Genomic DNA, 540,601 nt, shown 5'->3' with positions numbered 1-540,601 from the left:
CTGTTTCCGAAATGTCAAAACCTTGAAAACCCTATGGGGCAGTTCTTCTCTACAGGAATGGGGTCAACAAGAGTTGGAATCAACTTGATGGCAACTAACAACAACAATCTTTATCAAACAATCACTTGGTAGTCTTTTTGGTTGTTCCAGTATAGGAAGGTAAGTACCTATTTGTTTTAGATTAATGTAAAACAAAACTTTTTGTTACTTAATCAGGTCATGGTCCAGGAAGAGCTACCTGGGAAACCAGACGACTTCTGGGAGACGAGGGAACACAGCCCCAGTGCTGTCCCCTGAGATGAAAACTTAGAAAGACCTGATGAGACATTGTGGGATTACTCCTAACAGGTTTCCTTGGCCAGAAATAGCAATGGTGCAGCTGGAATAAAATTACCTTGAGGAAAAGCTGGGCTATTTTAGGCTTTGGACCCAGGCATAAGATGAGAGCTGAGATGTGGGTAAGAACTGGTTCTGACACTGCATGTGACTTATGTTAGAAATTCTTCTGGAACCAGCGCCCTGGGGTATAAAACTTGTGTGTTGGGAACACTGAAGGGCTCAGAAAGTAGTAATCTTTGGAAAACCAAGCATGGAATTTGGCTGCGGCAGAGTCGGGAAGACTCACAACTCATCGCCTCTGTGAAGTCAGTACTGGCCAGCTCCAGTCCACACACCACTGGAGCCAGTTATGAATGACTCCACATCTGCTGCTTTTCATGACTGTTCTATTCTAAGTGTATAAAAAGCACCTACAACACTGTCTGGCTCCCAATAAGTATTCCATAAACAACAATGCTTTTCCAGTTGGGAGTGATTATTGATCACACATTTACGTGTAGTTCCTTTTCTTAGAAATAAGCAGGGTAGGAGATTTGTATTCACAGTACTGAACAAGGTATGCTTCTCAAAGCTTTGTGTCAACTTCTCCCCCAGCTCCCTGGAAAACTAGTCATTTGTGTGGATAAGGATTTTTTATGATTTATATCTCATTATTATTTAGTGTGAAAACAGTTTTGTAAATCATTACATTTATCAGGTCAAGTTTAAGTTTTGCTTGACTACAACACAGAATTTTGTGTTCTCAGTCTTCATAATTAGATGTCCTTATGTGTCAGTGGTATGGCTTCAATGGCAGTTATAGAAGCCTTGACTCATCCAGGTTTCAACAATATCGAACTGTATTATTTCACATAACAGTAAGTCCAAATGTTAGCATCAGGGTGATTTTATTCAGTGACCCAAGCCACAACATCAGTGACCCTGAGTTTTTCTTTCTGCTTTGCTGTCCAGAGTGTTGGCCTTAATATGATGCCTCCCAGTAGCAACTGGGGAAACATGGCCTCTTGTTCACATCTAGAGGAAGGGAGAGAGAAACCACTGCCCCTAGGATGGAATATAAGCACTTCACTTCACTCTGATTGAGCCAGCTAAATTCACACACCCATGTCTGCATCAATAACGGTTGCCAAGAGAATACCAAGTGCTGATTCCTTTAAGCTAATCATTATTCACTCTTGGTGCTAGGGCTTCTGTCAGTTTCTTCTCAATCAAGTAGACTGTGTGGTGCAGGTATGGGTACCTAAATGAACTCAGGATTCTGGTAGGAAGGAGGAAGGGGCAATGAAGTCAGGTAGCTAGTCACGCATCTTTGGCTTAATAGACACATGAAAAGATTATTTTTCTGAGGAAGTGAGTATAGAAGAGAGACAAGCTTTAAGCCAAAAATCACCTGGGAGTACCCTATACACTTAGTAAACCACAGGAACACCTCCATATTTTCAGCAACTTATGAGAGCAACTTGCTAAAAATCTAAAAATATTTCTGTCGTCAGTATTCAAGTAGAATGAAATGAAAAATGCTTATGCTCTAAGATCACAAATTACTTAATATCAGTAGTGTTGAACCAGGAGTCACACTCCTGCTAAATTCAAAATACCACACTGATGTTGTCAGGAGGAATCAGTCCCTGGAGAAGGACATCATCCTTGACAACTTCAATCTTTTCTCCGTTTATCATGAATGTGGTTTATTGGTCCAGTAGTAAGGATTTTTGTTTCCTTTATGTTGAGATGTAATCCATACTGAAGGCCGTAGTATTTGATCTTCATCAGTAAGTGCTTCAAATCCTCTTCACTTTCAGCAAGCAAGGTTGTGTCATCTGCATAACGCAGGTTGTTAATGAACCTTCCTCCAATCCTAGTGCCCTATTCTTCTCTATATAGTCCAGCTTCTCGAATTATTTGCTCAGCATACAGATTGATTAAAAAAATTTTTTTAGGTATGGTGAAAGGATACAACCCTCATACACACCTTTCCTGACTTTAAACCAATCAGTATCCCCTTGTTCTGCCCTGAAAACTGCCTCTTGATCTATGTGCAGGTTCCTCACGAGGACAATTAAGTGTTCTGGAATTCCCATTCTTCTCAATATTATCCATAATTTTTTATGAGCTACACAGTCGAATGCCTTTGCATAGTCAATAAAATACAGGTAAACATCCTTCTGGTATTCTCTGCTTTCAGCCAGGATCCATCTGACATCAGCAATGATATCCCTGGTTCCATGTCCTCTTCTGAAACTGGTCTGAATTTCTGGCAGTTCCCTGTAGATATACTGCTGCAGCCGCTTTCCAACGATCTTCAGCAAAATTTTGCTTGCGTGTGGTATTAATGATATTGTTCTATAATTTCCACATTCAGTTGGATCACCTTTCTTGGGAATAGACATAAATATGGATATTTCCCAGTCAGTTGGCCAGGAAGCTGTCTTCCATATTTCTTTGCATAGACGAGTGAGCACTTCCAGAGCTGCATCCGTTTGTTGAAACATCTCAATTGACATTCCATCAATTCCTGGAGACTTGTTTTTCACCAGTGCCTTCAGAGCAGCTTGGACTTCTTCTTTCAGTACCATCGGTTCCTGATCATGTGCTACCTCTTGAAATGGTTGAACATTGACTAATTCTTTTTGATATAACAACTCTATGTATTCCTTCCATCTTCTTTTGATGCTTCCTTCATTGTTTAGTATTTTCCCCACAGAATCCTTCACTATTGCAACTCGAGGCTTGAATTTTTTCTTCAGTTCTTTCAGCTTGAGAAACACCAAGTGTGTTCTTCCTTTTGGTTTTCTATCTCCTCAGTTTGGCGTACTGTGAGGGCTTGCATGTTGCTGTGATGCTGGAAGATATGCCACCAGTATTCAGACACCAGCAGAGTCACCCATGGAGGGCAGGTTTCAGCTGAGCTTCCAGACTAATGCACACTAGGAAGAAGGACCTAGCAGTCTACCTCTGAAAAGAATTAACCAGTGAAAACCTTATGAATAGCAGCGGAACATTGTCTGATATAGTGCCGGAAGATGAGCCCCCAGGCTGGAAGGTACTCAAAAGATGATCAGGGAAGAGCTGCCTCCTCAAAGTAGAGTTGACCTTAATGACATGGATGGAGCAAAGTTGTCGGGACCTTCATCTGCTGATGTGGCATGACTGAAACTGAGAAGAAACAGCTGCAAACATCCATTAATAATCAGAAACTGGAATGTATGAAGTATGAACCTAGGAAAATTGGAAATCATCAAAAATGAAATGGAACACATAAACATCGATACCCTAGGCATTAGTGAGCTGAAATGGACTACTATTGACCATTTTGAATCAGACAATCATATAGTCTTCTATGCCAGGAATGACAACTTCAAGAGGAATGCTGTTGCATTCATTGCCAAAAGGAACATTTTGAGATCTATCCTGAAGCACAACGCTGTCAATGATAGGATAATATCCATATGCTACAAGAAAGACCAATTAATATGACTATTATTCAAGTTTGTGCACAACCACTAAGGCCAAAGATGAAGAAATAGAAGATTTTTATCAGCTGCTGCAGTCTGAAATTGATCAAACACGCAATCAGGATGCATTAATAATTACTGGTGATTAGAATGTGAAAGCTGGAAACAAAGAAGGAGGATCAGTAGTTGGAAAATATGGCCTTGGTGATAGAAACAATGCCAGAAATCGAATGATAGAATTTTGCAAGACCAATGACTTCTTCATTGCAAATGCCTTTTTTCATCAACATAAACAGTGACTATGCACATGGACCTCATCAGATGGAACACACAGGAATCAAATCGACTACATCTGTGGAAAGAGATGATGGAAAAGCTCAATATCATCAGTGAGAACAAGGCCAGAGGCTGACCGTGGAATAGACCATCAACTGCTCATATGCAAGTTCAAGCTGAAACTGAAGAAAATCAGAGCAAGTCCGTGAGACCCAAAATACAATCATGAGTATATCTCACCTGAATTTAGAGATCATCTCAAGAATAGATTTGACGAGCTGAATGGACAGTAATGACCAAAGACCAGACAAGTTGTGGAATGACATCAAGGACATCATACATAAAGAAAGCAAGAGGTCATTAAAAAGACAGGAAAGAAAGGAAAGATCAAGATGGGTGTTAGAAGAGACGCTGAAACTTGCTGTAAAACATCAAGCCGCTAAAGCAAAAGGAAGAAAATGAAGTAAAAGAGCTGAACAGATTTCAAAGGGCAGCTAGAAGAGACAAAGTATTATAATGACATGTGCAAAGAGCTGGAGCTAGAAAACCAAAAAAAAATCCTCGAGATTGGCTTAAAACACAACCTAATCTTGTAGATTGGGTCCTGCCTCATTAACATAACTGCTGCTAATCCCACCTCATTAACATCATAAAAAAACAAAACCAAAACTAAACCTGTTGCCATGGAGTTGATTCTGACTCATAGTGAACCTATAGGACAGTAGAATTGCCCCATAGTGTTTCCAAGGATTCGAGCTGCTAGTCTTTTCGTTAGGAGCCTGAGCTCTTAACCACTATGCTCCATTGAACATCATAGAGGATTTACAACACATGAAAAATCACATCAGATGACAAAAGGGTGGACGATCAGACAATACTGGGAATCACAGCTTAGCCAAGTTGGCAGACATTTTTGGGAACACAAGTCAATCCATGATAGAAGGGATCAAAGATTTTTTGAATAGTTGGTTAATTATTAAAAAGATTGAAGTAGATAAGGGTAATATTAGATTGAATCCTAGACTGTGGTAGAAAATATCTGTGAAGGACTTTTTTGAGATCAATTGAGAAACTGTGAATATGGGTGGCACAAACTGTTAAGCACTCAACTACTACCTAAAAGATTGGTGGTTCGAACCCACCTACAGGCGCCTTGGAAGACAGGCCTGACAATCTGCTTCCAAAAGGTCACTGCCTTGAAAACCCTATGGAGCAGTTCTACTCTGCACACACAGGGTCACTATGAGTCAAATGGATTCTACAGCAACTAACAACTGTATCAATGTTAAATTTGCTGTTTTTGACAAACGTACTGTGGTTATTTAAGAGAACGTCCTTGTTCTTAAGAAATACACAATGAAGTATTTCTTGAGTAAATTGAGTAGAGGCGCATGTCTTCAACTTACTCTAAAATAGATTGGAAGAAAATTGCATATGTAAAAACACAGTATACAGGAGCTCCTTGTTCTCTTTTTGCAAATTTTGTATACTTTTTTCTTTTATTATTGTAAAAATAGAGATAACATCTGCTGTTTCATTTTTTATGATATATTGCCAAATTTTCTATCCCCATAAACAAAAACTCAATGCTTCCTAAAAAATTACTCCCTCCTCTAAGCTTTAAATATGTTATTTTTTTAAAGGGGGCTAAAGCTTCATCCTACCCAATGGACCATTAATGCATTTGCCAGATCCACCTGGAGAGAAGGACAATATAATTGGCTCCAAGAGAACTCTCAGAAAGGACAGGAGAGGAAGTGTCCTTGGGCAGGTAGATCTTTGGTCTTCCTCTCAGCATAGCATGTTGGTAATTGCCTATACCATCACTACTAGTGCTAACACTTTCAACTTGGAAAAACTAACTCCTTAGTAAGACCTAATTCTACCATGTGAGTTGTCAGTCATTTAATTTGATCTGATTTTTTCTTTTTTTCCAGACCAGTGCAAACCTCCTCTTTGAGCACACTTGACTCCTCCGTCTATTGCTGATGTTCTACTCTGACACACATGAGTTCACCAAGAGCGGGAGCTGACTTGACAGTAACTGGCTTAAATAAGCCTGTAGCCTTGTCACTCTAACACATATCAAAAAGGAAATTACTCAGTGAGACAGCTTAGTGAAGTGAAAAGTACCCTGGTGTTAGAATCAGGGTTTAAATACTGGCTCTGTTACTTACTTTCATTAAGTACAATTCTTAATCTCAGTGTTCCCATCTGTAATTTAGAAGTGATAAAAATACAAACTAAGCCTGTTTTTCTTCAGGCTTACATAGAATATTGTATAAAAAGTGCCTGGATCATAGAAGTCAGTCAATAAATAAACTGGTATATTAGTGTTTAATTATTTGGTTATTTATGAACAATAAAATGTCAAACAAAATGTTAATGATTTTTTTACCCCAAAAGCTGATTATTAAGTATACTACATACATAGTAAAGCACCACTCATCAGAAAACAGAATTTGACAGTGGACATCCAAAGGATTAACTCCCTGATGGCCCAAATGCAGTTCTATCAATAACTCAGATGTAGTTCTATCAATAATCCTTTCTGTTCTTGCTCTGCCTTTCTGGGCATTTATCAGGAGCCTGCATTCAAGTTGACTTGGAATTTTGTGATGATAGAAGGGAAAATATTTAGAATTACTCTGAAATGAGCACGTCAAATACTCATTTATTCTCTAAAATAATTTTATGAGGTAGATGTTATGGTCCACACATTAAAGATGAGGTAGCTCAATACTACTAAATGGAATTAACTTATCCAAATTTCCACAGCTCATCCGTAGCAGAGACAGGATACAGTAGCAGTAGTAGGCCTGACTGCAAAGTCTACCATCTAAAGCCACTGAGAATCAACCTCAGAGAGGTGGTCTTCTAGTTTTCAATGTAACTACAGTAGAGAAAAGAAATAATATGTGCATGCTGAGTTTAGAAAACAGAGCTTTGGGCGCCATATAATCAAATGAGAATGACATTCAAAATCCCATTCTGATTATTTCTTTTAGAAGAATTTTAAAGGTCAGCACTCACAGTAGAACAAAAACAATAAAATTGGTGTGATGCAACAGAACATTGGATTGGTAACTGTGAGATCTGAATCTAATTCTGTTTTGTATTTTGGTCTTGGAAACTATTTGTGAAACTGCCTGTGACATAGGTTCAAATTCTCTGTTTTCCAGGGAACATTTTTGCTCCCAATAGTCCATTTCTAGATGCAACAGATGTTGATTCCAAATGACTCGTTACTTGAAACTTAAAGATAAAGCCTATTGGGAAGTCAGCTTCTTTGCTGTCTCTTAGGAGCTGTAGAAAATCTAAGACACACATTTTATATGGAGAGATCTTTTTCCCCCAGTGTTTTCAATAGACTGAAAGGTCAGAATGGTGTGTTGTTTTCTGTCATCATTCATGAATAATACATTCAGCAGATATTCCTAAACATTCATCTTCTGAGGTTGTGTTCATAAAATACATACCTGATCCACCTCCCCACAAAAAAAGTCTTGATCTGTGGCTTACATTAAAACAGCTAAAACTCACAACCATAAACTTCCCAATATTGAAAACCTAAAGGCTATTTTCATTAGAGACACTCCTCTAGGGTTTCCCTAGTTCTCTTTCCAGAATGCATAATCTTTGTTGTTTTTGTATCAGAAATTCTGTTGACTTAAAATATTATCAGCCAGTTCTTCACACTTTGCCTTCTTAACATCACAGACATGTTGCAGGGTAGTTCATTAAGCAAGTCAAGGTTAATGAATAGATACGTAGATAGCTTCAGGGAGGTATTGAAACAAAGGATAAACTATTGCTCAATAAGAATTCAATAATACAAAAAGTGACTGGACTATTTTTTAATAATGATAATAATAATATCAAGCACAATTTCCAAAAAGCTTACAATGTGCCTGAAAACGTATCAAGTGCTATATATAGCATTTATCTCACCTATTACATTCTTCTAAAAGGTAGATATTATCTTCATTTTACAATTTAATAAACTGAGACTTGGAAGATTAAGTAATTTACCAAAATTCTCACATCTAGAGGGAACAGAACCAACATGTAATTCCAAGTCTCTATGACCCTCTAGGCCAAGGCTCTTAACCGTTATACTGTGTTATCTTCCTAAGATTCTAGAAGTATGTTTGTATGTGTATGTGTGTGTAATTATTATTATTATTATTTTTTTAATGTACCATTCACACTCCATGTCCCTTAAAAATAACACAAATACAATAAAAAGAAAATTTTGGCAAACTGGAGAGTTTGGTGATTAAAGATATTCAAATTTGGTGATTAAAGGTATTAAAATCATTTCTACTACAATAAGGGTCGCTATGAGATAAGCTGTCCACATTGAAGCAACCAAAATAATTTGAATTTTTCCTTCTTGGTCTTAGCTGGTATTCTTACTGCCCTGGTGCCTTTTTACCAGAACTGAGCTAGAATGTATTTTGAAATTCTGCTATAAGAACATATGCACAACATTCATTTTACAAATATTTTTGGAGCATTTACAAAGTGCCAGGCATTGTGTTAGGTCCTGGGGATATATTTGTGTAAACCCTACATAACCCACGTAAAGAAACCAATAGTTTTAGAAATACAGGACTTGTTCTAAATACTAGATGTTTAAGCTTAAACAACACAGTATGCTCTATTTGTCCCCACACACCCTAGGCATTACGTCTGGATAGAAAAGTTCGATCAAGCAACAAATGTGTTGAATCCCTACTATGTATCAGAGATTGTACCTTCAAAATGTTATAAACTAATGTATGTGTTTGGAGGATGACTCAACAAGTACGTAACCCAGTCTTGAAAAAGGACGCAGACGTATGGTAGGGGTTAGATGGAGAGAAGTGATTAAGGCTCTCCAGGTAGCTGCAAGCCTTCCCTAACCCTGCCCCCCATGCTACCCCATTATTTGTAGAAAGGTTCCGAGCTAAAAGAGAGCCCAATACCAGTACCTATGGAGCATAGAGTTTGATATGAGAGAAGAAAAAATAAAAACCTATTGCCTTCGAGGCATTTTCAACTCATAGAAACCCTATAGGACAGAGTAGAACTGCCCCATAGGGTTTCCATGTAGTGACTGGTGGATTCAAATTGCCAACCTTTTGGTTAGCAGCCAAGCTCTTAACCACTGTGCCACCAGGACTGTATAAGAGAGGAAAGTAGGGGTCTAATCATCCAATCCATGTGTGCCACATATATTAAGGCATTTGTACTTTATCCTGAGCACAGTGGAAAGTCATTAACAGGTTTTAAGCAAAAAAATGTGATCAGATCTGCCTTAAAAAAAATTCTGCCTTCTGCAGACTAAAGAATGAATTAGAAAGAAGTTAGGCTAGAGGTGGGGAGATCAGATAGGAAAGAGTTCTAATAAAACAAGTAAGAAGTTATTCAAAGCCTATACTAGAGTAATGGCCATAGGATTAGAGAGAGTTGGCCAGATTTCATAGATATGAATAGGATGCAGTTCACAAGGATTGATACATGATTGGATATGTGGGTCAAGGAAAAGGGAGAAGTCTAGCTTGACTCCCAGGTTTATAGCTGGGCAATTGGTTTAATGATGTTACTTTTGGCTATGGGACTGGAGAATGGAGGAGAGTTCAATTTTAAACATTCATCCAACAAGTATATATTGAGCACAGGCAATAGATCCAGCACTGCCTTGGGTGCTGAGGAGAAATTGGTGAGTGAAACAACAAATGTAATCCCTGCTCTCCTGTGAGTTACAATCTAGTAACATGTTGAGACATTCCAGTGGAATTACCAGACAGCTGTCTTTGGCGTTCTCCAGAAAAATCTCAGCTAAGCAGTGTCATTTGAAAGATCAAGATCGTCTCACGCCAGGCCTGGAACTACTGAAAACCAATCTATGTTTAATAATTATGGACCCTATAGGGTCTCTATGAGAATCAACTCAACAACAACGGGTTTGGTTTTTTGGTTTTGGAATTATGGATCTAGGCACGGGCAATGCAGTCATAAGCAAAACTAAGCCTCTGCTCTAATGCAGTTTGCATTCTAGTGAGAGAAGACAGACAATAAACCACCAACTATATGACGCATCTGGTGGGTATAATGCTATGAAGGAATATAAAGAGGGTAAGAGAGATGGGAGAATAGTAGAGGTAGATATGGGTGGTGTTTTAGATTGGGAGGGCCAGTTCAACCTCTGGGTGAAAAGCCCAGCAGACATTAAAAAAAAAAAAAAAAAATGCCTGGTGTGTCCCTAGGAACACCAAGGAAACACAATGTGGCTGAAGCTGTGTGAGGTGCGAAAAAGCATGAGGTGGTGAGAGCCGAGAGACAGGGAGGGAACAGATCCCACAGAGTCTTGTGGACCATCGTAAGGACTTTGGACTTTCTTCTGAGTGAGATGGGAAACCACTGGAGATTTATGAGAAAAGGAGCGCCATGATCCGACTTACAAAACTAAGGATCACTGGCTACTGGGTAAAGAAAAGACTTCACCCAGGGTTAATCCAGATTATTTATATTGTATAGCCCATTTTCAAGGCTATTAAGTAATTACATGATTTCTACCTCTGTTGTTTGCACCTTCCCACTCTCTCTGTATAGAATAGGTCCCTATGAAGAGTCAGACGAGGACAGCTGCCTTTGTAGTTGAGGGCACTGTTTGCTTTCAGAGGCTAACAGGGGCCAGGATGGGCCCCAGAGGAAGCAAGCAGGTCCTAGGCTGATGTACGCTTTCAGGAATCAGCGTAAAGGAAACCTTTGTGATTCTCTCTACATTGTGCAGTTAGTTTTCTAAAAGCGGAGATTCAAAGCAGAAATCTTTCAGAAATAGATACTCATTTCCATGGGGGGAGTATTGAGTCCCTCAGAAATCTGAACACAGAAGTGAGTGAGGGGGTAGACTGGGTTTCAGAGATAACTGGGAAGTGAAAGAGGGTCAATGTGGCTGCTTTTCTGAGGCACTCGGGTATGACTGAGGTGCACAAGGGGAACTCCAAACTGCTGAGTTAAGTAGAAAAGTCCTGAAAGTGAGGCAGGGCTGAAGCAAAGAAGCCACTCTGTGTTCTCCCCTGAATCTGCTCTCTTACCATGAAGTTAGGAGTCATGGAGTGAGGGCCAGGGAGTTAGGAGTCTTAAAGTTGTTTTTGGGGATGAGAAAGCTTTGCTGACAAAGGGTTTATTTGTATCTATGTGCTTTTTTTTCCCCCGCTCTTTAAAGCAAATATCAATGTTACTGTTTGCTTACAGACCTGTATCAAATAGCATTCTTTTTCTATTGCTTTTGCACTTTCTTAAACCCTTAAAGCTTGTAGTCCTTGACTTCTGCTAGCATTTCCCTCACTTCTAACAAGGGCTCCAGGTTCTCAGCCCCACTACGTGTTAGAATCACCTGGAGAGATTTTTTATATTGCTGCTCTAGTCCCCATCCCCAAAGATGTAAATTTGATTGCTCAGGGGTGGGGCCAGAGCTTTGGTATCATTTTATTTAAGTTCCTCAAATGATCCTGAGCTGTTGCCTGATTAAGTGCCCCCATGCCAAGTGAACACGTCAACCAGGTGTCAGGCAGATGAACAATTTCTGGCTTTTGGCTTTCTCGCTGAATTCTAATTAAATTGGTGTTTACACAGTTATTTGTAATTCTCCACCAGAAGGTGTTCATAACTCCCCCTCCCCCCTGTGACACTAGAAAAATGCCAGTAATCCTCTAAATGGAGGAAAATAGAAAATTAAATTTTCAAACTGCAAAATTAATGCTGTAAGTTTATGGCTTGCTTGTGCTTTAGAACAACGGCATCTATATTTCTTTTTGTCCTCATCCCCGTCTAAGGCTTAAAACCTATCTATCTGCATTCTAGCAGTATTTGAGGCTCCAAATAAAGTGAATTGCATGATCCAGCCTGTCATTTTATCACCTAAAACGTAGGCCATCGGAATAAAGAGGAAAATAATGACCAAGGAATAAATGTAAGTACATCAATTGACGATTGAGAGATTGTGTTTGTTGCAGTAATGACTGAGAGCAAGGAGTGACAGATGGCATGTTTTGATGTGCACAGAGCATAAGGACATTTTTTTCTCTTCCAAATTAGCCATGTCTTCCTTAAAGGAGGGCAGTCTGCAGAATCAGGTCAGATGCTCCTTTCAAAAACTCTTCAATAATTTGAGGGCTTGGCAAGATGAGCAAATTATTCACAGCTTGCCTCTATGCTGTGATGTGGCTTGTCTCAAGCCACTCTACTTCTTCCTCTGACTAAATGTCATCTATACTTCTGGACTCTGAAGAATATCTAAATGTGTACTTTGAAACAAGTACCTTGGTGTTCCTATGACAGGAGTCTTCTAGATAATCAAAGGATCCCATCACTAAGCAAACTAAAAACAACCTGTAGGGATCCTAACATTAGTAACAGCTTACATTTATTGAACATTTATTATGTGTCAGGCTTTCTTTGGTAAGTATTTTCTATGGATTATCTCACTTAATTCTCACCAATTTTCACAATAACCTTGTGATATAATTGCTATTTTAAACCCTGTTTTACAGATTGAAGAGAGTAAGTAGGTGTTACGGATTGAATTGTGTCCCTCAAAAATGTGTGTCAACTTGGCTAGGCCATGATTCCCAGTATTGTGTGATTGTCCACCATTTTGCCATCTGATGTAGTTTTCCTATATGTTGTAAATCCTACCCCTACGATGTTAATGAGGCAGAATTAGAAGCAATTATGTTAATAAAGCAGGACTCAATTTACAAGATTAGTTTGTGTCTTAAATCAATCTCTTTCGAGATACAGGAGAGGGAGACAATCAGAGAGACATGGGAGCCTCATACCACCGAGAAAGCTGCACCAGCAGCAAAGCACTGCCTTTGGACCTGGGGTTCCTGTGCAAAGAAACTTCTAGACCAAGAGAAGATTGATAAAAAGATCTTCCTCCAGAGTTGACAGAAAGAGAAAGCCTTCCCCTGGAGCTGACGCCCTGAATTCAGACTTCTAACTACCAAACTGTGAGAGAATAAACTTCTGTTTGTTGAAGCCATCCACTTGTGATATTTCTCTTATAGCAGCACTTGATGATAAGACAGTAGGTTTCCTAGGACCTGACTCCAGGGCCTGTCATGCAGTCATATTGGTGCACATGCAGTTATGCAGCCTGGTACTAGACACGTTTCATAGTTGGATAATATATGAATTTGTTACACTGAGAAACTTGTACCTAAAATTGTTTCTTCCCTCAAGGTTATTGAGGCCTCTGAGGTAAAAAGTGTCCTGGACTGCTATTAATCAACCAGAAAACCAAGCCACTGGTTCTCAAACTTTGTTACACATAAGACTTACCTGTGGAGTTTTAAGAAATAATGATGCCTGGCCCAGCTTCAGAGATTCTGTTGTAACTGATCTAGGGTGGGGCCCAAGTATAGGGATCTTTAAATGCTTCCCCGGCAGAACTAGCTACATAATTTTTAGGGCCCAGTGCAAGATGAAAACATGGGTTTTGTTGGAAAACTATTGGGAATTTTAAGATGGCAAGAGCAGAAGCATGAAACCAAGTGCCAGGCCTTCTATGGGTGGGGCCCTGTGCAATTGCAGTTCGAAGCCCTTTGAAGCTGCCCCAGGGGATGCTAAGATGCTGAAAAAATTTAAGAACCATTGGACCTAGAGGTCCCCCTCTCCAGGCTCCACTCCTGCAGCATGGGTGGCTCCTTCATCCTCATCACTGTCGTTACATGCATCAAGCAGTTTGAAAGCATCATGTAATTCTCACAACAACACTATTAAAAAAGAATTGCAATTGCATCCCCTTGTTTCAGATGAAGAATCTAAGGCTTTGCTAAATTATGGGTTGTGCTTACGATTCCTAAGGAGTAAGTAGCCCAGCCAGGATTTGAACCCAGGCTGCTCAGATTCTGAGGCCCACACTCTTAATCATTGCCTTATGCTTAAGGTCTTGAGTGTGTAGTTATTTCTTTGTAATTCCCTATGTAACCATTACAGTACCAAACCAAAAAAAAAAAAAAAAAAAGGAAGACACTGTGAATGAAAACAGATTCATGTCAAAAAGAAAATCATTTAATTTATTCCTTTGATCCTTGAATGTGCCTTTACTTTTTGTTTTCTGTTTTTCTTTTGCTGTTATATTGCATATACACTAGCTGTATACATAGACAGGAATATGACTTGTGTTACATTTTACTTAACAATGCTCAGAAAGAAATTCAGAAACCTGCAAGCTATCTTTTCAGGCTGCTCCACCTTTAAAGTTCTCGCTGGGCTGGATGGCTTGTACTGAGTATGCAGGGTCACTATGTGACTGAGGGAGAAGACAGTTTCATACCCTTGACTCAGGAATTGTAAGTAACTGTTCACTGGCTTGTTGCAATGTCCCGTGTGCGCTCCACTCTAAAAATGAAATAAAGATCCTGGTAACAAGCAGACGCTCATCCCGGCAATCTATACATTTAATCTAACCCCCAGAGAGACTTGGAGTGGGGCTCGATCTCACTGCTCTTTAGTGTGCACATTGCAAACATGTTTGTTGAGAGGGAGTTTGGTATTTGCAGTTCTCTCAAATAAAAAGGTAAAGTGCTTTCCTGCTCGCTCTTCACCCCAGGCTGCCTGGCGACACTGCTATATTTTATCACCCTCCTCTCATGGGCCTGTAGTCATTTGTTACACGAAGGCCCTACCTTAGACTGTGAACTCCAGAAAAGCAGGGACTGAGTTTTATTCATTTTTGTATCTTTAGCATTCAACACAATATCTACCATGTACTTGGCATTCAAGGTTTATTAAAGGAATGCAAGAATAAATAAATGCAAAAGGATTTAATTGTGAAACTCATATATTCAACTGCAATATGAAAATGCTTTCTTCCAAGATTTTAATGGCTTTCTCCCCTTTTACTGACTTAGTTCTGCAGCTACTTTATATAACTTTTGACAGTGTTTCCCTTATTTTCATTTATCTACTTCCATAGAACCTAAATAACTGCTTATTTTTTCACTCATTTATATTTTATGGAGATTCTTCAAAAGGTTTGCCACTGCAGCTTCAGAGAGTTTGTATTGGGAACTACTATTTGTCTCAGCTTTTGGAAAGATGTTGAATCCTAGCAAAAGGCTATAGGGTTGGAAAATACGAGTTCATTATCAGCCAAGCTCTTGGCAGTGACTGGAAAAAATTATTCGGGCAGTTTTAGCTCACATTTCCAGTTTTCATCTTTTTTTTTTTATTATTATTTATACTGTCATAATTTCTATATTTTATACTTCCCAATATAGTTTCAAAAGCATTGACTTTTGAAAAGACAGAAATTTGAATATATACTCATAGTCAATCACAGAGCATTTTCATTTTAGGTCAGTTATCCATCCACTTTTCCAGCCCTGCCCCATCCCACCCCCCCTCCTTTTTTTTTTGCAGATTTGAAATAAAGATAACCTCTAGCACTAGACTTTTGTTTTCTCAGCATTGTTCAATCTATGTGTATTGGCTAACAGACAGTTATTGTTGTTGTCATTGGGTGCCCTCGAGTCAACTCTGACTCATAGTGACACTACAGGACAGAGAAGAACTGTCCCAGAGGGTTTCCCGAGAGCAGATTGCCGGGCCTTTTCTCCCGCAGAATGGCAGATGGGTTTGAACCACCGACTTTTTGGTTAGCATTCGAACAGTTAACCATTGAGCAACCAGGGTTACTTGCCCCAAACTTAGTCTTTCCTTTCAAGGGTCATTGGTCTGTAAAACTCTGGGTTATGGATAAGACTTTTTGTCCCCACGGCAGTATCAATTTCCATCTGTGTTCACAAACTTGTGTGATTTCAGCATTCTTATTTCCTGGTCCTTTGTAATCTCATTCTTGTGAGTTTAACACATAATTTTGAAAGTGTTTTGCTGTGACAGAGGGAGCCCTCGTAGTACCTCAGCCCACAATACTTCTGGAAACAGAAGTCCCCATTCTGTGATTTTAATTATGACCAGCACCCTGGTTTTAACTCCCTCCTCCCTGCCTATAACCTCCCTTCGTTTATTAGGAAAATTTCTATTCATCCTTCAAAATTTAATTTAGACATCATCTCATATTTCAAGCCTCCCTGCGTAGAGAATTAATCATTTCTTCCTGTGTTCTGTTTCTGTAATTGCACAACAGTCTGCTTTTACACTTACTTATTGTAATCTCTTTGTTTGTATGCTGGTTTTTAGTACTAATGTATAAATTTCTGTAAATGTCCCTGGGTGGTCCAAGTGGTCTGTGCTTGGCTACTAACCTAAAGGTTGGTGGTTCAAATCTAGCCAGTGGCACCTCAGAAGAAAGATCTATGGATCTGCTTCCATAAAGATTAAAGCCGAGAAAACCCTATGGAGCAATTCTACTCTGTAACACATGGCATCTCCATGAGCTAGAAAGAATACCTAGAGGTACACCTCAGAAGAAAGGCCTGGTGACCTACTTTGAAAAAATCAGCAATTAAAAATTCAGTGAAGTACAATTCTTCTCGGATATACATGGGGTTGCCATGATTCTGAATCAAAATCAATATGCCCTTTGGTCTGGAACTGGGGAGAGCAGAACCAAGGAGCAAAGGCCCAGATCTTAGAGTGAAAAAGTGTCCAAACCAGGAAGGCCAAGCTCAGCCATCAAGGTCAAGGAATGAGCATGGAGCCTAAACAGAGACATGCCAATGTGTGTGAAGCTGGGCAGGGTTAGAACAATTGAACCATTCCCGGCACATGTAGAAGCATGTCACATTCAAAAGAACCCATGTGGTGGCAGTCAGCAAATATTCTCTTCATAAATAGTGTTTTAGTTTCAGAAAAATACCAGCTGTCACATAAATTCAGTATTATTATTATGAATTTTATTACTGTGAGGCATTGTTTAAATCTAGATAAACTGCTGAATATACCACTTTTCCTTGAGATGTTTTAGCAAAATTTAGAAATGGCCAGAGCCCATAATCTTATCAGGCAACCTGAGGGATAAACTGGAGGTCAGCCTTTGTGGGCCAAAACTAGATCTAAACCACTAATTATAGAGGCAAGAGTCTCGCTATTTCAATTTTAACCTCAAATGCAAAGGTAATTTAATTTTTTAAATTCCCTTCACATAGATGACAAAAGCTAAAGAAAGGGAATGAATTTTAAAGAAAGACAAAATAAAATGTAAAGTGCAAATAGATATGGGTGGAAGATAGGAGAGGCAGGGAGAAGAGTGAGAGAAGGACAGAGAAAAAGACAATGAAACAGAAAAGTCAGTCAGCAGAATTGTGTCTGGGAATAAACAATACAACTCCATAAAGGTCAAAGGCATATATTATGCCAACATTTGATGAGAATATGAAATCTAATTATTATGACAAGGTTTGTACAAGAATCCCATGAATGTTTTTCTTCCTGCAATGGTAGAATGATTAATCAAAATAAGCTATATAAAAGTTTTACTCAGACAAGTTTAAAAGCCTCAATGTCATACTGGACAAACAAATTATCTTAGTTTAAAGGAGAGGATGTATTTAAACAAATCACAAATTTTGCTGAGTCCTTACTATGCCCCGTGCATTGTGCTTTGTACCAGGCATACAGTGGTAAAGGCAACAGATATAATCCCCATCTTCACGGAGTTCAGAGCATTGAGGGGATCTCAACAACAAGCAACCAACAAGAGAATGTATGAAATCACGTGGGTGGGGAAAGCACAGGAAGCCACAGAAACATTAGGAGAGGCACCTAATTCATATTTAAAGAGTAAGGAAAAGCTTACTCTAGGAATTTCGGGGAGGAGGAGAGATTAGCAGCAGGTCTACAATCTATTTTCTTCCTCTGGAGGATGCCTAAGAAGAGATGACACAGTCAAATCCCTTTGCAAACATGTTAATGGGAGACGTAATGGTATTTCCTAGGAGGGGAAGAGTCCTTATCTATGAAATTTATATCTATGGCCTATCTACATTGCTAATTGTAAATAAACCTGGAATTTATAAATTTATGGGGCATAAAACCAAACCAAACCCACCGTCATCAAGTTGATTCCAAAGCTAACTGGAAAATGTCATGTAAGCTATCTAGTTTTTAGGGTATTTAAAGGAGATATTACATAACTGAAATGGCTCCCTTTTTGCAAGTGATGTCTCTTCAGCATTGCGTAAAATCTCATGTGCTCTATTGAACATCCTAATATGGGAAGAACAGACATGGGTAACTTTGTTGATGGTCTCAGACTTCTCCATGTTTTACTTGTGTATTGTGATTGCCTGTGTGCTCTGATTTTGCAGTTCAATCTTTTGTGTCATCTCAGACACGACAAGCTGTGCCATGAGGAATAAGTAGGAACTAGCCATGTAAAATGATGGTAAGGGGTGGGAAGTGCAATGGGCAAGGAGTGACAGAAAACTGTATTTATAGTTTGTGAAAGAACATATTTAGGAAAGTTGAACAAAGTTTGACTAGAGAAAAAAGTGAAAGATGCAGCAAGCAGAGGCCAAATCGTTGAAGACCATATGAGCCATGTAAGACATTTATAATTTATTCCCAGAGCAACAGTACAAAATTAAAGTGGTTTAAGACTGTAGATGTAGGGATATAGTATGAATTTTAGAAAGAATACCCTACCTATAGAGAAGACATTCGGAAAGGCAAGAAAGGCAGCAATTAAAATAATAACATAATATATCTAAACACTTCACCAAAGATAAATGACTAAAAGAAAACAAGTTTAAAAAACATCGATGTGCTTTTTAAACCTCAGCTGCTTGCTGCATACAAAAGGTATACCTTAAACATAAAAATAAAGTTGAAAGTAAAATGATAGAAAAAATATTATGCCTATCACCAACTAAAGGAAAGCAGCTGTGGCTATACTATTATCAGACAAAATAGATATTAAGGCAAGAAGCTTTACTAGACATAAAGAAGGCCATTTCATGATGATAAAAGGGTTAATCAACCAGAAAGATATAACAATTCTAAATATTCATATACCTAATTATCCAAAAAAAACCCAAACCTTGCCTTCCAGTTGATTCCGACTCATAGCAACACTGTAGGACAGAGTAGAACTGCCCCATATGGTTTCCAAGGAGCAGCTGGAAAATTTGAACTGCCAACATTTTGGTTAGCAGCCGAAATCTTAACCACCATGCTACCAGGGATCTGTACCTAATTATATGAGCCAGTAACTAATTACATAAGCCACGAAATGTATAAAACAAAAACTGACAGAACTAAAAGGTTACACATTCACTAACATAATGGGTGATGTTAGTACATCTCTCTCAACAATTGGCAGAACAAGCAGACAAAAAATTGGTAAGGCTATAGAAGATTTGAATAATATAATTTATAGTCTGGGCCAAATAAATTAGGTTGGTAGGTAGAGATAGGTAGGTAGGCAACACAGCACCCAACAATTGCAGAATACCCTTTTTCTTTCTAAATGCACATAGAACATCCACTAACATTGACAATATGGTGGGCTACAAAATAAGTCTCAACAAATTTCAAAGTACTTGAAATCATACAAACTATGCTCTCTAATCACATGGGAGTTGAACTAAAAATAATGGGAATTGAACTAGAAATAAATAAATAAAAGATAACTAGAAAATTCCTAAACATTTATAAATGAAGAAATTTACTTTAAAATATTCAGAGTGAAAAAAGAAATCACAACAAAAATTAAACTATACTTTGAGCTGAATGATAATGAGACTATGACATATCAAAATTTATAGGTTACATTAAAGTCTTGCTTAGAAGAAAATTTAAAGCCTCAAATGCATGTATTACAAAAGAAAGAAGATTAGAAATCCATAGTCTAAGTACCCAGCTCAAGAAATTATAAAAGAATATCATATTAAGCTCAAAGAAGAAAGGAAATAATAACCATAAAAACAGAAATGAATGATGTAAAAATCAGTAGAGAGTTGGATCTTCGAATAGGATAATAAAATTAATAATCCCCTGGCAAGACTGATAAAAAAAATACAAGAAAAAAAAGTACAAAAAACCAACATCAGAACTGAAAAAGTAGCATTACTATATATCTATAGATATTAAATAGATCATATGAGCAAGTTCTGAACAATTTTATAACAATAAATATGAAAATGAAATGGGAAATAACAGGCAAAAATATTTTATCAAAACCAACAGTAAAAGAAATAGAAAATCAGGCTAACATTATAGCATTTAAAAAATAACTCTAATTTTCAACCCTGACCCTATAAAAAGCCTCTAGACCAGATGGCTTCACCAAGGAACTCCAGTCATCACTGAAGAAAGATAAAATAGCAATTGTACACAAACTCTTACAAAGAATAGAAAAAGAAGAAACACTTGTAATTTGTTTTATGAGGCCAGCATAACCTTGATACCAAAACCCAATAAGGATGTATGAGATAGGAAACTATAGGCCTATGCGTCTCATGTACATAGATACAAAAATTCTAAACAAAATATTAGCAAATCAAATCCAAGAATAATGTATCATATCAATAAACAGAGTTTAACCCAAGAATGCAATATCGGTGTAATATTACAAAATCAGCATCAATGTAATGAAATGCACTAACAGATGAAAGAAGAATAAGCAAATGATCATATCATTCCCAGGAAAGCATTTAATAAAAATTAATATCTATTCCCAATTTTAAAAACAGCTTTTAGTAACTAACAATAGAAAGACTAGAAACTTTTTAACCTGGCAAAGGTAACATTCCAAAAAAATCTATAGCAAACAACATTCTTAATGGTGAAATTCTTTTCATCAAATATGGGGAACAAAATAAGTGTGCCCAATATCTCTACGTCTCTTCAACATTGTACTGGAGTTCCTGGCCAATAGCACGGGCCAGAAAAGGACATACAAGTGTTACCGGAGAATGGCCTCGGTTCTTGTCTTTGGTGCAGGAAAGAATTCAAACACTGTAACAAATAGTGCCGAGCGAGCATAGGTTTGTTAGCAAGCAGAGGGTTAGTAGTAAAAGTACACTTGACTAGGAAGCATCAAGCAGGCTACTCAGGTAAAGAAAGAATCTGAGTGCCCGGATAGTCATTTTCTTAGGGTTTTATACACTTCTTGTCTCTTATCTCACCCTGTTAACGTTTAATAGCCAAGACAGGAACCCCTATAGAAACAATTTCCTTGGCTTAAGGTTTTTCTTTTTTTTAAGGTTTAATTACCGAGTTAGGACCTTATCAAGTTAGGGACTTTATCAAGTTAAGGACCTTGGTAAGGATCATTTCCTTGGCTTAAAATTTAACTGTATAGGGACCATCTTATTGAGGAATGTCACCACCCCCTGCCTCTTCCTCTTGTCGAGGGCAAGCTCTCTCCCTCCTTCTTACACAAGGATCATAAAGCCACTTCGTACCCTCTAGGATGGCTATTATCACAAAAACAAAAAATAACGCGTTGGAGAGGACGTGGAGAAATTGCAATCCTCATCCATAGCCGCTGTAATTGTAAAATGGTGGTAGCCACTGTGGAAAACATTTCGGCACTTCCTCAAGAGGTTAAGTCAGAATTGCCATATAAGCCAGTAATTTTATTCCTGGGTATATACCCAAAAGAATTGCAAGCAGTGACTCAAACTGATACTTGTACATGAATGTTCATTGCAGCATTATTCACATAACTCAAAAATGGAAACAATCCAAATATCTGTCAACAGATGAATGGATAAGCAAAATGTGGTATACACGTACAATGAAATATTACTGAGCCATAAATAGATACCAAATTTTGGTACATGCTACAACATGGATGGAAACCCTGGTGGCGTAGTGGTTGAGTGCTAGGGCTGCTAACCAAAGGGTCGGCAGTTCGAATCCGCCAGGAGCTCCTTGGAAACTCTATGGGGTAGTTCTACTCCGTCCTGTACGGTCACTATGAGTCGGAATCAACTGGACGGAACTGGGTTTGGTTTGTTTACAATATGAATGAACCTTGAAAACATCCTAAGTGAAATAGATCAGACACAAAAGGACAAATATTGCAGATTCCATTTATATGAAAAATCTGGAATAAGCAAATGCACAGAGACAAAAGTCTATTAGTGGCTACCAGCGGCAGGGGAAAGAGGGAATGGAGAACTATTGCTTAATGGGTAACGAGTTTCTGTTTGAGGAGATAAAAAAAGCTTTTGAAAATAGTGATGATGGTAGTACAACATGTCGAATGTAATTAGCGTCACTTAATCAGACACTTAAAAATAGTTAAAATGGCAATTTTTTCTTATATATATTTTACCACAATAAACTTATTTTAAAAAATGAGAATAGAATTACAAAGAGAGGGAGAAATAAAACTGCCTTTATTTTCAAATGACATGATTGTGTATATAGACAATCTAAAAGAACCAACACATAATTAATGATTGACTTTAGCAAGTTTGCTGGATACAAGATCAATACACAAATTTCAATTTTATTTCTATAGACCAATAACAAACAGAAAATGAGAATTTAAAAATCACACCATTTACAGTAGTATCAAAATATATCAAATACCTTGTAATAAATCTATTGAAAGTTGTGCAAGATCTCTACAGTGAGAAATTAAAATAAAGGAAATGGTAGCAACCTGTACACTGACAAACGTGATGTAGCCTGTGATGTATTTCTCAGCTTAAACTCTCAAGGTCTCCTGGAGAGTCCATAAATAACTGTGATGACCTATCCAGCTGCTCAAGAACACATTGATGAGCCTTCTTGTTATTGGTCAAATAATCAGTATCTTACTCATGAAAGGGGAAGTTTTCTATTTTCAAAATGTCTAAACATTTTCCTTCTCACCTCTCTCTCACATATAAATATGTTTTTTGCCTTTGTTAGTTAAAATCAATCTACTGCTAATTTTCTCCTGTTTATAAGTAAATATGGTAATAATTAACTATATGTCTGAAATATTCTTTGACAACAGGGAAAGCTACAAAAGATTATAAAAGAAATTAAAGAAAACATAAATAAATGGAGGATATTCCATGCTCATGTGATGGAAGATTAATATTGTAAAGGGCTTATTCTCCCAAATTGATCTATAAATTTCACTTAATCCCAATACAAATCCCAACAAGATGTTTTGGGTGGGAATTGACAAATAATGCTAAAATTCATATGGACATACAAGGCCCAATAATAGTCAAGAAAATTGTGAAGTAAAGTCAGAATTACCAGCAAGACTATATTATAAATCTATAGTAGTTAAGACAACATGGCAGTGTCATAATGAAAGGAAAATAGACTAATGAATTGAACTGATAGTCCAGAAACAAACTCCCATATATAGGGTTACTTGTTTTATGGTAAAAGTGCTACTGCCATCCAGTGAGGAAGGGACAATCTTTTCAGCAATGATTCTGGGTCCTTTAGATATCTACGTAGGGATAAAAAATATAAACTTTACTTCATACCATACAGGAAAAAAATAAATAATTCAGGGTGGATTATAGGTCTATATGTTAAAACAATACAGCTACCAGAAGACAATCTAGGAAAACCATCATAACCTTGGGGTAGGCAAAGATGTCTGAAACAAGACACACAAAACTCTAACAAAATTAGGAACTTTTGTTCGTTAAAACAAAAATGCCAGGGAAGAGTGAAAAAACCGAACAACAAAGTGGAAGATATTTGCAATACAAATATCTAACAAAAATACATATCCAGAATATATGTGTGTATGTGTCCTACAAATCACTAAGAAAAAATAAGACAACTCAATAGAAAAATACCTGAAAGACTTGAACAGACATTTGACAAAGGAGGATACCCAAATGTTAATAAACATATGACAGGTTCATCTGTTATAAATTAAATTAAAATCACAAGCAACTGAAATTTTCATATACCTCTAGTGGGGATGTATTGGTACCACCAATTCAGAAAATTGGCAGCATCTACTAAAGTTGAGTATTCATATATCTAGGGATTTCATTCTAAGGAATTTACCCAAAAGAAATGTATATTGTGTGTTCAAATAAACTAGCATGACTGATTTTAGAAGTTTTTCACAATGGCCAAAAACTGGAAACAAATATCAATGAAATGGATAAATAACCTGTGGTATAGTCATACAATGGAATATACAGCAATGAAATGAACAAACTGTGGCTACTCAGAACAATATAAATAATTCTCACAAACATAATGTTGAGCTAAAGAAAATAAGCACAAAGAATGCATCCTCTATGTTTTTATTTGTATAAAATTAAAAAACAGACAAATTAATCCATAGAATTAGACGCTGAAACATTGGTTACTTTGGAGCTGTGATAGGATCCGGAAGGAATATGAGAGGGGCTTCTGGGGAGCTGATAATGCTCTATTTCTTGATGTGGGTGCTGTTATCACTGGTGTTCACTCTATAATAAGCCATTAAACCACATGCTTATTATTTTTGCACTTTTCCATATACATGTTATACAATATCAAAGTATACTTAAAAGAAAACAAAATGGATAGAACATAAGGCTGAGACTTATTGCCCTAAGATGAGAGAACATAAAACAATCCAAGAAAAAGTGTCAAATGTTGGATTTTTTGTTCCACAATATTCTAGAAAGCTGTAACTCTCCATTACAAGAGCCAGGCACTTGAGAGAGGAAATAGTTGGTCTGTGGTTTAACTTTTTTGTGGGATGTTTCTGGTGGACTTGGGGTAATCCTAAAAGCTTGGCTTTATTAAGAGCAAAGGCTGAAAGACTCAAAACAGAGCAGGGAAGAAAGTGTGATGGCATGAACATAGCTTTCTTAACACTGAGACAGGTGATTAAAACCTTTTATGGGCTAACGAGGAAGAGGCAGTTTGGCAAGAACTCAAAATACAGCAAAAGATTAGCTGTGAGTGTGGAGCACCCAAGCCTCACCCACCTCATTCTAATCCCATGTGACAGATCAGTTTGGAGGAATCCTAGGGCAAAGGGAATATGGCCTTTCTTCCAAGGGTTCAGTCCAAAGACATTGCAAACCTCTGTAAGAAGCCCTACATCCAAAACATCAGAGTGGAGAAACAACGGATATAAGGCACGTATAGAAAGAAAGACAACCTGACATATTGGCCAAAGTCTCCCCCAGATCTAATACACATGGCAAAGCATCTGACAGGGCTCCAAGACAGCTGTGGGAATTAACAGCAAACAAGAAGAAATCTCACAGCTAAGATAAGGCTGATACAGACCGAGGTGCACCAACAACTGAAGGCCAGGTGGAAACCACAGCGACAGCAGATGCAGCAGTAGCAGGGACTGCCCCACCACGATCTGCTAGGACAAGGCATCCATCAGAAAGACGAGCAAGTTCAGAAGATGATCATGGAATCCCGCTATCACCACACACCATGAAGTTCCATAGGCCAGGCTTCCCCCAATCCAAGATGTCACTCAAGGAGATGAGAGGGAGAAAGGGGAGGAGGGAACTACAAAGACTAAGCTCTAAACAGGAAAGGACTGAGTTACCTTAAAGTGGTAAACTGTTTTTCTCCACCAAGCAGAAATGAGAAATAAAGTTTCATTTCTGCACCTTTAAGTCTGTGACTAAAAACCGTTGAACTGCTACACATAAAAAGATTTAGAGGCAGTTTTGAAGGACAGGCAGTTATTCCTTTTATATCCAAAAGTGTGCTCCTTCCAAGATATGGAGAAAGAAGAGAAGGAAAAGAAACATCTGATCTCTGTAAATCAGGCATAATTACTCGCACCTCACAGGGCTATTGTAAGGATTAAGAACACAGTTAAGGCAGCTGTTACCGAGTAAGCATCAGTGGACACTAATTCCTTCTTTCATGGAATGAAAGAGTTGAAAGAAACCTCTGGGAACCCTTCTGGTCCAACCACCTGTCTTTAGGTAGGAAAATTCAAATCATTGTTTGACGTAGTTTTATAGATTTCAGGCATGGAGAATCTACAGCCCATGCTAGTATTTATCACAGATACAGTCAATGACATTTGCCACCTTCTTCCTAGGAATTTAAGTCCATTTTTTATCATTAAATCCCCTGTGAAAAAAGAATAATTGGCTACGTCCTTATGATTCTTTATTAAGTGAGAGAATTACTTCTCAAATTTTATGACATAAATTATTTTTTAAAAATAACAAACATTGTCAATTTGTAAGAAAGTTAATATCTTTTAAGATATGACTATGAATTGGACTCTGCCTTGCCTGTCACATCTTTGACAAAAGAGGAAATTGAGAGGATGGAAAGGTCAGTGACTTACTCATGTTCAAACTGCTAATTAGTGCTTGAGCTAGGATTCTAACTCCAACCACTCTATCTATCCATCTGCACTTCTTGTCTGACCTAAGCCTTCCTCCTAAGCCATCAACGTCTCTCACTTGGACCACTGTAGTAGTCTCGTAACTGCTCTAACCTGCTTACAAACCCATAGGGTTTGAACAGAGTATAGAAAGAGTAGAACTGCCCCCATAGGTTTCCTAGGATGTAATAAGGTTTCCAGGAGTCCTGGCGGCACTATGATTAAAAGCACTCAACTGAAAGGTCAGCAGTTGGAACCACTAGCCACTGTTCAGGAGAAAGTTGTAGCAATCTGCTTCCATAAAGATCACAGCCTTGGAAACCCTATGGGGCAGTTCTACTCTGTCTTATAGGCTCACTATGAGTCGAATTGACTCAACGGCATTGGGAATAGGGTTTCCAAGGCTGTAATCTTTTTTTTTTTTTTTTTTTACAGAGGAGCCCTGGTGGCATAGTGCTTAAGAGCTGGTCTGTTAACAAAAGGGTTGGCAGTTTGAATTCACCAGCTGCTCCTTGGACACTATAGGGGGCAGTTCCACTCTGTTCTAAAGAGTCACTGTGAGTTGGAGTTGACTCGACAGCAACAGGTTTGGTTTTGGTTTAATCTTATGGAAGCAGCAGATTGCCATATCTTTTTCCCTAGGAGTGTGGATTCAAATTCCTGATTTTTCTGTCAGCAGGCGAGGTCTTAACCACCATGCCACCAGGGCTCCTCTAGAGGTCTTTTCAAAAAAGATGATGTAATACCTTGGTTAAAAACTCTTCAGTGACTTGCCAATGCTCTAAGGATAAACACAAAAATGCTTGATATGCAGACAAGGCCACGCGTAATCTAACATAAATGTGCCTGTTTAGCCTGGTCTCCATTAAATATGATGCTAGCCATAAGTTTTTCTTGTAGATGTTCTTTTTCAAGGTGAAGGAGTTCCCTTCTAGTCCCGGTATGCTGACAGCTTTTATCGTGAATGTTGTTGTTAACTGACCGGGGGGGGGGAGCAGATCACCAGGACTTTTCTTCCACAGTGCTACTGGGTGGGTTTGAACCAACAACCTTTGGATTACCAGCTGAGTATAAACTGGTCGTGCCATCCAGGCTTCTTTTATTATGAATAGTTGTTACCAAACTAAAATCAAACCCGTTGCCATTGAGTTGATTGTCAAATGCTTTTTCTACATTAATAGGTAAGACCATATGATTTTTCTTTTTTTAGCCTGTTGATGCCAAACCAACCAAACCCATACCATCTATTCCAATTCATTGCAACCTTATAGGACAGAGTAGAACATAGAGTTTTCAAGGAGCAGCTAGTGGATTTGAACTGCCAGTCTGTTGGTTAGCACCTGAACTCTTAACCATTGTGCCACCAGAGCTCCAATAGTGGATTGATTTTTTTGAATGTTGGAACAGCCTTGCGTGCCTAGAATAAATCTCACTTGTTAGTGGTATAGAATTACTTTTATACATTGTCATTGAATTTGCTGTTATTTCGTTGAGAATTTTTTGCATTTATATTCATGAATAATACTGGTCTATAGTTTTCCTTTCTTGTAATCTCTTTATCTCACTTTGATAGTAGGGTAATTCTGGTCTGAAAGTGCTGCTAATCAAAAGGTTGGAGGTTGAGTCCGCCCAGAGGCACCTTGGAAGAAAGGCCCGGTAAGCTACTCCTGAAAAATCAACCACTGAAAACCCGATAGAGCAATAAATGGTGATGAAACACCATGAGATAGAATGGTGACACAATGGGAAGTATGTGCCCAATGTTATTGAACCGTTCACATAGATATTGTGAATAGATATATATTTGGCTATGTATATTTCCACAAAAATAAATAATTATTTTTAAAAAAAGAAAGAAAAGACAATCCTATGGAGCACAGTTCTACTCTGACACACACCAGGTCACCATGAGTCAGAGTCAACCGCGTGGCAACTGGTAACTTGTTCTGGCCTCACAGAGTGAGTTAGCCTATGGTCCCTCTGCTTCTATTTTCTGAAAAGAATTGAAGAGACTTGGTATCATTTCTCCCTTAAATATTTGGTAGAAATAATTAGCGAAACCACCTGAAGCTGGTGCTTTATTTTTTGAAAAGTTTTTAATTATTGATTCAACTTATTTAATAAATATGGGCTTATTCAGATGATCTCTTTTTCTGTGTATAAGATGGATTGGTTAAATTGTGGTTCAATCATACAAAGAAACATTCTGTAGCTATTAAAAGTTATTCTGTAGAGGTGCGTTTATTAACATGAAAAGGTGTTCTTAATATGCTGGAGAGTGAAAAACTTTCAAAAGAGTTTACATTATATGATTTCAAATATGATAGACTTATTGTTTTTATTTAGATAGATATAGAGATATGTGCCAAGATATTCACAGTAGTTATTTCTGAATGATGGTATTTATTTTCCTTCTTATGTATATTTTCTGATATATTATGTGCATGAATTATTTTGTGATTTTTTTTTTCTTTTAAGAAGAAGATATACTCAATCATAGTCATTATCTTAGCACCATTATTTCTATTGCCATTTCTAATTGATGCTATGATGGCCTTGGAGGACCAGGGCACTTCACAACTAGGAACAATAGCATGTTGGCCAGAGAACCTGGCTGTGAAGTCATGGGCATTATCTGTTCTTTGTCAGATATGTGTAGGAGTGGCTCTTCCATTTCCTGACTTTCAAAGATGAAGCTAAAATATACAAAGCTGGGAACAGTGCAGTGTTTGAATATCATACTATGAAAGAAATATCAAGATAACAAAATTTCTGTGGCAGAAACAGAATTGGGATTGGGACAGGTCAGGTGATCAGATACGGTCTTTACACTGGGGAAATTTTTAAGAGAATCCTTTTTCAGAGCCTCAACTTCTTTTTTTTTAAGTTTTACTTTACGTTTATATTAAAACTCAACTTTGTATTTTTAAGAATAATTCAGTGAACATCCAAATACCTTCCACTTTGATTTAACAATCACTAACATTTTGCCACATATATTCTCGTGTATATATACATCTGGGGAGAGGGGTAGCATCTGTGCATTATTTGAAAGTAATTGCAAGCATCTTGACATTTCACTGGTAAACACTTCAGTGTGCACCTCTTAGAAAAAAAGGACATTCTTCTACATAACCACTGTGTCATCATCACATGTAAGAAAATAAAAATAATTCCATAATATCATGTAATATCCAGCCCATATCCAAATGGCCCAATTTTCTCCAAAATTTCTTTCATAGTTTTCCAGACCCTCAACTGTTATATGCACTCTTCTTACCTGGTAGATTCCATTCCCTACTTTCCATCTCAAAATAGTCCTTCCTGGGGGAACCATTGTTTAGAAAGCAATGAGTTTCTGTTTACAGTAATAGGAAGTTTGGCAACAATTACGGGTGATGGTTGTGTAACATATTAATGTTATTGATACACTTGAAAAATATTAAATCGGCAAATGTTGGATTATATATACGTTTTTACAGCAATAGAAAAGAAATTGCTCTTCTCCCATTTTACAGAAGAAAATCCCATGACTCATCCAGAATCTATGTCATAATTAGGGCACCAAGCAAAAGACAATTAACATAGAGTTTGCACAAAAGCCTCCTTTATTGATTAATCAGTACACCATCTTCCTGTCTATCTCTGTCTTACACATATTTCTGATAAACATAATGTATATGGCATTAGAAATGGGGTATGTTGGCATATGTAAGAATGTTCCAAAGTTAGGTATATTTTTAGACTGTGCAGTATTTACCTCTTATTTTTGTGTCCTCACCCCCTGAGAGAAAACCTGGTGAAAGCAAAGTGAAGAGAGCATTGTTAAGAAACACTAAAAACTAAAAATTACCTTTCTAACCTAAGCAACTTTCTCAGACATTCATAATATTCATAACAGAAAAAGCACATTTGTGTCAAAGCAGTACAGTTGAGTGATGTTGAGTAACTGGAATATTTTCCAAGACTAATCAATTAGATCTAGTTGCAGTGAAAATATACCCACAAATAAAAATTTTTTGTGATTTCTTTTAGATCCATTGTGCATTATTCAGTGAGGTCATTATAATATAGTTTATCAGATCAATCCCTAAAACACTTATTCTGATTATATACAGTCAACAACTCTGTTTCATCTTATAAAGTAGTTAATATTTTCTATCTCCTATTTTTTTTTTTATTATATAAGGAAACCCCGGTGACATAGTGGTTTAAAGCAACAGTCAGCAGTTCGAATCCACCAGGCGCTCCTTGGAAACTCTATGGGACAGTTCTACTCTGTCCTATAGGGTCGCTATGAGTTGGAATCAACTCAGTGGCAACCAGTTTTTTTTTTTGGTTATTACGTAAGTAAAATTATATGCTAGGTGCCAGACCAATGGGCAAGAAAAACATTTCTCTTTCCTAACATACATAGAAAAACGTTATCATGATGTCTAACAAAATTAATAGAGCTCTGAATATTTATCTGTGATTCTTATTTAACAATTCCCAAAAACTGACACTAGAGTTCAATGTTGTTGTTCTTGTTAGGTGCCGTCGAGTCAGTTCCGACTCATGGCGACCCTATGCACAACAGACGGAAACACTGCCAGGTCCTGCGCCATCCTTACAATTGTTGTTATGCTTGAGCTCATTGTTGCAGCCACTGTGTCAATCCACCTCGTTGAGGGTCTTCCTCTTTTCCGCTGACCCTGTACTCTGCCTAGCATGATGTCCTTCTCCAGAGGCTGATCCCTCCTGACAACACGTCCAAAGTATGTAAGACCAGTCTCTCCATCCTTGCCTCTAAGGAGCATTCTGGCTGCACTTCTTCCAAGACAGATTTGCTCGTTCTTTTGGCAGTCCATGGTACATCAATATTCTTCGCCAACACCACAATTCAAAGGCTTCAACTCTTCTTCGGTCTTCCTTATTCATTGTCCAGCTTTCACATGCATATGATGTGATTGAAAATACCATGGCTTGGGTCAGACGTACCTAAGTCTTCAGGGTGACACCTTTGCTCTTCAACACTTTGAAGAGGTCCTTTGCAGCAGATTTGCCCAATGCAATGCATCATTTAATTTCTTGACTGCTGCTTCCATGGCTGTTGATTGTGGATCCAAGTAAAATGAAATCCTTGACAACTTCAATTTTTTCTCCGCTTATCATGATGTTGCTCATTGGTCCAGTTGTGAGGATTTTTGTTTTCTTTAAGTTGAGGTGTAATCCATACTGAAGGCTGTGGTCTCTGATCTTCATTAGTAAGTGCTTCAAGTCCTCTTCACTTTCAGCAAGCAAGGTTGTGTCATCTGCATAACGCAGGTTCTTAATGAGTCTTCCTCCAATCCTGATGCCCCGTTCTTCTTCATATAGTCCAGCTTCTCGGATTATTTGTTCAGCATACAGATTAAATAGGTATGGTGAAAGAATACAACCCTGACACACACCTTTCCTGAATTTAAACCAATCAGTATCCCCTTGTTCTGTCCGAACAGCTGCCTCTTGATCTAGGTAAAGTTTCCTCATGAGCACAATTAAGTGTTCTGGAATTCCCATTCTTCACGGTGTTATCCATAGTTTGTTATGATCCACACAGTCGAATGCCTTTGCATAGTCAATAAAACACAGGTAAACATTCTTCTGATATTCTCTGCTTTCAGCCAGGATCCATCTGACATCAGCAATGATATCCCTGATTCCACGTCCTCTTCTGAAACCGGCCTGAATTTCTAGCAGTTCCCTGTCGATATACTGCTGCAGCCATTTTTGAATGATCTTCAGCAAAATTTTGCTTGCATGTGATATTAACGATATTGTTCTATAATTTCCACATTCGGTTGGATCACCACCTTTCTTGGGAATAGGCATAAATATGGATCTCTTCCAGTCAGTTGGCCAGGAAGCTGTCTTCCATATTTCTTGGTATAGATGAGCAAGCACCTCCAGCACTGCATTTGTTTGTTGAAACATCTCAATTGATATTCCATCAATTCCTGGAGCCTTGTTTTTCGCCAATGCCTTCAGAGCAGCTTGGACTTTTTCCTTCAGTACCATCGGTTTCTGACCATATGCCACCTCTTGAAATGATTAAATATCAACTAATTCTTTTTGGTATAATGACTCTGTGTATTCCTTCCATCTTCTTTTGATGCTTCCTGCATCGTTTAATATTTTCCCCCATGGAATCCTTCACTATTGCAACTCGAGGCTTGAATTTTTTCTTCAGTTCTTTCAGCTTGAGAAACGCCGAGTGTGTTCTTCCTTTTTGGTTTTCCATCTCCAGCTCTTTGCACATGTCATTGTAATACTTGACTTTGTCTTCTCAAGAGGCCCTTTGAAATCTTCTGTCCAGTTCTTTTACTTCATCAATTCTTCCTTTTGCTTTAGCTGCTCGACATTCAGGAGCAGTTTCAGAGTCTCCTCCGACATCCATCTTGGTCTTTTCTTTCTTTCCTGTCTTTTCAGTGACCTCTTGCTTTCTTCATGGATGATGTCCTTGATGTCTTCCACAGCTCGTCTGGTCTTTGGTCACTAGTGTTCAATGCGTCAAATCTATTCTTCAGAAGGTCTCTAAATTCAGGTGGGGTATACTCAAGGTCATATTTTGGCTCTCGTGGACTCAATGCACCTTTGCAAGCCCATTTAGGAAAAGCACATCATGTTTGATTTATTATATTCTTCACTTCACAGCTATTTATCATTTTAGCTATCCACCACATTGCATTTTTACCAATGAAGCAATAAAAAATAACATGTTGTTTTAGAATTTATAAAAATTGATAAATTATATTAGATTCTACATCATTTCAAATGAGATTTAACTGCTTTTGGTAATCTGTCTTATAAGAAACACTCCAGAATTTGTTTTTCAGTGCTTTTTATAATAGTTTTTGAGACATATATTAACTCATTTACTCAAATTAAAAAATAAAGCCAAACATTTTTTAACAGTAAGTTTGATTTGGCTGATCAATTTGCCAATGAGGACTGGTTTTGCTAATTAGGTTAGGTTACAGAATGGAAATTTTCCACTAATTGACTGAGCTAAATCTAAAGCCCCAAGGTTTTGATAAAAATATAATTAAAGCATATGGGATGTGGGAGAAACAAGCATTTTATCAAACCATGACATTGGCAAAGGTATATTGAAATTATTACTATTTCAATGCCCCAGTTCTTTCTGAGTATATTGAGTTCAACAATGGCCTCTAAGCATAAAAATAACAGATATAATTGATAGTCATTTGAAGAGCACTGGTAAAGCATTTTTGGTACAATTCCCAGAAATTGAGAAAATGAATGACTCCAACAAGTTGATAACAAATCTTTGCAAGTGAGTTGACTTTCAATTACTAGCTGTCAACAAAATCGAAAGTGGATCTAATAGAATATTTACTTATAAAGCATTAAAAATTATTTTTGATTGTAGAACACTTTGAAATATTGGAATATAACCGAGAATGTGTTCAATTAATTAAGAGTCACCATTAGAACAAAATATCTTCCATGCTTATCTACTTGTTTATGGGAATTGATACTGAGCCCTCCCCGTCTCTAGCAAATAAGATTCATCTAGAGTTACATCGAACAATTGAAAACAATTAGTTTTCAATTAATGTCATTAAGTAATTAACTAAATTGTTTTGTGCAATAATTATCAAAAATTGTAATATATGCATACTGTTTTTATCAAATTGCATACTCAGAATACAATGAAACATAATCCACGAACCCCAAAAAACCCAAACCCATTGCCATCGAGTGGATTCCTACTCATAGTGACCCTATAGGACAGAGTAGACCTGCCCCCATAAGGTTTCCAAGGCTCTAAATCTTTATGGAAGTAGACTGTCACATTTTTCTCCCTTGGAGCAGCTGGTGGATTCCAACCTCTGACCCTTCATTCAGCAGCTGAGCACTTAACCACTGTGCCACCAGGGCTCTTTTAATCCACAAAGTATGTGTTAATATTGAACATTCAGTTTAAATTTGTAAACATAATTTTGTTAAAAACAAGTGTGATAAGGGATTAATATAAGACCTTTGAGCATCAAATGTGCTTTCTTAAGATAAAGCTCTTTGGGGAAAGTGAAAAAAAAATTAAAGCTCAAAGAGAAAATGATGTGCAATTTCTCACAACTAAAAAAGAGTTTACTGTATTTTAAAAATAAATGGTAGTAGCTATCAAATTGCTGGTATATTTAGATAATATCGGATCTATTTAAAAGAGCATTTAAATACTTTTAAATATCAATATTGAAAGATCAGAAATCACATTCTTTTCATTTCCTTTTAAATTAATGAGTAAAAATTAACTAAAAACAGTGATTAATAATTAATTGCTCTCAGTCTAATTGTGAGAAAACTATGAGACAAATCCCAGCAGAAGAGCATCATACAATGTACCTCACCAGTACTCCTCAAAACTCTTATGGTTATCAAAAACACGGAAAGAAACTGCCACAGCCAAGAGGAGCTAAGGAGACATGATGAGTAAATTTAATGTGGTATCCTAAATGGGATTTGGAACAGAAAAAGGACATTGGGTAAAAACTCATAACTCTGAATAAAGTGTAAAGCCAAAGCAAACCCGTTGCCATTGAGTCGATTGCAACTCATAGCAACCCTACAAGGCAGAATAGAACTCCCCTACCAGGTTTCCAAGGAGTGGCTGGTAGATTTGAACTGCTGGCCTTTTGGTTAGCAGCCATAGCTCTTAACCACTGCACCATCAGTGCTCCGAATACAGAATGCACATTAGTTAATGATGATGTATCAGTATTAGTTCTGTAAGTGTAACAAGTGCACCATAATAATGATAAGATATTAATAATAGGGAAAATTGGGTGCAGGGTTATATGGGAATTCTAAGTACTATCTTGGTAATTTTCTGCAAATCTATAACTGTTCTAAAAAGTAAAATTTATTTAAAAATTACTAACTTAAAAATATTAAATATAAAACTGCTGATAGAGTTGCTATGAGTCAGCCTCGACTCGACGGTACTGGGTTTGGTTTGGTTTTTTGTTATTGTTGTTAGGTGCCATCAAGTTGGTTCCAACTTATAGAGACTTCATGCACACTGCCTGTGCCATCCTCACAAATGTTGCTATGTTTGAGTCTATTGTTGCAGCCATTGTGTCAATCCATCTCATTAAGGGTCTTCCTCTTTTTCATTGAACCTGTATTTTACCAAGCATGATGTCCTTCTCCAGGGTCTAGTCCCTCCTTATAACATGTCCAAAGTAAGGTAGAGGAAGTCTTACTATCCTTGCTTCTAAACAGCATTCTGGCTGTACGTCTCCCAAGACAGAGTTGTTCGTTCTTCAAGCAACCCACGGTATATTCAATATTCTTTGCCAACACTATAATTCAAAGGCATCAGTTCTTCTTTGGTCTTCTTTATTCATCGTCCCCCTTTTGCATGCATATGAGGAGATTGAAAATACCATGACTGAGCCCTAAAGGTGACATCTTTGCTTTTTAACACTTTAAAGCAGTCTTTTGCAGGACCTTTGCCTAACGCAATACGTAGTTTGATTCCTTGACTGTTGCTTCCATGGGTGTTGATTGTGAATCCAAGTAAAATGAAATCCTTGACAACATCAATCTTTTCTGTGTTTATCATGACGTTGCTCATTGGTCCAGTTGTGAGGATTTTTGTTTTCTTTATGTTGAGGTGCAAACCATACTGAAGGCTGTAGTCTTTGATCTTCATCAGGAAGTGTTTCAAGTCCTCTCACTTTTAGCAAACAAGGTTGCATCATCCGCATATTGCAGGCTGTTAATGAGTCTTTTTCCAATCTTGATGCCCCATTCTAGTACAGTTTCTAGGATTATTTGCTCATCATACAGATCAAATAAGCATGGTGAAAGGATACAACCTGACATATACGTTTTCTGATTTTAAACCATACATTATCCCTTGTTCTATTTGAATGACTGTCTCTTAGTCTATGTACAGGTTCCTCATGAGTACAATGAAGTGCTTTAGAATTCCCATTCTTCACAGTGATATCCATAATTTGTTATGATCTACACAACAGTCAAATGCCTTTGCATAGTCAATAAAACCCAGGTAAATATCTTTCTAGTATTCTCTGCTTTCAGCCAAAATCTATCTGACATCAGCAATGATAGCTCTCATTTTATGTTTTCTTCTGAATCTGGTGTGATGTTCCAGCAGATCCCTGTCAATGTTCTGTTGCAACCGTCTTTGACTTATCTCCAGAAAACCTAATGGTGTACAAAAGGGTACATTGATTTCAAATAAATTTAGTGGATATCCATGAGCAAACATGTGTCAAGAACACAAGTTCTTGCCTCCAGTATTGTCTAGCTACATTAACTGGGACACAGAGCCTAACCTTACTCTGCTTTAGGTTGTTTCCCGTCTAAAAGACAGCTTTTTGTAGGGTTATTTAGAAGATTAAAATAATGTATGTAAATTGCCTGGCATATAAAAAAAAAATATAGTAAGCACATAAAAATGCTTATCATTGCTGTTGTTGTTGTTATAACCAGACACATCAAATCCAGGACTTGCAAGTAAAAGTTTAGGAGCAAATTTGAGGCCATAGTTAAGATGAAATTACAAGTAAGTAAAATCAAGAAACCAAGGTGAAAATGTTCATCATCAGAGTTTGCCACATGTGGGTAAACTTTTTCAAGGTCTGAACCCCACTCTTGCAATATTCTTTTATTCTCCGTGCTTAGCTCCCTATGCCCAGCCTCTGACACTAAGCGCAATCCTTGAGTGTCGCCGGAAGAAATTCTGAGTCTACCCTCAGTGACAACCCTCAGAAGTACCCAGAAGCAAGTTGGGAGGTCCAGCCTTACGCCACTAAGAACTGTGAGGTCAACATCTAACAACCTTTCTTTCTTAAAAACCATTCACCAATGACTGAAGATTAAATCAATGAGGTTAAACTCACTTGTAACGAAGATATGAGAAAAAGGCAAGGCAAAGGTAAGGCAAGTTTACAAAAATATTTGAAATAGCAAGACAGCCTTGCAGAAACACTGTTGTTGTCAGGTGCCATTGAGTCTTTTCCTACTCATAGCGGCCCTATGTACAACAGGAGGAAACACTGCTTGGTCCTATGTATCCTCACAATCGTCGCTATGTTGGAGTCCATTGTTAAAGCCACTGCGTCAATGTAATCTCATTGAGGGTCTCCTCTTTTTCACTGACCTCTAATTTACCAAGCATGATGTCCTTCTCCAGGGATTGGTCCCTCATGATAACATGTTCAAAATAAGGGAGACAAAGCCTCGCCATCCTCCTTTTGAATGGGCATTTTGGCTGTACTTCTTCCAAGAGAGATTTGTTCATCCTTCTGGCAGTCCATGGTATATTCAATATTCTTCACCAACACCATGATTCAAATGCATCAATACTTCTTCTGTCTTCCTTATTCATTGTCCAGCTTTCACATGAATATAAGGTGACTGAAAATATCATGTCTTGGATCAGGCACACCTTAGTCAATTTCGTCTGCATAGTTACATGTCTGTCTCCCTTTCCAGAATGTAAGTTAAATTAACATGTGGTCATACTGGAGTTGAGTGGGTCCTAATCCAATCTGAGTGGTGTCCTTATAAAAGGGGAGAAGAGACACAGAGAGAGGGACAGAGGAAGGTTGGCCATGAATTCGGGGAGCCAGAGGGTGAACTGCTATGGATTTAATTGTATATCCATAAAGATATGTTGAGGTCCTAACCCCCAGTACCTGTGAACATGATCTTGTTTGGAAATAGGGTCTTTGAAGATGTTATCCGTTAACACGAGGTTATATTTCAATAGTATAGGTCCTAACCCAATCTGTATAGTATCCTTACGAAAGAGGAGAAGAGACACAGAGGGTCAGACAGAGGAAGAATAGTATGTGAAGGTGAATCTACAAGCCAAGGAATGTCTACAACCACCAGAGGCTTTAGAGGAACTATGATCAGGCTAACGTGTTGATTTGAACTTCCAGCCTCGGCAATTGTGAGATAATAAATTTCTATTCTTACAAGCCACCCAGTTCTTAGTATTTTGTTATTGCAGCTCTAGGAAACTAATATAACCATTTAATGCCCTAGAGTAAATGCCTTTGTACCTAAATTAACTACAGTAGGTTCTGGATATGTACCTAAAGGAAATTATTTTCTCCACAACTGAATGCCAAGCAACACAGCCTTTACCAAGGATACCTGGATTGTAAATATCATTTTTCACTTTGTTTTTTTATAGTGAGAAATAAAGGGAGAATAAAAAGAATTCCTTCCTGGTTGATAGGGGTTTGAGTTGTATGTGACCCTCACACCTCCACAACACCTTGCATGACTCTCTCCACTCCCACATACTCTGATTATATCTCTCTGCAGGTCGCTCAAGGGGGGACAGTGATAACATGGCTGCATGGAGACAAATCTGCACTTATTAACTGAGAAGCTATGGAATAAAAAATAGATACCCTAATTATATTTAGACCTCACAAAGCACAGCAGAAGTATTTATATTGAAGCTATGAAACCAAAATGGAAAAGCTATTAATTCTAACTTAGTCATTTCATCCAGATTATACTACCTGCATGCAGCCAAGTGTTTCTTGTTCTGTTAAGAATTTTATGTTTAAATTGTGTTTGTGGGGTGTGTATGTATGTAGGAGAGCAGACACAGGAATTGGGCTATGGGAGGACGTTGAAGATGGGAAGAGAGAAGTTCTGTATAATCTAGGTTTGCTACGTCCTCTCATCTTCTCTTGGGTTGCTTTCATTTTCCTCCTCATCTCTCAGTCACAGCTTTTTTTCCCCCTCATTTTTCTCCTGTTTATACCCGTTTTCACCTCAGGCTATACTTCAATCCTATTGCTCTTCTCTCTTTCTTCCCTATCTTGATCTGTTTCTGTGTTCTTCTCAGTCAAAAGGAGGAAGCAATTTGCAAAATAAAAATGTACAGAAAAAAAAAAAATGAAAAAGCTCCTACTCCTACATCTAATATCTGATTCTCTTCTGGCCTATTTGATCTTTTTTACATCAAAAAAATGACACAAATGAAAGTAAAGAGAAAAGAGGAAACAACACAAAAGGGAAAGAGTTGTTCAAATGGTCTCTACTATTTACCTTTATAACTGGAAAAAGAATTGTTCTATTATTTTCTTACTGCGGTGAGCATATGTATAACAAAAATATGCCATTTTCACATTTTTACAAGAACAATTCAGTGACATTAACTGCTTTTATCATGTTGCACAACCATCACCAGTATCCGTTTCCAATTTTTCCATCACCCTTAACAGAAGCTTAGTTAGTGACCCCCAGTGACTCCCTCTTTCTCCCTCCCTTCCACCATGATAACCACTAATAGACTTTTCCCCCAAAACATTTCAGTTATCAATCTTCTTGAAGCACATTTCCATTTTCTGTTATAATATTGATAATACATAAAACCTCTCTTATGTTTAATCCTGTTAACATGAAACTAAATTTATAATAAACTTAGTTATATATTATACCAGAATGGAATGATCTAGTTATTCAACCCATTCATTCCAGAAAAATACAATGTGTACCATACACAGGTGAATAATTTTTAATGAACTGTAAAATCTCAAATTCTTACTTATAAGAAGACATAAAACATATCATTTAATCCCCCTTTGATGATTGAAAAGGCATATTGGGATTTTGAATTCCTCAGGGTCATCGCTGAGCCCATAAATTTTCATTGGAGTAGGAGGATGTCAAAGCATAGATTTCATTGGGTTTTCTAGTAACTCAACATTCATTCTCTATTTGAACAAAAGAGACAAATGAGTCTGTCCACAAGAATTTCCTGAGCATGTACAATTATAAGTCCCCTAGAAATGAAACACATTTATAATGAAGTTAACTTCTACTATAACAAAGATCTATTTGGTATGTTAATAAGAATGCTGTCACTTTAAGATTTCATTTTCTGATGCCTCATTAAGCACAAAGGTTCTTAGTAAAAGTCTATTGTTAATTTGATTGATTGGTTGATCACGTGTTATCATTAAAACATCTCTTAAGTATGATTGATTATAACATGACGTTTAAAAATATATCTCCGGTATAAAGACTAAGATTTTTAAATTAGTTCTACCATCTGATGTTTCCTTTGATAAGTAGGAGTGATGAAACGGACAAATCTAAGGAAACCCAAATGGAACTATCCTCTACTGATTTGGGTAACTTTCTGTCACCTTCACCCTGGGGGGGGACGGGGAGCAGAAGGAGGTGACATTTATGAAAGTAGAAGAGTTGTTCTGTTTTTCTTCTGAAATGGAATCCTTTTTCTAATGCTTCCCCAGCAGTAGAAAATACACAACACCAACACATAAAAAATGATAAAATTTAAATCCGTGCACAGAAAACTCAAGATACAAATAATATGTATATAACAAAAAAAGAACAAAATCATTGTCCCCTCCTGCTCACCACATAGGGATTAGAAAGGTTGGTCTTTGCCTAAGAAATCGGGACCTTAAAATGAATACAGTCTTAGCTCAGTTACCAAAAAAAGCAGGCAAAGTGAGGACACATTTCCATTATGCAAGAATTTCAATTAACAGGTGCTGTGAAAATTGAGAATTGCCTACATTTCAAGGAGAGGCTGGGATTTGAACTTGCTCTGTATATATATATATTGGATAAATTTGTTTCCATTGAATTTCTTTCTCTATTGTACCTGAGAGTGCAGAGGAGGGAAAAGAAGAGAGAGAAATCAGTCAGCTATTGAGAGCCCAAGATGTCCCGCAGAATGCCAAGGACTTAAAAATTTCTCAGGGAAAAGACTTTTTGAAAGAGAAATATACAAAAATTAAATTTAAGTTGTCTGATTCTAGCCTTGAACTGTCCAATATGGCAGCCACTAGCTACAGCAGGTGGCCAGTGAGCACTTGAAATATTGCTGGGAAGAATTGAGATATGGCCTAAGTATAAAATACACACTGGATTTCAAAGACTTAATTTAAATGAAAAGACTCATTGATAATTTTTATACTGATTACAAATTGTTGAAGTGATGATATTTAGGATTGAAAAAAAGGAAACCCTGGTGGCATAGTGGTTATACTGTGCTAAATAAAATATACCATTTTATTTATCTAGTGCTGCTATAATAAAAAATTATATTAAATTATAATTAAAAAAAACTGTTTTTTGGGGGGGGCTATAATAGAAATACCACAAGTGGATGGCTTTAACAAAGAAATTTATTCTCTCACAGTTTAGTAGGCTAAAAGTCCAAATTCAGGGTGTCAACTCCAGGGGAAGGCTTTCTCTCTCTGTCGGCTCTGGAGGAAGGTTCTTGTCATCAATCTTCCCCTGGTCAAAGAGCTTCTCAAGCACAGGGACCCAGGTGCTGCTTTCTTGGTGGCATGAGGTTCCCCTGTCTCTCTGCTCGCTTCTGTCTTTTATATCTCAAAAGAGGTTGGCTCAGACACAACCCAGTCTGTTGGACTGAGACCTGCCTCACTAACATAACTGCCTCTAATCCCATCTCGTTAACATCATAGATACAGAATTTACAATACATAGGAAAATCACGTCAGATGACAAAATCGTGGGCAATCACACAATACTGGGAATCATGGTCTAGCCAAATTGATACACATTTTTGGGGGACACAATTCAATACATAACATATATTATTAAAATTAATTTTATCTTATTTTTAACACAAACAAACCAAACCTGTTGCCGTCAAGTCGATTCCAACCCACAGCGACTCTAGGGAACAGAGTAGAACTGTCCCATAGGGTTTCCAAGGAGTGGCTGGTGGACTGAAACTGCTGACCTTTTGGTTAGCAGCCATAGCTCTTAACTACTGTGCCACCAGACTATAAAATTTAAATTATGTAATAAATCACATTGTATTTCTATTGGTTAGTACTGCTTCAGTAAAACCTGTTACACACTCAATTATCTTCTGTGAATGGGTTTTGGTGAGAAACAAGTAAAGGGATTGAATCAGGGACAGTGAATGTGAGATGGGAAGACCACCCACAGAGTGAATAATAACATGCACAAGGCACAGCTTTAAACCAAAACTAAATCAACCCGTTGCCGTCGAGTCGATACCAACTCATTGTGACCCTACAGGACAGAGTAGAACTGCCCCATAGGGTTTCCAAGGAGAGGCTGGTAGATTCGAACTGACGATCTTTTGGTTAGCAGCTGAGCTCTTAACCACTGCACCACCAGGGCTCAGATCTAAAAGCTTTACTTACATTGATTTGTTTAGTCTTCATTATAATCCTGTGACGAGCCCATTTTTCAAATGAGTAAACTGAGGTGCAGAAGGGTGAAGTAATTTGCCCAAGGGCACATTAGTGGTGGAGGAAGATTTGAACCTAGGCATTCTGGCCTTGAAGCCCATGATCTTTTATGACTGCTTTACAGAATTGCTCCTTTAGCAGAAGAAGGAGCTTAAAATGAAAAAGGACCATGAGAATATGAGTGCCCTGAGAAGTTGAAAAACATATAGGGGACACTGCATCTTCCACATGTCCTGCAGTGTGCATTTGAGCTAATCTTCCTACACCTTAAAGGGCAAAATACTATTCTCTGACACATGGATTACATAGAAATTAGGTTTGCTATCTGCCTTCCATAACTCAATCAGCTTGAATCAATACACCCACCCTTCCTAACCAATTATAATGTATCTAATGGTGCTATTACATAAAACTGAGAATCCAGGTTCAGTTCTTTTCTTTCTTGGTGTCTTTATAGACAATTCTTGGCTTTGGGACAACAGTCAGTGTTGGGAGGATTCTGTCACCCACTACCATACTAAGTCAAAAGATTACTAATCTTTTTTGGCTAATACGAAAGAATGCGACATCTAGAAAAGAGAAATTTCCTTTTTGGCTTTCATAGATTGAATTTATCACCCTCTGCAAAGCAAAAATAATGTCTAGTGCTGCTGTAGCTTCTCTAAAATAAGAATTATGGCAAGAAAAAAATCTCTGAGTTGGGAAACAGTTTCTGGAGGATCTGGAGTTGTACTGCTGCAATTCTATTTTTTGATGATCAGAGTCTCCTTAGCAAATCAGCTTCCTCCTAGAAGGGTCGAGGAAACCAATTGAACCCATGTTATAAACAACATTGACAACAGCAGTAGAAAGAAACCACGAAAATGAGCATGATATGTAATTGCTATTATTAAGAGGTGGTGGGAGAAAGGAAGCCTCTGCTTAATAGTAGGTTTATTTAGTGTTCCAAGCACTTGACGACTACCAGGAACATGGCGGAAGGGGAGGGCAGCAGCCCACTTTTGATTAACAAGCTCAGGTAGAGAAGCAGTTTGCACACATGTCCCACAGTGTATACAAGAGGAGATGGAAGGGGTTACTTTTAATTTACAAAGCCTTATCTAGTTCTGGCTCCTTTTGCTTGCATGGCAACAGCAGGTCAAAATTAATGGAGGATTTTTGTTTTCAAGCAGCAACTCTGGGGATTTGGGCTTCTCAAAGATCTATTTATGGCTTTATATTACTTGGACTTTAGCTGCTAAAACACTCAGTCCATTCTCCTTTTCCAAGATGAAGTTCCAATCATATGAGATGAAACATACAAATTATTACTTGGAAAAGTATTTGATAAACTCTAGGAATCACATGCTTTTCTTCTATGTACTTCTCTACCATATGCCTCATTCATTCCTTCCCTTCTCAGCCAAGAGTCAAGAAAGAGTGGTCTCCACTTACCAACTCCACTTCCTCACTTCCTTTTCATTCCACAATCCATTGATGTCTTTCTGTCTCCACCCAAGCCACTAAAACTATGTGGCAAATGTCTCCAGTGACCAGCACCCTTTTTAGCCATTATCTTAGACTGCTCTGCTACTTCTGATCATGTAGACATCTCCCTCTTTTCTTGAAACCTTCTACTCCCTAGACTTCCATCACACATTCTTGGTTTTCCTCTTACCTATATAACCATTCTTTCCTAGTCTCTCTTAATCCCCAGTTTCTGTCTGCTCCCTAAAATATTTCTCATTCCAGACTCTTTAAAATTATAATTCACTTTTTTTTTATTGCTTTAACCACAACTTCTGTGATAATATTTCATAAGTCTGTATTTCAGGGTCTGCCCCCTCTATGAGCACCAACTTCAGTACCCAACTATTTACTGGCTACATCTATGTGATTGTGTCATAGGTATTTCAACCAAAGCATGTAGAAAAACAAATTCATTATTCTCTCTCCCTCTTGTTTTATATATAATTTTCTAGCCACTACAGGCCAACTACAATAATTGAGATAATTTATGTCTTTAAGAAAGAATATGTTGTTTTTTTCTGGCATCAGGTAATCCCTTCCCTAACAGTACTTAATATCAATTCAGCATGACACTACTTTCCCTATAATTTACGGGCCGGAGGCATAGCTTCTATTTATATTTGATTTCCTACTGACATTGTTCTATTGCTTCATATTGCCTTAATGTTTTGGTAATATTCCAAAGCTATGGACATCCTTTCTCAAATATGAAGAAATTAGGTAATATATCATATAAAGGCAATGTGCTTTCTTTCTTACTTTCCAACCTTTTTACACTCCTATACACTGCTACTTATTTTTAGTTGTTTCAAGTTTAAAGGATGCCCTTGAAACTTGGAATTCCAACCACTCCCGAGGTCACCTTTTAACCAAATGACAGATGGGCCCATAAAATAAATAATATCACTCATGAGTACTGTGCGTCTCTAAACGATCATCTAAATGAAGTAAAATGGTATACACTTTTCCTAGGCCAAAGATTAGAAGATAAGGGGGACAGGGAAGTTAGATTAAGGGAAACAGAATAACCAGAATGGAAATAATGAGAATGCTGATATATTGTGAAAAATGTAAGCAATGTCACTGAACAATATGAACAGAAATTGTTAAATGAGAACCCAATTTGCTGGTAAAACACAATATTTTTTTAAAGTAATTCCAAAATAAATGTTCAATGTGACTGGGTCATTATTGTTTACTTAAATGTCACAAGTTGGGCTTTTAAAATTTTTCAGGGAGAAAAATCCCACTGCTGTCAAGTCATTTCAACTCATAGAGTATCTAAAGGACAGAGTAGAACTTCCCCATAGGGTTTCAAGGCTGTAATCTTTATGGAAGCAGACTGCCCCACCTTTCTTCTGCAGAGCAGCTGATGGGTTTGAACTGATGATCTTTGGGTTGGCAGCCAAACCACCAGGGCTGCTTTCAGTGAGAAAGTTTCATTAAATTTGTTTTGTATTTGTTTATATATTTTTACATTTTTCCATGAAGACTTAAAAACTCTTAGGAATAAATATTCTAACCAAATAATTCAACCCTATTTTTAAAATGGATTCCTCTTATATACCTCAAATTGTCCCTAAAAGACCAAGACAAAACAATTATTATACTTTCTATGCATTTACCTCATTCAAAGAATGTGTTGTGTTATATCTGTTCAGGTATTCATTTTTTTTTTTCCTGATAGTAAATTAAAATCAGCAACTGAAACAGAAGATAAAATATTTTTCAAGATCTTTAACTGAAAATTTCTTCCCGCAGTCACTTTACTTCTCTGAGCTTCAGTTTTCTTGTCTATAAAATGATAAAGACTGGATTAGCTAGTCTCCAAAGTTGTTTTAGCATTAAAGTACAATGACTGAACTAAAACTTTTTTAACCTGCTTCATCTCTATTGTTTTTGTTTTGTCCATTTTTTATTTTTTGGCTTCTTATAAACCTTTTTTCCTTCTTATTTAGGTTACACACATGGTGGGTACTCATTTATCATGTAACCTTTTCCCCAACTGAGTTCATTAAGATTAAAAATTTTACATCCTTTAAGATGTAAAGAATTGTAAGTATCATCTATTTTCCAGATTTAAAAAAATGAAGGCAAGAGATGAAGTCATTTGTCCAAGGCCATACAATGGAACCTGAGTGGTAGACCTAGAATTTGAACACAGCACTCTGGATTCAAGACGCTTGCCATTATGCCAGTGTTTCTTTCTCTCTGTGAGGAAAACCCCACCTGTGCTCTCTCAAACTATTTACTTCGAGTGTTCACTCTCTTTTTTTTTTTTCCAAGATGGCCACAAAAATATCCACCATCACATATGCCCTTTGGTATGTGATTTTGACATTTCCCCCATCAAGAAGTGGCATCGCTGTCCCCTTGAATCTGCTTTGACCAGTGGCATACAGCCAAAGTGAAGCTATGTGACTTCTGAACCTGAGTCTTAAGAGATGATGCAGCTTCTGCTGGGTTCCTAGGAATGCTTGAGCATGGAACCTTGCATCACCATTTAAGAGGCCTGATCCCCTTAAGACCATCATTCTGTGAAGAAGTCAGGTCACATGGAGAGGACATATGAAGATATTCTGGTCAGCCCAGCCCAGGAGCCACATACATGAGTGAAGGAGCCTCCCAATGGTGTCAGCCCAGCTGTATGTTACCCCAATCTTTGAGTCTTCCCAGCTGAGGTGCGAGACATTGTGGAAGGAAGACAAGTCACCCCCCACATCCTGACTGAAGTTCTGATACTCAGACTCCATGAATATTATTTTTTAAAAAGTTGTTTTAAGGCACTAAGCTATGAGGAAGTTTATTATACAGCAACAGTAATCAGAACCACCAGGAATATCATTCACAGAAACCTTTAGATATGCTTAGATAATGCTAACTGAGGTATTAGGCATTTGTAGTTCATATGCCTGTGCATCTTTCCTGATCAGCAGTGACAACAGCATCTCCCTGTATTTCATATGTAGGCCTACAGAGGATGACTGCTTCCACTTTCAGGTAAAATTCAAGGATTCAAAGTGAATTCCATGTATGCCACTTAGCCTATATTTCAAGTCAAATCAAGCCAAACATACCCTCCATATTTCAAGAACTCTGTGGAAAAATCTCAAACCATTTATATTTGTTTTTGAAAATTAGGCATATTCCTTCTCTTTCTCCACATATTTGATTTAGCCTGTGAACATTTACATCCTTTCTGTATCCAGGAATGAGATTTTCCCAGGCAGATACTTGTGTCAGCCATTTATCTAATGTCTCTCAGCTCCAAATCTAACCTTTCATGCTGCACTCCGCGATTCTAGGGCTGTTGTTGCTGTTGTGTGCCATCGAGTCGATTCCGACTCATAGCAACCCTATATGACAGAGTAGAACTGTCCTACAGGTTTCCTAAGCTGTAATCTTTATGGGAACTGATCTCCGGGCTTTTTCTCCTGTGGGGTGAATGGTGGGTTCCAACCTCTGACCTTTTGGTTAACAGCCGTGTGCTTAACCATTGCACCACTAGGGCTCTGAAAACGACACTTCCAAGATCACTTTGCCATGTGCCTTCAGTGAGGTTTTGCTAAAGCAAGGTTTTTCAACCTCAGCACTAATGAAATTTGAGACTTAATAGTTTTTAGCTATGGGAGATTGCCCTGCGCATTATAGGCAGCATCCCTGTCCTCTACCACTTGAATACCATTAGCATCCCCACGCTGACTGTCTCCAGATATTGCCAAATGTCTCCTGAGAGACAAAAGTCACACCTTGCTGAGAAACAGTGTGCTGAAGGGAAACAGGAAGGACGGACAAATGGAGAACCTCTGTTCTTCATTCTTGTTTCTGTCAGAACTGCTTCAGCAGTAGCAGTTGCTCCCATTTCCATCTCTACTTTCTTTTCTCTGGCTCTAGTAGAATCCACCTCATCACATCATGCCCCCCAAAAGACACGAGTAGCAGACATAGTTGGCAGTGCCTCTCTTCAAAGATCTGAGCATGAATTTCTCTGAGCCTCTGTGCTGAGCTCTGAGGCAGCCCTGTCTCTGCCTTATTGTTTCTCCATCCCTTACAGCACGCATGTGTGTGTGTGTGGTGGGGGGCGGGGGGGATGGCTTCTTCCTGAAAATTTTTTTTCACTTTCCATCACTCGTGTAACCATTCCCCTGTGTTAAATCCCCTCTATTTGAAATACCTGGTATAGTTTCCTTTTTCTTAACTGGCCCCTGACTAATAGGATGACAGTTACTATTACTTTTGAAATAGGCCAAGCAATAGAACTGGCAGGAGCCCTGGAATTTTTTTTCATTCAAGAGCATACACTGAACACCTATTGTAGACAGGCACTGTATTAGGCTTTAGGAATAAAAGGTAAGCTGTAAGCATCCCCTGCTATCTGGGCAATAAAGAAAAGGCCAAATAAGAGCCAATTGCAGATGGATTAAGTGTCTGCAAAATGATTTTTAATCCAATGCCTCATATAGCCACCCACAGATCAGTGATAAGAGGTGCTCTCTATTATCCTTATTTTTATCATTTCTGGCACATGTCGTAATTCTTTAGCTTGGCTTCTAAATGAAAGATACACACGTTTTTACTTATGCATTTTCACCCTTACAAAAATATTAAGTTTTATATGGTCCAGCTTCAGGCATCAGAGAGAAATCAACAGGATACGGTCTGTTCCCAAGTCCAAAATTATGAAGGAAGGATCGCAGGGAATAACCCAACTTGTGATCAATCAAATGTAACCAGGACATAGGGTCATTTAAGAATAATTACAGACCTCAGTTAATAGAGACAGTTACTGGAGACATCAAGAATGGGTAACAGAGGTACATTTGACCTGAGCATTTAGGAACGAGCAGAACTGTGCCAAGTGAGGTGCACACCATGCATTCATGACTTAAAGAACCACATCTGCAAAGGTGCAGAGGCCTGGAAGAGCCTGGAGTGCTAGCAGAGTTCATTTTTTAATGTGGTTGGAGCATAGGATGCCTGCTCCATAGGAGCAGGAGCTTAAGCTGCAGAGAGGTTGGAGTTAGTTTGCAAAGGGCTTTATATGCTGCTAAGATTCTCACATGCTGTGTTACTGAGTTTAAACTCAACCATACAGACAAGAGGGAGAGAAAAGAGATCTCAGATAAAAGGCTATTGAAAGTCTCCACACTCTAGCCTAAATCAGTGTTTCTTAACTGAGAGATTTTGTAATCAGCAGACATTTAGCAATATCTGGGGGCATTTTTTTAGTGTCACAACTTGGGAAGTGCTACTGGCATCTGGTGAGTAGAAGCCAGGGATGCTGCTATTGTATAATGCATATGACAGCCCCCACAACAAAGAATTATCCAGTCTAAAATGTCAATGATCTCCATTCTGAGACCATTGTTTCAAATTTGAAGATTAAAAGGCTTTTCTAAGGTGGGTTGGATGTGAGGGTAAGATAATGAGAAGCTTCTACAATGACTCTGAGGTAGCTGACTCAGGAGCTTGGATGGTCAGTCACCGATGCCAACAACTGAGAACAAGTGGAGCAGAGTTTTATGGGGATGATAATGGAACATTCTGTTAGTTTCCTGTGCCATTGCTATGATGCCGCTACCAGCAAATTGAAGATGGATAATCAGTTCTTGCTACACTAACATGGGGAGACAGGAACTTGTTACTATGTTAGTTCTTCCATCTCTATACCAGTGTGACAGTAGTGGATGAAGTCTACAGAATATTGGTCATTCAATGGTTAAAATGAAATATTCTGAAGTGCTCCATCCAGGGAGATGATACATAACACCACTGTTACGGATTGAATTGTGTCTCCCAAAAATGTGTGTTAACTTGGCTAGGCCACGATTGGCAGTATTGTGTGGTTGTCCACCATTTTGTGATCTGATGTGATTATCCTATGTGTTGTAGATCCCAACCTCTATGATGTTAATGAGGCAAGATTAGAGTCAGTTATGTTAATGAGGCAAGACTCAACCTACAGGATTAGGTTGTATGTTGAGTCAATCTCTTTTAAGATATAAAAGAAGAAGGCAGAAAGGAGGGGGACCTCCTATCACCAAAAATAAAGAACCGGGAGGGGAGCGCATCCTTTGGACCTGGGGTCCCCGCACTGAGAAGCTCCTAGACTAGGGGAAGTGGGTTGACAAGGACCTTCCCACAGAATTGACAAAGCCCCCCCCCCCCGGAGCTGGCACCCTGAATTCAGACTTCTAGCCTACTAGACTGTGAGAGAATAAATTTCTGTTTGTTAAAGCCATCCATTTGTGATATTGCTGTTATAGCAGCACTAGATAACTAAGACAACTAATTATATTAAAATCAGTAATGTTTGTGATGTTTCTGCCCACCTGCTTATTATGCCTTGATTCCAAGAAATGTTGAATAAAGAAGCCCTGATGGTATAGCTGTTAAGAGGTCAGCTGCTAACCAAAAGGTTGGCAGCTGGAATCCACCAGCTGCTCCTTGGAAATCCTATGCGGGCAGCTCTACTCTATCCTATAGGGTCGCTATGAGTTGGAATCAACTCAATGACAATGAGTTTAGTTTTGTTTTTTTTAAGTAGGAATCAGAAATTGTTTTATTAGAATACTACTATATGCTTTATGATTATCATACAGACTAATTCTCTGTATTGATTAATGAAATATATTTAGATATCATCCCATAGCATGAGTTTAAGCATTCTTAACACATCCAAATAATTATCTACCAGATATCATTATTATGCTAAGTGGTTATATCAGTCGGGGCACTAACCAGGAAAAGAACCACTTGAGCATTTAAAATGGGAGAATTTAGTTCAGAGAATTTGTTACATAGGAGATGGAATAGTTGAGAAGCCAAACAAGAAACAGAAAGGCAAGCCAGAGATTATCAAAGCAGGAAGCCACCACTACCTTAGGCCAGAAGGATGGAGAGAGGGCGTGGAGTAATCAAAGCCCAGAAGTCAAGGCCGCCTGGTAGAAGCTGACACCATGGCACAACTGATCAGCAGATTCTAGGGCTATGAAGGAAACGGTGCTGCTAAATACAGGCCCCAAGATAGAGAAGACATAGAGGAAAATGTCTTTGCTTCTCCTCTCCCACACTTCCAATCCTCCACCAATGTCACCATTGACCTGTTTCAGCTGGAAGCCAGGAGCCCGGGAAATGCGATCTGCAGGGTTCTACCCACCTGTGTTACAGAGCAGAGCAGGAGAAAGGCAAGGAATGGACCTGGGTCAGGTAACACCAGGGCTTGGCAGGGTGGTTCGTTCAGTGTCTTATTTACTTTTTGTAACAACCCAGTAAGGTAAGTATTATTACCCCCTTTTACTGTTGAGGAAACTTAATACTCATGGAGGTTAAGTAACTTGCCAAATGTTACAAGGCCCATAAGGTGGAGATCTGGAAATTTTCCCAAGGTCCGTCCTGCTCCAGAGCCCCTGCTGCTTTCTCAGCACAGTCTTGAACATCACAGCTGGACTTTCCAGCCTGTAAAACCTGAAGAACAATTCCAAGGAGGACAGACACCCTCCTGGAAAACAAAATAGGGAGACAATCTAAGTCATAGGGAGACACTCCTGCAATGCAAGGCTGTAAAACCTAAGAACTCTGCAAGCTGTGACCCTTTTTATTGAACAAAAGAAAGATTCCAGTCTAACTTCTTACATAAATCATTATTGTTCTGCTTAATAGGGCTGCCATAAACCTAATAACCTGATGGATTTGCAAGCATTTTAATGAAAAATAGACTAGCATTTTAGAAGAAGGTAATTCTGCTCAGGGGACAGAGTTTGGATATGGAGGGAGATTTATCCTAGGTAGTCAACAGTGAGCTCTGTTACCTGGGTGATGTAACACATTAGCACAGATGAGTTTGTGTGATAAGCCACTGCCAGCAGAAAAGAGAACCAGAAGACAAGTAGAAGGGCGTAGGAGAAGCAGTTTTTATGGAGGATGACAACAGGGAGAAGGAGGGAAGGTGAGCTGTCCTGAGGGGGACAAAAACTCCTTTGAAATTGCTAGGGAAGTTTATTGGATTTTGTTGTTCATTTGTTTAGAAGAGTTTCTAGATGCTTATTAAATGTGTGTTACATGACCTTCTCAGTTGTCGGGCCATATAAGAAAGCTCTTAACCTATGGAAGACTACCTCATATTGGTTTATAAAGTTAAGAAACATGGAAAATCCCTCTTGTTGGATGCGTTTAGAACACAAGTCCACATTTTCTGATCTCCATAGCTTGGTGGGTTGATAAAGACAAAGATAGTCCATGGTTTCAGCTATTTCCCCTCCTCTTATTACCCTCTTTTTTAGTTGAGGAAAAAGGAGGCTCATGGAGATTAAGTAACTTGCCCAAGATCACAAGGCCCACACAGGGAAGATCTGGAAGTTTTACCAAGGTCTGTCCTGCTCCATAGCCCCTGTTGCCTTTCCAGCACAGACTTAAGCTTTACACCTGGACTCTCCAGCCTGTACATTGTAAAGAACAGTCCAAAGGAAGACAGACACCCTCCTAGGAAACAAAATAGGGAGATGGTCTAAGTCACAGAGAGACGCTCTTACAATGTAAGGCTACAAGTGAGGCAAATAAGAGTTTTTTAAACTCCTGATTTATGATTTTTTTTTTGCACTCTTCTCACTAGTGTTAGCATTGACTTTTTGTTTGCTTATTTGTGTTGTGGAGACAAGAGAGGCTCAAAATTCTCCTGTTGGCTCTATTTGGCCTCCCTTTACCTGGTAACAGACCTAATCCCCACTCAACAGCTGAGCCAGTGGAGAACCTTCAGCCACAATGATTGCAAAGAGATGGACACATGAACCAAGTCAGGCCTATCTAAAGCCATCGCTGGGATTCTTCCAACTTAAGCTGGTCACGAAGCTGTTAGGATATAACACTGTAAACTGCTGATAGTCACCTTACCAGGAGATAGAGAACGCCAATAAGCAGCAGGAGAGAACGAAGGAGATAGACTAAGAGGACCCAGAAGGAAGGAGTACGTGCCAATGGTGTTTAAATCCTGGTTCAAACTCCCACATCCCAAACTGCACTGGCTCATGCAGCTCACACCCTTCCAACAAGGGCTTCTGTCACTTACAACCAAAGTACTTGCCTAACATAGTTTATAGCCTAGGGGGCATGTAGATAATTCAAACAGAGGTGAAATTTCCTTAAACCCTGGTGTCTTAGCCATCTAGTGCTGCTGTAACAGGAATACCACAAACCGATGGCTTTAACGAAAAGAAATTTACTCCTTCACGGTAGAGCAGGCTAGAAGTCCAAATTCAAGGCGTCAGCTCCAGGGAAAGGTTTTCTCTGTCGGCCTTTTCATCAGTCTTCCCCTGGACTAGGAGCTTCTCCATGAAGTCCCTGGGTCCAAAGGAAGCACTCTGCTCCTGGCACTGCTTTCTTGGTGATGCGAGGTCCTCTTGTCTCTCTGCTCGCTTCTCTCTTTTATATCTCAAGAGATTGCCTCAAAACACAATCTAATCTTGTAGATTGAGTCCTGCCTCACTAACACAATTGCCACCCATTCTCCCTTATTAACATTATAGAGGTAGAATTTACAACATATAGGAAAATCACCCAATACTGGGAACCACGGTCCAGCCAAATTGATACATACATTTTGGGGCGACATAATTTCATCCATAACACCTGGGTTGCCTGTGGAACTCAAAGCTTCAGCTCCCTCCTCACAAAAGACACTAGCTAATTCCTGGGAAGTTTATGTTATCCCTGCCTTTCTAGTCACTGAGACCCACCTTCTTTGCATACTACCTATACCACACCGTGAACAGAACACACAGCATGACACTCATCCTCTTCTTTGGTCTCTACAACAAAAATCACAAGAAAATCACACCCCAAACACATTTGAGTTCAGTAGGGTAAGCTACTGATTTGGTGGAGTCCTGTGGCACAGTCATATCACATACCTCATGGTCTTTCAACATCTCTTAATTCTCCCTCAATTCTCACCCTATTCTTTTCTTTTTGCCTATTCCTTTCCGGAACAATACAAAAACAATTTTAAATTCATGTCGTCCCATACAGAGAAACTTACCAATCATCATTTTGTTACCTGAACATCTTGCTATTTCAACTCCACCCCAAATGATTTTAAACATATTCTCCTAATAAAGAACATAGTCTTTCACAGTCACCATATTACATAGTATTTTTTAACATATTTCATTTGTCTTTTTAAAAAATACACTTTTAGATTTGAGATAATAAATCATATCCAATTTTATATTCAGCCTTTTTCACTTCACTATAGACCATAAGCATTTTCCCATGTGAATAAAAACTCTTCAAAAACATGATTTTTAGTGTCTTCATTGCATTTTATTATATAGATGTAAGATAATTTACTTAATTGCTCCCCTAAGTTTGAATATTTAGATTGTCTTCAGTTTTCATTATTGCAAAGAGTAATGCAATGAACATCTTTATGCATAATCCTGTTTGCATTTTTTATTAGTCTTTAGGAATAAATTCCAAGGAAATGAAATTACAGAGGTAGAGAAATTGAGAAGCGTTACGACTCTTAACCAAATAAAAACCCGTTGGGGTCGAGTCAATTCCGACTCATAGCAACCCTATAGAAAGAGTGGAACTGCCCCCTAGGGTTTCTAAGAAGTACTGGTAAATTTGAACCGCCAATCTTTTGATTAGCAGCCTGAGCTCTTAACCACTACGCCACTAGGGCTCCAAATAGCTAATTAAATTGCTTTTTCAGAAAGATTGTGTGATGATTAAGATTGTGTGTCAACTTGGATGGGCCATGATTCTCAGTGTTTTGGCAGTTATATAAAGTTCTGATCACTTCCCTGTTGAGATTTGATATGTGATCACCCCCATGATGGGATCTGCTGTGAGTAGCCAATCAGTTAAAAGCGAATTTCCTTGGGCAGGGCATGTAGTCTGCATCTGAATATAAGCAGACATTCTGGCTTTTGCCTGTGCTGGATCCTGCAGCTGGCTCCTGTTCAGCTGACCTCTAGTACTTCGGACTTGAGCTAACAGCTTACCTTCAGTCTTGCCTACGGATCTTGGAATTCATTGATCTTCACAGCCTGTGAGCAGGAACCCTGTTCTCCAACCTGCCAATCTTGAGTTCACCAGCCCCTGTGGCTATGTGAATCAGGAGAAAGCTGCTGTCCTGATCCACAGACGTGGGGCGTTCCAGCCTCTACAGTTGAGTGAGTCATTTCCTTGATATAATCTTTCTATATATTTATACACTTTACTGGTTTTACTTCTCTAGAGAACCCAACCTAAGATGGATTGTATAAGTTTAAAATCTCTCTGGCAGTGAATTAAAAAGTTCTTGTTTTACTGTACTCTTATTAACAATGATAACAAGTTTTTAAATTTTTTCTAAATTGTAAAGTGCAAAATGATTCATCGTTACATTTCTTTGATTACTAGGGAGGCCGAAAATTTTATATACAAGTTTAGCCTTTTCCTCTTTTGCAAATGGTCCGTTCATATCCTTTGTCATTTATTCTTTTGTACGATTTTTATTTTCAACAGTTCTAACATGCCTGCCTGCCTGCCTGCCTGCCTGCCTGCCTGCCTGCCTTCCTTCTCTCCTTCCCATTCTCCCTGCTTCTGTCCCTCCCTCCATCCCTCTCTCCTTCCATCCTCCCTCCCTCCTTCCCTCTCTCTTCTTCCTTTCTTCCTCTCTCAGTCACTGAAAACACTATAGAACACAATTCTTCTCTGACACACATGAGGCAGCAATCCGAATTAACTCAGTGACTTTATTTATTTTTTTTGTAACAGTTGTTCTTTTGGTTATTTTGACAATTTAAAATAGCACACTCCAGATACTTTCAACATTATCTCCTGTTGATTCCTCACTTTGGGAGAGAAGAAAATTAGCACCCCTGCTCTTTCTTTTTCTATATTTCACCCTCTTCCAGGAATACCTTTATATTGACAAGCCCGCCAATCTTTACACATTTTTCTGGGAGCCATAGCCAAGTCTTCCTTGTTTTGTCCTTAGGTTGACTCTTACAAGTGAGAACCAATAAACAGTTCTATGATTATGTAAGTTATGTTCATTGAAAAACCAAGCAGTTTGTGTGAATTGCATTTCTTCCTCTCTGAGAACAATAGCCTGACATAATGCTGCTAAAAGGGAAAATATTCCTCACATTAAGGTCAACATGACCTCCATCAATTGCTTAACTTCATGCCATGTACCACTTTGCACTATATTTTAATCATGACTTTCTTCTGCAATTTTTAAATTTTGTTCGGGGATTACATTTGCAATTTTCTCCCTCGCATTATCTTTTTTTTTTTTAACATACACTGAGTTTTTTTGTTTTTTCTTAATCTCAAAGATTTATTCTATAAAATCCACTTCTAAGGTTCTCCCTTTCAAAGCCACCTGTCCTCTTCCTAACTGGACTGTTCACTCTCAAACTTCACTAAACAACTGTCATGAAAACCTTACTCTCTTGGTTTGAACCCACTGTGTTTTAGCATCTGATGTATTTCCCTCTCTTGGTTTATTCTTTCTTTTTGTTGTATTACATCCTTACAAAGAAAATGTTCAACATTCTGAGAATTTACATGCAGGGAAATTTATTTATCCTGCCTTCACACTAAATTGATAATTCATTGGGTACAAAATTGTAGATTGAAAATAACTTTCCTGTAGAATTTTGAATTCATCTTGCCATTATTCCCTTTCTCCAGTATAGTTGAAAAGAAATATGATGTCAGCGTGACTCTTAATACCGTGTATTTTTGATTTTTATCTTGGAAAACTTTTAGGATCATTATTTAATCTTGGTGTTGAGAAAGTTCATGAGAATGTCCTTTTTTTCACTTATTTTGCTGCATACTAGGTGGGTCCATTTAACTGCAAGACTTTGTATTCTTCACTCTGGGAAATTCTCTTCTATAATTGTTTGGATAATCCCCACCACAAGCAGCAGCACCTTAAGTTATCCACTTTTGTATAAGACAAGTGAGCATGTAGCCACTGTGAATTTTCTCTAATATTAAATATCTTGGTCTATTTTCCGATCAGATGCCCCTCCAGCATAAAAAATAAAAATTAAAAAAAAAATTGACAGGTAATTCTAATGAGAAAACTCAGGTATGTCAATTGGTATAATCTACTTCAGTGTGAGCCAACAGAGAACCGATTGTCAGGCTATAAATTTTCCCAAAGTCTAGAATAAGGAAATCTTTTCTCAGAATCACCAATATCTACACCAGAAGCTTTAGTAGTCTCCAGACAATGTTGTTTCTTTATAATAATATTTTTTTTAGAAAAAGGAACAAATGACCAATTATTGCTGGCTTTGAAGATGGGAAACAGGGCTGGTGACACAGTGGTTAAGAGCTCAGCTGCTACCCAAAAGGTCGGCAGTTTGAATCCACTAGGCACCCCTTGGAAATCATATGGGGCAGCTCTATTCTGTTCTGTAGGGTCGCTGTGAATTGGAATCAACATGAGACCAAGGGGTTTGGTTTTAGTTTTGTTGAAGGTTGGAGAGGGCTGGGAACCAAGGAATGAGGAAAGCCTCTAGAAAAGGCAAAGAAATGAATTCTCCCTTAGAAGGAATACAGCTATGCAGACACCTTGATTTTAGCCCAGTGAGACCCATTTTGGACTCTGACCTCCAGAACTGTAAGATAATAAATTTGTGTTAAGTCACAAAATTTGTGGTAATTTGCTACTTTAGCAATTTGTTGTATTAGCAAACTAATATAAAAGCAAATATACCGAGCTAATTTTGTTACTACATTTTTTTCTCCTTAATTTTTGTTTGTTCGTTTTTGATGTTCTGTGTTATCAGTATTGGAATGTATGCTTACTAATTGAGTGTGTTTAAATTTTTGATTGGTAAATGGATTTTGAGAAATATGATCTGGTAATACAAGCCAACTATGAGGCGAGTGGCATTGTGGCACCACTGATCTGTGGTATGACAATATACCAATGACAGTTTTGTCAACAATTTATTTCGGGCAGCTTTCCATTAGGTTACATGGGGAACCTCTGGTTTTCCAAATATGACCCAGAAAACCAAAACAAATCAATCAAGATTTCCTAACTATCACATGGGAAAACCACAATGATTCTTGCAAGACTTCTCTCACAGAAATAAGTGAAAATAAATAATCGGCAAAACTAACACATACTGGAAGCACCACCTAATAGAATGCTCAGCCTACACAACAATGAGGCTCCAACTTCAGTCTGCTGAACTTTATGCTTTTCAAAAGTTACCTACCTTGAGGCTAAATGCGTTAGAACCGGAATAACACCTTAAGTCTGAGGTCCAGAGGCATAAAAAGTGGCTGGTATACTGTTAACCCAATGGTAATGAAAGGGTTAAAGAATCTCTGTAGGTTGCCTATTACAACTAAGATTCTGGAGTCCAAAATAAACAAAACCAACTAGGCAGCACTATTTAGAGAATGCTATCTTTTTTTTTTTTTTTTATTATTTAGCATATTACTGCTGTTTGTTGTGTTGTACTGGCTGAAAGTAGCATAATGGTATCAACATATAGTAGTTTTTATTGTTTTAATATGCCTTTAAATACAACTCCTGGAGAAAGTGAATACAATTGCCAAAAGCTTCTCTTTAAACAGCTTTAAATGCTTAAGGCAATGTTAGATTCTCTTATTTATTAAAAACATCTCCAACCCAACCCATCATATTTTGTGCTTGATAAATGCTTGTTGACCACGGACTGACTTGAGTTTCTAATTCCAGCTCAGTTCGAAAAGTTTGCATTACTTGACTTCACGCTGCTATCAAACTTAAGACCAAAGTGAGAACATTTGAACATTTTCTAAGGAACAGATGGTTTGTGCCACTCCTTATCTCAAAAATCTGTCAGGGGACAGCCTTCTCAGCAGGCAGACTTGGCAAATAGATCAACAGGCTTTCCTGGTTTGTTGATTCATGGACACCAAGTAGCTCAGGAAGCTTAACTGGCTGCTACCTTCGTAAAACAAGGTCTTTATATAAGTCAACAAGTACTGTCAGCACAGCATTCAACAGAGGTTGAAATTATACCTAGAGAACTAAAATGCAGCAGGGGAGGAAAGAAAAAGGAGCCGCAACTTGTAGAAAAGAATTGTGAAAGAAGTATTGCCTAGAGGAAAGTTGTTCAGAAACATCACAGTTGAATGGTAATGTTCATTCTCTTTGTATCAAGCTATAATAACCCTTTTAGGCCTAATTAGGAATTACTACACAGCCATGGTTGATCACTCCATCAGATCACTGGGAAACCATTAAAAGGCATGGATCTGGAAGAAATTCAAAGGCAGTGATGTGGAAATTATACGAGCCCACCCTGCTAAGCCTGGTGTTGAAATTATGGGCTTCTAAAATCATAAACCAAGTTTTCTCATTGATTTGAATATTTTTAATTACTCACTTTCCCAAAGCCTCTGTCTCTGAAGACATTAAATACTGACAAATACTGGAAAAGTTAACCAAGCAGCAAAAGAAAACAATGATTAAGAAATACAATTACGCTCAAAACTCCATTTACCTAAAATCCTTGAAATCTTCAAAGATGTGGGACATATATGACTAAAGTGGTCATCATCACCACCACAACCATCAGAAACTCTGTGGACAGGTCACTATGTGTGTGGGCAAAGCAGATTTTCAAAGTGGCTAAGAGTATAGACTCCAGACTTCCTTGGTTCAAATCCAGGCTGTGCCACTCACCAGCTGTGTATCTTAGGCAGTTTGCTTAATTTCTCTGTGTTCCAGTTTCCTCTTCTGTAAAATAACAATAAAGTTGTTTTGAGAAAAGAGTTAACATGTAAAGTATGAGAATAGTGGCTAGCACACAGTAGGTGCTATCTTTTGTTTCCTGATCCCAAAATTAACTTTCGAAAGGAAAATTCTGTTAACTTTTAGAAAATTTTCTAAGAAATTTGAAAGGCCCAATCTTTAAGCACAAGATGTCTAAAAATTAAAAACAGTATATACCTTCTACAACTTGTACCTACTCCTGAATGCATGATGATGGAGAAATTTGTCTATATTGTCTCCCTTCCTTGTCCTTGTCCTCATTCTCTAATATTCTCTATCTGTTCCCTCTTCTATACTACCACTGTCATTCCAGCTCAGTTTCTCATGAAATCTTGAAGGACCATTATAATGGCTCTCTTGCTGGTCTCCTCCTTCCAGTTTCTCTGTGGTCTACACTCTTTTACTGATGACCTCTTTTAAGTTCTGCTTTAATCCCACTACCCCTCATCCCTAAACATTCCCATAGTTACCAACGGTTTTCAAAATAAATTCTGAGCATTTTAACCTGACATTTAAGGCCCTACTAATCTGAACTCAACCTAATGTTCTACCTTTATTGTCTCCCTACTTCCCTCTCATAAACCCAACACTCTATCAAAGTATTTCTCAATCGAGAGTGGTTTTGCCCTCACCCCCAACCCTGGACCATTTGGCAAAGTCTGGAGATAGTTTTGTTTGTCACAATCAAGAGAGGGTGCTATTTGTATCTAGTGGGGAAGAGGCCAGAGATGCTGCTAAATATTCTACAATGCACAGGAAAGTCCCCCACAACAAAGGATCATCCAGGCCAAAAGGTCAATATTGCTGAGCAGAATTCTTGCACTAAGAACTAAGGAAGTAGCTATTTCATACATTTACTATAATTTCCTGCTTCTTGTGCTGTTTTTCCAGTGTTAATCCTTCTGTCTGAAGCTGATCTATTCATCAACATTTATTCATCAAGTATTTATTTAGCATCTACTGTATTTGGAGCCCTGGTGGCTCAGTGGTTAAGAGCTCAACTGCTAACCAAAAGATCGGCAGTTCAAATCCACCAGCATATCCTTGAAAACCCTATGGGGCAGTTCTACTCTGTCCTATAGGGTTGTTATGGTCAGAATTGACTCACCGGCAATGGGTTTTGTTTTGTTTTGTTTTTTAAATATGGTAAGCCCTGTAGATACAAAGATGAAAAAAGCATTCCCTACCCTGAAGAAGCTCAGAATTTCATAGAGGCCAAAACACTCTCTTTTTATAACTTGCTTGCCCAAAGAGAGCCTATTTTTCATTATTTATATGAAATAATAATAGCTATCATTTATTGGGTGCTTACTTTGTGCCAAATATTGTTCCAAGTATTTTACATGAACTCATTTAACCCCCACAAAATTCTATATGGTGGGTGCTATTATTACCTGCCTTTTACAGATGAGGAGACAGGCAGAAAGAAACTAAAAAGTCACCTAACCTTATGGTTAGTAAATGACAGAACTAGGATTTGAACCTAGGCAGTCTGATTGCAGTATCCAGATGAGGTAGGTAGATAGGTGAATGGATACATGCATGGATGGATGGATGGGTGGGTGGGTGGGTGGGTAGGTAGGTAGGTAGGTAGGTAGGTAGGTAGGTAGGTAGGTAGGTAGGTAGGTAGACAGACAGAATTCAACCCAGAAGCCAGATCCCATTGCTGTCCAGCCGATTCCGACTCATAGCGACCCTATAGGACAGAGTAGAACTGCCCCATAGAGTTTCCAAGGAGCGCCTGGCAGATTCTAACTGGTGACCCTTTGGTTAGCAGCCGTAGCGCTTAACCACTACACCACCAGGGTAGACAGAATATACATATATAATATCCATATCCATATGTACAATAAAAACCTGAAAGCAGCTTTTTCCCGCACGGAGAGGAAAAATGATAAATAAAGCAGACTAGGTAATTATGGGAAACCCTGGTGGCATAGTGGTTAAGTGCTATAGCTGCTAACCCAAGGGTCGGCAGTTCGAATCTGCCAGGCGCTCCTCGGAAACTCTATGGGGCAGTTCTACTCTGTCCTATAGGGTCGCTATGAGCCAGAATAAACTCGATGGCACTGATTTGGTTTTTTGGTTTAGGTAATTATGATATCTGGCCTCTTTGATCCCCAGCCTCCTCTTTCAAACTGCTCTTCCCCATGCTCTGTTAAGATGTCACGCATCATTCAATATCTAAGATCTTAACCCTCAGTTATAAGAAGCTGTATTAGTTTTTTTTACAGTTGTTTTGGCATGTAATGTTTTGTTAATGGAGAACTGTCTTTGTTAACAGAGGTACAAACATATAAATTGTCCTTTGTGTATTTAGAAAATGATTTTAATACACCAGAAGTCAAACATGTTCTCATTATTTTTCTATTAGTGGTGATAGCTTTCTCTTAGCAGGTTTATGGTAGCTATATGTACCTTGGTTAAGGGAGGCAACCTTGCCAAGGCAGTGGCTGCCATGGGGAAAGAAAGGAAGAGAGAGAGAGAAGTTCCAGGTCATAAGAAATGCTAGTACATGGGCCTTCCCACTAATGCTTTTCTCCTGCCCCAAGGGCTCTACAGGCTCTATTTCCTTACTTATAATCTGTGATATCTCTTCAAGGCCCACTGCAATGATTTCCAACTAGACCTTGAATGTGTAAGCAATGATTGTTTTCACTATTGGTCTAAAATATTCATTACCGAAAATGCATATATGATAGATTCAAAATAAATGGAGATGTTATTTTCAAATTATAAGATATTCAGAAAAAACTTTACAGATCAAAAAGTTTATTGTAAGGATAAAACCATTTAGATGGCATATGAGTCTTGGGTGTCTTGAAGTCAGCAGATACACTTTCTTTCTAGGACCAAGAGCTAAACAACTGATTTAAAGACTATGTTCCCAAACTAGGAGCCCTGGTGGTATAGTGGTTAAAGTGCTTGGCTGCTAACCAAAAGGTCAGCAATTCAAACTCACCATGCACTCCGCTGGAGAAAGATGTGGCTGGAAGTCTGCTTCCATAAAGATTTACAGCCTTGGGAACCTCATGGGACATTTCTACTCTATCCTTTAGGGTCATTCTGAGTTGGAATTGACTCATCAGCAGTGGGTTTGGTTTGGTTGGGTATGTTCCCAAAGTGGAAATTTGGAGTGTTCTTTGATGGTTTTCACTGACTGTGAATGTGTCAAGAACAAAAATGATGACAGTTTTAAACTATTCCCTACAGACTCACATAGTTTTAGATAAAATATAAAACCCACTGCCGTCGAGTCGATTCCGACTCATATGAAGTATGAGTAGAAAATATGAAGTATGAGTAGAAAATAACAAAAATGTAAAAATAAAGATGTTTCCTCCTAATAACTCCTTATAACAGGAAGTTTTCCATCTGAGACTTTTGATGAGAGAGTATCACTACTTTATTTGATCACTTTCACCCAATAAAATTATATGAACATTTTGATCTTAACAATTTTCCCCTATCATGAAATTCAATTTATGTAAGAGATTAAGACATTTGAACAAACTGAAGGAAAAATAAAAATAAATTAAAAAAAATTTCATACATATTTAACATGGAAGATGACTTCAAAGACTTCCTCTTTGTTCCTGTTCTCTCATGTTGTTGTTTTTAATAATGGCTTTATTGAGATATAATTCTCCACTGAAAGTGTACAATTCAATATTTTTAGTATAATCAGTTTTGCATCCATTACCTCAATCGATTTTAGAACATTTTCATCACTCCGAAAAGAAACCCCATTCCAGTTAGCAGTCACTCTCCATCCACATCTCCCCAACCCTAACCCCAAACCCATTGCTGCTCAGTCAATTCTGATCAGAGAGACCCTACAGGATGGAGCAGAACTGTCTCATAGGGTTTCCAAGACTGTAAATCTTTATGGAAGCAGACTGCCACATCTTTCTCCCACGAGAGCAGCTGGTGGATTTGAACCACTGACCTTTTGGTTAGCAGCAGAGCTCTTAACCACTGTGCCACCAGGGCTCATTTTCCCAGCCCTAGGTGAGTATTGGAAACTCTGATGGCATAGTGGTTAAAAGCTACTGCTACTAACCAAAAAGTTGCCAGTTCGACTCCACCAGGCATTCCTTGGAAACCCTATGGGGCAGTTCTGTCTTGTCCTATGGGGCCTCTATGAGTTGTAATCGACTCAATGGCAACGGGTTTTTTTTTTTGGTAGGCAGACATTAATCTACTTTCTTTCTGTACAGATTTGCCTACTCACATACATGGAATCACACAATATATGGTCTATTGTAACTGGTTTCTTTCACTTATAATGTTTTCAAGGTGCACACGTGTTATAGCATATATTAGTACTTCATTTCTTTTTATTGCCAAATAATATTCCATTGTACAGATATAACACATTTTTATCCACTCATCAGTTGATGGACATTTGGGTTGTTTCTCCTTTTTAGCTACTATGAATAATGCTGCTATGAACATTTGGGAGAAAGTTTTTATGTGGATGTATGCTTCCAATTCTCTTGGATGTACACTTGGGAGTGAAAATGTATTTCTAGCTCCTTTGCAATTCCATGTGAAGTTTAGATTCAGTTTGCCAATTTCTACCAAAAAAAAAAAAAAACCCTGCTAGGATTTTGATTGAGATGGTATTAAATCCATGAACACACTGCTTTTTTACATCAGTTATAATGTAATACATATCATTTCGATTGCTCTTAACTACCATAAATTTTAAAGGATTTTCTATGTAAATGATCCTGTTGCCTGCAGATAAAGACAGGTTTGCTTCTTTTTCAATCTGTTGTAGTTAGGTGCAGTTGAGGCGCTTCCAACTCATAGCGACCCTATGTACAACAGAAAGAAACACTGTCCAGTCCTGCGCCATCCCCCCAAGCATTGAGCCCATTGTTATAGCCACTGTGTCAGTCCATCTCATTGAGGGTCTCCCTCTTTTTCGCTGACCCTTTACCTTACTAAGCATGATGTCCTTCTCCAGGGACTGGTCCCTCCTGATAATGTGTCCAAAGTATGTGAGACGTAGTCTCACCATCCTTGCTTCTAAGGAGCATTCTGGCTGTACTTCTTCCAAGATAGACTTGTTCGTTCCTCAGGGAGTCCATGGGATGTTCAATATTCTTCGCCAATCTAGATGCCTTTTATTTTTTTCTTACCTGGTTGAGCTGGTTAAGACTTCATACACAATGTGAGTAGTTTTGAGAGCAGACATTCTTGCCTTGTTCCTGATCTTATGCGAGAAAGCATTTAGTCTCTTTCATTAAGTATGATGTTATCTGAAGTGTTTTTGTAGATGCCCTTTATCAGACTGAGAAAGTTCCTTTTATTCGTAGTTTGCTGAGAGTTTTTAGCAATACAGCATGTTGGATTTAGTTCAATGATTTTTCTGCATCTACTGATACATATTTCATTTTAGTCTGTTAATGTAGTTTTCAAATGTTAAATTAACATTGCACTGCTCAGATAACCTTCACCTGGTGATGATGTATTATCATTTTTATATCCTTTATGTTATACTTATGTTAAGAATTGTTGCATCTATGTTTATGTGGAATACTGGTCTGTAGTTGTCTTTTAGCGTAATGTTTTTGGTTGGTTTTGGGTAAAGCTGGCTTCATAAATTGGGAATATTCCCTACTCTTCAATTGTCAGGAAGAGTTGGTGTACAATTGATATTATTTTTCGAATATTTGATAGTATTCATTTGTGACGCAACCTGGGCCTTGAGTTTTCTTGGTGGAAAGTTTTTAAACTATAAATTCGATTTCTGTAATAAATATAGAGCTATTCAGATGATCCGTTCCTTCTTGAATGAAATGTGATAGTTTTTCTTTCAAAGAATATGTCCATTTTTTTCGAGTAGTCCAATTTATTGGAATAAAGTTATTCTGATTCACGTCAACCATGTGTATGTCAGAGTAGATCTGTGCACCACTGGGTTTTCAGTGGCTGATTTTTCAGAAGTAGACCTCTAGGACTTCCTTTCGAGGCACCCCTCAGTGGATTTGAACCACCAACCTTTCAGTTAGTAGCTGAGTGTGTTAACCGTTTACACCACCCAGGCACTCGAAGTTGTTGATAATATCCCCATATTATTCTTTTAATATCTGTAGAATTTGTAGTGATTGCACCTCTCTTATTTCTGATGTTGGCAATTTTTATCTTCCCTCTTTTTTTCTTTTTCCTGTCAATTTGTCTAAAGGTTTATCATTTATATCAATCTTTACAAAAAACTAGTTTCATTGTTATTCATGTTTTCTGGTTCTAGATCGTTGATTACTGCTCTGGTCTTTATTTCCTTTTTTTTTTTCCTGCCGCTTAGAGTTTGCTCTTCTTTTTCGAGTTTCTTAAACGTGGAAGTTGAGATCATTGATTTGGAATATTTGTTCTTTTCTCATGTAAATATTTACTGCTATGGATTTTCCTCTAAATACTACTGCCTTAGTGAAATCCCACAAATTTTAATAGATTGTGTTTTCATTTCCATTCAGTTCAAACAATTTCTAAACACTCTTTGATTTCTTTGACAAATGGATTATTTAGAAGTGTGTTATTTTGCTTCCAAATAGTTGGGGATTTTCCAGGTATCATTCTGTTACCGATTTCTAATTTAATTCCATTTGGGTCAGAGGACATACTTTGCATCTTTTTGATTTTTGTTTTATAGCCCAGAATATGGTCCATCTTGGTAAATATTACATTTGCACTTAATAAGAATTTGCATCCTGTTGTTTGGTAGTGTGTTCTATAAATATCATTTAGGTCAAGTTTGTTGATAGTGTTATTCAAATGTTCTATATCCTTGCTGGCTTTTTGTCTACTTTTTCCATCAGTGATTGACAGAGGAGTATTAAAACCTCCAACTATAATTGTTGATTTGTCTATTTTTCATCACAGTTCTATCAGTTTTTACTTCATGTATTTTAAAGCTTTGTTATTAGGGACACACTTAGGAGTGGTGTGTCCTCTTGAATAACCGACCCCTGTGTTAATATGAAATGGCCTTCTTTATCCCTGGTAATATTCTTTTCTCTGAAATCAACTCTATGATATTAATATGGCCACTCCAGCCTTATTTTGAATAGTGCTAACATGACATATTCTTTTCCATTCTTTGCTTAAAAAAAATAAAGATTTTTAGAACAGTTTGATTTACAGAGAAGTTGCAAAGGCACTACAGAGAACTCCCACCTACCCCTCCATCAGTTTCACCTATCGTTAACATCTTACATTACTATGGTAGTTGTGTCATTGTTAAGAAACCAACATTGGTACAATACTGGTATCTAAACTCCAATTTATTTGGATTTCACTAGTCTTTCTTTAATGTCCATCCCTATTGCAGGATCCCGTCAAGGATACATTACATTTAGTCAGCATGCTAAAAGGCTGTGATAGTTTCTCAGATTTTCCTTGGATTTGATGATCTTAAAAGTTTTGAGGAGTGCTAGTCAGGCATTTTGTAGAATGCACGTCAATTTGCATTTGTGTGGTATCTTCTCCCGGTTAGAATGGCATTATTGACTTTCGGGAGGATGACAGAGAGGCTAAGTATCATTTAAAGGGCTGGCAGTTTGAATCTACCAGCTGCTCCTTGGAAACCCTAGGGAGCAGCTCTACCCTGTTCTATAGAGTCAGAATGAGTCAGAATCAGCTGGATGGCAGTGGGTTTGGTTTTTGGTTTTAGCAGCATGATTACCACTGGCTGAGGTAGCATTTACCAGGCATCTCCACTGTAAAGTCACTTTTTTCCCCAAGGTTTTTTGTTTGTTTGAATTCTTTTTCATTACTTTAAACCTATTTTTGTCTTTATAAAGTGTGTTTCTTATAAGCAGCATACAGTCGGGTCTTGCTTTTTTTGTCCAACATGACAGTATCTGCCTTTTAATGTGATTATTGATATGATTGTTTAAGTCCATTATGTTGCTGTTTTCTATTTGTCAATCTGTTTTTCCATTTTCCTTTTTTTTGGGGTGCCATCTTTTAGATTATTTTTTGTGATTGTATTTTATCTCTTTTGTTGGTTTATTAGCTATAACATTTTGCTTTTTTATTTTACTGGTTGATTTAGCCTTCATAGCTTACGTTTTATCCTATCACGGCTAACCTTCAAGAGTGATTATGTAAAATAGGCTGCTGGAAATGAATACGGAGAATAAACGGTTTAGTTTGAAATCCTCTTACCAAAGTTAACATTTCTTATTTGTTCCAAAAACATACAAAACAGTACATCCGCAAATAACCTTAACATTAGAAAACCCTGAATTCCTGGTTTATGACAGTACTAGGGTGTTCTTAGATTGAATATCAAATAGGGGAAGAAGGTCTAAATTATCTTACCTTATTCATAAATGGAAACCCTGGTGGTGTAGTGGTTAAGAGCTACAGCTGCTAACCAAAAGGTTGGCAGTTTGAATCCAACAACACACTCCTTGGAAATTCTGTCCTATAGAGTTTCTATGAGTTGGAATCGACTCGACAGCAATGGGTTTGGTTCTTACGGGTATTCATAGATAATCCAGACTACATTTAGGTAAAATTTCCATCTAGATTGTAACACATTTACCTTGAGAAGACTGTATCCAAACCCTGTGAATATATTAATAGTACATACAACTTATACTAAAGTTCAATTCATATAGCATTATTTCCTTTAAATATGAGAATATAAAAATTGTTTCAATAAACATTATCTGTAGTGACAGAAAGCACAACTGTGGTTGTCTGATGGCATACATGGAGGGAGGGATTGACTGCAAAGGGGTATGAAAACCCTTGGGAATGATGGAAATCTTCTGTCTTGATAGTGGTAGTGGGTTCACAGGCACTCGCACATGTGTATTCAATTGTACACGTGAAACAGCTGTAGTTCATTATATACAAATTATACTTCAATAAACTTAATTTAAATATCTGTTCCAATGGCAAATATATACACAAACCTGAAATTGTATTAATTATAGGTTTTGGATCTAAATGGTAGTTATGGTACATTTTTCTAAATTTTTTTCAATTATTTTGAGTATTTGAAAAATGAGTGCATCACTTACCTATAGATGACAATCTTAACGTATGCACACACCTTTTTACAGACTTTCACGTTGTTTCCAATTTCTTGCTAGTACAATGCTGGACTTGTTGTTGTTAGGTCCCATCAAGTTGGTTCTGATGCACAGCGATCCTATATACTACAGGATGAAACATGGCTTGGGCCTGAGTCATCCTCACAATCATTGTTATGCTTGAGCTCATTGTTACAGCCACTGTGTCAATCCATCTCGTTGAAGGTCTTCCTTTTTTTCCCTGGCCCTCTATATCCTTATGCATTTCTCCTTTCGCATGCTTCCCGATGGCATAACCACCCAAATAGGCTTTACATGTGTTGCAAATAGGTTACAAATTGCCTAGATATTGAGCCCTTCAGCCTTTGAAACACAGCCAAGGTCACTCTGGCCACGAGCAGCCTTATCCTTTTGCACCAATGTGTCATACAATTACAATTTCCTGTGTACTGTGAAGTAAAGGGTGAAAAAAAGGTTAGACATCTATACTGCTAGAACATAGTATCAGTACACATGACAGATTTTAAAAATGGTCCCAGTTCTTCACTCTCCCTGTATCCATGTCTTTTGCCCTGTAACTCTGCAGGGTCCTCCCACTCTCCCTCTGGGACCATCCATGTGACTTGCTTTGGCCAATATGGTATTAGAAAATGTGACAGCAGAAGCTTGAAAAATGCTTGTGCCACAATTGAGCTTGCCCTCTACCGTTCTGACCATTGTAAAAATATGCCTGGGCTAGTCAGGTGGAGGAAAAGACAAGTGGAATAGTTTCAGAATGATGTGGCCAACAATGAATCCAACCTAAGTGACCTCTCTGGGAACATTGCCTGCCTGCACCTAAACCTAAGATGCTGTTCAAAACAAAGTCAAAGGGTTAGCTTCTTTTATTTCCTCCCCAAGACAAAAACTGAGGATCCTAGGTGATATCCAGTCTTAACTTTCTTATTTCATTTGAGGCACTAAGGGGTATTTCCCTCTTCTTTTTTAATAGAGAACTTAAACAGCAGAAAATATTTTATGAACAAAAGACTTTTCATAGGAGTATCTATTTTGAAAAGGCCACACAAATCTTGATGTAACTTGAAGTGTTACAGTTTATTAACTCCATCTTTCTCATGAGAAAGGAACAAAGTATTACTTACATAATAATGTCAGTGGGGTTTCCAGGCCTTTTATAAAAAACAATTGACCAAAGCCTTCTTATAAACAGTAATTTATGGTATTTCCATACTCTGGCCAAGATTCATAATAAAACTTTGAAATGTTTACCAATTTCCCTGATTACCTGGGAGATTGAGCATCTTTTCAAAGGTGTATTGACCATCTGTATTTCCTTATCTATGAATTGACTGTTCATATCTCTTACCCATTTTTCTTTTTTTTTAATTAAATCCTAGGGGTTCTTTTTATATTACAGATTTTAAACCTCATCTACTATGTATGCAACAAATATTTTCTTCCAATCTGTTATCTTTTAGCATTATTAATGGAACTAGGTCATAAAGATTATTTTACATTTTGATATGGCCAAATTCATTAGTCTTTTCCCTTATATTTTTGTTTTTTAAGAAGATTTTTCAACTTTGAGATTAGAAAACATTTTCTTCTAAAAAGTAAATAGAACTAAAATGTGTATTTCATACTTTTAATTAGTGCTTCCTAATATATCTTGATGGTTTGGGTACCTCTGACTTGAGCTGTTTTTGTACATTTATTCTTTTATGCTGATTTTAGAAAGGCTCACTTCTAACTGGTATATTTCCTCTAAAACCAAACCAAACCTGTTGCTGTGGATTCTGACTCATAGCAATCCTATAGGACAGAGAATCACCCCACAGCACTTCCAAGGCTGTAAATCTTTTCAAAAGCAGGCTGCCCCATCTTTCTCCCACAGAGCAAGTGGTGGGTTTGAATTGCCAAAGTCTGGGATAGCAGCCGAGCACTTAACACTGCGCCACTAGGTTTCCTTATAATTACTCTAACCTTCACTAGGTTTAATTTTTACTGGTTCAACTACTATTATATGCTAAGTAAGACATGATTAGTACTAAGAATTAAAATACTCTTCCAGTAATCACCAATGACTAGTACGATACTAGTTTTATTGTATTTTTTTTTTTAAGACATGATTAGTACTAAGAATTAAAATATTCTTCCAGTAATCACCAATGACTACTACGATACTAGTTTTACTGTATTACTGGTCATAGGTAAACTTACCATTTGTTCTTTTTCCTATCTCTGTAGACAATCACAAATAAAGCATACCTGCACAATGATGGTTTAACCTGTATGGTAATTTCCTTTCCATGTGGGAATGTTACTTGTTATTATTTCAGAACATTAATACTGTTTCCCCATTACCGTCGAGTCAATTCCGACTCACCATTCTTAATTTCTTAAAATGCTCTTATCCTCTTTTGACCCTTCTAATTGGCAACTCTTCTACCTGCCTATTGCATATAGTTTTCTCCAAGGTTCCATTCTTGATTAAACTTCCTTTTTAGCAATAGAACCAGTGACTCCACCTACCCCTTTGTATTTCACAAAAGGAAAACATACCTGAAAATCATTAGAATGTTTCCTATCCATTGTGTTACTGCCGAGGGAACAGAGGCTCTCTGGACTCAATGGATCCTTGTCTTTCTCTTGTTAAGAATACACAGAGGAGACAATTTTGGGTTCAGCTCTAACAGGTTTTACTTGAGACAAGTAAAAGGAGACAGTGGGGGCTTATGCCTCTCCAAAAGACTGACTTCAAAAGGGAAGCAAGGCTAGGGCTTATATGGGTTCGGTAGAGACAATAGTATTTAGTGGATTTCCTTCAAGGGACAGGTACTTCTCAGAATGGCAGTGCATACTAATTAGGTGGCACACATATCTGGAATCCAAGATGGAACCCGCTGATATTCAAGATGGAGTCCTCTCTGCAGCCCTTGATATCACTTATTATAGGATATGGCGCAAGTGCACTGATCTTCAGCACTGCACTGCCCTCTTTGGTGGGCTAAGAAAGGTTAAACAGCAGTCACACTTTGTTCTTCTGAGCACACGGAGCCTGTAAAGGGGGAATGGACTAGAAAAACACTAAGAAGGAAGTAATAATTCATAGGTTGTTTAAAACTTATGTTGACAGGGTGTGGTTCTTGTTTTCCCAACTTCTAGATGGTAATCTTTTAACAGCTCTTTTGTTTTGCCAGCAGTTAACCCTATCTGTCTCAACTGCATAATCCTTAGCATGGAAAACATTATATTACGGTATATAACTCATGCTATAGGGTCACTATGAGTTGGAATCAACTCGATGGCAATGGGTTTTGTTTGGTCAACAGGAACTGATGCTTAATAAACATGCTGAAAGAATATTGTTAAATAAATTTTAATATGCAGGACATACAACACTTCATTACTATCAAATATTTTATAAGTTCCTCTTTATAACTCATTGCAAAAATCAACAAAAATACAAGTAACTACACTCATAGCTCTTATAGAAGTATACTAAATGTGTGCTTATTCTTTAACAATAGTTTAGAACATTGTTTAAACTGAATTAAACATCTGTGGAATTCTGGAAGCATCTCAAGAAAGCACAGCTTAAAATGATTGCTCAAGACTCGTTAGGACTTTCTTACCATAGGTCAATATGAAACAATATTTAAGACTAATTCTCCTGAGAGTTTTCAGTTCAACATTAATCATATTAAGAGTCACCACATATAAAGAAAACTGATACTGTCTGAAAATGTGCATATATATATGTAGTAACATAGTTAATTAAGCACCACATTAATTTGCATTTCCCTAAGGGGGTATTTACAATCTTTGGGAAAACTTTTAAAGAAAATTTAAATCTGCTTTCACACAAAAAAGATTTTCACTAGTTGGCTGGGTAAATGTTCTTCTTTTTCATGATGCTTCTTTTACAATGACACTAAAAAGTTCTGGAAATATCACTGTTTTTTGGTTCAACCAAATATCTTTTTTTCTATACTCGTGACCTCATGATGCTCAATATTTAAGTCTATCTCCTTCCTAGTAGTAATGCAGTACGTCCAGTTGTCACTATCATATCTCAGGATCATCTTTCCCACCTTTTCCTCTTGCATCCTAGTTACTTCTAGTTGCATTCTGACAAAGGGTTTGGAACATGCAGATATCCCCCATCTTTTTCCTCTTCTTCTGACTCTCAAATTTATTTTTCCTTCTTTTCCTAAATTTAATTCAGTCAAATACTTGCCCTGAGAGGTGAGAGAGATATGCTGGGAATAAACAGTCTCTAACCTGTATCTCTTTTCTACATTTTCTGCCTCTTAAATTAAGGTCTTAACTATCTTATTCAAACACAAAATCCAACTTAAGGTTTATACTGACTAAAAATGACATAAAAAGTAAAGCATTTTCCAGGTAAACGCAACCCAAAAGAAATCTGGGGAGGTAATATGAGAAGCTAACATTCGGCACAAAAAATACTTAATGTATCATTTACTTAATTTACAGGATTATTTTGTTCAAACTGTAAAGATAAACCATAATCCCTTTGTGTGGTATCCTGCCATACTAATGTTCCTCAATGAATCAGACCTCCTATTAACACAGTCCCCTTCCTCAATGGCTTGGCCATGTGATTGCTTTGTCCAATGGGACATTAGCAAATATGGTGGAAACAGAGGCTTGTAAAGCTCTTGCACACTAGGGCTTGCCCTCTTGGAGTATTTCCTCTATCTTGGTAAGAAGCCCAGTCTAGCCTATTGGAGGATGTGAGGTCATGTAGAGCAGAGACAAGCTGTCATTCAACCCAGAACTGGCCAGCCAATCCATTAAATTGTGAGAAATAATAAAATGCCGTTGTTTCAAACCACTGAGTTTTGCAGCAATAAACAGCAACACTTTATGAAACCTTAGTTATTGCTCTCTCCCCCCTCTCTATCTTTGGCGGAGCAAATGCATAAAAATTAAGTAAAGCAACAGTTAATCTGAGAAACAATTAAGGTTTCTCAGCAAACTTTAAGGCTATTAGACCTGCTGTACGCCTCTTGTAGTTTCCCCTCTACCTCAGCCATTCAATCCATTTAAGTAAATATTTATAAGATTTTTAAAAACATGTAACAGTAAAGATACTGATGCACCATATCCAAAGAAATTATTTCATACAGAAAATAAAGTGAACAAAGTTACAATGATTAATAGGTACGGTATTTTTTTTTTCTTGACTTGAAATATTCAAGTCTTTTAATTAGCTTTATTTTAACTGTAATCCTATACAGTCCATGGGTATAGAATGCAGACCTATACCAATACAGAAGGAATAAACAATAAATATTTTTATTTTTTAAAACAATGAATATATCTTTCATATAAAAGATGAGATTTTAGCCTCTGTTTTTTTAAAAATAATTATACTCGTTAATATTATCTTTACATTTTTACGGAAGCAAATTTTCTCTAAATCTGCATCTTCATTCCACAGCCTAGTGCAGCTTTTACAGAATCAGAATCCCTTGAACAGATTTCCAATGTGCTTTAAAAAAATAAAAAGATTATACGGGATATTTTTATTTAATACATCAAAGTTTAACAGATTACAGTATTACTGCCCAGCCTTCTAGCTACCACTGAATACTTTTTCAGTACAGAGAAGCTAACATGTTGGAGTAACTAATTCTCTGTATTTATCTTTATTAAAAAGAGGTTTTTGGTAGTGAGAACAAATAATCTCTCGTTCGTTGCTTGAAAGCCTAAAATAGGATCGCTGGTCTCCAGGCTTGCTACTTGCTGCTTAGCAACCTGCCCTACTTGCCTGCCTTCCTTTCTGTTGTAAAGTACAGTGGACATGGGAGTGGGCTGACGATAGATGAATACTCGACGAAGGCACTCGCAGAGTGCTGCATAGGAGTAATTTGGAGCACAGGCAAAAAACTTCTTGTCTCTCTTTGATGCTTGGACGTAGCCTACCAAGAAATACAAGACAAAGGAAAAAAAATATATATATTGAACAGAAGGTGAAAAATACTAAATTAACATTTCCTAATTTTTATTACAAATTAAAATGCTTGATTCAAATAAATGCCATAAATTCACAATGGTTGAGTTCTGAACTATTAATGATTAGCCACAATGCACCTCTCCCAAATGGTCCAAAAATGCAGCTTCAATCCCTAAAGTACAAAATAGAGGGAGGGCTTCGATCTCCCAAGGAAAGCACAATATACCTCCACTTAATTTCTATGAATACTTAAAACACTAAATATTTTAAGTAAAAACACTAAGAACATGCCAAAATATCTTTAAACGTCAATTTAATATTTAAGTTCACATGAAAATGTGCATCTATACATGGTCATATAGTTAATTAAGCACCACGTTAATCTGTATTTCCCTAAGGGGGTATTTATGATCTTTGGGAAAACTTTTAAAGAAAATTTAAATCTACTTTCATACAAAAAAGATTTTCACTAGTTGACTGTGTAAATGGTTTTTTGTTTCATGATGATGATGATGATATGACATTACATAATCTTTTTTCCTTTCTCCTATCAAATAAATGGGAAAATGTTTATAGAATACCATCACAGCTATTTCAGGAATGTGCTCGTAATGCAGGCCCCATCCTTTTGAAGGAACCAATATTCACAATGCAATCTCTCATTATTCCTATAAAGTTAGTAGTATTTTTATATACCAATAACAATACAGCAACAGGATTTTGTTGTATGCTTCCAGAAGTAGAACCCTGAAATTACCACAAGCTCAAAAGAAAATTCAAGTACCTAATTTTAAAAACTGAATTAGAATACCTCTTGAAAACCAAACTTTGAAAAATATTCTAATCTTGTCTTTTTATTCATGTACATGTTTTAAAGTATGTTTACAGATAAGAGGACATTTATCTTCTGAAATATAAATTAGGATTTTCAAACTGGGACACAGTTACTGAAGGCTATAACATGTGAGATTAAAAAAAATATATAAATACATATAAAATAATATCAATTGAGAGCTCACCAAACAATGAATGAGCAAAGGAACCACAGCCCAGGCAGATCAATACTGGTGTTTTAATGTTAAGCAGGGTTTGAGGAGGGGAAAGTGAAGAGGGTGTAGACAGTTATTTGAGCAGCTCAGAATTAGCTCTCCAGGATGATTTTGACAAAATTAATAACGTATATAATATCTTAAGATTACATATTTAATGCAATGCTGACTTAATTTAATCTCAAGTATAGTAAACTCCTCTACAGTGGGGAACTGGAGGATACAAATGGAGGATCTGAGTATATAAAAATTATATGGTACAACTTTCCTCTTACTAAACAAAGAGGAAACAATAAAAAAATAGGAATTGCAGTCAAGAGGCTGGAAATTATGTGGTTAAATTCTTCAATCAAACTTTCTATTTCAGGTCATAAAAATCCATTTGGGTTCTGAATTAACCAGTTTAACAAACCTGTATTATTCAACTATAGGGGATAAACTGACAAAGCTACTCTTCAATTAGGGTTGTGCGTATAAAGCCATTAAAATACAAAATTTTACTTCCTGCAGCTGGTTTAAAATAACCTTTTTGAGGAATGCTGTAACTGTGGCTAATTCATGTAAAAAAAATTCTCCCACACGTTAATGTATTTTGACATAAAATCAATTATTGTATAAGTCTACAATTATGTAGTTTAAAACATTTTCAAGCCCTAATTTTAACACTGGTATTTCCCCTCATATCTTAGAGAATAAATTTCTGCTTATCACCACTTTCCACTGTTTTCTTATGATAGCTCTCCACACTAAACTTCCATGAAAGATGTTTCCAAAAGTGCATTACCTTATAGCTTATTCTTTGATGTTTTTGAAGATTATTCTGAAAAAATCTGAATACAAGTTCCATGTAGGGTATTGTCGAATTCCTTGTTCATATTCTAACACTGTATAGGTAAATTACCACGAGCCCTGGTGGCGCAGTGGTTAATTGCTCAGCTGCTAACCAAAAGATTGGCAGTTTGAATCCACCAGCTGCTCCACAGGAGAAAGATGTGACAGTCTGCTCCCATAAAGATTACAATCTTGAAAACCCTATGGGGCAGTTCTACTCTGTTCTTTAGGGTGGCTATGAGTCAGAATCGACTCAAGGGCAATGGGTTTTGTTTTTGGTTTTTTATAGCTAAATTAGAATAAGCAAATGAGTGATTAAAATGAGTCATGTGATTAGAGGAACATTTTGATTTCTACTGAGTTGATAAGTACTAACAGATCAGTCCGATTATTCCAACAGTGCACCATTCATCTACTATAGTAGTAGCAACCAAATTATAGTGCAAATCAATTTAAATGAAATCAGGACAGATCAAATTAAAAAAAAAGAAATGAACTTTAAAAAAATGATGACTGCAATTTCTGATATAATAGAAAAACACTGTCAAAGAGCTTGCTTTGTACCTAAAGCATTGAAAGTTGCAATGTGCTCCCACATGTCATCTTGTTTGCTAGAGTGCGGCTGCCAGAGAAGGGCATCAACATCATGGCGCAAACAGAAGCAGGGCATTTCTTTAGGATCCACTACAACGGAGAAAAGGTACTCATTACTTCCAAGGTTCACCTAAAAAGTAAAAAATAAAAAATTAGTAACTTACTCAACAATGAATTAATATTAGTGACATATGGTACTACGTTTCAGCCACTGTTCTAAACTCTTTATATATCTATACCTTATCTGATTAACACTCCTGGGAGGAATATGCTATTGTTATGTTCAGTTTACAGATAAGGGAAGTGATGCACAAAGCATTTAAGTAACTTACCCGATTTCAGCCTGGTGGAGCTGGGACTCAAACCCAAAGTCCACATTCTTAACCACTATGCTATGCTACCTCTCAATTGTTAGTAACCAGTCTAGAACATAATATGAGCCATCAATTTTATAAGCAAAACTTTTTTAAACCACAGAATACAAATATAAAGTTTGCTAATGTTAACTTAGAGCCCTGGTGACGCAGTGGTTAAGAGCTCAGCTGTGAACCAAAAGGTCAGCTGTTCAAATCCACCAGCAGCTCCGTGGAAACCCTATGGGGCAGTTCTACTCTGTCCTATAGGGTTGCTATGAGTCAGAACCGACTTGATGGCAATGTGTGTGGTGTTTTGGTTTTAATGTTAACTTACACTAACAATTATCAAGAAAAATAAACACTACTAAGATTTATGAGCACATTACATATGCCAAGTACATAATGTTATAAATATTAATCTCAATAACCCTATGAGGTTGTTATTATCTTTAATAAATGAACAAGCAGACTTGGAAAGCTTGAGTAACTTGTTCTAGGCTATACAGTTAGAAAAATCAGAGTGCTGAGATTCAAACCCAGATCTGTTTACCAGTTAGTTGTCACATTGGTATATTGTTTAATTAAATTATCTATGTCAGTAATGAGTATGTCAATAATTGTTATTGCAATATTGATAGCTAAAGGAATTTATTTTAAAGTAAAATCATTGAGACTCATAATTGGATTCCATCTATTGAAATACCCCTTTCAGTGAAGGCAGGCTGCAATGATATTCCTCATTAGAAATATTATCACAGCTACAAAAGTCTTGCTAAATATCAACACAAATCCATCAAATGTTGTAGAAAACAAAATGTGTATAGTACTTGACAAATACTGAACTGATTCCAAGAGTTTCAGAGCACAGTGGAAAATCATAAAATGTTGGGTTAAGAGGTGAGGACTTGACCTATATTCAACAGGGAAAGCTGTGAAGTGGCTCTCCAGCATAATTATTTGTTGGTTCAGATGTGCCAGCATAAACTACTGGCCACAGGACAGGTCAGTGACAGAAGAATCCAGTTTCTACTACCCCAGCAATACCTGGGAATGGGGCTTCTGTTAGGACGAGTCCGCTACTTGTCCCCTACAGAATGGGAACAGGTAGGCACACAAAGATCACCAACTATTTCTGCTCTTCCCTTTCTCCTGATTATCACCAGCTACATGGTTTAGTTTCAGAGTCACAACTAGCCAGGTGGCCTTTTATTATAAGTTTGATGGACTCAAAATTGCTTCAGCCCTCTTCCCTATACCCCCAACCCAATACTCTGATTTGCTTACCAAGAGCTTTCACCAAAAAAAGAAACGAAACCTGAAATACAAGTTGAAATAATATGTAGCTAAAAATTAATTTACTCATTCATTCTCAAAAACCAAGTGTCTTCTAAAGTATTAATAATGAAACTGGCTGATCTCTGATCCTCCCACCTTGAGTAGACAGTCGTTGTGAAAAGAACAACAGGATCCTGTGCCAAGTGAAAGGCTAACTACCAAGGGAAATCAGCCATTAAAATAAGAAGATGGAAGAGAAGTCTCTTAATATGAACCCCTTACTCCACCTTAGATGTTCCTTCTCTTTGCACTGTACATTCACACCCATTACTGTGATTATGTCAAAGTACTATTAATTATAAAAACAGCAACATCACATGGTTTGCCTTTGCTATACCTTCAACGTGACATTCTTTCTGCCTGAAATCCTCGTGTCTTTCTTTGCCTGATTTATTCCTACTCATCCTCTAACACCCAGTTCAACCATCAGTTGCTCCAGATATCCTACTTTCATATAGTTACATGAGATGTCTGAACTCTGAGAACTCCCAGCACCATGTATATTACTACTATTAAATTGTCATACTATATTAGGATTATTACCATACATGTAAACCACCTATGGTAGGCTGAATAAAGACCTTCAAAGACGTCCATGTCCTTATCTCCTGGAAACTGTGAATATGTTAGCTTAAATGGCAAAAGGGACTTCATAGATATGATTAAATTAAGAATCTTGAAATGGGAAGATTATCCTAAAGTAATAACAGAGCCTTTATAAGGGGGAGACAGGTGGGCCACAGACACAGAAGATGATGTGACAACGAAAGTAGAAGGGCAGAGAGACAAACTAGAAGATGCTACAGTGTCGGCATTGAAGATGGATGATGGGGTCACAGTCAAGAAATGTGGGCAGACTCTAGAAACCAGAAAGGCAAGGAAATGGATTCTCCCCTAGAGTCTCCAGAAGGAATGCTGCCCTGACCACCTAATTTTAGGACTTCCAACCTCCAGAACTGTAAGAAGATAATTTTATGTTGTTTTAAGCAACTAAGCTGGTGGTAACTTGTTGCAGTAGTAGAAAACTAACACACTGCCTACCTCACAAGACTAAATATCTGTTTCCTCTAAAAGTTCACACATCAGAGGATTCTGTCTAAAAGAAAAGAAAGTCAAAATTAAGATCACGAAAAAAGGTGGAATTTAGTTACAAAGAAAATAATCGGTTTTGGCTACAACTTGGTAGACGAAAGCCAAATGGAGCAGCAAATAATAAAGGAGGAAAAGAATGGTTGCTTGGGGCACACACACTGCCAAAGGAGAGAAATGGCAGACAGTAGCTATCAGCACTGGAAAGAACAGAAACAAACCACAGAAAACCAGAAATTTTTAACTTAGCGTAGGAGCAAAGAGCCCCACTTAACTTCAAATGTCCCTAACGGTATTCACACAGAAATGTACGACATAGTTATTAATGTTCACACCAATGACCTTCAATAAAATGTTACTTTCTCTTCAGAATGCTCTATATAAGACGTTGGGGAAACAATAAATTTTAGCAAGGTTCTACCAAAAAAAAAAAAAAAAAAGAGGGCCTTAAATATAATTTTGGCACATAAAAGGGAAAGAATTATTTAGACAGTTCACTTATTTGGAAAACTCATTCCTTGTTAATGCCAAATAAGTATCTTACTGCTTTGCAAAAAAAAAACCTCTTGAACCCATAAACCCTTTGGACAATAAAATATAATTCCACATTCCTTTCACTGCCGTGTTTATTACAGAAAAGGTTATATTTATCTTTGAAGTACTAATAAAGGCTACGTTTAGAGTAAAATATTCTTTAGAGAAAAACTTTAAACATGAATTTCAAGTAGTTAACTGATTTTCTTTGTAGAATTTTAGGGGCCCTGGTGGCGCAGCGGTTAAGTGGTAGGCTGCTAACTGAAAAGGTCAGCGGTTCAAATCTACCAGCACTCCGTGTGCGAAAGATGTGGCAGTCTGCTTCCTTAAAGATTTATAGCCTTGGAAACTCTGGGGCCATTCTATTCTGTCCTACAGGGTCGTTATGAGTCAGAATCGACTCAACGGCAGCGTTTTTTTTTTCTTTTTGTAGAGCTTTAGCAATTAAAGACTTATAAAGATTAAATGTCAAAGTAAAGATATTTAACTACTTTAATCACTGCAATTACCAAATTAAATAAAAAAATAACATTAAAAACAGGTTCTATCTAGTCAGAAATAAAGTGAATCTAAGGAAGCCAGGTTGAAAAGAAACTTTGACAAGAAACTTTCATTCCAAATTAATATTCTGAACACACACAGTTAATTGCTAGAATGATTTTCTCCATATTTACTATGCATAAAGTACTGAGCTAAGTTATATCTACTACCTTGTTTAACTTTCACTACCTGAGAAGTAGGAATACAATCCCATTTTATAGACGAGAACACTAAAACTCAAGAGGTTAAGGAATTTTAGTTAAAAAGCTAGTAAGTGGTGGCTGGGATTTAAATTCAGTTTTGCCTCCAAAGCCCACACATTAATCAACACACTGCATGCTCTCCCAAACTCCATTTTATACTAGTTATTATGTACCACAAGAGCACGTCCCTGGTTGGGCATTACATCAGATCTGGTAATCCAGATATTATAAAACACGGTCCATATTCTTTTTTGATCAGTTGTGTCGACAAGCTGTTCATGCACAGTGTGTTTAAAATTGATGTCTGAAGTAACTAAAAAGAAGTCTTATCAAATCCTGACTTGCATTTTTGTTTGAGTATCCATTCATCAACAAAGTTCTTAATATAGATGAAATGGACAAATAAATCTCAAATAAATTAGTCATACAAAAAATAGATTACAGATATAAAAAGAAAATAGTATGAATACTTATCAAGTCTCTACAAGGGTAATAATACTCTAAGAACATTAAGCTCAAAAGAAACAGAAGAAAGTTAAACGTCGACCAACTCAAATATATAAACATTTAAAATGTCATTAAAATAGGAGGAAAAAAGCAAATGGTAACAAGAGAGAGTTAATGGGAAATGTCTACAATATGAACCACAATCAAATCACATGCTATGTAAGGAACTGAAAAGCAGGTTATGAATAAAACAGAAGCTCCTACCAAAAAACCCAAACCCATTGCCATCGAGTCAATCCTGACTCACAGCAACCCTCTAAGATAGAGCAGAACTGCCCCACAGGGTTTCCCAGGAGCAGATGGTGGATTCGAACTCTCAACCTTTTTGGCCAGCAGCCAACCGCTTAACCACTTGTGCCAGCAGGAAGGACTCCTACACGAGCAGACAAAATTTGTAAACATACATACATCAATACGAGTCAAAGATGCTCAATATAAAACTCACGTATCTCACATATCGATTCACACACATTAAACTGGAAACACAAAAAATATTAAGTATATACCTTCACTTCCCTGCTTTAAGGGCTCTATACTCTAGCCATGCCAAATTAGCTGTAATATTTCAAAAAGAACCATAATCTCTGGGTTATTACACAAGTTTCAACTTGTCTGATACAACCCTCTCTCCGTACCTAACACACACAATAATTAAAATTATAAACATGTATTTACTTGCCTGTTTTCCACATTTAGCTGTACAATCTTTAAAAATAGAGACTGTTTTGATTACCAACATATCTCCATATTTAAAGTACTCAATATATATTTGCTCAATTTTAGTTCAGCTGCAGTAAAAGTGGTGACCGATGAACTGCTCCAATAAATCAGGCACTTTAGTCTGAGGTCAAAAATTCAACATAATGAAGAAAATATGCAAGAATATATTTAATGCTGATATTTATAATTTCCAAAATTATGGGAAATAGAAATCCATTAGGGGTAATCGTATTTGGTGAATATGGGGCAATGAATTACTTAATATGGCCCTTTGACTCACACACAATGATTGAGAGGACCTATTTTTTTTTTTATACAAATAGGGTATATGAAACTTGTGATGGTTGGGGTTATCTGTTGGTTTGGCTAGGCCATGATTCTCAGTATTGTGTGGCTGTCCTCCATTTTGTGATCTAATCATCCCCTATTTTATGTGTTGCAAATCCTAATCTCTGTGAGTTAATGAGGCAGGATTAATGTTGGGTATTATCCTGAGTTACAACCTTGCAGGACTTGAGTCCCACTCTTACTCAAGTCATGCCCTTCCCTGGGCCTGCATTCAAGGTACATATGTGTCTGCTCTGGTGGGGCTCTCTTATATGTGTCTGCTCTGGTGGGGCTCTCTTATATGCGTCTGCTCTGGTGGGGCTCTCTCTCAGCATCTGGATGCTGTGTTCAACGCATTGTTTGACCTCTGGTTCTTGGAACTTGACCCAGTGGCATGCCATCTGACCTGTAGATTCTGGGATTCGCCAGCTTCTACTGCCCCATGGGCCAGACTACCAACTCACCTGATACACTTGCTTCTGCAGCTTTGTGAGTCAGCAGCCTGTCATCTAGCTTGCTGATTTGGGTTCATCGGCCCCTGCAGCCATGTGAGTCAGGATAAGCCTAAGCCTGACCCATGGATGCGGGACTTGCCAGCCTCCACAACCGTGTGAGCCATTTCCTTGACATGGTTCATGAGTTCTGTGAGACACTGCAGTGAATTACAGAACCTAAAGATGGAAGGGAGGCTACTGAGGAGGGGAGGAGGAATTGATGTTAAGAGATGATGGAGTGGTACAGCAATCTGGAAAAGCTGGACATTTGGGACATCTTTAATCTCTCTCTGCCTCATAGGAACTAGCTTTGTGCTGATTCTTTTAAATTATTCATTCAGTGGAATATATTAGTATTTCAAGAAGTATGGACACGTGTTCTTCTGTAATTTCTAAACAGGTAAATTAGTGCCACGCTATGTAAACAGTTAATGGCATGTGCGATAGCTGAACTCATGTTTTAGATGAGCCATTCTTAAGGGTGACATGCAAGGACTTAATTTGCCTTTTTTACTGTGTATAAATTTGTATAGGTAGTACAAAAACAAGAGAAGGTAAAATTGTTAAGTCATAGTTCAAACCATGGCAGCAGCACCAAACCACGCTATACTAACAATAGTCATTGGATTCTTCCCTGCTACATACTAGCAGTAAAGGCAATGCCAGTTTCACTTTAAAAATATCCTTAAGAAAGCAGTATTATTTTGATTAAATCTTGACTCTTGAGTGTCTGTCTTTTTACTACTCTGTGCGACTAACTGGGAAGCACGCACAAAGCACCTGTGCAGCATCTTGAAGTACCGTGGTTGTCTCAACGTAAAGCGCTTTTTGAAATTGTTTGAGGTGTAAGCACTAAAACAGTCACTTCCTAAACTTGGAATATCATCTTAAAACAACAACTGACAAACTATGGTTATTCAAAATTCTGTATTTTGCATACATTTTCTCAAAAGTTAATGAAGCGAGCCTGTCAATTCAAGAGAACTTAAGAGTATTTGTTGCCAATGATAAAATATGAGCTTCTGAATTCTGGAAAATGTGTATCCATCACTGTGAGGACGGCAGCTTCCTGATCCTTAAAGCTGTTTCTTGTGAGATGGGTGGCAATACTAACAAATGTGGTTTTAAATATTGAATAATAAAATGAATCAACATTTAGCAAATCTGCATAACTCAGAGAACTAACATTTAACATTTCCAAATGACCAACATCACGCATGGATAAAATACCCATTCAAAGTGTCTGAGATGTTCTGGTGGCACAATGGTTAAACAGTCAGCTGCTAACCAAAAGGTCAGCAGTTCAAACCCACCAGTGTCTCCATGGGAGAAAAGACATGACAATCTGCCCCATAAAGATTTCAGCCTAGGAAGCCTTATGGAACAGTTCTACTCTGTCCTACAGGGCTGCTATGAGTTGCAACCATCTCAACAGCACACAACAACAAAGAGTCTGAAAGACCGATGGATTTTAAAGGAATAGTATGATAAATTTGCTGATATGGTCTCACATTCCACATTGCAACTCATGTTTAAGAAATTACCACTTGTTCAATTTTGGTATAATATCAAAACACCATATCTGAAAACAATATTTAAATATTTCTCCATTTTCCAATTATACATCTAAATGAGGCTGAAAATTTTTCATATACTTCAACCAAAATACCATATTACAACAGATTAAACACAGAACCAGATATGAGACTTTAACTGTATTCTATTAATCCAGACATTTAAGGAATTTGCAAAAATGTAAAACATTGTCACTTTAGTTGCCAGTTTTTTTTTTTGCTTTGGAAAATGCACTTGTTATTTATGTTAATACATATTAGGTTATTTTTAAATAAACTAGTGTCGCTACGAGTCGGAATCGACTCGATGAAACTGGTTTTTTTTTTTTTAGTATTTTTTTAATTTCTTAGTTTTAATTCTAATATGGTAAAAAAAATTTTCTTTCTTTTTTTTTTTTTCTGTTTTACTGAGTTAAAAGGGTGTCCAGGGGCCATACTCTTGGGGGTTCTCCAGTCTCTGTCAGACCAGTTAAGTCTGGTCTTTTTCTGTGAGTTAGAATTTTTTCTACATTTTTTCCCCCATTCTGTCCAGGACCCTCTATTGTGATCCCTGTCAGAACAGTTGGTGGTGGTAGCCAGGCACCATCTAGTTGTGCTGGACTCAGTCTGGTGGAGGTTGTGGTAGTTGTGGTCCATTAGTTCTTTGAACTAATCTTTCCCTTGTGTCTTTGGTCTTCTTCCTTCTTCTTTGCTCCAGACAGGGTGGGACCAGTGGAGTATCTTTGATGGCTGCTCACAAACTTTTAAGACTCCAGATGCTACTTACAAAAGTGGGATGTATAACATTTTCTTTATAAACTATGTTATGCCAATTAAGCTAAACGTCCTCTGAGACCATAGTCCTCAGCCCTCAGCCCAGTAATTCAGTCCGTCCAGGAATCTGGATGTATCTATGAAGCTTCCGTGACCTTGCCTTGGTCAAGTTGTGCTGGCTTCCCCAGTATTGTGTACTGTCTTACCCTTCACTAAAGTTATCATATGGTAAATTATACACACACACACACATATGAAGGACCCCAAGGAGCTTAAAAGTATACAGTACTGAGACCAAAAAGTTAAGAAGCACTGGTTTAGATACTTTCTAACTATATTTTCTTCCAATATAATTTCTGATCCTGTCCTTATCATTTTTTTGCAAAAATTAGTATGTACAGTACATGCCTTTTCTACCTTTGATAATATTAACTCAAAATTATCTGTTTGTAACTCATCTGCTTCTCATCTCAATGAGCTTATTTATAAGTTGCAAATATTCTTTTTAGCTGTTTCAGTCACTGGAGCAGCATCTGATGAATATCATCTGATCTGAGAAATCTACTGCAATTTGATATTTTTAATTATCCTGTCACTTTGTGATTGCTGAAGTCTTTTTCTATTTCATTTGAACACTACAGGTCACTGTTGCACAACAAAAATATAATGCCAGCCTCATATAAAATATTAAATATTTAGTAGCCACATTAAAAACTAAAAAGAAACAGGAAAACTTAATATATTTTATTTAATCCAATCATATCTAAACAATTATCATTTCAACATAAAATCAATATAAACATTTATTAATAATTTATATACATTTTTTCATATTGTCTTTAAATCTAGATGTGTATTTTCCACTTACAGCACATCTCCATTCAGACCAGTCACAGTTTTAAGCAATCGATAACTACCAAACGTGCCTACTGGCTGTTCTGGACAGCACAGCTCTAGGTAGAGACAAAAATAATTACTCTACAATTGTATCTGCCTTCTGATCTGAGATTTACAACCCAGGGACCACATCTTACTATTTTTTCTTCAAGGCTGATATTTAATATTTCTCTCTTTTATTGTGCTGCTTCATATATTCATTTAACATTTTATTTTCCAAAGGCCAAAGTCTAACCCCAATTTCCATTTCTTTCAGAGAATTTTATATTTTAGAAAATCTGTCAATTACAATATAGAGTTTTGACCTTTGTGTTATACTACTTTTTCCCAAACTACAAGGACATATACTGACCTTTCCGTGTACAGGTAAATTTCAATTTGTCATGAAAGATAAAATCAAAAAGAAGAAGGAACTTGAAGTTAGTATTTTAGAAATACTTAAAAGGTAAGATTTAGAGAACAAGACAGGTAATAAAGAAGTTTGGTTTGGTTCCTAAAGTGAAAGTATCAATGAAACAGCCAAATTTCAGTCCTCTCCATTTTCTCCCTCCAATGACAAGTTGGCTACTTTTGACTAAAAAAGCTATTTTGATCAAGCAGACCTTGACTTTCACATACTATTCTGAAACACCAAATCTGCCTTTAAAAAGCAGATGGGCTTATTTACTTATCTGTTGGAAGCTGTTCCATTTTCACCCACTCCATTTATACCAGAACAGCAATGTTGGTGCATTTTTATTTTACTGTATCTTGCCAATATTTACAAAAACAACTAATAATAAAAAAGAAAGCGCTATTAATTCTGAAAAAGAAACTTGGTCTCAAATTTAATCCAACTGAGACAAAGATAAGAATCATTAGTTTTAATCACATACTATTTAGACTTACACCAGATTGAACATTCAACTGTGGTTAAAAAAAATATGTACAAAATGATGGAAATGTTTCATAAATACTGTCTCTAAAAACTATGGTGCAGTGAGGAGTTGCTTATATATTTCTTAACTCTGAGGCTAGAAACTGCTTATAAGATAGAAGTCTACCATTAATGTTTCTTAGGAACACATTTTTTTCAGAAGCAGAGAACTGACTGTACTGGCTTTGGACTTCCAAACTGCAGCTTATGATCCTGGTGGTTCAGGGAAAAGTATGGAAAAGAATACTAGAAATCTGCAGATCTAGTTTCTACTGCTGGCTCTTTCTCTGATCTCATCTAACCTTCATCTACCTGATCCTGGTCTAATCTACCTATAACATGAGGAAAATGAAACACAGACAGTTCTATAGATCCAGAGTTTCTTCAAAGTTGGCAGGATGTCCTTGTTCACTATATTATATTTCTCCCTCGCTCCGATATCTCCATCTATGACACTATGCAGAAAAGATGCACTGGTATGATACTCCAGCTTCTATATATCCCTAGGGAATAAAGCAACCACTGGTTTGTAAGGGTTGGTATCTAACTGGGCGTATTCTGCTCAGTTCTATCACTTTTTCTTCCAAGGAGCTAGAGTCCTAAGCGAATGCTAAACTGGTTCAGCATTGCCTTTGACTGTGGCTAAATCTGTCAAATTCTAGGGTTTTGTGAACAAGTGCACTTGGCTCTCATACTGTAATTTATCAATTATAAGGGTTTTATTTTGGTCCCCTTCTGCTACTCCTTGGTTATGTAAAAATTAAAACCTTCAGTATGTGCAAAAATATACATAAGAAATCCTTAATAATTACTATTTACTGAGCTGTTACTATCAGGCAAATGCAGTAACTCAATAATCTTCCCAACAAGTGCCTGCAGATGGATATTACCGTTGCTGTCTTACAGCTGAGGAGCCTGAGGCTTAGGGCAGTCAAGTGACTTGCTCAAACTCACAGAAATTAAAAGTGGTAAAGCTGGAATTCAAACTCACCTCAGACTCCTAGCTCTCAACTCCAAGCAGCCTTATTTTTCCAAAAAGATCAACAACAATTGAGGGGAAAAAAAAAAACATCTGTATGAATGACAAAAAGGAGCCCTAGTGGCGTAAACCGTTAAGCACTAAGCTGCTAATGGAAAGGTTGGCAGTTTGAACCCTTCCAGTGGCTTCAAGGAAGAAAAGATCAAACAAAAAGACTTTTACTTTATGACTCATTAATTTGACTTCTATAACTCTTTATTTCATAAATACCCCTGAATAGAGAAAAGGATTCCTATAACAAAGGGATTTTTTACAAAACATTGTCATGAATGAAGCAATTTAAAAAAAACTTGTTAAAAATATATACTGTAATCTCTACAATAACCACTAAACACATACACAGACACATACACAGTAATAACTTCATAGTATTATCCAATTACTAAAACATAATCGAATAACGAGAAAATGTTTATGTTTTAATGTTGAATGAAAAAAGCTGATTTTAAAATCATACAAATTGCAAGATCACAATTATATACAAAAAGAAAACGGCATGAAAAGAAGCCAATTGAAAGGTATTAATATGCAGTAGTAACAATTCAATACCAGTATTGGTTTACTGGAGGGAGGGGTTAGAGAAATATGCTACTTTACTGAGTATCAAAAAACAGAACTCATTGCCATTGAGTTGATTTCAACTCATGGAGACCGCATGTGTTACAGAGTAGAACTGCTCCATAGGGTTTTCTTGGTTGTAATATTGACAGAGGCAGATTGCCAGGCTTTTCTGCCATGGTACCACTAGGTGGGTTTGAACCTCCAACATTTAGGTTATGAGACAAGCACAAATTGTTTGTGCTACCCAAGGGCCTTACAGAGTAAATAACTGTCAATCAAGCCACCACACTACAATCCAAGGTATCTTCACGAAACATGTATTTGGTCTTTCAGTTATCTCATCTGAGTAGCTTAAATTTATTTAAAAACTTTAGAAATACCATTACCAAGAACTTACCACATGAGTAGTTTTTAATGTATTGCCATCAAATCGGCATAAACTGGAACTCTCTTCAAAGAAAATATCACATTCTTCTAGCTCTTGAGCGTTACAGGGAGGCTTTTCTTTATCTGGATTTGGATTCTTAAACCAGAAAATAAATGAGTTAATAAATGATGATAAAGAAATGGGTTTTTATATTAGAAATGTTGAGATTACAACAATAATTAAAAACTAATTTCAGACCCACAGCCAGTGAAAACATCATCAAAAACAGCAGAAATGGCAAAAATGGACATTAAAATAGCTATTATCAATGCATTTTCATATGCTAAAAGATATAAACCATGAACATGATGATAAAATAGAAAATACATATATAAAATTAAGCTTCGAGATATGAAAACATAATATTTGAAATGAAAATCAAAAAAGATGGGACTTGACAGCTGATTAGACATTGCAGAAGACAGTGAGCTTGAAGACACAGCAATAGACTATCCAAAAAGAAGTGGAGACTGAAAACAAAAAACAACAACAATAAAAAAAAAAAACCTAGTTAACTGCACAGCAATATTAAATGGTCTAACAAGTTGGTAATTGAAAGAGAAAACAGAAAAAAAATTTCAAGAAGTAATGGCTGAAAATTTTTCACATTTGATGCAACTGTAACCCCACAGATCTAAGAAACCCAAAGAATCTCAAGCAAATCAGTTCTTAAATTATAATTGAAGTGATATATTATTTGAAGCCTAGCAAGTGATAAGTTGAAAACATTACCGTAAACTCAAGAACCACTAAACATAAATATAAACATACACACATTCACACAAACAAAAAACATAGAGATATAGCTAATACACCAAAAGTGGCAATAAAATAGAATCATAAAAGCAATTTCAATATGCTCCATTGCTTAAATACAAGGATATATATGCCTCACAGAGAAAAAAGATCACAATTAATAAATTATACACATACGTGTATATGCCAGAAATACAATCGTAAAACAATTGACCAAATGTCCACATATCTAGTTTGGCAAAATAGAGTCATGTTACTGGGAATTGAATGAAATGACCTCAGAGAGTCTGTGAAACTAAATGGTTGGGATTTCTGGGACATCTTTGTAATCAAAAATCTGTCCATGCCTCAGCTGGGATATGGAGCCACCTGGTGCTGCTGACCGTTACAGCTTAAGTATCAATGGGGACAATTTTTGTTGCTGTGGCTGGAAGAGAAAACAATTCTAACCATCTCCCAGTTAATTGGTGCCCATTTGTCAGATTCATCAAGGAGATATGTCCAGGTGAATAAAGAACACACCCTCCACATTCCCCTTTCCCAGAGACACAGTTCTCTGAAAGGCTTTCACCTCAGTCACGCCTATTCCTCCATGATCCTAGCCATCCTCCCCTCACATACATACACATACTCAACTCAGAAAAAAATTTTAACCTTTCCCCATTTGAGAATGGGGGCTGGGCAGAGAAGAGGAATCAAGAGACAAATTATCCAGGATTTGTGTTATCACAGGTTGTGCTATCATGAAGACTGAGTTTATTATCATTTTTATAGTTGATACAGTATAATCTTGTCAAATTTCTTTGAAGAAACATACTAGTTTTATTACAGAAATTATGCTTTAATTTGAATTTCACATGTATCCTTTAAAAGTGTAATCTGCTTTAGCCCTAGCAGATAATCCCTTAAAGTTAAGGAAAAAATATTTATGGCTCTGATCTCTAATTAGACTTTTTCTATTCTTTAATAACACAATGGGTTTGAATTCATTTAAACTGTGTTGTCTAAGCCTCTGTGTGGTAATGTTACAGCAGCAATGGGAAGCTAATACAGCCCTTCTAGCTACCACCTATGCCCAGTCCCAAAAGTCAATGGTACATTTCAGTTTTCCATTACAGCACCCCCATCCCATCTCTTGGTACCATTTGTTTCAGTTATTCTTTGCTGTGTAAAGTCACCCCACAACTTAATAGCTTAAAACAATGACGATTTATTATTTCTTATAATTTTGAGGTTTGACCAGCCAGTTCCTCTGCTTCATGTGATATGAAATGGGGCACATGAACAGCTGGAAGGTTCAAATGGCTTCACTCAAAGGGCCGCAGTTCATGCAGGTCTCTAGCTCAGAGCTTAGCTGCGACTGTTGTCCAGGGACCCAATTTTCTTCCATACGGATCTCTCCAAGTGGACTTGGGCTTCTCCATAGCATGATGGCATAGCATGAAGGAACAGTGAAGGTATCAAGCCACAATGTACAAGTGTTTATCAAGACTTCTCCATTTCTATCATGCTTGCTAATGTCTCATCAGACAAAGCTGGTCACATGGCCAAGCCCCGAGACATTGTGACAGAGAAGAGATAATACCGATCTTACACAAACACTCCAGGAAGCATGGCTCCTCAGGGGCCACCAAAGCAGCAGTCTACCGTAAGTACAAAGTATGATATTAAACAAACAAAAAAACAAACCTACTGCCACAGAGTCAATTCCGAGTCATAGCGACCCTATAGGACAGAGCAGAACTGTCCCATATGGTTTCCAAGGAGCAGCTGGTAGATTCGAACTGCCGACCTTTTTGGTTAGCAGTCAAGCTCTTAACCACTGTGCCACCAGGACTCTATTAGTATGATATTACTTATATATAAAAAAAAAAAAAAACAGGCAAAACTAATCCACGGTGATGAAAGGTAATAGTGGTTACCTTTGGAGGTAGGGAGAAAGCTAGAAGCAGAAATGACAGACTTCTGGGGTGCTAGTAATATTTTATTTCTTGATCTGTGTAGTAGAGTGTTTTTTTTTTTTTTTAAATATGCAAAGGTGTATAGTTATGATTTGTGCACTTTTCAGAAAAAAAAATTGCCTTTATGTGCAGATGACATGATTATGTTTTTTCAAAATGTAACAGACACACGGGTATTCTAGTATATATAACTTTTTCAAAAGTATCAATATTCATTTGAAACCATCACGTTTAAAAGGTAATTAGCAGCAATTATCTACAACCACAAAACAGACCCCATTAATACACTATTATTATATCCCCAGAGCCTACTGCAATTTGCTAAATGAATGCTTAAGGGCAAGGTAGCCTGCATGGTTTGCTGTGACAACAGGGCTATAAAATCAATGAATTCCAGTTATTGCTGAAATTTCCAATTGTCGCTGGCAAACATGAAACTTGGTTTCTCAATTTTGGTCACGTTTTATTTTGGCAGACATTTACTTTCAATATTCTAATCTTTTCTATCTTAGGATGCAATTAATTCTACTGTATACTAATTCTTCATACAGTCTTCCTCATTACTATAATTCAAGATAGCAATAAAACAAATACTATACATGTGCTGACTGACATATACATACATATATACATACACACATACCCACACATTTATGTATATAATCTCAGGGTGTAAGGAATGAATACTTTAAGCCATGTTCAAACATCAGGTCAGTAGTACCTATGACTTTTAAAACAAGCAAACTAAAGTTTGAAAAACATGGCATAATCCTCATACACCATACTTCAGGACCCTTGGAAAGTCACACAACTACTTCGATTGCTTACCAGTTCTTCAGAGGTCAAATGCATTAAACGTTCAGCTATTGCAGCACACTGGGCTGAGTCCCTTATGAATTCCCCTTGTTTATCTCCAACTATTAGCTCTGGCCATGTCTGGCCTTCATTCTTCTTAATCAAAGAAATTTCCAAGCTAGAAGTTTAAATGAAAAAAGTGATGTTACATTAAGCAAATATGCAAATTATACAATCTAATATACAAAAAATATCTTCCACAGGAACTGCCCCTCTGTTGTCCCAGAGGATGTTTTACTAAACATCTTGTTTATTTTACCTTTGCATGTGATAGAAAACCTTTAATCCAAGGCTAAAGAACTTGTATTTAATAAGTAAACAAGGAAGCTACCACCAGAAATTTTTCAAAAGACCATTATAAATATAGTTTTTGAAAAATCTTTTAGTATGAATGTGAAGGATGACTTGAAGAGGGTAATGACTGGAAAAAGTGATACCAACCAGAAAAAGTATTGTGTAGCCCAGGTGTGTGCTGTGTTGCAGAATTTAAGTAATATGGAAATGCAAGCATCACAGATCTATGAGACATTTTAGGGGAGTGGGTCAGGTAAGAGGGGTCATACAAAGTTAACTGGAATGGACCTGTAGCTAAGGGTACCTGTTCCTGTAGGGGACAATTAACTTTATTTTCACAGACGAGTAGCCATACTATTTGATTATTAATCTAAAGAGCAGGCAGGTTAAAGCAATACAAAGTTTTAAATTATACACTTTAAAAGAACTGAAAAAAGAAATTAAATGTGGTCTCTACTAATTTATTTAAAACCTAAGGCTGTGCATTTAAGCTGTTAAACACAAATTACAAATTGCACTAAAAACGGCCTGTCAAGGAACGGCCATCAAGAACTGATGCAGCAGGAAAGGGAGAGCGCTGAGCCAGGGCCGACTATGGACATAGGAGAATAAAAAGTTGGGCCCATGTTCCCCTTGAATCGGAAGCCAAACCCAACCAAGCTGTTTTCAGAAGCAGCCCTCGCTGTGACACAAAGAAAAGTGGGGTGGTGGTAGGGGTAAGTGCTCTACAGAGCGAAGCAAACTTGTCCGTGTGCCATTCTCTACACATGAACCATACTAGCCCATGCCCTGAAACACAACTGCAAGCAAACAATTGCAAGAATATAATAATAACTATTATCATAATTATCATAATCATAATTATCAAATAGAACATTCAAACTTATCAGCTATTCTTTTTCAAGGCTGTTATTTTCACCACCTCATGAATTAATTATACTATTTTAAAATTTCCTGAAAACTACTTATTTTAAGAGACTATACAGAATAAAATCTTAGGTAATATGAGGTCCTATCATTAGCATTGAAAATTGTCACCACAATTGATAACGCTCAAATTCAGTTATATTTATTAAGGAAAAATTTAATCTTGATGATAACAACAGTAACAATAGTAGGTGATAATGACAACAAAGGCAGCTTATATTTGCCTAATACTAACTATATGCCAGATGCTCTCTTAAGTACTTTACCTGTTTTAACTCATTTAATGTTCACCAAAACCAAATAAGGTATGTACTATTATGATGCCTTTGAATGATGGTGTTGGCAAAGAACAATGAATATACCATGGACTGTCAGAAGAAGGAACAAATCTGTCTTGGAAGAAGTATACCCAGAACGCTCCTTAAAAGCAAGGATGGCGAGACTTCGTCTCATATACTTTGGACATATTATCAGGAGGGACCAGTCCCTGGAGAAGGACACCATGGTTGGTAAAGTAGAGGGTCAGCAAAAAAGAGGAAGACCCTCAACACAGTGGCTGCAACATGGGCTTAAGAATAATGACTGTGAGAATGGCACAGGACCAGGCAGTGTCTTGTTCTATCATACACAGGGTCACGATGAGTCGGAACCAACTCAACGACACGTAACAACAACATTATCTCCATTGTACAGGTAAGAAAAAAAGGCACTGAGAGGTTAAGAAACTTTTCAAGGTCACAAGCTAGTAAGGCAGTCTGGTTCCAAGTACTGCACTACTCTGTCCCTCTGTAAATGTATACGTAAACAGCTATTAAGGAATTTTTACCTAGTGACCAGACGGTAAAAATACTATCTTTAGTCAGTTGCTAACTAAAAAGGTTAGAAAGAGTTCATATGATTTCAATTATACAATCCTTTTAGCATGACTGCATTTCCACATTTTAAAAATATTGTCCTACTATCTGCTTCAACAAACGGATGCAGTGCTGGACGTGCTCATTCGTCTATGCCAAGAAATATGGAAGACAGCTTCCTGGCCAACTGACTGCAAAAGATCCATATTTATGCCTATTCCCAAGAAAGGGGATCCAACCGAATGCGGAAATTATAGAACAATATCATTAATATCACACGCAAGCAAAATTTTGCTGAAGATCTTTCAAAAGCGGCTGCAGCAGTATATCAATAGGGAACTGCCAGAAATTCAGGCCAAATTCAGAAGAGGACGTGGTACCAGGGATATCATTCCTGATGTCAGACGGATCCTGGCTGAAAGCAGAGAATACCAGAAGGATGTTTACCTGTGTTTTATTGACTATGCAAAGGTATTCGACTGTGTGCATGATAACAAATTATGGATAACGTTGTTAAGAATGGGAATTCCAGAACACCTGTGCTGATGAGGAACCTGTACATAGATCAAGGGGCAGTTATTCAGACAGAATAAGGGGATACTGCTTGGTTTAAAGTCAGAAAAGGTATGCGTCAGGGTTGTATCCTTTCACCATACCTATTCAACCTGTATGCTGAGCAAATAATCCGAGAAGCTGAACTATATGAAGAAGAATGGGACATCAGGATTGGAGGAAGACTCATTTACAACCTGCATTATACAGATGACTCAATGTTGCTTGCTGAAAGTGAAAAGGACTTGAAGCACTTACTGATGAAGATCAGAGACCACAACCTTCAATATGGATTACACCTCAACATAAAGAAAACAAAAAATCCTCACAACTGGACAAATAAGCAATACCATGATAAACAGAGAAAAGACTGAAGTTGTCAAGGGTTTAATTTTACTTGGATCCACATGGACTCAACACCCATGGAAGCCGCAGTCAAGAAATCCAAAGACACATTGCACTGGGCAAATCTGCCGCAAAGGACTTCTTTAAAGTGCTGAAAGGCAAAGATGTCACCTTGAAGACTAAGGTGCACCTGACCCAAGCCATGGTATTTTCAATTGCATCACATGCATGTGAAAGTTGGACAATGAATAAGGAAGACTGAAGAACTGACACCTTTGAATTATGATGTTGGCGAAGAATACTGAATATACCATGGACTGCCAAAAGAATGAACAAATCTGTCTTGGAAGAAGTACAACCAGAACGCTCCTTAGAAGCAAGGATGGCACGATTACATCTTACATACTTTGGACATGTTGTCAGAAGGTACCAGTCCCTGGAGAAGGACATCATGACTGGTAAAGTACAGGGTTAGCAGAAAAGAGAAAGACTCTCAACAAGGTGGACTGACACAGTGGCTGCAATGGTGGGCTCAAACGTGGCAATGATTGCGAGGATGTCGCAGGATTGTTCTGTTTTGCATGGGGCCCCTATGAGTCGGAACCGACTTGACAGCATCTAACAACAACAACACCCAAGCAAAAAGGAACACATAACGTCATACAGAATAAACTTCAGATTCGTTAAGAAATCATTCTAAAGTTAGATAAAAAAAAAAAGGAAACATTAATTATTGGAAAAATAGAGACCTGAACAATCAAGTACAGAAAATCATGTGTTTTTAAACTAACAATACCACCTACACATCACTGTAATTATCTTCTGTAACATAAAGTACTAATCAAGCACCTCAGATTTCGTGGGAAAATAATTCTGGTCTAGGTTCATGTTTTAAATGCTGAAAGTATTTTCATGAGGTCCATCTATTTCCCTCAACTTTTTCTGGATTACTGCTTGATAACTTCCATTTAACAATATGTTCTAGATGCCCTCAAATCTCACACATTTCTAAAATATGATTAAATATGTGCAGATATATTTTTTAAAGATTCTTTCAAATAACTGAGTTTTTAACCTGATATATTTAAAAATGTAACTAAGTCATGACACATCTCCAATAATAAAATGAATTCAGGATACCAGCTTTTAAAGCTTAAAATTTTTTTTGAACTAGACATATATTTCTTAGACACCTACAATTTAGACTTTTATTAAAGACTCACATGGGTCATACTACTACTACTCAAGAACTATAGTCAGCATAAAAAATATCTGTTTTCCTTCATGCAACATTAACCTGGTGGTCAGAAGATCTTTATTCTATTATTATAAATCAACCAAACACCCATTTTCTGACCAAATTTGATCATTTTTAAATTGAGTGCCTAATACTATTAATAAACCCATCAATTAATCAATAATTACTTAGGCTTGATCTATTATGAAAGAAACTCATCTCATTAATACCAATGATTGGGAAGCAAAGTATCTGGGACAACAGATTTACAAAGGGGCATAGCAGTGAGAGTGGAAGATAATATTTTTTGTGAAGTAACTTTAAGAGAAAACTTTTGTTTACCTTTTTTTATACACTCCGTTTACTGAGTTATAACTTACAAATGATAAAATTCTCAGATTTTAAAGGCAGAACTCACTAAGTATCACAAACGCATACCTGTGTAACCCAATGAAGCTACTGAACATTTTCACTACTCCAGGAAGTTCCTTTGTGCCCTTTTACAGTCAATTCCCTGCACCCTAGAAGTAGGGAGATAGTGTAGGGAGATAGTCCCTACTATTCTGATTTGTATCACCACAGATGAGCTCTACCAGTTTTAGAATTTTATACATGTGGAATCATAAACCACATAATTTCTTTTTTTTTTTGGGATCTGGCCTTTTTCACCCCACGTGTTTCATTCATTTACATTGTTGTCTATATACCAGTAGTTCATTCTTTTTTATTGCAGAGTAGCATTCAGGTTTGATGTGCAGAAATTTTTTGTTTTGATAAACTTCATAATTTTTTCTTTTATGTTTACTGTTTTATGTGTGTGTGTCCTGAACACAGAATTCACAAAAAATACATAAATGGCCATATACAGAAGAAAAAGTATCTATCCTCCACAATTTTCAAAGACATTTCAATTATTCCACCTCTAGGAATTTTTTCTTCAAATATATTCCAACACATTTGAAATTATACTGATATAAAGTTACTGTACTAAAAGACTGAAAACAATCTAAATGTATAATAGAGAACTGATTTTTTAAATAATAGTGCAGTTGATACAGCAAAATGCTATGAAGCTATAAAAAATTTTAATCTTCATGTATTCTTTATGGAAAAATCTCTAAAATTTATTGTTGGAAGTAAACAAAAGCAAGCTGTATAACTGTGGACAGTATGTCTTAAATGCAAAAAGGACTATATATACTATTTGATATGCATAAAATACCTCTGGAAGGAAAGTAATAATAATGGTTGTGGAGGGTGAGAGGATGCGTGACTGGAGGGAGGCTTCTCAGTGTATACTTTTATATATTTTAAAATCTTTCAATAATGAGAAGGTATTATCTAGTCAGCAAATTAAAGAAAAAAGATATTCTAACTAAAAAGCTTAAAAATTAAGATATATATTTTTTACCTATCAAATTTGCAATTATTATTACCATTATTGTTACTATTATATCCAGAGTGGGTAATACAAAGCACTATTATATACCAAAAAAAAGCAATCATTATAATGGTAACTTTAACCTTTACCACAATTATGCTCTTTGATCCAATAATCTGTTGCCTTTGAGTCGATTCTGAATCACAGTGACCCGTTAGGACAGAGCAGAACTTCCCCTATACAGTTTCTAAGGAACAGCTAGTGGATTTGAACCACTGACCTTTTGGTTAGCAGCCATAGTGCTTAACCACTATACTACCATGTCTCCTTTGACCCAATAATTCCACATTTAAGCATCTATCTTAAAGAAATAATCAGCAATACAAAAAAACAAAACTACTGTAATTCACCTTTGATGTAATCACTGTGGAAAGGAGGAAAAAAAATAAACAAAAATTTAAATATAAATAAAACTATAAAAATACCCGTTATTTTCTTTAATTATATATGTACTACTTTCACGATCAATAGATGAATAGAGCTTTCCTTCCAAAAACAGCTGACCCTTCAGCACAATGCTCATGTGATCAGGCAAAAACTGGACTTGAATGTCCTCCTTGGAAATGCCTTCTGGAAGCTGGGTTGTTACTGTCAAATCATCTTCAGTCTGTTGCCAGTAATACAGAGGTTCTACTGGGAAAAGAAAAACGCTTTATGTAGCAAGAAATGAGACTGGAACACAAAAACCTAACATACGAACACTTATCTCAAAGAATATTAGCATATTTTCTAGTAATCAGCTAATAAATAATAATAATAAATACACACAGATCTTTCCAGTGAATTTTCACTTTAAGAGTTGTAGCAACTGCATTCAACGTTTTCCTCTTCCTGTCTTAGCTAATGCTCCACAAGATAAAGCACCCAAAAAATACTGACAGCAATCCTTTACTCTCATTCTTCTCCTTCCTCCCTAATCTTCATCCTTCTGTTCTTCTCCTTCTCCTGTACACACACACACACACCCACACCCACACCCACACAGTGGATTCCAAATTTGAAAGAATACCAAATATGTCGTAAACTGTCTGATAACAAAACTTTCACCATTTTGATTTGCCACCATTAAGGCAATGTAACTGTGATACAGGAGATGATATATTTGGTAGGATATACATACACACACAAAGATGCATTTTCCTTGTAACATATAGCTGTTGACTATCCCACCCAACAAGTTTGCTGCATGTAAGCAATATCGCAGGAAATTCAACGGCTGTCAGCATACTCAGTCTAACTCCTAAGTAAAAGAATCTCCCTTCATCTCTGTATCTCCTTGGCCTATCTCTCAGAAAGCAAGCTACTAAAGAAATATTTTTTAATTCATCATACTGTAACTATGGCAATAAGGAAACAAGGTTTAAAATGTAAAAGAAATAAATATTTGCTAAATAGCATCCATAAACATTGGTTTGTCTACCCTCTTCTTGGGTAAAAATAAAACATAGTGGCTAGGGATAAAGGCTCCAGGGTTTGCCAGTCTTGAGCTGAATCCTGGCTTAACTATTTATTAACTTTGATAAGCAGCTTTAATCTCTGAGCCTCATTTTCCTAACCTATAAAATAGGATAGTAGGATATTCACATCTCATAGAATTGTTGACATTTAAGTGAGCAAATGCATATAAAACATTTAATACTAATCCTGATACTTAAATATATTATAAACTCTCACTAAATGTGGCTTTGTTTGTTATTTTTTAAAATCATTTGCATGCTGTTTTATATAGAAACTTCGGGGGTTCTTGATATTCTCAAAGATATAACTATAATGTATTTTCCTGAATGGTCACTTTTACTTGAAGTTAAAAAAAAAAAATTACTTTAACAAACATGATCCCAGTATAAAAATGAATATAAAATCTACATAAATTTTTAGGATAAAACTGTTATTTTGGGGGTATCACACTGATTGAATGGCCTATCAGATCCTTTCTCCACTGCCATTACAAGTACTTTTAATGTAAACTTAAGAGTAAAAGTTTGAAAAACAGCTCAGAAGATTGACAACTATAAGCTCCATATGGGCAAGTGATTTGTTTTATTCATCTTTCTTCTGTAACAGGTAGCAGAGCAGTTTAAATATAATAACTTTTGTCAAATAATGGAAGTGGGAGGAGTCGGAAATATCTCATAAGCTTTTAGTATAAACTAAAAGCCATGGAAGCACTAAAGAGATTTTGTTTTTTTAATCCTTCCCCCAAAAGTAAACCCAAAAAATTCAAACTCATTACTGCCAAGTTGATTCCGACTCATAGCGACCTTATAGGAGAGACCAGAACTGCCCCACAGAGTTTCAAGGCTGTACTCTTTACGGAAACAGATTGCCACATCTTTCTCCCATGGAGAACTCGGTGAGTTCAAAGTGCTGATCTGGTTGGCAGCCGAGCGCTTAGCCATTGCACAACCAGGGCTCCTTCAGAAGTATACAAATGCCTTAAACAATTTTCTCGACTGTTGGTTGATTTGAGTTCCTTCCTATGCCTTTAGAAATAGATTTTGGTCTTTAAAGAAAGTATTACTAATTATATTATTATTGGAAACCCTGGTGGCGTAGTGGTTAAGTGCTAACCAAAAGGTCAGCAGTTCAAATCTACCAGGCTTTCACCGGAAATTCTATGGGGCAGTTCTACTCTGTCCTATAGGGTCGCTATGAGTCAGAACTGACTCGACAGCAACGCATTGTTTTTTTTTGTTTTTATTATTACGACAATACCAAATAGCTAATAGACAATACAGTTTCTTGAGGTTTACAGAAAATGAAACTAATATATACTTAGAATGAGTGTTTTAAAAAAGCATACTTATTAACAAACTATCCATAATTTTTTAAAATTACAACTTTTTGCCATTATTTTTGTGAAAATCCTACGACAAAACAAAAGATAAAAGAAACTCCCCAATAGAAACTGGGTAAAAGAAATCAAGCGAGGGCTGTTCAGTGGCGGGAAAACAAAACTGTAGGGCATTAGGACTTTATATCAAGAGAATGGTCATAATAATGAATTCAAGAAGGATGCAAGATATAATGTTAGAGTTCAACAAGGAAAGACAACACCTGCACTGGTACTTAGTGTTTTAAACACACGTTGTATCCTACCTAGTATGTCTTAGAATTACACAGTCCTACACTAGCAGAACAATTCTAAGGATTAAGACATTCTTTCATAGTTGCTCACCAAAGGTGTTCTAAAGGGCAAGTGATCTAGAATCATGAACAGCTATTCTTCGGAGAGTTTAACACTATAATTAAGAGAATCCTGGCATTTTTTCAGAAAGGAATCTTAGAGATAATCTAATCAAAAACACATCGCATATGAGGAAGAAACAGGTGTTGAGAGACTAAATAAAAGACTGCCAAGCACAACTCCTTTGTATTCAGAGGTGTATATATTTATAAGCCTAGGGAAAATACTTTTCAAGTGTTATTATATTAACATTTGCAACATTTTTCAAATAATTTATTTAAAAAATCTATAAAAATATAGAAATTAAATGTTAAATAGTTTAAGAAAAAAGTTGATTCAATGAGTAACACGTACAATTGTTAAATATTGTAAAAATTGCAGTTAAGTATACTTTTCTCTGCCTATAAACATCATAAATATGAACAATAATGATTAAGGAGGGATATTCTCTTCTTGAACAGCTTTAAGTAAAATATATTCTTTCTTTACAAATAAAAATTTCTTTTAAAAGACATTTGTTATTCTTTTCATCGTAAAACACGATCTCCATTCGTTCATTCAACAAAGTGAAAAACTAGTGATTCTAACTTCTTTTAATATGAGAGGTAGAACATCTCCCTTAGTATATACCAATAATAAGTCAAGTTTAGCTTATTTTAAAGAATTAAAAATCATAAACTTCCCATCAATACCAATAACATACTGGCTTCTCAAATAAACACCTTCAGCACACAGACATTATTTATTCAATAAACATTTATTAAACATAGAACTAGGTAAGTTAATGTGCAGATTTTTAAAAAACATTTTTGCAATTACAAAATTATTAAATCGGTCACACTATGTACTTGGTATAGTTTACAAAACACTCTTCTGGGAAACATAAAGGAAAAAAAAAGAAGCATCTAAATCTTGCCCTGGTAGAACCCATAACCTAACCGGGAAGATAAAACAGACATAAATATGTATGCACATACATATACACAAGCTCTATGAAGATGATAAGTAATATTACCTTTGATTTTTTCTGACATGTTTTCATTCTTATTTTCTTCAAGATCCTGACCAGTTTGAACAAACTGGAAGGACTTGTAAGAAACAATCATTAGACCATTTCCACTGGGCTCAAGAGCAGCATAATGTGGCACTGACTTTCCACGGAGAATGTCACGCTTAATTATTTCATATTTTTTATTATCTGTGGGAAAATAAAGCATTTTTGAACAAAATATTAGAAATAACTTTATTATGAAAATATCTGTATATTCATGTTAATTAAAATGAAATACTTTAAATTTAGCATTAAAAGGCACACTATTTATAATCTTTTCATAAGAATAAAAACTTTACAACTTGAACTGTGAAAATAAGTTCTTATTTTTAAATATTGGGTCTGATGAAATTTGCTTGCTTTAAGTTGTGCCATCCAATACTGTAGGAACTAGCAGCTGTAAGTACGTATTTAAGTAAAATTAAGAATTCAGTTCCTCAATCACACTAGCCACAATTCAAATGCTCAAAAGCCACAAATGGCTAGCAGCTACCGTACTGAACGGCACACTTAGAAAACACATCCATCTCCAGAAGGTTCTATTGAACAGCAGTACTCTAGGCTTTGAAAGTGATGGGCTGAACTGGAGTATCAGCTTTTCCTTGACAACAGCCTATCCAGCTTCCCAGCAGGTATGTATAGAAGGTACATCTTCTGGCAAAAGCCACAAATTGAACATAAAGGGAAAAGTGTGCTGTGGACTACTTTTCTGCCTGTTCCAGGCATTGATTAGGTGTTTTCTTAAAATGAAATATGTTCATAATAAAAATGAGTTTCATACACACTCAGAAATCTACATGCCTATTGTCATCAAATAATGGCACTTAAACATTTAGAGATATAAACAATTAATTGGATCCTAAAAGTTTTAGGTATATTAACTGAATTTATTCTCCTATGAAAATAGGTTACTTTTTCCTTAAAAGTATTCACATATTTCAGCTGATTAGGTACATTAAATGATTTTATTCTCCTGTGAAAATTGGTTATTTTTTCTTTTAAAAAATACTCAAACATTTCAGGTGAGTCCATTCATACCTTTACTTACACTCTGTTACTCTGTTAAAGTGGACTGACTTGTAAATTTCATATTGAATAGTCAAAAATTACAACTCAGTGTCATATGAGTTCTATATAATAATACAGTAATAATACAGCCTGTTCGTCTCTATCATTCTTTTAACTCTAAATCCTCACCTACATTCATTCATTTCATAAATATTTAAGAATAGGCTTGGAATTTCATGACTGAACTAAAAACTCCCATACTTTCTCCCTACGTAAGAGACCGTACATGCAGGGCAAACAGTCCTACCTATCTTTAAAGAGCCCAAAATTTGACACTTTTATTTTCTAGGGTGGCTATTGCCAACATGTGTGGAACAAAAAATAACAGATGCGTCTCAAAAAATGAATTCCATTGTAAAATAAGGCTGTGAGATGCTGCAATTTTTTTTGGGGGGGGGGGCTCAGAAATTTCAATATGCATAATGTTTAATGGGAACCTTGTATTCCACATTTCAAACTTACTTTATCACAAAATATAATTTGTCAAGTGTTCCACTAAACATAGCTTAGGAAACACTGCTCTGTTAGGTTAATTTGAAAAAGGAAGAGTAGAACAACTATATTAGTAATACAGGAGCGTGGCAGGGAAAAACTAGACATTGAGTAAAGAAAGATAATGTTATCCACAGAAAATTAATGTTTCTACAGTTATAACCTCGGGAGAAACCAGTTGAGCCAAGGAAGCGAAGATGAAGAGAATGGAGGTGACAGAGCTACAACAGAGTCTTTGTGTTCTGAGGTAATCTAATGAAAGTTATTGTGGACTGAGGTCAAGTGTCCTGGAGAAAGAGAGGAGGAATGTGCACGAAGATTTCTCTTTTTAAGATGTTACAGTGCACACCTTAACAAAAAGATTAAAGTTTCTATTAGCTAAAGCGTATTTTTTTATTGTTAGTTGCTGTTGAGTCAATTCCCTTATAGCGACCCCATGTGTGCAGGGTTTTCAAAGCTGTGACCTTTCGGAAGATCACTACGCCCATCTTTCAAGGCACCTCTGGGTGGGTTCGAACTGCCAACCTTTCAACTCGAAGTCAAGTCCTTAACTGTTTGTACCACCCAGGGACTCCTTATATTATCTAAAGCAGGGTTCAAGAAATTATGGCCTGTGGCCCCAATCAGAATCTCTGCCTTTTTTTGTACGGCCTGAAAACTAAGAATGAATTTTACATTTTTAAATGGTTGGAAAAAAAATCCAAAGAATACTTAATTACATGTAAAATGATATGAAATTCCAATTTCAGTGTCTACAAATACAGCATTATTGAAACACAGTGATGCTCACTCATTTTTGTGTCATCAATGGCTGCTTTTGTGCCACACTGGCACAGTTGAGTAGTTGTGACAGAGATCATATAGTCCACAAAGCCTGAAGTATTTACCATCTGGCCTTTTACAGAAAAAGTTTGCCAACCCCTAATCTAAAAGTTTGTTACTCTGCTCCTCAAGAGATAAAACATCTACACTGGGGGAAAAAGAACAAACAAATCATATTAAATACTTCAAAGAACAAATATGAGAGATTTGTTCAGCTTAGTTAAAAACTATTCTGCCATATAGAGAGACAGAAAGGGAGGGAAGGACAGTTTTAAAATAACATAGAGAGGTCTATTAGGAAACATCTACTAAGAGCCTTTGTCAGATTGTAAACTTGCAGCTAGTGTAAATAAAATATTTTTCCATAGGGATAAATAATAATTTAAAATTGTCAAGTCAAATAAGTAATAAACAAATAAAGTAATAAATAAGTTAATAAAAATTGCTGAGACAAAGAGAAAAGCCATCATGGAAACAAGCTCCCTTAGTTCTTGACTACAGAAAAAATACACATAGTGAGTCAGTAAGAACTAAGCACTGGCAAAGAACAAGTCCACACTATTAAGGGAATCCTAATTAATAGAGGAGAAAAGTGCCCAAGTTAGAAGCTAGACAGACAGCTTCAAACAGACTTTTCTGCAGGTCAGGACTTTTCTACACCTGGAAGCACTCTGAATGAGAAAAAATAACAATCTTCCTGAGGGTAGAAGTAAACAACAAAGTTCAGTTCGACTTTAAAAAAATCACAGTTGTGATTTAATGAAATAAAGGTACTCATTTCCAACTAAGTATTTATATTAAATTGAACTGTAATTTATGGTTAATTTAATTTATATATATATAAATTCTTGTGTAAGAATATTTGTATATATTAATATATACATTTTAAATTCTTCAAAAACTATGTAATAATATCTCTTTTTATACAAAACATACAACTGACTATGAAGGCACACTACTATTTTTTTCTGTTATCCATACCTGAGAACTTAACTACAGAAATCACTCAGTTCATCAGCTGGCAGGTCCTAGAATCATAATATAATGACCAAGAAAGTGCCAACAACATTTAGAGACAGCCTTGCATTTTAAAACCTATGAAATGAGGACAACCACCACAGAAAGAGTCAGAATTCTTTTATATTTTACCTTTATTTTTCCTACTGATAGTGACCCATTCCAAAGAAACATAGAAACCACTTCCTTTCATATCCAATTCCTCCTTTTCTATTCGAAGAAGAAGGGTAGCTATTGAATGTTCTTCATCTTTTAGCAATGAGATACTGTGAATTATGATAAAAGGACTCCCAAGTTCTTCATTAAACATGATCTACAAAAAAAGATTACAAACACAAAAATGTACATATTACATGAATGTAGAGGGAATACGACAGAATTCTAACAATCCAACAATCAATGTGAATATACAAGGAATACAAAAATTAAAAAAAGAAAAAAAAAAAGCCTTTGGATAAAGGTGGCAACACTGAGTAATGTCCCTTAAGAAAGCTTTTAAAAAATATCTATTTGGATAACAGAAAAATGATCAGTACTCTTGGCTTAAAAACAAAGAAAACACTAGGGCATGAAAAAGTATCTAAAGGAGAATGAGAAGTAGAAGTGAAGACACAGGAGCCGGTCAACATTCATTCTCCAACTCTTCCCCTGACTCATATATGATCTAGTTCTGCTTTCTCCCTCTTCCTTTCTGGAAACTGTGTGGGTGTTTATGTGTGCATGCTTATGTACATGCTTTTTCTCTATTGGTTTTATATTGTTTTTTGACTTGTTTACAGAATTAAGAGTCAAAGGAACTGCAGAGCAAATCACTGTTAAACTTTATTTTCTCAAAAACAAAAGGGCCCATTTGCCTTCAAAAGACATAACTCAACACATGCTATTTAAAACACAATCCTGAAGTTGCTTTAAAAAAAGTAAATCTAAGTAGCATACACACAGTTACACAAAATCCTATAAAATTCTTTTTTATACCAAGAACACAATCTAAAGCAATAGATATTTCATTAGCATGAATGCTAAATAGGATTTTTGAGACTTGTAAACAAGATTTTTCAAATAAATAACTAGAGAAAAATGAATAGTTGAAAAAACACCTTATTAGAAACAGCATCTCTCTCTTTTTTAAATGTGTATTTAAATTCCCTCTTACCTGCTCCCTCTTGAAAGACTTGTAATGAAAAGTTTACTTTAAAGTCATCTATTTGCCTACGTGTTTGGGAACTTCTGCCAAAATTATTCAAATAGTAAATCTCTGGAATCTATTCTAAAGGTTTCCATAAGCAGAAAGAAAAAATAAACAACCCTCCACTACTGATAACAGGGATGACAGACGAAGACAGGTTTTCGGTTGGTTGATTGGGTTTTGCTTTTGGGGAGACTATGGGAGATAAAAAGGAGCCGAGCCCTGGTGGTGCAGTGGTTAAGTGCTCAGCTGTGAACCAAAAGGTCGGTGGTTCGAACCCACCAGTCGCTCCATGGGAGAAAGATACGGCAGTCTGCTTCCATAAAGATTATGGCCTTGGAAATCGTATGGGGCAGTTCTATTCTGTCTAATAGTGTCATGACGAGTCGGAATCAACTCTACACCAATGGGTTATGAGAGACAAAGAAGAGGAAGGGCAAGTGAGAATCAAAAAGTATTGCCAGGTTTGTTTCCTCTTTTTCCTTCTCTCTCACCTGAATAAGAGAGACTGGAATGAAATCCGAGTAGATGCCTGGACTTATAAAACTTATTATGCTGAATTTTCCAGTCTTCTGAGCAAGGTCAGTATCTGAACTGTGATACTGTTAATATACAGCACCATCACATTAGAGGCAACATATTTGGAAAGCACATTTCTACATTTCGGTCATCGCCACCACCCTTGGCCCCCTTTTAACCTATCATGTCCCGCAATTACTCCCACCTCTAGCTCCCTCTATTAGATCAAAAAAAAAAAAAAGACCAATTCCTCCAAAACTCCAGAAACTCACCTAAGTTGTTTCTCCTAAAGCGATCAATATTCTGCAATATTCTTCTCACCTCACTAACCCCAATGTCCAGTCAAAATTGCTAACTGAAAACACCAGAGACACGCTTATTTCATTACTGCAGTGTATAATGAGGACAGCATAAAGTAGACTTAAACTTTTCACTGAATAAAAAAATATATATTGGAGACCTAATAAGTGACAAGGAGATACATACAGGAGAAGCAAAAAGAATTATAAACCCACATGAATCTCCTTCTGGTGGAATGTGTGGTATTACTTTTACGCTGAAGGTGACCTGGGTCAGTCTGTCTTTGCTATTCTACCTGTAAAGCCAAGAGAATCCACTCAGCTTGATAATAAGTAAATTCTTATTCATCTCTCTTCTCCCAGTCAATCTCAAAACCTCTTCCAACCTTTTCAGGTAGCTGTGTTATGACCACATTGCCTTACTAAAAAACATAAAGTTATTACTAGAGGCCACAGCAGAAAATATCAGTGTCCAGATAATACTTATTGGAAGCTAGGAGTGCAAACAGCTTCTATACACAAGTTATTGTTGTTCTGGTTTACTGTAGGTTTTTTCTGCTCAGTTTTTTGAACATACTACAATTGAGTAGGATAGGTAACCCACTCAGTGTAATTTTAGTAAGATAGGTAAACCATTTGCTCCTAAGGCCTTACTGGTTTTTCTCAAATAATTTAAGCCTGTTTTTACGGACATTTGTTGATCTGGAAAAAATATTTTATGAGATGTAAATCTATTAAGTCTTTAACGCTTTATACACCCAGAGCTAAAGGCTACCTGCTGAAATTTAGAATGTAGCAGTATAAAAATATACTTAATAGTATAATTCAAAGCTGAAAGAAATAAATTCTTCAATTATCAACCCAGTATTATTTTCTACTTTCAAAAACTGTAGCTCATGAAGAAAGCAATTTCTTATTACTCTTAAAATCCTAACCTCCTCTCCAGATTTAAATTTAATTAAAAAAAAAAATGTCATCTTAGACTTTGGTATATAACTATATTTACATTTAATACATTTTTCTAAGTAGAGAATATTCTGGTAAACCATCTGACTAATGTAAACACACTAGCAAATCTAGCATGAAGGTAGAAGAGAAAAACTATCCCAATGTAATTCTTTGGTCAGCTCTTCAGGAAGTCAATGTCAATGCTTCGGGCATTGTTTTAACATAAAAACCACTCAGCAAGTATTTGCTAAATAAACGAATGCAATTCTTGGTAACTGCGACGATCACAGATCAAAACAGGAATGGATCCACAATCAACATATCAGTCTTGTAAAAGATACATATATATATAATTTAACTAAAGAAAAAGAGATTTAAAACTTCATATATCATGAAAACCAAGAGATCACACTTAATCTATCCTTGAAAAGTGTTATTTCAAAATACCAAAAGCCAAACCAAATCCATTGCCGTTGCGTGGATTTCGACTCAGAGTGACCCCATAGAACATGGCAGAACTGCTCAATGGGGTTTCCAGTGCTGTAAATCTTTACGGAAGCAGACTGCCACATCTTTCTCCGTGGGGCAGCTGGTGGCTTCAAACCATCGACCTTTCGGTTAGCAGGCAGGCGCTTAACCATTGTGCCACCAGGGCTCCTATTTAAAAATAAGTGAGTTCTAACTTATATATACTTTCTGGACTTTGCTTAAGACGTCTAAAACAATTTTTAAAACATCCTCACCTCCCATTTTTCAGAAGTGTTATTTCCACGTTCATCTGTTGCAATGAGATACAATCTTCCAGTCCCATCTGATAAGGTGACCCAGGTAGAAGACGTAAAATGAATAGATGCACAAAGGCGACTGTCATACACAGTCAAATCTTCAGGAAGTCGAAACACCTCCCGTGGTTTTCCTAAGGCAGTGTCCTATAAAGAAGCCAAACATTACGAATTAATCCTTCCCTTTCCTGGCTCCAAACACACATAAAAAAATACATGCAGTGTACTGGTTTGAAAATATGTCCACAAATTCTTGACAATCCTCTTTTCAAGAGATGGAGGCTAATCCCCCTCCCTTTCAGTGTGGGCTGTACTCTGACTCACATCTAACAAAATATGGCAGAAATGACGGTATGTGACTTGTAAGACTAGGTCATTAAAACACATTTTATGTTTCACACTGCCCTCTCTCTTGGATTGCATGCTCTGTATCATGTGTGAGGACACTTACGGAGACCATGGAGAGACCCATATGGGAAAGAACTGAGGCCTCTGCCAATAATCGGCACCTTGTGAGGGAATTATTTTGGAAGTGTATCCTTCAGCCCTAGTTAAGCCTTCAGATAACTGCAGTCTTGGTTGACACACTGATTAAAACCTCATGAGCAACCCTGAGCAAGTACCACCCAGCTGAGCCACTCCCAGATTTCTGACCCATAGAAATGGTATGAGATAATGTTTATTGTTTCAAGTCTCCAATTTGTGGAATAATTTGTGACACAGAAATAACTAGCTAATACATGTAGTAATCTAGTTTTCATTCTTTTGTTGCATAAAGATTACTGCTAACTTGTGTTTTTGAGAACAAATTTTTATGTCTATGTCCTTATAACTTAAAGTTATAATCTAGTTTGCATCATTTAAAATGTTTTAGAGGAAAATATATAAAATACCTAAAATTCAGGAAATAAACTCATGTACTAAAGTACAATAAATTCAACATTTTTTTAATTTAAATGTTAGTTTTCAGTTTAACAGGCTTTCCTACTGGAAAAGCATAATCCTTGACACACGCATTTCATCCCCCACTCCTGGACTGTTAGTTGTTGCTGTGTGCCGTTGAGCAGAATCCGACTCATAGGGATCCTATAGGACAGAGCAGAACTGTCCTGTAAGTTTTCCTAGGTTCTAATGTTTATGGGAGCAGATCACCAGGTCTTTTCTCCTGCAGAGTGGCTGGTGGGTTCAAACTGCCAACCTTTCAGGTTAACAGCCAGATCACTTAACCACTGAGTTACCAGGGCTCCTTTTGGAGTTCTTTAGACCTATGCACATGTTAATAAAATTCAAATAAACTCTATACAATGTCCTGGAAACCCTGGTGGCAGTGGTTAAGAGTTTGGCTGCTAACCAAAAATTCAGGAGTTTGAATATACCAGGTACTCCTTGGAAGCCCTACAGGCAGTTCAACTCTGTCCTACAGAGCCGCTATGATTCGAAATCCACTCGACGGCAAAGGGTTAGGGGCTCTTTTTGGTATATCAAACCAAATCCATTGCCGTCGAGTAGATTCTGACTCATAAAATAGGCAATAAAATACTTTATTCCATAAATCCTAAATTAGAGCATTAAATTATTTTTGAATAAACTCCACTGATGGTTTTCTATCATAATACTGCCTTATATTACTAGCATTTATAATATTCAGGTCTCACCCAATCATTTTCTTCTTCCTCACAAGAAAGATTAATGTAACTATGTTCAAGGCTGTTGAAAACCATTCTGAGGTAACATTTCAAAGCTGGTTTGCAAAGAATTAAAACTTCATTGATGAATGGAACAGTTACTGAATGACTATAATCTACAAGTATTGCATTAAATAAACTGCTTTGACATTTTACCATCTAATTGTCACCAAACTCTATGAAGGTGAAATTATTATGCCCACTTTAACAAGACAGAGAGGCTCAAGAATGTAATATAATTTGCCTGAAATGCCACTGCTAGAAAGTGGAAGAGCCAAGATTTAAATCCTGGTCAACCTCACTCTTAAAAGTTGATCTTCTTTCTCCTATTCCACATTTTCTTAAAAACAGACCACTTCCCAAGTTTTTCTAAACAAATGTACGTCAGATTTCATTGTAATTTCTAGAACACACTAAAAAAGACTATGAACTCAACTACCATATCCAGTTTTTCTTCAGGCTAACATATTCTACAGTGGGTGGCACAGTGGTTAAAGTGTCCGGCCACTAACTGAAAAGTCAATGAGTGGTTCGAACCTATCAGCTGCTCCTGCCTCTAGAAAAAGATATAGCAGTCAGTTTTCATAAAGATTTACAGCCTTGGAAACCCTAGGGGGCAGTTCTACTCTGTCCTATAGGATTATTATGAGTTTGGATCAACTCAAATGCAGTGGATTCGATTTTGGTTTTCTGATCAATAAAATGTAATATAAAAATTATAATGTTAACGTATTGTATATAAATGACATTATAAATAAATCATAAACAAATACTAATACATAAACTGTATATTCATGAAAAAAATCTCTGAACAGTGGTTTTGGGGCCTTTTAGCAGCAGCTACTAGCAGACAAGCTTAAAATTAACAGAGTAGATTTCTAATACATATACATTTATAGAAAGGGCTACTCTAGTTAAAAAAAGTTTCAAACAACATTAGATAAGCATACCATTTACCAATTTATTAAACACTGAAGTACAAAATTTTTGTCCTTTTAAAAGGATCTGATCTTTTTCCTGAGAAAGGCTTTTATCACTAATAACCAATAACTTTATCTGGAAACCCACCCAGTGCCGTCAAGTCGATTGCAACTCATAGCGACCCTATAAAGAGACAATATAAAAACCTTCCTTTTCCTTTTTTTTGCCAAAGCTTTTAGAAAAAAAAGTTTTAGTTCATTGTAGTTTGAGTCATGTCTCCATGTAACATAAAGCTTTCAATAATGCACACACAGTTCTAAGAATGTATACTTCCCTTTTGTTTTCTCTTTTTTTTAATTAATTTTTATTAAGCTTCAAGTGAACATTTACCATTCCAATCAGTCTGTCACATGTAGGTTTACATACATCTTACTCCCTTTTCCCACGTGCTCTCCCCCTATTCAGTCAGTCCTTTCAGTCTCTCGTTTCGTGCCAATTTTGCCATCTTCCCTCTCTCTCTATCTTCCCATCCCCCCTCCCGTCAAGAGTTGCCAACACACTCTCCAGTGTCCACCTGATTTAATTAGCTCACTCTTCATCAGCATCTCTCTCCCCCCCGCTGACCAGTCCTTTTCACGCCTGATGAGTTGTCTTCGGGGATGGTTCCTGTCCTGTGCCATCAGAAGTTCTGGGGAGCATTGTCTCTGGGATTCCTCTAGTCGCAGTCATACCATTAGGTATGGTCTTTTTATGAGAATTTGGGGTCTGTATCCCATTGGTCTCCTGCTCCCTCAGGAGTTGTCTGTTGTGCTCCCTAACAGGGCAGACATCGATTGTGGCCGGGCACCAACTAGTTCTTCTGGTCTCAGGATAATGTAGGTCTCTGGTTCACGTGGCCCTTTCTGTCTCTTGGGTTCTTAGTTGTCGTGTGACCTTGGTGTTCTTCCTTTGCCCTTGCTCCAGGTGGGTTGAGACCAATTGATGTATCTTAGATGGCCGCTTGTTGGCATTTAGGACCCCAGGCGCCACAATTCAAAGTGGGATGCAGAATGTTTTCATAATAGAATTATTTTGCCCATTGACTTAGAAGTCCCCTCAAACCATGTTCCCCAGACCCCAGCCCCTGCTCCGCTGACCTTTGAAGCTTTCATTTTATCCCAGAAACCTCTTTGCTTTTAGTCCAGTCCAATTAGGCTGACCTTCCTTGTATTGAGTGTTGTCTTTCCCTTCGCCCAAAGCAGTTCTTATCTACTGATTGATCAATAAAAAACCCTCTCCCTCCCTCCCTCCCTCCCCCCTTTGTAACCACAAAAGTATGTGTTCTTCTCCGTTTTTTCTATTTCTCAAGATCTTATAATACTGGTCTTATACAATATTTGTCCTTTTGCCTCTGACTCATTTCACTCAGCATAATGCCTTCCAGATTCCTCCAAGTTATGAAATGTTTCAGAGATTCGTCACTGTTCTTTATTGATGCGTAGTATTCCACTGTGTGAATATACCACAATTTATTTACCCATTCATCCGTTGACGGACATCTTGGTTGCTTCCAGCTTTTTGCTATTGTAAACAGAGCTGCAAAAAACATGGGTGTGCATATATCTGTTTGTGTGAAGGCTCTTGTATCTCTAGGGTATAGTCCGAGGAATGGGATTTCTGGGTTGTATGGTAGTTCTATTTCTAACTGTTTAAGATAACGCCAGATGGATTTCCAAAGTGGTTGTACCATTTTACAATCCCAGCAGCAGTGTATGAGAGTTCCAATCTCTCCGCAGCCTCTCCAACATTTATTATTTTGTGTTTTTTGGATTAATGCCAGTCTAGTTGGTGTGAGATGGAATCTCATCGTAGTTTTAATTTGCATTTCTCTAATGGCTAATGAACGGGAGCATTTTCTCATGTATCTGTTGGCTGCCTGAATATCTTCTTTAGAGAAATGTGTGTTCATATCCTTTGCCCACTTCTTGATTGGGTTGTTTGTCTTTTTGTGGTTGAGTTTTGACAGAATCATGTAGATTTTAGAGATCAAGTGCTGGTCTGAGATGTCATAGCTGAATATTCTTTCCCAGTCTGTAGGTGGTCTTTTTACTCTTTTGGTGAAGTCTTTAGATGAGCATAGGTGTTTGATTTTTAGTAGCTCCCAGTTACCTGGTTTCTCTTCATTGTTTTTGGTAATGTTTTGTATTCTGTTTATGCCCTGTATTAGGGCTCCTAGGGTTGTCCCTATTTTTTCTTCCATGATCTTTATCGTTTCAGTCTTTATGTTTAGGTCTTTGATCCACTTGGAGTTAGTTTTTGTGCATGGTGTGAGATATGGGTCCTGTTTCATTCTTTTGCAAATGGATATCCAGTTATGCCAGCACCATTTGTTAAAAAGACTATCATTTCCCCAATTGACTGACACTGGTCCTTTGTCAAATATCAGCTGCTCATACATGGATGGATTTATATCTGGGTTCTCAATTCTGTTCCATTGGTCTATGTACCTGTTGTTGTACCAGTACCAGGCTGTTTTGACTACTGTGGCTGTATAATAGCTTCTGAAATCAGGTAGAGTGAGGCCTCCCACTTTCTTCTTCTTTTTCAGTAATGCTTTGCTTATCCGGGGGTTCTTTCCCTTCCATATGAAATTAGTAATTTGTTTCTCTATACCCTTAAAATATGACATTGGTATTTGAATTGGAAGTGCGTTATATGTATAGATGGCTTTTGGTAGAATAGACATTTTTACTATGTTAAGTGTTCCTATCCATGAGCAGGGTATGTTTTTCCACTTAAGTATGTCCTTTTGAATTTCTTGTAGCAGAGTTTTATAGTTTTCTTTCTATAGGTCTTTTACATCCTTGGTAAGATTTATTCCTAAGTATTTTATCTTCTTGGGGGCTACTGTGAATGGTATTGATTTGGTGATTTCCTCTTCGGTGTTCTTTTTAGTTGATGTAGAGGAATCCAAGTGATTTTTGTATGTTTGTTTTATAACCTGAGACTCTGCCAAACTCTTCTATTAGTTTCAGTAGTTTTCTGGAGGATTCCTTAGGGTTTTCCGTGTATACGATCATGTCATCTGCAAATAGTGATAGCTTTACTTCCTCCTTGCCAATCTGGATACCCTTTATTTCTTTGTCTAGCCCAATTGCCCTGGCTAGGACTTCAAGTATGATGTTGAATAAGAGTGGTGATAAAGGGCATCCTTGTCTGCTTCCCGTTCTCAAGGGAAATGCTTTCAGGTTCTCTCCATTTAGAGTGATATTGGCTGTTGGCTTTGCATAGATGCCCTTTATTATGTTGAGGAATTTTCCTTCAATTCCTATTTTGGTAAGAGTTTTTATCATAAATAGGTGTTGAACTTTGTCAAATGCCTTTTCTGCACCTATTGATAAGATCATATGGTTTTTATCTTTTGTTTTATTTATGTGATGGATTACATTAATGGTTTTTCTGATATTAAACCAGCCTTGCATACCTGGTATAAATCCCACTTGATTAGGGTGAATTATTTTTTTGATGTGTTGTTGGATTCTATTGGTTAGAATTTTGTTGAGGATTTTTGCATCTATGTTCATGAGGGATATAGGTCTAAAATTTTCTTTTTTTGTAATGTCTTTACCTGGTTTTGGTATCAGTGAGATGGTAGCTTCATAGAATGAGTTGGGTAGTATTCCGTCTTTTTCTATGCTTTGAAATACCTTCAATAGTAGTGGTGTTAGGTCTTCTCTGAAGGTTTGGTAGAACTCTGCAGTGAAGCCATCTGGGCCAGGACTTTTTTTTGTTGGAAGTTTTTTGATTACCATTTCAATCTCTTTTTTTGTTATGGGTCTATTTAGTTGTTCTACTTCTGAATGTGTTAGTTTAGGTAGGTAGTAATTTTCCAAGAATTTATCCATTTCTTCTAGGTTTTCAAATTTGTTAGAGTATAATTTTACGTAGTAATCTGAAATGATTCTTTTAATTTCATTTGGCTCTGTTGTGATGTGGTCCTTCTCGTTTCTTATTCGGGTTATTTGTTTCCTTTCCTGTTTTTCTTTAGTCAGTCTAGCCAATGGTTTATCAATTTTGTTAATTTTTTCCAAGAACCAGCTTTTGGCTTTGTTAATTCTTTCAATTGTTTTTCTGTTCTCTAATTCATTTAGTTCAGCTCTAATTTTTATTATTTGTTTTCTTCTGGTGCCTGATGGGTTGGTTCTTTTGTTGCTCACTTTCTATTTGTTCAAGTTGTCGGGACAGTTCTCTAATTTTGGCTCTTTCTTCTTTTTGTATGTGTGCATTTATCAATATAAATTGGCCTCTGAGCACTGCTTTTGCTGTGTCCCAGAGGTTTTGATAGGAAGTATTTTCATTCTCGTTGCTTTCTAAGAATTTCCTTATTCCCTCCTTGATGTCTTCTATAACCCAGTCTTTTTTCAGGAGGGTATTGTTCATTTTCCAAGTATTTGATTTCTTTTCCCTAGTTTTTCTGTTATTGATTTCTAGCTTCATTGCCTTGTGGTCTGAGAAGATGCTTTATAATATTTCGATGTTTTGCATTCTGCACAGATTTGTTTTGTGACCTAATATGTGGTCTATTCTAGAGAATGTTCCATGTGCACTAGAAAAAAAAGTATATTTTGCAGCAGTTGGGTGGAGAGTTCTGTATAAGTCTATGAGGTCAAGTTGCTTGATTGTTGTAATTAGGTCTTCCGTGTCTCTATTGAGCTTCTTACTGGATGTCCTGTCCTTCTCCGAAAGTGGTGTGTTGAAGTCTCCTAGTATAAATGTGGAAGTGTCTATCTCACTTTTCAATTCTGTTAAAATTTGATTAATGTATCTTGCAGCCCTGTCACTGGGTGCGTAAATATTTAATATGGTTATGTCTTCCTGATCAATTGTGCCTTTTATCATTATATAGTGTCCTTCTTTATCCTTTGTGGCGGATTTAAGTCTAAAGTCTATTTTGTCAGAAATTAATATTGCTACTCCTCTTCTTTTTTGCTTATTATTTGCTTGATGTATTTTTTTCCATCCTTGGAGTTTTAGTTTATTTGTGTCTCTAAGTCTAAGGTGTGTCTCTTGTAGGCAGCATATAGATGGATCGTGTTTCTTTATCCAGTCTGTGACTCTCTGTCTCTTTATTGGTGCATTTAGTCCATTTACATTCAGCGTAATTATAGATAAATAAGTTTTTAGTGCTGTCATTTTGATGCCTTTTCATGTGTGTTGCTGGCCATTTCATTTTTCCACATACTTTTTTGTGCTGAGACGTTTTCCTTAGTAGATTGTGAGATCCTCATTTTCATAATGTTTAACTTTATGTTTGTTGAGTCGTTACGTTTTTCTTGGCTTTTTTCTTGAGTTATAGAATTGATATTCCTTTTTGTAGTTACCTTATTATTTACCCCTATTTTTCTAAGTAAAAACCTAACTTGTATCGTTCTATATCGCCTTGTATCACTCACTCTCCATCTGGCAGTTCAATGCCTCCTATATTTAGCCCCTCTTTTTGATTATTGTGATCGTTTATCTATTGATTTCCATGATTTCCTGTTATGTGTATTATATTGTTTATTTATTTTTTAGAATTAATCTTAATTTGTTTGTTTTTGTGCTTTCCCTATTTGAGTTGTGTTGATATCAGGACGTTCTGTTTCGTGACCTTGTATTGTGCTGGTACCTGATATTATTGGTCATCAGGCCAAACAATCTCCTTTAGCATTTCTTGCAGTCTTGGTTTAGTTTTTGCAAATTCTCTAAACTTGTGTTTATCTGTAAATATCTTAATTTCTCCTTCATATTTCAGAGAGAGTTTTGCTGGATATATGATCCTTGGTTGGCAGTTTTTCTCCTTCAGTGCTCTGTATACGTCATCCCATTCCCTTCCTGCCTGCATGGTTTCTGCTGAGTAGTCTGAACTTATTCTTATTGATTCTCCCTTGAAGGAAACCTTTCTTTTCTCCCTGGCTGCTTTTAAAATTTTCTGTTTGTCTTTGGTTTTGGCAAGTTTGATGATAATATGTCTTGGTGTTTTTCTTTTTGGATCAATCTTAAATGGGGTTCGATGAGCATCTTGGATAGATATCCTTTCGTCTTTCATGATGTCAGGGAAGTTTTGTGTCAGGAGTTCTTCAACTATTTTCTCTGTCTTTTCTGTCCCCCCTCCCTGTTCTGGGACTCCAATCACTCGCAAGTTATCCTTCTTCATAGAGTCCCACATGATTCTTAGGGTTTCTTCATTTTTTTTAATTCTTTTATCTGATTTTTTTTCAGCTATGTTGGTGTTGATTCCCTGGTCCTCCAGAAGTCCCAGTCTACATTCTAATTGCTCGAGTCTGCTCCTCTGACTTTCTATTGCGTTGTCTAATTCTGTAATTTTATTGTTAATCTTTTGGATTTCTACATGCTGTCTCTCTATGGATTCTTGCAACTTATTAATTTTTCCAGTATGTTCTTGAATAATCTTTTTGAGTTCTTCAACAGTTTTATCAGTGTGTTCCTTGGCTTTTCCTGCAGTTATCCTAATTTCATTTGTGATATCTTTAAGCATTCTGTAAATTAGTTTTTTATATTCTGTATCTGATAATTCCAGGATTGTATCTTCATTTGGGAAAGATTTTGATTCTTTTGTTTGGGGGGTTGGAGAAGCTGTCATGGTCTGTTTCTTTATGTGGTTTGATATGGACTGCTGTCTCCGAGGCATCACTGGGAAACTAGATTTTCCAGGTAATCAGCTAAAAAAAAATGCAGTCAGATCCCTATCTGAATTCTCCCTCTGGCTCAGGGTATTCAGATATTAATGGAGCCGCCTGGGGAGGGTGGGGGAGGGATCAGAGAGCTAGGAGTGTAGCACCACAGAATATAGAGCTGATCCCCGCGTTCACGCTCCGCCCCCGTCCGCCAAAATCCCGGCGGGACGTCTCCCCGGCTGGGACGCTACTCTCTCCGCTCCGAGACCAGTCACTTCCTCCCGGGGACTTCTCCCTCCGGTGCGCCGCACCGCTCACGCGAACTGGGTGGGCGTTGCCCGCAGGAACGGCTGGGTCCGCCCCCGGGGTCTATTCAGGGGAATATAACTGATCCCCGTGCTCACACCCCGCCCGCTCTCGCCAAATTCCCAGCGGGACGGCTCCCCGGCTGGGACGCTGCTCTCCCTGCTCCAAGACCAGTCACTTCCTCCCGGGGACTTCTCCCTCCAGTGCGCTGCACCGCTCGCGCGAACTGGGTGGGAGTTGCCCGCAGGAACGGCTGGGTCCGCCCCCGGGGTCTATTCAGGGGAATATAACTGGACCCCGCGCTCACACCCCGCCCGCTCTCGCCAAATTCCCAGCAGGATGGCTCCCCGGCTGGGACGCTGTTCTCCCCGCTCCGAGACCAGTCACTGCCTCCCGGGGACTTCTCCCTCCGGTGCGCCACGCCGATCCCGCGAACTGGGTGGGCGTCGCCTGCACGACCTGGTGGGCCCGCCCCCTGGGTCAATTCAGGGGAATATAACTGATCCCCATGCTCACACCCCGCCCGCTCTCGCCAAATTCCCAGCGGGACGGCTCCCCAGCTGGGACGCTGCTCTCCCCGCTCCAAGACCTGTCACTTCCTCCCGGGGATTTCTCCCTCTGGTGCGCCATGCCCCACGCGCGAAGTGGGTGGGCGCCCCCCGCACGAACGTCTGGGCCCCCCTCCGGCATTGCTTTAGGGAAGTATAGCTGATCCCCATGCTCGCGCCACGCCCGCTTCCTGCCAAACTCCCGGTGGGACGGCTCCCCGGCTGGGACGCTGCTCTCCCCGCTCCAAGATCAGTCACTGCCTCCCGGGTGCTTCTCCCACCGGCTGCGCTGCTACACCACCTGCGCCAACCAGCTAGACTCCCTCCCGGGATGGGTTCGGGGGGGTAGGGCTGGGCCCCTTGTCTGTGCCATCTGCCCCCCCGGGCTCTGCCCCAGCTCGGCTTCCAAAGGTCACCTGCCTGGTACGCTGGCTCCTAGTTCTGAAAACGATCGCTGTCTGCCCGTATTTGTTTGTTCTCCGTCTCTAAGTCTGTGTTTGTTGTTCAGAGTTCGTAGATTGTTATGTATGTGATCGATTCACTTGTTTTTCCGAGTCTTTGTTGCAAGAGGGATCCGCGGTAGCGTCCACCTAGTCCGCCATCTTGGCCCCGCCCTTGTTTTTTCTTTAACTAGATAAGTAATTTACTTCCTATTAATAAACCCTTACCTGTAAAATAATAAGTTAGATTTTGGCCTACAGATGGACATAATGGCATACGACTGAGCTGGACTAAAAAGCAGTTGTAACCTGCCACTCCATAACACAGTCTCCCAAATATGCTTACAAGTGGAATACAATACCACCTCCCCATCCCACTCCCACTTTGGATGTTCATCTACAAATTACAGAGGCATCACGAGATGACCCTCTGAAACAAACTAATTTTTCAGGTAAATGAAAAAAAAAAAAAAAACATGATAGAAATAACTAGGGAATAATTTTAAAAATTAGGGAATATTAAAAAGTTAAACACATTATTTTAAAGATTAGCCATAAAACTATATAAAACCATATAAAACCATATTTTTGCTTTCCTTAGGTATTTTAAGCACTCTTCCTCCCAAATGACATTTCCCTAAAATTAGAGCTGATAAGCCCACAAGCTAAATTTACTTAAAAATAGAATGCCCACACCGTATACATAAACCAATTCAAAATGGATCAAAGACCTAAATATAAAACCAAAAACTACAAAGATCATGGAAGAAAAAAATGCTGATATATGGCATAAACAGGATACAAACCATAACTAACGATACACAAACACTAGCAGTTAAGCTAAATAAACGGGATCTCCTAAAAACTAAACACTTATGCTCATCAAAAGACTTCAACAAAAGGGTAAAAAGAAAATCTACATACTGAGAAAAAAATTTTGGCTATGACATATCTGACAAAGGTCTAATCTCTAAAATCTATAGGAAAATCTAACACTTCTACGACAAAATAATCTAATTAAGAAATGCACAAAGGATATGAACAGACACTTCACCAAAGCCATTCAGGTGGCTAACAGACACATGAGGAAATGCTCGAGATTACTAGTCATCAGACAAATGCAAGTCAAAACTACAACGAGATACCATCTCACCCCAACATCACTAGCACTAATCAAAAAAAAAAAAAAAAAAGAAGAAAAAAACACATGTTGGAGAGGCTGCAGGGAAATTGGAACCCTTATGCACTGCTGATGGGAATGTAAAATGGTACAACCACTTTGGAAAATGATACAGCGCTTCCTTAAAAAGCTAGAAGTAGAAATACCATATGATCCAGCAATCCCACTCCTAGGAATATACCCTGGAGAAATAAAAGCCATCACAGGACTAAGCATACGCACACCCCTGTTCATTGCAGCATTATTCACAATAGCAAAAAGATGGAAACAACCTAGATGCCCATCAACAGATGAATGCATAAACAAGCTATGGTACATACACACAATGGAATACTACGCAACAATAAAGAACAACGATGCATCTGTGAAACACCTCACAATGTGGATAAATCTGGAGGGCACCATGCTGAGTGAAATAAGTCAATCACAAAATGATAAATACTGTATGAGACCACTATTATAAAAATTCAGGAAAAGGTTTACACACAGAAGAAAGGATCTTTGACGGGTATGAGGGAGGAAAGCGGTGGTGAGGGAAAAACACTAACTAGACAAGAGCCAAGTGGCGACTTTGGCGAAGGATAAGAGAGTACACAAGAAGAAGGAAATCAGTACAACTTGACCAAGAAAAAGTCATAGAAGAGTCATAGACACATGCAAACTCTCTGAGGGACCGAATTACTGGGCTGAGGGCTGGGCATCATGGTCTTGGGGGACATCTAGCTCAACTGGCTTAACAGTTTATAAAAAAAAATGTTCTACATGCTACTTGGGTGAATAGGGTCTGGGGTCTTAAAAGCTTGTGAATGGCCATCTAAGATACATCTACTGATCCCACCCCATTTGGAGCAAAGAAGAATGAATAAACCAAAGACATAAGGGAAAGATTAGTCCAAAGGACTAAGGAACCACAACTACCACAACCTCCACCAGACTGAGTCCAGAACAACTAGATGATGCCCAGCTACTACCACCAACTGCTCTGACAGGGATCACAATAGAGAGTCCCGGTTTGAGGAAGAGAAAAATGTAAAACAAAATTCTACCTGACAAAAAAAGACCAGACTTACCGGTCTGACACAGATGAGAGAAACCCCAAGAGTATGGCCCCCGGAGACCCTTTTAACTCAGTACTGAAGACACTCCTGAGGTTCTCCCTTTTGCCTAAGATTAGACAGGCGTATAAAACAAACAGTAACACATGTAGCTCAACCACGTATATGAGACTAAATGGGCACACCAGCCCAGGGGCAAGGATGAGAAGGCAGGAGGAAAAAGGAAAACTGGATGAATGAAAATGGGGAATTCAAGGTCAAGAAGGGAAGAGTGTTGACACGTCCTGGGGTTGGCAAACAATGTCACAAAACATATGTGTATTAATTGTTTAACAAGAAACTAACTTGCTCTGTAAACTTTCACCTAAAGCACAATTAAAAAAAAAAAAAAAGAATGGAATAAGAGTTCATGGATAAATTAAAAAACACACAAGTATAAAAAGATTAAAAATAACATATTTTTACTGTAGTACTTGGATATGACTATGTTTATGCATATATATAGAAAGATTTTATTGTACTTCAGATGAAAGTTTACAGAACAAACTAGTTTCTCATCAGTTAGCACACACTGTTCTATGACACTGGTTAACAACTCCATGACATGTCAACACTCTCCTATCTCAACCCTGGGTTCCCTATTACCAGCTTTCCTATTCCTTCCTGCCTTTCAGTCCCTGCCCCAGGGCTAGTGTGCCACTTTAGTCTTGTTTTGTTCCACAGGCCTGTTCAATCTGCGGTTGAAGGATAACCCTCAGGAGTGACCTCATTACTGAGCTGAAAGGGTGTCCAGGGGCCATACTCTCAGGTTTCTCCAGTCTCTGTCAGGTCATCAAGTCTGGTCTTTCTTTTTGAGTTAGAATTTTGTTCTACATTTTTCTCCAGCTCTGTCCAGGGCTCTCTATTGTGATCCCTGTCAGAACAGTCAGTGATGGTAGCTGGGCACCACCTAGTATTACTGTACTCGGTCTGGTGGAGGCTGTGGTAGATGTAGTCCATTAGTCTTTTGGACTAATCTTTCCCTTCTATCTTTAATTTTCTTCATTCTTTGCTCCCGAAGGTGTGAGGCCAGTGGAGTATCTTAGATGGCTGCTCACAGGCTTTTAAGGCCACAAATGCTACTCACCAAAGTAGAATGTAGAACATATTCTTTATAAACTATGTTATGCCAATTGAGCTAGATGTTCCCTGAGACCATGGTCCCCACAGCCTTCAGCCCAGCAATTTGGTCCCTCAGGGAGTTTGGCTGTGTCTATGGAACTACCATGATCTTGCCTTGTACAGGTTGTGCTCACTTCCCCTGTACTGTGTACAGTCTTACTCTTCACCAAAGTTTCCCCTTATTGACGGTATTTTTCCATCCCTACCCTTCCCCTCCCTGGTAACCATCAAAGATTGTTTCTTTTTGCATGTAAACTTTCTCATGAGTTTTTACAGTTGTGGTCTCATACAATATTTGTCTTTTTGTGATTGCCTTATTTCACTCAGCATAATGGCCTTCAGATTCATCCATGTTATGAGATGCTTCACAGATTCATCATTATTCTTTATCGTTGCATAATACTCCACTGTGTATGTTTCACAGTTTATTTATCCATTCATCTGTCGATGGGCATCTAGGTTGTTTCCATCTTTTTGCTACTGTGAACAATGCTACACTGAACATGGGTATGCATATGTCTATTCGTGTGATGACTCTGAAGGATATACTCCTAGGAATGGGATTGCTGTATCATATGGTATTTCCATTTCTAGCTTTCTAAGGAAACGCCATGTTGATTTCCAAAATGGTTGTATCATTTTGCATTCACACCAGCAGTGCATAGGATTTCCGGTCTCTCTACAGTCTCTCCAACATTTGTTATTTCCTGTTTTATTGATTCGTGCCAGTAATACTGGGGTGAAATGGTATCTCACTGTGGTTTTGATTTGCATTTCACTAGTGGCTAGAGATCGTGAGTACTTCTTCATGTGTCTGTTGGACAACTGAACGTCTTCTTTGGTGAAGTGTCTGTTCATTTCCTTTGCCCTTTTTTAATTGGATAATTTGTCTTTTTGTTGTAGAGGTGTTGGATTTTCTTGTAGATTTTAGAGATCAGACCTTTTGTTAATATATTTTTATAGGTCATTCTACTCTAGACCCTCTTTAGTGGTAGACACTCGCACACAAAATACATATTTTCCAGTAACTCTTTTTTGGGCACTATATTAAATGTTTCTTTTAAAAATACCCATTTTAAAATATTAACTCAAGAATACAACTAACTCAACAATATAATTAATAACGCAATAAACATTAAGTGCAAAAAAAAAAAGTAAAAAGCCTCTATAAAATTGCATGCTGAACTGCTGCCACCTGCTGGCTCCTGACAAAATCTGAAGGCCAAGTGACTTAGGGACTTGGGCCCTACAGCCTTTACTTTGTCCACAGATAATATTTAGGTATGTGGAGCCCTGGTGGTGCAATGGTTAAAGCACTTGATACAATAAGGGTTGTACACCAGGCACAAGATTTGGTTGTACACCAGGCACAGGAAAGTGCCTCTCTGGGATCTGTGCATGTTTGCATTTACTCAAAGAAAAATTCAGACAGTCAAATGGATACAGAACAGCTGTTTCTGCTACCAAAAAGTCAATGTCTAGTTAGTAGCCAAGACTCTCCACCTACCCCAACACAGAAGCTCAAAGAGTAGGCTGATTTCCTTGGTTGCTGATCAGAAAAAAAGGTATTAAAAGAAGTGTCATTTTCTTCTGTATTACAGGTGCAGAGCTTCTCAAAACTTGGTCACTGTACAACAAGCAAGATCATCTGTGGTGATTGATAATATGGAAGATTCTGGGCTATGACCAACCCCGACAGACTGAATCAATCTTTGAGACTGATTACCCTATAACTTGCTTTTGTTTTAATGAAGAACGCCAAAGGATTCTGACGTACAAACAGTTTGAAAACCAAAGACAAAATCTGAACTAATTAAACAGAAAATACACTAAAAAAACTCCAAACACAGTTCTTAAAAAATATATAAATAGAACCCTCCAAAAACTGATTAAGGAAAAAGATACAAGGTAAAAGTCAACAATCTTAACAGCATAATACATGTAGCTTTACTGCAACAAATTTTACAGCTTAACAGGAAATGATTTCCTAGCAAAATATATATATGACAAAATTATCCAAGAAACAGTATGAATAAACTAGTTACCATAGAATAAATAGGTGATTAGAGAACTACCATCTAAAAGAGTTAATAGCCCTGGTGGCGTAGTGGTTAAGAGCTCAGCTGCTAACATAAAGATCAGCAGTTAAATTCACCAGCAGCTCCTTGGAAACCCTATAAGGTAGTTCTACTCTGTTCTATAGGGTGGCTATGAGTTGGAACCAACTCAGTGGCAGCTAACACCACCACCACAAAAAAGAGCTTTATCTAACATATAAAGAAAAGATCATTCCAATCTTATTTAAATTATTCCAGCCTGCAGAAAAATAAGCTCCCCGATTCACTTAAGGAAGTCAGCAAAACTTTAGCCAAAATCTAATAGATACCAAAAACAAAACTATTATAGACTGATCTCATTTTGTGAACACAAATGCAAATATACTAAATAAAATGTCAGCAAATGGAATCCGGCACTATATCAAAAGAATAATATACTTTCATCAAAAAGAGCTTACCTAAGAATTTATGAAATTAAGGAATTTAAGAACTATATCAATCTAACTTATGACAGTGATAAATTAAGTAGAAACAGGAACAGAAGGAAACAACTTTAAAATAATAAAAGCTACTTACCAAAAGCCAAAAATATTTTAAGTAAAATTTAATAGCCATTATAATTAAAATCAAGAACTAAACAGGCATGTCTACAATTCCAATTATTATTAGGCACTGTCTCAGAGCGTCTATCTAGTAATTTCAAAAAGACAAAAATGAAATGATGGGGGAATGTTATTTCCATTTTTCATAAATATTTTGCAGATAAAGCAAGACCAGGCAACATTTCATTCTGTTGTACAGAGTTGTCATGAGTCAGAGTCTATCTAAAGAAACCACTGAATTATCAAATGATAATTTGATAATTTTATAGAACAGCTATTTATAGAAGAGCTTTTCTTTGATCAATAAGCACCTAGATAAAGGAAGAGCAAAAACTATTACTTCATCTATAACAGAGACAGAAACTATAAAATACCCAAAAATAAATTTAAGAAAAAGAGCATAAGATCACCAGAAAACTTAAAAATTTACTTAAGTACTAAAGAAGATCTGAATAAATGGGAAGACATACCATGCTACTGGTGGCGAAAAAAGGCATAAAAATGCCAATTTTCCCAAAATTAATACAAATTCACCATCCTAGCAACAAACTGGAGACTACTGTCTTGAAAGTTTGAAGCAGGCTAACTTTGGATTTGGGGACATTAGGTTCTGCTGAGCACAGGGGTAACGAACTGTATTAAAAGAAAATAGGGATTCAGTGAAAGCCCACATATTGAGACCACAAACTCTTCCCCTGCTTAGATCCCAGACAGCAGGAATCAGGCTTTATACCTCTCAGAGAAGAAACTGAAGGATTTCTCTCTGGTGACCCTTGACAGCCCAGGAGACAAGACCTACAAAAACCAATATTCTAAGGCCAGGGATCCTCACTCAACCATACAGTGTCAACTATCATTTGGAGAAAAAAAAAAGTATATGGTAGGTCTTTTTTCCTAGAGTCTAATACACTTTTGTGGTTAAGTGCTACAGGTGCTAACCAAAAGGTCAGTGGTTTGAAACCTACCAGGCGCTCCTTAGAAACTCTATGGGGCAGCTCTACTGTGTGCTATAGGGGTCGCTATGAGTCAGAATCAACTCGATGACAATGGGTTTGGTTTTGGTTTAGACTATGTCTTTTCAACTAAATTGAAGGACTTTATAATCTAATTGCTAAATACATAATATTATGAAGTACCAAAAGAGTTCAGGGATAAGAATTATTAGAACTAGGAAAGAAGGCAACTTGTAGAAAAAACAGTAAATTAAAACAAATAAAACTTTTGTTGATGCACTTTCAAGAGACATCTAATCAAACATTCCTCCCAAAGAAGAAAAAACAAGACATTTATTGAAACTACTACTACCAGGCTTTACTGAAAATGTTTCCATAAAAGCAAATTATTTCCATTTTACTGAAAATTTTTTAAAGAAAAAAGAAAATGGTCAAAGAAATGAGATTTCATTGATGAATAAGGGTGAAAATTTTTAAAGGATACGTAGATGCCACTAATAAGCCAAATTGTTGTAAGTACATGATATAAAATGCTTTGAAATTATTCAGAGAACAAAGACCAAATGAGGCAGTTAATTTAAGTAGTCTGAATCATCTATTCAAAAAGCAGCAGGTTATAAGAAAGATAAAGGAAGCACAATACACGCATTAGCTACTTATTTCTCTCTTTAATTTTGTCAAGACAACTTTATTTTCTTCTTCCCCACTGAAATTAACTAAGTAAGAGTACGATTCTAAAGATCACTACATAAAAACTTTGGGCAACTCTGATGGCAAACAATTATACAATTTATATCTTAGGGTCAAAATGTTTATTTCAGAAAAACAACACAACCTGTAGATTGACCAAGTCCTTGGCCTCTAGTCTGTAAACTTTATCTGCCAGCTAATTCAAAGGCTGGAATTGGGGAAATGCTACAACTAGTTAGAAGAAATAGCAAAAGAACTGTTATAAAAAATTCAAACTAATATCACCATTCATAGAATAATACAGAAATTTAGGTAATAGCATAATAAAGTGCTAGAAGGAGTCTTAGACATATTCTTATCCAACTGTCAAGCTTATTTTTGCCAAGGAGCCCTTCTTGTAAAAGAAATTTCATACTGCTGTAGAGCTGAATTCTACTGAAGTTAGTGGGTGGAGGGTAGACCTTCTCTGCCTGTGCAGTGGCCTATGAGTTCAGCTCCAAGGAATCCTCTAGGGCCTAGGGGTTTTACAGACATCACTCTTGAGTTTCTTATGAAGACATGGGGCCCAAAAAGAGGAAGTCATTTGCCCAAGGTCACTTAACTAGTCTGTTCATGACACAGTGAGGTCTAAAACTATATAGACATAAAAGTACACCATAAAGAACTGCTACTAAAACAAACATTTCTGTCGATTCAAGAGACTGGAATGCCCCTGAGGGAGGAGATTGGGCTAGTTTTTCTTTTGCAGTTTTTTTTTTTTTAATATGAAAAATCTCAGATACATAGCAAAGTAGAGAGAATAATACAATCAAGCCCCATATAACCAACAACAGTTTTAACAATTATCAAGTCAGGATCAATCTTGTCATATCTATACTCAAACCTACATTATGAAGCAAATCCCAGTCATTCCATTTGTAAATATTTTGGTATATACCTCTAAAAGAACTTTTTCGAAACCCACAATGCCATTTTCCTATTTAACCAAACCAAACCCACTGCCGACGAGTTGATTCCAACTCGGCGATCCTACAGGACAGAGTAGAACTACCCCATAAAGTTTCCAAGGAGCACCTGGCGGATTCGAACTGCCCACCTCTTGGTTAGCAGCCGTAGCACTTAACCACTACGCCACCAGGGTTTCCTTCCTATTTAAAAGGAATAATAATTCCTTAATAGCATCAAATCTTCCGTTAGTGTTCAAATTTTTAATTGCAGACACTGGTGTCAAAGATTGAATTGTGTCCCCCCAGAATATGTGACAACTTAGGCCATGATTCCCAGCGTTGTGTGGTTATCCTCCATTTTGTGATTAATATAATTTTCCTATATGTTGTAAATCCTAATCTCTGCCTGTGGTTAATGAGGCAAGATCGGATTATGTTAAAGAGGATTAGGGTAGAATGTAATACCCTTGCTCAGGTTACATCCCTGATCCAATATAAAGGGAGTTTCCCTGGTGTGTGGCCTGCACCACCTTTTACCTTACAAAAGATAAAAAGAAAGAGAAGCCAGCTGAGAGGGAGGACCTTGTACCAAGAATGCAAAGCTGGCAGCAAAGCGGTCCTTTGGACCCAAGGTTCCTGCGCAGAGAAGCTCCTCGACCAGGGGAAGACTGATGACAAGGACCTTCCTCCAGAGCCGACAGAGAAAGCCTTCCCCTGGAGCTAACACCCTGAATTTGGACTTCTAGCCTACCTTACTGTGAGAGAATAAACGACTTTTTTCTGAAGCCATCCACTTGTGGTATTTCTGTTATAGCAGCACTAGATAACCAAGACAATTGGGTTTATCATAAAAGATATTTAGTTGATTGACTATTAGATTGCCTCTTTTTTTTTTTTTTTTTTTTTAATGTTTAAGACCAAAGGATTCTATTTTCTCTAGAAAAGAATTCCTGGTGAGAAAGAATTTCTATTTCCCTATTCTTAACTTTATTTCATTTTTTCTTCTTAAAGGGGGAGGAGACTTAAAAAAAAAAAGCACTAAAACAAAAAACTGACCATCCTTCACCAAATGAGATAAAAGGCACCTTTCCTTCTTTAGGTTCTCCTTTCTCAGACTTTGTATTATTTACTTTTACCAAACAAAGAGATGTGCTAAAACCAATTCCTATACACGTGTGAAAGTCAAAAGTTAAATTTGCAGGAATTTTGCAAGTAGTTTCTTCAAAATGACCATGGTGGGAGCATTTAAACCATAGAAATTGGCAAATTCTACAAATCAGGGCTTTTTTTTTAATCCTAGAGAGCTTGTTTTTCAACATTTATCAGCATACCACTGAGGAAATAAATCTTCGTTTGTATGCTACTTAGTCCATACCTTTTGCTGTATAACAGCAAAAGTTTCAAATATAAACTAACTCAGTTTAATTTTAATCTTAAAGGAAGATACAACATTTAACACTCAAAATAAAAATTTAAGCTGATTTTTTAAAAATGTGTGTTCGGTCCAAATGGTACTTTGGTCTGCTAGGAGAATACTACATAGCATTTTTTATCCTACTAAGTTGTCTGTCTCTATCAGCCAGTAACAAGGTGAATCAGGAGGATATTGTGGCACTCTGGAACTAGGCCAGTTCAAGTGCAGGTATCACCACTTACTAGCTGTTTGACTTAGATAAGTTACTAACATCTCTGTGCCTCAGTTTCCTCATCTGTGAAATGCAGATAATAATACCATATGCCCCATAGGGTTGTTGTGAAGATTGAATAGTAAATACATATAAAGCATTTAGAATATTTCTTGATATGGACTATGCAGCACTCAATAAAGGCTGGCTGGTATAACTATGATTTATTCTTGTATAGTTCAACTGCTCTTAAAGAAGGGGTAAGTGTGGCAAAGGTCAGCCAGCATTTGTCTTTTATAAGGTGACAAGGCTTATACTAATAGTATCTCTATATACTAGCATAAAGCCTTCTACTTTTCAAGGCATCTTCACAGAACTTTAACTTTCCAAAAATGTTATCATTATATTCTTATTTTACATGAGGGAACTAAAGTCAAGGATACATGGAGAGTTCACTGTATCTTGTTTGACAGCTTTCAAATATTACCATGAAACAGTGATCTATATACTCATCTAGGCATCTAAAACGTGTAACATATGATAAGTGCTACAGTGTATGTCACAGTGCCCTACAATAATAAACATGCTAAAATGAACTTACCTGGCAGGTCTAACTAAAATGCCCAGTGCCCCTTCTACTAATGACATATTCTCCCTAACAATGGGCACTGGAACCGCATCACATTTGCCACAAGATAATCCATGGGTGAGCAAAATGAGTTTATGAACGTGGTACTACAAAAACTAAAAATTTCAGATCTACCATAATGTCTTCTGTTTTCCCGAGTCAGAGAAATTTTACTAGCAAACTTTACGGTACAACACATGCTGTTAATAGTCTCATTAAATAATAAAGATTAATTAAAGGAAAACTTTCATCCACACACACAGTATACATCAAAATCTATTTGGTAAGAGCAAAAAGAGCATAAATCTAAAATCCAACGCTTTCAAGTCCATTTCGATTCATAGCGACCCTGAAGGACAGAGTAGACCTGTCCCAAAGGGTTTCCAAGGAGCCGCTGGTGGATTCGAACCGCACAACATTCGATTAGCTCTTAAACACTGTGCCATCAGGGTTCCATTTTAGTAAAGAGCATAGCCAAAAATAAACATGTATGTTCTATTACTTTAGCTGGCTTATACACATCTTTGGATCAAATGGTAATTTAAAGTAGTGCATCCTTTTAACGACAACAAAAAAGAAACTGAGACTTAAGGGGACGAAAGATCAGGTCCAATTGCCTCTATTCCAGCAAGAAAAAGAATTTGCCCACTGATTTGCTTAGGTGTTTGGAGCCACCTGGAGAAAGATTTATCATTACCAGGAAAAAGAGATAATAAGAGGAAGATCCTATCAAGAATGCAAGGTTAACTCCAGAGAATAAGAACAAGCTCTTATCCATTCAACAAACATACTGATCAAGCCTTCTGCTGGATGCTAAAATTTAAGAAAAACGTAGCCTAGAGCAGAGATTGACAATCTACAGCCCATGAGCCAAATCCAACCCACTATCAGGTTTTGTAAATCTGATGCAAGAGAACTTTAAAGTTAAACTTTAAAGTGTTAAAATGCAAAGATGTCACCCTGAAGACTAAAGGGCACCTGACCCAAGCCATGGTGTTTCAATCACCTCATATGCATGCTAAAGCTGGGCAATGAAAAAGAAAGACTGAAGAAGAACTGACGCCTTTGAATTATGGTGTTGGTGAAGAATACTGAATATATATATTGGGGACTGCCAGAAGAACTGACAAATCTGTCTTGGAAGCAGTATAGGCAGAATGCTCCGTAGAAGCAAGGATGGCAAGACTTCATCTCACATACTTTGGACATGTTATCAGGAGGGGTCAGTTCCTGGAGAAGGACATCATGCTTGGTAGAGGGTCAGAGAAAAAGAGGAAGGCCCTCCATGAGATGGACTGACAAGGTGGCCACAACACTTGGCTCAAACATAACGATTGTGAGGATGGCGCAGGACTGTGCAGTGCTTCGTTCTGTTGTACACAGGGTCACTATGATTCGGAACAGGCTCAGTGGTGCCTAACAACATCATCAATTTTTGTAAATAGTTTATTGGAACACAGTTATGACCATTTGTCTATGTATTATATCTTCGGCTACTTTCACACTACGAAAGCAAAACTGAGTAGTTTGACATCTAGCCAGCAAAGCATAAAATATGTGCTCTCTAACCCTATGTAGAAAAAATTCACAGCCCATACAGAATTGAGAATCAAACAAAGAACAAAAGTGGCCTAGTAGTTAAGAGCTACAGCTGCTAACCAAAAGGTCTGCAGTTCAAATCCACCAAGTGCTCCTTGGAAACTCTATGGGGCAGTTCTACTCTGTCCTATAGAATAGGGTTGCTATGAGTCGGAAAAGACCCAACTGCAACAGGTTTGGTTTTTTCTTTTTTGGAGGTGGAGCAGAAAGATGTCAAGGCAAACATCCTAGATGAAGAAATGGTTAAGTGGGCCTGAAGTGACAGAAAGAGGGAGTGCGTTCCAGGTTAAATTAATCACCTGGGAAAAGGCCCAAAGGCAACAGGGTACAGGGCACGCGTCAGGAGCCATCAACACTTTGGAATTGCTGTATTATAGTGTCCAAGTACGGAAAGAAATGAAAGAAAAGGTTGGAAAGAGAGACATTATAAACTGTATATGCCAAGATGAAGCTTGTATTTTAACAATATATGTCATTTTCTTCATACACTTGCCAAAAAAGAAAGAATGAAAGGAAAAAACAGCCTCTGGAAGGAAAAAAGGAACAAATAAACTGCAGAGAGTATGAGTACTGGACACTGGACAGGCAGAGGATGGGGTTCAGGAGATTTCTCTCAATACCTTCTTTAGTGTGTGTGTGTGTGTGTGTGTGTGTGTGTTGTTGTGTCGATTCTAACTCATGGTGACCCATAGGACAGAAGATAACTGCCCCATTTGTTTTCCCAGGCAGCAGTCTTTATGAACCACCAACCTTTCAGTTAGCAGCCAAGCGCTTAACCATCGCACTACCAGGGCTCCTTCTGAAGAGCACTATTACAATATAAATATATAAATTGAAATAAGCTCAAAATGCAAGAGAAATGTTTGCATTACAAAATACTAGACAGGAATTTTTTAAAAAAATACTGACTTCAAAAGCTCACGATGCAAATTGATTATACAGCACATGAATGTATTGCCTATTCTAAAAATTGCATATTAAAAAGTTTGGATTTTTTCAAAAAGGAAATGTTAAAGAAATTTAAGCAGAAAGGAGGAAGATTAGACAGGCAAATTAGACAGAATGCTCAGTAGATACAATGTAGAAGAGGTCTGACAGGAGCAGAGAGTAGTTAGGATGCTATTAACAGACTACTGACTGTTTAAAGCAAATATTAACAATGTATTGTGGAGTTTACAATATATGAAGAAGTGAAATACATTTTAAAAAATAGCTCAAAAGCCAAGAGGGGAGATAAAAGAAATTTTACAAGGTAAGGTTCTTATACTGATAGGTAGTATAATAGTAATTAAAATTAGGCCGTGATAAATTAAGAATGGATGCTACGATCTACACATTTATATTTAAAAAGAATATAAACAAGTTTAGATAAAAAGTCAAAAAAGAAAACTAAATGGAATCTTAAAAAAAAAAAAAAAGCAGGAACTGAGACACAAAGGAACACGGAATAGATGGAACAAATTGAAAAGATTAAGATGGTAATATAAATCCAATGATATCAGTAATTATATTAAAGATAAATGATTTATGCCCTTCAATTAAAAGACAAAAGATTGTCACACTGGATTAAAAACAAGACCCAAATATATGCTCTTTACAAGAGAAACACACTAAACACATAACATCACTGAGTGGTGGCTGAAAGGAAAAGGATGGAAAAAAACAAACACTAATTTTTTAAAAAGCCAGTATGACTAGATTTATATCAGGCAAAGTATATTTCAAGACAAAAAGTATTCCCAGAGATAAAGAGGATCAACTGTGGCAGACAAAACAATTCTAAATGTTTGCATCTAATTAACACAGTTAAAAACACACGAAGCAAAAATTAGAAGAAAAAATAGACAAATCCACTATCATAGTTGGGAATAAGACTCACACAGGAAAAGCCAACCTGAAGAGTTATATCACTATTGACATAAAACACATTACAGTGGTTGCCCATTAGTGGAAGTGGAGGAAAATAAACTAAGTGTAAATAACAGGAAAAAAAAAGGAATAATTAAAATTAAACTAAACAAAAATAGAGCCTTAATATAGACTAATGATAGCATTCCATATCCTAGCTGTATACTCAACTCTCTGAACCTCAGATTCAAAGGGAAAAATTAAAGATCAATTTTACAGGAAAATTCTATTGCTATATTTTTTCTTACCAGCATCACTGTTAAATTCATAATTCTTCCAAGGTTATCAATGTAGTAGACGCTGTCTTGGTGCCAGGAATCACAGTGTAGGTAATTATACATCCCAAAAGCATGCATGTGTTCCAGTGTATACTGATCATCTCGAAGTTTTACTTCTGCCACAGCTGAAATGTAAGAAAAATAAACATCAAGAGTTTTACCTCAGGTTGTTTCTGCAGAATTACCTACAAGGCTAAAGAAACCACAGAACGCCAACACACAAAAGCCTTCAGTGCATTCATTTTATCACGCACTCAACAATCATTTCTGGGTACCTAGCAGGCACTGTGTGGAGGATAAACTGAGTAAAACTGATATGGGTCTGCCCTTATAGAGCTTAAACTCTAATGGCCATAGGAGATAGGACTTTTCAGGTCATAACCTTCTTTTCCCTTTTAGTTAAGCTTTCCCTAAAATTATGAATAAACACAATAACTCTTAGAATGAAGGATTTCTTTTCTTCTGGGCAAAAATAAAGCCCACTTTATAAAGGGTCTTTATACTTCTTAGTGGAAGCCCTGATGGCATAGTGGTTAAGTGCTACAGCCACTAACCAAAAGGCTGGCAGTTCAAATTCACCAGGAGCTCCCTGGGAATCCTGTGGGGCAGTTCTGCTCCGTCCTACAGGGTCACTACAGGTCGGAATCAACTCAATGGCAATGGGTTTGGGGGCTTTTTGTACTTCTTAAGAGTTTTACCTCTACTATCTCATTCTTGGAAACCCTGGTGGCGTAGTGGTTAAGTGTTTCAGCTGCTAACCAAAAGGTCGGCAGTTCAAATCCACCAGGCGCTCCTTGGGAACTCTATGGGGCAGTTCTACTCTGTCCTATAAGGTTGCTACAAGTCAGAATCGACTCAACGGGTTTTTCGTATCTCATTCATTCTTCTCACATATTAAGAAACAAGAGGATGTGGTTTATTGTCTTGTTAATCCGAATGGTGACTTCTCCAATGTTACAGCACATCTTTCTCAAGGATACAGAACAAAGTAATATCATAGCTAGAATAGGAAAGGTCTCTAAAAGGTTGGCTGTTTGAACCCACCAGCCAGTCCAAGGTAGAAAGATGTGGAAGTCTGCTTCCATAAAGATTACAGTCTTGGAAACCCTATAGGGCAGTTCCGCTCTGTCCTATAAAATCGACTCAGTGGCAATGGGTTTGGTAGTTTGGTCTGACTTACAGAACAGTACCCCTTCTACTATAGCAAGTTGCTTCTCATCTGCCAAATGTGTTCCCTGCTTTCTATTTTTCCTGTCCTTCCACTCAGAGGAAATCCTGGTGGTGTAGTGGTTAAGAGCTATGGCTGCTAACCAAAAGGTCGGCAGTTTGAATCCATGAGGCGCTCCTTGGAAACTCTATGGGGCAGCTCTATTCTGACCCATGGGGTCACTATGAGTTCAAATTGACTTGATGGCAATGGGTTTGGTTTGGTTTTGGTTCCATTCAGATAGCAACCCTTATAGCTCAGAACTGCTATTCATAAGGTTTTCACTGGCTAATTCTTTTCAGAAGTAGACTGCTGGGTCCTTCTTCCTAGTCTGTCTTAGTCTGGAAGCTCAGCTGAAACCTGTCCTCTATGGGCGACCCAGATAGTATCTGAATACCGGTGGCATAGCTTCCAGCATCACAGCAAAACACAAGCCCCCACACTATGACAAACCGACAGACTCAAAGTGAGAAAAAACAGCTGCAAATATCCATTAATAATCGGAACCTGGAATGTACAAAGTATGAATCTAGGAAAACTGGAAATCATCAAAAATGAAAATGGAACGTATAAACATCGATATCCTAGGCATTAGTGAGCTGAAATGGACTGGTATTGGCCATCCTGAATCAGACAATCATATAGTCTACTATGCTGGGAATGACAACTTGAAGAGGAATGGTGTTGCATTCATTTCAAGATCTATTGTGAAGTACAACGCTGTCAGTGATAGGATAATATCCATACGCCTAAAAGGAAGACAAGTTAATACAACTATTATTCAAATTTACGCATCAACCACTAGGGCCAGAGCTGAAGAAATAGAAGATTTTGATTTTTTTTTTTAAAAGGAAGACAAGTTAATACAACTATTATTCAAATTTACGCATCAACCACTAGGGCCAGAGCTGAAGAAATAGAAGATTTTGATCAGCTGCTGCAGTCTGAAATTGATCGAACATGCAATCAAGATGTATTGATAATTACTGGCAATTAGAATGTGAAAGTTGGAAGCAAAGAAGAAGGATCAGTAGTTGGAAAATATGGCCTTGGTGATAGAAACAATGCTGGAGATCGAAAGATAGGATTTCGCAAGACCAACGACTTCTTCATGGCAAATACCTTCTTTCACCAACATAAACGGCGACTATACACATGGACCTCGCCCGATGGAACACACAGGAATCAAATTGACTACATCTATGGAAAAAGACAATGGAAAAGCTCAATATCATCAGTCAGAACATGACCGTCAACTGCTCATATGCAAGTTCAAGCTGAAACTGAAGAAAACCAGACCAAGTCCACGAGAGCCAAAATATGACCTTGAATATATCCCAAATGAATTTAGAGACCATCTCAAGAATAGATTTGATGCATTGAACACTAGTGACTGAAGACCAGACAAGTTGTGGAATGACATCAAGGGCATCATACATGAAGAAAGCAAGAGGTCATTGAAAAGACAGAAAAGAAAGAAAAGACCAAGATGGATGTCAGAGGAGACTCTGAAACTTGCTCTTGAGCGTTGAGCAGCTAAAGCAAAAGGAAGAACTGATGAAGTAAAAGAATTGAACAGAAGATTTCAAAGGGCCTCTCGAGAAAAGTATTATACTGACACGTGCAAAGTGCTGGAGATGAAAAACCAAAAGGGAAGAACACACTTGGCGTTTCTCAAGCTGAAAGAACTGAAGAAAAAACTCAAGCCTCGAGTTGCAATAGTGAAGGATTCTATGGGGAAAATATTAAATGATACAAGCAGCATCAAAAGAAGATGGAAGGAATACAGAGTCATTATACCAAAAAGAATTAGTCGCTATTCAACCATTTCACGAGGTGGTATATTAAGAACCGATGGTACTGAAGGAAGAAGTCCAAGCTGCTCTGAAGGCATTGGCGAAAAACAAGGCTCCAGGAATTGATGGAATATCAATTGAGATGTTTCCACAAACAGATGCAGCACTGGAGGTGCTCACTCGTCTATGCCAAGAAATACGGAAGACAGCTTCCTGGTCAGCTGACTGGAAAAGATCCATATTTATGCCTATTCCCAAGAAAGGTGATCCAACCAAATGTGGAAATTATAGAACAATATCACTAATATCACACGCAAGCAAAATTTTGCTGAAGATCATTCAAAAACGGCTGCAGCAGTATATCGACAGGGAACTGCCAGAAATTCAGGCCAGTTTCAGAAGAGGATGTGGAACCAAGGATATTATTGCTGTGTCAGATGGATCCTGGCTAAAAGCAGAGAATACCAGAATGATGTTTACCTGTGTTTTATTGACCATGCAAAGGCATTCGACTGTGTGGATCATAACAAACTATGGATAACACTGCGAAGAATGGGAATTCCAGAACACTTCATTGTGCTCGTGAGGAACCTTAACATAGATCAAGAGGCAGCTGTTTGGACAGAACAAGGGAATACTGATTGGTTTAAAGTCAGGAAAGGTATGCGTCAGGGTTGTGTTCTTTCACCATTCCTTTTAATCTGTATGCTGAACGAATAATACGAGAAGGTGGAAGAAGAACAGGGCATCAGGATTGGTGGAAGACTCCTTAAGAACCTACGTTATGCAGATGACACAACCTTGCTTGCTGAAAGTGAAGAGGACTGGAAGCACTTATTAATGAAGATCAAAGACCACAGCCTTCAGTATGGATTAAGACTCAACATAAAGAAAACAAAAATCCTCACAACTGGACCAATGAGCAACATCCTGATAAATGGAGAAAAGACTGAAGTTGTCAAGGATTTCATTTTACTTAGATCCACAATCAACAGCCATGGAAGCAGCAGTCAAGAAATCAAAAGATGCACTGCATTGGGGAAATCTGCTACAAAGGACCTCTTCAAAGTGTTGAAGAGCAAAGATGTCACCTTGAAGACTAAGGTGTGCCTGACCCAAGCCATGGTATTTTCAATCGCATCATATGCATGTGAAAGCTGGACAATGAATAAGGAAGACCGAAGAAGGCTTGAAGCCTTTGAATTGTGGTGTTGGCGAAGAATACTGAATATACCATGGACTGCCAAAAGAACGAACAAATCTGTCTTGGAAGAAGTGCGGCAAGAATGCTCCTTAGAGGCAAGGCTGGCTAGACTGCGTCTGTACATACTTTGGACATGTTGTCAGGAGGAATCAGTCCCTGGAGAAGGACATCATGCTTGGCAGAGTACTGGGTCAGCGGAAAAGAGGAAGACCCTCAACAAGGTGGACTGACACAGTGGCTGCAACAATGAGCTCAAGCATAACAATGATTTTAAGGATGGCTCAGGACAGGGCAGTGTTTCGTTCTGTTGTGCACAGGGTCACTATGAGTTGGAACCGACTCGACGGCACCTAACAACAACAACATAGGTCAGGACTGCCATGAAGTAGAATTAATTTCTACCCTAACAGGAAATATATATGTGAATCACACTGGACCAATACCTTGCCTTAATATAAAGCTCACCTTCCTGTATTCTGATCACAACTATTTTCTCCTTTTCCCAGGAGAATTCCCTGTTCCTGCCTCCATTGCCTGCCTCCATAAGTCCTGGCTGACTTGATATTCATTCATTTATTCAACAAATATTTCAACAGGCACCAAAGATACAACAGTGAACAAAGAACACAGAAATACTTTCCTGGTGCTTATAATCCAGTGAGGACATGGACATTAGCCAAATAATCACACAAATATATAATTAAAAATTGTGCTAAGTGCTATAAAGAAAAACTATGGGTACCATGAGAACACATAACTTAGGGAGCTGGTCTACTTACAGGGATTAAGGAAAGCTTTTCAAAGTTTCATCCAATATACAAAGGATAAGGAAGAGTTAAGAAAAAATATACCTACCTATACACAAACTCCCCTACCTATTCCAGGCAGAAGGAAAAGCAGGCAAAAGTAGGAAGAAAAACTCATGTTCAAGAAACCAAAACAAGGCCAGTCTGGCTGAAATGCAGAGTAAGGAGAATTGTATAAGAAAAAGCTGTAGAAAAATGTGGCTAAGAGAATGGGGCAGGAGTTGGGTCATGAAAAGCCTTGTTTTTATTTTCTTTGCTGATAAAGCAGTAAGAACCCATTTAAGAGTTTTAAGCAGGAGGGTAAAATTCAGATTTAAACTTATAAAATAATTCTTATGACTATCTTATACCATGGAAACAGAGTAAAGCAGAGCAGGGCAAAATCCACGAAGATCCATTAGGAAGCCGCAGTCCTAGGTAAAGGATGACTGAAGTCTGAAGACATTTTAAATGTAAAATCATTGTAATTTTACAGTGGATTTCATGGAAGTTGAAATTGTCAAAATATAACTCCAGAAAGTGTTTATAAATGAGCAGTTTTACACACTCCACTATTCAGGAGAAAAACAACGATCAACTCTTGGTTTTCTAGCACCACTGTGTGGATGAAATTATACACTGCAGGAAATACACATGGTCACATCATAATGCAACGTGTAATATTTGGACAAGCCCACGGCTGTGGAGTCAATTCCGACTCACAGCAACCCTACAGGGCAGAGCAGAACTGCCCCATAGGGGTTCCAAGGAGTGGCTGGTAGATTCAAACTGCCAACCTTTTGGTTAGCAGCCAACCTCTTTACCACTGTACCACCAGGACTCCAATATTCAAACAGATACAACAAACCTACTTTCTTCATATTTGTGCCAATGATTCCTGGGCAATGGTGAACCAGCCAGAGACTTCTTAGCCATTTGCCTTATTACGCCTTACCTCTGAACAAATGAATCTAGAAAACTCTACTTAGGAGACCACGATATAGTAGGACTTACCCAGAAAAAACCCAGTGCCGTCGAGTCAATTCCGACTCATAGCGACCCTACAGGACAGAGTAGAACTGCCCCCATAGGGTTTCCAAGGAGCGCCTGGTGGATTTGAACTGCCAATCCTTTGGTTAGCAGCCGTAGCACTTAACCACTACGCCACCAGGGTTTCCATAGTAGGGCTTAGGACGTTGCATTCCCACAAGATAATGTATATGTATATGTTATCAGAACACATAAATGCACATAAGGTGTTTTGCACGCTTACTATTTTGCAATAGCTCTGTTTAAGTGAACAAAAAAAGGCTTTCTCTCTGGCTTCAAACAAGAAAGGGAAAGTTATAATTGTTTTACCGTGTCAATCATTTTGAGTACAAAAGGGGGAGGCAGAGCAACTTAAAGGAGAAAAGCAGTGTCCAGAATTTGACAAAGGTTGTTGTTGTTGTTAGGTGCTGTCGAGTTGGTTCCGACTCATAGACACCCTATGCAAAACAGAACAAAACACTGCCCGGTCCTGCACCACCCTTACAATCATAGTTATGCTCGAGCTTATTGTTGTAGCCACCGTGTCAATCCACCTTGTTGAGGGTCTTCCTCCTTTCCACTGGCCCTCTACTTTGCCAAGCATGATGTCCCTCTCCAAGGACTGATTCCTCCTGACAACATGTCCAAAGTGTGTAGGGTGCAATCTCGCCATCCCTGCTCCTAAGAAGCATTCTGGTTGCACTTCTTTCAAGACTGATTTGTTCGTTCTTTTGGCAGTCCATGGTATATTCAATTATTCTTTGCCAACACCACAATTCAAAGGCATCAATTCTTCTTCAGTCTTCCTTACTCATTGTCCAGCTTTCACATGCACATGATGCAATTGAAAATAACATGGCTTGGGTCAGGCATACCTTAGTCTTCAAAGTGACGTCTTTGCTTTTCAACACTTTAAAGAGGTCCTGTGTGGCAGATTTACGCAAATGCAATGCATTGTTTCATCTCTTGACTGCTGCTTCCACGGCTGTTGATTGTGGATCCAAGTAAAATGAAATCCTTGACAACTTCGATCTTTTCTCTATTTATCATGATATTGCTTATTGGTCCGATTGTGAGGATTTTTGTTTTCTTTATGTTAAGGTGCAATCCATACTGAAGGCTGTGGTCTTTGATCTTCATTAGTAAGTGCTTCAAGTCATCCTCACTTTCAGCAAGCAAGGTTGTATCATCTGCATAACGCAGGTTGTTAATGAGTCTTCTTCCAATCCTGACGCCCCATTCTTCTTCATATAGTCCAGCTTCTCGAATTTGCTCAGCATACAGATTGAATAGGTATGGTCAAATGATGCAACCTGATGCGCAACTTTCCTGACTTTAAACCAATCAGTATCCCCTTGTTCTGTCCGAACAACTGCCTCTTGATCTATGTAAAGGTTCCTCATGAGCACAATCAGGTGTTCTGGAATTCTCATTCTTTCAAATTATTCATAATTTGTTATGATGCACACAGTCAAATGCCTTTGCACAGTCAATGAAACACAGGTAAACATCCTTCTGGTATTCGCTGCTTTCAGCCAGGATGCATCTGACATCAGCAATGATATCCCTGGTTCCATGTCCTCTTCTGAAACCAGCCTGAATTTTTGGCAGTTCCCTGTCGATACACTGCTGCAGCCGTTTTCGAATGATCTTCAGCAAAATTTTGCTTGCATGCGATATTAATGATAATGTTCCATAATTTCCTCATTTGGTTGGATCACCTTTCTTGGGAATAGGCGTAAATATGGATCTCCTCCAGTCAGCTGGCCAGGAAGCTGTCTTCCATATTTCTTGGCATAGATGAGTGAGCACCTCCAGCGCTGCATCTGTTTGTGGAAACATCTCAATTGATATTCCATCAATTCCTGGAGCCTTGTTTTCCACCAATCCCTTTAGAGCAGCTGGGACTTCTTCCTTTAGTACCATCAGTTCCTGATCTTGAAATGGTTGAACACTGGCTAATTCTTTTTGGAATAATGACTCTGTGTATTCCTTCCATCTTCTTTCAATGCTTCCTGTGTCGTTTAATATATTCCCCAGAGAATCCTTCACTATTGCAACTCAAGGCTTGAATTTCTTCCTCAGTTCTTTCAGCTTGAGAAATGACGAGTGTGCTCTTCCCTTTTGGTTTTCTATCTCCAGCTCTTTGCACACGTCATTGTAATTCTCTGTCTTCTTGAGCCACCCTTTGAAATCTTCTGTGCAATTCTTTTACTTCATCATTTCTCCCTTTCGCTTTAGTTGCTTGACGTTCAAGAGCAAGTTTCAGAGTCTCCTCTGACATCCATCTTGGTCTTTTCTTTCTTTCCTGTCTTTTCAACGACCTCTTGCTTTCTTCATGTATGATGCCCTTGATGTCATTCCACAACTTGTCTGGTCTTCAGTCACTAGTGTTCAATGCATCAAATCTATTCTTGAGATGGTCTCTAAATTCAGGTGGCATATATTCAAGGTCGTATTTTGGCTCTTGTGGACTTGCTCGGATTTTCTTCAGTTTCAGCTTTAACTTGCATATGAGCAATTGATGGTCTGTTCCACAGTCAGCCCCTGGCCTTGTTCTGACTGATGATATTGAGCTTTTCCATTGTCTCTTTCCACAGATGTAGTCAGTTTGATTCCTGTGTGTTCCATCGGGCGAGGTCCATATGTATAGTCGCCGTTTATGTTGGTGAAAAAAGGTATTTGCAATGAAGTCGTTGGTCTTGCAAAATTTTATCATTCGATCTCCAGCATTGTTTCAATCACCAAGGCCATATCTTCCAACTACTGATCCTTCTTCTTTGCTTCCAACTTTCACATTCCAATCACTAGTAATTGCCAACGCATCCTGACTGCACATTCAATCAATTTCAGACTGCAGCATCTGATAAAAATCTTGTATTTCTTCATCTTTGGCCTTAGTGGTTGGTGTGTCAATTTGAATAACAGTCGTATTAACCAGTCTTCCTTGTAGGCGTATGACAGACAACCCCACGTGTCTGCCAGTTTGTCATACTGTGGGGGCTTGCATGTTGCTGTGATGCTGGAAACTATGCCACCAGTATTCAGATACCAGCAGGGTCATCCATGGAGGACAGGTTTCAGGTGAGCTTCCAGACTAAGAGAGATTAGGACAAAGGACCTGGCAGTCTACTTCTGAAAAGCATTAGCCAGTGAAAACCTTATAAATAGCAGCGGAACACTGTCTAATGGAGGGTTAACCACTAAGAAAGGGGGTTGAGGGCAGAGGAGCTCAAATCTCTGCCTGACTCACTGGGACAGTTGAAGAAGAGGAACGTAAAGAGGTCTGAGAAACTGGTGCAGTTGATATTTTATTATTTAATGTTATCTTGCATTGAAAATAAAAGAGCTTTACTGAAAGATCCTTCTTAGTCTTTTAAAAAGAACTTAGGAGTTGACTAAAAGGGAATCTTCCTAAGTATTACCTAAAATCCTTCCAAACACATACGCAACCTCAGAAACCTAGTTTTTTTCATTCACAAAATATTTTTAGCAAGTCTACTATGTGCCAGATACTGTACTTGGCGTTGGTTGAGAGGCACGGTCTCTGTACTAAAGGTGCTAACAAAGGTATTCATTACTGCTTCCTGTCCTTTCAAAATATACTGTTATGTTAAACCATGTGAAATTGATCATAGAAAACTCTTCTGACAGGACTTAAATATGGTTCATTCTAATACTTATGTATGCAAAGTACTCTAGTAAGAAAAAAGGGAGACGGAGGTAAAGAACATTAACTTTACCAGGTATTTTCTAGAAGTTGTCTTCTTTTCATCTAGTTGCTGAGCTTGCTATTTGCAAATGAAGATGTTAAAAAATAAGAGTACAAGTTTGCATAACAAGTCCTGAAGCAGGACATGTGGAACAGAGACAAGGCCAGAGAGTTTGGAGCGCTGCCCCCACTAAACTCTTTTATACAATGCCTCTGGAAGCACTTTTCAGGATCTGTAACACATTTCCCATATTTTCCTCCATAAGAGTAGATATGAGTTTTATGGTAAACTCTCTGTAACATAGTTACGTGGTTCATCCCTCCCTGAACTCTTAACTACAGCCTAAATTTTCACCAGCTACAACCCTAACACACACCTTTCCTGATTTTAAACCATGCAGTACCCCTTTGTTGTGTTCAAACAACTGCCTCTTGCTCCATGTACAAGTTCCACATGAGCACAATTAAGTGTTCTAGAATTCCCATTCTTCACAATTGTATCCATAATTTGTTATGATCCACACAGTTAAATGCCATTGCATAATCAATATAACACAGGCAAACATCTTTCTCATATTCTCAACTTTCAGCCAAGATCCATCTGACATCAGTAATATCCTTCATTCCACGTCCTCTTCTGAATCCAGCTTGAATTTCTGATAGTTCGCTGTCGATATACTGCTGCAACCATTTTTTAATTATCTTTAGAATAATTTTACGTGCATGTGGTATTAATGATATTGTTCAATAATTTCCTCATTCCATTGGATCATCTTTCTTTGGAATGGGCACACATATGGATCTCTTTCAGTTGGATGCCCAGGGAGCTGTCTTCCAAATTTCTTGGCACGGATGAGTGAGCACTTCCAGCATTTCATTTGTTTGTTGAAATATCTCAACTGGTATTCCATCAATTCCTGAAGCCTTGTTTTTCACCAATGCCTTCAGTGCAGCTTGGACTTCTTCCTTCAGTACCATCAGTTCTTGATCATACGCTTGGTTGAACGCTGACCAATTCTTTTTGGTACAGTAACTCTGTATATCCTTCCATGTTCTTTTGATGCTTCCTGCATTATTCAATTTTTTTCAATACTGCAACTCTAGGCTTGAATTTTTCTTCAGTTCTTTAAGCTTGAGAAAGGCAGAGGAAGCTATGCCACCAGTATTTCAAATACCAACAGGGTCACCCACAGTGGACAGGTTTCAACGGAGCTGCCAGACAAAGGCAGACTTACCAATTGTATGATGCACAAAACAAAACACAGAGTTGTAAGTGCAGCTTGTCGTAACTTGATTACATTCTAAGTCAGGGACTACCTGTAAAAGATCACTAAGAAATGCAAAAAAGAAAAGTATGCCTGTGCTAAAGAATACGACATATATAATTTGGCAACACTGATAACAAACGAAAAATGAGTGTGTGGTGACATATGTCTACATACAGGCATACATGCATACAGGAAGGTACAGATACAGATGTGTGTGAAAAGACAGAAGTATCTATATGTACATACAGGTATGTGTGTACACGCATATATATCCCCAGAGGACACAGTTACAAATACTTCTCAGGCATAACCAAACGCCTGGGATATTGGTTTTCGGGGATTGAAGGCTTAGGACCTTAGTCTCATGGACAACTCAATTGGCATAATATAGTTCACAAAGTTCATGTCTACATCCTAGTGAGGAGAACAGTGTCTGTGGTCTTAAAAGCTTGCAAACACCCATCTAAGATATCCTGCGTACTTGCCCTTTCTCTTCCACTTAAGTATGATGAGAATCTCCCCACTCACAAAACAAATAAAGGAAAAAATGATTCCTCCTCTCTGCCCTGCACTCAAAGCAGAGCCTTCTCCTACCTTGTACTTCTCAAACTTCTCTAAAAAGCAGTCCACACTCCTATTTTCTCACCATTCATCCCCTCCTGTATCCATTTCAATTTTGTTTTTAGTTTTACTGTTCTATAAAAATTAGTTTATTTTTCACTGAAAAATATGTAATGAACAACTTCGGCTTCTAGCCAAGATGGAGTAAAAGGGGCCAGATTCATCCTCTTACCTGAAACAACCAAAAAACGTGTATATATATATATATATACACACATATATATATAAAATAAGCTAGACAAAATTACATGAAACAACAGTTCAAAACACTAGACACCAGACAACAAAGGATAGCAGTCCTCAAGAAATGAGAAAAAAACAAGGCGAACCCTACCACTGCCCCAACTTACTGCCTTGAGCGAGTTTCAGGTCACAGCACAGGGAGGAGGAAATGATAAGTAGAGACGTGAGCGATGTAAAAAAAGATTGAAATCAAACTTGCAGAGATGAAAACTACAATGTCTAAGATTAAAAAAACACTGGATGTGCTTAACAGTACATTAGACACTGCAAAGGAAGATTAATGAAACTAAAGGCATGAAAATAGAAACTATCCAACATAAAACAGGGGGAAAAAAAATGAAAAAATATATTAAAAGAACATTGGTGAGATGGACAACTTCCTGTGATCTAAAAATGAGTACTTGGAGTCCTCAAAGGATAGAGAGAAAATATATGTTAGAAAAAGTACTGGTGAAGAACTTTGCAAACTTAATGAAAACTATAAACTCACAGATCCAAGAAACTCAATAAACCTCAAGCACAAGATGAAAACCACACCAAGGCACAACATAATCAAACTGCATAAAACCAATATAAAAGAAAAAACTCTTAAAAGCAGCCAGAGGAAAAAGTTATGCTATGTACAAAGGAACAAAGATGAGAATGACATCAGATTTCTTGGAAACAACACAAGCAAAAAGAAAAGTTGTTGTGTGCCCTCAGTCAATTCCAATTCATAGCAACCTTATATGACAGAGTAGAACTGCCCCGCAGAGTTCTTTAGACTGTAATCTTTACAGAAGCAGATCACCAGGTCTCCTGTAAATCACTGGTGCTATCGAACTGTTGACCTTTGCATTAGCAGCCAAGTGCTTGACCATTGCACCACCTGGGCAGAGCAAGTGAATAACGTTATTTAAAGTAAAGTACAGGGTCAACAAAAGTGAGAAAAACCCTCCATGAAATGGACTGACAAAACAGCCACAACAATAGACTCAAACATACCAACAATCATGAAGATGGCACGGGACTGGCAAACATCTCATTCTTTTACACAAAAGGTGACCATGAGCTGGAGCAGACTCAATGGCGACTAAAGACAACGTTTAAGGCAACAGAATAAACCTCAGTGCTCCAAGTTCTTTGCAACCGGAGATCATATATTCATCATCACAACCTAAGTTTCAAATAATAAGCGTTAAGTGCTTCACACACCAGAGGTGACCACTAACAGTTGGCTAAATTAAAGCAAACTCCTTGGGTTAGGGAAAAAGAAATCAAATTTTCAGGAAGAACTCCTCAATTATACCTCATTATCTTTAGAAACTGGAAGAAAGGCCTGGCGGCCTAAAGGTCACAGCGGCGAAAACCCTAGGGAGCATAGTTCTACTCTGGCATACATGGGGTCACCGTGAGCTGGAAACGACTTAATGGCAACTGGTATGGTATGAAATCTTTAGAAATGAGTTTTAAAAATAATTAACCTATTAATTTTTCATCCTCAAGTAATTGTTAATGAATACACCTCACATGAACTATCACAAAAGTCTCCAAACCTGTCTTGTCTCCATTCCCCTCATCTTTCAGACCCAAACCAGACATGAGAGTAAATCTGTTCATTTCCTTTTAATACTTAAAACTTTTAAATGGCACCCAATCACTGCCAGTTGTGCATCCCAAACACAAACTCTAAGACCAACACTGATGAAATGAGGGGCGCAAAGGAAAAGTTAGTGAATTTTTGTAAAGTTAATATATTCAATTTAGAGAACTGTTGTTTATTTTGAGATTTCACTTCCTCCTTTTTTGGTGTTGAAATATCCTTTTACGAAAGGATAGGTGAGTATATTAAAGTTTTAAGAAACATCTCCATTTAGCAAATTAAACCAGTTGGCAAATCTATGACAAAAGATACCAAACCTGTTGCCATCAAGTGGATTCTGACCCATGGTGGCCCCATGTCCGATAGATGAGTTTTATTTTTTTATTGTAACAGTCAATGAAAAAGCCCGGGAAACACTGACTTAGAGGATAAAGTCCAAATGACAACCAGGCCCTCACTCATCTCTCACCTTCTTCAGATTTTTTGCTCCAGCAATACAGGACTCGAATAGGGTCCTGCACACAACTTGCTAATTCTTTCCCTTTCCCCCTTTGCTCATGCTTTACCATGAATGAAGTGACCTCTACGATAATAACACTCCTTCTTTGCCTTGACCTTATTCACTTAATTTATTGCATACCTATACACGGGGCTGCCATGAATCAAAAATGACTTGATGGCAACTGGTGATTTTTACTATGTGCCAGGCACCAGGGGCTTAGTGAGCAAAAGAAAAACATCACTGTCTTCATGGAGCTGACAGTTTAGTGAAGGAAAAATATCAAATAAATATAGAATTAAAAACTGTGTAAGTGCTGTCTTAGGGATAACCAAATGATGGAACCCAAAGGTGAAAGCAGGAAGACTATTCAGGAGGCTATCTTCAGGTAAAAAAAAACAGCCATGATTTGGACTAGAGTGAAGGCATGGAGAAGTCAGTCTAGAATTGACTGGACTTGTTGACAGATTAGATGGAGGCTAAAAAGAAGAAACGTCCCAAGATGACTACAGCTTGAGTAACCACACACACTTGCACTAATAGTCCCAATTTTGATGCCTTTCTGGATCTATGCCACTTGGTATGACCTTCCCACACTGCCTCTAGGTTTCATTATGTAAATAACTTCCTTTGGTCAACGAGACAATAATAAACTTGTCTGATACAGCAACCTGAAAACTGGCCACTTAACTCCTGGAATCCTACTACCATCAGGAAAACAAGCCTGCGCTAGCTTATTGAAGAATGAGAGACCACATGGAAAAGAATCATGCAGACACCATCAGAGATAATCTTAAACAAGCCTATAGCCAGTCATCTCCCAATGATATGAGAAGGTCAGCTAAGATGTACCAAACTGCTTACCAGACTCACGACTGACCAACGATGCATGGATGTGCCCAGCCAAAACCAGAAGAACCATGTAGCTGACTGCTTATTGTTTTGAGCCACTGAGTTTTGGGGACTTTTTTTACTGCAGCATTGGCTCACTAAACATGGTGGTACCATTTAGTGAGATGGGGAGACTGGAAAAAATACAGATAGGGGAGAGAGAATGGAAGAGGGGATTGAAAAGAAAAATCAAGCCCATCTTATCTTAATCTGGTCAACCCCTGCTGTTGTTAATTGCCCTCAAGTTGATTCCGACTCATGGGGACCCGATGTTATCAATTAAAGCTCAACTTAGATACTAACTCCTCCAGGAAGCTTTCCCAGATTCTTCTGCTGGTTTAGCAAAGATTCTCAGGTGTTACCATTTTGTACATATCCCTATACTGCCTTTCTATACGTTTTAAAATTACTCACACACTTTTCTTCCAATAGCACTTTTATATATAGGCTGTGCCTTACTCATTTTGATATCAATATGGAACCACAAAACAAGGCTTTGATAAATGTTTCTGAGTTTAATAAATGAATTAATAATCAAACACTCATTTAATACTCTACCCTAATGTCTACTAATAAACTCTAGATCAGTATTTCCCAAGCTGTGATCCACTGACCACATGCATCAGAATCACCAGGGGACAGGAGTATTAAAAATGCAGTTCTACGGGCCATTATCATTAACCAAAGTGCCCTGTTTTCTACACCGTAAAGGTAAGGAAAAGGGTGAGAATATCCTGGCAAACAAGATATTCAGACAAACAAAACAAGTCGTAGAAAGTGGGTACTAAATTAACTTTTCCTCAAATTTTTCTATACACGTTCTCTACGACGGAGTCCTTAGTCTGACAGGACCCACGTAAGTGAAAACGCTCTGAAATGGAATGGAGTTTCTAAGTCAGGGGTCTCCGTCAGAGGAAACAGGAGCTGGGGGTTCTCCAAGGAAGTGTGGTCCCTCAACACACAGGTCTACAGAGGATGCTCCCGGAGGATGGCATGTCCTCAGCTTTCCCCGTAGCAAGGGCCGGACCAGGGACCGAGAAGCAACCGAAGCCCAGGCAGCGCCCGCGTGCTGGGCAGCGGAACCCGAGCGGCCGAGCAGAGGGCGACCCAGAGTCCCTCTCCTCAAGGGCCGCGGGAAGTCGGATCTCACGGAGTTCCGGGATGGACGTCCTTTTCCAGGGGCGGCCACCCTGGACCTACCCCCGGCCAGACAGGTCGTAAGAAAAGCCACGGTCGCATTAATCGCCCGGATCAGACTTCAGGAAAAGAAGAAAATGCAGAAAGGGTCGAGTAGATGGCAGCCGAAAGGGGAGAGGAACGGAATGCAAGGGGGTGCCGTCGCTTCCCACCTGCGTCGAGTTCCAGCTGGTAACAAGGCAACGGTTCGAGGGAGAGCTTGTAACCCTCGAAGCGGGGATCCAACAAAGGTCTCTTCACCCGCAGAGAGCAATTAGCCGCCACTTCCATCCCCTGCCAAGTACCCAGCGTAAAAATTAATAAAGATCTTGTCGAAAGCTCCGCGCTTCACTCGTCTCACCGAGGCCGCTACACAGCGTGGCTCCCATCCCAGAAAACACTGCGGTGCAGAGTGACTTCTGGGAAATGTAGTGCCCATGAGAAAGTTGACCCTGTTGCATGCTGGCCTATGTAGTTTTTAAGGGGCCTAACGCCTGCGCGACAAAAAGGTCTGGACTCGCTTAACCAGAGGGCTGAGCGACCAGGAGGAGGCCCGCGCTGGTTCAATTTTCATATTATAGGCAGGGAGGTTAGGCTCCTCCCCGGAAATGCGTGTTCTAGCTTTCTGTGTGCTTAGGTGCCCGAGCTACTGAGGGTCTAAGTCTGGGCAGCCGAAGAGTGTGGTAGGTAACGGTCGTCAGCGCAAGGGTCATTTCGTCGCTGGGAAGGGACGGCCCTCGCCCGCGGTGATGGTGGTGAGCTATGCCCGTGGTCCTCAGGGCCGGGACCCGGGCCCAGCCCAGGCTCCTTTCGATGTGCTGTCTTTCGTTAGCTTCCCCGACCCGCGCTTGCGGGCCTGTAGGGCTCTCCGATAGGGCGTGCTACCGGAGTTGGCCTGAAGCCAGTCCCCGCTTTGTTTTCTGGCTCCTCCCCTCCCGCCTCTCCCGCTGTCTCCGCCCTATTCTGTTTTTCCAAAGAATGTCTGAACTGGGAGGGATCAGAGGTATCCACTAGCGCCCTCGTTTTACCAGTGAGAAAACTGAGGCCTTTAAGAATTAAGTGACTTGTCCAAGGTCACTCTCCGTGTTTAAGGGGCTAGGGCGAAATAAGTACAGTATTCTAGCAGTGGCACTGACTAGACCTTAGTGTTTTGAAAACGTTAGCCTCCTACAACAGTAAACATTCCCTGGTTCGTTCTTAACTCCTCCGTTTCGCCGCCCTCCTGGAAAAAAAAAAAGATTCAGCTCTGAAAATTCCTTGCCAGTCTGAGTTTTCACATAGGTGAAATGAGAGACAAAACAAAAGTAGTCTCAAGTTAGTGACAGATTAAGTGGGGAAATGTTAGCTTATTTTAGGTTTTTTTAATCCAAACTTTTCAACGTCTTGAATTTTTTGAAAATCTGATCTTCTCCTTTCCATATCATTTTGTTTTTGGTTGTCTGTTTTGCTTTGGTTTTGTTTTAATTGAAAATTAAACATTTTCTAAGTTAGGAATTCGTTTGGGATTTGTTTTCCCCCTATCATCTCCAGCTAGTTTAGCAGTTAGTTAAATCTAAATCTGGATGCATCCTAGCAAAAAGGAAAGCTTTTAGAGCCTTACCTGGCAATTTCGTTTTCCACTAACAGTGATCTTTTATTGATTTGCAAGTTGTATGGCACAAAAAAAGTTGTCTGGCTTTCCCAAAATTTCGAATGCAGTTAAGGTGCATAAATGATTAGCTGTTCCTTGTGATGTGCAGTTAAAGTGTTTTGGGGCTTCCAGGGTCAAAGTGCCTGAATTCAGATCCTGCCTTCACCACTTTCTAACTCTGCGCCTCAGTTTCCTCATCTGTAAAATACGAATTGTTAGTAATACTTACCTACCAGTCATTCTGGGAGTTAAATGAGATTAAAAAACTCAAAGTGCTTAGCCCAGTATCAGGCGTGTAAGTTCTTAATAGATGTTATTATTATTATCCAAAGACTCATTAACAGAGGGTACATGGGGAGAAAATTGTAAAGGGGGTTCATCAGTATGACTTCCTGGGATGCAGTAAATAATATTAAGAGTAATGATATTGACACGTATTGTTGAAATGTAGCCCCCCTTCAGTTGGTAGACAGAATGTTGAATTTGTTAGGATGCTTGCCTAGTGGATTTAGAACAAAATCCTGTGTAAGTGTTCTATATCTGAAAATAAATGTTGATGTCCAGGTTAGCAAGATGAACAAAGATGCGCAGATGAGAGCAGCAATTAACCAAAAGTTGATAGAAACTGGAGAACGAGAACGGTAAGTAATAGACTGTGTTAATAAATTATATTTTACCATCTTTAAATTATAGTAATCTAGGACTCTAAATATCAAGCAAAGAAACTAATGTCAGCAGAAATAATAACAGATAATTGAGATTACCGAACTCTTCCATTCCTCACATCTATAAAAGAGAATTTAGGTCTGTTCAGTATTGTAGGATTTGAAAGGGAGAGAATTGTGTAGAAAGAGATTACTCTCCCTCAAAAAATGTATAATCTAATGGAGACGAAAAGTACATATTCAAATAACATTCTGAAGAGAGAATATTACCTAGGTTTAATGGAGACGTGACAGATTCAGTTTCAATAACCGCATACTCTTAGCCTCTGAGCAGCCAGCATGCACTAATCGTACTCTCTGAAGCACTTTTGTTTCTTCCCTTCATCTTTTGTTTCCTCCAGTTCATCTTTCATATCTTAATTCAGATATCACCTCTTCTAGGAATCTATTCATCATTCGATCTGTCATAGCTTTTAATCACATTATATTGTAATCACCTATTTTGCTAGTTTGCATTCTCCAGTAGAACATATTCCTGAGATTAGAAACACCATTGTATATCCAGCATCTAATGCTATGCCTGGCACATATTTGGCCAAGTAAATATTTGAAGAATAAGGAAGTTGGGAAGTACAAAGGAGAGACTAGGGAATCAAGAAAGGGACAGGAGGGATCCTTCAACTCTACCTGGTAGTTAGGATGATGAGGCATGGTGTCATAGTATAGTAAAAGAGATAATTCAGCTGGGGCAGGAGGATTAACAGTTCTCTGGGCCAATAAAGAGGAGAAGACATTCTAGGCAGGTGGAACAGAATCTGCACAGCCACAGAGGTTAGGTAACAACAGGGTAATATTCTGGGAAACTGGCTAGAACAGTGGACAGGGTCAGATTTTAGAGAGGTTTTTTGATACCATGTAAAGGAGTATGAATTTTGTATGAGTCCATATTCTTTAATTCAAAGTGACAGAAACAACTTAAATTCTGACAGAAACTGGCTTACCCAACAGAAATGTTTAAGCTAATGTAACTGAAAAGTTTAGGGCCTGAAAATACTGAAGATGCCACCGGATTCAGGCACACAAAAATTGCGGCCAAGAATGTGTTTCTTTTTCTCTCTCAGCTCTGCTTTTCTCTGTGTTGACTTTATTCTCAATCAGACTCTACCCACAAAGCGGCAGAGATGGCCAACGGCAGTTCAAAATTTATATACTCCCGTCTCAGAGTAACGTCTTCCCAGTAGCTTCAGCAAAGGACTAGCCTGACTGCCATTCCACTTAGGTAATAGGTCAGCTATGATTAGCCCTGCCTGGGTCACATTTCCATCCTTAGAACCCTACCCAGATTACACTAGAATGGTGGAGTTCCCTTCCCCTCAAAGAAAGAGCAGGAAAGTGGGTGATGGGATTTTCAAAAACGTATGTTGCTGACACAGAGGGGAACATAAGAATAAAGGGTAACTACCATAACTTTTTTTTTTTTTTTATAACTTAGACGATCCTGCAGCAATAGTAATAACAAACAATAATTTATGAATGGACAAATGGGTAGATAGATATGCTAAGAGGTGTGGAATGTAAGGGAGCACACCCAGCAGCAAATATAGGTTTGATGGTAGATATTTTTATGTACATGATTGTAGGTGTGGCTCATACAGAACACGCAGGGGTGAAATCTGAAACCTCTTAGACATGACCAAACGCCTCTCAGAATGAAGTTCTAGGCTAGAAGACAAAGGACTGTAGATTCAGGGGAGTCTATGTCAGTTGACAGAACACAGTACATAAAATCAGTGTTCCGCATCCTACTTTCGTGAGGAGCATCTGGAGTCTTAAAAGCTTGCGAGCAGCCATCTAAGATACAACTATGGGTCTCTTCCCATCTGGAGTGAGGGGGAGTGAAGGAGACCAAAGACCCAAGGGAGAAATTAGCCCAAAGGACCAATGGACCACATGAACCACAGGCTACATGACCCCAAGACCAGAGAACTAGATGGTGCCTGGCTACCACTACCAACTGCTCTGCTGAGATCACAACAGGGGGTCCTGGACAGGGCAGGAGAAAATTTTAAAACAAAAAACCAAACTCAAAAAAATGCCAGGCTTGCTGGTCTGACAGAGACTGGAGGAACCCCCAAGAGTATGGCCCTAAGACACCCTTCTGACCTGGAAATGAAGCCTTTCTCAGAGACCATCCCCCAGCCAAACAGTAGACAGGCACTTAAGGTAAACAATAACACCAGACAGGCAAATACTCCTTAGAACAATCAATTATAAGAAGAGAAGGTAGGAAGGGGTAGATAATGAGGGCGAAAGAAAATGGGGAAACCAGGGCGGAAATGGGGAGAGTGCTGATACATTGTGGGAAATGAAACGAAGGTCATGAAATACCTCGTGTACAAACTATCATACGGGAAACTAATTTGCTCTGTAAACTTTCACCTAAAAAAAAAAAAAAGCCCAATCAAAAAAAAAAAAAAATGCTGCAGACTTTATCTTTCAGTGGTGGGAGTCTTTAAAAGATTTTAAGAAAAGGAATGACTAGGTCATATTTACACCTTAGGAATCTAATTCTGGCAGTATGGAGGACAGACTTGAAGGGGCCAAGATAGGTGGCTGAGAAATAAGAAGATTATCAGGTTAAAGATGAGCAAAAGTAGAATGGAGACCTAAAAAGAAGAAAAAAAAGTAGGAGCAGCAGCCCTCCATATGAGGAAGAAAACATCTAGAACAATTGTCTCGGGTATTGATAATACTGCCGATAGTGATGAGTATAGGAGATCATTTGTTTCCCAGTTTTTGTTTGTTTTTTTCATTCATGCAGCTCATAGTTACTGAGCTACCATATGGCTTGTCTTATCGAAGTGCTAGATATATTAAAAAAAAAAAAAAAGATATATAGTAGTGAACAAAATGAAGGCTGTGCTTTAATAGAGCTTACATTCGAATGGGAGGAAACAATAAATAAATGTGTAATATGTCAGGTAATGTTAAGTGCTAGAGTAAAAATTAAGCAGGGAATGATGGAGTGTTATTTTGGATAGGAAGGCTTCAGTGATGAGAAATGAGGGGATGTGAGGGAGTAGTAGGACCCCCGCAAGAGTCAAAATCATGCCTGAGGCAGGAGCTTACCTGGCATTTTTGAGGAACAGATGAAAGCTAATGAGACTGGGTTAAAAGGGAAGAGGAGGCAAAGTTACAGGCATAGCTGATGCAGGAGCAGATCATGTAGGGTCTTTGAGGCTGTAGTAAAGACTTGGAATTTTATTCTGTGTAGATCGGAAATCACTACAGGTTTTCAGGCAATGGAGAGAGCATTGAGTGTACAAGGGAGGAAATAAGGTGACAAATTGGGAGGCTGTGGGAACAGTCCAGGCAAGAGAAGATGGTGGCATGAACTAAGGTAGTAATGGCATATGTGGCGGGAAACATCTGGATTCTAACCCATTGTCAACGAGTCGATTCCAACTCATAGCGACCCTATAGGACAGGGTAGAACTGCCTTATACGGTTTCCGAGGAGCACCTGGTGGATTCGAACTGCTGACCTTTTGGTTAGCAGCCGTAGCTCTTAACCAGTATGCCACCAGAGTTTCCATTTGGATTCTAGGTATATATTTTAAAACTGGAGTCAGTAGGATTTACTGTTGGATTGGATATGTGATATTAACACAAGAGGGAAGGATGCTGTCAAGGTTTCTAGCCCCAGGAACCAGAAGACAGGAGTTTCCATTCTGAGATTGAAAAAGAATCAAGAGTTGGGTTTTGATCCTAAGATGGGAAGACCAATTTAAATAACGGAGATGGAAATAACACATAGTGTATGTCTAAGAATATCAGAAGAGAAGCAGCTTTGCAGGGAAAGAGAATTAGTTCGGTTTGGGACGTGGTGTGTGTAAGCAAAGAAACTGGGTAGCTTAAGATTGAGAATTGGGGCTTTATAAGCATGGATAAGGCAAAAGGATAAAGTACTGACAAGAAAATATTTGATTGCATTCATGATGCCATCAGGTGTAATAAACCACTATTTGCCACTCAGAAAAAGAGAAGACAGTCCAGTTAAATTATTATAGGCATGCCAACTAGTGAATTGTTAAAATGTGGGAAAAAACAGTCTTAGAACCAATGAAATACCATAGTGTATAATTTAGAAGGACTTGATGGCCTGGAATAAAGCCAGGGGCATGCCTGTGAGGTTAGAGAGAGATACAGTGAGAAAGTAATAGAACTAAGAGGGTAAGAATTTGTGGTCAAAGAATATGTTTTGGACTTTGAATATTTCAGAGGTCCAACTCTTCCAGCCTCAACTAATACCCTATAAAAGTTGTAGAAGACCCACGATGATATATTTCTGTTGGTGAAGGGAAGTAGACAAGTGGGTCAGAAGATCAAAAAGTAGAGCTTCTTGAGAATTACTGTAGCCCATCCAATTCATTTAGTTTTACTGATGATGAAAATGAGGCCCAGAACATAGGTCAAAACACTGTTTTGTGATAGAATCAAGTTAAAGTTTTGTGACTGGAAGGCACAGGATTTTTAGTTAAACAGTTGAAACTTTTGCTCCATACATCTCTAAGATGTACATTATTGTAGTCTAATTTGAAAACTTCTTTTCAACAGCCTCAAAGAATTGCTGAGAGCAAAATTAATTGAATGTGGCTGGAAGGATCAATTGAAAGCACACTGTAAAGGTAATCACTTTAATTGAGAAGCTAAAAAACTAGTTCCATTGCTCTAAACTGGGTTGGTTTGGGGTTCACTCAAAATAATAATAATAATAGTTTTTTATCTCCTATCCACTGCGCAAGCATAAATTTAAACAAGTAGGAAATTGAATTTTGTAGTAATGGTTTTCTTTCTTCTGTGATATATTTATCTAATTCCTAATTATTAGTTAATTATTTCCTTTGTATGTTTCTTAAAATAAATGAGGCAAGAGTGCTTGCATATGATTTTCTGTCTCAATATATGGAATCCCGTATTTTTCAGTGTGCCTACTCACAGTGAAACATTGGTATTTTTAATATGTTTTAACGTAATAACAAATCGAGCACTTTACGGTTGGCAGATTTTATCTCTCTTGTCTTTAAAAGTGTTGCTTTGAAAATTTCATAAAAAACTCTGAGAATTACATTAATTTTTTAAAATGTAAAATGATAGAATGAGTCTCCTTACTTTATGGCTCAGCCCTTGGCATGATAGAATTCTGGATATTTTTCATGGATTTTCATTGTATTGTAATGGTGTTTGCAAATAAAAATGATAATAAAGATGGCTTCTGACATTGACCTTGAGGAGTTAATGTGGTAAATGAGTAAAAGCACAGACTTTGGAATCATGCCAACCTTAACTGGTAAAGAACTAGAGCTAATTTCAACTGGCGTTTGGATAAGTTATTTGATCTTTAAGCTTGTCACCTCATTTTCCCTGTGAAGTGGGAAAAATACATAGTCCATTAGGTTATTGTGAAGGTTAAATTATGTAAAAGACCCTGCACATAATAGATGTCCAGTAAATGTTAATTTCCTTCTCTCTTCTAGTCTTTTGGCCTAGCCTAGAGAAAAGAACAAAGGAATTGTTCCACATTTTAATTTTTGCCTATGAAATTATGTTAGACTCAAATAATAGCTTTTTGTCCCTTAATACAGTTGAGACCTAGTAAGATTATAGTGAAATAAGATCTGCCCTATTATAGCATTTCCAAATGTTAAATTTGAACATTACAGTTCAAATTCATTCTAAGCATTACAATTATTTGTTAAGTTACACATTATTTAGCTGAGAAATTAATGGGCTTTTATTTGTTTGATCTGGAGAATATGAAATGTGTTTATAAGATTGAATGAAATAATCTTCATTAGAAAGTAACAAAAGCATCCTCTTTTTTTTTGAGGACCAGTCTATACTCTAAAAACATGATCTTAACCCTTCCTCTATGAAAATCTTTCTTACAGATAATGATTTTAAATGATATGATTTGTTTTTTGCTTTTGCATAAGAGGTAATTAAAGAAAAAGGACTAGAGCACGTTACTGTTGATGACTTGGTGGCTGAAATCACTCCAAAAGGCAGAGGTACGGAATGTAAATTGTGTTAAAGGAAACATGGGCTAAAGATGTGATTTTTTTTTTTTTTTTTTTCCTTGTTCAGATTTTCTTTAAGTAAAAGCACCTTTCCAGAATTATTTGGGTACTTGTATTTCCTCATATAGGAAGAAAATTTTTTTTTTTTTTTTAGGAAGAGTTGTAATTGCCAGCCTGCTTCTCTAGCATGGTCTTGAGTAACAAATGAAATAATAGGTATATTTTTGTTCCGTAAAACACTATGCAAATACAAGTTGATATTGTTGTTAAGATGGAAAATTTTTTAAATACACAATTTTGTAGAGGCAGATATTATCTGAAGCTAGGATTAACTTTATCAGATACAGCCTGACTCCAAACCATTTGAATATTTAATAGTTCAAAGTTTTACTCCAATTCCAGAGCGTTTCCTCTGCTATCTCTTTCCTTATTCAGAATAAAACAAACCCTCTTCTTGAATGTCTAATTAAGAATTTGATAGCCATTATTTCCATTTGTTTTGGTAAGTTCTTTCATGTAGTTGTAAGTAGAAGCAAGTAAATTAAATTGTTTTCTTGCACAGAAATGATAAACCAACCCACTGCTGTCAAGTCGATTCCAACTCATAGCCATCCTGTAGGACAATAGAACTGCCCCATAGGATTTCCAAGGCTGTGATCTTTATGGAAGCAGAATGCCACATCTTTCTCCCTCAGAGCAGCTGGTGGTTTCGAACTGCCCACCTTTAGGTTGATAGCCAAGTGCTTGACAACTACACCACCAGGGCTCCTTCAGAAATGGTACAATGAGTTTTCAGTTTCAAGTAAATTTGAAAATTATTACTGTAGAACACTTGTGATCCTTGAACTGCTACCAGCTGGGAAGAAGCTACAGAATCCCATGGTCTTTTCAACCATCTGGTTAGGCCTGTTGGCAATGGAGGTTATTATAGCTGGAAAACAAGACTTCAGGTATGTCTAAGGAGAATAAACAAAACTTTGTATTTCTTGTTCCCCTTAAGAATTTACATTTAAAAATAATTACCTATAATTTCTTTTTGTAGTTTTCTTTTGTAAATTATACTTAACCAGGTAACATTATTCGGGAACTGGTTATTCAAGTTAGGAATTTTTCTTTGCTTCTCCTTCAACACTTATATCTTAGATATTTCAGTCTCATAACTACCCTGCTAGAGAATGGGCTGTCTTAGTTATCTAGTGCTCTTATAACAGAAATACCGCAAGTGGTTTGACTTTAACGAACAAATTTACTTTCTCACAGTTAGGTAGCTAGAAGTCTGAATTCAAGGTACTGGCGCTAGGAGAAGGCTTTCTGTTTCTGTAGAGACTGTGGGAGGGTCTTGGTCTTTTTTCAGCAGCTTTTCCTTGGCTGTGATTTTAGTTTTTGCATAAGAGGTACTCAGTGATCTTTATGTGGTGTAGTATCTGTCTCCCCCTATTTCTGCTTGCTTCTTTGCCTGCTTAATCTCAAAAGGAGATTAACTTAAACCACTCACTGCACTAATACTGCCTCATTAACCTGGAAAAGAAAACCCATTCCTAAATGGGATTATAGCCACTATAAGAGTTGGGATTCACAACACATATTTTTAGGGGATTAAGTTCAATCCATAACATGGGTAAATGAAAAAGAAGTAAAAATAAATGTGTTTCTTTGTGTTTTTAGTCTTTTAATTGTCAAGAGTAGCCATATTTTTTTTTATTAATTTCCGTAGAGTAAAACTTTTTTTTTTTTTAATGGACAATTGTATGAATTTTAACACCTGTATAGATTCAGGACCCCTGGTCGTGCAGTGGTTAAGAGCTGGGCTGCTAACCAAAAGCTGCTCTTTGGAAACCCTATGGGGGAGTTCTATTCTGTCCTATAAGGTCTCTCAACTAAATGGCAACAGGTATAGATTCATGAAGTTACCATTACAATCAAGGTACAGAAGAGTTCTATCACGCCAGAAAAAAAAGACAAAAAACTCCCTCTAAGATATCTGTTTATAGTCATACCCTGCTGCCAACTCCAAGGCAACTGATCTGTTTGCCATCATCATAGTTTTGATTAAAAGTATTTTTAATGTGTGAATTGATGACATTTCCAGAGGGTTTGAATTGGGAATGAAGTCTTAATTTCTAGGCAGGCTTTAACTAAACATTTATAAAGGAGGGTATCCATATTGTTTAATTTGTGTACTTAACATGTAATTCTTTATAAAAATGTTGAAATACATCTGAAATGCTCCATTTCCCCCATGAATATATAAGCAAATGCATTAGAATTTTAGTTAATCCCCCATTGTTTTATTTTTTAGTAGCCAGAAAAAGAGAAACAATAGTATAGATCTTTTAATTGACATTCATTGTTAATTAAAATTTCAAAATGCAGGGGTTTTGGGGTTTTTGTTGTTTTTACATTTTTAGTTTACTGTTCTGAATAGGGATCCCTCGTGGCACAGCGGTTAAGAGCTCAGCTGCTAACCAAAAAGTCGGCATTTCCAACCCACCAGCCGCTCCTTGGAAACCCTATGGGGTAGTTCTCTATCCTGTAGGGTCACTGTGAGTCGGAATCAACTCGATGGCAACGGGTATATTCCGAATAGAGAATATAATCACATGGTTGGTTCAAAATTCGAAAAGTAAAAATAAAGCAAATATAACTACTGTTACAGTTGGCTGTGCATCTTTGCCAGTCACAGAGTATGTGTATTTGTTATTTCAATAAAATATTGCCAAATTACCTTCCAAAAAATATTGTGCCAACTTACACTCCTACAGGCTAGTATGTGAGTGCCTGTTTTCCCTGAGTCTCGATGACAGTATATTATCAAACCCCTCAGATTTTAGCTAATGTGATTGGTAAAATATGCTATCTTGGTGTGGTTTCAATTTTCATTTCTCATTTGAGGTTGACTGTCTCATATGTTCAAGAACATTTTTTTTTTTTTAATCTTTGAATTGTCTTCATGTCCGTTGCTCGGTTTTCTATTGGCCTGCTGGTCTTTTTCTATCAATTTCGAGAAACTGTATTGTATAGTAGAGAGATGACTTTTTTATAAGAGCTTTTCCCCAGTTTTTGTCTTTTGACTTTTGTATCGTGATTTAGACCAAGGTTAAGTTGTTGAGTTTGAGTCAAATTTAAAGCAATTTGTTCCAACCCCTGTGTTTAAAAAGGCCTTCTTCACTCTTAGTTTAATGAATTTTTCCATGCTTTTCTTCTCACCAAAGTGCAGTATCTTTAGGTATTGGATAATTCATTATAATAATGTATTACATATATACAATTTTTTCCAGATATGTTTACCTATTTTTTATTGAAGCATGAGAGTTATTTATGAAATTTTTTCATTGGTAATCCTGAATAAAATTTCAAATCTCAAATTGACATCTATTCATTGGAATCTTCTTACTCGTCTATTTTTATTTTTTATATTTCAGCCCTGGTACCTGACAGTGTAAAGAAGGAGCTCCTACAAAGAATAAGAACATTCCTTGCTCAGCATGCCAGCCTTTAAGATTGAATTAGATCATGTTGTTCTGTGGTTTTATTTCTGAAAGTGAAACTTGCCATAAATTAGAAATCAGTTTCCCAAAATAAAATCCTTTTTTGTATGATGGTATACAGTTTTCAGTAATGATGTATACATTGTATTGATTTTTTTCCCTAAATGTATTATTTTAATAAATATCTCATGAATGAGTTTGAAGTTGCCTGGATTTTGGAATAAACAGGACTTTGTCTTTATTACTAATTCACCAGATTACTTGACAGAAGAAGTCAACAGTAGAGTTTAAGTATATATTTAGTATGTGTAAGTCTGTGTTAAAAACTGAGGAGAACACAAACAAATAAGCAGCCTTTTCTAATTGTCTGGATATGGTTTATTTCTCCTTTGAATTCCCATAATTTTATAACATAATGCCACATCTTGTACTACAGTCATTTGTCTTATTTCTTATTTTGTTATAAACTCTGAGGGTTAGGACTGGGTCCTCCTCATCTTTATGTGCCTTCCATTTGTGCCTCAAAGAATTTACCATCTAATAGAAGACTGAACATTTGCACATCGGCTCCACACCAGGCTCCTCCCATGTATTCTACTCTGAAATGAACTTTGAAAGCACAGTCTTTCCATTCCATCCCCATGGGCATCCTATGGTCAAGAAAGAAGTTAGTGGAAAACAATCTCCATTATTCTCGCATTAGCATTACTCTAACATCAAGATTGTCAAATCTGATGGACTCCTATCCTTATGTGACCTCTGCTGGAAAAAGAATGTGACCATCCTGACACTTGGAACTTCTCACTCTTCGCATTATTTCTTCTGCCACTACAAGTTCCTTCTGTGTCTTATGGAGCACCTTTTCCATATGGGACTTAAATAATGGTGTTTCTAGGGCTCCCACCTGGGCCTTCAACAGACTTAACTGGATACACTTTTCCTGGATAAATCCCAGGAGACTTGGGTCACACCATGGCTTCAAATACCAGCAGGTTGACAAAAGCTAAACTACGTCTCCAAACCAAACTTCAACCCAACCTCCAAACCCATATACCCAACTGTTATGGATCTGCTTCCTTGGATGTCCCACGAGCACTTCAAACTGAATATACCTAAAATAGTGATTTTTCTCCCCAACATCTGCCCCTGCTGTATTCCTTATCGGTGAATGATACCTCCTAGACATGCATACAGATTACCGGAGAAGCTTGTTAAAATGCTGATTCTGAAGGTAAGTTCTGTGGCACAGGATTCTGCATTTCTGACAAGCTTCTAGTTGATTACTGCTGGTTGAGAATCACTTTGAATGTAGAAAGGCTATAAATTGTCCACTACCTTCCTTAATTGCCTTAGTTCCAGCCTGGATGATTGCATTAAGCTCCTAATATTTCCTTACTCTAATCCCATACCTCTTCCATACTATTGCCTAAGTGACCTCACTAAAATTCAAATCAGGTCATTGTGTTCCCTACTTGAAGTTTCTCAATGACTCTTCTTAGTTCAAAGGATAAAACTCAAACTGAACAACTAGGCCCCTCTTGATCTGACTTTATTTTTTCAGTTAGTTTAAAGGGCCCAAAAGTATCAGATTGTTTCATCCCTAAATACCTTTGAAAATCCAACTTAGAAAACACTTCATGCCCATTTGTCTAATGCCAGTTTAACTCTTCAAAACTCAGCTAGAGTTACTAAAACATTGTGACACTCCTCTGTCTGGTTTAGAGTCCCCTCTTTGGGTTTTCATTAAGAAGCACCTGTGCCTAATTTCGCTAGCACAGTGGTTCTTAAACTTTCCTGCATCTCCTGGAGAGGACAGGAAATGACTTTTTAGACTTTATATTCCCAGTACTCCATCTAGTCTCTCAGTATTCGCTGAGAAATACTTTGTGGATAAATGGGTAAGGGAGTGCATGGATAAACCAGTGAATAAGCTATGGGAGCACAAAAGTAACAGTAGTTTGATGTAGTTGAGTGAAGGCCTTAACATTAATTTTTTGGTCACTGTTTTATCTTTCTGCTGAATTAAAATTTTTTAAGTAGTGTTTGTGCCATGGGCTTAATTGAAGTTTTGAACCTGAAGTAGACACAATCACAAAACCTACCAAAAGACTTTGTTTCACTTCATCTAATATTAAGCAATGACCTAATTCTGCTCATTATCAAAAAGGAAACAATTTTACATGATAGTGTTAGAAATTGGTAGTTCTTATTTCATGGTACCATACATGGAAGCAAACAAACAAGTTGCTTGTGGAGATGATAGTTTAATACCTCAAAAGAAAAGAAAATGAAAAATTGAGTTATTGATGAACCTATTTTGAAATGCAACAAAAAATAGATGAATTGAAAATACTGCATAGCAATTTAAAGTAAAAATGATAGTGCTTGGAACTCACACCTCCCCCCATTACCTTTAAGTTTTTTTGACATCATGGAAATGTCTTGGAGTTTGCATATAGAACCATTAATATCTTTCGAATAAACCACCTTTATGAACATAATGACTCACAGCTTTGATTTATGTGAACTAGGGATACATATTTTAAAATATTTTGCACTTTTCATACTTAATGTTGGAAATTCAGTAAGAGATTACTGTTACAAGACTGCTAGGTGAGTAAAATACTAATTAGGATTAATGTAAGCTCTTGTATAGAATTAAGATCCAACTAAATCATTTATGTAATCACTTTGCTTTGGCATTACAAGTGTATCGTTTGGTTGAGCAGTGCCAAGCCAGGGCCTGGGTGATGATGAAGATTGGGAACTGGATATGGATCTTTTCATAACTTGATAAAAGGCACCATCCACCTGAAGAGAATTGTGACAGCTGCCTAGTAGCTAATGTTAGAAATGATCCTGTGTGTGTGTGTCTGTGTGTTAACCCTTCTTGAAAGTGGTTATCTCGTATTACTTAGTGACTTCATTAAATCCCTCATATTTACCATTAGAAGCCACACAAAACTCATTGGATGAGTCTACCAAGAAAACCAACAGAGGCGAATGAGACAATCTATTACACTGAATTACCAGGTAAGATTTTCTTCTGCCTCAGTTTCCTCATTTGCATAATAGAGCAAATAATGCTGAGCTAGCAGGAATTAGAATAAGTAAAACTATAAACACTATTAACACGGTAATCTGCAAAAGCAATACAGGTTGTATATAAATGGATTCCTGTCATTGCTTGAAAGAACAGTCACTATTTGTTTTCTAGATTATACATAAATTATCATGAATTACACTTATATGGAAAATGGCTGCTCCTTCAGGAGTTTCTAAGTAATATCAATTATCATAAGAATATCTACAAAAATAAAGATGATCAGGATTTGAGTAGAATTAATGTCACTATAACAGCATTTAGCAGGTAGGTTTGAGGTTATCGGTAGATATTTTTGCCCTCACTCTATGAACTCCATGACATTCATCTTTTGATCCTCAATGCCTAACACAGTAAGTACTTGATAAATTACTTTTAAACGAATGAATAAAAAGCAACAGAAAAATTTGGAATGTGCCTACTTATTCCAGACTTTATAATTATTTTTGGTATTCTGGTTATCCACCACCAGGGTGCGCTTGAAGCCTGTATTTTGGTCCTCTCTGGGGCCTTCTGTAACTGAATTGTGTAACATTTTGATATGCCCAATTCTAATTAAGGCTAACCATGCTTTTTAAAATGAAAGTGTTATTTATTTAAAACAATGTAAAAAAAATGTAACTTCAGAATGCTTCTGGTATAAATTAAGAGGAAGCTACAGTAAGATGTAGATGCTGTTTTGCGGGGATCATTTTCTGAAGCCAGTTCAGTAATTCACCAATGAATTCATTTAAATATCATAGACAATTACTGAAATAGTTCTACTTAAACTACTTTATTATAAAAAAAGCACAGTAAATTCTTAATAAAGAGTGAAAGAAAAAAATAATTCTTAGTGTTCACCTGTCATTATGTTCCTTTCTCATCCAGAGCATTTTAAAAAGGAAATAATACTCATATTTTTGTTTTCCATATTGTTATGTCACTTTGTTTAAAAAAAAAAGTATAAAAAGAGCATTATGTAGTGCCAAACCCCTGTGGACATTCAATGAATGTTGGCTTATGATGACAATGATGAAGAAAGACTATGAATGAAGGCAGGTAGAATCCACACTCATGGTGCAATGCTGCTCATAAAATAGTTCTGAGTACAGGAGCTGGTGCCATTCTTACCATATCCAAGTGTTTGGGCCCTGTTCCTGGGATCAGTAGAATTAAAAAAAAAAAAAAAAAATTTTTTTTTTTTTTTAGAATTAAGTGATAATAAATGGCTTTTCAATTACTGTACACCTTCTTACACTAAAATTTTTTGCTGAGGGGATACTTTTGAGAATTTATTCTTCTGGGCAACTACTTGTATCAAAGTCGGGCTTTGACAAGATTAGAGCCATTAAGTAAAAATCAAAAAATAAACCAGTTGCCATCAAGTTGATTCCAACTCATGGTGACCCCATGTGTGTCAGAGCAGAATTGTGCTCCATAGGGTTTTCAGTAGTTGATTTTTCAAAAGTAGATCACCAGGCCTTTCTTTCAATGCCCTTCTGGGTGGACTCGAACCACCAAGCTTTGTGGTAGCAATTGAGTGAGTTAACTGCCTCACCCAGTAATTCCTGGAATATTAAAAAAAAAAAAAAAATTCTGAGCACTCCTCTTGACAGGTGTAAGTCAAGGTTTTGGTAAATGAGCACACCTGTGTAATGAGCACTCCTATCAAGAACTAGATTATTGCCAAAGCATTATTCCAGAAGCCTCTGTCTTGTACTCAGCTTGTTGTTGTTGTTGTAAGGTGCCGTCGAGTCAGTTCTGACTCATAGCAACCCTATGCACAACAGAACGAAACACTGCCCAGTCCTGCGCCATCTTTACAATCGTTATGCTTCAGCCCATTGTTGTAGCCACTGTTTGAATCCACCTTGTTGGGGGTCTTCCTCTTTTCCACTGACCCTGTACTCTGCCAAGCATGATGTCCTTCTCCAGGGACTGATCCCTCCTGACAACATGTCCAAAGTATGTAAGACACAGTCTCACCATCCTTGCCTCTAAGGAGCATTCTGATTCTACTTATTCCAAGACAGATTTGTTCGTTCTTTTGGCAGTCTGTGGGATATTCAATATTCTTCACCAACACCACAATTCAAAGGCATCAATTCTTCTTCAGTCTTCCTTATTCATTGTCCAGCTTTCACATGCATATGATGTGATTGAAAATACCATGGCTTGGGTCAGGTGCACCTTAGTTTTCAGGGTGGCATCTTTGCTCTTCAACACCTTAAAGAGGTCCTTTGCAGCAGATTTACCCAGTGCAATGCGTCTTTTGATTTCTTGACTGCTGTTTCCATGGCTGTTGATTGTGGATCCAAGTAAAATGAAATCCTTGACAACTTCAAGCTGTCCTCCTCTAGTCAATATCATTTCCTATCCCTACAGGTAACCACTACGCTGACTTCTAACACCGTAAAATTCTTTCGCCCGTTTTTTTTGTTTGCTTGTTTTGTTTTTAATGCACAGGAAAATTCCATTTTTTTTTACTCCCCATTCCTCCCATCACCCAAAGCCTAACCACTCATCTTTTGTCTCAATGGATTTGCCTATTTTAGATATTTCATATAAGTGGAATCATACAGTACTAGTGCTTTTGCGTCTGTCTTATTTTACTTAGCATGTTTTAAGGTTCATCCACGTGGACGTACCAGAACTTCATTTCTCCTTAGAGCTGACTAATACTCCATTGTATGTATATACCACATTTTGTTTATCCATTCATCTGTTGGGTTGTTTCCATGTTTTAGCTATTGTGAATAATGCTTAAATGAACATTGGTATACATGTGTCTATTTTAGTCCCTGCTTGCAAGTCTTGTTGGTATATACCTAGGAGTGAAATTGCTGGGTCATATAGCATCTGATTCTATATTTAACCTTTCTAGGAACTGCCAAATTGTTTTCCATAGCGGCTGTGTCATTTTACGTTCCCACCAGCAATGTTTGAGTGTTCTGATTTCTGTATATCCTTGCCAATACTTGTTATTTTATTTCCTATTTTTGTTCATTTGTTTTTGTTTTTAATAAGGGCCATCTAGTGGGTGTGAAATGGTTATCTCATTGTGGTTTTGATTTACATTTCCCTGGTTAAGTGCTCGGCTGCTAAAAGAAATATCAGCTGTTCAAATTCATCAGCCACTCCATGGGAGAATGATGTGGTAGTCTGCTTCCCTAAAGATTACAGCCTTGGAAACTTTATTGGGCGGTTCTACTCTGTTCTGTGTAGTCACTATGAGTCGGAATCTACTTGACAGCAACGGGTTTTAATGGCCAACAATCTTGAGCATCTTTTCATGTGCTTATTGGCCACTAGTCTATCTTCTTTGGAGAAATATCTATTAAAATCTCTGGCCTATTTTTTTAATTGGTTGTTAGTCTTTGTGCTGATGAGTTTTAAGAGTTCTTTATATATTCTAGATATTAAACCGTTATCGGATATATGGTTTCCAAATATTTTCTCCCATTCAATAGGTTGTCTTTTCATTTTCTTGATAATGTCCCTTGATGCACAGAAGTTTTTTGTTTTGATGAAGTCCAGTTTATCTATTTTTTCTCTTGTTGCTCATGCTTTTGGTGTCATATCTAAGAATCCATTGCCTAAAAGAATGTATGGAAGGTTTACCCCTGCATTTTCTTGTAACAGTTTTATGGTTTTAGCTCTTATATTAAGGTCATTGATCCATTTGGAATTATGTGAGTCCTAAAAGTCTGCATGATCTTGCCCCTGATTATCTCTCCAGCCACATCTCATACCCCTCTCACCCTCACTTGCTACTTTCAGTTACGCTGGCTTTTTCCCCCATTCCAGTTCTTAATCATTTCACGTTTGTTCCCTACTTAAGACAATTGCTTTAGCTGTTTCCTCTGCTGGTACGTTCTTACTTGAATTTAAGCTTTATAAGTGAAAAGACTTTATGTGTCTTATTTATTGATGCATGTCTGTTACCTAAAGCAGTTTCTAACACATAAAGGGTCATTAATAAATATTTATTAAATAAGTGAATAAATACATAGATGTTTCCTGGAAACTGAAAAGTATAAATTAAAATAATATTTTACTTGAGTTTATTCCAACTGAATTTACTGCACCTAAAAGATACTGGGCAGATACTAGATAAGCAATAAATCCTCCGTTGATAAACTAGATACGGTCATTATATTGTTCCACCTATTTTCAAACTAGTGTTGTGTTATTGTTAGGTACCAGTGAGTTGGTTCCAACTCATAGCCACCCCATGTACAGCAAAATGAAATGCCGCCTGGTCCTGTGCTATTCTCATATCTATTGCTGTGTTTGAGGCCTTTGTTGCAGCCCCTGTCAATCCATCTCTTGAGGGGATTCCTCTATTCCCTTGACCCTCTACTTTACCAACCATTATTACAATACCGTATGTAGTACATTGGAGCCCTGGTAGTCCAGTGGTTAAGCACTGGACTGATAACCAAAAGATTGGCTGTTCAAACCCACCAGCTGCTCTGCGGGAGAAACATGTGGCAGTGTGCTTCCGTAAAGATTACAGCCTTGGAAACCCTATGGGGCAGTTCTACTCTGTCCTATAGGGTAGCTATGAGTTGGAATTGACTCAATGGCAGTGGGCCTGGGTTTTTTTTCCCCTTTGGTTTCATGTAGTAATTACTAACAATGTAATTAGTATGCTGCTGATAGTGTAAAAATCCCTTGCATTGATTCCAGCTCAAAGCAATCCTAAGGACAGAGTAGAATTGCCCCATAGGGTTTCCAAGGAGCAGCTGGTAGATTCGAACTGCTGACCTTCAGGTTGACAGCCAAGCTCTTAACCACTGCGCCATCAGGGCTTCTGTGTTAGTGTGGATTTTAAAGCCTAGTGACTAAAAAAATACAAGCTTTACCAAAGCTGCCTACTCCCATTCCTGCACTTGTACACCTCCAAGTAGCTGGAGAAAAAGCACTACCATGCTGACTGGTTTCACTTTAATTCAAGACCAGCAACCTTAATTCCTTCCAAGCAATGACACTTTTTCCTCTGGCCTACTGACTATCCAATTGGAGAATTGTTCCCAATCGTTGTCTACTCCAGCCACTCAAGCCTCTGCTCCTTTACACACCAGGCGCACTCCCTTCTCATGGCCTCGGCACTTGTTTTTCCAGGTGCCTGAAAGGTTCTTCTCCCAGATGTCTACGTGGCTAAGTTGCTCACTTCCTTTAGGTCTTTAGGCAAAATTCACCATCTCAGTGAAGCCTTTCTGGTTGTTCTATCTAAAAAATGTCATCACTCCCAAGACACACACACATACACAATTTATATTCCGTATTTTATGTTTCTGTCTAGCTTGTATTACCTTTTAGCATATATATGAGACTTGTTTATCTTGTTTGTTGTCCATCTTCTTTAAGAATGTAAGCTTCATGAGGACAGGGTTTTTTTTTTTTTAATCACTGCCATATTCTCAATGCCTAGGATATTGAATTTTTTGCTGGATGCAAACTATTCTTTTTAAATAGTCCACGTTGTTCATCATCTCTCACAATTGAGTCTAGTTTCAAAATTGAACAACAGCACACAGCTCAAGTTAAATGAAACCTTCATGAGTGAATTCCTTATTTCCTCTATTTCCCTTATCACTTTCTCATTGCTTTTAAATCAAGGCATCAAAATTTTAAAACACTTTTAAAAATTTTACCAAGTAACCAAGTTCAGAAGTTAAGCACTTGACTACTAGCTGAAAGGCTGGCAGTTTGAACTCAGCCAGAGGTGCACTGCAAGACAGAATTGTTGATCTGCTTCTGAAAGGTCGTGGCCTTGAAAACCTTATGGAGCAGTGCTACTCTGCACACACGAGGTCATTGCGAGTCACAATGGCCTCTACAGCAGCTGACAACAAAAACAACCAAAATCAAACAATCCCATCAAAGCTAAATATTTCTGTTAAACTACAGTCATTTAATTGGTAAATTTTGCAAATTGGTCCTTCAGTAAATTGATCATTGACTAACTGACTTCAGGAAACTTGATTTTCAGCAAATTAGCCTGCTTGCTTGGCTCGTAATAACTAAATTTCTTAAATAGCCAAGTCTGTAATTTGCATATATAAATTTTTAATCAATTCTAGTTAAGTGAATGAGCATCTTTAACTGATTTATCCCTTTAAATTGTGCTTAGTTATATGAAAATAATTATATAATTACTATTTTCTGCAAAAAAAAAATGAAATAAATGTAATTAACCCAATTCTAACAATGTTATTTCCTTTACCCCAACTAGATAATTTACTGGATAAAAACTCCTCAAAATCAAGGACCTAATTTTATTTCCTTCACTTATTCTGGGTTCACTTATTTTGGAGTTCTTTCTTCTATTTCTTCTCTGTCCCCTCCCAGCCAGAGTTGCCAGATTTAGCAAATAAAAATACAGTATACCCAGTTAAATTTGAATTTGAGGTAAACAACAAATAATTTTTTAGTATAAGTAGGCCCTGAATGGAGCCTTGGTGGCACAGTAGTTAAGAGCCCAGGCTGCTAACCAAGAGGTTGGCAGTTCAAATCCACCAGCCATTCCTTAGAAACTCTATGCGGCAGTTGTACTCTGTCTTATAGGGTTGCTATGAGTTGGAATTGGCTCAATGGTACTGGGTTTTTTTTTTTTTCCCGGGGGGAGGTTGGGGGGAGTTAGGCCCTACATCGTGCATGAGACATACTTAAACTAAAAGACAATTTATTGTTTATCTGAAAAATCAAATTTAGCTGAGTGGCCTGCCTTTATCTGTCATCCTTACTTCCAGCCTCTACCCCTCCTCACCCCCCAGCAAGTACTTAGCACAGAGCTAGGAATGCCAATGGACCTGCTAAATGGATAGATGAGTGGGTGGGTAGTGACATTGGACATAGAGTCTACTTACATAGACAGATCTTTGAAGAAGTTTAATAACAAGTAAATGTGAGACTTAGCCTTAATAGAAAATTACAATCGAGATAAGAGGAAAGTTAGAGCAATACCTGGAGGATGAAGAGCTCAGGTAGGTGATTGATACTTTTATGGAGGAATACTACCTCTTCCTGAAAGAGAAGAACAAAGAAAAGTGGAAGGGTGAACAAGGAAAATTTAGAACTTCTTACTTACAAAAATTTTCACACATACAGAAGAGTGGAAAGGACCGTGTTGTGGTGGTGGTGTGTGCTGTCCAGTCAATTTCAACTCATAGTGACCCTATAGGAAAGGATCATGTTATTGTGTTGTTGTTAGGTGCCGTTGAGTACGTTCCAACCCCTAGCAACCCTATGCACAACAGAGTGAAACACTCCCCAGTGCTGCTCAATCCTCACAGTTGTTGCTATGCTGGAGCCCATTGTTATAGCCACTGTGTCAATTCATCTCATTGAAGGTCTTCTTCTTTTTCACTGACCCTCTACTTTACCAAATATGATGTTCTTCTCCAGGGACTGATTACTCCTGATAACATGTCCAAAGTGTATGAGACATAGTCTCACCATCCTTGCTTCTAAAGACCATTCTGGCTATACTTCTTCCAAGATAATTTGTTTGTTTGGCAGTTTAGGGTATGTTCAATACTCTTCCCCAAAACCATAATTCAAAGTTGTCAATTCTTCTTCCTTCTTCCTTATTCATTGTCCAGATTTCACATATGAGGCTTCAAGATGAAATCTTTGCTTTTGCAGCAGAATTGCCCAGTGCATGCATCTTTTGATTTCTTGACTCCTGCTTCCATGGGTGTTGATTGTGGATGCCAGTAAAATGAAATCCTTGACAACCTCAATCTTTTCTCCATTTATCATGATGTTGCTTATTGGTCCAGCTGGGAGGATTTTTGTTTTCTTTATGTTGATGCGTAATCCATACTGAAGACTGTGGTCTTTGATTTTCATCAGTAAGTGCTTCAAGTCCTCTTCACTTTCAGCAAGCAAGGTTGTGTCATCTGCATATCACAGGTTGTTAATAAATCTACCTCCAATCCTGATGCCCTGTTTTTCTTCATATAGTCTAGCTTCTTGGATTATTTGCTCCGCATATAGATCAAGTAAGAATGGTGAAAGGAATTAACCCTGAGGCACACCTTTCCTGACTTTAAACCATGCAGTATCCCCTTGTTCTCTTCGAACAACTGTGTCTTGATCTATATACAGGTTCCTCACGAGCATAATTAAGTGTTCTGGAATTCCCATTCTTTGCAATGTTATTCATAATTTGTTATGATCCAAACAGTAGAATGCCTTTGCATAGTCAACGAAACACAGGCAAACATCTTTCTTGTATTCTCTGATTCAGCAAGGATGCATCTGTGATAGGCAATGATATCCCTTGTTCCATGTCCTCTTCTGAATCCAGCTTGAATTTCTTACAGTTCCCTGTTGATACTGCTGTAGCTGCTTTTGAATGATCTTCAGCAAAATTTTACTTGCATGTGATATTAATGATATTGTTTGATAATTTCCACATTTGGTTGGATCACCTTTCTTGGAAACAGGCATAAATATGAATCTCTTCCAGTCAGTTGGCCAAGTAGCTGTCTTCCAAATGTCTTGGCATACAAGAGTGAGCACTTTCAGTGCTGCATCCATTTGTTGAAACATCTCAGTTGATATTCCATCAATTCCTGGAGCCTTCGCCAATGCCTTCAGTGCAGCTTGGACTTCTTCCTTCATTATCACAGGTTCCTAATCATATGCTACCTCCTGAAATGGTTGAACATGGACCACTTCTTTTTTGTATAGTGACTCTGGGTATTCCTTCCATCTTCTTTTTGATGCTTCCTGTGTTGATTATTATTTTCCCTGTAGAATTCTTCAATATTATAATTTGAGGCTTGAATTTTTTTTTCCCCCAGTTCTTTCACCTCGAGAAATGCCGAGGATGTTCTTCCCTTTTGGTTTTCCACCTCCAGGTTTTTGCACATGTCATTATAATACTTTACATTGTCTTCTTGAGCCACTCTTTGAAATCTTTGAAATCTCTTTTACTTCATAATTTCTTCCTTTCACTTTAGCTACTCAATGTTCAAGAGCAAATTTCAGAGTCTGTTCTGACATCCATTTTGGTCTTTTCTTTCTTTCTTGTCTTTTTAATGGCCTCTTGCTTTCTTCATGTATAATATCACTGATGCCATTTCACAACTCATCTGGTCTTCGGTCATTAGTGTTCAGTGTGTCAAATCTACTCTTGAGGTGGTCTCTAAATTCAGGTGGGATATACTCAAGGTCGTACTTTGGCTCTTGTGGACTTGTTCTAATTTTCTTCAGCTTCAGCTTGAACTTGCGTATGAGCAATTGATGGATGGTCTGTTCCACAGTCGGCTCCTGGCCTTGTTCTGACCGATGATATTGAGCTTTTCCATCATCTGTTTCCACAGATGTAGTCAATTTGATTCCTGTGTATTCCATCTGGTGAGGTCCACGTGTATAGTTGCCATTTATCTCGGTGAAAAAAGGAATTTGCAATGAAGAAGTCCTTGGTCTTCCAAAATTCTATCATGCAATCTCTGGCATAATTTCTATCCCAAGGCGTGTTTTCCAACTACCAATTCTTCTTTGTTTCCAACTTTTGCATTCCAATCACCTGTAATTATCAATGCATCCTGATTGCATGTTCTATCAATTTCAGATTGCAGAAGTTGATAAAATCTTCTATTTCTTCATCTTTGGCCTTAGTGGTTGGTGCGTAAATTTGAATAATAGTTATATTAACTGGTCTTCCTTGCAGGCGTATGGAGATTATTCTATCACTGACAGCACTGTACTTCAGGATAGATCTTGAAATGTTCTTTTTGACAATGAATGTGATGCCACTCCTCTTCAAGTTGTTATTCCCAGAATAGTAGACCATATGATTATCTGATTCAAAGTGTCCAGTAGCAGTCCATTTCAGTTTACTAATGCCTAGGATATTGATGTTTGTGTGTTCCATTTCATTATTGCTAATTTCCAATTTTCCTAGATTGGTACTTCATACATTCCAGGTTCTGATTATTAATAGACATTTGCAGTTGTTTCTTATCATTTTGAGTCATGCTCTGTCAGGAAATGACGGTCCCAAAAGCTTGACTGTATCCACGTCATTAAGGTTGACTAGGAGGCAGCTCTTCTCGAGTACCTTCCAATCTGAGGGGCTCATCTTCCGGCAGTTTATCAGACACTGTTCCGCTGCTGTTCATAAGGTTTCACTGGCTAGTTTTTTTCTGAAGTAGACCTCCAGGTTCTTCTTCCTAGTCCGACTTAGTCTGGAAGCTCTAGTGAAACCTATCCACCACAGGTCACCCTGCTGGTTTTCAAAATACAGCTGGCATAACTTTCAGCATCACAGCAACACGAAAGCCACCACAGTACGACAAAGTGACAGATGCTGGAGAACCTTCACCAGAATTCCATTGAATTGAAAAGAAGTGGTGGAGATAAGAAAGAGCCCTGGTGGTGCAGTGGATAAGTACTTGGCTGGTAACCACAAGTGCTACCCAGGAGAAAGATGTGGCAGTCTGCTTGCATAAAGATTACGGCCTTGGGAACCCTATTGTGCAGTTCTACTCTGTCCTATAGGGTGCCTACAGCAACTGAATCAACTTGATGGCAATGGGTTTGGTTTTGGTTTTTGGAGGGGATAAGAGCACTGGCTGTGGAGTCTGTCTGAATTCCCACTCTAAGGTGTTTGGCCATGGATAAGTGACTAGACCTTTCTGGGCTTGGTACAATAGGGGTAATACTAATAGTCCTTTTGGGACTATTGTGAGTTGACGACTGTAAAGTACTGGGCTCGGTGTTTGGCATGTGCCAAGAGATCAATAAATAATAGTATGGCCGTCAATTAAAGCCATAGCACAAACTTATGTGACTCAAATAGGAAACGTGGGGTGTGTGTATTAGGTGGGCTTATAGACCCAACTGAAGGCGACTGATAACCAAAGCAGAGAAGTAAATGAAATTATGTAGGCCCAGAATTAAAAAAAAAAAAAGAAAAAAGAAAAGAAAAAGCGAGATCGATAGAGAAATTAACTTGACCATTGATCCCCGCTGTCAAAAGGAGTGAGGCCCTTACACCTAGGAGGACAACCTGGATGCCACTACCAGGGCTTGAGCGCGGAGCCTGGATGATTACAGACTGGCCCACAGCCAGCTCGGTTCTCCGCGAATCCTCCAGGGGGCAGGCAGCATGCAAATCCCAGACGCGCAGCCCAGGAGCCGGGGCGGGGCAGGCCTCGGGTGACCAAGTTCGCCTGCGCACGTGAGACAGTCCGACGCTGGAGGGAGTCGCCAGCCAGCAGCTGAGCCCGAGCGCGGACGGCGGCTACGAGCAGCTGCGTGGGCTTGGCGGGACCGGCGCCGCGATGCGACACCTGTGGCTCTGGGCGGCCTGGGGCCTCTGGGGGCTGCTCCTGTGTGCCGCTGAGCCCCGCACAGGTAACCCGTTTGTCCAGGGTTCCAGGGGCAAGAGGGCGACTTCGGCGTAGATACCTCTGTGCCCTCAGGACCGCCTGGTGTCTAACCTGGGCCGAGGCCACAGGTGGGGCTGCAAGGCAATCCTGGCCGCCTGGGGATCTAGAAGGCAGCACTAAGAAAGAGAGGGAGGATGAGAGAGAGAGCGAGTGCGCTTTTAACTCATCAGTATTGCTGCTTGAATTGCTAAACGTTTCCTTCCAAATGACTCAGTAGAAAGAAGACCGAAATTCGGCGGGGGCATGCAACGTGAGTTCTTCCCCCTCTCTTCTTGGGCCTCTTTCACCTCTAAATGGAGAGCATCAATATCTCCCGGTAGGCAAGAATGGGTGTTTGGAGTGGGTGTCAGTCACTTCCAGGGGCAGCTGCCCTATGTCTTCAAAGTAATGCCCAGGAGAGAGCTGGGAGAGACTGATAAGGAATTGGAGTTGTCCCTGGAGATAAGGGAGGAGGATGAACCTGAGAGAGCCGAGGAGCAGCACGGTGTGGACATAGGATCCAACTCTGTCGCTGGAGTTTCCCTACTCTTGGCTGTGGGCTGTTGGGAGTTAGAAATGGGCCTGAAGAAGGAACTGCCTGGGAGGTCCTGGCAAAGACAGACTGGAAGTACAGAGGGAGAGGGTTTGGGGACTGAGATGTGGTCTCCTTACGTTGGACAGCTTTTGCTGTTGTAGGTGAACTCTACCCTAAACTCTTATCATTCGGGAATGAATTATACAATCATAATTTCCTTAATCTTTTCTCATGTATCTATTTCAAACCAATTAATAATTTATGTGACTTTTGAGTCTCCACTTAAATTTTTCCACCTACTTTGCAAATTGATATAAGGCTCTAATAATTACCAGTTCTGTACAGTTTAAGCAAAAAACAAACCTTGTTAGCCACTGTATATGTGAGTTGTTTTAAAGCATTACCTGGAGTTCTCCAGAGAAACCGGCTCCCTCATGCCTGTGTTTGTACAGACGGCACCCCCTGTCTAGAACTCTCTTCATCTTTTGGACTGTTGGTCCAGTCTAATTAATATTTCCCTCAAAGGTGCACCAGAGGCATCCTTTCTCTCAAGAAGCCAAGATGATCCAAGCTGTGTGGGTAAAATGTTCCTTCTAAGTCACCCATAGCCTCTGTGCTCTTCTATCATTCAACTGTTGAGACTAAGCTTTTGGAAAGTTGGAGCTATTACTCATTTTTATATTCCCAGGAACATAACACTGTTGAGTTAGTGATCTTTAAATTAAGAACTTACAGCTATTAGGAAGCTAGAAAGATCCAAGCAATTTTCCTTCCAGAAGTACCACTCTGTCACAGAAAACATTTTCTTTTTAAAACACATTCCTCTTTGTACCTAGACTATTCTTTCAACCTACCTAGCACTGCATTTATTCTATGCTTTTATAACGACTAAATTTCTCTATAAAGACATTATTTGCTGCTATATGGGTTGTTAAACATTGTTATGGAGCTGCAGCTAGTAGGGCACCACATGAAATTAAGAATTTAAAAAATGTTTTACAATATGATAGGTAAGAATGATGGCGATCGTGTCTTATTCCCACTCTGTAGTACGTAAGACAGAGCTTTGAGTGAAGAGAATATTAACTAAGTGCATAGACCAGTCCTATCAAATCATTGATTAGTAGTAAGGCAAAAAAATAAAATAAAACCTGAGCATATTTACTTTCAGTTCTATAATCTTCACGATATTTTTCTCACAAAATTATAATATTTACTAAAAAATTGGATGTTTAAAGTACTTAATGATTTTTATCTCTGCTGTGTTTTAATGTCTTTCAGATGGCTCTAAAATAATCCCCAAAATCACAGAAACAATACCTAAATACGGCAGCATCAACGGAGCAACAAGGCTGACTATCAAAGGAGAGGGTATGGTTGTTTTTTTGATGTCAAAGTTGAGGTATATTAAAAACTATTTCACATTTAGAGCATTATGGTTTAAAGCACACACACACACATACTCACACACACACACACACACACACACACATCGAAGTTGTTTTCTCCACTTGGCCAGAGTTGTGAAACTCTACCTTCTTTGGTAGCTAACCAAATCCTTGAGTGTCTCTATCAACTTGATCACCTGAATTATTGTAATTACAATACTTGCTTAACTCTAAGATCCGAATTTCAGTCACTGAAAGAAACATATTTAACCTAACTCTACAAATATTTGCTACAAATGTATCAAATAAAACATTTTGGGAGTAAGATGTTAGTGAGAAGGTATGATAGAGGAAAATAGAACATTAATGACAGGAAAAAGGCAACAAAAAGCAAAACTTCGGATTCCTTGCCCTGCCACCCAGCCCATATCACATGATTCTTCACTTTCTCCTTGCCTGGTTTTCATGCATAAACACAGTACAGTCAGTAAATGTATTTAATGAGCAACTGTTCCTAGGATTAAATAGAAATAGGTAGTTCTTCAGCTATAAGGTCTTTGGAATCTAAGTTATAGTAGTATTGAGATAATTAGAAATTTTGTAGTGTGGGGAAGAAACATTTAAAAATAATATTAACAAAATCTATGGTTAAAAAGTCTTCAAAATAAGAGAAATGAGAAGGCTTTGGAGTCAGGGCATTGACAAAATAAAATAATTACTTTAAGTGCTATATATATTGAAATGCTTTTCAGTAGTTCTAGGCAATATTTCTACAGAATCCAAATTCTCAATGTTATATTTAAGATGCCTCTAAAACATAAGGAGCCCTGGTGGTGCAAAGGTTAAGCTCTTGGCTGCTAACGGAAATGTTGGGAGATCAAACCCATCTAGTGGTTCCATGGGAGGAAGACCTGATGACCTGTTTCCGTAAAGATTACAGCCAAGAAAACCCTGTGAGGCAGTTCTGCTCTGTCACATGGGGTCACTATGAGTCAAAATTGACTCAACAGCACCCAACAACAAAACAACAACAACAACATGCCTCTAAATTGTACTCAGTATATTTTGAATTGAAGTCCTCTTTTTTTTAGAGTTAAAACCTGGAAATAATGCATTTGTTGAAAGATTATTTTTAAAATGTCTTTGTCTCTATTAGCTCCCTTATATTATAAATTACTGTTAAGATAGTGTGTTTGAGAGCTATTGGGTTTTTAACAGAGGTTTAAATGTCATGAGAGAAATGCTCAGATAAAACAAAAACAAACAAACAAACAAACAAAAAACCCAGCCATTGCCTATGCCTTAAGACCTGAGACTTTTTCTTCTTGCAGGAACCATGCTTGGGTCTAAGTACATAGACTGAAATCATCCCTACTTAGTAATGGGGGGGGGGGAATTATGCTACTCTTGAGGCATCTTAGAAGGGCATCCTCGCTAATCTAGCTACAACATTTGCTCTTTTGTGGACTTTTGAGGCAATTAGGCTTAGGAGTAATACTCTTGATTATGAAGTATAAAGTGTCATGGTGAATTTCCAGTTTTCCCATCATTTCCAATTTCTGGATGCTCTTGGCAGAGAATTAAAGTTTAATCCTATTAGAACCACAGATTCCTGCCCCTCCCCCTGATTTGTCTTCCCTCTCCCCCATTTAACCACACACTACACCAAAAAAAAAAAAAACAAAAAAACCCAAACCCACTGCTGTCAAGTTGATTTTGACTCATAACGACCCTACAGGTCAGAGTAGAACTGCCCTATAGGGTTTCCAAGGAGCACCTGATGGATTCGAACTGCTGACCTTTTGGTTAGCAGCCATTAACCACACACTAGGGGGCTAAAATTGTGTTAGCATATGTCTTTCACAAAGGCAGAGTCTAAATATTGTGTTTATATAGGTTTTTGTGTGCCCATGATATATAAGGAATGTTTATAAACCGATGAAACTGAATTTGCAAAACACACCAGAGCTGCTTTATCTACATGAATGTGGTCCCTGACTTATGACAGGGTTCTGTTCCAACTAGTCCATTATAAGTCAGTTTTGACATAAGTTGAATACCTTATTAGTTTTTTTTTTTTCATTTTCATTATTTGCTTTTATTATTGTCATCATAAATCCAGTCTTTGATCATCCGTGAGTGAACATCTGAGAATGATAACATCAGCAAATTACAGGCTGCAATATTGTATGTAGTACATATTATTAATGATAAGTTCATCATAACTTGAATACATCATAAATTGGGGACTGTCTGTACTTGAACAAAGTTTATTTAGAGGGACTACATTTGAATAATTCAACAGTGTTGCCTCTGATCAACATACTTTTAGGACTCCTTTTTTTGAATTGCTTGAAAAGTTAATTTATCAATCACACAAGAACAATTCCTAGATGGAATTATAAACTCTAAACGATCACCTAAATGTTGGTTCCATATGTCTTTAAAAGTGCTTTGTTTTGTATGGGTCACTATAAAAAAGTAAAGTATTATAGAAATGTTTACTTAGAAAGTGAGTTCTCTGAAATTGTGCCCACTAGAAAGATTTCCTGTTAACATTTTGGTGTATCCAAACTACTTTTGGCTATTTCCAAAGGATATTTATCCTTAAAGACAAAGATTTGTTACCACATTACTTTGCTTAAAAGACTGTCCTTCAAAAGCCAAAGATATACATCTTTATAATTCTGATACACAAGTGTTTTGAGCAATGACAAGATCATAGAAATAATCACATCTTCTCTAAGATGACTGCTTTGAAGAGGAACTTTACCATTTTGATAAGTTCTGGAGTGTTCTATTATGTTATATTCATACCTTGCATTTCTCAATCTTCTTCCTTGGTGTTTATCATGTTTCTCTTTATTTAAAAAAAAAATCATTTAAAGGGGAGAATTAACACTTTACTTTTGGCTCTTTATTCTAGCTCTCACCCTGTTAAAATGCCTGGCGTATGAGGGTATTCAGTAAATCTTTGTTCACCTGAAGTGTTGACTTATGCCATTATTTTAATGTCATTAATGTCAGCATTATTTATTGGGAAGCTCAAAGTCTTTGGTCCAGCTTGACTTACTTTGAATTTCATTTCTGTCACTTTCTATTATGTGACTGTGGCAAGTTGCTTCTCTGAGCCGCAGCTTCCTCATCGGTAAAATGGGAATATTAATTCATACCTCTTGGGGATATTGTAAATACTGAAAAAGGTGATGTATCTAATATATAGCATATGGTCCATGGAAACCCTAGAGGCGTAGTGGTTAAGTGCTACGGCTGCTAACCAAAAGGCTGGCAGTTCAAATCCACCATGCACTCCCTGGAAACTGGATGGGGCAGTTCTACTCTGTCCTATGCTATGAGTCGGAATCAGCTCGACAGTAACAGGTTTGGTTTGCTTTTTTTTTTTTTTTTAAGATGGTCTGTAAATTAGTTATTTTGTTTGTATAAGTATATTTTTGCTTTTATGTTGTAGGTTTGGTTTCATTCTTTATGAGTTTTCTTACCTCACACTGCTCTTTTCCTTCCCATAGTTGTGAACATCAGAACCTTTAGGTATGTTTACAAGTCTCAACCTTGCTTTTGAACTAGAGAAGCCAAAACAGTCTGCATTGTAAACATGGCAACTACAGCCTCTACCAACACTGACATTTTCCATAATAACAGCACAGGCATTATGCTTGGATTGCATCTGTCGGAAGACCCAGGTGTGCGTGCCTGGCAATTCCTGTCTCCAGTTTTTCTGCAAAAGAAAAAAAGAAAATTACATAAACATGTTAGGAATTTCCATCTGAAGCCTCAATCCTTTCTGTTTCCAGTGTACACCCAACCCTTCCTCTAATCGTTGTGCTTTGGAGTATGGCCAGATGTGTCTTCTTTATACCAAATTATTTGTTTAGAATTATACTTTTAAATTAAAAATTCTTCTTACAGGTGATTCCTTTGTATCTCTTTTTATCTACTTAGAATTAGTTTAAAAATTAGAATTATTTCTATACTTGCTGAGTTTATTTTTTAAGCAAAATGTATATTGAAGATATCTATAAATCTTATTGATTTGTTTCATATTTTTTTCCATAGACTTTACTCTTAGGACATTCTCTAATATATATTTTAGAAATTATATGTATAATATATATTAAGATATATATCATATAGTTATAGATAAATAGATGCATTATCTATAGTGTCTTTAATATTATTACAACTCCTAAACTAAAAGCTAAAAACTAAAAGCAGTATCATCTTTTGTTTGCATTGTTGTTTAATATTGTTTAGTTGTCTTAGGAATGCTAAAAAGCAGATTCACATTACTGTATCGTCGATGAGATATGTACCTGATAAGAAAATAAGTACAGATATCACATCCTGAGGCACCGCCGCAAGTAAAACTTTCCATCCTTTAGTTAGTTGCCAGCAGCCCGTCTGTTTGTTCTGAACTCAATGTGAACACCAGAGATAAGCAGCAGTTGGCAAAAGCAAAGAGGGAGTTTACAAGTACCTTGCTTTCCTGTGTTTTCATGTGTCTTCTCAAAATTCTGCTGTAGCAGTAACTCCCTTTCTAGATTCAACACTGCAAATTTAATGCCAATATTTTTCACATATTGATGCGTATAAATCAATGCTGAATCCTGGTTAAGGTTTAAGCTTAGAGGAAGAAAGTGGTATTTATTCACACCCCTACCTTTTGTTGAATTTTTACTTACTTCTCCCAGGTGTAAAGGATAAAGTAGAAACTAAGAATATAGGGTCTGGGATAAGTTACACTGGGTAGCAGGGTAGAAGCTTTGGCATCTGCAACGTGGGTTTGAATCCTGGGTCCCCACCTACTGGCTCTGTGGTATTTTAAAAGGCACTTAGGTATTCCGAATCTCATTTTCCTCATCTTTAAAAGAGGGATATTAATACCCAAATCTCAGAAATTTTATGACTAATAATAAGAGCAGGTGTGTATTGAGCTCTTAATATGTGAGCCAGGCACCATGATAAGCACTATACATAAATTCTTCAAAGCAATCCAATTCAGTATATTATTATAGTAATTTTTTTGATGAGAAGACTGAGGCTGAAAGAGCTTCTATCTTGCCCAAGGTTATGTAGAGAGCAACTACCAGAGGATTCTTACTTAGGGTGTCAGGATCCAAAGCCTGAGCCCTTTCCTTTAAACAGCACTGCCACCCAACATGCAACTTTACCACAACCGATGTTTGAGCATCAGCGTCTGATGAGCACCTGGCACATGTAAAGCCTTAATTACAATTCGGTACTCGTCAGTGTTCATGTTTTCTAATGGACTTTTGTAGGACGCACCGAAAATATTCCAGGAGTTAAAAAGCCGTTGGACCACAGCTACCTGGCATCCTCGATTCAGCCATGTCAACTGTTAAAAATTATTTAATGCCAGCACATATTTTAGTGGCAAAGGTTTTGTTGAAATAGACTTAAAAACTGGTATTTTAAGGTTAATACCTAACATTAGTGATATAAATGCATAGGGTTTAAATAATCTGTGTCTTGGGGTTTGTAATTATTTACCTGTTTACTGATATTAATTTTCTTATTGTGTTGTGGGACAATATGGTCAATAGGTAAATAAGTTCTGAAATTTAAATAAATAGCATATTACTTTACATTAATGACATAGGCACACATCTTTTACTGTAAAGAAAAATTTTCCAAAATTTCAAAAATATTATTAGTCATCGATTTGGCCTAGTGTTTTAATGTTAAGGACTTGTGATGTTTTAGATAAAAATAATATAAAAACTAACATATTTTTAGAACTCAGAACTTAAGATTTTTAGACTTTGAAGTAATCTAGGCAAAAACTATGTTTGTTTACTAATTTAACTTTATTCTAAAAAATGCCGAGTTATAAACAACATCAATCATAGATATGTAAAATTCATTCTACATACCTGAGCAGTATTAAATAGTTCTTCAGATTTTTATTACAACATTTAATTATAGAGTTCAATTAATAGAATATTATCCACGTAATCTTACTTACAGGCTTTTCTTCTTAGGTTCATTTCAAACCTAAATATCGTTTCAACAATATAAAATACTTAATATAAATATACTTGAAGTATATAAGATACTTAATCTGTATTTAATTACTTCCAAATCTAATCTTGAATTTTCACATATTTAGAAAACTATCAAAATAGTTATCTTTTGTTTCACATCATCCATTCTCTCTTTCCGTTGATTTATATCTGTCTGCGTGCAAACATACTATTAATCCTTCCACCTGAAAAGAAAAATTTTCTACCTCCCTCCCCATTGCTCCACACTGCTCCCCAGCTGCCACCCCATTTTCCTGCTTCCCTTTATGGTAAAATGCCTCAAAAATAGTTGCCAGCATTTGTTCTCTCCTCTTTTTGTCCCCCAGTCCTTTCTTGAACTCGTGGCAAATAGTCCTTTATCACAGCACTCACTGAAACACTACCTTTACTCCTGCTCCAGTTTATTCTCAGAACAGCAGCTAATGAGTCTTGGGAAGCGTAAGTCATGTAACGCCACTACTGTGTTTCAAAGCCTCCAATGGTTGTGCACTCATAACAAAATCTAAACTGCTCCCTTTCTGGTCTTATTTCCTACCACTTCTCCTCATTCATACTTCTCCAACTAGCTATTATTTGAATTCACAAATATGTTCCCACCACAGAGCCTTGGCATATCCTATTCCCTTTATCTGAAATGTGCTCCCAATAGGTACTCACATATCTCACTCCCTCTGAAAAGCTTCCATGCCTCTTGTGTTGATAGCCCCCTTCACATCTTTGCAACATCTCTAACTTCAGTCATAAATGCTGCAAAAGGTTTATGGGCTCTTAACTCACTTTCCACTGTTGGCATCCCTGGTAGAAAGAGCTGTAAGCTGTTAGAAGTTGTGAAGCTTCTAAAGAGGGTTATAATTACAGGGATACATATGAAATAGATTAACCACTTACTCTAGTACTGTTGTTGTTGTGTGCCATCGAGTCAATTCCGGCTCATCAGAGACTCTATAGGATAGAGGAGAACTTCCCGTCAGGTTTTCTAGGCTATAATCTTTACGGGAGCAGGTCTCTGGGTCTTTTCTCCTCGGAGTGACTAGTGGTTCCCATTGTGTCTCCAGGGCTTCTTACTTCAGTACTATTCTTTATTATTCATTGATTGATTCAATAGTGAATGACAACGGCTGTATTTTAAGTTCAAGAAATGACTGGGGGACAGTAAGTGGGGAGAACCAATATCGGCAATTATTTTTGAGGCGTTTTACTGTAAAGGGAAGCAGAGAAATGGGGTGGCAGCTGGAGAGGAGTGTGGAGCAAGGGGGAGGGAGGTGGTTTTGCTTTTGCTTTTCTTTTTCAGGTGGAAGAATTATTAGTATGTTTGCATGCAGATAGGTATAAATCAACGTAAAGAGAGAATGGATGACATGAAACAACAGATAATTATTTTAATAGTACTCTAAGTATATATGAAAATTCCAGACTAGCTTTGGAAGTAATTAAATACAGATTAAGTATTTTTATGTATTTTAAGTATATTTATCTGGAAACCCTGGTGGCGTAGTGGTTAAGTGCTATGGCTTCTAACCAAAGGGTAGGCAGTTCGAATCCACCAGGCGCTCCTTGGAAACTCTATAGGGCAGTTCTACACTGTCCTGTAGGGTTGCTATGAGTCAGAATCGACTCGACGGCACTGGGTTTGGTTTTTTTGGTTAAGTATATTTATACTAAGTATTTTGTATTGTCGAAATACTATTTGGGTTTGAAATGAACCTAAGAAGTAAAGCCTATAAGTAAGATTACTTGGATAATATTCTATTAATTGAACTTTATAATTAAATGTTGTAATAAAAATGTGAAAAAGTACTTAATACAGCTCTGGTATGCAGGACGAATTTTACATATCTATGACGTTGTTTGGAAAACCTGGTGGTGTAGTGGTTAAGCGCTACGGCTGCTAACCAAAGGGTTGGCAGTTTGAATCCACCAGGTGCTCCTTGGAAACTCTGTGGGACAGTTCTACTCTGTCCTATAAGGTCGCTATCAGTCGGAATCGACTCGTTGGCACTGGGAACTTAGAATAAAGTTAAGTTAGTAAACAGACAACTGCTGTATTTCTGACAGTAGAATTTCACTAATAATAATTGAGTGTTCTTACTTTTCCAGGTTTTGCTCAAGCAAACCAGTTTAACTATGGAGTTGAAAATGCTGAGCTGGGAAACAGTGTACAATTAGTTTCTTCTTTCCAGTCAATTTCTTGTGATGTAGAAAAAGATGCAAGTCATTCAACTCATATTACATGTTATACTAGGTATGTTTTATAATATCTTTTATAACATCACTTTCATTGTATCAGCATGACATTATGTGTATTAACATTATGATAGTTTTATCACCCTGGCTATTGTAAGTAATGTTTTCCTGATTATCGATTATTTTTTATTTCGCAATGTTTAGAATATTTTATACCTTTTATTTAGTTATAATGTTCTTTCCTCATATTTGTATGATAGAAATATATCTATATCCTTCCCTAAGTTATTAGAACTATTATTTTCTCATCACTGAGCTCTTTTAGAAGATAAATGGCTACTATTAAATTGTGATGATATGCCTCAAAATATCAAAATTATGACTTCCTGTCTAGTTTGATTAATTTTGTTCAAAATCTTGACATGGCCACTAAGATTAAAGGTGGTCATTTTGTATTGTGACATTTCAAGTTCTTTACTATCAGCCCAAATTGATGTATGTTATTAGCGACTTAGGAGAGGAAAAAATGTAAATCATTTTAAATTGCACTTTTAATATTGACCTTAGAAACAGGTAACACATATTCTAGAGGGTTTCATCTACATTAGGCTTGTTTTTCAGCAACAAAAGCTTGCCTGTGGGAAACTTGATAAACTAATATTTTTAAATATACGAAGTGTAAAACAACTGAATGTACCTAGGTGGTATGTTACTATTTTAAGTGCTCATTATTGAATTTGTTGTTAAGTATCCTTTTTACCAAGTGGCTATGCACATAGTCACAATAAGCAATTGTCTGAGGTTCGTGATGTTAGAATTTGCAGTACAGAGTTCAAGGTTGAGATCTTTATCTTTCTGTAATATAGAATGGAATCTAACTGTACATCGGTTAAAATTTTAGACACGTTTTCCAAAAAATGGACAGGTAGTCCAGGTCAGCATTTTTCATTAATACTGTTGTTGCAGTATGCCGTCAAGCTGATTCCAACTCAGCGACCCTATAGAACAGAGAACTGCCCCATAGGGTTTCCAAGGCTGTCATCTTTATGGGAGCAGATCGCCAGGTCTTTTCTCCTGTGGAGTGGCTGGTGGGTTAGGATCGCTAACATTTCGGTTAGTAGCCGGAAGCTGAACCATTGTGCCACCAGGGCTTTTTTTCTCACATTCTTCATTTACCTTCCAGAGCAATGCCAGAAGATTCCTACACTGTTAGAGTCAGCGTGGATGGGATTCCTATTACAGAAAACAATACCTGCAAAGGTCACATCAACAGCTGGGCGTGTAGCTTCAGTGTATGTGGACATTTCTTCTTTAATTACTGTGTAATTGATCTTGTGTTTTCTTTCTTGCAGAATTGGCTTTTTTATTGTTTTAGTTTTGTAGATTTTTCTCTATCCCACTTAAACAATATATCAGCATATAGCTGAAAATAATTATACCCAATGTTAATTATCTTTCTTGGTAATTGAATCTCCTTTATCATTTTTGATTTGGTTCCCTTTCTCTTTTATTAATTTTCTTAATGAATTAAACTTTTGTATTTCCAAATAATTGTCTTATCCATTTTTTTTTTCTCTTTTCCTATTACTGCTCTTAGTTTGAGTCTCTCTTTTTCTATTTTTGTCAGACTCGCCACTGCATTTTAGGTGGAAACATGCCTATTTTTTCTTTCTATATAATTTCAAATGTAGTAAGATAAAATGTGACCTCATGTAGCATAGGAGTCATTCAAAAGTTAGTTGCCCTAAATATAGGTATTTACAATAATCCATTTTCTTCTAAGCATAATCCTATATATTTAAAAAAAAATCATATGTGTATTTTAACTTAAATTGTCAAATACTGAGGTCTACAATGTTCCAATGTAAGATGCAGTGATGAGGAAAACAATAATGACCTCTCTCCACAAGAAGCTTCTAGCATTATAACCTCCTGATGGCTTTCTCTATCCTTCATTGCATCACTCAGACTTACCCTGCGAAAACACAAATATGATTACATAGTTGCCCTGCTCAGTATTCCTTCCTCACTCGTCTGTAGGTTTCCTTTATTATACAATGGTCTAGAATCAATTTTGTTTCCATCATTCGCTTCTAACGTTCTCTCTGACCAAGGACCCATACATCTCACTCAGTTCTGCTCAGTGAATTATTTCTCATTGCTCCTAACTCTAAAACTTCCCCAAGCAGAGCTAAGCAATTTCCTCCACTGGGTTTCTCAGTTGTGTTGTGCCTTAGTGCAGAGGGTCAGGGTTCAAATTCTAGTAAATAATAATTTACCATGACTTAGCTTCAGTTTTCACATTATCTGTAAAATAGAGATATTATATTAAAATAGAGATTATGTAGAATATTATTATGAGGATTAAATTATATAATTTGGTTAGGTCAATATCTGTAGCATTATTAAGCCTATAAGAGTATTATTCACAGCTGAACCATGTATTGTGGTATGATTACATTTTGTTTCTCATACAGTATTTTGTTTTCCCTGAAGTTAATAGTTGCCTCTTTTATGTGTTTGTATTAATTTTCTATAAATTATCTATAACTATCTATAATATCTTTTTAATATATTCAAATAATTAGGTAATCTATCAAATCACATTTGCCTAAAAGACACTACTCCTGGGTCCTCCTGCCCTCTTGCTCAAATCTGGACAGGTGATTCTCCAGATCTGCTGTACAGCACCCAGTCCTCATGGGATTTCCCCTTTACCCGCATTCTGAGAACTTCCTACTTCTTTCTGCTATGTCACCACCTGCTTCATGAATCCTCTGTCTTCCTCTTTGCTGGTTTACTGTCTCATATTGGTGAAATAAAGTGTACTTAGAAAATAATTTTTTAAAAAATCTTCCATTACTAACACTTCTCTTCTACCCTCATACTTGATTGATAGTTTAGTTTGGTATAGAATTCTAGTTTGGAAATCATTTTTAATTAAAATTTTGAAACCCTGTCTTCATTATCCCCTGGACCAATGCTTCTTAAAGTATCTATAACGAAGACCAGTTTTTTGTTTTGTTTTATAATTTAAATTCTGTTGAGGATCAGTATCTTATAAATATAAAAATGTCACAGCAATGTCAAATTGCTGTAAAAGTTCCTAAAGGCTTATGCTTACTGTTTTTCCTTTTATTTTATCAAGGACCAATAACAAACATTTTGCACATATATTTTATCAAGTAATTTAAGACTTTATACAAAATTACATATCAATAACTTCTAATTCTCATACAATTTTCTAATGTTATGTATAAGACTTTTTATCATTACCCTTGACAGTTATTATCCAGATGTTTAATCATAAATGTCAGAACCTCCCCCCTCTTTTTTCTAGATAAAGTGATCTTCTCCCCTGTATTCAATGATTTTTGTGCTCTTTAAAGATGTTGTGTTAAATTGACAGTCTGTTTTTGATCTAGCTACTCAAAATATAATAGTAGCCTACATGCAATATTGTTTAATATACACTTTTCAATTATTCTTGCATTACAGTTATTATTTAGATGAAAACACTGCGGCTTAGAGAGATTGATTTGTATACGTCTTGGTGGCTTTTATCCCCTTTCTGCTATTTTGCCGGCAATGGCAGGTTTAGTCCTTTTCATGTCATATCACTTTGACTTGATTTCTGTCATCATATCTACTCTGGCTCGCCTTCATTTTCTGCCCACTTTTTTTATACTTTTAAGGACCCTTGTGATTACATTGGGCCCACCTAGATAATCCCAGATTATCTCGCTAGTTTAAGGTCAGCTGATTGGCAGCCTTAATTCCATCTCCAAAATTAATTCCCTTTTCGTATGTAACCTTACTGATTCACGGGCTCTAGGAATTATCCCCACATCTGTGGGGGTGGCATGAGTATTATTCTGCCTACCACAGGTCCTAGAACACACTGGTGGCCTCCATGGAATTTCGATGTCTTCCAGCTCACATTTGGTGTCACAATTCGTAAGAATTATACTTGAGCTGCTTTAGAAAATTATCATTAAAGCTTACTTTACTGGGCTTTTTTCATGGTTTATGCTAGTTTTTGAAACATTTTTATTTTTTCCTTCGTGAGTTTCACCAGGAGTAGCCTTTCTGTAATGTCATCCCACCAAATTCCTGAGAATCTTAACTAGAGAGTATTATTACTCTGGTTTGTCTTATACTAATAGCAAGAGGGTGATTGAATTTTGAAAGTGCCATACTAAAAACATTTTTAAATATCTTAGTAATTGAAATAAAAGTGGATTTTTAGGGGGTAAGAAAAGGATCTTGAATAGTCAGAATAATATTTTAAGCTTATTACATGTAAAAGGGACTATTTTGACAATCATATCTTGGATACTGTTGAAATATAAATTATGTAAAAAGTAGAGACATTTTATAAAACTAAGAACGAAATATGTAACATAGATTGCTCGTTGATGTTATTTTACAGGCAAGAAGCTTCAGAACACCAACAATCAGGAGCATCACACCATTATCTGGATCTCCAGGTCTGTTATGTGATAGCTGAATTAATATATTTAAAATTACTTTTTAGTATATAAATTATAATACCTGAAAATTTATAAATATAATTTTTTCTGGTTATAAAAATAATCAATACAGAAATTAAAAATAGAGGAAATTATTAATAATCCTACCTCACACATAGATTAATGATTAGATCAAAACTTTGATCTCTTGTCTTCTAGTCCTATCTGTGAATATATGTGGTACATGAAAATATACGTTGTGTTACAGAATCAGAATATATATACACATACTCACTCATACCCCATAGTGTTGCTGTCTACTTTTTTCGCTTAAAATTATATGGTGAACATTCAATAATCTTCAAAAATTTGATTTTCCAAGATTACCAACATTTTTTCAAATTATTTTCAGCGGCCGAATATAAATCTGCTGCAATGTATTTTAAGTTTTCCACTGTGGGACATTTGGCTGGCTTCCCAATGTTCATTATAATAACTATAATCATGCTAGGTTATAAACTCAACAGCACCATTAGAGAATACTAATTTTGGTAAACTTAAGAACTCTGGGTATTAATTTTTTCATTTATTTATGTGAAAAATATGGTAAGTCATTTAAAAAATTCTGTTTCTTTGAGTTATGCTATTGAATTTATTTTATATGTATTAACAATTTGTATTTCTTCCTTTGTAAATTATCTACTTGTCTCCTTTGCCTAATTTAAGACTAGTCATCTTTTTCCATATTGTTATAATTCTTTATAAATTAGTGAAATTAATAATTCCTGCTTCATATGTGGCAAATATTTTTTCAAATTTATTGTTTGTTTTTAAAAAGTAATTCATGATTTTTCTGTCATTCAGGAACTTTTAATTTTTATTATCAAATCTATATATCTTAACCTACATTATATCTTCCTTCATTTTTATGCTATAGAATGTCCTGCCATCCCGAGATTATATAAATATTATGTATTCACCTGTGTTTTCTAGCATTTTTATGATCTTAATTTTGTATTGTGCTTTAAATGAAAGTTTACAGCTCATTAGTTTCTCATACAAAAATTTATATATACATTGTTATGTGACCCTAGTTGCTATCCCTATGTCAGCACACTCCTCCTTTCCACCCCAGACTTCCTGTGTCCATTCATGCACCTCCTATCTCTTTCTGCCTTCTCATCTCACCTCTGGACAGGACCTGCCAATTTATTCTCATGTATATACTTGAACTAAGAAGTACACTCTTCAGGAGTATCGTTTAATGTCTTATAGTCCAGTCTGGAAACCCTGGTGGCATAGTGGTTAAGTGCTGCGGCTGCTAACCAAGAGGTCAGCAGTTCAAATTTGCCAGGCGCTCCTTGGAAACTCTATAGGCAGTTCCACTCTGTCCTATGGGGTCGCTATGAGTCGAAATCGACTTGACGGCAGTGAGTAGTCCAGTCTAATTTTTGAAGAGTTGGCTTTGGGAATGGTTTTAGTTCTGGGTTAACAGAGTCCAGGGGCCATGTCTTCTGGGGTTGCTTCAGTCTCAGTCAAACCATTAAGTCTGATCGTTTTACTAGAATTTGAGTTCTGTACCCCACTTTTTTCCTGCACCATCAGGGACTGTCTTTTGTGTTCCTTGTCAGGGTGGTCTTTGGTCATAGTTAGGTACCGTCTAGTTCTTCTGATCTCAGGCTGATGGAGTCTCTGGTTTATGTGGTCCTTTTTGTTTCTTGGGCTAATATTTTCCTTGTGTCTTTGGTATTCTTCATTCTCCTTGGCTCCAGGTGGGTTGGGACCAATTGATGCATCTTAGATGGCTGCTCTCTAGTTTTTAACATCCCAGGTGCCACTCACCAAAGTGGAATGCAGAACATTTTCTTGTAAACTTTGTTATGCCAGTTGACCTAGATGTCCCCTGAAACCATGGTCCCCAGACCCCCACCCCTGCTACTCTGTCCCTCAAAGTGTTTGGTTGTATTCAGGAAAAAAAAACTTAGCTTTTGGTTTAGTCCCGTTGTGCTGACTTCCCCTGTGTTGTGTGTTGTCCTTCCCTTCCCTTAAGATAATTCTTGTCTACTATCTAGTTAGTGAATACCCTTCTCCCTACCCACCCTAAAAAAAAACCACCCTAGTGACCATGAATTATTTATTTATTTAATAATCACTTAATCTGGACTTTATTTTTTTATAGCTTTATTTTTTATCTTCCTTTTTTTTATTTTACTTTAGATGCAGGTTTACAGAACAAATAGGTTCTAATCAAACAGTCAGTACACAATTGTTCTATGACATTGGTTAACAACCCCATGACATGTCAACACTCTGCCCTCTCAACCCTGGGTTCCCCATTACCAGCTTTCTTGTTCCCACCTGCCTTCCAGTCCCTGCCCCAGGGCTGGTGCGACCCTTCAGTCTTGCTTTGTTCCATGGGGCTGTTCAATCTTTGGCTGAAGGGTGAACCTCAGGAGTGCCCTCATTACTGAGCTGAAAGAGTGGCCAGGGGCCATACTGTTACGGTTTCTCTAGCCTATGTCAGGCCAGCAAGTCTGGTCTTTCTTTTTGAGTTAGAATTTTGTTCTACATTTTTCTTCAGCACTCTCTGGGACCCTCTATTGTGGTCCCTGTCAGAGCAGTCAGTGGTGGTAGCCAGGTACCATCTCGTTGTTCTGGATTTAGTCTGATGGAGGCCATGGTAGATGTGGTCCGTTAGTCCTTTGGACTAATCTTTCCCTTGTATCTTTAGTTTTCTTCATTATTCCTTGCTCCCAAAGGAGCATCCTAGATGGCTGCTCACGGGCTTTTAAGACCCCAGATGCCATTCACCAAAGTAGAATGTAGAACACATTCTTTATAAACTATGTTATGCCAATTGAGTTAGATATTCCCTGAGATCATGGTCCCCACAGCCCTCAACCCAGCAATTTGGTCCCTCAGGGAGTTTGGATGTGTCTATAGAGCTACCATTACCTTACCTTGTACAGGTTGTGCCCACTTCCCCTGTACTGTGTACCGTCTTACCCTTCACCAAAGTTTCCACTTGTCTGTTAAGTGTTTTCCATCCCCACCCCTCCAATCCCTCGTAACCATCAAAGATTGTTTCTTTTTATGTAAACCTTTCCATGAGTATTTACATTAGTAGTCTCATACGATATTTGTCCTTTTGTGATTGACTTATTTCACTCTGCGTAATGTCCCTCCAGATTCCCCCATGTTATGAGATGCTTCACGGATTCGTCGTTGTCCTTTATTGTTGGGTAATACTCCATTGTGTGTATGTACCACAGTTCGTTTATCGATTCATCTGTTGATGGGCATCTAGGTTGTTTCCATCTTTTTGCTATTGTGAACAATGCTGCAATGAACGTGGGCGTGCATATGTCTGTCCATGTGACTACTCTTATTTCTCTAGGATATATTCCTAGAAGTGGGATTGCTGGATCATATGGTATTTCTATTTCTAACTTTCTAAGGAAGTGCCTGTAGGGTCACTATGAGTCAGAATTTACTCGATGGCAATGGGTTTGGTGTTTTTTTTTTTGGTTTAAGGAAGTGCCGTATCATTTTCCGAAATGGTTGTATCATTTTGCATTCCCACCAGCAGTACATAAGAGTTTTGATCTCTCTGCAGCCTCTTCAACATCTATTATTTCCTGTTTTATTGATTCCTGCCAGTAATGCCAGGTGAGATGGAATCTCATTGTGGTTTTTATTTGCATTTCTCTAATGGCTAGAGATCATGAGCATTTCCTCATGTGTCTGTTTGCTGCTTGAATGTCTTCTTTGGTGAAGTGTCTGTTCATTTCCTTTGCCCATTTTTTAATTGGATTATTTGTCTTTTTTGTTGTAGAGTTGTTAGATTTTCTTATAGATTTTAGAGATTAGACCTTTGTATGATTTATAACAGCCAAATTTTTTTTCCCAGTCTGTAGGTTCTCTTCTTAATCTTCTGGTGAAGTCTTTTGATGAGTGTGTTTAATTTTTAGAAGATCCCAGTTATCTGGCTTATCCTCTGGAGCTTGTGTGTTGTTGGTTATCATCAATTATTTTTTAATATTTAATTTTTGTTTCATCTAGAATTTATTTTGTTTTTGATATAAAGTATCAATTGTATTTATTTTTTTAAATAAATCACTCATTGACCCAAGCAATAGTTATTGAATATCATTCATCTGATCTTTCATGAAACATCTTTTTAATGTATAAATGCTTATAGATATGTGTGCATGTTTTATTATATTTGCTAGAACTTTCAGAACAATCTAAACAGTAGTGGTGAACAGTGTCTGGATGCTGGTTTTATTGACACTTCTAGCATTTGCGTGTTAAATTCATGGTTAGATATTCTTACACAGAACCTTTTTTTCCTGTTTTTAGGTACATTAATAACAATCCAAGGGAGAATCTTCACTGATGTCTATGGAAGTAATACTGCACTAAGCTCAAATGGGAAAAATGTTAGGATTTTGAGGTAATATTTTGATGCCAGAGTATATTCTTGCAACTCAAAAATAGGACATAATATTCCATAAATAATGGATCTAGTGATGTTACAAAACAGCTGCAATGTGGTGGGAGTTTTTTAGCCATATTATAGGTACAAAACTAGATAGTTGGTGATTCATTGACATGGAAGCAATTGTCAATATGCCTTTCTTTTCTGGTCTGATATAATTCTTTCTCTTTCTGTGATGGATTTTATTAATAGAAGGCACATGGAAGAAGAAAGTTCAATAGCAATTGAGTTAGAGTCATAGAACTTTATCAGTGGAGAACACCTTCAATATTATTTAATCTAACTGCCTCATTTTGCATATGAAAAAAAAAGAAAGAAAGAAAGAAAACTGAGGCCTGGTGGTCATGTAGTCAAGTTAAGGTCAAGAGGAGAACCCAAACCTCCTTACATGCAATTTGGCACATTTTCACTATACCACAATGTATGGAAAAAAATGCTAAAATTAAAAATGGCCAATAATCTATTGACAGACCAGGATTTGAGTATTGATCCCTCCATTTACCAGCTGTAGACCAGATGGTAACATTGGCTAGGTACCGAACCTCAGAAAATACTTATCCACATTTTGGGCTGAAACTAGCATTGTTATTGGAGTTATCTTCCTAAAACAAAGGTGGAGTTATCTCAGTCCTGCCTTAAAAGACTGAAAGTCCTGTTCATTTCCTTCAGAAGGAAGTACAGACTCAGTATTATGACTTTTGAGATGCTTCATGCTTATTGTATAAGTAAAATGAATAAATGGATAATCAGTTCAAACAGAGATGAGACAATTTCTTAAAATACTGAAGTATTTAAATATATATATTTATTTATATACAATTACATATTATGTATATTTATACATATACACATATACATATATAATTTTGTAAAATGAGACATTCGAAAGATGTTAAATGAAATAAAGTTGATTTATCTGGCATTCTATGAGGCAGAACTCTCAAATCTCAGTTGCATGCAGCTATAATATTCTGGAAAATTTCATATTGATTCCGTATATGTAATAAAAGAACTATTAAATAGAGAAAAAAGTATTTAATATAGGCAATTTGGCAGTAGTAAAGATTTGGTCAGCTTCAGTAGTTTTAGTGTTATGAGTGGCTTATATTCTAATTCTTAAATGTGGTTTTCTAAATCATCCTTCCCCTTGTGCCAGGAAATAGAATATTTAGTTTTCAAAAAGAAATTCCTTTATTTTCTTTTCACCGTAGCTGGAATTTCTTTGTGTATAATAGAAGAGAATGGACACCTCAGAGGATAGGAATTATTTAATGAAATCACAGAATCATAAAGTCAGAAGGAGACTCAGAGGCCAGGGAACACAGTCCTTTTACTCTGAAAACTCTGAGTTATTAATATGTAAATACATTAGCAATTTTTTTCACATACTGGAAAATGTGAAAAACTGCTAGAGCTGCATTTATCCCATTTCTACCACCTTAATGATGACACTAAGATTCCCAAGTCGTTGCTTTGGGCCTGAATCTCATTATCAAGGAGGGAACAGAGCAATGGGCCTTGTACTGGATGGGAGTGCTCAACCTGCTTCTGCTTCTGCTTCTCAGTCTTGTGAATTCGGGAATCTCCAATTCAAACCAGTTACAAATTATAGAGGGCATACAAATGAGTAGCAGATATAGTGTTTCAAAAGAGTTTTTGGGCTAATCCCATCCCATTGCCCTCGAGTCGATTCTGACTCATAGTGACTTTATAGAACAGAGTAGAACCGTCCCATAGGGTTTCCAAGGCTGTAAAACCGTCTCCCACCTGCCCTTCAGATAAATGAGTCCTCTATTATCTGCTTCCATGTTCTACTTTTTCTTTTCCTGTAATGCTTATCACTCTTTAACACACCAAATATATTATGATTATCATGTTTATTGTCCATCTCCCCTAGTTGGAACATTGGTGCCACAAGGGCAAGGATCCTTGTTCTGTTCACTGATGTGTCGCAGTACCTAGAGCAGGTACTGCCACATGGTAGATGTTTGGTAGATATTTTTTGAATGAATAAGTGATGGATAATAAGTGATGGAGAGAAAAAATATAAGGTGGGTAATGAGGTGGCTAATAATTGCTTTGAAACAACTTATTATATATAACTTGATCTTTTCTAATAAAAATATTTATACAGAGTTTATGTTGGAGGAATGCCCTGTGAGCTTCTCATACCACAGTCTGATAATTTGTAAGTAATTAAAATAATTTTCTGTAGAAAAATAAATGGAGGATGTAAGCATACTTATTTAATAGTAATTTCTAACAATACTGCATATCTAAATACATTAAAAAAAATTATAAATTATGTTATACCATATAGTAAATTAGCAATCATTTATATAGTTAGGTGTTACCTGATATCCCTCTTTTTCCAATGTAGCGTGATATGCACTATTATTTAGGTTATTATGAGAAAAGATGTTTTAAGAAACATCTTTATCAAATAATTAGTTCACTTGGTAAATATCTTAAATACTTTAAAAGGGGCATCAATGGGGATAGCCAAATTAATTTTAAAATATTTAATTGTTAAATGAACTTCTATTCAAACATTTTCAACCAAGGCTAGGAAATATTTCCCTTTTACAGAAATTTTTTTTTTTTGTAACGATGGTTTCTGTCCTGAAACGTTATTTTGAAATTAAAGAAATGTTTTTAAGGGAAAGATAATATTTTAAAATTTAGTATCAATGCAAATTTTGATATTGACGTGTATATTTCATTAGGTATGGTCTAAAACTAGACCATCCAAATGGAGATTTGGGTTCTATGATTTGTAAAACAACTGGGACTTACGTTGGTAAGTATTGAACGTTATTCTTTATAATTCTTATAGATGCCTGACTCAATTTCCTGTTTTATATTCCACTTGCCCTGTCCCACCCCTTTTTTTTTTTAAGGATTTTCTCTTTTCCTTGGCTTCTTTTCAGTTTCATGAGAGCATGTATGAATAAGTTTTTCCTAATGTTTATATTTAGGGGAAGCCTAGTGGCACAGTGGTTAAGAGCTCGGCTGCTAACCAAAATGTTGGCAGTTTGAATCCCTTAGCTGCTCCTCGGAAACCCTATGGGGCAGTTCCACTTTGTTCTGAAGGGTTGCTATGAGTCAGAATCCACAGCAGTGGATTTGGGTTTTTTGATATATTTAAGGTAAGCTTATTGAAAACATTTTGTTCTTTCTTTTTCCACCCTCCAGCGGATTCCATGACTAATTTAACTGTTTTACTTGTAGCCTTAACTTTACTTCCTTCATTCCCCTTGCTCTTCATATTCCAGGCACACAGATATTTTAGTTCTTGAACCTACTTCACTTCTGCCTCAGGGCCTTTGCCAGCTTTCCATCCTGAAATTCTCAGATAAAATGCCATGTCCCAAAGCTCCCTCTACTTTTTCCTTGATGGCTTTATCACAGTATTTAGTGATATGTTTATATCATTGCTGCTGACTGACTGTATCCTTCAGTAGACAGTAGGCTCTGTAAGGGTTTGTCTGTGTGCTCAGCTTGCATCTCAGCACTTCGCAGCATGTCTGGTCCAATTAAATAACTGCTAATGAATGAATGACATTTGAGGGCATTATGGTTATAATTATCTGTTCTTTTAGTATTTCTCATTCTTTATTATACTTGGTCAGGTTTTTCTAGTTATAGCCTTGAGACAGGTTATTGTATTTTAAAATTGTATCATATTATGTGCATTTTAAAGCTGTAGGTACTTCTTTAAGGTAGCCCAGCTTTCATCTCTTTTAGAATTAATAGGTGGCTGCACGTTGTGTGTGTGTTTGTATAATTATAGTTTTTATTTGATTTTCTTTTCTCTGCTTTTAAATCAGCTTTATAATATATAGTTATTGTTCTCCTGTGACTGCAAATTGAATTGTGTGTATTTTAATGAATTCCAGGTCATCACAATGTCAGCTTCATCTTAGATAGCGATTATGGAAGGTAGGTCATTTTGTAAAAGGTACCTCTCACAATTGATTCAACCGAGTGAATAAAATAAAAATGTATATTTACTTTGTGCTATAGACCCAGAGATTAAAAACTTAATCACTTTCATTTCCCACATTAACTCTTAATGTGTCTGTGACTCCTTTCATTCATAATTTGTGCTGCCCGTATGACTTTTCAACTGTTGGAAAATCTAACGTTAACTAAAAAAAAAAAAAAAAAAACTTTGATCGTAATATTGGAAAGCATTCTTTTATGTAGTGTAACTCTTATGATAAAAAAAAAAAATTTTTTAATTTACACTAATTGAAATAAAGAGTAGATAAAACCTCATGGTTACTTGATAATGGTTTTTAAATCAAGGTATATTTGAAAATATGTTGTGAAAGTTGGTAGTTATGACTGCCAATTGTCCATCTTAACACTAATGTTAATAAGTTAAATTTATTAAAAAGTTGTCGTATATCCTTCTTTTAGTAAGAAAGACCATTGAACATTTATAAACTTGAAAATTTCAATATATGTTGCAAGTCTTATATTGCAGATAATAAAAAGGATAGATAACATTTAGTGGTAGGTAGAATACTTAGCACTTTACATACATTCCGTGGTTTAATTCTCCCAAATATCCTGTAAATTGAGTACTATCATCCACCCCATGTTGTATGTGGGGAAATTGAGACTTAAGAACATTAAATAACTTGCCCAAGATTATTCAGCTAGTAGCAATCATTGCTGGTATGTGAACCTATGTAGTCTAGCTCTAGGGCCTGAGCATTTCATTCCAGTGCTTTCCCATGAATGATGGAGGATTTCAGCCACTAGTGCCATGCCTCATCGGTGTGTAATATCCTGACCCAGGTTTCTCTAGCAGAGTGGGATCACCCCTCTCCTGGCAGCATTTGCAGATGAGTAGGGGCATTGCTGGCTGTCACAGGCACTGGGTATGCTAATGGCCTTTAGTAAGTAGGGTTATAGATGTGCCAAACCTATATGAATTATCCTCTCCCAAATGACATCACACCTCCCATTGAAAAATGCTGAATCAGTTGACAGAAATCTAAAGAAACTGCATTACTTTGGGTCCAATACTGATATAGCTGTAATAAATCAGCAACAGGATAGTCCTATTGATTGCCTTTTTGTGTGCTGTCTGAATAGATACTCAATGATTAGAAGTTTGAAAAGAATAGGCAGTACTACAATCAAAGTAGATGTTATTCCTGACCAGTGTTCACAGACTATAAGAGAAGGATGACAATTTAGTCCCTGTTTGCATGGAAGTTAGAGAGGTGAAATCTGCCATCATTGTATTTAAAGACCATTTAGTTCTAGACCCCTATAAGCAAAGGCATTCAACTGTGTGGATCATAACGAATTATGGATAACATTGTGAACAATGGAAATCCCAGAACACTTAATTGCATTCATGAGTAACCTGTACTTAGACCAAGAGGCAGTTCAACAAAACAAGGGGACACTGTGTGGTTTAAAGTCAGGAAAGGTGTGCATCATGGTTATATCCCTTCACCATACTTATTCAATCTGTATGCTGAGCAAATAATCTGAGAAGCTGGACTATATGAAGAAGAATATGGCATCAGGATTGAAGGAAGACTCATTAACAACCTGCGATATGCAGATGATGCAACCTTGCTTGATGAAAGTGAAGGGGACTTGAAGCACTTACTGATGAAGGTTAGAGACCATGGCCTTCAGTATGGATCATACCTCAGCTTAAAGAAAACAGAAATCCTCACAACTGGACCAGTGAGCAACATTATAATAAATGGAGAATTTATTGAAATTGTAAATGATTTCATTTTATTTGGATCCACAATCAATGCCCATGGAAGCAGCAGTCAAGAAATCAAACGACATATTACATTGGGCAAATCTGCTGCAAAAGACTCTTTAAAGTATTAAAAAGCAAAGATGTCACTTTGAGGACTAAGATGTGCCTGACCCAAGTCATGGTGTTTTCAGTCACCTCATATGCATGCAAAAGCTGGACAATGAATAAGGAAGACTGAAGAAAAATTGAAGCCTTTGAATTATGGAGAGGGCAAAGAATATTAAATATATCATGGACTGCCAGTAGGATAAGCAAATCTGTCTTCAAAGAAGTACAGCCAGAATGCTCACGGAAGCAAGGATGGTGAGACTTTGTCTCACATACTTTGGACATGTTATCGGGGAAACGAGTAATTGGAAAAGGACATTATACTTGGTAGAGTAGAAGGTCAGCGAAAAAAAGGACGGCCCTCAAGGAGATGGATTGACACAGTGGCTGCAACAGTGCACACAAGCATAACAGGATTGTGGGTTTGGTGCAGGACCAGGGAGTGTTTTGTTCTGTTGTATGTGGGGTCGCTGTGAGGCGGAGGTGACTGGTAAGCAATAGGTTTATAAACAAGTGATGTTTGTGTTGGACACTTTATTATAGATCAGTATACACTGGACCAAACCCATGAAGAAGATTATAACCCAAGGACAAATTGGAGTGGATGATATGTAGGTGATGCTAGGATTCATTTTTGTGGTTTACATGGGGGAAATGACTTAGAGTTTTAGGACTTAGTTATTCTCTACAAAGACATGGCCTACTTATGTATAACGTGGTAAGCTAGGACAATAGGATTTTATTGAAAATATTATAAAACTGTGTTAGAAGCAACAATTACTGAGTTCTAAATGATTTATAGAACTATCTATAGCTCTTTTATGCTTTTAATGCCACTCTCCTGAAGTGCGGAAAATGAATTCTTAGCTCTGGGTCTGAATGAAGGGTATTAATAGCCAAATCCATCATCTATTTCTCAAAGAAATAATTATCCCAAAATAGAAGCTTTGACTGATCAAGCATGAATATATTTGATAAATATAATATATATCAATATGCTGTATTAACATGCCCAGGACCTTTCACTTTAAAAGTACCAGCAAGTTTGCACATAGTAGTGGACAAAAAATACCTCATAAAATTGTTGAGTCAGTGACCTTGACTTATACGTTCCTTTTTTTTCTTTTAAATCGCTGACTCGCCTTTTGTATTAATCTCTCAGAATTTTGTTTCCATGTGAAACATTTTTAGGAATTCAAGATATTTGTTAGAAATGTGATGTTCACTACTGAAAAATCTAGTTTTAAGACTATATGGCACTGTTAAAATGTGAAATCACTTTATAAATTATAAAATTTATATTTTACAAGTCTCAGGAGCATTTCTGAATATCAGATGAACCAATTAAAGACCGTGGTGGCACCCATTTTGTATTTCTTGTGGCAGCCAATCTTCTCTATTACCCCAAGTTCAAACAACAGCTGTTCCTAACTGATAAGGTTCAGATGAGGCTGCCTTAATTGAGAAGTGAATAGTCATTATCAATGAATTAGAGAAAATCACCTCAGTGTCATCCAAAATAAATTACATTCAAATTTCGTTTCATTTCAGGAGGCGATATTTCCACTAACTTAAAAAGCAGAGTTAATTTTTCAGATGCAGGGTCTAACTAGAGACATTGTGGAAGATAGAGTGGTTTCACATCTTTGAGAAACAACAGAAAGGCTTAACATACAATTGTTAGATCTAGCACGCACTTCTTAAATAACTGATTTGGCATTAAGTATTTCTTTTTAGGGACTCTTTAGCTTTACAAACGCACATTTTAATGCCTGGGTTAGATTTACCAAGGCCTTAAAAATATATATATATATATTTTTTTTTTTAACTGCTTGAGTAAACCACAAGATTTTTATTATCCGTTTAGATTCTAGTTCAGAGTATTATAACCATGATAAATGGGTCTTGAGCCTTAACATTTGAATTTCTTTAACATTTCTAATGATGAATTTCATGACGTTAATTAAAGGGACAGCATTTCCTAGGGTCAGATTCTTTCCCTTTGTAAACCTCCAAGTAATGGAAGTGCAAGTGTCTATCTTAAAAAAAAAATATGAACAGGCTCTGTGTTTATTAAAGATGATTTACATTTTGGTGGATTGTTGTTAACTTACTCTCACACAATTGTACTCTCACACAAATTAGCGGGTGGGGAGGCGTGCTATGGGGTATGTAGGTTAGGAGGCAGCATTTTGTGTTCCAACTGTCTGTGTTCAAATTCTGTATCTGCCACTCACACACTTTGTGATCTTGAGCCAGATGTGTAATTTCTCTGAGCTTCACCTCGTGGGGTATTTGTAAGTATTAAATGGAATAATAAATACATAAATAGCTCTTTGCATGATACCTGATAAGTGTCCAATAAACGTTGGTTGTCATGGCACTAAATGGGTTCTAAGAGCAGAGCAGCGTGGTCAGCAGAAGAGCCTAGCCTTTATGAAAGGCAATTCTCCTGTCTTTTTTTTTTTAATGTAAATATAATTTTTTAAAATAAACTTTATTGAGGTATCATTTACATAGAAAAAATGCACATATTTCAAGTGTGCAGTTCAGTGAGTTCTGACAAATATGCTACCAGCAACCAGTGCCCTGGTGGTACAGTGGTTAAAATGCTCAGCTGCTAATCAAAAGGTCAGCCACTCAAACTCACCAGCTGCTCTATGGGAGAAAGATGTGGCCGTCTGCTTCTGTAAAGATTTACAGCCTTGGAAACCCTATGGGACAGTTCCTATGAGTCGAAATCAATTCAACAGCAGTGGTTCTAGTTTTGCTTTGGTACCGGCAACCAAATCAAGGTATAAAACATTTTTATCTTCCTCAAAAGTTCCATCCTGCTCCTTTGAAAATCACTGACATGACTTCTTTCAATAAAATTTAAAAAATGATTTTTTCTAAAATTTAAAGGTCATTTTTAAAACAGGAATTTTGACTTTTTATTATTATTATTAACAGGAGTTTACCGCAGAAAACAACATATTTTGTTTCATCTCTCAATAAAATTTCAATGTTTCAAACATATGCAGGTATGTGACCCTTCTCTCTACTGCGTTTGTGTGTATAAGAGAGTGAGACAGAGGTGTATACTTCGTTTCATTAAATCTGGGACAATAATAATTGTAAGGTATGATTGTAGGAAATGATTGTAGGAAACTCCAGCATTAAGCTAAGACCTCAGAAACTACGCTTCTAGTGTAAAGCTGATGGAGAAATAAACTCGACACACTAAAAGAGACAGCAAGGAAATGTACATGTCTCAACTTTGTAGTTAGAAGGAAGAAAAAAAATCCCCCCTTAATTAAAAAAAAAAAAAAACCAGTACTGTCTTGGATTTGAGGCCTGAATTAATGCTGTCAGTGTGATCCAAAAGAATCCTGAGGAAGATTATAATACAGTTTAATTTAAAACGGTCTCAGGTTGGTACACACCCGAGAGAGTGTCACACACAAATTCTCCAGGAGGAATTGTACTTCATTTTCAGTTAGGATACCTTCACATTTCAAAAATGTAAAATAGCAGGTGTCTTGAAATCAGTGGAATGTGATATAACTTGGCATTTTCTAGAAATTAATTCAGTGTGAGAACTCATACGTAAGAATATATGTCTATAAGAATGTATTGAACCTAAACTTTTGGATACAAAGCCATGAAAAGTCCAATCTATGTTAATGTATTACTACGATATATTAGTATGAATATAATATAAATTTATAAATATAAAAAGATTTTGATCCATAAATACCAGAAAGATTCATTCTTCACGAGCACACGGGGAAGTGGCTATTCCTATGTTTTCTTTTGGAGCCAAATGTCTATGCTCAGACTATGGATTTCTAATTCCCTCACTCCTCCCAATACCACTGTCTGTTTAGTACCAATCACCACTAAAACCTGGTCCCCAGGAAATGTAGGTCTTGGTAAAAGCCATATATGTATTGTCCTCTTTGGAAGATTACATTAGAGACAAAATAAAATGCAACACCTCATTAATTCATTCAGTAATTCAGTATCCATGCTATTCAGTGGTTAAGATCTAACCAAAGGCTGGCAGTTTGAATCTATGGGACCATTCTCCTCTGTCCTATAGGGCCGCTATGAGTCTGAGTTGACTTGACAGCAACAGGTTTGTCAACGGGGTTTTCGCTGTTCTACGTGCTAGGTGATTTGGAAAATTAAAAAAAAAAATCAAACATTTGTGTTTGTGCGTAATACTCATGACATTTTACTTTCTGTGCTTTCCCCTCAGAGGTCACTAGGATTTCACCTTCACACGGAAGTATCCAAGGGGGCACCACACTAACAATCAGCGGTCGGTTCTTTGATCAAACTGACCTCCCAGTCAGAGTGCTAGTTGGAGGTATTTATTTATTTATTCATTTTTAATATATGACTTTATAAGAACAACTTCTGACTTTTCTTTAGCAGTTTGTAGGAATGATAATAATAATTTCTTAATGGACGTTTTAAATTTAAAACAGCATTTTCACACGGGCATTTTGGTCCTGAAGATTGATGCTTATCCCACTGCAATTTTGTTAAAATTTCCCTACAATTTAAAGGTAATTTTTAAAGCAGAAATTTTTACTTCTTCCTTTTTTTTTTTTTTATTATTAACAGGAGTTTTAACTGGGCCACTCCTTATAGCCTTATGTGACTGGAACTTGGCCGCTAGGTCGGCACCAAAAGCATTGTGTGGTAACATGGGGGCTGCCATCCACAAATTCCTCACCACAGTGTAGGGACACACCTACCCTCTATTGAATAAGCTATTAAATGACCTTCTTGAACTGTTCCTACTTTTCAATGGGTCATTATAGGGAAATTTGAAGTAGTATTCTGGGACATCTCCTCACACCTGTCTCATATACTTTGCCTCTTCTGAATATCAGTAATTACTAATGGTATTGACTTTGGAAAGAGCATTAATTAGTATGTTCTGTATCTAAAAATGCAGAAGGGGCTGGTTTCTCTATTTATGCATCACTTTTATGTGTCTAGTCTCTGTTCAGAGGTTGGGAGCTCTGTAGCTCAAAGGGAGACTAGCACGAATGTAATAGTGGGAAACTTTCCACTCAGCCATGATGACCTTCCTTACTTTGATAAGCTAGAGTCCCTGGGTGGTACAAACAGTTAAGCACTTGACTACTAGCTGAAAGGTTAGCAATTCGAACGTACACAGAGGCTCCTCGAAAGACCGATCTGCTTCAGAAAGGTCACAGCTTTGAAAATTGTATGGAGCAGTTCTAGTCTGCACACACAGAGTCACCATGAGTTGGAATTGGCTGGATGGCAACTAACAACGTTGATAAGCAGAAGACAGGATGCCTTCCCATGAAACTGGACATATCCTTTTTCTGACACAGCCCTCTCACTCCAGTAATTTCTACCTTTAAAGGAATCTTCCATGAGACAGCCAAAATGCTGATTCAAGAAAAGAAATGAATATAAAGTAATCCCGTCTCACGTTTACACAATTCATATCTTTCTGACCCTCATGAATCCTTGCTTGCCACCTGCAAAGATATTAAAACCTGGGCCATAAGATGTTTAAATGTTGCTAATATGTTATTGTGATCTGATATTATGTTTAAAATCAGAGACATAAAATATTTTTAGTTTATGTGATGCTTCAGTACAGAGACTTACTTAATATGGCCCTTCTAGCCATGCATGGTCTTGTGACTCCTACAACACGGTTGGGTGGGACTATGCAAATAAGGTACTTAATGGCCCACTGAGGAGATTGGAGAGCATTGCTAATAATGTAAATTAAGTGCATGGAACCCTCTGGGGGATGGGACCATGTAAATAAGGTATTTGGAATGCTGATGAGGGGATTGGTCAGTTTTGCCATCTCACAAGATTTAAAAGAGAGGCAACCCCAGAGCTGAGGGGGAACCTCATCACCACTAAGAAAGAAGAGCTAGGAGTGGAGTGCATCCTTTGGACCCGGGATTCCAGTGCTGAGAACATTCTAGACCCAGGAGACAGAGAGAGAGAGCTATAACACCAGAGATGATGAGAGATGGTGAGAAGCAGTTGGGAAATGGCAGCAGCAGAGGCAGCAGAATCAGGAGACTGGCAGGGGATGGCACAGTGGAATTCCCTGCCTACAGGGTGAGAAAGCTGACCTCCTTCAGGCAGCAGGCTTGTTCCTGGAGTGGGAAGCCTCTGGGCTCTTGTCAGCAGAGCTAGGCTTGCTGACCCACTGAGCTAGAGAGTTGAATGCCTTCGGGCTGAGGCTTATTGGCAGAGTGGGGTGCCTCTGGGCACTTATCAGTGGAGCTAAAGAGCTTTATAACACTTACCAGAGCAGGGCAGACTCTGGGCCAAGAGGCCAAGGGGCCGAGAGGCTGAGGACCAGAGAGAGGCCTGCTGCAGGTACAGCTGAGAAGCTGTCCTGATTGAAGAATGGTATCCTGAGTCATCCCGGATCCTGGATTGTAACCTCCCTAATAAACCGCATAACTGTGAGGATGGTCCTGAATTCTGTGTGGCCATTGCAATGCATTATCGAACCCAGCAGAGTAGAGAGTGCCATGGAAGGGATGGCTGGTGTCAGAATTGGTAAAAAAAAGTTGGAAGTTGGCAGTATGTCTGACTTCTACCTCGTAGGAATCAGCCTTGGGCAGTTGATGCTGATAATGGTTCTCTCTCCTTCCCCTTGTGAAGTTAGATGGGGAGGAGTTCTGATGCCCCCACACCACCATTTTTACAAATGCATTTTATATTCTGATATTATGCTTATTTTGACTATAATACAGTGGATACACAAAGATAGCATGTTCATTTGCTGTAGTATTTCATTGCTAGTAATGTGGTAACCAGATTAAAGGTTTTGAATCTTCAATAATTCCTTAAAAATAATGATCTGTTTATGTCTCTTTCCTTTAGTTCAAAGAAAATGGGCTAAGTTGACCTAATATACTGTGTTTACTTCTCTAGTTCAGTTTTCTTATATCCACACGATATTCAAAATAATGAACGATAGTTTAGAAAATTTAAATTTTCCAGGCCACCAAACAAAATTTGGCAAAGACACCTCTCTCCATGTCTCTTGCCCTCACTTTTTGTGGGTTGTGATTGCAATTTCAGTAAATACTAGCGAGTGAGGAACTGTGAGGGATACATAGAGATCGAAAGCATGGATACTTCCTTCAAGACTACTTGGGTTTAGGCATAGGTTATTATTGCTCTCTTTTAGATCCACTTCTGTTTTGGCTTTATTCTATCTATGGAAATACCTTTTAAAAGTTATTAGCCCTTTTGTTTTTATTTGAACAATGTGGATTAAGCCATCATTTTTTTTACCTAAAAGGACTGGGAAATTTTAAACTCAGTAGGTTTAGTCGGCAATTTCTCTTCAAGGAATAAAATATAAGGCTTGACTTTGGACCCAAAAGTGAAATATTTTATAATGACATTATCATTATTTTATTAGGTGCCGTAGAATCAGTTCCAACTCATAGTGACCCTATGTACAACAAAACAAAGCACTGCCCGGTCTTGTGCCATCCTTACAATCGTTATGCTTAAGCCCATTGTTGCAGCCACTGTGTCAGTTCTTCTCGTTGAGGGTCTTCCTCGTTTTCGCTGACCCTCTACCAAGCATGATGTCCTTCTCCAGGGATTGATCCCTCTTGACAACACGTCCAAAGTATGTGTAATGTAGTCTCTCCATCCTTGCTTCTAAGGAGCATTCTCATTGTACTTCTTCCAAGATAGATTTGTTCATTCTTTTGGCAGTCCATGATATAGTCAATATTCTTCTCCAATACCACAATTCAAAGACATCAATTCTTCTTCAGTCTTCTTTAGACATAGTTTTATCATTTTTTTTTTCATTTTGTTTCTCAGAAATTGTGAAATATTCTGTTTCTTACTTGTGATATTTTGCCAGGAAAATGTTGCCTTGTGGAAGTATGATAGTGAATAACAGGCTTTAATACAGAGTATGGAAAGGAAATGAAGCATCCCCAACATGCCTCTTTCTTGGGCAGCTTTGCTTTCATTGGGAAAGTACTTCAATGTAGGCTGCTGTAGTTTGCATCGTGAAGCCTCAGTGGTAACAGCTCTCCATCTTGTTTCTCTATAGGTCAGGCCTGTGATATTTTGAATATCACAGAAAATAGTATATATTGCAAGACACCACCCAGACCTCATCTTCCAAGAACTGTATATCCAGGTAAGTTCCAAAAGAGAACTGTCAATTTTGTATATTTTCATAAGATTATTGACAAATGGTGGTAGTTAAAAAAAAAAAAAAGCAGTATTATTTCAGCTTTTTTTTTATTTTGTGAAGAGAATTATAATAACTTTTTTTTTTTACACTTTCTGGATTAGGAAATATTTGTATTAAAATAACTGAACCCAGCAACACTGGTAGAGATAAACCCAGCCTAAATTCCCTGGACACCGTACTAAAAACTTCATGCCTCTACTGATAAAAGTATGATGGTGCTTTTATATCATAGTAAATGATGATTAATAAATGTTCGTATAGGCTATATGGAGATTATAAAAATGTGTTTTCCTGGTTTAAGAAAAAATGGGGGAGGTTAAATCCTTACTTGTCTAGAATGATTTAGGAGTTAAAACAAGGGATAAGAGAAATGTAACTTAAAATTCATCCCAGATTTTCACCATGTTGCCCAGAGAAAATGCAGCTAATGGCCTTGATATCTGCATTGGTATGACTGAAATGCTGTGTATGTGTTTGAGTGTGGTGTGTATCTCAAATTTTGTGCATACAATGAATCCTCTCCCTTTTAAAACAAAAACCAAAAACCCATTTATCTTATTTCAACTTTTATTTTAAAATGTCAAGAGTGCTTAGTGAAGAAACAAGTGGTACACAAAATAAAGGATATTAATCATAAATATGTTGCTTTACTAAAGAACTATCTATGTGAGACCAGAAGGTCAACAATTACTCTAAAGCAGAGATGACAAGATAAGGGGTCAGGGAAACTTGATTATTGGAAACAGAATAACCAGAATGCAATGAAAGATAATGTTTACACATTGTGAAAAGTGTAACTAATATCACTGAACGATTTGTTTATAAATTGTCAAATGGGAACTGAATGTGCTGTGTAAACTTTCACCAAAAACACAATAAAATATTATTTTAAAAAAAGTAAAGAGTATTAAAAATGTATAACACTACTGACCTCCAGTCCTCACGGGACAGTTAGGAAGAAGGTCAGGACAGAAATTCATTTTTCCTCCTACCCCTAGAGAAAAGGAAAGCCCAGGCATGGTGTAGAACTAGAATACTAGAGCCCTATGGAGAATTGGGGTCCCTTCTCTCCTATCACCTGTTCAAGTCCTCCAAACCTCCTGCCCCAAACTCTTCTTCGACAGAGAAGAAATACTTAAAATTCTTAAGACTTGTTGAGGTTCAAGAGCTGTGATGGTGGTTGGCATTTGAAGCATAATAAATCGTTTACCAACTTCTCAAATGTCTTTGTTTTGAATGATATTTCAACAATGCAGTTGTAAAAGGTTGGAGTATTGAAGCTTATTCTTGAATCAAACTCAACTGAAGAGTAGACATTGTATTTCAGATTCAGACAAGCTTAAAGCTTCTGGAGGAAGGCATGAGCCTGATTGTTGTTATATTCTTAATGAAAAAAAAAAGAGGGGGCGTGGATGGGGGAGATGGCTCCTTTCTGGCTAGACTAAAAAGAAAATCACAGAGTATATACTGGGAAATGTAGATACAAGTTTAATGAAAATATTTTTTCTTTGATTCTGTCCAAGAAGGTGATAAAATCCTAGAGCAGAGGGAATTTTTTTTTTTTTTTAATGAAAAGGAAGGGAAAAAAAAAAAAAATACTGGCAGAAACCTTAAAGCTAACAGTGGCTGCTCTTAGATTAGTTAGTTGTAAGCCATTAATTAACTTTTGTTAGAGAGAATAATCAAGGCATAGGTTTTGTAATAAAATAGTCTGAATTTTGAAATGTTGAGACTTAAATATATAAAACAACATCAGTCATATCATAGTTAATAACTATTGTCAAACTGTGGTGGCTTGCATGTTGCTGTGATGCTGGAAGCTATGCCACCAGTATTTCAAATACCAGCAGGGTCACCCATGGTGGACAGGTTTCAGTGGAGCTTCCAGACTAAGACAGAGTAGGAAGAAGGATCTGTCAGTTTACTTCTGAAAAAACTGGAAGTGAAAACCTCATGAATAGCAGTGGAACATTGTCTTGTATAGTGCCAAAAGATGAGCCCCTCAGGCCGGAGGGCACTCAAAATACGACGGGGGAAGAGCTGCCTCCTCAAAATAGACTTGACCTTAATGACATGGATGGAGTCAAGATTTCAGGACCTTCATTTGCTGATGTGGCGTGATCAAAATGAGAAGAAACAGCTGCAAACATCCATGATAATTGCAACATGGAATGTATGAAGTATGAATCTAGTAAAATTGGAAGTTGTCAAAAAATGAAATGGAATGCATGAAGATTGATGTCCTAGACATTAGTGAGCTGAATCAACTGGTACTGGCCATTTTAAATTAGACAATTATATGGTCTACTATTCTGGAAATGACAAATTGAATAGGAATGGCATCACATTCATTGTCAAAAAGAACATTTGAAGATCTATTCTGAAGTACAGTGCTGTCAGCGATAGGAAAATATCCACATGCCTACAAGGAAGATCAGTTAATACAACTATTATTCAAATTTACTCAACAACTACTAATGCAAAAGATGAGGAAATTGATTTTTACCAACTTCTGCAGTTTGAAATTGATGAAGCATGCAGTCAAGATGCAATGATAATTACTGGTTGTTGGAACACGAAAGTTGGAAACAAGAGGGATTGATAGTTGAAAAATATGGCTTTGGTGGTAGAAATAACACCAGAGATAGCCTGATAGAATTTTGAAAGACCAGTGACTTCTTCATTGCAGATACCTTTTTTTCAACAACATAAATGGCAACTGTACACATGGACCTTTCCAGGTGGAATACACAGGAGTCAAATCAACTACATCTATTGAAAGAGATGATGGAGAGGCTTAATATCATCACTCGGAACAAGGCCAGGGGCCAACTGCAAAACAGACCATGAATTGCTCATATGCAAGTTCAACTTGAAGCTGAAGAAAATTAGAGCAAGTCCATGAGAGTCAAAATACGACCTTGAGTATATCCTGCCTGAATTTAGAGACCATCTCAAGAATAGATTTGACACATTGAATGCTAATGACCAAAGAAAGACCTAACAAGTTGTGGAATGATATTGAGAACATCGTACATGAAAAAAGCAAAAGATCATAAAAAAGACAAGAAAGAAAGAAAAAAACAAAATGGATGTCAGAAGAGACTCTGAAACTTGCTCCTGAACATACAGTAGCTAAAGTGAATGCAAGAAATGAACACGTAAAAGAGGTGGACAGAAGATTTCAAAGGGTGGCTTGAGAAGACAAAGTAAAGTGTTAAAATGAAAAGTGCAAAGACTGGGAGTTAGAAAACCGAAAGGGAAGAACATGCTCAGCATTTCTCAACCTGAAAGAACTGAAGAAAAACGGAATCCTCAAGTTGCCATGTTGAAGGATTCTATGGGGAAAATGTTGAACAACATAGGAAGTATCAAAAGAAGATAGGAGAAATATACAGAGTCACTGTACCAAAAAGAATTGGTCAATGTTCAACCATTTCAGGAGGTAGTCTATGATCAAGAACCAATGGTATTGAAGGAAGAAGTCCAAGCTGCACTGAAAGGAATGGTGAAAAACAAGGCTCCAGGAATTGACAGGATACCAATAGAGATGTTTCAATGAACAGTTGCAGTGCTGAAGGTGCACACTCGTCTCTGTCAAGAAATTTGGAAGACAGCTTCCTGGACTGGAAGAGTTCCATAGTTGTACTCATTCTAAAGAAAAGTAATCCAACAGAATGCAGAAATCATGGAACAATATCATTAATATCACACACAAGCAAAATTTTGCTGAAGATCATTCAAAAGTGGTTGAGCAGTGCATTGACAGGGAACTGCCAGAAGTTTAAGCCAGTTTCAGAAGAGGGCATGGAACAAGGGATATCGTTGCTGAAGTCAGATGGATCTTGGCTGAAAGCAGAAAGTACTAGTAAGATGTTTACCTGTGTTTTATTGACCAAGCAAAGGCATTTGACTATGTGGAGCATAACAAATTATGGATAACATTGCAAAGAATAGGAGTCCCAGAACACTCAGTTCTGCTCATGAGGAACCTGTACATAGATCTAGAGGCAGTCTTTTGAACAGAACAAGGGGATACTGCGTGGTTTAAAGTCAGGAAAGGTGCGCATCAGGGTTGTATCCTTTCACCATACTTACTCAATATTTATGCTGAGCAAATAATCAGAGAGGCTGGACTATATGAAGAAGAATGCGGAATTTGAATTGGAGAAAGACGTATTAACAATCTGCAGTACACATATGACTCAACCTTGGTTGCTGAAAGTGAATAGAACTTGAAGCACTTACTAATGAAGATCACAAAGACCACGGCCTTCAGTATGAATTACACCTCAACATAAAGAGAACAAAAATCCTCAAAATTGGACCAATAAGCAATATCATGATAAGTGAAGAAAAGATTGAAGTTGTCAAGGATTTCATTTTACTTGGATCCACAATCAATGACCATGGAAGCAGCAGTCAAGAAATCAAAAGACGCATTGCGTTGGGCAGATCTGCTTGCTGCAAAAGGCCTCTTTAAGTGTTCAGAAGCAAAAATGTCACCTTGAGGATAAGGTGCGCCTGACCCAAGACACGGTATTTTTAGTCACCTCTTATGCATGTGAAAGCTGAACAATAAGGAAGACAGAAGAAAAATTGACACCTTTGAATTACGGTGTTAGCAAATAATATTGAAAATACCATGGACTGCCAGAAAAACAATCAAACCTGTATTTGAAAAGGTACAGCCAGAATGCTCCTTAGAAGCATGGATGGTGAGACTTCATCCCTCATACTTTGAACATGTTATTAGGAGGGACCAGTCCCTGGAGAAGGACATCATTCTTGGTAAAGTAGAGGGTCAGTGAAAAAGAGGAAAACCCTCACCGAGATGGATTGACACAGCGGCTGCAACAGTGGGCTCAAGCATGACAAAGATTGTGTGGATGCTGCAGGATTGGGCAATGTCTGGCTTTCTTATACATAGGGTCGCTATGAGTCGGAATAGGCTCAACGACACCTAACAACAACAAAAACACTGTATTATTATCATAAAGAAAGTACTTACCACGTTCTAGGTTTTTTACTTATCCTATCCAATCCTCACAACAACCATGTAAATGGTATTAAAACCCGGAAAACAAACCCACTGCTGTCGAATTGATTCCTACTAATAGTGACCCTATAGGACTGAGTAGAACTGCCCCATAGCGTTTCCAAGGCTGTAATCTTTATGGAAGACAACTGCCACATTCTTTCTTTCACTAAGTCACTGATGGTTTCCAAATGCTGTCCTTTTGGTTATCAGCCAAGCACTTTAATCACTGTGCCACCAGGGCCCCTGGAAAATAGTATTATTGCTCCCATTTTACATACGAGCAACCCAAAACTCAGAGAAGTGAAGTAATAGTAAGTAAATTGTAGACTGTCCTAACAGCAGTCTGTCCTCCAGGTGCAGGTACGTGGAAGGTTTTGTGTAATTGATTTCTTTACACACATTGTCTCAAAATGTGGACTGAAATAGAACATCTATAACCGCAACACCAGTGGAAGACCACTGAGACACCCTATAGTAATTCTGATAAAAGGCTTCTTTTTTTATTATTATTATTACATTTAGGTGGGAGAGGCTTAAAGCTGGAGGTATGGAACAATAGCCGGCCGGTACGTCTTGAAGAGGTTCTTGAATACAATGAAAATACACCAGGATACATGGGTTCCAGTTGGGTAGATTCAGCTTCCTATGCTTGGCCCATGGATCAAGACACATTTGTGGCACGGTTTAGTGGATTTCTGGTGGCTCCCGATTCTGATGTTTATAGATTCTACATCAAAGGCGATGACCGTTATGCTATTTATTTCAGCCAGACTGAATTACCAGATGATAAGGTAGGGCTGCCACAGACTTATTTGATATTATAAAAATATGGTGTTTTTCATATGTATTTAATTAGTTCTAAACCAAAGCAATGAATATATTAAAGAGTTTATCAGCTACAATTTCATTTGGTTGGTTTATGGCCATTTTAACATATATGGTAAGAACTATAAATTGTCATAGAAAACCCATGGCCTAAAATAAAATGCTTTCCCATATCACCATTTTCTCTGCTAAGCAGAAAAACACATATATTTCTTTTAAAATTGGAATTTGTTTTTATTATGAAAGAATTACTACCACAATATAGGAAATTTGGAAAAGAGTAAAAATATTTCACTGTAATATTTGGAAAATAGAGTAATTAATAAGTAGTAGTTTTTACATAAATGTGGTCATACGTAAAATTTCATTGTCATCTTTTCTCACATGTTAGTATTTCCACATTTTGTTAAATCATTTTTAATGGCTGAATACTGTATTACTGGATGGGTTTACCAAGCTTAGAAAACCATCTCCCTACTGATCAGTTTTTAACATATTTTCTAATTTTTTATGACCACAAATAAAACTCTGTGAACATCTGTGTTTATTTATCTTTTCTGTATTTAGGATTATTTCCCTGGGACAACTTCACAAATGTAAAACTAATAGATCAAATCAAAAAACGTTTTTATGACCTGACTTATATGACAAGATCACTTCCCAAATTGTTTGCACGATTTTAAATTGCTACTTGTAATATGTGAATTACAATTTTACCACAGCTTGCCAGCATGCTTACTCTAAAGATGGTGTAGTTATTCCTAGTAGAAAGCCCGAAGTCCTCACACTGTAGTATGCAGACCCATTTAGCTCTATTCTACATCCTTCAGGCCTACATTTATGTAGCCTAATTTCGATCAAATTTCTCAAAGTTCTTTCAAAGTATAAAAGTATTTTATTTACCAGTAACAACCTTCCTCCTGTTTAAAAAACAAAACAAAAACCAAACCCACTGCTGTGGAGTCAATTCTGACTCATGATGCCCTCATGTGTTACAGAGTAGAACTGTCCCATAGGTTTTCTTGGCTGGAATCTTTATGGAAGCAGATCACCAGGCCTTTCTTTTGTCCAGCACTGTGTGGGTTCAAACCACCAACCTTTAGGTTAGTAGTCAAGTGCAAACCATTTGTGCGACCCAGGGACCTTTCCTCCCATATGGTTTTTTTTTTTTTTTTCAATCGCAATTCTAATTTTGGTACACTTGATATAATGGTGTTGATGTTAGTTAAGGATAGAAGGAAAAAACTGAGCTTTGATAATTTAAAGAAACTCTATTTCATCATTTCATTATGGATTACAACTCCTAGAAGAAAAATATGGGGTAGGTTCACATTTTTCCATTCATAAAAGTACTAAGACTGACAAACAATAAATGATGGTCATGGGAGCATATGATGAGAGTTAAAATATTAATAAATTCTCTCCTTCTCTTGGATAAGGTGAGGATTGCATATCATTCTGCAAACGCCAACAGCTATTTTTCCAGTCCGACACAAAGATCAGATGAGATTCATCTTCAGAAAGGAAAAGAGTAAGTTTATTTTTCTTGTCTTTAAATTATTGCACAGTGTTTAAAACCTGTAAGTTTATTGGAAGTTTTCAATTTGTTTTGTTTTTTATTGTTAGAAGTGATATTAGCCTACTGGCTTAATTTATAATTGTTTAATCTTTAAAATTTTATTATTTTATAATTTCCCAGAATACTGCCATTTAGTTAATTAGGTTGGTTTGAAATCTAAATTATCCCAGTTGCAGAAACTATAATTTTGTGAAATTTACTTAATCCTGTTTTTAGTCCTTTTCTAGGACCTTTTAGTCAATCCAGCCACCTAAGTTCTCTAAAGTTTAGCTCTTAAACATTGCTAGAGAAAAATCACAGAACCATATGAATTGGTGCCACTGTTAACACATATTTATTATGTACTGATTTATTTCAGTATCTGTGTCAGGTACTGGAAATTTAATACAAAGGATATTAAAATACACTCCCTGCCCTAAAGAAGCACATCATTTAGTGCTGAAGGGTTCAAATCCAGAGAGAGGTTGAGGATATCATCTAAATAGCAGATAATGCCATTTCAAAGCTCATCTAGGATCTAGAAAACAGGAGGGTAAAAGACATGATGTACTCAAAAGGCTAAGTACGTGGAGAACATCAAAGATGCATTGAGATCATCTTCAAACTGTTACTTGTATCTGTTAGCATTTGCTGTGTAACAAATGACCCCATCCTTTAGTGAGTTTTGAATGATATGAGAAGCAATTTAGAGGCACTCGCAGCTAGCCTCTCCAGAGATAGGAGCAACGATGACATTAATAGAAATTTAGGCAGGGTAGCAGTAAAAAAAAAAAAAAAAATTTTTTTTTTTTTTTTAGCAGTAGCCTTGCACTCACCTCTGACAGCTGGTGAGTGAACCCCTTATCATGGGTGACCAGTTGTATGATGTGCCAGAGGGCCTCAGGAATCAAGAATCCGAGGAGTAATGTCTGAATCTTGTCCAGCTTGTTGGAGGGTTATTGTCAATCTAATCAGTAAGGGTTTCCTGAGGCAATGTTTCATTGTCCAAGTTAAAAGTAGAGCCAAAATTTAAGATTCGTGATGGTAGGAACTTTCGACCTTGACGCATACAACTGCTCAGTTACAAAATGTATGTATAAATCTGCCCGTTACTTTCTTTTACACATTAAGTATTTCACTTCTGCATATCCTCTGAGTTGTTTGCCAGTGAGTTAATATTATAATCTGCAGTGTTATTGTATTTTAAGCTCCCTGAGGATAGGAATAGTAACCTAAAAAAAAAAGTATTTATTGACTAAACTGCATGAATTTATCATGAATGAGAATAACTCTACTGATACAGATATCTTACCGGATACTTTTTATATTAGCGAACTCCTCTGAATCCCTTAACATTTTAATATCTAAAAGCAGAGGTACTAAAATATAAATCACGTAACAGGCAGGTTTTTAAACGTGGTGTTGAAATTTTATTTATTGAGAAAAAATGTCATGACAAATGTTCTGAAAAAATTGTTTTCATTAATTATTCTTGTTTCCAGATATTACTTTGAAATCTTGCTACAGGAGTATAGACTAAGTGCTTTTGTTGATGTTGGGCTGTACCAGTCTAGAAATGTCTACACTGAACAGCAAACAGGAGATGCAGTAAATGAAGAACAAATTATCAAATCCCAGTCAACAGTTATTCAGGAAGTACAGGTTTGTTGTGATTGTGAATCCACTTTATTCAAAGTGAATGTCCAAAGATGGGAACTCTATCTGGTTATTAGTTTTATTAGCTAAAATGCTGTTTTGAGGGGAAAACAGTCATGGACAACTATAAAATTGTCTGTAGCTTGGACTATCTTTTTGTAAACTGAAGAGGCCGTTACTTGGTAGATCTAAGTTTTTTAATATTTTAAAATATCATTTTATCATTTTCAGTAACATAGAACAATAAAGAAGCATTAGATAGCTGAATTACGGTGCTTTTAAAATTTTTTGACATAGTAAAAATATTTTTTTTAATTGGAAAATAGGTTATAACATTGGAAAACTGGGAAACAACTAATGCAACTAATGAGGTTCAGAAGATCACAGTGACCAGCCCTTGTGTGAAAGATAATTCTTGTTCACTTTACCAATACAGATTAATCTATAACACGGAAAAAACTTGTAAGTTGTAAATTATAAGAGAGATTCTAATTTCTTTCCATGTGTATATGTCGTTGTAAAAAAAAAGTGTTTAGTCAAATTCTACTGCATGGAAAATATAGTTGTAATGGCATGCTAGGAAAAAGAGCAGAAAAACATGAAGAAAGGCATTCTCTACTTTTAGTAGGACAGAAAATGGCATCAATACAAACAGCTTTCTGGTACATATCATTTTCTTTTATAAGGATCATAATAAATACGTACAGATGCACACAGGATTTTATATAGTGATAAGTTAAGGTAATAGAAGGTAAATTCATTACAGAGGACTGAAATATCTTTCAGTTTCTGAAATTAACTGATACATATTGAGACACAAATCCATCAATTAATAAATAACATTATAGTGCTGTATTTTATAACAAATCTTGGAAGACTTTTTAAAATTTTTATTTTGTTTTAATCAGTACATATTGATGCATGCTTACTGTTTCCCTAATACCCTGCTCATTATTATGAGGATATTAGAACAATAAAATATGTTCCCTGTTCTCAAAAAGATCACAGTCCAACTCCTATACACCAACAAAGAGAACTTTGAAAAGGAAATCACGAAAGCAACACCATTTATAATAGCCCCTAAATAGATAAAATACTTAGGAATAAATCTAACCAAGGACATAAAAGACCTATACAAAGAAACCACAAAGCACTACTTTAAGAAACCAAGAGACATACAAAAATGGAAAAACATACCATGATCATGGATAGGAAGATTCAACATTTTGAAAATGTCAATTCTACACAAAGCAATCTACAGATATAATGCAATCCTTATCAAAATGCCAACAGCATTCTTGAACAAGATGGAAAAAGTAATCACCAACTTTATGTGAAAAGGAAAGAGGCCCCAGATAAGCAAAGTGTTACTGAAGAAAAAGAACAAAGTAGAAGGCCTTACACTCATCTTTGACAAAGGACCAAAGCCCATTACATTGGGAAAAGACAATCTTTTTAACAAATGCTGGCAAAACTGGGTGTCCATCTGTTAAAACAAAAAAAAAAGAAAGAAAGAAACAGTACCCATATCTCACACCATACATGAAAACTCAAAATGGATCAAAGACCTAAATATAAAACCAAAAACTATAAAGATCATGGAAGAAAAATAAGGACAATGTTAAGGATCCTAATACATGGCATAAATGGAATACAAACCATAACTAACAATGCACAAACACCATAAAATAAAGTAGATAACTGGTAACTCCTAAAATTAAACACTTATGCTCATCAAAATACTTCACCAAAAGAGTAAAAAGAGAACCCAGAGACTGGGGAAAAAAAATTTACACAATGACATATTTGACAAGGGTCTAATCTCTAGAATCTATAGAATACTTCTACAGCTCGACAACAACAAAAATCCAGTCTGAAAATAGGCAAAGGGTATGAACAGACACCCCAAAGAAGACATTCAGGTGTCAAACATACACATGAGGAAATGCTTGAGATCATTAGCCATTAGAGAAATCCAAATCAAAACTACAGGATACCATTTGTCTTAGTTACCTAGGGCTGCTATAGCAGAAATACCACAAGTGGATGGCTTTAACAAGTAGACATTTATTCTTTCACAGTCTAGTAGGCTAGAAGTCCAAATTCAGGGTGTCAGCTCCAGGGGAAGGCTTTCTCTTTCTGTTGGCTTTGGAGGAAGGTTCTTGTCATCAATCTTCCCTTGGAGCAGGAGCTGCTTTGCACAGGAACCATAGGTCCAAAGGACATGCTCTGCTCCGGGCTCTTCTTTCTTGGTGGCATGAAGTCTTCACGTCTCTCTGCTCACTTCTCTCTTTTATATCTCAAAAGAGATTGGCTTAAAACACAATCTAATCTTGTAGATTGAGCCCTGCCTTATTAACATAAATGCCGTTAATCCCATCTCATTAACATCAAAACCCGTTGCCATCGAGTCGATTCCAACTCATAGCAACCCTATAGAGATAGGATTTACAAACATAGGAAATCAGATAACAAAATGGTGCACGATCACACAATACTGGGAATCATGGCCTAGCAAAATAGATACACATATTTTTGGGGGGACACGATTCAATCCATGACACCATCTCACCCCCCACTAATCAAAATAACAAATGTTGGAGAAGTTGCGGGGAGATTGGCCCTTTTGTGCACTGCTCGTGGGAATGTAAAATGGCACAACCACTTTGGAAAATGATATGGCACCTCCTTAAAAAGCTAGAAATAGAAATGCCGTATGATCCAGCAATCCCAGTCCTAGGAATATATCTAGAGAAATAAAAGCCATCACAAGAATAGACATATACACACCCATGTTCGTTGTAACATTATTCACAATAGCAAAAAGATAGAAACAACCTGTATGCCCATCAACAGATGAATGGATAAACTATGGTACATACACTCAGTGCAATTCTGTGCAATGATAAAGAACAATGATGAGTTTGTGAAACATTTCACAATGTGAAAGAACCTGGAGGGCATTATGTTGAGTGAAATAAGTCAGTCACAAAAGGACAAACATTATATGAGACCACTATTATAAAAATTCAAGAAAAGGTTTACACAAAGAAAAAAAAAAATCTTTGATGGTTATGAGGGAGGGGAGAGGTGGGAGGGGGATCTCTAACTAGAAGTAGGCAAGTGTTAACTTTGGTGAAGGGAAAGACAACATACAATATAGGGGAAGTCAGCACAGCTTGACCAAGGCAAAGTCACAGAAGCTTCCTGGACACATCCAAACACCTTGAGGGGCTGAGTCACTGGGGCTGAGAGCTGGGGACCATGGTCTTGGGGAACATTTAGGTTAATTGGCATAACATAGTTCATAAAGAAAATGTTCTACATCCTACTTTGGTGAGTAGTGTCTGAAAAGCTTGCAAACGGCCTTCTAAGATATGTCTATTGGCCCCATCCAGTCTGGAGCAAAGAAGAATGAAGAAAACCAAAGACGCAAGGAAAATATTAGTTCAGAGAACTGATGGACCACGTGAACCACAGCCTCCACCAACCTGAACCAAGAGCAACTAGATGATGCCCTGCTGCCACCACCTATGACTCTGACTGAAATCACAATAGAGGATCCTGAACAGAGCAGGAGGAAAATGTAAAATAAAATTCAAATTTACAGAAAAAGACCAGATTTATTGGCCTGACAGAGACTGGAGTAACTCTGAAACTATGGCCCCCAGACACCATGCTAACTCAGAGCTGAAGCCACTCCCAAAGTCCACATTTTGCCAAAGATTAGATAGGCCTATAAAACAAACAGTAACGCATGTGAGGAAAGTGCTTCCTAGTTCAGTCAACTATAGGAGACCAAATGGGCAACACTTGTCCAAAAGCAAACACGAGAAGGCAAGAAGGGACAAGAAAATTAGACAAATGGACACGGGGAACTCAAGGTGGAAAGGAGGAGAGTGCTGACACATTGTGAGAATTGCAACCAACATCACAAAGCATTTGTGTATAAGTTTTTGAAAGAGAAACTAATTTGCACTATAAACTTTCACCTAAAGCACAACAAAATTAAAAAGAAAGATCACTATCCAGTTATGGTATCAGTATTTTCAGAACATTTCATTCAGTGATAATTTATATGGTACCAACTAAGGATGTTTTAAAAATTCAAATATAAGACATCAGTGTAGGTTGTGGTAGTACAGAAAGATTTCAACTTTTTTTTTTTCTTAATTCATCCAAAAGTCTTGCTACCGGCTGATGCTTCTGACTTGGTACTGCAATCAGCCCTAAATGGCCTCTGGTCTATAAAACCAGATACAGTTCAAGTAATACGGACACAGAACCCTGAGAGCTATACCTACATGATAACCTTTATATCAGCTAGAGGTAAGCATGTGTTTCATTTTATACTTCTGTCATGTTTACTCTAGGAACCCAGTCTGTAGCCTGTGCAACTCCATTGAAAAAGGGGAAAGTTTCATAAAATGACAGGAGAAAAGAATTGGATTCATGGCGTTGATCACTTTTAGAAGAAATAGAAACTATTTTTTCCAATGGTAATTTAAAGTTTAGTTGTCTTCTAAGGTGTGTACAACTCCAATGCATGAGAAATGCACTGTATGCACTACAAATGCTTTGCCAATGTGATAGCCAAATTAATACATTAGCAAAAAATACAAAGTTAAAAAAAAAGGTAAAAACATATTAGTTCTGGAAAGGAAATTTAAGTGAATTAGCATTGTCAGTGAGTCACTAATCTGGCAAGATCTTACCTGATGAAAGTATTCTGTGGTCAAATTCACGGAAATACTGCATACCTGACTATATACCTGCATACCTTGAAGATTGACAGAGCTCATTAAAAAATTAGAATATTAAAATCCCTAGGGAGTATTGCCAAAAAAATTCACCTGTGTTTAATGCAATATTTTCCAAATCTATTTGACATCTCTACCCCCTTCTTTTGTTTTTCAAGTAATAGCTTTAACTTCATTTTAAATTAATGTTTTACTCAAGACACGTTTGGAACTATTGAGATAGACATTCTGCCTTAAAACCACATTTAGCAATTTGGCATATCTACCTTATGAAATAGTTCCTTGAATGTGTTTTATTTGGTCTTTGGTTTGTTTTTAGTTTTCTTTGGGCAATCATTCTTTTCTGACTCATACAAGTAAAATGTTTCTTTGATTTTTATATCTCATTTTATGAAATTGTTCATTTGATTGTTGAGTGGAGGGTGAAGAATTTTGGTTAACTTGAAGTTCCTAAATTTTTCCAAAAGCTTGATTGTGAAAATACTGTATAAATGAAGATATGATCATCTTTGTTCTCCCAGGAAAATATTTATAGATCAGAGAGAGATTTTTAAGGCTTCAGCAGAGACCTTAAGAAATATGGTATCAAAATCACAACTGGGTAAATTCTGTGACCTTACCCAACAGAGAAGGTCAGTGGAATTCCCCTGGTAAAGCATCCTCCTGAAGAGGAGAAACATCTGAGGACAAAGTTTTATCGCTTTCAAAGTGACATTGTCTAAATTAGCCTCATAGGCCTGGGGCTGTTTCCTGGAATTCAACTTTGGGCCTATTCTTGTCTAAAGAAAATAGCAATATCCCAGCCTAGCCCCTTTCACTAAGGTAATGGCCACTGGCAAAAAAACTGAAAGAATTTTTATGTATCTACTGCCTGTTGACCTTTACCTCGTGGCCATAATACATCCTTAAGCTTATCTTAGTGTACTACCTTTATAAGCCATAAAAATCGAACCTTAAATAAATGACATTTTCTTTGCTATTTTGTTATTTTTGTAGTAGCTAAATCTGCTTAAACTCAGGGATCTGCTTCTCCCCCATTCATCTTCTTTTGTGATATAAAACTCTAAATAAAACCAATTTGGCTAAATCTGAGTGTCTATGGGTTTATTGTAGATTATTATTAACATGTTATTTTATGTATTAGCATTTTAAAATTTTAATTGGTATTCATTGCAGGAGACTTTGATCTACTCAGTTATGAAGTATTTGAAGGGAATAATATCACACTGGATATTACAGAAGTAACCAAAGGAAAACCCAGTTTGGAGACATTCACACTGAGTTGGGATGGGATTGCTTCCAAGCCTCTTACCCCATGGTCATCAGAAGCTGAAGTATGTTCTGGGAATGTTCGTACCGTGCATTCTCCCTGCATTCTCTCTCAGCACTCCTGGGCCACTTGTAGACAGATTGGAAAGAGATATTTCTTTCAAAAATCACTGCAAATCATTTACCACAATTTATATGTCATGTACATTTTTGGCTGAAAAGGGGACTCAGAAACAATCCAGATGAGAGATCTTGAAGCCTTCAAAACCTCCCTCTTCTTCTGCATAAAGACTCTGGGGCCTTTCATTCACCCCAACATTGTTCATTCAAATTTTCATTTGTCCCCTGTAAAAAAAAAAAAAGACAGCAATTCCTTGAGAGATATAATACAGTAAAAACTTAACTATAAAGTATTGCTTAGTTTAAATTTCTTGTTAAACGTTCATAGCTATTGAAGCGTCAACCTTATATAAACATTACTTTAAAGAGTAATAACATACTTTCCTACTTGGCAGGATGGGTTGGAGCCAACTCATAGTGCATAGAGAAGGGAGGAAAGATCTCAAGGACAAAGGGGAGGAAAGGGGAGTTCGTACATCAGCGCCAACAGAATCTAATGAATCTTTATCTGGGGCAGTTGATCACAGAGAAAGAATGTTTACTTGTGAGTTACTGCATTTTGATGACTACCTATCCAATGAATATAATATTTGTTTGATGACTGAAGATCATATATTACCTGAAGTCCACAATTGTAAACATCAATAATTGCTATTCTTTGCCAGAAAAATAGACATGGACGGTACAGGGGATATCATGAAAGTGTACTGATTCCTATACAATTCAGAATTATTTACTATTTTTAAAATAATCATAAGTGTAGATTTACAGTACCTCTGTCTCTTTTTAACAAATAGAATGCATTGGTGTGTATAGTTTTTTCAGCTAATTTCCAGTTAATTGGGGAAACTCTCTGTTTGGAGTCTGTTTAATTGGGTGCTGATTCATTTAGACTTGCCTCGTTGCTTGCTTTAAGAAAACTAATAAACAAATTTGTCTGCCTTATATAGTAACTAAGGAATTAGCCAATTAGCAGAAGCAGGCAATGTTTCATTCCATTATGCACAAGCTCGCCATGAGTCAGAGGTGACTCAGTGTCCACCGCCACCAATCGTAACATATCGTTCTAAAATAAAACTCTTGAAAAAGTCACTGGACACCAAAATTACCATATACTTAAATTTATTTAGAAAAATTTTCATAAGTAATGGCTAAAATAAGGGAACTATCTTATGAAATTTTTCTACTAGAACTTATTAGTAGAATTACTAATGTTCTAACTTCTCATATTGTTAATTTAGTTTCAGGCAGCAGTGGAGGAAATGGTTAGTGCCAAGTGTCCACCGCAAATTGCAAATTTTGAGGAAGGATTTGAGGTGAAATACTTCAGAGATTATGAAACTGCTTTTAACCTGGTACGAAATGTTTAATGAACTGTGAAAATAATCTAATAAGAGCTTATATAAATGTTTAGAGTTTCGTGATTTCTTTGTTGAACTAGCATTAATTCTTTTCCATTCAAAGTCAAATTGCAAAAATCATTTTGGTATACATGTATTGGTAAGGCCCATTCTAGCATCTTCCTGCATTATAAAATGAGTCATTCATGAAAGCAGTATTCCCATCACACTAATGGATTTTCTTGATTAATAGAAAAATAGGCAAGCTGGGCAGACGTAAAATCTGCAAAGTTTTTTTTTTTTATTTGTTTCATTTAGATGCAGAGTACATCTTTTTCCTCACTGGCTTCAGAGAATACAATTTGTACTAGAGCATTATACAGTAAATCGCTTCCTTTGCTTTTTGAGATTACCCTCTAGTCAGCTAGTACAATGCCTGGTCATTATTTCTTTCTTGGAGAGATAAGGGTTTTCTTTCATATACAATAAAGAAAAAATTAAATATACATTTACCTTTCTAATTCCCATTTTCAAGATTTGAGGGAAGCCAGATATTCACTATTTCTGAGTGAATACCATAAGAATAAGAGATACTTAGGCTAACTATCCAATTCAGATCAATATCCTTGGGAAAACAAGAAAACGCATCTTTGAAAAGATATATCACATGATGCTTTACAAGAGAAGACTTGTTAATAAGAAAAAAAATGAAAATTTTTCCACTGAATGAGCTTCCTTTTCAACTTAATTTAATAAATATATGTGTATTTTGGAACCCTGGTGGCGCAGTGGTTAAGAGCTCAGCAGCTACCCAAAAGGATGGCAGTTTGAATCCACCAGTCACTCCTTGGAAACCCTATGGGGCAGTTCTACTGTGTCTTACAGGGTCGTTATGAATCGGAATCCACTCGACGGCAAAGGGTTCGGTTTGGTTTTATGTGTATTTTGGTTCTCCTGTCCTGAATGTAGTGCTAGCAACTGTAGGAATTGCACAAGTAAATTTACATTATACTCCTTTCCTGCTTCATTTTCCATCACTACCACAACACACATTCTATGCTATACCTAACCTTAACTATTTGCATTTCCCAGGACCAAACCCTCTTACACCTCTGCTTCTTTGTACATATTTTACCCTCTCTCCGAAGCCCCTTGACCCTTTTTTCCATTTAAATAACACATTTGACATCTTTTTTTTCATTTGAGCAACTCCTGTTTGTCTCTAAAGGCTTAACTCATCTGTCACTTTCTCAGTTATGTTTCTTGACAATTTATGGGAGGTAGATACTTCTCTTCAATCTTGGTGTTATAATTGTTGGTTTGTCTGCCTCAGCCTGGTGGACCCCTGCGTAGAAGGATAGTGTTCTTTACACCTTGAACCTTATGTATAAACAAAAGAAAGCAAAAACAAAACAGAAGCTTGGTGGATAGTAAACACTGAGTAAACGTTTCTGGAGAGAATGAATAATTATCCTAAAGGAGCTTATACTGTAAGTAGAAAGATGCCCATTGCCCATTGCCTTCTCATCGATTCCAATTCTTAGCAACTCTATAAGACAGAGTAGAACTGCCCCATAGGGTTTCCAAGGCTGTAATCTTTGCAGAAGCAGGCTGCCACATCTTTCTATCGTGGAACCACTGGTGTGTTGGAACCGCCAGTGTTTTGGTTAGCAGCCAAACACTTACCCAATGTGCCACCAGGACTCCTTCAAAAACAGAGATAGGATCTGGGAAATAGTCAAATACAGGTACAAAAGATTGTATGATTATAGATCCAGGGTAAGTGCTTTAGAATATTAGAGAAGTGAGAGAACTTTTCAATTTAAAGTAGTTTGGGAGCAATGGGATCCAAGTTGGAAACTTGAAGGACTTGGGTTGAGATGTTGGGGAATAAAGCAAGACAATAAATCATGTTTTCATTTGAAATATTATTGTTTCTGTAGGAACATATTAATAGAGGGCAGAAGACAGCTGAGACTGATGCTTACTGTGGTCGTTATTCCCTGAAAAACCCAGCTGTTCTTTTTGATTCAGCAGATGTTAAACCAAACAGACTACCATATGGAGACATTTTATTATTTCCTTATAATCAGGTAAGCTCAACAAAATGATATGCTAATTGAATCTGGAAAATACCTTGGCAATAAAACTTCACGACAAGGAAAAGTGTCATGTGAAATCATGTTACATTGGACAGGCACTGTAGTTTCCATTCTGTGTGCTTGTTATTGTCTTTATGGTAATTCTCTAATAAGAAAATATAAATGTAGCACCATGTATCTTATATTCTAGTTTATCTCATAATCTGAAAAACATTTGCACATAAACTTAAATACTAACACAATTAAAAATGTATAATCTCCTCCATTTTCCTTCACTAATTAAGAAGAAACAAAAATAGATGACCTTCACAGAGTGATCTTGTGCACCCCATCAGGGAGAAGCGAAAGAAAATCATGAGCACGAAAGTTATCAGTTTTAGTATAGGTATTTCAGACTAGAGATCATAGGTTTACCCTTTCTCTTGCTTTAAAATCCTCAAATTGTGACACAAGTTCTAAAATATATATTTGATATGACTAAAGAGTTGTGAAAAGAGCCCTGGTTGTGCAGTGGTTAAGCACTTGACGGCTAACTGAAATATTGGCAGTTTGAACCCACCAGCTGCTCAACAGGAGAAATACGTGGCCATCTACTTCAGTAAAGATTACAGCCTTGGAAATCCTATGGGGCAGTTTTACTAAGAGTTGGAATTGACTCTACAGCAATGGGTTAAGGAAAAACCATTGCCGTTGAGGTGATTCTGACTCATAGCGACCCCATAGGGCAGAGTAGAACTGCCCCATAGGGTTTCCAAGGAGTGCCTTGTGGATTCGAACTGCTGACCACTTGGTTAGCAGCTGTAGCTCTTAGCCACTACACCATCAGAGTTTCCAAGAACAGAAGTTGAAAACTGCTCTAGAGATCTGAAACAGTTGGTCCAAGACCCATTGCCGTTGAGTTGGTGGCGAATCTGGTATAGAACTGCCCCATAGGCCTTCTAAGGCTGTAAATCTTTACAGAAGCAGACAGCCACATCTTTTTTCCATGGAGCGGTTGGTGGGTTTGAACCACTGATCTTTCAGTTAACAGTGGAGCTCTTAACCACCGTGCCACCAGGGCTCCTTGTAAAGGAGCTGTGGCCTATTAAAACTCATATTTAAGTACTGTTTTACAATGGCATTTATCTCCATTTCTAAATACTCAACCATATTCAAATTCAAATTAACCTACTAGCAGGTTTACCTCTCCTCTCTCTTCATGTGAAATGGACTTCTAAATTTACTCACAGTTCAGTTAGAGCTGGACTTAATTATTTGTACATAGCTCTACAGGGAAACTCTATGGGGCAGTTCTACTCTGTCTTATAGGGTTGGTATGAGTCAGAATCGACTCTATGGTAATGGTTTTTTGTTTTTTTTTTTTAAATGGTTTTCCATAGGGAGTGAATTTTTCCCATTTTGTTAGGAAACAACATCTAAGAAAACAATAAAGAACTAATTATTAATTGTGAGGTCACTTCAAGTCTATTTCCTTTTTGAGAAAATATTCTTGAAGTTTTCTTTTGCATTGTAACTGGCTGAAATTAATCATTCCTTCCTCTGTGTTCTGATACATTTTATATGGAAAGCCGTCAATATTTATTGAATTGTATTGAATTAATTTGTATTCTTACAAAACAATGTAATGGTAAGATGTTGTTATTGATTTTTTCTTTTGCATATTTCTTATGTAGTTATGTTTAGCATACAAAGGATTCCTGGCAAATCATATCAGTCTAAAATTCCAATACCAAGACAGTACCAAGACTACTAGAAGCATGGATGTACAATTTCCATTTAACTTTGCTGGTGGAAACAAGTAAGTTACACTGTGAATTTCAAAACTTCGGTTATACTTAGTATTTAAACTATGAAGATAAAAGAAGCCCATTTCATGTCTTTTTTTTTTTTTGATAAATCATGTGCATGAGGGATTTAACTGCAATTTTCCTTGCCTCAACATATGCTTCCTAACAGAAATAGTTGTCCCAAAAAGAAATTCATAGGTTATGAAAATAAAAATTGGCATAGTGTCAACATCACCGATGACCGTTTAAAAGTCAAAATAATGGTAAACTTTAGAACTTAACTTATATGTTATTAAATTTAATAATTTTCCTAGTTACCAAAGAAAGGTAGAAAGAAATTGCCTTGCCACATGTTATTTATTAGACTTGGATCACTGAAAAAAAAATAAAAAGATGCTTGCTATGTATTAATGGAAAAAATATTTCATTAACATACCAAAATTAAGGGAGAAAAGATTTTTTTTAATAATTTTTATTGTGCTTTAAGTGTAAGTTTACAAATCAAGTCAGTCTCTCACTCAAAAACTTATATACACCTTGCTACACACTCCCAATTACTCTCCCCCTAAGGAGACAGCCTGCTCTCTCCCTCCGCTCTCTCTTTTCGTGTCCATTTCACCAGCTTCTAACCCCCTCCACCCTCTCATCTCCCCTCCAGGCTGGAGATGCCAACACAGTCTCAAGTGTCCACTTGATCCAAGAAGCTCACTCCTCACCAGCATCCCTCTCCAACCCATTGTCCAGTCCAATCCATGTCTGAAGAGTTGGCTTCGGGAATGGTTCCTGTCCTGGGCCAACAGAAGGTCTGGGGGCCATGACCACCAGGGTCCTTCTAGTCTAAGTCAGACCATTAAGTCTGGTCTTTTTACGAGAATTTGGGGTCTGCATCCTACTGCTCTCCTGCTCCCTCAGGGGTTCTCTGTTGTGTTCCCTGTCAGGGCAGTCATAGGTTGTAGCCAGGCACCATCTCGTTCTTCTGGTCTCAGGATGATGTAGCCTCTGGTTCATGTGGCCGTTTCTGTCTCTTGGGCTTGTAATTACCTTGTGTCCTTGGCATTCTTCATTCTCCTTTGATCCAGGTGGGTTGAGACCAAATGATGCATCTTAGATGGCTGCTTGCTAGCCTTTAAGACCCCAGATGCCACTCTTCAAAGTGGGATGCAGAATGTTTTCTTAATAGATTTTATTATGCCAATTGACTTAGATGTCCTCTGAAACCAGGGTCCCCAGACCCCTGCTCCTGCTACGCTGGCCTTCGAAGCATTCAGTTTATTCAGGAAACTTCTTTGCTTTTGGTTTAGTCCAATTGCGCTGACCTCCCCGTATTGTGTGCTGTCTTGCCCTTCACCTAAAGTAGTTCTTATCTACTATCTAATTAGTGAATGCCCGTCTCCCGCCCTCCCTCCCCCCACCTCATGTAACCAGGAAAGAATGTTTTCTTCTCAGTTTAAACTATTTCTCAAGTTTTTATAATAGTGGTCTTGTACAATATTTGTCCTTTTGCAACTGACTAATTTCACTCAGCATAATGCCTTGCAGGTTCCTCCATGTTATGAAATGTTTCACAGACTCCTCACGGTTCTTTATCGATGCGTAGTATCCCATTGTGTGAATATACCATAATTTATTTATCCATTCATCTGTTGATGGGTACCTTGGTTGCTTCCATGTTTTTGCTATTGTAAACAGTGCTGCAATAAACATGGATATGCACATATCTGTTCATGTAAAGGCTCTTATTTCTCTAGGATATATTCCAAGGAGTGGGATTGCTGGATCGTATGGTAGTTCTATTTCTAGCTTTTTAAGGAAGTGGTTGTACCATTTGACATTCCCACCAGCAGTGTATAAGTGTTCCAATCTCTCCACAGCCGCTCCAACATTTATTATTTTGTGTTTTTTGGATTAATGCCAGCCTTGTTGGAGTGAGATGAAATCTCATTGTAGCTTTGATCTGCATTTCTCTGATGGCTAATGATGGTGAACATTTCCTCACATATCTGTTAGCTACCTGAATGTCTTCTTTAGTGAAGTGTCTGTTCATATCTTTTGCCCATTTTTTAACTGGGTTATTTGTCTTTTTGGAGTTGAGTTTTTGCAGTATCATGTAGATTTTAGAGATCAGGCGCTGATCAGAAATGTCATAGCTAAAAACTTTCTCCCAGTCTGTAGGTAGTCTTTTTGGTCTTTTGGTGAAGTCTTTGGATGAGCATAAGTGTTTGATTTTTAGAAGCTCCCAGTTATCTAGTTTTTCTTCTACGTTCTTTATAATGTGTTCTATACTGTTTATGCCATTGTCCCTGTTTTTTCTTCCATGATCTTTATCATTTTAGATTTTATATTTAGATCTTTGATCCATTTTGAGTTAGTTTTTGCGCTGGGAGAGATCCAGTTACGCCAGCACCATTTGTTAAAAAGACTGTCTTTTCCCCATTTAACTGTTTTGGGGCCTTTGTCAAATATCAACTGCTCATATGTGGATGGGTTTATGTCTGGATTCTCAATTCTGTTCCATTGGTCCATGCATCTGTTGTTGTACCAGTACCAGGCTGTTTTGACTACTGTGGCTGTATAATAGGTTCTAAAATCAGGAAAAGTAAGGCCTCCCACTTTGTTCTTCTTTTTCAGTAATGCCTTATTTATCCGGGACCTCTTTCCCTTCCATATGAAATCGGTGATTTGTTTCTCTATCTCATTAAAGAATGTCATTGGGATTTGGATTGGAATTGCATTAAATGTACAGATTGCTTTTGGTAGAATAGACATTTTTATAATCTTAAGTCTTCCTATCCATGAGCAAGGTATGTCCTTCCACTTATGTAGTCTCTTTTGGTTTCTTGCAGAAGTGTTTTGTAGTTTTCTTTGTATAAGCCTTTTACATCTCTGGTAAGATTTATTCCTAAGTATTTTATCTTCTTGGGGGCTACTGTAAATGGCATTGATTTGGTGATTTCCTCTTCGATGTTCTTTTTGTTGGTGTAGAGGAATCCAACTGATTTTTGTATGTTTATCTTGTATCCCAATACTCTGCTGAACTCTTCTGTTAGTTTCAGTAGTTTTCTGGAAGATTCCTTAGGGTTTTCTGTGTATAAGATCATGTCATCTGCAAATAGAGATACTTTGACTTCTTCCTTGCCAATCTGGATGCCCTTTATTTCTTTATCTAGCCTAATTGCTCTGGCTAGGACTTCCAGCACAATGTTGAATAAGAGTGGTGATAAAAGGCTTCCTTGTCTGGTTCTGATCTCAATGGGAATGTTTTCAGGCTCTCTCCATTTAGGGTAATGTTGGCTGTTGGCTTTGTATAAAAATGCCCTTTATTATGTTGAGAAATTTTCCTTCTATTTCTATTTTGCTGAGATTTTTTATCAGGAATGAGTGTTGAACTTTGTCAAATGCCTTTTCTGCATCAATTGATAAAATCATGTGATTATTGTCTTTTGTTTTATTTATGTGGTGGATTGCATTAATTGTTTTTGTAATGTTGAACCATCCCTGCATACCTGGTATGAATCCCACTTAGTCATGGTGAATTATTTTTTTGATATGTTATTGAATTCTATTGGCTAGAATTTTGCTGAGGATTTTTGCACCTACATTCATGAGGGATATAGGTCTATAATTTTCTTTTCTTGAGATATCTTTGCCTGGTTTTGGTATCAGAGATATGGTCGCTTCATAGAATAAGTTTGGTAGTATTCCATCCTTTTCTATGCTCTGAAATACCTTTAGTAGTAGTGGTGTTAACTCTTCTCTGAAGGTTTGGTAGAACTCTGCAGTGAAGCCATCCAGATCAGGGCTTTTTTTTGTTGGGAGTTTTTTGACTACCTTTTCAATCTCTTCTTTTGTTATGGGTCTATTTAGTTGTTCTACCTCTGTTTGTGTTAGTTTAGGTAGGTAGTGCATTTCTAGGAATTCAGCCATTTCTTGTAGGTTTTCAAATTTGTTTGAGTATAGTTTTTCATAGTAATCTGATATGATTCTTTTAATTTCAGTTGGGTCTGTTGTAATATCGCCCATCTCATTTCTTATTCGGGTTATTTGCTTCCTCTCTTGCTTTTCTCTTGTCAGTTTGGCCAGTGGTTCATCAATTTTGTTGAGTTTTTCAAAAAACCAGCTTTTGGTTTTGTTAATACTTTCAACTGTTTTTCTGTTTTCTATTTCATTTAGTTCAACTCTAATTTTTATCATTTGTTTTCTTCTGGTGCCTGTGGGTTTCTTTTGTTGCTCTCTTTCTATTTGTTCAAGGTGTAGGGATAGTTCTTTGATTTTGGCCCTTTCTTCTTTTTGGATGTGTGCATTTATTGATATAAATTGACCACTGAGCAACGCTTTTGCTGTGTCCCAAAGGTTCTGATAGGAAGTGTTTTCGTTCTCATTGGATTCTATGAATTTCTTTATTCCATCCTTAATGTCTTCTATAATCCAGTCTTTTTTCAGCAGGGTATTGTTCAGTTTCCAAGTGTTTGATTTCTTTTCCTAGCTTTACATGTTATTGATTTCCACTTTTATGACCTTATGGTCAGAGAAGATGCTTTGTAATATTTCAATGTTTTGGATTCTGCTAAGGCTTGCTTTATGACCTAATATGTGGTTTATTCTAGAGAATGTTCCATGTGCACTAGAAAAGAAAGTATAGTTGGTTGCTGATGGGTGCAGTGTTCTGTATATGTCTACGAGGTCAAGTTGGTTGATTGTGGCATTTAGATCTTCTGTGTCTTTATTGAGCTTCTTTCTAGATGTCCTGTCTTTCACCGAAAGCGGTGTGTTGAAGTCTCCTACTATTATCGTGGAGCTATCTCACTTTTCAATGCTGATAGAGTTTATGTATCTTGTAGCCCTGTCATTGGGTGCATAAATATTTAATATGGTTATATCTTCTTGGTGTATTGTCCCTTTAATCATTATATAGTGTCCTTCCTTATCCTTTCTGATGGATTTAACTTTAAAGTCTATTTTGTCAGAAATCAATATTGCCACTCCTGCTCTTTTTTGATTGTTGTTTGCTTCATATATTTTTTTTCCACCCTTTGAGTTTTAGTTTGTTTGTTTCTCTAAGTCTAAGGTGTGTCTCTTGCAGGCAGCATATAGACGAATCTTGTATTTTAATCTGTTCTGCCACTCTCTGTCTCTTTATTGGTGCACTTAGTCCATGTACATTCAGGGTGATTATGGATAGGTATGAATTTAGTGCTATCATTTTGATGTCTTTTTTTGTGTGTTAACAGTTTCTTTTTCCCACTTGATTTTATGTGCTGAGTAGATTTCCTTTATATATTGTCCTTTCCTCATATTTGTTGTTGATTTTGTTTCTGCTGAGTCTGTATTTTTCCCTTGTATTTTATTTTGATGAGTAGGATAGTTTGTCTCCTTTGTGGTTACCTTATTATGTACCCCTATTTTTCTAAATTTATAACTAACTTTTATGTCTTTGTATCGCTGTATCTTCCTCTCCATATGGAAGGTGTATGATTACATTTCTTAGTCTCTCTTTATTATTTTAATGTTGTCTTCTTTTATATAATAACATCGCTGTTACCCTGTGTTGGGCTTTTTTTTTTTTTTTTTTTTTGGATTTCCCTGTCTGGGTTGACTTCTGGTTGCTTTGCCCAGTGTTCTAGTCTTGGGTCGATACTTGATACTATTGATTTTCTAACCAAAGAAATCCCTTTAGTATTTCTTGTAGTTTTGGTTTTGTTTTTACAAATTCCCTCAACTTGTATTTTTGTGTGTGTGTGTGTGTTTATCTGGAAATGTCTTAATTTCACCTTCATATTTAAGAGACAGTTTTGATGGATATATGATTCTTGGCAGGCAATTTTTTTCCTTCAATTTTTTGAATATGTCACCCCATTACCTTCTTGCCTGCATGGTTTCTGCCAAGTAGTCTGAGCTTATTCTTACTGGCTCTCCCTTGTAGGTGACTTTTCTTTTATCCCTCACTGCTCTTACAATTGTCTCTTTATCTTTGGTTTTGGCAAGCTTGATTATAGTATGTCTTGGTTACTTTCTTTTCAGATCTACCTTATGTGGAGTTCGATGAGCATCTTGGATAGATATCTTTTCACCTTTCACAATATCAAGGAAGTTTTCTGCCAACAAATCCTCAACAATTTTCTCTGTATTTTCTGTTATCCCTCCCTGTTCTGGTACTCCAATCATTCATAGGTTATTTCTCTTGATACAGTCTCACATGATTCTTAAGTTTTCTTCATTTTTTTTTAATTCTTTTATCTGATTTTTCTTCAAATATATTAGTGCCAAGTGATTTGTCTTCAAGTTCAGAAATTCTAGCTTCTACTTGCTCAATTCTGCTCCTCTGACTTTCTGCTGAGTTATCTAATTCTGTAAATTTTATTGTTAATCTTCTGAATTTCTGATTGCTGTCTGTCTATGGATTTTTCCAGCTTATTAAACTTTTTATTATATTTCTGAATAATCTTTCTGATTTCTTCAGTTGCTTTGTCTGTGTGTTCCTTGGCTTGTTCTATGTATTGCCTCATTTCCTTCCTGATGTCTTGAAGGGTTCTGTATATTAAACTTTTGTATTCTGCATCTGGTAATTCCAGTAATGCACTTTCACCTAAAAGATCCCTGGATTCTTTGTTTTGAGAGCCTGTTGAGGTGATCATGGCCTGTTTCTTTATGTGACTTGATATTGACTGTTGTCTCCGAGCCATCTGTAAGTGATTGTATTAGTTTATGCTTGCTTACTGTAGCTGCTTGCTTTGTTTTGTTTTGGTATACCCCTATGGGTCGCTTGAGTGAGCTAGCTTGATTATTTTCACCTTTGGAGCTCTGATGTCCTGTCCCCAGCTGGCTAGAGCTGTTATCAGGTATATCAGTCTAGGAGTCCATTCAGTTTTCTTGTATGAATTCAGCTCAGGTTTCCAGGTAGCTGTTATCAAGTGTATGGTACAGGCTCTGTCCTACAGTCTTAGAGGGGCAGAGGTGATTGGTGTATATACCGGTTTCTGATTGTAGCAGGGGGTCACGCTCTGAACAAGGCAGGGGGCTAAGAACCAACCCCCAAGTGTCTCTGAGGAAAACACATCTCTGTTCCCTAGAGCGTTCTGGTGGGTGAGCTCTGCAAAGGGACCATGGGCACCCAAAGTTTTTGTTGTAAGGACTGGGAGGTACCAGTTATCCCTTGACCCCTGTCACGGGTGGCTGGGCGACCCAAGTTGAGCCACCAGTCCTTCAGTACCTGTTGTGGGTAGGTGAGGACCTTGTTTAATAGGCAAAGCAGTGTCAAACGTCAAACACCCACCTCTCCACCGCACCGTTGAAATGGTTGGAGTTTGCCAACAAGGGCCTATTCTCCCGAAATAGGCCCACACAGGTCCATGCAGAAGGGAAAGGTGCTTAAGGTCCACAGACGGTTTATGCCTGGACAGGAGCTGCTTCTGCCCTGAGCTCACCCAGTTAATGGAGCTAGCAAATTATCTTTCCCCCCAGTTGCAAATTTTTTCCTTCCCCAAGGCTGGGAGAATGGCTCCAGGTGCTCACCAGGGTCTATCTCAGGCCTAGGGATTCAGCCTCTGAAGCTGGATTGGGGTTGGGGGGGAGGTGTGCGGTAAAATATACGCAAGTACTTAGCTTTTGCCGAGAGCGTCCTTCTGCTCAGGTTCCGGAGGTGTGAGTGGGCTGTGTGGCTGCCACTTCTCCCTGAGGAAACTGTGACCGAAGGCTAGTCCCAGCCCCCTGGCGCCCGCCGCCGCACAGGCCCTGGAATGGTGCCTGAGGGCTCCCCGCGATTCAGGTCCAGTAACTCGTCTCCACTTCTGAACAGTCTCTTCCTTCCCCTGCCCCTCAGTTCGTTGTCTAAGCTTGCCTTTGATGCTCAGGGCTCCCAGCTTGTCACAAATATACTCGTTTCACTTGTTTTTTCAGGTCTTTGTTGTAAAGAGGGCTCAACAGAAGCATCTGTCTATTCCACCATCTTGGCTCCACCTCCCCCTTCACCATAATTTTTAAAGTCATGTTTATTGATGTGTAATTTACAAAAAGTAAAATTCATTTTTTAAGTGCACAGTTTAACAAGCTGACATATGTATACAGTCATATAATCATCACCCTAATTAAGACATATAACATTTCCTCTATGCAATTTTAGATTTTTTATATGGAGTTTGTGTTTTACAAGAAACCATGGTATAATTTCCATATCTTGAAAACATTTCTAGTATTTTTTCCTGTCATAGCTATGTTAAAATCTTCTCTATTTTGTATAGATCTATATGGTTTGTATTCTACTTTGTTGTTGTTGTTGTGTGATGTTGAATGTATTCTGACTCATAGCAGAGTAGAACTTCCCCATATGGTTTCCTAGACTGTAAGAGAGCAAATCTCCAGGTCTTTTCTCTGGTAACCAAAAGGCCAGCAGTTGGAACCCATCAGCCACTTCTTGGAAACACACAGGGCAGTTCTATTCTGTCCTGTAGGGTCGTTATAAAAGTCGGAATCGACCCAATGGCAACAGGTTTTTTTTTTTTTTTTTTTTTTTTTTCTGGTTGGTTTATGATAACTTAGAACTATCAGGTATGGAAGAAGTGTGAAGCAGAATCAGTGCTTCCCCCTCACTACCCAGACAGAGTCGGGGAGGGGGGATGACCCAAAGTTGGAAATAGAACCAAATGCTAACCATAAACAAAAGAAAAAAACAAGAAATAAAAACAAGCAAGGTGATAAAGGAGATTGGATGGGAAGAAAGGACAGTCTTCATGAAGGAATTAGTTTCTGGATAAAGACTGGGTGAGTGAAGCTGTTTCTCACCTCTGCAATTTCAAACTTTATGATTTCTTCATCATTCCAACACTATTTTCAAAATGTGGAGGCCAGCTTTCATTCCATACCTTTAGACATGTGTATACTCCATAATTCGTTGTAATGTATTAGACTGGAAAAATAGCTTTATTAAAGGTTTTGAAAACTTTTAGTATATCAGATTTTCTAAGTAGTGCTCTTTAAAACTTCAGATTATATAATTAATAGTATGCTTCAGTTCAAATATCATATATATATATATATTTTCAGTTTAAAGAGTACTTTAACTTAATGTAGTCCTGCGTACAATTTTCTGAACTGACATGTGTGGTCTAAACTTGAAATCGTTAGAGCTAGATCCCATGATGAGTTTGTGAACCATGAAGAAAATGAGAATAGAAGAGACCCAAACAAACCAGTTGGTTAAGAACTATAGTGACAGCTGATGTAAAGATTATTGTTAAACTGTATTTAGTTATTTGGATGACAGTACTTATCCTTCGTTGCAAATTCTTATAGCTGAGTTGCTTGATTACAACGTATAGGATTCCAATGTAGTTAACTTTTATTGGAAAATCTGAATCTAAATGACAGATTTAAGAGGTACTGTGCAATCATTTGTATCTGCAAATTACTTCACACCTTTTTTGTCATTTACAAGAGTGGGCAATGCTACTCCAGAGGGCTCTTTTGGAAGTAATATCAAGTTCCAGTTTTTGCTTAGTACTGGACTGGATTTACTATTCTATCCCTGACATTTTGCACCAAAATAGTTGTCTCCAGTTTTTTTTTTTTTTTTTTTTCCTCTTCTTGGGTCCATTGACTCTGAGCTTGGAACTATTTCAGAACCACTCCCACCTCCAAAGCACAACTTTCCTGGGGGTATTTAGGCTGTGGCTTGCTTTTTTTTCTTTCTCTGTCTCTTCTTTTTAAATTTATTATTGTACTTTAGATGACGGTTTACAAAACAAGCTTCTCATTAAACAATTAGTCCACATAATGTTTTGCGACATTGGTTACCAACCCCACGACTTGTCAACACTCTTCATTCTCAACCTTGGGTTCCCAATCACCAGCTTTTCTGTCCCCTCCTGCGTTCTAGTCCTTGCCCCTGGGCTAGTATGCCTCTTTAGTCTCATTTTCTTTCATGGGCCTGTCTAATCTTTGGCTGAAGAGTGAACCTCAGGAGTGACTTCATTACTGAGTGTCCTAGTCATCTAATGATGCTATAACAGAAATACCACAAGTGGATGGCTTTAACAAACAGAAGTTTATTTCCTCACAGTAAAGTAGGCTAAAAGTTCAAATTCAGGACTTCAGCTCCAGGGGAAGTCTTTCTCTCTCTGGAGGCCTTCTCCTCAATCTTCCCCCAGACTGGGAGCTTCTCCGAGCAGGGACCCTGGGTCCAAAGGATGTGCTCAGCTCCCAGCACTGTTTTCTTGGTTGTATGAGGTCCTGTCTTTCTGCTAGCTTCTCTCTTTTATATTTCAAAAGAGATTGGTTCAAGGCCCAATCCAATCTTGTAGATTGAGTCCTGCCTCGTTAACATAACTGCTGCCTGTCCTACCTCATTAACATCATAGAGGCAGGATTTACAAAATATGGAAAAATCACACAATTCTGGGAATCAAGGCCTAGCCAAATTGATGCACACATTTTTGAGGGGACATAATTTAGTCCATGACACTGAGCCAGGGGCCATACTCTAAGGGGTTCTCCAGTCTCTTTCAGTCCAGTAAGACTGGTCGTTTTTTGTGAGTTAAAATTTTGTTCTGCATTATTCTCCAGCTCCGTCAGGGACTCTCTGTTGTAATCCCTGTCAGAGCAAGTTGACTGCAGTTGTGTCTCTTTTTTCAGTGAGCTTTACATCAAGGTTAGTGTTGGTAGAACCATTTTACATTTCTGTGGCTACTGCCAAGGCTACGAATAAAAGAAAACTTACGTTTGTTGGCAATATTAAACCTGTTACCACCAATGTTAGTTTCTGCCTGCTGTGCCTTGTTAAGGCTACTTTTCTGTGATAATAAAGCATGCTTGTTGGTCTTATGAAAATGTTCTTTGAGCTTTTAGTAGTGTATTTGTTTGAACTAAACTGATCTATAGACTTTTTTTTTTTTTTATAGACCTATCCTAATTTTAACCAATCTTATTTCAGCTGGACCTACACTTGTGTAGACCTTCTAGACCTCATACAAACCAAATATGCCGGGACTAATTTTTCTCTTCAAAGGATTAGTTTACAGAAGGCATCACAATCAGAGTCCTTCTATGTGGATATAGTATACATTGGACAGACATCTACGATCTCAACATTGGATGGTATTTTGTCTTATTTCAGGTCTACTTGAACCTTTTACATCTGTCTTGTAGTAAAATTTTACCATGGAAACTGTTTTTATATTCTGTAGTATAAACAGAAATATTAATCTCTAGACATTAATGTGTCATTCTTTCATTTCAATAATACTATGATTTACCTTTATTTTTAATGAGCTGGGCAAGGTGATTATTATAAAGGTAAATATATCCTTAATGCAAACTTTCTCACTATGGCAATAATTAGTTTTATAGTCCTGGTTTCTGTTTATAGGTAAATAAACTTTCTAAACCATTTCCATTTTGTCTTATTTTGTCTTTGAGAAGCCAACTACCATGATAGAGATCTATTTCTAAAAAGCAACTGTTTACATTGACATCTGTTTAGTAAGATTGTACTGAAACTTTCCAGGGAACTAATAGTAATAACTAATAATGCTATGTTATAAATAAAAACTTCATCGTCAGCATTGTTTTTCTAGTCATGCTAATAGTCTCTTGCATATATGAGATATAATGAAATAATATATGCTAACTCTACAATCTTATTTAAAAAATCAGCCTCACAAAAAAAAAAAAAAACTCATTGTCTTCAAGTCAACTCTGACTCATAGCAACCTTACAGGACAGAGCAGAGCTGCCCTATAGGGTTTCCAAGGCAGTATCCTTACAGAAGCAGACTGACATACCTTTCTTTCATGGAGCAACTAGTGGGTTCAAACCGCCTACCTTTTGGTTAGCAGTTGAGTGCTTAACCACTGAGCCACCAGGGTTCCTCCCTAACTATAAATAGTCACCTTGAAAGTGACTACTTCCATTTTTCAGGGGACTTTTGGAATCCTTTCCTTTGGAACTGCCTTGTAGTGTAACTCTATGAGTCAACTGATAAGAAAAACTAAACGTTACTAGTTCATAGTCACAACTTTTGAATCTGCCATCACCACATTTATATTATGATTGGCGAATGACGTAGATCACTAAATATCAGTCATTCAGCAATTACCACGTGTCAGGCACTGTGCAGGGTACTAAGGAAAGAGTAGTGAACAAGACAGCCCTTGTCCTGCCTTGATGTAGCTAGCACACAATCTAATGAGCATCATATTCAAGAAACCTAGACAAGAGCAAAGGTAACTGGCCCATAGAAGACTTGGTGGAACCAGGGCTTGGTGGGTTTTAAATACTTTGTTTTAATCGATAGTGTTCATATATTGAAAGACATTAAAGATTTATATTTTAGAAGTGAAAGTTTACTAAGCTTCCCGAACTACTCTCCTACAGCTTATTCTATATGTTGACATTAGTTAATGATTTTCTTTTTAGCCTCAGAAGCTATGCAATTTTATCTCCCATTTACTTTATTTATGTTCTTTAGAATTGCCAAAGAGAAGATTACCAGCATTAACAAGTAGAGGAATATATTTAAAGCACTTTCAGGTGAATCGGACCAAAATAAATGGATCAACTATGACGAACCAGTATTCTGTCACCATGACTCCATATAATTGCAGTTATAATATCCCCATGATGGCTACTGGCTTTGGGCAGGTAAGGCTGAAATACATGGATCAACTTATGGAGCATTAGTTTCAATGCAGTAAACTTTAAAAATTTTTAAAATAGCTTCATGCAGGTCAAAATAGGACAAGACAGTTATTGAAGGATAAATGAAGATTTAGAAGCTTTTTCAACTTGAGTATGAAAATTGACTGTAAACATTAAAAATTCTTCAAATATCCTTAAATAGAAAATATCCTTAAAAAGACAGTTAGTCAGATTTAAGCAGTGATTTCTCAATTAACTCAAAAGGAAAAATGAGTTCTCTTCCAGCAAATACCCTTGAACAGAGATTATTGAACGAAAAGTTCAGATTCTGCATTGTTTTTAAATTGTTTCCTCTTATTTTTACTTGTATCAAAATTAATACAAGGAGGAAAAGATGTGGTTTTCCATAATTCCAAAAGGATATGAACTTTTTTTTATATTGGTTGAGTTCTGTATAAGATCAATAATTCATTAAATATTACAAGTATAATGAGTATTTTTAGTTTAATTTCCTATAAAAACATAAATGTGTTAACATAATTCCCTACAACAAATAAAAACGAAGTATGATAGACTCAAGGTTAAAAATTAAGTAATAATTACCCAGTATAATTATATTAAGGTCTCACAGAGAGAACTTCCTGCTGAATAAACGGCTTCTACCAGCATTGATTAGTTTTGCCTGTTTTAAAACTTCATATCAGTGGAATTAAACAATGTGCACTCTTTTGTATCTCACTTTTTTTTACCCTCAGAACATTAATTACATACATCATGTTATGTCACCACAATTTGTTTCCAAATTTTTTGTCACCCTTGACAGAGATTCATATTGTTGCATGTAGCTGTAGTTCATTCTTTTTCGTTGATGCCCAATAGTCCATGTGTGAATATATCACAATTTATCTATTCTGTTAATGGGCTTTTATGTTGTTTCCAGTTTGGGGCTATTATGAAAAAAGCTTATTTGAACATTTTCGTGCGTGTTTCTTGTCACTTATATTTAATCATTTTTGTGGGGTATAGGGCTTGTAATTTTTAATTCTACAAGATTAAGCAATGACTGTGAGGTACCAGAAGCAAGAGAGTGTAATTCTCACCACTGGAGTTGACAGTCCTGAGTTGGAATCGACTCAATGGCAATGGGTTTGGTTTTACTTCCATCACTTTGTTGGCATCCACTTAACATTAAACGAGTATTTCCTGTGTCTGGGCTGGTTACTCTGCTGACCATATCCTGTCTTGAGTTTTCGAGTCCCTGTATTATTTCTCCAAAAAGGTTTTTAGTGAACTAATAGCCAAGAATTTATTTCGTGCTTCTCTGCCTCCCCATGGTGATTATTACTGTACCTTGAACAGAATGCCTGTTCAATAAATATTTATTCCTTGAGTGATGGAGGGTGCATTCTGAATTAATGAGGTATCACTTCGGTTCGGGCTGATTGCCGCACAGATGACTGAGTTGACTTTGGCCTCATTATTGCAGCCATGTATGTGTGGCCTGTGTTGATTTATGTGACACTCTTTAAGGTCCTGATGAATCCTGAATACATTAGGCTCATTTATGTCATGTCACAGGTTTGTACCATGGTGAAATAGAAATCATGTTAGCCAGTTTCAAGTTTAATCATTTTATCAATATTTATTTTGGAAATTAGATAATCACAAATGAGACAGAGAATGAATCTGTTTACAGAGGAAATAATTGGCCAGGGGAGTCTCAGATTCGTATTCAAAGAATTCAAGCAGCGTCTGCACCTCTAAGTGGTAGCTTTGACATTCAAGCTTATGGACATATTCTCAAAGGTATATGGAAAATATTCTGAACGTTTGTGTGTGTGACTACACATATATATACTGCATAAAATATTACCTGTTATTTCGCTTGAAAAGTTACTCCTTATTGTTATTTCTTTTAAAAAGTTTTTTTTTATTGTGGTAAAATACATGTAACACATTTGCCATGTCAACCATTTCACGTATACGCTTATGACGTTAATTACATTTCCCACATTGTGCAACCATCATCACTATCCATTTCCAAATTTTTCCATCATCCTTAACAGGAAGTCAGTGCTCCTTAAGCAATAACTTTCCATTTTCCTCTCCTACCTGCCCTTGGTAACCACTCATAAACTCTGGTGCCTATGCATTTGCCTGTTCTAGATATTTCATATAGGTTAGATTACACAATACTTGTCCTTTTCTGTCTGACTTACTTTTCTCAGCAAAATGTTTTCAAAGTTCATCCAGTTTGTAGCATGCATCAGAAATTCATTTCTCTTTATGACTGAATAACGTTCCACATTTTGCTTATCCATTCTTCTGTCGATGGACGTTGGGTTGTTTTCACCTTTTGACTATTGTGAATGGTGCTGCAATGATAATTAGTGTACAAGTATCTGTTTGCGTCTATTTTCAGGTCTTTTGGGTATATACCTAGGACTAGAATTGCTGGGTTACTTATTTGTTATTTCTGCATTTAAATGTCTAATCGCACAGGTGCGTGAATATTAGTATGCATCATATTATGGCCAGTTAATAGCTAATCATAATGTTTTTGTTTTATACCTTTCCTTTAACAGAGTAGAAAAGAGCCCACCCATCCAAAGTTAGGAAACCCTGGTGGCATAGTGGTTGAGAGTTTGGCTGCTAACCAAAATGTCAGCAGTTCGAATGCACCAGCTGCTCCTTGGAAACCCTATGGGGCAATTCTACTCTGTCCTGTAGGGTCACTATGAGTTTTTTTTTTTTTTAATCCAAAGCTAATATTTTCAGTAGTGATTACATTTACTTAAGTAATATAAGAGACAACAGACTACAAAGATATACAACAAACTCAGTCATTTCTCTGAAAGTGGTTAAAACCATGGCTTTCATAAATCAGACTTTTCTATGATTGTGTACGTTTTTGAAAGTGATTTTTCATTACTAGAGTAACCAGAGAAATAATAATATTAAAATACTATAAAAATTGAAAGTTGGAATATTGTTTTTTGTCATTGTAAGTTTAATTACTTAAATTTCATTTACACTTACTGAGTTGATGCTTTTTTTAATTAATTTAACTTTTTTATAATTTATTTTATTTTTAGTTGGTGAGAATATACACAGCAGAACATACACCAGTTTGACAATTTCTACATGTATAATAAAGTGACACTGATTACATTCTTCGAGTTGTGTAACTACTCTCACCCTCCTTTTCCAAGATGTTCCTCCCCATTAACATAAACTCAGAGGCCCTTAAGTTTCCTATCAAATCTTTCAAGTTACTTTTGTCAATTTGATATCATGTAGATAGATCTTAAAGGAGCACAGTGCTCAAGGCAGACATTCTTAACTAGCTAAGCTAAACAATTATTTGGTTTTAAGAAGGCTTCCGGGGATATTTTTGGTATAAGATTTCAGGTTTAAAGATTATCCTAGGGCAATAGTTTCAGGGGTTCATCCAGCCTCTGTGGCTCCAGAAATTCTGGAGACCACAAGAATTTGATATTCCATTCTTCATTTTTCCCCTTTTGATCAGGATTCTTCTATAGACTCTTTGATCAAAATGTTCAATAACAGTAGCCAGGCACCATTTAGTTTTTCTGGTCTCATGGCAAAGGAGGCAATTCTTCATGGAGGCAATTAGCCACACATTTTATTTTCGTCTCCTACTTCTGACTCTCCTTCTTTTCTGTTGCTCCGGCCATATAGAGACCTATTGTTGTGCCTTGAGGAATATTATTTTTAAAAAAACAACTGTAGTAGAATAATCTAGATCTGTCCAATATGGTAGCCATGAGGCTCACATAGCAACTGAGCACTTGAAATATGGTTAGTATCACATGTTGAATTAATAACATTTTGACTATAATGATGAGCCCCTGGGTGGTGCAAACCGTTTGCTCTTGGCTACTAACCAAAAGATTGGTGGTTCAAATCACCCAGCAGTGCCATGGAAAAATGACCTGGTATCCTGCTTCTGTAAGATTACAGCCAAGAAAACCCTGTGGAGCACAGTTCTACTCTGACACACATGGGGCCATTATGAGCTGGAATGGACTCAGTGACAACAGGTTTTTATAATGAATTAAATACAGTGTATTGTTAAAAATAATTTTATCTTTTTTTTTTTACTTTTAAAAATATGGCTGCTACAAATCTAAAAGTTGTATGTGACTCACAGTATATATATATTGGACAGCACTAATTTAGACAACTGTTATAAACATGTTAGTGTATTCCTTTCTAGCATTATGTCTTTACATAATTTATATAGTTGAAATTATGCCAGTAATATAAAGCTAAATTATCCAGAACAAATGACATTTTCATTTTTACATTTTCTTTACTGCCTTATCAGATATAAAAGTTTACATTCCCAACATTTGTTACTAATTTATAACCATGGCTGATAGGTTATTTATAAAGTAAATTGTTATTATAAATAAAGGTGTTTGAGCCAACACAACAGTTTGAAATACATTAGCTATGTAATTTTGCTTCCAAGAAGTATATAAATTCTTGATATAGGTTAGAGATGCAAATTTCATTCTTACTATATTGGGGAAGGACATTTGGTTGACAAGTGATCGTACATAGTACACATTTCATGTCTCTTAAACATAGAATGGTTTATGAATGTTTGACTCCTCTGTTCCCCTCTGTGAGCGCAGGCCTCCCTGCTGCTGTGTCAGCTGCAGATTTACAGTTTGCTCTCCAGAGCCTGGGAGAAATGGGACGAGTTTCAGTTACTCGAGAGGGAACCTGTGCTGGATATTCATGGACAATCAAGTGGAGGAGCATGTGTGGAAAGCAGAATATTCTACAGGTGCTTTCATTTGGTTTGATTTCTTTTTCATTCTACGTCTTGTTTGCTTATTTGTACCTGCCTCATTCCAAAGGGAGCCCCGGTGGTGCAGTGGTTAAGTGCTATGGCTGCTAACCAAAATGTCAGCAGTTTGAATCCACCAGGCACTCCTTGGAAACACTATGGGGCAGTTCTACTCTGTCCTGTAGGGTCACTATGAGTCAGAATCAACTGAACGGCAACAAGTTCTCTTTCCAAAGGAGCCCTCGTGGCACTGTGGTTAACAGCTATGGCTGCTAACCAAAACATTGGCAGTTCAAATCCACCAGCCACTCCTCAGAACCCTATGGGGCAGTTCTGTGGACTCAACGGCAACACTTTTGGTTTTGGGTTTTCATTCCAAAGAGAATTTGAGACTGTGTATATATGTTTAAAAAATGCAAACTATAGACAAAATATAGAAGAGGAAATTGACAGGATTGTTCTGAATTAAGTTAGCCAGGTATTCTCTTTCAGGGTGAATAGGTGTTGGTACTTTATTCCCTATTCTATATGGGAAAAGTTCAGGAATATGAGTGTTAGAAGACCCTTAGTGAGGGCAGGAGAAGCATAGGCAGAGCCAGTTTCAGAACTAAATCTGTATGTATTTTAAAGGGGTGAGGGGGACCAGCCAAAATCTGCCTCACTGTCTATAATCCTACCAGAAGAGCTGTATTTGGGGACTATGAATAATTTTTAAGTTTATAAGGGATTCACGCCTTAAACTCTCATCTAATTACCTTTGGTTTGTTAGAGTGTGGAAAGGAGTGGGGAAAGAGGTCTAGGGCTCAGAGTATTTGAAGGAGGGGAGTCTAGAATAGACTGAGAAAATACTCTCATGAACTGTTGGTGAGAAAGTAAATTAATACAACTTTCTCAAAGGATAATTTAGTAGTGTCTGAATATAGATACCCTATGATTCAGCAATCTTAATTATATAATTCTATCCTACTAAAATAATAGAGATGTGAAATGATATAGTCACAGAAGTATTATTTGTAACAACAAAACCCTGCAAACTGGTGGTTATTTAAGTGACACAACTTCAGCATAAATACTGCACAACCATATGTAGACCCACATATACTCACATGGAAAGATGGCCATGACATAAGGTGAAAAAAAAAAAAAAGGCAGAACTTTACTTAGGAAAACATTTTTGAAAAAAGAAAAAAAGGAGGAAGAGTGAGAGCAGGAAACAAAAATGGTATGTAAACGGAGAAAACAAGTTTGTATTTATTTGCAAATTAGTCAGTAGACATGGGATTATTTTAAGAAAACATATGGCCTGGAAGCTGAATTGGAAAATTCTGGAACCAGTACAACTCTAGTGACTCTTCTCCATCTTGGTATCTCTACCTCTGACTATACATCTCCTCTTCTTTCTCTGCTTATTCGTCTTTTCTCTTCCTTCATCACTAGCTCAAGCGTGGCCCAGCATGAGACTCCCATCTTTTTGCTAGCCCTTGACTACATCAGAAGGCTACCATATTGGCAAAGGAATTTGGATGGTACATGATGATTTGATTTGGTTCTATTTTTACCATTGGAAGGAAATATAATTTCAGGAGCGGAAGATAAATCAGGGTAGTCTCAGGTGAAAAATGCTAAAGGGAAAAGTTTGACTCTTGGGTAGAAAGATAGTTCTAACATTCAACAGTCATTTATCAAAGTGTCATATTTAGAAAAAGTGTAGAACATTTTTAAGAAAATCAAATTTAGTTAATTCATTTTCTTTAGACAAAATTTATTAATTCTGAAAATTAAAGTTAACATTATAACTTAACTCAAAGTTGTAATTTATACAATGCATGATATCACAATAGCCTTACTAGTATTTTTTCCTTGGATAGATTTTGCTCATTTTTTAAGAGATTTCTCCTTCAGGCAATGTGACAAAGTGGCTTTGAATATTTTTTCTCACATCCGTTAGCTTATGTTCACTTTCAAGCATGTTTAAATTTGAAAGTAAAAATTAGTGTGGTTATGTCTATCATAGTCTTTCTGATAAATTAATTTTGTGTAAAATAGACTAATGATTCCAACATTATTGGAGAAAAGGCTAATATGACAGTCACAAAGATAAAGGAAGGTGGCTTATTCAGGCAGCGCATTCTTGGAGACCTACTTCGTACACCCAATCAACAGCCGCAGGTATTTCTGAAACTATTTTCTTATAACATTTAACATAATTTTAAATGTGTAACTAGTTTGTAACATATTAAAGACCTAGCTAAATAGGAGGGATGACATTTTTAGTTGTGTTAATAGTTTACCAACTCAATATTATTTTATGACTTTGGGGGTCCTTATAACAAAAGAATGGGTTTCTAAGTTCTCTTGCCTATTAGAGTTTGAAAATATATTCTTTCGTTTAATGCTGGCAATAGCTCTTTGAAGTAATTGTTAAGGTGACTGTTTTGATGAGGAAGAAATTAAAGTGCAGAGAGCTTAGGTGACTTGCCCAAGAACAATGTTTTTCATCCTGGCGCTAATCACTAACAGACATGATACACATTTACTTGTTTGTTTGTGTCTGATCTAATGTACTTTCTACTCCACCAAAATTGGGTGACAGTAGGGATGACATCATCTGACTTTTTAAATGTTGTGTCCCAGCATTTACAACTGCACCTGACACAAGTAGGCACATTTGCTGAATGAATGAATGAGGGAAGGTTCAAAGCAGAAAAATATAAGTAGAACATACTACCTTTTATAAAGCAAATAAATTTCATCATTTGGTTCTAAATCCTGTACATATTCTACCTAACCATGCTGCCGCTTTACCCCTGTTCTCTAGCTCTGTGTTTCTTTATTTTAAGGTTCAAGTCTATGTCAATGGAATTCCAGCTAAATGTTCAGGTGACTGTGAGTTTACATGGGATCCCATGACTACTCCCCTAGTCTTGGCCATCAACCCTTCTCAAGGTAACCTTTTGCTTTTTAACTTGGAGTTTGGGGTGGGAGGGAGCAAGCAAAAACTCCGATCATGATATTTTATAGACTGTTATCATAACCAAGGCAAACAGACAGACCTACATAGTGAAAAACAATTGATTAGATCAGAAAGCTATAGAAAGAGCACTAAATATTTATTTTTGAAAACAATAAATATTGTCTTTGAAATTGCACCACCTGCTTCTATACTTCTGTAGTTTCACCAGCTGGAACCAGTGTCTAAAATTTTACTCTGACACTGAGGCATTCTTGTTAGACTGAATTAGCTAGGCTATTAATTGGAATCTTTCATCATGTGAGATCTCTTCCTCTGGGAGATTTAGTATTAAAAAGGCTAGTAACAAGACAGCTGCTGTTTAGTAAAAGACGATAACTGGGTCTTAGGTCTGAGAATAAGAGATGTAATTCTTGCCAAGAACTCATTCTAGGAAATACATTATACCATCTCTTCATAGTATGTTATTGTTTTTAAAATACAGTGATTATAATTTGTTTCTAGCTCCCCAGGATTAAAATGGACAATAGGACTCAGGATTGTAAGGGGTCACTTTTTTTTTTTTAATCACAAAGGTAAGCTAATAAAGTCACATATGTAGTCTTGATGGCCAGTGGGGAAATTTTCCTACTAATTTTATGTCAGTAAAAAATAAAATACATTGAAATTTTAAAATTAATGTATCTTTCTGTGTTGAAAGAATATATTCTTCAGTTTGTTTTTTTTTTACAACAATATTAATTTTCGGATAATTCATGTTACATGAGGCCAAACCTTGAAGGATTTGATGTCTTTAATTTGGTCATAGTCTTTTGGTACTGTCTTTATGCATTTTTTAAATATATATTTTATATTATAATTCACCATTATTTTTCATTTTTACATGTACTTCTTAAAAAGAATTGTTTCTTATTCTAAAAAATTAACAGGTTGAACAGTCTTTTTGCCACATTTCGATAAATTTAAAAGTAATGAAAAGATAAGTAAAAAGAATGTTATAAAAAACCCATATTCCCCTCACTGAAAACTAATAATTAACATTTTTCCATGTTTACTTTTGATTACAAATCTAAGAAAAATATTATAGAAATTGTTAAATTCCCCTTTAAGTACCATCCCTCATTCTAGTCCCCTACAAACCTCCCCGGAGGCAATCACAATAATTAATTTTGTGTGTATTCTTCCATGCCATTTTAATACCTTTTGTATATAGTGCACCCACATATGGTAATTTTGCCAGTTTTTTTAAGTTTGCAAATGAGATATTACAATGGGAATATCTTTCTGTATCTTACTTTTGTCATTCAGCATTAAGTTGAGATATATCCATGTGGTCTCGTACATCTAACTCATCCTTTTAAACTACTTCCTGAATATACCAGTCTTTATTTATTTGTTCCTATATTGATAGACATTTAGATTGTTTCCAATTTTTTGGCTTTACAGATAGGACTATATTGAGCTTGGTTGTATATCTCTCCAGTTGCATACATGCTAGAGCTTCTTTAGGGTATATGCCCAGATGTAGACTTCCTGGATAATAATACGCATATTCAGTTTACTAGATGGCATCGAAGTGGCGGTACAACAGCAAGTATGAGAGCACCATATGCCCTATGTCCTTGCTGATACTTGATATTATCAGCTTACAAATTTTGGCTAATCTGAGAGGTGATCAGAGTTATCTCATCACTGTTTTAATTGCCTTTTATTAGTAATGCATGTGAACATCTTCTCAAATGTTCACTGGCCTTTCAGATTATTTCTTCTTCAGAAAATTGCTTGTCCATTTTTTATTAGATTGTCTTTTTCTACTGACTTATAACTCTTTATTATATATTCTGTTCACCAATTCTTTGTATATATCTTTTCTCAGTATACCACTTGTTTTAACTTTTAGTGTCTTCTGCATGGAGGCAATTAAAATATTGATTTATTCTAATTTATCTTTCCCTTTATAATTAGCCATGGTTTCTAGTATCGTGTTTAAAAAATCCATCTCTACCCTAAGTCATTAAGATATTTGATTATATTTTAAAGTTTTGTTTTCATTCTTAGCTATTTAAATCCATGTGGAATCTACTTTGTGTATGGTGTTGTATAAGAAGGGTGGTCATGTAATTTATACAGCAAACCTGGATACTTTTAAGTGTGAATGGAAAAATATTCAGTATGAGATACTGGGACAACAAGTGTAAATGGGAAATATCCCAGGTAGTTTAGAATGCGTATTAACCTAGATAGAGGAATCTTATTTTCTTTTCAAAAGGAAAGTGTCTACCCATTTATTGTAGTTTATCCGTTCCTCATGAATTTGTGATGACAATTCTATCACATACCAAGTTACCATGTAGAGATCTCTGTTTAGTTGCTTTTTCCTAAGAATAATTTTCCTTACCTCATATTGTACTTTCAATCAGATAATTATTTCCACTGATATCTGTCAACACCCAGATTCTAAATGTGAAGCAATGTAGAGTAATTAAATGGAAAAAAAATAGCATGACCAAATGAGTTTGTCTTCCCCCACCCACTGTGCTTATAGGTTTATTGTTTATATCTTTTAGAAGATATTGCATATATCTTGTATCTTCTCTAAGGAAATATCTGTTTCCCTAACAACAGATTCTATTATTTTTGTCACTTTAATATTGTTATTTAAATCTATCATTTTCAGGGTCCTATGAAGAAAGCACAATTCTAACTATATCAGGCTCTGGATTTTCTCCTAGTTCAGCTGTATCAGTCTCAGTTGGACCAATAGGCTGCTCTCTTCTTTCTGTGAATGGTAGGTCTTTCAAAAATTATTATTAAATTTTTCGCTCTAAGAGGAAGTAGACTCAAAAGAGTAGCATTACAATTATATTTATCCTATAAGTATCCTATGGAGTTATGAAATTGCTAACCTGATCTGGATAAATGCCTTAATTTTTTAATCTTTGGTGATAACCACAGACTAGTTCTTTCACTGTCAAACTTGAGTGTCTTTATCACATAGCAGTTGATTTTTGTTCATTTTTCTCCCTTCATAAAAGTAGTTACATGAATGCTTTCTTGGGTGTGACTTTAGAACAAAAGAATATATGAATTGTGGGATCTTAAAAGTTTGTGAGCAGCCATCTAAGTTACTACACTGGTCCTACCCCATCTGGAGCAGGGGAGAGTGAAGAAAACCAAAGACACAAGGGAAAGGTTAGTCTAAAGGGCTAATGGACCACAATTATCACAGCCTCCACCAGACTGAGTCCAGCACAACCAGATGGTGCCTGGCTACCCCCACCGACTGATCTAACGGGGATCACAATACAGGGTCTTGGACAGAGCTGGAAAAAAATATTGGACAAAATTATAGCTCACAAAAAAAGACCAGGCTTACTGGTCTGACAGAGACTGGAGAAATCTGGAGACTGTGGTCCCTGTACATCCTTTTAGCTAAGTAATGAAGTCACTCCTGAGGTTCACCCTTCATCTAAAGATTAGACAGACCCATAAAACAAAATGAGACTAAATGGGCACACCAACCCAGGGGCAGGGACAAGAAGGCAGGAGGGGACAGGAAAGCTGTAATGGGACAGGAAAGCTGTAACCCAAGTTTGAGAAGGGGAGAGTGTTGACACTTTGTAGGGTTGGCAACCAATGTCACAAAGCAATATATTTATTGTTTACTGAGAAACTAATTTGCTCTGTGAATTTTCATTTAAAGCCAATAAAAAAAAAAAAAAAGAAAGAAAGAATCTATGAATTGCTACTCTGGTGTTCCATGGTCCCCTCTGCCCATGATTTGATAATACCACATTAGTCAGGTGGCAAGAGGACAGGGTCACCTTCCCTTGCTTGTGTTCCAACAGAGCCTCTACCATCAACATAGAATTTAAAGATTATTTACATTTCCTACCCCTTAAAATAATGAGGGCCATAAGTATTTATTTCCCTAAAAATTTTCTTTCATAATCCTAGGTATTTTTCTTAATTTTAATAGATTGGAATTATATAAACGGATCCATCTTCCAAATCATTGATGTTTTAAATCTAGATTTTTTTATGTATTCTTGAGATCTAACAGTCAAAACTGCACCTATAAGTACCTATATATTGTTTTAAATGAAGTGAAGAATATGTTTTCATTTAATTTTTGATGAAGCCTAGTGTTTTGCTTTTGTCAGTTTCAGACATAAGCAATATATTGGACCAAAAATTTTAGAATTCTTAATATAAATGACCTTATAGATTAGGATTATGAGTACTACTACTATAGCCTTTTTTGGGGTGAGGGGGGCACAGTAGCAATCAGAAGCAAATTCTTTCCTTTTCTTCTGTTGTTGGTTTACCTGTTTTCTAAGAGGATCTGATTTCTAGCATCATGTAGTTTATAAAGATTTTCCCCCAATTAATGCCTGAGTTGTTGTCTTTAGATGTATTTCCTGTGGTATAAAAATGAATTCCAATGTTAACATTTGCAAATATAAATTTTCAGTAATTTTGTCTCACAACAATATTTGCTTTATCATTTTTTTCTTTTTTATCACAAGAAAAAGAGATCAAATGCCAGATTCAGAACGGAAGTGCTGGACATTTCCCAGTTGCTGTGTCCATAGCTGATGTTGGACTAGCACAGAATGTGAAGGATGAGGTATTCCACTTCACCTATCAGAGTCGCATCTCACACATCTGGCCTGCTTCTGGAAGCCTAGCAGGTAAGAGTTAATAGGGCTAAACAACGAAAATTAGGTATATTTCCTTCACTTTGTTGTGCTGTTTCTGGAACAAAGTGAAGGGGAGGGGGGAACTCAAAGCTCCCATATATAGAACAAAGGAGGGTACCCTTTCAGAAGGCACAGTGATTAAATGGCTGACTAATTCTTTTGTTTCTTATGAAGTCAAGTCAGGGTGACTGCTTATATGTACATCTTAGGTTATTGAATTAATATCATCAATTATTACATGTTTCTATAACAAGCTCATCAATTATGTCAAGATAAGATTTATTAGTTATTATTCTGCTTCCCAGCTGCTCCGTTTGTGACCATGGTCTCAGTGGAGCTACTTGACCCAGAAAAAGTTCTGGGAACAAATCAGAGAAAGGAAGGCTGATGCACAGGATAGAAAGAAAACAACACATTTTTCCTGTTCTGCTTCATTTCCTTTGTGTTCTGTTTTTTTTTTTTTTACCATACTTAGTTTTAAATTTTGTGCTTTGGATTTGATCTGGATTTGTGACTTATGTGTTTATTTTATTTATTTTGTCTTTTGTTTTCCATTTACTGGGAGGCATAAAATTTGAGTTTGGTGAGAGTTTTAATTCACCCACATTTCCCACCCATAGATGGTTAAACAAATGGAAACAGCCTAATTTCTCTTTAGGTTGAAGCTAGTATAAAAAGTAATAGTTGCTAGTAGTATATCCCAAAGCAAATGGTAATTGCAAATTTACTGTTTCATAAAATCTCTTTGCTCAGCACTTCTATGGCTCCAGGCTTCAGCACTCAGACTTGTTGTGTGGTGGTGATTGGACACCAGCTAAATCAGTAATCCTGAGTTTTGTCCTTGATCTATTTGCCAGTTCATTTCTTGGATTACTGGACAATTCTTGAATGAGGAGTTAGATTATTGCCAAAAAGTTGTTGTTGTTGTTGTTGTTATAGTTAATCTGTTTTTTATTTTGCTTTGTTCTTTTCTTACGAAGGTGGTACTCTACTGACTATATCTGGATTTGGCTTTAATGAAAATTCAAAGGTATTAGTTGGAAATGAAACCTGCAGTGTGGTTGAAGTGGATTTGAATATTATAACCTGCAGAACACCAAAAGTAAGGCAACCAATTTCAGCCTTTTTCTCTGGAATTCAAACACAACCTAAATTTGACACTACAACTCTCTAAATATCTGAAAACTGATTTTGATTTATGATTTTGAAACATAATATCTTCAAAAGTTTATAGTGAATGATTCTATTTTATCCACTGTATTCGTGCATCTCAACATTTAATATTTTCTAACTGTTCACTTTATCTTCCTATTTCAGAGAATTGAAGGTACAGTTAATGTATCAATTATTACTGATGGATTTCAAGCCACAGCAAATGATGCTTTTAGTTATAACTGTTTACAGACTCCAGTTATAACTGATTTTAACCCCAAAGAACGGGCAATACTCGGTAAGGAATCGTTCAGTAATATCAGTCATTTAACATTGATATAGAAACCACATCTAGAAAGTCTTTTGAAGCACAGTTTCTCCTGCAGTTCTGTTTCATAAAGTGAAACCAGTCACAGGCTTTTTTTTTTTTTTAACCACGATTAGTCTATTTATTAGTTCCCTTTTGAATATGTGAAATAAGGGGAGAAATGTTAAGTTTAGGAAAAAAATGCTTTGCCGTCTTGTTTTCTTTGTGAAACAACTAAACAAGGATTTTATTTCTACCTGGGCACCATCAGCATTTTCATTCTTTTTCTTTTTGCCTCTGACAATGTTAGGATTTCCAAAATGTAATAAAATAGATGAATTGGTTTATTTAATAGGCACATTTCACACTTGATAATAAGTTGGAACTTTTTCTAAAACTTATTTTTCTTTGAAAATAATAGGAGAAGTTTATTTAACAATTAAGGGCTATAACTTTGGAAATGAACTCACACAAAACATGGTGTACGTTGGAGGAAAAACCTGCCAGGTTCTTCACTGGAACGTCACAGATATTAGATGCCTTTTGCCCAAGTTGCCTCCTGGGAAACATGATGTCTATGTAGAAGTCAGAAATTGGGGTTTTGCATCAAAAAGGTACGGTAACTCTTTTAACCTGGAACTGAAACGACTCCCAGAGATCATCTTTCATCCAAATAATAGATTGGCCTGTAAATAAACAATAACACCTACGAAAATGCACTACTTTAAACAGTCAAGTATACTAGACCAAATGGTCGGCATTTACCCAAAAGCAAAGATGAGAAGGCAAGGAGGGGCAAGGAAATTAGATGAATGGAAACGGGACAGGTGAGGTGGACATGGTGAGTGTGCTGACACATTGCAGGGATGGTAACCTATGTCACGCAACAATTTGTGTTTGAACTGTTAACTGGGAATCTAGCTTACAGTGTAAAATTTCACCTAAAACACAATAACATATATTTTTAAAAAGGTATGGTAATAACCATAAATCAAAGGAGTTGTGGACACATGGGACTAGTCATATAAGAACTGGAAAAGAAACAGTCATCAACCTTATAATATTTCAGTTGCATTCTTTACTTTTGTGTATCCATGATTGTAAATGGTTTTGAGAATATCTCATAAAGTGCAATCTGACACTTAGTTTTGAAACCAATACCATTCAGATTAGGTTGAAAGATTCTCTGTGAAATTAGGTTTATGTGTATGTGATATGAATTGCATTCATTCAAGAAGTACTTATCAGGCAGTTACTATGGGACGGCACTTGCTCAGTGCTAGGTCTGTAGTGGTGAACAAGAGGGACGCATCCTCTGCTCTAACGGTGCCCGCAGTTTTGTTGAGGAGACAGACTTTAACAAAAGATTACATCAGTAATTTAATTCTAAAAATGAAAAACACTATGAATAAGGGGTATCAGGTGATGTAAGAGTATATAATAGAGCTAATTTATCCTGCGGGACATGGAAGGATTCTCTGAAAAAATGATAATTAAGCCAAGATGTAAAAGATGGATAGGAGCTGGCCATCTAAAGAAGATGAAGAGAATTCTTTCCAACTGTAAGTGCCCTTTGGAGCCCTTGTGGTGCAGTGGTTAAGCGATCAGGCTGCTAACCAGAAGATCTGCAGTTCAAATCCACCAGCTGCTCCCTGGAACCTTACAGGGTAGTTCTACTGTGCCCTATAGGTTGCTATGACTCAGAATTGACTCGATGGCAACGGGTGTTTGGTATAAGTTCCCATTAAGCAAGTGTTTAGTATTTTCTTCCCAGAACTTGTTTGTTACCTGGTAAGATTTTAGTTCTCGGTGAGAAAGTTACTGGTTGGGAACAATTTAAAAAAGAGGGAATAAATTTAAGCATTTAGAATTCAGGCATTAAGAAAAAGAGCCTTCCAAGAGGTGAAGGAAGTTGAGCAGCAGTAAACATAAACCTCGAAACCTCATCCCCTCTTAGCGTCACAGTGTGGAGCTGAGATGAGTTCAAGAAAAGGTGCTGGCTTGTGCTTTGGCGTAATGATATAATGGACAGAGTGGGTGCCATGAAAAACTGTATGTGGGTGGACATTAGAGATATACCAATTCAACTATGCTGAGGAAGTTAAATAAAAATTCACAGAAAGACTCATTTGAGTTCCCCTAGCTCTCTATTATGACCCAAGACAAGATGAGTTGTGGAATGACATCAAGGTCATCGTACATGAAGAAAGCAAGAGGTCTTTTAAAAGCCAGGAAAGACAGAAGACACCGAAATGGATGTCAGAAGAGAGCCTGAAACTTGCTCTTGAATACAGAGTAGCTAACTATGAGTCAGAATCGACTCGATGGTACTGGGTTTTTGGGTAAAGTGAAAAGAAGAAATGATGAAGTAAAACTGCTGAACTGAAGATTTCAAAGGGCAGCTTGAGATGACAAAGTAAAGTATTATAATGACATATGCAAAGACTTGGAGATAGAAAACCATAAGGGAAGAACACACTTAGCATTTTTCAGGCTGAAAAAAATGAAGTAAAAATTTAAGCTTCAAGTTACAGTATTGAAGGATTCTATGGGGAGAATATTAACTCTGCAGGAAGCATCAAAAGAAGATGGAAGGAATATACAGAGTCACTATACCAAAAAGAATTTGTCAACATCCAACCATTTCAGGAAGTAGCATATGATCAGGAGCCAATAGTACTGGAGGAAGAAGTCCAAGCTGCACTGAAGGCAATAGCGAAAAGCAAGGCTGTAGGAATTGACAGAATACCAATTGAGATGTTCCAACAAACAGATGCAGCACTGAGAATACTCACTTGTCTATACCAAGAAATTTGGAAGACAGCTACCTGGCCAACCAATTGGAAGAGATCCATATTTATGGCTACTCCTAAGAAAGGAGATAGAACCAAATGAGGAAATTATCAAACAATATCGTTAATATCACACACAAGTAAAATTTTGCTAAAGACAATTCAAAAGCAGCTGCAGCAGTATATCAACAGAGAACTGCCAGAAATTCGAGCTTTATTCAGAAGAGAATGTGGAACCAGGGATATCATTTCTGATGTCAGACGCATCCTGGCTGAAAGCAGAGAATACCAGAAGGATGTTTACCTGTTTTATTGACTATGCCTTGACTATGTCAAGGATTTCATTTTACTTGGATCCACAATCAAAAGCCACGGAAGCTGCAGTCAAGAAATCAAAAGACACATTGCATTGGGTAAATCTGCTGCAAAGGACCTCTTTAAACTGTTGAAGATCAAAGATGTCACCTTGAAGACTAAGGTGAGCCTGACCCAAGCCATGGTATTTTCAATCGCATCTTATCCATGTGAATATTCATGGACAATGAATAAGGAAGACCGAAGAAGAATTGATGCCTTTGAATTGTGGTGTTGGCGAAGAATATTGAATATACCACGGACTGCCAAAAGAACGAACAAATTTGTCTTGGAAGAAGTACAACCAGAATGCTCCTTAGAAGCAAGGATGGTGAGACTGAGTCTTACATACTGTGGACACGTTGTCAGGAGGGATCAGTCTCTGGAGAAGGACATCATGCTTGGCAAAGTACAGGGTCAGCGGAAAAGCAAAAGACCTTCAACGAGGTGGATTGACGCAGTGGCTGCAACAATAAGCTCAAGCATAACAATGATTGTGAGGATGGCTCAGGACCAGGCAGTGTTTCGTTCTGTTGTGCATAGGGTCACTATGAGTCAGAACCGACTTGACAGCACCTAACAACAACAACAAGGCATTCGACTGTGTGGATCATAACAAATTATGGATAACATTGAGAAGAATGGGAATTCCAGAACACTTAATTGCGCTCATGAGGAACCTGTATGTAGATAAAGAGACAGTTGTTCAAACAGAACAAGGGGATACTGCATGGTTTAAAGGCAGGAGGGTGTGCGTCAGGGTTGTACCCTTCACCATACCTATTCAGTCTGTATGCTGAGCAAGTAATCTGAGAAGCTGGACTATATGAAGAAGAATGGGGTATCAGGATTGGAGGAAGATTCATTAACAGCCTGCGTTATGCAGATGACACAACCTTGCTTACTGAAAGTGAATGGAATTTGAAGCACTTATTGATGAAGATCAAAGACTACAGTCTTCAGTATGGTTTACACCTCAACATAAAACGAAAATCCTCACAGCTGGACCAATAAGCAACGTCACGATAAACAGAAAAGATCGACGTTGTCAAGGATTTTGTTTTACTTGGATCTATAATCAACACCCGTGGATGCAGCAGTCAAGAAATCAAAAGATGCACTGCATTGGGCAAATCTGGAAAAGATCTTTTTAAAGTGTTGAAAAGCAAAGATGTCACCTTGAAGACTAAGGTGCACCTGACCCAAGCCATGGTATTTTCAGTGGCCTTATATGTATGCAAAGCTGGACGATGACTATGGAAGAATTGTGGTGTTGGCAAAGAATATTGAATATACCATGGACTGCCAAAAGAAGGAACCAATCTGTCTTGGAAGAAATACAGCCAAAATGTTCATTGAAAGTGAGGATGGCAAGATTTTGTCTCACCTACTTTGGACGTGTTATCAGGAGAGACCAGTCCCTAGAGAAGGACATCATGCCTGGTAAAGGAAAGGGTCAGCAAAAAAGAGGAAGACCCTCAACAAGATGGATTGACATAGTGGCTGCAATAATGGGCTCAAGCATAACAACGATTGTGATAATGCTGCAGGACCTGGCAGTGTTTCGTTCTGTTGTACGTAGGGTTACTATGAGTCAGAACTGATTTGACAGCGCCTAAAAAAAAAAAAAAAAAAGAAAATTTTCTTTTTTTTTAATAACAACAGCCTCTCTGTAATCATGGTGACATGTGGGAGAAATGCTTCTTAGCAGGCATGTTGTCCATTACAGAGCAAAATAGATTAAAAGCTTCTTATTGAAATAGTGAGATAGAGAGCCTGATAAGTGTCCAGTAAACATGGAATTATAAATTAATTGCATAGAACCTTTTATTACTCATACAAAATGTGTGCAATTCCATTTCATTGGGTTTGTTTGTTTTTAATAGATAGTTGCTGTCTTTTTTGCTGTCTTTACGTTCTACTCTAATGAATATGTAAAATATTTTAAAGGATTTCATGTATTTCTTATAACCTCAGTTCTCATAACCATATTTTTCTCATAATATTTTAAGATCCTCCATTTCAAATTCTTCTGCCGTGAGATTTTCAGAAATTAAATTTTCATAGTTAGGGAAAAGCAACTGTACGTAAGCCATCCAACCAAACTGGGGCCATGATAGTCATCAGATTATCTAGTTTGAAAAATTAATGTCTAATTAAATATTCTATTACTTCCTCTTCCTAAGGAATTTACATCCTCATAAGACTGTAGCAATATGAGCCTGCGGAAAGTTCAACGAAACATCTATTTTCGTTTGCAGAGACAAGTTACATGTTTCTATACAGTATATTTTGGAAGTGACCAACATGTTTCCACAGAGAGGGTCCTTATATGGTGGAACTGAAATCACTATAATGGGTTTTGGGTTCAGCACTATACCAGCTGAAAACACTGTGCTTTTAGGTAAGAGCTTCATTCTCACAGAAATATTATTTTTCTCAGCCCAAAGGATGTCCTATAGGTGCATTGTGAGTGATTGCACAAATACTCTCAATCGTAGAAAACTTTATTTTTCTTTTAATTTATAAAAGGTTAAGTGTATTTTGTTAAGGAGGTAGGGAGAACTGGAATACTCTTTTGATTCCAATAAATAATCATTGTGTATTAGTGTTATAGAACACCTGGAAAAAAAGGATAGGGAGCGGAGGGGCTTTACTCTGAAAATAATCAGTGCTTGTGCATAATTATTATCAGAAAAAATACATAAGGCAGAGCTTTTGCTGGACTTTGGTTTATTAATTATACTTCACCTCTATAGCTCACAAAAATGTTTGAGAAAATATATTTTTATCGTTATTCTTTCTAGGTTCCTTTCCTTGCAATGTGATATCATCTTCAGCCAGTGTCATAAAATGTGTTCTTCATTCAACAGGGAATGCATTCAGGGTTACTAACAATGGGGAAGATTCAGGTATCAATTAGTATTTATAAATTTTAAATTATGGATGTAATTTGTTTATTTTATGCATCATAGTAAAGTAATTAAAGAATATGTATTATTATTTCTTTTGGTAATTAGTCAAGGGTATCTCTATGACATAGGTGATCATATAGAGTTGGTAGTCTTGAGTCTTAGGAGACTCCATAAACTTTCCAGTTTCCGAGTTCAGGAATTGCCATTTGGTTTGTCCCGGTACGGAAGCTCCTGAATTAGTGTAGTTGTTTACCAGTCATGAGTTTCTGAATGAATATTCAAAATGAAATTGTACAGATTTTGTATGGCTCTTTGCCTGAGAAAATTCTTATGTTCACAGAATCGACCTTCACTTTTAAAAATATTTTATGTTATATTTCTGATCAAATTATTTATTGACTTCCTGACTTTCTTCCAATTGTCATTTGTTCATCAGTTTTTGGAGTTTTTTGACTAATTTTTTCCTTAGCTTCTCATTATCTTACTTTTTATTATTTCTGTTTATTTTTGCTAGGTGTTTAAATCATATACATAATAAAGTTTTACAGAGTTAATTAGCACTTGTTTTCACTCATGGTTGTATAAAGTACAATACATTTTCAAGGTAATTATTGAGAAATTTTGCTTGTTTCTTTTAAAGTATAATTCAATTCTTGCTTTCAGAACATGGATTAGGTTATGCCTGGTCCCCATCAGTCTTAAATGTATCCGTGGGCGACATGGTGACATGGCGTTGGCAAGCACATCCGTTTCTCAGGGGAATAGGATATAGAGTTTTCTCTGTCTCCAGCCCTGGAAGTGTAATTTACGATGGCAAAGGGTTTACTAGTGGAAGGCAAAAATCTGCATCTGGTATGTTTGCACTTTGTTGAGTTTTGCATCACATCTTTTTCCTAGATGTAATATAAAAGTCATTTTGTTTAAACTTAAAATACTTTCACATACATTACACATATGTAGGCACACACACACATACACAAAGTGGTTTAGTAGGCATTTTGTTTCTGTAGTGAAACATGTTATTAATGAATATAAGCAAGGTATTTTATATATATTAGAGTCCTGTTATTAGCAATATCTTCATTGATGCTGCAATAATCAATTGAAAAAATATATGGAAACAAGTAAAAATGCAATGAAAACTGAAATACTTTTTTTAATCACACCAATCTGGTATTAAATCATTGGCTTTTGTTAATTGGAGTCAGCTTTCAAATCAGTATTTCTACTAGGATAGCTCAGTCTAAGTGTGCCTTGTAGCCTGCCTGTTTTGTTCTATAGCAGTTTGAACTTTTTGCTCATAGACAAAAATTATGTTTTGTTTGTTTATTTTTTATTCCATGTTGAATTTTTCTTTAAATTTTAGTAAGTTATGCCTGACTTGACCCAGTTTTCTACAAAATTGTCCAAAAATGGGTCTTTTCTTCCTGGAATGTAATTTCATCATACAAGATAGATCTTTTGTAGCCTGTGAGTCATCTTCTTTCTTCTTGCTGCTGAAATATCACACTCGTGAAAAATAAGAAACCTGTCATCTAAGTGTACATTCAAATTTTTTGCACACTTTTCAAAGCCTCATTAATTGCTTGTATTTATTATGTACAATCTTATTTTATGACAGGCTCATTTTTTTACCAATTTACGTCACCTGGAGTCCATTATTATAGCAGTGGGTATGTGGATGATGCTAACTCCATTTTTCTCCAAGGAGTCATTAATGTTTTACCAGCTGAAACCAGGAACATCCCCCTGCACCTGTTCGTGGACAGCACTGAAGCCACATACGTCCAGGGTAAGATGGTTGAAGATGGAAGTTCCAACACTGAGGTGACCCAGGGTTTATGAGACCTTTTTAGAGTAGGAGGCAGATGACAGGCCATATGACCTTGAATAGGTCTTGATTGCTCTGAGGCTGGATTTAGTCCTATGAAGTAAGGGTCATGTTAACCTCATCTTGCCAGACTCCCAGAATCTTTCTGTGCTTCGAATGAAATGTAATGTGAAAGAGCTCTGATACTCTGTACATGCTCCCAAAATGTATTAAAACATAAGGTGATATTATTGGGTCCCCCCGAACCTGTGAAAATTTGGCCTTAGACAAATTGAAAAGTTAATTTTAGATTTATTCTTCTCTCTTTACCATCTTCATCCAAGTCTTTAGGACCTCCCTACTTCCTGGCGCTCCTCTTGTCATTTAAAAAAAAAAGGTTTACCAGAGTTTAAACTACCATCATCAAAATAAAGAGTAATGCAACATGAAAACTATTCTTGTTGTAGAATGTTATCCTTGACTTACTGGCAGTTCTTCTGTCTAAAGGAGGACCTGAGAATTTGAACTTGGGAAGCTCTGTGGCAGGCTGCCTAGCAACAGAACCCATCTGTGGCCTGAACAATACTGGGGTTAAAAATTCAGACAGATTGCTCTTTGAGCTTTCAAGTTGTTTTTCACCATCTATAAACAACATTAGTCCATCCATTGGAACAGTAAATGAATTGATAACAATTACTGGACATGGCTTCAGTAATCTCACATGTGCTAACAAGGTAAGCATGTAAAGACCTCCTTTTTACTTCTATATACTCAACAATAGGAAGCTGTTTTGACCGAAACCTCATTATTTGATTTTTTTAAACAGCTTTATTGATATATAAAGGAACATTGGTGGCACAGTGGTTAAACCGCTTGGCTGCTATCCGAAAGGCCGGTGATTTGAAGCCACTAGCCACTCCACAGGAGAAGGATGTGGCAGTCTGCTTCTGTAAAGATTTACAGCCTTGAAAACCCTATGGGGCAGTTCTACTCTGTCCTACAGTTTCTGTGAGTTGCAGTTGTCTCCACGACAGAGGGTTATTGATATATAATTCACATACCTCACAGTTATACCCATGTCAAGTGTACAATTCAGTGGCATTTAGTACGTTCACAGAGTTGTACCTCCATCACCATGATCAATTTTATTTTATTTTTTATGACTCAACAATCTGACTCGTAGGTATACAGAAATAAGTCAAACTTGCACCAAAATTCATGTACAAAAATGATCATAGCAATTTTCTTCATGATTAGACAAAATCCTGGAAATAGCTCTGATGCCTTCACCATAGAATGTATAAGCCTATTCGTGGAGTCCCTCGGTGGTGCTAATGGTTCAGTGTTTGGCCACTGTGCTTGGCAGTTCAAATCCACTCAGAGGCACCTACGTAGAAAGGTCTGACAATCTTATTCTGAAAAATCAGAGTCATTGAAAACCCTGTGGAGTACAGCTCTACTCTGAAACACATGGGGTCACCATGAGTTGGAATTGACTGGATGGCAAGCGTTTTTAGGCTTTTGGGTTTTTTTTTTTTTTTTTTCACCTATTCATACATAAAACAATATGAGAAAACCACACAAATCTTAATTGTACATTTTGACTTTTTTTTTTCCCAACAATCACATCAATGTAACCAGCACCTGTATGAATAAAAACGTATTACCAACATTTCAATAAGATTCTTTTTCCCCTCTTCCAGTCACAAGGGAAACAAATATAACAACTTTAAGCTATCAATTATTATGCCTGCTCTTCTGTTTTGTATAAATGGAATCACACTGTAAGGTTTCCTTTGTGTCTGGGTTCTGATTTTTATTATGATTGCCTGCATCAGTATGAATTTGCCAAATATCACTGCTGTATAATAATCCAGTATGTAAATAAACACACTTTTTAAAATTGTTTTTTGCCAGTTTTTACAATGTAAAATAGGTGTACATATCTCCTGATGAATGTAGATAGGCAGTGTAACTGTTCTCACAACGTAAAATAGGTGTATATATCTCTTGATGAATGTAGATAGTGTAACTCCAACCACAATCAATTTTAGATCATTTTCCTTGCCCTCAAAAGAAACCTCATGCCCTTTAGCTATCACCGGCAAATCCCCCACTCCCCCAGCCTTGGGCAACCACTAATCTTTCTGTCTCTATTTAAAAAAAAAAAAAAACCTGTTGCCTCTAGTTGATTTCGACTCGTAGTGACCCTATGGGACAGAGTAAGAGCTGCCCCATAGGGTTTCCAAGGAGCTCCTGGTGGATTCGAACTGCTGACCTTTTGGTTAGCAGCCAAGTTCTTAACCACTGCACCACCAGGGCTCCTCTGTCTCTGTAGATTTGCCTATTTGGACATTTCATATAAAGGAATTATAATATGTGGTCCTTTGTGACTGGCTTTTTCACCTAACATAATGTTTTCAAGGTTCATTTATGTCATGGTCTATATCAGTACTTAATTTCTTTTTATGGCCAAATAATATTCCATTTATGAATATGCTACATCTATTTATCATCTGATGGACTTTTGAGTTGTTTTCCATTTTTCGCTATTATGAATAATGCCACTATGAATATTCATATACAATCATAATTTAATTTTAAAGTTAGTCCAAGATGTGCTTTGATCAGCCGCCTAAATTTTATGAATAAACATTTGTGCACGGTTAGTTTTTTTAGTGTTAGTTATTGAATACAAGTTCACACTAGGGTAATGCATTGAACTGATTTATTTCATATTCATTTTACTTTCAGGTTACAATTGGTAGCTACCCCTGTGTTGTAGAAGAAAGCAATGAATATTCCATTATGTGTCATATTGACCCTCAAAACTCAATGGATGTTGGCATCAGGGAAGTGGTCACATTAACTGTCCACAACCTGGGCACTGCTATCAACACACTGGCCAATGAATTTGATAGGCGATTTGTACTTCTACCAAGCATTGACATGATGTTGCCACTTGCAGGATCAACTACAGGAATGACAAAACTGACCATAAAAGGCTCTGGATTTGCAGCTTCTCCTGCTAACGTAGACGTCCTCATGGATCGTTTACCATGTAAAGTTCTCTCAGTGAATTATACAGCCATTGAATGTGAAACACCTCCTGCTCCTCAGCACCTTGTGGATATAGCTCTTCTAATACATGGTGTGCCTGCCCAGTGCCAGGAGAACTGCAGCTTTTCATATTTAGACAGCCTAACTCCTATCCTAACAAGAATCATCCCAGACAGTATTAATGGATCTGTACAAGTTCTTATAGAAGGAGAAGGTTTTGGAACTATCTTGCAGGACATTGCTGTTTTCATTGGAAATCAACAGTTCAGAGCAATAGATGTTAATGAAAATCACATCACTGTTCTTGTGACTCCTCTCCCAGCTGGACTTCATTCTCTTAGTGTTGTGGTGGGAACTAAAGGCTTGGCTCTGGGAAACCTTACTGTCAGCAGCCCTGCAGTAGCATCTGTCTCACCAACTTCTGGAAGCACAGGAGGTGGAACTACTTTGTCGATCACTGGAAATGGCTTCTATCCAGGCAAGACCACAGTCATTGTTGGAGATAACCCTTGCGAAATTATTTCTGTCAACTTCAGTGAAGTCTACTGCCATACCCCAGCAGGGGAAGCTGCAATGGTGGATGTAAAGGTCTTTGTTAGTGAAGTTGCTTACCCACCTCTGTCATTTACATATGCCGTGGAGGATACTCCATTTCTTGGAGGAATTGTCCCAAGTAGAGGTACTCCATTATCTACTTTTGTATTGCTTTAATATCTTATTATCAGTAATAATTAGTATTGAATTGGAATAATCATTAAGATTAGTAAAATGTGTTTTTAGACAATCCCATTTAACCCAATTAATTCATGTGATTCAAATTTTGCATAGTATCTATTTTGTGATTATTTTTGTACATTTTTTGGATAAAATTTTGCCAAATTCCTGTGTAGGACCCAAATTCCCGTCAACTTGACCTAAATTTCAATCTGAGGAAAAAATAGGTGAATATGTATGAATTAAATTGATAATTAATTTATGTCATATAATGTTGATACAACACAAGAAACATTAAAACTGACATGTAGTTGATCTTATTAATATTCAGAATTTTTTAGGGTACCATATTTCCATGAAACGCCAATTGATTATTACCTTATTAAGACAACAGACTTCTTTTTAAGGAAATAATCAGATCATTCAAGTGGAGAAAATATTGTAAAATAAGATTTACGTATTTGTTTAGCATGACTCATTTTTTAAGCAAAGACTATATCAAGATATTTCTCTAGGTCCTTTGTCATTATGCTATGCTGTTTCTGACCATCTTCAAGCTATTGGAATCCTTACCGTCTATGTAATGAATTCTTGAGAGGCAATTGTAGTGTAATGAATTAAGATAATGAAGTCCATCCTCAAATGAGTTGCAATATCAATAAAGTACCAAAAGTAAAAAATAATAAGCCCTATCCTCAAAATACACTCTCTACACAAACACAACCAGCTCAGACATGGATACTTCTTAACTTTAGACCCTCTGTCTTCTCCCCTCTGTACTCCTCTACTATCCTGAGTTAGTAATTTACAGCCCAGAGAATGGAGAAAAGGGCTGAAAAGTAATTAACTTTGAGATAAATCATTTCTAGTTAATACAGTAGACTGTAGTGTGTGTTGTACTCAAATGTAAATGATATGCATGTATTGTTACTATTATATTAGTTTAAAACACTGGATATTATTTTATTTATAGAAGTAAATATATACTTAAATGCATTGGTAGGTATAGGGATTTAGATGTGTTTTGGCAATGGGTATACTGTTTTTGTTTTGTTTTATCTTTTAGGTCCACCAGGAACTGAGATTCAAATCACTGGACTTAATTTTGGTATTGATGTCTTGGAAGTTTCAGTGATGATCAGTAATACTCAGTGTAATGTAACCATGGTCAATGATAGTGTACTAAATTGCATTGTTGGAGATCATGCCGGTGGCACTTTCCCTGTTACAATGCACCATCAGACAAAAGGCTCTGCTGTGTCCAGAGTTGTATTCGAGTACCCGCTCACTATTCAAAATATTCATCCAAGCCAAGGTAGTCATGAATTTTCAGGAACCTACAAATCTTTTATCTCATTAAACATTAATCTCATTTAGAAAAAAGAAATGTTCTTCAAATACACACATTTAAATATAGTTTTCTTCATGGAGAAGTAAATAAATATGCAAGGGTATCATTTAATCATTTTGCCTTATTTTTCTCTTAGTGCTGTATAATTTGTTTAAAATTTAGCCCTACTTAAAATATCCAGGTTGTATATGTGAAAAATTTTAAAAACAGTGCTTAGACATCGTCGTTATGTAATTATTCCTACATAAATAAATATTTTTTCCATTTGGAAACTATTTTAATGATTAAAAAACCTTCATATGTCCTCATACCAATAACTTAGGAAAGTAAAACTAATATATCTCTTAAATAAAATTGAAATCTGACATTTATATTTTGATTACTCTGAAATTCTTTGTGACATCTCTTTAAATGAAATTTGAATTCTAGATGTATTTTAAATAGATGAGCAAAGGAAACATTTATGCAATGTTGGTTTTAAAATACTACAATCAAAAGAGATTCTGTAAATATTATATGTGTAATACATAATATAATTTAGCATAATAATTATATTGTATATATAGTATTTTAATTTTAAGAACTTTTTTATTTAATGTAACTTCCATTTCAGGTTTTAAAATAAAGTTAAACAAACATGCACACAGAGGAGATTTGTTTAATTAGCTTTGTTTTCTCCTTTTATTTGTCTTCACTAGGAAGCTTTGGTGGTGGTCAAACCATGACTGTGACAGGCATTGGGTTTAATCCACAAAATTCAGTTATATTAGTGTGTGACTCAGAGTGTGCAGTTGACAAGCTTAGATCCGGTTACACAACCTTATTATGTAAAATTCCACCTAATAATGGTAAGTTTTCAGAAAAGAGAATGGCAGTCTTTGAGAAAAGGTTAATTTTATAAAGATCAAAATCTGAATTTCGTTTTCCTGTTTAAAATGTAGCAGTGCTGTGAATATTTGTGGAGGTTTTTAGGTTGTCTGTTTAATACTGGCCAGGCTTCTTGTTTTTAAGTTTTTACACCTGTTTCTGTATTTGTGTGTGTGTGTGTGTGTGTATGTGTGTCTTTTACCTTGCTTTCAGCTGTCACTCCTGGCTGTTGTCAGTTGTGTTTGCCTTTAACAGTGCTTCCTGTTCTAATTTGCTACGTTGGATCCTCTAAGCCTGGGAAACTAAACAGGCAGATTGGGAGAATTATCTACAGTAACAGGCTCCAAGTGAGGGCCTAAGATTTCTACCCTTTGAGAATGCACATGAGCTTTGTGATGTTCTTGGCTATTGCTAGACATCTCTATTACTTCAAGTACTGTTGTTGCTGTTAGGTGCCGTCGAGTCTATATTGGAAAGTGATTGCTGGAAGAGGAAGATGTTATTGAAAAGTTTGCAGAATTTGGAGAGGAATATGGGCCTGATGGTAGGGGTGTAAAGCTGTATTCTGTTTGATCCTTCTTATCGCAGGCAGTGGACCTGAGCAAACCTGTGAAGTGAATGTGGTTAATGGGAAGGATTTATCACAGGCCCCAACTCCCTTTACCTACAATGTGTCTCTGACTCCACTTATCACCGAAATTGCTCCCAAGAGAGGCAGTACAGCAGGGGGCACCAGACTTACAGTCATGGGATCAGGATTCAGGTACTGTCTTCATATGCACTCATATCAATACTTATGTCCAAGCTCAAGCCATTACTCCTTTCTCTCATACCAGACATTGCTTAAATACAGTCATGTAACGTGTACCCATCTGCTAGCAAGTCACATTTTGGGCATGCAACAGTACTAATAGTCAACATTTCTTACTTACTGTGCCAGGTACCTTCCTACCCACGGAAACTTTCTGCCTTACCTATGAGTTTTTTTTTTTTTTTTTTTTGTACTTTAGCTAAAGGTTTATAGAACAAACTAGCTTCTCATTAAACAGTTAGTACATATATTGTTTTATGACATTGGTTAACAACCCCATAACATGTCAGTACTCTCCCTTCTTGACCTTGGGTTCTGTATTACCAGCTTTCCGGTCCCCTCCTACCTTCTAGTCCTTGCCCTTGGGCCGGTGTTCCCCTTTAGTCTTGTTTTGTCCTATGAGTCTGTCTAATTCTTGGCTAAAAGGTGAACCCTGGGAGTGACTTCATTACTGAGCTCAAAGGGTGTCCGGGTGCCATACTCTTGGGGTTTTTCCAGTCTCTGTCAGACTAGTAAGTCTGGTCTTTTTTTTTTTTTTTTGAGTTAGAATTTTGTTCTACATTTTTCTCCAGCTTTGTCCTGGACCCTCCCTTGTGATCCCTGCTTATGAGGTATTTTTTATCCCATTCGATGGTCAGTAGACTAAGATTAGAAAGCTTAAATAACTTGCACCAAATCCTAGTAAATAACATCACAAGTTTAAATCAGCTTCTTGTTATGCTTTCGCAGTATCTCATTTCCAACCATGATCTGCTTTTTAGGTCAGTGAAACATCTTTTCATGCATCAGGTCCATTCCATTGTAATTGGTCAGATTCCTTTTTCTTATACTCATTGTTTGCCTAAGTTTACGTACTACACTGTCATCATTCTTCCAAGTGAATATGACTGACTTCAAAACACCAAATGATTTAAACCATAAAAGGAAATTTTAATTACTCACAGTACAAATAATTACCTTGGAGTTGCATTTTTACATGGAAGTTAAGTTCTAAAGCCTGTGAATGTGATGAAAATTATCACGTAGACAAAATAATTCTTGAAAGTCTCTTAGAAAGATACTCATTTAAAGACCAAGAGAGCATCCCTCTATAAATTGAACCCAGGAAGTGTTTCCTCCAACACTGAAACATCTTGTTATTTCTTTAACTGAGTATTCTTTAATTAAATAAATATTTGTTGGTTACCTGCTATGTACTAGGAGTTCTATGCGATGGGAGTACACCAATAAGCAAGTACATGAAAAAAACCTGCCTTCTTGAAGCTTACATTTGAGTAGAAGGTAAAAAACATGAAACAAACAAAATATATTGTAAGAAAGATTGTGGTATGTACAATAAAGAAAAAAATAAAACAGGACAGCAAGGCAGAGAGTGTTGAGTAGGGGGAGGGAGGGAGAATTACACCTTATACAGAGTGCATATGAAAGCTGTCATGAAGAAGGAGACTTCTAGGCAAAGAACTGATGAAAGGGTGGAGGGAGCAACATGGTTATCAGGAGAAAGGTGTTCCTTGCAGAGGGATCAGCTAGTGCAAACGCACTGAGGCAGAGCAAGGTTCGAGGGTTTGAAGGATAGCAAGGCAGCCAGTGTGACTGGAGAGTATTGAGGGAGAAGAAGGATGTTAGAACATGGAGATGGAAAGATAAAATCAGATGGTAAAGAGCCTTCCAAGGTTTTATAAACGCTGATTTGTCCTCTGAGCATGATGGGATCATTTCAGGGCTTCCAGCAAAGGTGTGATGTGATCTGACATGTATTTTTAAAGTTTCCCTCTGTTGAGAACAGACTTTTTGGAGACAATTGGCAGAAGCATTGAGATCATTTAGGAGGTTACAGAAATACTCTGGATGCGAGATCATGATGAGTTGAACAAGGATTCTGGCAATGGAGGTGGTAGGAAGGTGGAGAACATATTTGAATGTAGAGCCAACAGGAGTTGCTGATTGATTGGATGTGGCAATGAGATATAGAGAGGAGTCAAGGATGCCAAGACTTTTGATGTGAGACAAGAATGGAGTCCTATTTATAGAGGTGGGAAAAATTGTAAGGGTGCAGTTTTGGGGTAGGATCAAGACAGGAAGCTCTATATACAAATCTGGAGTTCACTCTGGAGATGTAGACTGGAGATCTTAATTTTATAGATGTTGTTTAAAACCATGAGATTGGATGAGATAGAGGAGAGTTCTAAAGACCGAGCTGAGGCATCTCAGCATTTAGAGGTTGAAGACATGAGAAACCAGCAAAGCTATCTATGGAGGAATAGTCAGCGTGGTAGAGGAAGCACCACATGAAGTTGTCCTGTATTTAGGGACATTACGTGAAAAAAGAAAAAAAAAATGCATACAGTTAAAAGTCTGAATCACAGCGCTGTGAGATTGAGAGGCACTGTTGAGAAGCACATGGGAATGGAAATAGAGATTCACATCTTCCATCAAAGACCACTCTAGGACACATTCTTATTGCGTACAATATTGAATTGCTTGAGCTGGATTATTTTAATGATTATTTTTTCCCTTTTTTTGCTATGATAAGCATGTTGACTCTTCCCAAGTTAATGCTCACACGATAGGATTGTATGGTTATGGTCTTCCCACTATTTGGGGTATTTTTAATATAAAAAAAAATATATAGCTGGGCTCTTAAAATCACATTTTTCTAAAAAAAAAAAAAAAAGGCAGCCTTTAGTCTGGCTCCATTTATACCCTACTTTAAGAAGCTAAATGGTCTTGCCAATTGGCAAAATGTTAGTTACCAAGTGGATGAAAAATACTGCCTCCTTTTTAATGAATCAGTAGCCAGTAAATCTACTGAAAGATATGACAAAAAGATTTCTCTCTGCTTGGAGTGATTTCAGTGTCCCCCTCCTCCTTGTTAATATATCATTCAGTGAGCCATGCTTCTTGCTGGGCTCATGAGCAATATTCTTCCAGATTAATTTTAAATAACCTCATTTTAGTTTTGTTTTAAAAATCAATCTGACCCAGAGTCCGTTGAGTTGATTCCGACTTATAGCAATCCTATAGGACAGAGTAGAACTGCCCCATAGAGTTTCCAAGGAGCAGCTGGTAGGTTCAAACTGCCAACCTTTTGGTTAACAGCTGAGATCTTAACCAGTGTGCCACCAGGGCTCTGACCCAGATTAGGTGAGTAATAAAAATTTTCAAATTCGTGAATAACTGAAAATAATCACACTTTCCTGGTGAAAATGTTCAAAAACCATAGTAAATTTAGAATCATAAAAGAGAAGAAAGGAATTCAAAGTAATTTTACTACTTTTCAAACATTAAGACTCACCAGCATAAAATTGATGCCATCATCTCTCAGAGAACTTTTCAGTCTCATATTTTCTATAATTAAATTTCTTACCTGCTGTATTTTAAATTATTTTCTGCTTTAGTTTAACTGCATTAGAATCAAAATGGATAGCTGTCAACCGTTCAGCATTCCTTCATGCTCTAGAAAAGAGTTAAGTCGCCCATTCTTTCTTCTGCTGATAAATAACACCAAATAATCTCATAGATCAAAATCGTGGTCATGCTAGTAAAATGCATACATGAATAACGAAAGCTAAATTGATATCGCTTTATCAAATAATTTTGTATGGCTCCCCAATTAAACCTTTTAACCAAGAAACTAGAATGTGAGTAGTTAAATTCTCTATGTTATGTTTTGGGTCCATTCATAAACACAAACTACCAGAGGGAAAGACTGAAAAAAAAAAAATCAAACCCATTACTGTTGAGTCGATTCCAACACATAGCCACTCTATAGGACAGAGTAGAACTTCCTCATGAGGTTTCCAAGGAGCCGTTGGTGGATTCGAACTGCCAGCCTTTTGGTTAGCAGCCGACCTCTTAGCCACTGCGCCAACAGAGAAGAAGAAGCACACACACACACACACACACACAAAGTACAATCCTAATCCTTGGTCTCTTAATCTCTTTGTTTACTTTTTCTCAACAAATATTTTGAAGTCACAACACTGCAATTTGCATTTATATGGATCATAGGGTAAGGTAAGTATTTTCACAGTAACATATAAAGAATTTGATGATGTGACCTAGAAATTTGAAAAAAAAGTTTTGTTTTTCCCCCTTTTCCTTACAGTGAAGATATGCAGGATGTTCACGTCACCATAGCTGAAGCCGAATGTGATGTTGTGTATTCCAACAAGACACACATCATCTGCATGACAAATGCCCATGCTCCTTCAGGACCAGCTCCAGTTCACGTCAACATTAGAAGCATCGGCCTGGCCAAACTGGTAATAGAGCTGTTGGGTATAGTAATCACAGCTATAGAAAAATTAGCATTATGGGAGGTGGGGTAATTGGTAATGGATATTTTATTTTTACTTAAGGAAAAAGAAAACCACCGTTGAGTCGATTCCGACTCATAGCGACCCTATAGGACAGAGTAGAACTGCTCCATAGGGTTTCCAACTCTGTAAACCTTTACGGAAGCACACGGCCACATCTTTCTCTCGTAGAGCACCTGTTGAGCTTGAACTGCCGATCTCTCGTTAAGCAATCGAGTGCTTAACCACTGCGCCACCAGGGCTCCTTCTTTTTTAGAACCCCCCCAAAAAGAAACTCTGATATATGACACTAATAAATTTAAAGTAGCTATGGTTTTGTTGCTTATTACTAAAAAAATTTTATTTCATATTTTTAATTATTATTCTGGGTTTTGCCGTAATTGGCAATGTATTATACCCCAGCAAAAACTTGAATTAAATGAAAAGGCAGCTATAATATATTCAAAATAGGTTATATTTTATTAATTGTTGCTAAAAATGTTTATCATTTCAGATTCCTGTTTTGGAGAAATTGAGTAAAGAATTCTTTTGAAACCTCTAAGTTTAAAAGTCTCTCATGTTTTATTACAGGGCAATGCTGAGTTCTTATATGTTGATGCTTGGTCCTCCAACTTCTCATGGGGAGGAAAATCTCCTCCCGAAGAAGGGTCGCTTGCTGTTATTACCAAAGGGCAGACAATTTTGCTGGATCAGAGTACACCTATTCTGAAAATGTTGCTTATTCAGGGTAAATTTCTGAAAATCTGTTAGAATCTGCCTATTGAATCTTGCTGTGAAGTTATTCTAATCAAAATGTGTGATTATGAACTTCATTAGTTGTGTCATGTTTTTAATACAGAATGTAATACAGAGGTTTTTTTTTTAATTGAGTATTAAAATCCATTTGTCATTATGAAAGTATTTCATGTAGAATAGAAAATATCAGAGTATATTGCACACATGCAGGTAAGTATCTTTTAAAGTTAAATGTTGTTTCATGAAACTTTCCTTCCAATAACAAGGTGTGTGTGAGCACGCCCATGCACTTGCACTGGGTTAGTGTAAAAGCCATTCTCCACTTAGAAAAACACTGATATCGTCGATCCCAGGGGCTATCAAATCTTAGAGGTTTGTCAAATTCTATCCTAAATGACTGCTCTGGCTCCCCTTTGAATGTCAGGTTGTGATTTTCATCTTTGCCTGTGAATCTGCTTTGGATCGTTACCTGGAATTCTCTCTGCTCCTTGATATTCTGTTTTTAAGATAGCAAATCAAATAACCAAAACTGTCACAATTGCATGTAAAGGAAATATCAGTTGGCAAAAGTAATGTACTTGGGGCTTTAGTGCATAAACTTCTCGAGAATGGTTTTAACTGCTCAGGGGCCTTTGCATTTTGTTTTTGTTTAAACTTTGGGGATCATAGCAGTGTTGCAGATATTTGAAGTTATTAAACACTGGACCTTTGAAAAGTATTAATTCGATGTCTATGAAGGTACATCAGTGTCATAAAAATTTGTATCACAGTGCATTTTTAATAATGCTGATCAAGATATAACTGTTGATAGTACAAATTATAAGATAAAAGTTTAGAGCTAATGCTGGCATCATCGCAGTTTCTATAAAAGTTTTGTTTTTAATTCTAGTTGTTTTCATTCTTAATTTATATTTTGAGGCCCTGAGTTTGTAGAACGATAATTTGTGTAGCTGCACTACTTAAAAAAAAAAAAAGTAAATACAGAGGGTTACGGCAAAAGCATCCACCCTGAGATTTTTCTCTCAATTCTCTGGGTCTTGCTTGAAGTTTTTATACTTTTATGTTGCCAAAGAGATGAAGTCATATGCACAGGACAGGAATGAGAAAGTAAATTTTAATCTATAACTTAATAGGTAACTTTTAACAACGCCTTTCCTCATGATATATTTAGTAATTGTATGGTTTTTATAGGTGGAACTCTAATATTTGATGAAGCTGATATTGAACTTCAGGCAGAAAATATCCTCATTACAGATGGAGGCATTCTTCAGGTATATGAGAGAATTTGATATCTGTTCATTGCTAACTTTTCTCCATTTCTTTTTTAAATACTATTTGTAAAATAAGGAGCTTCGGTGGCACAATGATTAGTGCTCGGCTGCTAACTGAGAGGTCAGAGGTTTGAACCCACCAGCCACTCCGTGGGAGAAAAGACCTGATGAAAAGATCTGCCCCTATAATGATTTCAGCCTAGGAAACTCTATGGGACAGTTCTACCCTGTCCTATAGGGTCACTATGAGTCAGAATCAACTCGATGGCACATAACAAGAACCCATAATGTATAAAATGGATGGTTCATTATACCACCTCTCCCGAGTTTATCTTTGCTTAGGTCTCTGTTAGTATAAAATCCTTCTGATGGGGCAAAGTTTCTTAGAAGTATTCTTGATCTTTTAAGGGGAAGATAATAGTGTGTTATCATAGAACAGAGTTAAAAAATAGAGCAGAAGAAAATTAGCTCTGTAATGTGGCTAATCGATACACTTTCCAAAAGTTGGCATGGTGTATTTGGCTGACTAGAAAATTTAAGGTTTATCTTTTGGGAAAAAGATACCGAACAGTTGAACAATCAGTTCTCAAAAGTGAGAGGTAAAAAGGAAAGAATTACTTGTAAATGATAATAACTGTCATATTGGGTTTTTGTTTTCCAAATGACACTGTGAAATCTCTTTCAGATAGGGACTGAAGCATCCCCATTTCAACACAAGGCTGTCATTACCTTGCACGGGCACCTGCGATCTCCTGAGCTCCCTATATATGGTGCCAAAACGCTGGCCGTGCGAGAGGGAGTCCTGGATCTGCACGGTATGGTACAGCAGCCAGTGTTCTGGGAGCCAGTAGAGTAGGAATTAGCCAAGAAACCAGAGAGCCCTGATAACGCTCTCTAAATGAGCACTTGCCAGGCTTTCTTATGTCTTTGCATATTCCTTCTCTACCTGTCCTTACCGCACCCTGCCCCTTCCAGGCCAGGCTAAGCCCTTCCTAGCCTTCACTGCTGGGAATCCTTCTTGAGCCTTCCCTATACCCATAACAGCATTTGTCTATTTTAGCTCTTTCACAGGACATTGTGACCGTCTGTTTACTTCATTCATTTCTCTGTATAAAAAAGCACTAAACCTGTAGCAAGTTTGTAGTTTCTTACATTTGTATCTGAAAATGGGCTTTTCCTAAAATATAGCATTTATAGTTATACTTGTCTACAAACATACTCTGGAAAATTATCAGCAAATAAGAATGATTTGACCATATCTGAGAAAGTAGGACAACTTACTATTTACAGGAAGCATGGTGTGAATCCTTTTTGTATTGAAGAAGTCTTCTATATTACAATAATGGGTCTCTTTTATAAGTTTAAAATGGTAATGGTACAAGCATGAGACTCTATCATCATAGATGTCCTACACTGGGCTAAATATATTTATATGACTGTAATTCCCTGGGAACTTACACATTTCATTTGCCTCTGGATCATCAGTTTAAGCAATGCCTATCAACAGTGACAAAGTTAATAGGCCTCTGTCCATTTTATCAATATTATCATATGACATTTATATTGTTATTATAAATCAAACTGTCGCAGATGAAGTATATCATTGCAGAAGTATTTTTAAAATTTTATAGAGCCATACATGTTATTAAAAACATAATTTTTACATCTATATAGCAAGAATGTATACCTTTTTAAGAAAGATACAAAATGCTAAGTAAAATGCACCTCTCTAAAATTTGTTCAATGCAGGACAGCATTAAAATGCATAAAGTGCTCAATAACTGGAAGAAATACTCAGTTTGCACATGTTGTATTCCAGGCCTGCCTGTTCCTGTGATCTGGACTCGTTTGGCTCAGACTGCCAAGGCAGGGGAAAGGACTTTGGTTTTACAAGAAGCTGTAACGTGGAAAGCAGGAGATGATATTGTAATTGCAAGCACAGGACACAGGTATGATGTTTCCAAGGATTATGATTTTGATCTAGAGCAGAGATTTTAAACTGTGCAATATGGGTATGATTCAGAGGGCACATGACTAATCCATTTCACTTTCTCTCATTCTGAAATCCCTAATATAGCCAAGTACCTAATTTGCCAAATGCTGACCCCTTGGTTGGACACCAGTGTATTGGGTCTTCGTTGATTGAACTCATTAGAAAAATCATAAATTTGAACCTATAAAATAAATGTATACTAATAAAATATTTTATCTATTTTACATGGTTAGGTTCCCATGTAAGATTTCATTTGGAAAAAAAAAATTCTGCTGCTAAAAATCACTTGAAAATCTCTGGTTTACAGCTGTTAACGAGATAGATTAATGTATGCAAAAATGTAAATGATCTTCTTTGTTTGAGGTCATCAAAGAATTTGACTGAAAGCAGCTACTAAATTCTTATCTTACACTCTTGGCAGTGGTTCCCACAGAGTACAGCAAAATTATTAGTGACGATTGAATAAAAGGCAAGAAATCATTATCAAATGAGTGAAGATTAACATGACCTTTGAGGCGCCTGACATTTCAAAATTCAAACTGCTTATAATTCTTATTTTCTGTTTATTTATTTTAGCAAATAAGAAATAAAAGGAATAAAATTAATAAAATTACACCAAGTATATCAAAGGAGAGAGAGAGAAAAAAAAGAAGCCTTATTTTCACTTTCATGTTCAAATTATAGATAATAGTCAAATTGGATATGATTTTGCTTATCAGAGAATAAGTAGTGATTTTATGACAGGGAAGAACTAAATTGCATTAAGGCCATGACTCAATTTAAAATTAAAATTCAAGATGGCATTTTGAGTTTGCCATTTTCCACGTTAAAAATAGACAGGCAGATGTTAGGAAGAGTTAAATACATACTCAGCTTTATAAATGCCTGTTTTTTTCCTGCCCTTGGAAGAAATCTTAATTATATAATGGCAAAATAAAAAGCTGCAAAGTGAAAGAGCTTACTAATACAATAGAAAATCCTCATTTTTAGCTTCCTATTTTTTTTTTGTATGAGATAGAGTAAATCCAGAATTTAGACTTGGGGTACATAGTTTTAAGAAACATAAATTAAGAGCTAGTTAATCAAATCTGACTCATTGTTCTCTATTTCATTGATAAACTCTATTTGCAGGGTTATAAAGCAAGTCTTTAAGAAAAGGACTTCTAAAGTCAGCCTGAGTCCAACTCGTAGCAATGCCATTTATCAGTCCTGTGACCATATTATTTCATCGCTGTGTACTTCAGTTAAATTAGAGTGATATTAGCTTATAACTCGTAGGATTATTGTAAGGACTAAATAAGTTCGTATGTGCAAAGCACCAAGAGCAGAATTTGCCTCAAAATAAGCACTATATAAGTGTTAAATAATTTAGGAAGGAAGAAAAGGTGTATTTAGGTGCACGCAACACATAGAAATTATTTTTAAGAGCTTTTTTCTGAAGAAATTGCTGTATCAAATCCAATGGAATTCAGGACCCTCCAACCTACACTCCTTTTCTGTACCTTTTGTGAGATCTTGTACTATGGATTCACCCCTATCTCTAGCATCCTTAATCTCTTCCCTCTAAAGGTCTTCCCATCCCCCCACCATCTTTAAAAACAGCTTTGTTTTTTCTCCTATCCCCCCTAGCTACTTTCTTTCTTTTTTTTTTTTCTCCATTTCATAAAAACTTTCCCATTGACCTTCTCGTTCTCATCATTCTTCACCTCCTGCACACCACCAAGTTCTTTTGGTCCTGGCCCTTGAAATATCTCTTCCATCAGCTCTCCCTGCCCTCAGTTTAATTTAGACCCTCACCCACTCACACGTGGAACATTACATTGGCTTCCTATTTGGGCTCCATTCCTCTTCTTACTTCCCCACACTAATTCATTCTGCATTAATTTAATCGATCAATCAAAAATAGCTATTGAGTTGTGACAGGCATTGTTCTAAGTGCTCAGCATACAAAATGATTGAGCAGGGTCCCTTTCATAGAGGAACAAACTAGTGGAAGAGACAGCCAAATAGATAAGTGATAGGACTGCAAAGTGGTTGCTATGAGTACTAATGGATTATGCGACATGTATTTGGAATCCAGAGGAAAGGTTGGGAAAGTTCGGAGAGGTGACTTTTAATCTATTTCACATGTCATTTAAACTGTTATTTAAAGGAAGAAAAGAATTTGCAAAGGAAAGAAGAGTCAAAAGGGAATGTCAGGAGACACAGTAGTAACTCCACTAAGCTCACCCCTGTTTAGTAGGTAATATGCAATCAGGCATTGATACACCTGTCTCTTTTAAAGTGAGGAGCACTTCCTAATCATTGATTTTCCTTGCTCAGGAACCTCCAATGGCTTCCCCTTGTCAGGGTTTCTCAACCTGGGCACTAACGACATTTTAGACCAGATAATTTTTTGTTGGGGGGGGCATTGTTGGTTCAGTGGTAGAATTCTCACCTTCCAAGTGGGAGACCCAGTTTGATTGCCAGCCAATTCACCTTACACGCAACCCTCACCTGTCTGTCTGTGGAGGCTTTCATGTTTCAGGTTTCAGCGGAGCTTTCCTCTAAAATAGACTATTATGAAGAAAGGCATGGTGATCTACTTTTGAAAATCAGCAAATGAAAACCCTGCTGATCCACAACGAATCATGGGGATGGCACAGACAGGCAGTGTTTCATTCCTTTGTGCATGGATTGCCATAATTTGGGGACCAAGTCAAAGGCAGCTAACAACAACGTTTTTTTTTTGAGTATATTGTAGGATGCTTAGCAGCATTAGAGATCAGTAGCACTTCAGCTGTGACAACAAAAATGTCTACAGACATTGTCAAATATCCCACGGGGAGATAAATCACTGTCAGTTGGGAACCACTAACCTAAAATTAAGTTTGTTGTGCGATTCTCAAAGTTATAAATGAACATACATACCCTTTATATCAACTTTGTCTCCTTCTAAATGCAGGTCTTTTCTTTTTCGAAGCCTGTGTGCCCCACAGTTCTATCTGCAATGTCCTCCTCCACAATCTTTTCCAACAGAGAAATCTGGCTGCTTGGGATTTCACTTGAGTGCTAGTCCTGCTTCGAAAACTTTCCCAACCTCTCTAGCTTATTTTCAATCTTAGACCTCCTGTAAGAATCGGTATTTATTATACCTCTCATTCTCTTAATCATTTGTTGAATGAGCATTCATTTCTTTTATTAATTTAACAATTATTATTATTTTTTTTTTTTTTCAGTTGCCACTGAGTTGAATTCAACTAGAGTCTATTACTTGCCAGGCACTTTTTCTAAGCATTAACGGGAGAATAGCTGAAAAAGCAAAACAAAGCCCTTTGTTTTGGAAGTTTACAGGGAATCAGACAGTAAATTAATAAGCAAGAAAGGATATAATATGTCAGAAATACTACAGAGAAAAGTAAATGAAGTTCAAAGGGGTAAGAAGAGAATTGGGAAGAGATATGGGGAGTGGTGTGTTCCCTTCGGTATATAGGAGGGGTCCAGAGAGTCCTCCCTGATAAGGCAATGTTTGAGCAGAAACTAAAGGAAGTAAGGGAGCATATAAGGGGGAAAAGGTCCCAGGCTCTGGCCTTTGGTTCCAAGAAATAGCAAAAGGCCTGAGGGCCTGGAATAGAGTAGTAAAGGGGTCAGGGAGGAAGGGACAGATCACAGAAAGTTTGATTTTTGGCTGCACATTACAATCATTTTTGGAGCTTTTAAGGAATACTTATGCCTAGTTTATGAAGATCCTGATTTAGTGGGGCTGGGGTGGGGCCCAGGCAACAGTATTTATTCAAAACTCCAAGTCATTCTAATGTGCAACTAAAGTCAAGAACTACTGGCATGGACTTTGTAAACCAATGATAGGACTTTAGTTTTTACTTGGAACGAGATGTTTATGCTTTATCTTCTCAATGAAGTCATATGACATAAAGGACTTGTAATATTTTTTACTTTTCCCCTTTTTAAAATTGAGAAATAGAAAATATAATCCCACCATCATCAGTTTTCCAGTTTTAGTTCTCTGTAATATTAATGTTTTTTATATAATTAAGATCATACAGTATACATAATTTGGAACCCTAAGTTTTTTACTTAACTGTATCATAAGTATTTTCTTTGATTATTTCAAACTCTTGTTGACAATATAATATTCCTTACTCAGCCGTTGTTCTGTAGTTGGGCTTACAGGTTGTTGCCAGTTTTTTTTGACATTATAAAAAATGCTATATTTATATCTTTCTATATTTATATGTATGGATTTTGTGAATTTCTGATTATTTCCTTAAGATAAATTCCCAAGACAGAATGTCTAGGTCAGAGTACATAAACATTTTCAGGATTCTTGATATCTAATATCAAATTCCAAAAACCAAAAAACCCATTGTGTTGAGTCCATTCAACTCAATATCAAATTACTCTCCGTCAATTCACACTCAAATATCATACAGATTCGCACACTGCAGTTATCATCATTGTGACCATCTCACTTCACCTTTGCCAACAGAATGTTTTGAACTAAGTTAATTGATTTTATAATGGAAAACTAGTATCTACCTGTTCCTTTGAGTTGTTTTTCTTTTTTCTCAAGAAATCTTGAACACCTCCCCAAGTTCCTCGGTTATTATAACAGATTATATCATAACTGATGGTTTATATGTCACTCTTCCTGAAATGAAACAGAACACATAAACATTGATATTCTAGGCATTAGTGAGCAGAAATGGACTGGTATCGGCTGTTTTGAATCGAACAATCATATAGTCTACTGTGCTGGGAATGACAACTTGAAGAGGAATGGTGTTTCATTCATCATCAAAAAGAACATTTCAAGAGCTATCCTGAAGTACAGTGCTGTCAGTGATAGGATAATATCCATATGCCTACAAGGAAGACCAGTTAATATGATTATTATTCAAATATATGCACCAACCACTAAAACCAAAGATGAAGAAATAGAAGATTTTTATGAGCTGCTGCAGTCTGAAATTGATCAAATGTGCAATCAGGATGCATTGATAATTACTGGTGATTGGAATGCAGAAGTTGGAAACAAAGAAGAAAGATCGGTAGTTGGAAAATATGGCCTTGGTGATAGAAACAATGCCAGAGATCGAATGATAGAATTTTGCAAGACCAACGACTTCTTCATTGCAAATACCGTCTTTCACCAACATAAAGGGTGACTATACACATGGTCCTCACCAGATGGAACACACAGGAATCACATTGACTACATCTGTGGAAAGAGACGATGGAAAAGCTCAATATCATCAGTCAGAACAAAGCCAGGGGCCGACCGTGGAACAGAGCATCAACTGCTCATACACAAGTTCAAGCTGAAACTGAAGAAAATCAGAGCAAGCTTACGAGAGCCAAAATACAACCTTGAGTATATCCCACCTGAATTTAGAGACCATCTCAAGAATAGATTTGATGCATTGAACACTAGTGACTGAAGACCAGACGAATTGTGGAATGACATCAAGGATATCATACATGAGGAAAGCAAGAGGTCATGGAAAAGACAGGAAAGAAAGAAAAGACCAAGATAGATGTCAGAGGAGACTGAAACTTGATCATGGATGTCGAGCAGCTAAAGCAAAAGGAAGAAGTGATGCAGTTAAAGAACTGAACAGAAGATTTCAAAGGGTGGCTCAAGAAGACAAAGCATTATAAAGACATGTGCAAAGAGCTGGAGATAGAAAACCAAAACGGAAGAACATGCTTGGTGTTTCTCAAGCTGAAAAAACTGAGGAAAAAATTCAAGCCTCAAGTTGCAATAGTGGAGTATTCTATGGGGAATATATTAAATGATGCAGGAAGCATCAAAAGAAGGGGGAAGGAATACAGAGAGTAATTATACCAAAAAGAATTAGTTGATGTTCAACCATTTCAAGAGGTAGCATGTGATCAGGAACCAATGTTACCAAAGGAAGAAGTCCAAGCTTCTCTGAAGGCATTGGTAAAATACAAGGCTCCAGGAATTGACAGAGTATCAACTGAGATGTTTCAACAAATGGATGCAGTGCTGGAGGTGCTCACTCGTCTATGCCAAGAAATATGGAAGACAGCTTCCTGGCCAACTGACTGGAAGAGATCCATATTTATGCCTATTCCCAAGAAAGGTGATCCAACCGAATGCAGAAATTATAGAACAATATCATTAATATCACATGCAAGCAAAATTTTGCTGAAGATCATTCAAAAACGGATGCAGCAGTATATTGACAGGGAACTTCCAGAAATTCAGGCTGGTTTCAGAAGAGGATGTGGAACCAGGGATATCATTGCTGATGTCAGATGGATCCTGGCTGAAAGCAGAGAATACCAGAACGATGTTTACCTGTGTTTTATTGCCTATGGAAAAGCATTTGACTGTGTGGATCATAACAAATTATAGATAACATTGCCAAGAATGGGAATTCCATAACACTTAATTGTGTTCATGAGGAAGCTTTACACAGATCAAGAAGCAGTTGTTCGGATAGAACAAGGGGATACTGATTGGTTCAAAATCAGGAAAGGTGTGCATAAGGGTTGTATTTTTTCACCATACCTATTCGATCTGTATGCTGAGCAAATAGTCCGACAAGCTGGACTATGTGAAGAAGAATGGGGCATCAGGATTGGAGGAAGGCTCATTAACAACCTGCATCATGCAGATGACACAACCTTGCTTACTGAAAGTGAAGACGACTTGAAGCACTTACTAATGAAGGTCAGAGACCACAGCCTTCAGTATGGATTGCAGCTCAACATAAAGAAAACAAAAATTCTCATTACTGAACCAATAAGCAGCATCATGATAAACGGAGAAAAGATTGAAGTTGTCAAGGATTTCATCTTACTTGGATCCACAATCAACAGTCATGGAAGCAGCAGTCTAGAAATCAAACAACATGTTGCATCGGGTAACTCTGCTGCAAAGGACCTCTTTAAAGTGTTGAAAAGCAAACACGTCACCTTGAAGACTAAGGTGCACCTGACCCATGCCATGGTATTTCCAATTCCATCATTTACATGTGAAAGCTGGACAATGAATAAGGAAGACCGAAGAAGAATTGATGCCTTTGAATTGTGGTGTTGGCAAAAAATATTGAAAATATCATGGACTGCCAAAAGAATGAACAAATCTGTCTTGGAAGAGGTAGAACCAGAATGCTCCTTAGAAGCAAGTATGGCGAGACTGTGTCTTACATACTTTGGACACATTGTCAGGAAGGATCAGTCCCTGGAGAAGGACATCATGCTTGCCAAAGTGCAGGGTCAGCAGAAAAGAGGAAGACCCTCAATGAGGTGGATTGACACAGTGGCTGCAACAATGAGCTCAAGCATAACAAAGATTGTAAGGATGGCGCAGGACCAGACAGGGTTTCAATCTGTTGTGCTAGAGTTGCTGTGAGTCAGAACCGACTCAATGGTACCTGAGAACAACAACAACTTCCTGTATAAACTGAAATTCTTGAGGGTAGGTATTGTATCTTTGTCATCTTTAAATTTCCAGCTTCTAACAAATGTCCAGACATGGGAGTAGCTCAATAAGTAAAAATGAATTAGTTAGGTGAAATACGAGTTGTCTTTTCATGTTCTTTGCCCATTTATCTATTAGATAGTAGTACTTTTTTTTTTTTTTTTATTGATTTGTGAAATAGTTTAGAAAGATGGTTAATCTTTGGCCATCATATATACCATGATTATTTTTCTCATTTTCCTATTTACTTTTAAATCTTCTGGTTCTTTTGAAAACTTTATAGACTTTACCACAGTTCTATGCACAAATGTAACACTTGGAAAATAATTATTCAGTTAAATGAAAATGTATTTGTAAAATTTATTGTTACTTTAAGGAAAAGTAAAATTATACCTGTAAATTCATGTTCAGAATATCATATGTCATAAAATGCTTTTCTATCTTAAAAAAATGAAGTGTTCAAAATGGAATAAAATAAATATGCCAAAAATATGTAATGTCTATATGAAGTCTGAAATTTTTTTGTTAAAATTTTTACAGACACAGTCAACGAGAGAATGAAAAAAGGACCATTGCGTCTGTATCTGCTGATGGCGTAAACATAACACTAACCAACCCACTAAACTACTCACACTTAGGAACCACTGTCACACTCCCTGATGGAACTTTGTTTGAAGCAAGAGCAGAAGTTGGAATTCTTACAAGAAATATCTTAATAAAAGGATCTGGTAATGTGGAGTGGAATGACAAAATTCCAGCATGTCCTGATGAGTTTGACACAGGTAACTTTAGCAGCAATAGGGTGGCTGGTATAACCATGCTACAAATGTGCAAAGTTTATTTGACTAATATTGAGATACAAGATTTTAATTTCAAACTGCAAGTTGCTGTCTTGTAAGTATAATTAAATGTTGAAAATATGAAATGCTAACGGTGTTTTTAAGGAGGGGTTCTGGGTCTGTGAATTGGCTTGGGCCTAGGAAATAAGAAGCAGCAAATTTCCACTTGGACAACTTGAGTTAGATTTCTGTCCCCAAGACCTATATGATTTTTCTGCCTATATATATGCCAAAGAGCACTATAGTGTGCTATCGATCTATTTCATGTTTTGGAACCACAAGATCAGTCAGCTGTCACCACAGATCACTGCAGGTCTGAACACTTTGATTGTCCTATGACTTGTAATTAGTGTGGTAATTAAGCCTACCTTTATATCTGATGGAGTTCCTTGGTGGTGCAAACGACTGCTAACAGAAAGCTTGGTGGTTGGAGTCCACCCAGAGGCTTCTTGGAAGAAAGGTCTGGCTCTCTACTTCTGAAAAATCAGCAATAGAAAACCCTGTGGAGCACAGTTCTACTCGGACGCGTATAGGGTCGTCATGAGTTTGAGTTGACTTGACAACTCATCTGATGGGGTTTTTCTATATGATGTTTAAGGCCACCTCCTGAATTTTACCACTTTTGGTTCCCATTTTGCCCACTGAGATCAGGGAACCCAATTCCATTGCAGCATCCTCTACCGGCATCTCTGGCCATCACAGAACAGTCACCACGCAGCTCGTCAAAGGGCTAATAAAAACAAGATGCTGTTACCAATGCTAGGCCTGAGTTGGTGAGGGGAAGGAATAGTTACGTTAACCCAGTGACAGAGAAAGGTGTATGAAGAGGGCTGCCTGAGAGAAGTTGTGCCCTTTGGTTGAGGGAGGCAGGAGCCCAGGGAAACCTTTTTGCCCCAGGGGAAGACCCAGGGGAATAAATACCTTAATTTCACTTTTCTCTCTTCCTTTTTTCCCTTCTTCTGCTTATATAAAGGATAAGAGTGAAATTATATGTGAATAAAAAGATACAATTATGTTGAAATGAGAAAAAATATTCATTATATAGTAAGAAGATTATGAAGTGGTTTTTCTTTTATGATGCTTTCAAAAATATTTTTAAAGGAGAATTTGCTACACAGACATGTCTCCAAGGAAAGTTTGGAGAAGAAATAGGAAGTGACCAGTTTGGAGGCTGCATTATGTTTCATGCTCCTGTACCTGGTGCTAATATGGTAACCGGAAGAATAGAATATGTAGAGGTAAGAGGCATTATTATTAAATCACAGTGGTTTGCCAGCGTGTATTCATACAACAAAGAGGTATTTAGCTCCTTTGGTTTGTCAGATGCTACTTATAATCATGTAGAGGAGACAGATAAATAAAAAATATTGATACACCCATTATAATTTTATATGTTATATGAATAAATGTAAGAATATCTAAGTTTCCCTAAGAGCTTAGGAGCTTCTCTGCATCTTATTCACATTCAGTCTATCTAATCAGGTTTCAGCATAGCTCCTGTCAAGCATCCAGTAGAAAAAAGGAAGAAAAGAAGGAAGGAGGGAGACAGGGAGGCAGGCAGGGAGTAATGAAAGGGAAAGGAGAAAGGAAGAGAGAGGAGGGGAATGCATGGTAGAGTAGCACCATTTGGCAAGCCCCTGCCTCAGTCTCCCTGATGAAAAGAAAGCCTGAATGGAATGAGTACAGTCGGAGTTACAAAGCAAAGCAGAGAACTATGGTGAAAAAGGAATGAAAGGAAAGGGAACCTGCAGCCCGAAGCATGAGATAACACAGGGTTCTGGGAAGTGAGGCAGGATAGCTGGGCACAGCCATACTGCAAGAGCCTTGTATTTGACTGGGAGTTAAAAAAAAAAAAAAAAAAAATTTATTTATTTTTTATTATAGATTTACATTCAGTTCATACAGCAGGTTGTTTTTCATGGAGATGCTTTTCCTTACTGAAATGAAAGAACTGTACACCCTTAGAAGATGAAATGTGAAAGGCTATTATGTGTTAGGTGTCATTGATTCAGTTCCAACTCCTAGCAACCCTATGTACAACAGAAGGAAACACTGCCTGGTCCTGCACCATCCTCACAATTACTTTGCTTGAGCTCATTGTTGCAGCCACTGTGTCAGTCCATCTCACGGAGGGTCTTCCTGTTCTTTCACTGACCCTCTACTTTACCAAGCATGATGTCCTTCTCCAGAGACTGGTCTCTCCTGGTAACATGTCCAAAGTACATGAGACAAAGTCTTGCCATCCATGCTTGCAAGTACTCTGGCTGTATTTCTCCCAAGACAGACTTGTTTATTCTTCTGGCAGTCCATGGTATATTCTCTAACACATAATTCAAATGAATCAATTCTCCTTCAGTCATCCTTATTCATTGTCCAGCTTTCACATGCATATGAGGTAATTGAAAATATCATGGCTTGGGTCAGGCGCACCTTAGTCCTTAAAGTGACAACTTTCCTTTTTAACACTTTAAAGAGGTCTTTTGCAGCAGATTTGCCCAATGCAATACTTCATTTGATTTCTTGACTGCTGCTTCCATGGGCATTGACTGTGAATCCAAGTAAAATGAAATCCTTGACAACATCAGTCTTTTCTCCGTTTATCATGATGTTGTTTATTGGTCCAGTCGTGAGGAGTTTTGTTTTCTTTATGTTGAGGTATAATTCATACTGAAGGCTGTAGTCTTTGATCTTCATCAGTAGGTGCTTCAAGTCCTCTTCACCTTCAGCAAGCAAGGTTGTGTTATCTGCATATTGCAGGTTGTTAATGAGTCTTCAGTCCTGATGCCACATTCTTCATATAGTTCGGCTTCTCAGATTCTTTGCTCAGCATGCAGATTGAATAAGTATAGTGAATGGGTGCAATCCTGACACACCCCCTTCTTGATTTTAAACCATGCAGTATCCCATTGCTCTGTTCAAATGACTGCCTTTTGGTCTATGTACAGGTTCTGCATAAGCACAGTTAAGTGTTCTGGAATTCCATTCTTTGCAATGTTATTGATAATTCGTTGTGATCCGCACAGTCAAATGCCTTTGCATAGTCAATAAAACACAGGTAAACAGCTTTCTGGTATTCCCTGCTTTCAGCCAAGATCAATTTGACATCAGCAATGATATCCTTATTACATGTCCTCTTCTGAACCAGGGTTGAATTTTTGGCAGTTCCCTGTCAATGTGGTACAACTGCTTTTGAATGATCTTCAGCAAAAATTTACTTGCCTGTGATATTAATGATATTGTTCAGTAATTCCCTTCTTCGGTTGAAACACCTTTCTTTGGAATAAGCATAAATAGATTTTTTCCAGTCAGTTGGCCAGGTAGCTGTCTTCCAAATTTCTTGGCACAGACATGTGAGCACCTCCAGCACCGCATCCATTTGTTGAAGCATCTCAGTTGGTATTCCATCACTTCCTTGAGCCTTGATTTTCACCAATGCCTCCAGTGTAGTTTGTACTTCTTCCTTCAATACCATTGGTTCTTGATCATATGTCTATTGTATCTTTTGGTACAGTGGCTCTATATATTCCTTCCATCTGTTTTTGATACTTCCTGCCTCATTCAGTATTTTGGTCATAAACCAAAAACCCAAACTCATTGCCATCAAGTTAATTCCAACTCATAGCAACTCTCTAAGACAATAGAACTGGCCCATATGGTTCCCAAGAAGTGGCTGTTGGATTTCAACTGCCAAATTTTTGGTTTGCAGCCTGAGAGCCCGTAGAATCCTTCAAAATTGCAACTCAAGGCTTTAATTTTTTCCTCAGTTCTTTCAGCTTGAGAAATGCTGAGCATATTCTTCTGGTTTGATTTTCTAACTCCAGGATTTCGCATGTTTTACTCTGTCTTCTCGTACTGTCCTTTGAAATCCTCAGTTCAGGTCTTTTATTTCATCATTTTTTCCATTTGCTTTAGCTACTCTACATTCAAGAGCAAATTTCAGAGTCTTTTGACATCCACTTTGGTATTTTCTTTCTTTCTTGTCTTTTTAATGGCCTTTTGGCTAATATTAAAGATTAAAAGTACATAAATGAGAAAATAACTTATGCGATGATAAATCAAAATAGAGATACTTGAGAAGTGAATTAGTAAATGAAGTAAATCCATGAAAAGTCTTGAAAGCAAGAACTAAAATTGAGATCTTTTCTAATGTGTAGTCCTCTCAGTAACAAATTTTTGACCATACCACTCTCAGTATATGTATATATTTATGAAGTAGGTACATTTATTATGATTAGTTAATACATGAAGGCATCATATATACCTAGAGTGATGTCTGTTGTCAACAGGACTGAATGTAGGTGTATACTTCAAATATTTCTGTTGACAACAGCTTTTCTCCTATTTGATTAGACCATCACTGTTCCTTTTCTTTTTTAATCTCAAAATACAGCTGACAAATAGCTCCTATTAAAAGTAGAACAAATGTCAACTCTTCCACATTTATTTTTGTTTGCTTGTGCTTGCATTATTATTTTTATCTTCAATCCACACTTTCTTTTCAAGTATCTTTTTAAGCTCTTTGCCCATTTTGTGAGGGTTAATGTAATCAAAACTAGATAGGAAAATTCATAAATCTGATAATCTAGTAATATGTAGACTGCAAACCTACCAGCTAGAGTCACAGTCACTGCCTTCATGTTATAAAACCTCCCTCCTCTTGGATGTACCTCACACATGTTACACCTGAGTATGCACTGAGCACAGGTGCTGGGGGTCAAGCCATATACTAAATATTAGCAATGCTTAATTTTTATTTCTTAATTAGGAATAAAATAAACAGAGGCTCTAATATTTCCTTTCCTCATCCCATGGGTTCATACTACATATACATGCATACACACACACACACACACACACACACACACACTGGCCTCCCCTTATAAGGAGCCCTGGTGGCACAGTGGCTAAGCACTCAGCTGCTAACCAAAAAATAAGCTCTTCAAATCCACCCATCACTCCATGGGAGAAGGATGTGGCAATCTGCTTCCATAAAGATTTCCAACCTTGGAAACCCTATGGTGCAGTTCTACTTTGTTCTAAAGGTTCACTATGAGTCAGAACTGACTTGACTGCGGTGGCTTATAGCTTATAGGTATTAGGTTATTGATTAGATCACAGACCTGTTAAAATGAAGCACGTAGTGGTTAATAAGAACATCAACCCTAGAGTCAGACCAACTGGAACATAAGTTTTATGATCATGAACAAGATACTCAGCTTTTCTAAACGTTAGTTTCTTCATCCATAAAATTAAGTTAGCGATAGTGGCTACTTCATAAGGCTAAGGTAAAGAATGTAATCATTCACATAAAATTAACACTTACCACATATCTGGCATGTGGTATATATTCAATAAATCTTTCTTATAAGAATCAATTAATGGGAGAAAGAGTTTATGGAGCTTTATTTTTCAAAACACAAAAGGTTGGTAATAGACTAAAGTGAAAAGCAGAAGAGTCAAAGATGGCTTTTGTTATTCCTTCATTAATTTATTTGGTAAAAAAATATGGCTGTTACACATGCTACTTATAAAGATGAGGTGGGTTGGGGGTTCAACTAACATTTTCAAATGAGAAACATAAATAATATGGAAGATAGACATGTATTAATAATTAACATAAAATTGAAAATATTTTGGAGCAGAAAAATATGAGAAAGACAAATGCTGAGTCTATGTGGATCATAAATACCTGCGATTTCTGGACTTGACAGGTATTTCATGCTGGCCAAGCTTTCCGGTTGGGGCGATATCCAATACATTGGCACCTGCTGGGTGATTTGCAGTTTAAGTCTTATGTAAGAGGCTGTGCAATTCACCAAACCTATAACAGAGCTGTTACTATCCATAACACACATCACCTTCTGATTGAGAGGAATATTATCTATGATATCAAGGGAGGAGCATTTTTTATAGAAGACGGTATTGAACATGGTAATATCCTGCAGTATAACTTGGCAATATTTGTACAGCAAAGTACTAGTCTTCTGAATGATGATGTGACCCCAGCTGCATTCTGGGTAACAAACCCAAACAACACCATCCGACACAATGCAGCTGCTGGTGGCACTCACTTTGGCTTTTGGTACCGAATGAACAACCACCCTGATGGACCATCCTATGATCGAAACATTTGCCAAAAAAGAGTTCCTCTTGGAGAATTCTTCAACAACACTGTTCATTCTCAAGGCTGGTTTGGAATTTGGATATTTGAAGAATATTTCCCCATGCAAACAGGATCTTGTACTTCTACAGAGCCGGTGCCTGCAATATTTAATTCACTTACCACTTGGAATTGTCAAAAAGGAGCTGAATGGGTCCATGGTGGTGCCCTTCAGTTCCATAACTTTGTGATGGTAAATAATTATGAGGCTGGAATTGAGACCAAGAGAATCCTAGCTCCTTATGTTGGAGGGTGGGGTGAAACCAATGGAGCAGTGATTAAAAATGCCAAAATAGTTGGTCATCTTGATGAACTGGGGTTGGGGCCTGCATTTTGCACAATGAAAGGTCTGCTTCTCCCATTTAGCGCAGGCTTGACTGTATCTTCCGTACACTTTATGAACTTTGACCGTCCCAGCTGTGTAGCTTTAGGAGTCACATCCATCACTGGCGTTTGTAATGACAGATGTGGAGGATGGAGTGCAAAATTTGTTGACATCCAGTATTTTAACACACCAAACAAGGCTGGATTTCGATGGGAACATGAAATGGCACTGATCGATGTTGATGGTTCACTTACAGGTAATGCTATTTTTTAATCTGTGACAAAATACATTGGAAATATGTTTTTGTGAACATAGGAAGTGGAATTGTCAGAGAAAACTCACATGAATCACAGATCTAACCCAGTATCCACATTTATAATGATTTAAAGGATATAGACAAGCGCCAGGCACAGATGAGAGACATTTTCTGAAGGAACCCCAAACTGTCAGATGCAGTCCCCAAATATGTCCTTTTCCTCTTGCATTTGTATTTTGATGTTGAATGAATACCAAATTTTAAGCAATGTTTATGGAAACACTGAACATAAAATGAAGCCGTTTCAATTTGCAAACTCCTCCATCTTAAACTCCATTAATTATACAGATAAGAAACTGCTTATGTGAGTGCCCAATTTCTCCAGCCAGCCATGATGCATAAATTCCAGGTTTACTTACATAAGAAATCTAGACAGACCAGGTATATCCTGCTAAAATATTCTGCAGGGCTAAAGTAAGTTACAGGCCTGCTGTTAACTCTTTTCTTCCCATGTTAAATTTAGAATTAGTATTTTAAAGAACATGTTAACTCTAGTACAAAATTCAGTATACTTTGTAGATCAAAGTTTTTTAGCATTTCAAGTTCAGAGTATGTCATATTTTCTGTAAGTATTCATTGTTTCTAGAATTTAGAGTTTTTACAAATGTGTAACAATAAAGGCTTGTCTAAGTAACATCCCAAGGATTTGTGTGTGTGTGATGCATACTGCGTAATACTATATAAAAGAGAGAGATTGACAAGTAAGCCTACAGATATTAAGGATTTACTTTTGAAAGACTCTGTAAGATGAAAGAATATTCATCTGGATATTAAGTAGACTGAGTTCTCAACTATAGTTGTTGATGTCTGTCTCTGATCTAATTGTGACTTTAAAGAAGGAGAACCTTTGGGTGCTTTTGATATAGAAAGCTTTGTGTAACCTTTATTGTTTTACATAGTTCGGCTTAGATTTTTAATGTTAATTGGCAATGCATTGGTTAAAAGTGCAAGTCCTATGGTCAGACTCTCTGAATTTGAATCCTTCTATGTGTCCTTGACCAAATTATGATCCACTTCCCATCACCTACTCTGGCTCTCATTGTTACTTTAAATCCCATGTTTCACCCACATCCACAGTAATGTCCTTCACCAGGGAGTCAAACTGAACAGTCTCTGTATGAGGTCCCCTTGCCCCATGACTGAAAAAAAAAAACAAAACCAAGACTTTCAGATTTTACCAGTGGCTCTATGGGTCATGGTACTTTTACACTGCAGACAGTTCACGAGGGCAACTAGCAACAACAAATGTGAAATAGAACACACATGATTTGTGTTCACTTCCTAGGACACAAAGGACACACCGTCATCCCACACAGCTCATTGCTGGATCCTTCTCACTGCACTCAAGAACCCGAGTGGAGCATTGGATTCCCCGGGTCTGTCTGCGATGATTCTGTCAGCTTTCACCGTTTAGCTTTCAATAAGCCTTCTCCAGTATCTCTGCTGGAAAAGGATGTGGTTCTCTCAGGCTCTTTCGGTAAGTGGAATATAAGAGTTTAAACCACTCATTTAAATATGTTTTTCCTAATTTATGTAATCATCTTCCTGAGTTTTTACTTGGTGTTTAGAACATTGGAAGAAGCATAATATTTATGTCAGAGTCCAGGCAGAAACAAATACACTCTGTTGGGTACTTGAGAAACATTGAATACATGCATGGATCAACACGATATTCTGTTGATTAAGGAACCCCCAGACAATAGTGTAATAGAGAACAGGAAAGTTGACATTGCCCTTGGGGCAAAACAGTAAAAGTATACCACTGTTCCTGCCACTAAATGCAAATGATTTTGATTTTCTTTGCTGATTGAGATTAGACGTAAGGAACATTTGCTAGGTGAATAGCTGTATACCAATTGCCAGGGACTGTGTTGATTTGCCCATTTGCTACAGTAAAGATATAATACCTAGAACCTATGATGTGTTTGTGGATTGGGCTCAGGCCTGTTCGGAGTGTGCTTCTTCCATGGCTCAGGCGGAAGGGACAGCAGCTATTTTGGTGATGAGTAGGAAGCTCTTGTCATTGCATTGGCAGAGACTCAAGAGATCAAACATCCTCATGCAACCTCTTTTCAAGCCACTGCTTGAGTAAGTCCTGCTGATATGCCATTGGCCAAAAAAGTCAACCAACAAAAATAGGGCAGTCTACTCTGCTTTTGGGAGGAGAGAAATATGAATGGATATTTGCTTTACTATAATCCAAATTATTAGAGTTCTTCTCACACTTCTCAGGTTTTTTTGGTAGTATAAGCTTTTATTGGCTCTGCTTAAGGCCCTTTAAAGACTAACACTAACTATAAGCCTAAGAATTAATGAACCTCTTCCCCTTTGACATTCCCCCTTGCATTTTTCTTTTGTCTTTCCCCGAAAGAAAATAAATGATAATTTACTTCATAATCTTGCTTCTAGCTTCTTCCTCCAAAATTTTTAAAGGAAGAGTTTGCTAATTTAACCAAAAATGGAGAGAAAAAAAAAAATAGAATAGGATCAGTTATTCACAGATCTTTCCTTATATTGTAAAAGACCTTTTTAAATCTTCTACTGAAATTGTCAGGCACTGTTTCATCAACAAAGCATTACCAAATTATGTATATATATTTCATAGCATTACCAAGTTATATGTGTGTATGTGTATATATATACACTGTAAATCAAGGATTCTGAAGTATATATATATATATATTTCCATAACAGGTAGTCTAGGTTCCAAGTGTGTTATCATGGTCAGTGTCAAGTGATGGGTCTAATTGTAGCCTAGATCCTTAAGCGCTCTAAATCAAAATTTTCCATTAGTATCTATGTGGATTTTGATTCACTCAATAGATATAAAAGAATCTAATAAAGAACCATTACTTACATTTGTATATACTGTAAATCAAGGATTCTGAAGAATTAGGTTCTTAAAAGAAGTGGGATTATATTTTAGATCAATGGTATTTAAAGAGTAGTATTTTATTAATTTTATTAATATATTTAAGCATTTTTATCTTAGTAGTAGTAATCATCACATTTCCATTTTATCTTTCTATAAGGAACAAAAACTCCAATCCCAATTCAAAATTCCAAGTAAGAAAGTATTTTATATTTTAGTTAAATGTAATATTAAACATTTGGGGCCTTCAGTGAAACAAAGACATTTAGAACATAAATAATGAAATGCTATACTGACCTCTTTGGAGAGTCCCATAGACCACAGCAACATTTCACACTTGCACCTGCAGATAAGTAGAATAATTTTCTGAGTTGAGATTGCTATTATTTGCTACTTGTTTTGTGTTTTCCTGCAGGCACAAGCATTGTTCCTTTTCAGAAGAAGCGACTGACTCATATGTCAGGATGGATGGCTCTGATTCCAAACGCAGATCGCATTAATTGGTATTTTAAAGGTGTAGATCACATAACTAATATATCATATACATCAACATTCTACGGATTTAAGGTAAATGAAGAGATATAAGATGTCTTCTAATAGTCACAATTGCATAGTAGTCCAATACAACCTACACTTGCGTTTTTACTTACACCAGTTGTTAGACTCAGAATGCCCTTGCCTCACGTACAAAATCAAAAAAACTCTATGCTGCTGAGTCAATGCCTACTCATAGAGACCCTATAGGACAGGAGAATTACCCCATAGGGTTTCTGAGGAGTGTCTGGTGGATTTGAACTGCCAACCTTTTGGTTAGAAGCCAAGTTCTTAACCACTGCCGCCACAAGGGCTTCCTCGCCTCACATAACCATCTGTTAAGATCCTGCATACGCTTCGTGACTCACCCCAAATCATCTCTCCTCTAAGAAGCAAGCCAAAAAAAAGCCTCCATTGAGAATCAGATATAAGCATTCATTCTGTCGTATTCCTGTAATACTAAGTTTCTGCCCGTTATTGTTACCATATAATAACTAACGTTTATTGAGCGCTTATGATGTCTTAGATACCAGTTAAGCACTTCACTATTTGTATTATGAAATACATCAAACGTACAGAAAATCATAGAAGATAACAAGCCAACTCTCGTATCCCCACCACCTAACTCTCTCTGAATCTAATATTTTATAAATATTTACTTTAAAGTTTTTTTTTTAAAGAAATAAAATATAGGTACACGAGTCCTCTGTATGACTTACCTTGGTTTCATTTCTCTCCACATTTAATGTTAATCAGCATCTGAATTGGGTGACCTGCACTCATGTTTTTATACTTAACATTCTGTATGTGTGCAGCCAGAACAATAGCATTCTTTTGCATATTTTCAAATATTATAGAAATAAAACATTCTCTAAATCAAATTCTGTAACTTGGTTCTTTAGCCTATGTTATGGTTTTGAGATTTTGATACATGTCTGCTAACTACTTAACATGTTGTCTTGCTTAATCCTTAAAACTGGGAATTAGCAAGATCTTCATTTTTATAGATGAGGAAACTGAGGTTCAAAGGGGATAGAAACTTATCCACAATTGTGTAACTAGTAAGTGGCAGAGCTGAGATTTGAATTCAAAGAAGATGATTCCAGAATCCACATTATTCTCTTATTTTTTCATTGCCTTATATTTTAATGATTAATGCATATGCCTTGTCTGGTGGATTGTGAGTTTTTAGCATATGTAGACTGTAGTATTAATCTCCATATCACTCATAACACCTCTTACATTATTTAGAGTTACCCACTGTGTTAACTTGGTATAAATAAAATCCTTAACATAAAGATCTCGTTGCTAGACATATCCCATTGTCATTTAGTAAGAAATTCTATGGATATAAAGGTTTGAAGAGAGATGTAGGCTTGAGCCACAAGTCTCCTCAGAAAATTTAAGAAGCATATTAATCAAAAACCAAACTCATTGCCACTGAATTGATTCCAACTCATAGCGACCCTGTAGGTCAAAGTAGAACTGCCCCACCGGGTTTCCAAGGAGCACATGGTGAATTCGAGCTGCCAATCTTTTTGGTTAGCAGCTGAGCTCTTAAGCATTGCTCCACCAGGGCTCAAAGAAACATATTAGGGAGTTAAAAATGAATAAAACACATTTTATTGCTCCCTTGCCTTGAGGAGTTCAGGTTTTCAAGTCATTATGTCAGAATGTATGTGTGTGTGCGCACGCATGTTCACACACACGCTCTGTCACCTATCTATCTATCTTTCTGTCTGTCTATACCTAGAGATCCCCTATGTGAGCCTTAACTGAGTAACCCTTTCATTGCCTTAGTACCCATAACGACCCTCTAGGACAGAGTAGAACTGGCCAGTAGGGTTTCCAAGGAGTAGTTGGTGGATTTGAATTGCTGACCTTTTGGTTAACAGCTGTCACACTTAACCACTGGGCCACCAGGGTTCCAGTACTACAGCTAGCATTATTGCCATAAACCAGAAACCCAAACCTGTTGCTATGGAGTCGATTCCAATTCATAGCAACCGTATAGGACAGAGTAGAAATGCCCCATAGGGTTTCCGGCTGGTGGATTCACACTGCCGACCTTTTTGTTAGCGGCCGAGCTGTTAACCACTGTGTCACCAGGGTTTCAGGCATTATTGTCATAGACATGTAAAGTGTTAATAAGTAAAATATGAAACAAGGGCAAGATGAAAAGCAAATTAAAATCAAAACTTTAATTTTTAATTTAAGATGGGGTTAATTTTATGTGATAAAATTAATGTATATTATGCACAGTATTAACTCATAAAACAAGTAATGTTTTGCTGCAAACTTTTATAGGAAGAAGATTATGTAATCATATCTCATAATTTCACTCAAAATCCTGTTATGTTTAATATTGTTGATATGAGGAATGCCTCTTCAAATGCATTGGATTGGAACACTAGCAAGAATGGAGACTGGCACCTTGAAGCAAACACTAGTACTTTATACTATTTGGGTATGTATTTACTAGGCAGATGTGATCATTTTTATCTAGTGCTTTGTCTAAAGGATGAGAAAAATTACTTAATGGGCAACTAGGTGTTATACAGTACCCTGTATATAACAGGATTCAATAAATGTTTGTTGAATAAAAGATCTGGAGACTCTGAATTTATTATATAGAAAGCTTTGACTTGAATTAAGAACACAAATTTTATGCCTGGAGATGACACCAGCACTCTTATTCGTGGTCCCAAGACTTGTAGTTCACAGAATTGGAGGAAATGTTGAAACAGAAACAGACATATTCTTTTTGTTTGTTTTTATTATTTAATTGCCTTTGGAAAATAAAATATTTAAGAATAAACATTTATTTGAGGTTCTGCAGTATTTTTATCAAGATATTTTTATTACGTGTTTCTCAACAAAACATGTACACTTTGGCAGAATTTCTCCATAACTATTCCATAAATTTGAATTATACCAAGCTATTTTATCTGGAGACTATATTCCAAAAATGCCATGATTTTTGGCATTCAAGTACTTTGATTCAAGCGCTTTGACACTCATGTTAATTTAAACTGCTTTTACTTTACTTTCAGTGTCAGGAAGAAATGACATCCAGCAGAGTCAGCCTATTTCTGGGACACTGGATCCTGATGTGAAAGATGTCACTATTAATTTCCAGGCTTACTGTTGTGTTCTCCAGGACTGCTTTCCTGTACAGCCCTCATCAAGAAAACCACTTCCCAGGAAGCGACCAGCCACATATAAGTATGCAAGCCTTTCGTTGTTTAATACCCTGCAGTATGTCTTAACAGAACCCTCTTTCACATGTCACTCATGGGTGAGATAATAATGCGTTCCACCCCCTGTATGGTGCTTTGCAAGTCACAAAGCACTTCTACATGTATTGGTTCACTTGAGCCTCACAACCACCCTGATGAGGAAATGCAAAAATCTCATTGAAATATGTATATGTATACGTAACTTTCACACATAGGAAATGTATCTATGTATATGTATATGTGTGTGCGTGTGCGTGTGTGTGTGTGTGCAAGTTACTGGAAATCTCAGATTTGCAGAACTTTAGATGTGAATTGTTAGATCCTGCCCAACTCCCATATTATACAGCTGAGAAAGCTGGAGCACAATGACCTTACGCAGATTATCTGAGATCACAGACTGCCTTGATGACACATCCAGTACGACACCAGAAACTAAGTCTTCTCATTAGTTCAATACTTTCTTAGCACGTGGTGTCTCTTTTTCTGGAATAGCACTCCTGGTCAAATCTCATTATAGTTTATTTAAAATATTTCACCTCTTAACTATATGCTAATTTTTCCAGTCAAAAATAATTTTTCTGTCTTTGGAACTTGTGTAGATCTTTACTGTTTCTTCCCATGTGAAATATAACTTTTTACCTTGTATTACAGTGTATTTTTGATATTTTTTCTAACTTTTTTTCCCACTAGACTGTAAGAACCTTAGAGACAGAATCTGGATTTTATGTATCTTTGTGTCCTCATGGAGTAATAGTAATGATGATGATGATGGTGATCACAGAAGTTTAACATTTAGTGGATACTTAATAGTCCCCTGCATTACCACTAATTGCTATTTATTAGATGAGTTAAATTTTAAAATATATAGATATTTTAATAGCTATTATATAAAATAATAATAACAGAATGTATTCATTCATTCATTAAAGTATATTTATTGAGCACCTGTTATGTACCAGGCACCATGCCAAAGAGTGGGAATTTTTGACCAACGGGTTTCTTAGTAATACAGCTATCACATTTTAACAGAACAGACTGTATATTAACCCTTTTGTAGAATCCCAGATTAAAAAAAAAAAAAAAAGTATCATAGAATTTTGAAAATTTTTTCTTGGGTTAGAAGAGCAACCTCTGATTGTGGACATTTTTCAGTAGGAAAATATCATCAACTTTATAATACTCTATAGAAATCTGCATTGAGATATTTTCTTAGTCATCTAGTGCTCCTATAACAGAAATACTGTAAGTGGATGGCTTTAGCAAAGAAAAGTTTATTCTCTCACAGTCAGTAGGCTAGAAGTGTGAATTTGGGATGGCAGCTCCAGGGGAAGGCTTTCTTTCTGTCGGTTCTAGAGAAAGGTCCTTGTGATGCATCCATCTTGCCTTGGTCTGGGAGCATCTCAGCGCAGGAATCTTAGGTCCAAAGGAAGTGCTCTGCTCCCGGCACTGCTTTCTTGGTAGTATGAAGTCTCCTTGTCTCTCTGCTTGCTTCTGTCTTTTATATCACCAAAGAGATTGGTTTAAGACACTATCTAATATCGTAGATCTCATCAATATAACTGCCGCTAATCCATCTCATTAACATCATAGTGATAGGATTTACAACACATGGGAAAACCACATCAGATGACAAAATGGTAGACAATCATACAATACTGGGAATCATGACCTAGCCAAGTTGACAGATATTTTGGGGGGACACAATTCAATCCATGACAGTTTCTAGAAGGTATATTGATGAAAAGTATATTGATGAAGAGGCTCTCTCTCCTCCAATGTAGTTTCAAATTAACAAAACCTTCACCCTAGGTACAATCATGCGCACACACAAACACACACACACATGCACGCACTCGCACACATCACCATCCCATCCACTCCAGAGCAATGGCTTAACCTCACTGACTTATCCTTGACAATTCAGAGACCATTCTTCCTGCCTCTTCCTTCACAGAATCAAGTCAACAATATCTTCCTCTCTCTTTCCCCATGAAATACCACACATAAAGGGCCTTTAAATGGATAAAACATACCTTTCTTTTCAATTTTCCGTTATGCAAATTCTTAAAAGGAAATGGAATAATTTACATTTTAGACAAAATTAGAGTGTGACAAGGATTTGTTGTCATTAGGTGCTGTCAAGTCATTTCCGACTCAGAGCGACCTATGTATAACAGAACAAAGCGCTGCCCAGTCCTGTGCCATCCTCACAATCATTATTGTAGTCACTTTGTCAATCCATCTTATTGAGGGACTTCCTTTTTTTTTGCTGACCCTGTATTTTACCAAGCATGATGTCTCTCTCCAGGGACTGATCCCTCCTGATAACATGTCCAAAGTATGTGAAACATAGTCTCTCCATCTTTGCTTCTAAGGGGCATTCTGGCTGTACTTCTTCCAAGACACATTTGTTCGTTCTTTTGGCAGTCCATGGTATATTCGATACAAAGATTTAGTGTGAGAAAAAGTGATTCAGATTGCGAATAGAAAGGAAATTTTCTTCAATAGAGAAAAAACTATATATGCAGTTTGCGTGTGCTGTGTATTTTACTAACTTCACTTAACATATCCATTTAGAGAAACTATAAACTAATTTGCATTTTATCATCTCAAGACATCTAATTTAGTGCTACACTCTAAGGAGATAGTCATGAAATATATAGAGATAATAGTTAATGGGAATATTTCTCTTCTTCTTTTCAGTTTATGGTCAAATGATTCTTTTTGGCAATCATCTCGAGAAAATAATTATACCATACCCCACCCAGGAGCAAATGTGGTTATTCCTGAAGGTAAACACATAAACATAAATTCATAAAATGCTTGTGTTTATGCAACATTAACACTATGACAAGATAGAAGTCCCGAGAGGTAGCTTTCCACCTTTGTGCAACACATCTTGGGAAAAGAGCAAATTTGAAAACATGAAGTCTATTGTATCCTGGGTACTAAAAGTAGCCTTCTGGGCTTTGTGTGGGTTTAAACCTGAGCATTGAGAATAATAGACTTTCTGGGAGAGATTGGAACCAGTCATTGTGTGGAATGATGGATCATAAACTTCAAAAGCCAAGGCTCATTGGTAAGGTTATCAATGTTTTCCCTGCAGGATGTGGTGCATGGATTATGTTATATTTCTTATATTAAAGTACTGTTTTATAGGAACATGGATTGTAGCAGACACAGATATTCCCCCAATGGAAAGGCTCATTATTTGGGGCATTCTAGAACTGGAAGACAAACACAGTATGGGAGATGCAGCATCTTCTTACAGAAGAGTTGTTTTGAATGCTACCTACATATTGCTGCAGGTAAGAGTGTACAGGGAGGCACGTTGTATTTATATCCCTTTTAATCAAATTCCAAAATGTAGGCAATTTACTGAACAACTAATAAGAAAGTATATTCAATTGATGAGAATAAAATCACAACTCCCATAAAAAATGTAAAGTCCAATATATTTGTTCTTTAAATTGTAGACTAAACATTCCTTAAGGAGTAATTATCACTGAGTATGAAAAAAATTTTTTTTCTTTTTTTAAGGTTTATTTGGCTTCAATTCTACATAGAATATTTGTGTTATGACTGTTGTTTTGTTGTCAGGTGCTGTTGAATCGGTTCTGACTCATAGCGACCCTATATACAAAAGAATGAAACACTGCCCGGTCCTGCGCCATCTTCACAATTGTTGTTATGCTCGAGCCCATTGTTGCAGCTGTTGTGTCAATCCATCTCATTGAGGGTCTTCCTCCTTTTCACTGACCCTCTACTTTACCAAGCATGATGTACTTCTCCAGGGACTGATCCCTCCTGATAACATGTCCAAAGTATGTGAGACAAAGTCTCGACATGCTTACTTCTCAGAAGCATTCTGGCTATACTTCTTCCAAGACAGATTTGTTAGTTCTTTGGGCAGTCCAAGGCATATTCAGTATTCTTCACCAGCACCATAATTCAAAGGCATCAGTTCTTCTTCGGTCTTCTTTATTTGTTGTCTAACTTTCATATGCATATGAGGTGATTGAAAGCACCATGGCTTGGGTCAGGCGCACCTTACTCTTCAAAGTGACTCGTCTTTGCTTTGCAACTCTTTGAAGAGGCCTTTTGCAGCAGATCTGCCCAATGAAATGTGTCGTTTGATTTCTCGACTGCTGCTTCATGGCGTTGGTTGTTGGATCCAAGTAAAATGAAATCCTTGACAACTTTAGTGTTTTCTCCATTTGTCAGGACATTGCTTACTGGTCCAGTTGTGAGGATTTTTATTTTCCTTATGTTGAGGTGTAATGCATACTGAAAGCTGGAGTCTTTGTTCTTCAAAATGTTATAACTAGATGAAGCTAAACTAACACTTTGCTCCAACAAACCAAGAATTTCCAGGAGTGCTAGAAAATATTAAAAGCATTATTTTAAAAAAGAAAACAAACAATATTTCTTAAAATGAATGGACATAATGGAATTATGAAAGCAGGAGCAGACTAATAAACATGCTTCAATTTTGGGAAAAATAACCTCATTTTCTCATAAACCTCAGATGGTCTTGAACATGTAACCATTTAATCAGTTTAATTGCTCTGTCACTCTTTCGTTATTGTTCATTAAAAAGAATAGCTCAACCAAAAATCTATAAGCACCATTAAAAATGTTTACTACCTTCTGTTCGATCTTAGTGACAAAGTCCAGAAACTAGGTGTTCAATGCTTTAAAGGCATATAGCCCATTAGTTAGATGCATGGGCTTTGAATCCTGACCTCACTCTTTACTAGATGGGTAGCCTTAGGTAAGTTTTGAATTCTTTCAGCATCAGTTTTCTCATCTATGGAATGAGAATAATAATACCAGTGCATTGGCTTAATGCAAAGATTAAATGTTTTAATATATGGAAACCCTTACACGTTATGCCTGGTGTAGTAGCATCAGCAAATATTTAAATGATAGCTGTTATTGTTATTATTAACAATGACGGCTCATAAATGGCGTAGCTTGGATACAAGTGTGAAGATTCTATTTTAGATATGATGTAGTATGTTAAAATGCAGTGTAGCCTATTTAAACAGCACTATTTTAGATCTTAGGAGATCTCAGTTCTAGGTCCAGGGCCAATCAGAAGTAGATACTGAATTTCACCTTGGAAAAGTCATTTAAACTGCCTAAGCCAAAATGAATGTGTTGAGTTATAAAACTATGTTCTTTATATTATAAGAAAATTCATTCATTTTTACTAGGGGAGATTACCAGTGACTTCTTAATTCCTTTTTTTATAGGAGAATTTCTTTTCTGCTCAATTTTTAAGTATTAACAATTTTCTGCTTCACTGCAGGGAGGTAGATTAATTGGTGGCTGGGAGGATAAGCCATTTAAAGGAGAACTACAGATTGTACTTAGAGGAAATCATTCTACCCCAGACTGGGCTCTGCCAAAAGGACCAAATCAAGGGTCAAAGGTCCTAGGTATGTGTCTCTATACCAAAGGGTCATATTAGTTTTGAGAATCCACATTGTAGTGGCAAAGTACTTATTATCAGCTCATGATGTTATGAAGCTTTTACAGATATTTATTTACAGTAAAGGATTCTAAAAAGAAACAGTAGAGATTTTAAAAATTAAGTCATGTGACATTACACTAAATAGTAATACGGATGTGTATATTGTAAGCCAAAACACAATTCTTTATAAAAATAATCTATTAACAAATTTCTTCATGTATATTATGTATTTTTACTGTTTTTCTCCATAATCTTTTCTCTATGTAAGTAAAAATCTTTTCATATGTGAGTGATTTTTCCCCTAAAAAGAGAACTTTCCTACAAATCATTCTATTTACAGTATTAATAAATAATCTCATGGATCAGTCAACCCTCCTATCACTTATCTAATCACAAGTGTTCTTGAGTTTTAATTTCCCAGTTGCATTGCTATAGCTATGAATATTCCTGCTTGACCATGGAAAGCAAAGGCTCTAGAAGGGTTTGATGTGGTCACAATTAACAACTACTTTAAATAATATTAAAACCAAACCCATTGCTGTCAAGTCGAATTCTGACCCTATAGGTCAGAGTAGAACTGCCCCACGGAGTTTTCAAAACTGTAAATCTTTACAGAAGGAGACTGCCACATCTTTCTCCTGCAGAGCAGCAGGTGGGTTCTAACTGCCAACCTTTCAGTTAGCAGCCAAGCTGTTAATCACTGCACCACCAGGGCTCCTTTAATTCATACTGCTGCATATTTATTTAGGAGACATATACAAGTATGTGCTGCAACTACACGACCGTGCAATATCTAAAACAGTGACACTCAGAGAATAAGTGAATTAAAAAAATGACCCAAGATTGAATAAGTCAGCTCTCCACTGGCAAACATCCTGAGGCAGACAAATTTAATATTAAAAAATATATTTGCTTTTATGTGCTTTTTTTCCCCAAAAACTAACACTTCAAATGACACAGAGCAATATCAAGAAAAAATATACGTCCTTTCCAGTTCTACCCCCTTGAGGAAACTAGCATTGGTTAACGGTGTTTACTCGTCTTTCCGTGCTTTTTATCTATGCTGATACTCATATTATACATATTGGTATGTTGTCATAGGGTTGTTCCTTTTACAGATCATTGTCAAACTTAACATATTATTATGCATCTTTTCTCATCTTTCAGATCAATACTTACATATAAAACATCCATTTTATAGCATAATGCTCCACTGTATGAATATACCATAATTTCGTCCTTCATTTCCCGATTGATGTACATTTGGATTTATTTCAATTTTCTGCTGTTTCTAAATATGGCAGTGATACACATCTTCATTCATGTGTCCTTGTGGACTGGCTTTGATTTCTGTGGACCAGATTCCTGGAAGTGGGTCAAAGGGTCAATGCTTTCTTACACAGCCCATGAGCAGATAACCTCAATTCATTCCATTCATTCTAAAATATTCACTTCCTTATTAAAATGTGTCAGTGAACTGATTCATTTTGTACTAGCACCTAACCCAGTGGTGCATGGTTGATAAACAGGAGTGTGTTTTCTCCTTTAGGGGTATTTGGTGAGCTGGATCTTCATGGAATTCCACGTTCAATATATAAAACTAAGCTTTCAGAAACTGCAGAGGCAGGTTCCAAAGCCCTGTCTCTGGTGGATGCTGTGGATTGGCAGGTAAAGGAAACATGTGGTTGAAAGTGCATACACACAGTGGGTCAGCTTAAAAAGATGGCATTTATCTTATCAAGTGATGAACCAGGAGAGAAATGTGTATTTTACCATCAGTTTGCTCTCAAAAAGCTGACCTGACAGCAGGTATTTAAAACTCGTGATCTCAAATGTCCTTGAGAATATGTGAAAATCATTATGTGTATATTAGTCATGAAAGAAAAGTATGAAAGTTTTGGGTGAAAAATATTTTTATTATAAATCCTTACAAAACAGGAAATGAGAATACATTTTATTGTTATCTTGATTACCTCTTTGCTTCTACTTTGTGATTTTACATGTTAAGAAGTTGGAAAGAAAGCAAATCCTGTTGTCCAGGGATATTTAAATAATGCCTATTAAATGAGAGATTTTGGTAAAATATGAATAGTGGCAATTCCCATCCATATTATACTCATAAACGTGTACAGGTCATAGATACCACGTTTTACCAATATGCTGCTTATTACCAAAGGATCAGGAAGGTGGATGAATTCAACCTCCAGTCTCTCAGATCTCCGCCAGCTTCCTTCTGATGAAGATGAACTGTAGGGTCTCAGAACAAAGAAAGCCTTAGTCTGAACAAATCAATACAAATCATTAAAACATATGGGTTTGCTCTCCTAATGTGGTTGAAAATTGGTAAATAGGAAGAGAATTTATTGGGTTGTATTATAATCCGTTTATAAAATATTCTAATTTTGTGATAGTTCAAGTGCGATTACTTTTTTAAAAGAGAGAGTGATTAATTAAAGGATTTCAATATCCGTATTATTTATCCAGTTAATATTTTCTAAATGCCTGCTGCAGATCAGACATTTTTCCAGGCATTGGAGGTTCAGTGGTAAAGAAACTGATCTTGCTATCATGTAATTTGCATTAGTGTTAAAGAGGCTGACTAAATGAACAAATGTATATGCATGTGATGAAAGAAATAAAATGGGCAGTGTCCTGGTAGGTATGGCAGATAACATTAAACACAGTGGCCAGAGAAAACCTCTCTCAAGGGTGACATTTGAGCAGAGACATGGATGACAAGGAGGAGCATAGTATACAAAGATTAGATCCTGGGTCTTGGCCTTGCCCTTTAACTTTTCTCTGCCTTTGCCACCTTTCAGAAATACCAAGTGATAGTTAATTGAGTAAAGGAAATTGGGAAAAAAAAATTTCAAGTTTTAAGAATATGCCTTGACCAGTGTTTAATAAAAATATGAATATATTTGCTTTGATATATGTAATTATTTAAAAATGTATTTTGCTATAATTCCTTTAAATGATATAATTGAAATTTAAGAAAATGCAGAAACAATTAAAAATTTAGAATTCTTAATATCAAGCACATTTATTTTTAGAGACCTAAATGTACAGTTTATTCTTTTTTATAATACCATGATTGCTAATCAGATATAAATTAAGTGAAAATTATTTAATAGTTATTACTAAGAAATAGAAACCTATTTAAACAACTCTTCTTGAATTTGGCACTTGAATTTTTCTAAGGAGGGTGATGAGATTGTGATAACAACCACAAGCTATGATTCCCAGCAGACAGAAACCAGAAGTATCGTAAAAATTCTGCACGACCACAAAGTTCTCATTCTCAATGATACTCTGTCCTATACTCACCTTGGTAAGTGGCTGCTCTTTGCCAAGTAGGTACATAATTAAAATGCCTTTAAATATTCACATTTCTAGTGCTCTCTCCCTTAATTAAAATTATTGGACAGAACATTTCACAAATATATTTCCCAGGAACGTTTTACTCAGGTTTGCACTGGTACCCAAGTACCACTACTGCTTCTGTGCTGACTTCTAACAGTCCCTACGGTATACATTTATTCATTCAGCAAATACTGAGTTACTCCTACATGCTAGGGAGCAGGAAACGAAGCTAATGTGGTCCTTGCCTTGCTGTTCGTCTCTTTATTTATGGCACTACACTGTAAATATCTGTTTATTCATTGGTCTCTTGCACTGAACTGTGATCTTCTCAAGAACACAGATGTGCCCCAGTCTCATTGTAAATGTTCAATAAGTATTGATTGAATTACTTTACCCTTGCTTTTTATTTACCAAGGTTGTAACCTTTTAATTACAATTTTAATCAGTCACTTCTAAAAGAATATGTAGACTTGGATTATTGTGATTTTTCTTGATGATACTGATTCAACTAAAAAAATATATTGTAAATGATTGAGCAAAGTGAACTAAGATGTTTAAAGAAAATAAATTTTTTCTCCAATCTGTATTTGAAATTGGCAACCAGGGGGATATAAATGTATTTGACTCTCTTCTTTCTGAATTTACATAATGTAAAGAGATGATTTGAGTTAAAAAAAAAAACATTTCTTTTATTAGCAGGGTAATTATTTTCCTCTTAGCTGAAGGCTTTTTGAGAGGTCTTCAGTTTTTTGTTTTTTAGTTTCGTAACCTTTGCAAATCCTTTAAAATGTAAACATACAGATTGTGTCTGACATACTACTACTATTTCTAAAGAGTTGAGATTGATACAGAATATGCATTAGGGAAAGTGGAGCAAACCACGGTTTAGGCTGCAGGAAAGATAAAATTACCTGTGAGTTACTGATTCCTCACATGACCTGACCGTGGACTAATTCTTTTACTTCTTTGCCTCATTTCCTCATCCATTAAAATTACAAAAAGCTTCTCAACTTACCGTGCAACAGTGTTCCCATGTATAATTTGAAGTGATTGAAAACCACCTTCAAGATCTGTTAAGCAATCATTTCATAATTACTGATTATAATAATCTTTTTGGCATAAATAGAAGAAATTTTTTTTGTTATGTTTCAGTGTATGGATTTAAAGATACCATACTTTCAGTCTGACATCTATCTGTGTTTAAACATGCAAATCTGATCAATTCTTGAGTTTGTATTGACTTTTGGACTAATAGAAAGTTCTTAACCTTATGACCTGCAAAGAATCTAATAAAGACAATGGTTTCTCAGCATTGGTAATAATGTAGCTGACCTTCTGTTGCAGCTGAAAAATACCACATCCCTGGCACGGGTCAGAGCTACACACTAGCAGCTGATGTTGGGATACTGAGTAGAAACATCAAAATCATTGGTGAAGATTACCCAGGTTGGGTCAAGGAGTCTTTTGGTGCACGAGTCCTGATCAGCTCATTTACTGAAAATATGATGACATTTAGAGGTTGGTACAAATTCCGTTATTTCTTCTAAATGAAATGTAAAATGATCTCTTATATTTTTAGGAAGTCTTTAAGGATTCTCACTTTTTTATAGGCCCACATGGAAAAACAGCCGTGACAGGGATTATGTAGCCCAGGTACTACCTTCCCATCAGATTCCCTAACATCACTGGGAATTATTTTATCTTGATAAACTCTAAGAATTATCAAATTGACAGTGACTTTAAATAACAGCTAGGCCTGCCTTGTAGTCAAACATAAGCCTTTTTATAATAACTACAACAGATCATCTGCTAGTTCTGTTTTGTTTTAAGGAAAATTTCAAACATCTACCCAGTGGCGTAGTGGTTAAGTGCTACGGGTCGCTATGAGTCGGTATCGACTCGACAGCAGTGGGTTACCCGAAAAGGAGAAAATAGTGTAATGAATCCTACTGTGCCCATTGCCAGTTTCAACAATTATGAACTTTGGCTAATCTTATTTCATCTATACTTCTGCCCATTCTTTTCAAGCCTCTGTATTATTTTGAAGCAAATATTTCATCTATAAATATTTCAGTAGATAATGCTAAAAGATTTTTTTAAAAATGTATCTACAGTACAAATATCAGACCTAAAAAAATGATAACAATAATTGTTTATTATCAAATGATTGTTTAAATTTTCCCAGTTGTTTTCTTCCTTCCTTTGTTCGTTCCTTCTTTCCTTTCTTCCTTCATTCTTTCTTTTGTAGTCTATTTGTATAAAAAAAATCCATGTTGCAGTTGATTATGAATTTTAAGGCTCTTTGATTCATTTCTCTTTACTTTCAATTTACTTATAAGGAACCTAGGTCACTTATACAATAGGTTTTCAAACAGTCTGGAATTTAGTGATTGCATGCCTAGAATTTAAATTGTTCCTCTCTACCTTGAATTTCCCATGTGTGGGTAGTTAAGAACTACAGGCTTGTTGAGATTCAGGCCCAGTTTTTAGGCAAGACCTCTGCATAGGTGGTAGAGTATTTTCCATCAGTAGACACATAATGTCTAATGTGTCTACTAAATGCCATTAATGATCATTGCCTGAACCCAATAAACCACTGGGGTTTAAAATGGTGAAGTTCTAATTCTATCGTTGCTTTCTCATTTTTAACCTGGAATACTTCTATAAAGAGACATTTCCTAAACAACTTTTTGACTACCCTAAAGGACAGTTCATATAGGAAAGGCTGGGAAAAAAAATGCTTGATTCCTTCCTCTTATTTACTAGTTTTCATAATAATAAGTTGAACCAGGAATTTTTGTTTGTTTTGTTATTAGTATCATTGGGAGCTCATGGATTTAAAAATATTTATGTGTTCTAATCCATTGTGGTTATTAATCTTATATTGCTCAAAATGCCTCCTTGTTGGCCTTTGGAACCTTTTCATGTTGATGCCTAAATTCTTTGGACATGACTAATTTATTTTTTTAGCCTCTTCACTTTTTAACATAACAAGCATATATTGTAAACTTTTTCTGAGACTGGGAATCAGTCTTTCCTCCAGGTAACCCTGATCTTTTTTGTAGAAGCTGGTATTTGTATTCCACAATGTAGGTACCAGGGGCAAATCATCCATTCTTGTATTAAACTTCTTCAACTGGTTCTCACTTGTTCTCAATACTGCCTATTCCACTGTCTTAGTTACCTAGTGCCACTATAACAGAAATATCGTAAATGAATGGCTTTAACAAAGAGCAATTTATTCTGTCACAGTCTGAGGCTAGAAGTTCAAATTCAGGATGCCAGCTCCAGGGAAAGGCTTTCTCTCTCTGTTAGTTCTGGGGGAAGGTCCTTGTCACCAGTCTTCCCCTGGTCTGGGAGCTTCTCAGCACAGGGATCCCAGGACCAGAGGACATACTTCACTCCTGGCACTTCTTTCTTGGTGGCATGAGATCCCTATCTTTCTGCTCAATTCTCCCTCCTTTTATCTTTTGTAAGACAAGAAGTGATGAGGAACTCCCCTTACTTTGGAACAGGGCTGTGACCTGAGTAAGGGTTTTGCATCCCAACCTAATCCTCTTTAACATAACCTAATCTTGCCTCATTAACCACAGGCAGAGATTAGGATTTACAACACATAGAAAAATTACATCAGATCACAAAATGGTATACAACCGCACGAAATTGGGAATCATGGCCTAGCCATGTTGATACACATTTTGGGGGAATGCAATTCAATCCACGATATTTGCAACAACTCTAATTTTAGGAAATCTTTATATTGAGCAAACAACTACCCCATTATAATCTTTACTTATTGATCAAAATCTGCCAACAGAAGTTTAACTGATGATTATGATCATGACATATGATCCCAGGCACTGTGTTGAACATTTAACATGTATTATCTCATTTAATCTTCAAAATGCTATGGTAAAAATTTCCCCCTTTTAAAGATAAAGAAATAAATGGTCAGAAAGGTAAAGGTGCTGTGGCCTTGAATACTAATCCACGTCTGTCTTACTTCAAATCCCATCATGATTCCCATGATAACCTTTTGTTGCTCCTATCAATTTTTTTGTGATGTGAGTTAAAAAAAACACACCTGTACCTTTTTTAGGCCCAGGTGATCTGTAGTGACCATCTCTTCTGTGTCTCTGTCTTACTATTCTTGTGCTCCCCACCATGTATCCACTCGCTGGCCCATGGATTCCCATACAGAATTTTCCCTTCTTGTACAAAATAACTCTTCTATGCTGCATTCTACTAGATGCCAGTTTTTGAAACAAGGAGTGTTCTCTACTGCTATTTTCTAGCACTGAAACTGTGTTTCAGTTTCCCCATCTAGAAGATAAGATAGTAAAAGTTCATAACTCACAGGATGCTTTAAACAGAATTAAGCCACACATTACCTGTTAAGTGCTTAATACAGCACTTGGCAAATAGCTATCTCTCATGGATTGCTATTGCTGCAATTACTAAACTATGAATTTGCCCCTTGCTTACCTCGATAGCACTTGTGACAAGCTGACCATAAGATACTTTGCTCTGTACAGCCTGAAAGAAATGATATAAAGATATCAGAATTGAAATGTCAGGTCAATTATACCTTGTGCCTGATGTCATACATTCTCAATGGGGGCAATATCACCCCCCAGTATGGTAAAAATTGGCTCTTGAGGGACAGAAAAATTTAGATGTTACAACAGTTTTTGACCTTTCAAAGGGCCACCATACGTTAAGAGATATACAATATACTAATGGCATTAAAATTTCATGGAAGGGGGGGTGATTAGGAGAAAAAAGTCTAAAAGGACACCTCAAGGGAGCAATGAAAAAAGGTTGAGAAATACTGCCTTATCTGGATAAAAGGAGCAAAGAAAAAGCAATTAATGACATTTCCATGAAAATTTTGAACAACTTTCTGTAGGTTTTCAAGAATTATGTATTGTTTTCAGGAAAAAAAAATGTTAATCTTTTTTCTCCTCTAGGAAAAGCAAGAATAAGTAACGTTGAATTTTATCACAGTGGTCAGGAAGGCTACAGGGATAGCACAGACCCAAGATACACTGTAACGTTTCTTAACCTGGGACAGGTTTGTACTTCATTCTGATTGTTCCATGTATTCAAAATAAAATCATTTGATTTCTATTTTACATTCATCTAACTTTACTAAATAATCATATCTTAAAACTGCTAAAACTGTAATACAATATAATCTAACTTTCTTGGATGCATTTCCCATTAATCTTTTTGACTCATAGCTGCAGTTGATTCCACCCATTTCATGTACTTATTTAAGGTCGGTGAAAGAACCATAGAAAAAGTAACACAGATAAAAATATAAATGCATCAGAGTTTCTTTTTAAAAAAACTGCATTTAAAATAAATATGTTTTTGCTTTATTTCATCATGAAGTCAAGGTATATGTAAAGTTCCCATGTGGAAAAGACCTACTGAGAAAACATCTCCTTTAATAGAAAGTAAATTGAATATTTGTCAAGGGTTATCTTCTGAAAATCATCCTACTTCAAACATTTTCCTTTAAATAAGTTTTAATTTTACTTTCAAAATATTCAGAGTCCTGATGTTTTATAGATTCAAGAACATGGCTCATCTTATATTCGAGGCTGTGCTTTCCACCATGGCTTTTCCCCAGCAATTGGTGTGTTTGGGACTGATGGATTGGACATAGATGATAACATCATTTATTTTACAGTGGGGGAAGGTAATGTAATAATATTTTGGTCCAAATCGCACATATTTCTGAAGCAATCTGATCTGTAAACTCTAGAGTTGTGCTGTGTAATTGATCTTTCTACAAGGATGGAAATATTCTATATCTGCACTGTCTAATATGGTAATTAAGAAGCCCCATGTGACAGTTGAGCACTTGAAATGTTGCTACTGTGATGGAGGGACTGAATTTTTCATTTTAATTGTGCTTAATTCAGATTTAAATAAATAGCCACAGGTGGTTATGGCTACCCTGTTGGACAGTGCAGCCCTCAAACACAGAAGAATTATTACCAGACTCTGATTACATGTGAGTTCTCTAGGCAATAATAGCTTAAATTACTGTTACTTTTAAATAATATATCAATAACAAAGATTATTAATAAAGGCTGTTATTTTATAAAAAAATTATATACAACTTTAGACCTTTCTTGAATGTCAAATATAAAGCATAGTGAAAACTTATTTCACGTATGTAAAAATCCTGTGTGTTAAAATCTGAGGTGGAACCCATGAACCCACATATTTCACAAGCACCCCAGGGGATTCTGATTCAGGTGGTATATTAAAGAGGCAGAATCTCACTATGAACAGTCATAGGGCTCACTCTAAAATCTAAGGGGGTCATTTGTCAAGCAAATCTAGCAAAATAATTTCATGGAAAAATTGAAGACATTCTTCATAGTATACATTACAAATTTACATCTGTATTTTGGGGCACACTCGCTCTTTCTCTTTATTTTTAACAGGAATAAGAATATGGGGGGATGCCAACAGAGTCCGAGGGAATTTGGTTTCACTTTCGGTTTGGCCAGGAACCTATCAGGACAGAAAAGATTCAAGTTCAACTCTCTGGCACGCAGCAATTGAGGTAGTGCTAACAAGTTTATAATTGCCTTCCGCAGATTATAGTTTCTGCAGAAATTGTAAATTTCAAAACGTTATTGGAAATTATTTGCTCTGTAGATAAAACTGGCGAAAATGGGGCATCCAAAGGAGTGAATGTACTTTCTTAAAAGATACGAGCTCCACTTGTTGGTGTTAGGTGCCCTGGAGACCCCACTGGTGGCGACCCCATGTAAAAAGCAGAACTGCCCCCCAAGGCTTTCTTGGCTGTAATCTTTATGGAAGCTGATCACTAATTCTGGGTGGGTTTTAACTTCTAACCCTTCATTTAGCAGCTGAGCTCTTGACTGTGCCACCAGGGCTGTACTGACTGTTGGATTTTCTTTCTATTGATGTCCTTTTTTTTTTTTTTAGTAGTTTTTATTTCCTTGCTTCTTCAGCATTATTCAACACTTCAGAATTCTGATTTCAGAGTCTCTCAATTGCTATAGGGTTGCTATGAGTCGGAATCGATTCTACGGCAATGGGTTTGGTTTCTGTTGCTAGCTAAGTGCCTTGAACGTATTAACTTTCTGAATTTAGTTTCCTTCCTCATATGAACAATTAGAAGGATAGAATATAGAATGTCTAAAATTCCTCCCTCATCTCAAATTGTATTGATTCTATATTCAAGGGTATTTACACTTATCCGATATTACTATTTGGGCCCTTCTCGGTTCCTATAAGGAGTCCTGGTGGTGCAGTGGTTAAGAGCTATGGCTGCTGACGAAAAGGTCGGCAGTTCAAATTCACCAGCTGCTCCTTGAAAACCCTATGGGGCAGTTCTGCCCTGTCCTACAGGGTCGCTGTAAGTCAGAATCAACAGACGTCAATGGGTTTGGTTTTTTTGTTTGTTTGTTTTGGTTCCCAGGACGTTTCTTCAATTACTGTAGGTCTTTATTTAGATATGAAGCAAGACTGAAACCCAAAACCAAATCCACTGCCATTGAGTCGATTACAACTCATAGCAACCCTATAGGACAGAGCAGAACTGCCCGATAGGGCTTCCAAGTCTGTAAATCTTTACAGGAGCAGACTGCTACATCCTCCTCCTGAGCAGCAGCGGGTGGGTTTAAACCGCCGACCTTTCAGTTCGCGGTTGAGCACTTTAACCACTGCACTACCAGGGCTCTGAAGCAAGATTACAAGCAAGAAAATAGAATAGGAAAAAGGATTTGGAGGAGAAGATAGTTTCCTCTTGTTTTCATATTATTTACATATCCATAACAAAGAAAAGGAATATAGGACTCTTCAAAAGTGGCATAAGGATCGTTTTGTTTTTGCGTAACGGTTTTATTTATAATTACCTTAAAGTGAAATCTGAAAGCCTGAAACTTAGAATACACTTATAAGGTCAAAATGTTCTCTTTTAATCTGTTTATAGGTGTGAGAATGCAGTAAAATGCCAATTCCAAACCTTTAAAGTTAATTTCTTTTTATAACTTTTGAAAGAAAATGGTGGTCATTGTACATTTATGGATTCCATTTGACACTATTTTTATCATAATCTTTAAAAATGAGGCTATTTAATTTGTTTTAAATGATTGAGACTTTTGGCTGTTTTGCTGACATGGAAGGGAAGAATTAACCCCTCTTTTTATACTTTTACTTCCTACCACTTTGGCTTAGTTTATGAAGTCAAATTGTTATGCAGTTACCCAACATTCGTGCTAACCTAGCTTTTGACTACAGAAGATTTTATTTAAACTAGTGAATGGCATTATTGAATCTTATGGTCGTTTTCTTAATCAAATTGTTAACAGAATATAACAAAAAACAGTGATAAAATAGTTATAATCTTGCTATAATACATTTGTTCTGTAGCTTATAAATATTAAACTATACCCAGTAGATTCTGTGGCTGAAATGAAAAATAGTCTCTTTGGCACAGTTTTCTAACAAAGTCCAGCATATAGTACCTAGTGATGATTTTACATCAAAAACCTAATGTAATTTTTTTCTAAATCTTATTTTGTTATTGAGAATATAGACAGCAAAAGATACACCAACAGTTTCTACATGCTCAATTTAGTGACATTGATTACATTCTTTGAGTTGTGCAACCATTCTTACCTTCCTTTTCTGAATTGTTCCTGCCTCATTAACATAAACTTACTGGGTCCTAAGGTTCCTATCTAATCTTTTCAATTGCTGTTGTCAATTTGATCTCATAGAGATAGTTCTTATAACAGGATAATGCTCAAGGCAGATCATTTTTACTAGTTAAGCTAAACTATTGTTTGGTTTTCAGATGACTTCAAGGGATATTTTTGGATTAAGGTTTAAAGATTTTATCACGGTAATAGTTGCAGGGGTTCATCCACCCTCTATGGCTTCAGAAAGTCTAGAGTCCATGAAAATTTGAAATTCTGTTCCGTATTTTCCCCTTTTGATCAGGATTTTCTATGGACTCTTTGATCAAAATGTCCAGTAATGGTAGCCAGACACCATCCAGTTCTTCTGGTCTCATGCCAAAGGAGGCAATTGGGCCTAACATAATTTTAATATTTCATTTGTACTATGTTAAAATGTACCAATGGCACTGGGTACTGGGTATGTTGGAATGAGGTGAGTGATGAATTAAATTTTTCCTTTTGAAAGTATAGTCATAATTAAATGTTTTCCTATGTATATTACAAACATGCTATCATTGTATAATTGTTTGTGAAATAGCCTAACCCAAAGCATTTTCTTTATCGTTTCACTAGATAAATAGAGGGACCAACACAGTCTTACAAAATAATGTAGTTGCTGGATTTGGAAGGGCAGGCTACCGCATTGATGGTGAATCTTGCTCAAGTAAGTCTTTTGGAGTAAAATAACTAAAACTAGGATATAACTTGCCCGCATTTGTTAGAAATCAATAACTACTGTTCATCAGTTCAATATGTGTTATCTCTTTCTTCTGGTTACTAAAAAACTCAACAAGCTCAATTATTTCTAGATAACATTTAGTCAAAAGAAAAATGGATAGGCTTTTAAAGATAACTTTGTTTTTCAAGTTTATTATCTAAAACTATACCTAACAACTTCAATTCTTGATTCAGTTGGTATTTGAACGGTATCATATCCCACTACCACTTTCATTTTATTTTTTAAACTAGAGCCTGTATAATCCCTCCCTCATCTAAAATTGTTATGATTCTATATTTAGGGTTATTTACATTCTAAACGGTACTTCTAAGCATAGAGATGCATGTCTATAGGAATATGCCATTATTCTGTGTTAGGAGTTGAATCTACTCAACAGCAAAGGTTTTTTTTTTTTTTAATTTATATGTTAAAAACTGCTAGCATGAAAAAGTCAAAGGATATGAACAGACAGTTCTCAGGTATATTTCCCTGCAGCAGATTAGTAAAAATCAAGAAATAACTGAACAGCTAATCTCTTAGCCAGGCTATTGGGAAACAGGAACATTTACACATGGCTGGCTAAAGGACAAAATGGTATATAACCCCTACCTAGAAGAATCTAGTAATATCTGCCAAAAGTACAGGTACATTTACCTTTGACTCAGCAATCCCACCTCTGATAATCTAGCTAAGAGTTGACTCTACGAATTTAGAAAATTATTTGTGAGCAAGGTTATTCATCCCATCATTGTCTGCCCTAGCTGAAAACCACCATGTGTCTAATCATGGTAAACTAGTTGTATAAACTTGATAAAGCCAGACAGTGAAGCACTTGTTGTTGTTCTCGTTAGGTGCTGTTGAGATGATTCCAATTCGTAGTGACCCTATGTACAACAGAAGGAAACACTACCCGGTCCTACACCATCCTCACTATCGTTGTTATGCTTGAGCCCAGTGTTGCAACCACTGTGTCAGTCCATCTCATTGAGGGTCTTACTCTTTTTTGCTGACCTTCTACTTTAAACAAGCATGATGCCCTTCTCCAGGGACTGATCCCTCCTGATAACATATCCAAAGTATGTGAGACATAGTCTCACCATCCTTGCTTCTGAGGAGCATTCCATTTGTACTACTTCCAGAACAAATTTTTTCATTCTTTTGGCTATTGTTGTTGTTGTTGTTAGGTGCCGTCAAGTCACTTCCGACTCACAGCAACCCTCTGTACAACAGATTGAAATACTGCCCATTCCTGCACCATTCTCACCATCCTTGCTATGTTTGAGCCCATTGTTGCAGCCAGTGTGTCAGTCCATCTTGTTGAGGGTCTTCCTCTTTTTCACTGACCTCTAATTTACCAAGCAGGATATCCTTCTTCAAGGACGGATTCCTCTTGATAACATGTCTCGCCAACCTTGCTTCTGAGGAGCCTTCTGGTTATACTTCTTCTGAGTTTGATTTGTTTGTTCTTTAGGCAGTCCATGCTACATTCAATATTCTTCGCCAACACCACAATTCAAAAGCATCAATTCTTCTTCAGTCTTCCTTAGTCACTGTCCATCTTTCACATGTGTATGAGATGATTGAAAACACCATTGCTTGGGTCAGGTGGACCTTAGTCTTAAAGATGACATCTTTGCTTTTCAACACAATGCAGTGTGTCTTTTGATTTCTTGACTGCTGCTTCCATGAGTGTTGATTGTGGATCCAAGTAAAATGAAATCCTTGACAACCTCAGTCTTTTCTCCATTTATCATGATGTTGCTTATTGGTCCAGTTGGGAGGATTCTTATTTTATTTATGTTGAGGCGTAATCCATACTGAAGGCTATGGTCTTCGATTTTCATCAGCAAGTGCTTCAAGTCATCTTCACTTTCAGCAGGCAAGGTTGTGTCATCTGCATAATGCAGGTTGTTAATGAGCCTTCCTCCAATCCTGATCCCAATTCTTCTTCATAGAGTCCAGCTTCTTAGATTATTTGCTCAGCATACAGATTGAATAGGTATGGTGAAAGGATACAACCCTGATACACACCTTTCCTGACTTTAAACCAATCAGTATTCCCTTGTTCTGTTTGAATGACTGCCTCTTGATTCATGTAGATTTTTCATGAGAACAATTAAGAGTTCCGGAATTCCCATTCTCCATAATGTTAATCATAATTTGTTATGAACCACACAGTTGAATGCCTTAGTATAGTCAAGAAAACACAGGTAAAAATCTTTCTGGTATTCTCTGATTTCAGCCAAGATCCATCTGACATCATCAGTGATATCCCTGGTTCCATGCCCTCTTCTAAATGCAGCTCGAATTCCTGGTAGTTCCCTGTTGATATACTGCACAGCTGCTTTTGAATGATCTTCAGCAAAATTTTGCTTGCATGTGATATTAATGGTATCGTTTGATAATTTCCACATTCTGTTGGATCACCTTTTTGGGAATAGGCATAAATATAGATCTCTTCCAGTCAGTTAGCCAGGTAGCTGTCTTCCAAATTTCTTGGCATAGACGAGTGAGCAATTCCAGCTCTGCAACCATTTGTTGAAACATTTCAATCGCTATTCTTTCAATTCCCAGAGCCTTGTTTTTTGCCAGTGCCTTCAGAGCAGCTTGGACTTCTTCCTTCAGTACCATAGGCTCCTGATCATATGTTATTTCCTGAAATAGTTGAATATTGAACAACTGTTTTTCGTATAGTGACTCTGTGTACTCCTTCCATCTTCTTTTGATGCTTCCTACATTTTTTTATATTTTCCCCATAGAATCCTTCAGTATTGCAACTCAAGGGTTGAGTTTTTTCTTCAGTTCTTTCAGCTTGAGAAATGCTGAGTGTGTTATTCCCTTTCTACCTCCAGGTCTTTCCACATGTAATCATAACACTTTACTTTATCTTCTCAAGCCACTCTTTGAAATCTTCTGTTCAGCTCTTTTCGTCATTTTTTCCTTTTGCTTTAGCTACTCGACATTCAAGAGCAAGTTTCAGAGTCTCTCCTGACATCCATTTAGGTCTTTTTTTCCTTTCCTGTCTTTTTAATGGCCTCTTGCTTTTTTGATGTATGATGTCCTTGATGTCATTCCACAACTCTTTTGGTCTTTGGTCATTAACGTTCAGCGCATCAAATCTATTCCTGAGATGGTCTCTAAATTCAGGTGCCATATATTCAAGATTGTACTTTGGCTCTCGTGGACTTGTTCTAATTTTCTCCAGTTTCAACTTGAACTTGCATGTGAGTAATAATTGATGGTCTGATGGAAACCCTGGTGGTGTAGTGGTTAAGTGCTATGGCTGCTAACCAAGAGGTCAGCAGTTCAAATCCACCAGGCGCTCCTTGGAAACTCTATGGAGCAGTTCTACTCTGTCCTATAGGGTCGCTATGAGTCGGAATCAACTCAACGGCAGTGGGTTTGTTTGTTTTTTTTTTTGGATCTGCAGTCTGCCCCTGGTCTTGCTCTGACTGGTGGTATTGAGCTTTTCCATCATGTCTTTCCACAGATGTAGTCGGTTTGATTCCTGTGCGAGGTCCACATGAACAGTCATTGTTTATTTTGGTGAAAAAGGTATTTGCAATGAAGAAGTCATTGGTCTTGCAAAATTCTATCATGCTATCTCTGGCATTGTTTCTGTCACCAAGGCTATATTTTCCAACTGGCACTAGTTTTTAACCCTTCTTCTTTGTTTCCAGTTTTTGCATTCCAATCACCAGTAATTATCAGTGCATTATGATTGCATGTTTGATCAATTTCAGACTGCAGAAGTTGGTAAAAATCTTCAATAAATTAGAATAATAGTCATATTAACTGGTCTTCCTTGTAGGTATATGGGTATTATCCTATCACTGACAGCATTGTACTTCAGGGTACATCTTGAAATGTTCTCTTGGATGATGAATGCGATGCCATTCCTCTTCAAGTTGTCATGCCCAAAATAGTAGTAGACCATATGGTTTTCCAATTCAAAATGACCAATACCAGTCCATTTCAGCACACTAATGCCTAGGATATCAATGTTTATGCATTCCATTTCATTTTCTATGATTTCCAATTTTCCTAGAGTCATACTTCGTACATTCCAGGTTCTGATTATTTCTTCTCATTTTGAATCATGCCACATCAGCAAATGAAGACCCCGAAAGCCTGACTCCATCTACGTTATTAAGGTCAACTTCACTTTGAGAAGGCAGCTCTTCCCCAGTCATATTTTGAGTGCCTTCTAACCTGAGGGTCTTATCTTCCAGCACTATATCATACAATGTTCCACTGCTATTCATAAGGCTTTCACTGGCTAATTCTTTTCAGAAGTAGACTGCTGGGTCCTTCTTCCTAGTCTGTCATAGTCTGGAAGCTCAGCTGAAACCCATCTGCCAGGGGTGATGCTGCTGGTATTTGAATACTGATGGGATGGCTTTAAGCATCATAGCAACACACAAGCCCCAACAGTACAACAAACTGACAGACACATGGGCAGTGGCAGTCCGTGGTATATTCAATATTCTTTGCCAACACCATAATTCAAATGCATCAGTTCTTCTTTGGTCTTCCTTATTCATTGTCCAGCTTTCACATGCATATGAAGCAATTGAAAACACTGTGGTTTGGGTCAGGTGCCCCTTAATCACCACCATGAGTGACCCTGCTGGTATTTGAATACTGGTGGTATGGCTTCCAGCATCATAGCAACATGCAAGCCCCTGCAGTACAACAAACTGACAGACTCGTGGGGCATTGAAGCAGTAGACCCTTCTATAAAAATAGTGAATAAGAGCTATGTGTGTTGATGTGGCAGTATCTCCAGAATATTCTTAACTGATAAATAGAGGATGCAGAACTGTGTATATGATACTGTTTTGCATATATTCTGTTTTGTGGAAAAAAAAAGAAGAAAATAATATATTGATATATGTTTGTTTTTACATATATATATATATATATATATACAGTTCTCTGCCTTCATCTTCTTGGAGAAACAAGGCACTTTATGTGGGTTATCTTGCTTCATCTTGAAATAAACCTGGTTAGGCATTAAAACTTTTTACACATGAGGAAACTGAGATTCTAAAAGGTTCAACAACTTTCCCAAGACCATACGTACATTAATTCAACAAATATTTAATGAGCCCCTATCTCTGCAATACCTTCTAGGCTCCAGAAATATTCTAGATGGTGAATGGGCTAAACACAGTGTTGTCTCTTAAATTTTACATCCTAGCAGGAAAGAGGAGATAGATAATACACAGATAAGTAATCAAAATATCAAATGAAAAAAATTTAATTGTAACGTAAAGTGACTAAGGTGCTACTTGGAGTTGGATAGTCAGGGAAGGCCTCCTAAGGAGGTGATGCTTAACTTGAAAATGGAATGACCAGAACAAGCTGGAACAAAAGGCATAATGTGAAACATTTCACTAAAACAGCGAGTAGTATTGTAGTGTTTTAAGTTTAGGCTTGTTTGAATCCAGATTCCATGCTTTTTCCGGTAAAATACATGTTTAGTTTAATCAGATGCAATAAAACAAGCTTTCACAAATGATTATACAGTTACTTTGAATAACAATGAATAGACAAATTAGAAAGGGTAAATAGTAAATAGAGAAAACCATGAATGGTAAAAAAAAAATTTTTTTGAGCCATAAAAATATTATTTTACATATATATATGTATAAAAAACCAAACCCATTGCTGTCGAGTCGATTCTGACTCATAGCAACCCTATAAGACAGAGTAGAACTGCCCCACAGGGATCCCAAGGAGCGCCTGGTAGATTCAAACTGCCAACTTTTTCGTTAGCAGCCATAGCTCTTAACCATTACCCCACCAGGATTTCCTATATATATACACATATATGTATATATATAATTCAGATGTAAGTTTTAACCAAATTATCAAGTATATATATATATATATATTAAGAATTTTATTAACTTTAACTGATACTTCATATTAAAATTATATAACATGACTTGTGATATTAATTCTGTGATCCTATATTTCCTTTCAAGGCCAGTCCAGTCGTATGGAAAAGTGGTTTGACAATGAAGCCCATGGAGGTTTATATGGTGTTTATATGAACGAAGACGGCCTTCCTGGATGTTCTCTGATACAGGGATTTACCATTTGGACATGCTGGGATTATGGAATTTATTTTCAGGTAAATGTGATCCATGATGGTGATTGTATATTTCCTTTTATGATTTCCTTAGTACTATGTAACCTACAAATTGTATTACAGACCACAGAGAGCGTGCGTATCTATAACGTGACCCTGGTTGACAATGGAATGGCCATTTTTCCAATGATTTACTTGCCAGCCGCTGTATCTCACAAAATTTCAAGTAAAAAAGTTCAAGTTAAGGTAAGATATGAGTACAGCCTCACTAAGGAGAAAGAAAAACTGAGTGGAAAACTATTATTCAAGAGCTAGTAAGAATGACCTCCTTAACTTCCACCCTCGGCTAGTCCACACCTTCACGCCTTTGCTCTCATTGCCCTCTGCCTGGAAGCTCTTCATCCCTCTCTGCACTGTCTCCTCCCTCCACCGTTCCTTGCTTATCACCTGCTCATCTTGCAGTGGTTAGTTAAATTTTTCACTTCTCGTATGAAACCTTTCCTGAACCCACTTAGGTCGTATTGATACTCCCTCCACTTTTGTTCCTATTGTACCCTGGACAGAGGTCCCTGGGTGGTGCAAAGAGTTTGCACTCGACTAGTAACCTAAGGGCTAGTGGTTCAAACTCACCAGCTGTGGTGCACAAAAAGGCCTGGTGATCTGCTTCTGTAAATGTTGCAGCCAAGAAACCCTATGGAGCAGTTCTAATCAGTAACACAAGGGGTCACCGTGAGCCAAAATTGACTCTATGGCACTGGGTTTGGTTTTGGTTGGTACCCTGGACATATTTCTGTGATAGAAACAGAACATGTCATTATATATAACTACGTATCTGTCATCCCCCTTCCATTCTGAATGCATTCCACTAAGGACAGAAATATTTATTTAATGAATGAGCTACTTCTTAAAACTACTAGTTGTTTTTTGCTGTAGTAGAATACAGCCTTATTCATTATTCTATTTTGATTTAGGAATAGCTATGATTAAAACTGTACTGTTTGACTTTTTTTTTAATAGAGTTCATTAATTGTTGGAAGCAGCCCTGCATTTAATTGCTCTGATGTCCTACGTAATGATGATCCTAATATAGAACTTACTGCTGCCCATCGGAGCTCTAGACCTCCATCAGGTGAAACTTTTGGAAACTTTAGTATTCATATGAATGTATACTCAAATTTCATTACTTTTTTTCTTTCCATAAAAGGTGGGAGAAGTGGCATTTGCTGGCCTACCTTTGCCTCAGCACATAACATGGCACCCCGGAAACCGCATGCAGGGATCATGAGTTACAACGCCATCAGTGGCCTTTTGGAAATCTCAGGTAAGTTTTAATATCATCTTTTGCTTAATTAAGTGCTATGAAGAATATGTAGAGTATTACTAATAATGTTTCATGGTTAGTAAAAAATAGTGATTTAAATGAAGTCTTATATGAAGCTGCTCAATATGACAAGCAAAGAAATCAGACATCAGAGTCAATTTCAAGAATGGTTCCCTGGCAAAATTCTTACATACTGAAGATTTGACATTTAATTTTCTTTCTAAAATATCATCAAAAACACTGATATAGTTATTTAATATTAATTCATTTCTATACTTTATAAAAACTGTCTCACATAAGGTTATAACCTTAAGAAACTCGAGTTCACAGAACATTAGATTGCCAAATTCCCACAGCTAGTGGCAGAGCCGGGATTAGAAACAAGGTCTCCTGACCCAAAATCCACTACTCTTTCACTGAAACAGGCTGCCTCCTTAGAAATGTAAACTATATATAAATTACTGTCATGAACACATAAACTATTTTTTCGTTTTATCCATTAATACCCTGTTCCATTCTCTATTCCTGTTTAGCAAATCTCCCTTCCAAGATAATTTTACCAATGTCTCTTCAAATAAAGCAGTTCAATAAATTAGACATTTAAGTTTTGAGATATTATTCTCAATGACTTTGAGTCCTAGAAGTGTGAAACATGGGACCATCATTTTTCAGGGTTACTGTTGACCTAATACCATCACAATTCACTCCCAGACATATCATTCTGGATCCTGCCAGTACATTTTAGCCAAATTCTGCAACTCTTTTGGTGTATAATTCCTTTCTTTTGACTTCACAATATTGTTCTCTGCAAAGAAGGCAAGGGAACAATAATGTCTTAATAATTTGCATAACAAATCACTCCCAAAATTTAGAAACTTTAAACATCTCATGATTAGCTCATGAGTCTGTGGATTGCAAATTGCTCAGCTGGGTGGCTTTCCTGCTCATTTCACCTAAACTTTTTCTTTAGATTGCTACCAGTTTACAGTGTGGCTAGGGGCTGGTTAGTTTGCCATAGCCTCGCTCCCATGTTTGGTGGTTGGTACTTGCAGATGGCTGGCACTGGGCATTGGTGGGGATGATGGGAGTGATAAAGCCACATGTGTCCAGCAAACTTGCCCAAGGTTATTCATATGCTGAAAGATACATAGTTTCCAAGAGCACCAAGAGAGAACAAACACTAATATGCAATTGCTTTTCAGATTTTTGTTAATGTCATGATTTCTATCCTCCCATTGGCCAAAGCAAGTCTACCACAAATGGTGGTAGACTTGCTAATATAAGTGGTAGACTTATCCACCACATCAAGTAAGAGCTCCATGTTCAAGGTAGTGCCAAAGGATGTGTTTGGTGAAATGTACATAAAATGAACCTGATTTTACCATTTTTTTCTATAGAAAATAATTTTTTTTACTATTTATTTTTTAGGTTTAACGTTTGTTGGATTTAAGAATGTTTGTTCAGGTGAAACTAATGTAATATTCATTACTAACCCTTTAAATGAAGATTTACAACATCCAATCCATGTGAAGAACATACAGCTGGTTGATACTACTGAACAATCAAAAATACTTATACATAGGCCTGATATAAGGTAAAATATATGAAAACTCAGCTTCTCTTTCCTATTTTTATATTTTTCCATTTTCCCTTTCCTTGCCATAGATCTGAGAAAGCTGCTATATTAAAATAACTGCTAATTTCTATAAAATTTAATCAGCATTATGAAAATTAAGACTAATTAATAACATAAATCTAAGTGTCCTCAGTTGAATTTAAGAAACTGGGCCTTAATATGTCTATTTTCTTGCACCGTTTTCTTCCATGCATTGTCAGTAACATCATCATTAAATAAAAGATAGATATGGTGTCAAAAGTGTGTTCTATATTAATATCTTTCCATCAATAGTCATTAAGGGGTAAGAGACACCTCTATCATTTCTTCTGGTTTCCTTCCCTCTTTTACTACCAGTTACTTTCTAATTATCTCATCACAGGTACCCCAACATGTGCTTGGAAATTAAATGTCAGTCATTATAATCACTGTAATGGTGAATATGCAGAAACTTTGAAGACTGATTTTTCTGATCAGTTAGCATCAGAATATTTCTAGAAGCTCATCACTTTGATTCTAAGTCTTAGAAGGATATAGCCAATAACTGCTACTTTTCCTAAGAGGCACAGGCCAGGAATTCAGATGTCAGACAATATTGGAGGAAAAAACCTTCTTTTAGAGATCTTGGACCATTTTCAGTATAGGAGGGAAGACAAGGAATAATGCTGTCTAATTAAATAGGCATCTCTTCAGAGAAATACAGTATTTCATAAATAGTTTGACTTGGTCTGACTTTGTTTTTTGGCCCCCCAACACCTACTCATCTAATAATTCTTGAACAGCAGTGGTTTTTGACTCTTTAGAGTCCCTCTCCACTAAAAAGTTATTAGCTCCTACTTAGTGTTACTGAATCTTTCAGATTTAATAAATAATTTAAGTATTTAGGACATGAAGGAAATATTGCATTTTCAAGTATAATGTGTTTGGACTCTGTGCTCGCCGTGGTTGCTCTCCCCGATTCTCTTTACCAGGCAGTGCACTCATTCCCTAAAGGCTCTAAATGTTGGCAAATAACAACCCACAGCTGTCCCTCCTTAGCGAAGTGCTACGTCTGTTTATGTACATAGGCAAATGTCTACATGAATATGTATTAATCTGCAACTGGCAATGAACCTAAGAGCTTGATAGGAAGGTGAAGGGGACTGAACTTTTATTAAATATTTATATTATCTTACACTAAGCATGAAATACTTTTATAATTTTTAAAAACCCGCAAAAAAAAGAGAAAGAAGGAAATAATAATGAAGGCTTTTCTGCCAAAGTAGGCATTTTGTATGTCCTGTAAAGCAAAGTAACCATTCACATGCTCTGTAGGGCAACATCAGCATATTGTAAGCAATGTACAAATAGGAAATCTACCCTTCAACAAAATATGGATTAGCCAAATGGAATTCTAATTTTATATCCCGTAGGTATAACATGTCCTTTTGAAATGTTAATGAATGCATCATAATAGACCAAGTCAACACAATGGAAAAACAGACCTCATTATAATGATAATTATATATGCTGCGTGGTCCCACTTTGAATCTTTTCTGAAATGACAGGATTCCATCAATCAAATATTCCAATTTCTGTCTAAGAGCAAGGGAGGAATACTAAACCTAGTATTTATTCTTTTCACCTTTTCTTCACAGTAAGGTGAATCCATCTGATTGTGTGGACATGGTTTGTGATGCCAAAAGGAAGTCTTTTCTCAAAGACATGGATGGCTCCTTCCTGGGGCGTTCTGGCTCAGTGATTCCTCAGGCAGAATATGAATGGAATGGAAACAGCCAACTTGGAATTGGAGATTACAGAATTCCTAAAGTGATGCTCACATTCCCTAATGGAAGTAGAATTCCTGTTACCGAAAAAGCACCTTATAAAGGTTCTTTGGATCTTATTCTGTTGTTAGTCCTCAACATTGTTAAACAAAGTATATCTTTTATTTTTAATGATTGATATACTCAACCAATAACTTAGATTTCCTACTTATTAATCTTCTACAAAAAGAAAATAATTTATGAATACCCATGCAAAGAGATTGCTTTTCATTGCTAAAATATATACACATATGTTTCTAGGAATTATTAGAGATGCAACCTGTAAATACATTCCAAAGTGGCAGAGCTATCGATGTTTTGGGATGGAATATGCAATGATGGTTATCGAAAGCCTGGATTCTGACTCAGAAACTCGAAGACTTTCACCAGTGGCTATAGTGAGCAATGGTTATGTCGATCTCATTAATGGTAAGTTTTCAATGAAAATGAACTAGACCATTCACTTTTTATTAAAGCATAAAACTAAAAAACATCAGAACTCCCTTTGCCTTCCATTTGTAAGAAAGATCTATGTGCAGGGAAGAGACAGGACTCTCTAGCAGTCTCCCATACTAGAGAGCCAAGTCAGCTATTCCAAACTGACCATCAGAAGAAGAGGGGCAGGATGGCAGGACTTACTCCTGAAGTGACCTTCATCCCTATATTGAAAATACGGCATAAATATTTTGAAGAAAAACAAACTGACCTGAGTATCTCTGAAAATACAATTTGCCTTATGTAAATTAAAAACCCAATTATGTGGATTATCTGGGAATGCATTTTCCTAGCCTACTCATTTTTCATTCTCATGAATTTCCAAAGTTTTATTTTGAAAACAATGTACTTTACTCACCTCTGATTCCTTTGACTGTCAAGAACTGCTTGAGAAGCTCCAGTGTCTAGGTAGCTTCAGTTCTGGTTCCAGGTAGCTCCAGTACAGAGGGAAGGTAATGGTCTTCATGCAGGATCCAGATCAACTTCGGAGACCAGGGCTTTTGGAGTGAGTTAAAGGCACTGAAAACATAGTCCAGATACTTACTGTATATTCTTGAAATGACATTGAGGGCTCAATGATTAGTCCCCATGCTGGCTTAGGGTCTCTCATGTGCTGAAAGGCCATATACCCTGGATAAGACAGATTTCTTTGCCTTGGCAGTATCATAATATGCCCTAAAATATTCCGGGACTTAACAAAAATAACCAATACTGCACAAAAATATTAATTTTTAAAAGTTGTTAAAGAGAATAGAATGAATTAAATTAGAATATCCTAGATTTTGATGATTTTAATGATCTCCCCACATCTCCCATCCCAACATTTAATCTGCTTGTTTTCTATGACCTGAAATCAACCCATTTTAAATGCCTCCCTTCACCTCTTGCCAAGCAGAGAGATTTCGAGAAATCTTAGCGCAGTCAGTGAATAACAGAGATTTTCACATTGCTCTGTTTCATATGGTGAAGAAAGATTTCATTGTATTTATTTTTACGTTTCCCTTTTCTGGTACACAATACAGGTTTTCCATCTTCAAAGTGACATAAAGTTTGTCTTTAAAATGAATTTAAAATTTTCAAAAATGACCATCAATTTAAAGAAAAGTCAGTGATAGTAGCATGGCAAAAACCATGCAGGTGTTAGAAGAATCCCTGAAGCTTAGAACGTGCTGCACGAGACGAGGAAGAAAATGGCTCAAGATTCAAGTTATTGAATACCACTGACATATTGGGTTAAATCTTAATACTCAATTTTATTTTTTTTTCACTCTCAATTTCATACATAGAAGCTTTTTTATGTTTGTTTTCAAAACCCTCAAAGAAGGTCTATTTTAAAAGTACAATTTATATTATGGATGCTAAGGCAAAGGCTATGTGTTACTTGAGCTTTAGAAGTATTTATTGATTTAAAATTCAATTGAAGTTCAGTTATAAATATTGATAATACTTCCAAGTGAGCCAGGAAATCCAGCAAAGCTAATGAATAAAATCATCATTCCATATTTTACTCAATGTTTCTTGTATGTATAATCTCAGCCACTTTAAAATTGAAGTGAAATAGAGAAGTGTGCTGTGGAACTCATGTCACACTTGTTCTGGAAATAGCCAGATTCAGATAAAAAAAGTGCCTGCAATCTCCTGACTTTCTAGAGGGTTTAACAGAGGGTTATTCTTAGAATATTTCAGTTGTTAGTCGTCAAGTATAAACTATTGCAATGCTTATGTATATCCTACGTATAATCGAAGGCTTTAGCAAAATTTATTTAATTAAAGTACAATACAGGATGATTAAAAAGTGCCATGCTTGAGTGTTTGTTGAATGTAAAGAACAAATGAGTGAGTGAAAGAAAGAGTTGATGAATCAACACCAAAAAAAAAAAATTTTTTTTTCTTGTCTTCCTCATGCAGGCCTCATTTTTTTTTTTTTAATTTTTATTGTGCTTGAAAGGTTACAAATCAAGTCAGACTCTCATACAAAAATTTATGTAAAAAAATATATATAGCAAATCAAGTCAGATTCTCATACAAAAATTTATATACACCTTGCTATATACTCCTAATTGTTCTCCCCCTAATGAGACAGCCCACTTCTTCCCTCCACTCTCTCTTTTCATGTCCATTTCGCCATCTTCTAACCCCCTCTGCCCTCTCATCTCCCTTCCAGACAGGAGATGCCAACGTAGTCTCAAGTGTCTACTTGATCCAAGAAGCTCATTCTTCACCAGCATCTTTTTCGGTCCCATTGTCCAGTCCAATCCCTGTCTGAAGAGTTTGCTTTGAGAATGGTTCCTGTCCTGGGCTAACAGAAGGTCTGGGGCCATGACCACTGGTGTCCTTCCAGTCTCAGTTAGACCATTAAGTCTGGCCTTTTAACGAGAATTTGAGGTCTGCATCCCACTGCTCTCCAGCTCCCTCAGGGGTTCTCTATTGTATTCTCTGTCAGGGCAGTCATCAGTTGTAGCCAGGCACCATCTAGTTCTTCTGGTCTCAGGCTGATGTAGTCTGTGGTTTATGTGGCCCTTTCTGTCTCTTGGGCTCATAGTTACCTTCTGTCCTTGGTGTTCTTCATTCTCCTTTGATCCAGGTAGGTTGAGACCAATTGATGCATCTTAGATGGCCGCTTGCTTGTGTTTAAGACCCCAGATGCCACTCTCCAAAGTGGGATGGAGAGTGTTTTCTTAATAGATTTCATTATGCTAGTTGACTTACATGTGCTCTGAAACCATGGTCCCCAAACCCTCAACCCTGCCACGCTGGCCTTTGAAGCATTCAGTTTATTTGGGAAACTTCTTTACTTTTGGCTTAGTCCAGTTGTTCTAACCTCTCCTGTATTGTGTGTTGTCTTTCCCTTCACCTAAAGTAGTTCTTATCTACTACCTAATTAGTGAATACTCCTCTCCCTCCCTCCCTCCCTCCCTCCCTCCCCTCCTCGTAACCATCAAAGAATATATTCTTCTCTGTTTAAACTGTTTCTCAAGTTCTTATAATAGTGGTCTTATACAATATTTGTTCTTTTGCAGCTGACTAATTTCACTCAGTATAATGCCTTCCAGATTCCTCCATGTTATGAAACGTTTCACAGATTCATCACTGTTCTTTGTTGATGCGTAGTATTCCATTGTGTGAACATACCATTATTTATTTATCCATTCATCTGTTGATGGGCACCTTGGTTGCTTCCATCTTTTTGCTATTGTAAACAGTGCTGCAATGAACATGGGTATGCATATATCTGTTCGTGTAAAGGCTCTCATTTCTCTAGGATATATTCCAAGGAGTAGGATTGCTGGATCGTATGGTAGTTCTATTTCTAGCTTTTTAAGGAAGCACCAAATTTATTTCCAAAGTGGTTGTACCATTTTACATTCCCACCAGCAGTGTATAAGTGTTCCAGACTCTCCATAACCTTTCCAACATTTATTCTTCTGTGTTTTTTGGATTAATGCCAGCCTTGTTGGAGGGAGATGAAATCTCATTGTAGTTTTGATTTGCATTTCTCTAATGGCAAATTTTTAATGGCTAATGATTGTGAGCATTTCCTCATGTATCTGTTAGCTACCTGAATGTCTTCCTTAGTGAAGTGTCTGTTGATATCTTTTGCCCACTTTTTAAATGGGTTATTTGTCTTCTTGTAGTTGAGTTTTTGCAGTATCATGTAGATTTAGAGATCAGGTGCTGATCAGACATGTCATAGCTAAAAACTTTTTCCCAGTCTGTAGGTAGTCTTTTTACTCTTTTGGTGAAGTCTTTGGATGAGCATAGGTGTTTGATTTTTAGGAGCTTCCAGTTATCCAGTTTTTCTTCTGCATTGTTAGTAACGTTTTATGTACTGTTTATGCCATGTATTAGGGCTCCTAATCCTGTCCCTGTTTTTTCTTCCAGTCTATCATTTTAGATTTTAGATTTAGGTCTTTGATCCATTTTGAGTTAGTTTTTTGTGCATGGTATGAGGTATGGGCCTTGATTTATTTTTTTTTGCAGATGGATATCCAGTTATACCAGCACCATTTGTTAAAAAGACTATCTTTTCCCCATTTAACTGATTTGGGTTGCAGGTCCCATTTTTAACATACTTATTACAGCACTTTTCTCAGCAAAGAGCCTGAGAAAGTTGATTCCCCACCCAAACTCACATTTGATAGGTAGGAGAAAAGATCAAGCTTTTTTTTCCCCCCTCATCTTGGGACCTGGGCTTAAACAGTAGCACAGCAAAAATGATTATTTAAGTAGAGATACATGTAAACCTACTGTTTCCCTCAGTGACCTTCCATGTAAATCCTCATCTCTTTACCCTTCTTATCCTGGGCAGTAAAACTAAAGGTAATAGGGAGGAGTTGCTTCCCTGTGTTTCTTTTTAAGCCAGTGTTTGGGAAATAGCTTGAATGGGTGGATAGATGGGTTGACGAATAATGGGTATAAATGCTGACTTTGACCACTGTGATTTATTTTTAATACAATTACCATTCAGATATTGTGCTAATAGTATTCACAATACAGGAACATAAACTTTGATTTTGTGTGGATGTAGGGCCACAGGATCATGGATGGTGTGCCGGATACACGTGCCAGAGAAGACTGTCCCTGTTTCATAGCATTGTAGCTCTGAACAAATCTTACGAAGTTTATTTCACTGGCACCAGTCCTCAGAATCTTCGACTGATGTTACTTAATGTTGATGATAACAAGGTAAGGCAAGATAGAAATAATTTCTAAGAGTTATCAGTGTTGATTATTTGCATATAATTCTATCTGCTATGGACTGTATCTCCGGTCTTTGCTTCTAGAACATCATTAGCCTAACAGCTTTTTCAAGGACCATCAGGGTACGACATAAAAGGCATATGAATACAAGTTCCATGAACCTGAACACGTGCATGAGTACCAAACCCTCCCACATACACTCAATTCTGCTGCTCCATATATGAGCCGTGACTGTGAGACCTATGATTTATATAATTAGCAAGCAAAACTGAATTTTTACATAAAAATAATACCCAGTTTCAAAACTAGTCACTTGGAATTATATATTTATTCTACAATATTCCTATTATTTGTAAATGTCAGAAATATTTACCTGGGATTTACTTCAGAGATTGTAGCGCATTATTAAAATATCTTCGATAATGTCCAATCTTTAATAAAGTGATTTCAGTTGTGTCCATTAAATTTCTATACACTATGACAGTGGGAAAGAGTTTGAGGTTAAGCAGTAGTTTTATAATTTAGATTTTATTTTCTATGAGTGTGAGACTTCAGGGTCCCAGAGTGTCAGAGATGTGAAGAAATGACAATGACAGGATAAAGCAAAGAGAGGAGTAAAGAAAGGAGACATCTCCTTCTCAGGTGATAGGAATACCAACCTTTCAGTTGCTCAAGAGAAAACCTTGGAACCACTCTTCACTTCTCTGTTTCTCTTGAATTCATCTAATCTATCTGCAAGTCCTGTTGATTCTCCGTTCAGTATATCTAGCCTCTGACCACTTCTCATCACCTCCACTGCTACCATCCAGTTTGAGCCACCACCATCTCTTATCCGGATTAAGGCAATTGTCTCCCAACTCATCTTCCTGCTTCTACTTTTTCCCCTCTGTCTTAGTTATCTAGGGCTGCTATAACAGGAGTACCACAAATGGATGGCTTTAACATAGAGAAATTTATTCTCACAGTCTAGTAGGCTACAAGTCCAAATTCGGGGGGCCAGCTCCAAGGGAAGGTTTTTTTCTCTGTGTCAGCTCTGGGGGAAGGCTCTTGTCATCAGTCTTCCCCTGGTCTTGGAGCTTCTTAGCTCAGGGACCCTGGGTCCAAAGGATGCACATACTCCTGACTCTTCTTGCTTGATGGTAATGAGGTCCCCTGTTTCATGCTGGCTTCTGTCTTTTATATCTCAAAAGGGATTTACTCAGAATACAACCTAATCTTGTAGATTGAGTCCTGCCTCATTAACATAACTGCCTCTAATTCTGCCTCACTAACATCGTAGAGGTAGGATTTACAACACATAGGAAAACCACATCAGATGACAGAATGGTAGATAGTCACACAATACTGGGAATCACGGCCTAGCCAAGTTGACACACATTTTTGGGGGACACGGTTCAATCCATAACACCCTCTGTAGTTGATTCTCACCACAGTAACCAGAGAGATACTTAGAAAACATAAATCAGATCAGGTCACTCTTCTGCCTGAAACCCTGCAATAATTTCCCCATTTGTCTTTGTATAATAGCCAGAGTCCTCACAGTGGCCTCCAAGACCCTATGGGAATCTCCCCTACCACTTACCTCTCTGTCTTCCTCTTCTCCTCAGCCACATTAGTCTCCTTATCATTCCTCAACATACCAGGTAAATTGCCACCCTGGGCCTCAGTTTTAGCTATTGTGACTGCCTGGAATATTCTACCCTGGGTAGCTAACTCACCCACCTCCTTCACATGTTTGCTCAAATCCCATTCTCTCAACAGGCCTACCCTGACCCCTTTTCCCAATTTGGCTTTCTGAATTACTCCTACTCTGCTCTAACTTTCTTTTTTTCCACAGCACTCATCACCTTCTAATATGCTTCATGCTTTACTTTTTATTATTTCTATTATTGATTGTCTCCCTCCCCACCCAGCATGTAAGCTCAAAGAGGTCAGGGATTTTTGCCAAAGACTGGAATAGCACCGGGTTCAGAGTAGGTATTCAAGTTTCAGTTTTAAAAAAATTGAGTAAAAGATAATATTTTTAATTTTCAGAATAAGAATGGCAACAACAAAGTAATATGTCTATTAATATCCTGAAGCCTCCGAAGACAGTATCTGAAGAAAATTCCAAAACTATGTTTTGCTTACTAGACTCCCTGTTACCTGCTTTGTAATACCTCCCTGCCCTAACAAAAGCCAGTCTCCTTACTTTATGGTTATATCTTATAGCTTGAAATGTAGGGAAAATAAACACGAAAAATGAACAAAATTGAATCAAAGAGGATAGTTATTTTTTACTTATTTTTATTAGGCTAACTACCAAATTTTTCTCGGAGATAAGCATTTTTTTCTACATTGGTGAAGTGCCTAATTTTGTGTGGTGCAAATTATACCAAGCACTATTAAGCTCCCCCCACCCCACTCCCTCACCCCACCCCCCACTTTGAAAGCTTATCTTATTCTTTGTTATCTTGTAAAGGAATTCTTTCTTTAATTTAGAGATACTCTGTTAATCATTTTTCTCCAACGTTACATCTTTCTACTGAGCATTATCAATTAAGGGTTAAGTTGTATTGTCTATATATATGGTTGAACGTAAGCCTATTTTTAAATTTTAGTTTGATATTTATTCTAAATCCATAAAAGTAAGTTTTAATATTGTATTGCAATCTAAGGATATGTTTTAAGTGCTAAATTCTAAATATCCTGTTTTATTGTTCTCCTAAGACACAGGATGTTGTTTATTTTTAACAGGCTGTTCGAGTGGGAATTTTTTTTTCCACACTTCAACGTTTGGATGTCTATGTGAACAATTCATTGGTCTGTCCCAAAAATACAGTATGGAGCCCCCAACAGAAACGATGTGAACTTAATAGGCACCTGTACACAGGTATTTCCCCAGAAAAATACAGTCCACATGGTATATGGTCTTAAAACCCAAAGCAAACTCACTGCTGTTGAGTCAATTGCAACTCATAGCGACCCTACAGGACAGAGGAGAACTGCCCCAGAGGGTTTCTAAGGCTGTAATCTTTACAGAAGCAGGCTGCCACATCTTTCTCCTGCAGAGCGGCCGGTGGGTTCAAACCACAACCTTTTGGTTAGCAGCTGAGCGTTTAACAACTATACCACCAGGGCTCCTTGTATATATGTTCTTAGTTACCTATAAAATTCTTTGTAATGTTTTATTATTGAAATTTTAGTTCCTTAGCATATAGGGTCACTATGAGTCAGAATCAATTCAATAGCATTCAACAACAACAGCAGCAGCCACTGAAGAAGGTAGCAGAAAATGTTTTTTGGCCATAGTCCACCAAACCCAAAGATGTGCTCATTTATAACATGTGTCCCCTGAAAAATCACTCTTGATGGAAGTTTCATCTATCTATACACATGCAAATATAAGGTTCTGTATGATGGACATTCCTTTGCCCTCTGGGAACTTTTTCAGTCTATATAACATGGATTCAGTTATTCCGATGTACATAAAAGATTTTGCTTAGAATTTCTACCCTGTTTCAGCTTTATTTTTATTTCATAGAGGTCAGAGCCTAGATAAATTAGAAGTCACCAGATGTATTGCCAGTAAGGCTAGTATATTATATCAGTTGAGCACCATGAAGTAAGTAGGATAAAGTTAACTCTTAATTTAAATGAAATATTTGAAAGGAGCTAAATTTGCCCATTTACCAGTGTTTGTAAAACCAAGATTTAGCTCTGCTCATTTAAGTCTTTTTGTTAAACCAGCGAGGCCCATACATGCCATTTCCATATGTGCTGCTTATTATAATTTTTACATGTACCCCATAATCTTGGCTAAACATTCCATAAACATGTCCCATAGTTTATAATATAAGCTGGACATGTTAGTACGAATGGATGACCCATATTGTTTACTATTTTTGGAACAAACCCTCTTTCTACTAATAACACGAATAGCTAATGTTTCCATAGACATTACTATGTGCCACGCATTATTCTGAGAGCTTTACATATGATAACATGTTATATTCTAATAACCATCCTATGAGGTAGGCACAGATAAGTAAACTGTGGCACAGAGGGGTGAAGTTATTTGTTGAGGTCACAAACCTGGTAAGGACAGTGCAAGGGTGACTGTCGTAGAATCCATGCTTTTAGCCATTTTGCTATAGTACCTCCTTGTAAACTAAGAGGTCAGTGCTATCTCTTCTTATATACAGGTGATTGTCCATATTTACAGCTTAATTTTCCATAATCTTTATTTTTTAAAACAACACTTTTGGTACCAAGTGCTATAGAGTTCAAAGTCAGGAAATTAGAAACCTCCCCAACAGGCAGAATTTAATATAGAGAATTGATTACACAGGTGCTGAAGGGCTAGAAAAGCAAAAAGGGGACATTGCCATAAAACAGGGATAGTAGCTAAAGAAAGATGCTGCCCTACCCATGGGGCTGAAGGAACAAAGGGAAGAAGCTGGAGATTTTATATATGTTTATCTACCTATCTATCTCTCTCTCTCTCTATTCCTGCACTTACTTGAGTTCAGTCTATACTTTGCTGTGTGTAGAACTAGAAATGCTGATCTTTCGACCTCCAGTTCTTAAATGGAAAATTGAGAGATTTTAAAACTTGAAAAAGTTTCTTTACCCTAAGCATTGTATCACACCAGAATGATTAAGACCATGGGATTGGACTCAAATTTAGCTTTATACCCCAATCCCTTCCCCTTACAAGCTGTATGACCTTGAATAAGTTGGTTAACTTAACTAAACCTCAGTTTCTTCGTCATTATAACATAAATAATAATTTACTTATTGTGTCTCGAACATTACCCAGACCACAGTGATGCAAAATAAATAGTGGTAGATGAACTTGGTTTGGTAGTAATGGCATTAATGATAAAACATTTGTTTATTTGTACATATTTTGCCCTGTATGGATCTGCAGCAAATATTTAATTCTAGACAGACATCTCCAGCACCCACTGCCATTAATATTGACTTGTTTTCCAATACTGTAGCAGCTTATAAAATAGTAAATAATATTGGTTACAAATTTTTTTAAATCTTATATTTTTATTACAGTTTTGTAACACCTTCTAAGTACTTTCTAACATTTTAGTCATTTAAAAATAATGACGCTGCTGTCTTGTAGATCCATTTTTTGTTGCTGTTTATGGAAATAACAGTGCTTTTTATGAACTTGTTGCATTGACACTTGGGATGCCAACTAATATAACTCTGTTACAAATCTAAACACGTTTTTGAGTTCCTCAAAATGTTTTATTATTATGTGTGTCTCTGCTCCTTCCATTACATGAGAAAATTACTGAGGATAAATGAGTACCACGGTAGTTTGAGACAGCTTGAACTTACACAAAAGCACATTCGTTAGATTCAAAAAAATTTTCAAGCCAAAGTGCATCTAGAATTTATACTAGTAGGTGCTAAAGAACTACATATAGAAATAATGAAGTGACTTTTTAATGCTAAGTCTATTATGTTTGTAAGAAACACTCTCTTGTTTCTAAAATTTTTTCTTTTTCTTAGCAAGCCACATTTTGAAATGTTGTGAGATGCTACATGTCCATTATACCACTATTAAATAATACAACCATTAAAAAAAATTTTTTTATGGGCTTAGTATGTATTAGTGAATTTATTACAACCTCTTAGGCATTGTTGATATATGAAATCTTGTATATATTTATTATGTAAGAATTTATATACACAATAATTTCAATCACTTGTCTAAAATTCAGTTCCCTATTTTTTTTTTTTACATCAACAAAAGATTTTTCAGGCCGCTCCATTGATGTAAGGTCCTTCTGAGATGTTTTTACATCTCATTTTTTTACGTGCTTTTGTTCTTGATAAGAATAGAAACCACTAAGTTATAGATATTCTTTTGAGAGTTGGTATATATGGTACTGCATAAATTAGATGGCTACTAAAGTTAAAAATTTATATTTTTAGATTACCAAATACCTTGGGTCAAGGCTTTGAAATTCTCAATGTGTAAATGGCTTTACTAATACAGTATAGGCTGTGAGTTCGTTATTAGATTTCTCATTTACACCGTGTCTATAGCTAATTGTTTTTTTAAAATAAGTTTAATATATAATGGTTATTAATAGTATTATATAAAAGATTGTCTTTAATTTTGGCCAGTTCTCTAAGTGCTTTTGTTTTTAATATGCATCCATTCTTATGAAATCGATAGTTGTCTAAATAATGATAATGTTGAATTGTTTTAGAATTTCCTAAATTCAAAAAAATATTAAATACCTCATGGCAATTGTGATAAACAATATAAATATGTTTAACTATGCTGTTTTGGCCTTTTTCCTGTATAGAACAATCCCTTCCTACCCTGAATTCCACAGTTCTCGGTGAAAACTACTTTGATAGAACCTACCAGATGCTTTACCTTTTGGTTAAAGGAACTATACCTGTTGAAATCCACACTGTTGCAGTCATATTTATTTCGTTCCAATTACCTGCTGTAACAGAAGATGATTTTTATAGTTCCCAGAATCTGGTTAGAAATCTTGCCTTGTTCCTAAACATACCAAGTGACAAAATCCGTGTCAGCAACATTATACGAGGGAAGAGTCTGCGAATGAAGAGATCCAGGAGACTTATAATTGAATTAGAAATTGGAGATCCTCCCACTCAGATCATAAACAATGGCACTGCAGGTAAGAGTAGTAGGTGTCTGAGATAGAGGAATGTAATTACCAAATCCACATCCATAAATAATCCTATCAGTGTCTGGTGAGCGAGGCCTCAGGAAACCCCACCACCCCCATACCCTGGGCCCTGTAAGGGCCCATGGAACCTTTTCCCTTCTCTGCTTCTGTAATCTCAAACTATCTCTGGCCTGTGAAGGAATTTCTGCCTCCATTTGTTGTTGCAGTGATTAATAAATTTAGCAAAAAGAATTTGACCTAATATAAAAGATCCAGGAAGACCTACCTAAAGAAATGACCTTGTTGTAGCTGAGAGATTAATCAATGAAAAGAGGAGGGGTAGAGGGAAAGAGTGTTTCAGGCTCAGGAAATGGTTGATAAGAGTTTGGTGTGTTTAAAGAACTGAAAGAGGTACAATAGTCTGGAGTAGAGAGAGCCAGGAAGGGCAAGCTGCTGGAGACGGAGGCTCAGATGTAGGCAGGTGCTGGATCCTGGAGAGCTTTGTAAGCCAAGAGAACTGTACATGTTTTCCTAAGGGTAGAACTTTGGAGATTCAGAGCAGTGGGGTGTTGGGTTAGCTTTCCATAGTGAAGTCACAGTGAGGATATAGAAAAAAAACATGTTCTTTATTTCTTATGACTGATTGAGTCATCTTCACTAGCCATCACCTCCCCTCTGTGTTCCTCACTTTCCCATACCCCCATTTGCTAGGTATTAGAGCTAAAAATAAGCCAGACTGTCCCATCAGAGGCATCTCTACTGGTTTAAATCATTTCCCTAGGATGACTTGGTTTGGGTATTTGGGTAAATGTTCAACCATTCAGATTCTAGCTCTCCATTTACTCCTGTCAAGGTCGCATGTAGATACCAAGGGGCTTTCCAGACCTCAGGGCCACATACTGTCCTGTTGCCTTCAGGGTGGGTCCTCTGCTCTGCATGAGCATGTCTTGAGGTACAACTGAACCTTCCTCACCTTCTGGCTTGCAACAGCATCCCCAACTGCTGACTTCCAACCATGCCGTTATCTCCCATGGTCAAGATTCTCACATTTACTTTCAGCTAAGTGTACCCCTCTCCAAGAAGACGAGACCTAGGTCTCTGTCAGAGTAAGATTTACTGTCCTGCTAATGAAACCTAAGCTTCAGGTGCCCTCGCCTTTACATGTTCTGGGAGGGGCTTCACTTTTTAAAGCCCTGGGAGGGGTTCTAAAAATGTCAAATCACTGAATGTTGCTATAAAAGCAAGATGTTTTTGTGTTGTTTTTCTTAAAGAGAGTATCCAACGTTGTATGAACTTTAGACTCCACGGAAGTGAAAATCTGCCCTATCTCTGTCCAGTACCTTTTCCATTAAACCCCCGGGCTCTCTTATATGAAGGAGCCCTGGTGGTGCAGTGGTTAAGCACTTGGCTGCTAATTGAAAGGTTGAAGGTTCAAACCCACCAGCCGCTTCACAGGAGAAAGATGTGTCAGTTGACTTCTGTAAAGATTACAGCCTTGGAAATCCTATGGGGCAGTTCTACTGTGTGCTATCGGTCACTGTAGGTTGGAATTCAGCTTGATAACAACAGGTTTTGTCTTGGGTTTTTTTTTTTTTTTTTGGTTGTTTTGCTTTCCCTTATGTGTAAACCTGGATATTGGGTGAAGTTGTCATCTTCTACCACTAGAGGGTCATCGGTTATGTCGCCAGGAGATTTTTCTTAAAGCGTTAACCCTGTGCACCCCCACTTTCCCATTCTGGAATTCTGTCAGTTAGATGGGGGAGAAAAGAAGTTTTGTCCCTTGAGGAGATAAGCCTGTGGAAAGACTTGCATGAATGGAGGCCGTACTGATCAGTTTTTTGTTCAAGGAAGCAAGAAACATAGGCTTGTGTTGCAACCGGACCTCTCACAATGTTCTCTGCCCAACTTCATAGTTTATTTTCCTTTATCAGTCCTGTACTTCCTTGTACTTACAGGAGGTCTTTGGACTCAACATAACTTAGCCTCCTCAATGACTCTTAGAAATTCCTGGCAAGACTTTAAATAGGACAAAGTAGAACTGCCCCATAGGTTTTCCAAGAAGCAGCTGGTGGATTTGAACTGCTGACCTTTTGGTTAGCAACTGTAGCTCTTAACCATTGTGTCACCAGGGCTCCTTAAATGTAGCAGGGTCCAAAATTTACCATACTAGTCACTTAGATGTCCAAAAGAAACTGTGGTTTATTTCTCATATATGATCTAAATTTCCTCACACTCAACCTCTCCCACCCCTATCCTCTTAATGCAGTTTTAATTTGCTAGTCAGATTTATCTAGTTAGGTGTAGGACAGGGACAGTGTGTGAGGGCAGGCTAATGGCATATTTTGCAGACATAGACTGGGATAGGGTTCCTAGCCCTCAGGAAAGCATGGGACAGTTATCACACAGTGGCAAGAATGATGTGCGTGCAGGGTACCCCATAGACTTCACATAGTGTTAGGGTACCCATAAGTTCCAGAATATCTTAGAAAGGGATCACAAGAGCTGAGGAGACTTCTGAACAGGCAGAGCCCTCAGGTCAGGAGTAAGAGACCTTCAAGTTAAGGTCTTTAGTTTCTAGGTGGCAGTTAGCAGAAATGGATATCTTCCCATGTCATTCGGAGAGAGAGAACCTGTTTACAGTAAAGACCGGATCAGATCTGCCACTCTGTACAAAAGCCAGTGAGGACAAAATGGTAGTAGTATTACATGGGCATGAAGCACTTTTGACCTGCCACTACCTGAGAAGCTATCTTGGAGAGAAGTGTCATGGAGGGAGTAATGGAAATCTGAAAGGCTGAGCATTTATCCAAAAGAGGCTGAGTCATCCAAAAAAGACCTTTTAAACTGGGGACTGAAATTCCCCAGGACTGCAGTTTTTTAAGTGTCATGTGAGACTCACTGCCCAAAGGTATCGCCTCCTCCTTCCTGGACACAGTAAGCTTCATGGCTTAGCTTTAATGGAAGACTTTAATGACCTGAGTCCTCAAGACATGACTCTTGATGCAGAAAGTGCAGGATATCCAAAAGTGAAGGATTAGCAAGGCCTACCATACACCAGGAAGCCCTGGTGGCATAGTGGTTAAGAGCTATGGCTGCTAACCAAAAGGTCAGCAGTTCAAATCCACCAGGCGCTCCTTAGAAACCCCATGGGGCAGTTCTACTATGTCCTATAGGGTCGCTATGAGTTGCAATCAACTCGATGACAATGAGTTACCGTACACCAAAATGATATTCTGGTTATAATTGTTTTTTAAAAGATTACTCTGACTACAGTGTCTGAAATGGAGTGGAAAGGGATGAGAATGGATATAATTAGTTCAGAAGCTTGTTTAGTAACTTCAGTGATGATGGCATTGACAAGGGTTATAGCAGGGGAACAGAGAGATTTATAAATTGGTAAATGATTAGATAGGATGTTGAGGACAGGTGAAGTAGAAGAACGGATAAAGGAAAAGTGTCAAGTTTCTGACAACGGAATATAGTGAATGGAAGTGCCAGTTCATAAGCTAAAGAGCACTATAGGAAGGTCTCAGACCTGACAAACTAGGAAAAGAGAACAGAAACTATATACAGCTTTAGGACTAACCTTGAAAACTGTCAAATGTCCAGAGCAAGTAACGTTTTGTTAGTAATTTAATGGCAACTTTATCATCCTGTTAATATTAAAAAAAAAAAATTTTTCTTATATACATACTGCCAATTCAATGGATACTGATTATTCTTCCACTCCAAAATCAAACTTTAAAAAAAAAAAATCATATGTAATGATAGACATACATGACAGTGCTTCACTTCTAAACAGAGTGATGTGAGAAAGTGTTAAATTCAGACATGTATTTTTCCCACAATTTTCTTATATCTTTTTTTTTTTTTAATTCCAGCTTAAAAATATATTGAGTTCTTCATTTTCCCAGCCTCATTAATAGGACTTTATCATGTTTAGCTCAGGGTACAGTTAGAAAGCCATAGAATTCTATAATATGTATGGAGCAAACAAAACTAAAGAGAAAAACTCACATGTTCTCACAATTCTATATTCTGATAATCCCTATGTCATAATATTGTTTCCCCATAGATCAGATGCAATTATCTGAACTCCAGGAAGTCGCTGATTCTCTTGGACAAGCTGTGATCTTAGGAAAAATCAGTACTGTCCTTGGATTTAATATCTCTTCCATGTCTATTACTAATCCTATCCCTAGCCCAAGTGATTCTGGTTGGAATAAGGTAAGAAAATGCAGCTAGAAAAATCATCTGAGCTCTTTTAAAAATTGTTGCTTTTTTCTTATTTTAACTTTCTTTTGCTATTTCAAGACACTAGTGTAGAGAGCATCTATTTCTAATTTACCATTGGCTATTTTTTATGGAATCTTTAGGAAGATAATAGACTAACCAGAAAAAGGCGCATATATTTAAAAAAATTGTTTATTGGTACAAAAAGTGCTTTGCTTTGAATATTTGTAACAGCGCTTCATGAATTCTCTAGAGGAAACATCATAATAATATTAATTTTACATACTGAACATATTTTTTAATAAACAATGACTATTATACTTAAAAAAAACTTAGCCTGGCTAAAATGCATTATCTGCTGGCTGCAATTTATGACATGAAAACCCCTTCATTATTCGTGTCCGTTTACAGGTGACTGCCCAACCAATTGAAAGGTCTGCATTTCCTGTTCATCACGTGGCCTTTGTGTTCTCCCTCTCAGTGATCGCTCAGCCAGTGACAGCACAGCCAGGACAGCCATTTTCCCAGCAGCCTTCAGTAAAGGCAGTAGATTCTGATGTAAGTCATAATTCAGAGCCTTATTTAACTGAAGGAGTTAAGCTATAGATTTTAGACAGTGAGTCAACTTTATTAATCTTGATATTCTTCCTACCTGCAGATTACACTGCCTCTCAGAGAAGTTGGACTAATGCAAGTGGCTAGCATCTTTCAACAAATCATGTTCTTTTTAAATGAATTTGTTCTGTTGCTCATATTTATGAATTCTTTGGATGGGAAAAGGGAGCTCCCTTAGATTTTAGATTTATAATGAAGGCATTTTTTAAAATAAAATGTTTTATGTCTTAAAAAAAAAGGGTAACAGGTCAATTGTTGTATTTCTCTACTTTTTTTTTTTTCCCCCTTTAGGGTAATTGTGTATCAGTTGGGATTACATCACTTACTTTGAAGGCCATACTAAAGGACTCCAGTAATAACCAAATCAGTGGTCTTAGTGGAAACACAACAATTCCATTTAGCAGCTGTTGGGCCAACTACACAGACCTGACTCTTCTTAGAAATGGTGAGTGCACTCTTTTTCATCCTCACATGTATACCCATAAATTGGGACAGTTATAGTGTACTTTGAATGAACAAAGCATGCTATGATACTCTAGCCAATAAATTATAGAAATCAGAACGCTATACTCTGTTTCAGGAAATGTTTAGTCTAGCTTACAAAATTATATTTGACAAGCAAAACAGAGTAGAAATTAAAATAATAAGGAAATTAAGATAGATAATTTAAGTATACATATATATCCAAATTATATCATGATTTACATTTTCTTTTTTTCTATTTGTGTGTTTTTCTAAATTTTCTTACTAAGTATATATTAAATTTATAATAAGAAAAATTAATATATGAATTTTCAAAATCAAGGAAAGAAAGGACAAGGTAGGTGCATATAGCTTTAATGTCCCATGAGGTTCAGAGTTGGGCTGGAAAATTGGCTCTGGTCTTTCCCAAGGAGAAGACATGAATATTACCATGATTTACAATATCCATCAAGTAAACAAACTGGTTTCTATGAAGAATTATAACTTGTTCTGAGATCAGAAAAAAATATCTCCTCTGAGTTCTCATAAAATGTACCCAATGAATTTGTACTAAGTAATATCTTCAACATCATTACAGTAAATACAGCTATAACTTTCACAGTGATGTTTCTTCTATTTCCTCTATATGGGTTAATGGCATAACTCCAATTACTAAAAACCTTACTACTGGGGCCAAAGTGAGGTATCCAAAAAATAGATCTCTACTGGTGATAGACTGTAGAGTATCTAAAAGAATGAAATGGATAAACTACCCTATCCCTGAGGCAGGCTTCCATTATTCTGTTTCCTTCAAACTGGGGCCCATTTAGTACCTTTAGATCCACTGACAAATCTGAAAAGGTGTATGTAATGACACTCCCTACTTCTTACCACTGATCTCTCCTCTCAGACACACACATACGCATACACACACACACAAAATCAGTATAAAAGCAACAATAAAGACTAAAATCAGTCAAAGAAATTGTAACAGTGGTCTGATTTTTTCCATAATAACCATCAAAAAATTAAAATCACTGCAAAAGAATTTTTTTCTTTACTTTTTGTTTCCTCATACTTTGGTGATGTCCTACACCACATATGTTGGGCCTGCCTTCTGAGTAGAATGTCTCAATGTGTTTGATAATAATCAAACGACAATGAGTTCAATGTTGTGGTCTAGAATAGATATCTAGGGTATCCTGTATGCTTGCTGTTTAAAGGCAGAGCCAACCCTTTAACAGTCAGCCTACATAGTAGCAGGACTGGAGTCCTCTTATGGAAAGTGAGGCAATTATTGCTGGCCACCTGGGTGGAGGAGCTATGGGTTGTGGTTTGTAACACAGAAAATAGGGATGTGAAAATTAGATAAGAAAGGGGTGAGAGAAGGAAGTAAACAGCTGAAACGGCATCTTTGACCAACCTGGATAAAAATAGTGTTACTAATGAATGGTAACATTTAGGACATGTTTGTCTAGCAATCCATGTGATGTTCAATATTTGCTTCATTTTCTATCGATACATGCCAAACCAGTCCAAAAATTAATGGCCTAAAGCAATAATCATTTTATTTGCTCATAATTCGGTGGATCAAGGATTTGGCTCATCTCTGCTTGGTGATGTCTGGGGCATCAGCTGAGGAATTTCTAATGTCTGCAGCTGTCTGGGATGGCTTGACTAGGGCAATATCTCTGACTATTGATTCTGGATTTTGGCTGGGTTCTTCAACTCTCTTCCCTCTGACTAGCCTCTCATGAGACTATATTGGACTTCTTCACGATATTGCAGGGAAAAAACAAAACAAAAAACTAAATTCTTTACACATTAAGAAAAAAAGGATACCTGCCACACAAATTCAGAAATTTTTTTAACTTTAACAGGAAAAGACCTAAAACACACCATTGTCATGAATTATAAAAGTGGCATAAAATATGATAGCACAATGCCCATCTGTCTTGAAAGTTACAGAAATGCATTGTTATTGTTTGTGAAAACACAATGTGGTCAAGATGTAATTATATTCTCTCCTTAAAAAAAAAAAAAGAACACAAAAAGAAATTATTTTTTTTAAAGTAATAGGAAAAACATGGGAGTAAAGCATTCAAGGTCGTACAAGTGTTACAAAGTCTGCTCTGTGTTGTAACTATTATTAACAATAGCAGTGGTCCCAGGAGAAATTATGTCAAGTGAAAAGATGTTAGTTATCTCATATACAAAAGCGTGAGAAGGTTTAATATGTGGATTAAAAAATGTTTGGATGAGATCTTTATCTTTCACACTCTAAACCTATATAACAAGTGCTTCTCCGGGCTCGTCTACCTGAGATAAGAAAAAAGAAAGGGTCACAATCTTGCAACACAAAAAATAGCATCTGGCTTAAAGCAAATGTGGAAAATGGTTACAAATTATTGAATCTAAGTGGATGGCATACAGATGTTTGTTGTAATATTCTTTCAGCTCTTCTGTGTGTTCCCCCCAAATTTTTTTAATAAAAAGTTGGGGAAAAGAAAAATATTAACATCAAGTCTTCAACCTCAAGCCCCACTCCCAAGTTCTCATGGTCCCAAGTAAATTTTCAGCAGCGTTCACACGTTTCCCTTTCTATCTGTGCACAGTACCAACAACTCCCTCCGCAGGTAGGAGCCAAGAAGCTCCTTGATTCCAGTCACTGCCATCGAGCTCCTACCAGCCTGCCTATACTACTTTCTGTGGTAGTTTATGTTACCGCTGTTGTTATCATTGTGCTGAGAGCCCTGCATGCCCAGAGTCTGGGAGCTACCACTCATATGCATGTCTTGCTTCCCCAGAATTCAGTATAGAACTTGTCACCTTCAGATTTACCTTCTCCCAGCTGAGCAACTACAACAGAAGAAGCACGTCTTTCCTGATCCTTCCTGTGAAAGTCCCAAGGCTCTTTAATTGACCTGGCTAGGGTAACAGTGGTGTTCAGTCTCTATCCTCACCAGCCCCAGCTGAGACTGAAGTTTCTAGACTCTTGGGCCAGGGCTGCAGGGATGAAACTGAGATTCAGTGCCCTCCTTTCCCTCCCCTATTGACCCTTTTTTAAAACAGCTTGTCACCAGCCCTGGATGTTAGGCAAGAACCTCTCTACGAGGTAGGCACTGATGCTGCAGAAAGAAAATCTACCCAAGTTCCCACTGCCCATAGTTGGTGGGCAGTTTGAGCTTCTCTAACTCTGACACTCTCTTCTACACTTATTTATACTAATGAATTCGCTCAACTCAATTTCCAAAAATAATTCTTTAGGAATTATACAGTATTCTTAAGTTAATGAAAACCAGATTGGAACTGTATGGAAACAAACAGAAAACGCTAGTCAAACACTATGATGATGATTTTTTTTTTTTTCTAGGAAAGAGCTATAAGATTGAATTTATACTGGATAATGTCACTCGGGTGGAGTCAAGTACGCTCAGCCTACCAGTGCAGTCCATCTCTGGCAGCGGCAGTAGTAGCAGCAGCAGCAATAGCAAAGCATCACCTAGGGGTCCGGCTGCCTATCTGACTGTAGTAATTAGCTGTCTCATAGGTAGAATGCTGCTCTTGGAAATATTTGTGGCGACAGTTTTGATTTTGAATGTAAGTACCATTTATTTTTTTATGCTTGTCTCCACATACTGAGGTACCAGTAAATGTTTACTAAGTATATACTTTCTGTACAGCACTTGTGCATGGCACTACTAGGTTCACAAAGACCCAGTTTCAGGCACTGGGGAAGTAACAGCTTCAATGGTGAGGATAACACAACCCTGCAGGAAATGTTACTCACACTGCAGGGGTATCTAAGAACGTGCAGGATGAGAAGTGCTGGTAATGTCAGGACTCTCAGTTGCAGGGGGCAGAAGCTCAGCTCAAATTGGCTTAGGCAGTAAAATGAGCTCACTTAACTGTGAAGTCCAAAAATAGTCTGGTTTCTGCCACAGCTAGATCTAAGAGCTCAGACAAAATCATCTAGAACCTGTATCTCTGTCTCTCTCTTGATTCTATTCTCCTATTAGCTTCAGACCCAGGCTGACTCTCCACTCCCCACCCACCTTCACCCTCAAAGCAGAGGTAGCCACCAGCACCTTCAGGTTTATGTTCTACCAGCCTAGCAGCTATGGGAGAATGAGCAAACCTCTTTCTCAAGTGTTTCAGTAAAAATTCCAGAACTATGTCATTGACCTGGCTTGGGTCACATGCCCTTTCCTAAGCCAATCACTGGAACTACAAGGATGCAGCACCCGTATTTTCCTGGCCTGGGTCAAAGGAGGTGTGGTGCTGAGAATGGTGGAGGTATGTTTTCACAAAGGGGAAATCAAGATGCTAATACCAGAAGTAGTAGGCAGACAGAAATAGTGAATATTAGGGAGATGAATAGAAGGGAGAGGTCCCTGTGGGCTGGAATGATTAGAGAAGACTGTCAATGTCACCTGAGCAGCAGCACTTTAAATTTGGAACTATATAGAATGATTAAGATTTGGAGAGCAAGAGAAGACAACTCCAGAACAGGAGCATGATAGGAGCAATGAAGAAAGTAGATGTGAAAAAAGGCATCTTCAGCTATAGATATTCAAGCACAGAATTCTCCAACTTCCCCTTCCAAAGGTGCTTCTCCTCCTACTATCCCATCTCATTAATGCCAATGTGTATTTCTCATCCTCTTGATAACTTCTTAGACGTCTCCCTTTCCTTTAAACTCCGCATGCCTTCCCCTGCTCATGTCATCTATATCCAACAACGATGTCTCATATCTGTCCCTTCTGTAAAGTCTCACTTAAAGCTTTCTCACCTCTAGCTTGACCTCTAACAACAGTTCCTGAATTCCCTGTTTCCAAACTCCCTCACATTCAGCCCATCCTCCATACTGCTGCCAAATTTAGATTCCTGTACCACCAGATCATATAAAAAAAAAAAAAAATTTTTTTTTTTTTTTTTTTTTTTTTTTTTTAAGTAATCTCAAATCCTCTAAGATTCCTCACCATATGAAAAATATAATCAACATCAAAGGCCCTAAAACCAGTCTTCGGGACTGCAAACTTAAAAAAAAAAAAAAATCATTCCCAGAAAAGAATCTTCCCATTCCCACGTTCCCTTTGTCTGAACTATCTTCCTGTGCTCACCAAGTCCACCTCTCAGAGCATCCTTCTAGTCCCTGCCCAAATATTACCTCCTTCACCAGGTTTCCCAGCTTCTACCCACCTACAATACATTTAATTCTCCTCTCCCTGTTCTCCAATTGCACTTCATTTATACTATTATTATAGCCCTTTCTGTAGTGTGCTTGTATTAAACATAAAAAACAAAAAATCAAGCCTGTTGCCATCATGTCGATTCCAACTCATAGCAACCCTAAACGACAGAGTAGAACTGCCCCATAGGGTTTCCAAGGAGCACCTGGTGGATTCGAACTGCAGACTTTTTGGTTAGCAGCCGTAGCTCTTAACCACTATGCCACCAGGGTTTTGTATTAAACTTATATATATTCAAGTCTATCTTCCCCACTAAACTGTGAGAACTTAGAAGACCACATGCATTACATATTAAAGATGTTAAAAATATGCTTTAATTGATTTTAAATTTTAAAAGCAGGTAAGTCCTCTCCCCTGACTTAGAGGGAAATGTTGCCTAAGAGTATTTTAGGCAACTTGTAAAGAATTCGATTGGCAGATAGTAATCAGTTTGCAGTCGATCTAATGTGGGAGCAGACAGTGGAGGGTTTCTGACAGATCAATGAAATGAAAGCATCACCAAAGAAATATTGATAGGATTTAGAATTTTAGGTGGAGTAAAAATTGAAAAGCATACTGAAGTATCTCAAATAATAAAGTCAAAACTAGATTTTAACTTTAAATTCAAAATAAGAACAAGGTGAAAGGACACAATAAAGTTGGTTCCAGGAGTGGCAAAATAAATTTGAGGCTTTAGCCAACTGCTAGAGTTTCAGAAACAACATTCAAACAGGAAGGAGCAAATCTTTTCTTCCCTCCTAATGGCAGAAACGAACTGGGAGCCAGCTGTCAAGGGAGAAGCGTGATTTGCAGAGATCCAGCCCTGGCCTCTCACAGCTGAATATAGAAGGGTGGGTTCAGAGTTGAGAAAAAATAGGTACATGACCATATTTTTATGTCAGTTTTACATGAGTTTAATTTTTCTTCTCAGAAGCATTAAAATAAACAGGTCTAGTTGATGAAATATATACATATATCTATGTATACGTAATACATATATATACACACACAAACATATGTATATATACATACACACACATTTTGTTTCCTTCTTTAATGCATTGCTTTCCAATTATCTTCACTGAGTTTTGTCCTGTTCACTCCTAACAATGTCAGTATTTTACCAAATTCAGAAAATTGTTTTCAAATTATTAATAAATGATATAGTTCATGGGTTTTTTCAAATCTTTTTGCAGATAAAATCCTTTGCTAGTAAATAATCTACCATTCTTTAATTAAGATACAAGGTGATTTTATTATAGGCAGTCCTCAGATTATGAACAAGTTCCATCCCTAAATCTACCTTTAAGTCAAATTTGTACATAAGTTGGAGCAATTAGGTATGGTTCGTATCTAACCTCAGTCAAATGGTTGTCTTAGTGTACAGCATATAGTATACCTTTCTATGCATAAAAAGCATTAAAGGAGCATTTCCAGATACGCTGAAACATCTTTAACATAATAACAATATTCTGATGCACGTCGAAAGGTAGCGCCCATTCGTTATCATGAACTGTTGTATGTACCTCAAATTTTTAATATAATAGGCTTTATTGGGTTTGGTTCATAACTAGGGGTTGTACATAAGTCAGATGTTCGTTACTTGGGGACTGCCTGTAATCATATGTTTCATTAAACATATTACTGAATTGAAATGCTGAGTTCTTTTATAACTTTGCATTCTGAATTAATATTTTACTTTTAAAAGAATCATGAAGTTTCACTAAATAAAATGACAAAAGTTAAATGTGGAAAATATAAAAAATGTATAAGCACTACTATTGTCTCTTTCACATTTCCACAAAAAATGCAATACTGATTCCAATATTAAATTGGTGAACTTAGAAATATTAATTTTTAGATATTAATTTTGCCCTGTTAATCATGCCATGTAATATTAGGAAAGTTAAACTTAATAAAACATATCTTAAATCACACTATATGTTATAACTAATAAAAAAATTATTTATTTTTGTTTTTCTTTTTCAGGAAGTAATTATAGTGCTTTTCTGAAGAATATGCTGGAAACAAAAATACAAGAACTGCTTGTTTATTAGCTATTTTGTTGCACAGTGCAGAAAAAGTCCATTCAAGAAAATATATTAAAAATATTTGTATAATATATACAATGTACTAATTAACTTTTAATCATGAAAATCAAATTTCTTCAAAAATATAAATTTCTTTTGATTCCTTATATTTGTATGTTCTTATTTCATTTCTAAAAACTTTCAGAAATCTCTGATCGAGAAACAGATATGCCACTTCCAAGTTATTATTTCAACAAATTATAGACGACATCAAAGAGTTAAAAAAAAAAAAAGCTTGTCTAGTTTTGACTTAACCTCTTCAGATGAGATTTCAAGTATTTTGAAATTTTGTATATACTGGGGGACTGTGATTTTCTCTAACAATTTATGAAGCTCTAATTTCCAAAGAGCTAAGCTATTCTAAAAGGAGCCCTTGTAGTGCAGTGGATAAGTGCCTAGCTGCTAACCAAAAGGTCGATGGTTCAAACCCATCAGCCGCCCTGCAGGAGAAAGATGTGGCAATCTGCTTCCATAGAACTTTCAGCCTTGAAAACCCTGTGGGGCAGTTCTACTGTGTCCTATAGGGTTGGTAAGAGTCAGGATCAACTTGATGACGACTAGTTTTAAGCTATTCTCATTCCTAAGGGTTTTGAAGAGATTGTTTTAGACCTTTCTCAGACTGTGTTGCTGTTTGTCATATCCACAGTTATCCTAGGAATTCTGGACTGACCAGTATTTCTGAGATTACCAAACTCTAGCCAGTCTTCTAAGAAGAGATTTCTTAGTGTCCCTGGGACAGACTGTTTATTGGAACAAGTCCAGACTCCTTCTCTGCTTATCCTTCTTTCCCATCCAAAACTGCCACTACTAAGAGTGTAACCTCCCCCAACCTGAACCAACAGATACTTACTTTCAAGAGGATAAAACTGTGGAATGCAAAAAAGCCACAGAAGAATGTAGCTAAATTAACTTTAACATAACTTTAACATGAAAAAAAAAAAAAATCCTCACAACTGGACCAATAACCAACATCATGGTAAACGGAGAAAGATTAAGTTGTCAAGGATGTCATTTTACTTGGATCCACAATCAATGCTTATGTAAGCAGCAGTCAAGAAATCAAATGACACATTGCATTGGGCAAATCTGCTGCAAAAGACCTCTTTAAAGTGTTAGAAAAGCAAAGATACCACATTAAGGACTAAGGTGCACCTAACCCAAACAAACTGAAGAAAACCCACCAAAACCCAAGGTGTTTTCAGTCACCTCCTATGCATGCGAAAGCTGGACAATGAATAAAGAAGACAAAAGAAGAATTGATGCCTTTGAATTATAGTGTCAGCAAAGAATATTGAATATACCATGGACTGCCAGAAGAATGAACAAATCTGTCTTGGAAGAAGTACAACTAGAATGCTCTTTAGAAGCAAGGATGACAAGACTTTGTCTCACATAATTTGGACATGGTTTCAGGAAGGACCAGACTCTGGAGAAGGACCTCATGCTTGGTAGAGGGTGAGTGAAAAAGAGGAAGACCCTTAACAAGGTGGGTTGACATAATGGCTGCAACAATGGGCTCAAGCATAACAAGGATTTTGAGGATGGCACAGGACCAGGCAATGTTTTGTTCGGTTGCTATGAGTCAGAACCAACTTGACAGCAGCTAACAACAAGTTAACCAAGATCTCATATTATGAAAATTGTAAATTTTACTCAGAATATTCTAAAGGAATGGACATGGGAAATACAGGGCAGAAAGGAGGAGCATACTGTCACATTATACGGAGAGCAACTGGGTCACATAACAATGTGTGCATAAATTTTTGTATGAGAAACTAATGTCAACTGTAAACTTTCACTTAAACCAAAATAAAATAAGAAGAAAATTCTAAAGGGAATGCTTCATTCTATCCATGTCCAGAGCAAGTGGAGTTGGTACTCACAAAAGTTACCCTCTAGTAAGTGATACCCAAAGTGATACTCAGCAAGAATTTGGAACAACTGAGAGAATTCAACAAAGCCCATGCCTTTGACTCCTTTAAACCATTTCCTAGTATTTCATTCCAGGCCATTGTTAGACTTGTTTAAATGAAATATTAGAAAACTTACTCATTAGTAAAATATTATAAAAATATAAGAAATATATCAATATTATAAAAATATCTTTGTATATATTTAGCATTTTGTTCAGTTGAGCAAACATTTATTTAGCATTTGCTAAGTACCAGGTGAAGAACCTTGGTTGCACAGTGGTTAAAGCACTTGGCTGCTAACTGAAAGATTGGCAGTTCAAGCCCACCAGCTCCCCCATAAGAGAAAGATGTGGCAGTCTGCTCCCCTAAAGATTACAGCCTTGGAAACCCTATTGGGCAGTTCTGTTCTGTCATATAGGGACACTATGAGTCGGAATTGACTTGATGGCAATGCATTAAGCACCAGGCATTCATCCGTTAGTGAGTGAGAAGACCTCACGGCATAAGATGCTGTGACTATCCTCCAGGAGTTTGCAGTGTAGTTAGGGAAATGGTAGTAAAAACAGATAATTTCAAAACAGTATGCTATATGAGAGAGAGAGATGTAGGTGCTAGAGGGGCATAGAAGATGGGGGTGAGGGAAGGGAGGCATTCTGTGAGGTTGGGGATGGATGAGGGACAGCTTTCAGAGGGAGATGAGTGTTGAAGAATAAAGCATGAGTTTAGCCAAGGAACGGTGTTCCAAGCAGAAGGTATGGTGGCTGAAAAACCACTGAATAGCAAACTCCTTGAGGGTAGGGGTTGTGACCCTGACTCAGCATTTTTCCCATCATCTAACAAAATGTCTGGCACAAGTAGATGCTTATTCATTGTTTATTGGATGAATGAAGCATGGAGCGTGGGGAAATCAACAAGCGGTTTGTTGTTACTGGAGCACCAAGTGTGACATGAGGAAAGGCCAGAGGCGAGGCTGGAGGAGATGCTATGCCATTAGAGAAATTTAGATTTTGTTCTGTAGGTCCTGGGAATACGCATGTAACTGTATGTTGGAATAGAAGTTTTGTCTAGGACAAATTACAAAAGGAGGTATCAAAGATGTAAAACTCTCAAAGTAGATAGCCCAAAAGGATAAAAGATTCGAGGAGAATTTTTGGAGAGGAGTTCCTTGAGATGGCTATGCTGGGGGGTGGGGTGGGGTTCCCCTTATAACAGGGAAGGAATGAGGGTACTAGCTTCTAATGCCAAGTCAAAAAAAAAAAAAAAAGGATTTAAATTAGGCCCCAAGCAAAGCTTAATGGGTGTCCCCTGAGGTTTTGGGTACACAGTGACTTATGTCTGAATCACAGCGGGTGAATCTAATCGAACAGCACGTAGCTGAAGCAGCAGTCTAGAGCTGCAGTTTAAGAAGTAACAGCACCCCCAGCGTTTGTTGGGTATGGATATATGAGTGAGTCCCATGAACCAGATGTGGTGGGGGGTGTGGGTAGGGGCAAGGAGGAGAGGAGAAAAGAGCAAAGGGGAAAATTATTAAGAAACTATGAGTAATATGACTTTATATAGCCTTCGTCCATATGCTAGCCATGCCCTTTGCTTGCTGAAAGGTTGCTGGTTTGAACACACCACATTTTCTATAAAAAAAAGAATATTCTACATGTTCTACAACAAAGAAAATGCGTCAGTCAACTTAGTTGTTTCAACAATCAATTTAAAATTCTGTTGATCTCCCACAGCAAAAATTGACTCTCACCATTTTGCTTTAAATGGCTCATATTTCAATTTTGATGCTTGTTGCATAATAAATACTATAATTTTAAACGAACAAATGAAAAGATATCATGAAAGAAAATGTAATGACCAGAAAACAAATATTACAACAAATTACTATATTTTATTTTTAGATTGATCTTTCATCTCTAACATTAAAAATATTTCTATTCTTTGCTCTTACAAAGTCTTCAATGATTTCATTACAATTAAGGTGTCAAACAATATCTACTTCCATATATAGTAAGGTGAATGAATCAAGTCTTTCTTGAATCCTTGTGTGCTGAGGGTTTTTGAGTCTCTTTAGGGATGAAAATGAGCATTCTTTTGTGCAGTGTGTGATCATTAGAGTTAGGGATACGTATAAAACAATTTCAACATTGAGAAATATGCATTGTATTTTTTGTTCTATTATTATGGAATAATACATGCCCACATGAGTAGGCTGGAGTTGCTGGATCAGCAGATGTGGATGTACAAAATGGTTCACAATCAGAGACCTGTTATCTATTAATATAACCCATCCTTGCCCAGTAACCACTCATGGTGGATTCCATTGCATACTGGGTGAATGTAGCAAGAGTTAAGACCCCATGACCCATCCCCACCCCTTGTTTGTTGGAAAGAAATAGCATACTTCCAAGACACCTGCTAAGATAAGGAGTTTCAGTTACATGGGAGGAGGCTGTAGGAGACAGATGTCAACAAAGGTGTTGAAGTGGTGGGGGGCCTCATAGCTTAAAAACCTTGCTTGTGGGTGCCCTCATGATCCTTTGTGTACTTTATTTCCGGCTGGCACATTCCCATGCACTGGAGCTGGTATCAATTTAACTTAGTGCCCTGCCAGTTGCCTTCTACCATAGCATTCACTTTTCCTTGTGTTCTGTCTGCTTGGCATCTCTGAGTCTTTGCTTTGGACAAGTGGCCCCTGTTTCGTTAATGCCCTAAGCACGTGCTTACCTTGCTTACTGGGTAATCCGCCCCTGGTCACACTAATCCTCCACGCTCATAAGTGGGCATTTTCAGCTTCCTCATGGTGGCATCAACTGGCAAGGAGTGGACACTCTCCAGGAAAAGAAAATTGAAGATTTATTTCCGCAACTCCCCTTCTCCAGAGAGTAACTGCAGAGATACCCTGTAAGGTCAAAAAGGAAGAGGCCTGCTGTAGGAGTTACAGTAGGTATCTGTGAGCAGTCTGACCAGCTACAAACTTCCTGCCACCTTAATTGTAGGTCCTAATACAGTAGTCTAGTTATAATGACTAGATGATTCTAAAATTAGAAAATTCCTCATGAAAACAAAGTTGTTCTCCCAGGAATGCCTTTTACCTACGACACTTTTGACTTTATCAGAGAAGTTCCATTAGGTTAGGGGGTTGGGTTCCTTTGGCTTCTCTAACATACTTAGTACACACTGTGCGCATGGTAAGTGCTGAATAAACTGTTTAAATAAACAATGAATAAGCAGCATGATGAAGCTTTTCCTCTAACAGATTTTTGAGATAACGAAGTCCTTCCAAAGATTACAGAAATTGCACTTTACCCTTATAGCCTTAACATTTCAAACGACAGTGTGTAAAATTCACACCCAGTTATAGACCAACTAGTTATGGTTGTTATGGTAATGGGTTCAGTGACTATGAGCAGAAAAAATACTTCCTTTCGGGCAAGATATTTAGGAGTGTTCTTGGCTACATGGTAAGGGTATTTTCCCTTTAGTTTTTCTTTAGAATAATTTATATATTTAAGCAGATGATTCTTTATACATATAAATTCTCCCTAGGAAGAGAGAAAATACTAGGATTTTTATAATGAAAATTTGTAGTGATGAAAATATGGATTTATTTCTCACTTAGAAAGATTCAATTTCAAATAAGAACTGCAGCAAAAAATATATTCCATAGCAAGAATGTGAGTAATTTTCACCGTGTGGAATGTGCGGTAAATATAGACAAATAAACACCTTTATCAAGAAGTGCTAATATGTCTAATACTTAAAAGGGCCAGAGGTGGTAGAGGGGAATCCAGAAACAGCAATTTAAAAGAAAGTTTAAAAAGCAACCATCAGGACACATATCCTCTTAAGTGGATTTGAATAAGAGGGAATGGACAATACTAAAAAACCAAAACCCAAACCAAACCTGTTGCCATTGAGTCAATTCGAATCATAGAGACTCTACAGGACAGAGTAAAACTGCCCCATAGGGTTTCCAAGGCTGTAATCTTTATGGAAGCAGACTGCAACATCTTTCTCCCATAGAGCAGAGCGAATGCTGGGCTCAAACTGCCAACGCTGCGGTTAGTAGCCAATCACTTAACCATTGTGCCACCAGGGCTCCTTGGAAAGGACAATAGGGAATCTCTTTTTTGAACAGGACAGTGACTATGAAGAAGGCTCTCTTTAAGAATATTCGTATTAACCTAACAGCTGATTTAGAGGAATGAAAAAATAAAATACAAAAGACTGGTTGGGAGATCATTACGATAATCCAGATGTGCTGAAATAATGGACACCGAGAAGAAAAAATAGATTTAAGATTTGACAACAGATAGTGATATGAGAAAAACAGCCCCTGAGTAGTGAGAAAAAAAGAGGGAGAATTGTTGGTGCCTTAGTCTGACAGCTGCCCTTTCACCTTATTTCTCTAAAGCAAAAGGGGCAAAGGAGAGGGGATGTGTACACTAGCTTCAAAGCTTAGTGCTCCCTTCCCCGTTTTCCTTTTTTAATGTGTTCCTAGTAAACATATCTATTTCTGGTTGCTCATGACAGAAAATCCACCTCTGTTTTTCTTTGAAGCACCAGTCCCTGTTGTGAGTCTATTGGACTTGAAGCGGATAAACCTGTACGCCTGAAAATTTTTATTGATTTCGTTTACAACATATTTGCACACACATCACGCCATTTAATTTGAAGAATAAATCGACGAGGCAGGAATTATTAATGTAATTTTGCAAATAAGAAAACTTCAACTACAACTTGCTCAAGGTCAAAGCTACTGTGTCCATTATCAGTTCAGTGTTGTTTTATTTTTAAGTTTTCAACTTAAATACAAGATAGGTCATGTTACAAACTATTGCTTTATGTTAATTTTGTGAGTCTCAACACATTTGCCCGTAGAAATAATAAATGGCCTTAGATTTCCAGGTCAGCTCAGATCACGTCTACTTAACCCAAAATATAGCTGACTATGATTATAGCTCTGATAACAACATGGACGTTAGCCAAGAAGTATTATATTGCTGACCTTCACGCTGGACTCAGAAGTGAAGAGTTCACCCCATCTTCTCATTTCAATCTATTTCTAGTGAAAGACATGGATTATTTTTCTCCATTTCCTACCCAGTCCCCTTGTGAAGGGACTTGATTAACTCTAAATTCTTCTTAAATTTTGGGTCTTTCTGTATTTAGCAATAAAACTTACTAATTGAAGATATGTTACAGTAATTATTATGATGGAAAATATTCATTTAAATGTTTCATGGAAAATCAATTCTCTCTTAATAGAAAAGAAATATAAAAGCTGCTTCAGTCTTTTTGGTTTCTCTAACCCTAACTATGAAATGTTGATTATGGATATTAAAAAAAAAAAAAAAACTTATAACTTTCCAGTATTTTAAAATTATTGTTTTGAAAGCAAGCAATATTCTGGAGTCAAAACATCAATAAAACAATTCATTCAAATCATCATCAGATAATCCTTTACTTTTTAATGCATCTGTTCAAAACTGTCACACTATGAGCTGCAAGGCTTTATTTTGCTTGATCAAGAAACAAATGTGACTTTATGATCTGTATTCCACCATGAACAGCTGCTCATTAATAAAAAGCTGTTAAACTACAAGTCGGAACAGCAGGTCTAAAATTGTGCTTGAGGGAAAACCCACTCTTTGGTGAAAAGCCAGGGAATTGGGTTGGAGGGATCTAGAAGCACTGTGCTGTTTGCAAGGTCTGTCCTGACCCAGCTAGGGAACTCCAAACGACAAAGCTTATACAAACTTTGAACCAGTAAAGTAAGTGGTGGGCTGGAAACTGATACTGTGAATAAATCAAGCTGGAGGTGAGACAGAAGCAGACCAGAAGCCTTAAAAAGGGCAAAATGATTTGGACACAGAGCAGGCAGAAGTAACTATACCCCATGGAATAGAGCCAATTCAGAAAGAAACTCTCATACTAGGGTTATCCATTATGTCCCTCCCACTTGATATTTGGTGCACACCCCCCCATCCCACACACACCTTGGGAGACAGGGATTAAAATTGCATACTCTTTAAAAGGTGGTTCCCCAGCAATATCCCAAATCGTTGCCACTTATAATTTCCAATCATAGAGCTACTGTTGAATAACTAGTGTAAAAATGATTCCATAATATTCTTTTATAGGTATTTTTTTAGAGTACAATTTAAAGTTGCAATCTTTATCAGTCTTGATTGTTTTTGTTAATGTATTGAGATGCAAGCATTCACTAATTATTTTGTTTTGAAATGACAAATTTAATAAAGAAACCTGATGAATAATGAAAACGATCATAGGAGCATAATAAATAAATAATCTGAAGCAAAATTAAAGGTCTCTTAGGAGAAAAGCTATTTTTGAAAGTATGTTTATGTCAGGATGCAAACTATTTAACAGATTATTGGAATTCGGAATCGACTCGAAGGCAGTGGGTTTTGGTTTCGGCATTAGAAGAGATTAATGTCAGAGGGGGGTGTTTAAGGAACCGTAGGGGATTTACTGGACTTCGAGAGGTGTTACTGGGAGCGACGACGCTGCAGTAGTAGTAGTTGCAGTGGCCGCAGGACCAGCTATTATCTAAGAATGCTTTCTGTGTACTTAGCTCTGCTGTGGACATTACCTATTCCATGAAATAGTCCCTATTATCATGGCCATTGTACTGGTGAGGAGACCGAGGTTTCAAGACATTAAATAATTAATTCAAGGTTACACAGAACCATTCCAAAGCAAGAGTCATAAAAACTTAGTTTCTTATCCTTTTGGGGATAACAGATTAAATTACTAATAGAAATGCAGTGCAGATGGGAGAGTGCAAGGAAGTGAAGTGGGTAATTAGGTGCTATATCAGGGTGGTTTTTATCAGGGTGGAGGAAACCCTGGTAGATAGTAGTTAAGAGCTACGGGTGCTAACCAAAAGGTAAGCAGTTCAAATCCGGGCCTCCTTGGAAACCGTATGGGGCAGTTCTACTCTGTCCTATAGGTCGCTATGAGTCAGAAGCCACTCGACAGCAGCAGGTTTGGTTTTTTCGGTATCAGGGTGGAAGAACAAAGGTTCTTTGTTGTTGTCAAAGAAAAGGCTTAAGCAGAAAAAGGCTGGTTTGGGAACAATTTACATTAACTGCTTTCAACCTTTGATCATACAAACCCCTCCCTCTTTTCATCAATTGCTTTGCAACAGTGGAGCAGATGTTTTATTGAAGGTCTCTCAAACACAAGAGCAGAGGACCCAAGCTTTTTAATAGCATACACAAGAAGGAACGAATCAGACTATCAAGAGAAAAGAAAAAAAAAAAGGGGAGAACTATCGAAAAGAAGAAAACTTAATTTGGGAGCATGGCTACCCAGGCTCTAAGAGAAGAGAAAATACGGAGACGTGGGCAAGTGCCACTTTTTAACTGCCAGTTAAAGAACATTCAATAAAAAATTTCTCGGAGGAGGCATCTCGCACCCCTCAGGTGGAGGAACGATTAGGACCTGGCGTAAAAAAAGCACGTCTAAATCCCCGAGACAGCCGAGGCTCCCTCAGTTCTGCAATCTAAGTTTTGCTTTTCTAGGTCCCATCTAGTAGAGGAGTCCTGTGGGTGGAATAGAAAGGACTGAAGAGGTAAATACTTCGCATAGAAACTAGGGCAACTCGGCAGGAGCCCAAGACTCCAAGACTAAAAATCTCCTACAGCCAGCAACAGCCACAAAAGCTACCAGAGACCCGGGCCCCGCCACCGCCGGGCCTGCCGCCGCTCTCCCCGCCCCCCAGCGCTCATTGGTTCTCAGCCCCGACGCCGGACCCGCAGCCTGGCGCCTTCTGAGTCAGACAGGCCCTGGGGCGGGGTGCGGAAGCGAGGGCCCGGAGACAACCGAGAACCGCCTTCAAGGAGGAGGTGACGGGGGCGGGGCCTAGGGAGGGTTTCCCGAGGAGGAGGTGGCTATGGCAGCTGCGCGGCGGCAACGGCGGCTGCGAAGGAGCGCGCGCCCGGCTTTGAATGAGCGGTGCTGGGACTGAACGGGCAGAGCGCGATCTCGAGGAAGCGACCGGCAGCGCGCGCACGCGCGTTGAGTGTGCGCGCGGCCCGCGGCAGCTCGGAGCCTCCGCCGGGAGGGCGGGGAGGGGGAGGGGCAGGTGAGTGTTTGCGGCCCGCGCGCGCCGGGGAGGGACTTCCCGACCCCCACCCCCACCCCGACTCCTGTCTTTGAAGTGTCATCTGCCCTTTACCCCGTCATCCCTTCTCCTTGCTCCACACTTCCCACTCTCCCACCTTCCTTTTCGCCCCTGCACCGGGCCCTGACCGCCACTCTGGGGTACTGTTTCCGGGTCAGGGTGACCTCTGAGGTGAGAGAGCGGCGACCGGGAGCCGGGCCCGGTGTGCAGCCCTCGCCATGCTGCGCTCACACGTGGGGAGGCAGGCCTGCGGGGCGCTGGCCTGGAGGACCTCGTCCCCAGATCTGCCCCCAGCAGGAAAATTTGCCGGCCCTTCGAACGCACCCTTTAGAGGCCCCGCACTTCCCAATTCAGAATTTTCCAAAATCAAAATCTCAGCCCACCCGGCACCCACCAGCAACCACACTAGACTAGAGCGTGTCGCCTAACGCCGTGCGCATGGCATCGGATTGTGTAACCTGAAAACGCTCGCGTCGTTTTTCTCTCATCTGTACAGTGGGTATGATTTGGTTTTTTTTTCCCTCTGTTTGATGGGTAGTCTGAAGTTACAGTGTTTTAGTTATGAAACTCCTTTCCTTTTCCTTTTGAGTCATTCAGGAAACCTTTTTTTTTTTTTTAATGAGTTCCAGTGGTGTCACTTAGTTGAGGGCCTGCCTTTTAGTTGACAGAGTGCAGAATGTTTGCTTTTACTGCTGGTTCTCACACACCACTCCTGGTTTACCTTCTCTCTTGGTGCTGATGAACCTTAGCTTTTCAAATTTAAGCGAGTTCAAGTAGATTTTATTTGTGAAGCTTTGTGACATTCCTTAAGTTAATTCAGAGTTACAAAGTTAATTTGAGTGTATATGGGACTGTCGACTCGACTGCAACGAGTTACTGATCATATGTTATTTCAAAATTTGGTATTTAAAAAATTTAGAAATACACTCTGGGAAGTTTGTGCCCGAAGAATGTATCAGTCTTAGACGATGTACTTGAGCGTGTACCACATGGATATTGGCTTGGCTTGGTTAATGAATTGTGATACAGTGGATGTACTGAAAGGATCTTACGAGCAGTTTACAGGAATTATAAAGAGGAAAGATATATTTAATCAGTTTCTAATGCTGAATATTTTAATTTTAGGTGAACTTTTTTTTTTACTTGTAGCATATTAATTTCCTAGAGATGTCATTTCTTCAAAAGTCTTTGGGACAAGTTTGCTTCACGATTCTGAGCTTTTGCTACTGCTATGGCTCAAGTTTTTGTAATTTCCTAGAAATTTTTAAGGAAATTTTAATTTTTAAGATTTGATTGTGTTAGCATTGTTCTGTTCTGAAAGTATTTTGAAGCAACCAATATGCACAATAGCTTTAGATACATACTTATCAAATTGTTGATTTAGAGGACATTTCAAAAACCACACTGAAGCAGTGGATATAAAATTAAAAGGTTTTTCAACCAGGATGTAGATAATCATAGCCCGGGCTTTGGACTCAGGCTTTTTAAATCCTGCATAGGTGAATCTCGGCACCTCGCTGTCAGCTTCATCTGTTAAATGGGAATATAGTGAAACTCTTCTGGTTATCTGTAGGATTCCAGTGGGGTGCTAGAACACACATCAGCTAGAACTGTCTTGCACATATTAAGTGCTCAGGGAATGTTAATTTTTCTTCACTCAGCAAGCACTTGAGTCCCTAGTATGTGCCTGTCATTGGCTGAGATCTCGAAATGCGAAACTGGGGAAGATGGATGGGGCCTTGCCTTCTTAGTACCTGGACTAAGGAGTTAGTGTGTGGGCAAGCTTATGACAATTGAGCTGAGAACACGTGACCTTTCTGTACTGGGTCAATAGTGTTTCCCAGCAGGTAAGATAGTGTCTGTTATATTTGTTGTTAGTTGCCCTCAAGCTGGCTCTGACCCATGGTGACTTATGTATAATAGAATGAAATGTTGCTGGCTCCTATGCCATCTTCCTGATCTTTGCTATGTTTGAGGCCACTGTTGTGGCTGTTGTGTCAATCTATCTCATTGAGGGTTTCCCCCATTTTAGCTGACCCTCAGCTTTACCAGCCATTATGTCCTTTTCTAGTGATTGATCTTTCCTGATGACGTGTCCAAGGTAACCAAGCCAAAGTCTCCCCATCCTCGCTTCGGAGTAGCATTCTGATTGTATTTCTTCTAAGATTGATACGTTCTTCTGGCAGTCTACAATATATTCAATATTGTTTGCCAGTACCACAATCTAAAGCATCAATTCTGCCTTCCTTTTTCATTGTCCAGTTTTCACATGTATATGAGGTAATTGAAAAGACCATAGCTTGGCTCAAAAAAAAAAAAAAAATAGCTTGGCTCAAGCACACCTTAATTATCAAAGTGACATCTTTGCTTTTTAAAACTCAATGGAAATCTTTTGTAGCAAATTTACCCAATACAATACGTGATTTGGTTTTTTGACTGCTACTTCCATGAACATTGTTGATCTAAGTAGAATGAAATCATTGACAACTTCAGTTTTTTCTCATTTATCATATTGTTTTATTGGTCCAGTTGTGAGGATTTTTGTTTTCTTCCTCTTCATTTGTAATTCATATTGAAAGCTGTAGTCTTTGACCTTCTTCACTAAGTGCTTGAAGTAGTTGGCAAACAAGGTTATGTCATCTGCATATCTCAGGATGTTAATGAGGCAAAATATGTATTCATTAAATTGAATTGAAATATTAAGTAATATAGACCCCTAAGATTATTCCTGCAAAGCAGTATAATGATAAAGTCAAAAGTATTGCTTGATAGTCAGCTGATTTCATTTTTCCCATTTAATACAACTGGTTGGAAAATTTACCTTAAAAATTATATCACTACTGAATTACTAAGAATGTTAGTAATTATTAGTGAGGTATTCTTATCTTTTGAATTAAATAAACCTAGGTTTGAATCCAGGTCATTGGGTGTGGCAGCATGTGAAAATATGCTTACTCTCTGCACTTTAGTTTTTTTTTTTTTTCCTTCTATAAAATAAAGATGATAATATCTACCTCATAAAATGGTTTTATGGGTAAGTGAGCTAATAGATAGTGCTTAGCACATAGTAGGTTGTCTATGAATATTAGTTCCCCTCTTCTAATCACAAAAGTAAATTTTCCACAGAACGAGAATATTCTTAATTGCTTGGGAGGAAGTTCTATTCTGGAATCAGTAATAGTCCCACTTTCTAACTGATTTTCTGTTGGAAAAAAACTTTAAACTTTATTTCCAGTTATCACTGAAATCATTCAAGTTGACAGGTACTTATTGAGCAACTACACCAGTATTATTAGTGGGAAGGTCATGGCTGTGGTTACCAAGCCTCTAAAATGACATTTATTCTCAACTCTTTATTCATTTATCCTGTGGCCACTCATCCCAGCCCAAATATTAAATACTGTAATCTTCTTTTCCCTTTAAAACATCCTCCTAGAGTACTTCCTCAGAAACCCCGGTGATGTAGTGGTTAAGTGCTACAGCTGCTAACCAAAAGGTCGGCAGTTCGAATCCACTAGGTACACTTTGGAAACCCTATGGGGCAGTTCTACTCTGTGGCTGTAGGGTTGCTATGAGTCAGAATTGACGGCAACGAGCGTGATTTTGGTTTGAGAGTATTTCCTCAGTTCTGTCTCCTTTTCTCGATGGCACATGCTTTACAGTCTCTTTTCTAAAAAAAATTTTTTAAATAACTTTTTAAAAATTTATTCTAAATTTTTATTTAGGGAAATTTGCTTTTCTCTTCTTTTGGTCAAGAGTTTTATTCTTGACCAGTCAGCTTTAAAATGAAGCTTTTATTCATCATCTTAAGTGTTCAGATCTTTCTGCTTATAATGAAGTATATGAACCTTTTATTGATGTCTGTCTTTGCAAATGATAATCAGAAGTGCCAGGTGAACAAGATCCTTTAAAGGATTGAGCAGGGCAGATAAGGTACATAGAAATATGGTGGCGCAGTGGTTAAGAGCTTGGCTGCTAACCAAAAAAGGTTAGCAGTTCGAATCCACCAGCCAGTCCTTGGAAACCCTATGGGGCAGTTCTCCTCTGTCCTGTAGGGTTGCTATGAGTCAGAATCGACTTCACAGCAACGGGTTTGGCTTTTGGATAGTATACAGTGGAGTTCCTCGGTGGTGCAAAAGATTAAGCACTCTACTACTAGCCAAAAGATTGGTGATTCCATCCCATCCAGAGCATCTTGGAAAACAAGCCTGGAGATCTGGTTCCAAAAGATTACAGCCTTGAAAACTCTGTGAAGCAGTACTGGTGCATGTGTGTGGTCACCATGAGTCAGAATTGACTCAGTGGCAACTAACAGCATAGTACAAAATAGAAAATATAAGTGCAATAAGAGAAGATACTAGAGTTAAGACGTTGCAATAGTCTAGCCAAGAGGTAATAAAGGCTTCTGTTAGGGAGATTTCAGTAGAAATAGGCAAGAATATAGGTAGTATTATGGAAATAAAAAAAAGGCTTTTTGGCACTTTAGATGTAAGAGGGTAAGGGAGAAAGGAGGAGTCAAAGTTGTTGCATTTTTATTGTTAGGGAACATTTTAGAACTCTGTTACTATACCCATAAGAGTCTACATGCCCTTTCAAATGCTAGAAATAGAAAGGGACTAGCCGTGTGTTTTGCCCATTTTTAGAAGGGACCAGCAGTAGTGGCTTTATAAAGGAGCGCACCACGTATCTGTCAGCTTATTATACTGTGATGACCTGCATGTTGCTATGATATTGGAAGCTTTGCCACCAGTATTTCAAATACTAGCAGGGTCCACCTTGGTGGACAGGTTTCAGCAGAGCTTTCAGACTAAGATAGACTAGGAAGAAGAACCTGCCAGTCTACTTCTGAAAAAATTGGCCAGTGAAAACATGAATAGCAACAGAACATTGTCCGATATAGTGCCGGAAGATGAGCCCCTCAGATTGGAGGGCACTCAAAATATGACTGGGGAAGAGCTGCCTTCTCAAAGAAGAGTTGACCTTAATGATGTGGATGAAGTCAAGCTTTTGAGACTTTCATCTGCTGATGTGGCAGGACTCAAAATGAGAAAAAACAGCTGCAAACATCCATTAATAATGGGTACTTGGAATGTACAAAGTACAAGTCTAGGAAAATTGGAAGTCATCAAAAATTTAAATGGAACACATAAGCATCAATACCCTAGGCATTCATGAGTTGAAATGGATTGGTATTGGCCATTTTGAATCATACGGTCATATGGTCTGCTATGCCAGGAATGACAAATTGAAGAGGAATGTGGTTCCATTCATCATCAAAAAGAACATTTCAAGGTCTATCCTGAAGTACATTTGCTGTCAGTGATAGGATAATACCCGTATGCCTACAAGGGAGACCAGTTAATGTGACTGTTATTCAATTTATACACCAACCACTAAGGCCAAAGATGAAGAAATTGAAGGTTTTTATCAACTTCTACAGTCTGAAAGGAAACTCCGGTGGCATAGTGGTTAAGAACTGCAGCTACTAACCAAAAGCTTGTTAGATCAAACCCTATGGGACAGTTCTACCCTGTCCTACAGGGTCTCTATGAGTTGGAATCTACTCGACAACAACGGGTTTGTTTTTTTTGGTTACAGTCTGAAAATGATTAAACATGCAGTTAACATGCATTGATAATTACTGGTGATTGGAATGCAAAAGTTGGAAACAAAGTAGAAAGATTGGTAGTTGGAAAATATGGCCTCGGTGATAGAAACACCAGAGATTGCAAGGTAGAATTTTATAAGACCAACAGCTTCATTGCAAATACTTTTTTTCTTTTTTTTTTTAACAACATAAGCAATGACTATACACGGGGAGGAAACCCTGGTGGCGTAGTGGTTAAGTGCTAAGGCTGCTAACCAAATGTCAGCAGTTAGAATCCACAAGGCTCTCTTTGGAAACTGTATGGGGCAGTTCTGTTCTATCCTATAGGGTCACTGTGAGTTGAAATGGACTCGAAGGCATCGGGGTTGGTTTTTTGTTCTTGTACATGGGGACCTCTCCACGTGGACCACAGGAATCAAATCAACTACATCTGTGGAAAGAGATGATGGAAAAGGTCAGTACCATCGGTGAGAAGAAGGTCAAGGGCCAACTGCGGAACAGACCATCAGTTGCTCATGTGCAACCGGTTACAGCAGGGAACTGCGGGAAATTCAAGCCAGGTTCAGAAGAGAACATGGACCAAGGGATATCATTGCTGATGTCAAATGGATCATGGCTGAAATCAGAGACTATCAGAAAGGTGTTTACCTGTGTTTATTGACTATGCAAAGCCGTTCAACTGTATAGATCATAATACATTATGGATAATATTGTGAAGAATGGGAATTCCAGAACACTTAATTGTGTTTATGAGAAACCTGTGCATAGATCAAGAGGCAGTTATTTGAACAGAACAAGGGGACACTGCATGGTTTAAAGTTAGAAAAGATGTGTGTCAAGGTTGTATTCTTTCGCCATACTTATTCAGTGTGTATGCTGAGCAAATAATCCAAGAAGCTGGACTATATGAAGAAGAACTTGGCATCATAAGTGGAGGAAGACTCATTAACTGTGATATGGATATGATACAACGTTACTTGCTGAAAGTGAAGATGACTTGAAGCACTTACTGATGAAGATTAAAAACTACATCCTTCAGTATGGATTACACCTCAACATAAAACAAAAATCCTCACAACTGGACCAATAAGTAACATAATGATAAAGGGAGAAAATATTGAAGCTGTCAAGGATTTCATTTTACTTGGATCCACAATCAACACCCATGGAAGCAGCAGTCAAGAAATCAACAATGCATTGCATTGGGCAAATCTGCAAAAGACCTCTTTGTTTTTGTTGTTAGGTGCTCTTGAGTTGGTTCCAACTCATAGCGACCCCATGTACGACAGAACGAAACAGTGCCCATTCCTGCGCCATCTTCACAATCATTGTTATGCTTGAGCCCATTGTTGCAGCCAGTGTGTAAGTCCATCATGTTTAGGGTCTTTTTCTTTGACCCTCTGTTTTACCCAAGCATGATGTCCTTCTCCAGGTACTGATCCCTCCTGATGGCATGTCCAAAGTACGCGAGACGTATTCTTACCATCCTTGCTTCTAAGCAGCTTTCTGCCTGTACCTCTTCCAAGACGGATTTCTTTGTTCTTTTGGCAGTCCATGGTATATTCACTATTCTTCGTCAACACCATAATTCAAAGGTGTCAATTCTTTGGGCTTCATTATTCATTGTCCAGCTTTCACGTGCTGCAAAAGACCTCTTTGTTGTTGACTGTTTGCTTTAGAGTGTTAAAAGGCAAAGATGTCACTTTGAGAACTAAGGTGCATCTGACCCAAGCGGTATTTTCAGTCACCTCATATGCATGTGAAAGCTGGACAATGAATAATTGTGCTTATGAGGAACTTGTACATAGATCAAGAGGCAGTCATTTGAACAAAGGGGATACTGCATGGTTTAAAGTCAGAAGGTGCACATCAAGGTTGTATCCTTTTACTGTACTTATTCAATCTGTATGCTGAGGAAATAATCCTAGAAGCTGGACTATATGAAGAAGAATGGGGCATCAGGATTTTAGGGAGACTCATTAACAACCTGTGGTATGCAGTGACACAACCTTCCTTGCAGAAAGTGAAGAGTACTTGAAGCACTTACTGATGAAGATCACAGACTACAGCCTTCGGTATGGATTATACTTCAACATAAAAAAACAAAAATCCTCACAATTGGACCAATAAGCAACATTATAATAAAGGGAGAATATATTTTTGTTGTCAAAGATTTCATTTTACTTGTATCCACAATCAACACCTATGGAAGCAGCAATCAAGAAATGAAATGACTATTTGTATTGGGCAAATCTGCTGCGAAAGGACTCTTTAAAGTATTTAAAAGCAAAGATGTCACTTTGAGAGCTAAGGTGTGCCTGATCAAGCCATGGTGTTTTCAGTCGCCTCATATGCATGGTTTTTGTTTTTTTTTTCATATGCATGTGAAAGCTGGAAGATGAATGAGACCAAAGAAGAAATGATGCCTTTGCATTATGGTATTGCCAAAGAATGTTGAATATACTATGGACTGCCAAAAGAACAAACAAATCTGTCTTGGAAGAAGTACAGGCAGGATGCTGCTTAGAAACAAGGATGGTGAGACTTTGTCTCATGTACTTTGGACATGTTATCAAGAGGGATCAGTCCCTGGAGAAGGACATCATGCTGGTAGAGTAGATAGATGGTGGACAAAAAAGAGGAAGACCCTCAATGAGGTGGATTGACACAGTGGTTGCAACAATGGGCCCAAGCTTAACAGTTTTGAGGATGGCGTGGAACTGGGCAGTGTTTTGTTCTTCGTACACAGGGTCGTTATGAGTTGGAACTGACTCGATGGCACCTAATGATAACATACGTGTGTGAGTGTGTGTCTCAGCTATCCATGATGTAACTTCTTTTTAATCATGACTCTGATCTTAGCGACTGAGTGCAAAAGTGGCGTATACTATTTTAGCTTAATGATATGAACTGGATTATAAAATTTTCAGTGGATGTGTAGGGTACTGTGATTTTTGCTGTATTCCACATTTTCTACAAAAAGAATATTCTAGTTATTCTACAACAACGAAAAAAATCAATAAACTTAGTTGTTTCAACAATCAGTGTGAAATTCTGTTGCTCTCCCACAATGCAAAATCGACTTTGACCAGTTTTGCTTTAAACGTCTCATACTTCAGTTTTGATGCTTGTTTCATAATAAATGCTGTAATTATCAATGAACAAATGAGAAGATGTCATAAGAGAAAATATAATGATCATAAAATAAATACTACAAGAAATTACTATATTTTTAGGTATATCTTTAATCTCTAACATGTTAAAATTAAAAACATTCTCTCTATTTGCTGTTACAAGTTCTTCAGTGATTTCATTACAGTTCAGCTGCTGAGCAGTGTCTACTTTCACACATAATAAGGAGGATGAATTGAGTCTTGAGTCTTGGTTGTGTGCTGAGGGTTTTTGAGTCTCTTTAGGGATGAAAATGAGCATTCTTTTGTGCCGTTTGTGATCATTAAAGTTAGGAATATATGTAAAGCAATTTCAACATTGGGAAATATGCATTGTATTTTATCTTTTGTTAAGGAATCATACATGCCTACATGAGTAAAATTTGTCTTTCCTAAATCCATGAACTTAGTTTTCATGTCAGAATGAAATTGTCAAACTTTTCTGTAAAGGTTTGTATTTAAGTCGTTGGAATAAGTCTGCACTAATTTTTTGGATGCCTTCATACTTCTTCATCAGATATATCCACATTGTTTAAGAAAAAATGTATTTGAAAAAACTTCATAGACTTTAGCCCTCCTTTTCATGCAGGATTCAAGTATGTCGATGATGTACGTGTAGTAAGTGGTTACGCAAAATTGATCTCAGTACTTCTGGAGCATGTCAGTCATTTACTTGTTTCTTTCTAATGCTTCTGCAATGGTGAACTGCTTGATAATCAGTATTTGGCAATATTTGTGTTTTCAAAATTGTTAAAGTCTTCTCTTCAGGTATGTAAATACCCTGTTAATGACTGGCAGAGATCTGTGCATGTCTTTAAATTTACTTCTGAATCTTGGAGAGCTTGATTCGTTCGATGGAAATGCTGCAATATATTATTCCACATAACCCACATAAATACATACTCTAGTACCCTAGTGTTTGCATTTTATTTGTGGAGATGTTTTCAGCTTCTCTTTTGGTATCTCCTTTTTGTGCGTGGTCTTCAATATTTTCTAAGACATCTAGAATCTGAGTGTACAATTCCAGAATTGCACTTGTTGCTACATCTGCTTCCCAACATGTACTGGAAAGACAGTTTAATACTTGATCATTGCCTAAATATTTTTAAGAACTACCAATCAGTGAGTATAGGTGGCAAAAAATGTATAGAGTAACTGAACAGTAGGAAAAAAAAATCAACTGCCTCCAGACAACAGTCTACTGCACTGCATCCTACAAAATTTTGAGTGATTGTGCAACACATGGTGTGAAAATGGCATATTCATAATGTTCTAAAATTTTCTGTTGCGTGCCTTTATAATGCCATGAAGGAAAATGGAAAATAAAATACATTTATATAATTTTTATTATCTAAACATTTTATTTCCTTGAGTAACTGTTCCATTTTCTTACATGGAGATATGTAAATATTCTGATAAAATATAAACATAATGTTCTGATAAACACCCTTTGTTGCTTTCTTGGAAGATGAATCTTGAAACACAATCATTGTTGCAAAACAGAAACATATTTTTCACCATAAATATTGAATTTTGCATCATTTTTCATGTGCCTAGTAATCTTGTGTAAGTGTATATAGAATAATATCTGTGTCCGGTGCAACAAAACAATAAAAAACAAAACTCACTTGATACATAAATTGAAACTTTTTGTGTTAAGTAAATATTAATATTTCCAATATTTTTTGAACATTTGCTATGTTAGCATTAAATTATTACCCATGGTAGTGGATGAATCTGGAAGGTATTATTATGCTGAGTGAAATTAATCACAAAAGGACAAGTATCATATGAGGCCACTATTACAAGAGCTCAAGAAAAGGTTTAAACACAGAAGAAAACATTCTTTGATGGTTATGAGGGTGGGGAGGGAGGGGAAAGGGTATTTACTAACTAGATAGTAGACAATTATTATCTTAAGTAAAGGGAAGGACAACACACAATACAGGGGAAGTCAGCACAACTGGACTAAACCAAAAACTAAGGAGTTTCCTGAATAAACCCAAACACTCGAGGGACAGAGTAGCAGGGGCAGGGGTCTGGGGACCATGGTTTCAGGGGGCATCTAGTTCAATTAGTATAACAAAGTTTATTAAGAAAATGTTCTGCATCCCATTTTGGTGAGTGGCATTTGGTGAGTGGGTCTTAAAAGCTAGCAAGCGGCTATCTAAAATGAATCAATTGGTCCCAGCCCATCTGGAGCAAAGAAGAATGAAGAACACCAAAGACACAAGGAAATACGAGCCCAGGAGACAGACGGGGCCACATAAACCAGAGGCTGTATTAGCCTGAGACCAGAAGAACTAGATGGTGCCCGGCTACCACCAATGACCGCCCTGACAGGGAACACAACAGATTGTACCTGACAGAGCAGGAGAAAAGTGGGGCGCAGAACTTAAATTCTAGTAAAAAGACCAGACTTAATGGTCTGACTGAGACTGGAGGGACCCTGGAAGACTTGGCCTCTGGAATCTGTTAGCCCAAAACTAAAACCATTCCTGAAGCCAACTCTTCAGACAAAGATTAGACTGGACTAAAAGACATAAAATGATACCCATGAAGAGTGTGCTTCTTAGCTCAAGTAGATACAAGAGACTAAATGGGCAGCTCCTGTCTGGAGGCAAGATGAGAAGGCAGAAAGGGACAGGAGCTGGTTGAATGGACACAGGAAGTCTAGGGGGGAAAGGAGGAGTGTGCTGTCACATTATAGGGAGGGCAGCTAGGGTCACATAACAATATGTGTATAAATTTTTGTATGAGAAACTAACTTGAGCTGTAACTTTCACTTAAAGCACAATAAAAAGGAAAATTTATTACCCATTAGTATTACATTAAATGTATGCTAGATTACGTTGGCATGTATGCCAAACATATTTTAAAGTTATATTGTTTACAAAACTTAGGATATAACTGTACATAAATTTTTATAGTTGAAAAGTAACCTGATCGAATTCATTGCAATTATTCGGGTTTCCTCACTTCTGTGCATCATCTGGGACTGGTGTTCCCACTGGTTGTTTACTACATGTGCAAGAGCATACCCTTGTGTTTGTATCAAGGCAAAGAGCATTGTTGGCCCTCCTGGCTCGAGTTGCTGATAAAAAAAAATACCTGTTATCTATTAATGTAATATATATATTAATATCATGATATAATCCATCTGCCCAGTAACTGCTCATATTGGATCCAGTGGTATATTGCGTGAATGTAGCAAGAGTTAGACTCCAGGACAGTCTACCCCTAAACCCAGTGCCATCGAGTCGATTCCAACTCATAGCAACCCTATAGGACAGAGTAGAACTGTCCCATAGAGTTTCCAAGGAGTGCCTGGCGGATTTGACCTGCTGACCATTTGGTTAGTAGCCGTAGCACTTAACCACTATGCCACCAGGGTTTCCAGTCTACCCCTACCTCTCGTTTGTTAGGAAGAAATAGTGTACTCCCAAGAGACTCACCCAGATAAGGAGTTTCAATTACATGGGAAAGGACGGTAGGAGACAGATGTCAATGAAGGTATTGAAGTGGTAGGGGCCTCATAGCTTAAACAAACTTCCGCACGGGTGCCCTTGTGATCCTGTGCATACTTTATTTCTGGCTGGCACATTCTTATGCAGTGGAGCTGGTATCATTTAGTGCCCTGCCAGTACCCTTCCACTGTGATGCTCACTTTTCTTGTGTTTTGTCTGCTTGACATCTGTGGGTCTTTGCTTTGGACAATTGGTGCCCATGTTTTGTTGATGTCCTAAGCAAATTGTTATTATGATTTATATTTTAATTTTAAAATTTACTGTGTTATTTGTAGTCTTTAGAGAAAAATAAAAATATATCAATCAACTTTTCTTAGTACATAATTGAACTGTTCAACTTCAGAACAGGAGCATGACTTATGAAAGAAACTCAATGTATTTATTTTTGTACCTTTTTCCACAGATTTTGTTTCCCACCATGGCCATCACACAATTCCGGTTATTTAAGGTTTTTACCTGCCTAGCAACAGTATTCTCATTCCTAAAGAGATTAATATGCAGGTAAGCACGTTTTATGTTCCCACTGACCTGTTCACCTCCTCCTGGTTTTAGATACCTTTGCAAGTACAAAAAGGCAGGACAGATTATATTATATTTAAGCTAAATATCTTGATCGTAGTTGATATTCATTCATTATTTCCTACTATTTCATATTTTTTGGGGGAGAAATCTGGAAGGTAGAGGTTCAGTTCTTTCAAGTTCTTACATCTCCCATTAAAATAGCATGCTATAAGTAAACCAACTTCATTATTATAATCATTACAGGACTTTTATGTACATAATTGTTTTATTATCAGAAAATTTTAAGGTGGTTAGGTGGAACTAGGCATAGGTATTTCTTTATATGCTACAATATGAATGTTATTTTTATATTAAAAAAAACTTTAACAGAGAAACCCCAGACAAAATAGATGTTTTATGTCTCTTAAATAATATTCCAGAGTGTGCAGGTAGTCCAAAGCCTGGTAAGTTGTTTTGCTTCAGTAGGTCACCCAAAGATTCAAATTGCTTTTGCCTTGCAACACTATCATACCCTGGAGCTATAGTTCCTAAACTGTGTGTAGAGGTGCCCTGTGATAAAGCAGACTCATAGAGGGGCCACAGGACATTTTTAAATTTCCAGCAGAACACTGGTAGTGATAGTCAGCATCTGTTGGACACTGTCCAAACTACTAGCTGAAGATAGTTCACACTTGGAAGAGTTGACTGTGCAACGTTCCTTTTGATCGTGTTCAGGAATGTTTGAGATAACTTTTTGTTAACTTGTACTTTTAGTGACATTGTATCTTAGCAAAGCTAGGTTTTTAGCGATTGCTATAATTAAAAGCAAGTACTGTGCCAAAATAAATGTGGAACAGGAAATGAGGGTGGCAGTGTCCAGTCTGATTTCAGGGTTGGGAAGTTATACAGTTGCCCAACAGGCATACACACCAAGAGGAAGTAATTGTGATTATTTAAGAATGAAATAAAGATAGTACCTTTTAATTTATGTGTATTATTTTTTCAAATGGTTACTAAGTGGTTAGGACAGAAATAACTCTGAAGTTGTTTGGGCCTGACTGTAATCAATGGAACTGCTAGGTATTTCTTTTGGCCTAGGGGTGCTGTGAAAAAATTACTGACTCTAAAGGTAGGTTAGAGTAAAAGAGAGAGTTGAGGACAATCAGCTCTCTGTTTAGAAGGGATGATGTAGAAGTTGCATACAATAGTTCTGTTTATAGTCTATTGTCCAGAGCCACCTAGCTGCAAGGGAGGCTGGGAAACAGAATCTCTAGGTAAGTGGCCATTGATGGCTGCTAAACTTTGAGGATTGAGTGGCACTGAATTTATTGTTAGAGGTGCAGTGATCTGGGATTTTAAAGAAAGGGGGTTATGACAATGAAATGAGTGGATGAAATACAATGGAGATGATCAGTGGAGGTGGCAGGATCAAGCAAGAAAGGGAAAGCTTAGGTGGTTGACTGTTAAAGTCACTCAGGAGGTGGACAGGATTTGGAGTACAGAAGAAACAGTAAACTAAGTACAAATCAACAGAGAATGAGGAAGAATAGCCAGAAATTCACTAAATAAACAGGATAAGAATGGTATTCCAGAGGGCAGGAAGTTAAAAGAAGCAGTTGTGTTAACAGTGATGATAAATTATAGGGTTTTTTTTTTCCTTTTTGTGTATGTACTTTGTAGTATTTTTGTTAACAATGAATATAGATTACTTTTAGAATAAGAAATTGCATTTCATTTAAAAAATTAAAGCAATTTCTCTTGACGCTATAAATATTGTCAATGTAAATATATTTAGGATTGGTTGTACATTCAATTTTAAATGAAACAAACTGTTTATTAGGATAAGTTTGTTAGGTGTCAGGAGGAATCTATCATGTGTTCCAAAATACTAGCATTATATCATAAATTCAAGAGTAGATTATATTACTTTTCTATTCATCCTTTAAACAAATATTGACTGCTAATCTTCTAGTAAAAATAGCAGATTTTACCAATTAATTCTTAAGTAGATTCATTATAGATTATTTGAAGTAAAACAAATGACTAGTAATTTATAATATCTACGATTTTTTGAGTATTTTGTTACATGCCAGGCACTGCCTTAGGTACTTTAAATATGTCATGTCACTTAAATCTCCAAAGCAACCCTGTACAAGTAGACTGAATATCTACATTTTATAAATGAGGACACCAAGACTGAGAAGTTAGGTGATTCTGACTAGACTCACAATTAGTAGAGGTAGAATTGAAAACCATGAATTATACAGATTCCACAGCCCATGCTCCTAACCACTGTGTTATAATACCTATGCTGTTTAACATAGTAAATTTCCTACTAATTCTTAAAACTTACATCAGTCACAGTTTCATTCAGCTCAGTCATTTTCAAACTTTTTAATAGTGTAAAATTAATCTTACACAGAAACTCAATATGTAAAATAGATAAAAATCAAGTCACCCTGGTTAAACCAGCATAGGTGGCCCAGAGCCTCACATATAGAACCTACAGTACCCGAAGGGGCTGGATTTGAAACCACTTTGCTTTTTTTTTTTTTTTTTGGTGTTGAGTTTTTCTGTAGTTCTGAGTCCTAAGGAAAAAAGCAGCTGTGTTGTCCTGATGGAGATATCATGGATCAGAAGATCTGTGTTTCGTGTCTTTTCATCATATCTTAATGAGCAATTGTTAATTGTTAAGTAATTTAAAATTAAGAAAGATCTTATAAGGCTCAGATTACTGTGTGATGTTTTTCCCCTATGCTTGTTTTGAAAGTTCCTGAAATAATTTTTTTTACTTTTGTTTCAGATCTGGCAGAGGACGGAAGTTAAGTGGTGACCAAATAACTTTGCCAACTACAGTTGATTACTCATCAGTTCCTAAGCAGGTAATCCTTTTAAAGGCTGAATAAGTGCTTCAGAACGTTATTTTTCAAACTGACTTGCAGCCCATTAGTGGATCATGAAATTAATTCGGTGGTCAAGGTTGAGATTTGTTCTTTTTGTTATTGTAGTTTTCATTTCTAAAAGTTCCATTTGGTTTTTCATTTTATCTTTCACTTTTTTTGTTGAGATTTTCTGTTTTTCCCATTGATTTCTACAGTGTTTGCTATTGCTTATTGGAATATTTTCATAATACCAAACCCACCCATTACCCAGTGCCTTCGAGTCAATTCCGACTCATAGCTCTTTTAAAGTCTTTGCTAGATAATTCCAACATTTATGTTATCTTGGGGTTGGCATCTATTGGTTGCCTTTTTCCACGTGAGTTGGTTTTTTTTGTTCTCTGAATGACAGATAATTTTGGATTGTAATATGAACATTTTGAATATTATGTTTCAAGACTGAAAAAATAAATCACAGAGAATATTAATAATTTTTGTTTTATTGGGCAGTCAACCCAGTTAGGGTTACTGTATTTTTATGCAAATAATGCGTGCCTTCTACGTAAGCAGCTGTGCTGCTTATGAAAATACCTCGTGGGGGGAGGGCACAGTTGGCAAACAAACAGAAGGTGTGCGTTATTTGAGTGAAAAAACAGTAGGTCACAATTCCAGTCCTCCTCCTGAGGGCTGTAGTTCTAATGCTAGTTCAGTTTTTGAAGTATTTGCTTTTGTTTTGTTTTTTTAATGGATAAAATAGAATGGGTGAAGTATATCAGAATGCCTGTCTCATAGTAAAAGTATTTTTTTTTAACTTTTTATCGAATTTGTGTGTTTCCGTGTGTGATATAAAAATGTATATTTCACCATGGATCAAAAGTTAGAAAACCTCTTTTAAAAAGTCCCTTTTTCTAATAAATTATTAATGAGAGACTAATTAAGTTGTTTTGTCCCTGACAATGTTGATCAATTAAATTTAGACAGATGTTGAAGAGTGGACATCTTGGGATGAAGATGCACCCACAAGTATAAAGATTGAAGGAGGGAATGGGAATGTGTCAACGCAACAGAATGCTTTGGAACAACTGGAACCTGACTATTTTAAGGACATGACACCAACTATAAGGAAAACCCAGAAAGTACGTTGAAGATGTGTGCTTTTGGCCGTGAAGCTAATATTCTAAATCCTAAACTTAAAATTAGACAGTATAATTAGTATTTGTTGTTGTTCTGTCATGTTAGAGAATTGTACATATACATTCAAGTGACCTAGCCATAGACGTAGTAAGTTATATTCCCGAAGTTTGTGAAGTTACATCTGAGCATTATTGAAACTCTATTTTATGTCAGATTCTAGACTCCATTCTCTGCTGTGGCAGCTAAGCTGAATGAGCGCTACAGTTATAGCCTTCAATCACAGTTTAATAAGGGCTACAAATGGACAAGTAGTTTTCATTGTTTGTAACCATTATAAAACTGATGGCAGGGCTCTGAGATCTTACCCTTAGGGGTTTGTGTTAGTCATCCTTACTTTATTTAATCCCTTCTGCATTGAATATGGATGATCATGTAGAGATGCAGGAAATTACTGGAAAAAGCTCAATGGCTGGATATTTTCCTTTCTTTTTGTAAAACAGTACATGTGCATTATTTTTTTTAATCAAAGAATATATAAGCAATTGACCAAAGCATTTTGTAAGCTAATATTACTTAAAATGTGGTCTACCTGTCTTCTTTTAAAATGTATAACGTAAAACTAAATAGTTACGTAAAGAATACCAAAATTCCCAGGCAGTTGTCACACAAATTCAGTTACATACTAAGAAAAATTATATTTCACCTTTATTTTTTTTTTATAAATTCTTATCTTCTTTCTTTCTTTTCCTGCTTTTCCCAGAACTTAAAACACTTTTAGTCACTGCATTAAATAAGACTGTGTATCATATCCTGTCAAAAATATAACCAGCTCCCTAAGTATGTGGGATATGTGTGAATGCATTAATTCTTTCAGACCAGTAGTAATAGAATACGTTTGTTTGATGTATTTTAGCTTAAAAACATTTTTTCATATAAATTACTTTAATAAGATATTACTGTAATTAACTAGGTTTCTATCAAGAGCAGCAATCCATGTCCACAAAACTTCATTTTAAGACTCCTTTAAAAATACAACTTAATGCTTTTCAGCATTGAGACATTTGGATAACTCAGAAAAGACAATTATGATTACAGAATGTAAATATTACCAACCTTGACAATGTACAAGTAAATGTACAGCTGAAACTGGCTGAGAGGTAGAAGAGGGTGAGGAACCATTTTAGGAAATGTGTAATAAATAATGTTCTTGTTTATAAAGTATATTTATAAGCAACATTTTTTATGTTTGAACAAGAAATGGACCTTTAAGTGTGTGTATGTGTGTGTGTGTGTGTGGTTTTGTTTGTTTTTTTAAAAAGCAGAGTGACTGGCAAGGTAGAATGGAATAACATGTTTGAAAGAGTGACAAGAGGGAGATGGGTAATATGAAATAAATCCTCATTTCCCATAGTGTGAAGTCAATGGACAATGTCTCTGATTGGTAAATCAAGAAATAGCAATATGAGCATATTATGTATATATGTGATATATATTTTTTTTTTTATCAAGCACTAGAAGCAACCCAAACAGATGAAATTATGAGTGGCTACTTCTGGGGAAGTAGAGCTGGCTGTGAGGAGATACGGGGCAGAAGCCTGTTGCTCTTCATTTTAAGCCCTTCTGCAGGGATGTGTAAAATAACCCTGTAATTCTGTTTCAATTTTTCAGATCGTTATTAAGAAGAGAGAACCATTAAATTTTGGCACCCCAGATGATAGCACAGGTTTCTCTAGTAGGTTAGCAGCTACACAAGATATGCCTTTTATCCATCAATCTGTAAGTATGTTAATGGTATCTACGGAAAGGCTTGGTTTTTTGTTTAAAGAATGGGGGGAAAATCTAAATGAACATAGTATTTTTATTTCTGTGACCTTGAAACAGGTATAGCAGTTTGAGGCAAAGTAAGGTGGAGTTTTTAACAGTGCTGTTTTTTATAAGATTATAAATTATTCCGGTACTAAGATCAGAGTTCCAATGAACACATCAAAGATAGAGATAAAATGTTATTTAAAAATCTGGACTTTAAAGAAAGTAACACTAAAATGGCAAACTTCATCTTAATAGCAGGGTTTTTTAGGTGAGTTATGGATTGTTTCTCTGCTGGAGTATATTTACATTTAGAGTATCATTTGACTTAAAATGGGTTTGACTTACATGTACCTTTTTAAGGATAAAGGTAGTGAGTAAAATAGATGACTGTCGTTACCAACCCTGAGAGCGTATGGGAATCACCTTTGGAGCTTTTTAAAAACACAAATGTTCAAACCTCACCTCAGACTTACTGTGTGGGGGTGGTGCTTAAGCATGCTTTGAGTGATTGATTGCATGTATTTGTTACCCATTGTTGGATAACAACCTCGACTTAGTGCCTTAAGATGACAATAAACACTTGTTATCTCATACAGATTCTGTGGATCAGGAATCTAAGGGAGACTTAACTGGGTAGTTACAGTTCTGGGGTTTCTTATGAGTTTGCAGATGACAAGTCATTGACTGGCTCTGTAGTCATTTGAAGGCTTAACTAGGGCTGGAGGACTCATTTCATAGGTGACTCACAAACCTGGCAAATTAATCCTGGTTGTTTGCATGAAGCCTCAGTTCCTTGCTATGGACCTCTTCTTAGGGCTGCTTGAGTTTCCTCATGATCTAAGTGAAAGTATGTGGACATATTTTCAAACCACCACATCTATTTTCTAATCTTATTTGTTTGTGTAAACTGCACAAGGGCTTCTGAGCCTCCCTCCCCTTGGGACCTAAGCTTATGTATGTTTTTAATTCATTGATCAAAACTTATTCCTACTAATCTCAGGCCCCATCCTAGATGCTAGTAATTCAGTGATGAGAAAAAACAGGCAGGGTTCCTGTCTCAGAAGGATACATTCTACTGGGGGAGATACACTGTTAGATAAATGATCACACACATAAATATATAATTACAACTTTGATAATTGCTCTGCAGTTTCATGATGCTCTTAAAATCCCAGGTGCTTTACCTATGTATCCTGTGCCCTGCCCAGACACCCCCAACCCTGACCCCAAGCCCTGGCAACTACTGATCTTTTTACTGTCTCTGTAGTTTTGCCTTTTTTCAGAGTGACATAGTTGGAATCTTATACTACGTAGCCTTTTCATACTGGCCTCTTTCACTTAGCAATATGTATATAAAGTTCTTCTATTTTTTTTTTATGGCTTGATAGCTCATTTCTTTTTATTGCTGAGTAATATTCTATTATATGGGTGTACCACTGTTTATCCATTCACCTATCGAAGGACATACTGGTTGCTTCTAGTTTTTGACCATAATGGATAAAACTGCTATAAACATTTGTGTTCATATTTTTGTGTGGATGCAAGTTTTCAACTCATTTGGGTAAATATGCAGAAACCCTGGTGGCATAGTGGTTAAGTGCTATGGCTGCTAACCAAAGGGTTCGCAGTTCAAATCTGCCAGGCGCTCTTTGGAAACTCTATGGGCAGTTCTACTCTGTCCTATAGGGTCGCTACGAGTCGGAATTGACTCGACGGCACTGGGTTTTGCTTTTTCTGGGCTGGGTAGATATCTAGGAGTGTCTTTGCTTTTTAACAATTGCCTGATCCTGCGGTGAGCCTATGCTTAGCTCTGTAAGAAAACTGCTAAGTTGTCTTCCAAAGTGGCTGTACAGTTCTGCATTCCTGTCAGCAATCAGTGAGAGTTCCTGTTGCTCCCCATTTTCCCTAGCATTTTGTGTCAGTGTTTTGGATGTTGTTAGTTACTGTCGAGTCAGTTCTGACTCGTAGTGACCCTGTGTACAACAGAATGAAGCACTTCCTGGTCTTGTGCCATCCTCATAGTCATTTGTATGTTGGAGTCCATCATTTCAGCTAGTGTCAGTCCATCTGTAAAAAAGTCTTGGGAGAGGTGTCTAACCTCCTCCAACACCACAGCGGGGAAGAAGAACCAAGATCAGCTCCAAGGCTGACTCCCATGAGGTGGAGGCCAGACAAGCCTCCTTTCTTTGTCGTCTTTACCAATTCTGACACCAACCGTCCCTCCCACAGCACTCTTTGCTGGGTTCAATAATTCATTGCAGTGGCCACAAAGAACTCGCAGACTGTACAATTATGGGGTTTATTAGAGAAGTAACAGTTACAGTTTAGGCTCAAGAACACTCAGGATACAGTACTTCCATCAGGATAGCCTCTTCTGGGCTGTGGCCACAGACATGCATCTCCTTGGCCCTCAGTCTCTCCATGACCCTCAGTCTCTACCCAAAGGTGCTCAGCTTTCTCTCACCCTGGGCCGGAAAGCCTACCATACCAGGTCAACAGGTTTCACCCATAAACTTAGGAGTCCACACACAACTGTCTTTACTTCTGACCAGCTAGCCCTCCCTCTCACTCTTATCCCTAGCCTCCATGGGCTAGGTCAGTGGGTGCCATTGGAACATGTCCCAACTCAGCCTCTCTCTTCATTGCTGCACTTCCCCAATTCCACTCATTGAGTGGACCCAGGTGGTCACAAGCGAGCAGACCAAGCTGTCTACTCATCTGCTTCCTTTAACTTCCAGTCCTGAAAGAGGTTCCCTTTAACTTCCTGTCCTGAAAGAATCTTCCTTCCCATGGGCAGTGACTTTTCCTGCCTTGATTTATCCAACAGCAAAGCATTTGCTCAAAATTCAAAAAGCAAATTAACAGCTATTTTTTTCCTGTCCGTTCTTCCTTCAAATGCAGCTCTTCTGTTCTCAGCAGTTCTGGGTGGTTCTGCATGTCTTACCAAATGCAAAATATGGTTGAGACTCAGGTTTTTGGCCTAAGTCCCTAATATACACAGGGCTACTGACCCAAGCCATGTGCATTTTCAGTTGCATCATATGCATGTGAAAGCTGGACAGTGAATAAGGAAGACCAAAGAAGAATTGACGCCTTTGAATTGTGGTATTGGCGAAGAATATTGACTATGCCAAAACAACAAACAAATCTGTCTTGGAAGAAGTACAACCAGAATGCTCCTTAGAAGCAAGGATGGTGAGATTGCATCTTACATACTTTGGACATGTTGTCAGGAGGGATCAGTTCCTAGAGAAGGACATCATGCTTGGCAAAGTGCAGGGTCAGCAGAAAAGAGGAAACCCTCAGTGAGGTGGATTGACACAGTAGCTGCAAGACAGAGCTTAAGCATAACGATTGTAAAGATGGTGCAGGACCGGGCAGTGTTTCGTTCTGTTGTGCATAGGGTCGCTATGAATCTGAACCCACTGGACAGCACCTAATAACAACACTGCATTGAAACAGCCTGTGTTTCCCTTGAGCAAATTCTAGTTCCCCTTTCAGCATATTCAATTGAGTATTGGCTGAAGTAGGAGTTACACCATCTCTGTAATCTGTAATACCTGGTATTCATTTCTGCCATACATTTAGGTCTACAACACAAGGTAGGAAAAACATTCAGTGTCTATAGTACATTCAGATAAACACATAACCCTTTTTTAAAACATTCCAGTTTTGTCTTCTCTAAACCTTAACTATCTTCCCATTCATATGCATATGGCCTTGGGCCTCTGGCTGGGTAGAACCTGTAGACCCTGGCCCTCTATCAGTCATCCTGTTCACCTGGCCTGGCTTTTGCCCCAGGCCGCTTCATCTGCAGCTTTTCAGCCATTACAGGTAACAACAAACTAAAGTAACCCTCCAAGAAGCATAAGTTTCACTTCCCAAGCCCCTTCATTCTTTCTCTTACAAAGTTACATGCTTTTATGAGTCGAGTCAAAGAATCCCACTTCCTGACGCCAACTGTAAAAAAGGCTTAGGGGAGGTGTCTGACCTTCTGCAACCCCACAAGGGGGAAGGAGAACCAAGATCAGCAGTGCAGGGCTGACTCCCATGAGGTGGAGGTCAGACAAGCCTCTTCTCTTTGCTATTTTTATGAATTTTAGCACCAACCATCCCTCCTACAGCACTCTACTGGATTTGATAATTCATTGCAGTGGCCACATAACTCACAGAACATACTCAAAATTATGGGGCTTATTAGGAAGTATGAGTTACAATTTAGGTTCAAGAACACTCAGGATACAGGTCTTCCATCAAGATAGCCTTTCCTTAGCTGTGCTCACAGATAGTCCTCTCCCTGGCCCTCAGTCTCTGCCCCAAAGGCACTCAACTTTCTGTCTGGGCCAGACAGCCTACAACACCGTCTCCTGCTGCCAGCTCTCTCCTTCCTTGGTGGTGGGCTCCCCCGCCCCACTCTAGAATTGGCTCTTTTTTAAGGCAAAACTGACCAATCCCCTTGGAAGGCCACCTGGGTGGGAGTTACAAGACCACAGCTAGAAAGGCCACACGCAGAAGTAATTAATCCACTGTACCATCTACTTGATGGTCTTCCTCTTTTTCACTGACCCTCTATCAAGCATGATGCCCTTCTCCAGGGACTGGTCCCTCCTGATCTATGCAAAGTACATGGGATGAAGTCTTGCCATCATTGCTTCTAAGGCGCATTCTGGCTGTACTTCTTCCAAGACAGATTTGTTCGGCTTCTGGCAATCCATGGTATATTCAGTATTCTTCGCCAGTGCCATAATTCAGTGGCGTCAGTTCTTTGGTTTTCCTTATTCATTGTCCAACTTTTGCATGCATATGAGGTGATTGAAAATACCATGGCTTGAGTCAGGCGCACCTTAGTTCTCAAAGTGACATCTTTGCTCTTTAACAATTTAAAGAGGTCTTTTATAGCAGATTTGCCCAATGCAAATAGTTGTTTGAGTTCCTGACTGCTGCTTCCATGGGTGTTGATTATGGATCCAGGTCAAATAAAATCCTTGACAGCTTCAATATTTTCTCCATTTATCGTGATGTTGCTTATTGGTCCAGTTGTGAGGATTTTTGTTTTCTTTATATTGAGGTCTAATCCATACTGAAAGCTGTAGCCTTTGATCGTCATCAGTAAGTGCTTCAAGTTGTCTTTGCTTTCAGCAAGCAAGGTTGTGTCATCTGCACATGGCAGGTTATTAATGAGTCTTCCTCCAGTCCTTATGCTGCCGCCTTCTTCATAGTCTGCCTTCTTGGATTATTTGCTTAGCATACAGATTGAATAAGTGTGGTGAAGGATACCACCCTGATGGACACCTTTCCTAATTTTAAGCCACTCGGTATCCCCTTGTTCTGTTTGAACAACTGTCTCTTGGTCTGTGTACAGGTTCGGCATGAGCACAATTAAGTGCTCTGGAATTCCCCTTATCCACAGTGTTATCCATAATTTGTTATGATCCACACAGTCAAATGCCTTCGCATAGTCCATAAAACACAGGTAAATATCTTTCTGGTATTATCTGCTTTCAGCCAAGATCTGTCAGACATCAGGAATGATATCCCTTGTTCCACGTCCTCTTCTGAATCCAGCTTAAGTTTCTGGCAATTCGCTGTTGATGTATGGCTGCAACTGTTTTTGAATTATCTTCAGCAAAATTTTATTTCCGTATGATATTAATTATATTGTTCGATAATTTCCACATTCTTTTGGATCACCTTTCTCGGGAATGGGCATAAATATGGATCTCTTCCAGTCAGTTGGCCAGGTAGCTGTCTTCCAAATTTCCTGGCATAGACACAGACGACTGAGCCGTTCCAGCATTGCTTCTGTTTGTTGAAACATCTCGGTTGGTATTCTGTCAATTCCTAGAGTCTTGTTTTTCTCCAGTGCCTTCAGTGCAGCTTGGACTTCTTCCTTCAGTACCATTATTTCTTGATCATATGCTAGCCAGTCTTAGAGGAGTGTAGGGATATCTCATTGTTTTAATTAACAGTTCCCTAATGGCAAATGAGCACCATCTTATATGATTATTTGTCTTGTGTGTATCTTCTTTGGTGAGGTATTACCCGTTTTGCAATAGGGTTTTTTGTATTCTTTTTGTTGAGTTTTAAGAGTTCTTTGTATATTTTGGATACAAGGTCTTTATCAGATACTGTTTGGCACATATTTTCTCCCAGTCTTTCTTAGTCATCTAGTGCTGCTGTAACAGAAATACCACAAGTGGATGGCTTTAACAAAGAGAAATTTATTTCCTCACAGTAAAGTAGGCTGAAAGTCTAAATTCAGGACATCAGCTTCAGGGGAAGCCTTTCTCTCTCTGCTGGTTCTGGAGGAAGGTCCTTGTCAATCTTCCCAATGGTCGAGGAGCTTCTCAGGCACAGGCATCCCAGGTCCAAAGGATGCACTCTGTTCCTGGTGCTGCTTTCTTGGTAGTATGAGGTCCTCAACTCTCTGCTTGCTTCTCTTCTCTTTTATCTCTTAAGAGATGAAAGGTAGTACAGGCCACACCCCAGAGAAACTCCCTTTACCTTGGAACAGGGAGGTGACCTGAGTAAGGGTGCTATTACACTCCCACCCTAATCCTTTCAACATAAAATTACAGTCACCAAATGGTGGACAACCACACAATACTGGGAATCATGGCCTAACCAAGTTGACACATTTTGGGGGGGGGCATAATTCAGTTCATGACATTCCACCCTTTAGCCCCCAAAAAATCACATCCTTGCAATGTGCAAAACATATTCATCCCATCATATCACAGCAAAAGTCTTAACTCCAAGTCCAAAATCCAGAAATTCTCCTTCATCTGTGAAATCTAGACTACAAGTTATCTGCCTCCAATGGTACAATGGCAGAACATTTCCATTAAAAATGGGAGAAACTGGAGGGAAAGAAGGCATAACAGGCACCAAGCAACTCAGCAGAACACATTACATTAACCCTGAAAGCTTTGAAAATAATCCTCTGTTCTCTGAGACAATTTACACAATAACCCTACCCTCTAGCCTCTAGGTATTGGCCACACTCTCCAGATTCTGAGTGGAGGCCCCTCTGTGCTGGGCTTCAGCTCTGCCTTCCAGGCTCATTGGGACTGCAACTCTGCTCCCTCAGCTTTAGGTGCACTATTCTCCGAGTCCAGTGAGTGGCAACTGCACCCTTAGAAACACCAGAGGCCATGGCTCCACCCTTTGAAGCCTCTGAGGTCATGGCCATACCTTTTGAGACTGAGGCAGCTGGCCTCTTGTATTCCTTATTTCTTCAGCTTCTGTTTCCTGGTTTCTTGGCCTCTGGGCTCTTTGGGCCTCATGCCCACATCTGCCCTGCTGGGGCAAGTGTTCCAAACCTCAGTAGCTTCATCAATAAGTGCCTGGAGGCACCCCACTCTGCCAAAAGCCTCCTGCACACAGTCAGCTCTCTGGCTCAGTGGGTTGGCAAGCCTAGCTCTATTGATAAGTGCCAGGAGGCACCCCACCCCACCAGGAAGCCTCCTGTGCATAAGTACTCAGCTCTTTTGCTCCGTGGGTCTGCTCCAGCGAAGTCTCACACTGGTCTCCTGGTTCTGCTGCTGCTGACTCTCTGCTCTTGCCACTTCTCTGCCGCTGCAGGTTCCCTGCTGGCTGGTCCTCTGCCGCTGTTACACCTCTATCCATTCACAGTTTCGAAACTGCTTCCACATTTTAGATATGTGTAGCACCCACAAGTTCTGTCTTAGTTATCTAGTGCTGCTGTAACAGAAATACCACAAGTGGATGGCTTTAACAAAGAGAAATTTATTTCCTCACAGTAAAGTAAGCTAAAAGTCCAAATTGAGGGCATCAGATCCAGGGGAAGGCTTTCTCTCTCTGTTGGCTCTGGAGGAAGGTCCTTGTCATCAGTCTTCCCTTCGTCTGGGAGCATCTCAGTGCAGGAACCTCAGGTCCGAAGGATGAGCTCTGCTCCTGGCACTGCTTTCTCGGTGGTATGAGGTCCCTGTGTTTCTCTGCTCACTTCTCTCTTTTATATCTTAAGAGAGATTGGCTTAAGACACTATCTAATCTTGTAGACCTCATGAATATAACTGTTGCTAATCCATCTTATTACATCATAGTGATAGGATTTACAACATATAGGAAAATCACATAAAATAGTGGACAATCACATAAAATGGTGGACAGTCACACAGTACTGAGAATCGTGGCCCAGCTAAGTTGACAGATATTTTTGGGGGACACATTTCAATCCATGACACAGTCTGTGACTTGTCTGTTCATTCTCCGAACAGTATCTCTCACAGAACAGATGATTTTAATCTTAATGAAGTCCTACTTACCAGCATTTTGTTTTGTGGTTTATGGTTTTGGTGTTATATCTAAAAACCCATTGCCTAACCCAGTGTCACTTAAATTTTCTCCTGTGTTATTCTCTACAAATTTTATACATTTGCCTTTTACATTTAGGTCTATGATCCACTTTGAATTCATTTTTGTAGAATTAACTCTTAATTTTTTTTTAACATGTGAATGTCCAGTTGTTCCAGCACTGTTTGTTGGAAAGGCTATCATTTTCTCATTGGATTTCCCATTGGATTGCATTTGCTCCTTTATCAAAGAGCAGTTGACTGTATTTGTGTGGGTCTGTTTCTGGTTTCTCTGTTCTCTTCTGTTGACCTATTTGTCTCTCCTTCTGCCAGTACTATACTGTTTTGATTACTGTAACTTTATATTAAGTCTTAAAGTTTTTCTGTCATTTCTTCCAAACTTAATTTTCAGTTTGTTATTAGCTTTATAGATTGGTTGAATGTTTTTGATGGGCGCCTGTATTTACTTTTTATGTAGACAAATCTATTAGTCTCATCCTTTAGAATTTTTTCTTTTTTATTTAGAAGGCCATTTTTAATAAGGGATCAGATGTCATCATTTTTTTTAGGGTCTTAATAGTTCCACTTCTTTATAAAAAGTCAAGCACTGGAAAAATGGATAAATAGTATGAATGAAAAATTTGCAAATAAGGAATTGATATAACCTAATGTAGAAAAAATGTTTCATCTTATTCTCAAAGAATTTCAGATCAAAATAACAAGACACCCATTTTTAAATCTTGTCAAATTAGGAAAGAGTAAAAAAAGGCCATTAGCAGTATTGGCAAAGGTACAAAGAAATAAGAGTTCTACCTACTGCTGTCAGGAGGGTAAAATGGTACAGCTTTTCAAGAGGATCATTGGTACTTTGTTTCAGTAGCTTTAAAAATCACCTTTTTCTTTGATTTAGCTCTTCTACTTTTAGAAATTTATATTAATCATATAATCAGAAATACCTTTAAGAGTATTTTTTTTTTTAAACAGAGGATGGTAATACATTTATGATCGGGGAGAAAACTCAAAAAATGTTATTTCATTTTTAGGTCTAAGAACTGAAAAGAATATAAATAGACCTATTTCCTGTTATAGATGGGTGCCAGTTATTTTACACCTATAATCACTTCCACATCTAACTCAACAGCCCAGAATGAGCATTTTTATTGGTTCATGGAAGAAAAAAGTGAGGTTTTCGAGGTCTGTGGAGGGTAGAAACCAGATATCATCAGATCCGTAAGTCAGGGGAAAAGAAGCAGGATGTATAAAAGGTATTCCAATAAAGATAAATTTTGCCTGATTTATAATTTTTGCCTAGGACTCTGCTTGTAGGTGTCACTAAAAAATCACTCCTATAAGTTACCTGTGCTTAAATGAAGATGATTGCTAGTTCGGAAGCTTTAGCTCCTTCCAGTTCATCTCCTCATCACAGATGAGTCAAGTGTCTCTAATTCAATCTGCGATTAGTCAGTCGGTCTCTTCTCTTTCTCCCTTTCCCTCCATACTTAAAAGAACGAAACAGATGTTCTGTTCTTGTCATTCCATAATAAAGTAAGCAAAAGAAGAAAGTTTAATGTAAAAGGAGTACTCCTTAGAACATAAAAGAGGAAGAAAGATGGACTTGCCCAGGACTATTCTAGTTTTAGTACTTAAAGTCCTGCATCAGAGGAAACTCTTCAGTCCCAGGCAAAACGAGGACCCAGATCATTTGGACCTTTTATAGGACATGGTCAGGAAGTGGAGAAGCCACAGGAGGGTATTAAACAGAGGAATGATAAGATTCTGAGTTATGTTTTAAAACATACCCTTCAGGACTGCTCTTTGGAGAAAAGATAGCTCTTTAATTATTATTATTTTATTTTTTGTTGTAGCCTGAATTAGGTGACTTAGATACCTGGCAAGAAAATACCAATGCGTGGGAAGAAGAAGAAGATGCGGCCTGGCAAGCAGAAGAAGTTTTAAGGTATGTGAGTAATATTTATATTGCAAACTGAGCAGAAGAACTAGATTTGTTTCCTGTTGTGTTTAAGGTCAAGAAAGCCTGCTTTGCCAAATGTTACATTTTTCTTCATTCTTCTGCATTTGAACCTTAGATAATATGGGACACTTTTTTTATATTTCAGACTACATCCACTTTTTTATGTGATTAAAACCTCATCCCCAGAAACCAAGAATTTAAGAGTAAAAGAATAATAATTTTAAATGGCAAATTAGAACCTTTTACAGTATGTGCTTTTTATTTCATTCCTTGTAAAATGCACTAATCTCTTTCTCATGTCTTATTATAAAATGTGATCCACCACTATATATACCCCTAGGTCAGAAATTATAACTTTATCTTTACTTTCTATGGTCTAGCACACATTTGAATGAAATAATATAATCTCTACACATACATACTTAACACCTATGTATTTTCACACTATAGTTGTACATACAATGTACGAGAAAACTCTGAGATAGATAATATAAGTCAGGAACTGTCCATTCTACAGAGAAGAAAATATTTTGGAGGTTTTAGAGTTTGTTTTCATTGGTTGTTAGCTTCTTTGTTTTTGTGATCAGTACACTTATTTCTTGATACTGCTATGTTAGGTTAAACAGTAAAGAGAAAATTTATCTTAGGAGAGCTGTCATCACTCATCATTTAAATGTTTCTAAATTACTTATGCATTTTTAAAGATGATATAGTAAGATACAGCAATGAGATTTTTTTTTATTTTAAAAGATTGTTTTCATAATAGGGATAGGCCCTGATGGCACAGTTGGAATACACCAGCCACTCTGTGGGATAAAGATGTGGCAGTCTGCTTCCACAAAGATTTACAGCCTTGGAAACCTTCTGGGGCAGTTCTACCCTGTCCTGTAGGGTTGCTATGAGTTGGGTTCGAGTCGATGGCAGTGGGCTTGGTTTTGGGCTTATCTGTCTCAACAAAACTGATTTCATTTTCATTGTTTCCTTTCCAGTCTGTCAGTACATTCTAGTTACCTTGAATAGTCAGTAGAGGGTGCAGTTAAATAACTGGGAGTTGTTTTTTCTTAGTTTGACTTTTTTTTTTTTTGTTTATGGTTTTGTTGTTGTTGCTGGACTCTTCTTTCCTGTTCTCAGCATGCCCTTTCTTTGTTAAGAGGAGGGGTCACGTTACAAAAAAACATTTTAAGCTGCAGCATTTATGTTGCACGGATCATCAAAAAAGATAAGTCATCTTGTTTTTTATTTTTTTTAATCATAGATATAGAAGTCTGAATATTTAGAACATTTTGGGGATTCTAGTGATCACTAGTGTTACTAACCCCAAGGTTAAAGGAAAGAGCTGTTCATTTTGAATCTGGTAATCGTAGTGAAAGCACTGTAGAGTTTATGCCATGACTTCACAAGTATCTTAATATTCACTGTACAAAAGCATTCTCTTTTCCATCCCATCCTTTTTCTCCTTAAACAAAACAAATACAATTTTTATTTAGCGTTTTACATTATAATGATAGATTGGGAAAGGGAGACTATTCGTCAATAGTAGACATGCTTCACACTACAAGTTACATAAGTAGAGCCAAAGGACAATGGAGGCTTCCATGTGTTACTACTGCCCCAGAAAATACTGAAAATTTGAGTGTGTCCATACTCCATACCCTCTAACTCTGAGTCTGTTTCACACTGCCACTGTAAAATACTGCTGCTGTTGTCAGCTGCCGTTGAGTATGTTCTGACTCATAGTGACCCTGTGTACAACAGAATGAAACATGGCCCGGTCCCACATCATCCTCACAGTAGTTGCTATATTTGAGCCCATTGTTGCAGCCACTATGTCAGTCCATCTAGTTGAGGGTCATCCGCTTTTTTGCTGACCCTGTACTATACCAAGCATGATGTCCATCTCCAGGGACTGGTCCTTCTTGATAACATGTCCAAAGTACTGTGAGATGAAGTCTCACCATCCTCGCTTCTAAGGAGCATTCTGGCTGTACTTCTTCCAAGACAGATTTGTTTGTTCTTCTGGCAGTCCATGCTATATTCAATATTCTTCAACAACACCCTAATTCAAAGGCATCAATTCTTCTTTAGTCTTCCTTATTAACTGTCCAGCTTTCACATGCATATGAGGTGATTGAAAACACCATGCCTTAAAGGAGTTACATGTACCTTAGTCCTCAAAGTGGCATTTTTGCTTTTTTTTTAAACACTTTAAAGATCTTTTGCAGCACATTTGCTCAGCGCAGTACGTTGCTTGATTTCTTGACTGCTGCTTCCGTAAGTGTTGATTGTGGAGCCAACCAAGTAAAATGAAATCCTTGACAACTTCAGTATTTTCTCCATTTATCATGATGTTGCTTATTGGTCCAGTTATGAGAATTTTGTTTTATGTTAAGGTATAATTAATTGACAGTGAAGGCCAAAAATGACTCTCTGTATTTTCTTAAATTTTGGTCATCCATAACTCCTCCCATTTAGAAGTGTGATTGAGAACTGTATATACATTTTTCTCAGTACAGTTAACTTTCAGCTGTCCCATATACAGGTAATCCATGCTGAATTTTTCTGCATATAACCTAATGTTGCCTACCTAGTACCTTGCAGTGACGTAACTTTCCTTCTTCAACCTTGCATACCCACCCTTTCAGATCCAGTACCAAATTCTGTTCCCAGACCCTTCTTCTGTCACCACTTCCTACCCTAAACACAAATTAATCAATAAAGATAGTGTAAAAAAAACAATGTAGGGACGGTGTCTGACCTCTAGCTTCACAAGGGGAAAGAAGAATCAAGATCATCAGCTCAAGGCTGATTCCTGAGGTGGAGGTCCAGCATGCCTTCTCTCTCTCTCTGCCATCCTTACTAATTCTGACACCAGTCATCCTTCCCTCAGTACTCTTTACGTCTCTGCTGGGTTTGATAATTCATTTTCAGTGGCCACACAGAATTCACAGACCATACTCACAGTTACGGGGTTTATTAGGGAAGTAACAGGTTTTTTTTAACAGGTTACAGTTCAGGCTCAGGAACACTAAAGGATACAGTGCTTCCATTGGGATAGCCTCCTCCCAGCTGTGTTAACAGACATGCCTCTTCCTGGCCCTCAGTCTCTGTCCAAAGGCACTCAGTTTTCTCACTCCGTGGGTCAGGAAGCCCAGTATGCCTTTTCCTGCGGGTCTCTCCTGCTGGTCTCTCCTTCCTTGGTGGTGGTAGGCTGTTCATTTCCCTGCTTCTGGGGTGGCCCATTTCAAACCCAGTGGAATGGCAAAACTGACCAGTCCTCTTCAGTGGGCCACAATTACCCTGTCACACCCTATCACACAGTCCCACCCAGTTACCTGGGTGGGAGTTACAAATCATGGCTAGAAGGACCATATTAAGTAATTCATTACACAGCAGATAGATAGGCTTAGTGATTCTGGGCCAGTGAGTTACGGTGGGGCTAAGGTAGAGGTATGTATTTTATAATGTGTAATTAGTAAGCACCTACCATTCTGCCCTTTCATTAGGGGAGAGCTGGTGGAATGTTAATCCTTAAATAGATTTCTGGCTTCTATTTGGCAGATGTGTGTTTTCATTTTCTTTTTGCAGTGTGTTCTGCACAACTGTGTTCCAAACCCTTTAGCTGACTGTTTTTAACTATTAAAAATGTCAGTAGATTTAATCTTCAATATTGAGCTTTTCTGAATGGTTTAAAACAGAAGATACGGTCCAATGGAAATACTGTTTTAGTGAAAATTATCTGAAGAAAAGGGATCAGGACACCTGGGTTCTTACTTTGTACTTATTCCTATGATTTTGCAAGGTCACTTAGCTTTTGTCCCTTATTTTACTTATTTGTAAAATAGAGATAGTGCCTCATCTGTTTTGTAAGTCACGTAAGGATTAAAAGAAATACTGTTTTTGAAAGTCTTTAACATTTTGAAAGCAGGGAGAATAATCAAGACAGTTTTTATTTGATGATAGTAAAAAAACATTGTTATTGCCTTCTGGAATTTGTTATTTCACCAGGGTGGTATTTTTGACAAGTAAAAATATGAAGATGTTTCCTTTCAAATTTCAGGCAGCAGAAAATAGCGGACAGAGAAAAGAGAGCAGCGGAACAACAAAGGAAAAAAATGGAAAAGGAAGCACAGCGGCTAATGAAGAAAGAGCAAAACAAAATTGGCGTGAAACTTCCTTAACGAATGTTATTTGTTCTTCAGATGTCATAGTGCCAGTAGGAGGAATCAGAACTCCACAACCCAAGCTACATTTGTATGGATTTAAGACTATTTTCATAATACAAACACACTGCTTGACTTTAATGCATTCATCGGTCATCTAGGACACCAGGATTCTGCCAAAGTACCTTGAACTCTTAGTGGGCGAAACTTAAAAAAACAAAAAAGACATATGAAACAATATTTTCTTCAACATGCTCCAAACATCAGACGATTGATTGCTGTAGATAAATTATTACAAATGGAACATACCTCTTCAAGCAAGCATTTCTAGCTAAATAAATGGGTGTAAATAATTTTAGTTAGAAAATACGGCCTTGGTGAATAATTTTATGGTGGAAAAGAACTCTGCTGTCTATTATGCTTTCCTTCAATGTGCATAATAAATAATTTTAAATACTCTTTTATTTCCATGATTACCTGATTTAAATGAAACAAACTGTAAGGCTTTAACTTCCTTATTTGTGTTGTCAGAAGCTGGTGTCTGCATACATTTTCTCTAATTTAAAATGGTGTTATTTGTTTGATACAATATTAAGGAATCTGATGATTTTGGATTTTGTTCAAGAAAATGACATTAAATGCAATAATTTTATTTATCATAAAGATTTTCTACATCTTTGTGTTCTTTTAGAGATGGTGTTGCAATGTTACATTTGTAATTTATATTGCATGTATAAACATACTACAAATCAGTTAAAATGGTAAATCTGTGTTACATTATTATAACTTGTGAGTTTTTAAAAGTGATATCTAGTAGTTTTTCCCTCTCATTGTAGGTATTAGGATGTTATAATTTCTTTAAGTACCTTCTTTAAGTACCTTAGTTCCTCACCCCCCAAAGTCATTCATTTACATTTGGAGAAAGCCTTCAGTTCTAATATTTCCAAGCTTTTAGATGGTTTCTGTATCAGTTTCATATATCTGACATTCTGCAGTTTACCTGTGTTGTTGGCAAAGGTAATATTGATTAGTTAAATTATAAGCTAAGATAGGAATAATATTTTTACTTCTGAATGTTGACTGCCTTCAAAATAGTCCCTTAAAGAAATAACTACATACTGTGTTCATGGGGAAAATGTAGATTTGATAATGTAAAATCTCATTGGCTTTCTTTCCAGAATTAAAATGCATCCACTTTGATTTTCTACAGCTTTAGAATTTTTAAAGATTTTTACCTTCTTAAAAGTTACTCCCATAAATTAACGTTTGTGTGGGTTGTTAAAATACTTCTACAGGCAAAACATTGCTAATCCATCTGAATTACAGTAATATTTTACAGTAATATCACAGACTGCACCATGAGAGCTCCCTGAGTCCCTTGTTATCCTACACTTACAGATTCTAAATGGTTGTAGAATGAGTTGAAATTTAACTTTCATAAACAGCTGCTTGTTACAGGTCAAAAGCACATTTTCAGTTTCAATTTCTGTGTTTATAGAGTTTATGCCAATAAATTCCCAATAAAATAGAATTAGATTCAAATTTTTTAAAATATAATTTTATTCTCTTTCCTCATTTGTATTTATTTGTTTTTAGTTATGGGACTATTACATGATTTCTCAAAGTTTGAAGTTTATAAAGGATAAGCTACTTTGGTAAAATTAATTTTACTGCTTTTCCCCAAGAGTTAAAAAATTACTGAAGTCTGCTTTGTTCATTTTCATTTGGCTGTTTTTTTTTTTGTTGTTGTTGTTTATTAAGAAATACTCATGTAGAAGTTTTCATGATTATTAGGAAGAAATAGATTTTTCTCACAGAAAGAGTAGACAGCAATTTCAGGTTGTTTTTTTTTTTTGCCCTCAGTTGACATATAAACTAACTTCCTACATTGTGTGTGGTTGTATTGTCCCAAAAGAAGTCATTGAGTTAAATGCATATGATAAACATTTCGTGGAAGCAAACTGGTTCATTTAGCTCCTAAGTTTGTGGATTCTGTTTTTGTTTTCTTAATTTTAATAAAATTTCCAGTTTTAGAAACTTATTAGTAGAAAAAAAAGAAATATGAGCTGGCATAGATAGTAAAGTACTCTCCATTTATCTGAATTATGTGTTTCATATACTAAGACAGCAAGTAATCAAAGACATGTGAAACTTAAATTTTTTTATGTATAAATTTTGTGGTTTCTAGCCATTTCCTCTTAATCTTTAGCTAGGGATATCCTCTAGTTGACTCTTGGCTCTTTGTCTGGTAGCATATTTAACTGAGTTGACGTTTTAGAACTGACAATTTAAAATTCAGCATCTGAGTTCTTCAGTTTTGACATGCACTTGCGTCTGGTCAGGGTAGTGATATTCCCGGGTGGAGAAGACTGATGGTGGGGAGAACATGGCGGCATAGAAACTGGCATCGGGGTCAGGCTTCAGACACCACTCTACAAACTACCACTAACCATGGCCAATGCTCTGAAAAGCCTAAATTTTGTCACTAATGGCATATTGACTAAAGGGACAGTCTAGGCCAGATACAGCTAACATACACATGTTGTTTGAGTCTATGTAGTTCAGATTTGAGATAATCTACTGCAATGATTTTTACATTTTTAGCCCCTTGTTCAAAGGAAACCTATCATAGATGTATAAACAAGTTATAACAGTTATAAGCTGAGTGGCTGTGGCCGAAGCCAAGTTGGAAGGCTTTGTTCCAGGGCAGGTGCTTCTACCCTCCAGTAAATTGGAGGGCTAAAGAAGATGGTGGGTCCATGAAGAGCATATTTTAGTAGCTGACAACTTAGTAAACAGGTTTTTGCCGTTTATATGTATATATATATATATTTTTTTAAGTTGCCCTCTTGGAATATCAAAGACAGCTGTTTTTTTTTTTGGTATGTGTAATTTCCTTCACTTTAACATAACCAGGGCTGTTACAAGATTATAGCAACAGCCAGGGACTCTTTTTATACTCAACTGTTACTTTTTTTTTTTTTTTCACTTTGCTTCCTACGCTTTATCTTCAGGGCCCCTTAGTTATGACCACTGGGCATGCTCAGTAACCAGAGTCAATTTTGAGAGCTAGTAAGATGCTTGTTCACCAGAAGCTCAAACTCCAAAGTTTGGAAAGGGTATTCTAGGAGCATATCCCCCCAACCCCACAACAGATGTCTTTGTTTCTACCCTTGCATACCTGCTGCTGACAATAATCTGCAAGCAGGTGCTTTTGCAGAGAAACTCCCTGAAAGTCTGTAGCTGATCTGAGATAATCAGCCTTCTCTTGGACAGGACATCCATGTATTTCTTCAGGTGCTTTCCCTATACATTGATCTGATCACACTAACTTTGAGAGTTTCCCAGGTGCTAGAGAGATGGAACAGTGTTATTTAAACAAATCACCTGGATTTGCAGGTCTTTGAAATGGGGGAGGCAGTGGTTTTAAGGATCCACTGAGACTGTGTGTTTCCTGTAGTGCTTGGCATGTACATAAGCACTTGTACGTATTTTCCCTACGTCCCCCTGTGCACTAGTAGTGGCAGCCCTTTCCCTGCGGAGAGTGGAAGATGTTGACTGATCTTGAAATACTAATTTTTCCAAAGTTTTAAGTTGAACTGCAAATTTAGTAAGGAAAGGGGACCAGACCCATTTCTATCATGTCGATTTCAACTCCTAGTGACCCTATAGGACAGAGAGGGACTCCCCCACGGAGATTCCAAGGCTGTAATCTTTATGGACATGTTACCAGGAGGGATCAGTCCCTGGAGAAGGACATCATGCTTGGTAAAGTAGAGGGTCAGCGAAAAAGAGGAAGACCCTCAAAGAGATGGATAGACACTGGCCACAACAGTGGGCTCAAGTATGAAGACGATCGTGAGAAGAGCACAGGACCACGTGGTGTTCCGTTCTGTTGTACGTAGGGTCGCTGTGAGTCGAAACTGATGAGATGGCACCTAACAACAACCACAATCTTTATGGAAACAGACCACCACATCTTTCTCCCAAGGAGAGGCTGGGTGAGTTCAAACCGACAACCTTTTGGTTGGCAGCTGAGTGCTTTAACCACCATGCCACAAGGGCTCTTTAAGGAAGGAGAATGAACATTTATTAATGTGCTCAACACTGTCCGCAATTCTTTAGCTAATTATGTTGACTCCTTACAATCCAGTGAGGTAGACATTATCCCCATTTCACATATGAGGAAACCAAGACTTAGGCAATTACGTGCTTGATGAAGGTGAAGGCAAACAGCAAGCTTTGAAAGCAGGTGATAAGCCAGTGATAACGTGACTAACCAGCATTCCATGTGGACTCTGATTCCTAAGCCCTTTCTTGATGAAACTGAGCTGCCAAAAAGGCTTTGGAATCCTCTCTAGTTCTTAAAGTAAGAACTCAGTGAAGCTGGTGTTATAAGTTATAATAGTCATAACATCCATTTGTGTTTTCTAAGAACTTATTAAGTACGAAGGAAAGTAGCTTGGCTTTTACTTTCATATAAATGACAACTATAGTTGGATTTCAGTGTCCATATAATGATGAATCCTCAGTTTACTTGGGTCAGATACTAGAATCAAGGCAAAATGAAGTGTGATTTATATTCACAAACATATTTCAAAAACAGGCCAATTAGCTCAGTTGATTGAATCATAGTTCTAATAAGACCAGTGTCACAGATTTCATGCATAGTGCAGACCAGGAACTTTTTTTTTTTTAAATTGTGCTTTAAGTGAAAGTTTACAGCTCAAGTTAGTGTCTCGTATAAAAGCTTATACACACATTGTTATGTGACCCTAATTGCTATCCCTATAATATGTCAGCACACTCCTCCTTTCCACTCCGGATTTACTGTGTCCATTTTATTCAACCAGCTCCTATCCCTTTCAGCCTTCTCACCTTGCCTCTGGACAGGAGCTGCCCATTTAGTCTCATGTATCTACTTGAGCTAAGAAACACATTCTTCACGAGTATCATTTTATGTCTTATAGTCCAGTCTAATCTTTGTCTTAAGAGTTGGCTTCAGGAATGGTTTAGTTCTGGGTTAACGGTCCGGGGGCCATGTGTCCTGGAGTTCCTCCAGTCGCAGACCATTAAGTCTGGTCTTTTACTAGAATTTGAATTCTGCACCTCACTTTTCCTCTGCTCCATTAGGGATTCTCTGTTGTGTTCCCTGTCAAGGCGGTCACTGGTGGTAGCTGGATACCATCTAGTTCTTCTGATCTCAGGCTGATGGAATCTCTGGTTTATGAGGCACTTTCTGTTTCTTGGGCTAATATTTTCCTTGTGTTTTTGGTGTTCTTCATTCTCCTTTGCTCCAGGTGGGTTGGGACCAATTGATGTATCTTAGATTGGTGCTTGCTAGCTTTTAAGACCCCAGACGCCACTCATCCAAAGTGTGATGCAGAACGTTTTCTTAATAAACTTCATTATGCTAATTGACCTAGATGTCCCCTGAAATCATGGTCCCCAGACCCCTACCCCTGCTACTCTGTCCCTTGAAGTATTTGGTTTTATTCAGGAAACTTCTTAGCTTTTGGTTTAGTCCAGTTGTGCTGACTTCCCCTATATTGTGTGTTGTCCTTCCCATCACCTAAGACAATTCTTGTCTACCATCTAATTAGTGGAAACCTTGGTGGTGTAGTGGTTAAGAGCTATGGCTGCTAACCAGAAGGTCAGCAGTTGAAATCCACCAGGTGCTCCTTGGAAACCCTATTGGGCAGTTCTGCTCTGTTCTGTAGGGTCACTATGAGTCGGAATCGACTCAACGGCAACAGGTTTGGGTTTTTTTATGTAGTTGGTGAATGCCCCTTTTCCTCTCTCCCCACCTTCGTAACCATCAAAGAATGTTTTCTTCTGTGTTTAAACCTTTTCTTGAGTTCTTATAATAGTGGTTTGCTACAATATTTGTCCTTTTGCAACTGACTGATTTCACTCAGCATAATACCTTCCAGATTCATCCATGTTATGAGACGTTTTGCAGATTCATCGTTGTTCTTTATCGTTGCATAGTATTCCACTGTGTGAATATACCATAATTTATCCATTCATCCATTGAGGGGCACTTAGGTTGTTTCCATCTTTTTGCTATTGTGAACAGTGCTGCAGTGAACGAGGGTGTGCATGTATCCATTCATGTGACGGCTCTTATTTCTCTAGGATATATTCCAAGGAGTAGGATTGCTGGATCCTATGGTACTTCTATTTCTAGCTTTTTAAAGAAACACCAGATTGTTTTCCAAAATGATTGTACTATTTTGCATTCCCACCAGCAGTTTATAAGTGTTCCAGTCTCTCTACAGTCTCTCCAACATTTATTATTTTGCTTTTTTTGGATTAATGCTAGCCTTGTTGGGGTGAGATGGTATCTCACTGTAGTTTTGATTTGCATTTCTCTAATGAGCATTTCCTCATGTATCTGTTAACCACCTGAATGTCATCTTTGGTGAAGTGCCTGATCATATCCTTCACCCATTTTTTAATTTATTGTGGTTATTGTCTTTTTGTGTTTGAAAACTTGCAATATCTTACAGATTTTAGAGATTAGACCCTGCTCGGATATGTTGTAGCCAAAATTTTTTTCCCAGCCTCAGGTTGTCTTTTTACTCTTTCGGTGAAGTCTTTTGATGAGCCTGAGTGTTTGATTTTTAGGAGCTCCCAGTTATCTAGTTTCTCTTCTGGTGTTTGTGCAGTGTTAGTAATATTTTACATTCTGTTTATACCATATATTAGGGCTCCTAGTGTTGTCCCTATTTCCTCTTCCATGATCTTTATCATTGTAGAGTTCATATTTAGGCCTTTGAGCCATTTTGAGTTAGTTTTTGTGCATGGTGTGAGGTATGGGTCTTGTTTCATTTTTTTGCAGATGGATATCCAGTTATGCCAGCACCATTTGTTGAAGAGACTGTCTTTTCTTCTTTTAACAGACTTTGGTCCTTTGTCAAATATCAGCTGCTCATAGGTGGATGAATTTACGTCTGGATCCTCAATTCTGTTCCATTGGTCTATGTATCTGTTGTTGTACCAGTACCAAGCTGTTTTGACTACTGTGGTGGTATAATAGGTTCTAAAATCAGGTAGTGTGAGGCCTCCCACTTTGTTGTTCTTCAGTAATGCTTTACTTATCCGGGAGCTTTTCCCTTTCCATATGAAGTTGGTGATTAGTTTCTCAATCTCATTAAAAAATGCAGTTGGAATTTGGATTGGGATTGCATTGTATCTATAGATTGCTTTGGATAGAATTGATGTTTTCACAACGTCGAATCTTTCTATCCATGAGCAAGGTATGTTTTTCCACTTACGTAGGTCTCTTGGTTTTTCGTGGTAGTGTCTTGTAGTTTTCTTTGTATAAGTTTTTTTGCATCTCTGGTTAGATTTATTCCTAAGTATTTTATCTTCTCGAGGCCTATTATAAATGGTGTTGGTTTGGTGATTTCCTCTTCGATGTTCTTTTTGTTGGTGTAGAGGAATCCAATTGACTTTTGTATGTTTATCTTGTATCCTGATAATTTGCTGAAATCTTCTATTAGTTCCAGTAATTTTCTTGTGGTTTCTTTGGGATTTCCTGTGTATGTCATCTGCAAATAGGGCTATTTTTACTTCTTCCTTACCAGTATGGATGCCCCTTATTTCTTTTTCTAGCCTAATTTCTCTGGCTAGGAACTCCAGCTCAATGTTGAATACGAGTGGTGATAAAGGACATCCTTGTCTGGTTCCCGACCTCAAGGGGACTCTCTCCATTTAGGATGTTGGCTGTTGGCTTTGTATAAATGCCCTTTATTAATGTTGAGAAATTTCCCTTCTACTCCTATTTTGCTAAGGGTTTTTATCATGAATTGGTGTTGGACTTTGTCAAATGTCTTTTCTGCATCAATTGATAAGATCATGTGGTTCTTATCTTGTTTTATTTATGTGATGGATTACATTGATTGCTTTTCTAATGTTGAACTATCCCTGTACCACTTATTCTTGGGTCCCTGTTTCTGGTGGCTTGGTGGCGTGTGTGGAACCTCTAGTCCTCTGGCCCCTGATGTGGGTAGGTGGAAAAAAAAAAAAAATGAGGTCCCTGCTTAATGGGCAGGGCGGTGTCAAATGTCATGAATCTGCCACTCCCCCTTATAGCAGATATTGTTGAAAATAAGCTTCAGGTATATACCCTGTTGTGCTAATGAGGGCCAACACTGTTGAAATAAGCCCATGCAGGTCTATGCACGGGTGAAAGGCATTCAAAGTCTGTGGACCTCTTATGCCTGTGCTAGGCAAAGGGGCTGTGCTTTCCCTGAGTTCTTGGCTTAGGAGAGCTGGCAAATTATTTTTTTCCTGTTTGTTAATTTGTTCCCTCTCCCAAGCTGGGATTATGGCTCAGAGCAGCCCAAGGGGTGCAGCAATCGCTGAAGCTGAAGCCTGACCTAGACCAGTGCTGAGCAGGGAGGGGGTAGGTAAATGGGAGAGAGGTTCTCCCCAAAGGGGGTGTTTTTTGAGCCACGCAGTAAGTTAAATGCATGTACTTACCTTTTGCCAATTAAGCACCTCTTCTCAGTGGTTCTGGAGGGTTGAGCAGACTCTTTGCTGCTTGGTCTCTCCCAACATGGACAATGCATCCCGACCACCACTGCTTGCCTCACCACGCATACCTGCCAATCTAGCCTGCAGCTTGCCGGTGCCGGCCAGGTCAGGTCTGGCAGCTCCTCGCTGCATCTGAACCATCTCTCCCTCCCCTGCCGCTCAGTCCAATTCCTCAACTTTGCCTTTGATGTGCAGGGCTTGGAGATTGTCATATATAATCAATTCACTTGTTTTCTTCGGGTCTTTGTTGTAAGAGGGACCACAGAAAGTGTCTGACTACTCCACCATTTTGGCCCTGCCTCCCCAGTAAGTAACTTTTGTACCCAGAGACCTTTCCTGCTACAAACATGCCCCTGATCCTGACCAGTTATTAACGTGTGTTTTTAGGAACTGGGTGGAAGAGTGGATGGCACAGAAAAAAATCATCTCCATGTATAAAAAATTCAAAGTACATACTCTGAGTCAGTGGTATATTGGGAGGAATTGTTACGGTTTTTTATTCTTAGGCCAATTTTGGCTCATTATCATATTAACTACTATCCATAATCAGTTTCATTTCTTAAAATCCTCAAACCTTAATTTGATTTCTTAATTTATATAGCAGTGCATTTTCTAAACCTGTTGACTGTTTCTCAGCAAAAGCCGTGCATACCTATTACATGGAGAAAAATTACAGCATCATCAGATATTGGCTTCTCAAATAAACTTTTCAATATATGACTCAGTATTTTATTGTAGTGCTAAGTGAAGTAAGATGTGCATAGGGTTCTATATATTTAACTTGTCTCTTTTAAGTTTAAAGTACACAAAAATTGCAAGTGCTTTGTGTTCTTGAGGCTCTGCAGTACATCTGAACCTCATAATTGCCTAATCTGTCTTGATTAGAAAGAGGCCTTATGGAGTGAGATAGTACGTGGATGATCACTTTTAAGGCTTTTTGCCATATACTGCTTTTGGAAGATGTAAAAATTATTAAGACTGCTTTAGTCTTTAATTTTCTCTATACAACCAACAAGCCAGAAATAATGTGCTGGTTCAGAAGAATTAAAGGTCAGTTTAAAATGCCAGCACCTATTGTTTACTGTAGAACATGAGATTGGCAAACCATTTCAAACACTGAGCTATTTTTATTGCAACGAAGGGGAGGGAGGTTCTTACTGCACTATCAAATTAGAAAAATATTGCAGTTGCTAATGGTTTTCATATTTCAATACACTAGAGCTCTAAAAAACCAAACCAAACCCACTGCTGTCAAGTCGATCCTGACTCAGCAACCATATAGGACCGAGTAGTACTGCCCCATAGAGTTTCCAAGGCTGTAAATCTTTACAAAAGTAGACTGCCACATCTTTCTCCCGCCAAGTGGCTGGTGGGTTTGAACCGCCGACCTGTTCATTAGCAGCCAATCGCTTTAACCACTGCACCAGGGCTCTTTCACTAAAGCTCAAGAGTGGAAAAAAATTTAGTTTCTTTCAAAGTGACTCAAAATAGCTTTCATCAGAAATGACACTTTCAGGGAATGAGAGAGAAAATATTACTGAAGGTGGATCAGATGAGATCACCATGGGGTCTAACTCCTGCTACAAACAAGCAGGACACTGGTGCCCACCTTCATGATCATTGACAAGGGGAGCTTGGACTGCGTGTTTTCACACCATTTTATGTCACCACAGTCCCAAATCCCGGAGGCTTATATGGCCTCTGTTCTTAGAGTGAGAGAGAAGAGTCCTCTTACTATTAAACCATCAGAGCACTGGCAAACAAAATTTTGTGAGAAAGGATTAGAAAGCAACTCCATTAAGCAGTAATTTGTTTAGGACAGTTAAAAGGACTAATTTTTCTGCAGAGCTTCAAACTGGTGCATTCGTTCCACCCCAGATGTACTGAATCAGAATCTACATTTTAACAAACTCTCGGTGATTCTCTTATGAAGAATGTTGATTCTGATTCAGCACATCTGGGGTGGAAATGCAAATTCTCAACAGGGGTTCAGAGCAGAAAAGAACTGGTTCAAAGCCCTGTGTTCTGGCATCAGCCAGAGTACTATTTCAATTAATTGAGAGTTACTATACACGAATGGGCTGCCCTGATGGTACAGAGGTTAAGTGCTCGGCTGTTGACCAAAAAGTCAGCAATTTGAACCCACTAGCCGCTCCTGGGGAGAAAGATGTGGCAGTCTGCTTCCGTAAAGATTACAACCTTGGAAACCCTATGGGATAGCTCTACTCTGTCCTGTAGGGTTGCTGTGAGTCAGAATTGACTCAATGGCAGTGAGTTTACCATACGTGAGAACTTACATGAACTGGCAGTATTTAAAGAAGCTGGTATATAGTGAAATTGTTTTTAAGCTGTTCTCTGAGGTATTACCAAGACCACAGCAGGGAGCAAGAGGGAGAAAAATGGACGTACTCTGGGCCTAGTGCTCCTACACCAAAAAGTCATTTTTATGTGTTTTATATATTGTTTTTCATGTATCCTATTAGAAACTCAAGTACTGCTGACATATTCCAGTCTTTTAATACAAACTCTTCTGAGTAGTGGTTAAGCTTTCTTTGAATTGTAATATTCTTCAGAATTATTGTTAGAACCATTATTTATCACAATCATTGTGATAGTAGGTGAATCAGTAGTCACAGCAGAGTATGTCTTCCAGTGATTTTTTTAAGTAATTACCTGATATAAACCTGTTTTATTCTATTTGGACTCTAATTTTGTTGTTGTTCTGGCCAATTGGGAGTTGTTGACATTTTTTCAAGATTCAACTGTTATAACCTATTTTTTTAATTTTCCAGGTCATTGCTTAATTGTGTACATTTTGCCTGGCAAGAATGGAAATATTTGAATTTTGTAACAGTTAGCACTGACCCAAAATGGAAGTCAGAAGCTACCCCAAAATATTTAAAATGAAAAACCCTCAAGAGAAAAACATATCAGACCCAGCCAATACTTAGGCAATGCCTCTGATAAATGCAAATCACAGATTTCCTTTTTCTCCTGCCGCAAATGTCAGAAATGCTTGGCATCTAAGCAGATTGCAATCCTCCCCCCGCTCCCCGCCCCCCCCCCCCCCCCCGCCGCCGCCTTTCTGAGCAGCTCAACTCAGAAAGGTCAGCATATCCCTTTGGGAAAAAAATCTTTTCTTGTAAATTGGAATGTTTGCACACATAACTGTAGGAAATGTTTAACATGTGCTTTGATAGGACAGCAACTTGTTCAATAGAGTGGAATTGTTCTTTTGTTTTTCATTTTCCTGCCCGTTTGTACATCACAGGCATCCACATTGGTGAAAACAACTTTGAGACACTTCTTTCTACAGGATCAGTTCATCCTGTCCACAAAACCAGCCAACGCCTTGGGCTTCCGAAAGGCGAGCTATGTTCCATCTTTTATGTACTCCAAGGGACTCATTTGTGAGAGATTTTGTTCAGAATCAAAGCAGTGATTTTCCATAGCCTACATGTTGAAACCCTGAAGAAGGAGAAGGAGGAGGGAAGAAGACGACTAAGAAGAACGAAAAAGTAAGCAATAACTGCTCCAAGATCTCCTCTTTTACCTTTGTGCAATTTTGTTCCAGTGTGCATAGGATATGCGGCATCCAAAATTTGTCTCAAGTAGATTGCTTTGTTTGAATGTTTTGATTTACGTAAAGAAGGATATGGAACATTAAGACAACAAAGCAATTTGCCATTTGTGATCAGCTTCCAATCTGATGATCAACAGAAGTGTTTTTGTTTCAAAGAGAATTCTTTCTCACGGGGGTGCATGTTGCCATCCAGCTTGAATGGATGAAGACCGGTGCTGAGTTTGTGTGGGTTATATTCATTTCTGTAGCAACAAGTGGATACCCAAAATAAGCTCTTAATTTTTCTTAAAGTGAAAAATGCTTTAATTTAGCAATAACGAAAAATAAACACAAGAAAAGACTTTAAGGAAGATACTAGCGTCTAGGTATTGGTATAGAGCTGAACTATAGGAAGGAACCTGAGTCACTATGGTGCAGTGTGTGGTGACACTTCCAAGTATTCACCTCCAGAAATAGTCTCCCTTCCACTTCGGCCAAATCCCTTTACTGATGACCAGAGCTGCACAGTGTGTGCTGTGTAAGTGCACGTGTGGTTTCCCAAAGAAGAAACGTTCTACCAAAGGCAAATCACCTCTCTTCACACATACATCCTCATGCCCTGGATCCTATGGCTTCTCCTCTTCTCAACGACTTCCCTTCTTCAATTGCCCCGTTCTCTCCTATGTTGTTGTTATGGATTGTCCCCACCCCCCCACCCCAATTATGTTGACATCTTAACACACAAAATCTGTGAATGTGACCTTGTTTGGAAATCGGGCTTTTGAAAATATCAGTTAGCATAAAATATCAATATCATACTGATAGGGTGGGTCCTAATCCAATATGAGTGGTATCCTTATAAAAGAGAAGAGACACATGGACAGATACAGAGGGAAGGCAAAAGCAGAGATTGGAAGGATCTACTAGCCAACGCATGTCAAGGATTGCTGGTCATCAACAGAAGCTACGAAGAGAGGAACGAAACAGACTATTCCTCAAAGCCCTTAGAAGGAATCAACAAGGCCGATACCCTGATATTGGGGGATCTTTGCCTCTAGAATTGGAGCCCTGGTGAAACAGTGGTTAAAGTGTTCGGCTGCTAGCCAAGAGGTTGGTGGTTTGAATCCATCAGCTACTCTGTAGAAGAAAGATGTGGCAGTTTGCTTCCAAAGATTTACAGCCTAGGAAACCCTATGGGGCAATTCTACTCTGCCCTATCTACTCTGTCCTGTAGGGTTGCTATGAGTCGGAATTGACTTGATGGCAACGAGTTTTTTTGGGTTTAGCCTCCAGAACTGTGAGACAATAAATTTTTGTTCTTATAAGCCACCAAATTTGTGGTACTTTATTATGCCAGCCCTAAGAAGCGAATACAGCCATCAATTTATTTTTCTTTATTGCGTTATTTGCAAAAGCATAAAAATATGATTTATCTCAATGTTAGGGAAAAACAAAACAAAAAACAAAAGAACCTTGACCTCATATCCCCGTATAACTATCACTCACTTCTCTACTCCCTTTCACAGTAAAACTTAAAAAACCGAAAGCTGTATACACTGATTTTTACTTTCTCCCTTCCATTCACTCTTCAACACACTCCAACATAGCTTCCATGCCCATTCTGCCCAAGAGAATGATCTTGACACAGTCACATAGCCTCCCTCTACTGCATACCTAACCTGTTTCTAAAAAAATTAACCCAACTTTCCTGAACGTACTCAATACATGCTTATGCATGAAGAAATGCATGGGTAATTTAAAAGTACAAACAAATGATCAAATCTATTTTTATTTTTATGCAGAAATGAAGTTTTGTTAAAGACAGGGTAGGAAATCCTCACCTTTCTTTCAGAATTATTTTTCCCTCTTTCTCATTTCTTATGCTAATTCCATTTTACTGATTCCCTATTGATAAAGATGAAAGGATCTGTCCATTTAGTCTTTCTTGTCCTATATGAAAGTAAAATCACAGACATGATCTTATGGGGGAGGGGAAAGCATTTATTTAAATGGGAACACTAATCTTTATTTTGTCATGCTTAAATGTGTGGTTACAAACAACTTGCGATAAAACACTATATATAGTAAGCAAAAAATAAGTTAATACATTGTAAACTTACATACAATTTCATCAACAGGTTTAAGAACAAACAAGCATTTAAGACCTTGGAACTACATTTAGTAAAAAAAAAACCAAAAAACAAAAAAAACTGCACTCAAACCTTAACAACCCCAAGTAAGACACTAAAGAGCTACTCCAGACTTCTTCAAACCAATTACACAAATACGTTTTTATTTTTGGTTACAGTCCCCTGCTATGCACAAGACCATTGGAATGCTGGAATGATTACACGTTTTAAAACGGCATAAAGCAAAGCAAGGAGATAACATGCCAGCCTTACAGAAGCTGTCTTGAAAGTGCAAAATTTGTGTTTTCCTGTACCACTGGGATAAGAACAGGTACCTCAGACAACATGGCAGGGTCATGAGCATGCTTTCTACACCACACTGGTGGGACATTTACTTGAACCAGATCTCCATGTCTTTGAAGATACCTCTGGTTTTAAACAGTGAACAGGTTTCAGCTAAACATAGTGCAAATCAAATACCGAGGAGCAAAACGACAGAAGAGAGACCGCCACAGATTGACCTGCTATTTCTCCACCTGGCACAATGTCACACGGGACAAATTGGCACGCTAACAACTTCTAGTTAGGTTTTGATATGAAAGGCGGTACGGCGGAGTGAATGGAGGGCAACCACACAGCAGCCCCGGAGCAAGGCTCCAATGTTGTAGACAGGATCTGTTCCCCCCCTCTGAGTACTGAATGCCCACAAAATGGTGGGGACCACGGGGGCAGCCACGGCCAGGAGATCTACCAGGAAACTGCTGCTCCAGTACTGCTTCACCACATCCCCCCGAGATAACGGGATGATGCCGTCCAACCTTTCCTCTGTGTAGGCTGCAAAATCTAGCTCTTTCATGAGGTGGTTTTCATGAGCTTCTGCCTCCACTTTGTTGTATGGCGTCTCCACAGGAGACAAAAGGATGGCTGAGTTTGGATTTCTTGGAGTTAAATCAATCACTAAGGCAGAGATGGCCTCTGGGGAGCTTTCTGTCTGCTCAGCCCCAGACTCATCAAGGGATGCTGAGCTCGAGGAACATGGGTCCTGGAGCTTGAGCAGGCTCTGAATGAGCTCAGAGACTGCAGGGGTGAATGGCACCACGTCGGTCTGGACAGCCTGCTCCACCACCACACTGCCCTCTTCCTGACCCACCTCAATGGGGAGGATCTCAAAGACCTTTGCTCCAGGGGTGGAATGAAGAAGGGCCAGGTCGCCAGACTCTGTGGTAGTGGCTGTCACCATCTCATCGAACAAATCTGTGCCATCAGCCATACTATCTCCCACCAGCAGCTCGCTGTCAGCCCCTTCCTCTATGACCTGCTCTTCCAGGGACAGCCCGTCTGCCATCTTGTCAAAAGAGGTGTTTAGGGTGAAGCTTTTTACTGGGGAATCACATGGAAAGTCTAGACACAGTTCATCCCTCAGAGAACCATTGTGTGCCATCTCCATGCTCTGAAGGAGAGACTCCAACTTTTTGTTTTGGATATTTATGTCCACAAAATACTTCTGGATGCCTTTATCTTTATCAGCCAAGCTGCTCCTCATAGTTTCAATGACCTGTTTGAGTTGTTCAATCTCTTTCCTGGCTTCCTTGAGTGCTAACTGGGCCTCCACCCGGTGGCACTCCTCTTCAATCCAGTCTTCTCTCATACGGGCCAGCTGGGACTTGAGCTCCACAATTTCACTTTCCCTAAAGTGGGAACACAAGCGGGTTAAAGAAAATGTCAACTTTGAAACAGGCAGCAAGCAATCCTGACGCACAGCCAAGAGCCCATGTTCTTCCATTTGAAACACAGAGGTTGGATCAGTTTTGAAATTTTTTTTCTTTGGCAGGTGTTAGCCATGAACTCCCTCCCTCAATTGTAAAAGAGCCAAAATAATAATAGTAATCAGAATCAAAATCTCCACTATTGGTTTTTTTTTAATTTATTGTGCTTTAAGTGAAAGTTTACAAATCAAGTCAGTCTCTCATACAAAAACTTATATATAACTTGCTATGTAATCCTAGCTATTTTCCCCCTAATGAGACAACACACTTCTCCTCTCCACCCTGTATTCCCTGTGTCCATTCAACCAGCTCCTGTCCTCCTCTGCCTTCTCATCTCGCTTCCAGACAGGAGCTGTCCACATCCTCTCATGTGTCTACTTGAGCCAAGAAGCTCACTCCTCACCAGTATCATTTTCTGTCTTATAGTCCAGTCCAATCCGTCTCAAGAGTTGGTTTCGGGAATGGTTCCAGTCTTGGGCTAACAGAAGGTCCGGAGACCAGGACCTCCAGGGTTCCTCTCGTCTCAGTCAGACCATTAAGTCTGGTCTTTTTAAGAGAATTTGAGGTCCGTATCCCACTGTTCTCCTGCTCCATCAGGGATTCTCTGTTGTGTTCCCTGTCAGGGCAGTCATCAATTGTAGTCAGGCACCATCTAGTTCTTCTGGTCTCAGGCTGATGTAGTCTGTGGTTTATGTGGCCCTTTCTGTCTCTTAGGCTCATATTTACTTTGTGTCTTTGGTGTTCTTCATTCTCCTTTGCTCCAGGTGGGTTGAGGCCAATTGATGTATCTTAGACAGCCTCTTGCTAGTGTTTGAGACCCTTTTTTTTTTTTTGAGTGCTTACTATTTGCCAGAGGCCTGGTGGCATAGTTGCTAAGAGCTCGGCTGCTAACCAAAAGGTTGGCAGTTCGAATCCACTAGCTGCTCCTTGGAAACTCTATGGGGTAGTTCCACTCTGTACTATAGGTTCACTATGAGTTGGAACTAACTCAGAGGCAACAGGTTTTTTTTTTGGTTTACTATATGTCAGGCATTACACTAAAAAAAAAAACCAAAGTACTCTACAAATGCCATCTCTATTCACTACTTAATACCTGAAATTTTGTTATCAGAATACATTAGAGTCTCTTAACCTGCTATTATTTCCACAGCCTAATCTTTCATAATGTTCATAATAGTTTATGGAAGGAAAATCCATTTTGCTTTTAATTACCTATCAGGGACATATTTTTTAGACTTGCAAAATAGTCTGATCTTATTCTGATGTTAATTTAAAAATATTTTTTAATCATAAAAAATGCTATATGTTGCAAGGACATTATGAAAATTGCTTATTCTATCTCCTCTCAGGTAAGATGACCTTAAATCCAGCCTAAACTGAGGAAAATCCATCCAATTTTTAGATCCTTCACAAGATCTTTGTTGAGAAATTCTTTCTTACGTGTAATATAATTTCTTCATAATCAATGTAAATATATATCCTCATATTGTCGGTAAATATGAAGTACAGGTAGTTAGGGTAATCATTTGTTGCTGTTAGTATTGCTTTCTTAAGTCCAGGCTTCAATATTTCCTCACGTTTCACTGCTTCTCCATACATCCCTCTCATGACAGCTCATGTGGTTACCTCAAATCATAAACCAGATACTTTCAGAAACGGGAATCCGACTCACTCCAGAGGTAAATTTTGTTCTCAAGTCTACTTCAGGCAGGTGAGGAACCAAATTAATTTGGAAGAGGAAGGATGCCCCTCCTCACATTCCCTACCCTTATCTGTCCAAGGTTTTCTCAACTAAAGTCACTGAGTCTTTGACTATCCTCATGGGAACAGAGGACAACCGGCTGATCAGGTGTGCTGAATCAGACCCCTAGGTTCCCAGACAGTGCAAACCCTGCCCTCACCGTAAGGTGCTCACAGCTACCTAAACAAGCTCTGTGAGTCTGTCCCAAAAAGTCTAGGGAAAAGCACCAAGGAGGAAAAAACTGGCCTATCCCAAGATGTCAAAGTCCTTCTCTGAGATATAGGCCTCACAGGCATGGACGGAGTTTTTTTTTTTTTTTTTTCACCTTAACACTTGGCCAAGAATAACAAACTCCTTCCCTCCACACAGAAATAGTTGCAGGATAACAATGCACACAGCCATCCACACCCACAGAGGGAATCAGGGCTTAATAGGGGCCCACTCATATGGAACCTGTACAGAGACCAAGAAGCAGTCATTCGAACAGAACAAGCGGATACTGCGTGGTTTAAAATCAGGAAAGGTGTGTATCAGGGTAGTATCCTTTCACCATACTTATTCAATCTGTATGCTGAGCAAATAATACGAGAAGCTGGACCATATGAAGAACGTGGCATCAGGACTGGAGGAACACTCATTAACAACCTGCGATATGCAGGTGACACAGGTTTTCTTGCTGAATGTGAAGAAGACTTGAAGCACTTCCTGATGAAGATCAAAGACTACAGCCTTCAATATGGATTATGCCTCAACATAAAGAAAACAAAAATCCTCACGACTAGACCAATAAGCGACATCATGATAAATGAAGAAAATACTGAAGTTGTCAAGGATATCATTTTACTTGGATCCACGATCAACAGCCACGGAAGCGGCAATCATGAATCAAGTGATGTACTGCATTGGACACATTTGCTGCAAAAGACCTCGTTAAAGTGTTGAAAAGCACAAATGTCACTTTGAAAACTAAGATGCACCTGACCCAAGCAATGTTCTTTTCAGTTACCTCATATGTATGCAAAAACTGGACAATAAGCAAGCCCAAAGAAGGATCAATGCCTTTGAGTTATGTTATTGGCGAAGAATATGGGCTGCCAGAAGAATGAAGAAATCTGTCTTGGAAGAAGTATAGCCAGAATGCTCACAGAAGCAATGATGGCAAGACTTTGTCTCATGTACTTTGGACATGTTATCACGAGGGAACAGTCCCTGAAGAAGGACATCATGCTTGGTAAAGTACAGGGTCAGCAAAAAAGAGGAAGATCCTCAACAAGATGGACTGACACAGTGGCAGCAACAATGGGCTCAAACATAGCAATGGGTTGTGAGGATGGTGCAGGACTGGACAGTGTTTCCTTCTGTTGTTCATAGGGTCGCTATGAGTTGGAACTGACTCAAAAGCATCTAACAATAACAGAATTTGTAGGCCATTCTATTGTAAGTGCCAGATTGTTCCTGTAAGTGTTTCTGCCATTTAAAAATAGTCACATACACACACCCAGCCAAAGCTGTACACGCCCAGAAAAAGTGGAGGGTTCCCTCTAAATGAACAGTGGAACAGCTAAATCACACACAGTTCTGAAACGGCTCATTTGAGAGACTGATTTAAAAATTTTGGCAACAATTAAACACAACCATTTTTCTTCTTTCCTATTTTTCTATAGTTTAGGTCTATATTTCATTTTATGAAAAAATGCATTATCCCAAACCACCTCTATGCAATTAATGCAGACTCACCTTTCATGAAGCCGGCGCTCGGATTCCTTAAGCTTGGTCTTGAGATGTCTCACCGTGACCTCTTTCTGCTGCAGAGGAGTCAAATACTGCTCTGGATTTGGGGGTTTGACACCATGATTTTCACCACAAGACATGTACCTTCCAGATCTCCTGAAGCAACCCAAGTAATGAAATGTTACTTTATGTCCTATGTCCTTTATTACAAAAAGCAAAGGAACCCTCATCCACCCTGAAACCAGAACTAGATGGTGCCCGGCTACCACTACTGACTGGTGTAATCAGGGCCACAGTAGACAGACCCTAACAGAACGGGAGAAAAATGTGAAACAGAACCTAAAATTCCTAAAAAAACAAACCAAAACAAAAAAGACAACCAGACTTACTGAACTGATTATGACTGGAGGACTGCCTGAGACTATGCCCTGAGATACTCTTTAAACCTTGAACTGAAACTAACCCCAGTGATCACCTTTTAACTAAACAACAGATTGGCTCACAAAATAATGAATATCACCTGTAAGTACTGTGCTTCTTTAAAAAATCATCTATATGGAGCCAAACAGTCAACAATTACTTTAAAACAAAGATGAGACTCTAAGGGGGAAGAGAAACTAGATGAATAAAACAGAACAACCAGAATGTAAATAATGAAAATATTCACACATTGTGAAGAATGTAACCAATGTCACTCAACAGCTTGTGTGGAAATTGTTGGATGGGATACTAAACTGCTGTGCAGACCTTCACCTAAAACACATAAAAAAAAAAAAAAAAAAGCAAAGGAACACACAGCTACCAGCTTAAGAAGGGATGGCAGCTGTATGTTGGGGTCTTAAGCCACAATGAGTAGTGCCTTCACTTCAGAATGTGGACTTAACTATACCTGCCAAACTTAAAACTGTTAATTACTTGGAAGACTGAGTGGGGTGTATGTTTGTGGAAGGGAGGCAGAGGAGAGGGAGGTTTTCCTATGGTTTAGAAATGATCTCATAGAAAATAATGCATAGTTGTCCACAGTCTTGTGATGTCTGTTCAGAGCAACATGCATGCTATTATATTAAAAGGACAATGAGCAGAAGGCGGGGAGAGGGAAGAGAGAGAGATGACCTAACTTTCCCCCAGTGTGCCACTGCCAAGGGATCCTGATTGTTATGAGCTGAATTCAAATTGTTCTGAAATCAGTCCCCTGGTGAGTATGCTGATTTGGTAGAAGCTGAAAGTTTCCTTATTCTAAAGGGAACATGGCTAGTCCCCTCTCGCCAGTGTGTGTTTTGTGAGAGAAGCAGCCAGTGCTCTACAAAACATCCCTATGTGGAATCTCGGCCCCTCTCAGGACCGCCAAGCCTGGGCATCCCTGCGTAAGAGGGCTGGCTAGTGAGAACAGGACTTCTAGAAGACTGCGGGAGGGCTGGCAGCTTCTCCCTGACTCTGGAGCCAATCCAGTCCACTGCACTGGCCCTGCTCCTCTGTGCTTGTGCTCCATCCAACATGGGCTGTGTCCAGGTCCAGCTCCCCAACCCCTAGTCCTCCTGTCGTGACCCCTTCGGGTGTGTGGTTCCTTTCTTCCATCTGTAAGCCTCTTCATCCCCCTGGGACTAATCAACTCCTTGTTTAACCTTCAACTCTTAATTTAATTCATTTCCTCAGGGAGGCAGGGATTCCTTCTGACTGAGTTGAAATACCTCCCCTGCCCCTTTTACACAATCTTATGGTAATTGCAGAATAATCTTAATTTGTTTTTGTCATTAGATGGCTAATGTCTTTCTCCTCTGGATGGTAAGCACAGGGACCTTCTCTGTCGTTCAGTGTTATATTCCCAGTGTTTAATACAGTACTCATACATCATGGTAAACAAACAAACAAAAAAACAGTTGCCATCAAGTTGATTCTGACTCATGGTGGCCCCATGGGTGTCAGAGTAGAACTGTGCTCCATAGGGTTTTCAATGGCTGGTTTTTCGGAAGTAGATCACCAGGTCTTTCTTCCAAGGCACCCCTGGGAGGACTTGAACCCTAACCTTGCAGGTAGCAGCCAAGGTTTGCACCACGCAGGGACTCTGGCACATCAGTACGTATTCTGTGTTTGGATGAATGAATGAACACACACATGAACGATTCTTCCCTGTTCTGAGGGAAAATGAGTAGGACTTTCCTCCTGCCACTTTACCACTTTTCCTCCCTAGTCAGTAACTGGGAGCCCTGGTGGCACAGTGGTTAAGAGCTTGGCTGCAAACCAAAAGGTCAGCAGTTCAAATCCACCAGCCACCCCTTGGAAACTGTATGGGGCAGTTCTCCTCTTTCCTCTAGGGTCGCTGTGAGTTGGAACAGACTCCACAGCACCTAACAACAACAACAGCAGCAACAATCAGTGACCACCTGGACTACCATAACTTGTTAGAGATTGTGGTTTGTGCTCTTTCCACAGCAGCCCTTGTAGGATCGTTTGAGTGTGGGAAAGGAAAAGAGAAGTGTCTTACTGCAGAGCAAGGCACGTAATACAGAGTTAGCAAGAGTTGAATAACTTTTTTTTTTTTAAAGAAAATCTCACCAAGTAGGGAAAACTAAGAGCCATGAATTAGATGGTGAACGGGATCATGAATTAGAAGTGAAACAAGACTCACCTCATGATTGGGCTGCAGTCACTTCCTTTGTAGGAGCCGGAGTTGCTACTACTCGGGGAAGAAGGTGCGTAACTGGAATGGACGTTAATGGGACTCAGCTGGTTCCGGCACAGCATGGACAGAAGGTCCTTTTCCCGTGGGGATGGTGGGCTATTGACAGGTTTGTGTGATGATGCTCCACTGTTCCGCCCATGGGGACCTCGACTGGGAGAAAAGCATAAAAAATGCTAAGATCCTTGGGGCTAGAGATGCTCAAATGCTGATGTTTTACTCCTCCTTAAAGCTAGTTATTACTAAGAAAACCCAATTTATAGCCTAGAAAGGGCTGTCATTATTAGTGCAAACTGTCCCCCTCATGAGCAGCCTTCTTCCCACCTCCCCAACATTTTCTCCCCTTGCATTATTAGCATTAGCACAAGCAACCTCTCTGTTGTTCTTTCAGATAATTCCCTCCAGCAAAGCTGTTTCTGAATTAAACCCAACTGCTTGCTAAGAGGAAACCCTGGTGGCATAGTGGTTAAGTGCTATGGCTGCTAATCAAAGGGTCGGCAGTTCAAATCCACCAGGTGCTCCTTGGAAACTCTATGGGGCAGTTCTGCTCTGTCCTACAGGGTTGCTATGAGTCAGAATCGATTCAACAGCACTGGGTTTGGTTTTTGGTTTGGCTTGCTAAGAACACAATAACGTAAAACACTGATTTGGTTTAGGTTCATTTTGAAGGTGTAGTTTTTGTTCCAATGCACCTGTTCCAGCTTAAAGATATTTGTGTTTGGCTCATATCGGGTAAGAAGATTAGGGCAGCTCCTTTGGAAGATAGAGGAGAAAGGGATTACCCAAAGAGGAGGAGAAAACAGGTCAAACAGGCTACATAAGTGTAACAGGTCTGTAATTTTGACCACCTAATTTTTCTTTTCTTTTCTTTACACCCCCAATGATTTAATACAACCCTCATTATTTAACTACTGAAATGCTGTATAACAGGCCCTTCTAGTTCCCCTGCCTCTTGCATTGCCCCTCCATCAAGGAGGCTGACTTTGTGGCTGGAGTGCCCTTTCAAAATGGAATGTGAACATCATTGCCCTCCTCAAAGCCATCCAATGGCTCCCACTGCCTCCAGAATAAAAACAGACTCCTTAACGTGGTTCATAAGGTCCAATCCCACCCAAGCCATTAAACACCATTTTTTCACCCATCCTCCCTCTTCCTACTGTACTCCAACATTCCAAATGACTTAGTTTCCTGAAGGATCCACGCTCTCGATCACCTTTATGTTTTTGAACTTATAATTTCCTCTGCCTACAAGGTTCTCCTCCCACTCCCTATCAGGCTGGTTACATGCTGCTTCGAGACTGATGGTAACCTACTCCAAGTAGCCTTCTCTGCATTCTTCCTGCCCTAGGCTGGCTTAGGTGCCTCTTCTTGGTTCTCCCTAGTACTGTAACCAAACTTTCATGAGGAAATTTATCCCACTCTATCACATGCATTCTTGATTGTCTTTCTACTCAGACTAGGGCATCCTTGAGGGCAGGAACCTAGTCTTCTCTTTTCCATCCCCATTACTTCCTGGTACACGGAACCAAAAATTAGTTGCTGTTGAGTTGATTCCCACTCATGGTGACCCCATGTGTGTCAGAGTAGAACTGTGCTCCATAGGGTTTTCAGTGGCTGTTTTTTCATAAGTAGATCTCCAGGCCTTTCTCCCAAAGCTCCTCTGGGTAGACTCGAACCTCCCACCTTTCAGTTAGTGGCCACACATGTTAACCATTTGCACCAGTCAGGATTCCCAGCCTTTTCTGGGAAAGAAATAAAAGAATGACCCATTAGTACAGATTACAGCAGTGACTCCTAACTCACAGAAGAATCTGGGAAGATTAGGGTGGCAATTTATCAGGACCAGGACCAGCTATTCACATGGAAAGCACTTGCTAAATGACTACTGAATGAATAAACTGGGTTTGAGAGCTGGTGCTGCCACTTACTGGGAACCTGGGCAAGTAAGCCACTTAATTTCCCCATCTATATGGGGATATATAATAACCTTTCCTGCCGTCCTCACAGCGCTGATGTGAAAATCAAATGAAAGAATGCAAGTGAGTAGAGTCAATAAGCTGTTAAAGGCAATTCAGCTGTAGGATATTATTACAGGATAAACCTATTTGGACTTCCCTGTTAATCTACTTCCAGAGACTTGACACCCACTCATATAAGGAACAATCTGGAGAATGTTGAAATTACTTAAGCAGGATAACAGTCCCGTGCCAGGAACATTACTTGATAATATTACAAAAAAAAAAAAAAAAAGAAACAGGTACCTTTGGGATAGCAGTACTGCTTTTAACAATCCTCCCTGCAATTTTAATTACAGCTGTATCCGACTGACACATCTCAATAAGAAATGTGTGCCTATGTAAATATGAGTGTGTGCGTGTGGGCAAACTCAGCTCCAAAACCATAATTACTTATTCGACACCAAATACAATTTTGACTAGCTGTCAACCCAACAAATCACACATAAATGAAATATCACCAAATTCTAAAGTTAATAGTTCTTTCCTTTTGAAGTCATCCAAATGGGCTCCCCCTCTTTTTTGTGAGAAGGGGACACTTTATATGGAACAGATGGGCTGATGGCTTTCTGACAAACCAACTTCAGCGGCCCAGGGGTGGGGAGGACTGCATGAGTAACTGAAAGGAACATGGGCTCTGATTTGAATTTTCATCTCCATGTTTAACTTGTATGTCTGGCACCAGCCAGTTTATTTCTTAATGTGACTATGGGAAAAATGGAGGATTACCCATTACAAGTTAGGAGAGAAAGTAAAGAGCTATTCCTAATTCTGGCTTGGGCAATTCGATTTCAAGCTAATCTTCACTGAGGGCTTTCTGTGAACCTTGCCTTGCTCTAGGTGCTTTATGAACATTGTTTCATTTAATTTTGACCATTGCCCTGTAAGACGGACACAATTATTAGCTCCCTTTTATACATGATGTAACTGGGTCTCTGGGACGACAAATTGGTCCAAGAGTACACAGGTGAGCTGGGATCCAAATCCAGGTCTTTTAACTTTACAGAAATGTCTCCTAGGTCACCTAATACCACATATGCTTTGGGCTCATAAACAGATATCTGACTGGTGACACGCACGATGGGCATTTTGTAAGAACTCATTTGCTATACAGACTAAAGCAAGACTCTCCAAGCTATAAAACATTACCTAAAGTACCGTCAAGTTTTCCCATATATTTCAGGAAACACATTATTTTACTGTGTAAGAGCTAACTTTGAAAAAAGAAATTACATGTTTAAAAATATCACTTGTTTCTTTCATTTAATTTAGTCCAAGTGCTAACATGTATGGGTACAAACTTATCATGGATGATGATGAAAAACATTTTCAAAGGAGGAGCTGAGATTCCATGTTTGTCCTGGCTGTGAACAGGCAAGCCTGATGCCAACCTTCTCAGCCCACCTCAATCTCTTGGTCTGGGGGACAGGAAGAATGCAGTCCACAGAGAGCAGATGGGATTCTGCTGACCCTGCAACCTTCCTGCGGCCCTGAATACAGCAACTGAACTGTAACAGAAAGGGAGAAGTGAAGAAGGAAAACCCACAAGAGGTGCATGTGAATTTCTATTCCCCACCCACTGCCTGTTCCTTCAGGTAACCTTACTGTTGTCATCATCATCGTCCTCTTCCTTGTCATCATCATCATTACCTCTATTACCACTACTAACAAAAACAACTATTTATCAACCCTTTTAATAAGTTTTGGGCGCTGTGTTAAGTACTCACATATATCAGCTCATTTAATGTGGTGAGGCAGGTGACGTTATTATCCCGTTTTCCGAACAGAAAACTTGGAATCATACACCTATAAACAATGACGACCTTAAGCCCAGGTCTGCCTGACTCCAAGTCCTCAGTGTTTTTTCTCACTTCTATCTGCCTCTGACAAGTTAGGATTTTGCCTGAGGGATGAGAATTCCTCATGAATATCATCAGATTTGACCTTCCATAAAATGAAACGATTTTTTTTTTTTTAATCACCTGTCAAATATATTCTCACCAATTCCACTTGTCCCTCATCTCTCCCACCCTTCCGTCAAATGTTTCCACCAGCCTTACTGCCGGGAGCTTGTTCTCCACTGAGAAAATTCATTCACCACAAGAGAAATCAGTCAATTAAAAGGAGCACAGGCTACTACAGAGTTTGGCATGATACCCGGCCTATATAGAGAAGGGGTTCTCCATACATGGTCCTGTAGGACACAAAGATTAGGCGAAATCCCTGAGATATTCCATAACTGAAGTCAGCTGATGGTGCTCTGTGCTGAGGTTAGAAAAAGGTGAGGATAATGGATACAGAACACTGCCAATTTCAATTTTTTATCTATTAATTTTTTGTTAAACCTTTATGATCTATTATTGCTTGGTTATAATAAAAAAATTTTTTTTCTAGCATAAGCATATATCTGATTTGCACAGAATTATACTTAGCTATTTTATGTTTAATATATCCATTTTTGATCTTGAAGAAACTATGAATTCCAGACTAGAATATTTTCTCAAAGTCGCTCAGTATTACTGACAGTACCTTGGAATTTAACCACAAACCCAAATATCTTTGAAATGCTTAATAAAACTGGCTTCTTCTACAGCTCATCCTTTTTTCTGTCTCCTTCTATATTCTGTGACACCTCAGACCATGGTATGTGCTGATTTACTGAATGAGTTAAACAAGTGGCGAATTCTTAGAGCAAGCCACATCTCTTATTTATACAGAAAATGTTGATATTCATACCCTGTGGTCCCAGAGGCACTTTATTTCCAAAATAGAGCGTACCTGGGGATAGAATCATTGTATTTTCACTGTGGACTTCATTCTTTTGTTACAGGTTTGTCTGGCCCCAGCTTTGTTTTGAATAACAAAACTGCATCAGGGGTCTCAAGGCCCTTTATACACATCAACCAAAACTTTTGCTCACCCCAGGGAAATAGGAAATATTTTTTTGCTGAGTCCTGGAAACATAAGCTTTTAGAGACTAAACAGTGTTCCTCCAGGAAGGGGCCTTAAAGGTCAGGTAATCCAAACCCACTTTTTACAGATTTGGACATTGAGGTCCATGACAGTCAAGTGACTTGTCCAAGGTCAGAAGACAAATCTTCCCCAGGTGTTCTTGTGTCTCACTCCAGGTTCTGCTCAGCACTCACCTCCTTGCAGACATCTCCTGAGACCGGCCCATCTGAAATCTATCACACGTTCCATCATTCTCTATATCCCTACTCTGCTTTTTCTTTTTAAATTCAAAGCAGTTGTTATTTACATATTGTCTTTCGTGTCATATTAGAATGAATATCATTTCCATGGAGTTCTGTGTACTGTCAGATCTCCAAAACCTGCCGCATAGTAGTTGCTCAATAAACACTTGTTGAATGAATGAATGAAGTCACTGGTGGTGAGGAAACGATCCTGAGGCTCACAACCTTTCTCAGTAAATATGACCAGTGCCTCTCATCTTCCACAGTCCTCTCCTCCAATCCAATACTACCAGCGACAGATCTTTTTGATGCTTACTTTATGCACCAAGCATTGACCAGGCACTCTATGTGTATCAACTCATTTAATTCTAACAATAAACCCTATGAGGTGGGTATGGTTATAGCCCCCATTTTACAGAGGGAGAAACTGAGGCATAGAGAAGTTATGCAAATTGCTCAGGACTGTGATTCAAACCAAGGCAGCTTGACTCCAGGGTCCACACACTTAACTATTTTTCTCTATAGCCACTTGTAGTGTGGTCAGCCATGTCTACGAAATTTACATTCTTTTTCTTTCCTTACCCACGTGAATTTTGGGAGCAGTCAGGGGGTCACAATGCTGCCTTCACAAACATAAAAAGCAAAAGTCCAGTTAGAGGAAAGAAAGGGTCAAGTCAGAGGCTTCACAGCTGTGAGGACAGAGTCACGAAGTGCAGGTGGGAGATGGGAGACTAGTGGCTTAATACTCAGGTGAGTACACAGGTGGTGAGGACAGAAGAGAAGGATGAGAGGACACAGAGCCAAGGACTGGATGGGAGATAGCCGTGGGTGGACAAACGCATGCTGAGCTATGTGACCACAGGAGGCAAGGTAGGGAAAAGTAGCAATTTCAAACCATTAAAAAAAAAAAAACTCACTGAATAATAATAAATATGAGTGAACAGTGATCCAGGTGGTCCTATAGAAGCACAAGGTACAGGTAAGTCACCTGTGTAGAGTCTTAATAATTAGAGAGCTGGGGACAGTGCCTACTTGCGTGAAAAAGAGGACCGCTTGTTTCCCGCAGCAGACATATGGACCTCAGGAGCGGAAATGCTGCCCGTGCTGCTTGAGGAGCTGAAGTCGGCTTCACTGCCTGAAAAACAACAGGGGAGAGAGAAGCTTGAAGGAATCGAAACCTGAGAACGCGCTGGCCAGTTCCCCGCAGTGGGCAGCACGCCTGCCTCCCAAGGTTCCTGGCTCCCTGCGTTTGCACACTCTTACTCAGCAAGTGGCAGGGTTCCAGAGCTTCCAGGCTTTCAGTGTTTTCCTCAAAGCAGAGAAGAGAAGGCACAAGCACAAGGGCATCGTTTCACACACATGGCTCAGAAGCACAGTAAAGCTGCTGTCATAAAGGTGCCAGTGTTCCAGCTGGCTATCGCCAGTGCACCAAGAAATGCCCACCTCTCTGTGTGTCTGGCTTACATTCAACATCTGCGTTTTGGCCCAAACTTAAAGCAAAAGGAAAAGCATACTTATCAGTCCGAAAGTAGTTTTTCTGAGAGAGTTTATTTCTGGGCTTTTGTCGTCAGCTAGGCACGCCGGAATCTGGCACGTTAGTTCCAGAGACGGTCGACGAAGTATAAGCAGGCCAGAAACAACGCCCAGGCTCCAGATAACTGCTTGAACTGGCACTATCTGATAACTGACTTTCTCGGACTGCAGGCTTCGGTTTTTCTATTATGATCAGAGCCTTAGCAAAAAGCAGCAATTCAGCATTTCCAATCATAATGAAAAAAGTTTACGGTGACTGCAATGGGGCTTGTGAATTATATGGAAATTCGTGATTTAGTTTGATGTGGAATTGAGGAAGGACTGTTTACAAGTTTACAAAGATCATATTAAAGTTTGAGTAGATTAGAGTTGAGTGTATAGTTTTAATAGAAACAAGCTGTGTGGTGGAATAACTAATAAAAATTCATTCTAACTACAACAACAACAAAAAAACGTAATTCTGAAATAGCAATAATAGAAATATCCTCCTGAATTCCCTGGAGAAGCAAGCAAGGAGAATGGAAGAGGCAAGACAGAACAATGGGAAGGAGGAAAAAAAGTTTGTTTTTTTTTTTAAAGTGATGAAATTCTACTTGCGTTTGGAAAATAAATCTGGATATGTGATTTTATTTGAGCTGAGAAAAAATATGAATAACCTAAATCCCTAAGTTTATAACAAGCAGTGAGTAATGATAATACACCTACTTACTGAGTGCCTGGTGGCTTAGTGGTTAAGAGTTCGGCTGCTAACCAAAAGGTCAGGAGTTTGAATCCACCAGGCATTCCTTGGAAACTCTATAGGGCAGTTCTATAGGGTCACTATGGGTCAGAATCGATTCGACGGCAATAGGTTTGGTTTTAGGTTACTGAGTGCCTATTATAACCTAAGAACTGTACTAGATGTACTAAATACACTATCCTTTGTATCATTTTATCTCAAAATCTTTGTTAAGCATTAATCTCACTATTCTACTTCTGAGGAAAATGAAGCTGATTTGTCCAAGGCTTATAAGTGATGAGCCCCATCCAGGGCCAAATTCCCATGCTACTTCTATGACATCAGGCTGTGTGACCTCAGGAAGAAGGCAGTGGGAAGAAGCAGGGAACAGGAAAGGTACTGAACAAATGATATGCTACCATCATCCTAACAGGCCAAGGTGAGCCACAGGTAGAAACTGTCGCCAGACAATTCAGTTGGATTCCTCTGACTGAAGAATTTTATTAAATTTCCAAGAGGGGAAAGGTAGCCAATTGTAAGGCTGAGAGGGAAAAATCCCTTCCCTGGTTTCTAGAACTTCAGGGACACCTCTCACAAAGTCCAACTCTTCTGGGAAAGAGATCAAGAATGACCCCTTAGTAAGGATTACAGCAGTGACTTTTAGCTCACAGTAGAATTCTGGGAATATTAAGGTGGCAATTTATTAGGATTGAGACCAGCTGTTCTGTCTAGATTTTAGACTTTGTATAATGACATAACAAGCTCCTAGAAGCTCCGTGAGTAATACATTGGCTAAACTGTGATATTTTACACTCTCGAGGCTTCATGGTATGTAGTGCTATCTAACAACATGCTTTTCCTAGGAGTAGAACTCAGCCAGGTTTGTCCACTAGTAAATGATCAAGTTGGTTATTAAATGATAAAGGTGGACAATTTTCAAAAATAGATCCTGTGGGTACAGACAGGTTTAAGATATTTTCTACTGTAAAATTATTACTCTGAAATACCCAGTTTCCATTCTACACAAAAAACCATCAACTATAATTTCTCTGCACACAAAAAAATTCTAGAACAGGAACAGACAATTGCTCAAAAGCCATTGTTACTTCATGATGCCTTTGATCTGTGGTAATTATGTACTCTGAACGAAAGGGACAAGTTTGTTCTACATTTTATTTCTACTGGAATTAAATATGGTCATGTATTTGCAAGGTCTAAGGTCACCTCATTCCAGTACTTTCCTACCTTATCTTCTCCATATCTGAAAGAAATCAGAAGAATCGTTCAGGTGACCCAGCAGCCACATCCTGCACTATTTTAGTAATGTTGCTGTTGTTAGGTGCTGCTGAGTCAGTTTTGACTCATAGCAACCCCATGGCAGAGAACTGCCCCATAGGGTTTCCTAGGCTGTAATCTTTATGGCAGCAGGTCGCCAGGTCTTTCTCCTGCAGAGGCACAGGGTGGGTTCGAACCACCAACCTTTTGATTAGCAGCCGAGTGCTCAATCGTTGCACCACCAAGGCTCCTTCCTAATTTTAGTAATATGATAGTAAAAAAATGTATAAAAAAAAAACACTTGGTGCTGTCGAGTCAACTCCAACTCATAGCAACCCAATAGGACGTAGTAGAATTGTACCATAGGGTTTTCAAGGAGTGGCTAGTGGATTCGAACTGCTGACCTTTTGGTTAGCAGCCTCGGCTCCTAACCACTGTGCCACCAGGACTCAAAGACAAAAAAATGTATATACTACTCTATTTCAGTTTATGATTTTAAAAAACATATTTCCAGTTTGATCAATTCCCTCCTTTTTAAGTACAGATAAAGCCTATTTTAATACATCATCTGATGTACTCTCCCCATTCACTAAGCAAAATAACTAAAAGGAAGACTGGAGACCTGAAAACCCTCCATTTATCCATTAGTTGGCAACAAGACACAAAGAAGCAGAGGCACTCTTATTTACTTCCCTTCAGGAGTATATGCAGTAGGATACCGTGGGTGCTGTAGTTCAATGCTTCTTAGGTTACTAAAATCATAAAAAAAACTAGACATGTTGCCCTTGAGTCAATTCTACCTCATAGCGACCCTATAGGACAAGTAGAACTGGCCCATAGGGTTTCCAAGGAGCAGCTGGTGAATTCGAACTGCCAACCTTTTGGTTAACAGCCAAGCTCTTAACCACTTCACCATGAGGGCTCCAAAATTATACACAATCTAAAAACTCAGACTCTGAGTCAGGGAAGCTGGATAAATGGAAACAGAACAACCAAAATGGAAATAATGAAAATGCTAATATATAGTGAAGAATGTAACCAATGTCAATGGACAATATGTACAGAAATTGTTAAATAAGAACCTAATTTCCTGTGTAAACATTCACCAAAAACACAATAAAATATATATATATATTTTTTAAAAAGCTATGTTTGTTGGTCTCCAGAAGTTCTGGTGGTTTTCTGTTTGGTAAATACCTTCTGCTGGACTCTCGAGAGATAGTGTTACTTTTATTCATAATGTTAGGGTAATAAGCATTTTGTGCATGTTACGTTAAGCCCAAGGAATTAAAGAAGGAATAAAAAGTGGAAACAAAAAGAATATCTGCAAAAACTGATAGACTTATTTGTTCAAAACACTGCTTGGAATCTGGTCTCTTAGGATGCTATGATTTCTGTTTTTTTTCGGGACACTGTGAAGTCCTCATCCATGAAAACATCACAAAGCTCTGCCTGGATTCTCAGGAGTCTGAGAGCAGAGCAATCCTGCAGCCTGTGGAGCTCAATTAAGCCATTCTAACTTTTTTTTTTTTTAACTCCCTGGTTTAAGTAACCCCAAACCCCCCTTTATCCTTTGTCACTGCAAAGCTATCAAAGTCATTCAAATGGACCACCTATAACCTCATTTCAAGGATAAGTAGCAAATTAAAAAAAGAGAAAAAAAATCCTTTCACTCCTTTCTTCCCACTCCCCATATGGAGATCTTTTATTTAAACGTCTCTTTTTTAGTGAGAAGAAAAGCCATTTTCACTGAAGCCAGGCAAAGCTACTAAGGGGCAGCCGGAGTAGGGAACACACATGTAACCATAGAAGACCCTATTAGAAGAAGTTACTCTAAAGTGCATTCAGTAGAATCGACTCTTAGCTGTCAAAAGTTTGGGGGTCTAAACTAGGGATCTCAGAAGTGCCCTTCACAGAAGCCTAAAGAGGGTTTTTGTTTTAGTTTTTGCGAAGTACTTTCCTGAATCCCCTATAGGTGTTTATCCTGGGAAGGGTAGATTTGATCGAAAGATCAATAAATTTATTGAAGATATATATACAGGTCTTGTTGCTTCCCAGAACAGAAGCCTTCCTAAAAAACTGTAGCTATCATTTCCATGTATATTATAGTTTCGGAAAGGATTTCTCTTCATTCTGATTGATATCCAGTTAACAGAGCTGCCATATACTTAAAAACATATAGGTAAACACTTGAAAGCAAAAAAGAACTTCAAATTTGAAGTATTTCGAAGTGAATAATTTTCTGTCGATAAATTCAAGTACATAAAAATAAAATTGCTTATGGGAAAATAACAGTGAAAATCAAAGACAAATAAACTCAAAGAAAAATATTCATAACATGATAGAAAAGAGCTAATTTCCTTCATTTACCAAAAGTTCATACAAATTAAAAAAAAAAAAATGTGGAAGGACATGAATAAGCAAATCCCAGAAGAGAAAGAAAAACAAATGGCCAACATACCTGAAAAAGCCTCACAATCTCATTTATAACATTAAAAATGTAAATGAAAACAGTTAAGTTTTTTTTTTTTTTTTTCACCAATCGAGATTGGCAGAAAATAAGTATGGTAATACTGGTTCTGGTAAGGGTGACCGAGTTAGTCAGGGTGTGAATTGGTGCAACGACCATGAAAAAGAAAATGGTACTGCTGGGAATTTACCCTGGAAATAAGTGTCCAAAAAGACAACCAAATTGTCCATCAACAGAGTACTGGGTAAATCGAGTGGTACAACACTAATCTGCAATCAAGAACAGGAGTAACGTGTAAAGATCTCAAAGACCTGTATTAGACAAAAAAAAAAAAGATGCAGAATAGTGAGTACACGCATGTTTGTGTTTGTGTAAATAAATCTTTACATAATATATAAGTTGCTATATGCGGACGACATTTTTCTTAAGTATAAAAAAGGATCTGTTAATAGTGGTTTCCCTTGGGAATGGAGAGAGGGGACAGAAAGATTCTTGTTTTCATTTTCTATCTTTCTGAGCCATTTGGCTGTTCTAACCATGTGCATAACACTCTTGTTATAAATATACAAATAGAGGTGCAGTACAATTACTGACAATTTTTTTCTTTAAAAAATTTAAATTTGTTTTTAAGGAAAATCATTTTATAAGCAAGGTAATCACACCATATAATGTAGTATTTAAGAGGGCGTTGGAGTCAGATCGCCTGGGGCTGAATCTTGGTATTTCTACTCAATCTCTGTGGGGCTTTGAGCAAGTTATTTACATTCTCTCTGCCACAGTTTCCTTATCTGTAAAACGGGGATGATAGTTTTGACAAGGGATTGTGGAGCTGAGGTGAAACATCCAAAGAAAGCAGAACAGTGCCTGACAAACAGTAAACCAAAAAAAAAAAAAAAAAACCCTAAATCCTTTGCTGTTGAGTAGATTCCGGCTCATACCAAACCTAAACCAAAACCAGTGCTGTCAAGTTGGTTCCGACTCATAGCGACCCTATAGGACAGGGTAAAACTGCCCCAGAGAGTTTCCAAGGAGCGCCTGGCAGATTCAAACTACCAACCCTTATGGTTAGCAGCTGTAGCGCTTAACCGCTATGCCACCAGGTTTTCCTGACTCATAGCACCTTATAAATATCAGCTATTACTGTTATTTCTAGTTGGAACTATGGGTACAGTGGCTTGAGGGCCAAAAGAAGATTTTACAAACAATCTTACACCTTTCCCATGAAAATCCCACGATAGGAAATGCCTTTTCCTGCTCAAGTCCTAGGTTTTTAAAATCATTCTTTGAAAAAGGTAATTTCCACCTCGCCATTCTCAGTGGAGAGCATGTTTCTACTTATTGTTGAGTGTGTGTGTACACAACAGGGTATGCCTGAAGATCCATGAGCCTAAAATGAACCACCCAGCCCCCTACCCTGGAATTCCAGAAAGCTCTAGAGCAGCTCTGGGCTGGAACCCTGCCTCCAGAAAACCCCAAGGAAAAGGTGTACAACAGCTCTCATCTTACCAGATGTCAGACCCTGAGTTGGGTGGCTCTGAAGGCCTAAGAAAAGGAGAGAGACGGCGTTGTAGAAGAGGCCCTAAGAGGGCCGAGAGGGTCAAGGGCAAACTCCATCTAGTTCTCTCCTTTATCTAGGGTTGGCTCAGCTACCTGTCCTTGGCAGAAATACAAGCAATTCATCTGCCGACCAAAATTAGTGAATGAAAGAAATGATAAAGCAGAAGAGTGTGAAGGAAGTTCAAGAAAGTGAGAAGTGAAAGATTTGGGCTAAGGAAAAAAATACTATTAATGGACCCAGGATACATCTAGCATCCTGCTGCCCTCCTTGGAAAAATTAAGACCGTGCATTGCCCAACCTTATTAGAGATCCCGGAGGGAGAAGAGGAACTCTGGCACTGCCAATTCTTGCTGTGTGGCTTTGCGAATGACCACTCAACCTCCCTGGGCCTGCTCTCTTCATCAGTAAAAAGACGTACGTGGTCCTGTTAAGTCAGTAAAGTCGGCCAAGAGAAAAACGCTAGAGAAAAAGCTCAGTCAATACACCTGAGGCCCATTAGATGCCTCTGGGATATTGCAGTGTTACTGCCATGCACTTCTCAGCATAACCAGAAGGAGGCGCCTGTCCACAAATTCACACACCAACATCATCTCCACAAAAAAAAAATCATCTCCACAAAGAAGGCGCTAAAGCCTGGCTGGCTCGACAACTCGGTAGTGTGTGGCCTTGGCAAAGTTTTTTTTTTTTTTTTTTTTAACAACTCTAAGCCTTAGTTTCCTCATTTATATATTTAAAAAATGGTTAATTTATTGTTTATTTAACAGAAATTTATTGAGTGCCTGCCATGTGTCAAACTCTATTCTAGTGCAAGGATAAAATTCATTCCTACCTCAGAGGGTTGTTGTGAAAATGAAACAATTTCATGCATGGAAAGTGCTTGACATGCTAATAAATATCATTCTTATAATTGTTATTAATAATGCAATGATTCCTAAACTTTACAGTGCAAGAGGATCCCCTGGGAAGCTTAATAATAGTGCAGATTCTGGGTCTTACTCAGAACTTCCAGCTCAAGATGTCTGGGTTGGAGGTAACAATTACCAGAAATAATTGTGCTGCAGGTGGTCTGTGGACCACGTTGTGAGGAAGAGATCTCTAACATTAAAGAGTACTTGGACTTTCTCTCCAGCTTCTGTCAAACAGCAAGGGCTTTCTCCAGTAGGAAGCAGAGGGTGAGTGAGCAGACACTAAGGTGGAAAGGCCAGTAAGAGGTGGAGAAGTTAATTCACAGGAAAGGCACACAAAAGAGTTTAGCTTTTAGAGTGACCTGCACCTTCACAGCTCTCCAGGGACACTTTCCTGGATAAATCCATTTTCAAGGAATTGAAATAGGGTCATGGACTATGCATCAGGCACAGGTTGTTCAAAGCTGGGCCGGTTCTAGCCAAAACTTCATGTGCTTAAATGTTGGTTGGCAAACCCATTAGGATACTTAGCAGTTGACCCTGGTTTCGAGTCCTAGCAGCCTGCGCTCTTAACCATTTTGCCACCAGGGCTCCAATCCTATTTTAATAGAGGAAAGACCAACCAGTACGTGGTGGGAGGTACCCAACACCATTCAACAGAGAGAAACACCTTACAATCTGGCATAGTCTTCGTTTGCATTATTTCATCAGCTCTAACCTGCTGCCTTTCGTGTGGCTGGTGTGTCCATTTGAGACATGCTGGATGGCACCACAGGAGCCACACGGGAATCATCTACCACACTGAATCGGCACTGGGTGTGAGCCCCTTGGCAGGTGCGCTCAAAGGGCAGCCATTTCATCCCCTCCCTCCTCACTGAATGGTTATGGAAAGGGACACATCCATTGCGGCACCAACGCCATCCTACCTGATTACCTTGGGGGCCTGGCAATAACAAAGCAAATCCTCCCTGAAGTTTTCCAGATTCTTCCATGTTTCTTCCTTTTTTTTTTTCTACATGTACAATTCAGTGACATTGATCACATTCTTCGAATCGTGCAACCATTCTCACCCTCCTTTTCTGAGTTGTTTCTCCCTCATTAACATAAACTCACTGCTCCCTAAGGTGCCTATCTAACCTTTCAAGTTGCTGTTGTCAGTTTGGTCCTATGTAGATAGTCCTTAAAAGAGCCTAATTTTCAAGGCAGACCCTTTTTTACTAGGTTAAGCTAAAACTCATGCTCCTTAGTTTTTTCTCCTGGTCATAGTTAGTGAACGGAATTTCTGCCCCTTTAAAAAAGCTAGCTGGAAAGCCTGCTGCTGCTATTTCAGGAGAAGTGTTTATCCAGCATTTACCACAATGAGGTGCCTGTCCTCGGCATAGAAAGCCTAAATCAGGGAAAGGCAGCAGTAAAGGGAGGGGCGCAGAGAAAAGGCATCATCGTGAGAAGAAGGGATGGGAGAAAATAGGGACTCAGATGCCACAAACACAAAAATGTCAGAGCTTAGTTTTACGTCTGTGACTTTAGGTCTGGAATACAAGAGGGCAGGAAATGATGGTTTTTGGAGAGTCACCTAAATTTCCACTCTTCTCAGTGCAGTGGTGCTCTCTGCATGCAGTCCCAGACCGTGAATGGAACAGAAACACCCACACGATAGGAAAGAGATGACATAACTTACAACTCGCTGCTGAGGCATCCACCAGGGATGCCTAAAACAACATGTTTTTACCTCAGTTCTGTAGTTCACCATAGTTTTTAAATTGACTCTAAGATGTAACAACTGCCTCCTCTCATCCTTGTCATCAACACGTGACAACTTCTAGCGCTCATCCCTGTTACCTGTACTCACAGCACTGGGAGCTTCACAGTCCCCACTGAAGTTGTATCTCACACCTGGCTCACTCCCCCCAAAACTGTCTCAGCAGCACTGACCTTCACCTTCACTCCATTTAAACGCTCCACAAGCAGAATTACATCACTGAAACTTGTCAGCACTTGGCCATACTCCAGCCCAGTATCTTGACATCTTGTCGCCCTGGTCCATTAATTATTTCATCTCTCTTTCTCTCTTGCATTTTCGGTCTCCATTAAATTGGTTCTCAGTACTTTTATGAGGTAATATGGTTTTTTTTATAGTTTAGTAGCCTCTGTTACTAGCTCTGTGACCTTGGGAAACATGTTTAACCTCTCTGTGTCTCACTTTCTTCACCTATGGAAGGGGAATAATCATAGTACCTATCTCACAGACTCATTGTGAAGATGAGATAAACTAACATATGTAAACAATGTAACATAGTTGCTGGCACTCAGTAAGCATTTCAAAATACGGCTATTATTTTTATTTTACTTTTTATAATCACCTGTCCTGAACCACATCTGGGTTCCAACACATGTAAGGCCAAAATCAGGAAGGAGAACTTGGGGCAGGGACTAGGGGTGAGGGGAGGCTGACGTGTGAGATGTGAGTAGAAAAACAGGATTCAAAACAAGCACAAAAATAAGATAAAAAGATGGTTCTGGCAAAGGGTGGTAAAGATTCCTCCCTTTCCTTTAGATCATAAATCAGTAAGTAAATCATTAGACCTTGGCTCTGTGGACTGAACTTTCCAATTTCATAAGAAGCCCTAAAGCATATTAAGCAATACCCGTTGCCATTGAGTTGATTCTGACTCATAGCGACCCTATAGAACTGCCCCAAAGAGTTTCCTAGGAGTGTCTGGTAGATTCGAACTGCTGATCTTTTGGTTAGCAGCTGTAGCTCTTAACCACTGTGCCACCAAGGTTTCTGTTAAGCAATAGGAAGCTAATTACTGAAGCTTTTCGTAGGTCTATGGATCACAACACTCTGTGGGAGATGGCATCTCCACAAGGGTGAGGTTTCATTAGCTCATGCTTGTTTGCCCCACAGCTCTTTGCGCAGGTCAGGTTGAAACCCTGATCCTGCCTTCAGAAAGAGGCAAGTATCTTGGGAGGGGTATAAATTAAGTGCTAAAGAGGTCAACATAGGGAAATACTACTTCCTGCTGGGAGAACTGACATCATGGAGGAGGTGCATGGAACTGTCTAGCTTTGGAAACTATTTATGACTATTCAAGACTGTGGCACACAAAGCTGTTGAGGCAGGCATGCCAGATGAAGGAAATAGCACATGGAGAGAAGAGCCCTAAAGGAAGAAGAGCCACTGGAAGAAATGAGGTGATGTGGGGTGAAGAATTTCACTTTACCCAAAGAAGTTGGTCTTTGTCCTGCATTCTGGAGAGATAACCTCTAAAACCTTAGAATTTCCCAGTAATTGAAGTGTCTTTGCTGAGGCCTCCAGACACACCTAAGGGGTTATGCTAATGAGGTGACTCAGGTGGGGGCTGGCTAGGTGAGAAAAATCACCTAGTGATAGCAGCTGACCTCAGAGAAGGTGAGCTGATTCAATCAATCCTGACTATGTAATGAGGCTCCAATAAGAGCTCTGGTTATGGAAGCTCCACGGGCTTCCTGGTTGGTGAAAGATGTAGATGCACATGGGAGGGTAGTGTGTCCCTTTTTGGGACATGGAACCTCCACATCGGGAACTCTCCCAGACTTCGCCCTGTGTGTCTCTTCATTTGTATCTTTTGCTGAAATAAAATTAACAGTAAGTATATAGCACTTTCTGTGAGTTCTGTGAGTCATTCTAGTGAATTGTTGAACCTGAGAGAATATAGTGGGAGCAAGCAGATCAAAAGTGAGGGGGAGCCCTGGGGACCCCTGAGCTTAAGGATGGGATCCAGAAGGGTAGAGGCAATCCCCAAATTTGCAGCCAGCAGGTCAGAAGTGAGAGTGTCATGGGAACTTCAAGTTTGCAGCCAGCGTCTGAGGTCTTGGGGAGAATTGGCAGTCTGGAGGACTGTGTCCTTCATTTTGTGAGGTATGACCTAACTCCCAGTGGTGTACAGCTGGTGTCAGAAGTGCAACAGGTTGAGAGTGAATTGATTTGAATGATCCACACAATTTCGTGTTAGAGAAGGCAGAAGTGGTGATTTGAACAGGCAGTAAAGGCAACTTGGAGGCAGGCTAGTTTAAAATCTTTTGAAGACACAGGCCTCAATGTTTGTAAACGGTGAAGTGAAGAGTTCCTCATACTTGACCTAAAGGTCTTCATTTCCTAAAATTTCTGCCTTTGCTTCTCTGATAAAATGTGTAAACATTCCCTTTCTCAGAGAGGTTGCTATCAAAGAAAAGGAAGCACGTGTTTTCCCTACCCCAGTGAGACCACAGCCTCAATTTTGCCTAAAGTGATTCTACTGATAATTCCTCTGGACTACTGATACCATCCCCAAGTGACATCCGTTCATAAACTAGACCAAGTGAGAAAAGAGATGGGGGAAAGTGGCAAAGGCTTCAGGTCATTCAGCACTGTGTGGAAACCAAGCTTGGACCTATCTTTCTATAGGAAAGTGACATCTCATTATTTTCTCTGCAACTCAGAAAGCTATTTTCTCAACTCCGGCCCCCCCTTTTAATACGAGTCTCAGATACACAGAAGTGGATAGATCATAATACCTGGTTCTTGAAACACTCTCATCACTGGCCTATGCAAGACTACGTTTATTTATTTACTGATTGATGTATTTACTTATGTATTTATGTTTTTGTTTACTTATGTTTAATATTACAATTAACAAAGAAATCACCACCGATTATAAAAACTAACACCCTGACGCTAACTTACATCTATGTATGTAGTTCTCCCCGTCCTAACTTGTGTTCATTTCCTTGTTTTCATTTCTGCGATAAATTATCACATCTACATGTATTCCTAAAAAGATATATTTTTTTTGTTTAAAAATTTCTTTATAAACACGTTACCATGATGTACGTACTCTTTTGGGACAACTTGTATTCAAAAATACGTTGCAAAAAATTCTCCATATATTATAGTGCATTCATTTGACTGATATATAATATTGCATTGTATGACGTATACCACAATTTATTTCTTCCTTCTCCTGATGGTAAGAAATTGAGCTGTGCTTATTCCAGTTACTCATCAGGTTAGATTTTTCTATTCTGATAAGTGGCTATTGGTACTTCCAGGGATACCAGTCTCCCTAAGAAAAAATTCAAAAGAACAAATCTGCTTTTATGTGATGCATTCCAAAGAGAAAAAGAAATGCTCTGTGGATAATTTGCCCTTACGCATACTACTTCTTTCCCTCTCACTGTTACGGTGAATCAAGAGTTCAAAGTAAAACTAGTATGTCTGCTTTATTCTATCCGAATTTCAGCTTCCAACACACCTAAGGTGACCTTTTGACCTAGGATCACTCAGACTCTGAGTAGCCCTAAAAGATTAGTGATTACCTGGTAGCCTGTCTACGACCCTGATCCCTCATGAGAAGCTGACCCCCAGTCACTAGATTATGCATATAACCTCACTGAGGGTAAAACCGTTGTCCCAGCAAGGGGAGGAAGGGAGAGAGGTGGAGACTCCCTTGTGAGTATGAGCTGGTGCTTCATGCAGCCCAGAACTTGGCTGAGTACCTAGTCCAACGCCAAACATTGGGCTTGGGTCACAAGTGAGCATAATGTCAAAGTTTTAAACCAGGCTCCACTGGTTTGGAGAAGAGGCCACTGTATAAAGGTCTCTGTATTAGAAAGCAACTGCCCTGCTGTAGAAATGTCAAAGCCAAAGTAAGGATTTCTGTCTGGACTCTCATTTAAGCATCTACATGTTAGGGGTGATGACTTATCACTTCAAAATGTCTTTCACCATGAAGTTAAATAACTACATCTGTGTAGCAGATAAGACAATTGTGGGTTAAGATTTAAACCATCCTCCGTTCCTAAATGTACTAATTATCTTCTCATTCCTGTAAGACAGTAGCCCCGTACCACCAGCATCAGCATCACCTGGGAACTTGGTAGAAATGCAAATTCGCAGACCCCCACCCAGACTTATTGAGTCAGAAACTCAGAGGCAGGGGTTGGGCCCGTAACATGTGTTTTATTTAACAAGCAAGCCCTCCATGTTTATCATACAAACACTAAAGTTTGAGAACCACAACTCTGGACACCTCAGTGGCTGAGAGTCATATAGCAGATTCCCAGGCAGCTGCTTCTGAGAAAGAACGAGCAGCAGGCTTGACTGTGGCTTACAATACCCGTGCACACCATAGTATACACACTGGGGACTTTTTGCACATTTCACATTCAAAATGAGTCAACTGCTTAATTTACATGGCATAATGCCGAGTGTTACTAACCACACCTCATGCTGTTGACAATGCATATTTAACAGCTGTGGTGAAGAGCATGTTCTAGCACCAGAGGGTCCAGAGTTCAAATACCTGTTCCTTCATTTAGTGACAGTGTGACCCCAGGCAATCACTTAATCTCTCTAAGCCCATTTCCTCACTCTAAAAAGGGACAAAAAGGGCCTATCACATGGGGTTGTTCGGAGAGTTAAGTGATATAGTGTAGAATACAGGGAGTGCACAGTAAATATTTATTAATATTAGCCTCATTATCTATGGGTTTGCTATGGTGCTGTTAAACACTAACTTTCTCTAACAGTTCCTGTAATATGGACACCAAAAAAAAATTTTTTTTACTGTGATTTAAGAAAGTAAAGTGCTTATTAAATGGCTAAACTCTACTACAGGTTAAGAGTTTATTACAGGTTACACAGCTTCTCTCAATGGCGACTGATGGCTATGTGCCATACACTGTTCAAAGTGCTTTATATGTTTCACTCCTTTAATCCTCACAGCATGTCTACGAGGTAGGTGGTCCCAAACCAGCAGCAGCAGCTGTTGTTAGTTGCGGTCCAGTTGATTCTGACTTATGGCGACTCTGTGCAGAGTAGAACTGCTTCATAGGGTTTTCAAGGCTGTATAACCTTTCAGAAGCAGATTGCCCAGCCTTTCTTCCAAGATCTCGGAAACCCTATGGTGCAGTTCTACTCTGTCCTATAGGGTCGCTGTGAGTCAGAATCGACTTGATAGCACACAGTAACAATCAGGAGCAGACTGCCAGGTCTCTTTCCCCCTGCTGAGTGGCTGATGGGTTCAAACCACTGACCTTTTGGTTAGTAGTCAAGTGCTTAACCATTGTACCACCAGAGCTCCTTATCTCTTTCACCTGCCCCATCCCCACCTACCCAGCAGAACCACTCACCACTTCCTGGAGGTAGCACAAGGCTCAGTTTTCACACAGGCCGTTCTCTCTCTCTGGATTATTTTATTTTTAATTATTTTTCTGTCCTTCTTAGTCTGCAAAGTACTACCTGTTTTTCAGGTCTCAGTGTAGCCTTGACCTTCACTTCCTCCGTAAAGGGGATCAGGTGCTCCTCCCTTACGCTCTCGCCCCACCCGGAATTTAACAAGCGCTTATCACATTGCACTGCAATTGCCTGTTTGCCTTCATGCACTTCCCGGTACACTGTCAGCTCCTTAAGGGCTCCTTCACCACTGCAGCCCAGTGTCTGATGCTTAGCACGTCTAGGTGCTGCTGCCTTAACGATTCCACAGCATCAAGGTTCCTTTACCCTCCTCATTCAGCAACGGCTCCAGGAAAGGCTCTCTGCTGAGCTACCTTCCTCTTTCTCCTATTCACCACGTTAGATTGAGTTAATTATCAGACAGAAGCTGCCGTTGAATTGATTCCAACTCATGGTGACTCTGTATGTGTCAGAGTAGAACTGTGCTTGATAGGGCTTTCAATGGCTGATTTTTTGGAAGTAGATTGCCAGGCCTTTCTTCCAAGGCACCTCTGAGTGGACCTGAACTTCCACCTTCTGGTTAGTGGCTGAGCACATTAACTGTCTGCACTACCCAGGGACTCCAGATTGGGCTGATAACCTGGTGTTATTTATAATGAGGGTAAAAATATTTCCTCCACTCCTACCTCCATCCCATACCTTCAAACCTCTTAAAACTCTGCCCAGGACACAGGTATACGAAACCCATGCAGATTAGGAACACCTCTGTCTTGTTCATCGAAGTGCCCCCAGAGCCAAGCACAATGCCTTGCATCTAGTAGACTCAGAAGAATATCAAATGAGGGATGGAAGGTATTGAAAGAACATACAAATATGATTATGGAATTACTATCATGAATTTTTGAGAAATTACAAAGGAAAAGAGGTTCCAACAAGTTGGAAATAGACAAGAAGTATACAAGTTATCAAAGCAGAATAAAAGATAAACTCCAAAAATCACAAACTGTTAAGAAAGTCAAGCAGGAGCTGGCAAGAGTTCTCTGAGAACCTGATGTGAAAGATAATTCTCACATCCTCCTCTGAGACCTAGGATTGGGATTGCCACATAAATCACGTATCTGGAATTCAGTAGGCATTAAAAAAAAAACACTTAGGATACTCTTATGAACAAGGTTGACAGGTGTGCACCAGATGAGAGAACAGTTCAGTACCCAGAGGATGTTGACTAATGGGTTGCCTATCAACCTCGAGGGAAAAATCTAGTAACATGTCACCTGACTCTGTCCTTGCCCTTACCCTAAACATGCTTTATTAATGACATGAATGAAAACACGGGAGGTATGGTGTTCACGGCAGACTAGATTACACAAACTTTGAAGGGATAACTAACACACCAGTCAGGTAATGTTACTAGCCACTACATATTAACAGCCTACTCTGGCAAGAATGTTAATCTGCTATTTCTTTAATCATTCCCAAGACATAGATGGAACAGATGAAGAAAGTGAAGTTCTCAGTGGCCATGAGACTTGCCCCACATCGCAGAACCAGTAAATGGTAGAGCTGGCTTGTCTGGCTCCAAAGTCTGCTTTCTTTGTTGCCTACTCTGTTTGGTACCTTGTGATCAGAACTCAGAAAGATCTCAGAACCAGACACTAAGATGATAATATTCAATTTAGTTCATTTCAAGCAAGTGTTGATCCTTACACATGGCGAAGGAAAACATGGAGAAGCGCAGTCCCTGTGGTCAAGACTCCTTCCAGAAGATGAGACACACAAACAACTAGGATATGAGGCAGAATGTGACTGATGCAATACAGAGACAGGATGCCAGGGAAACAGAGAGGAGAAAGGAATACTCTCAACTGGGCTGACTGTAAGAGAGCAGGGAAATGTGTCATGAAGAGATGCCATTCAAGATGAACAACAAGGAGAATCTGAACAAGTGTGGAGGTGGGTTATGGGGTAGACCTGAGTGGAAGGGACAGCATAAGCTAAAATATGGAGGAAGGAAAAGAAAGGGTATATTTGGAATATACTGAGTCACTTGTCTGGCTCAGCTACAGTGATCCGATGGGAAAATGCAGTCAAAAAAGGTGAGTTATAGCTAGAGAGTTGAAGAATGTAAAAGGTAAACTAGGGGCATTTGCTCTAAAGACAAGAGGGAGCTAGGGCAAATTATGAATGTGTTAGTACTTTGAACAGAGTAATGCTTTATGATGAAATCCCTGTGTGGTGCAAACGGTTAACATGAGTAGCTGCTAATTAGAAAGCTGGAGGATCAAATCCACCCAAAGGGACCTTGGAAGAAAGGACTGGCAATCTACTTTCATAAACTCAGGCATTGACAATCCCATGGAGCACAGTTCTACTCTGACACATATAGAGTTGCCATGAGGTGGAGTCAACTTGATGGCAACTGGTAGTGCTTTACGAAGATACTGTGGCAGCAGTATCTGGAGGAGCAGCTGGAGACTGGAGGGCGAGTTAGGTGAGCATTACAATTACGAGAGGGGTCATATAGGAAGAAGGAAAGAGCCTGGCCTTGGTGCCTCATTCCACAAAATTACTGCATAGGTTCAAAATGGCTTAAAACTCCAAGTAAACAAAAGAGATTTAAAATACGGAAAGTATAAAGCATAAACACCTCCATTTTATGTTATACGCTTGACCACAGTGCTACAGACATAATACAATAAACAGATGGAGATACGAAGGATTTCCACACAACCAAAGAGGGGAAAAACAAACAAGCAGGAACAATCTCAGTCAAATGAAAGGAAACGTGCCTTCCATACTGCCTGAGTAATATGGGAAAAAAGAATAATCTGATCAGAATGGACTGAGGTGCTCCTAGGTCAATGCTAGATTTACCACCGTGTAATCTTTAATGCAAATATCTTTTATTTGCAAGCACAAAAGTCAATACAATAAAACAAGCTGAATACATTCTGGCAATTTCTGGCATCTGTACAGGGCGTGAGAACAAAAGTAAATGGACAAATGGAAAGCTCAGTAGGGTATGTTTCAATTCAGACATGTGTTCAAGGAACGAAAGTGGGGAGAGCAGGGAAAATGAAGTCACATGGAAATGTTTCCAGGAGAAGGCCTGACAGCACAAAAGAGAATTCTGGATCAGGGATGGACTTGGGAGAAAAGCAGGTGCAAGGCAGGTGGAACAGCTCCTGTGTTCTCATCCTGGACACCTGCTCAAGGCCTGTGGAGCCTAGCACCTGCCCAGGGCAGGGATGTACACCTGGAAAACCGAGTTCCCACTGCAGCCACTGCAGCCTTCGGGACCTGGGGGCGCGATGGGGACAGGCAAGCCATTCGGCAAACTAGCTGGGCCTCTGGCAGCGAGCTCCAGCATTTCAACTTACACCCCTGTCTCTCAGTGGAAAATAATATGAACTCTCAAACTGCTGAACAAAATGTTTTTGAACACCCCCCTCCCAGCGACCAAAAAAGTTCTCTACTTATTCTTGCGTGGTTTATAGCACTTAAAAAAGAATGAAACACACTCACGATTAGACTATTCTCTGCAACAAATTATGCTCCGCATTTCCATGGAATTGTTTAATGGAACCTTCTCCAGGATCTCAGCCCTCAGTGCCGTCTGGCACCAAGAACATGTTCTGAGGCCAATCCTTTGCTAGCCCAGCTACGCTACCCCGCCCCCTGCACAAGTTAGCTTTCAAATTCAAGTGTACTCAATGTTCTCTACTTCTACCCACCCCCTTCCACCCACCTACAATGTTCCATGAAACACCAAAATGGAGTGGAAAAGCTTAAAGCAGATCATTACAAAAAAAAATCAAGACCACTCTCCAGGACCACCGGAGCGTTCCTATGGCAGCGAATGGCAGAATAAGTAGGCTTTAGAAATGGTGGTTTGAAAATAATCCCAAACAATGAAATATTATGTGACTGATTTCTGTGGTCTACATCTACAAGTACCACAAAACCAAACAAACAAAAAACCAACTGGTGGCCATCGAGCTGGATTAGACTCATGGTGATCCCATGTGTGTCAGAATAGAACTGCACTCTATAGGAATTTCAATGGCTGTTGTCTTACAGAAATGGATCACCAGGCCTTTCTTTCACTGTGCAGCTGGATGGATTCAAACCACCAAGCTTTCGGTCAGTAGCCAAGTGAAAACCACATGTGCCTTCCAAGGGCCATCCAAGTACCCCAAAGTGATAGAATTAATAAGGCTCAAAACAAACCCACTAAAGTGGAAATACAATCTCCCTTTGGCATACAGAGCCACAAAAATTTCTTCTAGGCTCTGAACATGCTCATTCATTCACAAGCCATCTATTGAAGACTTCCTAAGTGCTAGGCACTGTGCTTATTATGGAGAACACAAAAGGGGAGACAATAAGGCTCCAGAACTTTTTCTTTTTACCCTTGTGTTCCAAAATATTTTTAGGGATATGTAAGTTGGTTAAATTATTTTTGAAGTGCAAGGAGAGGCCAAAACACATTTCAATAGAGTGGATCGCACTGGGGGGAGGCAGAGAATGGGATCTGGGAGGAGCACACAGGCAGCTTCAGTGGTGGGAATGCTTACTTCATTATTAATATCATAGCTTACATATATATAATACATATTATTTTTATGCATCAAATTATATACATAATATTTTCAAAGAAATAAAGGAAGTGGAAAAAATGAATTTAGAAAAGATAATAAAATGATTAAGAAAGAAGGAAGGAGGAGAGAAAGAAAGAAAACAAACATGGTCCTGGTCTAGATGGGCTCACGTCCTAGTAGAGGAAGGAGCTATCTAAAAAATAATTAAGTAGTGCATGGTGAGTTTTCGGTCGCCTCACATGCATGTGAAAGCTGGACAATGAATGAGGAAGACTGAAAAAGAATTGATGCCTTTGAATTATGGTGCTGGCAAAGAATACTGAATATACTTGGACTGCCAAGAGAACAAACAAATCTGTCTTAGAAGAAGTACAGCCAGAATGCTCCTTAGAAGCAAGGATGACAAGACTTCGACTCAGTACTTTGGACATGTTATCAGGAGGGATCAGTCCCTGGAGAAGGACATCATGCTTGGTAAAGTAAACGGTCAGTGAAAAAGAGGAAGATCCTCAATAAGATGACTGACATAGTGGCTGCAATGATGGGCTCAAGCATAACAACAATTGTGAGGATGGCAAAGGACCAAGCAGTGTTTCATTCTGTTGTGCATAAGGTTGCAAACAGTTGGAACCAACTTGATGGTACCTAACAACAACAACAACATGGTGAGTAATAGCAAAATTTAAAAAGAAAGCCACGGGAGTAGACAGTATTTAAGTCAACAACAAGGGCATGTAAAATTCAGATCCCCAAGTGTCTCTGCACATAAATGCCCAGTTTTACCCTTTATAAATGTTAATACTTTCCTTGGGATCCTTCCCAGACCCCCAAAGTGTGGGTTACCTCTTCTTCCTCTGCGCACCCACGGGACCCTGTAGTTTCCCCAGAAACACGTAACACATATACAGGGATCCCCTGGTTTGCTGTTGTATCCCAGTGTCTGGAGCATAGTAGGAAATCAATAAATATTCGTTAACAGAAAAATGACTAGCATGACCAGTTCAGATCAACGGTGGCTGAAACTGAAAAGGAAGGGTAGAAATGCTAAGTTGGGGAATCTCATCCCAAACTCAAGAATGACTCAGCTTGGCAAAGGTAAAACCCTTTTACTGCCCCTGGTATGCCAGGCTTGGCAGTATGAGAAGATGGAGTTATCTGCAGATCCTAAACCATTGTTCTGGGTGCACTTCCTCCACTAACTACCAAGGGAAAAGCATTGGATATCAAGCAGTAACCCAGGATCAGGTTCAGGCACAGCCTCCATCTCTCAAGAACAGTCAGACCCACCAGTAGTCTCGGCAGAAATCAGATCTTCCTGGCAGAAGCTTGTAGAATCCGCCTATCTCAGCCACAGAGGTGAGTACAAGAAGCCAAAGGTCCAGGAAGATCCAGTTTCCCTGCACAACGTTGCTGTCACACCAGAGAAGGGAACAACCCTCCCCTGAAACTGCTACAAACTCTGCTGATGAAAAAGGACTCAACAAATACAACTGCTCACCAAGATCTTAAAATCCTCCCCAGATGTCGACAAAAGGATATGACCCACAACTATGACAGCAGCACCAAGCACCTAACAAACACTTGACAAATTGTGCACCATCTTAGCGAGCATGTGCATGCATGACTAATAACAGTGGAAAAGAAAGTAGGGCATTATTTTGGTCACAGACCAATAGAATATAAACAAAAGGTCACCATGCTAGTGGGGATGTTGCTAAGGATTTAATTTTTGCCTTCAAACATTGTAACAGACAACTCATTCTAGCTAGATCATCTGAGGGATACTGCATTTGAAACTGAGTTTCGCAAAATATATTTAGCATGTATGGACGTACACTGATTTCAAGGTCCCAATCTCTGGAGGCCTTATTTTAAACTGTATCATACAAATGTCCCCTCTTTCTTTTTTCATTCAAGTGAGTTGGTATCGTCCTTGTTACACACGCCACGTTCTTTCCTGGGCAACCAGATGGAAGAAAGAGAATATGCCAGAAAGAAAAAATGAAAATGACATTAAAACAAAAATAAAAGCTGAAAAATACAATTTGGGTCAATGCTTCACGTGTTTTAAAATCAGCTCCAGCAGGCTCTGCACATATGGCAATGGTTTTCTATTTTTCTTGGCTCAGATGTCACACTGGATTAGTGCAAGAGGAAAAATCCCAGCACGGAGCCTATTTTTATACAGCTTAATCAATCATTTCCCATCTCTTCCTCTCTCATCCTTCCCTAAACTCTCAACTCAATGAAATCACTCTTCTTTCAAAATATGTCATGTACTGCACTCTGAACTAAAGCAGAAATGCTTTCAGGAAAGGAAGTGAGCCTACAATTTGAACTTAAATTTTAATTGTCATATTTTTAATTCCAGTTACAGATATTAACTAGACTTATACTATGGCCTAGTCCCTTTCATCCTTCATATCCATCGTGTTAGCGGCAGCAAAATTAATTGGGAAACATTTTATTTTATATATGTGTAGGCATTCAGCAAAATATAAGCCACACATTTCAAAACAAAACAAAACCCTGTATAACCCATGTTTTGTCAGCTACATTCTCATGTATATTGGATTCCATAATTCCCATCAGAATGCCAAGCACATAGTAGGTTCTTAGTATCTGACAGGAAATTTGATAGGTTAAATGGAACAGAACTGAATATTTGTTTAAGCTTTTTGTTTTTTATTAGTTACAGCTTCGCATGACTACTAGGCACTGTTTTTGTCAAGCGCCGTCCAGTCAGTTCCGACTCACAGTGACCCCTATGTACCACAGAACAAAACACTGCCTGGTTCTGCGCCATCCTCACAGTCACTGCTATGTTTGAGCCCACTGCTGCAGCCACTGTGTTAATCTATCTCATCGAGGGTTGTTTTTGTTGACCCTCTACCTTACCAAGCATGATGTCCTTCTCCAAGGACTGGCCCTCCTCATAACATGTCCAAAGTACATGAGAAGAAGTCTCACCATCCTCACTTCTAAGGCACTGTAGTAATTGTAATAATGATGATGTTTACAGGAATAATAAAATACAATAGCAGCTATTACTTTCTATCTGTCATGTGCTACTGAGTGTGTCATTACATTTTCAAAGCAGCCTTGTGATAATAGCACTATTTTTTATCTCCATTATACAGATGAGGAAACAGTTTTAGAGAGGAGATTCAGGTATTTTGAAGTAGAAAAAGATCCCATGCTATGCTGGTTTTCAGACAGGCAGGTGAGTTCACTACAGACACATCCAAAAAGGGAAATGAAGTCTTATACAACTAAAGAGGTGAAAGATTTTGAGGAAAGTATCACCAAGGCTATTCCCAGGCCTCCAAAACCATAACCTCTGCACAGCTCAGTATATACCCCGTTTGTCCCCTGCTCTACCTACTGATGGGAATTATAATTATAAAATACCAAGGCCGTGACCTAAAGCCAAAACCACAGTAGTCATCAGTGCACTGTCAAAGAGAGGAACCATTTCACCATTTGGGGCCATTAAAATTTGCTTAGTGAAGTAAGTCAATCACAAAAGGACAAGTGCTGTAAGAACTCACCTATATAAAAAGACAAGAAGAGGCAAACGTAGAGAAAACAAAGTTTATTAGTGGTTACCAGGGGCCAGAGAGAGGGAAGGGGGGGCGGTTAATGGTGATGGAAATATCACATTAATTAAAGGTAGGGTTGCACAGCTGATTATTGTAATTGCTGTCAATAAGTTGTACACCTATAAAAAAGTTTAACTGGCAAAAGGTGTGTGATAGATACATTTATAACAAAGACCAAAAAAACAAAAACAGAAACAAAAAGGAGTAGCTGCTGAGGCTGATTATGTACAACCAAAAACCTCATGGGATTTGGCTTCTTGGTTTGGAGGTTTAGGATCATGGGTTCAAGGGACATCCCAGTTAACTGGCCTAATAAAATGTTTAATGTTTCTCTGCTACCTCTTTCGTTGCACAGTGGCTGGGGTCTTAAAAGCTTGTAAGCAGCCATACAAGACACAACAACTGGTCTCTAGTTACCTGGGATAACAGAGGAAAAAGGAGGGCCAGGAATAGGGGGAGGAAAAGCAATATGTGGCTAATTGCCTCCATGAACAACTAACTGCCTCCTCTGCCATGAGACCAGAAGAAGCAGATGATGCCTGGTTACCATTACTGAACATTTTGATCAAAGAATCTTGATCAAAAGGGGGAAAATGAAGAATAAAATTTCAAATTCTCATGGACTCAAGACTTCCTGGAGCCATGAAGGTTGGATGAACTTCGGAAACTATTGTCCTGAGATAATCTTTAAATTTTAAACCAAAAATATCCCCTGAAGTCTTCTTAAAACCAAACAATAGTTTAGCTTAACTAGTAAAAAATGTCTGCCTTGACCATTATGTTCTTTTAAAAACTATCTATACGGGATCAAATTGACAACAGCAACTTGAAAGATCAGATAGGAACCTCAGGGGGCAGTGAGTTTATGTTAATGGAAAAAGAGTAACTCAGAAAAGGAGGGTGAGAATGTCTGCACAACTTGAAGGATGTAATGAGTGCCACTAAACGGTACATGTAGAAACTGTTGAACTGGTGTATGTTTTGCTGTGTATATTCTCAACAGCAACAACAAACTAAAATAAAAAAACAAACAAAAAATTGAGCCATAACGTCAACAGACTGTCCTTGGCCTGAATGCACATGAGTACAGAAAAGAAAAGAATTCACAATCTAGCATAAAGTGCTATGCTTAATCTTGTGTACTGATATAAAAACAAATCCCTCCTCTACCTGTTTAATACATTTCGGTTTTTGTTTAAGACGGCTAGATTCCAGCCATCTACTATGGACAGTCTAAAAAATCTTCATTTTACACAATTTTAAAGTTATTGAACTAGATTGGGGGTTATCATCTGTATAATCTTTTTTTTTTTTTTTTTGTCTCTAGTAATGAGTTTTAACACCCTAGGCATTAATCATTTGCTCAGCAGATGAAAAGTGCTTAGGATGACTCAGGTGTTTTACAACACTGGAAACCCAACCCTTATGCTGTTGGAATGTACAGTAAAGACGAAATATTAGATCAAGTCAGATAATAAAAACAAAAAACTTCCTCATCCCTCTTTTAGGGACATGAAGAGTTTCAGAAGTTCTACTAGATGCCATGTGAGAAGAGTGAATTAAAACTGGTCAGAGAGATGTGCTCTAAATAATTTTCATAATGAACTGGCAGGCAAAGGTACTCCCTTCCCTAATCACGAGTGGGCTCTCTCTTGATAATAAATACTCGCATCTCAGCCTACACAGAGGCCCACTGCAAACTATGTGCGTGCCAGTTAGCATTAATTGTGGCTGTGCTCATCTATTCCCCTTGCAGGCCACTGGGGAAGACCGGGCTTTGCACTTACAAACGCAACACGAGATGCTCAGACTTAGATGAGCATTCTAAAATGGAAGCATCCGTGCTCAATCCTTCCTGTTTCAGCTTCAAATTACACAAATAGACTCAAAAATGACAAGTGTATTTTATATATGTGTATATATATATATACACACACGTATCTGTGCGTGTGCGTGTGTATTTTTAAAAGTTTAGTTATAGACTCTACACTCAGAATATCTGAAAGGCGAGATGAAAACTTGTTTTTAGGCTACATTTTAATCCTACTACAACTAACTCTGCATACACACAAAAAGAGCATATCCTCTGTGATCCCATATAATTATCTACTTACTGTGACTAATACTACTTACTCAGAAGGTAAGCTCCGTGGACTTTCATGGCAAACACTACCTCTCTGCAAACCGCCTCCCACCACAGGCTGGGGTATGCCTTTTGCAGAAATACAGTGTGGGCAGCTCATCTCTGGTGGAGTACAGTCTCTGAGTGGGGTATCCATGGAGACCGAGCCTCCTGCATGTGCAGGGCAAGGAAGTTACTCTGGCGGGCACCATAGCAACAGGAGGCAGAGGCGAAGCCAGCCTATCAGGGAAGAGCATGGAAGCTTCTCCCTGGTGACTGCAGCATTTCAAATGAAACCAACTGCCCTCATGAATGGATACAAAACCTTTGAAGGAATACCAAATTTGTCAAATAGAAGTAAATACCTACATAGCAGTCAAGGATATAATCCTTGACAATGTTGAAGCAAAATACTTAACATCTTTCCACAAAGGGAAAAGAAGAAATTAAATCAAAACCCCACACATTCTAAATTCAACGGCAAGCGTGTGATATTCAGAGAAAAATGCTTGGTGTACTCCACAATTCCAGCTATTTAAATATGAAAGGCACTCCACAGCACTGCCTGGGAGAGAGAAACAGGGGACACTGGTTGTTCTGAAGAGACAAAATGGAATCCAGGGCTCTTGGGGACAACGGTTGGCATATTCCTTCCAAAGAGGAGTTGGTTCAGAGTAAACAGGTTTATTAAGCGCCCCCCTCAAGCCCTCTTGGAAACCCTGGTGGAGTAGTGGTTAAGTGCTACAGCTGCTAACCAAAGGGTCGGCAGTTTGAATCCGCCAGGCGCTCCTTGGAAACTCTGTGGGGCAGTTCTACCCTGTCCCATAGGGTCGCTATGAGTCGGAATTGACTTGATGGCACTGGGTTTGGTTTTTGTTTGGTTTTTAAAGCCCTCTTTTGGAAGCCCTTTTTTGGAAGCCCTGGTGGCGTAGTGGTTAAGAGCTATGGCTGCTAACCAAAAGGCTGGCAGTTCGAATCCACCAGGCACTCCTTGGAAACCCTATGGGACAGTTCTACTCTGGTATGAGTCAGAAGTGACTCAATGGCAACAGGGTTTTAAAGCCCTCTTTTATGTCAGAATAACTATTACTAAGGAGACATCTGTGATGAGATAGAATCCACGCAGATGAGGTGGTGAGTGAACGTTCAAATGCTTTAAAGATGTGCTTTGTAAACTTCCCTCATTTCTCATCTTACAACAATAATGACAGTGATTATTTATGAAGGATACACTGCATGCGAGGCAAACACTCACAGAAGCATGGCCTCCTGTCAAATGCTGCTGCTAATTTTTGCAAAGATTCAGGTTGTGCATGTTCAGTGCTCAGTACAGTTTAGTTTTTATGTGATGCATATACTCTGCTATCCACCTAACATCTTTCTAAAAGCAACCTGAAAAGGCTAAGAATTCATTATTCCCCTCATATTAGATGAAAAAGAAAAATGTCCTTTCATCACAAAACAAACTCCTCCTTACAGCTTACTCCTCTTCCCCCAGACCACAATCATCTTTCAAAAAAAGAAGAAAACTCCTTATATTAGAACCCTTCCAGTCTGACAGAGACTGGAGGAACCCCCAAAACTACGGCCCCCAGGCACGCTGTTAACCCAGAACTGAAACCATTCCTGAAGCCCACTCTTCAGACAAAGATTAGACTGAACTATAAAACAAAAAATAATAACTCATGATGAATGTGCTTCTTAGTTACATCAGATACATGAGACCAAATGGGCAGCTCCTGTCCAAAAGCAAGAGGAGAAGGCAGGAAGGGACAGTAACTGGTTGAATGGACACAGGGAACCCCTGGTTGGAAAGGGGGAGTGTGCTGTCACATTGTGGGGAGTGCAACTAATGCCACAAAACAGTACGTATATATATCTTTGTATGAGAAATTAACTTGAGATGTAAACTTTTATCTAAAGCACAATTAAAAAAAGACAGAGAGGAGAGGAAAACAAAACAAACAAAAAAAGAAGACCTCTAACACTCCTTATTATAGATCTCCTTATTAATTACCTTCTTTGAACAAAAAGAGTCATTTGAAAAAGACACATTAGTCTGAATTGACCTCAATCAGTGCTAATTCTGGCTGCCTTCAGAGGTCAACTGATGGGATTGTTTAAAACAGATTTAAAAACCAATTTTGTAATTATTCCTGTGATACAACTCCTCTAGCTTTTAGAAATCACTTTAAACAACATGGGCAGTGACCAAGTCATAAAACTCACAACAATCAAAAGTATCCCTTGGTATCTGAACTCGAGAGCTTAGTTATGGATAGCTACAGATCCTCATACATATCTACACAAAAGCCCAGCTTCCCCATGCTTGTGACAGCCTGCGAGTGGCCCACTAATCTTCATTTTCCCCTTCTTCTATAATAACAGGTGGCCACTTGACTAAAGTGTATTGGGTTTTAATTGGAAATGACCACTTCTGGGTCCTAACCTTAAAACAACTGGGTGAGGGTCCCTTCCTTCTGAGTGGTAGATGACAGCCAACCTGGACCCACAGGGGAAGCCCAGTGCTAAGATAGCTTGGCTGCCAACTAGCCCAGATTATCTAAATACCTACGTGCTGTTTTGCAGGAGACAAAAAAATTTCTTTCTTTTTTTTTTCTTTAACGTATCCTGTTCACATGCTTGTTTATCATTCATCTCCCCATCTCCGTGAGAAAAGGCATCTTGTCTGGCTTTTCAATCCTCTGTCCTTAAGGCCTGGAACAATGAGTTGGCACATAATAAACAATAAATACTACTGAAGGATGAGAGTTAGTAAATATACAGCTGGAATTCAGATGTAAGTATAGCTGAAAGCTCTTTTTGACTACATAGAACAGCGAGGTTCCCTCTCCTTTAGAATCCTACACAGCGATCACCTTCCTGCAATGCCACAAACATTCCATCTGTGCACCTTGGACTGTAAACCCATTGCAGCCACGTTCCTGAAGCATCACCACACCAAACCCTGGCCTGCATTCACTAGCTTACTGCTACCCTTATCTGGTATCAGGTGCAGGCTTAGGTTGTAGAAGATTTTAACTCACTGAATTACCCAAATGGCCATATTACATTGGCTCGACATGTAACTTTTTGAATTATAACCTTACATCCTGAAAGCAACACCCAGAGTAGAGACTAAAAGAAGTACATCAAAATGACACACAACAAATTATACCAACAAAGAAGACAGTAAAATCAGGGTATGTATTCCTTGGGCTCTTTCCCTGCCAGGCCCAGGGTAGAAGTAGCTCAAAGCTACGGCCATCACCAGGTCTCTCAACATTCTTGTCGGATCCCCTTAACCATGCCCATACTCTGCAGACACTCTTTTTATTGAACTTGCCTTAATTATGGGGGAAAAAAAGTATCAAATAGTTCACCTAAAGCACATATCTGCAAGATTTACAACTCCTGGTTTATAAGTTTGTGTGTAAAAGGAAATTCCAGGTTTATTTCCCTGATGCTGATAGTTGCTAAATATGTCCAAAGGCGGGTGCATAGTTTGCTGGAGCTTTGGCTATGTACCAGAGACCTATAACACTTGGTTCTCAACATTTAGTAAGAGCACTTAGTAAGCATTTGGCAGGCCCCCAAATCGGTGGCTAAGAACACTAAACATGTAGTAAATCCTAGTAGGCCCGGGATTTGGATGACAGGTACCTTTGGGAAGAGGAGGATTATGAATTCACTAATTCTTAGGGAAAAAATCATTGAAGGATGAATTGACACCACTGCATTGACTGGGCTCATCATCAAAGCACAGATGGCGGAACGGCAAGAGAGCAGATACATTACCCTGCTGTAAAGAAACACTCAGGCCACTCGTTACATGTAAGCTTGTTTTTACTGGTTTGGTCCCTGTTGGGAAGATGTGATAAACTATAAAATAGTCTACCAGAAAACATTCTCTGCTGTATCCTGGGTGAACATTCTTTCTCTCAGGCTGAGAGAAAGTTTCAGAGATCCATTTGTGAACAAATGAAAACATTCTTGCTTAAGTTGACAAAGTAATGATCTTTGTTTAAGAAAGTATGCATGCACACCCACTTGCAGATATAGGTTTGGTTGTGGATAATTCTACCTAGGTAATTGTAGGTGTTGCATGTATATTAATATAGACAATAGAGCACACAAGGACATAGTCATGGAAGCTTCTTAGACATAACCAAATACCTCACAGCACGAAGTTCCTAGGCTTGATGGCGAAAGACCATAGACTCCAAGGACATCTATGTCAATTGGCACAACATAATTCATAAAGACAATGTTTTCCATCTCACGTTGGTAAGTAGTGGTCTGGGGTCTTAAAAGCTTGTAAGCAGCTATCCAAGATACAACTATAGGTTGCTTTCTTACTGGAGCAAAGGAGAGTGAAGAAAAACCAAGACTCAAGGGATTGAAAACCAAAGACTCACGCACCACGCGAACCACAGCCTACATGACCCTGAGATCAGAAGAACTAGATGATGCCCGGCTACCACTACTGACCGTTCTGACTGGGATCACAACAGAGGGTCCCAGACAGAGAATGAGAGAAATGTAGATCAAAAAAATCAAACTCACAAAAAAGACCTGACTTACTGGTCTGACAGAGACTGGAGGAAACCCCGAGTCTATGGCCCTAAGACACCCTTCTGACTAAGAACTGAAGCCTGGAGACCACCTTTCAGCCAAACAACACACATGCCCGTAAAATAAACAATAGCACTTGAGAGGAACACGTCTCTTAGAACAATCAACTATAGGAGATCAAAAGGACAACATTTGCCCAAAAGCAAAGACGAGAAGGCAGGAAGGGGTAGAAAAACTGGAGGAAAGGAAAAGGGAATCCAGGAGGGAAATGGAGAGAGTGCTGACACATTGTGGGGAATGCAACTAATGTCATGGAACAATTAACGTACAAACTACAGAATGGGAAACTAATTTGCTCTGTAATTTTTGACCTAAAGTAGAATAAAAAAATTAAAAAATAAAACAAAGATTCCTCTCCTAAAAGAAGAAAAAGCATGTATTACATGCAGAGCAGCACATAACACATTTTGAGAAGTACAGCAAGGACTGGTGTATACTTGAGTGGAAAACACTGACAGCCTCAGCATCCTTTGGATGTTCACCTCTTTGTGGTTTATTTTACTGATCTGCATCCAAACAGCCTTACACATTCAACTTTCTGTATTTCATTGATATTACTAACAAAATCAGCAACAGCCACCACGGTCTACATATGGACTATACTGGCTAATGCATAAGAATTAATAAGAATTTTTAGGGCACCATAAATATAAACAAAAAATAATTCCTGTCTTATATCAACACATTTTTCTCAAGTGTCACACTCCCTTACTGTAATTAAAATTATTCCTTTGAAGGCAGACCTTACAATTAGCACAGAGGTTAAGTGTTAACAGCCAGACTATCCTGTTTAAAATCCATTTACAAGCTGTGTGACCTTGGATGAGTTACTTAACCTCTCTGTGCCTTTAGTGCCCAATCTGTAAAATGGGGGATGACGATAGCCTTATCTCAGAATGACGTTAGGATTAAATGAGTAATGTTCTTGAAATTATTCCTAGGACAGTCAGTGCCCAAGAAATATTAAAAAAAACAAAATATTAGCTAAAAAAAATTTTTTTAATCCAATTCGAGGGTATTACACAAGTCCAAAATAACATCTAGTACATCCTTCCAGATATTTTGACAAGCTTTCAGTATCAGAAATAGATTATAGCCTACATTTGATTCTGGACTTGGCTGCTAGAAGACCTTTGATTGTAACTGTGAGCTATTTGAAAAATACTGCCTTGCCAAGGAATGTAGAAACTTTCCACATAACCTAAATCTTCTCTTTTAGCACTAGAATTTTAGTTCTTTTCTACTCTATGGAAATATTTCTAAAATGCTTAAAACATTTTTCTGCCTTCATCCACATCATTTTCTGCCAACCCCACCATCACAATGACTTGGTCTGCTTTATAACATCAATCACTGCACCAAGCGCTACAGAGCATTTAAAGCTAGTAATGGCCTAAAACACTTAAACGGTCTCCAGACTGCAGTGCTTTTTTGTGGTCTTCTGTCTATTCTTCCATATTTCCCCATCTCTCTCCTCATTGTCAAGCCATGAGCTGTCAGCACGTGTACCTGTCAGTGTTCCACGCTAACATAATATGCTAGAATTTTGTTTAAAATAAACACAAACAAGCTCTGTGTGATTGTTTTAGGAGTGTTCCTATAAAAATCTGTGACATCTATTTTCAAAGCTACAAACGACCACCACTAACATTTAGGGAAGAGTTGTTTTGTGCAAGCTCCAACATTAGGCACTTTGAACGCATTAGTCTGTTTGACCTTCACAACAAGCCATTTTACAGATGGTGAACACAAGACTCCAAGAAGATAACAAGTTACAAAGTGGTCGTATGATGAAGATACAAACCTAGCATGTCTGACTGCAGAGTCTTGTGGTCAGAAAGGCTTCTCCCACCACTACCACCAGTTGCCATTGACTTGATTACGACTCATGGTGACCCCAAGTGTGTCAGTGTAGAACTGTGCTTCATAGGGTTTTCAATGGCTGATCTTTGGGAAGCAGATTGCCAGGCCTTTCTTCTGAGGCACCTCTGGGTAGACTTGAACTTCCAACCTGCACTACCCAGGGACTTCTCCCTCCCTACTTTTTTCCAAGACACGACACATGGGGTAACTTGGGGAGAAGCGGTGTTAAGACCAAGTTCTCAACCGTTCTCTATTGCTGCTGTGTGGTGCCCTCGAGTTGGCTCTGACTCATAGAGGCCCTATGTACAACAGAACAAAACACTGCCCGGTCCCACGCCAGTAGCTCAAACTATTAGAAGAATGTCCTCCTCTAGTTGCCTAGCTTTATTTTATTTCACAGAACTAACTTTGAAGTGAAAGTGATGCTTGTGATAAGAACAAGAACACCTGTAGGCCTTCGGCTGTGTGTGAAAAAATTCTCTATTAAGGCAACCAGTGTTGATTAATCACTAACCTAGTTGATGCCTTCTGAGTTTTCTAGCAAATGCCCCTGAATGTGGGAATTTTTTATTTTTTAAGTAACAGATCTGTTATTGTTGTGAGGTTATTATAGTTCAGCTCTACCAGGTCTCCAATTTCAATAGCCTGAGTGGTGTCTGATGACAAGGGAATACTCACTTAGGGTGAATGCTAATGAGATACAATGGCATCTTTCAAATACAGATTTCAACATTTCAGTTTCTAAGTGTGAATTTCTTTTAAATTATAGTGATCTAACCATTTGCCTTTTACCTTTCTCTTAATTGACTCAAGTGTTTTTTTCCTTTCATATTTCCTAATTAGCTGTTTAAATTGTGTAACTCTTCCCTCCCCCAACTATCCAACTAGCTTAGCTTTGTGGAGAAACTACCTCTATTTGAAAAACAATGACACTGGGTCTTTTTCTTCCCTGGATTAAGATACTCCCCAAGTAGTAAATCAAGCATTTGAGGAGGCTGTAGAATGTGATTTATTGTACTGGAGCAGTAATCCAATTAGGCCTTTCATTTCTGGGTAAAAACAATCTCATCGTGAAACTTTCTGCAAACTAAATAAAGGAGCAGCATCTGGAAGGAGGAAGGCTACCATCCCAACTCACTGCCACTGAGTCAATTCTAACTCCTGGTGACCCCGCAGGACAGAGCAGAACTGCCCCAAGGGTTTCCAAGGCTGAAATCTTTATGGAAGCAGACTGCCATCTCTCTCTCTCATGGAATGACTGGTGGATTCAAAGCGCCAACCTTTTGGTCAGCAACCAAGCACTTAGGCCTTCATTCCTTCTCTTCTTATCTGTCCACACTTACTAAACAGTACTCTGCCTTAAATTACAAACTCCTAGAACCTTTTTTTTAGAACCAGGGAAGACCCAGAGACCATTTTTTGGTCCATCTTTCCCTGGTGTCTCTTTGCAAAACAAAATTCCTTGCACCAAGCAGACACTCTATTTCTCATTCAAGTATTTATGGAACACCTGCTTTATGTCACCTGGGGTCACTATGAGTTGAAATCTACTCGAGGGCACCTAAAAACAACACAACTTTAAGGCAACACGGCATTCTGCTCTGGAGATTCAGCCTTGAGCGTTTGCTGAATTGGCTTGTAGATTAAAGGAAAACACAAACGCATTATCCAACTGGACTGTAGAAATGTTTTCTTTTTCTCATTGGTAGAGATTCTTAATTAAATCTGCATAGGCATTAAGGTGTAGGAGCCAAAATGACAGAAGGCTCACTGCCTGTGAGAAGTTCCAGAACCAGTTCCCACCTGCAAGAAGGAAGAGCTTTCACGCAGTGCGTGCTACAATGCCCAGTTGGACAGGTGCAGGCTTGCCCAGCTCATCTTTTCACGTCCTTCGCAGCATCCTGTGACTATTTTTTCCCTTCACATTTTCTAATTAGTTGTTTAAATTGTGTAATTCTCCCCTGCCCCCCAACTCGAACTTGAGGCTGAGTTTTCTAGCAAATGCCTCGAATCGAACATTCAAACTTGAGCTCTTTACCTTAAAGGAGCATTTAAATAACTCCTTTCTGAAGTGTATGTCACTGTTCTAGAATCTAGAACAATGAACCTAAAATTAAATGGGCTTAAGTTATTTAATATTTAAGAGCCCCTGAGCATCTATATAAGAGCCACTAATTGCTTGCTATTTTAATAAACTGGTATTGGTTTTAATGAGTTGATTTATTTTAAAAAGTAGAGCACGCATCATGAGCTGAAGATCAGTTTTGGATGAAGGGGAAGTGTTCACTCGGGGCTATGGGGGAGGCAGAACATTTTGACCTGAGAATAGTACCTTCTATGGTTTAACAGATTATGTCTCTGCATTTTATTAATGTTGGAGTCATCCTGGGGCCTCACTTTCAGGACTTCCTCTCTTCATATTTATGAGCCTGGCAGGTTTTTTCTGCTGAAAGTTCAGAGAACTATAGGTCACAGTGCAGATCTTCCTCAAATACAAAGAGATTACTATACAGAATTGGGTCCCATTCAAAAGCTCCAGCAACTTTTTCAGTGATGACGTTAGTTATTTTAGGCAACTAAAAAATAAACTTTACAGATCCTTTAGAGGTTGGTTGAAAGCAAATAAATAAATAAATAGATCATCAGCTAAGGACTACTTAGGTTTTACCGATGGCTAATCAAAAAAATCAAACCCATTGCCATCAAGTCTATTGCAACTCATAGCGACCCTACAGGACAGAGTAGAACTGCCCCACAGAGTTTCCAAGGAGCGCCTGGTGGATTTCAACTACCAGTCTTTTTGGTTAGCAGCCGTAGCACTTAACCACTACGCCACCAGGGTTTCCTTTACTTATGCCTGTGAGCAATTAAAGCAGAAGCAGTTGAAAAAAGCAAGAATTTCGGGCTCTCTCTCTGGGCAAGGGTCATTAGCCTAGGATAAATAAACCCTAAAAAGGATCTATAAAACCTCTGAAATAGTACGCCATATTCGGGGCACATGAAAAATTTTCTGGAGTATGTATCCACAGCCTTCATGATTCTCAAAGGATCCATCAATCAAAACAGCATTAAGAACAACAGTTCTTGTTCTTTCTTTTCTTTCTTTTTTTTGTCTGCAATTTCTTCATAAAGACCAGAGGCCATAAACATTCTCAGTAAGACAAGTGGCTGATCTCTAGCAAGTGAATACCCTTCTGCTGGATGAGGGACTTACTCAGTGTGAATTCTGAATGTACATAGCGTGGTTTTAAAAGTCTTGTTTTAACAGATGGTTGTTACTATGATAACTCCTGAAACAAGGAAGAGCATGATAACATTAACCCCCATTTAAACTCGCTTTGTTCTTGCTACACCATACTTGTCTCCTGTTTTGCTATATGTTTCATTGTATTGCCATTGCTTAAAATGTTTTTGGATTGAGGTAGGGGGAAATAACAAAATTTAAATAATTTCAGGTTGCATTCAAATCCTATAATAGCTTCACAATGAAATCTACTTTTTCTTTGCAACCCACAAAGCTGACATTCTTTCCTGCATCATTTTATCTTCTCCAACCCATAGGCTACCTTTGCTGTTGAGGTCAACATATGTTGACTGAGCCCCTGCTATGCCCCTAGACCCTGTGAATACAAAAAGAATGGTAATAAGTTCTTGCTATTAAACTTACATCTCATATGTTGGAGAAGCAAATTCCACTAATAATTACTCCCAGGATAAAAGACAATTGAGGACATTTCTCCAAAGAAGTCATACAAATGGCCAATAAGCACATGAAAAAATGCTCATCATCAGCCCCTAGAGAAATGTAAATCAAAACCACATGGGCTATCACTTCACACCCTCTATCATGGTTATAATAAAACACACATATAATAACAAATGTTGGCGAGGATATGGAGAAATTGGAACCCTCACGCATTGCTGGTAGGAATGTAAAATGGTGCAGCTCCTTCAGAAAAATTTGGCAGTTCCTCAAAAAGTTACACATAGAATTATCATATGACCCAGCAATTTCCTGGCCCTGGTGGCATAGTGGTTAACAGCCCAACTGCTAACCAAAAGGTAGACAGTTGGAATTCACCAACCACTCCTTGGACACCCTATGGGGCAGTTCTACTCTGTCCTATAGGGTTGCTGTGAGTCAGAATCAACTCGATAGCAACGGGCTTAATTCCTAAAAGAACTGAGAAAATCTTGTACATAAATATTTGTAGCAGCATTATTCATAGAAAAAAAATTTTTTTTCTATGAATTATTCATAGCAGCCAAAAAATGGAAACCCAAATGTTTATCAAGTGATGAATGAACAAAATGTGGTGTGTGTATATACATATATATATATACACACACACACACACAAAGGAGTATTATTCAGTCACAAAAGGAATGAAGTACCGATCCATGCTACAAAATTGATGAACCTAGAAAATAACATGCTAAGGGAAAGAAGCCGGACACAAAAGGCCACAAATTGTATGATTCCATTGATATAAGATGTCCACAATAGGCAAATCTACAGAGAAAGAAAGTGGTTTAGTGGTTGCTAGAGTTGGGGGAAAAGAGGAGTGACTGCTATGGGATATAGGGTTTCTTTCTGGGTTTATGAAATGTTCTGAAATTAGATAGTGGTGATAGTTGCACACCTTTTGAAAACAATAAAAACTCCTGAACCGTACTCTATGAAAGGGTGAATTTTATGGTATGTGAATTAATACCTCAACAACAACAACAGAAAGACAACTGAGGTGGGGGGGAGGGCGGGCAGGCAATTTTTGTCCTTGGGTATGCAAGGTAATGGTTTTATTTCTTGGCTACAATTACATGACATTTGTGACGGATTGAATTGTGTCCCCAAAAAATATGTGTACCTATTTGGCTAGGCCAGGATTCCTAGTACTGTATGATTGTCAACCATTTTGTCATTTGATGTGGTTTTCCTACGTGTGGTAAATCCTACCTCTATGATGCTAATGAGGTGGGACAGGTGGCAGTTATGTTAATAAGGCAGGACTCAATCAACAAGATTAGATTGTGTCTTGAGTCAATCTCTTTTGAGATAGAAAAGAGAGAACTGAGTAGAGAGACAAGGGGGCCTCATACCACCAAGAAAGCAGTGGCAGGAGCAGAGTGCATCCTTTGGACCTGTGATTCCTGAAAGGAGAAGCTCCTAGTCCAGGGGATGGTTGATGAGAAAGACCTTCCTCCAGAGTCTACAGAGAGACAAAGCCTTCCCCTTGAGCTGATGCCCTGAATTTGGAATTCTAGCCTAGGTTTGTTTTCTTTAATACTATGAGAAAATAAATTTCTTTTTGTTAAAGCCATCCACTTATGGTATTTCTATAACTAAGACAATATTCTTTAACTCATTCCCTCTTTCCTAAGTATTCAGGGTATCCAACACCCTTTTTGAAATTCCCATCCTTTCTCTTTAATATGTTGCGTTTGTGTATCACTCCCTTTTTCATATTATTCCATAGTGATGACTATTAACAAGTTCTTCATGGCTAACATTTATCAAGTGCCATTAGGAAATAGGGAATTTCTTTTTCACACGGTTTAAGTTTTGCTCTGAAGTTAAAGAACATTCATTTGGTTGACAGTATGTATGTCAGTTATTCATGAAGAACGAAAGCAGTCAGAGATGCTAGCATCTAATGGAAGAGGACACAAGACCACACCTTATCTACATCAAAATAAAGCCATCTTTAATCTTTAGCTCCTTGCACAATAATGTCATCACCAAACAAAAATCAGAAGATAAATGTAAAGAATGAGAGTTCAGGTAAGTCATTAATCTGTTTTTTCAGGCTCATAAATATGTACAGTAAGTAAAAGTGAATGTTAAAGAAAAGACTACAGTACAGAGATTGTCTTTCAATGCCAAAGCCCATGTGCTTTTACTTTAATGTTATAACTCTGACTAAAACTATATTTGTTCATATGCCGTATACATTTCTGAGATAAAAAACAACAAATTTCTGAGATACATATTGCAAATCCTGAGAAATGACCCTTTCTGATGTTCATGGCATCTTATCCATTGAAATAATTATCTCCATTTCATCTCATAAGTTTGAATATTTTATAAGTACTGAACTTCTATATAAATATATATGTATACACATGTGACATAATATTCATATTTAAATACTTAAAAACAAATAAAATAACTATGTTAGCAGGTATGCCCAACTCTATAGATCTGCATCAAGACAACCTCTTATTTTCATAATTTGTGGTCATTTTAAATGGTACCAAGAATTTTTTTAGTACAGTTTAATCTAGGCTTATTCATATGGTTTAAATGTCTATTAAATCATCCAGTTTAAATTTATTCATCTTTGCTCCTTCTATGTCACTTTACTTATTCAATAACTAACAACCACTACAGAAAATATACCACTCTTTTCTTCACCTCCTTTAAAAAAAAAAAAGAAACCCAACTAAAACAAATATGATGTTTTGGGTATAGCACAGCATGACTGTTCCCTGAATTGATATACTGGTGCTTTGTCTCAAATGTGAAATCACTCCAGTCATATTGCTCTGATAAAAATGTAACAAAGTAAGTACACTTACCTGGCTTTACAAGGCCTGACTTTGGCTCCTTCTTGTACCGAGTTGACTGGATGCTTCCCTCACCAACCATGCCAATTGTGCATTTCTTTCTGGTAAAGTCTTCATCACTTCCAGGGCAAAAGCCAACTGGGCTGTTTCCAGTATCTGAGGGCGTCTTCACGGGAGATACTGACTGGCTACTAGGACAGCCTGTGTCATCTATAAGACAGGAAACAGAAAGTATTTAATGATGATGAGGATATCAATTATGGCAAAGAGAAGCCATGCAGTGTGCCATATGCGCACGCACACACGTACGCACAAACACACGCACTCCATTTATAAGGCCCCGGTTAACTGCTGTGGATGCCTCTCTTTTTATGACTTTGCTTTTATTTTTTCTGTATTTTGGCCACTCATGTTAACAGAAAATATCAACTATCATAAAACTTATTTTAAGATAAAAACTTGTAAGCTTTTTGGATCACAAATATTTTTGTAACATTCATGTCTGCTTTAACACTTACATAGTACAATTTTGGATCTTAATTGTCCACAGATTTTTGATGGAGTTAGTAATAAAAATTTCACCAGAGCACCTCAGGATCATTGGTGTGAACCCTTCAAAGTTGTTTACGTTAAGAAAAAAAGTTACTTGAATATTACTGACCACACCCAGTTTTTGATCATTTGGGCCATTAATTGGTTTAATAGAGTTTGACAGATAATATAACTGGTTTAGGGGTTCAAGAAAGCAGAAAGAAGTGGCTTTATCATACATATCCAATCAAAAATATATCACTGTGTGGAGTGAACTGGTGCAAAAACAATGATACTCAAATTCCAAACGCCCCTTATCTTTCAATTTACAGACCATTGCAGCCGTCATTGTAAGTTAATATGCATGACATGAAGTGATCTGGGTATATGCTTATTAAGCAAACAGAAAAGTTCTACTGATGACTCCTATCAATGCTTTCCATATTTATTAAATATTTATGATGATTGGCTAATTCACTTATACTTTGATGAGGAGAATGAGATGGAAATGTAAAACCAAATCAATATTACTTAAAAGTATGTCTACCCAGACCAATGGAAACCCTGGTAGTGTAGTGGTTAAAGAGCTATGGCTGCTAACCAAAGGGTCGGCAGTTCAAATCCACCAGGCGATCCTTATAAACCCTATGGGACAGTTCTACCCTGTCCTATAGGGTCACTAGGAACTGGAATCGACTTGACGGCAATGGGTTTTACCCAGACCAATCCATTAATGGTAAATATTCATTACGAAATAATTCTTTATCATACAGAAATATTTGGATGCCAGAGTTACTTCAGTGAATCTACCTTCAGATTTTATATATGTTTCGACTAACCAAAAAAAAAAAAATCAATTTATTAATTTTCATAATTGTGTAAATTATGGCATGTGTTCACATGCAATTTTACACAAAAGCAACCTAGAGGCTCAGCATCTGTATTACTCCTTTTACTTTTTAGGTATCGAATATAAAAGCTTGCTTTGGGCTACCCATTAACAAATTTTTATTAAGGACTTACAGGTGAAAGAGGGAATGGAAGTTAAGCTCTGCATGTGACTAACCTACGGTCTTTGCTCCCCAAAGCTTTTAATTTAAAAGACATGCAGCCAATGGCTTTAGTTTTTTATGTGTAAAAATACATTTATAATGATTAATTTACTAAAAATGTTGGTATTGTCATTTCAATATGAAAGTGTTGGTTCTTTATTCTTAACTTTACAGGTACCATATCTGAAATCATTTATTCTGAAACAGGGGTTTCTATACCCAATGATAAGCCTGAGGATTATGTACATTTTCAAAATGGTTACTTATTTTATAAAACTGTAGTTTTCAAACTATGCTCATTACAGAAAATAAAAGAAACTATCTCAACTTCAATCAAAGCAACTGCTTTTATATTTTTATGTATTAAACTTCTGTTTTAGGTTCTCTTTAAACAAAGAGTTATGAGGCCACAAGTTTTAAAACCATTGTTACGAAGCAATTTTTTAAAAAGTTCACGACACTTTTTAAATGATCTGCAGAGACTGCTATATTTTATTTATGAAAAAAAACTGAGAAACAAGATTAATTAAGTGCCTTCTGTGTATAAAGTTTTGCCTAGAAGCATCCACTACAGCTCAAAAAAATCAAAGAAATTCATATACGTGAACTCACCTTCACAAAAGTTTACTGTTGTTTTTAATAGAACAGCTGTATAAAAATGTTATTTTGCTCTCAATTGTCAAGATGGACTTATTACTTTGTCCATAATTGCTGAAAATATTCCACCCACCATTTTGTATACCCTATTTTGCATAAGCCAGTGATTCCCTTTCCTTTGTGTACCTCTGTTATCTATTTCAAAAGACCCTGAAGATGTAGAAATGCTTGCATAAGGCTACATGATTCATTTTTCCTACAAGCTGTATACTTTTACTTTGTACCTGAATAATTAATTCTAAAATAGCTGAATAATTTTTCAACCCCCTGCTTGTGGTAGTAGAGAAATATTAAGTGGTTCTCAGTCTTTCAGATTTCATAGACCAATAAGCTTTCAAAATAAATTACGCAAGGGCATTATCATTATGAAAACACATGGTTATCATCAGGCACATTTTACATGTGACCTGCCACCAAAAATGAAAAAAATATATATGCATACAAAGACATGCACATATATAATCTTACACACAAGATACATATGTTACATATATAGTACATATATATGTAATTTGTATGTTGTAAAATACCTCAAAAATATTGTTTCTTAAATTGAATAAATTTTGAGAAATTCCTGAAAAATTTTGTAGTGCGTATGAAAACTTACCACCTTGCCTCCCTTTCCCTTCCCTATCCCCCATTTATAACGTGAACTGGTATTACTCTATGTACCTGGGTTTGAGAACACTGAACACTGGTAAAACAGCAAACTGAAAGAAAAGACAATTTTCTCTCTCATCAAAAACTTAATTTGAAGAAGACTTCGGGTATCCTAGATCTTGTTCACATAAGAATTTAACATATTATGTACACATTTGCTACTAACTAAGGTATAATACTTTGAAGCAGGTTATAATACTTTGAACAGATACAGTGTGTAGCCTCTTCAAAGAATAACCCCTTGTGAATCACCTGGAAAAACTTTCTTACTGGAGATCAACTACAACCTGACTCAACCTATCAAATCATGAGAAAATGTGCTGTCTAAGATAGCATTTCTTCCTAAAGATTCTTAAATCTAAAGAGTGAAAACCATAGTATATTATTAGATATCATTTTTCAAAAAATTAAATGGAGAATAAAATACATTTTAATTCTACTAATTGGACAAAAAGAATGAATAAAGACAGAACTTTTAGAAGCATTATATTTTTATGAAAATCAAAGGAACTAAAATAATTTGCCATCTATCAAAGGCTATCTTAAAACTCTGTAACAAAGACAGAAATAGAACTAGTCCTTAAGAAAATATACTGACTGTCACAATGAAGATGACTAGAATCCATCTAAAAAAGAATTGCCATTGTTTCACTTTTGACCTTTATTACCATTTTATTATGAAATATCCCAGTTCCTGGAAAAAAGGGAACTCAGCACTAATGAAATGATTGATTCCTCTTGGTTTCCTTTTCTGACTTTGGGACATATTAGTATAAAGGATATCAACAGTCTGTTTCTTGAAATTAATGGTGTTGTTCACGCCTGTTGCCTTTGCTGCTACTTAAAATGTGCTATGTTCTTTCTGAGCTCATGAAGAAACTATGTTCTGAATTACAGAATGTTGAGAACCCTTCTTGGCTGCTACTGTTCATCTATTTCATGGGTTACTGCCCCTGCCTTTCTCCTGACATTTGCATGTTTCATGCTTCAACCCAAAGAAATCTAAGCTCCTCAAAGGCACAAAGCTGCTAATTACACAGAATGGATTCTAGCACTTTGACAAGGCTCAACAGGTCTGCACATGGCCTTAGGAGAGCCTCTCATTCTTGATGCTTATCCCAAAGCAGGTAAATTCAGATGAATGAAGTCTAATCACTCAAAATTACTTATGGCCTTTAAAAGCACTTCCTCAGGAGCCAATTCCATACAGTAATTCTTTCGAAAGAGAGATGGCCCAAGTAAATAAAAATCCATGCTTTGGATTCTCCACACTAAAAAGGCATTTTGTTGGAAACTCAAAGACCCAAAGGACAAAATTCAACAACTTTCAGTATTGTAAGATTATACTTCAAACAAGCTAAAAGGAAAGGAAATGTGTTTTGTTTGATTCTACTACCATTTTGCTAGTGTTAAATAAGAAAGAATATGTAATGCCATGTTTTTAGCACTAGCAATTCCAAGGATTAAATGCTAGTGTCTGGTTAAAGCTCAGGAACTGAAATTATTTAGAGTGGTGGCAGTGTGGGGAAGGCAGCTGCAATTTTACACCTGCCATATTATTTATAGCCAGTAAATCCGGTATCTTCTCTGAATGGGAATTCCAGAACAATTAATTGTGCTATGAAGAACCTGTACATAGATCAAGAGGCAGTTGTTTGGACAGAACAAGGAGATGCTGAGTGGTTTAAAGTCAGGAAAGGTGTGTGTCAGGGTTGTATCCTTTCACCATACCTATTCAATCTATAGGGTCGCTATGAGTCAGAACTGACTCAACGGTACTGGGTTTTTTGGGGTTTATTCAATCTGTATGCTGAGCAAATAATCCGAGAAGCTGGCCTATATGAAGAACGTGGCATCAGGATTGGAGGAAGACTCATTAAAAACCTGTGATATGCAGATGACACAACCTTGCTTGCTGAAAGTGAAGAAGACTTGAAGCACTTACTGACGAAGATCAAAGACCACAGCCTTCAGTATGAATTACACCTTAACATAAAGAAAACAAAAACCCTCACAACTGGACCAATAAGCAACATCATGATAAATGGAGAAAAGATTGAAGCTGTCAAGGATTTCATCTTACTTGGATTCACAATCAACACCCATGAAAGCAGCAGTCAAGAATCAAGACACATTGCACTGGGCAAATCTGCTGCAAAGGACCCCTTTAAAGAGTTGAAAAGCAAAGATGTCACCTTGAGGACTAAGGTGCACCTGACCCAAGCCAAGGTATTTTCAATCGCATCATATGCATTCGAAAGCTGGACAATGAATAAGGAAGACTGAAGAAGAACTGATGCCTTTGAATTGTGGTGTTGGCGAAGAATATTGAATATAGCATGGACTGCCAAAAGAACGAACAAATTTGTCTTGGAAGAAGTGCAACCAGAACGCTCCTTAGAAGCAAGGATGGCAAAACTGCATCTTACAAACTTTAGACAAGTCAGGAGGGATCAATTCCTGGAGAAGGACATCATGCTTGGTAAAGTACAGGGTCAGCGGAAAAGAGGAAGACCTTCAATGAGATGGACTGACACGGTGGCTGCAACAATGGGCTCAAGCATAACAATGATTGTGAGCATTGCACAGGACCAGGCAGTGTTTTGTTCTGTGGTACATAGGGTCGCTATCAGTCGGAACTGACTCAATGTCACCTAACAACAAACAACAAATCTCTAGGGGCGGGGCATGAGAAGATGAGTACCTAAATACTTACAGAGCTTTTTACTGCATTTGAATCAGCACATCAACTAGTGCTCACGGAAACATCTCTTAACTGTCTAGTATTGTGCTTACATTGAGAGGGAAGCCATAGAAATGTTAAGACAGGATCTTTCATTGATTAAACAGATATATACTAAAAACCAAAAAAAAACAACTGCTGTTGAGTCGATACCGACTCATAGCGACCCTACAGGACAGAGTAGAGCTGCCGCATTGAGTTTCCAAGCAGAGCCTGGTGGATTCAAACTGCCGACCTCTGGTTTGCAGCCGTAGCTCTTAACCACTTCGCCACCAAGGTTTCTGAAACATATACTAAGTCCTACTATATGTCAGGTACTGAATCAGCCCACAGGCACTGTACCCAGTCCCTGTCCCGAGAAAGCTTATAAATATGCCAAATGGAGTTGGATAAATATGATTTACAATGCATAGTCCCTGTAAACTGTGCAAACCTGTCAAAGTAGATACATACCCAAGGAAATCTGTGAGTTACTAGAGCTCGGGACATTTCCTTGTTTTGTCTAATGGGACTCACCTAACAAAGCGATCTAGCTTTGGAAAGAGCAGAGCCATTAGTAATTTTCCTACTACAGAGAGCACACTTTACATTCTGCAAAGTAAGGACTCCGCAAAGGCAACAGCTTCACATGCCAGGGAGTCAGGTCACCTGTGGCACCATGTAACACTGAAGAAGTGGCTGTCTGTTCAACAAGTTTTGTTTAGAGCTTCTTATTCTTCTTCTTTAAAAAAAAAAACAAGTTCATGACCACTGTTGAAGGTAATACTCCTTTCCAAAATTCTATGTCAAATACCCTTACTTCACATTTACTCCGAGATTCTAAGAATGGCGAAGCCAAGCTGATGTCCTCTGATTGCTCATGGGCCAAGCATGATGTTTCCACAGACTGTCCACAATCACAAGTCAGCTGCTCTAGTGACCGCTACAGTCAGGATTCTAGGTTCTAAGCAACACAAACGGATGCTGACTAACTTAAAAGCAGGAAAAGAAACGACTGATGGTGGAACGGGAGGAACCAAGAATGACACAGCAGCCCAGCTGAGAAAGATCTGAGGATGATAGTTCTCCCTTGGTCTTACTGTCAAGTATTAACCCATTAGGCCCATTGCTGTAGAGTTGATTCTGACTCATAGGCTAGAGCAGAATGGCCCCATGGGTTTCCAAGGAGCGGCTGGTGGATTTGAACTGCTGATCTTTTGGTTAGCAGCCAAACTCTTAACCACTGTGACACCAGGGCTCCTGTCAAAAATTAGTCCTCAAAAAATGTCAGTGTTTCCTATCTTGCTATATTAGCAGCAATAGTAGTATCACTGAGAATTCTTAACAGTAATAATATTTATTGAGTACTTACTATATACTAGAGACAAGAGTGCTTTATACATATCAATTCCCTAAATTATTAGCATACTGCTGGGGATGGCAAGGTTCCCTCCTCATTGGTTCCCTTTAACCTGCCTATACTTTTTTTTTTATATACTTTTATAAATCTCTTTATTAAACTGCTTCAATTAAACCTATGTCTACTGTTTCCTGCTACTACCTGGACTGCTAAATCTACCCTGCAGAATCCACAGATTTATAAACACACTATTTAGAATTCTAGCTCTTATAAGTTATGTTAGTGTAAAATAATTATGAATGAAAAATATTTCTAATATGACAACTGGAAGGACTGTGTTTATGGGCAGGAAATGACAGAAATCCTGAATGATTTAGCAACAAAGTGTGGGATGTTTCAAATTTCCAGAGAAATGCCTGAGAAAAGTAAGAACATTTCAGTGATTTTGCCGTAAGGGAAGCTTTGCTCCAAGGCTTCAGAAAGAGGGTGTGAATGACCGCTTGTCTCTTGGAGAGGGAGGAGTTTCTTTTAAAAGACACATACACACCAGCTCTTACACAGCAGAGTTTTATGTTTTTGTCTCTATTATTCATGAACAGTATAAATTTATTAAAAAAAAAAAAAAAAAAAAGACCATTTTACATTTTACGCCGTGTGTAGACTAGATTGTTGTTGTTAGTTGCCCTTAAGTTGACTCCAGCTCATGGTGACTCCATGTGCGCAGAGTAGAACTGCTCCATAGAGTTTTCAAGGCTGTGATCTTTCAGAGGCAGATTGCCAGGCATGTCTTCCAAGGTGCCCCTGGGTAGGTTAGAGCCACCAACCTTTCAGCTAGTAGTTGAGTGCTTAACTGTTTGAGCCACCTAGGGTTTCCTTGGGTTAAATTAAGGGCTGGCAAACTATGGCCTGCAGGCCTAATTTGCCTGCTGGTGTTTTTGTAAATAATATATTACTGGACCACAGCCATGCCCAATCTTTTACATATTGTCTATGGCTGCCTTCAAGTTATAATGGCAGAATTGAATAATTGCTACAGAGGCTGACTGGCCCACAAAGCTGAAAATATTTACTATCTGGTCCTTTACAGAAAAAGTTTGTTGACCCCTGGGTTAAATGACACCATGAGGAAGCAAACACACAGTTTTGAGGCAATAGGGGCTATTTTAATATTATCTATCACACCAAGGAACCATGCTAATTGTGTTAGTAATAAAAATGGCACTGTGATTATGTAAGAAAATTTCCACCATTTTTAGAAATCCATGCTGAAGTACATAGGTGGACATGAAATGACATGGTGTCCGAAGGTCTGCTCTAAAATGCTTCAGCAGAGGGAAAAAAAAAAAAAATGAAGGGACAGATGAAGCAAATACGTCAAATCTTACTATTATTTAACTAGATAATGTGGATAATAAGCATATGGGGGTTCATTACACTATTCTTTTCCTCTTGAGAATGTTTAAAAAGTTCCAAAATATCCCATTTAATTTCTCATAAACGTTATTTTAAATGGTACCTGTTTAAAATAGAAATGAGCACAGCATTAAAAAAAAAAAATTCTTATAGAATATTTTGGGTTTCCAATTTTATACTATTATTAAAATTGTTTTAATAACAGTTTTTACACATCAATCTTTGGTCAAATATTTGATTATCTCACAGATGTACCTCTAGAAGTGAAATGACTAGGCCTCCAAGAACTTTGGGACAATTTACATTTTTATTAAATTCCCAGCAGTATTGAATACTTTTTTTTTGCATTTTTGCAAAATTAATAATGCACATTTATTTTTTATATTTCATTTTGCAGTTCTTTAATTATTAGTGAGGGCAAAAGTCTTTCATATATTCTTTGGCTTTTTTAGTTATTCTATGAATTGTCTATATTCTTTGACAATTTTTCCATCAAAGTTTTAGGGCTTTCTTACTGATTTTTAAGAAATCTTTATATGTGAAAGGTGTTAACTCTGTCATATTTCACCTAGTTTGTTGTTTGCTTTTAATTTTTTTACATTTAATACTTTATTTCTAGTTCTCGAACCTCTCAAAAAAATTTTTTTTAATTAACTTTTATTGAGCTTCAAGTGAACATTTACAATTCAAGGCAGTCTGTCACATTTAAGTTTACATACATCTTACTCCGTACTCCCACTTGCTCTCCCCCTAATGAGTCAGCCCTTCCAGTCTCTCCTTTCGTGACAATTTTGCCAGCTTCCCACTCTCTCTATCCTCCCATCCCCCCTCCAGACAGGAGATGCCAACACAGTCTCAAGTGTCCACCTGATATTATTAGCTCACTCTTCATCAGCATCTCTCTCCCACCCACTGTCCAGTCCCTTTCATGTCTGATGAATTGTCTTCAGGGATGGTTCCCGTCCTGTGCCAACAGAAGGTTTGGGGACCATGGCCGCCGGGATTCCTCTGGTCTCAGTCAGACCATTAAGTATGGTCTTTTTATGAGAGTTTGGGGTCTGCATCCCACTGATCTCCTGCTCCCTCAGGGGTTCTCTGTTGTGTTCCCTGTCAGGGCAGTCATCGATTGTGGCCAGGCACCAACTAGTTCTTCTGGTCTCAGGATGATGTAGGTCTCTGGTTCATGTGGCCCTTTCTGTCTCTTGGGCTCTTAGTTGTCGTGTGACCTTGGTGTTCTTCATTCTCCTTTGCTCCAGGTGGGTTGAGACCAATTCATGCATCTTAGATGGCCGCTTGTTAGCATTTAAGACCCCAGACACCACATTTCAACGTGGGATGCAGAATGTTTTCATAATAGAATTATTTTGCCAATTGACTTAGAAGTCCCCTTAAACCATGGTCCCCAAACCCCCGCCCTTGCTCCGCTGACCTTTGAAGCATTCATTTTATCTCGGAAACTTCTTTGCTCTTGATCCAGTCCAGTCCAGTTGAGCTGACCTTCCATGTATTGAGTGTTGTCCTTCCCTTCACCTAAAGCAGTTCTTATCTACTAATTAATCAATAAAAAACCCTCTCCCTCCCTCCCTCCCTCCCCCCCTCGTAACCACAAAAGTATGTGTTCTTCTCAGTTTTTACTATTTCTCAAGATTTTATAATAGTGGTCTTATACAATATTTGTCCTTTTGCCTCTGAATAATTTCGCTCAGCATAATGCCTTCCAGGTTCCTCCATGTTATGAAATGTTTCACAGATTCGTCACTGTTCTTTATTGATGCGTAGTATTCCATTGTGTGAATATACCACAATTTATTTACCCATTCATCCGTTGATGGACACCTTGGTTGCTTCCAGCTTTTTGCTATTGTAAACAGAGCTGCAATAAACATGGGTGTGCATATATCTGTTTGTGTGAAGGCTCTTGTTTCTCTAGGGTATATTCCGAGGAGTGGGATTTCTGGGTTGTATGGTAGTTCTATTTCTAACTGTTTAAGATAACGCCAGATAGATTTCCAAAGTGGTTGTACCATTTTACATTCCCACCAGCAGTGTATAAGAGTTCCAATCTCTCTGCAGCCTCTCCAACATTTATTATTTTGTGTTTTTTGGATTAATGCCAGCCTTGTTGGAGTGAGATGGAATCTCATCATAGTTTTAATTTGCATTTCTCTAATGGCTAATGATTGAGAGCACTTTCTCATGTATCTGTTAGCTGCCTGAATATCTTCTTTAGTGAAGTGTGTGTTCATATCCTTTGCCCACTTCTTGATTGGGTTGTTTGTCTTTTTGTGGTTGAGTTTTGACAGAATCATGCAGATTTTAGAGATCAGGCGCTGGTCAGAGATGTCATAGCTGAAAATTCTTTCCCAGTCTGTAGGTGGTCTTTTTACTCTTTTGGTGAAGTCTTTTTAAAAAAAAAAAAAATTTTTTTTTTTTTTTTAGATGAGCATAGGTGTTTGATTTTTAGGAGCTCCCAGTTATCGGGTTTCTCTTTGTCATTTTTGGTAATGTTTTGTATTCTGTTTATGCCTTGTATTAGGGCTCCTAGGGTTGTCCCTATTTTTTCTTCCATGATCTTTATCGTTTTAGTCTTTATGTTTAGGTCTTTGATCCACTTGGAGTTAGTTTTTGTGCATGGTGTGAGGTATGGGTCCGGTTTCATTTTTTTGCAAATGGATATCCAGTTATGCCAACACCATTTGTTAAAAAGACTATCTTTTCCCCAATTAACTGACACTGGTCCTTTGTCAAATATCAGCTGCTCATACATGGATGGATTTATATCTGGGTTCTCAATTCTGTTCCATTGGTCTATGTGCCTGTTGTTGTACCAGTACCAGGCTGTTTTGACTATTGTGGCTGTATAATAGCTTCTGAAATCAGGTAGAGTGAGGCCTCCCACTTTCTTCTTCTTTTTCAGTAATGCTTTGCTTATCCGAGGCTTCTTTCCCTTCCATATGAAATTGGTGATTTGTTTCTCTATCACCTTAAAAAATGACATTGGAATTTGGATTGGAAGTGCGTTATATGTATAGATGGCTTTTGGTAGAATAGACATTTTTACTATGTTAAGTCTTCCTATCCATGAGCAAGGTATGTTTTTCCACTTAAGTATGTCCTTTTGAATTTCTTGTAGTAGAGCTTTGTAGTTTTCTTTGTATAGGTCTTTTACTTCCTTGGTAAGATTTATTCCTAAGTATGTTATCTTTTTGGGGGCTACTGTGAATGGTATTGATTTGGTTATTTCCTCTTCGGTGTTCTTTTTGTTGATGTAGAGGAATCCAAGTGATTTTTATACGTTTATTTTATAACCTGAAACTCTGCCAAACTCTTCTATTAGTTTCGGTAGTTTTCTGGAGGATTCCTTAGGGTTTTCTGTGTATAAGATCATGTCATCTGCAAACAGAGATAATTTTACTTCCTCCTTGCCAATCTGGATACGCTTTATTTGTTTGTCTAGCCTAATTGCCCTGGCTAGGACTTCTAGCACGATGTTGAGTAAGAGCGGTGATAAAGGGCATCCTTGTCTGGTTCCTGTTCTCAAGGGAAATGCTTTCAGGTTCTCCCCATTTAGAGTGATATTGGCTGTTGGCTTTGCATAGATGCCCTTTATTATGTTGAGGAATTTTCCTTCAATTCCTATTTTGGTGAGAGTTTTTATCATAAATGGGTGTTGGACTTTGTCAAATGCCTTTTCTGCATCAATTGATAAGATCATGTGGTTTTTGTCTTTTGTTTTATTTATGTGATGGACTACATTAATGGTTTTTCTGATATTAAACCAGCCTTGCATGCCTGGTATAAATCCCACTTGATCGTGGTGAATTATTTTTTTGATATGTTGTTGAATTCTATTGGCTAGAATTTTGTTGAGGATTTTTGCATCTATGTTCATGAGGGATGTAGGTCTGTAATTTTCTTTTTTTGTAATGTCTTTACCTGGTTTTGGTATCAGGGAGATGGTGGCTTCATAGAATGAGTTGGGTAGTGTTCCGTCATTTTCTATGCTTTGAAATACCTTCAGTAGTAGTGGTGTTAACTCTTCTCTGAAAGTTTGGTAGAACTCTGCAGTGAAGCCGTCCGGGCCAGGGCTTTTTTTTGTTGGGAGTTTTTTGATTACCGTTTCAATCTCTTTTTTTGTTATGGGTCTATTTAGTTGTTCTACTTCTGAATGTGTTAGTTTAGGTAGGTAGTGTTTTTCCAGGAATTCATCCATTTCTTCCAGGTTTGCAAATTTGTTAGAGTACAATTTTTCGTAATAATCTGATATGATTCTTTTAATTTCAGTTGGTTCTGTTGTGATGTGGTCCTTCTCGTTTCTTATTTGGGTTATTTGTTTCCTTTCCTGTATTTCTTTAGTCAGTCTAGCCAGTGGTTTATCAATTTTGTTAATTTTTTCAAAGAACCAGCTTTTGGCTTTGTTAATTCTTTCAATTGTTTTTCTGTTCTCTAATTCATTTAGTTCAGCTCTAATTTTTATTATTTGTTTTCTTCTGGTGTCTGATGGATTCTTTTGTTGCTCACTTTCTATTTGTTCAAGTTGTAGGGACAGTTCTCTGATTTTGGCCTCTCAAAATTTTTTTGTGATTTCTTCCAATGCTTTTATTCTTAGAATGTACCTCTTTATCCCAAGATCAGCTACACATTTACCTGTATTTTCTCCAAGATTTGTATAGTTTCACTTTTCATTTAAATTAAATCCATCTGGAATTCATTTTAAAATGCAGTGTCAGTTTAGGTGCTAACTACATAATTATTATTTTTTAACTCATAGTCAATCTATCCTTTCCACATTACTTTGCAGTGTTTTCTAATGAAATTTTGAAGGCAATGAATATTTTGTTAAAGTGAATATATATACATTTTTAAAATCCTACATTTTAAAATATTAGGGTTGCCCAAAATGTATGTGTGTGTGTATATGTGTATTATCCAATATCCTGACACTTAACAAAAGTGCCTAACAACTAGAATGTTCTCATCAAATATAGTTGGCAATTATGATGACCAAGTTTCTATTTAAGCCTCCTTGAACCAATTATATAAGAATAACACACCAGGGTCTTAAAAAATTATAAATGTTTTTTCAAAGTTCAAGAACCATCTCCAGAACTTGTAGTTCATTTCTGAATTCAGATCCCAGAGCTCACTGGTTTTCCAAAGCATTGAACTAAACAATTCCAGAAGACACATTTAAAAATAACACGAGGAAGAAAAAAAACATGGTTTTGTGCCATAATGTCTTCAAACATTCAGTTATGGTCTAATGCTGTTTAAAATTCAGTTACATAATTTAGGGAAAAAGTCACTGCTATGTTAAGAAAACCCTACTTTAAACTATATGAAAATTTAGCTGATTCTTATGAATATTCATAAGTATTTACTACTTCTTAGTCATTCATTCAAAAATACTTGCTGAGTGTCTATTATGTTCCAGACACTGCTGTAGATATTACTATTACTGGCATTTTTGAAGATAGTTGACAGAGACAGTCTAAACTCATGGATAATCTGAACCCTGTGAAATTCCTACCACAAACCATTGAAATGCACTAAGATGATGTAGATGAGCTAAGGAGACTAACATTTATTAAGTACCTACCTTATGGCAAGTGCACTAATTCTTATCATGTAATCTTAGTATTTTATAGATGGGAAAACTGAGGCTCAGAGAGGTTAAGAACTCCAAGTCATTCAGCTACTAAGTAATTAATGCAAGACTCACACTCTGGCTTATCTGACTCTAAACCAAAAACCAAACCAAACCCTCTGCTGTTAAGTTGATTCTGACTCACAGTGACCCCAGAGGACGGAGTAGAACTGTCCCATAGGGCTTCCAAGGAGTACCTGGTGGATTCGAACTGCCAACCTTTTGGCTAGCAGCTGTAGCTCTTAACCACTATACCACTAGGGTTTCCTCTGACTCTAAAGTCCCTGTTTTTCTCACTACCACAAGTTAGTTGTTTTCCAAATTTCTCTACCTATGTGGTTTTGATACCAGATGCTAACCAAAAGATCAGCAGTTCAAATCCACCAGCCACTCCTTGGAAACCGTATGGGGCAGTTCTGCTCTGTACTATAGGGTTGCTATGAGTCAGGATCCACTCGATAGCAATGGGTTTGGTTTGGTTTTGGTAATGTTTGTTCCAAGAGGAAACAGCAGCAATTCTGGGGATATCCAAATTAAAAACAGACAAAGGAAGCTGTTAGGAAGGAGCCATCCCATAATAAGTAGACCACAAAAATTTGATGCTAGAAACTCTTTTTAGCTGTTTCCAGTTTTCCAGTGTTCTCACTGCAACATATGTAGCCATATAAAACACATGCCATTCTGATGCTTTTGCATTCTAGGTTCTGAATAGCAAAAATTTGAACTTTGATTCTTTTACCCAACTTTAACATCTTTCTGGAGTGATAATTCACAAGTCTACACGACTCTAAAACAACTTTGCTTCAGTATCATGCGAGGTAACACTAGTTAGTGGCCAATGTTAAAGTGTAAAAACCTCATTATTCGTCCATTCATTTATTCTTTCTGTAAATAATTACTGATTGTCTACTCTGTGCCAAAGAATGTTCTAGAGATTACGGCTGTAATGATGCTCAAGACTGATAAGACTGTTGTCCTCAAGGAGTTCACATTCCAGTGCTTGGAAGAGACAGTTAATCAAAAAGTTAAAAAAAAAAAAATTATATATATATATATACATAAATATTTGGGGTTATGATGCATTGCTAAGGAAATAAACTAGACGATACAGACTAACTAGGTGGGAGATGGGAAGCTTGTCATGGAAGGCTCCTGAAGAAGTAATTTGAGCTGAGACCAGAAAAAATGAGACAGAACCAATCATGGGGTAAGGCAGGGAAAGAAATTCCAGGTGAAGGGAACAAGGGCAAAAAACTCTGAAATAGTAAGGAGCTTGCTGCACTGAGGAAACCAGGAGAGAGTAAGGAGGCTGAGGGATGGAGAATGATAGACGATGAGGCTGAAGGGGGGCAGAAGCCTAAGCATGTACAGGTTTACAGGGCTGGAATCATTGTATATCTTAAGTTCAATATGAGCTACAGCGTGCATTAAGCAGGAGATGACACAGTTTGGCTTGTGGAGAATAGACTGTATTAATAACAGTAAATGTAACTAATATTTATTGAGTGCCTACTAGCTACCAGGCACTGTTTAAACACTTTATGTGGCCTAATTAACTTAATCTAGTAATTCTTTAGGTAGGCACCATTATCATCCTGATTTGCTGAGGGCACACAAAATTAGCACTAGCATTTAAGCCATTTGCCCAAGGTCGTAGTTAGTAAGTAGTGGAGCCATGGTATGAATCCATGTAGGCTACCTCCAGAGAGAGCTTCCTCTTAATCACTATGCTATGTGGGTCCTCTAGGAATGGAAGAGTACAATAAGTAAACCCATTTGGAGGCCGCTATCACTCACTGTAGATGTGAACGATGAAAGTGGTTTGACTAGGGTGGTAATAGTGGAAATAAATGGATTCGAGATATATTTTGGAAAAATAATTGAAAGGATTTGGTTATGGTAATGAAAATTACTAGGAATCAAGGCTGACTCTTAGGGTTTTGCATAAACAACTGGGTATATGGTGGTCATTTCTGAGATGGGAAAAAATGTGTTTATAAGTGTGTAGGGACTGAATGCAAAAATTCTGGTTCTGATACGTTGAATCTGAGGCACCAATTGAGGATGCCATTGGAGATATCAAGTAGGCAGTTGTATACGCCAGCCTGAAGCTCAGGGGAGAGATGGGGGTAGGGAGGCATCGTCACCCTGTAAGTAAGGGATTTAAAGACATAGGCCTAGATGTGAGGAAGGCAGGAAATAAAGAGCTGAGAACTGAGACCTGAGACACTGTGACATTCTGAGAACAGGCCAAGGAAGGTGACTGAGAAGCGAGCTGAGAGGCAGGGGGAATGCTAAGAGAGGTGGGAGTAACAGAAGACTGGGGCTTGTTCAATGGTGCAGAGTGTTGCCTAGAGGTCATGAAAGAAGGCAGACAGGGGAATGTGAGCTTTGGCAACTCAGTCATTTGCACTTCAGAGGAATTTTGTAAAGTTTTGCTCTGAAGGGGAGAAGATATATGAGGTGGCAGGTGCGAGGGGATGAGAGAGGTCAAGAGAAAGCTTTTTAAAAAATATTTTTTTTAAGATGTGTCTACTGCAATCTACGTGTATGCTAAAGTGAATGCTCTGGGAAAAGGAATTCACACGGAGCACCTCACAAAAAGGCAGCCTCCATCTACACAAATGAAGCAGAGAATGATTATTTAGTCAATGTCTCCCTTGTTTCTTGGAGACAAAATAATCGTTTCACATGTAAACATTCCTAGGATTTCTGAGCTATTTTGGAGCCTCAAATGCTCCCATAAAAGTCATTCTGGTAAAGCCCTCCGCAGTTGAGGAGGAAGTGAAGTGTGAAGTGAGGTGAGTCGCTGTTTTTCACAAGGCTCAGTGGTCTTTTGGAAACAAGAGCCTGCTGTTTGGTTTTCTACCAGTCTTCAAGTTGCATGATTTGTGTTCACAGCCAAAAGGAAAGGGATTTGGAGAGGAAACTATCTTGGCCCAAATATTTAATGTAGTATGAGTAACAAATCTATTGAAGAGTTTTGGTGAGGAAGGAGATGAGCTGGAATTAGGAAGCTGGGGCGGCCCCATCATTGCCAGAAGCCAAGTAAGGTGTGGTAAATGAGGAGGTAGGTTCTTTTGTCAGACAGGCTTTTATTTCCCTTGCCCTTTCTTTCCAAATCAGGCTTGTTACAAATCTTTCTGACCTTCCCTCTCCCGAGTAACATGGGTTTATTTGGAATTTCTAGACCATGTCTTTTGAACTGCCCCTCCCCCTCCTTTTTTTTTTTTTTTTTAATAAAGTTCTTTGTCAGGATAAGATGGGGGAGAAGGTGAAGAAGAAGTAGAAGTGGAAGAAGGGAGGAGATGGAAGGAGGGAAAGGAAAGAAAAAAGAGAGAGACCAAGAAGCTATCTCTAAACCTCTTAAAAGCCTTAAGACAAGGAGGTTTCATACCACTCTAAAGATACAGAGACTACAGTAAGCTGTCTTGTAGCAATGTAAATATTTTTGTCTCCCTTCTATTTTTTCTCACACTGAGAATCTGAAGATAGTGACAGTCAAAATGGAGCAACAGATAAAAATGGAAGAAAATTAAGGGGAAAAAAATCAATGCTCACAATATAGTTTATGCAATTGTTACATTTAGGTATTTTTCTATTAAAAAAATAGTAGTTTTAGACAATATATTGAGTGTTGCTATGACGCTGAACGAAAAGCCGTGGTGGCACAATGGTTAAGCTCTTGGATGCTAACAGAAAGGTTGGCGGTTGGAAACCACCAGTGGCTCCATGGGAAGAAAGAGCTGGCGATCTGCTCCCATAAAGATTATAGCCTAGGAAACTTTATGTGGCAGTTCTACTCTGTCCTATGGGGTCGCTATGAGATGAAACCAACTCGATGGCACACAACAACATGATGCTGAAGGTTTCAGCGAAGCTTCCAGACTAAGATGGACTAGGAAGAAAGGCCTAGTGATCTGCTTCTGAAAAACAGTCAGTGAAAGCCCTATGGATTACAACAGTCTGATCTGCAACTGATCATGGGGATGGCACAGGGCTGGGCGGCATTTCGTTCTACGTCCACAGCATCGTCATGAGTTGGGGGCTGACTTGACAGCCGCTAACAACAATCACGGTATTTACTTCCTTTTAAAAAAAAAGGAGCAAAGAAAGGAAAGAAAAAGAAGAAATGTGCTCATAAATTAGTCTAATGACATTCATAAAATAAAGTTGTGCATTTTGGAAGCTAGACTTATAGACAAAATGTCCATCCACAGGACAGTGGCTAAAGAAGTGATGGCCCTCCACTACAATGAACAAAGGGACCTCTCTGTGCTCACAGGGAATACGTGGAATACACACTGTTCGAGGGCAGGCACTGGGTCAGTACAGTTCACTGCCCCGTCCCTGCTCCTAGAACAGTACCTTGCACACAACAGGCTTTCCACAGAGACTTATCTAACCAATGAATGGGCAGGATCACAGGTCAATATAACATGACCTCACTTTGGTAAAAAGCAAAACAAAGCAAATCCTATAAATGCGATAACATCCACTCTAACGTACATGTTTGCACACCTTATAATGAGCTTGTATTTAATTTTTTAAAATATTTATTTCTTATTTATTGTGATTTAAGTGGAAGTTTAAAAATCAAGTCAGTCTCTCATACAAAAACTTATATATACCTTGCTATGTACTCCTAGCTGCTCTCCGCCTAATGAGACAGCACAATCCTCTTCTCCACCCTGTATTCCACTCAACCAGCTCCTGTCCCCCTCAGCCTTCTCATCTCGCCTCCAGACAGGAGCTACCCACACAGTCTCATGTGTCTACTTGAGCCTAGAAGCTCATTCCTCAACAGTATCATTTTCTGTCTTATAGTCCAGTCCAATCCCTGTCTGAAGAGTTGGCTTTGGGAATGGTTCCAGTCTTGGGCTAACAGAGGGTCTGGGAACCGTGACCTCTGGGGTCCCTCCAGTCTCAGTCAGACCATTAAGTCTGGTCTTCTTACGAGATTTTGAGGTCTGCATCCCACTGTTCTGCTCCATCAGGGATCCTCTATTGTGCTCCCTGTCACAGAGCAGTCATCGGTGGTAGCTGGGCACCATCTTGTTCTCTGGTTTACGTGGCCCTTTCTGTCTCTTGAGCTCATTATTACCTTGTGTCTTTCGTGTTCTTTACCCTCCTTTGCTCCAGGTGGGTTGAGACCAATTGATGCATCTTAGATAGCCGCTTGCTAGTGTTTAAGACCCCAGAGGGCACTCACCAAAGTGGGATGCAGAATGTTTTCTTAATACATTTTGTTATGCCAATTGACTAGATGTCCCCTGAAACCATGGTCCCCAGACCCTTGTCCCTGCTACTCTGGCCTTCAAAGCATTTGGTTGTATATTTACTTCTTTGGAACTGAAAATAAAAAATACAATAATTAGTATTAAAAAAAAAAAAATCCCAGACACCCCAGAATAAATAGAAGGATAGCTTAGGGTTTACCCACTCATAAAAAACTCATTGCCATCGAGTCGATTCTGACTCATAGCAACCCTATAGAACAGAATAGAGCTGCCCCATACCGTTTCCAAGGAGCAGCTGGTAGATTTGAACTACTGACCTTTTGGTTAGCAGCCCTAGCTCTTAACCACTACACCACCAGGGCCTACCAGGTCTCAGTAATTCTGAGTATTAGACCAGTAACTAACAGGGACCCTGTCTTCACAGGCACCTACTCAAAAGAACAGAGAATAAAACTTTGAGCCAGAGGAGCTCAAAGAAAACCCATACTGAGCAGGTAACTGTTGGTACAGGATGTGGGATGGGGGTTAGTGCTGCATGATCTCATATGGTAAGCACTGGTGTGCACTTGGAAGCTTGGTTTGGGTTCCCCCAAACAAGTGAGCAGCCTGAAAAAACAGGCCTCCTTTGGGAGCCCAAAGAGTGTAACACTAGGCAGTGGATGCTTTGGGGCATGATGACCTCAGGAGTCTCTGCTCTGGTAGAGGGCTGGATTGTGTCCAGGGCAAGAGACAGCGAAGCTAAGCAATAGGGGAGGTTTGAGCAGTAACTGGGCCCAGGAGTAAATCACCTTAGAATACAAGCACGCCCAGTCATCTTGTACACTTTGAAGTACACAGAGTCTCTACTGGGTCATCGAGAAGAAACTGGGGTTTTCTGAGTAAAAGCCACCATTTGGTGGGGGAAAGGTGACTAGAGTTAAGTCAGAGTCCTGGGAAACATGGGTATGTGGCTTTGTGCTAAATACCTTTGTGACCAAAAGCTGGCTGTTGGCTTTCCTCCTGGCTTAGGTGACTGGGAACCAACGATTAGGAAGACAGCACTTCTCACTGTTCCCCAAATATGCCCTGCACTTTCAAGGCTTACGCTTGTACGTATATTGATCTCTCTGGCTACCATGTCATTCTTTGCTTCTCAAGCTTCTACATAGCCTTCGAAACCTTGCTGAAGTGCCAACTCCTGAGTGGGGCATTCTGGTTTTCCCACTGAGAACTCTCTTGTAGCTACCCAGAGCACTGGGGCCATGGTTCTATTATGGAACTTACTCTTTTGGACCTTTATACATACTGAACTCTTCAGAACAGGAATGTCTCATTCATTTAATAAACCCACATTGAATACTGGGTAATACAAGTGATCGCCACTGAGCTGAATCAACTCGACAGCAATGGGTTTAGTTTTTTTTTTGGTTTACTATTTTATCCTAGTTGATTTATTTCCCCAACTACTAGAAAATGTCTCGTACTAAATATATTTCATTAAAAAAATGAAGATGCTTCAACCTCCTGTTCTTATAATTATGTCTTCTACCAAATCCCAACAAATACTTACTAAGCCATTGCTATGTGCCAGGCATAGTGCAAGGAAATATACTGTCCCTACCTTCATGGAACTTATAGTCTACTGGGATGTCAGGTAAATAAATAATTTTAAACAATTCCCTAAGAGAAGCATAAAGAAAGAATCCTAACCTGGACTTTGTTACAGCGGCCACAGAAAGCTAATATGATGTTGTGAGGACTGTTGTTGTTGCTGCTGTTATTTGCTGTCAAGGTGATTCCATCTCATGGGGACCCCATGTAGTCAGGGTAGAACTGCTCCATAGGGTTTTCAAGGATGTGACTTTTTGGAAGCAGATATCAGGCCCGTCTTCTTCAACTAGTAGTCAAGTGACTAGCTTTCTCCCTCAGGCCAATTAAGCTTTTTAAAATAATTGTTTATACTCTATTTGCCACTCCTACAATTTTCTGCAACCGCTTCTGCCTAAGAGCATTGATACCTAACGGTCTGATTATTGAGCACTTTTCAGCGCACAGCTTGCTTAAATCTTGCTGTCATATCTGAAAGTGTTGACCACTTTCTTCTCAAAACTTTCTCCTCCTCTGGGATTGGACACTCCATTCATTCGTGGCTCTTCCCTCTCTTAAGACGCTTCTCAAGTGCCTTGGTTTCCTTTCTCCCTTACTCCTTAGTCCTCTAATCTTTCACTATGCACTCTCTTCTACTGAAATTATCAACTCCCTTGACTTCAGCTGCCACCATTTCTGGCTCCTCTTCAGAGCTCCAGGTCTTAGTCTCAAATCCAGAAAAACCTCAACTGAATTCCAAGAAGCCCTCTTGGCACAGTGATTAAAGCACTTAGCTGCTAACTAAGAGGTTGGTGCTTTTAACCCACCTGCTGCTCCACGGCAGCAAGATGTGGCAGCCTACTTCTGTAAAGATGTACAGCCCTGGAAACTCTATGGGGCAGTTCGACTCTCCTATGAGTGGAAATTAACTCCATGACAGCTGTTTTTTTTTTTTTTTTTTAACTCATTAACTCAGTGTCCTTCCCCCCAACCCTGCTACGCCATTTATATTCACTCAGTGGGATTAAAAAAAAAAAAAATTTTTTTTTTTTTTTCCCACTGAGTGGATATGTAGGCATAATTCTTTCCTTCCCCTTTCACTTAAAACCGACAACTAAGATCCATCTAGTCTACCTCCCAAAGGCCTCCCACCTCTCATTTTATCAGTTTTCACCTGACTGCTGCAAAGGTCTTCAAACAAGGCAGGCTCCTCACTTCTACTTCCCGCCTCCTCTGATCCACTGTTCAACACACAATCAGAAAGATCTTTCTAAATTATAAATCTGGTTATGTCTCTTCCCTGCCCAAAACCCTTCATTAACCCTGCAAAATCTTTAGGAATTTCAAAATGGCATCCCATGAACCATATTCAGCTACTTATGTGTGTTCTTGGCCTACGTGTTGGCTAAAAAGCAGAATTTTTAAAATGTTGAATACTATTAGAAGGGCACACACTGGACAGTCCTATAGTCCCCTCTCCTGTCTTCTCTCCAGTCAGCCTCACTCTTTACATTACTGGTCTAGTCCCTGTATGGACCCTTCAGGTCATGGATCAAGTTCTTAGCGTGGCTTACAAAGCCTTTTATGATATGGCCCTGCTGCCTTTCTAATCTCATTTCAAGCTTTTATCTTAGGTCTGCTGCTGCCAAAGCTCATGTTTTTCTACTACACAGTCTATTTAATGTTACTTTTTGAATCCTTAGGCTTATGAAATATGAGATACCCACTGCTGATGTCAAATACAGCAACAAACACAACTTACAAGGAAGGAGTGTTTGGGGGTGCATGTGGGTGAAAGCGACAGGGACACAAAACAACTGTAAGTCATGTAGGTGTGGGGGAGTCACATTCAAAGATGTGTTAATTTATTTTGGTGCCAGGGTTAAGGCAGTAAAATAATTGAATTTCCCAATCTCTGTGTTTTACTCATCTTTGCAGCCTTGGCCCAATCCCTGATCCTTAGCAAGCACTTAATAAATACTTACTGGATGAGTACATCTTTGTGGAAGTTTATAAAAAGTGTAATGTTCTGTTCATCCCAGGCCTCAGTTTCTCCTCTTTCTGTATACCCACTGTCCTAAAGTCACCCTAATTCCAAAGAAAGAAAATACAAAAGAATAAGCAGTGTATCTACAGATAGTAAATCTAGAGGGAAGATAATGTGGGAAAAGGAAGGAAATGCTTTCTCCTCCCTCTCAGTTTTCTGCCATTTCAACACAAGTTAAATCCATTAAGTAGATAAAAATAATATTATTGCTATATCTAATGATGTGGGACTTAAAAATACAGAGTCGGAAGCTGTAATTTCCAGGGGAGGTAGAAACATTTCCCTTGCCCCATGGTCACTGGTTTAAAGAGCTTGGCTGGAAACTACTTCCTGTCATGTTTGATCCTTGTTCACCTTGCAATGTCTCTTTGTATATACCCTCAAACTCCTCACAAAGAACACCCAGAGACACAGACTACATACAAGTGGTTAGCCTCTGACTTCAGTAAAGGAAGGCCTGTAAAAATCAAACCCTCTCATGATTTACGGTAGGACCAAGGCATGTTTCCCTGAGGCTTCTAAGGTACACAGACATGCTACTCTGAAATTGGGAAACACTGTCATAAAGATACACATATATTAGAACCAAAAAGACTTTCACGTTAAGTACCATAATTTGCCTTCAGACACGGTCCAATTCCACCATGATTACCCTTCAAATTCCCTACTGCTGATGATTTTTTATTAAATGGCAAAAAATTTCACTCGTCTTTCTAATTGTTTTCGCCACCGTCTTAGGGAAATACTGCATACATACCCTTCGTTTGTAATCTATTTCATTAGGTAAGTATTTCTGGAGGCAGCTAAGCACTTGAAATACACTATTATGTAACTGTGCCTAGGTCCCCTGCTCATTAAAACGATACTGAAGTTTTAGGGTCTTTTTTTTTTTTTCTTCACAGCAGGTTGGCAGTCATCCAATTATAGCATAATTTGGTATTGCAGCTCAGTTCACTTTCAGCAGTTCATCTCAATTCTAATCATTATGTTCAAAGGCTTACTCCATCCAGATGCCAAGTTTCTGCAACTGGACAAAAGCATACCAGAAATATTTCTGTTTGGCAAGGCCTGGCAAATTTTTAAAGGCATTGTCATGCTATGGCAGGGCACTAGTCAGGTTATAATTTGCTTTAATTGTTCTTCCCACAAACAGCAACAATGATTACTTTCAGGTCACTGCATTCAAAGAATTTCTTCCCAGCCACTGAGAAACCCAAAATCCTTTCTGCAAACACCTTACTCAGGGTTAAACTGCAAAGAATCCCAGATCCTAACCATTTTGTTTGTTGATCTGGTACATGTTTCTTACTAAGGCAAGTCACAAAACCCGCTCATGTATCTATCTGTGTGTGCACATTAGAAACATGGCAATAACTTAGAGAAATTACTGGTCTCCCATAAAGCCATCAGTGTCCATATGCATAATTTGTTCCACCTGCCATGTTTACAAGGCACCCCAAGGAGAACTAGCTTGAAACCCAGCAATCCATCTGCCTCCCAGTTCTAAGGGGTAATTATTGCCTCAACTAAGCAAAGAGAGAAGCACAGCATGTTTTAACCACACCAGGTGACTGATACATGTACCTGACACGTCACCCAGGTCATCAGCTTTTTAATATTGTTGGAGAATGACAACAAACACAGTTCACTAACAACAAAAAAAAGGTGGGGGGAGGGACGAACAGAGGCCTAGGTTCAATGAGCCACACTCAGAACACAAATCCTAAATACTGTAGGGGCTTTACTACTTCTCTTGGGAATGTTAAAAACAAGAAACAAGGAAAACATGGTGATTTTATGCCAAAACATTGGTGATTACAAACCAAACCAAAAAAAAAAAAAAGCCTGATTTAAAAAACAAAAAAAGAGGGGACAGAAGTGTTTTGTTTTTCTTAAATAACTTATTAATTGTACTTCCTTATGTATTCGTTAAGCATTTTTAAAATAAAGCACTAATTAACATTTACTAAGAATATGCAATGTTTTACTTGCTATGCACACAAAATAGAACCTGGCCTCCAATAAAATATAAACTTAATTATCTCCAACTAAGGCCACTGAGACTAAGGCTGAATATCGACTGTAAGGGATAGACTGTTTTAACACCAGAATGTCCAAGACACACACGTGCTGATGAAATGCACTGAACACATGCATATCTTCAAAGAAATTCTGCTTCTAAGAAGCTATTAAAAGAGCTCTTTGGGGGACATACCCCAAATGAATTGCAAAAGGTCACAGACAACTCCTTCCCTCTGAAATGAGATAGACATAACATGCAAATTAGCATATAGAATATCAAGTCATTAAGCGTCCCTTGCCAAATGGGAGGGGCTGAGGGAAGGGGGAAAAGGGAAGAATAGGTAAAAATAGACACATCACTTTGAAAATTGTTCCCAGACTTTTAAATTTCACAGATTTGCAAAATTAAAGAAAAAACACGGGGTGAGGGTGAAGGAAATGTCAGCATGGAATTGTCGAAGTACGACTATCATCCACTGTCATAATTTTTTTTTATAATAAACAATGATAGGAAAGACAATCTCTCAAAATAAAGGCCAATCCTTTAAATCTAATAAATTTAACTTTATGTAAACTCACTGCATTATCCTTCTTTTAAAAAAGAATACCTTAGGACATTGCTCTTTACAATTAATGCCTTTGGTACAGATTTGGTGAAAGAGTTCTGTAGACTTGCAAAGATAATTTTCAAATTTAGACTTTATACATGTATGTATGTGTATATATATATACATACACACGTGTGTGTGTGTGTGTGTGTGTATAAAACCAAAAGCAAACCCACTGCCATTGAGTTGATTCTGCCTCATAGCGGCCCTACAGGACAGAGTCAAACTGCAAGGCTGTAAATCTTCACTGAAGCATTCTGCCACATCTTTCTCCCTTGGCTCGTAGGTTTGAACTGCTGACCTTTTGGTTAGCAGCTGAGTGCTTTAACCACTGTGCCACCAGGGCTCCTATACATGCACACACACAGAGAATTGTGTTTGAGTAACATCTTCCTCCAGAATTTCACGACCAGGTGGTAAGAATCCTTCTACCTGTGCCTGCCCCCTTTCACATTAGTGAATGTGATGATTTATAATGAAGATAAGTTAATATAAAATGATCACTGTCAGATTATAAAGTCATGATGGCAGTGGACACCTCTAAATTAGTTTTGTTCTAGCTGAGGACAGCATTTTTAATGTTAACATGTTCCTTGTTCTCTGACTGAACTGCTGTGATTAAGCAACGAACACATACTCTGGCCTTAGTGTTAAAGTGGCTGGATTAAAACCAGCTATTCCCCCTGCTGGCTGGACATGTTTTACATCCTCTACTTTATTAATGCTCCCCACAGTACCAAGCCCATCTATTTTCCACCTACAACTGACCTCCTAAAGCATCATTAACATGCCCCCAAAGGCCTTGCTCCTGTCAATCTTAGTCAGCGAAGCCCTCAAAGTCTCCCTGGGGTTTATCAGAGCTCTGTAGGAAGGGAAAGCCAGGAAGGGAAGGGAACAGGACCCAAACCTTGGCAAATCACCAGCACAGGAAGCTGTGAGAGAGAATAAGGCCCAGGGATGGAGGGAACCCTATCTGGAGAGAGGATGCAAAGCTACAAATTGAAAGGGAGGTTTATTGAGACCCATAATTATAAGCTTCTGCCACTCAATTCTCAGCTAGTTAATGGCAGAAAAATCAATATCTACTTTCGATTTTCATGTACAGCATTATGGCCTTAGTGGGAGACAGGCCTCCTGGGAAGGAGGGATGATGCAGGAAATGGATCTTGCAGAGAATGAGTCATGAACAAAATTAATATTTTATTGGTTTGTCCTTATATTTTCTAAAATACATTTGACATCTTTCTCTTGTTTTGTTTGGATCAAATTTTCTTTCTTTGTGAAAACACTACTCACCCTGAAGTCAGTCACAGAGAATCAATATATGTGAAAGGAATTATCAGGAATAAATGTGGCACTGAGTTAGGTAAACACAGCCCTGTCAGTTTGAAAGAATGTCCCCAGAGTTCAGGTACACTCAACCAGAGTGAGCCCTAAACTCCAAAAGAGAGTTAAAGTAAACAGCATTACATTCTGCAAACATAACTCTAAGTTCTAGGAATCTTAACTGCTCCCGCTTGTCATTTTTTCTTCTTCCTGGCAAAGTATCAAGCAAACCGTCAGTGGGTTTCCATTTTAAACTAGATTTACATAATTCAAATGGCAAGAAGTAAGTCTTAACATTTTTTTTTTTTCTTCAGAATCAAACAGGGAATTGGATGCTTTATAGAGGGAAACAAAAAAAAGGCATCAGTATTTCTAATATATAATTTATGCATGGAACGGAACTATTCTGTGAATGTAATAAATCCAAAACTACACTTAGAAAACCCATGAAAACTGTAGTTAGTAGCACTAGATGTAATGCAATGTTACATCCTGTTAAATTAGGGCATTAATATAACATCTTGATTCACATGTCCCTTCTCAAAAATGTTTCAAATTATATTTTCCCTAAATAAGTTCTAAAAAATTACCCACTGTGACACATTCTTCACTAATCCTAAAACAGTTATTCCTTTCAATTTTATCCAAATCCCTCATACTTCTTCAAAGAACACAAGTCCCTCTAAGTCATGTGCTTCGGTGAGTATAACAGGTTGCATGAAGTGATAATGGTGACACCCTTTAGGTGCTATGAAGAGAGGTGTGCCCTTACCAAATATGCTCACTATCTTAAGGAAACTTCCTTGATCAGGTGCCAAAAATGACATTCATAGTAGGAATCATCATAGTAGGAATCATTATTTATTAGGGACCTCTATATAGCCAGGCACTGTGCTCTCATTTAACTTCATAGCAACTCTAAAGGTAGACCTTATCATCTCATTTTATGGACATAACAACTGAGGCTTATGGAGGTTAAGCAACTTGCCCAAGGTCACAGAGCCTGAAGTGGTAAAAGGACCAAGGATTGCAGCTCAGGCCTGGCAGATTACAAAGCCTGTTCTCTTTCTCTTTAATCTACAAGGCCAGGCCAGCCCTGGGCCTTGGGTGACATCCCTCTTTGATCTTGATTTCATTAAACAGAAGTTGCTTTATCTTTGGGGATTCCATAACCAGAAGTACACAGGTTTAGGGGAATTGTTAGTAGAAAATGCAGTCTAATACATTTTCTAAGTTTAACAAAGAAGCACATTTCTTTTGAGCAGTCATAGAAAGTTAGATTTCAAATTCTAAATTAGAATACATATAAAAACGGGTACAGAAGTCCATTAGGTTGCACCACATAAAACTGCTTTTTTTTTTTTTTTTTTTTAGGTCAAAATGACCAAAAAGGTGCAAATTCATATGAGTCATCCTAACAGCAGTCCAGGTCCATTCACAAGGTACCTGCGTCATACACGCTTCATGCCTGTGCCTGGCTTCCTGTGGATACTGTACCTGAGCAGAAGCTGTTGCTGCTAATGGTCCTCGCTGAGCGCCCAGAGCTGCTGGGGTTGAACTCTCGGCTCTCCTCCTCAGAGAAGGGAGACTCAGAGGCTGGGGACACTTTGTGCTGTTGCTGGGGCAGGTGGGGCCGAAGAATCAAACGAGGAATTCGACTTCGGGAAATCTCCTTCTCATGATGCTGCACTCTCTGCTCCTTCTCAAAATTGGACATAAAAAAGGAAACAAAAGGAAGACTGTCTCCCCTCTAAATTGCTGCCTACTCCTTCAGGTCTCACTTTCTCAGAAATTTTATCTCTGAACATTGGATCTTCACAAAGACTCAGGGTAGTCCTTCTTATCTCAGGGATTGAAATGAGCTCCAAAACTCTTCAAATGAACTAACCTTTCTAATATATCAGTCTCTCTCTCACACACACACACAGAATAATTCCACTTTGAAGGACTAGCAGGAAGACTACCTTACTCTCATACAATTCCTGACTCACTTTTCCAACTCTGGCTTTTTCCATCACACTCAAGCTTTTAGCTGTCTCAAAGACTACTATCCATTACTCACAGCACACTCCTGCTCATTACCTGATTTCTTCTAGACTTCCATTTTGCTTTTCCTGAAATAATTGTGACAACTGACTTTCTCCTTTCTTGTCTCCTCACAAAGTAAAGCCCTATACCTCGAACAATTCTTTCCTGACATATCACATAGCCTTATCTTTCAAATCCCTCCCCTTCCAGCCAGGATCTTAATTATTCATTAATATTCTAGTACACAAGGCTTGTTGCCAACAAAAAAGCAAGCAAAAATCCAGTACCCGGTAAGATGGCTCCACCTTTTTACATCATGCTTAGCTTTTGTTTTCCTTACAGGACACCCATGAGAAGAGATTTTTCTCTCTTTAAATACATACCATTAAATACACAGGGCCATGCCTTGGTCAAAAAACAAAACATATGTATTAAAACATTTTGGCAATGTCTTCAGTTCATAAAGCACTTTCCCAACCATTACCTCATTTGATCTTCACACCCAATTATAACAGGGATAGGGCATCCATTCCTTTCCCTATTTACAGATGAGGAAACCGAGGCTAAAAGAGGTGAAGATGCTTAAAGAAGTATGTACATTATCTAGAAGCAGTGCTTTTCAGGGTCACCACCGCCCTGCCTCATTAAAATGAATTCCTAGGAGATTCTTGCCAAAAAAAAAAAAAAAATTCACTGCTGCTTCCAACCTCTGCAATTGAAAAAAGGCTTCAGATTAGGTAACAAACACCATTTGGAAACATGACCTCCCGCTCATTTCCACGCGTCTTACCAGGAAGGGTCAGTGCCAAATTAAACTCCTCTGGGAGGCCCACACAGTGCAGAAATTGAAGGGAAAGCCCCAGCCTCGGGAACTCCTGAGGTCGCCCAGGCGTACACCCTATCCAGGGGCGGCGGGCCGCACCCATGGTCTGGATTTCTGCCGCACATCAGTCACCCAGCAGGTATCATATGTTAGCCACTCTGCTTGAAACTGCAGACCCTGAACCGATGCTAGTCACTGAGGTGCTGGAGTCCTTATTTCTCAGTCACCATACATCAAATTCCTTTTATTCACATCACACACGGGACATCAACTGACAGCTAGATTTCAAATTCTCAGTGACAGGAAATGGGATTAACCCTCCAAACTCAATCTTTTTAATCCTTGTGTCAACCCCCAAAATCGTGTTCTCCGGTGCCACCTCCCCATCCCCCTGGAATCATCACCTGAATCAATGCCTAACTTCCTATGGCCCCCGCCACCTCTCTGTCCCCCTCTGCCCCGATCTACACACCGCCCTCCAGCTTTCACCTGGCCGGCTTCTGGCCCGCACTGCCCGCCCCTCTCTCCCCGCCGCCCGCTGGCACGGCCGCCCGCGCCTGCACGACGTGCCCTACTTACCTTGGTCTCTCGGAGGGGCCCCATCGCGCCGCTGCCCGCCGAGTCCTCGCGTCGCCGCTGCCGCCGTCTAGGAGGAGGCACCTGCGTGCACCGGGGCGAGGAGACCCAGCTGAGCCGCCTGGGCTGCGGGCGGCGGCCGCTGCGGGTCCGACGCGCCTCCGCCGTTCGCGCTCGGCTCCGAGGGCGCGCCCGCTGCCCCGCCCCGGCCGGACACGTGGTGCCGCCGCCGCCGCGGTCGCCGCGCCCCTGCGCCTCCCCAGGCTTCCCTCACCTGCGGGCGCCGGGGCAGCTGGTGGGCGTCTCCGCGCGCCCCACCCACCGGGTTTCGCCGCCGGCACCTCCCCACCGCGGCGCGCCCCTCCCTCCCTGTGAGCCTGGGTCCGAATGCGGCAAGCCGAAGCCTTGAGCATCTCCAGCCCGGAGATGTCCCCTCCCCTCTGTTTCTGCACCTGGTACCCAGTTTGTACAGGATGCGTGTCGGAAGGAGGAGCTGAGAAAAGCTGCGACATCACTGACACCCAAAATGGAGAACGAGGGAAAGTTTCTCCCTCGCGGCCCCTCCTTGCCCCATCGGTTTTAAGTCAAGGTACTGCTCCCCAGAATTACCTCGCCCGAGAGAGACGGGGCAGGTACCCCTTCTCCCGGACCCTGGCCAAGCCAATGCTGCAGGACTGACACAACATCTCGGTCTCGGGATCTCAAAGGCTGCAATTCTTTGCGGATTTGCATCAGAAGGGCCTTCGGTTGGCAGCTCCGCAGGAAAAGCACAGCGAGGCCCCTTCCCTCGGGCTTGGGGAAACCAGGCTGTCAGGAGGAAGAGCCGTTTGCCCGCAGCCACAGCCGGGCGCCAGGGATGCGTCCCAGGCACACTGCTATAGGAAGAACTCTGCACTTGAACTCAGAAAACCGGGTTGAAATCAGCATTCCTTCCACTCCCTTCAAACTGAGTGCCTTTATGCCTACAGTTCTTGGCCTCTCTGAAGTTTAAATTTATCCTCCTTAGATTGAGAAGTAATAATAAAAATACCTACCTCAAAGGGTAGCTGTAAGAATTAGACAACAAATCAGCTGTGTACCCAGCTGACTGAACAGTACTTTCCAAAAGGCAGTTAACCCGGGTCGTCCATTCAGCATTTGCTGATGCCTTTTTTTCTTATATAACCGGTAGAAAAAAAAAAACATTTGTGATGCAGACAAGTTTGTTGTGAAAAGCTCAAAAATCTGTCCAAGTGAGGACTTAGATTAGGAGTTATCAACTGGGCTATGAACCTTGATTTATTATACTTGAAATATTTAAAATCTTATGATGAAATTCAACACGTCTAATATCTTAAATGGCCTTTATTCTAAGTAGCAATATGAGCAATGTCAGACAACAGTCTGACTCTTAAACCCCTGTGTCCCACATGAAAGAACTTTGATCCTTGAAAATTGTATTTGGACCTCTACCCTCAACACATGCCCCCCCTCCAAACAGCATTTCCCTCAGTCCTCACCTCTCAAGCCCTCCAGGATGAGACTGGAGACAGTCTGAAGTCAGAATAGTAGTGAAACCAATTGGCCTTCTTCCTATACCCCAGAAGAGGTTTTACTCCATAAATCGTACCTTTTCAATTACTTAGATTCATTAAGCAGTGAGGTTGGGGAAATATTAGGGTTTTCTTTTCGGAAGGTAATTAATTCATACTTTCTTGTATCCAGGTCTTCTCAGATATGGGCCTGAGGAAAGTATGGGATCTAGGATATTTCATATAACCTATTATTTCCAAAATCATGATCCTGGGACATATACTGTAAGATAGAAATGAGCTACTGAGGTCAAAAGATGCTTTTGAGTTCTCTACTGCAAATCGAGAATTGAGTCTGGGTGCCTAATTGCAGAAATACCCTCCCATGAGTCGTCCAAGTCAAAACCTTAGAGTCATTCTGAACTTCTCCCTCTTCCTCACCTCACTCCCCACATGGTATAAACCATCACGTGATCCCCATGCTACCCCATTAATAAAGTCTTGAATCTGATTACTTCTCTCCACTGCCATTATTTTGAATCTAGACCACAACCATCCTGGATTATTGCATAGTTGTCTAGCTAGAGAGTTATCTTGTTTCCAACCTTGCCCCTATTCCTTTCTCTCCAACCCATTTTTTCCACAGAAGCCAAAACAATCTTCTGAAAGGCCGAATCAAGCCATGCTTCCCCACTAAAATCCATTAGTGAGCTCCTGGCTGCCCTCCAGAGAACATTCAAATTCCTCAATGTGGGCTTTTCACAATCTGGCCTTATTCACCTCTCCTATCTCATCTGTTTCCACTCCTCTTCTAAACTACTTCCTCCCCTCCCTGTGTCCCACCCACTGCCAATCTCCTGCTACATACAAATGCATACCCTCAAATGGTAGAACTTTCAGTTCTCTGGAGATTTCATGTTATCTTTTTCCTCCAGGCTAGGCTTTTCCTGCACCCCATCTACCCATCCTCCTCAACTCCTAGAGATATATATTAAGTTTTATTTAAGAGACAGCTTCTTCCAGGAAACCTCCCCTGGTCCCCCAAGAAGGGTCAGGTTCTCTCCTTTTACGTACTTCCAGGACACCGGTATTTATTTATGCTAAGAGAGCTCTTATGATCTTGTATAAGAATTCCCTGTTTTCTTGTCTGTCTTCATCAGGGATTGTAACAGTTCCTGTCATACCCACCAAATCAAACTCACTGCCATTGAATCAATTCCAACTCATAGTGACCCTATAGGACAGAGTAGAACTGCCCCATAGGGTATCAAGAAGCAGCTGGTGGATTCGAACTGCCAAGCTTTCGGTTAGCAGCTGTAACTCTTACCCACTACGCCACCAGGGCTCCTCCTGTCACACACTAGGACACAAATTATAGTTGTCAAATGAATGAATTAATGCATGAATGAATGAATTCTATAACTCCATGAGGGGCTCATCAGTACAAGATAACATGGGCATGTCTGCTTTGCCAATGACTCAGATAAAGCTGCCTCCAATATGTCTTTGTATGTGATGACAGGGTGTGTGCCTAAAAAATCCCACATGTGCGCAGTGAAAGCTTTTACTGCAGAAGTGCAGGCTTTGAGAGGCTGTGCTGTAGCCCTGTTGTCACCATAGCAACCTTGCCGAGGGAAAGGCTGATGTTTTAGTGTTGAGACGCCTCTTAGCTCTGTACTTTTGGAACCCAAGCCTGTTTTTCCACTGTTCTAAAAGGCAAGTTTAAAAAAAAAAATAGGAAACCCTGGTGGCGTAGTGATTAAGTGCTGCAGCTGCTAACCAAAAGGTCGGCAGTTTTACAAATGATAATATCTATGCCACCTTTAATTTCATGCCACCTTTAATTTCATTCAAGTGCTTCTCATATCATTAGGAGGATTGTCTTATAATGTTAGACTATACCATCAAAGAGATATAATCTAATACACACATATTATACTCATCTTTCATCTGCTTTAAAATATTCTCATGCATCATTTTCATTTTTCTGCTTAAATACCTATTTTATTGTCTTATATTGTAATATTGTGGTTTTTCCTTAAAAAATGAATGTATTGCTGGTTTTTAGAAAACAGCAACTACTATAAAAGAAGAGAGCCCTTAAAGATGATGAATTATATAGGTGCCCAAGCCTGGGAAGGAACAGGGGAGTTAAAGCATTGCAGATTGAGAGAGAAGGGATGTGTTTATATAAGTATGCCCCCAAATCTGGGGTAAGTATATTCTCTGTTTATGTGAAACTTGTCATTGAATGATTCATACCTTTCAATTGCACAAAACTTTGTATTTCCAGAGTTCTTTTGCATAAATACTCTTATTTCAGCCTCCCAAAAATCTCTGAGGAGGTTTATGTGGTCAGTCCCTGACATCAGACAAGTAATATAAAGGGCAGATTTTTATTGATAGGAGCCCCCCAGACTGCAAACTTCACAGAGGACACAATATAAACGCACCACCAAGGAGAAAACGTCTGCATCATACAACCGAGACACGTCATGGTCTCCCACAGCCACTCCTCCTCGCATCTCACCAGCGTATGCTGGGGGCTTTCCTGGACTCAATCAGGGCTGACAACGCACCATCTCCTAATCCTATCAGCTGTGCGAGCTAGAGCTGCCGTCTCTCTGTGACCCAGTGTTGGGTGATCTGCCCAGCAACAAGGAACAGCTGATGGGCTTTATAACACGTCATGAAGAAAAGAAACTGCACGCTGGGGCATCCTGGGATTTTTTTGTGTGTGTGTGGTGAGGTGGAGACTCACATTTTTCTTACCAGAGAGCTGCTCGCTTTCCCATAAGAGTGTATGTGAGTGATCAACCCTCCTCTTCTTGTATGTGTGTTATTGTTACTATATGGTTAAGGTATTTTGATGTTATAAATTGTAAGGACTAGGATTCCACAAGATGACTCCCTGAGGAAGGGGCCTAGAGAGTTCCTGGGGAAGAGGGGAGTGGTAACCTGAGGCAGGGCTGGTCGGAGCGTTCACTGGGTTCAGGGTGTGTCAGTTATCTCTACTTGGCAAGTGGGTTTTAAATCAGAGGCTTCTTGCAGATGGAGTACAGGAATTAAGGGAAAGGCCAGCTGAGGAGGCAGAGGTTGGGGACTGAGAGCTTTGGGGAAGGCTAAGGATATAGTCTTTTGCTTGCCTCACAGGGGAGCAGACATGCGGTAGGCTTCCAAATTTGCTGTCTGCTGCTTGTGGCTTTCTTTCCATTAGTGAGAACAGGGTCAGATACTAACCAAACACATAAGTATGGGGATTGCATTAAAAAAAAATAATAATAGGGACACATGATTGGACAGGTAGGTATGTACTTACTGGGACAATGGATTAGAATATTTGAAATGACAATGCTCTAGAAAGTGTTTGGATAAAGGATGCCGTGCAGGAGAAGCTGAGTCTTACATTTACCTAGACCTGGAGTCAAAGAAACCCACCGAAGGGGCAACGGAAGTTATCTATAAGGAAGGCATAGGAAAGCCTAAATCCAGACATTGACTTCTGGGCCTGGAAGAAAAGCACTTTCCTTTCCCAGGAGACCAAGAGACCAGAATGTGTGAGAAGGATGAGGTAGTTGAAAGCTGAAGGATAGCTGAGTTCAGAACTGATCAGGGTAGCTTCCTAGAGAGAAGACAAGGAGTTGGGGGCCAAGACTCCCCCTCAGACATAGCAGGGGAAGAAGAGGTACCCCAGGTTAGTGGCTTTAAGGGGTTCCATTCAATATCCATGGCAGTCTAGGTTAAGGAAAGAAATTTATAATCTGGGTTCCCAGAAAGTAGATTGGTGGTTAGATTTGAGTTACATTATGATAAAGGAATGTGTTTTTCATAGTATCATTTATTTCCATGATTTTGTATTTTTTCCCATTCAACTTTTCTAGTTAACTTCCTTTTTTACAATTCTGCTAAAATATGGAGGTGGGAGGAGGAGGAGTTTGAGACCGCCTGCTCAAAAAAAAAAAGACAACAGTATTACACAGTGGAGCAGAGTGCCCCTAGAGGCCAACTACTATGACGGCAGCTACAGTAGCCCAGGGGAGAGAGACCCAGACCAACAGTATCATTCAGACAGCTGGTGGGGTTGCCTCTGCAGTTGTGGAGCTGAGCACAGTTTTGATTAATTCCTCATTCACATGCTAGGCCATTCCCCTGAACCATATTCCCTTATCACCCAAAATCTTGTGGCCTTATGGGTAAATTTACTCTTGCTCTGTGCCTCTAGCTTGTTGCTTACCCACTCCAGAAAAATTTGTAGGAAAATAAATCCAGAGTTTGGGATCTGTCCATATGTACTCTGTAGCTATGTTTAGAATGCCATTTAGTCAAAGACAGAAAAACTGTTTTTTAAAAATAACTTTCATGTTTTCATTTAAAAGTACTAAATCCACACCATCAAAACTTTAGACAAATGAAAAAAATTACTCATTATTTCATTGGTCTAACACCAATTATCCATGGTCCTCCTGTTAGCATTTTGGTGTAGTTGCATTTAGCCTTATAGCCTGTGCATCAAAAGTAGTGCTGTTAAAATGAGTATAAAATTCTAAGTGAGATATGGCATTTTGGGACTCTTGAAACCATCATATCTAGCTGTTTCCAGATGGCTGTGGTAGGCTTGTATGTCCATTGTTTTCCCATCAAGTCACTCACTTTTTCTGTCTTCTGACTGGGCACTAATCTGAGCTATGAGGCTCTCTGGCCTCCTTACCACTGTTGACAAACAGCTGGGGCTGCTGCCAGAGCCAGGGCAAGGGTGGCTTCCCAGATCCTTGGCCTTCGTGATGACTTGGACTAGTTAGAAGCTCCATAAGAGATGCTGTGGAGCATTAGCAAAGCTGTTACTCAAGAAATGACCTCAGCTCAGAAAAGAGAGGCTGGTAGAAAAACACCTCTGTGTTCCTTTCTATTAAGAAGCCCAGCTACTGGCTTGCCATAAAATGCAAACCAAAACCAAATCCTTTGCTGTCGATTCCAACTTATTGCAACCCTACAGGACAGGGTAGAACTGTCCCATAGGGTTTTCCAGTTGTGGCTGGTGGATTCAAACTGCAGGACTTTTGGTTAGCCGCAGAGCACTTAACCACTGCGCCAATGTGATGATAACTCAAGGGTAGTAGGAAAGTGAAATGAGTTTCCTGAAGTCTGTAAAGAGAGTTGTGATGAGAAAATGTGGTTTGATAAAAGACATGGACTCTGGAGTCCCATAGGCCTGGATCTGAGTCCTACTGTGCGTCTTTCTGACTGTGGAATCTTATGTAAGTTGTTTAACGCTTTAAGACTCAGTGTGTGGTAAGTGCATGATAAAAGTCAGTTAAGGAAGGAAGGAAGGAAAGAAGAAAGGAAGACCCGATTACACCAGTTAAAGCCTTTGGGCAAATTAACTTCTCTAGCCTCATTTCCTCATTTATAAAATGGGTTTAATAACAGTAATTAGCTCATAGTACATTCTAAGGATTAAACATGCAAAACCTAGCATTTATGACTGGCACACGGTTGGAGCTTAATAAATATCCTCTCTCCCTTAGGATCAAACTATTCCAACTACCATTACTACCTCCTGCTTGCTTGTTTCACGTTTTCCTCATCCTAACAATTTTCTTTTAACTTTTAGTAAAGGGAAACAATGAGCTGTCCTCAGAATACTTATATAAAGAAGAAAATGGAATTCCTCATTAGAACAGACGTTAACAGGACTTTTCCTCCCAAAGGTAGATCAAAAAGGACAAAGTATGATAAATGACATCTATCATTCATTCGGAATCGACTAGACAGCACTGGGGGTGGGGATCGTTCGTTCATTCTACCATTCATCTACCAGTGTTTATTTGATTCCTATTCTGAGCTAGGCACTGGCCCAGGCGCTGGTTCTGAAACAGTCAAAGATGAACAGTGTTTCCTGTCTTCAAGCATCTCATAGTCTAATGACACCTAGAGGGCTTGCCAGCGTCTGAATTAGACTGGGGTCTGAGGCTTCCAGGGGTGAATTTCGAGCTGAATTTTGGAGGACAAATACACGAGTCTATTGAGTTGGGAACCCTGGTGGCGTAGTGGTTAAGAGCTACTGCTACTAACCAAAAGGTTAGCAGTTAGAATCTACCAGGCGCTCCTTGGAAACTCTATGGGGCAGTTCTATTCTGTCCTATTGGGTCGCTATGGGTTGGAATCGACTCGACGGCAACGGGTTTTGGTTTTCTTTTTTTTTTTACTATGAGTAAGAATCGTCTCAGTGGCAATGGGTTTAGTTTTTTTGGTATTATAATTTGAGCTCCTTGAGAGTGTCTCTCTCTTTTCCACTTTGAGATACTTCTGCTGCCCTACATACTGAGACCCCAGAGGACTGATGCAGAGAGAGGAAGTTTGGGTTGTCCCTTGAATCTGGCTGTAGCCTGGATGAAGAGCATTTTGTCTGAACTGATCACCTACCACAACACCAAGCACAGTATCTGGTTCCTCAATAAATATTTGTTAATTATCACTGAAAATTTCAAAATACACCAGGTTATACTGCCACCTATTGATTTGCTTGTGAATTATTCTTCTGCCAAAGAAAGTCTCTTTTGATTTGCAACAAAAGAAATCTTCATAGCAAACCTTAAGAGTGCCTGATTCAAACTTTCAGCACTATTGTAGAAGGACTTCAAAGTGTAAGGCTACACATCACTTAACCAAACACCAATCAACAGAATTAATACTTAACGGGCATGAGGTAATGAGCTTCGTGGCCTGACAGACAATAATTTCAAACTCTTTTCTTCCACTTAACTGCTAAGCAACTTTAGACAAGTTAGGTAACATCGCTGAGACTATATTCCTATTTGCAAGATACATATGTATTTCCACTTCATAGGGCTATTTTTTGAATGAAATTTTATGACACTGATAGCCCGTAACTAGCATTCAAAAATAGGTTTCTTCCTCCACCTCCCCCAATCCCCCACACATTCTTTTTTTTCACCTTCCTCAATTCACAATGATTCTTTGGAAGATAAACAATGTGATGTAATTTTAACTGCTTGTCCTAAAACAAGAAAAGTAAATGGTATTCAGGTGGTCCTACCATATCTATTTTCAGGTCTTTTTTTTTTTTTTTTTTAATCTTTGGACACAATCATTCTCTGTCTACATGATTAATTAGGTGTAATTATGCTCTACTTTTGAAGAAGGTGTAAATAAGTGCCTACCAAATGGATCCACATCCCTTACTTCTCTTCTCTGTCCCTCCCACACAACCCTACCTGCTTAGTTTGCCTACAAGCCCTTCTAACTCTCACTGGTGAATTCACTGCCCAGACTCCTGGAACTTTCTGATGTTGTCTTAACAACACAATCTGTCCTCTGATCTGAAGCTGAGCACAGAGGGAAAACCCCATAACCCTGCAGATGGGTAACACTGCTGCCTGGCAATCACTCTCTCTCTAGTAATCGCCGTCTCCTATTCTCCACAGAGCGTATATAAACTTCCATGCTTCAGACCTCCCAGCCTACTAACTCAACCCTCGCCGCTATGCAGATGCCCTTATCTTCTGAGTCACAGATAAAACAGAAGCCATTAAGAGAGCTCCCTCAATCTCCTGCCTCCAAACCTATACACTGACTTGCCTCAACTCCATCCTTTCTACTTTAAATCCTTCAAGTTGAAGTTATCCCTCTTTCTGTCCAAGGGTAATTCCTTTACCTGGGCTTTAAATCCCATCCTTCTTTACCTCTCAAGGGAAGTTATCCCATCAGTTACCCTTCTAACTCTCAGGTTTCCATTTCCTTGTCTGTAAAATGGAGAAACCATCCCATTTCCATTGCTGTTGAGTTGATTCCGACTCATAGTGACCCTACAGGACAGAACAGAACTGCCCCAGACTGTTTCCAAGGCTGTAATCTTCATGGAAGCAGACTGCTATATCTTTCTCCCTCGGAGTGGCTGGTGGGTTTAGACTGCTAACCTTATGATTAGCAGATGAGTGCTTTGACCACTGTGCAACCAAGACTCCTGGAGTAATCACAGAACCTACTTTATAGGTTACTGTGAGCATCAGAGGAGTTAATACAGTGAAACCTGTGAGAGCCGGAACTTGATGGGGCTACCTTGTATTTCTGGGTCTCGCAAGTTTCCTGCGTTTCACAGGGTGCATGCAGTCTTACCACTTTTCTAAGGCTTGTTTTAATGGAAAATATTTGAGTTTTCCTTCTTTAACAGGTTTCTGCCTTACACAGGTTCTGGCTTTTGCAGGTTTTACTGTACATGTAAAGAACTTGGAAGAATGCCTAGTACACAGGAAGAACTCAATAAGTGTTACCTATTAATATCAGCTATTTTTCTTTTTCGTGTGTCTTTAACAGGGCAATTCACATCAGCACTTACCACATGTTGAAATCTTTTCTGATCAGATAAATGACCTTCTTAAACTCATATAGTACTACCCAATCTCTCCTCCCCATTCACTGCCAAACTTCTGAAAAAGAGTTGTCTATTGTTATACTCACATGTCCCACACCCTCCCTTGTCCCTTCAACCAACCCGCTCTGCTAAGTCTCATACACTACTTGACCAAAACAGCTCTCATCCAAAGTCACAAATGACCTCTATGTGGTTTAATCTAATGGTTAGTTTTAATCTTAATCTTCACCTCTCACGAGCCTTTGGCAGAGTTGAACGCCCTTATATTTTTTTTTCCTTTTTATATTTTTATTGTGCTTTAAGTCAAAGTTTACAAATCAAGTCAGTCTCTCATACAAAACCTTATATACACCTTGCTATATACTCCTGGAAGCCCTGGTGGCGTACTGGTTAATTGCTACGGCTGCTAACCAAAGGGTCGGCAGTTCAAATCCTCCAGGTGCTCCTTGGAAACTCTACAGGGCAGTTCTACTCTGTCCTGTAGGGTCGCTATGAGTCAGAATTGACTCGACGGCACTGGGTTAGGTTTTAGGCTTATATACTCCTAGTTGCTCTCCCCCTAATGAGACAGCACATTCCTTCTCTCCACCCTGTGTTTCTGTGTCCATTCAGCCAGCTTCTGTCCCTCTCAGCCTTCACATCTCCCCTCCAGACAGAAGCTGCCCAGATAGACTCATGTGTCTACTTGATCCAAGAAGCCCACTCCTCACCAGTATCATTTTCTGTCTTACAGTCCAGTCCAATCGCTGTCTGAAGAGTTGGCTTTGGGAATGGTTCCTGTCTTAGGCTAACAAAAGGGCTGGGGACCATGACCTCTGGGGTCCCTCTAGTCTCAGTCAGACCATTAAGTCTGGTCTTTTTATGAAAATTTGGGATCTACATCCCACTGCTCTCCTGCTCCTTCAGGGATCCTCTGCTTTGTTCATTGTCATGGCAGTTATAGGTTGTAGCCAGGTGCCATCTAGTTCTTCTGGTCTCAGGCTGATGTAGTCTCTGATTTATGTGGCCCATTCTGACTCTTGGGCTCATACTTACCTTGTGTCTTTGGTGTTCTTCATTCTCCTTTGCTCCATGTGGGTTAAGACCAATTGTTGCATCTTAGATGGCCGCTTGCTAGCATTTCAGACCCCAGACGCCACTCTCCAAAATGGGATGCAGAATGTTTTCTTAGTAGTTTTTATTATGCCAATTGACCTGGATGTCCCCTGAAACCATGGTCCCCAAACCCCCACCCCTGCTACGCTGGCCTTCAAAGCATTCAGTTTATTCAGGAAACTTCTTTGCTTCTGGTTTAGTTCAGTTGTGCTGACATTTCCTGTATTGTGAACACCCTCATATTTTTGAACCTCCTCTTCCTTTTGTTTTGTGAAAACCACCCCCTCGTTTTTTTCTTACTTCTCAGTTATCCTTTCAGTTTATTTCTTGAGTGTTGGTATTTGTATTTGTTTCCTGCAGCTGCTGTAACAACTTACTACAAACTTAGTGGCTTAAACAACAGAAGTTCATTCTCTTACAGTTTTGGAAACCAAAGTCCAAAATGGTTTCAGTGGATGGAAACCAATGTGTAGGCATGGCTGGAGGCTCCAGAGGAGAACCCATTTCCTTACCTTTTCCAGCTTCTAGAGCTGAATTTCTTGCACCCTTGACTCATGGCTCCTTCCTCCACCTTCAAATCCAGCAGGGGTCACATTTCCTTCTTCTGTATTAAATGCCCCTCTACCTCCCTCTTATAAGGACACTTGTGATTTCATTTAGGGCCACCTGGATAATTCGGGATGACCTCCCTAGCTCAAGATCCTTAACTTAATCACACCTGCAAAGTCTCTTTTGCCATATATGGTAACATTCACAGGTTTCAGAGATTAGGACCTGCATATTTTTTCAGGGCCATTAACTAAGGAACCACAGCGTTCCTTAGTTTTTAGGCCTGACCCTCTTGTATTTTCATTCCACCTTTCCTTCCTGCATAATATCTTTCTTTCCTACTGTATCAATTACAATTTTATACAATTTTAAAATTACAATTTCATCTCTTAAAAATTTTATAAATCCACATCTCTATTCCATGATTGTCCCATGATCCATCTGCTTACTGGATATCTGGGACTTGTATATCCTATAAAAACACCTGTTGCCGTCAAGTCGGACTCATAGCGACCCTATAGGACAGAGTGGAACTGCCCCATAGAGTTTCCAAGGAGCACCTGGTGGATTCAAACTGCCTTTGGTTAGCAGCCATAGCACTTAACCACCACCACCAGGGTTTCGACATCCTACTAAGGTTCCCAAACTCATTATGTTTCAAATTGAATTCATCCTACCTCCTCTAATAGCTGATCCTCCTTCTGTGTTCCCTAAGTCAGTAAATGGGGTCATCATGTAACCTGAATGACATCCTTAACTCTCCTTCTCCTTCACTTTCATAACTCTCTGGACCCTAAATCCTATTTGTTCTACCTCCTAATCATCTTTAAAACGTGTTCATTTCCCCACCACCTCATCCTGCTGGATTTCTAACTTGGCCTCTAGACTTGCCACCTTTAATCATTTCTAAAAATAATTTTATTTATTTTGTTGTTATTGTTGAGAATACCCACAACAAAACATACACCAACAGTTTCTACATGTACAATTTAGTGACATGGATTACATTCTTTGAGTTGTGCAACCATTCTCACCCTACTTTTCTGAGTTGTTCATCCCCCTCTTCAATCCACTTTTAAACAGAGGCCAGAATTATCTCTTTATGTGAAGATCTGATCATGCCCTCACCAACTAAAACCAAACCTCCCGCCATGGAGTTGAATCCATGAAGCCAGAATTATCTCTTTATGTGAAGATCTGCCCATGCCCTCACCAACTAAAACCAAACCCGCTGCCGTGGAGTCGAATCCATGAAGCCAGAATTATCTCTTATGTGAAGATCTGATCATGCCCTCATCAACTAAAACCAAACCCGCCGCTGTGGAGTCGAATCCACCTTATCGTGACCCTATACCCCCAGCTGAAACTCTTCAATGCTCACCACTGCTCTCAAGCTAACGTTCTTACACCACTGTATGGTTTACAAGGTACCATGTGATCTAATCCTTGCATCCTATCTTTGGCCTTTACAAATGTTATTCCCTCTACCTGGAGTATTCTTCCCAAAGTCCAATCTGCACCTCCCACCACCGCCGTCTGGTTCCCACTGACCTTCAGATATATTCATTGGAAAATTTGATTTGTTCAAGTCATGAAATTTAAGAGAGAATGGTTTCTGACTTTAGGGTCCTGAAAATAATTTCTGCTGAAATGATATGGGAAGGTAAAATAATTTCTGCTGAATGTATGATGGGAAGGTAAACTCATATTAAAGAATATTTTAAATATTCCTTGATAAACATGAAAGCTCTGTTTGTATCTGTGCTAGTAACATGAGTTGAAAAGCAATTCAAAAGAATTTTTTAGCAATCAAGTGAAAAATGACTTTGAAATTGCTATAACTTGAAAAGCTTCTGCCTAAGACAGTACATGCATTTCATCCTATTCATTATAAAATACTAATCTTAGCTTTATTATTTTATGGAAGCAATTCTCTTGACTCTTAGAAAAAGTATTCCCATGATTCATGGTTAGAGCTTTCCCTCCTGTTTTCTCCTACCACTTAATTAACTTTTAGTATTATAATAGACCAGGCAGTGTTTCGTTCTGTGGTACACAGGGTCGTTATGAGTTGGAACTGACTCGACAGCACCTAATAACAACAACAACAACAACATTACAATAGAAAACAATTCTATATAAGGGTACACCTTAAAAAAAAAAAAAGACACTGGCATTTCTATTTTAAAATACTCATACGGTTGCACTGGTTCATTTTATTGTTATAATGAACTCAGGAAAAAGCAGTTTTTCAAATGTAGATATGATTTAGATAAACATTCCACCAAGTCCTCCTTGGAAACCATATGGGGCAGTTCTACTCTGTCCTGTAAGGTTACTGTGAGCCCGAACTGACTTGATGGCAACAGGTACTTTGAGATTTGTAAAGATTTATAATAAGTAGTCATTTGGGCAAGAGAGTACCATGAAACCTCACACTACAAACCCTCTTTAAGTGCAGTATGAGAACAGTCAATTCCCTAATGCATGAGATACTAAGTATAGAAGTGTGAGTTGGAAAAAACCAATGTGTTTATATCACCCATAGTAAATGCCCGGAATTTCTTGCATATAAGTTACTATTGTTCTGTCTGCACTTATGTCAGTAGTTCTCCCACAGAGTTCTAACTTCAGAAATAGCTCTACAGGAAAGGGCTGTGAAACATTACAAATGGGGAACTAAAGACAGAATTAAGAATTTGCTCTTTTCCACTTTTCACTTGTAATTATGCAACGATGAATGTCTGAAAAATACTGTTTTCGAATATGAAGAGTCTTCATTGCTGAACAAAATGAAGATGAAGCAAACAACAGTTAGGCAGTTTCCCTAATTCTTACCTAAGAATCGCCTCACAGAGCTTTGCTTTTTTATTTTATAATTTAATTCATTTTTTGTTGCTGAGAATATGTACAGCAGAACATGCACCGATTCAACAATTTCTACCTGTACAATTCAGTGACACTGATTACATTCTTCAAGTTGTACAACATTCTCACCCTTTTTTTCTGAATTGCTCCTCCTTCATTAGCATAAACTCACTATCCCCTAAGTTTCCTATCTAACCTTTCAAATTGATTGTAGATCCTATGCCTTCAACTCCAAATTTTTAGAAATAAATGATTTTATTCATTCAACACATATTAATTGAGTACCAAGGACTCAAGCAAATCCTGGAAGAAACGTAAGCAGTCTGCCTGCTCCGTAGGAATAAGGGGTGTGACTTCCTATTTTACTCTGTTCTCACTGTGCCCTAAGCGGTGTTCATAGTGACTGTCACATGGCCATAGTGAATAAAAAAAAAAAAAAAAATTTTTTTAGGGGTAGAATAATGAGCTTTACACAAATACTAAGCCACGCTGCCATCTTTTGGACAATTTTAAAGAGCAAAATAAAATATTTTAACACAGGATAAAGATGAGTCATTTAATATTAATATAGAGATGCTTCAATTTCTAACTTTAAACTATATTTAAAGATAACCAAGAATAAAAACACAGGAAAAAAAATAACAAAAGAATTCTAACTTTACTGATATAAAACACATTTTTTTTTTTTTATAGTTAAGGAATACAGTCAATGAAACATAAGATCTCTTTTTTATTTTCCTGGCTAAATCCCTTGGTTTCCTTTTCTAAAGAGTACTGCTGTTTCTATAAACATTAAAAACTAAATGGACATACAACAATCCCTTACTGGTAAGAAATATATTTACTTCACTTCATTTTGCCACAGCAGGCTCTATTATTACACTGTACTGCAAACCAGTCACTTTTCTATAATTCAAAAATACAGCAAGAGATAATGATAATTTATGGAGGAGGTTTGCCCAAAAAATTCTAACGTGCCGTTTTTATTAGGCAGAATAGAGTTCTCCTTTAAAACTGAGGTTTTCTGATGAGCTTTAAGAAGAAAAAGGTGATAGCCAGTCCGTAGCTATATATTTCTGGCATTAGGCCTTCCACAGAAATGTGCATTAGATATTCAGGTCCTCTCTCAAGCATTCTATTCCTGTAACCTGACTTCATTCTTTCCTTTCCACTGTTGCCACTGAAGCTGGAAATGACAGCAGAATACAAATCATATGATAAATATTTGGGAATTTGTCTTTGTAGTTTTTCAGCACCACTGCCAAACTTCTTGCCTAGAGAGCCGTGTGAGGCTTTTCAGCCTGAAACCTTGGAGCAAATCCCATTCTCCAGCCAACTGGGAAGCATCCACATGATTTAATTGTAGCATCTCTTCAAAGGGATTAATAAATATTTCAAGTTCTTTGACTCCGTATTCTAAGGCTGGCTCATTTGTTGGTCCCTTATTTATATCCAATAATTTTAAACACTGGGATGCAGCTTGTTTATGGAAATTCCCAAAATGTGATGTACATAGTTCTAAGTACCATTAGTAGAAATGAAGACTCTTTCCGTAAAATTTTTAATCACAATGCCATCACCATCTAGTCTTGATCCTACTAAAGATATTATCTTTGGATTCCTTTCTGCATCCACCAAAAAACCAGTGAGTACACCACGTAAGATCCCTTTCTTGGCCCTCTCGAGGGTACTGTAGCACTTCTCAAGAAGTGGTGTGGCAAAGAGTCAATCTGGTAGACAATGCCATTTGGTGTGTGGATCTAATATCTCTACGATGAGTAGAAGGTGTAGAACAAATTTCAAGCTAGTTCACATCCGTAGGTAGCTCTGCATTCACGTTTTGAGGTCCTGATTTGGGATTTTCTCACTGACCACGCTTTCAAGCTGAGGCACTGACACAGGAATGTATGAAGGAGTGCATTGTTTGCCCCGCTTTTACGCTATAACCAGTGCTTTCCATTTGCTTTCACGGGTGTTGTTAAATCCTCTTCCATAATCTCCACTAAGATTTTCAATTCACAAAGATGAATGCTGGCTGTTTGATACAAGTCATAACAATAAGTAAGTGTGACGAAAATGTTAACAAAGCCAGTGTTTTAAATGTGTTCACTGCTGCTTGCTCTCTAAATGGTGACTGAGACAAGGTACTGAAATTAGGAAGGGCATTTCCTGCCTGATCAGGTCAGAAACTTATCTCTTCCTCTGGAGATTACAATCAATGTTGTCACCCATTGAACCAACCGTTGTTATTATATTCACTCCAAGCTGTATTAAGAATTACATTCTTCACACAACCAAATACTTGGAAGACCAGAGTAGCAGGGACAAGAGTTTGGGGACCATGGTTTCAGGGGACATCTAGGTCAACTGGCATAACAAAATGTATTAAGAAAACATTCTGTATTCCACTTTGGTGAAAGGCATCTGCGGTCTTAAATGCTAGCAAGCGGCCATCTAAGATGCATCAATTGGTCTCTACCCACCTGAAGCAAAGGAGAACAAAGAACACCAAAGACACAAGGTAAATATGAGCTCAAGAGACAGAAAAGGCCACATAAACCAGAGACTACATCAGCCTGAGACGGGAATAACTAGATAGTACCCGGCTACCACCGATCACTACTCTGACAGGGAACACAACAGAGGCTCCCTGATGGAGCAGAACAGTGGGATTCTGATCTCAAATTCTCATAAAAAGACCAGGCTTAATGGTCTGACTGAAACTAGAGTGACCCTGGAGGTCACGGTCCCCAGACCGTTTGTTAGCCCAAGACTGGAACCATTCCCGAAGCCAACTCTTCAGACAGGGATTGGACTGGACTATAAGACAGATAATGATACTGGTGAGCAGTGAGCTTCTTGGCTCAAGTAGACACATAAGACTATGTGGGTAACTCCTGTCTGGAGGTAATATGAGAAGGAAGAGGGGGACAGGAGCTGGTTGAATGGACACAAGGAATACAGGGAGGAGAGGAGGGATGTGCTGGCTCATTAGGGGGAGAGCAGCTAGGAGTACATAGCAAGGTGTGTATAACTTTTTGTACAAGAGACTGACTTGATTTGTAAACTTTCACTTAAAGCACAATAAATAATTAAAAAAAAGAATTACATTCTTCAAACCTTCTGCATTCAGTTTTTTTTTTTTTTTAAATATAGATGTAATTCAGGTAGACATATTTTGAAACTTGGAAAGATTTATAATAAGTAGTTATTTGGGCAAGAGAGCATCATAAAACCTCACACTATAAACCCTCTTTAAAAACCCTTTGAAAGGAGTCAGTTCCCTAACTTGAGACACCTGCTTGGCCTTTTATAAATCAAGTATTTAACATAGGCAAAGCAATCTTATCCACATAGAAGAGAGTTCTATAGTTCACGGTCTGTAGCACTTGTGTTTCCAGATCCATCAGTAAGTATGGAAAAGTATGAGGCTTAAACAGTGACTATCAAATCATGTTTGATGACTTTTCCAATGATGTGTGTGAACCAACATTTACTTTCAGAAAGGTAGTCTTGCTCCAAGTTCACTCTATATTGGCCTTCTAGTTTGGCAATCTGAGAAAAGCCAGGGGAATTTCCAGGTTAGCCATTGTGAGTGTTTACAACACCAAACCACTTGACAATCTGAAGCCTCCTGTTTGCCCCAGCACCTCCATAATTTCTATGCCTGATTGCTAAATTGAAATTCTCTAATGTAGGAGGGGTAGGGATGTTTCAAAGCTGATAGCTCTTTGTTGTATTTTACTGCCTGAGCATTTATTTGGAAACCCTGGTGGCCTGGTGGTTAAGTGCTACAGCTGCTAACCCAAGGGCCAGCAGTTTGAATCTGCCAAGCGCTCCTTGGAAACTCTACAGGGCAGTTCTACTCTGTCCTATAGGGTCGCTATGAGTTGGAATCGACTCGATGGCACTGGGTTTAGTTTTGGTTTTGGTTTAAGCATTTATTTACTTTGTCCTTTTTCAACAAGGAGCCTACAATGCCACTGACAAAAGCAGCACTATATTTTACACTGGTCCAATTTGAATCTTGTGGTCTGTACACAAAGAATAAAAAATCTACGCACACAACGCCATCATCAGATTCATAAGAGCGACTCACTTCTGCTTGTTATTTTTTTTTAATTATTCTCACACCAAGAACAATTCTGTTGTTCCCTTCTACTCCTGTTCTTCACTTAGGTTTTTCCCCTCTCATGCAAATCTTTTAGCTCTTTTCCAGCTCCCTGTAAACAGGTGAGGTCCAGTGAACCGTAAGTACTAGAAGTGACAAATATGTTTTTACTATTATTAATTAGTTTAACAAATAGAGATGGTTTTTCCCTGTAAAATTGTCTGTCCAGTCAGTTTTTTAAAAAATTATATTGCTAGAACTCTAAGTGCACTTGTCAAATGAACAGATAAATGTTGCATGGAAAATGATAAAAAAATAATAATTTTGCTTTTATATTAACATTAATGTTTGCATCAAGTAGCCAATTAAACAAATAACTTGATGGAATTATTCTAAAATATATGTAATTCTGAGTTGTTTCCTGCCAATGCTTATTTGGCTTGGCTTATTTTAGTAATATGTAGAGAGAAATCTTTCTATATTGATTTCAAATTTAAAATAAAACCAGAACCATATTTTTGCTTGCAAATAACAAAGCTTCAACCTTTTTTCTAGTTAGCCTGACAAGTTAGTTCACAGTTATTTAGAAGTTTTTTTTTTTTTCTTTCCATTTCTAGTTATAATCACTGGCTTTCATCAGCACTTGTTGATAAATTACAAGTTACCTTAAAATCTATTTCATTATTTCGTATATACTAGAGAGATGAGTATGTCATAAAATGTTCTGGACTGTGTACTGCAATACGTTAGCATTGTGTCTTATCTCAAATATCCAATTGGGGTTCATGTTTATTGTCTGTTATCGTAATATTTCCATCGGCCACTTTTCAATACTAATGTTTATTTTTTAAGGTTCAAATGAGAATATATTTCCAAGTGTAGTGTGGTAAGCCTGTTTAACATGTACAAGATGATTACCTGCCTAAGCATAGGGAAACATTTAACTTAAGGCTAAGGAAAATAATAAATTAACAAGAAAATATAAGAATTATAAATAATGAGATAAAAGTAATAATAAATAAAATGAATAAAGCATATCTGTTGACTAGTAGTATTTTTGACTCACTTGAAAAGGATTGATACATACTTTGACATTACCATTTGACTTGAATCTATAAATTATTTCTCACCCAGTAAATGATTATTGAGTATTTTGAGTTTAATACTACTTTTACCATGGAAAATAAAAGGGAATCCTAAGCTCACAGTGTGTGGACTTGCGAGTATTATCAAAGACCTGTCCAGGAACAAATCTATACTGGTTTACTCTGGAAATACTATGAAAGATACTTGGATATGAAATTCTGGGTATCATATCCAAGAATTGTAAGACAAAACAAGAGAAGGTTGAGACCCTCAAAAAACAAAGACGTATTTATTGACTTGAGGTATTTATTGCCTTTGCTTAATGTGGCTCATGCTATTTGATACTGGACAGGATGCAGGTTGTCCTATACTTCTACCACTAATTAGAGTTTACATTTGAAGGTATTGTGCAATAGTAATAACTATAGGGTTTAACTTACATCTCCAATTAGTATTGTTATGATCATTAAAAGGACTAACACAAATGTAGTATTATCACTTGATATATTAAACTAGATCAACAGATGATTAGTAATTTTTTGCAGACGGCTTCTTTCTTCAATAAACCACATATGTTTGTGCCACTAAAGGACTTATTACATGTTAGGAAACAAGAAATGAAAATTTGGATATTTAAGTAAATGTGTAAATTTATATAATGACTCGAATCAACAGGAAAAAAAAAAGTCACAAAACAGTATGTGTTGACTAATAATATCAGCCAGTACTTCTCAAAATGTGTTGCTAGGAAATCAATCCTATGAAACACTTGGAGAAAAAAAAAATGCTCTACTGTCAGAAAGAACCAGGAAATGCTATATAAAATATGGTTCTTTAAATATTCTCAATAAAACACCCTGTTTTTTTTGTTTTTGTCTTTTTGTAGCAAAGGGATCTACTTGACTCTGTTTAACTCAGTATTTTCCTAGCTCATTAGACTATGGAACTTTTTTCACATAAAAGTTAACATCTGTCAGTCCTGGTGTGAGAAGAAACACACCTGGAGAAAGAAAACCAAAAACCAAACAAAACCCATTGCCACTGAGCCGACTGCAACTCCTAGCGACCCTATAGGACTGAGTAGAACTGCCCCATAATTTCCAAGGAGCACCTGGTGGATTCAAACTGCCAACCTTTTAGTTAGTAGCTATAGCTCTTACCCGCTACGCCACCAGGGTTTCCTGGAGAAAGAGGGGTACAGATTAAGTGCTAAGAAGTTCAGAACAGGGAGAGGCTACTTGTAGCTGGAGAAAACCACATGGAGAAGGAATATTTTGAGTTAGATCTTGAAGACTGAGATGGACATCTATCAGGGGAGGGCATCCCAGACAAAGCGAACGATGTGAACTGAAAAACACAGAGGAGAGAGTCCCAGGTATTTAGAGGAATGGTGAAGACTCCATTAGGGAAGCAGAAAGTCCCTGTAGGGCAGAAATAGGGAAATGATGTGCTAATGCTGTGACAGTGATGCTACACAGTAGGATGGCCAAGCTGTGTATTCTTGCACTTTTCCCCCATATTAGCATTTCTTAAATGCTTATTTGATCATCAAAGGGATTACTTAAAACTTGAATGGTCAAGGCCAGCACAGTCCAATAGAAATACGTTGTGTGCCTTCCAGTTGATTCTGACCCAAGCAACCCTATAGAACAGAGTAGAACTACCCCATAGGATTTCCAAGGCTGCAATCTTTACGGAAGTAGACTGCCACATCTTCCTCCTGAGGAGCGGCTGGTGGGTTTGAACCACCCACCTTTTGGGTAACAGCCAAGTGCTTCACCACTGCGCCACCAGGGCTCCCTCAATATAAATATAATGAACCCTATACTATACTATAAAAAAAACAAAAAATAGTATAGGGTTCATTATATTTATATTGAGGGAGCCCTCATACTATTAAACTTTCTAGCAGCAATATTTTAAAAAGTAAAAACAGGTGAAATTAACTTAATGATGTATTTTATTTAACTCAATATATCCAAAATACTATCATTTCAACATATAATCAATATACAATATATTGATTTTTTTTGTGCTAAACTTCAGAATCCGATGTGTATTTTACACTCCCAGCACCTATCCATTAGGACCGGCCACATTTCAGGCGCTCAGTATCCACATGGCTAGTGCTACTATAATGAACAGTGCAGGGCTAGGCACCAGCATAAATTAGCTATTTGAAGCAGTGTCAGTTTAGACAGTTTTCTAATAACTTGAACCATCATTTAAAAAAAAAAAAAAAAAAACCTTAAACTCTTTAAAATTAAGTGGTAAGACATTTGCTTTGCTGGTTCCTGCAATGTAATTTTTATTGTTTTGGCTGAATTTGAAATGGGCAAAATAGGTGTAATTATAGGTTAAAGATAAGTTTATTGTTCCTCAGTGAATGTAAATTTTTTCTCGCTCTCTTTTAGCCTGTTCGTAAGTTGAGAAAAATCAGTGGATTTTTAACAAAACTTCTTTTAAAAAAGTTAGTGGATTTGAGACAGTTGAACATGAAGGCTCTACTACATATGCCAGCTGATCCGTAACTATGTGCATATTCTATGAAACTATTTTTCAGATTCTTAAAATTTTAAATGTTCCTACTTCTGCTGGTGCAGTTTCTTCACACTTTATCACATTTCTAAATAAGCGATCTGGTGACAGTGAAGATTTCGTGTCCTGAAGGCATTACACCAATATCTCCCAAATGCTTCTACTCAAAATACAAAACTGTTTTTATTCACACTGCCTATTTTTTGAATTGACTAAGGCCATTTTCATGCAGGAGACACTAGAAACCTGCTGTTCAATTTTTGTTTCCTACAAACTTTCTTTACTGAGTACTTGTGCACTTTTTTTTTGATAAGTTTCCAAAACACATTGAATACCCGTCAGAAACTGAGTAAATCGGGCGCATTCTTTCAATGGTAACCCAAAACCAAACCAAACCCAGTGCCGTCAAATCGATTCCGACTCATAGCAACCCTATAGGACAGAGAATTGCCCCATAGCGTTTCCAAGGAGCACCTGGCAGATTTGAACTGCCGATCCTTTGGTTAGCAGCCGTAGCACTTAACCACTACGCCACCAGGGTTTCCTCTTTTCAATGGTAGCTCTGGAAAATCTGCTGCTTTAAAAATGGAAGATGAATGCCAAGGCAACTGCCGGGCTTCTGAGTAGAGAGCTCTATTCCAATGTGGACATGGATTAGAAGTGGAAAATATCCAACACAATGTACTCTTTGAAAGTTCATGGCCTTATTCCAGGGTTTCTAAACCCCAGTACATTAACATATTGGGCCAGATAATTCCTCCTTGTGGGTGGGCTGTCGTCCTTTGCATTGTAGAATGTTTAGCAGCATGCCTGGCCTCTACCCACTAGATGCCAGTACTCAGTAGATATATTACTCCCCATCCCAGACCATTACAGACCAAAAATGTTTCCAGACATTGCCAAGTGTCCCCTGGAGGACAAAACTGTGCCCAATTGAGAAACCCATTGTGTTATAGAATAGAACTACTCCATAGGGTTTTCTTGGTTAAATTTTCTATAGTGATTGTCAGGCCTTTCTTCCATGGTGCCCGCTCAGTAGGTTCCAACGGCCAACCTTTAGGTTAGTCGAGCCCAAACCATTTGCACCATCCAGGGACCTTATACTAATCTGTACTCCCGAAGTAAACAACAAAAACACTAAAAATGTCACTACCATCAATCTGGTATCTTTCAGTAGCATATGAAGAAAATGTGGTAATTCATGTTCTAAACAGTAACGCAAACCTCTCTAACCCGATAAAATACTATGCATGAATAAAGTGTTTCAAAGCAAGATTTATATTTCCTTCTTTTAAACCAGGTCAGAAATAAAGCACTTTGTACTTAGTATAGCCTAGTCCAGGTCATATGTAAAATTTGAAGAATTTAAGAATAGTAAAAGCAATATTCCATATTTTTAAGTTTATAAGTTAATTTTGAAATGACAGAATAGGCAGGCCAATGTAATGAAGACAAGGAATATGGCGATTTAACAGAGGCTAAATTTTTTTTTTTTTAAATTGAAAGCACCTGGTAAAATATAGACAAACTAATTGCTCTTTATCAACCTCTGGAAGTTTGTTAAAAAAAAAAAAAAAAGTAACCGTCTTGCCTTAAAGAAGAACTATTATTCTAACTCTTGATAATATTAATCATTTTCTGATGAACATTATACTAGGCTAATGGACACTGTCTCATTTAATCATTCATAATTGCTTAAGGCGTTATTTTGATCCCCATCTGGTTATTAAGGAAACTAAAGCTCAAACGGTTGAAGTAACTTCTCCAAAAGGATGCACCTGGTAGAAATAGGAGTCAAACTCATACCCTTTTTATGCCGAGGCTCAAGTTCATTCTGTGTGTTTTACTGCTTCCTGGGCAACTCTTTAATGAGAGGTGGCCTGAGGCTTGTAATTCGAGGAGGCTAATGGACTTTTTGGCACAATAGCAGAGTCTTGTCATATTTGCATTCCAATTAATCAAATCCAACTCTACAAGCTGAGAATGAGACAGCAGAGGGGAAGGGAGGACAGCACTTTTAATACTGTAGGCATTTTCCAGCTTCGACCTGGGAGTTAAATAAAGCAAAATGAGAGATATGAAGGTGCTGTTTCCTTCATGGTTCTTGATTCTAACATTTTACTGAACTAAACGTGTTTCCAGTGTTTAAAGTCATAATTTTTATTTTCACCAAATAAGAAAAAAATAAAAAACAAGAAAGATCTCAAGTAAACAGTCTAACTCTACAACTTGAGGAACTAGAGAAAGAACAAACTACCCATAAAGCTACCAGAAAAAAGGAAATAACAAAGATCAGAGCTGAAAAAAAAAAAAACAATGGAAAGAGCCATCAAAACCAAAAGTTGGCTCCTTGAAAGGATCAATAAAATCAACAACCTTTAGCCAGACTGACAAAGAGAAAGAAGACGCAAATAACCAAAATAAGAGTTGAAAGTAGAGACATTACAACTGACCCAACATAAATAAAAAGAAAAACATAATACTATGAACAACTGTACACCAACACTTGTAAGCTTAGGTGAATGGACGAATTCTCAGATGCATACAACTGTTAAAAATAAAATCTTGTATTAATTCAAAAGAATAACACAATATTTGATTCTCTGTGATTAAATAAACAATTTGCAAATTGGGAAAAAATTATGTAATTTTTAAAATAAGTGTTCTAAGTGAAAACGAATGACTTCACCTGGTATTTAACTAAAGAATGTGACCTGTTCTGATGCTAGAAGGAAACTGTCTAAAAAGTGAACTTAATGGGCAGTTCAAAGAATTTTCAAAGATACTTTCAATGATGTTATTCTTTAAAACCTAAACTCAGCACACAATGTGATTCTACCACATTTGAATGTGCTGTGTGTGCTAGGCGAAACCCTGGTGGCATAGTGGTTAAGTGCTACAGCTGCTAACCAAAGGGTTGGCAGTTCGAATCCACCAGGCGCTCCTTGGAAACTCTATGGGGCAGTTCTACTCTGTCCTATAGGGTTGCTATGAGTTGGAATCGACTCAAGGGCATGGTTTTTTTTTTTTTTTTTTAATGTATGCTAGGTCTCTGGGTGGAACAAAGGGTTAAGTGCTTGGCTACTAATTGAAAGGTTGATGGTTCAAATCCATCCAAAGGTGCCAGGCCTGGCAATCTACTTCTAAAAGATCACCACCATTGAAAACTCTATGAAGTGCAGTTCTACTCTGAAACACATGGGGTCCCAATGAGTCAGAATTGACTTGACTTTTTTTTTTTTTTTTAATGTATTTAGGGGAGTGGTGCAGCGGTAAAGAACTCGGCAGCTAACCAAAAGGTTGACAGTTCAAATTCATCAGTTGCTCCTTGGAAATCCCATGGGACAGTTTTACTTTGTCCTATGTGGTCGCTAGGAGTTGGAATCAAATGGAGGGCAACAGGTTTGGATTTTTTTTTTTTTTAGGAAAGTAGGGAGGGAAAGAGATGATTTTGCGGGGGAATATCACTCTACAATTTTCCAAGAAGAAAAATGAAATTTAAAAAATCTTTGTGGTATCATTTAAAATAGCAAATAGTATCCTGCTCTTTCAGACCCACTGCTGGCAAAGATTAATATATTTTAGGGGTCCTCAAGACGAATGTAGTTAATCGAATGGTTAATGTTGTTTTATTCTCAAACTGGAGAGTCCTCCAAAAAAGTTACAGTGAAAAAGATGGTGCTGATAACTCACGCCCAATAATTTATACCTTTAAATTCCTTCTCAGTTTTTATGTGTATTTTTGTGAAAAATAGTAAATGTGTATGTTTAATTCAATTACATTAATTTAGGTACAAATGGATTAAAATTTCATTCCCATGTCAAATACTAAAGTGCCTATGAAAGGCAAAACTTAGAAAACAGGCATGGAAATTTTTACCAGGTAGTGGAAAGGTAGGCTTACTTCTCTAACTTATTTAATTACTCCATGAAGCAACTGATTTATGAAATTGAAGATCTTTACCGGCTCTGGCATAAATACCTATAAAATCTGAGTGAATAAATTACATTAGGCAGTATTATTATATAAAACATATTTATCTGTTGAGCTTCAGGTGCAAAACAGCTTATTGTCACTTCTGATTTAATATCTCAGTTTTCATTCAAACACTGTACCTTTTAATTTCTGGAGTACAAGTAAGGGAAACATAGATTCACTCATGCGAATGAAAAGCTTCCTTGGGTTGATTTTTACCTCACCTTACCTCACCTCTACTCTCCAGCCTATTCAAGGAAAATGCAAGGCAGCCAGAGGCTAACACTCTAACATGTTCATTGACTGTATAGTTCCCATATGAAGGAAATTATTTATTAACTACATGTCTAACTCTTGATTATCACTGTCCTTATGCAAATAATATTGACTGAGCCTGGGTCCTAAGTACAAATATAAAACTACAAATGGGAAATCCAGTCATGCATGTCCAGTCAAAGCTCTTTAAGTCTTCAGTAGCTGATAGATGCTCACCACAGTCACATTTATTTTCAGTATAAATGTAGAGGTTTCGAAGGCTTAGTTCAAACCAAGAAAAGATTAGTAGTGGTAACAGAATGATGAACAGAGCTCTATAAATGAACGAATTTCCATGATGTAGAAAATAGCTTCTGTTTTATTATTTTGTCATTAAGCTTCTATTTTATTATTTTTCATTAGCTATGTTTTTTTTTATGGTAATGATACATATTTGTGCATCAATATAACAATAAAAAGATCAAAACTGAATACTAAACAGGTTAAATTCTATTTTAATGAAATTTTGAAAATCAGAACTTTAATTTTTATAAAGAAGAAAACCCCAGAATAATACTTTAATAATATTACCTTATATATTATGGAGCCCTGGTGGCACAGTGGTTAAGCACTCAGCTGCTAACCAAAAGGTAGGCAGCTCGAATCCTTGGAAACCCTATGGGGAAGTTCTACTCTGTCCTATAGGGTTGCTATGAGTCAGAATCGACTCGACAGCAATGGGTTTGTTTGTTTTTTAAATATATATTATAGTTTTTAAAAATAATTTTCATGTACATTAACTCATTTAATTTCTAAATGCCTCTTGACCCTTACTACAAGGATCTTCCTATAATACTATTTCTATGAGTCTATTGTGTAAATTTTTTTGTTTGGCTTTGAGTACTATTGAGTAAAGATATAAATGGCGATGTGCTTCTATAGTTTATCTTTCATCACTATTTAAACACAGTATCTTTAAATAAAAATTTAAATTAAAAGACATTTGCATTATCTCCACCAAGATATGAGTTTTTACCAAACAACCCTTATTCTCCTCTCTTCTTCCCTTCTCTCCCCTCTCCCCTCCTTTTTCCTACCTTCCATTTGTTCTTTCTTTTTCATAAAAATATGACTTGTTTGTTTACCTATGAGTGATACTTTCACATGAAGAAAGACTAAAATTTTGGAACTTTTTGGCAAATCCTTTGGGAAAACTGGCAGGAAATAATAATTGGTGAGCTAAAGTTCTGATTATAATTACATTAATTATAAGAAATTTTGCTTAGACCATGATATTAAGAACTTTTCAGAAAACATGTTTTCATTTTTTTATGCCTTCCCTAACATTAAAAAAAATTTAAGGCACTTACAATGGCTATGTGAAGTAGTAACATTTTATTATATTACAACAATGAAAAGAGTTTGATTCCTCCCTCTTCCCCTTCCTCCCTCCCCCTCCCTTCCTCCCTCCCCTTTCCTTTCCTCCCTTTCTTATATAATTCTGAGAATATACTGTAATTATTTTCTCTTTATCTTAGAGAGAGAGAGAGGGAAAGAATACTTGCTTTACTCTATTAGGTCTCAGAGGAAACGCTAATATAGAATTTCTCCTCTTTGTGCTCTAAAGGATAAAAGAATATACACGTTCTTTTTAAAGGACTAACTGCGACAACCCCTCTCAAATTATGAACTCTCTCGGTGAGGTTGCTTGCTCTAGTAATCATGTATGAGAATCCTGACTTCAAAGCATTAAAACCAGATAGCTGTACCATGTTAAGATTTCCCTCTTCCCCATGATAATCCTTTTTGATACAGTGAACTCAGCTTACATGTAGAAACCCGTTCTTCATAGTAAAGTCCTATTAAGTTTGAGACAAATTTTATTTCCACTTTCTCAGGATTTTTTCCTTATTATGGGCGTGGCATAGTGTTTTCTTAAAAAGAGAGGAAGGCTCTGTGAGTGCATATTTCATAAGCTTCTTATTCATTATTCACGCTAGTTGAGATAGAAGGGATACATACTTGGAACATTCCCTCAGATGTGTCCTCTGAGACATACACTCAGCCCAAACCTCAAAGGGTCTCTTTCAGAGGGGGCTGGAGGGAAACTCAATGATAAATTCTTACCGTAATGCCTCCGGGTGCTCAGTTCCCCTGGAATTTTATTTTCGGTCACATGAATAAGGCCAATAGTACTTTACCCGAAAATAATCTAACAGTGATTACAGCATTTGAAAAGTTGCAAACTAGTTTTGTTCTCTGTATTTCAGAAATACTATTTATTGAAGAAGGAAAATAAAACAATCTCTAATTCAATTTTGAGAGGGTGCATGCCATTTACTTATTTAAATTCACGCCTCCTGCAAGAATATACAGCTGATTTAGGCCCTGATTTAATTAATACACACTGAATGTGCTGTGAATACTTTATAAATGTTTAATTATACAGTGAGGATAGCATGTTTCCTCCCCTACTTGAATTAAAAATGAGTTATTAGTATAAACATTTTTTAAAAACCTCATTTATGAAGGCACAATGAGCTAATAAACTGAGTGCTAAAAGATGCTATGTATTTTGAGCAGGAATGAAACCTCTCTTCCTCCTTGACATCAGGTTACGTTTTTCCTTGATCCATCTATATAGTTTCAGTAAGGACCTATAATTCTCCCCATTCTGGTTATGGTTCTGGGTCACCCAAATTTTAAAAATTGGGGTCTGTTCTGGTGTTGCTTCCTCGGACAGGACTGAACATGAAGAACAGTTAGAAGCCCTGGATGGAGCCTCCAGCTCCCCTCCCCCATCTCTTTTCTTCCCTCCCTTTCTCTTAAGGAGGATAACCAAAAAACCAAACCCATCGTTGTCGAGTCAATCCAACTCATAGTGACCCTAGAGGACAACGTAGGACTACCCCACAGAGTTTCCAAGGAGCACCTGGTGGATTCGAACTGCCGACCTTTTGGTTAGCATCCATAGCCTGGTGGATTTGAACTATTGACCTTTTGGTTAGCACCTATAGCACTTAACCACTACACCACCAGGGTTTCCCTTAAGATGGAGGGGGAAAGGAGAGCTAGCAAAATGTGTTCAGTTGGCCAGTGGCAAGTGGTATGCACATGAGTTAAGATCAGAGAGGGAGGCTTTTTAAAGAACCTGTGTCAATAAGTCACAATCGTTGTTTGGTTGTTCACAAAACTAAAGAATTTAAAACAATATGTAAAAATCAAGCTCTGAAAATTTTTCAATTAAAAACTATAAGCACAAATAATTTTAAATGCTTTTCTGCAGTATATTCGCCAACATGATCAAAATAAGAATGCATTTTAGTCATTTATTTTTCCTTATTTTAATGACATTTAGGCAAATTAATAAACCTTATTTTTATGTAATGACTTCATAGTTACTTTGAATTTCCTTTAATTATTGTGAGTGAGTTACAAAGAATACACATCATCTTCCACGCAAAGCTTTTAGTTAATACAGTTTAAAAAAAAAAAAAAACAGATGAATCATCATAATATGTGAGGCGTAATAGTTTTTCTATATCCATTGCCTTAAGTTAAGCCAGGACATCTTGATGTTAAAATTAATAAGCTGAAGAAGGAAGGTGAAAACTTATATTAAACACTTGCTGTGTGTTAGGGACCATGCTAGGCATTTTAACATGCATTATCCCCTTAAATCCTTTCAAGAATCCTGTGAATAAAGTAGGTAGTCTAGCCATTTTTTTCTAGATGAGGAAACTGGCTCAGGTGTTTCCCAGACTCTGCAGACTGAGATGAATCCCAGTGACAGGAGGATTGTGATAAGCATAGCTGAATAGCTCAAACACAACTTTTTCCTTCCCCTTTCAATTTTCCATATCTGACTCCAAATACATCAGCATTTGTATAAAACATATTGCTTTGCATTCTTGAAGTTCAACACATTTGCAACGCTATGAAAGCATTTTATTCATCATGCCCTGTAACTCCGGATTGTCAGATTAACCTTGACGGTCCCTGTTTTTCTCCTAAATAGATAAATCACTCTAGTACCCAGTATTGCTGTCTGGAGTGAGGAGGACTTTTTTTATATTACGCAAGAAAATGATTTTTTCAAGGAGGTGGTTCTTAACCTTGACTAAGCCCTATAGTTACCTGGAGGACTTTAAAAAACACTCATTCCTGGCCCCACCATATGATTCTAACATGCAGTTAAGGTTTGAAAACGTTGCTCTTGGTTTCTCCCCACAACAAAGGCCCTCTTCTTCTGTGACTGCACCCACATGACCTCAAGTGGAATGAGGTTTGGGGCACAAGGTGGGTGTGAGGTATTAAGCATAACGACACTTTACGAAAATAAATCTCAGCTAGCCATATTTTCCTTAATCTTTTTATAACAAATCTTTGACAAAAATCCCAGCCCCAGTAAAACAAACAGCTCTTTATGTGATTAGCTGTGAGACAGCTGGGCCAATAATCCCCGTCACTTCAGGATAGCTTTCTGAATTTATGCAAAAACAGTACAACCCTTACTGGAGCGAAAACTGCCTTAGGCAGCAGGCAACAACCCTTCTCCTTGCTGGGGTAGCTGTTTAACTGGAGCCCATTTAATGCCAAACAGGACTGGAGCCTATAAGAAAACAGCTATATTTAAATTCAGTTTCACGTGTTACTCATCAAATTGTAAACCAGACTATTAAATTTCTGGTAGCTACTCTTGAAAATATACACACGAGAGGGTTTACCAATGGATAATACAGCACTTCCATTTAGCAGCAGATATGACATTTTAATCTTAATCTGTGATAGCTCCCAACCAGGGGAGTATGTATAAATTCTCATATCTACCAAAGCACTCAACTTGTACAACTTCAAAACAACCAACACGTCACATTCAAATTCATTTAATTAAAACGGTGCCTGGATCAAGAGCATTAATTCTCAGTTACATTCTAGGGTAATGCATAGAGTATATAATTAACTGGTCTGGAATAAACTCTGGATAGAAACACATTCACCCAACTGCTACCAAGTTGGCAAGTGCAGGAATGGCTACCTGCCACTACAGTTAACCATTCTTTCCTTGTCAGTCAGATCAGAGGGACTCAGTGAAAAACACAGAAAGTAGTTTTGCATGGCTTGATAGATGGAAAGCAACATTCTACCAAAATGAGAAATTAGGAATTTTTGTAACAGATGATTTATAATTTCTTTGCAGGAATTATAAATCAGGCACTGTAAATTCTTTGTTGTTAGCTCATTTGGAAACTTAAATTTTCTCCAGACCTCTTCCAACTCCCAAACTAGGCTTCTTTGGAAAAATCAGCAACACTTTACGAAAATAAATCTCAACTAACCACATTTTCCTTCATGTTCTTACAAGTCTTTGATAAAAATGTAACCCCCAGTAAAACAGGTATTCCTCCTTCATCACCAAAAGCAAACTTACCTATGAGGAAGGAGAAGGAACCAAAAATTGCTGACTCAGGCAAATAGAACTAGACGAGGCTTCAGTTCTGGAGTCAAAGTTTGGAGACTCTAGTTTAAATGAACGCAGGAGTTGGATTGCCTGACTGTCCTCTAAATCAAAACCAGAGGAATCTGCACTGGTGTGGAGTGCTTCCGGGTGCCTCCCTTTGTTCCATGTAGAATGCTAATGCTAAAATTGCAGTTTGCATTCCTGCTCCTGCTTGCTCAGGCAACACTGATGCAGTCTGACAAAGCTTCCAGTTTAAATATCCTGACGGGGGAAAAATAAGTCCCACAAGATGCGACCTCCCTTGTGTACCAGTAAAAAAAGCCACACAATGAATGTGTAAACCCGAACAGCTAGAAATGTGTGGGCATGTTAACGGTATCTGACCTCATTTGTAAGATATATTAGAAACACGGAGAAAAGGTATTTTCTACTTCTTGTGAATGTGATTAAGGAAGTCAAGGGTGTGTCTATGAATTTTTTTCCACCTCTTTCTTCTCCCTGGTGGGCAAATTTGCACTGGCATATAAAAGCAGTCAGTACAAAAAGAGAAAGAAATTTCTCAGGGCAGTGAAATATAGATCAAGGCACAGAGTAATGGGATGAAAACGCTAAGAAAAAGTTAAAGCCATCAAGAGAGGAAAAAACTAACAGTGTAATTAATTAATGTGTTACCATGATATCTTTAAAAATATAAGAGATCAATCTAAAACTTCTTAATGCAGCTTGTCTTTGAGCTGGGGAATATAAAAACCAAAACCTCTGCTGTTGAGTGATTCCAACTCATAGTGTCCCTGTAGGGCAGAGTAGAACTGCCCTATAGGATTTCCAACAGTATACATAGTTCAAGACTGGAATCAAAATCTTTCAGAGCAAGTTATCACACATTTAATTTATGAGCTTCTGTAGAAATTTACTGGCACGTACAGTACTAGTGAATACATCAATGATATTTCAGTCACTTCATCTAATGCATAACTTCATCATTTTGGCAAAGGAAATCTGTCTTTCTTCTTTTCCAGGGAAGAGTGAGTGTTTAGGTAACACCAGGACATGCGATGTTTTCAGTGCTCTTGGGTTTAGTTAACTTTTTATTTCTAAGTTTCTAACTTGGATATTGAAATGTAGATTTATGAAGTTCATGTGTTTAGCACAACTACTTGACATATTCTATTCTCTTAACACTCCTTTATAGAAAGTGGTTGGTATTAAGACTTTTGAGTTGAGTTTGAGAGGTTTGATAAATGTTCTGGGCAAAATTCACTGATGATTAGTGGTGACAGCTAAATTATGGGTGCCACATTGGAAAGTTTTGGCTTCAAAAATACAACATAAATACAAAAATCTCAGACTGGGAAACAGTGTGAGAAAATGACTTAATGGATTTCTTAATGAAATGCCCGTAAATAAGTTTAATATAACTGTATATTGTAATTAGTCTACAGGTCAAGAGTGTTTGATATTGGTCTTGTTGGAAACTAAAAAATTAAGTCTCCTTAAGTCTCATTTTTCCTCAAGTCTTTGGCCAGGCCCTATGCCACACCTACAGCACTAAAAAAAGAAGTAGAGAACAGATATCAGAGAATTACCACTGTTCTGGAGCCTAGCAAAAGGATTTCCAACTGAAAGCAGAAAGTACAGAGAGCTAGATATTCTTGTCTCACTCCATCAATTTCTTTCTCCACTTCATATATATATAATTTAATGCATAGCACTTATTGCTGTTGGGAGAACTTAATTAATAAAGGAATTGTAGAACTGAAACAATGAAGATTCCCAACCTGTGCTTCAAATAGGCTAAAAACAAATATTTGTGAATTCACCCTTTATGGATACTCACATACACAAACTAGTAATGTGTGCAAATGATCTTGGTATGCCTATTAGAATGTTGAGCAATGCGTCCATTTCTAAGTCAATATTTGCATTCTTATAAGTCATTACCTAGAAGAAATACCAATCCTTTTTTCCCTGTACCTAACTGACCTACAGAAACCCTTGTGGCATAGTGGTTAAGTGCTAAGGCTGCTAGCCAAAGGGTCAGCAGTTCGAATCCACTAGGCACTCCTTGGAAGCTCTATGGGGCAGTTCTACTTTGTCCTATAGGGTCGCTATGAGTCAGAATCGACTTGACAGCACTGGGTTTTTTTGGTTTAATAAACCCACAGCAATGGGTTTGGTTTTTTTTGGTTTGAACCCTGTAGTGGGGCCACTGAGAAATAATTAATTTCAGGACCATGGACAACTCACCCAAAGCCCTCAGCCCTACTCTTGAGCGCTACAGGAAACCTTCCTTTAGCTTAAAATGTAAGAAATAACTTTATAGTAACCATCTCCCATTTCAATACATTTTAACAACCAAATGAATAAAAAATGTTCAGCTAGATATTATAAAGTTTACACTGGAAAAAACCCTTCTATCTTATGGAAAAACATTATAATGGCTGTTTTAAAGACATGAGTCACTGTGATAAGTGCATTTAAGTGTCATTAGGTTTAATGGTTCCTGCTCACTCAGACTATTATGCTATACCTTTTAAAGTTCATTTAATGCATATTAATGGTGTAAAATTGACAAAATTATGAATTGAAGTTCCCTAGGCACAGGTTAAATCAAAGAAGGAGGGAGAGGACTGGTTAACATTACCTTCTACCCCACTCTTCATTTATACTATGAAAGATGTCAGCTCTCCCCTTAGTGAGTTGAATCTAAATTGATTTTTATGGTTTTAAGCTCAGGTAACTGTTTTTGGTTGGGTCATCAAAGGTTAGCAGTTTTCTTCAGGGAGTAAGAAAATGTGCATTCTTCTGAGATTAAATTCATATTTTATCCCATACTTTCAGAGACATATATGCCTTATTACTTCCTTCAATTCCTGTATTCAACTTGCAGAACCAATTTAAAGGGTCATTCAGGATATTCTTATTTTGTAATTTTGCTCTCTCATCACCACCATTTATCACATGAAACAGCAGTGCTTAAATTATTTCATGTCTGAGTTAGCTATTAGGATAATAAATACTATTACTATTAATGTGAAAAATAGAAAAATCCAAGGTTCCAGTCCCAGCAATATTTGATACAGCAAAACTCTGGTTCATAGTATCGGGAAGACTGGAATCAAATTTTGAACTATGACTTGCAAAAATACTAAGAATGACAAAAATATTCATGTTAATTATGTTTGAAAGAAGAGAAATTTATAAACTCACTGCCTGTTGCAGTTCGTTTAATATTGAAGGATGACTAACACATAACTTTTTAGCTACTCTTTTGTTTCTCTATCAAAGACTCCAAACTAAAAAGGATTTAAAAAAAAAAAAACTTGGTAAAGGAAAATAAAGCCATACCAAGAAATACTACTACCTTTTCTAAAACATTTAATTCATTTGACTGACAAATTATGTCCTGGGATTTATAATTTTACCATTTACAAATAGAATTATGGTACCATGTTAATGTTTGTGCTGCAATAGGTTTCTCTTATGTAGCCTTTGTGGGTTCACAAATTCTCCCAAAATGACTGGTCGAGCCACAGTCTTCCAAAGGATTGGTCAGTTTGCTATCTGCATAAGAAGCCTTGCAAGGATCAGTTGGCTTGGTATAAGTGGCTTGCAATCCACTCAAGAGGACTGGTCAGTTTATGATCAGCCTAAGGGATTGGTCAGTTTACAAAAGCCACATTCTGAAATTAACAGGAGTGTTCCTATATAAATGACCAATATCACAGATGGTTTTTGGGGACATTCTGACCAACAAGAGCCTGGAAAGGAGCCTGTCCTTTTGATCTAGGGTCCCTGCCCTGAGAACATTCTAGATCCAAGAAAGGACTGTGCTGAGCTCGAAATACTGAGCTGATAACACTGAAGATCAAGAGAAAGGTGGCAAGCACAGAACGGCTGAGCAGCAGTGAAGTGACAGCAAGCACAGCAGAGAAAGGGTGGCAAGCACAACAGAGTTAAGAGGCAGAGAAACTGTAGCAGTAGAGCAAGCAGCAGGAACCATGAGACTGGCAGACGGCAGTGGTGGTTGGGTTGGCCCACGGAGCACCGCTGGGCACCTCCAGGCAGGATGTTGCCTATGCCTATGGAGCTGGGTGCCTCTGGGCAGAAAATTGCCAACAGAGCTGGATGCTCCATAAAGAGGAAGTAGCCACAGTCTGAGCCCATGCAGGTGGACACTTGAGCAGAGCGAGTGACACTGTGCAGACCAAGAGGAGGCCTGTTCTGAGGGGGCTGAGAGGAGACCCACAGAAGCTTGGGCTTTATACTGTACAGGGCTTGCCTGTAAAATATTTGCCTCGAGAGCTGTTGTAATGCCAGCCTAACCCTGGCACTAGCCCAAGGTTCTCTGAAGCTGCTGGCTGAGAGCTGGATCAGTAAGCACAGGGGGCCAGACCCAGCTAAGAAAAGCCGCAGAGAGAATGAGAGAAAGAGAGAACACAGATACTGCAAACCTGACCCAAGCTGATGACACACCTGCTGAGCTGATACCTGATCCATGGCATACCCACCTGGTGACATGGAATGGACTTGGGGACAGGGTGAGCAGGTCCCCTTTTAGACATAAAACCAAAACCAAACCCACTGCCATCGGGTTAATTACAACTTATAGCAACCCTGTAGGACAGAGTAGAGCTGCCCCATAGGGTTTCCATGGAGGGACTAGTGGATTCAAGCTGCTGACTTTTTGGTTAGCAGCTGAGCTCTTAACCACTATGGCACCAGGGCTCCCTTTTTGACATAAGTGAGTTCCTTTCCTACCAAGTGTGGTACTTGTGGGGATGGAGTGAATTGGTTCACTTCAAATCTGTTCATGTTGTTTACTGTTTATAAATAATACCAACAGCTCTCAATTGACAGCATTTTGTAACGTATCTTTGTGCTTGCAACTTAATTAGATCGAATAGTAGAGTCCTCCCTAGCAGTCTCATGATCGCTTGGGATTTCACATGACAACCAGTGTGTGTACACATGTGTGTGTGCACAGTTCAATGTCCTTTGAAGAATTCTGGAGGTGGGGAGAGATTTCAAGAGGACAGGAACTAAGAAATGAAACATAAGAGTTCTGATTTTCAAAATCTAGGAAGAGGAAAGAGTCTCTTAAACACTGGCTGGTGATAATTGAAATATTAGGTAATATTCTGGCACAAATAATAATAAAAAAAAAGATGGCTACTGAGCACTTAGAAAACAGTGGTGCTTAGAAGTCAGCTTAGGCTCCAAAGAATAACTCAGGCCTACTTCACTGCCTTTTACAGACAGGGTTAGAACTAGAAAACCTGAGAAACGCGTAAGATAGAAGCCACAAACTTAGAGCTTACTTGGACCAGGCAATGAACACAAGTGAGCAAACTGGACAGTGTACTATCAAAAGTTAAGGTACTGAGCATTATTAAAAGGTTAGCATGGGCCCTGGCCAGCACTACTAGTTCCAACTGATGGTCGCCATTTACCAGGGGAAGTCAGAAATCTGGAATTTTTACATGGATCATTTTGATATTTAAAATTTTAACTTAAACTTTTTTTTACTAGTGAATATTCCTTTGATTAAAAAAAACAATAATTTGTAGACTGAATCTGGTCCACAGGCTTCCAGCTTGGGACATTTGGTGAAACATCTGGACCTCAGTGAGGCATCTGGCAAGGCTTCACATGGTATCTTTAGGGAGAATTTCCAGGTGAGTGACAGTAGAGACACTGCAATTAGGGGAAGTAAAATTTAACCTCAATATAAGGATAATTGCATCTTCCCAATGAGGAATGGGGCTGTCCTAACACTAGAGGTGCTCAGCCTGACCACAATTTGGCAATTCACAAGATCACAAAATAGGCCCTGAATTTGAATTTAATTTTAATATTTTTTCATACATAAGAGTATTGTTGTTAGGTGTGGTCGAGTCAGTTCCAACTCACAGCAACTCTATGTACAACAGAACAAAATGCTGCCCGGTCCTGCACCATTCCCACAATCGTTGTTACTCTTTTTTTTTTTTTTTAATTTTTTAAAATAATCTTTATTGTGTTTTAAGTGAAAGTTACAAATCAAGTCAGTCTGTCACATATAAGCTTTTATACACCTTACTACATACTCCCATTTACTCTTCCCCTAATGAGTCGCCCCGCTCCCTTCTTCCAGTCTCTCCTTTCGTGACGGTTTTGCCAGTTTCTAACCCTCTCTACCCCCCCATCTCCCTCCAGACAGGAGATGCCAATACAGTCTCAAGTGTCCACCTGATACAAGTAGCTCACTCTTCATCAGCATCTCTCTCCAACCCATTGTCCAGTCCCTTCCATGTCTGATGAGTAGTCTTCGGGAATGGTTCCTGTCCTGGGTCGTTGTTATTCTTGAGTCCATTGTTGCAGCCACTGTGTTAATCCATCTTCTTGAGGGTCTTCCTCTTTTTTGCTCACCCTTGACTTTACCAAGCATGATGTCCTTCTCCATGGACTGGTCCCTCCTGATAACATGTCAAAAGTATGTGAGATATAATCTTGACATCCTTGCTTCTAAGGAGCATTCTGGCTGTATTTCTTCCAAGACAGATTTGTTTGTTCTTTTGACAGCCCATGGTATATTCGATATTCTTTGCCAACACCATAATTCAAAGGTGTCAATTTTTCTTCGGTTTTCCTTATTCATTGTCCAGCTCCCATATGCATAGGAGGTGACTGAAAACATTATGGCTTGGGTCAGGCGCATCCTTGTCTTCAAGGTGACGTTTCTGCTTTTAACACTTGTCTTACTGTGGGGGCTTGCGTGTTGCTGTGATGCTGGAAACTATGCCACCAGTATTCAAATACCAGCAAGGTCACCCATGGCGGACTGGTTTCAGCTGAACTTCCAGACTGAGACAGACATGGAAGAAAGACCTGATGGTCTACTTCTGAAAAGGATTAGCCAGTGAAAACATAAGAATATACTTATGTGCATATGTACATGTCTCCCTCAATTCACTACTTCATTCAAAATATTCATTAAAAATCGACTAGATTGCCAAACACTGGGAATACAAAAGAAACAAAAATCTTTGGGCTCATGCAGTTTATATACTGTATATTCCCCAGTTTACAGACCATATGTGCCTATTAAGTTATATGGGGACCATACAAATATATGTCTTTGTGTGAAACTTCATTCTGGAGCTTTCCTATGTACTTAGCATTGTTGTTATGTACTGTCGATTCTGACTCATAGTGACCCTATATGACAGAGTAGAACTGCTCCACAGGGTTTCCAAGAAGCAAGTGGTGGATTCGAATTGTAGACCTTCTCATCAGCGGCCTGAGCTCTTAACCACTTCACCACCAGGGCTCTGCATAGGATATTCAGTTATTTTGGGTAAAAATCACATTACACTGTGATGAATGGGGTCATTAGCTCATTCATTTATTCATTTAGCTTTTTTCCTACAAATATTTGTTATGGATCTACCATATTCTAAAGATACTCTACTAGGGCTAGCCCATATGGGACATAGGGCCAACAGGTGTCATCTGTGATTTATGGTTGCACTCCACATATTGGATGTTTTCGTGACTCAACAGCCCAAATGTCCTACATTATCTTTGATTAGGCTTTCTCAAAATTTAAATAAATTAGAGAAGAGGATGAAATCTTCTATCAACTGGCAATGATTGTACCAATACCAATATTACTCTCACTAAGGAGTAACACTTTGTTGTTAAACATCATCATGCTGTGTTGACAATAATTCCAAAATGAAGTGGTAAACATGGTAAAGTCTAGTAATAGATCTATGACTGTGTATATTCTAATATAATTTCTGGCTTTTCTATCCACATAAATCACAGGGTAAGAAAAGTTTTTTTTTTTTTAATTATCATGTACTAAAAATATTCATCTGATATTCTAAGTAATTTAGATTTTAAAATCAAAGGGTCAGAAATAATTAGCAGATTTATAATGTGATTGAGTTTATTTCTCCTAATGTAGATTCAGTCACGGTCAAAGAATCAGTATTCTTCCTTAAATCTGAGTCTTGCTGGTAGGTAAATTCTAGGAAGGTATTTTTAAACATTCAAGGGCATGTCTATGTTTCATGAAAGGCAAAGTTAAAAACAAGGTCACAGAGTATTTTAATGGTTGAAAATACTTCATGCTTAAATAAATATAAATGCTTAAATAAAAAAGAACGATGGATCTGAAAAATGTCTTTGGAAACCTCTAATCGTTAAAGAGAAATACTGACTTTTTCCCCTAAAAAACTGTTGCATAAACATCCTTCATTGATGGTTGTGAAAGTACACATCAAAATCAGTAGGAACACGGTGAGTTAAAGTTCCTTAGAAGCATTTTTGGGAATACTGTTATGATCCTTCCATATTCATTTACTCATCTTTTCCCCATATAGTCAGTTTAAGTTCACTTTGAGAAGAAAAAAAGATTTTTAATTCAAGGATATTTTTAAAAGGGGTTTGCATATCAAACCAAATGTTATATAGTTTAAACAAACTAATTTATAATCTAAGACAGATTGAAAAAAAATCTTATAAATACGACTTAGTGACTAAGCCTGGGAAGGAAGAGAGAAAAACACGAGGTTGTTGTTTTAGCACAGTAACTATTTAAAGGCAACACTTTCTGTTTTCCAACATTTTAAGCAAATAACCTTAAATTAATATATATATATAGCTAAGATGTTAGTATCTCCAGGATACACTGATATCTGAGTCGGAGCAGTAATACCTTAAAAGCTGATATGGTCTTTTAAAATATCAAATAAAGAAGTATGTAGACAGTAGTTTGTGATACATACTTAACATATATTTTGTGTACATTGAGGCTTAGAAAAATAGCCAGTATTGGAATTTGATGTACTTACAAAATGACTTTTTCTTTTAACTCTCACAGGAACTTGCAAAGATAGTATAAAGAGCCCCTGTGTACTCTACATCTGGTTTCCCCAAATGGTTAGTATATCTTATGTAACTATATGAAAAGAAAACAAACCCACTGCTGTCCAGTCGATTCCGACTCACAGTGACCCTATAGGACAAAGCAGAACTCCCCATTGAGTTTCTAAGGAGCACCTGGTGGATTCCAACTGCAAACTTTTGGTTAGCAACTGTAGCTCCTAACCGCTAAGCCACCACGATTTCCTGTGTATCTACAGTATGCCAAAATCAGAACACTGACATTGGTGCAGTGTGTGTGCATAGCTCTGTGACACTTATCACATGTGAGATTTGTGTACCCACCATCCCAATCAAGATGCAAAACTATTCCAGCATCACAAAGATCTACCTTGTACTACCCCTTTATTGTCATCCCCCATCTCTAAATCCAATCATGAATTTGTAAGATGACTCTTTTATGCTTATCTATGACACAGGTTTACTAAAGTACGGATAAAGCACGGGACTGAGTGTTAGGAGAGGTTGGTTCCAAGTCTGCCACTGCCTAATTTATGCCCCTGAACAACTGCCAGCCTCAGTAGCCCGTCTGTAAAAATGAAGGCTTGGGTGAATATTTTTGGGGTCCCAGCATTTAAGAAGATATATAATTATTCAGTCTCAATTATGACATTGTCTTAAAGACTATTAAGTGCTAACCAAGTTAAAAATTTTAAATGCACTGTATGTTTTAAATGCATTCTATATTAAAACAGTTCTATTGCCAAATAACTTAATTAACCCAAACTGCGTCAGCTGCATTTTGAAAATCTATTGCTGCTTCAAAATTTGAAGCACATAAAACACGTAATTTCACTAGCACCCTTCTCTCAGTGGGGCAGGTGCTACTGTTCTCCCAAAAGTTCAGGTGGAGGGAACGTGGCAGAGCAATTACCTGAATTCCTTGGCCCCCAGGGGCACTCTTTGGGAGAAAGAAGCAAACATTCCTAAAATGCTTCTGGCCAAGTATCTGAGCTGAGAGTGTTGCCGTGGAAACTTTAAACTGAAGATTATGAACTGTGGGGTTCAACTTCAGCCTTCGTCTGAGAAGGACAGTTCAGATGCTGGAGCTTCCTTTTGGCTCTGAGACCCAGGCCTGGGGGGCAGGACTAAAGGACCAACCCCTGGCAGTGGAGTCTCCTGCTTTTCTTGGCAGCATTACTTACGTGCTTGATATCAAAGAAGATAAAAACAAGAGGAAAGCAGTTTTCCCAAGTGACTTCTTCCATTTAAACTTTAAAAATCACCGCCTACGCAGGTCTCTTCCTCTCTATAACTCACTTCCATCTTTAATTCAGCCTGTTGACACCACCCAGCATGCAGATATTTTGAGCTCATCAACGGAGCCCTTCATCAACAACATACTGATTAAAAATGGGTCCTCCTTCCTCACCTCGAACAATCTTCATGAAAAATCCTCGAGGAAGCAGAAACTTGAAAGGTGTCCTCTGGGAACTTTGGACTCTCCAGGTCTTTGGAGAGGCCCACTGAAACTTTTTTGGAGACCATCTATCCTTTACTAACCGTTCTTTATCAGAATGCATCATTTTCCATCCCCACTCCCGAGGGCATTCAGTAAACGGATTTTCAAACCGTACGACCGGGATCACTGAACTGTTCTACAGTGATGGACGCAATGAGGAGTCCAGCTCAGCCATCTCAACAATCGAACAGGGACGCGTACTCGCTGTTCCTTCGGCCTCCCTCTGGTGACAGTTCCCCTGATGCCCCATTTTCCACAACCTCCTTGCATGCCAACCTGAGCACCCTAGATACCCCCCGCACTGGACCACACTGGACCACAGACAATCAGTCGCCCTCCCGCACGGACGCGGGGGTCTTACCCTTTCTCTCTCAGCGGGGCCCCATCGCGCAGTCCAGGAGGAGGCATTTACGTGCTCCCGGGAGCGTGGCGGCCGCGCTGGGCCAGGAGGGCGCGCCGGCCGGACCCGGCGCCGCGGCTGGTTCGCCATCCAGCTCCGGGAGCCGGCCCGGCCAGCTCCGCCGGCGCCAGCCCCGGCCCGACACGTGGTGCCGCCGCCGCCCGTGCGCTCTGGCCCCCGCGGCCCCTCGGCCTCTGCAGCCCGCCGGGTGGCGGTCCGGGCTGCGGACCAGGTGGGCAGAAGGGCCGGGGACCAAAGGGCCGGTACCGGTAGGTGGGGCGTAGCGACGTGCGCGCGGTGAGGGCTCTGGCTGGGCGCCAGGGTGCCGGGGTCCTAATCCCGGGGCTCCCGACCGCCAGGCCGGGTCCGGTCGCCAGGGCCCTTGCAGACTGCGCCACAGGCTCTATTTCCCGCAGCCTCTCGGGGGGTTGGTGGCGCACTGCAGGGGCTCGGAGTTCCCGCCAGTGGAGGGAGCGCCGGCTCGGCGAGAGGATCTGCGCTGCGCGACCGCTGCCCGCCCCCGCGTGGACCCCCGGGGCTGATGTGAGCCGTACCCCTCGCGGTCTTCACTCACCCTAATTAACGAGTAGCCTACCCTCGCGATCGAGATGACAAACCACCAAACCCCCTGCAGTCAAGTCGACTCCCTAGGACAGAGTAGAACTACCCCATGGGGTTTCCAAGACTGTAAATCTTTGCGGAAGCACATTGCCGCATCTTTTGGTGGGTTCCAACCTCCGAGTGGGCGCTTTAACCACTGCACCACCAGGGCTCCTTGATGGAGATGAAAATCCCAGAAAACCGCAGAGTGGAGCTCAGGTGCCCTTTAGGACAGTCTCTCCGTGGGAAAATTCTCCCATGACCAAAGCTTGTCAGTCGGAGGTAATTAAGGAAACAGGGCCCACAACTTGGGCGAAGACTTACCTGCGGGCTCAAGGTGTTTCCTACTCCACCAATGGGCCGCCTCATCCTAACAAAGTGACTCTGTCTTAGTTTTCTCCTCTGTGACCTGGGGATAAATGTAGCCATTGGCTTCCTAGCGCTCAGGAGGTAATAACGATTGGGTTTAAAAAATAGAATACTTCGGGCTTCTTTAACAAAAAAAAAATATAATTTCTATTGATTTTAAGTAAGGCTGAAGGAAACCTCAAGACTGGAGGGAAAACTGTTCCAGTTTTTTAGTCCAAATGCAAAACTAATTCATCAGCTCCACTAGCTTCTTTGGGAAGGCAGGTTTTGAAGAGATTGGTGAGAAGAGCCTTCTTTGAGGTAGCCCCGTCATCCAACTTTACTAAAGTATTTATTTCTATGATAAAACTGGTTGCATTGTCCCACCATAGCTAAGGGTCAAAGGGCATCCACCACAGTCTGCAAAAGGCAGAAGGTGAGTTTCGTGTTATATTATTTGCTTGCTCTTAATGAACCTCCCTTTTTACCTCTTAAGGAGCTTTCAGCATAGAAAACTCCTTCTGAAGAACAACACCCCTGTCCTTACCCCTGCCCCCTCCTCCTTTCTCTGCCTCACCTTCTCACTCTGTTTAGCTCAGTCAGCTTAAAGTACAGTGTATCCATATTACTATGTGAGAGACCTTTGGGGTACAAAGTTCATGCAGTTGAAACCCATCAGTCTCATGTTACTTAACTCTGGCACGTGCATGT

The 540,601-nt window shown here is 38.0% G+C and overlaps 5 protein-coding genes across 15 annotated transcripts; 3 read left to right on the top strand and 2 right to left on the bottom strand.

Annotated features, from left to right (window-relative positions):
- Nucleotides 1–70,036: 70,036 nt before the first annotated feature.
- Nucleotides 70,037–151,921, bottom strand: NUDCD1 (NudC domain containing 1). Of its 2 annotated transcripts, none has more exons than XM_049854580.1 (10): nt 151,696–151,921; nt 135,480–135,634; nt 110,232–110,417; nt 106,669–106,849; nt 103,102–103,284; nt 99,325–99,532; nt 93,223–93,367; nt 89,648–89,773; nt 77,376–77,535; nt 70,037–74,896 (listed from the first exon to the last, which is right to left on the bottom strand). In XM_049854580.1, exons 1-10 carry the CDS (start codon nt 151,811–151,813, stop codon nt 74,604–74,606), a joined length of 1,755 nt encoding a protein of 584 aa, XP_049710537.1. In that variant the 5' UTR covers nt 151,814–151,921; the 3' UTR covers nt 70,037–74,603. The 2 variants fall into 2 exon arrangements, with proteins under 2 accessions (XP_049710537.1, XP_049710538.1); XM_049854581.1 differs by having other exon boundaries at nt 71,027–74,896; nt 99,325–99,529.
- A 205-nt stretch (nt 151,922–152,126) lies between these two features.
- ENY2 (ENY2 transcription and export complex 2 subunit) lies at nt 152,127–163,492 on the top strand. 2 transcript variants are annotated; one of them, XM_049854584.1, is made up of 5 exons: nt 152,127–152,205; nt 153,717–153,793; nt 158,434–158,504; nt 159,813–159,887; nt 163,319–163,492. In XM_049854584.1, exons 2-5 carry the CDS (start codon nt 153,726–153,728, stop codon nt 163,393–163,395), a joined length of 291 nt encoding a protein of 96 aa, XP_049710541.1. In that variant the 5' UTR covers nt 152,127–152,205; nt 153,717–153,725; the 3' UTR covers nt 163,396–163,492. The 2 variants fall into 2 exon arrangements, with proteins under 2 accessions (XP_049710541.1, XP_049710540.1); XM_049854583.1 differs by having other exon boundaries at nt 152,138–152,277.
- A 187-nt stretch (nt 163,493–163,679) lies between these two features.
- On the top strand, nt 163,680–356,506 carry PKHD1L1 (PKHD1 like 1). Of its 6 annotated transcripts, none has more exons than XM_049854575.1 (80): nt 163,680–164,615; nt 166,336–166,417; nt 179,679–179,768; nt 187,945–188,089; nt 189,215–189,323; nt 192,464–192,521; nt 196,866–196,959; nt 199,139–199,192; nt 199,731–199,804; nt 200,904–200,946; nt 205,808–205,878; nt 207,099–207,209; nt 210,948–211,037; nt 216,658–216,926; nt 218,400–218,491; nt 220,021–220,180; nt 220,501–220,636; nt 224,360–224,503; nt 226,111–226,268; nt 227,565–227,678; nt 229,607–229,756; nt 231,439–231,563; nt 242,474–242,637; nt 244,010–244,182; nt 245,838–245,985; nt 248,844–248,998; nt 251,048–251,170; nt 251,842–251,947; nt 254,650–254,760; nt 256,502–256,666; nt 257,656–257,777; nt 257,993–258,125; nt 258,556–258,748; nt 263,542–263,684; nt 264,088–264,192; nt 264,859–265,047; nt 265,817–265,987; nt 266,513–266,739; nt 268,760–269,744; nt 270,846–271,094; nt 271,829–271,978; nt 272,586–272,760; nt 276,917–277,073; nt 277,698–277,854; nt 279,054–279,133; nt 279,819–279,948; nt 280,953–281,082; nt 289,120–289,361; nt 290,520–290,656; nt 295,130–296,159; nt 297,505–297,696; nt 299,507–299,658; nt 301,933–302,092; nt 302,679–302,850; nt 305,568–305,656; nt 306,024–306,172; nt 308,179–308,308; nt 309,893–310,011; nt 311,545–311,674; nt 313,051–313,224; nt 316,677–316,780; nt 317,284–317,413; nt 318,171–318,292; nt 321,015–321,105; nt 327,153–327,301; nt 327,383–327,505; nt 328,277–328,388; nt 328,464–328,580; nt 330,009–330,174; nt 331,833–332,065; nt 332,262–332,429; nt 337,024–337,181; nt 339,933–340,068; nt 343,517–343,861; nt 347,928–348,079; nt 348,497–348,643; nt 348,992–349,145; nt 352,536–352,762; nt 355,162–355,244; nt 356,383–356,480. In XM_049854575.1, the coding sequence occupies exons 1-80, from the start codon at nt 164,553–164,555 to the stop codon at nt 356,387–356,389; spliced, it is 12,873 nt and encodes a 4,290-aa protein (XP_049710532.1). In that variant the 5' UTR covers nt 163,680–164,552; the 3' UTR covers nt 356,390–356,480. The 6 variants fall into 6 exon arrangements, with proteins under 6 accessions (XP_049710532.1, XP_049710531.1, XP_049710534.1 ...); XM_049854574.1 differs by having other exon boundaries at nt 355,162–355,270; nt 356,383–356,410; XM_049854577.1 differs by lacking the exon at nt 355,162–355,244 and having other exon boundaries at nt 356,383–356,506.
- A 9,791-nt stretch (nt 356,507–366,297) lies between these two features.
- Nucleotides 366,298–401,145, top strand: EBAG9 (estrogen receptor binding site associated antigen 9). Of its 2 annotated transcripts, none has more exons than XM_049854013.1 (7): nt 366,298–366,509; nt 379,257–379,354; nt 382,158–382,236; nt 383,211–383,369; nt 385,036–385,143; nt 395,357–395,448; nt 399,521–401,145. In XM_049854013.1, exons 2-7 carry the CDS (start codon nt 379,272–379,274, stop codon nt 399,639–399,641), a joined length of 642 nt encoding a protein of 213 aa, XP_049709970.1. In that variant the 5' UTR covers nt 366,298–366,509; nt 379,257–379,271; the 3' UTR covers nt 399,642–401,145. The 2 variants fall into 2 exon arrangements, with proteins under 2 accessions (XP_049709970.1, XP_049709969.1); XM_049854012.1 differs by lacking the exon at nt 366,298–366,509 and adding an exon at nt 366,608–367,047.
- Nucleotides 401,146–413,720: 12,575 nt separating this feature from the next.
- SYBU (syntabulin) lies at nt 413,721–539,463 on the bottom strand. Of its 3 annotated transcripts, none has more exons than XM_049853973.1 (8): nt 538,904–539,463; nt 496,308–496,388; nt 494,375–494,579; nt 466,039–466,236; nt 428,015–428,117; nt 421,723–421,926; nt 419,103–419,252; nt 413,721–415,546 (listed from the first exon to the last, which is right to left on the bottom strand). In XM_049853973.1, the coding sequence occupies exons 1-8, from the start codon at nt 539,030–539,032 to the stop codon at nt 414,442–414,444; spliced, it is 2,175 nt and encodes a 724-aa protein (XP_049709930.1). In that variant the 5' UTR covers nt 539,033–539,463; the 3' UTR covers nt 413,721–414,441. The 3 variants fall into 3 exon arrangements, with proteins under 3 accessions (XP_049709930.1, XP_049709931.1, XP_049709932.1); XM_049853974.1 differs by having other exon boundaries at nt 494,375–494,576; XM_049853975.1 differs by lacking the exons at nt 466,039–466,236; nt 494,375–494,579; nt 496,308–496,388; nt 538,904–539,463 and adding an exon at nt 428,497–428,682.
- Nucleotides 539,464–540,601: the final 1,138 nt, after the last annotated feature.

Source organism: Elephas maximus, chromosome 15 (genome assembly GCF_024166365.1).
Source record: "Elephas maximus indicus isolate mEleMax1 chromosome 15, mEleMax1 primary haplotype, whole genome shotgun sequence".
Taxonomy (NCBI): Eukaryota; Metazoa; Chordata; class Mammalia; order Proboscidea; family Elephantidae; genus Elephas; species Elephas maximus.
The sequence above is the reverse complement of the archived record's forward strand: the minus strand, read 5'-3'. Positions and strand labels throughout refer to the sequence as shown.

Excerpts from the sequence above, each read along its gene's own strand:
- EBAG9 (XM_049854013.1), top strand. The coding sequence starts at position 379,272 with ATGGCCATCACACAATTCCGGTTATTTAAGGTTTTTACCTGCCTAGCA. Across the intron at positions 379,355-382,157 it reads CTAAAGAGATTAATATGCAG|ATCTGGCAGAGGACGGAAGT; the intron begins GTAAGCACGTTT and ends CTTTTGTTTCAG. Across the intron at positions 385,144-395,356 it reads TGCCTTTTATCCATCAATCT|CCTGAATTAGGTGACTTAGA; the intron begins GTAAGTATGTTA and ends TTTTTGTTGTAG.
- SYBU (XM_049853973.1), bottom strand. The coding sequence starts at position 539,032 with ATGGCGAACCAGCCGCGGCGCCGGGTCCGGCCGGCGCGCCCTCCTGGC. Across the intron at positions 496,389-538,903 it reads GCCCCGCTGAGAGAGAAAGG|GTGCCTCCTCCTAGACGGCG; the intron begins GTAAGACCCCCG and ends CGGTGCACGCAG. Across the intron at positions 466,237-494,374 it reads CAGCAACAGCTTCTGCTCAG|ATGACACAGGCTGTCCTAGT; the intron begins GTACAGTATCCA and ends CCTGTCTTATAG.
- PKHD1L1 (XM_049854574.1), top strand. The coding sequence starts at position 164,553 with ATGATACCTCCTAGACATGCATACAGATTACCGGAGAAGCTTGTTAAA. Across the intron at positions 310,012-311,544 it reads TGGATGCTGTGGATTGGCAG|GAGGGTGATGAGATTGTGAT; the intron begins GTAAAGGAAACA and ends AATTTTTCTAAG. Across the intron at positions 332,066-332,261 it reads CGAAAAAGCACCTTATAAAG|GAATTATTAGAGATGCAACC; the intron begins GTTCTTTGGATC and ends ATATGTTTCTAG.
- ENY2 (XM_049854583.1), top strand. Across the intron at positions 153,794-158,433 it reads GAAACTGGAGAACGAGAACG|CCTCAAAGAATTGCTGAGAG; the intron begins GTAAGTAATAGA and ends TCTTTTCAACAG. Across the intron at positions 158,505-159,812 it reads ATTGAAAGCACACTGTAAAG|AGGTAATTAAAGAAAAAGGA; the intron begins GTAATCACTTTA and ends CTTTTGCATAAG.
- NUDCD1 (XM_049854580.1), bottom strand. The coding sequence starts at position 151,813 with ATGGAAGTGGCGGCTAATTGCTCTCTGCGGGTGAAGAGACCTTTGTTG. Across the intron at positions 99,533-103,101 it reads CATGTCAGAAAAAATCAAAG|TAGAACCTCTGTATTACTGG; the intron begins GTAATATTACTT and ends TTCTTTTCCCAG. Across the intron at positions 93,368-99,324 it reads ATAATTAAAGAAAATAACGG|CTTGGAAATTTCTTTGATTA; the intron begins GTATTTTTATAG and ends TTAAACTTCTAG.